At 38.5% G+C, this 508,253-nt stretch overlaps 3 protein-coding genes and 1 long non-coding RNA gene across 8 annotated transcripts; 2 read left to right on the top strand and 2 right to left on the bottom strand.

Annotated features, from left to right (window-relative positions):
• Nucleotides 1-108,041: 108,041 nt before the first annotated feature.
• Nucleotides 108,042-148,872, bottom strand: ATP6AP1 (ATPase H+ transporting accessory protein 1; the record flags this gene model as incomplete). Its single annotated transcript, XM_079918624.1, is given in 9 exon segments — nucleotides 108,042-109,066; nucleotides 109,069-109,147; nucleotides 109,149-109,169; nucleotides 113,594-113,834; nucleotides 119,595-119,645; nucleotides 124,863-125,073; nucleotides 145,123-145,162; nucleotides 147,654-147,747; nucleotides 148,766-148,872. Coding segments are annotated over 9 exon segments (1,026 nt in total). The 3' UTR covers nucleotides 108,042-108,884.
• A 164-nt stretch (nucleotides 148,873-149,036) lies between these two features.
• Nucleotides 149,037-150,994, top strand: RPS23 (ribosomal protein S23). Its single transcript, XM_079918351.1, has 4 exons — nucleotides 149,037-149,237; nucleotides 149,700-149,859; nucleotides 150,536-150,656; nucleotides 150,781-150,994. Exons 1-4 carry the CDS (start codon nucleotides 149,234-149,236, stop codon nucleotides 150,925-150,927), a joined length of 432 nt encoding a protein of 143 aa, XP_079774477.1. The 5' UTR covers nucleotides 149,037-149,233; the 3' UTR covers nucleotides 150,928-150,994.
• A 14,323-nt stretch (nucleotides 150,995-165,317) lies between these two features.
• Nucleotides 165,318-388,258, bottom strand: ATG10 (autophagy related 10). Of its 5 annotated transcripts, none has more exons than XR_013827657.1 (9): nucleotides 388,001-388,150; nucleotides 373,082-373,201; nucleotides 330,649-330,756; nucleotides 256,892-257,030; nucleotides 242,749-242,846; nucleotides 169,797-169,894; nucleotides 169,007-169,122; nucleotides 167,727-168,682; nucleotides 165,318-166,498 (listed from the first exon to the last, which is right to left on the bottom strand). XR_013827657.1 is itself a non-coding variant. In XM_079917357.1 (8 exons), the coding sequence occupies exons 2-8, from the start codon at nucleotides 373,187-373,189 to the stop codon at nucleotides 168,645-168,647; spliced, it is 705 nt and encodes a 234-aa protein (XP_079773483.1). In that variant the 5' UTR covers nucleotides 373,190-373,201; nucleotides 388,244-388,258; the 3' UTR covers nucleotides 165,318-168,644. The 5 variants fall into 5 exon arrangements, 3 of the variants coding, with proteins under 3 accessions (XP_079773483.1, XP_079773482.1, XP_079773484.1); XR_013827658.1 differs by having other exon boundaries at nucleotides 168,307-168,682; XM_079917357.1 differs by lacking the exon at nucleotides 388,001-388,150 and adding an exon at nucleotides 388,244-388,258 and having other exon boundaries at nucleotides 165,318-168,682.
• A 226-nt stretch (nucleotides 388,259-388,484) lies between these two features.
• LOC307184012 lies at nucleotides 388,485-434,154 on the top strand. Its single transcript, XR_013827648.1, has 3 exons — nucleotides 388,485-388,810; nucleotides 392,538-392,620; nucleotides 433,837-434,154. It is a non-coding gene; the product is annotated as an uncharacterized lncRNA (long non-coding RNA).
• Nucleotides 434,155-508,253: the final 74,099 nt, after the last annotated feature.

Here is a 508,253-nt window from a genome sequence, read left to right as displayed (position 1 = left end):
CAGAAGTGGTCCTGGTCTCATCCTGCAGTGATGGAGTCCAGAAGGAGAGCAGTCGAAAGGCCTGTGGGTCTTTATGAAGGGTCAGATGCTCTCTCCTGAAGGCAAGCAACTCAGAAGTACTAAAAAAGAACAGGAAAGATAACACCACTTCTCAGAGTAGGTACCCGCATCTTCAAAGTTTTTCCTTCCATTCTGGTATTAAATCAATACAAGAGGGAATTCCCTGGTGGTCCAGTGGTTAAGACTCTGCGCTTTCACTGCCATGGGCTCAGGTTCGATCCCTGGTCGGGGAACTAAAATCTTGCAATCCGTGTGGTGCGGACAAAAAAAAAAAAAAAAAAAAAAAAATCGATACGAGCATATTAAGAGAAAAATATTTGCATATGTATGTATGTTTGTGCAAATTCATTCCTGAGCTGCTAAATCTTTTAAAAATCAGTAAGATTCCAAAGCATTTTTTTTCTAACAAACATCATGTGCCAGTGTTATTCTAAGTAAAAATCTTATTTGATTCTCCAAAATTCCAAGAGGTAAGTACTATTATTGTCCCCCGTTTTAGAGGGAAATCGTTGTACAGAAATGTTCAGTAACTTCCCCCAAGAATAAAAAAGTTTTATGATCAAACATCTAAAGTAAGATTTTTTTCCCTTGCTCTGAAAGTCCAAAAACATATTTGTTTGATACATTTTACATGAATGCATATTTTGTAGAAAATCACATAGAATTCAAGAGATATATAATATGCTAAACTTATGTAATATTTTGAAACTATAAACTACGACTATTTGATTTTTAAAAAGTACTAAAAGAATAAAAAAGAGAAATGATTGATGTAAATGTTCTGAGCCTTTGAGTAATACATGGGCTGCCATTTAGTTCGGTGTCTGCCCTGACCTAGTAGAACTTAACATTCACAGTGGTCGAGTGATGATCCATTAGAGGCTGTATTCGTTTGCTAGGGATTCCATAACAAAGTACCATAGACTGGATGCCTTAAATGGAAATGTATTTTCTCACAGTCTGGAGGTGAGAAGTTCAAGATCAGGGTGTTGACAGGGTTGGTCTCTTCTAAGGTCTCTCCCTTTGGCTTGTACGTGACCATCTTCTCCCTGTGTCTTCATGTGGTCTTCCCTCTGTTTATGTCTGTGTTCAAATTTCCTCTTCTTTTAAGGACATGAATCATATTGCATTAGACCCCACCCTAGTGACCTTATTTTGACTTAATTACCTCTTTAAAGACCCTATTTCCAAATACAGTCATACTCTGGGGTACTGGGGAGTTAGGATTTTGAGGGGACACAACTCAGCCCATAACAGAAACAATGACCCAGGAATCAAGAGGAAACTTGATTCCTCAAATGGATAGGAACACACCAAAAGAGCTAGGAAAGCAACCTGGTTAGAAACCCACCCTTGGATGTGTCCTGTCCTTGAAAGGATAAAGCCCAAAGGGTAAGAAGAAGCTCTGAACAGTCACCCAACTTTACTACTGTCCAAATGGGAAAAATGCTTCATAGCTACAGCTAGTACATACTCAAGGGCATAAAATTTGGCTGAAATTCATACTTCCTTCCCCTAATGTGGCCTTAGATCACTGTTTCTCTTCAATTACATGAGAGTTCAAACAGGAAGATATATGCAGTAGATTTGATGTTGGAAATTAATGAGCCCAGTTCCATCTCTCAGCCTTTTCAAGGATGTCACTTGATTATGTGGTCAAGAGCCAATTCTAGTGTTATCTCCCAAATTGTTAATACATTTCTCTTTAGAAAGAAATACACCATGGTTTGTTTAACAAAAGCAAAATAGGAATTAATTGTGAAATTTAGAAATCTATGGATTGTTTTATTTACTTTTTAAATGAACTGGTCATTTTAACTTTCAGTACTCAGTTTTCCTCTCTTTAAAAATATTTGCCAACTTACTCTGCATGAAGTGTGTTTACTTTTATAACTAAAAAGAAAACTTTTAAACAATTACCATATCTTTCTAAATGTTCCTTTTGGGGGGAAAAACCAGTTTTTAGATTTGTTGTTTTAATTTGCCCATTTTTATTTCCTCTAATTAAATAAATGTGATCCTAAACAGGGTAAAATAAATTTTTACAGGACGAACCACATGTTCCCTTTATAACATCAGAGGAGTGATAAGGGGAAAAATTGGGAGGACACAAGCAATGAGAACTCTTCCTGCAATATCTCTCCTCTTGCCAATTGCAAAGAAACCTGCTTGAAAAAGGAAAACATTCTATCAAATACTATAATCAGAATGAGGAAGAAACTAAAACCTTAAAGCCATCTCACTGAGGAAATTTTACTTTTAAAAAAATGACTTTGGGAGGCCAGGGGAAGATGGCGGAAGAGTAAGACGCAGAGATCACCTTCCTCCCCACAGATACATCAGAAATACATCTACACGTGGAACAACTCCTACAGAACACCTACTGAACACTGGCAGAAGACCTCAGACCTCCCAAAAGGCAAGAAAGTCCTCACGTACCTGGGTAGGGCAAAAGAAAAAAGAATAAACAGAGACAAAAGGATAAGGGACAGGACCTGCACCAGTGGGAGGGAGCTGTGAAGGAGGAAAGGTTTCCACACACTAGGAAGCCCCTTCACGGGCAGAGACTGTGGGTGGCGGAGGGGGGAAAGCTTCGGAGCCGCGGTGGAGAGCGCAGCAACAGGGGTGGAGAGGGCAGAGCAGAGAGATTCCCGCACAGAGGATCGGAATTCACCAGCCCGAGAGGCTTGTCTGCTCACCCGCCGGGGCGGGCGCAGCTGGGAACTGAGGCTCGGGCTTCGGTCGAGCGCAGGGAAGGAAATGGCAGCATGAACATAGCCTGAAGGGATTAGTGCACCAGATAGCCGGGAGGAAGTCCGGGAAAAGTCTGGACCTGCCAAAGAGGCAAGAGACTTTTTCCTCCCACTTTGTTTCTTGGTGCGCAAGGAGAGGGGATTAAGAGCACTGCTTAAAGGAGCTCCAGAGATGGGCGTGAGCCGCGGCTAACAGCGCGGACCCCAGAGACGGGCATGAGATGCTAAAGCTACTGCTGCCGCCACTAAGAAGCCTGTGTGCGAGCACAGGTCACTCTCCACACCTCCCTTCCGGGGAGCCTGAGCAGCCCACCACTGCCACGGTCCCAGGACCCACAGACAACTTCCCCAGGAGAACGCACGGCACGCCTCAGGCTCGTGCAACGTCACGCCACATCACGCAGGCCTCTGCCGCCACAGGCTCACCCCGCATCCGGACTCCTCCCTCCCCACGGCCTGAGTGAGCCAGAGCCACCGAAGCAGCTGCTCCTTTAACCCCGTCCTGTCTGAGCGAAGAACAGACGCCCTCCGGCGACCTACACGCAGAGGTGGGGCCAAATCCAAAGCTGAGCCCTGGGAGCTGTGCTAACAAAGAAGAGAAAGGGAAATCTCTCCCAGCAGCCTCAGGAGCAGCAGATTAAATCTCCACAATCAACTTGATGTACCCTGCATCTGTGGAATACCTGAATAGACAACGAATCATCCCAAATTGAGGAGGTGGACTTTGAGAGCAAGATTTATGATTTTTTCCCCTTTTCGTGAGTGTGTATGTGTATGCTTCTGTGTGAGATTTTGTATGTATAGCTTTGCTTTCACCATTTGTCCTAGGGTTCTACCCTTCCGGGTTTTTTTTGTTTTTTTACTTAAAAAATTTTTTTTTCTTAACAATTGTTTTTTATTTTAATAACATTATTTTATCTTACTTCATTTTATTTTCTTTTATCCCCTCTCTTTCTTTCTTTCTTTCTTTCTTTCTTTCTTTCTTTCTTTCTTTCTTTCTTTCTACTTTTTCTCCCTTTTATTCTGAGCCGTATGTATCAAAGGCTCTTGGTGCTGCTGCAGTCATGAGTCAGTGCTGTGCCTCTCAAGTGGAAGAGACAACTTCAGGACATTGGTCCACAAGAGACCTCCCAGCTCCACGAAATATCAAGTGGCGAAAATCTCCCAGAGATCTCCATCTCAACACCAACACCTAACTGCACTCAATGACCAGCAAGCTACAGTGCTGGACACCCTATGCCAAACAACTAGCAAGACAGGAGAACAACCCCACCCATTAGCAGAGAGGCTGACTAAAATCATAATAAGTCCACAGACACACCAAAATACACCACCAGACGTGGACCTGCCCACCAGAAAGACAAGATCTAGTCTCATCCACCAGAACACAGGCACTAGTACCCTCCACCAGGAAGCATACACAACCCACTGAACTAACTTTAGCCACTGGGGACAGACACCAAAAACAACGGGAACTACAAACCTGCAGCCTGCAAAAAGGAGACCGCAAACACAGTAAGATAAGCAAAATGAAAAGACAGAAACACACACAGCAAATGAAGGAGCAAGATAAAAACCCACCAAACCTAACAAATGAAGAGGAAATAGGCAGTCTACCTGAAAAAGAATTCATAATAATGATAGTGAAGAATTCAGAATAATGATAGTAAAGATTCTATTTCCAAAATCTTAGAAATAGAATAGAGAAAATGCAAGAAACATTTAACAAGGACCTAGAAAAACTAAAGATGAAACAAGCAATGATGAACAACACAATAAATGAAACTAAAAATACTCTACAAGGGATCAATAGCAGAATAACTGAGGCAGAAGAACGGATAAGTTACCTGGAAGATAAAATAGTGGAAATAACTACTGCAGAGCAGAAGAAAGAAAAAAGAATGAAAAGAATTGAGGATAGGCTCAGAGACATCTGGGACAACATTAAATGCACCAACATTCAACTTATAGAGGTTCCAGAAGAAGAAGAGAAAAAGAAAGGGACTGAGAAAATATTTGAAGAGATTATAATTGAAAACTTCCCTAATATGGGAAAGGAAATAGTTAATCAAGTCCAGGAAGCACAGAGAGTCCCATACAGGATAAATCCAAGGAGAAACACACCAAGACACATATTAATCAAACTGTCAAAAATTAAATACAAAGAAAGTATATTAAAAGCAGCAAGGGAAAAACAACAAATAACACACAAGGGAATGCCCATAAGGATAACAGCTGATCTTTCAGCAGAAACTCTGCAAGCCAGAAGGGACTGGCAGGACATATTTAAAGTGATGAAGGAGAAAAACCTACAACCAAGATTACTCTACCCAGCAAGGATCTCATTCAGACTTGATGGAGAAATTAAAACCTTTACAGACAAGCAAAAGCTGAGAGAGTTCAGTACCACCAAACCAGTTTTACAGCCAATGCTAAAGGAACTTCTCTAGGCAGGAAACACAAGAGAAGGAAAAGACCTACAATAACAAACCCAAAACATATAAGAAAATGGTAATAGGAACATGCATATTGATAATTACCTTAAATGTAAATAGACTAAATACTCCCACCAAAAGACACAGACTGGCTGAATGGATAAAAAAAAAACAAGACCCATATATATGCTGTCTACAAGAGACCCACTTCTGACTTAGACACACATACAGACTGAAAGTGAGGGGATGGAAAAAGATATTCCATGCAAATGGAAACCAAAAGAAAGCTGGAGTAGCAATTCTCATATCAGACAAAATAGACTTTAAAATAAAGACTATTAGAAGAGACAAAGAAGGACACTACATAATGATCAAGGGATCGATCCAAGAAGAAGATATAACAATTGTAAATATTTATGCACCCAACATAGGAGCACCACAATACATAAGGCAAATACTAACAGCCATAAAGAGGAAATTGACAGTAGCACATTCATAGTAGGGGACTTTAACACCCCACTTTCACCAATGGACAGATCATCCAAAATGAAAATAAATAAGGAAACACAAGCTTTAAATGATACATTAAACAAGATGGACTTAATTGATATTTATAGGACATTCCATCCAAAACCAACAGAATACACATTTTTCTCAAGTGCTCATGGAACATTCTCCAGGATAGATCATATCTTGGGTCACAAATCAAGCCTCGGTAAATTTAGGAAAATTGAAATTGCATCAAGTATCTTTTCTGACCACAATGCTATGAGACTAGATATCAATTACAGGAAAAGATCTGTAAAAAATACAAACACACGGAGGCTAAACAATACACTACTTAATAACGAAGTGATCACTGAAGAAATGAAAGAAGAAATCAAAAAATACCTAGAAACAAATGACAATGGAGACACAACGACCCAAAACCTATGGGATGCAGCAAAAGCAGTTCTAAGGGAAGTTTATAGCAATACAATCCTACCTTAAGAAACAGGAAACATCTCGAATAAACGATAACCTTGCACCTAAAGCAATTAGAAGAACACAAGAAGAACAAAAAAAAAAACCCCAAAGTTAGCAGAAGGAAAGAAATCATAAAAATCAGATCAGAAATAAATGAAAAAGAAATGAAAGAAACGAAAGCAAAGATCAATAAAATTAAAAGCTGGTTCTTTGAGAAGACAAAATTGATAGCCAGACTCATCAAGAAAAAAAGGGAGAAGACTCAAATCAATAGAATTAGAAATGAAAAAGGAGAAGTAACAACTGACACTGCAGAAATACAAAAGATCATGAGAGATTACTACAAGCAACTCTATGCCAATAAAATGGACAACCTGGAAGAAATGGACAAATTCTTAGAAAAGCACAACCTGCCAAGACTGAATCAGGAAGTAATAGAAAATATGAACAGACCAATCACAAGCACTGAAATTGAAACTGTGATTAAAAATCTTCCAACAAACAAAAGCCCAGGACCGGATGGCTTCACAGGCGAATTCTATCAAACATTTAGAGAAGAGCTAACACCTATCCTTCTCAAACTCTTCCAAAATATAGCAGAGGGAGGAACACTCCCAAATTCATTCTACGAGGCCACCATCACCCTGATACCAAAACCAGACAAGGATGTCACAAAGAAAGAAAACTACAGGCCAATATCACTGATGAACATAGATGCAAAAATCCTCAACAAAATACTAGCAAACAGAATCCAACAGCACATTAAGAGGATCATACACCATGATCAAGTGGGGTTTATTTCAGGAATGCAAGGATTCTTCAATTTACGCAAATCAATGTGATACACCATATTAACAAATTGAAGGAGAAAAAGCATATGGTCATCTCAATAGATGCAGAGAAAGCTTTTGACAAAATTCAACACCCATTTATGATAAAAACCCTGCAGAAAGTAGGCATAGAGGGAACTTTCCTCAACATAATAAAGGCCATATATGACAAACCCACAGCCAACATCGTCCTCAACGGTGAAAAACTGAAAGCATTTCCACTAAGAAAAATCAGGAACAAGACAAGGTTGCCCACTCTTATTCAACATAGTTTTGGAAGTTTTAGCCACAGCAATCAGAGAAGAAAAGGAAATAAAAGGAATCCAAATAAGAAAAGAGGAAGTAAAGCGGTCACTGTTTGCAGATGACATGATACTATACATAGAGAATCCTAAAGATGCCACCAGAAAACTACTAGAGCTAATCAATGAATTTGGTAAAGTAGCAGGATACAAAATTAATGCACAGAAATCTCTGGCATTCCTATACACTAATGATGAAAAATCTGAAAGTGAAATCAAGAAAACACTCCCATTTACCACTGCAACAAAAAGAATAAAATATCTAGGAATAAACCAACCTAAGGAGACAAAAGTCCTGTATGCAGAGAATTATAAGACACTGATGAAGGAAATTAAAGATGATACAAATAGATGGAGAGATATACCATGTTCTTGGATTGGAAGAATCAACATTGTGAAAATGACTCTACTACCCAAAGCAATCTATAGATTCAATGCAATCCCTATCAAACTACCACTGGCATTTTTCACAGAACTAGAACAAAAAATTTCACAATTTGTATGGAAACACAAAAGACCCCGAATAGCCAAAGCAATCTTGAGAACGAATAACAGAGCTAGAGGAATCAGGCTCCCTGACCTCAGACTATACTACAAAGCTACAGTAATCAAGACAGTATTGTACTGGCACAAAAACAGAAAAACAGATCAATGGAACAGGATAGAAAGCCCAGAGATAAACCCACGCACATATGGTCACCTTATCTGTGATAAGGGAGGCAAGAATATACAGTGGAGAAAAGACAGCCTCTTCAATAAGTGGTGCTGGGAAAACCGGACAGGTACATGTAAAAGTATGGGATTAGAACACTCCCTAACACAATACACAAAAATAAGCTCAAAATGGATTAAAGACGTAAATGTAAGGCCAGAAACTATCAAACTCTTAGAGGAAAACGTAGGCAGAACTCTCTATGACATAAATCACAGCAAGATCCTTTTTGACTCACCTCCTAGAGAAATGGAAATAAAAACAAAAATAGACAAATGGGACCTAATGAAACTTCAAAGGTTTTGCAAAGCAAAGGAAACAATGAACAAGACCAAAAGACAACCCTCAGAATGGGAGAAAATATTTGCAAATGAAGCAACTGACAAAGGATTAATCTCCAAAATTTATAAGCAACTCATGCGGCTCAATAACAAAAAAACAAACAACCCAATCCAAAAATGGGTAGAAGACCTAAATAGAGACTTCTCCAAAGGAGATATACAGACTGCCAACAAACAGATGAAAGAATGCTCAACATCATTAATCATTAGAGAAATGCAAATCAAAACTACAATGAGATATCATCTCACACCAGTCAGAATGGCCATCATCCAAAAATCTAGAAACAATAAATGCTGGAGAGGGTGTGGATATAAGGGAACACTCTTACACAGCTGGTGGGAGTGTGAATTGGTACAGCCTCTATGGAGAGCAGTATGGAGGTTCCTTAAAAAACTACAAATACAATTACCATAAGACCCAGCAATCCCACTACTGGGCATATACCCTGAGAAAACCATAATTCAAAAAGAGTCACGTACCATAATGTTCATTGCAGCTCTATTTACAGTAGCCAGGAGATGGAAACAACCTAAGTGTCCATCATCGGATGAATGGATAAAGAAGATGTGGCACATATATACAATGGAATATTACTCAGCCCTAAAAAGAAACGAAATTGAGCTATTTGTAATGAGGTGGATGGACATAGAGTCTGTCATACAGAGTGAAGTAAGTCAGAAAGAGAAAGACAAATACCGTATGCTAACACATATATATGGAATTTAAGAAAAAAAAATGAAGAATCTAGGGATACGTGAGAAATAAAGACACAGACCTACTACAGAATGGACTTGAGGATATGGTGACAGGGAAGGGTAAGCTGTGACAAAGCGAGAGAGTGGCATGGACATATATACACTACCAAACGTAAAATACATAGCTAGTGGGAAGCAGCCGCATAGCACAGGGAGATCAGCTCGGTGCTTTGTGACCACCTAGACGGGTGGGATGGGGAGGGTGGGAGGGAGGGAGATGCAAGAGAGAATAGAGATTGGAACATATGTATATGTATAACTGATTCACTTTGTTATAAAGAAGAAACTAGCACACCATTGTAAAGCAATTATACTCCAATAAAGATGTAAAAAAAAAAAAAAGAGTCATGTACCAAAATGTTCATTGCAGCTCTATTTACAGTAGCCAGGAGATGGAAACAACCTAAGTGTCCATCATCGAATGAATGGATAAAGAAGATGTGGCACATATATACAATGGAATATTACTCAGCCATAAAAAGAAATGAAATTGAGTTATTTGTAGTGAGGTGGATGAACCTAGAGTCTATCATACAGAGTGAAGAAAGTTAGAAAGAGAAAGACAAATACCGTATGCTAACACATATATATGGAATCTAAGAAAAAAAAATGTCATGAAGAACCTAGGGGTAAGACAGGAATAAAGACACAGACCTACTACAGAATGGACTTGAGGATATGGCGACGGGGAAGGGTAAGCTTTGACAAAGTGAGAGAGTGGCATGGACATATATACACTACCAACCGTAAAATAGATAGCTAGTGGGAAGCAGCCGCATAGCACAGGGAGATCAACTCGGTGGTTTGTGACCACCTAGAGGGGTGGGATAGGGAGGGTGGGAGGGAGGGAGACGCAAGAGGGAAGAGATATGGGAACATATGTATATGTATAACTGATTCGCTTTGTTATAAAGCAGAAACTAACACACCATTGTAAAGCAATTATACTCCAATAAAGATATTAAAAAAAAAAGCTTTGTAGTTTTCCACACAATGGGGAAAAAAAGTTTGCTACATGTATTTGAGAAAGATCTGTATCTCAGTATATGAAGAACTCCTAAAATCAAATCAATAATAAAGAGACAAAGAATCCAATAAAAAAATGAACAAAGCCTTGCAAGTCAGTTCACAATAGAAAATATACAAATGGCCAATAAGCACGTAATAATATACTTAATTAACATCATTACTCATCAAATAAGTACAAATTAAAATCACAATGATTTACATCAGGGACAGAAAATATCAATATATATAAATTCAATGAGTTGTATCTCTCTATTTCTCTTTCTCTGATACACAACTCAAGTTCCATCTTCATTACAACTGTGAACTCTCAGAAAACACCTGAACCTACTTAGGTCAAGTATTTCCAAACAGTAATGTTTGTCAAAAACAATTTCTCCACTCCTCATACGACCTCAATGCATAATCAATAGCAATTCATATATATGGGGCAGAGCCAATAGAAACACGGGTCTTGCTCAACAAGCGGCTGCTGAAGAAAATTGAAACCCTGCCCTATTGTACCCAACCTAGAAGGTCTTGTACATGAATCTGAGAATGACTCACTAACCATCAGTGACTGTGCTTTGGGGTTTAGAGAAATATTCTCCTCAAGCCAACCTACATTCATACCTGTGGAAAAGCTTTTGACTACATGGCATAACTTCCTAAGTAAACCTTTGCTGTCCACAAAATGCTAATTTGCTACTGTTCAAGGTAACTTGTTTTTTAGTACTGGTCTGGCCCTAAATATAATTCCACCCAAGATTCTCTGTTATCTCAGACATGTTTTTCAGTGAAGGGGGGAAAGGCAGAGAAACATAAAGAAAAGTAAACTGGGTAAGAAAATAAATGTGAGTTAGGCAGAGGAGGAGGAAGCTGCAAGCCCCACACTTCCAGCCCCACCTCATGCCAGGGGGACAACTTCCATCTTAAGGAGGTCAGGTTCCTGAACAATTCAGGCTGACTAAAGGAAAGAAAGTTTCCTTATTTTACCCAGCCCTTCTTCATTGTTTCTCCTGCAAAGCCAACTAGGTACAAATACACTGATTTGAAATGTCAGACTATGAACTATGAGTTCTCCCAATATAGTAGAGCACCTATTCAGTACAAATAAACAATTTAAAATGTATTTTTTAATCTTCGTAAACTATAAGCAAACTCTTATCACATCTAACCTCTGTCTAAGCCACATATAAGCTGAAGTCAACCAAACCTTTAAGGGGGTACATAAAAAGTGCCCAAGATTCCATCCTATGTCCAGTAAAAAAAAAAAAAAAAAAAAAAAAAAAAAAAAAAAAAATCTAATTCCTCTCACTTCCCTACTTACTCTTTTTAGTCTTCTTCCCTTGGGTTCCTCCCCTTCCCATGATCAAGTACAGTTGGGCCTCCTATCTGTGGGTTGGAAGGGCTAACTGTACTACACCATTTTATGTAAGAAACTTGAGCATCTTCGGATTTTGGTATCCGTGGAGGGTCCTAGACCCAATTTCCACAGATACAAGGGAAAACTGTACCATCATAATTCAATAAATGTTACAGGGAGTCTATTACATGCCTGTTGGGCAGTGAAGATGCTATGTGAGCAAAACAGATGCAGCTGTTCCTACCTTCCAGTCTCGTGAGGATGACAGGCTTCAAACTGGGACATTCACACACTCTGGGGCTCATACAGCAACAAAAATGAACTGATAGAGGCTTAAAATCAGTCCCCTTAGGAATAAGAAAGCTATGGTGGATGATTTTCCCACTGAAAGGAATGATGCCATTCACCTGAGAATGTCAAAGTGTTTTCCAGTAACAAATAGCAATGGGTCACATCAAAGGCAGGATGCCAACAGCACTGCTCTAGCAACTAGTAGGAGATGAAACTATCTTTCAAATAGGACAGGGATACCTGACTTTGTTATGGAGACTACAAACTATTCTAACTGTACAACTGTCTCACCAATAATTTTCTAGCACTCTTTCAGTTCCTCAATATGCTTCCCTTCCTCCTTCCCATTTTGGGGACTTGTACATACTGCTGCCTCTGCACAGAACACTCCTTTCTAACCTCCGCCAGTGGTTCTCACCTGGGGTAATTTTGCCCTTCAGGGGACATTTAACAATGTGTGGAGACTATGATGATTGCCACAGCTGGAGGGGGCTGCTATTGGCATCTAGTTGGTAGAGACCAGGGATGCTACTAAACAGCCCATAGTGCACAGGACAGCCCCACGACAAAGAATCCTGTACAAATGTCAGTACTGTGGAGGTTGAGAAACCCTACCTTACCCTTGTGCTCTCTTCACCTACCACCTAGCAATTACTCAGGGAAGCCTTCCTGACTCCTCAGAGATGGGGTGCTCATCCTGTCCTGGGCTTTTCCTGGTGCATGTGTCCCCAAAGTAATGAAAACCCATTGTTTGCTGTTATATCTGTTCACTGCTAGACTAAGAGCTCCATGAGGACCAGACTCATGTCTGTCTTGTTTATCACCAAATATCCAGTGCTTGGCACAGGTCCTAATATTTGCTGGATGAAAGAAAAGAGTTTAGGGATCCCTCCTGGAGAGCAACCTTCAGAACAATTCAAATGCCACAATGGACAAGTCTCAACACTTAACACTCATATGTCATTTTTCACTAAAAATGGTCCTTCACAACATGATTGCCCATCTTCTTCACTAGATTGCCCTTCAAATGCCTTTGGCTGTTTTAAAGATCAAATGTATTCTCAAAGAACAAAGAATTGTTGCATTAAGGGCACTCAAAAGAATGAGACACAGGCTTGCAGACAATATGTTAATAATAGAAAGCACAACTTCCTACAATGAGCACTTCGAAAGGGACAACACTCATGTGAACATGCAAGTTTTAACATACTTGGTTACATGTCAGTTTCATTACTTGATAGTCATAACACCATTCTTTGTATTTACCCTAAGGAAATGCACAAAAAGAGGATGCCAGACAATTCTGAATGAAAAGAATAGGAAACAAAAGGAAATGATATAAAGGAAATATTTTAGAGGTTTCCACAGTATGCCGAGAAATAATTAAACTTTGGAAATCAGGTAGAGCTGGGTTCAACTCCTGACTGTTTCTCTTACTAAGTGTGTAACCTCAGGTGATTTGCTTAAATTATCTGAGAGACAGTTTACTAATGGAAAATGGAAATGAAAAACACCCACCTCTTGAAATCACTGTAAGGATTAGCTGAGTACTACATTTGAGTACTAGCATAATGCTTAACTCTATACTCAGAAGAAGCTGTATATAAAAGGTCTACTTCCCATAAAAGAATTAGAACACCATTCTAACCCCAAGAATGATGTTAACTGAGAAGCCAGGCTGAGAATATTCCTCTTTTCATTCAGCAAATACTGAGCACTGGGTCCTCTACTAGGAGTATAACAGTGAACAAGAGTAAGGATCTTACCACAGGGAAGTCTTCAAAATATTTGCCGCTCATGGATGCCTACAGTAAGGAGAACAGTATAATAGTAGGTCCAAGAAATAATGTATTTCAGACTCACAGCAGTTCTCCTGCCTTGAAAAATTGGCCTTAATCATATTTATATAATTAATATCCTCTTACATTCTTTGGTTGCAAGAAAAACAATCCAACTCTGAGTAATTCGAGCAAAAGAGAATTCATTTCAAGATGTAGTATGGCTCAGAGAACCAAAGGCCTGAAGAAGCAGGCTCGGGAAGGGAAGGGACCAGAGCTACTCCTGAGTTTTCCCATATCAACAAAGCTGCCATGAGGATGAATCTGCTCTAGTTATTTTGTTAGTTTAGCCTCCATTCTTGCATCTTCCCTCTAAGGCACCAAAGTCCCAGAAGAGTCTAATAGCCTATTTTAGGACACAAATGACCCCTCAACTAAGGAAGGTCAAATATCCTTAAATTACAATCTGAACAAGATTGCCCAGAATAGCAGAGAGGCCATTCACCAAAAGGAAATTGGGGCAGTGTTACTGAAAGAAAAAGAATGAATGATGGTGGCTAAAATACAACAACAGGTAGTAATAGTAATAATAATAATAATGACAACAGGAACTGGCTTTAATGAGCACTTTTGTAGTATTAGGTACCATGTTAAGCATCCTATTGAACTAGTACCACAATCCTATAAGGTAGAAAGTATTCTTACTTTTAAAGATTAACAAATGGAGCTCAGCAGAAGCAAGAAGAACTACAATCCTGCAGCCTGTGGAACAAAAACCACATTCACAGAAAGAAAGACAAGATGAAAAGGCAGAGGGCTATGTATGAGATGAAGGAACGACATAAAACCCCAGAAAAGCAACTAAATGAAGTGGAGATAGGCAACCTTCCAGAAAAAGAATTCAGAATAATGATAGTGAAGGTGATCCAGGCTCGGAAAAAGAATGGAAGCAAAGATCAAGAAGAAGCAAGAAATGTTTAACAAAGACCTAGAAGAATTAAAAAACAAACAAACAGAGATGAACAATACAATAACTGAAATGAAAACTACACTAGAAGGAATCAATAGCAGAATAACTGAGGCAGAAGAATGGATAAGTGACCTGGAAGACAGAATGGTGGAATTCACTGTGGTGGAACAGAATAAAGAAAACAGAATGAAAGGAATGAAGACAGCCTCAGAGACCTCTGCGACAACATTAAATACAACATTTGCATTTTAGGGGACCCAGAAGGGGAAGAGAGAGAGAAACGACCCGAGAAAATATTTGAAGAGATTATAGTTGAAAACTTCCCTAACATGGGAAAGGAAGTAGCCACACAAGCCTAGGAAGTGCAGAGATTCCCATACAGGATAAACCCAGGGAAAAACATGCTGAGACACATAGTAATCAAATTGGCAAATATTAAAGACAAAGAAAAATTATTGAAAGCAGCAAGGGAAAAACAACAAATAACATACAAGGGAACTCCCATAAGGTTAACAGCTGATTTCTCAGCAGAAATTCTACAAGCCAGAAGGGAGTGGCATGATATACTTAAGGTGATGAAAGGGAAGAACCTACAACCAAGATTACTCTACCCGGCAAGGATCTTATTCAGATTTGATGGAGAAATCAAAAGATGTACAGACAAGAAAAAGCTAAGAGAATTCAGCACCACCAAACCAGCTCTACAACAAATGCTAAAGGAACTTCTCGAAGTGGGAAACACAAGAGAAGAAAAGGACCTACAAAAACAAATCCAAAACAATTAAGAAAATGGTAAAAGGAACATACATATCAATAATTACCTTAAATGTGAATGGATTAAATGCTCCAACCAAAAGACAGAGGCTCGCTGAATGGATACAAAAACAAGACCCATCTATATGCTGTCTACAAGAGACCCACCTCAGACCTAGGGACACAACAGATTGAAAGTGTGGGGATAGAAAAAGATAATCCATGCAAACGGAAATCAAAAGAAAGCTGGAGCAGCAGTACTCATATCAGATAAAATAGACTTGAAAATAAAGAATGTTACAAGAGACAAGGAAGGACACTACATAATGATCAAGGGATCAATCCAAGAAGAAGATTCAACAATTATAAATATATATGCACCCAACATAGGAGCACCTATATACAAAAGGCAACTGCTAACAGCTATAAAAGAGGAAATCAACAGTAACACAATAATAGTGGGGGACTTTAACACCTCACTTACACCAATGGACAGATCACCCAAACAGAAAATTAATAAGGAAATACAAGCTTTAAATGACACAACAGATCAGATAGATTTAATTGATATTTATAGGAAATTCCATTCAAAAACAGCAGATTACACTTTCTTCTCAAGTGTACATGGAACATTCTCTAGGATAGATCACATCTTGGGTCACAAATCAAGCCTCAGTAAATTTAAGAAAACTGACATCATACCAAGCATCTTTTCTGACCATGATGCTATGATATCAGAAATCAATTACACGGAAAAAAAGGTAAAAAACACAAAAACATGGAGGGAAAACAATACGATACTAAATAACCAAGACACCACTGAAGAAATCAAAGAGGAAATCAAAAAATGCCTAGAGACAAATGACAATGAAAACACGATGATCAAAAACCTATGGGATGCAGCAAAAGCAGTTCTAAGAGGGAAGTTTATAGCTATACAAGCCTACCTAAAGAAACAAGAAAATATTTCGAATAAACAATCTAATCTTACACCTAAAGGAAGTAGAGAAAAAAGAACAAACAAAACCCAAAGTTAGCAGAAGGAAAGAAATCATAAAGATCAGAGCAGAAATAAATGAAATAGAAACAAAGAAAACAATAACAAAGACCAATAAAACTAAAAGCTTGTTCTTTGAGAAGATAAACAAAATCGATAAACCATTATCCAGACTCATTAACCAAAAGAGGGAGAGGGCTCAAATCAATAAAATTAGAAATGAAAAAGGAGAAGTTACAACAGACACCACAGAAATAAAAGCATCCTAAGAGACTACTACAAGCAACTCTATGTCAATAAAATGGACAACCTGGAAGAAACGGACAAATTCTCAGAAAGGTATAACCTTCCAAGACTGAACCAGGAAGACATAGAAAATATGAACAAACCAATCACAAGTAATGAAATTGAAACTGTGATTAAAAATCTTCCAACAAACAAAGTCCAGGACCAGATGGCTTCACAGGTGAATTCTATCAAACACTTAGAGAAGAGCTGACACCCACCCTTCTCAAACTCTTCCAAAGTATTGCAGAGGAAGAAACACTCCCAAACTTATTCTACGAGGCCACCATCACCCTGATACCAAAACCAGACAAAGATACTACAAAAAAAGAAAATTACAGAGCAATATCACTGATGAATATAGATGCAAAAATCCTCAACAAAATATTAGCAAACAGAATCCAACAACAAATTAAAAGGATCATACACCATGATCAAGTGGGATTTAGCCCAGGGATGCAAGGATTCTTCAGTATACACAAATCAGTCAATGTGATACACCATATTAACAAACTGAAGAAAAAAACCCATGATCATCTCAACAGATGCAGAAAAAGCTTTTGACAAAATTCAACATCCATTTAGGATAAAAACTATCCAGAAAGTGGGCATAGAGGGAACCTACCTCAACATAATAAAGGCCATATACAACAAACCCACAGCAAACATCATTCTTAATAGTAAAAAACTGAAAACATTTCCTCTAAGATCAGGAACAAGACAAGGATGTCCACTCTCACCACTATTACTCAATATAGTTGTGGAAGTCCTAGCCACGGCAATCAGAGAAGAAAAAGAAATAAAAGGAATACAAATTAGAAAAGAAGAAGTAAAGCTGTCACTGTTTGCAGACGACATGATACTATACGTAGAGAATCCTAAAGATGCCACCAGAAAACTACTAGAGCTAATCAATGAATTTGGTAAAGTTGCAGGATACAAAATTAATGCAGAGCAATCTCTGGCATTCCTATACACTAATGATGAAAAATCTGAAAGAGAAATTAAGGAAACACTCCCATTTACCACTGCAACAAAAAGAATAAAATACCTAGGAATAAACCTACCTAGGGAGACAAAAGACCTGTAGGCAGAAAACTATAAGACATGGATGAAAGAAATTAAAGATGATAAAAACAGATGGAAAGATATACCATGTTCTTGGATTGGAAGAATCAATATTGCGAAAATGACTATACTACCCAAAGCAATCTACAGATTCAATGCAATCCCTATCAAATGACCAATGGCATTTTTTACGGAACTAGAACAAAAAATCTTAAAATTTGTATGGAGACACAAAAGACCCTGAATAGCCAAAGCAGTCTTGAGGTAAAAAAACGGAGCTGGAGAAATCAGACTCCCTGTATTCAGACTACACTACAAAGCTACAGTAATCAAGACAATACAGTACTGGCACAAAAATGGAAATATAGATCAATGGAACAAGATAGAAAGCCCAAAAATAAACCCACGCACCTATGTCAACTAATCTATGATAAAGGAGGCAAGGATATACAATGGAGAAAGGACAGTCTCTTCAATAAATGGTGCTGGGAAAACTGGATAGCTACATGTAAAAGAATGAAATTAGAACACTGCCTAACACCATACACAAAAATACACAAAAAAAACTCAAAATGGATTAGAGACCTAAATGTAAGACTGGACACTATAAAACTCTTAGAGGGAAACATAGGAAGAACACTCTTTGATATAAATCACAGCAAGATCTTTTTGGATCCACCTCCTAGAGTAATGGAAATAAAAACAAAAATAAACAAATGGGACCTAATGAAACTTAAAAGCTTTTGCACAGCAAAGGAAACCATAAAAAAGACAAAAAGAAAACCCTCTGAATGGGAGAAAATATTTGCAAATGAATCAACGGACAAAGGTTTAATCTCCAAAATATATAAACAGCTCATGCAGCTCAATATTAAAAAAACAAACAACCCAATCCAAAAATGGGCAGAAGACCTAAATAGACATTTCTCCAAAGAAGACATACAGATGGTCAAGAAGCACCCGAAAACCTTCTCAACATCACTAATTATTAGAGAAATGCAAATCAAAACTACATGAGGTGGGCTTCCCTGGTGGCGCAGTGGTTGAGAGTCCGCCTGCCGATGCAGGGGACGCGGGTTCGTGTCCCAGTCCAGGAAGATCCCACATGCCGCGGAGCGGCTGGGCCCGTGAGCCATGGCCACTGAGCCTGCGTGTAAAAACTACATGAGGTATCACCTCACACCAATTAGAAGGGGCATCATCAGAAAATCTATAAACAACAAATGCTGGAGAGGATGTGGAGAAAAAGGAACCCTCTTGCACTGTTGGTGGGAATGTAAATTGATATAGTCACTATGGAGAACAGTATGGAGGGTCCTTAAAAAACTAAAAATAGAATTACCATATGACCCAGCAGTCCCATTACTGGGCATATACCCAGAGAAAACCATAATTCAAAAAGACACATGCACCCCAATGTTCACTGCAGCTCTATTTACAATAGCCAGATAATGGAAGCATCCTAAATGCCCATCGACAGACGAATGGATAAAGAAGATGTGGTGCACATATACAATGGAATATTACTCAGCCATAAAAAGGAACGAAACTGGGTCATTTGTAGAGACGTGGATGGATCTAGAGACTGTCATACAGAGTGAAGTAAGTCAGAAAGGGAAAAACAAACATCGTATATTAACGCATATATGTGGAACCTAGAAAAATGGTACAGATGAACTGGTTTGCAGGGCAGAAATAAAAACTCAGATGTAGAGAACAAACGTATGGACACCAAGGGGGGAAAGTGGCGGGGGGTGGGGGTGTGATGAATTGGGAGATTAGGATTGACATGTATACACTGATGTGTATAAAATGGATGACTAATAAGAACCTGCTGTATAAAAGAATAAAATAAAATTCAAAAAAAAAAAAACCAAATGGAGCTCAGATATATTAAATAACATACCCTGTGTCACACAATTAGAAAATTGAAGCATGTTCTGATACCAAAAATGTGCTGAACTGCTATGGTATTTTGCATCTTTTATTAACTTTGGGCAGTAAATAACCAAGTGCTCGATACTCAAAATGTCAATATTAAAAAGAAAACCCTAAAAACTCCTATACTGTGATAAGTATATGTGGTATTGGCTGCAGCGAATGATAATCTAGTTATAGAAGAACAGGCAGCAGCAACCACAGAGCTAATAAATGAAACAGAAACCTAGAATCATGTTTTTCAAAAAGGGGCAAATGGTAATTTACTGACTACAAAGACTTTCCTCATCTCTCTGTAGCTTAGAAACTGTTAACCTTGGCAATGAACAAGTGACTTACTGCAAACTGGATTCCAACCACCAGCACTAGCAAGTTTTCAATCAGATGTCTGTGGATTAGTCAAGTTCAGTGAAAAACTGAGAGTATACAAATATCACCTCTCATGTTAGTTTTACCTTTAAAATGAATTCTCTGTTGCTGAATTGATAGGATGGAAGTTGAGATTTCCTCTATCTACCTTCAAAATTTGGAATAAACTAATAAATATTTCTATGTTGTACTTTTCAAAAATTTAAATAATGTTATCTGTAACTGGAATAGTGCTAATAAAATAAGTCAATGTGCAGAACTGGGGAACCAGCCACCCCTCCTGAAGTGCCCATCCAACAGGGGTGTGCCCACTGGTCCTGTCAGCCAGACACAGTCCCAAGCCTGGATGTAGTATGTGTGATGGGGCAGAGCCTTGGCACAGATCAGACTGTCTCTGTGTGTATCTCAGGGCACCACTGTGTGACTTCACTGCTTGGTGCCTGTTTCCTCATCAGTAAATAGCTATCTCCAAGACTTGCTCTGAGGACAAAATAAATAGACAATACTATAAATTGCTTGGAACCAGGTTCTTAGGATGGTTCCCTAGAAGCAGAGTATCAGGTTGGGCTTCTCATGAATGTGATTTTTTGAGAGAGTAAGAGAAGTAGAACAGAGCAGAGTAAGAAAGCTGAGCAAGGATGTGGTCTCAGCTGGAGACTACCTTTAGCCTGATCCATGGGAAGCTCTGGAGCAGGAACTATACTACAGAGTTGGTCTCATCTTGAGGCAGGGGGTGGGCTTTCATATTCTGGAGTTAGTCGGTCACTGGTCATTGGCTAGAGGCTTGGGAAAGGGAGGGAGGGAAGGGCCAACTGGTAATTCTGTGAAGAAGAGGGTAGCTGTGAGCATTAACGAGCAGTCCTCATTAGCAGGTAAGAGGATTTGAGCAGGGAGACAACAGCATCTACTGACATGTTTGTGTGGCACATCGTAAGTGCTTGATAAATATTAGCTCTTTATTTTACCCTCAACCTAGTAAATATTCCTTGAGCCCAGGTCCCTTATTAGGCAATGAAGTTATGAAGATGAATAACGTATAGTTCCTGTCCTAGAAGTGTTCGCAATCCAGCTGGAAAGACAGGTGTATGTTGGACTTAAAACGCAATGGGATATAGGAGAAATTATCTTTAGTAGCCTCTTCTCACATCTCTCTTTCTTTGAATGCCCTCCTTTCATCCAATCCAGGGCCCCAGGATATTTTCTTTGCCTAACATCTCTCCCCTGGCAACACTCAATGTTCAGACCTATATTTCAGAAATCTTTTTTTTCTTTTCAACACCTAGCACAGATAGATGTGTGATAATGGCAATGGTTTAAGCAATAAACCAAACCAGTGTTTTCAAACTGCATTAGTGAGCATGAAATCAATAAAGTAGACCCTACAGCCTGTATTTTCAAAACTATAAATAGAACATAAGAGAAGGAAAAAAATATCAGAGTACATCACAGTAGTAATTAAGGCTAAAGGTAGGTGTAACTATGGTCTCTGTATATACATATTCTGTATATATGTATCTGTACATGTGTACCTATATTTTATTTCCTGTTTTCAGGGTAAATATTTTTGTTGTTGTTGTTGTTTTTTGTTTGTTTGTTTTGACGGTAGGCGGGCCTCTCACTGTTGTGGCCTCTCCCGTTGCGGAGCACAGGCTCCGGACGCGCAAGCTCAGCGGCCATGGCTCACGGGCCCAGCCACTCCGCGGCATGTGGGATCTTCCCGGACCGGGGCACAAACCCATGTCCCCTGCATCGGCAGGTGGACTCTCAACCACTGCGCCACCAGGGAAGCCCAGGGTAAATATTTTTTTTTAATGGATCACCACCAAAAAGCATTTGAGAAACACTAGCCAAACTAAACGTGTCTGTTATCTTCATAGGGTTATTATTCCACGCAGATAACATGTGGTCCCCAATAGGTCACAATACAATTTCAGAATGAAAGTGTGAAATCTGAGGTAGCAATTTCAAGTAACTTTTCAGAACAAAGGGGTAAATATTTTGGTTAGCTGTGTCTTTCAGCACCCCTCATGTTAATAAACCTGCTTTTTCAATAAGGTTTTTGAATGTCTTACCAAGTTCTAGGCTGTGCACTGAGAATACAATAAAATAAAAAAAAAAAACCATAAGCCATTTAGGAGTTTATAATTTCACAAGGTCACCCGCACAAGTTGATAATTTTAGTCAGGTGTGGTAAATGCTATAACAGAAGCAATCAGCTGCTAGAAGAACATAAATTTAAAACCTACTCAGCACATGGCAAGTTTTCTGCTTGGCATGAAGGATACCCGGTGTGTGCCCTCATGGACCTTACAGTCTTATTTGGCAGACATAATACATAGAAAGAGATAAAAATGAAATAACACACAAGCATTTTTTTGAAGCAGGGAGGGGATTAGGATTTTGATCTTTTTTTTTTTTTTTTTTTTTAACTCCAGAAAGACAACGAAGCAGTGCAAAATCAGGAGACTGGCTTGATTCTGGAAAGCCAGCCTAGGCTATGGATTCATGAACAAGGGCCAGAGAAATGCAATTAAGCACACGTATTACTGTTTAGCTGGAACACAATAAGCATTTAATAATTATTCAATGAGTGAACACACGCAAATATCTGATCAGTGATGAGTGGGTTGCTCCTCTGACTATTCCTTATAAGCAGCAAGAGTGGTAGTTAACAAGGATCTGCTTCATACTAGATTTACCTAATCTCTCTAAGAAAAATCAGCACAAATCTGGTGAAAATGACAGGACCTTGAGAACCCATTTCCTATGACCAGCACTGAGTGGTGAAACCAAGAATGTAACACATATCTTAGTCCATTCAGACTGCTATAACAAAAATACCATAGAATGGGTGGCTTAAACAACAAACATTTATTTCTCACAGTTCTGGGAAGTCCAAAATCAAGGCACTTGGAGATTCAGTGTCTGGTGAGAGCCCATTTCCTGGTTTATAGAATGTCGGCTGAGTCCTCACTGGTAGAAGGAGCAAGGAAGCTCTCTGGGGTCTCTTTTTTTTTCTTCTTTTTTTTAACATCTTTATTGGAGTATAATTGCTTTACAATGGTGTGTTAGTTTCTGCTTTATAACAAAGTGAATATGCTATACATATACATATATCTCTGGGGCCTCTTTTATAAGAGCACTAACCCCATTCATGAGGGTTTGACCCTTATGACCTAATCACCTCCTAAAGGCTCCACCTCCAAATTCCATCACGTTGGGGAGTAGGTTTCAACATATGAATCTGGGGGAGGACACATTCAATCTATTGCATTCCTCCCTTGACCCCCCTAAATCCTTATCTTTCTAGCATGCAGAATATATACATTCCATCCCAATAGCCCCCAAAGTTTTAACTTGTTGCAATATCAACTTTAAAGTCTAAGTCCTAAGTCTCATCTAAATATCATCCAGGGACTTTCCCAATGGTCCAGTGGCTAAGACTCCACACTCCCAATGCAGGAGGCCCGGGTTCAATCCCTGGTCGGGGAACTAGATCCCACATGCTGCAACTAAAGATCTCACACACGGCAACGAAGATCCCACGTGCCGCAAGACCCAGCACAGCCAAATATAAATAAATAAATAACTACACAAATAAATAAATATCATCTAAATTATATTTGGGTGAGACTTGAGGCATGATTCATCCTGAGGCAAATTCCTCCCCACCTGTGAACGTGTGAAACCAAACTATGGTGGGACAGGCATAGGAGAGACATTCCGATTCCACAAGGGAGAAATGGAGAGAAGAAAGGAGTAACAGCCTCAGGTAAATCCAGAACCTAACAAGGCAGACAACATTAAACCTTAAGGCTCAAGAATAATCCCTTTGGCTCAATGCTCTGCCTTCCAGGCCCACTAGAGTGGCAGCATCATCCCCACGGCTTGGTGGCGATGCCCCCATCCTCCCGATGCCACAGTTCTCCTGGGCTGGGGTCAGGTTCAAGGCTCTAGGCAGTTCTACGCTTAAACTTAGGTGGAGGCTGCTAAGCCCCTGCGGCCATGTACTCTGCATATGCCGGCTGAGACAGAGCCATGCAGATGCCACCGCAGTTTGCTGCTTGTGCCTTCTGGAGGGCTGGCCATAGTGGCTGAGCTGTGCTGGGCCCACTACAGCCATGCCTGGGATGGGCCAGGAGCAAGGAGCACTGAACCAGAGGGCGGGGGTAGAGCCTGTGACATGAGGCGGCGCTGGCATCACACGCCGAAGGCCCGCAGGCGCCAGCAGCCCCTCCTCTGAAACCACCCTGCCTGCCGCTGCAACCCCCTCTCCCTGCACTAGGGGCCTGTGATGGGACTGGCAGCGCTGGTTCTCTCTGAATCACCTTCTGGGTCATTCTTCTATTGCTTTGGAGAATAGCTCCTGGCTTCCGTTGAGATGGCTGATCCATACTCATCTAGTCAATCAGTCACTTGGCCACGCCTTCAGTGTTCTTATTTTTTGCAGTATGAATGGGCTGAGAACTCTCAAGTCTTCAAGTTCTTTTTTTGCTTAAAAATTCCATCTTTAAGTCATTTCTCTCAAATTTTACTATAAGCTGTCAGGAAGGGCCATGGCTCACCTTCAACACTTTGCTTAGAAATTTCTTCAACTAAATATCCAATGTCATCACTCTCAAGTCCTACTTTCAATAAAACACTGGAACATGAATACAATTCAGCCAAGTTCTTTGCCACTTTTTAAGGATGGCCTTTCCTCTACTGTCTAATAACACGTTCCTCATTTCCAATGGAAACCTCATCAGAATGGCCTTTACTGTCCTTGTTTCTACCCACATTCTGTTTAGGATTACTTCGGTATTTTCTAAGATTGAGTCTTTCTCTACAGCTTTCCTCTTTTCTTTTGGACTCTCACCAGAATCTCCTGTAAAGGTTGACCCACAACAATGTAGGCTCCTTCCAACACACACCTTAAACTCTTCCTGCCTCCAGCCATTGTCCAGTTCCAAAGCTGCTTCCATTTGTTTGCTATTTGTTACAGCAGCACTCCAATTTCTTGGCTCCAATTTCTGTTTTATAAGCCACCCATCCATGGTATTCTTTTATAAGCAGCCCAAACAGACTTAATACAATACCTAAGGAACAAAAGGAAGAAGATAACTTGGGGTGGTTTCAAGGAAGCAGTGCTAATATGGGGTAGGAAAGTCTAAGATTTGGATCATTTTTACTTAGCACTCTTTCTTTCTAATCAGTTTTACTGAGGTACTATTTATAACACATAATTTGGCAATTTTTAAGTGTACAATTTGATGAGTGTTGACAAATGTATACAGTAGCTTAATGACCAACACAATGTACGGTACAAGTTCATCACATCGAAAATTTCCACATGTCCATTTTACTTCAAATTATGTTTTAAAGCAAGCACTGAGGTTAATCATTTAGCCACTAATCTTATAACCAGCAAAAGGTAAGCAAAAGACAAACCCTGTTAACTCTAATTGAGATCTCTTAAATTAATCCCTCAGTAAATGTATCAAGAAGAATAACGAAAAATCAAGAGGTGATGCTTAACAAAAACATACTTAACAAAAATCAAGAGGTGATACTTAACAAAAACAGAGAGGCGAAAAGAAAAACTTCCTCCAGAAAAGTAATCTAACAGTTAATTTATATAATAGGTCTTACTTTTATCTGCATCAGTTTGATCAAAGTGCCTACACAGTATTATCGTCTTCGGAGACAACGGATATTTTTCAGGGGCAGGGAGGACAAACTCTCTGTCCCCAAGGTAACTTCTCCTTTGTACAGGTACCAGTCAGAGAGACCAAAGAAGAAAATGACCTGAACATCCTCACAGCCATCTAAAGAGTTACACAAACTCGCAGCTAATTTCTTTCATGTTCTATATAAGGAGTTTTCGTAGACCCCAGTTCCACACAAGAAGAGAAACATTACTGTAAATAACCAAGGGGTCATGAGGATGACTATATAAGTTTCAGACAGATGTTTTTATAAAAAAAGAAATGAAGAAAGAAGCCACATGGGAGTATTAAAGGCAGGAACAAAATTAAGCCCAAGATTACCCAGAAAGATAAAAAGATGACTAGGAGAGTAACAGCCAGTGCTGACCAGAGTCAGAGCACAGCCGGCCAGCCAGTGCAGACAGACGTGGCTCAGACTTGGCTCAAACCCAAGACAAGCACAGTGTACCCATAACCAGAGCAGCCAGAGAATGAACCGTGTGCTAAGCAACTGAATCATCACACGTTACAATAAGGTCTACAGTCCATTCTGAGGAAGAATGTTTTAAGCATAGAAAGAAATCTCATATTGTTGAGCACGAAGAACCCCACATACTCTTGCCCAGAGGCAAGAGACAAGCCAGCAACAAATAAAATATAACTTTGACGCACATACCCCAGACTGTTTTCAATCAACTTTCAAAGGAAGTAAAATATGTAAAGAAAACACAAATTTAAATTTTCACTCCCCAAAATAACTACATCAAAGGGTTCCTATTTTATAGTTTCAAAATGTTAGTCCCACTTAAATATTTTCTGGCCTGCACGAACCTTTCCCATAATAATCAGTGTTCTGGAGGTCAAACCTCTGATCAACTACTAAAACCCCTCAGCTGTGAATTTGAATTGTGATTATTTATAGCTTGTTTTCTCTTGGAGCTGAAACCTAAGAACAAGTGCTAATTCATTCTGAGGTACTGGGAGTTAGGTTTTAAAAATATGAATTTGGGGGAGAGGTACACAATTCAACTCATAACAGGAATAAAATTATTATTTAAACTGAAAAACAAAAAAAAGAACGAGTGCTAATTTACTTAATTGTCTTGCTTGCTGTGTGCAATGCGTAAAAGTACCACAGAATACCACAGACCTTGCAAAACATAGATATCTGACTCTGATACCTGCTCTATTCCTCAGCAGTGAACAAAGGAAGACCCCACTAGAAAGGATCCCTCAGGTCCCTGCTAGCTGCTCTCACTGTGAATATCCATCTTCCCTCGTCCCAGCTTACCCATCATCCTGAAAGTCCTCAGGAGTCTTCAGGGCCTCCTTCCTTTGATTCAGACTCTGGTTAAACCCGAAAAAGTTGTGGTTAGCATCCTCCTGAATATCAGTGAAAAGACTGAAGCCCCAAAGAGGAAGAGACGGACGGAGAGGAGATGGTGATGGGAAGCTACTGCCGCTGGCTCTCAGTGGATTGCTTTAATTAAAAGCAGCTAGGTGGTTTTACACAAAATGGCTCCCAGAACAATTATAAGATCACCCAGCCCAGTGCTTCTCAAATCACCTGGAGATCTTATCAAAATGTAAATTCTGATTCAGTAGGTCTGGGGTGGATACAAGATTCTTCATTTCTAATACGCTCCCAAGTGATGTCAACATTGCTGGCCCATGGGCCGCAATGGAGTAGCAAGTTTACTTAGAGTCCTTGTTTAAAAATTCAGCCTTCTAGTCTCCACTCCTGACCAGCTGAAGCTATGGAAATTGTACTGTTTGAGCTCTTCTGATGATTCTTATGCATACTAAATTCCTGTTTGCTCACTCTACCACCCCTGGGAGAGTAACACCTGAGTCTACATCAGCCAGTTACTCCGGTGACAGCTGCCTACCGCAGCGAAACCAGCAATGGCAGGGCAAGAGAAGTATTCCGCGGCCAGGAACATCATGAACTCGCGAATACCATGAGCAAGCTAAGCTAAGCTACTTTACCCTCTTAGCTAGTGATTCTTGCCGTGCCACTAGTAAGTGATTTTGACCTGGTAGTGGGGTTGGAGGAGGGAGTTTATTTCATTTGGTACCTCAAGAAAAGAAGTGAAAATACTGGGAGTGGTAAGGTGCCACATACTAATTACGTTTGGGGTTCCTTTATACTTCAATTTTCTAATCTTCTGCAAGAACATCTATTTACTTTTATAATCAGAAAAACAACACATTTTTAAACTCTTTAAGCTGGGAACTACCACACACCTAAGAAACTACCACAGAACTCAGTACTTCCTAACTCAGCAAACTACTTGAAAACATCTTTCCCTCGAAGTTTAACTTCTATACACACCCTAACTCAGTTTTCTGATTCTCAAACTTGACCTCTTGATTTCACCTACTAGAACTTTTTGTTGACTGTTTCCTTAGTCCTTGCCCATTAGGCAGATTTCGGTCTTATAAATATACCTGTTTGTTTGTTTCATAAGAAAGTTTTCAGACCTATCTACCATTGAATATTCAGGTATTTTCTTTCTTCTGGTTTTCAGGTGTCTAGTTTTACTAAACTGCACTATTTTTTTAGCTGAAATCAATGGCCTCCACCATCTCTCCCCTAGTGGTAAGCACTTCTAACCATTTGGATTTCGTTTCCTCTGTTGTTTACCTCTTTCTTTTTTTTAATCAAAGATAAGCTTATGAATGATGACCATTTAGCTCACTTAATTCATCCCTCCTCATCCTCCCTGTATGTTGTTGCTGTTGATTATCATCATTAATTACTCTCCCTGTCACATCTGGAATTTTAAATATTTTAAAATCTGTATTCTTATTCTGTAAACTTTTGACCTGATCTACCAACTTCCCACTGTATCAAGAGTTAAAGATATTATTAGTCCCTTTCCCTTTACTTCACTTTTCCTTGTTCCTTATCTCTTCTAAGTCCTGTTATCTAAACCTTTAATTTTATAATTTATGTTCTGTACTGTAATTGTCTTTAATGGTCTGCATATAGATTCTAAAAATTAAAAACCAATAAACAGTTATCTATGTCATTGTAACTATCTAAATATTATTTACTGCAGAACCAAGAAATATGCTAGTTTACCTTTATTTCTCAAGTCCCATGTGCCTGTGCTGCATGACCCCAAGGATAGCAATCCTACATAAGAGTCAAATGAATTATTTTGTTGTGCGGCTTCAGTTATACCAAATCCTGTCAAATTTCTGTTTGCTCCACATTTGGTCCATGATTTTCTTATACATTTTGTATTTGATCTGGTTTGGAGGACAGAGAGGAGGAGATGTTTAATTATCTTGTTTTCTTCTTGTAAATAGAAGAAGTATATGCTTCTACTATATCCTGAAATTTACTCTCAACCATATAACAAAAACTCCTTTTTCCAAGAGACATTTTCCTGTAGACCTGGGCCTTCCACCTCACCCCAGCTCTCATCCTGGGCTCTCCCACACTGCACATCTGGCTGAAAACATTATGTTTTCTTTCTGGGTTTCCTTTCTCATTTTGCTATCACTGAGAAATGTCTTCAAAAGGATACATGGTAGGCAAATTTTCTGAATCCTTGCATGTCTGAAAATGTCTTTTTTCTACCCTAATTGATTCATAGACTGGTTATGGAAATTTTGTGTCAAAATAACTTCCTCAGAGCTTTGAAAGCATAATTCTATTTTATTCAAACACCCCATATGACTGATGAGATGTCTGATACCAGTCTGATTCTTCATCCTTTTAAGGGAAATTTTTTCTTTCTGAAAACTTCCTATCTGAATCCCAAATGATCTGAAATTTCATAAGAATGTATCTGTGGGGGGTATTTTTAGTCATCCTTAACAGCACATGATGAATTCTCCTAATCTTACATTCAGCTCTGGGAAATTTTCTTTCATTATTTTGTTCATTTCTTCTTCTCTCTTTTCTCTGCTTTCCATTTCTGGGACTCCTGCTAATCTGATTTTGGACCTTCCAGATTTATCATATCTTCTTTTTAATATTTTGGTGCTTTTGTCTGTTTTTGCTTGATGTTACTGGAGTTTTACTTTTCAGCAATCACTTGTAGTTTATAAAAGTCATTTCTCATTTTGCTTATTCTTTTTTCATGGCAACCTGCTTTTGTTTTATGGATGTAATATCTTCTCAAATCTCAATGGCAATACTAACGGGACAGAATTTTTTAAAGTTCTCTTCTGTTCCCTAAATTACCTCTAGTTCCTCCAGAGTCAATATATATTTTTATATATTTGTAACATATTTTAATATATTTTCTTATCTCAATGTTTTTCAGTACTACTATTTTTTCTCTACTGTCTGGAATCTTGGATTCCATTTATGTTTAAGAATGAAGATCTGTGTTTATCATTCTAGATAACTGATTGAGGTTTCCTCTGCACTGTTTTTAGGCATGGCTCTTCCCCTGAGCAGGAAGACTGACTATAAATTATGTGTTCATGGGTTGTGAGGTTTTTAAGTGTTGAATGGGCAAGAGGGAAACTGGTGGTCAGAGTGAGGACAGTAGTTCTCTAGAAGGCTTGGTTTTCTTCAGACAGTTTAATTCAGCAGAACACTGCTTGCGAAACTCTTTCACACCAACAAATATATTGGAAGGGATATTTTTATTGGAGCATTTGGACTGCTTCCAGGCAGAGAAGATCCACCAGGAGTTCTTGCTGCTCCACAGCTCTCAGGCTTCCTAGCAGTTCTATGTGTGGAGGTAGGGAAGGATGCACCTATCATATTGCATTGACCAACCTTGAAACCATCACTTCGGTTTTCTGCATTCCACATCTGCCAACTTGAGCCCAGTCATCTTCCATTCCATTTCCCATATGCCCAGCAGTCAGCTACTTCCTCTATTCTGTGTCCCTCCTCACATTTCTCTGTGTTCTGTCTTCCAGAAATTTGTTAAGCTCTCATTTTCTTATAACTTCTGCCTCCCTTTCTCCTGGTTGTTATGAATTTCTAGCCTAACCATTTTACTGTGACATCAGTTGGATTAGAGATGGAGGGCAAGTCAATAAACATGCTTGGTCTGCCAGCTTGAAATCTTGGACCCAAATGCACTATATTGCAGGCAACAAAAATAACTCTTCTTACTCTGCTTTTTCCATGTTTTGTTTAATTTTAAGACAGATATTATCTTTTAGTCAACAAAGACTTAAATCATGAAATTATCCTTAATTCCTCCTTAATTTTGATCCCCACATCTAGTCAGTCATTGGATTTCCATTGTCCATGCAGAAAGTGTAGACTGATGAGAGGCCAATTAAGAACTTAGTAGTAACTATGTGAGGTGACAGATGTGTTAACTAACCTTACTGCAGTAATTATTCAACAACATATACATATATCAAATCTCCTTAAACTTACATAATGTTATATGTCAATTATATCTCAATAAGATGGGGAAGGAAAAGAAAGAACTTAGTAGTTCTAACCCTCATAGACCCACCTGTCACCTTGTGACAGCTCCCAAAACTTCTTCCTGCCTGTAACTTCCCTTTCTAATTCATCCCACCACTGTTCTCCTTCCCTTTACCCCAAACTACAGTTCTTATCATTCATCATGTGTGTATCAGTCACCAGGACATGAATCCCTGGAGGTGCTTATGAGAACTTCAGAGGAGGTCTTTTTTTAAGACTCACCCTCTCCCCAACCATTCGTGGTTGAGAAATAAAAGAGGAAAGAATAAAGTGCAAGCACCTAAGCTTGTCACTAAAGCCCCTCCATATCCAGGCCCCACTCTGCATTTCTGCCCTTACCTCTCATTCCTCCTCCTTATGGTCTTTGGATTCTAGCCAAGCTAAACTACTCTCTAGGCCTTTAATTTGTCTGTAATTTCCTACTCCTGTGCCCTTGGTTTTCCTATTTAAAAAGCATGTTCCCCTCATGGAGAAAAGGTGTTGTCAAAATTTCTTCCATCTTTCAAGGACCAACTGAAATGCCTGCTCTTTCCTCAAGTGCTCCTGAATCCTCCCAGCTGGAATTAATTTCTCTTCCCCTGTTTTATCTTAATACTTGGTTTACACTTCTCTTACTTCTCTTGTAACTCCTGTCATATTCTGACTTATTCAATAGTTGTTTATATACACATATTTTCTCCTATGTAGTAGACCATCAACTGCTTGAGGGCAGAAGTCATCATTGCTAATTTTTTAACTTCCTATAATACTTAGCACAGTGCCTCTTACAAATGGCTGATAATGAATGTACTTTGAGTGAAGGTAGATAAACCTTCTGGTGAGAAATGACTATAGTAACGCTCAATAACTTATCATTGTTCAAATTTATTAGCCTACCATTCAAACTTCTCCATAATATAGCTCCAATTTACCTTCCTACTCTCCTCCTACAGGAATCTTAATTCATGCTAAAAGATTCTATTCACAGACTGCCACACTGGTTAGCGTGCTGGATCCATCCCCTCTACCTGACCACATTTATGATCTTTATAAGTCACTTCAAAGTGCTTCCTTATAACCTGTTGACACCATTCAATCTACATTGCTCTTTCCATCTGCTGATCTCATTTGGCAATGTTTGCATCAACTGTAATTTTTTTCTTGTTACTCAAATTTAATTATTATTAAATACCTTCCCTAGCTAAATTATGTTTCTTTTTATTTGCCACAGCACTTTGCATATGACAAGACTTAGGACATATTTGATTTATTGAAGATTTTATCATTCATTCAAATTAATCAGCAGTAATATTATTCTATAAATCCAACAATATTAATTACATGATTTTAAAATATGATTTGGTGTTTTCAACTACAATTATTAACATGAACTATATTAATGAAGAACAATACCTAAATATATATGCTAATTGATTATTTTAATGTATTTAGAATATCTTTTAAATAGGTTAAATTGTACATCATCATGTTTATGTTACACATGTGCTTTGTATATATGCCATAATTCATTCCAGATACATCTAAATTATCAACTTGAAATTACTAGGCTCTGATATAATTAAAGCTTGTTTGTAAAATAAATAATAGAGAATAATCCCTTCTCTTTTCAATACATTTCTGTATATTTTTCGGGAGATAATTTTAAAGCTAATCTGAATTCATTCTAACAAAGATTTCATACAGGGAAACAAAACTTCACCACGAAATCAAGACATGTTGCTGCGTACGTTTAGTATACTCAAGAGTCTTGTCAACACATCAAAAACAAGATACTTATTCTTGCTTATTTATTTCTAGAATTTTACTTCCATCTTACAAATATATTCCTATCTTGTCTTAATTATCCTTGTTTCATAACTTCCTATCATATTTCATTTTCTGTCTATTTGTAATTTGACAGCTTGCTCTGGGCTTATTCTGGTTTTTAGTGAACTTTGTTTCTGCCTCTATTGAACTTTAAACCTATGGAGCTGTCCCTCATCCACTTTTTGAATGGGGCACTGAATCCATGGTCATGACTTCAAGTGGCTTATGTCTAGTGGGAAAATATAGTCACATGATCACTTAAATATATTATAAAGCATGATATCATTAAATACTAATTGAGTGTTATGATTAAATAGAGAACATAATTAATCACTGGAATTATCAGAAAGAGCTAGGTAGATATAGTAGAACTTGACCTTTAGTTATGTAGAACTTAACAAGGTGAAGAGGCAGCATGAAAAGTAGAAATACTCTGAATTTGATGCTGGACAGAACTAGGTTCTGTCACACAGCTCTTCCACTAAGGAATGTATTGGCATGTTCAAGGGATATTATAGTCTATGCTCTAGCAGAGTAGCTGATTAGTGTTAAGTCTATAATGCTCAATGGAGCAAGTCTTAAAGGGTTTTCAATTATTTTAGAATTAATCATATTGGCCATGGTGAGCCATGGAGCCATGGTGAGCCTGGTTCTACAACATGTAGCTAGGTTTGGAAGAAGATTCCTTTTGGCAGCCATGTTCAGGATGGGTTAAAATCAAGGAAAGGATGGACAGAGTGAAAGACACCATGTTTTTAGCAAGCGTACTGCACTTAAAGGTACAGGGCCTGGCTTCACGTTCCAACTCTGCACATAATCACACATTTGCAGGAGGGACTTTTGGAGGTATCATCCCAGCTCGAGGCATTCCTTCCCTGAGAACTTCTACCCACCAAAGTGGTGCCCTGCAGCCATGTTTCTTCTCTGTGACACTGTAGTAGATTGGCCCATGAGTGGACACCTAACCCCAACTAGTATCCAGTTAAGTCTATTCAGACTCTGTTAATATTTCAACTAACAAAATAGGGCCCCTTAAAGCCATCCTGTTAAGCTCAATGGCATAGGAAAACAGGGGGAAGAGGGTCTATGGACAGAGCAGTATAAAGGAGTTCATAGGAAAACAGAGATGTAAGACAATGGGCAGAGTAACCTTGGCAGATCTCCCTGCCCAGCTTCAAAGAATGTGATTAGCTGATAGTCTCCAACTGTCAGCAACCTCAGCAACCTCTCAGTGTGCCACCTGAGCCCACACTCCTCTTAGGGTGTGGCCAGTGATTAGTGGTGGTGACCAAAATCACATTTCTTTTGATAACCCAACAAATGACCAAGCAAACGGACGGAACAAGGGCTTAGCCATTTTCACCCAGTGCAGGACTCCTCCACAGGCACACTTCAGTCCAGAATCCCCCCAGTGGTCTGGCAGAGGCATCATTCATATCTGCATCGTGACCTGATTGGCTCCTCCTGCCGAATCCAGCTGCCCAAATGTCAACGGCTCTGAGGTTGATAAACACTGCTCTTTGTGTCTCTTCGTTGCCATTAAGTGATCTCTAAGTCAGAAATTCTCTCAGAATTATTTGAGATATGTTATAATAAAAGAAAAATATGCAAATGATCATTAATATGAAGTCAAAAAAGGTCACATAGTAGAGAGGCATTTATTCTTTCTACTATGTACTAGAAAACCTATGCTGAGGATATGTTACCACTAAGCCCCAAAGGTAGCTCTCAATGGCCAGGCCAGAAAGGAAAACATTGTGTTACACAGTTCTCATCATGGGATAGTTTTTCATAAAAGTACTAGGTTCCTCAGTGAGTCTTAGAAGAATGATGACATTATGTAAGAAAAAATCTGAAATAGAATTTGATTTTGAACATCAATGGCAGGCTCATTTCAGGTAAGTCAAGTATGAATGAATGCCAAGCAGAAGCACATAGTATGGGAAATCTCTGGACGTTATGAGATTTACAATATTTTATTTTTACTTCATTTTTCGTTCACTGTGTGTATGACTCTCAGACTTAGCTTCACAGGGAGAATATAAGAGACCAATTCCTGAATACAGGGTCCCTGATGTTTCTGAAGTTGGGATTTCTATTTTGTTTGCTTGTTTGTTTGTATTTAACAAACACATGTAGCCCAATTACAATACAGAAATAGAAATTTTCTGGTTTTCTGAACAGGGTAAAAGCCCTTCCACAGTCCACATTCTCTATGGCATCAAGCAGCACAGAAAAGACAGAAAGAATGGCCAGGGCCCATATATACCAAGTCAGCCACTGTCCCAGCAACAATGAGAAAGGAACAACTACCTATGGTCCCTCTGGACAGTAGGGGACACTGCCTCTCAGCCAAAATTCTATCCATCATCTCCCACTCTCCTTTCCACTCTCTAACAGGAGAGTTTCCTTCAGCCAATTATAGACTCAGAATCTAACCCACAGGTTATTCTGGCCAAATTTTTCCTTTGGACAAAAAAAAAAAAAAAAAAAAAGAGGGAGATAGAAGGAAAAATACAATACAGCTCTGTTACTGTCCCAGACAACATTCTCAGGCAAAGAAACTGACTCACAGCCAGACAACTTCCCAAAATAAAATTTTCCAGAAGACAGCAATGATGCCACAGAATCAAAAAAAAAAAAAAAAATGATAAAAAGTTGTGACCTGGAGTTCCATAACTACATCTCTGCTGCCTAACGTCTCCATAAACCTAATGACTCATCATTTTACCGTCAGATATGTGTTTTAATCACTTTGTGAAGGAGCACGTGGAGGGCGGAAACTTGCCTGAAATGATGACTTTTCAAATAGCTTCATCAAAACATAACCAATGGTCTCAAGGCCTTGTCTGCCTCAGCCCAGCCAACATGAACAGATGGGCTTGTCCACCACACCCTGGGGTGAGGAGGACAGCCTGCAGAGGGAAGGTTACTGTGTTGGGTCCTCACGTCCAGCACAGGCAGCATCTCATAAATGTTAATGCTGAAGTCGCATTAATGTAGGCTGAGAAGAAGCAAGAAGAAATCGCCAAAAATGACCACAAAACATTGTGACTGATAAATGGAAGTGATAATAAGAAAGCACCCGATAGGCATGCAAGCACGATTAGACAGCATCAGTTAGGCTGAGAGGCTCCAGCTGGAAAAGTCAGAGGTTAAGAGCCCTCAATTCAGGGAGCAATGGGCATGTGGGAGCAAAGGAATCTTCCAAAAGAAAGGGGTCAGCGCTCAGCTTGGCAGACCACAGGAGCTTTGAGGAAGCCACCAGGGAGACTTAGGAGGAGGAGTTCAGGGAGAGGAGGCTGGCCTGGGGGTGACCACACACTGAGAGCCAGGAGGACGGGAATGAGGCCAGGCCCGGAAAATCTGGGTGCAGCCAAAGCGAGGCGAAGTCTGGAGCATAACGTGGATGAGGTGATGAGAGGAACCGCCATTGAATGAAAAAGAATTTGAAAGATAAATGTGGTCAGAGAGGCAGATAACTTTTATAAGAGCATTCCAGAATGAGCAGATGAGAAAGGAAGCTCAAGCGAGGAGGGAAATATCTGTTTATTTTCATGGGCAATTGTAGGCTTAAAAGGCAATGTTGGAGATCTTTAGCCTTAAATAGACAAACGGTATACTATTTTCTAGTCAACCACCAAATATAACCTGGTATCTGGAATACAATTTAACATGCAATTCCCAGAATAAATTATGTCAACTTAGCTATATATTTCCAGCCTCGTTAAAGGCTGTGTGTATTTTCCTCTTCCAGAAGTGCACCCAACGTTTTACTAACTTGCAGCCTCCTGCTCTCACTTGCTGCCCAGTGTCAGATGACATTCCTGGCAGCCCCCAACATGGATCCCAAAGCCCCAACATTGGGGCTCATCACTCTGCTCCCACCACAAGTCTGCCTTTCCACAGACAGGATTCTTTCAAGTCTGGCTCTCATCCTGGGGGGACCATGGTGCATGGCTAGTTTTCCTAGCACCTAATGGAAACTAAACCATCCCAAAAGACAAACACAAGTGGGTGGGAATCACATGTGCAGGGCTTGCACACTTGACACATAGCAAACACAGAAAACATCTCCGAATTTCACAGTTTTCATTGGGTTTCATGCTATTATACACCTCAATTGTATTAGAAGAAAACATTTAATTAAAAAGTTCCTACTTCAAAAACCAACAAATTACTTTGATGCTACTTCAAACTCTGTGTTTTCAGTTCTCCCACATTTTTGCCTTGATACCCCGGATAAGAAACCAATATATCAGAGTGAATACCTTGTTTGTGTTTATCATTATCTTTATGAAAAGGCATTAACCTTTGCCCTTCGAGATAGTGAATCAGTTGTCCTCAGATCAAACTGAACTAAGAAATGTCAGAGACACGAGAAGTTTGCTGCTGTGATGTTGATTTTCAGTGCCCCAATCCAGCTTTGCAAAATGAAACCACCCCACCCCACCCCACAAGACATTCAGAAATAATTTTATTTGCTCTTATTCATCAGCAAAGGAAAAGTAGCAAACTCCAGAGCCAATGATTATTCATCCCACCCTGTGATAACCCTGACCCTAGTAAAGCCAACATCTGTCTTGTGTTTGGAGTGGCTGACGGCCAACTGGGGATCAGAAAACAACAATTACCCTGGTCAGATGTAAACCTTGCCCAGCATGTTGACTTTATAAACCACCCTGTAAGCTCAGTAAATTTAATTGGTAGATAGGGCTGTCTTTCCTTGGCTCATTTCCCACCGATTAATATTACCGCCATGAGCCCCCGTATGATCAGACATACACTAACAAGGCTCTGTCTAGACAGGCAGAGAAGGTTTTTACCTCCCCCTTCCTTTTTTTTTCCAGAATTAGGCATTAATATGCCACTTTCAAATGGGACAAAAGTTTACATAAATCACACTGGGAAAATAAATACGTCTCTCAAATACTTCCAGTAGAGACACTTTAGACAGGATTAGTTAGAGGTATAGGAGCTACCATATTAGTTCATTCCCTGTGTACTTCAAAGTTGTGTGAGCCAACAAGAGGGAGGGCAGCAGTGTGTAAGAAATGTGAGTAGCAGAATTATAAATCGGTGCTTTTGACAGGTTGATCCATCTAGCTTCACTTCAACCAACATTCTACCTTAATTTATGGTGGAAAGGGGGTATCAGGCATGGTTAATAGTGTTCAAAATGACACTGGCCCTTCCTACAATGTGATATGAAAAATTATAAAAGGCACTTTTAACAAAGACTTTGAAAATCTCAAGTGAGGTATATCATGTAGGGAAATCTGTTGTCCAAAATCTAAGATTCTTTTATCTTCTAAAAATAATTTTTAAAAAGCACCACCTCAAAAAGAAAAACCTTTAAATAAGGTCTAACATAAGTGAAACTGCTAACTTTCTCTAACTACCCAACCTACTCACAACCTCACCCAGTCCCTTTTTTTTTTTTTTTTTAGTGGTACGCGGGCCTCTCACTGTTGTGGCCTCTCCCGTTGCAGAGCACAGGCTCCGGACGCGCAGGTCCAGCAGCCATGGCTCACGGGCCCAGCTGCTCCACAGTACGTGGGATCTTCCCAGACCGGGGCAGGAACCCGTGTCCCCTGCATCGGCAGGCAGGCGAACTCTCAACCACTGCGCCACCAGGGAAGCCCACCCAGTCCCTTTTTAATATTTAGTTCATAAGTTTTCCCATAAGTAATCCCAACACCATCATTGTTATTAATTTTACAAATCTATTTATTATCACAAGTAATCCAAACCAAGTCAATATTTAGCATATTTTCAAAATTCTCCTGAGCAAAAGCAGAGGATAAAAGTTTATAAAATATAACCCCTGTCCTCAAGGAGTTTCTAATCGATTATCCATTCCAGTTTAATCCTTAAGATTACGATTCTAGAAAACTAAAGCCCGACAGATAACTGAGAGTTTTCAGGTTGAAAAGAAAGATTTTTATCAGTTGAAGGGACATTTGCAATATTCCCCTTTTGAAGAGAGAAACTTCTGCCTGACTCTAACATGATGTTGTAGTTGAAGCTGGGCTGCCAAATCACAGTATTCATTCCCTCCAGACCGTAAGAGGCGGGTTGGGGGGTGGGTAGACATTGACACCAACTGGGTCAATCACAGTCCTGCCCTTGGATGGTTTTTATATAGAAGTTAAAGGGAGATGCTTCTTCTCAAGTGGAAAGCTTTGGGAAGCACAAGGCTGGAACTATCAGTGGGAATTGCTGCTGCTCACAGAGAAAGCCAGGCTGAGAGAATAGAGCCAACATACTGAGAGAAGCAGAGTGAAGAGAGAGACCTAATAGCATTGTAGGCTCTTCTTCCAGGGCCCTGAAGTAGGCCATACCCCTGCCCTTTCCATAGCTTGGTTATGTTTGCCAATAAATTCCCTTCTTGGTAAGCTAGGCAGAGTTGGGCTTCTGTCACTTGCAATCAAAACATGTCTTAATTACTCCATCTGTTGTTCTCCATCTCCAGAACACCTGACAAGAGAAATAGTCTTAGACTTCAACAAGAGTTACATAATGAATGTGACTATTATTTTATGTATAAAATTTGACTCTAAAGGAGCTTGAACACTAAACTTGCTATAAAGTGTATATATGGAAACTATCCCTCATCTTCAAATTATCTTGGATAACTTGAATAACTTAACACAGAGAAACAGGGCCTAGGATGGAAGATTAATTCTCAAACTATTTGTTCTACAAATTTGGGGTCTGTTGTAATGATCCAAAGATCACCTACCCCGTTTAGCAGTGCAACTTCCTATTCCTGCCTTCTAATTTCAAATGCCCTCTACATGCTGTCATTCTGCTACTTCTGCACCTCCACACATACAAACACATTCCAGTGTCACCCAGACATTCTTTGCCTTTTCACAGCAGCCTAGGTGAGCCCCTTTTTCCCTCCTGGCCATCTGGGCAGCCACATCAGCTGGACCTCCAGCTCTTCCTTGTTAGGTTCCTCCCAACTAAAAGAATACCTGGCGTTGGCAATAGAGAGCACATTCTGAGAGCCGTTAGACAAGTGGAATTCCAATATTCCTATCAACATTGTTATCTCTGCATAATAGCAGAGATATTTTCTTTCTCTGAACATTCTGTGTCTTTTTTGGCAATTAAAGGGGCATATCTTGGAAGTTGTCTCCCCATCCTATCCTTTACTTACATGAAAAATGGGCAGTACATGAACATCAACCAAGAATATTGTTTTCTCAGCTGCTTTTCCTTAACCTTGGGATTCCTGAATTGAAATGGGGAAGGGAGAATAATTAGATCTGATGCCTGAGAAATTGATTTCTAATAGTTTTGAGGTTGAGAGTATTTGTCATTTCACCCACTAGTCAAGTGTTTCTTCATGGTTTGCTCCACAAAGAAAAGGGTTCTTGGGAGGCAAATCTGTTTGAAATTATTCAGCTCAAAGACTGACACTGTAAAATTAGAAAGAAAGAGGTCAAATAACCTTATAGCAAAAGTGTCAGTGGATTTCCAGAGTAAAGTGTTCTCCCAGCATCATGTTGAGATTTTAAGATGGCCACAGACACTGAAGAGACAAAAAGAACTTAAAAAAATAAACAGAAGGGTTTTCCTTACATTAGAAAAGATCCAAGTCCCTCCCACACCATTTTTTTCTCTCTCTCTTTTTTTGGCCTTGACCCTCAGCTGCTAACATGACATCAAAATTACTGCAAACACAGTTGAGTTGGAATCTCCATTAATATTTACATAGCTTGCCACCCAGGCTATGACCCACCCTGCTGCTACAGAATGATAAATTCATCTGTCTCCACTGAGACCTGAGAAGTCTTATTTCACTGGGGAATAAGCATAATTTCTGCTATACACGTGAAGTGATTATCATGTCTGGTTTATTAGTCTGCCTAACTCTCGAGGCTATTTCATGGTAAAAATGTACTCAATAAAACTTTGGAACGACCAGGATTATAAAGCTTTTTCCAAAAGTCTTATCTCCTTAGTAGCTGTTAATATCACTAAAGTACAAGTAGGCACAAGGCCAACAAGGAATAAGAGGTAACCATTCTGCAAATGTGCCGTGAACATAGGCCCCCTGAAAAAAAGAATGCACTCAGCAGCAGCTAGATGCAGAAATGCATTTCCTCCCGGTAGTTCTCCACACCAATAAGTTTGTTTTGTCCTTCGTTGAGAAAAATGAGTTGACAACATTGGTTGTTTTGATCATTTTGTTTAAAAATAAACAAACTGGAATCCACCTTAGTTTTAAGAACCAAAGTCTACAAGGAAGTTAAACCACATGATTTCTAAGGGCTCTTCCAGACCTAAAATTCAAAGTAACATGTAATGAAATGACAAATCCCTATGTGCTAGAGATGAGCGCTATTTGACAACACCTGGTCATGCTTTTCTTGCCTTTTCTGGATTTTTTTCCTTGTGATGAGAACTTTAAAATTTACTCTCTTAGCAATTTTCAAATATGCGATACAATATTATTAACTGTAGTTGCCATGATGTACATCACATCCCCATGATTTATTTATTTTATAACTAGACTCCCTCTACCTATTTCACACATCTCACCTCTGGCAACCACCAATCTGTTCTCTGTAACCATGTTTTTTTTTTTTTTTTAATATTCCACACATAAGTGACATCATACAGTTTATTTCTCTGACTTATTTCACTTAGTACAATGCCCTCAAGGTTCATCCACATTGTCACAAATGGCAAGATTTCATTCTTTTTTATGACTGAATAATATTCCATTGTATATATACCCCACATCATCTTTATCCATCGATGGGCATCTACACTGTTTCCATGTTTTGGCTACTGTAAATAGTGCTGCAATGAACATGGGGGTGCATATATCTGTTCAAGTTAGTGTTCTCATTTTCTTCAGATAAATATCCAGGAGTGGAATTGCTGGATCACATTCACAAACATGTTTAATTTTTGGAGGAATCTACACACCATTTTCCATAGTGGCTGCTCCAATTTGCATTCCCACCAACAGTAAATAGGGGTTCCCCTTTCTTCACATCCTCTCTGATGCTTGGTATTTATTGTCTTTTTGATAATAGCCATTCTGACAGCTGTGAGGTGATACCTCATTGTGGTTTTTGATTTGCATTTTCCCTGATGATTAGAGATGTTGAGCATGATTTCATGTACCTGTTGGCCATCTGTCTTTGGGAAAATGTCTATTCAGATCTCCTGCCCATTTATTAATTGAATTGTTTGGTTTTTTTGCTATTGAGTTGTATGAGTTCTTCATATATTTTTTTAATTGAAGTATAGTTGATCTACAATATTATGTAAGTTTCAGGTGTACAATACAGTAATTCACAATTTTTAAAGGTTATATTCCATTTATAGTTAGAATAAAATATTAGCAACATTCCCTGTGTTGTACAATATATCCTTGCAGCTTATTTATTTTATACATAGTAGTTTGTACCTATTAATCCACTACCCCTATTGTGCCCTTTCCCCTTCCCTCTCCCTGCTGGGAACCACTGGTTTATTCTCTGTATCTGTAAGTCTGTTTCTTTTTTGTTATGTTCACTAGTTTGTTGCATTTTTTTAGATTCCACATATAAATGATATCATACAGCATTTATCTGTCTATGTCTGACTTATTTCACTTATCATAATACCCTTCAAGTCCATCCATGTAGTTGCAAAAGGCAAAATTTCATTCTTTTTAGGTCTGAGTAGTATTCCATTGTATATAAACCCCACATCTTCTTTATCCATTCATCTGTTGATGGACACTTTGGTTGCTTCCATATCTTGACAATTGCAAATAATGCTGCTGTGAACACTGGGGTGCACATATCTTTTCGAATTAGTGTTTTTGTTTTTTTCAGATATATACCCAGGAGTGGAATTGCTGGGTCATATGGTAGTTCTATTTTTAGTTTTTTGAAGAACCCCCATACTGTTCTCCATAGTGACTGCACCAATTTACATTCCTACCAACAGTGTAGGAGGGTTCCCTTTTCTCCACATACTCGCCAACATTTGTTATTTGTGTTCTTATTGATGATGGCCATTCTGACAGGTGTGGGGTGATATCTCATTGTGGTTTTAATTTGCATTTCTCTGATAATTAACGACACTGAACATCTTTTCACATGCCTGTTGGCCATCGTTATGTCTTTTTTGGGAAAATGTCTATTCAGATCTTTTGCCCATTTTTTAATTGAATTGTTTGGTTTTATTGCTATTGAGTTGTATGAGTTTTTAAATATATTTTGGAATATTAACCCCTTATCAGAAATATGATTCGCAAATATTTTCTCCTGGGTGATTCTGAAATTCATCCATGGTTGAAAACTACTGGTCTAAACGGTAGAGATGAGAGTAGAATAGGAGTGAATACATAGGATATAAAGAAGGGACAAGGAGCTTTTGCAATTTCCATAAGTTTCAAAAACCCTAGATAGGGTTTCCAGGGTTTCTCTCAACAAAGAGAGAAAATACACTTGTTAAAATTCCATACAACCAAAAGAAAAAAATTACATGATGTTCAGTTAATAGGTTACAATGGTTATTTCTCTTTTATCACTTATATTGTATGTTATAGATCGTGTCAGTTTTTTAAAAACCTTAATCTTTTTCTTTCAAAGAAAAAGGAAGTTCATAGAAAGTTCACAGCTAAATGACTCAAATGTCAGTCTTTCAGGTTCACATGTCCATTTATTATCTATGGCACTAATAAAATTATTAATAATAATATTAGTAGCTAATATTTATTGAACATTTACTATGCGCTAGTCATTGTGCTGAGTAATTTGTGATCATAACCTCACTTTGTCCCCACAATAACTCCGTCAGATAGTTACTATTATTATCCACATCCTGCAGAGGAGGAAACTGAAGCTCATGGAGATGAAGTCAACTTACTAAGAACATGCAATATATAAAGAGGGAAGAGATATGGGAACATATATATATGTATGGCTGATTCACTTTGTTGTAAAGCAGAAATTAGCACACCATTGTAAGGCAATTATACTCCAATAAAGATGCTAAATTAAAAAAAAAAAAAAAGTAGATCATGGAGAGGAACTCAGGTTTTTTTGAGTCCAAAACAGACAATTTTGACTACTACCAACTGACTCACCAAAATTTCTTTCCATCCTTTTACTGAAAAACTATAATAGAATAAAGAACCAGTTTTAATTTGAAAAAGAAGGTATTTGATGGAGAAAACAAGTCTGCTTATCAAGAAATGCTATTTCTTCATGGGAAATAAATATCATGTCCAAAGAATCACCAATGTTATAAAAAGAATTTGCAGAGAGGGCAAGAGAGATGTTTCTCTCCCAACCTCCAACAGTGACAACAGAGTAATCTGTATAAGTTCACAACCAGCCCAACTCAGAGTCAGCTGTTGTTTACAACTTAATGCCACAGAAGTCAACTTATTGGCAATATTAACCAGTTCTTCTGAAGTGCAAAAGCAACTTCCAAATAGAAAATTTTACAGTCAGGAACTATTTAAATTTTTGGAATATTTGGAATTAAATAAAATTTGGAAATGTTTTATTCAATGTGGCTAATCTCTTTGGGGGTAAACTGCCAAATACCTCTTATATTAAAAGAACACTTGATAAACTATAACACATATATTCAATATATATATTGAATATATAGAGTGGTACACTTCTTGACTAAAAGATAAAGCTTGTAAGAAATCAGAATGTTGCCAATAATTTTGCTGTGCATAACTCCATAGAGAAACCCAAATTGATATGCCAGTAAAAATCACATTCCCTTTTCCAAGGACTGAATGGGCACAGTAGTGAATAACATAGGCCCAGAAGATGAGTGAGAATATTCACAAACAAGTCAGTGATGGTGCTAATTCACTTCAAACCCTCCACAGGTCTGCCACCAAATTTTATTCAATATGTATGTAACCCATAAAATCCAGGAGACCTATGTGGTCCAAGATTGGAGTAATACTACATTCAAGAAAATAAAGTCCAAATACCAAAAGTAATTTTTAAAGTAACTCAAATAATTTACTTACATTTCTGGAAGACTCCATTCATAATGGAGCCTAGCTCCATTATGAACATAATGAATAGTCTAGCTCTCAACACATGTGATTCTTTTGGTAAATAGTATTGGATATTATGTTGGTAATTACGTCTTTAACTGAATTATCAATTGGGATGTTCTCAGAAATGACCAGGAGCTGAGAGCATCTCTGCCTCCAGACAGATGGAGGATCATAAACTTTGATGAGTCAAGTAGCCACCTGAAGGCCCACAGCATCCTCACTGATTGCAGTCAAGATGAGTTCTGAGAATAGACTGACCTTTGATGAGATACAATGTGAGTAAACTTGAATTGCTCTCAGGTTCCTAAAAGTAGAAGTCAATATGGGCCCACGGTAAAGAAGCCTTCCCTGTTGTTTCTTAAACTGATCTGTCTCAAAAAGTATAAACTCCTTGCGAGCCTTCTCTTTGCTCATGTTTAGCATGCTAATGCCACCAAAGAACTCAAAGCAATAACAAAATTAAACCAAGTGCCGTTTTTCAAGTACCATGTCCCACTGCCGCTATCTCAAGAAGCCTTGTATAAGTGCCTTTGCTTTTTTTTTTTTTTACTACTTTCTTCTTTAAAACACCATGTTTTTCTAACGAATACAGCAAGTCATTTTTCACCCACTTAAAATTACCAATATAAAACAATACTTTGTACAGAGCTGATGAGGCAATTGTAAGGGATGAACAATGAATTCTGACATTTATGCCCTGCCCTAATGACTAAGATTTATAACTCTAAACCTGCAGATCTCTGGATTATGTATGCAAATGTGAGGCCAATTAGTGATTCACCTGCAACTGCTAATTAAAAAGCCTGGGGTGATGGATTACCACTAAGCGGGTAGACTAGGGCCTGGCTGTCCAGCATCATCTATTCCCACACAAAGGACACCCCAAGGAGAGAATATCTGAAGATTAGCTCCCTAAAGAGCCATCAGAATTTTATATCTACTAATTTGGAAGAAAGAAAATAACTTGTGTGGGAAAACGTAATTATAATGTAGCTAGAAAATAAAAACAGGCAAAGCAAACCAAACATTGTTGCATCATTAAAAGAGAAAATAACCCTTCTGGGTAATTTTCCCATGGAATTCAGAACAACAACAACAAAAAAAAATTGGAAAAAGTTTTGGAAGAAACCGCATGTGATTCTTTCCCCTCCAATTACAACAAATTTCCACAGTTTTCAACTCAGCAAAATGCCTGAACCAAAGCTTGGCAAATAGTAGAGAATAAAATTGTTAATAAAATAAAAAATTCAAGTCCAAGCCTTCCAGACAGCTAGGTTGAATAGGTTCTCATATTACTTAAACTAAGTTTGGAGATATTTATTCAATATCTGACTTCCAGTTTCAGCTGAAATAATCTAATTAAAAGTCAGATTAAAAAAAAAAAAAAACCTACCCTGCTTCTCAGAGTCCGCGAACAGCTGCATCTATAGACCTCAAGCTCCCTCCAGTATCAAGTGCGAGGATACCTCTTCCTTTGTCAGCCCTCTGGCTCAGTCACAGACATATGTTACCAAACCACTGCTGTGGCCACAGAGCCTTATGATCTACCATCCCTCAAACCCACACCTCTTCATGATTCTCATGCCTTAACTCAAAGCACAACCACAGCATCAGCTACTTGGACCAAGGGCCAGGCTTGTGGCCACAAAGACCTCGCCTTCAAAGGGCTGCTGAATGCAGGGTCTTTTTTGGTCAGGAGCATCTCTCCCACGCAGCCACCCTCGTGTATTCGGGAAGTACCAGGGTTCCTGCTGAATGGCTTCCCGCATACGGCATCCTGGAGGTATGGAGAGCCTAATGAGGTGTCATATAAAAAATACTCCTTAATGAAGTGACCTCTGAGGAGAAACAGCAGGTGGGCAACATCAGTGAGCTACTGGCAGGAAAATCTAGTAGATGCTCATTAGGTTTACCTCATCAGTAAATATCACCGCCTTGGAGAAAGAAGAAATAAATAACCCTTTGCCAAGGTATGTCAAAATCCTGGACTTTTAGCCTCACAGCTGCACCACCCTGAGTATCCTGTTTGCTTCACTTTGTTTATTGTCCCTTATGTTCAACTTGTATGCTATTTAGTTTTACCATCATAAGTACCTGTATTTACAGTAAAAATAGATTACACGTTTAAATATTTGCTGAGTGCCTACTATGTGTCAGGTGTTTCTTGCTGCATTATACCCACGAACCAAATGAGGCTGTAACTTGCTCTAAGTCATTAAATGATCAGGTAGTTGAGCAGCCATTCAAGCTCCAGACCGAGTCCTTGCCCTGACATTGCAGCTGCCACCCACTATATGGAGAGCCATTTTCTCCCCTGGCTTTGCCTCCTATTACTTTTCATTTGAATGTGCTCCCTATTCTTTTTGAAATCATCTTCTTGTGGATTTTACCTGTTTATCCCTGCTTTCCTCATGCTTCTGTTTTCTCTATTTTCCCAGTCCTATTTTCCCAGTCCTCTACATTTCTTTCTTTATACTCTCTTTACCTTCCACTTCCAACTGCTTTCCCCTTGACCCCAAACCCTCACCTTACCAATAATATCAGGTAAAGACAAGTGGTCTGCCCATACTGTCTACCATCCCCGCCTACACTTAAAGAAACTAAGAAGTTAGGGAGAAGTTAAGCAACAAATTTCAAGGACCCACTGCTAGTAGGGAGTGAGTTCAGTCTAGAAACTAATCTTCATTCTTACCTTAGTGTTATTCCTAGCTCTGAATTCTTCTCTCATGCTCCTTGATCATAATCACATAGTTCAAGTTCACTTTTCATCACTGACTAGCTTTCCTATATTCCTCCAACCTTACCTCTGCCATACTGTCCAACAATTTTCAATACAGGTACTCCAGATACGAGTCCCTGAGGCCACAGACCTTGGTTTATTGTCTTTGGCACAGAGTTGGAGCTCCATAAGTGATTATTGGATGAATAAATAGATACTGTTTGTTGTAGATTTCTTCACAGATCTCCTCACACAGCTTTCCCATTCCAACCTATACTATCTTAAAGTTCTCCCTGATTGGAATGCTTCTCCCCAAATCCATACTTCTCATGGCATATTTCACCTGCACTTAAAGGACAAGCTCAAGTCTGCTCTCTTCCATGGAACATTCACTAAGCACTTCAATTAACTTGGATTTTTCTCATGCCTGGTCTCCTAAAGTAATTATCATCTCCATATATAACCTAATTTAGAATTTGATTATATGTCATTTTGCTTCATTCATCTTAGTTTTGTCACAAGATCTTTAGGAATAAGTGCCAATTCTTATGTTAAAATATCTGCTTGTAACTAGAGCTTTGTAGATCACAAAGTACTTTTCTCACACAATGTTACCTCCTTTAATCCTTTCAGCAACCCCAGGAAGTAGGTAGATCTGCATCTGCCTAGTTTTGTGAGCCTCAGAGCCAAACTCTTTCTTCATCTCACTGCTGCTCTGCCCTTTGGTAATTAGTACTAATACACATGTCCATGGGCTGAAGAACTGATATGTACATTTGGTAGCAGTTCACATTTTCTCTTTAACCATACGCTTTTTGAAGGGTAGCAGAACATGCCAGCCCAAAATATGTCTCTTTGGCATAAGGATTATTTTGAGCTGCAGACACAAGTGAAGCTCTGAAAACAGAGTAGAAGAAAAGGGTAACTTTCCTAATGTAAGGAAAACTTACATTAGAAAGGAAACATGTACCAGGAAGAAACTATTACCAGAGATCACTTTTTTACCTGAGACTTATCTACAGGGCACGACAACCTCTGATTTGTTTTTATTAAGATATAATTGACACATAACATTATACTAGTTTCAGGTGTACCACATAATGATTCGATATCTATACATATATTGTGAAATGATCACCACAATAAGTCTAGTTAACATCCATCACCTCACATAGTTACATTTTTTTTTCCTTGTGATGAGAACTTCTAAGATCAGGGTAATCTTTGGTTACCAATCATCTCCTCTTCTCACCGTCCCATGAACTGCCTTCCTCACTCTGAAATCCCAGACCCTATCCCTCTCCCTAGCTCAGGATGGTATATGAGCCTCAATCTTTGGGCTGCCTTTTGAGTCTCATATCTTTGTGGAGCTCCTGTATGTACCCATGTCATTAAAATTTTTGTTTGTTTGTTTCCTCCTGTAAGTCTGTCTCTTTTACAGGGGCTTTTAGCAAAGAACAATGAAGGTTAGGGGGAAATTTATTTTTTCTCCCCTACACTTTTGACATTTATGTTCCACCACTTTCCTAATCTACATTTTTTATCCTTCATTTAATCGTAATCCTCTATATCCATTTATCCCTGTCACAACAAATTAAATGCATAATAAGGGCTGTGAATTTCTTTAACTTGGCCTTTAGGTCATAAATTCACTATGCTGTTAGAATTTTAAGGGGACTAAAGCCATTACCATGTATCTAAGGTCAAGAGGACTTAGCACTTGATCACTTAGGTTGCCTTAGATTATCCCAGGACCACTTGAGGAAATTAAAGGTATTGGTTGCTTGTTCCACCATAAAGATAAACTAGTATGAATCAAGTTGATGGGAACTCATTCCCAGGTGAGTATGTTTTCTGCGTTTTGAAAGAGTTTGGGTGACAGAAGTTCAAAAGGAACTCAAAGGAGATTCTTGTAAAAGAGTTTTTGAAGAAGACCTGTTGTCTGCTGGCCTCTACCAGAATCAATGCCCAACGATGATCTTGAATTGAAGGAGCCCTCTTCTTAGGCTGACTAAATACACACCAACATCCTCATTCTTTCAGGGAATTATTGTTTGGGATAACGACTTTACATTTCAAAATTCTTACCCCCTTATTCACTAAGTATATGCTCTGACAAAAATTTTTTGCCTAATTGTACTTTTTATAACATGTACTTCTATGCATACTGTAACATGTAATCACCATGAATACTGCTTGTTTGGAGGACAGGTTGGGGCAGCCAAAGAGAAAAAAAGTTATGTAAGAATTTAGAAAAAAAGTTATGTAAGAATTTAGGTTTTTAAAAATAAAATCCTGAAACTATTCTGAATAATACTATAGTAGTGAATACATGTCATCATACATTTATCAAAACCCATGGAATGTATACCACCAAAAATAAACCCTCATGTAAAATAGGGACTTCTGGTGGTAATGATGCATCATCATGTCCTTGATAGTGATGTATTAGTATATGTTCATCAGTTGTAACAAATGTACCACTGTGACGCAAAATGTTGACAGCTGGGGAGGTTGTGCATATATGGGGGTACGGGTTATACAGGAAATCTTTTACCTTCCATTCAATTTTTTTGTGAATCTAAAACTGCTCTAGGGCTTCCCTGGTGGCGCAGTGGCTAAGAATCTGCCTGCCAATGCAGGGGACATGGGTTCGAGCCCTAGTCCGGGAAGATCCCACATGCCGCCGAGCAACTAAGCCTGTGTGCCACAACTACTGAGCCTGCGCTCTAGAGCTTGCAGGCCACAACTACTGAGCCCCGTGCCACAACTACTGAAGCCCGTGTGCCTAGAGCCCATCCTCCGCAACAAGAGAAGCCACTGAAATGAGAAGCCTGCGCACCGCAATGAAGAGTAGCCCCCACTCGCCCCAACTAGAGAAAAGCCCGTGTGCAGCAACAAAGATCCAACACAGCCAAAAATAAAAATAAATAAATAAAACTGCTCTAAAAAAGTAAATCCTATTAAAAAATGAGATCAAACTTCTCTTACTATACATACACACATGCATATGTTCTAGGAAACATTTTTTTTGTTTGATGAGATGTCAGAAATATTCATGCACCTTGGGACTTCCCTGGTGGCGCAGTGGTTAAGAATCCGCCTGCCAATGCAGGGGACACAGGTTTGAGCCCTGGTCCAGGAAGATCCCACATGCGGCAGAGCAACTAAGCCATTGTGCCACAACTACTGAGCCTGCGCACCACAACTACTGACATCCGCGTGCTCTAGGGCCTGCATGACACAGCTACTGAGCCTGCGAGCCACAACTACTGAAGCCCGTGCGCCTAGAGCCCATGCTCTGCAACAACAGAAGCCACCACAGTGAGAAGCCCAGGCACCGCAACGAAGAGTAGCCCCCGCTTGCTGCAACTAGAGAAAGCTTGTGTGCAGCAACAAAGACCCAACGCAGTCAAAAAAAAAAGAAATATTCATGCAGCTTGATTGCATTGTTTTTACCCTGAGATCATGACATTTCACTATAAAGAAAACAATGAAAAGCGGGCTCCAAGAAAGACACGAAGAAATCCACTAAAAGAATTAAGTCTGATTCCCAATAACTGTGGGAAAACCTCAACAGAAATTCAGCCAGTACATTATCAATTTTTAATTTAACAAACATATCATCAAGATTTACTAGCTAGAAGAGATGGGTAGGAATTGATAACTTGCACAGCCTTTTTCAATCTTTGGCAGTAACCATCCCTTAGGAAAGAATGCTTTCTTTTATTTTCTGCCTGTGATCCATACAGGCCCAGGCTTACAACCTGTCAACAACCTCTTCCAAGCAACCAGCAAGTGAAAATCTTCTGTCGATAAACAGCTCACACACATGTCTACAGCATCAGAGTAGCTTCTTTTTCAGGTTCTCTGCTGGCACAAAGGACCAGGCTTTATCATGAGCAGTTCCAATAAACTAGCTGCAACCAATTTACTAGAAAATAGCAAGACAGTAATCTAGACAGTGCTGTTTCTCTGCTGTTATTACATCTACTCCTCCCTCAGCACTGGCTTCCTGAAGTTCCCAATGGTCTCATTTTTCAAGTCCTTTGTCTACTTCCAACTAACCTTAGGGCCTAAAAGATTCTAGTGATAAACACATAATGACTAAACCAAGTCTTCCTTAACTCATTCATTCATGGTGAATTAATTATTAATTTTCCAAACATGCTCTTCCTGGGCCCCCATTACTTATTGTTTCAATTCCAGCTGGTCAAGGGCTCAAATATGCATTATCTTTGGAATTACAACTAGTGAGAAGGAAAGTAGAATGGTCAGAAAGCAGAGAGAAGGAAACCTGCTATTCTTAGAAAACGTTCAGAGGCCATCTCTTACCCCAAATTCTCAAAGACAATGAAAGGAAAACAAAAGAAAAAAGAAAACGAAAAGTACAGTGACTATAATCCACCCCTGTAAGTATAGTAAAACTATTATAAGAAGGCCCAATCTTATTTCTATTTCTATGGAAATTTCTTTGCCTATCAAATAAGAGTCAAGATTTTTACCTTATTGTGATGTGACAAGCCTTGCTCTTAGGTTGGGAGATCATTTAGAATTGTTCTAATATTTTGCTCCTATATATCTGAACAAAAAGAAAAAGCCCAAGGGTAAGAAATATTTAGACAGCAAAGAGTATTGAGTTCCTTTGATAGAAACCCTGTAATTCTTCTCTTTTCTCTCCATCACCAGCTCTTCATTTCAGGAGGAATTGGAGACAAAAAATCTTGAGGTTAATCAGAATACAGTTCCCATGTAATGCATTTCGTGTGTCTTCTAATGATTCCTACAAAATCCTAATATGTTAGGAAAAGTGGTCATAGCTGCTTGGGGCTTCATTCTGTCAAAAAACTTCCCCCTGTCCTTAGTGAATTTGGCTTTTTTTCTAGACCACATTCAACATTTATCCAATTAACTAAGTCTTCAAAACATCCCATACTCCCAGGGGGAAGCGAATAAGGGTATAGATGAAACAAGATTGGCCATAAGTTAATAACTATTGAATCTGAATGATGAGTATATGAGAGTTTATTATACCATTCTGTCTCCTTTTGTATATTTGAAATTTTTCCTAATAAATTTTCCATAATAAAACGTTTCACCCTCCATCATCTCAGGAAAGTGTAGTATTTTATCAATTTATTTATTTTTGGCTGCGTTGGGTCTTCGTTTCTGTGCACGGGCCTTCTCCAGCTGCGGCGAGCGGGGGCCCCTCTTCGTCGCGGTGCGCGGGCCTCTCACTGTCGCGGCCTCTCCCATTTCGGAGCACAGGCTCCAGACGCGCAGGCTCAGTAGTTGTGGCTCACGGGCCTAGCCGCTCCGCAGAATGTGGGATCCTCCCGGACCGGGGCACGAACCCGTGTCCCCTGCACCAGCAGGCGGATTCTTAACCACTGCACCACCAGGGAAGCCCCTGTGTAGTATTTTAAATAAGTTCTGAAAAATATCTTCCAGAAAATACTATATGCCATAGTTATCCTAAATTCTGTCCCTAAGCATAATAGCACAGTCCTTCCTGTCCCTTACTGCAGATAATTCAGTTTACATGCTCTTTCCTTACCACTACTCTACCCTTCTCTTGCACTTTAGTAAACATGATCAGTTGTTTTGACCAGCCTGTTGTGAATTATTAGTTCTATGCCTCCCAATACTGTGTACATTTTAAAAGAGACTAGGGAAAGCCTAAAAGAATGGCTTGCCAACTGACAAATTAGCTGGGGAGATCATTTGTGGGCAGGTCTTCAGTAACGCCTCTGTAATAGATGATGTCGGTGTCCTGCCCAGATGCCCTTCACCAGTCAGGGCACCATCACTTAGTTGAGAGTGTTGGTCAGGGGTGTGCCAGTAAATGTTTAACAACTAGTTCTTGGTGGGGGTGTAGAAGTTCTTGATTTGTACCTTTTGTTAGTTTTCATGATGCAAATGCTCCCATTATGGCTGATTCCAAACTACCAGGATGAGGTGACTGAATGGGGAGTTAGGAAGCAGTGCACACAGCCAGCTTTTATGAGCTGTATGAGCTGACTCCAGCACACCACTGGCTGCAATGGCTGCACACAGCTGTTCCATTCTTTGGGGAATGCCCCCCATTTTTCCTTCCTACTCCCACTGAAGGGAGTCACCTCTCAGTCTTCATGCAGGGATAGCCTGCAGACAATGACTAACTGATATGGAGATACAAAATCTCAGCCCTCTTGCCTCAAGCGTAATCAATTCTATGATGTGATTTATTCCTTACCCCCATAAATCAGATTATGTTCCTTGAGACTATATCATTGTTCAGCTGTTTCCTCTTTCCTATTCAGTTTCCCTCACTTATTAGAAGGCTATTTTCTTTAAAGAGCATAACCTTAGTAAATTACATGTAGCAGAATGCCTACCTCAGGCTCTGCTTCTAGGAAAGCCAACCTAAGATACTTTCGTAACATACTCCAAGGGTTAAACTTTCCTAAACTTTGCCTCCAAGGAACCTCTAATGAAATGAGGAAATAATTCTAATTCTAGGAAATCCAGAAGTGTAACCCAAAGCGTTCAACTACAAACCCCACATTTTGAAATCTATTTCACAATAAAAATGCAAACATTTAAACTATATTTCATAATATTTGTGTTTAACATAAAACATCTCTTCTTTTTTTTCCCCAGAATTCTTGAGTAGAATCAATGCTCCAATGCTCCAAGGTCCTGGACTATAATGGTCCCATGGCTGTTCCATCCCTGAAGACATGCACGCCCCAGTCTGGTAATCCTGAGTGGGGGAAATCTACACTCAGAACCTAGATGTTCAGCCTCCAACTCCAGAATGTCCGGTATGCTTTGTCCAGTCTCCTTTAGAGACTAGCTCTTCAGCACTACAAGCTCATAACACACTTGCCCAAAACACAGTGTCAGTAAATCCCAGTTTCTCCTTTAATCAGGAAGGAAAGGAGGGAGGGAGGAGAAAGGAAGCAATTCAGTCATTGATTGTTAGAACTTGAAGTGATCCTCAAGCATTCTTTCTAGTCTTCTGTTCTACTGAGGAGAAAACTGAGAATTGAGGCACAAAAGTAATTTGCTGAAGGTCAAGAAATCAGTCAAAGCTGGAACCAAATTTCTCATGTCTCTGGATCCTCCGGCCAGAGGTCTCTCTGCTTGACATGTGGGCTGTCCAGATTTTGAGGATTGCCTTAGTTGGTATCAGTACAGGAACAGAAAGATGTGAAGTCTGTGGTGACTCAGTAAAATGTCTCTGCTGATACCCCAGAGTGGGGTGCTGGTTTATTTAGCAAGGCAGCCTTCAGGCTCCAAGTGTTTCCAAGTGAGAGTCAGAAACTGCCTCTTTATCCAAAAGGAGACCTAAGTGAGAATTGTCTGGTACTTCCCAGCTGGAGTCCCTTGATAACAGATGGTCTGAGAATGCCCTCTGGTGACTTTCTGCTGCGTGTTCAGGCAATTTAGAGACAGGAGGTGACTATGGAAAAGGACACAGAGAAGCTGGACTCCTGGAAATGGACACCTGTCGCATGGGTGTCCTATGAGAAAACTGTGGCAGTATCCAACCAGGAAGTAAGGTAAATACATAATACATGGTTACGCCTCTGTGGTATTTGTCTTCTGTTCTCTAACAATGACTATAATTCTTTTTAATTACATAATTATTTCAATACTTATGAACTCATATTAATACAAGGCATAGAAACAATAACAAATTGGTAGGCATAAAATTCTCTAACACAATTTTAATTTAGGCATATCCTTCTCCAGTTTGCTGTATAATGTGATCACCATTTCCCAAGAAAATGAACAAAAGCATACCCCTAGGTCTTCGGAATGGAACCCATCTTCTCAAGGCCACTGCCACCTCATTTGTGGTGATATATATTTAAGAAAAAGAAGACTGATGCTTGTGCTCCAGGATATACCCCTGAAAAAGTTGAAGGGAGCATTGAGGTGAAGCAATGGGAAGAAGGGAGACTCCAATGCAATGAAAGGTTTTCTACAACTATGACCTAGATATGTTTGACACTTTAATACCTTATATAGATTCAAAATATAAAATGTTAGGTTTGGAAAGGAGACCATCCATTTCAACATTCCCTCACAGCAGGACTACTAATAGTAATAACTGTCATTTGTCAAGTATTTGCTAGGTGCCAGGTAATGTGCTAAGCACTTCACAGGGATTAATTTAAGTCCTCAAAACAACCACAGGAGAAGGAAACTGTTATTATACAGGTGAGAACTCTGAGGCATGGAGATATTAAATAAACTGCCCAAGTTCACACAGCCACTAGGGAAACCAGAACTCAAACATCAACCAGTTCAAGCCGCAAGCCCGTGCTTTTAGCCATCCTGACATATGGCCTCCATAACTCTCCTAAACATCTGTCCTGTCCCCTCTCCTTGAATTTATCCAACAATGAGCAATCATTCTATTATCTGACAGCCCTTATTGCTTAAAGAACTCCTGTCGCCCCATGCTTTGTACAGTTTGGTCCTATTCTGTCTTTTAGAACTATGTAGGAGGCTAATCCCTGTTCTACTTGGCATGCCTTTAAATATTTGAAATCAAGTATCAGGTCACCAGCCCCATCTCCCAGCCTTCTTTTCTCCAACCTAACCCTCCCTAAGTCGTCCAACTCTTACTTGTATAATTAGTTTTCCAGGCTTTTCACATTTGAGGTTCACTCCAGCTTATTATCACCTCTCCCCACAAAATACAAATCTAATGTCCAGTGCTGTCCAACACTCTAAATGTAGTCTGACTACAGCAAAGCATAGTGGGACTATTACTTCCTTTGTCAAAACCATATTTCTAATTTAAAGGCAGCTGAAGATGACCTTGATTCTCACAGCCGCCTACACCCAATTGATATTCAGGCAGAGCTCACAGTCAGCAAGAATTCTCAGCCTTCCTCATCCAGAAAGTGAGACCTCCCCCAGCCCACAAATGCACACTACATGTTTAACCAAAAGGAAGAATTTATTTATTTTAAACTTCATATTTTTCTTTATTCTCATTTCTTAATGTTTCTTTTCTATTAAGATCATCCAAATCTCAGGTCAGGATGTTCAAAAGGTGGGGTCCACAAATAGAGCCCTGCAGCCTCCCTCCCAAATGCCCTTTGCATATCACTGTCAACTGGCCATGAGTCCTCCTAGTTTAACTATCACCCAGCTCATATATCTTCATCGTTACCACAAGGACGTCATAAGAGACTCTATCAAAGGTCTTCCTGAAATCCAGACACATTTTGTCTGTGGCATTTCCCCTCCCCACCAGTCTCCCCACTCTATCAAAAAAGGAAATGAGGTTAGTTGGGCATATCTTATTTTTAAGTAAACCCACATTTAGTGAATCCATATTTATATGTGCCAACAAGCTCGATAGGATTTTTTTCAGAAAATGAAAAATTCCTCCAAAAAAGCAAATTTTGAACAGATTTGAACAAAGAATCGACATTTTAGCTCCATTTTTTTTCACTTTTAAAAGCACTTGACAAAAATACATTTTCAGGACCATCAGTGCCATCACAGAGCTCAGAATTTATGAGAGTATAAACACCACTTAATCCTACACTTCCAGACTACAATTACACTTTAAAACTGCATTAACTGGGATTGGAATGTTTTCTGAATCACCCTCTCACCAGAGAAATAAATCTCATTAAAACAATTTGATACCTGGGTTGAGTTCTATAGTCAGTACATATTAAGTTCCACTTTCTAGAACTTTTAGAGCTGTCATTCTGGACAATGAAAGTTGAATTGGCACTGAAAGATTTCTATATCATAGACAAAGATTCCATTGTACAAGCATTCCATACATACCAAAATTTAAATATTGAATGAAAACATTTTTAAAAGATATTATTTATCAAAAGTAATATATCATTTAGAATATGTCAGGCATGTGCTGAGAGTTTTACAAATATTAACTCAATTTAACCTTCATAACAATTATTTGTGATAGTTGCTTTTATTCCTTCATTTGAATGAAGGGACAATGAAGGCACAGAGAGGTCAAGTGACTTGGCCAAGGACACACAGCTAGGAAATGTCATGGAGCCCCCATAGTGAAAATTAAAAGTTTTATACTTAAAACTCAAATAAAATAATTTATAGATATTCCATTACCTCTCTGGGCATTCCCCAAATGTCCTAAATACTTTTAGATTTCTCCTCACATCAACTGGCAATGTTATGTTCATCTTCATAAAAGAATAGGATAAAAATGTAGAGAATAAGAAAAATTAAGCAATGTTCAGGGCCACGCATGGCTGGTTTTAGTTTAAAATTCTCGAAACATTTAGTTTCAATTCACTGACTTCATTTCAACTCCTGATCTTTATGGCAGCCCCAATGTCTGCTACACTGCCTGGTCTTTAGTAGGTACTAAATAAATCTTTATTGAATTCAATTAAATTGATTTGTTTCTGAGGCATTTCCAAGCTGCCACATATAAAAGTAGTAATAAGAGCCCCCAAAATGATCTCAAATTTTCTTTCCAAGTCCTGTTAGGTTACCCTCTCTCTTACAAAAGGTTTAGACCTATATTTCTATATAAGCAGATTTTGGATACTTGGCCCCAGAAAGGAGAGTATGCTCTAAAAAATTATAAGAGAACCAAACATAAACCCCAATAGAATACCCTAGATTGGTTATATTTCATGCAAATTTGAAATGTGCGATATTTAAAAATTAATAAAATCTCTTCATGTTCAAAATTTGAAGTAATGTAAATCTCCCAAATTTAAGTTCTTTTCAAGGATCACATAATTTCAAAGCTGCCAAGCCAAATGAATTGTAAAACTGAGTTGAGGCTATTGCCTAAATTATGCAAGTTTTAAATTACGCAAAGTCTTCAGGGCCACATCCTTTTCATAAAATGCCACCAGCCTCTACACATCACCACAAGACAACACAAATGAAACATTACTTTATAGCTTGATGGTTAAAGCCTTGGAGGCTAAACAGACTCAGAAGCCTAAAGCCAAAAAGCTGTCCTCTGCTTCTCAAAAATCTATGGCACTACAGAGAACAATGCCAAGACGCAGGATGCAAAGATGAAAATTAAATTGAAGAGGCCCATGACCGATTTGTACCCACACATCCAAGTGTTGGTGGTGATGGCCCTGAGACAGCAGGCTCCTGGAAGCTCAGAGAACCAGTTATCCACCAAGCTCTCCAGCCCTAACAGAATCATAAGTTCTCAGACTTCATCTGGATGAGAAACCACAGCTCTCTCAGAAGCCACATCATTTGAGGGTGAGAAATGTTGACAGATAAACAAGTTACTAAATGACAAAGTGAGCTTCGCCTATTGTGCACTGGAGCAATAGCTGGAAATGTTTCTGACCAGTTCCACAGAGCCAAGCAAATACTCACATTCAGAAAGTGTGAGGGAGGGAGCAGAGAGAATATCAGTCTATCATTTCCTCTCACAAGTTCACTAAAATTGTCCTTGGTCCCTGTTCCATGGAGTCATTAGAAAGCAAGAACAGAATAAAAATTTTTAAAAAAAGAAAGGAATTGGGGCAAAGATTGGGGGTGACCATGAAGCAAATGGGGCTAGAAGTCTTTTACAAGGGTGTATGAATCTGCAATAATACGTTGCTTCTTTTCTTAGGTTTTATCCTTCCATGGCCTTCCTAACTAGGGAAAGACTAAAGCCAGTCACTTTTGGTGCCTGTATCAACATTGTAAGACACACTCAATTCTTCATGTAATGCATAACTGTCAGCCTCCCTCACTCATCTGGAGTGATTTTTCCAATTAACCACGACAGGCATTTCACTCAAGCCGCCTATTTTTACTCAAAGGCCAGGTCCTGAAGAATGAGAATTCAGGCAGCTGCTGACACTTCTTTTGTCATACAAGCTGCTCTAGACAAACAATATTGACTACAAATTTGTCAGGACTTTCTATGGCCATCAATCATTCCTGCCCTTTTGCCTCCTTAGGTGCCCCTGAATTTCCTCTCACTCCCATCCTTAAAAAAATAAATAAATAAAGCAAAAAATTAAAATCCCTCAAAGTTCGAGTCAGTACATGTCCTCAAGTATCTGGAATTTGAAGGTTCATTTGTTACAACTAATGTATCCCTTACATAGGAAATTAAATGCTATAAAATGATACACTGCCTCAGAGAAATGAATGCCATAGCCTCACGTCAGAATGCTTTGGGGTTTGTTCTTTTCACTCTTACACAAGATCTCAGAAAGTGCAAGACAGGCAAAGATTTAATCCACTGGTCCCAAACTCCAATAGCTTCAGTGACCAGAATTATTGATGTAAATTATAAAAATCCTAGGTGTAAGAAAGTCGGAGCCTATGGAAACTGGGGTGTGCATCCCCACTCAGTTTTTCAAACACTGTGCTAACCAAACAAAGCACATCTGAGGGCCAAATTCACAGCATGTGCTGTGCTGCCAGTTTGCAACCCCTGGTTTAGTACACACACAGTATATGTACTGTGTATTATAACTCCTCCTTTCTCTCCTATGGGCACATGTGTATTTTTGTTTCAGATTGAAAGAGAAAGGGTAGAAAAAAGAATACTGACTCTTAGTTTATATATAGTTCATACAGGGAGGATTCAGAGGCGTCAGCTTCTGCAAAAAGAAAAAGAGCTCTGCACCCATATTCCTTGATAATCAAGATTCCTACAGTAGCAAACACTTTTAACTTGGCCCCCATCTCCACTCTGTGAGCACTAAAACAATTCCATTACTCAGAACTACTACTCTCCCTAGTTGCTCCTCAAGCAACCAGAGATGTAGTTACTCCTACTCAGAAAAGGCTATGACCGTTTCCAAGAGCTCTTCTGCAGAACTCGAATTAGGCCAAGGGTCCCCACTATGGCAAGCTCTAGGGAAGGCTGGCCTGGGTCTTCTAACAAAATGGCTGACAACAGCACCAGAGCCTCCAAAGTTATGGTGGACTTGAATGAGAAGGAATTCATTTTTTCAATTAAAGTTTAAATTTTTCTTCTCTCTCCAAAAGTTTTCTCAGCCAACATGTTGGCCATCTGTCAGCTCAGATAATGAAGATGAACAGGAATGGGACACAGGCATCCCTTTCCTTACTGTTCTCCTCCTGCACCTCTGTCACTTGAAGACACAAACTGTTCTCATATGATGAAATATAGGCTGCTTCCTCAGCACGTTTGGGAGGTACATATGCAAGTATAATGTTGTTTGCAGTTTTGATTCATAATAAAAGCTAAAGTCAACATGATTAAATATAATGCAGACATCTCAAAGCACATCTAGTTAACATAGAAGCTAATTTCATCTTTTTTTTCTTTTTCCTGATTTATGAAAACTAGTCACAAACTGATGTGGACTCAAAGTAGGAGACAGGGGTGGGGAATGGGTCTCAGGATCTGGCCCTTTTGGAGCCAGTGCCTGAAACACAAGGAGAAAGTATCTGGCCTGAAGCCAGCGGTAGAATCATCGCAACAGACAATGCAACCAATTTGTTTAATGCGGAAGGAGTTAGGCAACCTACTAAAAACCACAGGCCTGATCTACATTTTTTAAACTTCTGACCATGTCAAGAAAAGTTGCTTAACTCTTCTCTGCCCTGTTCTTTCAACTCTCAGAGCTCCATGAGACTCAATCTCCGCCCCCTCCCCTAATTTAGATATGAGTGAGGGTGCCCAAAACTGCACAACTATCAGAATACCCTGGAAAGAAAGTCTTTTTTAAAAAATGAAGGTTCTCTGCCCTAACCCCAGGTCTCACACTTGGCCTACTAAATCAGAAATCTGCAGCCTGAGGCGGTTTTAGGAAAGTATCTAGATGAATCTAATGATCAATCAGATTTAGGAATCACTGGCTTAGAGCAAAAGGACAAACATATGGCACATGAGTCACTTCTACTCCTTTGTCCATGGCAGACATTAATAATCAATACAAGCACTCTTCCACTGAGCCTAGCCAAAGTCTCAGAATTCCTCACCATGTGGAACTCCAGGCAGCCACCACCAGTCAGTGAGAGCTGGCTTATAAATTGAAACCTATCTGCCATCCCTGAGTGCGAATCAACTAGCCCAACAACCTTTTGTGCTCAGTTGCACCGTTAGCCCGGCACCTAGAATAGCTCCATTGTACGGTAGTCCCCACTTATCTGCGATTTTGCTTTTTGGTTTCAGTTACTCGTGGTCAACTGCAGTCTGAAAATATTAATTGGAAAATTCCAGAACTAACCAATTCATAAATTTTAGATTGTGTGCCACTCAAAGTAGCATGATGAAATCTCACCACATCCTGCTACATCCTGCCCTGGATGTGAATCATCCCTTTGTCCAGAGTATGCCTCCCATTGTTCACTTAGCAGCCATCTGGGTTATCAGATCCACTGTCATGGTATGTTACCACAAAAGCACTTGTTTTACTTAACCCTTATTTAATAACAGCCCTGAAGCACAAGAGTAATGATGCTGGCAATTCGGATATGCCAAAGAGAAGCTATAAAGTGCTTCCTAAGTGAAAAGGTGAATGTTCTCGTCTTACTAAGAAATGAAAAAAATCATATGTTGAGGTTGCTAAGATCCACGGTAGGAACAAATCTTCGATCAGTGAAATTGTAAAGAAGGAAAAAGAAATTTGTGCTAGTTTTGCTATCACTCCTCAAAAAACAGAAGTTATGGCCACAGCTAAGACGGAAAAGGCATTAAATTTGTAAGATAGTTTAAGAGAGAGGATGAAAGACACCACATTCACATAACTTTTATTATAGTATATTGTGATAATTGCTCTATTTTATTATTAGTTATTGTGTTAATCTCTTACTGTGCCTAATTTGTAGATTAAACCTTCTCGTAAGTATGTATGTATAAGAAAAAACATAGTATATGTAGTGTTCAGCATCCACTGGGGGTCTTGGAACATATCCCTCAGAGATAATAGGAGATGACTGTATAATCCTTTTAGGTTTACAAAATCTTTTCAAATACCTGATCCCTTTTGAGTCAAAAACCTTGTGAGGTGAGAAGGGCATGTACATTACAGATTTGACAGGTGACGAAACTGGAAGCTGCTGCAGCTTTGTCTTGCCCAGAGTAAGAGAGCTGATGAGGAGTAAAGACAGAATATCAATCCTGAACCCCTGCCTCCCAGACCAGCGTTCTTCCTTCTAGATCAAGCTGGGCATGTAACGTTAGGGCAACATTACCACCTGAGCCCAGCAAAAACCAGAGACAATAGAACAAACAGTGCAAGAAAAGGGTATGTAGGCTCGAGGGGTTTAGTATGTTGACCAAGGTCACAAAGCTGGAGAGCCAGAACTCTAACCAGCTCTGTCTGACCCTGGGTTCTGTGTGACTTCTGTTTGAATCGTCGCCCCTCCCACAGCAGCACAGATTAGGAAAGGGCCTTTCCTTTCCTCTCCTGCCCCCGCATCAGTTCTCATTCCCTGCTCCTCCTTCACTCCCTCCTCTCAGCCTAGTACCCTTCCTTCACTAGAATCATCCTCTCAACCATGCGTACCTCTCCACAGCCTGCCCCTCTTCTTGCCCCTGCTACTGCCTTCCAAAAGCAGAAGGAAACCGCCCAGATTACTCAGAGCAGCCCCAGCTAATTGACTTAAGATGAGACAAGCACCTTGGCAGTGAGATGTGAATATAAAATTGCAAACAGCTTTTGAAGTTGCAGATCCATAATCTTCTAAGCCAAAGAAAAGGGGTTTGCGTCTTCTCCCCCTTGTCTAAATCAACACTCCAAAGGTCTGAAATGAGTCCAGCCAGTCTTCGGATGTGATCTCACAAGGCTGCCTGCCACACACATGCATTTCCAGCCTGTCGCCTGAGCACAGCCCCCATGGGGCTTGTCATCACTTGATACAGGGGACGTGTTTCTGCTGAAATCAAAGTGAAGGGATGTGCTTTGCTGCCCTTTCATGTTCTCAAATATGTCCTGACTGACGTGGCTGGGCCCTTATCTCTTTAAGAAACTAAGCACTTTCAAGTTTAGGAGAAGGATTCTGAGGGTTTCAGAACACAGGGGCTGGTCAGAATCCCATCTACCACTTACTAGTGAGTAACCTTGGTCAAGTTACTTAATATCTCTTATCTGAACTTTTCCACCTGTAAAATGGAAATCTAACAATAGCACTTTTGTTATAAAGTTGTCGTAAGTGTTAAAATTGTTGATCCATGTAAAGAATTAAGTCCAGTGGCAGATACAGAGGAAGCAATAAGTATTAATCCCACTGCTCATTTTAAAACAGAAACAGAAGATTCAGGACACATATCACATAATTTCTGGATGTTAGACGGCATCTCAACAGGTCCTCGTAGTATTTTAGGGTCACAGTAAATAGGTTTAGACGGTCAAGCATAAAACTCTAATGCTTATGTTATCATTATTTTCATTATTTTCAATGACTGCATGCATAGGAAGTAATAAGAATAAAACTTCTTTTAGAATTAAGTTAGCTTAAAATAACAACACTTGCTGAGAATATGCATGATTTTTTAGCTTTTTTATAGTTTACATTTCCAACTTTTCTACAAGAAGCATGCATTATTTTATGATCAGAAAAATTAGAACAAAAAATACATATATCATACATTTAAGGAAAATATGCCTTATAGTATATAAACACAGTATCTTCAGGAAACTGCAATCAAACAGTAAATAAGTACACTATGATTGCATCATGACTTTCCCTACTGGCCCAACTGGACATTTCTTTTGGAAAGTTTCAGAGCCTTAAGTCTCCAAATCCAAATGGAAATGGATTGCTCAAATAATATTGGTAGTACTTTCAGCTCAGAGAAAGACAAAATAATTTTTTGCAGTTGGAGGCCACCACCTGAGCTAGTTCCATATGTGTATGCATGAAGCCTCGGCCACACAAACCTGTTGATCTGCCACCTGTACAGAGACAGACAGACACACACACACAGACACACACACACACATACACACAACCCAAATATTGGGTTTCATTTCCCCTGCTTTGTTCCTATGGAGTACCAGATAGATATTGGCAGACTCAATGTCACTTTTTTCTTGGTGTAGTCTGGAAATTTCAACCATTTTTCCACTTAAAATAGTTAGAAATATCCTCAATTAGGGCACTATTTTCAACTGGTAAAATATTAATTCTCATGAGTCAAAAAGTGCTAGAGTTCTATAAGTGTGCAGAGTAAAGTTTAAAAACTGATGTCCAAGACCCACTTTGAAGTACTCATATAAGGAAAATCAGGAGCTGTAGTGAATCTAATCTGTTCTTTGGATCTATAAGCAGAGGAACCAGCTGGGTCATTTGGCATGGGACAAAAGCCCCAGGGACCTCAAATGTTGGCTTCTGTTTGATGGTAAATTAGGGGCCTCTCAGAGGCTGAGAGAGGTCTGAGCCAATTCCAAATTTGGAAATTTAATGAATATATTTAAAAATGAATAAATGCTGAAACATGGTGGCAAAAATTATATTTTTAATATGTTTACATTTAGCAAATGAATGCTTTTGATCCAAGAATAATTTTAATAAGCACATATATGTCTTCTTTTGAAGATAACTTCAGAAGTCAAATTTTGAGGCCCATCAGTTATGTGAACCTAAAGCCCAGTGGCCCCCTACCCTGCCCCTCTAATGGATCTGAGAAAATTCGAGCAGAGGACAGGGTGAGGACAGCATTCTCTCCAATGCTGATCTGAACTTGGCTCCATCACCCTTGGTCCTGGTGACATTAAGGCATGGCAAACAAAGGCCTGGATTAAAGACCTCAAATTGAGGGCTGTCCAGGCCTCATGCAGCCCTTGAGCTCCTTTTCCTAAAACTGGGACAGACATATGACGTCCAAAGCAAGAAAACCTATCCTGAAATAACTTTCTCTGCTCTTGGGTTATCAAGCTGCTAATGGCCTCATTCTCTTCTCCAATCCCCCTCTAGACTTTGTCATTTTCACAAGAGATAGATTTGTTCTAAGACCCCAGCATCCAAAGGTATCAAAGAGGGAAAATTGGTTCCTCGAAGATGGTGATGAGTAGTCTTAGCTCCAAAGCCCCTCGGGGGTGGAGGGAGGAATAAGATGATGATAGCAACCTATGTAAATATCTGTCCACCAGATGCACAGATAATTACACACTCTGGGCTTTTTTGGGCATCCATGTGATGACTGCCTGACACAGGGTCCCCTGAAGCACAGAAGCAGAAAGACAAAGAAAAGGCCTCTGGGATTTCTAAGTCATGTTAGTTGTGAAAGGGAGACAGAGAGAATGATGCACGAGCCTTCCCCGAGTAATCTCATGACAACCTCATCCCTTCCTCTGTTCAGGGACATAAAGATGTTAACTTGGCAACTGTTCATCTCAGGTTCCCACATTCTCCACAGTCTGCTCTCATAATGCCTGATACAAAGCGCATGTGGTAAATGTCAACCAACCTACATTGGTACTTTGAAAATAAGTTAGAGCTTAGATTCAGAAATCCTTTTTAATTCCTGGTTGGTGAGTTTCCCACTTAGGTCTTCATATATATTCAGTTATTTAATAGCTTGCTGTACATGACATCAGAACATGCTGGTTATGCTTATCTACCGCTCACCTCTCCCCCTTCCCCCATACACATACACGCACACACACACACACACACCTCTTCCCAGTTGTAAGAACACTGTTTCCTGTTGTTTCACTTTGTGGTTTGGAGGCTTGAAAAATAATAATATTTTTCCCAGTAAGAGTATCAGAGAAAAGAAAATACAGAACGATGTATCTATTTAATTTAAGAAAAAACAGAAGTGATTCTCCAAGGAAAAAGGATGGTCTGGCATTAATAGAAGTTCATGCCCACCTAAAAATAAAAAGCCAAATGGATTACTTCATTATAAAAAAATATGTGTTTTCACCCAAGACACAAAGAGATGAAATTTTTTCTTCCTGCTCTCACATGAAGAGAACTGAGTGCAAATGCTACTTGGGTCAGAAATAAAACATATTCATACCAAATTGCAGGAAACTATCCTCAGCAGAAGAGACAGCCTACTGAGATTACTGGACCCAGGGTGGTGGTGAGCTTCCATTCCACCTCTCTGCTCAAAAGACAGTTTATTCTCTTCCCTTCTTTACATACACATTTCCAAATCTCAAGACACTCACCTAACTGTCTGTTTTGTAAGCAAGTTTCCAGAGGAAGATTAGGTCGCTGAGAGATGGATGGCCACATTCCTTGAAAAACTGTAGAAGTGAAGAACGAATGCACTTTATAACATTCCCCTCAGTAGGGAGTTGTCCACGTGCCAGCACTACTGACCCAGGAGTTGCAAGACATCCACTGTATGAATATGGGCAGCCCCACTGGTCACTGGTCTCCCTTGAATTAGATAAGAGGTTGCTCCCGCAGAATGAGTTATACCAGCAGGACCTGGCCAGATTGCTTTTCATATACTCTACCCTACAAGGCTGTGGTCAGTGCCTTTTAAAGCATCTGGGAGCGATTAAAAAAATGTATCAAAGGCATCAAGGTAAGTTATCAGGAAGACTAGTATTCCCTGAAAATAACAACAACAACAGCAACAGATGGCTGCTTTCAAAAAAGCTGAGAAAAAGATCTTTACTTTTCTAAGTCTTTTTTTCTCTTGGTGCCAAAGCACTTAGTACTTCCATACTCATCATGCACTTTGTAATTGCCTTTACACATCTGCCTCTCACATTGATTGATGGACTTAATAAAACCCCTGCCCTATTCTTATTCACCTTTTAATTCATAGAGACTTCAGGATAAGTGGAAAGTAACAGACTCTCGATGAATGTTTGATAGATGGATAAATGTATGAAAAAGTAAGGTACACCAGAATACATCAGGAAATAGTATCCAAAATTCTTGAGATAAAAATGAGAGAGATCATCAAAGTAAAATTTCCCATGTGAATCCTCTAAACACTGGGGTGACTTCATTCTTCCTTAGATTTCATCAGTGATTCATTACAAATAATTCAAATAATTACATGAGCATTCTAGATAATGGACTGTTGAAATGTGCCCTTGTCATCACTGACACTACCAGAAATGTCAGTCATACCCAAAATAGCTATAGTTTGTGTGACCAGGAAAGGAGACACACTGAGGACTCTGGAGGCGATAGTGTCAGTGTCCCTGGAAAGTCTGGAAGTCATCGTCTCAAATATGAGAGCTTAAGGAAGCTGAGGGCAGTTTGTTCTCTTGATCCCAGGGTTAGCACTCACCAAGGGGCAGGAAGTGGGAAGAGGACCCAGGATCAGACCTCTGCAGTGGTGTGAAGTAGATCAAATTTGTCTTCACCTCCTCTTTTACTGCTCTCCTCATTGCCTCTTCACCCACCCTGATCTGTCTGTCCTTAGTAATCACACTGAGGAAATTCCAACAGAGTAACTCATACTAAGGTATAAATTACTTATAATGATTGTACAAGTTAGTCCCCTGTGGGCATTGCCTTTTTCATAAGAAGCAGTGCTGTTACTCTAAGAAATAATAGTGAAAGAGTGGAATTTCCATCATGAATATAGCAAGGGATATGCTTGAGGGATGATGGTCTGTGCCAGCTTGGAGTTGAATAGGTAGCTACCCACTGAATTAACTATAAATGTTTTTTACTCTTTGGAAATTTAAGATTCAGGCCCTGGATTGCCTGTGACTATTCCTGTTTGAAAAACAAACACCTCCACCTCCTAGAGTGGTTGATAAAAACCAACAGGTTATCAGGTTCAGAAACTGATCGGTGATTCTCTAGAGACCCCAAGCGGTCAGAATAGGAACTCATTTTTGTAATAAATAGAATGAAGCAAGATGAGGGAATGTTAATGGGGCAAAATTAAGACCTACAATTTGGTGATCTCTATTAAGGAAACATTTGGAACTTTCAATAATGGACAGTTTGAGTCATTTACTTTTCCATCTACTTTTGTTTCTCTATTCTTTCTCTTCTTGATCTGTGTTATAATCCCATTTGCCTTATGTGCCTTTGAGGGCACTGCGCCTTACTGGGCCCTTGTTGTCCATTTTCATTGCTTTACCTGGGTTGTCCACAGAACAAAAACCACCTTGCCCTTCAAAGCATCCAACTGAGAGTTTCTCTCATATATTCAAAGGGCTCCTACATCTTGCTTCACCCTGACATTCACTTGGTCTTTTGTTACTTGATTCTCATACATACCAACATGTACTCTCAGATAAATACAAGAATATGCTATTGCTGCCTTTGATTTTTCACCCTTCTTCTGCCAGGAGAGTGTTTCTTCAGGGGCATCAAGTGGACTATCCCAAGGGATTCAACATTAAGTGCTGAGTTTTAGTTTCACAAAGGACTGGATTTCTCAGTTCATTGTGAAGCTCAGGAAACAGAACAGGGAAGCTGGGCTTTCCTGGTGGCACAGCGGGTTAAGCATCCACCTGCCAATGCAGGGGACATGGGTTCGAGCCCTGGTCTGGGAAGATCCCACGTGCCGCGGAGCAACTAAGCCCGGACGCCACAACTACTGAGCCTGCTCTCTAGAGCCCACAAGCCACAACTACTGAGCCCAGGCGCCACTACTGAAGCCCGTGTGCCTAGAGCCCGTGCTCTGCAACAAGAGAAGCCACCGCAATGAGAAGCCTGCGCACCGCAACGAAGAGTAGCCCCCGCTCACCGCAACTAGAGAAAGCCCGCGTGCAGCAACGAAGACCCAGCACAGCCAAAAAATAAAATAAATTTTTTTTAAACATTCAAAAAAAAAGAGAAACAGCTAAGTTTTCTTTCAGAGATGATCCTTCCCAACAAATAAAAATAATCTCTATAGATTTGTGGTAAAAGAAATATAAGTATCTATTTTAACCTGATGCTTTATTTGGTATACTTTTTATACCTAAATTTTGTTTTACTCTTCCAAATTTTCTTATCTAACTACTAAAATTATATATATATATATATATCTTATATTAAAATATATACTGACCAATATGTACTAGAAGGACATTTCTCTAGAATTAGATTGTAATTCCTCTTGGCTTTGAACTAATCACATCTCAGTAATAGAAAGAGGTGGATCACCTCGATAGGAATGGTGTGTGGGCTGCAAACACATCATCTATAAATCTTACTGAGCTCTTGCTTTGCCTTGAAGTTCTAGTCCAAGATCATAAACACATTCCTCTAATTCATTTTTAAAATTCACCACGTCAGATGAAGCCCTTCTCAATTCTGAGTGGTCTGGATTTGAATAGGTCAAGCCAGTGATAGAAGAAACAGGCCCAGAAGAACCTACTTAATCTGGACTCATCTTTGGGCAGTTTCCTCTCATTCATAGAAGCATAGGATTTCCCAGAAAATCTATCATGTTTGGTCCAAAAAATAAACATATTCATAGTTATAAATGGTTGATTAATGGGGAGTCATGTCCCAGACATTTATGGTGTCAGAGAGCTTTTTAATCAAAGGGTTAAGAGGAGGGGAAAAGAGAAGCAGGTAGACTTTTGCTTTGGTTTGCTTTCTTAGCTCAACCCAGTTTAGAAAGAGCAGAGACAACTGAACAACACTTGACAATATCTTTATCATGGATATCAAAACCTAGGACCATGATCTTTGTGTAAAAGCAAGCTAGTTTCTCAATCAGTGCTGTGGACTGAATTTTGTTCCCCTCAAATTCAAATGTTGAAGCCCTGGTCCCCAGTATGATGCTATTCAGAGATGGAGCTTTTGTGAGATAATGAGGTATAGATGAGGTCATGAGGGTGGGGCACTCATGATGGGATTAGTGTCCTTACATGAAGAGATATCAGAGAGTTTCCCTCTCTCTCTTTCTCTCTCTTCTCACAAAGTGAACACACAACAAGAAGGCAGTTGTCCACAACTCAGGAAGACAGTTCTCGCCAGAAACAAATTGTGCTGACACCCTGATCTTGGATTTCCTGCCTCCAGAATTGTGAGAAAATAAGTTTCTGTTATTTAATCCACCCAGTCTATGGTATTTCATTGCAGCAGCACAAGGAGACTAAGACACATTTTGGTATTGAGAAGTGTGGTGCTACTGCAACAAATACCTAAACATGTGGAAGTGGCTTTGGAACTTGGAAATATGTAGAGGCTGGATAAGTTTTGAGATGCAAACTAGAAATGTGGATGTTAAAGGTGATTCTGGTGAGGTCTCAGACAGAAACGAGGAACATGTTACTGTAAAGTAGAGGAAAGGCAACCCTTATCATAAAGTGGTAAAGACCTTGGTGAACTGTGTTCTAGTGTTTTGTGGAAGATAGAACTTGCAAGCAATGAGCTTGGATGTTTAAGTGAGCAGATTTCTAAGCAAACTGTTGAAGGAACAGCATGGCTCCTCCTGACTGCTGATAGTAAAATGCGAAAGGAGAGAGATGAAGAAATTGTTAAGCAAAATGGAACTAGACCTTGAGATTTAGAAAATTCTCAGCCGATTCATATTACAAAAAATGAGAAAGCATGTTCTTTAGAAAATACCAAGTATGTAGCTAGATTATCAACAAATAGCTTATGAGATTTTATGAGCAGAAATACCATCAGCTTGAACTGAAGGGCATGGAGACAGGATGAAGTGAAGGAAGGCCATTGAACTTCTTGCACTTGACAGGACTGGAAGCTAGAGCTATTTAACTGTGCTATTCTTCAAGAAGAGTGGGAAATGACCCCCAGAGATCATCAGAGCCCCGGCTTCAGTTTCACAGGCCAGATGGCCTATACCTGAAGCCTTAGGGGTGGGGCCTCCCAAAGCCTTGGGGGCAGGACCCCAGCATGACAGAGTCATGGGCTGGGACCCTAGCCTAGCAGGTGGGACCCCTGCCTAGAACCTTGGGGTGACACTGCCACCACAGTGGGCCTGGAAGCAGGACATCAAGCCAAAGAGGAGTATTCTCAAGTATTAAGAGCTAATGGAATTTGTCTTGCTAGGTTTTGGACATGCTTGGGACCCATCACCCCTTTCTTCTTTCCAATTTCTCCCTTTTGGAACAGGAGTGCCTATTCTATGCCTGACCTTCCACTGCATTTTGGAAGGAATTGTATTTTGTCTGGTTCACCGCTGGAGAGGAATTTTGCCACAGGAATGAATCATACCTCAGGTCTTACCAATGTCTGATTTAGATGATATTTAGATGAGACTTTGGATTTTAGATTTCAGAATTGATGCTGGAACGAGTTAAGACTTTTGGAGCTGCTGGGATGAACCAAATGTATTTTGTATGCTAGAATGACATAAATTTTGGTGGACCAGAGGCGGAATGCTATGGGCTAAAACATGTCTCCCCAAACTTCATATGTTGAAGCCCTAACCTCCAATATGACAGCCTTTGAAGATTTTGTATTTGAGAGGTAATCAGGTTTAGATGAAGTCATAATGGCGGGGCACTCATGATGGGATTAGTGCCCTTATAAGAAGAGACCCCAGAGAGCTGGTACTCTCTCCCCGCTCCATGTGAGGACACAGCAAGAAGATGACTGTCTGCAAGTCAGGAAAAGAATTTTCACCAGAAACTGGCTATGTCGGCACCTTGATCTCAGACTTTCAGCCTCCAGAATTTCTGTGATTTAAGCCAATCTATGTTATTTTGTTACAGCAGCCCAAGCAGACTAAGATTTTATACACAACGCATATACTACCAGTCTAGAAGTTAATCCCACCAAGACCTGATTCCCACTGACCAGAGGCACTGATCTAGATCCCTTCTTCACTTAGGTACCTCTCCCCTGGGGCATTTTGCCTTTGTTCTTAAAACTTAAGTCATTCCTTCAAATCCCCTTTATATATATGCATTTTAATTGTGCAATATAAGACCTGCTGTCTTGTGTTCTCACCTTTCGTCCAAAGACCCTATAGCCCATGACCACCCAGCCCCAGGTGCCACACTTGAGGATTCTGAGAAGTCAGCAGAGACTCTGGACAAAATTCTTATTTCCTAGCAAGAGCTTCTGTGACTAGCCCCTAATCTGACTCCGTCTGCTGAGCTCAGTTTCCTCTTTTTCACCTAAGATCTAGGGTGAAACCAAGTGAGGCAGTCTGCTCTGAAAGTCCATCTCCTGGCACCCTTCCAAACCTACAACTTCAGAGGGGAGAGAGTAGAGAACTATTATATGATTTCATTACAAAAACCAACTATTTGTTAATTCCTAAAATATTTATTGAGTGCCTAATATATGAAGGTTATCACACTGAATTTGCAAAAATTTTATTTTCCTTCTATTTTCCAAAATCATAAGAGCATACTTATGTGTAGGAAAAATATTTTAATTAGCTGAAGATTTGACACTATGATTGCATTTAGGGAAGAAACTGTTTTTCTTTTGGACAGTCTATTGTGGTAGAAGAGGGACCCTGAAGGTACAAGGGTCATAGGAACAAAAGCAATAAAGGAGATAGCTAAACTGTCCTGCTAGAGCTCCACAGGAGAAAATGAGAGGGACTTGGTATCGCTCCAGACTAAGAGGGGAAAAGAGGAGAGATGCAGAGCCAAACCAATGACACATGGTAGGAGGATGGGAATGTGTAAGGCAAAGTAGCCAGTGAAGAGTCCACCCTGGTGAGCCAACTTTCAAAAACAAGAATGGTAAAAAAGTAAGAATTGGTTTAAAAACAACTGAGCAGTTGTCACAAATGCTTTGTATTTCAGCAGTGAATCCTCATCTAACTCCCCACCCATTTACCCAGTCCACATGGCCATCTGGTCAGTGGCGCCCCCTGGAGTCCCCTGTGCCCTGCCTGCCTACAGGGCTGTTTGCAGAGACCATTGTTTCAGACTCCCCAGAGCCCTTTCAGGCCCTGCCAACCCAGCCCACGCCAATTGCTCAAGTCTTTATAAATGCGTAAAAGTAATTTGGTGAATTAGTAAATTCGGTAAATTCAGCAAATTGGTCATTCAACAATTGGCAAATTGGACCGATTGTCTTAGTGCTAGGAGAAGAAAATCATTTCCAGGCTTTGGCAAGTCTGCCCACCATTATATTCAATACAGTGCTTTGATGTTCACTCCCTCCATTCTCCTAGTTTCCCCAGTAAATGCCAAAGTGTCTGAAATTCAAGAACCAGCCCTCATTCTCTGAGAAGATCAACAGTTTAGACTTAGGCCTGAGGAGATCATCTCTGACAAAAGTTCATTTCTACAGGTCTCCTTTAATCAAAAAATTAAGAGAAAATGATTAACTAGAAAATGATTACCCATAAGAAGAAGTATCCTTAAATGAGAGAAGCTACTATCAGCCTGGGCAAGTAGATTATGTCAGAAGCAGGGCATAGACCAGTGGTTAGAATTCATGGCTACAAGGCATGACTACAAAATGAACACATACACAGGTCCAAGGAGGGCCTGCCCTTCAGCTCCACATCTCATCTTAGCCACACTGTCTGGGGGACAAAGGGCAGGCCCATGGGACTACAAAAAATCAAGCTCATGTATGTCTCTTTTTCCCCTGTAATTCACTCATTGCATCATTCAGGAATTTAGCCCGAGATGCCATGAAGGAGGCAGGGCTCAGACCCCTTTTCGGTGAAGGTATTTATTCTCTGCCCTTCAGAGAGACCATACCCTACTCTGCCACTGGGTGGGAGATCACATTGCTCCCCTGAGGGATGCTCTTCCCAGGTGGCCCAGGGCTGAGCTCTCATGTAGATCCTGGGTGTGCCCAGTTTACAGGGTTGGACTGCCCAGAGCAGGGCTGGGTCCTGCCAGAAAAAAACAGGGCAAAAGGAATGTTGATGGTGGGGGAGAAAGTGAAGAACATCTACCCTTCTTACTTTAAAACCATCTCTCTTCCTCACCAAGACAGATAGAAGAGAGCTAAACGTACACCAAAGAGAGGTCTTATTGCAGTGAGCAGGAAAACTCCAGATGGAAATGTTAAAATCACACAAAAACACGCAGAGCACATGACACCCCTGTTGGCAGCCCCCAGCACTGGACCAGCCAACACTCTGCATCTTGAGAGCCAAAGATACATCTACAGAAATGCACACCATGCAGTAGCCACAGTAGAGTCGCATGCTGGGGAAGAGGGCAAAGATGAGGGTGTGAGTCTCCCCCACCACTCCATCCACAGGTCTCAAGGGCTTACCTGGCACCAAACCAAGGAGGGGGCTATCAGCCTGTGTCCTTCCTTGGGGGTAGGGGAGGGCAGTAGGATGACCAGTGTACCCAACCTCAAACCTGGGATCCTCCTGCTATAGGCCAATTGAGCATTTGGGAACAGTTACCTTATGAATGGCCTCTGGACACAGAGTTGGAGTTCTGTGAATGAGGGTTCAGCAGCTCTATGCTCAAGTTTAAAAAGTTGTGTAACTGTAAAGAAACAAAGGCTCTCTTGGGCCCTCTAATCAGATTTGGGGAGGGGGTAGATTTGTGCAACTGAACTAATATGGAACTCAAAGCAAAGGCGAGAAGACTAGTGCATGGCTCCCTCTCTCCAGCAATTCTTAGACACAACCTATTATTAATAATACTCCTTCATTTGCTTGGGAACCAGGCCAGCACACAGGCTACAGGATTCAATGCTCAGCATGTAGCTGGGATAGATACCCCCCGGCATCCTCTACAGCTCCACGAGCACTTTTCAGAAACCACCAAATTCAATACCCCAAACAACCAAGGTTGAATCCTTGGGGAGAGGCCAATTCAGCCTGTGGTCATTCGTGTTTGATGAGTTGCTCTGATTTTGAAAGGAGGTCTGACATTCCCGACACTGAGTGGGTTAGGGTCAGCCTGACAGGGGTCAGCAGAAAATGTCCCATGGTCCTGTGGGAAGCCAGCACGAGCCTTCCAGAAACAGCTTGCGGCACTGTCTCCTCAACCCTCAGCCCATTCCACTTCCTGGGCTTAGATGAGAACAAGGCAGGGAAACAGAAATGGTTCATGTTTCATCCTCCAGCCCCTGAGCTACAAAAGCCCTCAGTCATACACTTCCTGCCAAAGTTCACAGAGCGGAGCGGCCCCAGATGGGCATGAATCACCCTCTGTCGTCTCTGGCCAGGCCCTGGCGTGGTGTGCCGTGAGGGTTCACACTGTCACCCTTGTTGTGCCGACAGCCCTGCACAGAGCTCTTCTGTCTGTTGGCACATTCAATTTCAGTGGTTTCAAATCAAGTCACAAAAGCCGACGTGACCTCTTCCCCAGGAAATAAGAGTGTGAGTTTGAGAGGGAATCTGGCTCTCCACAAGGGCCTTATCGCTCTGCACTGGAAGAGACTTTTAAATGTCTTCTAACAAAGATCACAAGCAAATTTTTTCTTGGGGATTGCCTCTTTGACCACCACAGCCCCAAACATCCTTGCTGTTCATCTGAGGCTCCTCTGGGCTCCTGTTGCCAAGCACTAAGAAAACTCCTGGGAGTAAAACCACCGAGTTTGTCAGAGAAAGGAGAGTAGCTGTGGCATTCAGAGGTTCAGAATGCCCTCACCTCTCCACTGTGCACACACACACACACACACACACACACACACACACACACACATTCTGAAAGACCAAAACCATAGAAAGGACACAGAGTCAGCTGGTGGATAATGTGGCTTTTGCTCTCCCCATGGTTTGGCAAGCAGCAGAAAGGTCAGGAGAATTGAGAGATCAAGATGGAAAAGAGTTCATCTCAAACCACCCTTCTCCTCTTGGCCAAACAACGTCAGGTGCGGACCAGGACTGAGAAGCCAGACGCCTTCCATAGGAAGGTAAGTGCTTATGGTGCCAATGAGTCAACCAGTGAATTAACTCATATTCGTTGATCACCTCTGATGCTCCTCACTGACTAGAGCCCTATGAGGAGGACAGAAGCACGAGGTATGGTCCTCAAAGGGATGGATGGCATCTACCCACAACCCAGCACAGGTGAGATGGGTGGTGCAGGGGTGAGAGTACAGACTCTAGATCCAGTAGGCCTGGGTTTAAATCCACATCCCATCACTCATTAGCCAGAATTTAGGGCAGGTTGTTTATGTCACTATTCTCTCATTTGCAAATTAAAGATACTAATGGGGGTCAACCCTATAAGAACTGTTGTGAGAATTAAATGAGCTGATGTACACAAGGTACTTATATCAATGTCAGCTATTAATGGGATAAGAAAAAATATATATCAAATATTAAGCCAAAAACAGATAATATGACAGACATAAAACTTAGTCCACAAACCTAGGTGGGTAAGAGGGAACACTTCTTCCATATTCTTTAAATCAGCCTGAGTCCAACTCAAGCCCCCAGGAGATGTAACCCAGTCGCTATTGGGGCTCCCCACACAGCAATAGGACATCAATAGCCCTTGGGTTGGATGTCAGCTAAAAGAGTGAGAAAAGTCCAGAAGGACTCCCCAAATTTCTGTCACAGCATTGGGTGCACCACTGACTGAAAGAGGGTGAGACACACAGTTCTAGAGAGGCAACACCTTGGTTCACCTCGAATTTGAGATTCTTGAAGCATGTCTGTGTGGAGACGCCCAAAAGGCATTTGCATATACAAGTACGGAAAATCAGAACTATAGATTAATATTTTAGAGTTATCAGTATATGGGTAGCAATTAAAACGTTGAGAATGATAGTGTTTTACATACAGAATTAATTGCTATCATATTTTACTTTTCTCTGGTACCCCTCGCACACACACATGCCCTGAAACAAAATCAGCAAGAAAACTGCTGACCTCACAATGAAATTCAGAGTGGGAAGACACAAGATTGTTATCTGGCCAATTAATCCGACACACCTTTGTTATATGGCTGTAGCTCCAAGAGGCTGGGGACACACCTGTTGGCTTATTGCTGCACACACACATCCAATACTGTGCTCAGCACAGTGCCCGGCACATAGTAGGCACTCAGAGAGAGTTATAGACTGAATGAAGCAAGACATCCCACTGCCATATTTAACCATCATGTATATACAGTGATGGATTTTGAGGTCTGGATTTATGCATGGATGATAAAGGGGAAACCTTTCTATATTAGAAAAAATGCTCAGAGTATAAATAAATAATGTGGATTGCTTGGAAATAGGGCCAATTATTTTGGCAAGATATGACAGAAATTAATTCTGTATCTAAAACTGCAATGTATAATGGCAAAATAAAAAAATTTTTTACTATGAGAATACAATGACCACATTCCTAACAAATGTAAGAGTCACGCTTGAATGAGTCAGATGAAATTTCCCTGCTGTGACTAAAATGCATTCCCTTATACAAATACGTGATTTCACAAAGGTGCCATATTATATAATTTTTAAAACTATCAAAATGACTTATTCAACAATATGTCAAGACTCTAAAAAATACCTATGTTGACTGTGTAGTGAATAATAAATTGATTACATAAATAATTTCATTTTAAAAAGCATTACTTCAATTTTTCATTTAAAATAAGCACATTAAAAACAACAGATGCCTGAGATCATTTTGAATATCGTTTGATGTTAAGGTAAAAAAGCCATGCAAAACTTTCTAACCTGGGCTCAAAATTGTTTTAGTTTGACATTTTAGTCTTTTGTGTACATATATTTAGAAGGAGCCTAATCTCACCTTTATTGATAGGATTGTAAAGACTATCAATTCTCAATGCTGTGTTACAGTGTCTAATTTATTCTAAAATACTTGCCCTCAAACAGGGAATTTGTAAGTGAACCTTAACTAATGTAACTCCCCAGGGGCGATTAGTTAGAATTTAAAAGACCCTAATCAATCGGTCATTCTCCGAGGAGTCTACTGCAAGCAGCTTTCAATATGGCTTTCCAAATCTGCACCAGAAGATTAATTTAAATAAAGATATTAGATAAATTTTCATAGGTGAAATAAGAATTATTCTAGATCTGCAGTCAAATGAAAATTGTATGCAGGCACCCCAACCTTTGCATGAACAAAGTATACAAATTTGCCACATTCACCTTCAGTGTGAGACCCTAGGTCTGGTCCAGTCCTCCATGTTGCCTGTTAAACTAAAAGGATTTTTCCCTTCCAAGAATATTGTTCTACTGCCTTAAAGTGAATGTTCATGCAACGTGTTCAGCCCAAGTGCCTAAAAGGCACAAAAACCTCATGAAGCCAATTGCATGACTGCCTGCTAGTAAATGCTGGATTACAGTAGAATTCTGCCTGAGACTTGCTTTCACTGATTCCTAACACCTGGTGGCTAGGGGTGTAGGGAAGGAGCTTTCCAGTTACCACTTACTTCCAACTGTTGGAGGCTACCAATAATCACCAAAATAAGTTGACACTGTCATTGGGTGAATTGGCTTACATGAGTTCTCAAAATGGTAGTAAGGAGACCAGTAGGGATAGCCAGAAATAGACTGGCCATGTCCCTCTCCCAAATACCCTGAGGCCGAATCCTTTCTAAAGCCTAACTATGCTCAGAAAAATTGCCATACAGAATGAAAGGTAGGCACATGAAAAGATGCTCAACATCGCTAATCATCAGGGAAATGCAAATCAAAACCACAGTGAGGTATCACCCTATACCTGTCAGAATGGCTATCATCAACAAGAATACAGCAAACATTGCCAAGGATGTAGAGAAAAGGGAACCCTCGTACACTGGTGATAGGAATGTAAATCAGTGCAGACACTGTGGAAAACAGTATGGAGGTTTCTCAGAAACACTAAACTTAGAACTACCATATGACCCAGGAATCCCACTCCTGGGTATATATCTGAAAAAAACAAAAACACTAATTCAAAAAGATACGTGCACCCCAGTGCTCACAGCAGCATTATTTATCATTGCTAAGATAAGGAAGCAACCAAAGTGTCCATCAACAGATGAATGGATAAAGAAGATGCAGTACATACATATAATGGAATATTACTCAGTCGTAAAAAAGAATGAAAGTTTGCCATTTGTAACTACACGGATGGACTTGGAAGGTATTACGTGAAGTGAAATAAGTCAGACGGAGAAAGACAAATACTGTATGATATCACTTATATGTGGAATCTAAAAAAGTACAACAAACTAGAATATAACAAAAAAGAAGCAGACTCACAGATAAAGAGAACAAACTAGTGGTTACCAGTAGGGATAGGAAAGGAGGGAGAGGGGCCAGAGATGGGTAGGGGATTAAGAGGTACAAACTATTATGTATAAAATAAGCTACAAGGATATATTATACAACACAGGGAATATAGCCAATATTTCATAATAACTATGAATGGAGTATAACCTTTAAAAATTGTGAATCACAACATTGTACACCTGTAAGTTGTATAATATTGTACATTAACTATGCAATAAAAATTTTTTTAACTTTTTAAAATGAAAGGTATGGAATGACTGAAGTAGCCTAACCCTCCCACTATAGAGGTGAAAACTTCAACTCACAGAGAAGAGACCAGAATCTCCCAGAAAGCAAGTGATATAGCCCCACATACTGCATGCAAGGGCAAGCCAATTGGCTGAGAAGGGTCAGCCTCACTCTGTCCTGAGGGTAGGACACTTCCTACACTTCCAGGGGCGATTGAAGGATAGGGGAAAGACTTCCACTCAAAAACACTGCCCCATGGGCTGTCATTAGTTGGTATATTTTCTGCTGTGTATTTAAGGTTTGAATGGGTGAAGCCACTAGGCAAGATACAGAAAGAAGAGGATGTTTGTTGAGATTAGGTCAACAACTGAAATTTCATGGTCAGGTACTCAGTCTTTTGAATTTCGCTTGACTGTCTCATGTACAAAGATACTATATTTATTCAGCAAACATGACTTAAGTACCAATCGTATGCCAGACGCTGTCCAAGACACCAGGAACACAGAAATGAAAGGCACATAATCCCTGCCTCAATTTGTCACCAGTCCTAGGAGAGTAGCATATTCTCAGAAACAACTTCATAGGACTTAACTTATCTATGTTTTCCTAGATGACTGGAAGGACCTGGGACAATCTCCAAGAAGAGATGAGTGAGGGAAAGAGTTAAAGAAAAATGCCAAAAGGGAAAAAGAAGGAAGAGATACTGAAAGAGGTGCCTTATTGCAGCAGCCTTCCCTGCATGGCCACGTCGTCCTAGGATCAGCCCAAGGATCCTAGGATCAACCAAGATAACTGAAGTTATTAGTAAGGTGAGGAACATAAGACTGTTGGCAAAACACAGATCCACCAGAGTAGCTTTAGTCTTGGAAAGAATGAAAATATAATACTTCTTCTCTGAGTATTCACGCTCTTTAATATGTTTGTCCCAAATCCTTGCAATGAAAAAGGGCTTCTTCCTTTCTGTTTCCATAGACCAAATGAATTCAGAATCATCTGGTGTTTGTGTTGCACAATGTATGCAATGAAGCAGAGGTAGATGAAAGTAAAATACATCCTGTACTTCCTGCCAAGTTAGAAAACAGGCCCAGATAGGGGCCAGATGTGTAAATCACGCCATATCATATTTTGCTCTTCCAGAGCTCCGTTGCTCTGAGTCACTTAGAAATGGAAGCAGGTAGGAACTTATTTCCTAACTTAGGAAACTAAGGAACTTTTCTGTAAGATGGAAGTACGAATTTTAGACTCAAGTAGAAAACCTGAATTTTCTGGTGCTGGGCATTAGGTTCACCCTCCTTAAAGCACTTAGAACTGCTTGGAAAAAGTCAAAAGACTTGTTAGACATCAAAAACTCAGAAGAGTGCTTTAATGATTTTAAGTGTAAATTAATCTTTGACACATATGGATTAAATTTCCCTTACAAGGCACATGCTAAAGCACTGAAGAAAAATGTTCCTGACAAGTCACATGTTCAGTTTACCAAATGAGTGCAGACTATGTGATAGATCATCCATGAGGCCCAATTGTGTGCCATCCCACAGGACACATGCTGCCTGCAGGTGGACACATCTCAATCGGACACATCACAGGTGGACTCATCTCCTTTTCTCCAGGAAAACCGGATATCCACTTGCAAAAGAATGAAATTGGACCTTACCTTACACCACACACAAATACACAAAAATCAACTCAAAATGGATTAAAAATTTAAACATAAGACCTAAAGCCATACAACTCCTAGAAGAAAGCATAGGAGGAAAGCTCCTTGACATTGGTCTCGGTGATTTTTTGGATTTGACACCAAAAGTACAAACAACAAAAGCAAAAGTAAACAGGAGGGACTACATCAAATTAAAAGCTTCTGCACAGCAAAAGAAACAACAAAATGAAAAGAAAATCTATGTAAGGGGAGAAAATATTTGCAAACCATATATCTGATAAGGTATATTCAAAATATATAAGGCACACATATAACTCAATAGCAGAAAAACAACTAATCAGATTTTTTAAATGGGCAAAGGACCTGACTAGATATTTTTCCAAAGAAGACATACAAATGGCCAACAGGTGTATAAAAAGATGCTCAACATCACTAAGTATTAGGGAAATACAAGCCAAAACCACAGTAAGATATCACCCCACACCTGTCAGGATGGTTATTTTCAAAAAGTCCAAAGATAAGTTTTGGCTAAGTGTGGGGAAAGGGAACCATTTTACACTGTTGGTGGGAATGTAAATTCATACTGCCTTTATGGAAAATAGTATGGAGGTTCCTCAAAAAATTAAGAATAGAACTATATTACCATATGATCTAGCAATTTCACTTCTGGATATAATATCAAAGAGATAGTTGTACTCCCATGTTCACGTCAGCATTATTTACAACTGTCAAGATATGAAAACAGCCTAAGTGTCAACAGAAAAATGGATAAATAAAATGTCTAAAATCTATGTATATAATGAAATATTATTCAGCCTTAATAAAAGAAAGAAATCCTGCCATTTGCAACATCACGAATAAACTAGAGGACATTGTGAAAATTGAAATAAGCCAGAGAAAGACAATTATGGCATGGTGTCACTTACAAGTGGAATCTAAAAAAGCTGAACAGAACTTTTTACGGAAGCAAAGAGAAGAATGGTAGCTGGGGGATGGGAAAAATGGGGAGATGTTTGCCAAAGGGTACAAAAGTTCAGTTATAATATGAAAAAGTTTGGAGACCTAGTGTACAGTATGGTGACTGTAGTTAATAATTATTGTATAGTTGAAATTTGCTAAAAGAATAGATTGTAAGTATTCTTGCCACCAAAAAAAAAAAAGGTAATCATATGAGGAGATAGATATGTTAACCTGATTGTGGTAATCATTTCACAACATGTATGTACATACAATCATCACACTGTACTTTATATACAATTTTACTTGTCAATCATACTTCAATAAAGCTGAAAAACAGTAGGAGTATAATATTAAAGGTAATAATGAGATGAAGTAAATTGGAATGAAATTAAGTGGAAAAAAAACCCCTATGGGCTATGAACCATAGACTTGTTAGTCCTTTTTTTGGTTCAATGGGTCCTAGCATGACCCCAGAAACTCAAGAGAAAACATTTTGAAAGCTGATCAGTCTAGGTTCAGCCTGGGACAAAAGACTGTCTTATTGAAAAAATATGGATACGCCCTAAGGGCTGCCATATAAATTTAAAATCCATAACTTTGTGACATCATAATTTATGTACACAAGAGAAGGTCTGCCAGAAATATCTGAGTCCAAAAAAATCAATAGGGAACAAAATTATTCTGGGAAAAAATAAGTTTTAGGTTTGTATCAATCCACAGTAGACGAAACAGTCAACTTTAGAAAGTAACAAACTAAGGTTTCTTAGAAAGTAACAATAAGGCTGACACATTACAAACCTGGATGAGTGACTAAATATCTTAATCTAAAGTGAAATCTGGGTGAAGGTATGAGATGCCGTGCCACGAGGTTTATAGACTATTGAAGAGCAAAAAACAGCTGCAGAATTGTCCTGTTATTCTCCAGATTTAATGTCCCTAACACTTCTCCAAACATATATAAAAGCTGTGAAAATGCAATAAGAAAAAAGTCAGGAATTGTTACATATTAAATGGATTTACTGTCTCATCTTTGGATTCAGCCTGATTTTTATTTTCATATCTTCTAGAAAAGGTAATCATAACACTTACTAATACCTAACAGTCTGCCCTAAGAATTTCTATGATAGTTTGTGTGAAGGAAGGAAGGGAGGAAGGAAGGGCTAGTAACACACCAGATTTGGAGCATTTGAGGAATTATAAGTGACTAGACTGAACTTAAAGCTTTATCATTAGACTGTGTTCTTCAAAATCAGAAGTAAGATGAAAAGTATAGGGGAAAACTAAGTAAAGCATATAAAAAGTAAATATGAATGATTTGTTTTAGGATATAATTATTCTTATGGAACAAACCAGAAGGGAGTTTTAGATGGAAGAAAAGGTAGAAATCCCAGCTAATTAATTTTGATTTTTTTTTGGTAAATTTTACAGTTTCCACACTAAATTTCTAAAACATTTTAAACTGCTCACACCATTCCAAAACTATTTGATTTCATGTTTCATCATTTGGTGAGTTTAATCAGTTCCATAAAGGAAGAAACAAATGATGGCCAAATGAAAATATAAACTTCAAGAGCTTGGGAATCATTAGTGAGGAGTCATGCTTCTTCCCAGGAAGCCTGTGCAGCTGTGGGCTCTGGATATGAGAATAAGAATCTCCTCTGAATTTACATAACCTTAAGTTGAAGAATGAAACGCAGCTAATAGGAGAGAACCAGATTAAAAAGGACAAGCTCTCACTAATTACTCAGCCAAAGTTTTTATAGGAAGTAGCAATAAAGGGTTCATGTATTTCACACTTCTCCCTAGTATAGGTTTTACCAAATTTTTATAAAGACACGTGGAAAGATTTCTTTCTGAGCATTAACTTAAATCTCATTTTCAATTCTTATTTTTAGACACTGAGTCCTGTGGTTGGCATTACAGAAGTGTTTCTGGAGGGTGGCCATGTTACTGATGATTTTTAATGGATGCCAAAGAAGAAAAAACATTCTAACTTGGAAAGAAGAATTCAGGCCAAAGAAGAAAGCACAAGGTATGCAAACCATCTATGTTAAACAAATGCAGCCATGCTGAAACAATATAATTTGTGCTTCAGACAAAAAGATATTGTAATTTTCTTATGGGTTACAGAAAAATCATACAATAAATATTATAGAAATGATCCTTTTTGGTACTGGAGAAAATCAGAGCATTTGCCTCAAACATTGTGCTGTGGGCACAGACCTATTCCTAGTCCCAAAGCCTTTTTTTCTTGCCAAACTAAAGCAGATACATGAGCTGGAGCAGGTGGGGGACCAGGCCTTGGACACTAGGGCATGTGAGCAGAGATGGGATAAAGTAATGAGAATATCACACAAGAAAAGTCCAAAGACGTGGGATCTAGTTCCATATATGTCATTTGCTAAATATGAACCATGAGTAGGTACCTGTCTGAGCCTCTACTTCTTATTAATAAAAACGCGATGATAATTCTTGCTCTCTCAAAGTCCTCAGGAGGATGAAGTACCATATCAATTACAAGGTGATAGTAAATTTGGGGACTAATAATAAGCCCCCAATCCTCTTAAAAAAGAAATATGTCTTTCTGGCTTAATAAAGCAAGATAGAGCTTCAGCTTTCTAACAAACTGTAGCAGAACAAGTAGGAAAGGTATCAGACGTACCAACTAGTGTTTAAGAACTGCAAGATAGTAAGAGTGAAATTTTAATTTGATTGTTGCGCAGAGTTAATGAATGTTTCTTTGGTGCCCAAGGCACTGACAGATAGTCGATTTAGCATTTAGGCAGACCCACAGGCACTTTTAGTCTCATATAGCATCACTCAATGCCATGTCACAGATGACACAGAGAGTCTTACTAGACTCCATCAACCTGAGTCTTTCTCAGGCTCCATCCTTCTCAGTCTCACTTGGACAAAGCTCTCAAAAAAAAAGTTTGGCTTATCTGAGTCCAACAGGGTGTTGAGTTCCTTGTTTTAGAGCTCTAGAAATAAGACACTATTCTTAGCTAGGATTACTTGGGAAATGTTTAGCAGTGATTGTTAGCTATTCTAGGAATGACACTGAATTTGGATGGGATCAGGTTGGCGCCTCCACTAGAGGAATGTCTGCTCTGGTGAGGACGGAGCATGGGGATTGTAACTTCAGTTTGAACGTTTTAAATCATCCTGTGGGTAAAGAGAAGTTCCTGAAACCCAATTCCTCAACATAATTTACCCGTAGCTCTGAGTTTTCTCATGAAAGGTGAGGGGTACTTCCAGTCAGCATGAGCCTAAACCATCATGTTAATTGGTTAAATTCACTACATCTTCCACTGTTGAAAGACAAAAACTTCAGACACAAGAATAATCACTGGACACCTTCCCAAAACACATCCCACATAGCTCCCTAAACAGCTTACCATAATTCCTGGCACCCAACACTGGCATCAGTGTGCAGCCTACTCCAGTGTCTTAGACATCACAGGTAGATAAACTCAATCAGGAAACCAGAGAGAGAGACTTTATGAAGCAAAAAAAACAACCTTAGGGCTCAGTTGACATCAGAAGGCAGAATAACATGTAGGCAAATTTTGCCTACTTGACAAATGTACATGGAGTGCACTCTGGATGTGAAAAATAATAGATCAGAGTCCATTTCTAGGCTTTCACAAATTCACAGTACATATCCAACCTCTCATATTCCTCTGCTCAAAAGACTCACACATAAAAGTCCTACATAAATTCACTTCAATAAAGGGTCCTTTAATCTAGATGAGTAGAGGAGTTAATATTTATAATGCACCTAGAAAAATCCTGAGTACATAATATTCTTTATATATATAAATGTTTGTTAAATAAAAATTTTAAGAATTTAGTACATCTATTTTTAAACGTCAACATAATTATAAACTCCTTGGAGCTTTTTAAAGACTTTCCTACAGTTCTATCAGAGTTCTAGGAACACACTAGACATGTAATAAACACTGCTTCCTAACTGATTCATTTCAAATATTTATTGAATACCTGTATGGTTATTCAAAATTAATTGAACACTTCTGAAATTTATTTTCAGTGCCTAAGTTTTATATGAACTTTCAGTCAAACCAATTTATTAAAAAGCCTTCATGGTTATTTCTTTTCTCCTGCAGATGTTCATTATGCATCCCGCATGTCACCTGGCAGGGCTCAATCCTGCATCTAATTCATCTCAGACTCTGTGTAGCATCACACCATCAATGGTGGAAATGGCAGCCTTGATGTGGTCCTTCATAGCCTCAGATCTGAGAGGATGAAATAGTCAGAATACAAGGTTCAGGACACACCCCCAAAAGAAGAAGTCACTCAGTGTACAACCTGAGGGGTCAGGGGGGCCACTGCTCCTGAGATAGTTAGGGGCAAAGCTCTGTACTCTACACATGTTGGATTCCTTGACCCCTGGCAGTGTTACCTATCATATGGTCTAAAATAGCCCTCTTATTTAAGGAACTTTACTCTGAGTTTTAAAAGTTATTGCTCTTTCTCCTTCTCAACATACTTACCCTATTTGAAGTATAATTCTTCCTGGCAGGAATAATTCTTTATAATATATAAAATAGACTGAGGTAGACAATGAGTTCCTTATGCTCACATTATCACCTTTAGTTCTTCTACTTGCTTGTTTCTTTCAAACATTTCTCACTTTCCCCATCTGAATTGCTCACTTCTAGAACTTCTCTCTGTCCATCTGCTTTTCTTGAGAATCAAGGTTCAGGTTAAAAGAGTCATTTTCCCAGTACATAGAGTTTGCCATTTATCAGTGTCAACATAAGCATCAGCTTTGTGTCCAGTTCATCAAATTTTAACCTCTATCCCCTCTTTCTCAAATGAGCTACACTTGCCAAAAATCACCTACCAAGCTTCAGACTTTTCTGGCTGCCTCTGCTCACTGGCATTGGAAGGCTCTCCTAATACGCTTCTTCACCCAATGTCAGTTACGTGTTATTGTCTTCTTTCAGCAAAATATTTCTAAAGATGTTCAATGAGCCTGCACCTCACAACCTCTTCAATGCCTAGGACATCTGTCTCTCCACAATGTGGTAGACATCTATATAGCCTCAGCCCTTGATTCTCGCAGTCTGTCTTCACCCATAGGTCAAAAAACCCATATTGTCCAGCACATCCATAACTCGCCTCATAGGTCATATTTCATCAAATCCTAAAAAAGATGCTGCACTAAAATCTAGTCAAATAATCTACTGTTACTCTCTTCAGTCCCCTAACAAATCTATTGTACAAAGAATAGTACTCAGCATATCCAGAGAGTTGTTCATTTAGAAACACAACTATGGGCAAGATTATTATATCCAATCCATTAGTGGCAAGCCCAAGAAATTCAAGAGACTAGAGAGGGGTTAACACATAAATTCCTTTCAGAAAAGTGATTTCCTTTATTTCATTGGCCTTAAGGCATCTCTTTTACTCCTCATTCCATAGAGGAGTAAAATCAATAAAGATCTCAGAGAAAACACAATTTTTTAGACAACAGAAGAAATGGAAAGACCTCAAAACAGAAGACCTCAGAGGTATTTTTCCACAGTGTGTATTTCCCAGGCTGGTGTGGACATTCCTTCAATCACTAAAAGACAAGATTTGCACTTTGCTTGTCCTTAATCTGAACACAATCATCACCTTCATGTACCCAACAAACACATAAAGCTACATTCACCCTCCAACAAAAATAAAGCCATCCTTACCATGGGCTTCCCAAGGGTAGTTACCTCCTCTTCCACTCACATTCCCACCATGTCACCTTTCCAAGCCCTCTGCTCTCCACGTTTAAGGGTGTGAGCAAGGAATAGGCAGGCTCTCACTTTTATCACCCTGACTTCCACCAGGATTAAAGATTCTATAATATAATTGAATGGTTCTTAGATTTGTGGAATGTCTGAATTCTGAAGGTAACTGGAGATTAGATGTTCAATAAATGTTACCCATTATTCCACTAAACTCTAAGCAAGGCCTGTATCTGAATTTTCTCATCCATGTATCTCAGCACCCACCAGAGTATCTGGCACATAGTAGGTGCTCAATATCTATTTACTGAATTAATGAACAAATAAATAAGTAAATGAATGATGAATAAATGACAGATCACTTATTCCAAATATCTATTTTAAGGATGACAAATGCTATATAGCATTAATAACAGACACTTCATATTTACTGTCTTACAGCAGTCTTACTTTCATTCTTAAATAATATAAAACTAATTTAAATGACTTGCCCAGTTTCTCACAATTCTAATACCAAAATTTCAGTGCTCCTAATCTAAAAAAAAAAAAATGCCACAGTTGGGAAATCAGCTCCACCAAGAAGGTATTAAATATAATAATAGGGCTATATGAATCTATATGAGCTTATAGGCACAAAGCCCAAGATCAACAGTATGTGTGATATATAAATATTAATAAAAGATGTACTATAATTTAACTTAACATATGCACTATAATTTAGATGGTATTATGATACTCAAGCATTTGATAATTCCTGAATGCATAATCAATATCACCTTGATATTGATAAGAGAATGCCAAGCTGATGACAATTTTGCTGGTTAGTCAGTGTTTGCATATTGATCATTTGTTTCAAATTTGCTGTAAAAGCAAGATGTCCTTTGGGAAAAGTACAAATAATGGGGTGATTAAAAACAAATAAGGTGTTTTTATATCAGTAAGTGAAATACATATTTCTATTTCAAAATTGCGGTATTCAATTATTCAATGCACTGAATTCAATGCAGAATTCAATATACTCACTAAAGAGGAAAGTGGAGAATTTCAGCAATTATCCACCTATTGCAAAAGGGGAAATATATTTTGCTTATTCCATTAGATACCTCATACAAAACTAGGGGATGGTTTTGTTTCACCTGATCGGAGAAATAGTCTCAGTTTGCTCCTGAAAAGCTGGTAGTTACACATAATGAGTAATCTTTATTCCACAGTAAAACTTAATTTTAGTATGAGTCACTGGTCACCTACGTGTTACATTTATTACAAAATGCATTACTTTTTATTATATTACTAATATAATACTACACTGTTACTATATTACTAATCACAAATAAAAGAGCATATAAAATGAACATATTGGGCTTCCCTGGTGGCGCAGTGGTTGAGAGTCCGCCTGCCAATGCAGAGGACACGGGTTCGTGTCCCGGTCTGGGAAGATCCCACATGCCGCGGAGCGGCTGGGCCCGTGAGCCATGGCCGCTGAGCCTGTGCGTCCGGAGCCTGTGCTCCACAACGGGAGAGGCCACAACAGTGAGAGGCCAGAGTACAGCAAAAAAAAAAGAAAAAAAAAAAAAGGTAAAATGAATATATTAATCTAGAGAGAGGGAGGAAATACCATTGTTTATTCACCCAAATATTACATAATAAGTATCATTTTTTGACTCTAAATACAAATGAATCTGACTAGACACAAAATGCCTAACTCCACTCCTTGCTGTCACATGGACTTTGAGAAGTCCACAATTTACATCATGAGAAATAAGGCCTACTTCATTCTGTTGTGAATCAAATACCAGCTGATGGACAAGCAACGAATCATTAACTTAGTCTTCTCTGAGTGAGGAAGAAACAGAATGAGTGTGTTAATCCATCCACTTAAAAGGGAAATATTTTGAAGATTTTCAAAAAGGAACCTTGAATCCCAAAAACAAATAAATGCAGATTTGGGGGAATCGTTTATAGGAAAAGGCTGGGTGTGTCTACATTTTCCTTACTGATGACTGCAACCAATTAATTTAATCGGCAAAACTTGTTAGTAGGACAGAACTGGAAATAAATTTACTTATTCTGACAAGTTTTCTATTAGAGATATCAAGGAACAACTGATGTCTCTTGGAAATAACTAAAGACAACACCCTCTTTGGCATCAGCTGTGTGTTTTCTTTGGTTTGATTTTCCCTGGTTTTCCGTAGCGAACAGTATTTGCTTAAAGACACCTCTCCCTGCTCTGCCTGACTATTCTCCATGGGAATCAGAGCTCCCTATCTGATGATAAATCTGGTTTCCTACAGCAAATGGAGCTGATACCCTGAGGCCTATGAGGCCTGTTCCCCCAGGGCAGTGAGTCTACTGAACAGATGAACCATAGAAACAGAAAATGTTTTCCATTTTCCAAACCAGAAAACCAGTAGGAAAGAAAAACCCTTGGTTCTGAGATTGTAAAAGCTGGTTCAGAGAACATCTGCTGCCTTCTAAAGAATATATTATGGAGGACACAATCTCTTTGTCTCAATGGACATCTCCCAAAGTCTATGCAGCAAAACCCCCAAAAAGCTGTGAGTGTGAGGACACAGTGCAGGGGTCTAATTCAGTTTCTATTTTGACATTCAAACAAAGAAATGTAGCTGTTTGGGAGAACTCTCCTGACTACAAAGGAACCATCTGGGACTAATTATGATATCCAGGCTTATTTAAAACCATCATTTCATTTGTATTTTGAGTTTCTAGTGTAGTTAATTAAGGTTTCCCCTATCCCTACCATACCATAATCATACACACACACATACGCACACACACACAAAGCTTTTGCAGAGTTGTGTAAGGATTACCGCTATGAATAGCAGTGAGTTACAAAATTCTCCAGGACTTTTAATTTATTTATTTATCAATTTATTTATTTTATTTTTATTTATTTTTGGCTGCATTGGGTCTTTGTTGCTGCACACGGGCTTTCTCTTGTTGCGGCAAGCGGGGGCTACACTTTGTTGTGGTGTGCAGGCTTCTCATTGGGGTGGCTTCTCTTGTTATGGCGCACAGGCTTCAGTAGTTGTGGCACGCAGGCTTCAGTAGTTGTGGTTCATGGGCTCTAGAGCGCAGGCTCAGTAGTTGTGGTGCATGGGCTTAGTTGTTCCGCAGCATATGGGATCTTCCTGGACCAGGGATGGAACCCATGTCCCCTGCATTGGCAGGCAGATTCTTAACCACTGTGCCACCAGGAAAGTCCTCCAGGACTTTTTAAAACTGGAAGTCATTTTCCAAGTCTTCTTCAACGGATAACAATAATAGTTCCAGCAATAATACTTCCAGAACAAATTAGTGGTTTACATCATTAGAGCATTACATCTGGACACCACAAATGCAATGCACTCTTGTCCCTACAAGTGTATGAGCTTTTGCATTCAAGAAACACTCCAGATCCAGAAAAAGTGAGACCCTGCCCCTCCAGTCTATTGAAAACCCTTGTGGGAGCCATGAGGCCATAAAGAGTTTATATATCATCTCCTTCTCTCAAATAGTCAGAGACTGAACCAGATAAAATAAATCCTTTCTCTTGCAGGCTACTGGCCAGATGTAGAAGGCTCTGTGGTAGCATTCTTCCTTCCCATTCAGCTATATTTCAAATCTTCCCTTTCTGAGAGAATAGCTTCAAAGAGGCTTCAGAATTCTCTAAAATCCTTTTACTTCTTTTTTTCAGTTACAAACTGAAAACTGAATTTGGAAAGGAGGTAACATGAGTTTCGGTGTATGATTATCTTTTAAATCATAAGGAAAGACAAGACACCTTACTAAAGGAACAGAAAGACTGTCATCCTCTTTTCCTATAGTTTCCTTTTCCCACAAAAGAGCTATAGTCAACATGCTGAGAAAAATCTAATGATCATGAGATTTGTGAATAAGTTTTTTGATTCTACCCTTCTTTCCTGCTGGCCATTTCTCTACCCCAGAGTCTGGTGAACCAGGAGAAGGAGGGAAAAGAACAACTTGACTACTTGTGGATCTCAGGCAAAAGGTTTAATGTAGGACAAGGTTCAACCTAATTTCTAAAATAAATTTTTCAAATATTACTGGTACAAACTCTGTCTGTTCCCCATTACCATAGATACCAGGAATTAACTGTAATTTTGCTTCCATTTGATTCCCCGTAGGGACAAAACCACAGTTTTAATGCCAACACATGCACATTCTAACATTACAGTAAACGTTTTTCTGACGCATTTACAGATTCACAAAAAAAAGAGAGATAAACTGAAACATTTGGCTAAGGCTTAGTTACTTTGCTGAGAATCAGTAATATTTCAGAAAGTGGTACAATGTTGAAATTACAAAATCCATTCTTTAAAAACCCTCAGGTTAGAGTTTGAGTTACTAGAAAAAGAAAGAAATGCAAATTGTTTATTGTTTTCACATGTACAGTAAATTCAGAAAATTGTACTTCTTTCAAGAACCATATGGTAGAGAGAGACTTTCTTTTCATCAGGGGTGGTTTTGCTTATTGTGCCAAGAGCTAAAAAGATGTTTTTAATAACCAAAGCCAGTTTGTCATACAATCTGTCTGGATCTTGCTTGTAAGAGATGAAGATCCCTTGGGTAGGAAATAGAGGGTGATGGGGGAGTTGTCTGAGATAGAAAAGTTGTGCAAGAAACACAATCCAAAGGGAAGATCTTTAACTCATGGTTGATCAAAAAACTGGTTTGCATATTTCACTGCGGAACCATGGGAGGTTACTGAGGCTCCTTTCGTAAATGTAACCATGTTCTTCATGAGGGGGAATGTGACAATGAATTGAGTGCTGAAAACATGTCCCCTAAATACCCAAGTTTGGTGCAAGTGAAGAATTCACCCAACAACAGTCTGAGAGGGCCTGAGAGAGAAGATGACTGCTCTTTGAAAATGACTTTGAATCAAAAAAAGGCCAGAACCCTGCCTCAGAGGCTAGGAAAAAAGCATTCTTAGGAATGAGAGTGATCCTGGGAGGATCACACAGATGTGTTTCCCCAGACCTGTGTTTAAAAAAAGGACACATCAAAAACTAGTGCCAGACCATTTTAAAGTGTTCATGGTTCATGATGAAATAAGAAAATTAAGGAAAGTGTAGTGCATTTTTCATAAAGTTAAATAAGCTCACTGTAAAGGTCAGTTCTTTATTATAAGAGTATATCCTTCCTACAGTTCTCAAGTTAAAATATGCTTCAATATATTACATTGAACCACAGGAAATTGCCAATATTCAACTGTTTTTGACCTACAAAAATGGCAATTTCCTTGGTTTCAATCTAACATTAAATGATGATGATTGGATATGGGAGCTTATAATGGCTTTCTGTGGCAAAATATAGACCTGGTAACCATATGTCAGTACCCAGATTTATTTTTGAAAATTTTCTATTCCATAAAATCCATATAACTATAAATTGCTATTAGAGAGTGTCTCGATCAGCAGGCTTCTAGATTTTGACTACTGTAAAATAAAACAAAACAAAACACAATTTTTTTTTAAAAAAGGAAAGCAGACCCAGATGCTGAGTAGAATGTTAAGGACACTGGAAGCTAGCTTCATAGGAAGGAGAGGCTGGAAGTCCTGAGTCTTGGGACACCAGGAGCATCATAAAGACATATGAGGAAGGACTCAGGGCTAAGAAAGACTTTCCAAGCCCTGCCCCAGCCTGATCAGGAAATGAGATTGCTGATAATTGTCATTCATATTCCTCCAATGGAAGGATGCAGAAGTTGATCCTCCACTGGAAAGCAAAGGTAAAAATCTATTTGGTAACTTGGTAAAAAAGGAGTTCCAGAAAGTAAGGTGTAGTTCCTGCCAGTAGTAGAGATTAAGAATATTAATGCAGTCCTCTGGTTCTTACAAAAGATACCTGCCTAATGTCAAAAAAGTGGGAAGCAGCCTCATAGCACAGGGAGATCAGCTCAGTGCTTTGTGACCATCTAGAGGGGTGGGATAGGGTGGGTGGGAGGGAGATGCAAGAGGGAGGAGATATGGGGACATATGTATATGTATAGCTGGTTCACTTTGTTATAAAGCAGAAAATAACACACCGTTGCAAAGCAATTATACTCCAATAAAGATGTTTAAAAAAATAATTAAAAAAAATTTTTTTTTAAAAGCAAAAAAAAAGGGTATCTTTATTGGCCTTGCCAACCACCACTCAAGCATAACTGACTGGCCCACAGTGGACCAAATAGGATTCTCTCTGAATGGGAATTTGAATTTATGGAAGGTGAGCTAGAAGGTCCTGAGGACTGGAGTCTGAGCCTGCTATTTTGGAATGGGCACAATGAGGCTATGTGCAAGCAGAGAAGTGAAGAGAGAAAAAGTGAAGCAAACATACAGAAGCGATGAGAGATCTTGAGAAAGAGGTGGAAAAAACAAGGCAGAAAAAGTAGCTCGCTTCGTTCCAAACTATATTCCAGTTCTAGGGCCAGTCACTCAAGAAGACCTAGCTGGGTCTTGGGATCCAGATACTTGGAATCCATGAGATACCCCTGAGACTAATTTTCCTTTACTTAAGCCAGTGTGGGGGAGTTTCTGAGTCCTGTAAAGAAAAGATTCCAGTTGAATTGTAAAGTGATCCATTTAGTGGGAGAAGAAACTGGATTATAATCAGAACTACCTGAGAGTAATAGCAACCTGCCTATATATTCCTCCTTTTATATCTCTTCTCTTCCATATATGGTTCACCCTTTGCCTTTTTTTTCCTCTTATGTGGCAGGTGTGATAATTCAGCAGTGCATGTAACTTGTAATTTGGAAATGCTTCTAACCTTGATGACAAGTCAATAAACTTTGGCTGCATAACAAACCACTCCAAGCCATAGTGGCTGAAAACAACCAAATTTTAGCCATAATTCTGCAGGTGGGCAATTAGGCTGACTTCAGCTTGGCAGTTCTTCAGGTCTCAGCCAGGCTCACTAGACATCTGCGGTCAGCGGCTGGGACAGCTCGGCACTGGCTAGTTTAGGGTGACCTCTGCTAAGATGGCTTCTCTCGCTTCCAGGTGGTCTCTCGCCCTCTAGCAAGCTTTGCCCCCGTGAATATTTACTTGGCAGATGAGCAGTGTTCCAGGAGAACAGGTAGATCCTTGGGCTCAGAATCGACCCAGCAACACTTCTGCTGCATTCCAAAATAAATCATCAGGCTAGCCCAGATTCAAATGCTGGGGAAATATACTCCACCTCTTAAGGTAAGCAACTGCACAGTTACATCACAAGGGATGAAGATAAAGAGAAGGGAATAATAGTGGCCATTTTGCAAAAAGTCCACCACAGGTGGCCTCCCAGGCCTAGGGTAGGGTCTATTAACAAAAGAGATGTGGAATAGTGCTTAGTCCATCTCTGCCCTAAAGCCCCAGAAGAAAAGCTATTTTCCATTTCCCTACTGGCTTCCTCCTGTTATATACAGAGTCATAGGATGGAGAGGACCAAATTCAGGGCGTGGGCTCACAAAGCCGAACTGTGGACTGGGATGGTTGCAAGCCTGAAGCCTAGAGTCTGGAAAGCCTTAGACAGCTGTTTTTAATAGTCTAAGAGAAGACTCTAGCCAAAGAACAGCACTGCAAACTCTGTCAGGGTGGAGATGGTGCATTGTGACCATGGCAATTTAAAAGTATCTCTTTAGGGACTTCTGTGGTGGCACAGTGGTTAAGAATCCGCCTGCCAATACAGGGGACATGGGTTCAAGCCCTGGTCCGGGAATATGCCACGTGGAGCAACTAAGCCTGTGTGCCGCAACTACTGAGCCCGCATGCCACAACTACTGAAGCCCACGCACCTAGAGCCTGTACTCTGCAACAAGAGAAGCCACGGCAATGATAAGCCCGTGCATCACAACAAAGAGTGGCCCCTGCTCGCTGCAACTAGAGAAAGCCCACATGCAGCAACAAAGACCCAGTGCAGCCATAAATAAATAAATAAATAAATAAATAAAAATAAAATGCCAGCACCAAAATGAAAAAAAAAAAAAAAAGTATCTCTTTAACTATAAACTTCCAGTTATAAGATGAATAAGTTCTGGGGATCTAATGTACATGTTTATTATAACTAATAATACTGTATTGTATACTTGAAAGTTGCTAAGTGATTGCATCTTCAGTGATCTCACCACAAAAAAGATATGGTAATTATGCTACACTACAAAGGTGTTAGCTAACACTATGGTGGTAATCATCTTGCAATATGTAAGTGTATCAAATCAATAGGTTGTACACTCTAAACTTACAAAATACTATATGTCAATTATATATCATTAAGCTGGGATAAAAAAAGAAAATCAAAGTATAAAAAACAGTTTCTCTTTGGTGTGCTATTTCAATTGACATTTCTTGGCTACAAAGATGGAAGAGTGCATCTTCCTTAAGCACCTCTCCCATTCTTGCATGGACTCACAGTCTTTCCAGAGCCACTAACACAAACTTTACTCATCGAGGCTACCAGTACCAAGGAGACCAGCAACAATGATTTGAGTGACACAAAGGATGGAGCAGTAGAAAATGTCTTACTGTCACATCTAACAGAACCTAAGAGCAAAACAAACTAGACAAGATAACTTAGTAACTTCAGTGAGCTGTGGATCTTAAATAACATCCCAAATGCAAGTCTGTACATGAAGAGCAAAAACCTTTGAAAATTTTATGATTTTCCAGACACAACAACAGGAAACATTAATGGACACTTGGGGATAAGCAATAAGCAGTCAGAAAATGCCCTGCATGTAGACTGGCATTTACCTGAAGTAATTTGAAAGACTCCAAATTTCCCAGAATTAGCTTGCCACAAAACTGAAATTTTTCATCGTTAGAGTAACTCCTTCTGTGACTTAGAGTCTGCAAGAAACGACTACAGAAATATAAATGTGTTTCAGATATATTTGAAAATAGAAGTCACGGATTCAATAACAATTTATCATTTTTCTATTAGAGTTCAAATCCTGAGCAAAAGAAGAATTTTAAAGGCTTGATGAAAAAAAGTTGATGGGACAGAGGAAGAACTCAGGAACCTCAGGTAGCCAGGGGGTTACATAAAGACACAGGGTACAGAAGGGGTAGAAAGAAGAGTCTTGCAATGACTTTGTGTCCTTCAATAGTTTGCCTGGAGCCAGTCTTGTGGAGAATGATGGAGACTGGGAAGGGGAGGAGGAGTGCACAGGGAGGGAGAGGACTCTACCCAGACACTTGGCGTTTCCTTTTGGGTCCAGTTTCATGTCAAGATTTCCTACTGCTACTGTGACAAATCACCACAAACTTAGTGGCTTAAAACTCATATTTATTATCTTATAGTTCTGGAGGTCAGAAGTCCTAAAATCAAGGTGACAGCAGGGTGGTATTCCTTCTAGAGCCTCTACAGGAGAATTTATTTCCTTACCTTTTCCACTTCTTAAGGCCACTTGCATTCTTTGGTTCATGGCTCCTTCCTTGTATCACTCCAGCCTCCACTTCCATTGTCACATCCATATCCTACTCTCTGTTTGTCTCTCTCCTGTCTCCCTCTTTCTCTTATAAGAACTTTGGCAGTTACATTGGGTCCACCTGGATAAAAGAGAGTAAGTTCCCCATCTCAAGACCCTTAACTTAATCACATCTGCAAAGTCCCTTTTGCCACGAAAGCTAACACATTCACAGATTCCAGGGGTTCGGACATGGACAGCTTCGTGGAAGGGGCATTATTCTGTTCACCCCAGGGTCCATATCAAACACACACACCAAGAGTTTAGGAATTATATATCCTTCCCCTAGAAGTAAGTATAATTAGGAGTAATGAGAAACAAAAGCTGAAATCCTGGGAGATTGTGCATAAAGAGTCAGCTTGAAGTGTCAGTGATGGATAAGGATGTTGTATGCAGCCTGTGGCAGGCTGCTCTTAGTGAATCACAATGAAAACCCTTAGGATTTTGAAGCAGAACCACGCTATCCTGTGCAAATAACTACTCTCCTTTTGAGAAACAGCTTTTGGCTTTCTACTTGACCTTAGTAGACCTGAACACTTGACCATGGGCCACCAAGTTACCATGTGACCTGAGGTGCCCATCATGAAGTAGATAGTCTGACTCACCAAGCCCATAAAGCTAGGCATGTACAGCTGCGGCATTCCATCATCAAGTAAAAGTGGTAGATAGAAAGCAGGCTCAATAAGGTCTTGAAGGCACAAGTCAGCTGCATGAGAAAGTTGCCGAGATGCCCATGCCCCCACTCTTGATAACTGCCTTCTCTCTCAACCCACACCTATGGCCTTGTGGGGAGTTCTCTATGAACAGTTAACTGAAAAAGAAAAAACTCAGGCTTGGTTTACAAATGGTTCTACTTAATATGTGCAGGCAGAACCTGAAAATGGGTGGCTATAGCACTATAGCCCTATGCTGGGATGGCCTTCATGAACCATGGTAAAGGGAAATTCTCCCTGTAGACAGAACTTTGAATGATGTACCTAGCTGTTCATTTTTCCTGGTAGGAAAATTAACCAGAGGTATGGGTCTACAGTAATTCTTGAGGTATGGTTAATGGTTTGGCTGGGTGGTCGAGGAATTAGATGAAACACAATTGGAAAATTGGTAACATAAAGATCTGGAGAAGTATTGGATAAACATCTCTAAATGGGCACAGAATGCAAAATGTTTTGTGTCCCATGTGTATGCTCACCAAAGTGTGACCTCAACAGAGAGGGATTTTAATAGTTGAGTGGATAGAATGAGATATTCTGGGACTGTCGGTGAACTTCTTTCTCTATCTACTTCTGTTATTGTCAAATGGACTCAAATATAATGGCCATATTGGCAGGGATAGAGGTAATGCATGAACCTACTAAAATGGACTTCTACTCATCAAGGCTTATCTGAATACAGCACTGCCAAGTACTCAATCTTTCAGCAGCAGAGACCAAAACTGAGCCCCTAAAATGTCACCATTCCCTAGGGACAATCAGCCAGATACCTGATGGTGGACTGATTACATTACCACTTCTGTCATGAAAGGAGCTGCACTTTGTTCTCACTGGATAAGCACTTACCATAGGCATGGATTTCTCTTCCCTGCCCACAATGCTTCTGCCATTGTCTGTGGCCTTACAGAATTCCTTATCCACCATCATGGTATAATACAGCATTGCTTCCAGCCAAGCATTTCACAGCAAATGAAGTGCAACCAATAGGCCCATCCCCATGGAATTCACTGGTCTTCCCATGATGCTCATCATCCTGAAGTAGCTGACTTGATAGAACAATGGAATGGCTTTTTGAACACTCAGTTATAGTGCCAGATAGTTGACAGTACCTTTCAAAGCTATGGCAATATGGACCAGGAGGTAGTTTATAACCTGACAACAAATGTACAGTCCTGTTTCTCCCATAACCAGGATTCATGAATCTAGGAATCAAGGAATAGAAATAGGAATAGCAGCTATCACTAATACCTCTAGTGATTGACTAACAAAGTGTTTGCTTTCCATCCCTGCAACTTTAGGCTCGGCTGATTTGGAGGCTGTAGTTCCCCAAAGAGCAATGCTTTCAGCAAGAGACAAAACAGTGATTCCATTAACCGGAAATTGAGACTTTCACATAGCCACTTTGGGGTCCTTATGTCTATGAATTGACTGGCAAAAGAAAAGGGTTACTGTGGGCAATTTTGTCCAGAGGACATTTGTAACGTCTAGAGACATTTTTTTTTGTTGTTGTCATAATTGCAGGAGAAGAGTGAACTAGTACCTGGTGGTTAGACGTCAAGGATGTGGCTAAACATCGTACAATGCACAGAACAGCCCACTACAACAAAGAATTATCTAGCCCAAAATGCCAATAGTATGGAAATCCTGGATTGCTCAAATCATCCTGGTGATTGATCCTCACTATCAAGAGGAAATTGGATTGCTACTGTACAGTGGGGGCAGAGGGAAACCCTGGGAGCCTTTCAGCATTCCTTTGTTATGTGATTAAAGTCAATGGAAAACTAAAACAAGTCAATTCATGCAAGACTACTAATGGTCCAGAAACTTCAGGAATAAATGTTTAGGTTACCTCACCAGGAGAGGAACTCCAACCAGCAGAAGAAGGCAATTATAAATACCAGCTAGACCATGTAACTAAGTGCAGAAATGAGAAGTATCGTAGTTGTATTTCTTCCTTATTTTGATATGAATTTATCATATCAAAATACTATACACTAAACAAATACTTTTATTTTCTTTTCTACTCCCATTTCCTGAGCAACTAACATAAGATATCTGGATAATTGTTAACCTTATATCTCAGTATTTAAGTTACAGGATAACAAAGGGGGAGTTTGAATAACTTAAGAATGAACATGATCAAAAACACAAAAGGGAATTAGTATCCACTTAGGGGGGAAAGGGTTAGCATATTTTCAGTTGTACGTAGGGTAGTTGTATCAGGTTAGGCAGAAGTATGACTTTGTTAATGTATTTATTTTTAAAATAAGTATAGTTTACAGAGATGTATATGGGTGGCAAGGTGACAATGGGCAGACTATGGTGGTTTTGTAATACATCAGTATACCTAGGCTGAACCATGTTTCCTAGCATTCTCTTCTCTGTATGTTTCTGGTTATGGTGAACCATAACTGAGAGACCTATTTGCATGAGATTTAGAAGGTGGAAGTGAAGCAGCAGCCATATTATATTTAACCTTCAAAAGGTGGAGTCAGGTACATTTTTAGCTCAAGCACATTATCATTGATCTGCTGGTTTACCTTGTTGGCCACAGGGCAGCACCCAGGCCTGCAGCTGCTCCACCTTCTCCTGGGATCCTCCTTCAACATCTTCCTGAGACATTTGTTTAGCTCTGTAAAAAAGGGCACTATTTTATAAAGATGAAGGCAGTGAAAACTGACACAGGTCCCAGTTCATTCTCATGATCCTGGCTCCTCTTCGTGGATTCTAGCTTGTCCTTGCTCTCCCCCACTTTACATCCATCTTCCCTTCCCAATTGTTTGCTATGCAGACTTCAAGCTTTAGCATGTGACATGAATACAACATGCCTAGAGAGACTATTTAACCAGCATCCACAGTTGTGTATAATGTCAAATCTCTGTAAAAATTCCATACACACACACACACACACACACACACACACACACACACACAATTTATACAGGTCTCTTCCATGGCCCTAGAAGGGTCCTTAGCATTACATTCTCAGAAAGTATGTTTTTGAAAAAGTTGTAAAAATAAACTATTTCAAACTCAGTCAACTCTTAAATTTTTTGTTATTGTTTTCTCTAAATAGATAATCACCTTTATGCCTAATTTATATTTATAATTTTATATTTATTTTCCTAAAGAGGGTCTTCTAAATAGTGCTTCAAAATCTGCATCTGTCCCTGCAGAGGTTTTCCTGCACTCGAGGTCAGTTCAGAATTGATCTCCCTGAAACCAAATCAGAAAACCCTTTTGCAGCTGCAGGGTGAAGTAGATGCAAACTACAAACAAATGGAGAAGGCTGGCAAGTCCTGAGTTCTAACCACAAGGCATTTAAACATGAAGTGAACTCATTTCAGTCTGCATTAAGGAAAACATCACTGTAAGAAGGGGCTGTAATGGAAAATCAGGCTCAGTCTTGGGAACATGCACATCCTCAACAAGAAGAGGGATGGAATCGAGGGCACAGGAGCTGCAGAAAGGGGGGAAAGACTAATTAAGGTTAGAACATTTAATCCAAATCTCCACAAGCATAATCTCCTTGTCCTTGGATCCTCCAAAAAGCAGAAAAATTTGTAACACAAAAAGAGATTTTCAAAACTCATTGAAATGATTCATTGAAGTAGGAACAAGAGTATGCCTTGTTTAAGGAGAAGAACTGAGACTACTGAGTAGGTTTCTAAATCCAATGCCTCACATAAATGTGACAACAAACTCTTAAGGCCAAAGATGAGCTTTGCTCAGAATGCCATTGCTGGATAAAAATGAACACTTTATCACTGTAATAGGGTTGGAAATAAAATTTAGCTTCTTAAAAACTGTGATAATATGCATTCTACAGTTAAGTATTTTACTAAGAACACAAAAATTTCTTTGCTTCATATTTCCTAAGCTTTTCTGTGATAACTTTTGAAGAGCTAGTATGCATCTTTTACAGCCTAAACATATAGACTTTTTAAACATCTTTCAAGTTTTTTTAACATTGTAAAACCACATTCATCTTACATATGTACCAGATGGATGGATAAAGGAAAGAGAGAGAGTGATGGGTCAATAAATGAAGAGATGTTATTTTAAACCTGACTGCAGTTTAATCCAGGTAGATTAAAAAGAAAGAATTCTGAAGAGGGAGAAAGGCTCTTTGCCTTAAGAGCTACACCATATATCATTCCCTAACTTTCAGCAAAAGTCTGTGACACTCGTGTCAATGTCAGACAGCAGCTCCAGGAACTGAGAGCAATGGGAGAAGGTGAGGCCACCGAGGGGGTGTCTGAAAATCAAAAGAGGCAAGGAATCAGAACTAGGAGAAACAACAAGAATACAAGTCACTATTGCTCATGCCACAAATCCACCCTCCTGCTGAATTCCCAGCTATCTTGGGGAACAGACTTATTTCTCATATTAAGGAGACTCAAGCCACTCTATTAGGAGAGTAAACTAAAGGATGATTCCAGAGGGTTTGGGGACATCCAGGTGGCCACCATCAGGGTTACATGTGTTACAAAATAATAAACATTAGAACAACTAAATTTGACTACCAACATTTGTCCTATTTGTCCTTCATAAAATATCAGAAGGTCCAAAGCACATTTTAAATTCCATTTATTTGGAACTAGAGGTTTTGCTCTTTCGGTCCTTATAAAATGTTGTTGATCTCATCTCAGTAACTGAAAGTATCATATAGCAAACACTGCAAGTTCTACCATAAAAAGAGGAATCTGAAATAAAGACAGATTGTCCCAAAGAGTTACAGGAAAACTGGATCTGTTCATTTCATTACCGTCTAACTCTTAAAGGTGAGGTCATGAAAACCACAAGCAGGGATAGAGACAGAAGGGACAACTGTTCAGTATTCTCCCTGGAAGGCTGTTCCTTCTATGTGTCTCCACTGAAGAAGCACAAGTACCTTCTCCACCCTATCCCCAGAGGAAAATCTGTAACACAGAGGACCTTGTTCCACCAATTTTCTCCCCTCTCTGGAGTATATATTTTTAACCTTTCTCTACACCCTGGACTCTATATCCTTCCTTCCAATCCAGGGGTTCCCAACTATAGAGGCAATCAACTTTATGGGGTGCCCATACAACTTGTTGGCAATGATTGTTTATACTATTTGCATAAATCAGAGAATAGTCAAGGGCTGCCCTATAATAACACACTCTCACATTCCAATATGCTTTTTTAAGTAAGAAATCCTCAGTTTGTTACCTGGGAATTGTCTGTAGCCTGTAGCTACCTATTTCTGTTACCCATGGACCTTTATGCAGCAGGGATCTCAGAAGACTACCAGGCTATAGGGCCCTGAAAATTGGTGCACAGAGTAACAACATGTGGGTATGTCTATGGCAGAGTATTACACATGTGAACATCATCATTCATAATGTCACAGGAGGCAAAAAAAAAAAAAAAAAAAATCCACCACAACCTCAGAACTGCTAACTTACCCTACAACATAACTCAAGTTTCTTCTATCTTACTAAAATGTTTAAAATTCTTTCTGAAAAACTGCTAGCTATAAAAAATTGCAACAAATAAATTTTAATTTTTCTAAACCTCTGTATAAGTCTGATTCCCAACAGGAAGCAGGCACCCTCAAAATAGGATAATTTAAGGAGGGTTTATTTACAAAGAAAACATTACGCAGGTCCCAGTAGGGTACGGGAGATCCATAAGGGACAATGCAGTAACCTGGGGCTACTATCAATGGCATTGTTACCACCTCTGAGCTCAAAGAGACAAGGGAATAAGAAATTACTGAAAGCCAGGAGAGAGTCATGTGTAGGAGGCCATGTTAAAAGAGGCAGTGCCCTTCAGACAAGGGATACAACCAGTCCAAGGTATTCCCTCCAGGAGAAAACTGGGGCAATAAATACCCAGAGTATCTCTAATCTTTTTCCATGAAGTTTGATGTTCATCAATGACCTCCTATTGATCAATCCAAGGAATAAACACTTCTTAAGTTCTTTTCTTACTTGATCTGTCTCCAGAATTTGACATAACTGACTACTCCCCTCATCCTGGAAGCCTTTTTCCCTTTAATTTCTAAGACAATGTTCTTTTCTTGGTTTGCCTTCTTTCTTCTCCGATTGCTGCTACTCTAGCTCCTTTACAGAGTTCTCTTTCTCATCCTACTCCGTAAATAATGGCATTCCCCAGAGATCCATTATCAAACTACCCTTTCTCCTTGGCTGATCTCGTTCATTTCTCCATCACCACTACCACCTTGTTTTCAACCTTCCCCCTATGACCACTACTGCTTGTCTTAGTTTGGGTTTCCTGAGAAGCAGATCCCAAGGCAAGGATTTGAATGCAAGCAGTTTATTTTGGAGGTGATGCTAGGAAACATCATTAGGGAAACAGGAAAGTAAGACAGGGCAAAGAAGGGAGTTAATAAAATGAACATTATCAAGCAAAGATGCCCCAATGGGCAAAAGAGCATAGTCTTTGAGGAGCTCCAGGAAATGGTGTAAACACTCTAGTTATTCCAGTCAAGGGGAAAATGAGCTGGGGTATTTATACACAACTCCTGAGAGTCATTATATGAAGGTTACTCCCAGGGGACATTAATTCCTCAGCACTTCCAGCCTGCCATGAACACAGGCAGAGCAGCCTCTGAGGGCAGTAACTGAAGAAGGAGAGATGGGCCAAGATGCACTGAAATGGTAAGGTGCAAAGGTGGACACTGACAGCAGCTACTACACTTCCAAATTTCTATTTCTAGTCCAGACCTCTTCATTGTACCCCATATTCATACATTCAACCACCTACTTGGACCTCTACTATAGGACCTGCCTAGAGGAATCTCCCATTTCCCACTCCCACCCTCACCTGTTTCTCCCTGATTGCAGAGATCGGCATCACCTTCCACCAGCACCCAAAATAAGTTATCTACCAGTTATTTCTGACTTGCTACCTGGTCACTATGTCTTATTGAACCAACCTCTGAATCCTCCAAAATCCTCTCAATGGCCTCTCCATTAACTCAAGTCATGATTCTAAGTCTTTACTTGAGCACAGTGATCTGTTTCCTCTCTCCATTTCCAGCTGCATCTCTCTTTCACTCTCCAAATACATTGTATTGCCAACCCATATACATGTATTTATCATGTTCCCTGCACATGATAAGGTCCAATCTTTGCATATGTGTTTCCTTCTGCCATATGTGTCCTTTTCCATGTTACCTGTCTGGTTAACTGCTACTCATGTCAAACATCACTTTCTTTGCCATATTTTTCCAGACCTCCCAGGAAGACAGACATCTCTTAGGCTGTGCTCCTGCATCACTAACAATTATAGGACAATAATCACATATATACTAGGTTAATAATAAAAGTACCCATGGGAATAGTGTCAGTTCTTTACCTAAAAGTCAGAACATACCAGAAGTGATACAAAAAGACAGATACCTGATGGATAAACATAAAATTGTTCATAATATTCAACATTAGATACGAAGACCAAAGACCTTCTTTTAATAGGTCTCTTCTTCAGTCAAGGGCTCTCTTCTTAAGTCATGAACAGACTCAGCTCCGAGTCCACCATGATGGCTCAAGTAAGGTCTTTTTTACACCAGAACTAGATCATTTATTATTATTATTAAGATAAATAAGTATTCCAATGGACTGTCTAGCCAAATCTACCATAGAATACCATTAATAAACATAACTAATCTGATTAACACTCCACTCTTCAGCCCCTTAAGGCTGCTCTGCTGCTATTTGACCCCTGCCACTCCAGGATCCCAGCTTCCCTATGAGACTAAGTGGAATCCTTAGTTCAAGGATAGCACCTCTTACCTTCACCCATAGACTACAGAGGACAGTTACTGGAACACTTTTCAAAAATGCTGATACCATGTTCCCAATGTGTTTCTCAGTGCTATGACAAAAGGAGTATCCTCTGGTCCTTCACAGAGGAAAATAGTTATAAGGATGGAGAACAGGTTATACATGATAAATCCATTCCTATATCCCAATTTTCTAAGTTTAAATTTTTTTTTTCTCCATAGTATACCAAGAAATTTCTGGCCTATTTTATTTTGTGTCTGTCACTGTTGAGTTTCAGATTGTAAGCAACCAACTGAGAAAACTGTTAGAAATACTCCCAGCTGCTCAAACCACCACAATTAATCCAAAATCTGGTAAGAGAACCTATCTCAAAAGATTCAGCCTGATCTAAAATTACACACCTCACTCTCTGAGCTAGCACCTCCAGAATACATTCACAAATATATTCCCCAAGTCTTATGCTGCATAAATTAGCAAAACCTTGCAATTTTATTCTCCCATATTTAACTTTGCAATTGGTTCCCTGGAATATGCTAGAATACGACACTAATTGTCTAGAGGCATTGAGGAAAATGGGCAAGGTAACTGTCTCTGATGAGGTCATCACAGGACCTTCAAGCAAGGCAAGAATCATTTTATCTCAGAGAGGATGTTTCTGCTAGCAAGAAAAACTTAATGGAGTTTGGGATTCAACATACCTTAAGTCGTCTAAACTCTCCCAACAGTTACCATTCCTATTTCAGTCTCCTTCTATTTTGAAACAAATGTTCTCATGTATATGTAAGAGACCTGGCAAGGCTGTGAATTCCACATGCAATGCAGTTTACCAATTTGCAGGATCAGACCTGTGTCTGATTTTCAACTATGTCAGCCCTTTGACAAGAGGTAAGAGATCCTTGCAGATCAGTTATAGAAACTCCCTGGATTTTTTTTAACCATGCCTTGAGCTGTGAATTTAAAATCCTGAGCTATCATTTTCTTTCTGTAAACCCTCCAGCACAGCTAGAAAGAGCTAGCCTACCTTACAGGATTACCACCATACCTAAGGTGACTATATACCCCAGTTTGCCTGGAGCCATCCCGTTTATGTCTGTTATCTTAGAATGGTCAATGACATTCATTTTTACTTTCAAGTGTCCCAGCTTGAACAGTAAATTATGTTGACCCTTCATGTACTTACAGCCTCTCACAGCAACCATTTATACCACCAGTGGACACTCAAAGCAACCACAATGAATATTTCTTTATGGAATGGCATGGGCTCTCAGTTTCCATCCTCTAATGCTAACAAAGTCCCCTATAATTTTAAGCTAAACAGAGTCAGATAATCAATCCTAGATTCCCATTTTCTTGAGGGTGTGCTCCCTGCAACCATCTTTGCTACAAATAAGTACATAAATTAAGATTCTTAGTTGCAGGCTATAGAATCTGCTCCAGGTATTAAAACAGAAAGGATGTAAATCAAATACACTTCAATTAAAAAAAAACAAAAAGGAATTCACTACAGACTAATAGGAGCTTACAGAATTCTGAGAATCTACATTCACAGCCAAGAATACTGCAGCCAAAAGAAATGTCCAACATGAGACTGTTTTATCAGAAATCCCAGAGTCATGATCAGTCACACCTGGCATCAAAGATGAGACCAGACTACAGACCCATCACCACAGCTGCCCAGAGGATCCAATTTCTCTGTGCATGACCCCCTATCTTGCATTGTTCTCAACTGCTTTCGAGGTTTTGTGCAGGGTATCTTAGTAGAACCTAGCTCATGTGTGAAACCCTAGTTAGGGAAATGCAATGTAGTTTTTACACATAAGATCTCTTTAACACAGAAGTCATACTAGAGAAGCTTTGGTGAGGATGCAGAGTGAGCCTTTCTTCAGTATCTGCCAAGAACTGAAAAGGATTATGGGGAAATCCATGTGGAAGAAAATGGTGATAAGAAGATGAGTGGTGGTTCCAGAATTTCTTTAGGGAATGCTATCTCACTGGAAGGGGACTTGGAGATGTATTTGCATAGTAAGCAAATTGTTTTTATTTAGCTTAGCTGTTTAAGTGGTACCTAGGAGAGCTGATGGAAGTCTAAATCAGACACACGAGGCAAGTCTTGGCACCACAATGAAATAAGAAAGGTAAGATACTGCCAAGACTATTATTGCTCCTTCAGAAACTGAACTGGGCTGCCTCTGAATAGCAAAGAAAAAGACAAGAATGCCCTTGAATAAAGTGTTCCACCATATTGACAGGAGTCTTCCCTAAACAGTTCTGTGACAGAGAAAAAAAAGACTATTTTTTAAAACAAAATTGGGATATAACTTCTGAAAAATGCAAACTATGTTACAAAATACTTTAAATTCTGAACTTCCAGATAACCTTATATTTATCATTTCTATATTTATCACATCCAAACTGACAAAGGCAAGGAAGACCAAGTGTGTTTTCCCTTCTTTATATTGCATCATTCTTTTTTTTTGGGGGGGGGTCCCTAACTTGAAATATTCTTTTACTTTCAAGACACCTTGGGGCAGCAATCATTTTTATCTCCGTGGGATTCCTGAGATACCTTTATCATTGCTCCAAGTCTATCTAAGAAGGCCAGTGGATGTTCCAAAATGTATTCTTTGCATGTATTTCCTTTAAAAAAAGAAAATCAAGCCTTTTGGTGAAAATCTTATATCACAAGTCAAACAGCACACAACAGGAACACCTCCTTTCAGAGCCTATCGTGGACTTCCTGAGGAAGAGGGACCTGTGCTGTTAAACATAAATTTTGCAGATCTGTTGGCTTCTCAGTTCATAGCATTCGACTCCCTGGCTCCTCAGCAGCTCCTTCTCTTCTGATGCATCTCGAGCTTTCAACTGGCAGAAGTGAGCCAGAGAGGCGATGAAATCATAGTGCCAGTCCAGATAGCACAGGTAGATGAGCATGTGCAGGGCAGGATCAGGGACATTGCCAGGCTGACTGGAATGGCTGGTGAGAAGGAAGAGGTGCAGTCTCGGGCCTTGGAAAACTGTCCCCCCCTTAATGGTAAAGCCTTGGATCTGTCAAGAGAAAAGAGCTGAAGTGACATACTCTTTCCTCTGAAAATCTGCTTCACAGTTGGGCTAGGGGTTCTAGAGCCCTAATCAGTCAAATTTAAATACTGGGGCCATACTTGCTGAATAATTTAAACACATTATCTAACAAATGTGAGTGTGCTCGTGGGGACAGTGAAACTTAATTTTAAATCAAGACTGACCCAGAAACTCTGGGATATATGGTTGTCATAATTAAGTGGCCAGAGAAATTCAAGGCTCTGAAATAAAACCTCTTTTATCTGATCCTTAGTTCACCTAAAACCACGTCTGTTGTCTCTAAAATTCAAAGCCTACTCAAAATTTTATGTGTTAATATAAATTTCGCAAAGAATAGTAATTCTCACTTTCTCTGCCTTTGATTCTGTTGACAGGAAGTAGATAGGAAGAGTCTTTTAAGGGAAGATATGATTCCCAGTGACGTAAAATATAGATAATAAAAGCTAACACTTATTGAAGATTTTTTTTTTTTACATACCAGACACTGTCTTAACTCATTTAATACTTACAAGAGCCTATGAATAAGTTACTATTTTATCCTAATTTATGGATGAGGAAACAGGCACTGAAAAGTTAAGTAACTTGCCCAGAGTCACACAGTATTAAGTACAATGAAGCTGTAATTCAAACCTTAGCAGTCTGGTTTCAGAGGCACTTCTCAGTTTACAACTCCATAACTCCTGGTATATTGTGTCTCTTTTTCCCCCCATCACTAACTCTCCTTCTTTATCAGATGTACCATGCAGACTTGGTACTGTTTTTGGAAGACCTGTATACCACTTGCAGTCTGCTCAGAGAATTCAAAGAAAAGCTTTCTCATATGTGCAATGAAGTGATTTAATTACTTGGAACTAGGAGAGGTTCAAATCGACAACTGGCCCCATTATCTAAATACTATCACAATAAAGAAACAGGGAGTACAGAGTCTACAGAGTAATGATTCTAAATGAGAACAATCATTTGTAGAAGGCAGCTTCTACATTCAGCTAGCTTTTAGAATATAACCCTACAACTCATTCAGTCACCTAGTTGGTTTTAAAAGGGTACATCAGAAAATTGAATTATCCATGAATGCTTTACAGAGGATTCATTTTTAAGACTTAGGTGGGCACTTTACCATGTTTCCATGCTAAAATGATTGTAGCCACCCATCATACCGTAGACATTAGGGGCCTTGCTTGCCCAACTACCTGTGCTTAGACTGAACCAAAACAACTGCTGAAGGAGACTCTTGGCCTGGCTTTTAGGATACTTGGCCTGCCCACTCTATGAAGAGGCAAAGTGGCCTTCTCTTCAGGCACTAGCCTGAAGAGTCAAGCTCCTCAATGACAAAAGATGGCCTCATCTGATGCTACAACTCCAGCCAAAGAGAATGTCCTCACGCTGACTGCCACTTACCTCTTAAGACTTGACTGAGAACAATATCTGTGGAGGATGCCTGAGGGACACGTTGTCTATCCATGTTCTGGACTAGAGATTGTAAACACTCTGTATCCAGCCCACAGGTAAGTTTTGTTTGGCCCAGAGTTCTGAACATCCTGAAAACCTCCCCCAGGAATCTACATTTCTATCTTTAATTGAAAAGTCAGAAGATCCAGCAAGATTGGGCCTGCATTCCTATAAAGCAAAAATTAGCTGAAGTTTTATAAAATATACCTCTTGTGATGCCGGCTACATTTTGCCAAAGTCCCCAGTTGGCCCACCTGAGGCATGTGAGCTTTCACCTGAGGCACCTGAGTTTGCCATGCATGTGACATCACTCTATACTTTATTCCTAGAATAAACCAGATAGATCAGCAAAGCTGTAGATGTGGAACGCAGCCTTTTGTATGCATACCTTAACCTCCATCACCACCAGCACTACCTCTTCCCTGGACTGGGCTTGATTCTGTATCTGTCCACATGAAGAGTGTTTTACAAGGTCCACCTCTGACACCCAGTGCTCTGTCCCCCATGAGGCTGCTGCTGAGGATGCTGTCACGCATTGCACAACACCAGGGATGAATGTGCTCCTCACAAGCACATTCTCAGTAGTCTTATGAACCCCATGAACACGTAAAGGGTGATTCTTTCTTATGCTGGCTGCTCAAGAGCTTCAGAGTGAAATTACTGTGCTGCTTCCAGTCAGGGCAGACAGATGGTCTCATGGTTTTGTGTACCAACTTCACTAGTGGTTTAGCTGATCTTTTCCTCCTTTTGTTTTCCTTAATCCCATGTCTTCCCATTTTTTGGTTTATACTTTTTATTGTAAAATACACATAAAATCTACCATCTTAACCATTTTTAGGTGTCCGGTTCAGGGGCATCAAGTACATTCACATCATTGTGCAACCATCACCACCATCCATCTCCAAAACTCTTTTCATCTTGCAAAACTGACACTCTGTACCAATTAAACACTAACTCTCCAGTCCCCTCTTCCCCCAGCCCCTAGCAACTGCCATTCTACTTTCTGTCTTCAAATGTGACTACTCTAGTACCTCATACGTAGAATCATACAAATATTTGTCCTTTTGTGTCTGGTTTATTTCACTTAGCATAATACCCTCAAGGTTCATTCATGCTGTTGCATTTATCTGAATTTCCTTCCTTTCTAAGGCTAAATAATATTTCATTGTATGTGCATGATAGATTTTGTTTTTCAGTCATCCACTGATAGACATTTGGGTTATGTCCATCTTTTGGCTGCTGTCAATAACGCTGCTATGAACATGGATGCACAAATATCTGTGCATGTCTCTGTTTTCAATTCTTTTAGGTATATAATCGGAAGTGGAATTATTGAATCACATGGTAATTCTATGTTTAATTTTTTGAGGAACCACCATACGGTTTTCCATAGTGGCTGCACCATTTTACATTTCCACCAGCAATGTACAAGGGTTCTAATTTCTCCACATCCTTGCAATAGCTGTTATTTTCAGTTTGGGGGATTTTTTTTTTTTTTTTTTATAATGATCAACTTAATGGGTGTGAAGTGGTTTGCCCATTTTTCAAAGTTATTTTTCTTGAAGTATTTCTATAAGTCATTGTAAGTCATTTCTGGAACAAGGTAGAGATATAAATCAGTCAATTCATCTGTTAGGCAAGATTATGTGTGGATTATTCCTTGTTTTCATTATTACCTCCTCATTTCCCTTTCCACCTACTTCTCTTTTAAAAGTGTGAGAGAAATAGATATAATATATACTTTATAAATATTATATAAATAGATATATATATTACATGTATTATAAATTGTCTTTGGAGCCAGTCCACAATTCAAATTCTGCCTCTACCAGTTACCAATTATATCACTTTGAACAATTATGTAATCATCAGAGTTTCAGTCATCTCATTTGTAAAAGAGGGATAATAACAGCTATCTTGCAGCATTATGATAAGTTTTGAAGACAAAATATGTAAAATAACTACAACAGTGCCAACACACAAAGAGGACTCATAAGTATTAGTTATTGTTAATCCATGCCTAACCCGGTCCTGGGTGTTGCCACATATATATTAGGCCATGAATTCTTTACATCCATAAAGATAGGTCAGAAATCGAGAGGGTGGAGTAACTTGCCCAAGTGGCTGATAAGTAATTCAAAACCATGTCTTTCGAACTCCAAAATGCGAACTCCTTCCCTACCCCAAACTACCTCACCACACTTCTCCAACCTGAGGGGAAGGGGAATAAATATATATTTATATGTGGAAAAGATTGGGAAGAACCCATAAAAGGGACATGTAAAACCCTGCCTATTTCAGGGAGTTGGAAGAACAAGTTAAGCTTTTTTCACAGGTAAACAGGTCAGAGGAAGTTGACAGATGTCTCTCAGCCCGAGATTCTGTTGGTGAAAAGGAACTTCTTATGCCTCTATGCCTTTCCCCAAATACTTTCAAGAGGATCTTTAGGATATTTTTGACTCCCTGGCTGACAGTTCCATTCCTATGCTAAATGCCAAAGCTGTCACTCACACTTTAGATGTACTTCTTATCTGCCCTGATAGGATCACTGCTCCTCTCCCTGAAGGAAATAAAATAATTGTCCGACAATTCCTCTCCCCAGAAGGGCCTCTTGCTCCAGGAAGTGTCAGTCACTGGGCTCATGCCACAGCTTCACTCTGGCTTACATTGCTGGCATTCCTCACTGATAATTATGAGTGACTGGATAAACCTTTATATAAAAGAAAGTCCTTCTGGGGGGCAGGGGGATCACTGTGCAGGAAGAGGAAATACTTGATCCTATCCTATTTCATACCTTAGAAGATAAAGAACATAATTCATACCAATATAATTTTAAAGATATCTACTCCTTTCTTTTCCTTAAACATCTATGTTTTCAAACAAACAGAATTTCTTTGGCACCAAACACACAGGTGCATTGAGCATGTGCTTTAGTTTATTACCTGGAAATCAACAAAAGTGACCTCCCACAGGCTTGACATATCATTGGTGTCGCTGGGCAACAAAAGGGCATCATACCGCTGCAGGCTGCTGACGCGTTGGCAGTGGTAGGAGTAACTTGATGGAGCAAACATGCCAGTTGCATTAAAAGTTATTGGAATTGAATTATTGAAAATAACCTCGACTCGGTGCAAACTAAACCAGCTCTGGATGGACAATTTGTTGTAACTGGTAAGGGTGAATCTGACAATGATTATAAAACAGTATTACCCCCAAAGCACTTTTACATTTGCTGATGCAGGACACTGTTGACGAACAGTACAAGTGCGCCCTCTTTTGTCAGGTAGTAGAACTGGCTCAGAGAGAGGCTTTTACTTTCTAGTTCTGAACAAGAGCCTCCTGATGGGTGGGAATGAAAGCAAGTAACAGGAGAACGCCCCAAAGTGAGCAATACAAATTCCTACAAAAGGAAAAACACAAAAAGCTTGGGTATTTTTTCTTTTTTAAAATTAAAATAATTTTATTATTGCAAAAAAACTGAGAAAAACTAAATGGACAATAATATAGAAGTAGCTAAATAAATAATGGTCAAAAATAAAATAGCTCTTACTATGTGTCAAGCATCTCTCTAAATTCTTTATGTATATTTTATTTAATCTTCACTACAACACCATGAGATAGAGAATATTATTATCCTCATTTTGCAGATGAGGAATCTAAGACACAAAAGGGTTAAGTAACTAACTTGTGCAAGTTTACTCAGAGAGTAAGCACTGGAGCTGGGCTTAGAATCCCATCTGAGACCAGAGCCCTTACTCTTAGCCATTTTGGAATGGAATATTCTCTAGCAATAAAAAAGTTATAACATGCATATGTCATGATCACTTTTTTCATTAAAAATGTGTGACTGCATAGAAAAAAATTCTGGAAAGACAGAGATCAAAATGTTAATATGATTACCCACTTTGTTATACACTTGAAACTAACAACATTGTAAATCAACTATATTTCAATTTTTTTAAATGGAAAAAAGAAAAAGAAAGCAGCTGAGATCAGTATAGCTCAGGGTGAAAGCTTGGGTTTTGATCCTGGCTCTGCCCACCTGTAGGTTATGTTCCTGCTCCTTCTGGGAACAGCATCTTGGTGTGTATAGGGCTGACCCTCTCCCCTCTCAGTGGTCTCCCCGGACCCTGCCAATCAGTGTATTGTGGCCCTTTAATCACTGTGATCGGTTTAGAGAGAGGCATATGCCCCAGGCTGGGTCAATAAGATGTAAGCTGTGCTACAACAGAGTTCTTTTATGTTGCTTAAGTGGATAACTGTCAGCTGGCCACCATCTTTCCAGCCTGAGAATGAAACTGACACAAGGACAGCAGAGCCAAGAGATGGAGAAAGATGCTGCCCTGGTGAGGTAAGTTAAGTGTCTGAAGCTAACACTTTCAATCCTATTAATCAGTTACCTTTTGACTTTATGCAGCCAAAAGAGTTCTCAGAAATACAGCTCTTATTAGTGGTATGGTAAGTGTTGTTAAACAACCCAACTGGGCCTTGCTTTCCTCATCTGTAAAATAGGTTGTGCTCGTTTAAATAGAATGCTCTGTGCTGGCCTGGTGTTATAAAACATTCGTTGTTATCTGGGACAGCCCCTGCTCACCCTGGGCTCCTGACTCAGATACAGAAAGGTTTTTTGAGGGATGCAATTGAGTCTGGCCATCCCCGCCCACTGCAACAAACCACCGAGAACGCTGAAGGCCAGAAGGATGGAGGTGGTGGACATCTCAGATCTGGACTCTGGAGTCAGCTGTTCCAGAGGGCAATGGGAGAGACAAGCCATTCCCAGAAAGGGCAGGCTGGCTCTGGATTCCCTGCAAGTGACTTCTGTTGTGCTCAGGGCTGGGGTGGAGCCCGCCACATTGTTTGCAGCCCTATTTCAGATAATGGCCTGAGATTGAGGCTGTTGTGACACAGCCTCAGTGCTGTGGGAACATTAATGCACCAACGGAACTGCTCGAAAAAATCCTTCCTGGTGAAAACACCAGGTCGTTTTGCCAAACAGCTGTCCAGCCCACAGGGTCTTTGGTTCTGTGTCTCTTGGCCCACTTGAGGGCAGGAATGGCACGCCCATGGGCCTGGGGGACATGAAACCCTCTGCCCTGGCCTCTCAAACCTGTGCTGGTTCCTGGAGCAGAGCCTGAGCAAGGATTTGTGGGCAAGTGATTTTTTAAGAAAATCCCAGGAGGACAGGAGAGGAAAGATGTGAAACAGGCGGAGGGAGGGGAGAACAAGTAAGGGCGTGCATCCAGCAGGGTCCCTGGAGGGCGACTTTGGCTCTGTCCTGCTGGGATATCTGGAAATGCCTGTTGGTTAGGGCTGCCCTGGGGGATGTCTGGCCCTCTGGTGGACATGCAGGCAAAGGGTGCTCCAGCAGCCCAGGAGAGCCCCTGGCAACCACACAGGGTGCCTGTTGTTAAACAAGGAGAGGGAGGGAGGGAAGTGGATGGAACAGCTCAGTGCCTACTTCTGTTCCTGCCCTTCCAAGTTGCTCTTTTAAAAGGATACGTTGGAAAAGTCAGACATAAAAGGTCATATGTTGTATGATCCCATTATATGAAATGTCCAGAACAGGCAAATCCAGAGATAGAAAGCAGACTGGTGGTTGCCAGGGGCTAGGAGGGGGAATGGGGAGTGACTGCTAAGGGGTAGGGAGTTTCCTTTTGGAGTGATAAAATGCTCTGGAACTACACAGAGGTGATGGTTGTACAATATTGTGAATGTACTAAGTGCCACAGACGTGAACACTTTAAAATTGTAGCTTTTATGTTATGTAACTTTTACCACAATAAAAAAAAGTAAAAATAGAAAAAACAAATGTTAATTGTGATGACCAATGGTGGTTGGATTATGAATGATTTTCATTTTCTTTTTATAGCTCAGTATTTTCCAATCTTTCAGTTTTCAACAGATATATATATAACCTTGTCTTAGCTTGGGCTCCTACAGAAGTAGACCCTGAGACAAGGATGTGAATACAAGTATTTTGTGGAGGTGATCCCAAATTTATTGGGGAATTTAGTCATCCAAAAAACGTAGAATATCATATGACATTTGTCTTTCTCTTTCTGACTTACTTCACTTAGTATGATAATCTCTCGGTCCATCCATGTTGCTGCAAATGACATTATTTCATTCTTTTTTATGGCTGAGTAGTATTCTTTTTTTTTTTTAATGGGGTACAGTTGTTTTACAATGTTGTGTTAGTTTCTACTGTACAGCAAAGTGAGGTAGAATTCCCTGTGTTATACAGCAGGTTCTCATTAATTATCTATTTTATACATATTGGTGTATATATGTCAATCCCAATCTCCCAGTTCATCCCACCCCTCCTCTTTCCCCCCTTGGTGTCCATACATTTGTTCTCTACATCTGTGTTTCTATTTCTGCCTTGCAAACTGGTTCATCTGTACCATTTTTCTAGATTCCACATATATGTGTTAATATACGATATTTGTTTTTCTCTTTCTGACTTACTTTACTCTGTATGACAGTCTCTAGGTCCATCCACGTCTCTACAAATGCTCACTTATATGTGGAATCTAAAAACTGATACAAAACAGAAACAGACTTAACAGACATAAATAACAAACTTACGGTTACCAAAGGGGAAGGGGTGGGGAGGGATAAATTAGGAGTTTGGGATGAGCAGATACAAACTACTATATATATAATAAATAAACAACAAGATCCTACTGTATAGCACAGGGAACTACATTCAGTATCCTGAAATAAACCATAATGGAAAAGAATATGAAAAAGAATATATATATATATACATACACATATATGTGTGTGTGTATAACTGAATCACTTTGCTGTACAAAACTTATACAGCATTGTAAATGAACTATAGTTGAAGTATACTTCAATTAAAAAAATTTTTAAATGAAGTATTGCAAATAAAAACAAACAAACAAACAAAAGTATGTAGAAGAGAGAGAAGAGAAATGACAGAGGAATGGAAGGCAGCCCCAAAGGACAAAGGTAAGCAAGCTTCCACCATGAGCGACAGGGGCTTAATGCCCACAGGGAATCCTGGGAGACAGCGTAGAACACACACCTCTGAGTTATCTCACCCGAGGGTGAGGGAGCTAGGATATTTACAGACTTCTTTCAGTCATTGCTGGGGTACAGATGGGAGGCAGTGGGCCCCTTTGGCCAGAGAAAGCTTTTAGGCAAAGAAAGGCTGGAAGTTTAAACTTGAGCTGGTGGGGACTTCCCTGGGGGTCCAGTGGTAAAGAATCCACCTTCCAATGCAGGGGATGCAGGTTTGATCCCTGGTCAGGGAACTAAGATCCCACAAGTCATGGAGCAACTAAGCCTGTGCACCACAACTACTGAACTCACACGCCTCAACTACAGCCTGCGTACCACAAACTACAGAGCCCATGCACCCTGGAACCTGTGCTCCACAACTAAAGAGAGAAAACCTGCATTCCACAACTAGAGAGAAGCCCACACACCGCAATGCAAGATCCCGCATGCTGCAACTAAGACCTGACACAGCCAAAAATAAATAAAATAAATAAATAAATGATAAATAAATCTTTAAATAAATAAATAAATCATTTTTTTAAAAAAAAGTTGAGCTGGTGGACTATAGTGCACTCAAATGGAAATGCCCAAGAGGATATAGACAAGGTACACTGACAATGTCAGCCACACAGCTTTACCATCAGAAAAAATAATAATCAAAAAGCTACTTTCCTCTAGGGAAAAATTTTTAAAAGGTGCTATTTGAATCAAAAATATTCCCCATTCCTATATCAAACAAATATGTATATGTGTCTGGTCACCTTGTGAGATTCTATAAAGTGTCTCTGAAAGATGATGGCATGCATGTTCTAAATTATGACCAGTGAAACACTCGTATCCCATGATATGTAGGCACATGTTGAGGAAAGAGCTTTCCAAGGTTAAACATAGGAAATGCTAGGTTAGAGGCAAAAAAAAGAAAGAAAGGGGGACTGGAGACAAGACGGCAGAGTAGAAAGACTTGAGCTCATTTCCTCTTACGAAAACACCAAAATCACAACTAACTGCTGAACAATCATCAACAACAACAAGAAAAGACAGGAAATGCTAGGTTAATCAAAGTCACCAAGTGCAGCAATCTTCCTTAAGAGCGTGTCTTCACAGAAACTTCAACACACAGATTTATACCATGAATCTCCAAGAGGACACGCTGTGCAGTCTTTCTCAAACACGTTTCACCACAGGACCCCTTTTCTGGAAATATTATAAACATTTACACAGAGCAAAAGTGTTCCATAGAACACAGCTTAGGAAAGACTGCCCTAGCACATCCTTCTGGTTTTTCAAGAAATGTTAAAGACACGGCTGCTTATCTCCACTAAAAGGTTGCTCCTATAGGAAAGGAAACATTATATTTTTATAAGAAAAAATTTTTAATGCTTTCAAATTGCTCCCCACCCCTGGAGCAGTTCCTAACTGCTTGGATAAGCCAACGTTGGCAGATGCATTATTCCATACATGAACAGAAAAATGCAGGCCTATGTTGATTGTCTGCTGGGGAATTCAGCTAACAGAGAATTTTTAGTTACAGTTAAATGATAAGTGTGACTCAGTTGTAAGGAGCTATACAGAAAATAACTTCAAACTAGAGCCTCAGTTTTGGAGCTTTAAACATATCTTATTCTTTGCTCAGAGGAAAGAGGTATCACATTCTCAGGTTCATGTATTTTCTAGGCCGCTAAAGGAAGAGGGAAAAAGTATAGTTGCTTTGGTAGAAACTAAAGAAAGTATTACTATAGGATCCCATCATAACATCACTGACTTTTCAGTGTAATTAGATAAATGTGGCATTTCATGTGTCACAATACTGGGCACACAGCAGTCCCTTGATACTTACATGTTGAATGAATAAATTATATGGAGCTAATCTGAAGTGCTGAACCTATGACATTCCAAAGTGCTATCCGTACCTACCTTATATCAATACCTCTGGGATTTTCAGCATCACCAAACTTCAGAGACAACCTTAGAAAACAGAAACACAGTCCATCAAAATATGAATAACCCTTACTCCACACTATACTCAAAAATTACCTCCAAATGGATCACAGGTCTAAATGTAACAACTAAAACTATAAAACACATAGAAGAAACATAAAATAACATTTGTGCAATCTTGGGGTAAGAAACAGCTTCTTGAAAAAATGTAAAAGTATGAACTATAAAATAAAAAACTGATAAATTGCACTTTATCAAATTTTAAAAACCTTTGCTCTTCAAAAGATACTGTTAAGAAAACGAAAAAGGCAAGTCACAGAATGGGAGAAAATATTCACAACACATATACACAAAGAATTTGTATCCAAAATACAGCAAATAGCACTAACAACTCAATAATAAGGAGAAAACCCAACTTTAAAGTGTTCAAAAGACATGCACTTCACAAAGGAAGATATACAAATAACCAGTAAGTACATAAAAAGATGTCAATATCATTAGTCATCAAGCAAATATAAAATGAAACCACAATATGATGCCATAGTACAGTAATCAGTATGGTTAAAACTTTTTTCAAAAAAAAAAAAACACTCTTAAGCTGTTAGTATCTACATTTATTCACATTATTTGGAACATTAACACAAGATTTCCTGGAGGGGAGATAGATTATCACTAACCCAGAGCAATAACCACATTGGTTCCCCTTTTAGCCAAATTCTTCCCCTGCTGAAAGCCAGATGCCATCCTACACATACTGGGATTTACAACACAGGTAAGGAACACTAAAGTTATGAACCTGGGAGCTCATACAGGAGACAGTCGTTCCTCCTTCAACTCCTGAGAGAAGGAGAAAGACATCTGCTTCTTTAGTGTCAGAAATTTTCCTTGGAAAAATAAAAGTGTATGAATTTTAATAGCCTTTGGATGGGAGCAAACAGCTCACCATAAAGGAAACAAATGGGTGCATGTCTAATACCCATGTAGGTAAATAAAGTCTCCAAGGAGACGATAAGAAGCTTCTCTGGGTTTCCAAGCCCTGGAATATCTCAATGGTGCTGAGTTTCATTACTCCTTGACATGTAATCACATTCCTGTGAGGAGGTACATCCCTTACTAACTCCAAGACTTATCTTTTAACCCAGGTCCGAGCAAAATTTGTTTAGAAATTGCTAACCATACAGAAACATAATAATATTTTCTCTGTAGTCCCACACTGATCATACCTAATGTTGGTAAGGATGTGAAGTAGCTGGAACTCTCATACAGCGCTGGTAGAAAGGTAAACGCTACAACCACTTTAAAAAACCATTTGGCAGTTTCTTAATAAGCTAAACATACACATACCGTATGATCTAGCCATTCCACTCCTAGGTATTCACCTAAGAGAAATGAAAATATATGCTCCTATAAAGACGTGTACATGAATATTTACAGCAACTTTATTTGGAAAGTTATCTAAAAACTGGAGGAAAAACAAATTTCCATCAAGATAAATAAGTTGTGATATATCCATACAAAGGAATACTTACTATTCATCAGTAAAAAGAAATACTCCTTTGACACATGCAATAATGTAGAAGAATATCAAAATCATTATACTAAGTGAAGGAAGCTAAACTAAAAAAGAGCGTACACTGTATGATTATAGTTATATAAAATTCTAGAAAATGCAAACTAATCTATAACAATAGGAAGCAGAACAGTGGTTACCTAGAAAGGTGGGAATGGCAGAGGGATGGATTACCAAGGGGCACAAAGAAACTTCTGAGTGTGATGAAAATGTTTGCTGTCTTGCTTGTGATGATGGTTTCACAGGTATAAACGTATGTCAAAACTGACCAAATTGTATACCTGAAATATGTGCAGTTTATTATATTTCATTTAAATTTCAAAAAGGTTGAAAAATAAGAATGATGAAAAGCTAAATACAATTGAAATGGGAAAATGTGAGAAATTTAAATATATAAAGGATGACGCTGATATGTGACATTATAATGTCTTGAAGTTATAACACCTCAATATACATTATAAAAACAAAAAAGCCAAAGTAGGTGGTTATAAAATGTCCAATTACAAATTTGAAAAAAATCACACAAACATAATTTCATCAATTTGGTCCCACTTATCAAGAAATAGAAATGTCAGTGACTGAGCTCATTTATCTTCCTACTACTTATGGAGAAAGGGAAGGAGTATTTACAAAATTAACCATATTAATAAGATCACTAAAAGAAATATCTTTATTTCCTAACATCATAAGCTTAGGTACCTTAGAAGCACTCATTTACAAACACTTTATAAGCTAATTTACTCGGTAAAGCAAGTTTTCAAGAGGATTTTTCTCTAACAATATTCTGATAATGTTACAAATTACTGAAAATACTTTAAAGAAATGAAGTGCACTTCTTGGATTGTACTTTATAAATTTGACTGGTCACTTACTCTAACAGAAGTTCTCTGGTTCTTCCAAGGAATCAGAATAGCTTAGTTACCCACAAATTGGCTCTCCAGCTAATGAACTGAAGCTCCAAGCAAAGCCACGTTGCGCCCACCCGAATCTCTGGTGGAGCAGCTCAATGGCCTCCATGCTTCTGATGTCCCAAGAGCTTTCTCCAGCAGTCCTGGTTTCAATGAAAGCTGTTAACATGCTCTGCTGTGGAGTAAAGAACATGAGGCCCAATTTCAACAAAGCAAATTCAGCAATCATTCAGTGAGATTTTTTTATGTGCCAAGCACTGCACCACATGCTGCACCATAAAGGGGAAATACAACCTAGGGAGTCACTCAAAAAAGAGCTTCATTTACTCTTCCAAGCGCCCTACCCTCCCATGTTTAAAACAGATTCTGAATTCTTGAGACTTTAATTGCCTAAATTCAAAATACACACAGATGCTGGGATTATGCTCTGTTTGTAAGGCTTTCACTATTTAAAAAGACTTCTGTAGCAAATCTGTCTGCCAACAATTTGCCTTTCCCTGAACATTTTGTTTCCAAGCACTAAAATATGGTCATTTTTTTAAAATCTGTGCTTTTGACCTTACATGGTTATGTCTTAGCTTGGGTTTGTTCTTTCCGCAACTCCCTTTCTGGTTCTTGAATATAAGATTTCCTTGCCAGCATAACAAAGGCATCTCACTAATCTACGCAATTCACAGGAATCAGGGACAGTCTCAGCAGCTGGTCCTTGAATGCCTCACATCCTGGGAAGCCTCCCCCTCATGCCCTTGGGAGGGCTCTCCAGGATGCCTGCACACTCACCTGAGCAGGACTCTAAAATGTGGATGATACATGCTCAGAACTCACCCACTAGAATTCTTGGGCAGTGACAAAGAAAAAAAAAATCATTAACTTGTGTATTATGAAAACCAAAGGTTCCTTAGGCCTCTCTACCAGGTAACTAGACACTATTTTACTCTAGTCGTCATTAGTATCTTATACTTTGAGTAGCACTTGGCAAAGTTCTCATGCATACATTTCCTCATTTGATTTTCACACTGCAATGAGATAGGGCCAAGAGAGAGGAGGGAAAATGGCATTGTTAAAGATGTTTTAGACCCCAGCTCTACTACCATACAGGCTGTATGATCGTAACAAGTTTCCTAAGCTCACCCTCACCTGAAACACCGATGATAACTGTACCTGTGACTCAGGGACTTAACTCGCAATAGCATTGTGAGGAATAACAGATAACATACCTGTGAAGTCCTCACAAGGTGCCTGGCCAATTCCAAGTGCTCCAGTCCTGTTAGCTGCTAGTAATAGATGCCACCATCTCCATCTCACACGTGATGATCCTAGAGTGGCTCCTGTTTATAAAGTCACAGAGCTCACTGGCAGAAGTGGGCCTAGAAGCTAAGTTTTCATTCTTTCTGTCTCTAGGTTCCCAGTGATAATCAAGGTTTCTAAAGTCCAGCAAAAAGCTGTAGTGCCCTGATCTACCCCACAAATTCCCTGGCGTCAGGATAAATGGAATCAAGGAGGGCCAGTCAGCCATGGACAGGCAAGACTATCCCCAGGCAATCAGCCTCTCTCCCCGCAGCTGACCACAAATAAAGAGCACTGTAGGGAATTAATTAGAGGCTGAGGAAACAGTCCTGAGCTCTCAGCAATGCTGGAGTCTCTTTGATAGTTATGCTGTAACAGAATAAACAAATCCGGGAGGACTCTGGATTTTGCTTACAATTCCCTAGCTCTCTGATAAGAGACAGTCATTGTGAATAGCAACATACTTACTAAAACTTGTAATGTAACTTGTAAGCATACATGAATATAATCCATTTTTTACCCATCATCAAGAATTTTTAAATGAGAAGTAAAGTTCAGAAATAAAAAAGTGTTCCCACCAAAGTATATAAGAATAATACAGAGAAACACACACACACACACCACAAACACAGAGCATGTTATGGTTTATACAAAGCATTCTGCCCATCTAAACCAGGCCAGAACAAATGCAGAGAATCTTCCAAAAGCCTCCATTATGCCAACAAATGTTGAAAGCAAGGAGCTTTATAGAAAGCAAGTGGGACATGCCAGACTTCCTCCCTCTGGACCAAAACAAATACAAGCAAAAAATATCTGCTTGGATGGCTGAAAAGCAGAGAAAGGCACTGGAAATTGACTTCCTCTTCGATAGGGATAGTTGTTTAATCTGCTTATCTCAAGTCAAAAATAATTATTCTAATCATTTTTTAAATGTCCTAAAGAATTCTCTGAAATTTGGCCATTCAAAGTTACCCTTGCACATTTGCAAACAGGCAATGTTCCATAACTTCAGAACACTTCCTAGAATCAAATATCTGCCCTGGCTAGATGGAGTCAGCTTTCTTTGTTTCACCCACTAGAATATGTATGACTCTGCTCACCGATATGCAATTTCCTTCCTGCTAGGACAAAAGTAGTTTGACACCTCACATTTGGAGTTGACATAGAGCCTGGAATCCTTTCTCTTTTTCAGAACGAGTTTGGGAAACTTCATTTTCAGAATCCTGAACTTCCACAAAGTATTATAGCAATTAGCTAAAGTGTTCAGAAGAAAATTATTGGGAAAAAAAATAAGAAATTAAAAAAATTAATTTCTGACTTGTTCTTTCATTTTAGACATTAGACGTTTCCTCAGAAATGTATGTCAGGGTCATGTACAAAGGAGCTACTTCTACTTTCTGAAATGACAGAAAACTGGACCACCCAGTTAACAGGCTACACTCGCCCTAAGGGCTTGCTCCGGCAAAGCAGTCAAGTTACATGGCACTTCCTTCACTGCAGTTTGAGTTGCCAGCGTCCACTGTTGCCTTGTGGCCAATGGCTTCATCTGTAAGGTCCAGCCAGGTCTGATTCTTAAATTTAATTGTTATTCTTTTGGCCCAAAAGAGAATGCAGGGAATTCCATCCACAGAGACATTAACCGGGCTATGATGGCTGAATGCATTCCAAGGTTCTTTTTCTAAATCTTTGTCTGCTCAGATTGTAATTGAGAGCCTAATTAACCAAATAAATGAAATTTAAGATACGAATTTGTATCCATGGTACAAAAGGCTTCTTGGAAGTAAAAGAGCCAATTCAAAACCTGTTGAAACTCTGCTAGCTTCAGAGTCCATGCTATTGTGGGGAAAAGATGGGTGGACCTATCAAGCCTAAAAATGATAGTATACCTGAAAGGCACATGAATCCAGTTCCACAAAGCACCAAAAATGTAAAGGACCAAATTATAAAAACAAACAAACCAAAAACCAACTTTGAAAGTAATAATATTAGCAATAATGACTTTAAAAAGTCACCAGTCACCGTGCTGGGGGAGGAAGAGGGAATAAATAGGTGGAGTGCACCAGATTTTTAGGGCCATGAAACTATTAGTCTGTATAATACTGTAATAGTAGATAGATATCATTATACATTTGTTAAAACCCATAAAATGTGCGACACAAAGAATGAATGCTAATGTAAACTATGGACTTTAGTTAATAATGTATCAGTAGTGGATTATCAGTTTTAACAAATGCATCACACTAATGAAAGATTTTAAATACAGGGGAAATTAGCAGGGGTGGGGGCTGCAGACTGGAGAGGTATATGGGAATATTCTGTACTTGTGGTCAGTTTTTTCTATAAACCTAAAACTACTAAAAAAAAAGTCTATTAATTTTTTTTTTAAAGTTCACCATGCCTTAAAACTAATGGCGGTAATCTTTTCAAAAAATAATATCATAAGAACCCAAATAATTCAGAACTTTAAATAAATTCATTAATATGTTAAACAAAGAAAACAAGAGGTTTCTGAAAATCAAGCGTAATTCTCCAGACCGTTAATGTCCAACAGAACTTCCTGTGATATTGGTTATTATGCACTGGAAATGTAGCCAGTACAACTGAGGAGCTTAATTTTTAATTTTACTTAACATTATCCAATTTGAATTTAAATTTAAATAGCAGCATGTGGCTAGTGTCTACTGTCTTGGACAGTGTAGTTCCAGGTCATTTAATATACATAAACTAGCAAGGTATTCTAACCTTATTCTACATCTTATGAAACCTTTGCAGATTTCCAGGAAGCCCAAGACAATGCACTTCAGTATGTCACTCTGGAGATCATAAAGGCAGGTCTCTATCCGAAAGAAGATCCACTTATCTAGAGCAACTATTCCATACCAATTACTCCAGTGTAAATAGAGATAAAAGAGAAATTGAACAGGCAGCAACAACCCAAGTTTACCAGTAACCAAAGATAAACTGTTACTATAGTGATCCTATCTGGAAAGGAACAAAAGTAAAACTGAATACTGTAATGAAAATACTGTATATGACAGCAAGTGAAACTTTAGTGTTTTCTCAACTATAAGATTACCATAATACATTTCCTTACCTAAAGTTCAAGCAAGAATGTTAGTTATTAATAAAATTATTACTTATATTTTCACAGTGGCTCTGACCTGATTGAAATGTGTTTACTTTTTTTATGATACAATCTAGTTTCCTAACATGTTCATACCTGTGTGATTCGTATTGTTGTGAAATCCTGCACTGGTTTCATTCCTCCATTATTCTGCTGATCTGTCAAATAAAATGATATGAGTACAAAGGCTAAGTGTCATATATTTATTAATGTAATTGAGTGACAATAATATGCTAAGTACAGGCTTAAGTCTCTTTTGGCTCATAATTTAGAATACTGTAGTTTCAGAGATTTTCATATCAGACTGCTGATGCCAGTACTGGTGTTCAGGGAAGCCCATCACAGACAGAACCCCTCCTCCACCCCCAAAGGAATCATAAGGGAAATCACAAGTCTTACCATTGTTCATAACCACTTCTTTATTTGAAGATGTTGGAGAGCTGAAACTAGAAGAAACAAAAATAAAAAGATGCTGAACAAATATCTACATTTTAGATTTTATATGTAATTTTAAGGACATTTTGGTTTGTTACATCTCAGAGTAGAGGAGCAGAACCTTTGCCTGTCAAAACTGTTCACTTTTGAATAGTGAATTTCTGATTTAAAAAGTAATACTATATATGTTCTTCAAAGAAAATAAGGAAAAGACTGAAAATTTTAAAGTAGAAAAAATTTTTAAATATCAACCCTAATGTTCATTCACTGAATAAACAATCTACTCTGAGAGTTTACTATGTGCCAAGCAGTATGCTAGACACTGAGGTTCAACCAAAAATAAATAATAACCAAATAATAAATCAAATAACCAAATAATAAAACATAATAAAATATTTTACAGTGAAATTTTATACCACATTGTACTGTCAACATATTAAAGCAAAAATATTCAACCTTTTTTATTTAAAAAAAAGACAGACTCTATTGCCAAAAAGGTATTTCTGAAAATTATGAAGATATAAATTATAATAATATATCCTTCCAGTGTTTCACTCTACATACATGCATACACACCCTACACACAAATATAATTTATTTTTTATATCATTTAAACAGATTTTTATAAACATCCCGTTTTAAAGTGTGTAATTTTTTTTTACTTAAAAATATATCACAAATATTTTCCCATGTTATTACTTATTTTTCTGACATAATTTTGAATTCCATGTGGTATTACATCATACAAATGTATTAATTTATTTAAACTAAAAACTTACTAAGTATTTAAGTTGTTTCCAATTAATAAACAATACTACATTGAACATTATCATGGATTATTTGTTCATACTCCTGAGAAGTTCCTTAAGATAAATTCCTAGAAGTGAAATTGCTATGTTAGAAGATATATACATCTTTTTATCGTGGAATATTGCACACATATACAAATTTAAACAGAAAAATATAAGCTCCTTCACCCTCCCCAAGTACCTGTGCCCATCATCCAGCTTTAGTAATTATCAAGTCATAACCAATCCTGTTTTACCTATGTGCCCACCCACTTCCCCACTCTAGTATTATTATGAAGAAAATATCAGAAATTATATTTATTTAGGTATGTATTTCTAAAAGATAAGGACTTTAAAAAGTAACAGCCCAATTATATCTAGAAAATATTAATAATTCTTTAATATTAAATATCACATCAGTTTAAATCTCCAATTGTGTCATGTCATAAAAGTTTTTAGTTTACTGCATATTTTTAATTTTTCATAAGTTGTACCTGTAATATATGAGAATACAGATCAAATTCTATATTTAGAGATTCCTATCCAAGACCTATATATATAACTATCATATAAACCCAACACTTTTACAATTAGAGAAATACATATATTATACATTATTATCTATATGCAAAACATAATTTTGGATCTAAAGAGTTACTAAATCTATATTATAGTGAAATGCTTTAGAATTAATTATATGGAACCAATTACAAATTAAATGCACCATTCTCCTTGTAATACAACCTCTAACAGCTAGTGAGAATTTAAGATGATAAATTGATAACTATAATTCTACTAGATGCTGTTAATAAATTCATATATGCATGCAATTATTTTTTCACTTTATCAGCTCTATTGACATATAATTTAAGTATAGTAAACTGCATTAGTCCATTCAATGTGTACAATTTGATGGATTTGGGCACAGACATATACCTATGACACACTGCCACAATAAAGATACAGAATATTTACATCCCACAGAAGTTTCCTCATGCACTTTTGCAGTGGAGTGATGTTTCCTTCACCTCAGCCACAGGCAACTACAGACTTACTTTCTGTCACTTTAGATTAGTTTGTATCTTCTCCAATCATAAACAGAAGCCTGTAACATATATTCTTTGGTGCCTGGATTCTTTCAGATTTTTAATGACTAAAATTCACTGATTTTGTTACATGTATCAATATTTCATTCCTTTTTATTACTGAGAAATATTTCATTGTATGGATATACCACATTTTGTCTATGAACCCACTGATGGACATTTATGGGGTTTTGTGGAATACGTTTTTGTTTCTCTTGAATACATACCCAAAGTAGAATGGCTGAGTCATAATGTATAAGTTTGTTTAACTTTTAAACTGCCAATCAGTTTCAGCATGTGAGCTTTCCTGTAGCTCCACATTCTTATGACAAAACATTTGGTATTGTCAGTCTGCTTAATTGTAGCCATTCTAATGGGTGTGGGTTGCTATCTCATTGTAGTTTTAATTTTCATTTCCCTGATGACTAATGATGCTGAGCATCTTTTCTTGTGTCTAACACCATTCATATATTTTATTTTGTAAAGTATGTGTTTAAAACTTTTTCCAATTTTTAAAAATAAGTTCATGGTCCTCTTATGAGTTGAAAGAATTCTTTGTATGTTCTAGATACAAGTTCTCTGTCAGATATATGCATTGAAAATCATTTTTTCCATTCTATGTCTTTTTCATTTTCTTAATGGTGACTTTCAAAAAGCAAAAGTTTTAAATTTCAAAAGTCTAATGAATTTTTTTTTCTTTTATTGTCCATTTTTTTGTGTCTAAAAGAAATATTTCCTAACATAAGGTCACAAAGATTTTTTCTTGCATTTTACCTAGAAGTTTTAAAGTTCCAGCATTTACATTTAGCTATGTGAGGATCCATTCTGAGTTGATAGTTGTGAGATATGGTACTTGTAACATTTTGAAGACTAGAAGAAAGAAAATGTCCTATAAGCTTCCAGAAATAAAAAACAAGAATCATGCAAGGATTCAGAAAATGTATTTCTTACACCCTTTCAAAAGCTAATGGAGGACATGCTCCATGAAAGTAAGGGATAAAACCAAGAAAGAGGAAAGCATACGTTCTAATAAACAGTGGATCAAACTCAGAAGAACAATGAAGAGAAACCTAAGGATGACTACTGCACATCAGACCTAGAGAGAATCAATCCAGATCGGAGCAACAGGACAAAAGGGCTCTGAAGAAGGGAAACCTAGAGGGAGATCTCTATGCAAAAGGAGGATCTGAGAGACCATGTTATATGTTAAATACTCTGTTGATAATAAAAGGAAGTTGTTACACAAAATCTAAAATGTATAAATTGAGAAATCATCTGCATATATCATTTAAATAATAATATTTAATACATACAGTCGTGGACTGTATGATTGTTCCCAACTAACTCCCTAGGAACAGCAATCCCAGAGATGAATGTATCTCTGTCTTTGGCCATATTCCTTGTAGTACCTCCCTGTGGGGGGAATATTTCCTGCCCCGTCATCAGGCTTGGCTATATGTCTTGGAATATGGGCCAATGGAATATGAGTGGAAGCAATAATGTGCCAGTTCCATAGAAACTTTAAGAGGTGTTACATGCGTCTACCACCCCTTGCCCTTTTCTCTTTGATATGATAATGGCATGTCCAAATAGAGGCTGCTATTTCAAGTCTGGGTCTTGAAATGAGAAGACATGGAAACAGAGCTGGAGCAGGGCCATGGCAGCCCACCTGTAGCTGTAACAGGGGTGAGAAATAAATGTTTGAGATTGTAAGATTCTGGAATTTTGCAGTTGTTTGTTACTAGAGAAAAGCTGACGAAATAGGAGACAGTTTTTTAATAATTTATTATGTGTCTTGGTACCATTTGATTGTTTTAACCATGTATATGTATTACTTTGATAAATTTTTCTAATTTATTCTTTTTTAAAAGATGCCTTACTTTAAAAATTTATAAATTAGCATTCTGATTTATACTATGTCTCTTGTGAGTATGGTTAGCATTAATCAGTCCTCTGAATCAAATCACACCTAGGAGCACTAAGAAATTAAATTTCCTGAGCAGCAAGCGTGAGGCTCCGATCAAAATAATCATATAACCACAATAGAGATATGCTTTAGCCGAAAGATCTCTACCTACTTAAACTCCAAATTCTATAGTACAAGTTAAACAGTAACTGAATACATGAAAGAAAGACTAATACTCCAGAAATATTTCTTGAAAAGTTTCAAGCTTTCTAATATCACCATATACAAATAGATTTTTAAATTTTTTTTAATTTGAACTTTATCCAAAAATCGTAATTCATGATACAAGGTTAAGGATTCAATTTTAAAATGTTTTAATGAACAAAAACATAAAATTGAGATATATTTTACCTAAATAAGATAATAATATATCAAGTCATTTGAAAATATCTAGTCAGCAAAGGAGTTTAATGTTTACTGAATAAAAGTACATGAATAAATGAATGAGTTATCATATCACTAATATGCTTGGCTTGAGACTCTACTAATTAAAAATTTCCACGTGTTCACTAATGAAAAGCTTTTAGCACACAAAATAGGCTTACTTTCATTTCAATGAATCTATGGACATACAATAATGCTGCTATATTCTTTTTCAAATAAACTCTAATTTGGATAGGCCTTGCCCACACCCATAAGCCTAAACTAATGAGGTTTTAAAGGAAGCCATAATCTCAACCAAAGACAAAATACAGTACACATGCATTTTCACATCACTACATGATCTCTGAACTAAAGTAGAACTAAAGGATTATCTGGTTTAAATTATCCATGTGAATAAACTAAGAAACACTGATTTTTAATGTAAAAAAAGTAAACCTACATTAGCACTAAAATATTCAGACCCTTTTCCAGTAAAAGGGAACTCTGCAATACATGAAAAGTAATCAAGAGCCCTAGGCTTGCAGTGGCTGGTGAAATATTTTTGATTTACCAGGTGTTCCATCATGAGTCTCCCAAGTATGCCTTCATGAAGATGAAGGTGAAGTAGCTCCTTCATGGTTCTGCTCAGGGTGAAGATCGGTTCCTACCAAGGCCTACAAGGCCCTGAAAGGCCTCAGCCTGCTAGTTGTGCTCATTTTGCCTCCGCCCCTCTCTCCTCCAGATACACTAGCGTTCTTTAGTTCAGTTCCCTGAATGCTTCATGTTCCCTTCTTCCCTCATAAGAGTCTTAGCACCTGCTGTCCCCTCTACCTGGAATGTTCTCCATCCTGCCCTTCTCCCTACCTCCTTGTCATGTCCTCCATATCACAGCTCAAATATAACTTCCTCAAAAACACTGTCCCTAACTTTTCAGACTAGTTCAGATCCCCCTATTATATGTGTTCACAGTCTACCATACTTTTCTTTCAAAGCACATTTCACAGTTTATTTGTAACAATATCATTCATTTGATTAATGAGCACCTCTGTTCTAGATTTAAAGGTCCATGAGGGCAGAGACTATATCTGTTTTGCTCACCATTGTACAACCAGCACCTAGCACTGTGCCTATTTAAAAGTATCAAGTATTAAAACTATGTGTTACATGCATAAATGAACTAACAATTTAATGAACGAACAAACTCTGAAAGGCAAGTGGGAAATGGGAGATCACGGGGGGTGCTGTGTGAGAGGGAAAAGATTTCCTTTTTGTTTAAGTATAAACCCAATTTGAGGAAGGACTATGTAAATGAAGAGTGATGACCCCTACTTTCTCTAAGCTCAGGTAACATGTATCAGGCTTAAAATACAATCACCCTTCCTAGAGACTTAAGAACCTTGAATTACTCATAGAATTGAAATATATTTTAAATTCCAGATCTATGATATGAAAGAACATTCACAAAACAGCAACTGTTGTTTCCTTCATAATGAATTAATATGACATATTATTAGATTCAAATGATCACTGATTTGTATGATTTCTACGGTTTCTTCTGGAACTAAAATTATTTAAACCCATTAATCTTGCTTCAAAAACAGAATTGGGATTTTTACAGTTCTTGGTGTATATTTTACCAGTGTAATACATAAATCAGTCATTTCTGTATAAACCAGGTGAGGAAACATTACTAAGCTTTAACCACCTAAGGAGTATAGGTCATTTATTACTTGAAAGTGAACCTGAAGGAAAGCACTAACTGATTTGGAAACAAATAAAAAATACCTGTACTTACTGTTTTTATTAGCTGATGACTTAAGAATTCCTTAACACAAGTTTTGGCAGATCATCCTGCTTGACACCTTCCTTTGTGCTCACACTAAATCCCCTGATGGATTTGTTGTGAGAGCACATAATGAGTAATTGGGGGATATGACATAAGTTAATTGCTATTCAGATTTTGCATGTTCTTCTTTATATAGAAATCTCTATATGTTCCCTTATACAGTATGGAAAGAAGCCAAAAGGACAAAGGAAATAGAAATAGAAATTTTGCTTGTTAGTTTTAAATAGTATGTACTCCACACAATTACCATCTCCTACTAGTTAAAATGATTTAATACCTGTTCTTTGGGGGACAGGTAACATATTTCTGAGGTTTTTAAATGTTTTCTTACTCTCTTCTCACATAAAAACAGCAGGAGAAACCGAAATTAACATTTACTTATAAGTATAAAGGAAACATGAACACTGATTTGAGTCATTTTCTCATAGAGATATACTTTGGTACATAATACAAATGTTTCTTGGATATTTTGAACAAATAAATTAACTCTTCCCTCTTATAATAAAGATTATGTTTTAATCTCTTATTTATAAACTCTCGTTCAATGATTTTAGTAGCTACCAAATGATCTAATCTAGTATATCCATTTTGAATTGTTAACAAATGTAGCTGTGCAACAATATAAAGAAATTACAGAACCACATAATTTCATACTTGCACTAAAGTTTGCGGATGCATTATATTAAAAGATGTGCAGTTACTCACCTTACGTTCTTCCTGGCAAGTAACTGGTCCAAGGTTAGTGAAAATCCCATACATAAAAAAATAAAGTGAAAAACTAAAGATTTTTCTTCCCATCAAGAAATGAATCCGTTTTTCAAACCAGGCACATCTGTTAATTCATAAATGCAAATAGAGCAGAGGCAGTACTTTTTACGCCTTGTGACTGACTAATATATTCAACCAATAAAAAGATAGCTTTTCCACGATGTATTATATGTGGGAGAGGGTGGAAGGAGGGGCCTGATACTGCTTAATTTAGAGTACAGAGTGAAACTAATGAGTCTGTTTAGGTTGTTTGATTATTCATCGCAATGAAAGATTATTAAGCTCTTTTTAGAAATTGGCATAGTTTTGGTACTCTCTTCAGAATCTCATAATGCTTTTCAGGAAACAAATTCTCCTCAAAAATCTATGAAGTATACAATATCACAGGCATTTTTCAGGTGAATAACTAAGTAAAACTCTCTGAGGCTAAACTAATTTTATGTATGTGTCCTATTGAATTCATGACTCTCCATTTGCTGAGAGGCATGAAATGCAATGGTAAAGCACACTGGCTTTGGAGTCAGACAGCACTCAAGTGCATTCCCAGCTCCAGCTCTTACTAGCTATCTGATATTAGGCAAGTTACTTTTCTTCATTTGCAGAGTGGGGACAAAGGTACTTAACTCAAAGAATTGTTGTGAAGATTAAACAAGGCCCTGAATAGCCAAATCTACCTTGAGAAAGAAGAACAAAGCTGGAGGCATCACACTTCATGATTTCAAAATACATTACAAAGCTACAGTAATTAAAACAGAACAGTACTGGCATAAAGACAGACATATAGAACAGTAGAACAGACTAGAGACCCTAGAAATAAATACATGCACATAAGGGTAACTGGTCAACAAGGGTGCCAAGAACATATAATGGGAAAAGGACAGTCTCTTAAACAAATGATGCTGGGAAAACTGGATATCCACATGCAAAAGAATGAAATTGGATCCTTATCTCACACCATATACAAAAATCAACTCAAAATGGATTAAAGACTTAAAACCTAGAAGAAAGCATAGGGGAAAAGCTTCAGGACATTGGTTTTGTCAATAATTTTATGGCTATGCTCCCAAAGCATGGGCAATAAAAGCAAAAACAGACATAGGACTACATCAAACTAAAAAGCTTCTACACAGCAAAGGAAACAATCAACAGAGTGAAAAGGCAACCTATAGAATGAGAGAAAGTATTTGCAAAACATACGTCTGATATAGGGTTAATTTCCAAAATATATGAGGAACTCCTACAACTCAATAGCATAAAACAAATAATACAATTTTAAAGTGGGTGAACAATTTGAATAGACATTTCTCCAAAGAAGACACACAAATGGCCAACATGTATATGAAAAGTGCTCAGTGTCATTAATCATCAGGGAAATAAAAATCAAAACCACAAAGAGACATCATCTCACACCTGTCAGGGTGGTCATTATCAAAAAAAGAAGTGTTGGCAAGGATGTGGAGAAATCGGAACCCATGTACACTGTTGGTGGGAATACAAAATGGTGCAGTTGCTATGGAAAACAATATGCAGACTCCTCAAAAAATTAAAAATAGAACTACCATATGATCCTACAATTGCGCTTATGGATCATTATCCACAAGAATTGAAATCAGGATCTCAAAGAGATATTAGCACTCCCATTTTCACTGCAGCACTATTCACTATAGCCAAGAGGTAGAAAAAACCTAAGTCTCTGTTCATGGATGGATGGATAAACAATACGTGATATATACATACAATGAAATATTATTCAGCCTTTAAATAAAAAGGAAATTCTGCAATATGTGACAACATGGATGAACCTTGAGGACATTTATCTAAGTGAAATAAGCCAGTCACAAATACTATATGATTCCATTTATATGAGGTGTCTAATACAGGCAAATTCATAGAATCAAAGAGTGGAATGGTGGTTGCCAAGGGCTGGGGAACGAGGAAATAGGACTTGCTAATTAACTGGCACAAAGCTTCATTTAAGCAATATTAATACATTCTAGAGATCTGCTGTACAAGACTGCATCTATATTTAACAATACTGTACTGCACACTTAAAAATTTGTTAAGAGACTGCATCTCATATTGTGTTTTTATCACAATATAATAAAATTTTAAATAATTAACACAGATGAAAGCCTTTTCTTACTTCAATGCCTAGCCAAATAAAGAATATCTATTGTTATTCCTTCTTTGCCAGCCTCCACTTCAACCCACCACCACCTAAAAAGCATCAAACAAAATTCCTAACAGTTGTTTTGTATAAAAACATACAATTAAAAAGTCACAATAAAGAAAATCCTCCAAAATGAAAGTGTCAGCATTTTTTTTTTTTAATGTTGAGCCTTCTTTTAATTTACTTATTTTTATTTTTGGCTGTGTTAGGTCTTCATTTCTGTGCAAGGGCTTTCTCCAGTTGTGGCAAGTGGGGCCACTCTTCATCGCGGTGCGCGGACCTCTCACTGTCGTGGCCTCTCGTTGTGGAGCACAGGCTCCAGACACACAGACTCAGTAGTTGTGGCTCATGGGCCTAGTTGCTCCGCAGCACGTGGGATCTTCCCAGACCAGGGCTCGAACCCATGTCCCCTTCATTAGCAGGCAGATTCTCAACCACTGCGCCACCAGGGAAGCCCAAGTGTCAGCATTTTTGACACTTAAGAACCTTGATCTTTTTAATGGCAAACTACTGGTAGCTGAAAGGGGCTATTTGTAAGTGGCATTTCAGAGAGGATGCATTATAGGAAGACTTGGGACTTGACCCTGATGAGATACTACCTTCCTCACTGTCCACTTTGCACAAATACCATCTTCTAACATGGCTCTAGGGAGCCCTATAGAAAATGAGGAGATTAAATCACAATGACTGGGAGAAGTGGGAGAAAACAGAAGTAAGGAAGAAAATTGCTAATAAAAATTATAAAATACAAAAGGTCTGTCCATGCCCCATCTTATTCCTACTTCTCAGCATGTATTTCCTTTCTTCTCTGTTCTTTCACTGCACCCAACTTCCACCCTTAGCCTTTTCTTTTACCTTTCTGTCCTCTTCCTGATTCCATGGAATTTCAAGGAGCAAGACAGGTCTGGGCAGGAGGAGTTTTGTCATAGGCAGTGTTGCCAAATAGAATTCGGGACACTTGGTTAAATGTGAACTTCAGATAAAAAAACAAATAATTTTATTACTAAGTATGCCCCATGTAATACTTGGGACATACTATACTAAGAAATTATTTGTTGTTTATCTGAAAACTAAATTCCACTGGATATCTTGTACTTTTATTTGCTAAATCTGGCAATCCTAGTCTTAAGGACTCTCTGCTACTCAAATTTTAACATGCATACAAATCACATGAGATTTTCTAAAAATGCAAATCCTGATTCAGTAGGTCTGGGGTGGGACATGAGCTTCTTTGTTTCTAACAAATTTCCGGATGATGCTGATGCTGCTTGCCTGAGGACTGCACTGTGAGTAGCAAAGATCTAAAACATTGCTCAGTAGAAATAAAATAAGAGCTATTGTACATATGTAATTTAAAGTTTTCTAGTAGCCACATTGAAAGAATTAAAAATAAGCAGGTGAAATTAGTTTTAATAATATATTTTATTTAACCTGATACATCTAAAATATTATTCCAAACATAAGTAATTTTTTAAATTATTAATGAGATATTTTACCTTCCTTTTCTGCCTTAAGTCTGAAATCTGGTATATTGATTTAATCTACACTTATACACATCTCAATTCAGACTAACCAAACTTCAAGTGCTCAATAACCACATGTGGCTAGTGGCTGCTGTACTGGACGGTGCAAACACAGAACATCTCCAGCTGCCCGAGCAATACCTCATAGTCTCCCACAGTAGTAGAAGGAGTAGCTGATCACATTGCTCCTCAAACGCCTGGTCAGGAGGAGGTGAGAGCCCAAGCCCATGGTGATCCTGTACTGTGATAATAATGGTTCTGTGAACACTCAGAAACCACAGTGTTAGTCCCTTAGCGCTTATCATGTAACAAACTTTCTTGAAAATACGCTTCCTTTATATTTTCAGGCACATACACGTATACAACATTTTTTATTTAAATCAAGTATCATTTTAATGTATTTTATGACTGGATGATTCTAAAATTTTAATATAGCATTCTTGCTGGTGTCGAAATTTTTTCCCACTTGGTTAAGAATATTTAAGGCAGAATAATTAGTAGTTAGTAGGTTTCACACATGTATTTTAGAATAGAAGTCACACTTAAGATGTGATTGTCTGAGAATAGCTCATCTTGTGACTCTGGAGGAGAAAATCAGTGACAAAAAAAATGCTAATATGATAGCTTGCAGACTGCAAAGCACAGGGTATCACCTGTGTGGCATTGTACCTGCCTGCTCAGACAGCTAAGCGGTCTCTGTCCAAAACTTTGAAGGTCTGAGGTTTTTCCCAACTTGGGAGCTAACAGGTTAGCCTGTTATGGCTTCATGCATACTAGCAGAAGACAAGACTCATGGGTCAGAGACAAAGGACTTTATTTACTACTCACCACAGAACAAGCAGTATGAGCATCAGTCTATTTGTGTTAGTTCCCTTTGCCCATAAAGCAATATAGGCGGGCCCAGATGGATGCTTGTACACACGGTGGGTTTCATTTCAGGAGAAAAACCCTGAGTTTCCAAGGCTATAAACAAACCTGCCCCTCTGCTAGAGAGAAAGACATTATTTCTACCTTTCAAGGCTGTTCGCTATACAAACATCCTAAAGATATTCCAAAACGAAGAGCAATTAGTGACTTACAAGATAAACAGAAAATACAGAGGTGCATCGAAAATATTCCCTCAACATTTTCCATGAGAGAACAGGAAGTTGTACATCCATGCTGCCTTTTTTTCAATTGAAAATACTTGGATTTGCTTCATCTTCTGATTTACTATATATTATTAAACAAAATGTTACCTGAAAATATGAATATCAAAAATCTATCTTCCATAATCATATATAAGTATACAGAATTGAGTTCTCATGGGAAAAAAATGGATCTATCTTAATTCTAATATTTACTTCAAGGAGCATCTAGCGTTTGTCAGACCACAGTCTCTATTCATCCAAATGCTCTCAGACTGAAAATCGCATTAGTCAAATGTTCAAATCAATTACAATGGTCTTTGCACGCTGATTCAAAATCCAAATCCATATACCTCCTACAAAGTCTGCATGGCCTGGCCCTTGCTGGTCTCTCTCGCCTCATTTATGGCCACCCTTCTTTCACCATGCTCCAGCACACTGGCTTGCACTCAGCTTCTCAACACCCTCCATATGCCAAGCTTTTTTGCACCTCAATGACTCTGCACATATTGTTCTTTCTGTAGGGATCACCTCACACCCCTCTAGCTCTCCCTGCCTTCTGTTCACTCTCATCATAACATATATCACAATTGGTACCAAGACATTTATTTTCTTGTTACTTATTTGCATTGCGTTTCCTCATAAGAAGGCCTGCTCCGTGAGGGCAGGGAACATGTCTAATTAACTGATGTACACCAAGACGCTGCTGGTCCAAGTTGGTGCTAAATAAAGTGTACAGAATAATGAATAAACCTATCAAAAATGTTACATAATTAATTCCCACTTCATGCCACATGGCTGTGACTCCTAGCGCCCAAATATTTAGGCAATTGTAGCTAGAAAATCAACTAATTCAAGTATTCCATCAAATTCAGTAGCTTGAAAATGCAAATGGACAAAACCCACATTACATTAGTTTATTAGCAAAATACCATATTATGTATGTACTTCTTGCTCCTTGTCAGGGGTATGACTCTGTGACGGTTAATGTGTGTCAACTTAACTGGGCTGTTAACTACCCAGATACTTGGTTGTGTCTCTCAGGGTGTTTCTGAATGAGATGAACATTTTGAATCAGTAGATTGAGCAAAACAGATTGCCCTTTCCAAGGTGAGTGGTCCTCATCCAACCCACTGAAGGTCCAAACAGAACAAAAAGGTAGAGTAAGGGAGACTTCACTTTCTCTACCTGTCTTGTAGCTAGGACATCAGTTTTTTCCTGTCTGACTCAGACTACAAATGGAACTATACAACATTGGCTCTCCTGGGTCTCTAGCTTGCTGACTATAGATGTTGGGTCTTCTTAGCCTCTATAACTGCAAAAGCCAACTCCTATATTAAATCATATATTCATATTCATATGTGTGCATATGTATGTATATATCTCCTATTGGTTTTCTCTGGAGAATCCAGACTAATACGGACTCTTTATCCAGTTCAGAGCCTAACTGCTGCCATGATTTCTACCAATTTTCATCAAATCAACTTGAGTTGATTAGAATCAGGTTAGCAAATGAAACACAAGTGCTTTTGATTTAAATGTTAATGTTTCTTACTTGAGATCCCCCTTTGACTTCATGGAATGTGGATAATGTGCCAAATTAGTGGCACACTTTTACATTCTCGTTTCTCAAGCTAAACTGAACCAGGAGGTCTGATGTTTCATAAATCTGTCCATTATGCAAACATTGATTGTCATATGCTAGATGCCAGGTATACAAGGTAAAAAGGACCTAGTCTTCACCCCAAAAAAGATCTCAAACGAGTGATATGCAGAGATGTGAACACATAATTGCTGGGGTAAACACCTTGGGGACGTTTCACCTAGCAAACTTCTCTGAAGTCCCACCTCCACTCCAAGCAACGGCTGATTAGATGAGGGGGAGAGAGGCAGGTATATAATAGATAAAGAGATAAGAGATGAGTCATAACTATCTCCTTTGAAGAGTTGAAGCAGCTTTCCTAGGGAAGAAAATGCCTCTACTACTCTCAAAAATGCTCTCACAGGCACCTGCACAGTCCTCACCTCAACAGACAGGAATCAGAGTTTTAATTCATAAAATAAAACTCACATTGAGAATATGTGCTTTTTGATGTTGCCCTATACTTTAAGCTGCCGTTTATAGAAAGAGCAAAACGGATTCTTTGGACAAAAATTAATACTTCAGAGCATTATACAACTACTCGGTAAAATCCAAGATGTTGTCTGCTGCATAATTAACATAAGCCTGGAAATTTTAACTGAAAACCTATATAAGTAAATTTCAAAATTCATTGGCACATAGTACAAAAAATGATCTTATATATGAACTGGTTATAGATTCATTCATTTGGGTTATCTTCATAATCAGTAATGACTGCTAGAACCAACAAGATCAAAAAGTAATGTTTTAGAGCAGTGGAAAAATTACCTCTGTCCTTTGTGTAGCTATAAAAACCCAGAACCCCTCACTTCTTTTCTTCCTCTCTTCCTCCACTTCCTCATTCCTTCTTTTTCTTTTTTTTTCAATTTATGGAAAAAAATCTTGTTTAACCTTATTTAAAGTCCTTTAAACAATAAAAATCTTAGTAACAGAAAATGCTCAAAATTTTACACATTTACTTTCATAAAAGTTTTATATTTATATATTATAATATTATTACATTTAAATAATCTACAAATAGTCCTGGTGAAACTTCATTTTACTATGGAATGAAAAGGCAGAAAGAGTGACACCAGCCATTCTCCATCACAAACATCAACTGGTCCCCACTGAACTCAGACAGCAAAGATTTGGCCCATCTACAGGTTCTTAAACCTCTCCAGGGAATAAGATTCTAAAACTTAATGTTCCATTGAGTGAAGAAAGTTATTTTCTTTTCCTAGTGAGAAAAATTATCTTTCATTTCTTATAATTCAAAGGTCCCTGATAAAATAGAGGCCTATTTTCTTTTGTTTGGTTTTCAGCCAAGTTAGAGAACACCTGGAGAATAACTTCTAACATGCATATTAAAATGATAACTCTCTTCCAGGAACTTCACAAAGGGCATCAAAGAACAGCACTGTCAATTCCCCTTAGATCCTACACAGAGGTTTAATTAAATAACAAGATTTTAAAGATCAGGCTTGAATGTTAGTAAGATTATATGGCAATACACATATTTCTTTAGTTCCACAGAATAGGTATATGAGAAGAAACAACTACATCAAAAAGTAGCTAGAATGAGAGGATAAGAAATCTCATTAATTTTGGATACAGGAAAAGTTGTGTTTAATAATTTAATCAGGTAAAATGAAGCACTCAACACTTATTAATAGTAGTTATACAGAGCGTATACTCACTGGTCTTACTTTTACTGCTTATTCTTCCCCACTTAAAGCTGTTATTTTTTTTATTTTTATTTTTTTGCAGTACGCGGGCCTCTCACTGTTGTGGCCTCTCCCGTTGCAGAGCACAGGCTCCGGACGCGCAGGCTCAGCGGCCATGGCTCACGGGCCTAGCGGCTCCGCCGCTTGGGCACGATCCCGTGTCCCCTGCATCGGCAGGCGGACTCTCAACCACTGTGCCACCAGGGAAGCCCCATAAAGCTGTTATTTTATCTTGTCACACTTCCACAGCAACTAATGCCTCCATTTTTATAGCTAAAACACTAGGAGTAACTTCTAACCATTCCAAATGCTCCAGAATCAATTGTCAACATTGTTAAAACTCTTAGCCATTCTTCCCCAAAGCTAACTTCTTGCCCATACAGAACAAAGAAACAGCATCACCCTTGACCTAAGTCTCCTCATCAACTGATCTAATTTATGAAGATCAATCTTTCTTCTTAGTTGGCGGGCTCTGAGAGAAGTCAAATAATAATACTCTTCTGCCCCACCTGAGTGCTAAACTGAGATATAAAACAAGGAGTAAGACAAGCAGAGGCCCAAATACCATCTTTATTAGAAAGGCCAGGTTGGAGGACAAAGCTTAGTGCAGGAGCAAAATGGATTGTAACTGAACCCCTCCCCGCAGAAGACAGACATGGCAGCCTACCACGGCAGCACTAGGCTCTCAATAGGGAAGAGAGGCCTGCCCCAGAAGAAACAGGAGGAAATGTGTGCACCATGGCAGGCTGGGTCCCAAAAAGGAAAAAAGGAAGAACTGAACATGCCTAAACTATTTTTTCTAAATTTACCACATGAAGAGAGATGTCACCTCATCTCACCTGGCATGGAATGAGTAGATTGGCAGAGAAATAAGGAGTTAAACTAATTTAACACCTTCTACTTGGAGGAAATACTAGGAAAAACTTGTTCTCCTTCCTGTCCCTGTTCCCCCCAACATTTTATGAACTACCAAACAGGATCTTCTGTGACAAAGTGTCTGTCGGTTTTCACATATCTCTAGTAACCCATGGATATGGGGTTGCAATTTATATTAAGAATACTTTAATCTTAACAACTATACCCCTTAGATTTCCTGGTGTTTTACTGGCTAGAAAATTATTTCCCATCAATTTTGCACCACATTTACTTTACATTCATCAAAAATTTTTCTAAACTCTTTAAAAATCAAAATTGTGTCTTATAACTAATCTGGAAACCAACAAATGTGTTCTGGTTAAGAAAGTTAACTTCTTTAAGTCTCAACTTAAATGGTAAAATGGGTCTAATAACAGCACCTACCACATAGGAGTTGTTTTGAAGATAAAAGAAATTATGCATGTGAAATCCTAAGCCTGACACTAAACAGTACTCAATATCTGTTAGATGTTCATGATGGTGGTGGTGGTGATAGTGATGATGATGATGTCAATGATTTTGCTCTTTCCAACATGATCTAACTCCAAATTATATCCTGACCCTTATGACATCTCTCCACCTCCAATGCTACTTATCTATGATCTCTCACCTATTCTATTGCAACAGTCCCCTCCTTGGATAGCCCGAGTCCTCTCTTGTCCCTCTGTGGTGGCCTACCATGGCAGACACAGTGATATTTTTAAGATGCAGATCAGATCTTGTCATTCTTTCACCTGAAGCCTCCAGTGGCTTCTCATCACACTCAGAATAAAACCCAAACTCCTTATCCTGGCCTACAGGTTGGACATGAGCTGATCCTGCCCACCTCTTGGACTTCACCTTCCTCTGTTTTCCAGCTGGCTCACTACACTTTAGCCATGGCAGCTTTCTTTTCCTCTAACTCCTCAAGCTGATTCTTGTTTGGGTACTGTTTTAGAAAATTCAGGGTCCAAGGTCAAAGGAAATTCTGTCTCCATTCAGGGTCCAAGGTCAAAGGAAATTCTGTCTCCTTTCAGGCTCCAAATTACATAATAAGTTCTTTATCACGAAGTAAAAAATTCAAAGCTCCAAAAACAAAAATTAAATCCTTTTTAAAAAATTTTCATAGTAATCAAAATCCTTGGTTCATAACACATTCTGACCATTGGTTCATGCTTCATTTACTTGTTGGTTTATATAATAATATAATAATTAAACCCACTACCTAAAGTAAACATAACCCAACATCCAACTCTGATCCCCACTCTCTCCACATAATGTCACTATCATCTCGAATACAGGATACAGAAGACCTGAACAGCACTATCAACCACCTTGGGCTAATTAACATTTATAGGACATTCTTCCTCAGCAAAATATACTTTCTTTTCAAGTGTACATACAGAATGCACCAAGAGTGACTATATTCTGGCCCATAAAGCAAACCTCAACACATTTTAAAAATATTGCAATCAAAAAAGGATGTTCTTAGACCATAATGGAATTAAATTAGAAATAAGTAACACAGATATTTAGAAAATCTCCAAATATTTGGAAATTAAATAACACAATTCTAAATAATCCATAGGTCAAAAAGAAAATCAAAAGAGAAATTAGCAGATGTTTTGAAATGAATTAAAATTAAAATATAACATATCAAAACTCACAGCATGCAGCTCAAGCAGTACTTAGAAGGATAGCCATACTACATATACTAAAAAAGAACAAAGACCTCAAATCAATGACATAAGCTTCCATTTAAGTCTAAAACAAGCAGAAGAAAGTAAATAATAAAAAAGACCAGAAATCAATAAAAATGAAAGCAGAAAAACAATAGAGAAAATCAGTGAAAGCAAAAGTTGGTTCTTGGAGTACATCAATAAGATTACAAAACTTCTAACTGACCAAGAAAAAAAGAGGAAGAAGATACAACTTACCAATATCAGGAATGGAAGATAAGACATCACTATAAATCTACAGATATTTAAAAGATTATAAAGGAATAGTACAAACAACTTTATGTCCATAAATTTGACAACTTAGATGAAATGGACAAATTCCTTGAAAGGCACACATTACCAAAGTTCACTCAAAATGAAAGAGATAACCTGTATAGTACTATATACTATATATAGTACTATATATTCACTGTTAAAAACCTTCCAAAAACAAATATATATAAAATACATATGTACATATATACAAAAATACATATATTCATGCATAAGAGAATGTCATAACAGCTTTATGAAACAATTTTGAAAACTTAGATGAAATAGACAAACTTAAAAAAATGACTTACCAGGTCTGACTCGAGAAGAAATCACAGTTCTCGAATAGTTCTGTAAATTAAGAGATTTAGTTTAAATGAGAGATTTAATTAAAGATATTTAAGCTGAGGTTTATTACCTTCCCACACAGAAAACACCCAGCCCAGATGATTTTACAGGATGTTTTACTAAACTTTCAAGCAACAAACCATCCCAACTTTATATGAACACTTCCTGTGAATATCAACTCAGTTTGTAACTTGTTTTTTTGCTTTCTTTCAGGTGTTTTTGTTGAACAAAGGTTCTTAATATGGTCAAATGTATCATTCTTTTCTTCTTCTTTAGAAATATTTTCCTTTCCTAAGTTCATGGAGATATTCACCTTTGTTTTCTATGAAGAATTTTAAAATTGTATTGCTGACATACAGGCCCTCAAGTCTGCCTGGAGTTGGTTTTTGTTTTTAGCCTGAGATGGTGATTCAATTTACTTTGGGTAACCACTTTTTGTGTAGTTCCATCTGTTTGACAATCCTTCCTTTACACATTGATCTGACATCTAATTCTGTCATTTAATAATATTCTATACTAATTCTATAGGAGTCTTTTGCTGAGCTCTCTATTCTATTCATTAGTCAATTTATCTACTTCTGTACTAATGCTGCACTATCTTACTTAGCCTCATAGAAATTTCTCATATCTGGTAGGGCCAGGCCTTCAGAACTGTTTTGCCTATCTCTGGCTCTTTACTCCTCCAGCTTCAATCTCATGGAAAGACAGATTCCTTATACTCTCAACTCCCTTGCCCTTCCTCCATCACATTCACCTAACTAGATCCCACTCCCAGGCGTGTTAAAAGCTAACTCTCTACCTACTCAGTCACTACACTGAATGAATCTGAACAATACACAAAACCATGCTAACTGATGTAACTTTGTAACTACGGTTTCAAATGGGTCCTCAAAATTGTTCAACAATCCTACATTCTCTTGTCAATCTATCCTCCCACATTTCTAAATTAGAAGGCAAAATTCGTGTTGAGACCTAATCCCCAATGTGATAGCATTAGTAGGTGGGGGGCCTTTGGGAGTAAATTAGGTTATGAGGGTGGAGCCCTCATGAATGGGATTAGTACTCCTATAAGGAGGGTCCAAAATGTCAAATATATCTCAATAAAACTGGAAAAAAACACACAACAACAAAAAAACAGAATATAAATAAAAGCGACCCCAGAGCTGCCTTGGACCTTCTGCCACTTGAGGTTATTGCAAAAGAGTCTATGAACCGCGAAGCGGGCTCCCACCATACACCAAATCTTCCAGCACCTTTGTCTTGGACTTTCCAGTCTCCAGAGCTGTGAGAAATAAATTTCTGCTGTTTATAAGCCATCCAGTCTATGGTATTCTGTTACAGTAGTATGACTGGATTAAGACACTATCCCTCAGTAAAAGAGGTAATAAAAGTATTTACCTTTCAGAATTATGAGAATTAAATGAGTTAATATATGTAAGGCACATAAAATATGTGGCACACAGTAAATACTATTTAATGCTAGCATTGTTATCCTACGTGATTTCACATCTTACCCCCTTTACTCAAACCTCTTTTCCCTACTCCTTCTCTTCACTGATGACCCTGCTAATTTCATTGAGATAAGAGTAGTCAAAAGAGAAGTTCCACGTCTTCTTATCAAAAGATCTTCCAATTTACTTGCAGTTGTACCCCTATACTCTGCCTTCTCTATTACTGTAGATAAATTGTTATTATTCCTCAGGTCAACTCCTCCACTTAGGGACTTCCCTGGTGGTCCAGTGGTTAAGACTCTGCGCTTCCACTGCATGAGGTGCAGGTTTGATCCCTGGACTGTAACTAAGATCACACAGGCCGCATGCGCAGCCAAAAAAAAAAAATTCCTCCACTTAGGCACCCCTCTAGTCTACTCAAGGACTTGCTCATGCAGTCATCCCTTTTCTCTATGAATTATCTATTTTTTACTTCTCTACTGGAATAATCCCATCAGTATACAAAAATGTCATAAAATGTGCCCTCTTAAATCCATCCTGGCTCCACAATCCTCTCCAGATATGGCCCCCTTTCTCTGCACATTATAGAAAAACTCCTTGCAAAAACTGTCCATAATTGCTGTCTATAGCTCCTTCTCTCCCATATTCTGACTCCAACCCAATCAAGCTTACATCTTCACCACTCCACGGGATCCCCTCTTGACAAAGGCACCAACAACCTCCACATTGCCAAATCCAAAATACAATTCTCAGTCCTCATCTTACCCTTCCTTCACACTTGCTCACTTCCACCTTCTTCACTTGGCTTTGATTAGAGTACGGCATTGGCCACGCCTTCTCAGTCTATTTCGCTTCATCTGCTTCTCTTCATACCACCAAGTTTCCATGTGCCTAAGGCTCAGGCCTCCAACCTCTCTCTGTTCCACCTACAGTCATCCCCTAAACGATCTCACTCAGAGCCATGGCTTTCAATGCAATCTATTCACTGATGACTCTCCTGAACACCATACCCGTATATCCAACTGCCCACCTCACATCCCTACCTGGAAGTCTAACAAGCTTCTCAAAATTAACGCATCCTTAACAGCACCCTTAATATCTCTTTCTAAATCTGCTCCTCTCCCAGTATTTTCCACTCTGTAAATAACACAAGTCATTCAGTTGCTCAGGTCGCAAATCATAATTAACTTCCCTCTCACATCCTACAGTCCTGAGCAAATCCTGTTGGCTCTACCATCAAACTGTAAATCTAATCCAACCACTTTTACCACCTTGGACTGAGAAGGGTATCATCTCCCAACTGAAGTAGCGTTAACACCCTCCCAACTGGCTTCACAGATTCATCTTACAGTTTTTTTCTCCTCACAATAGTCAGAGTGAAACTATAAAAAATATAAACCCTATCTTGTTACTCCCCTGCTGAAAACTTTCCAAAGGCATTCAATCACAGGAAGAGTAAACAAAGTCTTGACCATGGTCTACAGGCTCTATATGACCCTGTGCACCTCTCAAACCTCACCTATTACCACACTACTCTTCAAGCACTCAGCTCCCCCCTCCCTGATCCCTCAGTTCTTGAGAAGCACCAGCCCATTCTACTTATGGAGAATCCCTCTTCTTGGAAGGTTTTACCCATACACTTGTCTGAATGGCTCCCTCTCTTTAGGATCTCAGCTCAAATGTAATCGCCACAGAGATACCTTCTAACACCACCCTACCCAAGGTAGCCACCTACATCCCCAAGTCACTATCACCTAACCAACTGCATTTTCTCTATAGCAACTTATCCATATATAAAACTATCTTTTTATTTTAAATACACTTATATTTTGTCTTCTCGTACCTAGAATATAGACTTTATAAGAGCAGAAACCTTCACTCTCTTGTTAACTGTTGTATCCTCAAGTGCCTAGAACAGTGCCGGGAACAGAGAATACATTTTAAAAACTAGTTGTGGAATGAACCAACATCCCAGAAAATTTTCATATCTATTTCATTCTCCAAGAGAAACTGAAGTTTAAAGACTCAATTAAATGAATCACCCAAGATTCCACAACCAAGACGGCAGCTTTGAGGTTTAAGGCCGGGTCTCTCACTAAAGCATGGGTTTTTAAATACTACGTCACCTTGCTTCACTAAACGTTTTTCAATTTACTGTGCTTCTTGTGAGTAGGAGTTAAGGCTCCGAGGTCTAATTTTCCAAACTGTAAGCAAAAGGCCTCCACTCGACAGCACGTAGACCCACACGCCTGACCTCTCCATCCTCCGACCCAGCGCCACAAAGCCCGCCCTGTGGATTTGCCCAGGGCGCCTGCGTCATGAGCGGGGCTCGTGCAAAGGCTTCTGGGATTGGTAGTACCTGTTCCTTCTGTCTAAGGCATTCACATAAAAAGAAATAAACCCCAGTGCAAATTAGATATCTCTGAATTGCGCACAAATTAAACACGACGCAGATTCTGGAAAGTGGTGCAGACTTCTCGTTTTCTACCGCGAGGCGCCAGCCGGACCAGGCGCTGCGCAGACAGCCGCAAGGGTCCTCATCTGGGCGGGGCTTGCTCGCGATGGTTTGTGGTTCCTTCCTGCGCTGCTTCTCTCTTTCGCTCAGGTCCCTGGCGCCGGCAGCATGGGTGAGGTGTCCCGGGCCGGGGTGAGGGGGCTGCGCGAGCAAACTGGGGTTTCGGGGACGGGCGGGCAGATAGAAGCAGAACGGTGAGGGAGAGCCACGGTGGGGTGCAGATGGGGAGCGCCGGGGGAGCGCCGCTGCCGCAGGCACATGGCCGGGCGGGAAAGGGCCAGGGCTGCTCGGAGGCCGCGGAGCCGGAGTTCGAGAGGGACGCGGGGGCGTTGGGGAGGGCGCCGCTTCCCCCCGAGCTTTGGCGCGGGGCTTCATTCGTTGGGGAGAGCACACCTGTTGGAGCGCTTGTGTCCACGTCTTAGATGGTTCAAGGGAAACTTTGCGGTTCGTATTAGGGCCAGGGTGTGATGTCAGAGCCTACCGGCCTGTAGTCTAGAAGAGGCTAGTACCTGAGATAATGTAAAATAAGATTTGGGTGTTTTTACTGGGCATCTAAGGTGATTTTCAATTTTAGGCAAGTGTCGCGGTCTTCGTACTGCCAGGAAGCTCCGTAGCCACCGACGAGACCAGAAGTGGCATGATAAGCAGTACAAGAAAGCCCATTTGGGCACAGCCCTGAAGGCCAACCCTTTTGGAGGTGCTTCGCATGCCAAGGGAATTGTGCTTGAAAAAGTGTAAGTGAAAGTCCATCGCTGTTTACTTCATGGTTTTAGTATGGTAACTCGGGATAGATGCGCTTAAAGAAGGCTTGATGTAAATTCTAGGTCTTTATGTGTCTGTGTCTTTTGGGAAGTTAAATAATTTCCAGAGGTTTTTAAACTTTCAACATTAGTTTGGAAGGAATTGGGGTGGCATCGGAGGGGAGAAAGTAGCGATAATGAAACAAGGGACATTATGAGAGCTTAATATGTGTGGAAACTATTCTAAGTAATTCGCACCCATCAACTATTTCATCTTTACAATTACATCTTTCCCGGTGAGAAAACTAATATGGAGAAGTTTCTTGCCTGATGTTCTACAGCTAAGATTGAGCCACATGAATTTGCAAGCACTCAACTGTTTTTTGACTTTACGAAATGATCCCATCAAATTTAGTGGTACTGATTTGAATCCAGGATTTCTAGCTCTATTTCTTGGTTCGTGTTTTACAACTATAAAGAGGCCAGAAGTTTCCCCTATTGGTCTAATGAAACTAAGACTAAAGAAAAACTTCGTTTAAGTTTAGCAATTTAGGATTATGTTGAAAAGGTAGGAATACTACAATTTCTAATAAGTTTTACGCTTAATGAACTAAAATGTGTCCCTTTTCAGAAAGCCAACTTACTGTGTTACATGCTGTTTATGTTTCAGAGGGGTTGAAGCCAAACAACCGAATTCTGCCATCAGGAAGTGTGTCAGGGTTCAACTAATCAAGAATGGCAAAAAAATCACCGCCTTTGTACCCAATGATGGTTGTTTGAATTTTATTGAGGTAAGTGTTTTAGTCTGTTTCTGTTTTTGGGGTAGCAGCTGTTTCCCTCAGTTGTTTATAGGATAAATGGGTATTTTTGGTGATTGCCACTTACACCAGAAGTAAACTGTTGATTTTATTCCAGGAAAATGATGAAGTTCTGGTTGCTGGATTTGGTCGCAAAGGTCATGCTGTTGGTGACATTCCTGGAGTCCGCTTTAAGGTTGTCAAAGTAGCCAATGTCTCTCTTTTGGCCTTATATAAAGGCAAGAAGGAAAGACCAAGATCATAAGTTTTGATGATGAAAGCAGGATAGTAATAAATTTCCATATGCCAAAAATATGTTTTGTGTCTTTTCTCACCACAGAGATGCATTGTATGCTTTACCAATTTTAGGAGATTGAGAAAACAGTTAATTCAGGATTTTCTAGAGTAAATGGAATTGATAACATATTTTCCCCTTCTCCGTGGAATAAACAATATTGCTTAAATCTGAAATAAATATACAGTGTTCCTGTGTAAGGGCCTAAAAAACTCTTTGAGCTTCTAGTGGGAATCATCTTGGGATCCCTGAGAAATGTACATTCCTGGATCCATCTCCTTAGGGACCCAATATGATAGATACTATGGTCAGGTTACTCCCTGCTCTGGTGATTTTCACTTATCTAAAGGTCACCAGGATCCATCTGGTAATTTTGTGTTTATGATAGCAAAACTTAGGCACTACACAGTTTAGTAGACAGGAGTTAATGGAAGTGTATCCCAGGCAAATTAAGGTGTAAGGGAGACCAGTTATGGAAAGATTGATCTAAGTACTCTTGTCTTGAGCTTGTCAGTAATAAAGATTTTGACCTTGAGATTTATTTCGAGGCACACAAAGTAGTGGAAGTGACTAGGTAGAAATGGTCCAGATGGGTCGGTTGTCTTTTGATAATTGAAGTGGGTGTTGGTTGGGTACATAGGGGTCCTCTGTCCACAAATTGCTTGAAGATTTTGATGGGAAAAAACGGTAAAATTATCTTAAAAAGTTTATTAGCCTTATGAAATCTGTGATCTGAAGAACTGCTTTTGGCAGCATTAGTAGGTATGAGTTAATTTGTTCTCTGAGTTATGTTTAAGATCTTTGGAAAATGGAAATTTTTGGCTTACTATCTCCCATTAAGATCAAGACCAGTATCCATACCTGGCATCGGAGACCCTGTGTGTTGTCTTTTCTCTGCCTGCTCAGCAGCACGACCTCTCAACTTGCTCAAACCTGCATTCCCCAGCCAGCTTCAGCTAGTGCCTGGCAGGTCACCTGCTGCTCCTCCCACCTCAGACTTCTCTGATCCCAAATTCACACTTCATACTTGTGCTTATACTTGTACCCTCTGTGCTTATACTTGTCGCAATTGTGTGATGGTCTTTCCACGAGGGTGGAGACAGGCTGTTTTTTGATTGAAATATATTTGACATTACTAAGACGTACATGTTAATTTGGTACTTTTTTCTGTTGTTTAATAGGGGGAAAGCTTTTATTCACACACACAACTTGAATAATACCAGGGGGGTGTACCAAATTACCAGTGAGCAAGTTGGTTTTCGTAGACATGTTCTATCTTTAACAGGCTATCTCCACTGAAAATTTCAACCAAAGATATCAAATATAGACGTACACACATAGTACCATTCTCTAATCAATTCCACAGGATTTGGAGAGATGAGAAATATCTCTTTCATTAGAGCAGGAGCTAAATACATTGTCAGTTTGCATATGCTTTTCTTTTTAAACATTATTGGAGCATAATTGCTTTACAATGGTGTGTTAGTTTCTGCTTTATAACAAAGTGAATCAGCTATACATATACATATATCCCCATATCCCCTCCCTCTTGCGTCTCCCTCCCATCCTCCCTATCCCACCCTTCTAGGTGGTCACAAAACACTGAGCTCATCTCCCTGTGCTACACAGCTGCTTCCCACTAGTTGTTTTACATTTAATAGTGTATATATGTCCATGCCACTTTCACTTTGTCCCAGCTTACCCTTCCCCTTCTTCGTGTCCTCAAGTCCATTCTCTACGTCTGCATGTTATTCCTGTCCTCCCCCTAGGTTCTTCATAACCAATTTTTTTTATTTTTAGATTCCATATATATGTGTTAGCATACGGTATTTGTTTTTCTCTTTCTGACTTGACTTCACTCTATGACACTCTAGGTCCATCCACCTCACTACAAATAACTAAGTTTTGTTTCTTTTTATGGCTGAGTAATATTCCATTGTATATATGTGCCACATCTTCTTTATCCATTCATCTGTTGATGGACAATTAGTTTGCTTCCATGTCCTGGCTATTGTAAATATAGCTGTAATGAACATTGTGGTACATGACTCTGAATTATGGTTTTCTCATGGTATATGCCCAGTAGTGGGATTGCTGGGTTGTACGGTAGTTCTATTTTTAGTTTTTTAAGGAACCTCCATACTGTTCTCCATAGTGGCTGTCTCAACTTACATTCCCACCAACAGTGCAAGAGGGTTCCCTTTTCTCCACACCCTCTCCAGCATTTATTGTTTGTAGATTTTTTGATGATGGCCATTCTGACTGGTGTGAGGTGATACTTCACTGTAGTTTTGATTTGCATTTCTCTAATCATTAGTGGTGTTAAGCATCCTTTCACGTGTTTGTTGGCGATCTGTATATCTTCTTTGGAGAAATGTCTATTTAGGTCTTCTGCCCATTTTTAGATTGGGTTGTGTGTCTTTTTGATATTGAGCAGCATGAGCTGCTTGTAAATTTGTGAGATTAATCCTTTGTCAGTTGCTTCATTTGTATTTTCTCCCACTCTAAGGGTTGTCTTTTCGTCTTGTTTCTGTTTTCCTTTGATGTGCAAAAGCTTTTAAGTTTCATTAGGTCCCATTTGTTTGTTTTTATTTCTTTTTCTCTAGGAGGTGGGTTAAAAAGGGTCTTGCTGTGATTTATGTCATAGAGTGTTCTGCCTATGTTTTCCTCTAAGAGTTTTATAGTGTCTGGCCTTACATTTAGGTCTTTAATCCATTTTGAGTTTATTTTTGTGTATGGTGTTAGGGAGTGTTCTAATTTCATTCTTTTACATGCAGCTGTCCATTTTCCCCAGCACCACTTATGGAAGAGGCTGTCTTTTCTCCATTGTGTATTGTTGCCTCCTTTATCAAAAATAAGGTGACCATATGTGCATGGGTTTATATCTGGGCTTTCTATCCTGTTCCATTGATCTATATTTCTGTTTCTGTGCCAGTACCATACTGTCTTGGATTACTGTAGCTTTGTAATATAGTCTGAAGTCAGGGAGCCTGATTCCTCCAGCTCAGTTTTTCTTTCTCAAGGTTTCTTTGGCTCTTCGGGGTCTTTTGTGTTTCCATACAAATTGTGAAACTTTTTGTTCTAGTTCTGTGAAAAATGCCATTGGTAGTTTGATAGGGATTGCACTGAATCTGTAGATTGCTTTGGGTAGTATAGTTATTTTCACAGTGTTGATTCTTCCAATCCAAGAACATGGTATATCTATCTGTATCATCTTTAATTTCTTTTTTCAGTGTCTTATAGTTTTCTGTATACAGGTCTTTTGTCTCCTTAGGTAGATTTATTCCTGGGTATTTTATTCTTTTTGTTGCAGTGGTAAATGGGAGTGTTCCCTTAATTTCTCTTTCAGATTTTTCATCATTAGTGTATAGAAATGCAAGAGATTTCTGTGCATTAATTTTGCATCCTGCTACTTTACCAGATTCATTGATTAGCTCTAGTAGTTTTCTGTTAGCATCTTTAGGATTCTCTATGTATAGTATCATGTCATCTCTATGTATAGTATCATGTCATCTGTACTTCTTTTCCAATTTGGATTCATTTCTTTTTCTTCTCTGATTGCTGTGGCTAAAACTTCCAAAACTATGTTGAATAATAGTGGTGAGAGTGGACAACCTTGTCTTGTTCCTGATCTTAGTGGAAATGGTTTCAGTTTTTCACCATTGAGAACGATGTTGGCTGTGGGTTTGTCATATGGCCTTTATTATGTTGAGAGAAGTTCCCTCTATGCTTACTTTCTGGAGCGTTTTTATCATAAATGGATGTTCAGTTTTGTCAGAAGCTTTTTCTGAATCTATTGAGATGATTGTATGGTTTTTCTACTTCAGTTTGTTAATATGGTGTATCACATTGATTGATTCGCGTATATTGAAGAATCTTGCATTCGTGGGATAAACCCCACTTGATCATGGTGTATTATCCTTTTAATGTGCTGTTGGATTCTGTTTGCTCCTATTTTGTTGAGGATTTTTGCATCTATGTTCATCAGTGATATTGGCCTATAGTTTTCTTTCTTTGTGACATCTTTGTTTGGTTTTGGTATCAGGGTGATGGTGGCCTCATAGAATAAGTTGGGTAGTGTTCCTCTCTCTGCTACATTTTGGAAGAGTGTGAGAAGGATAGGTGTTAGCTCTTCTCCAAATGTTTGATAGAATTTGCCTGTGAAGCCAACTGGTCCTGGGCTTTTGTTTATTGGAAGATTTTTAATCACAGTCTGAATTTCAGTGCTTGTGATTGGTCTGTTTATATTTTCTATTTTTTCCTGGTTCAGTGTCGGAAGGTTATGGTTTTCTAAGAATTTGTCCATTTTTTCCAGGTTGTCCATTTTATTGGCATAGAGTTGCTTGTAGTAATATCTCATGATCCTTTGTATTTCTGCAGTGTTAGTAATTTGGTACATTTGTATGTAGTAACTGGACTGGCAGTTCTTGGTTTCCGTCCCAATGCTTCCTAGTGCCTCTAATTGCACAGTTACTGGTTAAGCCATTCCCAAATGCTGACCAGATGCTTCCAGATGGGTGTAATTGAGCCAAATGGGGAGCCCCTGGGCCTCGCCTGCCTGTAACAGAAGAGGCTGCTGAGGGTCACAGTTTAACCCCCGGGCTCAGGTGCTGGGAGGGCACCCCTTGCGGGAGGGTGGGGCCCTGGCAGTAGGGAGCTCTGCTCAGGGGCGGGCGCGCAGAAGGGAGGAGGGGTCGGATTATAAGGCCGGGTGGAACAGACAGCCACCTACTCCCGCGTCTCGCTCCTGCAGCGCTGAGACCTCAGCCAAACCTATAAAGATGAACAAGCCTGGGAGTTAAGACACCCTGCTACAATGGTTCGCACTTGTCTCCTGGGTACACCCAGGATGCCTCTGTCCTGTGACGACTGACCCATAAATCCACCACAGGTGCCTCAGACCCAAATGTTTGACCCTGATGTGAGTTGCCTCTGCCTCCTGTGTATTCCCTCCATCCCACCTCCTACTCCCCCACCACCTGTGAATAAAGCCCCTTCATTCTTGGATCCTTCTCGAAGTTCTAGAGAGGGAAATGAGGCACTAACCTTGGGTGCAAAATTTAAGCAAAATCCCAGCAGCTCTTTTTGGTAGAAATAGAAAAGCTAATTCTAAAATTTGTATGGAAAGGCAAAAGAACTGGAATAGCTAAAACAATATCGAAAACGAAGAATAAAGGTGGAGGAATCACAAACTGGTTTTAAGACAATTTGTAGCTATAGTAATCAAGAGGGTGTGGTGTCGGAGGAGGGACAGACACATCAATAAACTAGGAGACTGGAAATAGACTTACACAGGTATGACCAACAGCTATGTGACAGATACAAAAGTAATTGAGGGGCGGACAGATACTTTTTTCAATAGATAGTGGGGACTTTGATTAGCAGAAAAATGGACTTCAACCTAAACTTCACACCTTTTACAAAAATTAACTCAAAATGGATCATATATCAATATAAAAAGTAAAGCTGTAAAAATTATAGACAAAAACATCTTCATGACTTAGGGTTAGGTGAAGAGTTCTAAGAGATTACACCAAAAGCACGTTCCACAAAAAGAAAAAAAGGATAAAGTGGTCTTCATCAAAATTAAAATCTTTTGTTCTGTGAAATATCTTGTCAAGAGGATGAAAAGAAACTACAGACTGGGAGACAATATTTGCAAGTCACATATCCAATAAAAGACTTGTATCCAAAATATACGAAGAACTCCCTAATCTCAAAAGTAAGAAAACGATCCTATTACAAAATGGACGAATGAACAAACATTTCACTGAAGAGACGACAAGCATATGAAAAGATGATTAACATCAGCCGTTAGGAAAATGCAAATTAAAATCATAAGGAGATATCACTATACACCTAGCAAATGACTAAAATTAAAAATACTGACAATACCAGGCACTGGAAAGACTGTGGAGCAACTGGATTGTTGGTGGGACTCTGAAATGGTAGTCACTCTAGAAAAGTTTGGCAGTTTCTTACAAAGTTAACATATGCTTAGGATCCAGCAGTTGCACTCCTGGGTAGTTATCACACAGAAATGAAATGTCTGCCCACACAAAATCCTGTACACAGATGTTCATGGCAACTGTATTTATGATAGTCAAGAACTAGAAGCAACCTAAATGTCCTTCAGTGGGCAAATAAACTGGTTGCATCCATAAATGAAATGCTACTCAGTCGTAAAAGACACTTGCTGCGTGCAACAATTTCTATGGATCTTAGTGGTATGCCAAGTACAAAAAGGCAATCTCAAAAGGTTACATATGTCTTGTATCATTTCATGTATATGAACTTCTTGAAATGACAAATTATAGCAATGGAGAAGAGATGGGTAGCTGCCAAGGATGAATGATGGGGATAGAGACAAACTATAAAAGACTGGCAGGAGGGAGTGTCTTTGTGGTGATGGAACAGTCCTGTGTCCTGATTGTGGTGGTATTTACACAAATCAATACTTGTGATGGAATTTCATAGTCCCCACAAAGTGCATATAAAAATTGATGAAATAAAGCAAGTTCTGTAGTTTAGTTAATACTGTTGTAATGTCAATTTACTGGTTTTGAAAATATACTCTGGTTATCAAGTATGTTATTAAGGGAAGTTGGGTGAAGTATACAAACTATACTGTTTTTGCAACTTCTTGTGAGTCTTAGTTACAAATTAAAAGGTTTAAAAATTGTGGATGAGTAAATATTTAAATTCTGTGACCTCTTACATTTGCCTAGCAAACCTCAAACAAATCAGAAATTGTTAGTGCAGAAAGAATCTGGAGATCACTTAGTCCTGTGGTTCCCAAATCCAGAACGTCAGAGTCCCTAAGGTATTTGTTAGATTATACAAATACTCCTGATCTTCTGGAAAACAATCTTTACAGTATTTCTGGAAAAAATCTGTCTTATCGACAAACTATCAGGCAGTCTTTATGAAGCTATCCCCTTGCTTTCCGCACTTATGGGGATACTACTGCTCTATTCCAGCCACCTCATTTTATAAGTCAGAAGCCAAAAATAGCTCAAGTATTTTTGAAATAATTTGCCCAAGTAATTGGCATAGCTGAAACTAGAAAAATAATCTGTCCTCTAAACTAAACTGTTCCTGTAGGAGATGCACCTCATAGCAAAATAATAAACACTACCTTACAGGTGGCTCCTTAGTGAATTATGGCATACATAATGCTGGGTATTTAATAAGAGTTTTTGTTGTAAACTGTATTATGGAAATACACAATACCTCAACTATATGGGGTTTTTTTCCTTTTATTTTTTGATAGAGCTGAGAGACAGTTCTAATTTGACAGCTATGCAAATTTGAATGTATATCTTTGTGTAGATGAATTCATTCCAGGTAAATGTCTGGATTTTGTTATAATAGTCATCTGTGGGTAACATTCCTGGAGCCTGTTTCACGTTTGTCAAAGTAGCTTACATGTCTTTATTGATTTTACACAAAGTTGAGAAAAGAGACTAAGGTCATAAATTACCATATTACTATAAAATTTTCACTAACAGCTGCTTGTATAATCTTTATTCTGACCTATAAAGTCTAAAATAAAATGGATCATCCAAGTATTAACTCACATTTCTTATGATATTGTACTTGGGGGACTGCCTTGGCAGGATGTACTAAGCATTCTTAGTTTCTAGCACAATTTCTATCCGTATTATTTGGTAAAATGATGTTATATTTACTAGTATGTGAGGAAAAGAAGTGGACTTTTTAAAGCTTATTGTCATGGTATTGTCACCACAGGAGTTTTAGAGCAAAGTATTAAAACATTTAACGACTGAATATTTTAGAGTGATCATTTGAGGGGACCCAGGAGTGACAGATAACCAACATTTCCAAATATGCACACAAACAGTTGCCACCTCATTCAGACTGTCACTTAAGCCTTCAGTATGTGGTGTCTATCTTCAAAATGAGGGAGCCACTCACATACAGCCCTTAGAACTTGAGCCAGGCTTGATGAACATCATTGACCTCCCTTGCTTCCCAGAGGATCTGAAGCTTTCAAACAGCAATTCTGACGATAAGGAGAGCTTTTCCTGTAGGAGGGAGAGGAGGAAATTGTGGCCCCCGATCACCCCTTCAGACCTTGCAGTCTGAGAAGTGTCAGCTTCCTCTGCAGGTCCTTACCAGTGATCTGCTTATTTGTGGTAATAAATTACTGACATGAATAGTCTAATGTACTCACAGTGTAGGAGTTTTTGTTTAAGTCTAGCTTTCTAAACCTCTTTGACTGTAGTTAAGTAGAAGTCGAACAGTGGGTCATGTTACTTGGCTGGGTTACAAGTGTAGGACATGCTGAGCATACCCAAATTTTCAAATAAGATGAGGTTAGATGCTGATAAATATATTATAATGCTTTCTTACCTCTTTAACAACCAGTGAACGTTTAAACCTGTACAATAGGGGGCAGAGTGAGCCACATTTTAAATAATTCTTTTTTATGTCAATCACAGCTGAGAACAGTTGAGGGAAATGTTACTTGTTGAAACACGTTTTGTCCATTAACACCTGCTTTGGAAACAATGACATGAAATAGATTGTCTTGTCATATCTTTCTCCCCCAACAGCTTGGTGAATTTGTTTATCCAGTTTATAAGAAGATATGTTTTCTCTATATAGCTTGACAGCTTCAGGTATTCTCTTTTTGTGTGTGTTTGCAGGTAAGTTGGACCACACTGCCCCTGCTTAGGTTCCTGATAGATTCCAGGTATTTCCTTAGAATTTTAATTCCAGTATATACAATAGTTGACTTAGTTTATTCTATATTTTACACATTTTCTTATGTTTATAATTAGGTAGTTTTTTTCCCCCTGTCACCATACCCCTTTTCCTCCTGCCCATGACATAACATAGATGTGTGTGTGTATGTATGGGTGTGTGTGTGTATGTGTGTGTGTGTAATAGAAGAAAGCCATTTTGAACGATTTGATTAAGAGTCTTGATCTAGGATTATATTTTAGAGGGTCTAGGAATCTCCTGAAACTGTATGTAGAATTTTCTGATATAAATATGTACCTGTGCATGTATGCATACACACACACACACACACACACACACACACACACACACATACCCAACACATACATTTTTCTGGAAAAGGGATCTATATATTTTTCAGATTTTTGAATGGTTCCTTCCCAAGAAACCAGCTACTGTTTAAATTTGTACATCAGTGAGCAGATTATTACATAATTTTCCAATTTAATCACAGCTGAGAACAGTCGTGAGAAGTTGCCTGTGATTTGACATCATTTATGAAATGTCCCCAGAGTGGTAAGGATCTGCGGATGCATGATCCAGGCTGCAGAACCTGCAACCTGCACATTTCACATACTGCTTTGACGGCACCAGCTAATCTACTTATGGAGCAGTGGGCCATTTTAGAGAAAAGTTCCACAATGTCACTGGTAAATACAGAATCAGAAAGAGGGTGTATAAAGCCCCAACCTCAGGAATAAATGCAGAGGGCAAAAACCAAAGATGTTTTAACACCTAAGACTGAAGTAAAACTTGACAGAATAGATCAAATAAAAAATGTGCAGTGTGTGCCTGTAAAAACAAATGACACAACGTTTGTGTTTGCTTTAAAATATTTAAGCAACTATAAAGTTTTAAAAAAGGGTTAAATGAAGCAAATATGGCAAAAATCTTGGTAACTGCTGATTCTGATTTATAGGTATGTTAAAGTTCATTGTACTATTTACTTTTCGGTATGTATGAAATTTCCCATAATAATTTTTTTAAATTACATACATGTCCTAATTGCTTAACTGCCATACTCTCTCTGGTCATAGTAGAACCAGTACAGTCAGCTCTGATAGGGGCAAAATGAAGATATGGAACAATCAAGTGGACAATAAAGAAGCTGGAAACTAACCCTAGGAGCACTGAGACATATGTAACACATCAAGAAGAAACAAAGCTGAGAATCCATGCAAATTTTAGCAAGACTAGATGAGAAAAATGATCAGTTCAATAATAAAAGCACAATAAACTAAAATCATTTTCATTGATTTTAGGAAATGGTAAAACACAGACTGCTTTGGGGAATGTAAATTGGTGTAGCCTTACTGGTAGAACAGTTTAGCGACATGAATCAAAAATCTTAAAACATTCCATATCCTTTGATCCCTTCATTCCCTTAGTAACAGTGTAACCCAGAGAAACATAATGTGAGCAACTATTTCTGCACACATATCTTACATTTGAAAGCTCTGGGGGGAGGGGGACCCTACTGAACACTATATCCCTAGCACAGGTCCTCCTAACCATGCAGGAAATAAGTGCTAGTTGAACGCATGTTAAATAAACAGTGAAGAATTAGAAACAACCCCAAAAGCCCTAAAACTATTTGGTACATTTTGATTTAAAAGAAATACTAGTCATTTTAAGTTGTTTTTCTTCAAAGAATGTTAAATGATGGGAAAAGGCTGCACATAAAATGTTAAGTGGGAAAAATCAGGGTGTAAAACCATATACAGAATGATCCTAATTAAATATGTTTAACCACAACAAGAAAATATATCGAAATTTTAACTGTAATTTTAACTGTAATCCCTGGGTTATAAACACAAGTAAGTTTTAAATTTTCTCCTTCAAATTTTTCTGCGACTTCCAAATTATCTATAAGGACGAAAATCTTTTTTTTTAGTGAATTTTTAGTTTTGCGGTCTCTGGATACATGTGTATACTGCATTAAAAAAGAGCCCAAGTCTTCTTTGATCACTTCCAGTCCAAGTTCCCACTCTCCACCTCTGAGGTAACCTCTCTTACAAGTTTTGTGTGTCCTTCTGACCACTTTAATGTTTTTAGATACATATACTTATATATACTACAGAAAATGTGTGGTATTAGTGTATTTTTTATATAGTATTAAGTGGCATGCATAGTTAGCATCTAGTTTTTGTTTTCTGTTTTAACTCAACATTTTATGAGAATTGCCTGTTTTTCTTTCTTTTAATTTACTTATTTCATTTTATTTATTTTTGGCTGCGCTGGGTCTTTGCTGCTGTGCGCGACACACACACACACGTTGTTGCTGTTGTGGTGAGCGGGGGCTACTCTTCGTTGCAGTGCGCGGGTCTCTTATTGCGGTGGCATCTCTTGTTGCGGAGCATGGGCTCTAGGTGTGCGGGCTCAGTAGTTGTGGCTTGCGGGCCCTAGAGCGCAGGCTCAGTAGTTCTGGCGCACGGGCTTAGCTGCTCCGCGGCATGTAGGATCCTCCCAGACCAGGGCTCGAACCTGTGTCCCCTGCATTGGCAGGTGGATTCTTAATCACTGCACCACCAGGGAGGCCCCGAGAATTGCCTGTTTTGATACATGGAGATGAATTCACTCCCCTTAACTACTATATGCTACTATATTTAACCATCTCCCTCTCACTACGCAGGAAAGGGCTTGGGTATTCTCTCTCTGAACCTACTGAAGGAGGGGGCTATGGAAACCTTCTCCCACTCTGCTGCTGGTGGCAGGGGAAATGCATCTTCTCAAAGGATAGAGGAGTGGGTGTCAGTTCCCCGGAGCAAAACAGGTCCAGTTCTTAGCGTCTGCAGAAAGGAAACCATGGGAGGCTTCCCCTGGGCTCAGTGATCACCCACATACACAAACATTCCACAGAGATCTATTGAGTACTACCAAGTGCCAGGCACCATACTAAACCCTGAAGATCTGGCATGCACGTGTAAATACCAATGCACCAACGGCTGCAGATATACTGAACTATGACTTCCTGTTAGCCTGTCAGGGCATGCTTTGTTAAATTTCTGCTTCGCTGTTATTACTAACAGTGATCTCTGGGTATTTGAAAAGCTTTAAAGTAACCCAAGAAATCACCACCTAGCCATAGGTTTTATTTATTCTCATGTAAAGTTTATATGAATGTAGGAATACATGTGAGTTTCCAGTTTGTTTTTAATAATTTACAAAATGGGACTTGGTGATCTCTAAAATCACTTTTCAGCTCTAAGTCTGTACAAGATATTTGCAATAGGACTCTTTTACCACTAGGTGTCGCTATTGACAACACAAAAGTTAGACAAAAGCAAGGGGTTTACATTACAGAACTGCTTTAAAGAACACTAAGAAATTTAAGAATAAAAATGTGAAAGCACTTTTACAGACAAGCCCTATAAAAACCCAGAAGGGGCGCGTCCAGAACCTATGTGCATATCAAAGTAGCCCAGTTCCATGGGCATGCTAATAGTTAAGTACTCCCTATACCTTCCAGAACAACCTTTAGCAACTTACTGGTCAGCAGCATAAGAAGGGAATCAAAGGTCTTAGAATTGGAAGGGAGTTTATTTGCCTATTAGTTTTCAAATCTCTGCTCCCTGGAGTTAGAGATACGTTTACATCACAACCTAGTGCACACACACACACACACACACACCATAGACACAGATTTTCTATGTCTGTGTTTCTACTTCTAGTTGAAATCAAAGTTTCACAAGACAATGATACCCTCACTATGTGCAATGCACTTTTTTCTATGTACTTGTGAACTAACAGAAAACATATATTGGTCTTTGCCCCAGTTCCTAGCACAGAGCTCCTAAATGCCTTGGAATTTCCCGGGTGATAGGAGTGGCTTTTGTTCTAATGGGTTGACTCTTGGTGGGCTCCTGAATAGCTTCAGGATGGGAGCTGGTCGCCAGGAAGACCAAGCCCTGATTAAAAGCTTGGAACTTTCAGCCCCATCCCCCATCATCCGGGAAGGGGAGAAGGGTTAGCAGTGGAGTTAATGATTGATCATGCCTATGTGATGCAGCCTCCATAAAAATTCCAAAAGTACATGGTTCAGAGAGCCTCCAGGGTGGTGAACTCGTCTACATGCCAAGAGGGTGGTGCTCCCCAACCACAGGGGGACAGAAGTTCCTGCACTTGTGACCCTTCTGGACCTCACCTGTGCAGCTCCTCCTCTGTATCCTTTATCATATCCTTTGTTATATAACAAACTGATAAGCATAAGTAAGTGTTTCCCTGAGTACTGTGAGTCATTCTAGCAAAATACTGGACCCAAGGAGGGGGGTCATTGGAACCCAGATTTATAGCTGGTCAGTTAGAAATACAGGTGACAATCTGGGACTTGCAACTGGTATCTTAAGTGGGGCAGTCTTATGGGGCTGAACACTTAACCTGGAGGATCTGATACTAACTTCAGGTAGATGGTGTGAGAACTGAACTAAATTGTAGAACACTTAGCTGGTGTTGCAGACTTGTCTGATGTGTGGAAAACCCATAACATCTAGTGTCAGATGTGCTGTATGATAGTATTATGACAGTAAAGGAAACCCAGGGAATGCTTTTCCTAGACATATTCTATTTCATAAAAAAAAATACTGGTCATAATCCAATAAATTGATTTTACTTGATCTAATACTCTTCCTTCCATTTAATACGTTAGGAAACAGAGATTCAGAGAGGTGCAGTGACTTGCCCCAAATAACACAGTAAACCAGGACTCAGACTTTTCAGGACACTGGCAGGTTTTGCTTTGAAAGGTGCTAGGCAAAATTCAAAAACTGTCCTTGACATACTCCCAGCCCTTTCTGCACTCCTGTTTCTTCTAAAGTTTGTGGGCCAGTGCCTACTGGTGAAAAAACCAACAAAGTGTATGTGTGATTAGTCCTTTTAAAAATACGAGTCCTTTCTGAAATACAAATATGATCACCTTAACTGTTCTACTTGAATTCCCTCAGCAGCTCTTTGTGGTTTTCAGGCCAAATACAAACCATCAGTGTGGCAATAAAGGCTCCTCCAGACCTGGCCCCAGTCCTGCTAGCCAGCCTCACTCTTTACCACTTCCCCACATGCAACTTCAAGGTCTTTCCTTCCTCCATTCTTGGCCTGGCTAAATCCTAAGTTTTTCACAACTCTACTCACATTCCTCTTCTGTGACTCTTCCCTGGTGCTTGCTTTCCACACCTCCGCTACAACACACATCGTGCCATCAATCTTCTTCTTGTCTGTCTTCTCCACTGGACTGGGGCATTCGTATGAGCCGGGTCAGGGCTCTCGGTCTGCTGCCCCTGCCACCCAGCCTAGGGCTCAGCACACAAGACAAACTCAGTAAGTATCTGCCGAAGTGGATCTTTGCATATTCTTACTCTCAGATTTTAATCCCCCCAAAACTCCAACTCACTGGAATATCAGCTCTCTGAATTATGTAAGAACTAGTTTTTCTTTGTTTTTTTTTTAACATCTTTATTGGAGTATAATTGCTTTACAGTGGTGTGTTAGTTTCTGCTGTATAACAAAGTGAATCAGCTATACATATACATATATCCCCATATCTCCTCCCCCTTGTGTCTCCCTCCCACCGTCCCTATCCCACCCCTCTAGGTGGTCACAAAGCACCTTGCTGATCTCCCTGTGCTATGCGGCTGCTTCCCACTAGCTATTTTACATTTGGTAGTGTATATATGTCCATGCCACTCTCTCACTTCGTCCCAGCTTACCCTTCCCCCTCCCCATGTCCTCAAGTCCATTCTCTACGTCTGCGTCTTTATTCCTGTCCTGCCCCTAGGTTCTTCAGAACTTTTTTTTTTTAGATTCCATATATATGTGAAGAACTAGTTTTGATAATGCAGATCTCCGTTTCCTAATATCTTGAGAGTATTAAGAAAAACTATACCTATCTTGGGAGAAATGGATGCAAAAACCCACTTCTGACTTTTTTTTCCTCCTTATCTTATACATATTGGGTGGGGGGGTGGTAGTTTCATTTTTTTAACCTCCAGATTGTAGGCTAGTACCTGATGATCAGCACACCCTCTGACTCTTCCATGGTTACTCAAAGAACTAGCCCACCCACTCGGTTCCCCAAACTGAAAGCTTTCCCTGGATCACTTACGAGGGGCAGACAGCAACCCTTCCTGAATGCCACCTTACAACATACCCAAAAAAGTGGCTCAAGAAGTTACTTATTATCCATCAAATCAGAGTGAAAAGGAGATAGTTAAATGCTTCTATGAATAAGTACAGGGATAACAAAGGGAGAGGTCCAACACGGGGGGCTGTGGTGGTCAGAGATGGCTTTGTAAAGAGTGGATCACATATAGCAGGTTGAGAATTGGGCAGAGAGATGGGGAGGGAAACACTTCCAGGTGAGAACCAGCATGAGGGACAGTCAGGCTGTGGGCAGAGAAGGCGCCCGACCAGGAGCCCATTCGCCTGGGGAGAAGTCAGGCCCAAACTGAGGTGGGAAGGAGCAGGCATGTGCCCCGACGGCAGCAGGGCAGATTACCCTCTCCCGCTGACTCCGTGCGGCACTGTGTTAGCTATGCAGCGCATTCAGACTCACTCACCATTTCGATCTCTGTGCCCTTGTTAGGTGAGTGGGATTGATATTAACGGACTTTTTAAAACAGAATTGGTAACAGACTAACGGAGATTAGCTCAAGCCACGCAGCTAGTAGCAAACCAACCTCACAGTCCAGCTCCCTAGACTTCTCCCAATTTCACAGACCCAAGACTCAGGTGGGCCTCACAAGTCACATGGCTGAGCTTCCTCATGGTGCAGATGAAGACTCTGAGGACCAAAGAGGTGAAATGGTTTTTCCAAGGCCACACAAAAGTAGAGTTTAGGAGACTGACTTGTAGCAGCTTTAACCAGTCTTGTTCCTCACTGAAGGGGCTTTGCATTGTATTGGCTGGAGAGGAAACCCCGAAGAAGAAAAATCCTCATGTTGCAGAGAAAGAACTGTTACTTTGACAAAACAAAATATTTTCTAATTTTATGACAGTTGGGATAACAGTCTGTTATTTAACTGTATTCTTAAAAAAGGGAAATTTTTATCAACCAAAAATTAAAAGTTTAAGTGAAAAAAATTCTGAAAAAAATAGAGCTGCTTGAGGAGAAGCATCTGTCTGGGGAGGGTGGTCTCTACAACCTACAGGAGCTCTTCAGAACTTTGTTCTGCCACTGGTGAGTTTTTAGGTCTTCATCAATCAGGGAATTAAAAAAAATTAACTTAAAAAAAAGAAACTAGGGCTTCCCTGGTGGTGCAGTTGTTGAGAATCCACCTGCCAATGCAAGGGACATGGGTTCAAGCTCTGTCTGGGAAGATCCCACATGCCACAGAGCAACTAAGCCCATGCACCACAACTACTGAGCCTGCACTCTAGAGCCTGCAAGCCACAACTACTGAGCCTATGTGCTGCAACTACTGAAGCCCGCCTGCCTAGAGCCTGTGCTCCGCAACAAGAGAAGCCACTGCAATGAGAAGCCCGCACACCGCAAAGAAGAGTAGTCCCCGCTCGTGGCAACTAGAGAAAGTCCACGCACAGCAACGAAGACCCAACACAGCCAAAAATAAATAAATAAAATAAATAAATTTATAAAAAAAAGAAAAGGCACTACACACTGCCCCCAAACTGACAGACTACTATCATCTCAGAATCTGTTCAAAAAGGATAACTAGTACTTCCAGACGAGTACATCATCCAGATGACACATTATTACAATTTTTTTTTTTACCCTAGAAATGACATGGCTTGAGAAATGACTTGCTGAGAAATCTGTGTTTACATTAGGGAGAGTCGGGGGTGGGAGGTGGAAATCCCTTGCAGAAGCTGAAAAGATGTTAACTGGTAAATACCAAAATGCCCAACAAGCATGTAAGCAGGCTCTCATCCCAGCAAGAATATGTGCAGCTCAGCGTTTTAAAATTTGCTTTTAGCTTTTCCAGCAGTTTGATTAACCCTTTCTCTACTTCTGTTCCCTTCGTGAGAGTACAGCCCTTAACCTAGAGACTCACAGGGCTGTCGCTGTCCTCTGCTATTCGCCAGCAGATAATCCCCTCATCCTAACTGCTTCTCCAAAGTAGGCCGCCTCTCCAAATGCCTCCTAGACTTCTTTGCTATACAGATTCTCGGGGCAAGGTCCGGGCAATGTTAGGAAGTAAGTCCATCTTGCAGGAGCTATGCACAGAATTGGAAAAGACCTACTGGGAGACCAAAGCAACACAAATAAATGCCACTTGAAAGGTACATCCAGACCAGAACTTCTTCAGGAGCATGTGCATCAGAATCACCCCAGAGGGGCTGTTCCAGCAGGTGGCCCCAGCGTCTGTAATTGTAAAAGATCCTCAAGTGACTCTAAAGTGCATCCCCCACTGACAGACACTAATCTAGATGCTTTAAAGAGTCAGTTACGTTTTTCTCTTAGTTTAAGACCCTAGCAAGTTAAAATGAAAAACAAAACAGGCAACCCCAAACCGAAAATTCTATGGTTCATCTTAATATCTTACTGACTATTAAACTTATTGACAGCCTAGGTGAATGACAATCAAATATAAGAAAGGTGACCATTTAATGAATATTTGCATAATACTTTACCGTATTTTCTCATACACTAAGGCTCTCATGTGCTTCACACAGCAACCCTGTGAGGTAGCTTGTTATTCTCAAATTAAAGGTGAAGAGAATGAGTCTCAGAGACATGAGGGAACGACCTGGAAGTGCCCTGATGATGTCAGTATTTCTATTACCAAGTTAGATTCCTTTTTTGCTATTTATAGTGATTTGTGTCTTTGCAGTGTGTCTTCTAAACATAGAGTACATCAGTTGCTGCAGACATTTGCTTCCAAGGGGAAAAAAATCCACGTCAAAATCTCGGTGATCTGAATCTCACACCATATTGGTCCCATTAAAACCAGGGACGGCCACGTAAACTCTCAGGGTTCTTCTAAGCTCTTTGGCTCAATAGAAGAATCTGAAGAACAAGAACAAAACAAAAGCCAAGAAAATAAAAGAAGGTTAACTGAGCAGTAAAGACTTGTTTCAAGAATATCAATTCTAAAATAAAACCACTCAGCTCTGTGGTTGGGTGAGTGTTATTATAGCAAAGCCAAAAGCTTCCTAAATGAGTGGGTGCTGATTGGTTGGAAAACTAAACAAACAAGTCAGTGCCCAGTCCGTTAAAGATGAAAGCAGACTTAATACACGGTGGTGCCAGCAGGGACGACATATCCAAGTGCAGAAGAGACACCAGGATCTTTGCAACAGTGAAACATGCAGCGCAGGCTTCTCTTTTTACCTTGTCTGTCGACGTTTCCTTCATCCTGAAAGGCTGCTCTGGCGTAACTCAGAGGCAGATTCAGCCCGACAGCTGGCCCTACCATGCTCAGCCATGACGTGATGTAGTTGACATTCCTGGGAAACAAGTGAAACACAGAAAACTGTTTCCATTGTAGTTGTTTGAGTGGTAGAAAATCAGTTACCAACAATCATAGAAATGAGGCTTTCTTCAAAGACGTGCGCTCAGCACCTGGAATCTCAGCATTTCCAAATGCCAGCCCATTGCTTAACAGGGACTCGAAGGCCAAAGAGGCTGAGGATCCATCCCTCACTAAAGCAGTTAAAGGGAAGGTCAAGGCACTGGGGCTCCTGACTTCCCTCGATGATTCCAAGTTGATGCAATTGACAACATTAGCTAAGGTAGCAGAGTGCAGTTAAGTGCATGGCTTGGAGGCAAAAGTGCCTGGGTTCAAATGCCAGTTCTACTGCTTAACTAGGTGTGTGACCTTAGCGGAGTCATTTAGCCCCTCTGTGCTTTAGCCTCCTCCTCTGCAAACTGGGCAAAATAATGGTCCTTAGCTCGGAGGGGTGTTACAGGAATCCAGTGCTTTACTATATCCGAAATACTTAGAACAGTGCCTAGCACACAGTAAAAAAAAAAAAAAAAAAAAAAAAAAATCAATAAATGTTAGCCATTACTATTATTACAAAGAATATTTCTTTTTTAGCTTAGCTTTTAGAATCACATAAAAAGATTTACACTTTTAAAATAAGAGTGAAAGCCAATGTAGCTTGATGGTGTTTCTTACCTATTGATTTTCTGAGAATTCTTTAACACAGGAGTCATGAATTCATTTGTCTTGCAGGGATGAAGTACAAAAAAGGGTTGTCCAAGTATCGGATGCTCCTGTAAGAATCAGAGTTGGCCCAGGATTGCCAGCTTAAGTTACCTTGAAAAAGTTAAAATCCATAATCTGGTTTACTCCTTTAAGATAAAGGTTTGTTTTAAATTTCAAGTTATAAAATTAAGATACAGATTGATTTCTATTTTGAAATATAATTCATGACCCAAACATGAGAAAAAGTTGGTGAGAAGAAACTATCGATAAAGGACAGACACTCAATACAAGCTGCAAATACATTTATCAGTTCCCTCTAACTGTTCTTTAGCTAGTGTTTCCTTTGGCCTATAATTATTCTTCAGTTTTAACTCAAGGATATCCATGAAGTCCAGGAGCCTGACCATCTGAACAATGCATTTCATTCATCTCTTTGTCAATGGTAAGGGGACCAAAATCATTCACATATTTTCTTACATAAATTTTGTCAACATGTTAATTGTTTCAGGCATAGCTGCATCCAGTGCCAGTGGGCACATGTCCAGTGAGTAGACGGGATAGGTGGTGGTGTGGAAGAGGGGACCAGCTGGCACTATTTAAATTGCACTGCTTCTGTCTGTCTGTCTGTCTCTCCCTGAGTTTCTCTGTTTATCTATGTCTCTCCTTCTGTCTCCCCCAAGCCTACGGGGTTGTTTCTGTAAGTTCAAAGTCCGTAAGACGGAACTCCACTGCCTTTATGAGAGAATGACTGGATGTAAGATACAGGTCAGACTGCTGCCAAGTTAGGGATGTGAACATAATTTGGCAAGCATTGGGGAGCCCTAGAAGGTTTCTATATAGTGAGTGATCTATGCAGAAATTCTACCAATGCAAAAACAATTATTGTTGATAAATTTATCAATTGCTTACATTGTGCATTAGCCATTATGCCAGAGATTGCAAACCCAAATGCTGCTATGATCTGAATGTTTGTGTTCCCACAAATTCATACACTGAAATCCTAATGCCCAGTGTGATGGTATTAGGAGGTAGGGCCTTTGGGAAGCACTTAGGTCATGAGGGTGGAGCCCTCATGATGAGATTAATGCCTTTATAAAAGAGGCTCCAGAGGGCTAGCTTGCCCCTTTCTGCCATGTGAGGACACAGAGAGAAGTCTGCAACCTGGAAAAGGGCCCTCACGAGAGAGGGTTGGAGACCTAAACCTGGTCTCAGACTTCCAGCCTCCAGAACCGTAAGAAATAACTTTCTGTTGTATATCAACTACCCAATCTGTGGTATTTTGCTATAGCCGCCCAAAGAGACCAAGACAACTACCTATGAAGACCAGGCAAATGACCCGAAGGGGTGAGGCCAATTAACTACACCAGCAGGTGACAAGGACTGTGGGGACCTGGAGAGCCCAGCCGAGGCTGTGCTTGCCACTCTGCTTCAGCCAGCTGTGCCACGTGGGGTGCAGGCTTGGTGTGCAAGGTCTTCCCATTTGTCAAAATAACCTAGAAATCCAGATTTTAATGCAAACCCCCCTAAATTTAAATATGGGCACAATTTTTTAAAAACATGGTGTGGGCCAAATAAAACAAGCCTGTAGGCTGGATCTCGACTAGAGGCTGCCTAGCTTCTTCTCCTGGCTGCTTCTCTTCTCAGCCAGTCCAAGGAGAAGCTGAACTCAGAGCTGTCCATGGGAAGAATTGTATCCTGCTGCCTCCACTGTCCAACCCTAAAACATTCATGGCTGTGCACAAGTGAACACACCCAACCATAAGAAATGGGAGGAATAGTTCCATTTGTATGGGTGACACTGGGCATGGAGATGCATGTGTTTGTGAGCACACGTGTGCGCGTGTGGTGAGGGCTGAGCTATCCACTGGGAGTAGGTTGGAGTATGTCTCCCTGAGTGCCACCTCCGGATGTCTCTGCCCAGGGTCCTGATTATCACACAGAGCTTGAGCTCCCATCTCCTGCTTTCTCCCTACCCCTCATTTCTGTCCCTAACCAGATGCTGGGGTCACAGCCCCAGATGTGTTATGCTTATCACAAGTCCTCCTGTCCAACTTGACTCTGGCTCCCCTTACCTGCCTTAAACTAATATTTATTAGTTCATCACGTACCTAGTGATCATCTCTTATGTGTCTTCCAGGAATAGTTCTCGATCTAGTTACAGAGATCACTATTTCTAAGATAAACCAAGTCCCTGATCCCATGGAACTTACATTCCAGTGCAGGAGACAGCCAATAAACACATAGAACAAATAAGTAAACAGCATAATCTAGATAATAGTAAGTGCTATGAATAAAACAAAACAGGGTAATGTGATTTTGGAGGGACTGTGGTAATAATTTTGATTTGGTGAAAGGGAAGGACTTACTGAAGAGGTGATCTTTAAACAGAGATCAGAATGGCAAGAAAAACCCAACTGTGCAGAGAAACTTGATGGATACAGAAGACCATAAAGGGAAATGAGTACGGGAAATGTACACAGGAAATGTGAAAGAATTTTAGAATCATCCTGGACTAAAATAATTATTGCTTATAGAGCTGAGATTTAAAAGGTTAAATCTAGTCTAAATTCTTTTTGGATTACTTGTGTAGTAAACACTGGAAGGAATGAAGAGCAGGAACCAAATCTGTGAAGACATGTTACCTTCTTTAATAAAATGAAACATAGACCTCCAAGGATGGCATTTACATGGAACACTCATGAAGGGGAGAGTCAGCTCAGCCATGCCTCCACTCCTCCAGGACTCACCCTCCCCTTGGCAGCCCTTGTTTCCCATGGCCACTCTCATGCTCATGGGGAAACTCCCCCAACTTTAAACACTTGAGCCCAAGTTTCCTGTAGCTGAGGTGGAATGGACTAGTCAAACAAGACTCTACTGAAAGCCTGGGAATACTGAAAGGGTAACAGAACACTAAGCAACAGGGCTCTAAAAGATCCAGAGTGTTACAACACTGGGGCTCCCAGACCCATTTGAGTCATGGGGGACACTAGGAAGAGATCTTGGCTGGGCTTTCCCTTTCTGGCCTGCATGGTGGATGGAAGCACTCACAACCACTATGCAAGAGTGTCCTCCAAGAATCTTAACCCCTAATAATTCAGTCTCCTTGAGGAGATGGTAACTCTCATGAGGAATGGCTTCATCATATAGACAAGACCTTGCCTCTTCCTTACAGGTCTGTGGCCTAACGTTTACAAGACCTCAGAAGAATAACCACATCAGAGTATAACATACACCTGAGAGTTACAGACACACTTAAAGTTCACGGGTCCATTTTCTAAGCAGATGTCGGCCCATGTCACATTGTAGCTCTGCTTATTTGATACTCCTTAGTAAAGACTTGGACTTCATGTCTACAAGTCATCTTTTGCTCACTCCATATAGCAAGTAGATAAGAGCAGGCTTGGGATCTGTAGTTAAGACTTAAGTTCTGCTCCACTACTCAGTAGCTGTGAGCTTTGAGGCAAACCACTTAATCATTTCATGTCTCTGTTTCCTTATCTGATAACTGGGACTAATGATAGTATCTACCTCATAGACTGACTGTGTTACTTCAATGAAAAAATGCCAGAAGACTGTTCAAAACAGTGCCTGACATATATAATAAGCACTTAGTTGGCTATTATTATTAAACCCATTGTTATCTAAACAGACAAGGATAGTAGCACTCAGACATCCAGAATATGGTCTTATAATACCCTATAACAAAGTCCAATTTCAATATGTAAAAACAAAAAGCTCCTATAGAGTTATGCAGCACAGGAAAAATATCACTGACCAGTGTCTAAATGTTTAGGAACATTTGACAACTGATTATAACCAAGGGCAAAAAAACTCTAAATTAGTAAAAAGTCTATGTACAATATATATGGCAATTAGAATTATCAATATATTGGTATTCAGGACAAATTAATGGAAAATAATTTAAAGAATTTAAATTAAAATACAAGTTCAGGCACTTCAAAAACCCTTCAGTAATCTACAGCATTTTAATATTCATTTTTCCTCAAACAAAATAAAAACAGTTATATTAGCATTTAAGGTTATATTCTAATAAAATGCATGGTAATGCTTATGTGAAACGCTTTTTTAAATAATAGGGACTTTCATGCCTTAGAAGAGCTTTTAGATCAGCTTGGACAGTTCTTTAATACAGGTTTGGCGACATTAAAAAAAATTCTTTGTCTTTTATTATGTTAAGAACTTATATTTATATAATTAGATAGAATATATTTAAAGCAACGACTGCCTTTAAAAATCAAATGTTTAAATTGTATTTTAAACATGAAAATTATATTGTTTTGGTAAGATGCATTGGTTTAAAAAAGCCAAGCTATGAGATGTTGATCTCCTCACAATAGGAATTATAATAAGGGACATTTGTGTAATCTCTTGAGAAAAGTTTTATAAATAAATAACAATAGGAGTAGACTTCTAGCTATAGCAGAATGATATAGAGGTCAACAAATTTCCTTGAAAAACAAGTTTAAAACTGAACAAAATTGTCAAAAAAACCCCACTTCTGAGATATGGAAATCAACCAAAGGCAAATAAAAAATTTGGTAAGTGTTTAACTCATGAAAAGCTGCTAGAACCTCAAGTCAGACACAGAGAGAGTCTTCAGCCTTCTTGCCTAGAAATACTCTCATACTCTCCCCGACCTCCACCTGGCTCCTCAACAGGAAAGTTTTACGGGAGTGGAGCTGGCCATGAGAATCAGTAGCTGTGCTGCTAGCAGGGCTGACTTGATTTCCAACAGTCAAAGAAAACTACAGCCCGGTGGCATTAGCAACAAAATCTAATAGGGAGATCTTGGAGGTGAGACAGTTGTAGAAGGGCTAGGTAAGTTCTCCAGGTATCCTGGGCTGATGGGAACTAAGCACATGTTCAGGGGAGGTACAAGAAGGCCTGATGAAAAGTAAAAGCTGATGACAACTTGAACATTAACTGAAATTTGGATGTGCTCCCAACCCACACACATCCATGAACAAATGAGGGAAGGCTTATAGGCCTGAGGTATATAAGCACAACCTCTGTCCAATCACTGGCTAACCAGCAAGGTATGCAGATAGAGCTGGTGACCCTGTGGAAGTCAGGCAAAAACATGAAAATAAGAATGAAAGACAAAATAGAGACATGAATGGCCACACTTACAGAGTAGGCAAATTCTGCAGGTAAAACCTAGGAAAGCTACTAAAACAAACAAACAAAAACAACAGCAACAATAACAAAGAGACAACCCTCAGGGAAAAATATGGGAATCCAGAATTGCTACAATATATTACCTAAATTGTCTAGTTTTCAAAGAAATTTATGAGACAGGCAAAGAAACAGAAAAGATACACACAAAGGGAAAAAAATCTATTAATAAAAACTGACTCTGAGTGGGCCTGGTTATCAGATTTACATAGAATTCAAAGCAGCTATTATAAATTTGTTTGAAGAATTAAAGAAAACTATATTTAAAGAGTTAAAAGGGGAAAATTATGATAATGACTCTGCAAATAGGTAATCTTAATCAAAGAACACAAACTATAAAAAGAACCAAATAAAAATTTGGAGTTGGAAAGTACAATACAGATATAAAAAATTCACTAGATGGATTCAGCAGTAGATATGAGATGGCAATAAAAAGAATTAATGATTTTGAAGATATGTTAATAGAAATTATTCAATCTGAAGGGAAAAATAAAAATGAAGAAAAAAGAACAAAGCCTCAGAGACCTGTGGGACAATACCAAGCATACCAGCATACCTGTAGTACGAGTCTGAGAAGGAAAGGAGAGAGAAAAGGGCAGGCAAAATGTTTGAAGAAATACTGGCTGAAAAGTTCTAAACTTTGATGAAAAACATTTAAGCTACAGATACAAGCAGCTCAACAAACCCTAAGTAGAAACACAAAAATCCACACCTAGCCACATCATAGTCAAATGGCCGAAAGCCAAAGACAGGAGAAAATCTTAAAAGTAGCAAAGAGAGCAAGAACTCATCACATAAAGAGGAATAAGAATACAATAATGGCTGGCTTCTCATAGCAGCAGAAAGACATATTCAAGTCCTGGGGAAAAAAAAACCCTAGAACTGTCAATCAAGAATTCTATATCCAGCAAAACTGTCCTTCAAAAATGAAGGTAATGTAAATACATTCTCAAGGAACAGACTGAGAGAATTCCTTGCTAGTTGACTTGCCTATAAGATATACTAAAGGAAGTCCTTCAGGCAATAATACCAGAGGGTATTAGTGAGATACCAGAGGGTAACTCAAATCCACAGGAAAAAATAAAAAGCATCATAAATGGTAAACATAAAAAATGAGCTAAGTATATTTTCTTCTCTTAATTACTTTGACATAGGATTATATAAGCAAAAATTATAATACTGTAGTGTTGGGTTTATAACATACATAAATGTAATATACATGACAATAATAGCACAAAGGAAGGGAGGGGATAAAACTATATGGAACAAAGTTACTGTATTTTAGCCAAATTAAGTCAGTACTAACTTGTGCTCCTGCCATTAGAATGTTAGTAAAGGTATTGTTTTTGAGAGCATTTAGAACTCAAAAGGTCCTTCTTGTTGTTAAATAAATCCTTTAAGTATGTTATTAATCAAAGTTAGCCTTGTGACTTGAGCCAATACTATTTTTTTCAGTCACATTCAATGAGCTTATCCTGTAAGCCAAGCAATTTGTATTCAGACGAAGTAAGGTAGAGAATTTACAAATAATTTGAGGCATTTGATCAGTGTAGACAATCTGGATAATATTCTTCAAAAGCCTTTTTTCTGCAATGGAGATTTTTTAAGGTTTACACTATCAGGAAGGATTATCTGCATTTTCTACTTTCTCCTTCAGACAGCCAGAATCAGAGATAAAAGCATCTTTACTTGGTTTAGGAATTATGTGTTGGAGTTAAAAAAATCTAAAATCCTACACCTTATTTGTTTAACATACCATTTTCAGAAATGGAAGAACATCAAAACTGTCAGGATCGCTTTAGTGACATTTCTTAGATCAATTCAGAAGGTAAATTTGTGTGAAAGTGCTACCATCTGCTGTCAGTACTAATGAACTGATGCAAATCTGCGCTGGGAAAAATGTCAGTGTGTAAATGCAGGCAGCCAATGAACTGTGTTAGGCTTACAACTCAATAAACACTTCTACTGGAACAAAGTTCTGCTAAATGGTTTTCCGTGAAAGTAGAAATGATGGGTCAGATTTCTATCTCTGTAACTCCAGAGGAGTTATAGTGGCACATTCTCTTATGAAATTTAATTTAGCACAATCTCTTATGAAATTTAATTTAGCAATGGTTAAATGTCTCATAAAATAAGTCTGACATGAATACTGTGAATTGGTTTCAGAACTATTAGATATGACTATCATAAGGAAATGATAATACTGCACCTTCATTCTTACATCTAATAAATATGATGAGTTACTTGGTTCATTTCTTAATTTTCTTGGCTCTCCAGGACGGCACAAATATAATTTCACGTGCTAAGCTTTCATCCAGTTTCACATTCCAGACTGATCAAATTTGCCTTCCACTCGGGGCACATGCCTTAGAAATGGAGAAGGGTATCTCCCTCATCCTGCCTCCTCAGGCTAGGAAAGGAAAATGGCCACTGAGCACCTACAGTATCAGGCACTGTACTAAGAGCTTTGCAGGGGTCCCCTTTCCCAATAACTCTGAGATAGGCTTTATTATTGCCACTTTGGAGAACAAGTTCCAAGAGATTATGCCTTACAGGCATCCAAGTGAGCATCCAAAGTGCATGCTCATGCACCGTACCTCCTCATCCCATTGACCAGAGCTGGTGTCAAGGATTGTCCCTGGTTTTAATCCTCTCCAGTCCACTTCTTTAAAAATCTATTTTTTCAAATTTCAAATTAATGTATTTTCATAAAAATTATAAGCAATACATGGAGAGTTCAGAAAATACAGAAAAGAACAATGAATAAAAACAGAATTATCTAAAACTGCCCAACTCAGATTTATTCCATTTGGTGAATTCCCTTTCAGATCTTTTATACACATGTTTATAGTTTTCTGTTGCTTTTTATTGACTGAACAGATATTTATCGAGTGCCTACTATGTGCCAGTCCCATCATATGTGTCTTTTGTCAATCAGTCCTTTGTCTTCTGTTTTACTAATTTCTGCACTTATTTTTATTATTTCCTTTCATATAATTTGTTTGGTTTTCTTATTCATTTATATTAGTTCTTTAGTATCTTTTGAGGATATTGATTCTTTTCATTTATTCAACCACCATTGTGAGCCATGCACTGGGTCAAATGTTAGTAATACAATGGTACATAAACAGATTACCCTTGCTCTCATAAAAGTTGCAGAAACAGTCAAAACATTGTTTATTTCCAGATTGTCATTAAATTATTTTCATGATGATTTAGATATGAAATGTATTATTAAATAATTAAATCAATAATTTTTCTCCTTTGTTATTTGTTTTATCATTTTTATGTTTAAAAAATCCTCTTCATAAGTCAGAAAGAGAAAAACAAATATCATATATTAACACATATATGTGGAATCTAGAAAAATGGTACAGATGAACCTATTTGCAGGGCAGGAGTAGAAACTCAGACATAGAGAACGGATGTGTGGATACAGGGTTGGAAGGGGAGGGTGGGATGAATTGGGAGATTAGGTTTGACATAAATATACTACCATGTGTAAAATAGATAGGTAGTGGGAACCTGCTGTAGAGCACAGGGAGCTCAGCTCGGTGCTCTCTGATGACCTAGATGGGTGGGATGGGAGGGGGGAGGTCCAAGAAGGAGGGGATAAATGTATACATAGAGCTGATTCACTTCACTGTACAGCAGAAACTAACACAACATTGTAAAAGCAACTATACTCCAATAAAAAAAAAATCCTCTTCAGAATCAGAAAACCAGATATTTACCTATATTTACGTACAGTTTATCATGACACTTCTTGCTGTTCCCTGAACACAATGCTTTTTCTTACCTCCAGACCTTTGAACATGCAGTTCTCTCTGCCAGGAACACCCTCCCCAACCCCCCTCACCTACTAATGTCCTTTTCTTCCCTACAGATCTCAGCTTTCTTTTACCCCAACCCTGTATCAGGTGCCCTCCCTCTGTGTTCCCACTGCACCCATGCTTAAGCCTACTGCTTAATTCCTCACTGTTCTGTATAGGACATTGACTGTTTACAGGAGTCCTCCTCTACTATAATTTCTTGAGGGCAGAAGAAATATTCTGATTGCTATTTTAATCTCAGCATCCAGGACAGTGCGTTTCATCTAGTAGGCACTCAACAATAATTTGTGGAATTACTGCATAGAAAAAGACATCCTACTATGCCGAAGTAAATTATTACTGGCACACGCAGCCTGTTCCATGAAGGGGAATATTTGTGCAGGAATCACCAATGGCCTCCACGAAAGAGACCAAAACATTCTCTCTCCTTGGCACAAAACCAGGGGCAGCACCTCCTGTACATTTATAAGAGTCCCCAGATAAGAAATTCAATATCTGTTTTCTGAAATATTTCCTCCAAAGTGTACCTAAGAACAAAGGAGAGTTTGAGGGTATGGTTAGGAATAACTCTCTATGTAAAAAACTTATGTCTACTATACAAAATATTCTAAAATCTACTGGTTTCTACATAAAAATAATATCTTTCATTATCATTTTAAAAAACTGATGCAAGATGCATATTTTAGTTCTGTGAATTAGCCTTCCCTCTGCCATGCCACACTATTCCCCTAAGGTTTGTTACTCAGACTTAGAAGCAGATCAAATACTACTAAAATATGTAATAAACTCATGCCTTTCTACTTAACTCACTCCTTCATTACTTCATGCAATTTTTGCTCATGCATTCAATAAACAGCACTGAATACCTAATGTGGGTAAGACTCTATGCTAAACATTCGTCCATCTAGCCATCCACCTCCCCACTCATTTATTCAACGAATATTTATGGAGCCTGTTCTATGTACCAGGCACTGTTCTAGGCACTGGAAATATAAGTACACTCAAGACAGAAGCAAAATCTGCTTTCACAGAGGTTACTTTTAGTTTGAAGTACTAGAAAGATATAAAACAACATCCTATTATCTCAACTCCTAAGGTTTACAGTCAGTTACATGCCCAGGACTGAAAGTCCCAGATCGCACCTCAAGGGCAGAGAGTTCTAAAGGTAAAGTAAGTTTGTCACTACTCACTTCCCTTCCCTTAGGATTTCTAAACAGAATGGAAAAGCAGATCCCCAGGGAGAATAGCAGTGTCACCTGGTCTAATGATGGGAGATGAATAATAGGACTTGTGACCAGTAACAAGAAAAGCTGGCAAGAGAGACGCCCTCGGTGGGAGGGATTTTTTTTTTTTCATCATTTGGAAAGAAGGCATGGGGAGGCTTCACACTCCACAGAAAACTGTGTAGGTGATCACAGTGGCACTAGCATAGAATGAGATGCTCCCCACTGTAGGATGGAGGGTTTCCTAAGGAAGACATATAAGTACCTGAGGCCATAGAGGAGCTCACCAGTAAACTAAAGGAAAACCACGATGCACAGGTGGCCAAGCCTGAGACCCCACACGTGGAAAGAAGGCTTGTTCCCTGGAATGATACTCATGGTATCCAGGTATCATGATATCCTGATGCCTGGAACTCAACTACTATTTTCACCCAGCAGAGCTAATGCTTATTGTAGTTGTGCGATTCCTATAATTCTATGTTGAGTGCTCTGCAATGGGAAACACCAAACTGAACACAGGGTGTATAAATCTCCATGAGCTGAGAGCGACCTTGAGTCAAAAGAAATATGTCATCTCCTCTCCTCATTTCTCCCCATGCTCCTGTTAGGACAGCTGCAATGCAAGGATTACAGAAATCACTATAATACACAACATTTAAAAGACACAAACCCAGGAATATAGGAACTCAGAGAAAGAAAAGGTCAGTTTTGTCTGGGAGGAGGAGCGAGTAGCAAAGATTTCCTGAAGATGTGGTATTTAACCTGGTCCAAACCCTAAAGGATGGGCAGGGCTTGGAGCAGGGGAAGAGTATGGCAGTAGAATTGAAGACAGAAAGAGGCTTCTCTAAGTTTAATGGGAAGGGAGTTAAGTGAGAGGCACAGAGACTTCCATCTTTTGAGTAAGACTAACAAGTTTGGTAAACTGAAGAAGAAAAAAAAATGCCTTTTTGTTTGTTTGTTTGTTTTGTTTTTTTGGTATGTTGTTAAATGATTGAGGTAATCCCTGTAAGTTCCAGAGTATTTGCTGGAAATAATCAATACCTACACAAGACAAAGAAGGTTTGAAGTTCGAGCAATCCTCTCTTATAGTTTTGAAAAAAAGGGAAAAAGGGGGTAAAGAAGATATACCCTGGTACACATTTTTACCCCTAATAAGTGCATGAGGATATAGTTAGAAAGACAGTGAGAAAATATTTAAGAAAAAAAATATGTGGAAAGAAATGAAAGTCATGCCGAAGTACCCAAGAAAGGTCCTCACAAGCTATGCTTTGCTCTAGCTGTACCTGTTGACATTTTGTGGCCAGTTAATTGGGAATAAAATTCTAGTGGTGTTTGGAAAGGTGGATTTAAAAAAAAATAGTTCCTCAAATTCATATGTTGCACAGAAGCCACTAGGCTTCCTAGAAGTTTTTTTTTTTTTTCTTTTTTTTGCGGTATGCGGGCCTCTCACTGTTGTGGCCTCTCCCATTGCGGAGCACAGGCTCTGGACGCGCAGGCTCAGCGGCCATGGCTCACGGGCCCAGCCGCTCCACGGCATAGTGGGATCTTCCCGGACCGGGGCACGAACCCGTGTCCCCTGCATCGGCAGGCGGACTCTCAACCACTGTGCCACCAAGGAAGCCCGGCTTCCTAGAATTTTTATTAAAAATTACAGACACCAGAGCAACAGTCCTTAGATACGACCTCTTCTGCTAACAAAAACTTTCTTTTCATGGCTCCAGAGGAAGTCCAGAAACTAATTCTCCCACCCCTGCATAAATCTACAAAGGGCTCCCTCCTTGGGCTGCTGACAGTCCCAACTGCGACTCCTGGATTAGAGAGCAGAGTTTTAATATATTTATAGAGTCTATACATGGGTTGTTGCTTTAAGCAACACCATTAATATGCCAGAACTCTGCATTCTCAAACTTATTCACTTATCAATTTGTTGTACATAATTTAATCTTTCTGTATTTTGATATGCAAAATGGAAATAGCACTGCTGATACTTCACAGGGTGAAAGGAGATAACCAACAAGACGATTATAAAGCTTGCTGGGGGAAAAAAGAGCTTATGTAAATGTCTATTAATTAAACAGGAATGGCTGCACAACTAGGTCAGGCATGATGATAAGACAGAACAACCAACCCCAGCCATCAGCATCAAAAGGAAGAAATGAGCATTTAATGCTAATAGCACTTGTTGGTTGCATTTTATAAAGAATATTAAACTGTAATATTCTGTAACATAACATGGAATAGCATATTTCAGACCATACTCAAATAATTCTTTGATAGAACATAAACTTATTAGAGACAACAGCCAAAAACAAAAACAAAAACACAAGCCAATTACTAATGAAGAACTTGCAAAAAGCTAATCAAAGCTCTCATCCAGAGAAAATGAGAAAATCTGAGCTCAGAATGATTTTGTATATTGATGAGATTTTATACAGCACCACAGAAAGAAAAATAAAGCAGCTTTAAATGAAGACAAAAAGGACTTTAAGTCTCTGTTAAAAAGCCTTGTTATGGTCCATATCAATGTTTTTATTAAAATGTTCTGTTCGGGTGGAAACATCCATTTTTAAAAAGTACCTGATGGGTGGTGTTGGCAGTAGAGGACACACTCGGTTTCCTGTCTCTCTGGTCAAATCCCTGAGTTGTGGGAGGGTCACACAGAAGAACCTTCATTCAGCCTCCACCCTTTTTGTACAAATCTGCTCAGAGAGGTGGCTTATCCACCTCTCTGGCACTCAGAAATTATGGAGTCAAGACTCATGTCCAGATTCAAGAATAGAACTTAGTCTTTCTCTACCAACACCAAGCCTACTGAGACTAAATGCGGCACTTGAGCATGAAACAACTTGCAGGCATTACATTTATTCTATTTTTGTCTTAAAGGAAAACAATAGGGAGCTTGTGCTTTCCAAGCATTAATTCTTCTTTTTTTTTTTTCCCTTCCACTACGTTACATAACGGTGACAATTTTTGGCTAAGTTTATTTCTGGGATACTCACTAAAACAGTGACACCACTTTAGATTATGTTGGGGTATAATAAAGTGGTGAATCAGCAATTAGAAAAGTCAAGGATTTTCAAGAACAAACTCACAAAACAGCCTAATTTATTGGTAACCAGATATTAATGTCTAGCAACTATCACATAGGAAGATGTTTTATGAGCAACACAAAATAAAATAGCAGTCTGTTAGTATAATTACTCTTTAGGATGATGCCAAATAGAATTTTAAAGTAACAGAACAACATACAGATTAATCTTTCAGATGATTTTTTCAAATACCACAATGCTTCTCTTTATGTAAATATAATCAACATAAGTTTCTAACAAAACACCCCAGTTTACAGCTAACAGGTATTTCCTTCCTGACTCTTACCCAGTTTTGATAATGAAAATATTCTTTTTATACCCAGAAGCAGATTCCTAGTGATTTCTTTAAGTTAAAATCAGTTTTTCTCTTTAGAAGTGCTCTAGAAAGAGAGTCTATGAAGAAAATTCCTAAGGATGTGATAAACCCATTATAAAATCTGTTACTCATCTAATAATGAAAAATGTTAGGTAAAGATTGGACCAGTAAAAATTTAGCTACAATGAGATACTCCCCCAGTTTTTAGACTATTAGTCATTTGAAACCAGGAAACAAAAACAATGCTACTAATAGGCTACAGTATTAAGAAATCATATTCTTCTATATAAAATATAATCATGGATTTTCTTTCAGGCAATAATTATATCCTGTTATTTTGCAAACAAGTGTTAGAAAGAGGAATAAGCTGATACATATGGGCAAGAATGGCAGTTTCTAATATTTAAAGGTATTTTCTTAAAATATAAGCAACTTAATAATGTCAGGAGTAAAAAAATGTACACTCTAATCCTATTTCCTGACCAAACATTTCTCCATAGTAACTTCTGTCAGAATCCTAAAAACTGATTTTTATATTTTGGATCTAGTTCTGTATTTTCTAGACACTAAAGTCTAGGACACAAGAAAGAGTCTAAAGTCGAAAAAGAAAATCAGTAGCAGCAAATACAGAGGGTTTCCACATGAACTCAGGAGTGAACCCTGATTTAAAGGCTGAGCTCTGAGCTCACCATTATTTTTTTTAAATTTTTTTAATTTAATTTAATTTAATTTTTATACAGCAGTTTCTTATTAGTCATCAGTTTTATACACGTCAGTGTATACATGTCAATCCCAATCTCCCAACTCATCACACCCCACCCCCCCCACCACCACTTTCCCTCCTTGGTGTCCATACGTTTCTTCTCTACATCTGTGTCTCTATTTCTGCCCTGCAAACCGGTTCGTCTGTACCATTTTTCTAGGTTCCACATATATGCATTAATATACGATATTTGTTTTTCTCTTTCTGACATACTGCACTCTGTATGACAGTCTCTAGATTCATCCACTTCTCAACAAATGACCCAATTTCGTTCCTTTTTATGGCTGAGTAATATTCCATTGTATATATGTACCACTTCTTCTTTATCCATTTGTCTGTTGATGGGCATTTAGGTTGCATCCATGACCTGGCTATTGTAAACAGTGCTGCAATGAACATTGGGGTGCATGTGTCTTTTTGAATCATGGTTTTCTCGGAGTATATTCCCAGGAGTGGAATTGCTGGATCATATGGTGATTCTGTTTTTAGTTTTCTAAGGAGCCTCCATACTATTCTCCACAGTGGCTGTATCAATTTACATTCCCACCAACAGTGCAAGAGGGTTCCCTTTTCTCCACACCTTCTCCAGCATTTGCTGTTTGTAGATTTTCTGATGATGCCCATTCTAACTGGTGTGAGGTGATACCTCATTGTAGTTTTGCTTTGCATTTCTCTCATAATTAGTGAGGTTGAGCAGCTTTTCATGTGCTTCTTGGCCATCTGTATGTCTTCTTTGGAGAAATGTCTATTTAGGTCTTCTGCCCATTTTTGGATTGGGTTGTTTGTTTTTTTAATACTGAGCTGCATGGGCTGTTTATATATTTTGGAGATTAATCCTTGGTCTGTTGATTCATTTGCAAATATTTTCTCCCATTCTGAAGGTTGTCTTTTCATCTTGTTTGTAGTTTCCTTTGCTGTGCAAAAGCTTTTAAGTTTCATTAGGTCCCATTTGTTTATTTTTGGTTTTATTTCCATTATTCTACTAGGTGGATCAAAAAAGATCTTGCTGTGATTTATGTCAAAGAGTGTTCTTCCTATATTTTCCGCTAAGAGTTTTATAGTGTCCAGTCTTACATTTAGGTCTCTAATCCATTTTGAGTTTATTTTTGTGTATGGTGTTAGGGAGTGTTCTAATTTCATTCTTTTACATGTAGCTGTCCAGTATTCCCAGCATTTCTGTTTTCATTTCTAATTTTATTGAGAGACTGTCTTTTCTCCATTGTATATCCTTGCCTCCTTTGTCATAGATTAGTTGACCATAGGTGCGTGGGTTTATCTCTGGGCTTTCTATCCTGTTCCTTTGATCTATATTTCTGTTTTTGTGCCAGTACCATACTGTCTTGATTACTGTAGCTTTGTTGTATAGTCTGAAGTCAGGGAGTCTGATTCCTCCAGCTCTGTTTTTTTCCCTCAAGACTGCTTTGGTTATTCAGGGACTTTTGTGTCTCCATACAAATTTTTAGATATTTTTTTTCTAGTTCTGTAAAGAATGCCATTGGTAATTTGACAGAGATTGCATTGAACCTGTAGATTCTTTGGGTAGTATAGTCATTTTCATAATATTGATTCTTCCAATCCAAGAACATGGTATATCTTTCCATCTGTGGTATCATTTTTAATTTCTTTCATCAGTGTCTTATAGTTTTCTGCATACAGGTCTTTTGTCTCCCTAGGTAGGTTTATTTCTAGGTATTTTATTCTTTTTGTTGCAGTGGTAAATGGGAGTGTTTCCTTAATTTCTCTTTGAGATTTTTCATCATTAGTGTATAGGAATGCAAGAGATTTTCTGTGCATTAATTTTGTATCCTGCAACCTTACCAAATTCATTGGTTAGCTCTAGTAGTTTTCTGGTGGCATCTTTAGGATTCTCTCTGTATAGTATCGTGTCATCTACAAACAGTGACAGTTTTACTTCTTCTTTTCCGATTTGTATTCCTTTTATTTCTTTTTCTTCTATGATTGCCATGGCTAGGACTTCCAAAATTATGTTGAATAATAGTGGCAAGAGTGGACATCTTTGTCTTGTTCCTGATCTTAGAGGAAATGATTTCAGTTTTTCTCCATTGAGAATGATGTTTGCTGTGGGTTTTTCGTGTATGGCCTTTATTATGTTGAGGTAGGTTCCCTCTATGCCCACGTTCCGGAGAGTTTTTATCATAAATGGGTGTTGAATTTTGTCAGAAGCTTTTTCTGCCTCTATTGAGATGATCATATGGTTTTTATTCTTCAGTTTGTTAATATGGTGTAACACACTGATTGATTTGCATATATTGAAGAATCCTTGCATTCCTGAGATAAACCCCACTTGATCACGGTGTATGATCCTTTTAATGTGCTGTTGGATTCTGTTTGCTAGTATTTTGTTGAGGATTTTTGCATCTATGTTCATCAGTGATACTGGCCTGTAATTTTCTTTTTTTGTAGTATCTTTGTCTGGTTTTGGTATCAGGGTGATGGTGGCCTCATAGAATGAATTTGGGAGTGTTCCTTCCTCTGCAATTTTTTGGAAGAGTTTGAGAAGGATGGGTGTTAGCTCTTCTCTAAATGTTTGATAGAATTCGCCTGTGAAGCCATCTGGTCCTGCACTCTTGTTTGTTGGAAGATTTTTAATCACAGTTTAAATTTCATTACTTGTGATTGGTCTGTTCATATTTTCTATTTCTTCCTGGTTCAGTTGTGGAAGGTTATACCTTTTTAAGAATTTGTCCATTTCTTCCAGGTTGTCCACTTTATTGGCATAGAGTTGCTTGTAGTAGTGTCTTAGGATGCTTTGTATTTCTGTGTTGACTGTTGTAACTTCTCTTTTTTCATTTCTAATTTTATTGATTTGAGTCCTCTCCCTCTTTTTCTTGATGAGTCTGGCTAATGGTTTATCAATTTTGTTTATCTTCTCAAAGAACCAGCTTTTCATTTTACTGATCTTTGCTATTGTTTTCTTTGTTTCTATTTCATTTATTTCTGCTCTGATCTTTATGATTTCTTTCCTTCTACTAACTTTGGGTTTTGTTTGTTCTTCTTTCTCTAGTTCCCTTAGGTGTAACGTTAGATTGTGTATTTGAGATTTTTCTTGTTTCTTGAGGTTGGCTTGTATTGCTGTAAACTTCCCTCTTAGAACTGTTTTTGCTGAATCCCATAGGTTTTGGATCATCGTGTTTTCATTGTCATTTGTCTCTAGGTATATTCTGATTTCCTCTTTGATTTCTTCAGTGATCTCTTGGTTATTTAGTTACATATTGTTTAGCCTCCATGTGTTTGTGTTTTTTACGTTTTTTTCCCTGTAATTGATTTCTAACCTCATAGCATGTGGTCAGATAAGATGCTTGATACGATTTCAATTTTCTTAAATTTACTGAAGCTTGATTTGTGACCCAAGATGTGATCTATCCTGGAGAATGTTCCGTGTGCACTTGAGAAAAAAGTGTAATTTGCTGTTTTTGGATGGAATGTCCTATAAATATCAATTAAGTCTACCTGGTCTATTGTGTCATTTAAACCTTGTGTTTCCTTATTAATTTTCTGTTTGGATGATCTGTCAATTGGTGTAAGTGAGGTGTTAAAGTCCCCCACTATTATTGTGTCACTGTCAATTTCATCTTTTATAGGTGTTAGCAGTTGCCTTATGTATTGAGGTGCTCCTATGTTGGGTGCATATATATTTATAATTGTTGAATCTTCTTCTTGGATTGATTCCTTGATCATTATGTAGTGCCCTTCCTTGTCTCTTGTAACATTTTTTATTTTAAAGTCTATTTTATCTGATATGAGTATTACTACTCCAGCTTTCTTTTGATTTCCATTTGCATGGAGTATCTTTTTCCATCCCCTCACTTTCAGTCTGTATGTGTCCCTAGTTCTGAAGTGGGTCTCTTGTAGACAGCATATAGATGGGTCTTGTTTTTGTATCCATTCAGCAAGCCTGTGTCTTTTGGTTGGAGCATTTAATCCATTCACGTTTAAGGTAATTATCGATATGTATGTTCCTATTACCACTTTCATAATTTTTATGGGTTTGGTTTTGTAGGTCCGTTTCTTCTCTAGTGTTTCCCACTTAGAGAAGTTCCTTTAGCATTTGTTGGAGAGCTGGTTTGGTGGTGCTGAATTCTCTTAGCTTTTGCTTGTCTGTAAAGCTTTGATTTCTCCATCGAATCTGAATGAGATCTTTGCCGGGTAGAATAATCTTGGTTGTAGGTTCTTCCCTTTCATCACCTTAAGTATATCATGCCACTCCCTTCTTGCTTGTAGAGTTTCTGCTGAAAAATCAGCTTTTAACCTTATGGGAGTTCCCTTGTATGTTATTTGTCACTTTTCCCTTGTTGCTTTCAATAATTTTTCTTTGCTTTTAATTTCTGTCAATTTGATTACTATGTGTCTCAGCATGTTTCTCCTTGGGTTTATCCTGCCTGGGACTCTCTGCACTTCCTGGACTTGGGTGGCTATTTCCTTTCCCATGTTAGGGAAGTTTTCGATTATAATCTCTTCATATATTTTCTTGGGTTGTTTCTCTCTTTCTTCTGCTTCTGGGACCCCTATAATGTGAATGTTGTTGCATTTAATGTTGTCCCAGAGGTCTCTTAGGCTGTCTTCATTTCTTTCCATTCTTTTTTCTTTATTCTGTTCAGTGGCAGTGAATTCCACCATTCTGTCTTCCAGGTCACTTATCCATTCTTCTGCCTCAGTTATTCTGCTATTGATTCCTTCTAGTGTATTTTTCATTTCAGTTATTGTATTCTTCATCTCTGTTTGTTTGTTCTTTAATTCCTCTAGGTCTTTGTTCTTTAATTCTTCTAGGTCTTTGTTAAACATTTCTTGCATCTTCTCGATCTTTGCCTCCATTCTTTTTCTGAGGTCCTGTATCATCTTCAGTATCATTATTCTGAATTCTTTTTCTGGAAGGTTGCCTATCTCCACTTCATTTAGTTGTCTTTCTGTGATTTAATCTTGTTCCTTCATCTGGTACATAACCCTCTGCCTTTTCATCTTGTCTATCTTTCTGTGAATGTGGTTTTTTTCCAAAGCCTGCAGGATTGTAATTCTTCTTGCTTCTGCTGTCTGCCCTCTCTGAGCTCACCATTATTTTCTCCCCATTGCCTTTCAGACCAGCAAAGTCAATAAATCTCATGATTGCTTCAGACTAGGTCATCCTTGAGTTCTATTTTTCCTTCCTCTTAAAGGTTGATTTCTTTCCAATTTTATTGATATCTACCTACCCACCTATCTATCTTTCATAGTTATGTACACAGTGAATATATAATTTTATGATTCAATTTTCCTTTTACCTCTCAACATTATTTCATATATGCTTTCCTATATTTTGCATAATCCTCATAATTTTCTTTTTAGCTACATAACATTTCATCTGGCGAATATATCATAATAGATATTCCACTGTGAGACATTTAGATTATTTTCCAGGTTTATATTGTTATAAATTGTGTGTGTGTGTGTGTGTGTGTGTGTGTGTATAATAAAGTTTCAGGAATGAGTAGAAACAGTGGGGATATTTACATGACTGTTAATCTATATTATCACTTTTCCCTCCATAATGATTAAACTAATTTATATTGCCACCAATGCAAATTGCTTGACTACTCCCTCACTGCTTCAAGTAGCACTGTCAATGTTACAAATTAAAACATCCTTTGAAATATTTCACAAAAACATCACACAGACTCTACAAAGACTCTAAGCAACTAGCTTAGGCTTCATGCCACTTTTGACTTGGCCATAGGATGCAACCCTTGGGAATGACTGACTCGATTCAGGAGAACATATGGAAGAAGGCTTAGGACTCAGGATGGGGTTGAGTAACTCTCTTGAAAGTTTGTAAACACGTCATGTCCCTGGATGCTGTTTTTCCAGATTGGCTGAGGTAGGGTCAGCAACTTTTGAGGAATGGTATGCCAATGCCCAAACTCTCAGAGCAGGCTTGCATTATCTGACCTGAGTCTCCAACAAGCTGGTACTTGGGTCTCGGAAGGTCAGGAAAATAGGCCAGCACAAATCACATTAGCTAAAGTTTATGCTCTCCTCAGATTCTGTGCCATTTGGTATAAATATGGCTACAGTATTATCATATCACTCGTCTAAGAAGCTCTACTTTCCTTGGCAAGGGTCTGGAAAATAATGTTAAGTGAGAAAACCAGCTCACAAAATTGTATATTCATTATGGTTACAACTATGGATATGCTGACTTGAAACTTGCCCAGGAAGAAAACGGCATCTAAACTTTCATTTTGAGTTATGGCCGAAATAAGAATGAAAACTAAAATCGTGCACATCAAACTGATACAAATATAATTGTCAGTAAACACATCTGAGGGCATACACACTTTCTTTAACACTTATTTTTTTTACATAGGAAATAGCCCATTTGTAGCAAGTCCCTCATAAGGGGGCCATTCATTCTTTCCTGTCCGAGCTGGTGCTCCTCCAGTAGCAGTAACAGGTGCCTTTTCCAGCATGAAGTAAAGTTCTCAGAGCTTCCGTCCAGCAGTACAGCCTCCCCATTTCTGCCTCAACAGCATCCACTCTGAGAGGACACCTTTCATAAGCAGATCAAAGGACAAATCCACCTCCCTCTTCAAAGGTAAGGCTCTCTCCCAGACATTACTAATTAACTTGGGAGCACACGTGTAGTCTTCACACTGACCTACTGTGAAGCACCAGAGATACTCAGCCAAATTAGTCTACACAGAGTCAAATCGACTTTCTGCCAGAGGAGTCTCAAAATTCTAGAATTTTACATAGTTTCCAAGCTTGATAAGGAAGGTATTATTCTTACTATCTATATTCTTAATATCTAGTACTCAGAAAACATAAATTATGAAGTTAATTTTATATTTCTACTTTCACCATTACTCTGATTTATAGAGTTTTATTACAATGTCTGAATGTTTTTGCTTGCACATACCTATATTTTAAAAATATGTATCTACAAACCCCAAGGCAAAAAAAAAAAAAAAACCCAAAGGCACATAGTTGACCTCTAAAATTTTTCATTAAATAGTTGCAAAGGATGTAATTTCCAGGGTATTGTAAATATGAACAATTTTAAAAACATTCTGTTTTACTTAAACATACAATTTTAAATAATACTATTGTCACTCTCTTAAATGCACTCAATCAAAAATAAATGCCCCAGTGTTATGATCCCCACCATCATTCATTTTAAAAATATATGAACAATTGGATGTTTTATATTTTTCTCCTTGAATTCATCTCCAGTCTGCTTCTCTCAAAGAACTTTATCCTAATGTATATTTCATGGTTAAAAGCTTTTTATTGATCACATTCTTGTAAACAAAAAATATATATACAGAAAGGAGTTTACTTTCTAAAATTTCCTGTGACCATTTTGCTCTAGGTATTAACTAAGATGTGTGATTGAGTTGTCATTATAATTATTAGTAGTACTCAGTTGAGCAAAAACAATATATTATAAAATTTGATAAATAAACATGTAAAGTGAAATATTTTTGGAAATCATGGGCTAATAGCATCATTTAGCTTGTACTACAGGTCATACTTCTTTCACACATGCTTGAATTCACTTAATCCTCACAACACCCTATTATTATTATCCCCATTTTGTAGATGCAGAAACGGAGGTTGAGAAAGCTTAGACTTCTCAAGGTCACAGAGCCTGTATCCACAACGCTCCCTGGTTCCAGAGCCCAGGCACTTAACCACAATCCTGTACTTCCTGACTCTTAAAAATATGGACTGGGGGGCTTCGCTGGTGGCGCAGTGGTTGAGAGTCCGCCTGCCGATGCAGGGGACACGGGTTCGTGTCCCGGTCTGGGAGGATCCCACATGCCGCGGAGCGGCTGGGCCCGTGAGCCATGGCCGCTGAGCCTGCGCCTCCGGAGCCTGTGCTCCGCAACTGGAGAGGCCACAACAGTGAGAGGCCCGCGTACCGAAAAAAAAAAAAAAAAAGAAAGAAATATATATATATACACACACACACACACACACACACACACACACACACACACACACACACATATGGATTGGGGTCTGGAGAGTGGAGCAATATGCCATGGTAAGGGATAGGGTGGGTGCGATGTATGCCTTTCTCGGTGGAGAAAGGCAAAAGGGGGAGGTGTGGTAGGAAAATCTCCGTAAGGGCCTTCGAGGCAGACGGATTTTATGAGATGGTACATATGGAAGTAGAAGATCTGGATATTAATTCCTTTAAACCTTTCTATACCCACATATCCTTTGGGATGTCTTCATATCCACTCAGGGGTACACATACCCCAGTTTGAATGCTATTGGTCCACTCAATCTTTGATACAATAAAAGGGAAGGTTTTGTGAAACATTCAGAATGCTTTAGAAACAAAATTTAATTAAAATTTAAATTATTTTAACCCTTGAATTTTATTTTAAAATGGCAGTCAATTTTGATAATTTGGAAGGACACAAATGCTAAAATATTACAGGAGAATAATAAGCAAAACTATAATCTACATGGTAGGTTTATAATGATTAGATGTAATGCATGAAAAGAGAGCAGGTCAGTAATAGAGCCATGCATCAAATGCTCCTCTCAAAATCTTTATTTGCATTTCTATTACTGACATCATTTCCTAATAATGAAGTTGCCATGAGAGAAGCTCCATTACTAAGGAATCACTGTTACAGAAACAATGTTATTAAAGCATTGCTATGTACAGGAACTTTTATTAGGATGATACAAGTTATATATCATTGTAATAAAGCTTCCATTATAATCCTAATTGCATAAAGCTGTGTTTGAGTACAGCAGTGCTAGAGCTGTAGGACTTTTAATAAAGTATCAAAATAATGCCTTGGTAATAGGATTGTTTAGAATACTAATACTTCAGGGAAGGCTGAACTGACTAATGGATGATGTTTATGTCACTGATTATACATGCTCTACCAAGAATTAAAAAGAACAGAAGTGAAAAGAACCCTCATGTACTTAGTGGCATGCAGTGTGGAAATACAAGTGTTGAGGCATACATACCAGCTCTCTTTGATATAACAACTCAGTATGTCCAATTCGCTTACTGACACAAGATAGCAAGTTACCAAATGGACATTTGTAACTGTGATAATTAAGAGGTTTAATGCTCATATCTATGAAGATCTGGTAATCAAAAAATTAATTATACCCAGCACAATTATATATACCCACAGACATGTACACAGGCACATCTTAGGAATTCCTGTTAGAAGAACCACTGAAGAAAGGTGAGGTTTTGGTGGAGAGAGAAAGAGATAGATAGAGAGAGAGAGAGAGAGAGAGAGAGAGAGAGAGAGAGAGAATTTAAATACTACATAGATAATTCACCCTAAGGTGCCACTCTATATAATACATCAACAACATAGCGATCCTTCTGAGTTATAGCTAGAAGTCAGTATCAGACTTAAGTTCACACCAGAGAATTTTAGCAGATTCATTCAAATGTTTGTTTTTGCATTTGCTCAAATGGAGTCAAGTATTCAGCTGTTCCCTCTAAAAGCGTATCTAATGTTTATCACCAGAGACCGCCAAAGAGCCATCCAATCACCCAGTAGGCACGGAGATGCTCCTCAATATACCCGCTGTGTGGAAAGAGTCAGGGAAGGCACCAGACTGTCGGGAAATGGCTTCGGCATATGCTAAGGCAGCAGAGACCCTGACGAGAGGCTCTGCCACAGTCATATTTGTGTCAGATAATGGGGCCAAGGCCATTTTGGTTTTGAGACCACTTGTGGCAGCTGGACTGACTTGAAAGCGGCTTAGAAAGGTAAGTGCTTTGACCTTTGAAGACAGTGTCTCCTCTCCACAGTTCCCACTTGGCCTCTGCCTCCCAGATGTGCTCAACTACAAACAGTTGGGTGGGATTAACTCAGGGCCCAGAAGATTTATTGTCCTTACTGACTCAGGTGATCAAGAGCAAATATGAATCTTCCCCTAATGTGATGGTCCCCAAATCTTTGTATTACCTCAGGGGAAGGTACAAGGTGGTGGTAGTTTGTTTTTTTGTTTTACTGTATAGTCAGCTAGAATATGTTATTTTTCAGAATTCTAATATTCTTTCATTAAATATGGTCAACCCAAACTAATTTGCACTGAGACAATGAGGGACTCTATTTCTGAAACACCTACAAAATTTGAAATCTCATGACTTGGGAATGTGTGACATTGAGAGAGTGAAAGGGCTTAGTTATCCAACTGGACAACTAAATGTCTGCAACAACTGAGGCATCCAAAATATTTAGAGACATTTCAACTTCCACGAATTTAACTGGAAATTTGAAATCAGGTAATTTTGAAAGAAACTATCTTAATTTCAGCATTCATATGAGTTGGCAGTTCACGATTCACTAATGTCCTTTGTTTTTTTTGTTTTTTTTTTGTTTTTTTCGGTACGCGGGCCTCTCACTGTTGCGGCCTCTCCCATTGCGGAGCACAGGCTCCGGACGCGCAGGCTCAGTGGCCATGGCTCACGGGCCCAGCCGCTCCGCGGCATGTGGGATCTTTCTGGACCGGGGCACGAACCCGTGTCCCCTGCATCGGCAGGCGGACTCTCAACCACTGCGCCACCAGGGAAGCCCCTAATGTCCTTATTTTTAATACATCTTTTCAATCAGGCCTTGCAAGGTAAGTCTAAGCTCTCATTGCCACAGGAATAGAGTTTTTATATGAAAGGCTTTACATCAACATGGTGAAGACTCAAGAGGCTTGAATAAATAAATGTTAACTAATTGATTTCTTTAGAAACTGATTTGAACTTCACTACCTCCCATTTCCCCATCTTCTCCACAAATGTTTTGACATTATCCCCCAAAGGAGAGCTTTCCTTTAAACACCTCCTTTTCCCTCTACCTCCATGAAGATTGTCAGTCCCACCCATGGGGCCGTCACAGCCACATCTGTCCCTCCAGCCTGCTTGCAGCCTCCTGCCTGGAGTCCTCTGCTCCAGTCTCTCCAGTCTGTCCCTCACCCTGTACAGATACCGGAGTCATCATCCCAATTACCAATTTTATGTCACTCTTGCTCAAAATCATTCCTTATTATCCATTACTTATTAAGTGAAGCTTAATTTGGAGGCAGGGAGCATGAATGTCTTTCAATATCCAATAAGAACAATGCACAAGTTTTTGCCTATGATTCAAGGGGTTCACATATATCCTGAAGCTTGGGGATTTGTGACCCTTAGGTAAAAAATCCAAACCTATAAAGTTTGAACTGCACGGCCCTCTCTCTATTCAGTTTCCCTGCAAACTGGCATCAGACTATTAATATTTTTCTAGGCTTATCTTCTATCAGGGTACCCTAATCACAGACAAGAGTGAAGGCTTCATTGTTCATATGAACATTCTTCTGCTGTTCATATCCTAGAGACTAACAGTTATCCCGTGTCTTGTCACACCCTAACCTGCTATTGCATATCCTCAAAGGTATGCAATTCCTAGTAACCTGGCTCTTCATGTAGTTTATACTGTCATTAATTGGGTTTGCTCTCTACTCTCAGTATACCTTGTGTTTCCTCATGTCTGTGCTGGTCCCACCTACCTAGAATAATCCTCTCTCTCTCCCTCTCCCTCCCTCCCTCTCTCTCTCTCTCTCCCCATCTCCATCTCCACTTCCATCTCTATCTCTCTCTTTTCAAGAAGTCTTTCCAGAACCATTTCAGCTTACAATAAACAAACTTTCTTCTTATATCTCTATCAGTGATCCGGTGCTTTTTCATATACTGCCTGCAGCACCTCTTAAGAGTTACCTCATTTTATAACTTATTATTAATTAATTCTGCTGTGTAATCTGTGCATTATTGCCCCATCTTTGGAAAAGGACACCATGCTATAGATTTCCGTTTCCCGAACAGTGCTGTCTATCACAGTGCCTTTTATACACACTACCACTAAATCTCTGTTTGGTGGCTATTGCTGGTTGATTGCAAAAGATGATGCCACTGATATGATGAAACTTATCTCTAACTTTCAGGGGTGGTCCAGAGAAATTTCAGAGAATCTTTCTCTTCTTGGAGATTGATAATATGACCAAAGTGATGCACAACTTAAGCAAACCAACCCAACCACTGTTATTCATCATTCTGACTGTGAGACACCTGTGTGCAGTCATTGGCATGCGGACAATACGTAATAAGGTTGTTTATATTCCAAATAATAATTTGCTTTTGCCATCTACATACGGCAGAGATTAGATGCATTCTTATCTGACCTAACCTTCATGTTAATACGTGAATCGAAATCTTTGAAGGCAACAAAGGGCATCTTAAAACAAACAAACAAACAAATTAAAAAAATAGCTGACAATAATGGTATACATGTGCTGGCTTGTTTGGTGCTATTAGTCACTGTAAACATATTTGCTATCTGTCTGCATCTATAACTCTCACCATCACTTCCTTGCAGAGTAAACAAATGATGCTTATAAACTTCCACACGCAGACTGTCTTCGCAGTATTTTCTAACCTACCAATGTGCTCACCAGACTCAAATGCTTTGTTAAAACCAAGTAGATGGCATACAAATTACAAGGCTATTCTTTGGACTGCATTGGAGATGGGGTGATAGAATTTCTTAAGCTTGATACTTGTTTTCTTAGAAACCTGAAGGAACAACGTGTCCTGATTGTTATCCTGGCATGTCCATTTCCACTCATACCTATGCAACCTCGCAGTTGATATGCTTTGAAATTCTGAAGAATATCTTCGACCTCCCAGAGCCTGGGGTAATCTCCATGTGGGTCGCTATTTACCCCAGTGACAGAGTTCCATAAAGTGATAATCACTATCAGATCATCCACCCCATGATGACTGTTGGATGGCAAAATAACATGAATTTATTTCTACTTAAGTATAGTGATATTTGTTATTTGAGCTTATGTCTCATACTAGCCACGTAGTAAGGTTAATTTTGAATTTGGTGAATGAATTCATAGAGACTATGTTTATCATCAACTTGAGATAAGATCATTAATAACAATAATAGCTAATATTTATTGTGTGATTGCATACTATGTGCTACAATCTATTCTAAACATTTTATATTTATTATTTTATTTAATCCATGTAACAATTCCATGAAGTATGTACTACTATTGTCATCATTTTACAGATGGGGAAACTGAGGCACAAAGAGAATTATTACCTTGCTCGGGGCTTCACAACTGGTTTTGAAAAGCCAGCATTTGAATCTAAGCAGTTTGGCAGTAAATCAAATATTCTTAATCACTGTGTAATACTACTTCTCATTTATTTTGTTCCATTCTTTTTTTTTCCAATTTTAATGAGATATAAGTGATGTATGGCACTGTATAAGTTTAAGGTGTATAACATAATGATTTGACTTCCATATATTGTGAAATGATTACCATAATAAATTTAGTTAACATCCATCATTTCATATAGAGACGAAAAAAAACAAAAACAAAACAATTTTTTTCCTTGTGATAAGAACTCTATTTAGTTCCATTCTTAAATTGGGAAGTTGATGCATCACTAACTACATCCTGTCTTGCCACGTCAGAGGAAAAATAGTATCAGATATTTATCATGACTCCATATGCAGTTGACTGTTAAACAATGTGGGTTTGAACTGCATGGGTCCAGTTACACGCAGGTATTTTTCGATAGTAAATACTGTTACATGGTCCATGGTTGGTTAAACCCATGGCTGTGGTGGGACTGTGGACACCAAGGGCCGACTGTAAGTTATGCATGAATTAACTCTGCGTTGTTCAAGGGTCAACTGTATATGGTGTTCAATGGGCTGGTCTTAGGCAGGTGTCTAGTATTAATAATTCTGAGTTCTCCTCCATACATCCAAGGAACATTTACTTTCGCAAAAAAACACGCTCCATGCCATTGTTTGTATTGTGGACTTTGTGATGACCAGTGATTTGTCTGACTAGATGGTTTCAGCTAAAACAAGCACAGGATCATCAAGAATATTGTGGTGCTTTCTGTAAACCTGGGGAGAGGGTACTAATCAAACCATCACAGACATGTCTGTGTTCTCTGATAGCTTCTGTTTCCCTAACGTAGAAAGAAATGCACTATTCAGGTTCACAATTTGGCCTACTTCAAGCATGACATTTAATGCAACTTTGACACAAGCTTCTCTGTCAACATTCACTGAAAGACTAGCAAAATGTTTCTTTGGTGAATATTCTGATCGGCATGCAAACTCAGGTCTTCAGACTCAGCATTATGCTGAATTTGCTGACTATATACTCAAGGGCTATTGGCCTTCCACATCTCCTCTATAGTCCTCTAGCACATAACAGTCTGAATCATTCATCTGATACTTAGCTAGAATTCACTTTATTTGTTTGTATCTACATTTTTGCATGTCTACATCTTACACGGCCAGCATCAGGTCCTTGAACCATCTCTACATTGTACATTCTGAGTCCAGTCAAATGGCCTGATGCTGCCTTGGCTCTTGGCTTCTCCGGCTGTTGGAAAAACCTCAGAATGAACAGACACCAAGACAAGTGGCAACACCAAGACATGTTGCCTGGCTTGCCCTGTCCTTGTGATTATCTGACATCTGGGTGTTTTCTAAATTATTACTGCACTTGGCACCCCCTCTGCAACCTGAAGGCAAAAAACATATATAGTAGTTTAAAAAAAAAAAAACCAAACTCTATCAGACCAGTTCACATCAATGAACATTTATTAGCTCTTACTTACACAAAGGTTAACACCCTGCTTATGCATGTTACACAAATAAAAACAAAACACAACCGCTACTGTGGAAGAGGTTGTACGTAAGTAGGAGAGATACCTCACTGAACAGTTTCCAGTTGGTATCCTAAATAGAGAAATGCAGAGGCATCAAAAGGGCAAGCCATGCTAGCTCAGAGAAGATCACTAGGCCAGGTGGGAAAGTGTTCCAGACAAAGAGAACCACAGGAGAACAGGCCTGGAGTCACGAAGCAGCATGGAGCACAGAGAGGGCCATAGAGAGATGCAGAACACGAGAGGAAGAAGTTCTACGTGTTGGAGGAAGGTCGGGTCATGTATTTCCCCAACCAGCACCCCCGCCCCCATGCCTTCATCAAGTCATACATACTTTCCCTCCTAATATTTCCCTCTAATGTTATTTCCTTCCTCACAGTCTACATTCTCTTCCATCCCTGTTATAATTGGCCCACTGCAGTGGTCTTCTAACCAAAAAAGGGGAGGGGGGTTTAATATGTTGAAAGAATAAGGCTTCAATGGCAGGGCCTCTGTGCATTGTCCTGCTCTATCTCTGAGCCTCTCTTGGGGTTCCAGGCACCAGCATCAAGGGCTGACGGAAGCCTGCTTTCTGCTCATGCCTGTGGAACCCTTTGTACACTGCTTGCTCCCTCTCACCCCCTTCCCCGTGTGTATGACAAACATACTCCTATTCAACTCCATCTATGAGTCCTTTGCCCAGGCAGAAAAACTGCACTTGTTCCTTCCTCAGCTCCTTACACAGTTTCATGGTGAGTCTTATCCTACTGTTTTGCAATTGCTTGTTCACAGAATTGTCTCCTCACCAGAATATAAGTTCTTTGAGGACAAGGACTGTGTATTAAATGTGTCCTAACCACAGCTCCTTGCTTATGACAGGTGTTCACTTAATGTTCGTGAATGAGAGAGAAAAAGAAAAAATGAATTATTGCTACATTTTCTCCAGACTCTAATAAGCCTGGAAGTAATGAAGCATGTAGACCAAACAGACCAAATCAGCTTGTCTAAAAGTAATGTTTCTGTATGGAGCAAACCTTCTCTCTGTGGCCAGGCAGACCACAGGTAACAGGATGTTGATATGCGGCAGGTCCTCACCGGGATAGTGCACTGAGTTGGCTGTTAGGCTGCTAGCCTGACTCCCCCAGCAACATAAGCCTCAGTGAAAGTGGCTGACGAAAGTCTCTTCACTATCGACAATGCCGCAGCTAATCAGAGAGGACTATTTGGGTTTTAAAACCATTACATGCCAAGACTATATCTTTGTAGAACCTAGTAAACAGTCAGTGCCTATTAAGTGCTTACTATTAATATAGCGTTTCAGTAAAAGAGAAGAGAATCAGTGGAACCACCACCCTAGCATGCTAATTAATTCTCTGTGTGAAAAGAAGTGCTTATCTCCATTTTAAGACATCAATCACGGAAAATAAACTAAAATGTGACCAGATTTTAAAATGCTACTTGTTCTAAAATCAGATGTAAATGAAAGCTTCCAGGATTCTGTAAGAGGCGATTATATGGTGCTGAGAAACCCCATTTAAACTCAATCTTCTAGGAAACTTTAAAATACTTTTTACCAGTTTGAAGCTGTTCCCTAATATCACCCTTCATATGCTTTCCTTGTCTAAGAAGCTTTGCTCTATAAAAATTTCTCCCGATTTCTAAGTGAAATATTATAGAATTTCCCAGAAGCATTAGCGACGGTTCCTTAGCAACTGTTGATATGTCTCAAAACAACCTGAGACAATCTTCTCTGAGACATACAGTCTCTCCCTCTATCTGCTAACAGAATTTCACAATATGGCATAAAAGATTCGTGTGGCTAAAAATAGCTTCTGACACACATTTTTAAAGTTGACGGAGTCTTAATGATTTAAGTCTTCCATATCGCAGCTTTGGGTAGGTATGCCTCAACAACAGTATATCAAAGGATTCTGTGCAGAGAGATTTTTGAGTCTTTTTCTTTTTTAATCACACCATTAACACTCTTGACATGTCAGAAATAATGTTTATCGATTTTGGTGTTAGCACTCCCATAAATTAAGTAATGTAATGGACGGGATTATTGTGGTACTATAAAGAACGTGTCATTCAGATTGTTAACTACATATTAGAAAAAGCACAGACTTTGGATTCATGTTAAGAAACCCCAGATCTGGATAGTAAATGAGAGATGGAGGAAACTGACATACTCCAGTGATTGATAGGTCTATCTCCACCATTCCCTCCTGGATATTGTACCAAAAACAACTGAACTTGTTTAATACAAGCAAGCTATAATAGCAATGGTAATTCTCTACACACACACACACACACAGGCCCCAAAGGTGAAAATAAGACATATGAATTCAAGGTTATTCACACCAAAGAAGTCATTATGAAAAGAAGTATTAGGAATAGAGAAAAAAGCATTTAGAACCTATAGCAGAAAAGAACCACCATGGTACAGAAAGCAAAAACAGTCCCTAATAATCTGTGGGGCTATAAGTTTCCACAAGGAATTTGCCTCTTTTACTAGAAGAGAGTCAGAGTCTAGCCAAAATCTGTGATTATGGTTCTGGGGTAAGGATAGATAAGCTGAAATGGTAAAACCACCATGTAATGGACAGATTGAAAGAATTCATGCATGTGTGTGTGTGTGTGTGTGTGTAATGGTAAAACCACCATGTAATGGACAGATTGAAAGAATTCGCACGTGTGTGTGTGCGTGTGTGTGTGTGTGTGATAGGACATATATGGGATAAGAATTGCACTTATACCTCATAGGGTTACTATGAGGAGTGAATGAACTAGTGCACATAAAAATAACGCAGTACCTGGTACATAATAAGCACTTAACACGTGTTAGCTGTGATCATCATCATCATCACCATAATCATCACCATCATTTCTCCCATTTTATATAGGAGGACACTGAGTTTCCAGGGAAGTTAGGTAACTTACTCAAGGTCACACAGCTATCAAGAAACTAGGCAGAGACTGATGTCTGTCTAATTGCAAAGCCCATGACCTTTCTAATTTCACTACAGATCTAAGCAATCTTATAGAGGGGTTAAGCATCTTGCTTCTATGAGTTGGATTTCAAATAAGAAGAGAATATAGCTGCTGGTACCATCTTCACTCCTATAGTTGTAAATGCAAATAAATCTAATGAAAACTCTTAATAGTATGAGTTATATTGGCCAGACATATTAGAATAATCTATTGCTAGGCTAAGACATTTCCTGGTCATAGGTTAAGTATCTAGAAGTGGCTTTTGCTAAAGTGTTGCCAGTCTGTCATTGATCTATTATTCTATACATATACAATTAGCATTCCTGAAGTGACTAATTTGATTATGTTATTTTAAAACAATAACATTACTGTGGATATAATGAATAATTTTTACCATATCAGAACATCAAACTCCATTCATTAAAGAATCCATCAAATAAGTCTCGATATAAATTAATAATATGTGTCTGTGTTCTGGTTTGGATATGAAGGAGGAAAGTTACTTGAAAATAAAGGGGCAGAAGATTTATTTTTAGTCCAGGATATACTTAGCATTAATAGTCCTAAGCCAGTGTGGCTCAGGGCCAGAGCAAAATTCACTAATTTGAATCTCTTTTTGTTGCCCTTCCTCTTTGCTCTCAAACAGGCAAGCTAATAAGCAGTGGGGACATAACTAGGATCTACAGAATATTTCTGCAGTTTCTATTTTCTAAATCATCAAGCTGTTCTTTAGTTTTATAGAGCAGTTTTTCAATTGTTGAGGATCTTTCTGCAGAAACGCAATTTGATTTCTATCCTTGGCTTTTCGATTCTACATTTCATCATCACTAAACACTGATTAAGCCTGCTGCAATACACTCCCTTGTATTTGGGTCTTTGAATTCTCAGAAGGTCATTATTTATTACAATGTAACAATCTGGAAATATTTTTTAAAATATGGTCAAAACAGGTGCTGTACTTATTGGTATTGACCTTTGTGGGGTTTTTTTCAGGGGACAAAAATGAACCAATGTTTCTGAATAACTATGGCATATTTAATTCAATTTTTAAAGACATATGAAAATTAATATTCTTTTTCTGAGAATGTCATCATTTAAAGAAACTCAAGGTTTGGTAGGCAGCTTTCTAAAATGGCTCAATAATCCTTATCTCCTGGTATTCATTCCCTTGTGCAATCCCTTCTCCCTGCATGTGGGCTGGATCTAGTGACTTGCTTATAATGAACAGAATGTGGCCAAAGTGAGGGAATATCACCTCCATGATTAGGCTACAAAAGGCTCTGACCTCTACAGTAGTAGCTCTCTCTCTCTGTCTCTCTCTCTCTCTCTCTTGCCCTCTCACCTCCTCACTCTGATGGAGCAAGCTGCCACATTGTGAGATGCTCTATGGAGAGATCCACATGGCAAGGATCTGAGGGAGGCCTCCATCCAACATGCTGTGAGAAACTGAGTCCTGCCAACCATCATGTGAGTGAGCTAGAAAGTGGATCCTCCCTAATCGAGCCTTGGGAACCACTGTAGCCCTGTGACAGACCCAGAACAAGAGGACCATGCCTGTTTTCCTGATCCACAGAAAATGGAAGATAGCAAATGTTTTAAGCCACTATATTTTGGGGTAATTTGTTATACTGCAATAAACAACAAATAAAAGCTGTAAAATATATAATGTCATCATTCATACTATTTAGTAAATATTTAGCAAGAGCCTCTTATGTGCCAGGCACTTGGCTAGGTACAGGGAAAGCTGTGGAGAATGAAACACACATGGTCCTTGTCCTCTGGAACAGAGGAAGATGGTCCTGTGTACACTTCCTTGGCTGCCAGTTTGCATTTGGTTCCCCACAGGAACTCTGATGAGTGTTAACTGCCGTCTGATGAGAGAGCCCCTCCACCTTGAGAGATACACTCTTCTCCCGAAGGAGGTTTTGGTAACCCACAGCCTGGTCTGAGCAATTATCCCTGGCTCCAAGGGGCTTATTATCTTCTTCTCAGGTACCACAAAAGTCCTGGCATATATAGATAGTGATGCTTTATTACTCAAATTCTTCTACACATGAAAGGTAAGAACAACCCTTGAATGAATTTTTTTCATATTAAAAAATGTATCTCATTAGTCTAATCATAATAATAATTATAATTGGAACCCAATTATATTGTTGCAACAACAATGCAACTGCAAATCTTCTGTAAATTTAGTAGTCTTCATCTGCTTCTACTAAAGTATCCTTATCAAGCTTACAAAATATCATACATTTAACTCATTATCATACCTATTTTTTTTGTTCTAGTTTTACCTATCAAAAAAGTCAACTATATTCTTGTTGCCTTCAGATTTTGTGGCACATTTTTTTGGTGGTAAATCTCTATTCTTTAAGATTAGTTACATTTTTAGAAAGATCTTAAGGCATTCATATTTAAATATCCATGAATTATGAAGCAGTGTTCAAAGATTAACAGGTGGAAATCCATGGGTATGAGTAGATGTCTTATGCTTCTAGCTTCTGATGCACAATTAGGCCAATGAGTAGTTTAGGTGACAGTGAGGCAGAACCTCATAATTAAACTGGTGAAATCAACCCTAAGTGTTTGGGATTAAATTTGTACAAAAGTTACCTTAAAAGACAATATCTAAGGCTCAAAGTGGAGAGAGCACAATTCTGGTTTGAATGATTCAGAAAGAATGTGTCAACAGAAGAGACAGAATTAGCAGAGATCAGGGGAAAATGGGAAACAGAGAGCAGAGTTTGGCAGTGCTCATGTAGCACCATCCAGGACAGGGAACTCTGGGCATATTCATCCACAGGCTAAGTATTGGATTTAATGGTGAGCATAAAAGATATGGACTCTGCTCTCATGAACCCTATATTCTATTAGACCAGATGACAAAGTGACTAACTTGTCTATTGGCAGAAATATGCATGGTGGAGTTGGCCACACCGAGCCATTTGTTACCTTTAAAATTATCTAACTCTTCTTTGCTGAGATTTCTAGACTCACCATATAATATTCTGATTATAAAGTGGCTTCCAATAATCTTCCTCAATGCTGATTAGCTGACACCAGCTTTCCCATTCACATGGCAGTTACAACACATAATTATAAATTAATACACTGGCATTCTAAGTTTTCCATATCAGTCACTTAAGACTCTGGTTGGCATTCTCTGAGCTTTCCCCATAAACTTGAAGCAAGGTGGTGGCCAGAGGAAGGAAGGTCACCAGGTAGGACTGGGAGAGGTAGTTAGAAGCAGCCAAGGCAGGGAGAGATAACAAGCCAGTATCATGGACAGGAGGAATCAATCTCTTAGCCTGGAAAACTATAACTTGTCTCAAGTCCAAAGAGGAAGTTTAAAACAGAAATTGGAGAGTGAGAAGCCATGTCAAATCTTCAAGTTGAAAGAAGTTAAAAATGGAATAAAGTCAAGGAATAAATAGACGCCAAAAGTTCAGGATTAAGTGAAATCAAAGATGTTGTTAGTTTTCTTGGTCCGAGAAACAGGGAGGGTAGTGGAGTCATTTAATGAAATTAAAAAGGCTTGGTGAGAGGAGGAGTGGATTTAGGGAGGAGGAAGAAGAATCAATCCTACTTGGGCCACCTTAAGTTTGAGATACCATCAAACTATCATCATGTAGACTGTTGAGATGAGCTAGTCCGGAGCGCTCAGGAATCTCTCAGTTGAAGGTCTGACTTTAGAGTCACTGGCGTATAAAAGGTACTTAAAAGACAAGGAAGTGCGTAGAACCACTTAGGAAGAGAATGTAGACACAGAAGGTCCACAAAGCCCTGGAGGCACTCTAATGCTTGTAGGTCTAATACAGGATGAACTCCAGAAGTGGGTCTGCTGGGTCCAAGGGCATATGCATTTGGTAATTTTTCTAGATATACTCAGATTGACCTCCATTGAGGTTGTACCTATTTTCTCCCGCTTCTCTGTGTGAAAATACCCTTTCCACCATACTCTTCTCATTACTATGTTTTCAAACTTTTATATCTTTGCTGACATGGTATGGTGAAAAGGTCCTTTCAATATAGTTTTAATTTGCTTTACTCGTTTTGTGAGTGGGCTTGAGTACCTTTTCAAATATTTAAGATGTTTGTTTGTACCTATCTGTGAACTGCCTATTCATAATCTTTGAAGAGAAAGTTTCTCAAGATGGGTGAAAATAAAGGTGCTCGTAAAGCAGTAGAAGGATCCTGTGGCAGGGTGGCAGGGAGACATGATGATGCTAGAGGAATAGGGCGTTACTGCCAGAGTCACATCCTTGAGAAGGAAGAGGGTTTAGGGCCCAGGGCACACAGCAGGGCTTAGTGTTGGGAAGGGGTAGTTCCACTTTTCCCATGGTAACAGGAGTTAAGGCAGAGTGTGTGGGTACAGGTGTCAGTAGGCTCAAGTACTGGTGCTGAGAAGATGAGGGGCTCTCCCCTGATTATATCTATTCTCACTGTGAGATAAGAGTGGGGAAGAGAAGCTGAGCTGTGAGAGGAAACAGTGTGAAATAGTGCCCTTGAGGAGTGGGAAAGTGAATTTACTAGAGGAGTGGCATTGAATGACCTGGTAGTTCTACACATCCTTTTGAGATTTGTGGTCATCACTTTGAAGTGAGCCTTGACAATGTGTTTGTGTGATTTTTTCCACAGGGATGTTCAGTTGCTTGGATATGGGCACAACATAAGAGAGATACAAGATGATAAAAAGTTTGAAAGAGCATGATTATTGACCCAGGCCATGGAACCTACACTGGGTCTGGAGAGATGTGAGGACACTGAGGTGCAGAGGTGTTAACAGTAAAAAGTAGAGGGGTGAATTGACTGAAGGACTCAGTGAAGTTGGGGGACTGCTAGAGTAGGAATCCACAAGTATGTGAACGAAGGGGAGTCCTAGGAAGCTGTACATGAGAGCAGTCAAGAGCGTAGACAGTAGATCAGCCCTGACGTGAAAGGAGCTGGAGATTTTACACAAGGAAGAAGGAGTCATGAGCCAAAAAGGCAGTCTGAGATATGCAGGAAAGAGAAGGCTGCAGGAGCAGCAGGATCCTCTTGGGAGAGCCAGGATTCAGTTGAGGACAATAGCTGAAAGGAATATTCAGTGGAAAGGCTGAGAATGTTGGAAGCTCTTTCTACCATGGAAGAGCAATTCTAGACAGCATAGTGAAAAGTATGGCATGGAGGGAGCAGTGGGAAACAAAGGGGAGAAAAGGACAGAAGATAATGAGCATGAAGACCCAGGAGAGGTTAGATGAGTGGAGGCACTTACATCATGAGCAGAGAAACACCCAGAACCTGTAGACTGTATAAAAGAAATAATAAAAACATAATACAGTATAAGATATGAGGAAATGAGGCAGTTTCCATAAGTGTATACTACACAATGATCCACAGAACAGTAAATTCCTAGCAGATAATATTGCAACTGGTTCCCTTTAGACTTAAGATTTTAGAATCCCATTGTGCATTACAGAAAGAAGCTGGTTCAGCAATTTACAACTGGGAGCTATTGTGCTGAAATTAAAACCCGGAAGTTTTCTTTATGATGATAAGCCTCCTTATCTCTATAGGAGAAATTTTAAGTTCTAATTAAACTTCTAATTAACCTAAATGGAAGCCCAGCTAATTTAATAGAATCCTAGAATTTCAAATTACACGGAAACTTAGATGTCATCTAGTTCAACCAACCTATCCTAAAATAAAAAACTAAACACTTTTATATTAACTCGCCCCTCCCCAAGCTCTCCAACTTCCTTAGCCTCTTCTCAGCATGAATCCTTTAACTCTTGTCCTGAGTAATATCTGACAGCCCCTAAGGTCTCTTTCCCTTGGAGCCCTCTCAAATAGAAACTCAGTGCCTGGAGGTAGGACAGGAGTGATCCTTCCCCACTGACAATTCCAAACAGTTCCTCCCAACCATCTTCCAAAGCCCCAGCTCATATGAGTTCTATATGAGCATGGTTCCTACTAGGAACTAGGCAAGCTGGAAAAAATTTAACAACAACTGTTTGAAGGCATCAGAGTTACAAAAACATGGGATTGTAGGACAAAGAATATGGAGAAGAAGGAAGCTCAGCAAAGTGAGCCTGGCATTTGGAGCTGCCTTTTCCTTTGCAACTGCTGATTCTGAAAGTTCAGGGTCTACTAAGGAAGAGAGGCCCTGGTAAGCACATGAAGATTTTGAATGAGATTTGGAAGGACTACACTTCAAAACTAAGGGTATTGAAAACAGACCAGCCCATATAGCAACTGAAGCCCAGCTTCAAAACATCTCAGTCCTTAGCTGGATCAACATAGGCAGAAATTGCTAGTGTCTTAAGCTAGCTGCCTGCCTGAAGCAGAAATAAATCCTCTCTGGAGAAAAACAACATGTCACAGAGCCTTAAATTACCCCTGTAAACTTTTTATATGCACAACATCTGGCTCCTAATAAAAAGAAGCTATTAAACTTATATAAATGAAAAGACTTGACCAAAACCCAAGAGATAAAACAGACAATAGAAACAACCCACATGAACCAGATAAAAGTGTTAGCAGACATTGACTTCAGACTTCTATTAATGCATGTAAGACAAGCTTGAGCATCTTGGTAGGGAACTGGGATTTTTTAATGAATTAAATAAAAACGCTAGACTGAAAATACTATAACTCAAATCTGGAATTCAATGAAAGGCTTTCAGAGCAGATTTACATAGATGAAACTGGAAGACAGGTCAGAAAAAAAAATCCAGAATGAAGCACAGAGAAGCAAAAGTGTGTGTGTGGGCCTGGGGGGATGGCACGGGACGAGTCTAACAGACATACGAGATATGGTAAGGAGGTCTAAATACCTGTAATTGGAGTCATCAAGAGGGGATAGAGATCCTGGGGCAGAAGCAATATATTTAAAGAGAAAATGGCCAAGAAACTTCAAAAGCCAATGAAAAACATCAAGCCACTGATTCAAAAGAAACCATAAATCTCAAGGAGGATACATATAAAGATTATAATGCATAGATATATAATAGTTAAAAAACCAAGAAGTTCATCCTGAAAACATCCAGAGAAAAAGAAAGACTACCTTCAAAGGAGCCACAATGAGACTGACAGCTGGATAATATCATATCTATTAAAAAAATCAAATCCTTTATTAAAAACCTTACCATGAAGAAAACTCCAGGCCCAGATGCCTTTACTGATTAATTCTCCCAAACATTTAAAGAAAAAATACCACCAACATAACATAAACTCCTCCAGAGAATAGAAAAATAAGATCCCTTTCCAATCCATTTTATGTGGGTAACATATGCTTGATATCTAAAACTGACAAGACACTATAAGAAAGAAAAATGCCAATTTCTCTTATGAATATGGATGAAAATGTCCTAAGCAAAATATTAACAAATTAAATCAAGCAATATATTAAAAGGACAGTGTATTAAAACCAAATTGTATTTTTTTTCCAGGAATGTAAGGTTGATTTAACACTTGAAAATCAATCAATGTAATTTACCATATCAAAGAATAAAAGAGAAAAATCATATGATCATCTCAAAAGATGTAGATAAAGCATTTGATTAAAAAAATTAACATCTCAAAAACACTGAGTAAACTAGGAATAGGAAGAAACTTTCTTAATCAGATAAAGTATACCTATTATATAAAAATGTAAACATTTGGATTTGAAGAATTTTGAAGGATAACAAAAAAATAAAATATTTGATTTATTTGAAAAAAAAAAAAGAATACCTAAAATAAAACCTAATGCAAACAGCAGAGATTGGCACAATATTATAAATCAACTATACTTCAGTAAAGATAAATAAATAAAATAAAATATTGAAAGTGTTTCCTCTGAAATTGAGAATGAAATACCCATATCACCACTTCTATTCAACGATGTACTGGAGGCCCTAGACAAAGCAAGAAGCTAAGAAAATTCAACAAAAGATATGTCAGAGTTATAAGTAGAATACTATAAAATAATATTAAAGGAAAAAATTTTAAACTAAATTAATGGAGGAATATACCATATTCATGAATAGGAGGAGTCAATATTGTAAAAATTTCCACTCTCTTCAAATTGATCTCTAGATCCAATTTAATACCAAAATCCCAGCATGATTTTGTGGAAATTGGCAAGCTGCTTATAAAGTTTAAATTTATAAAACTTAAGACTACCTAAGAAAAAGAAGAATGAAATTAGGCAGCTTTCTCTACTAGATATCAAGACTTAATATAAACCTACAGTAATAAAGATAGTGTGGTATTGGTACAAAGGCAGACAACTGAATAGAACAGAGATTCCAGAAACAGACCTATGCATATGTGGAAACTTAACATGTAATCAAGGTGACAGAGTACTGTTGAAAGGACGATCTTTTGATAAATGGTCCTGTTCCAATCAAATACCCACATGAAAAAAATGAAATTTGACCCATACTTCATACCATAAACAAAAAGCAGTTCCCAGTGGCTCACCAAAATAATCTGAAAGGTAAAATAATAGATCATCTAGATAACAAAGCTGCCCAGTAGCACAATTAACAGCCACATGTAGCTATTTAAATTTATTAATATTAAAACAAAATTTAAAATCCAGGTCCTCAGTCACACCAGCCACATTTCTAGGGCTCAACAGCCACATGTGGCTAGTGACTATTCCATTGGACAGTACAGATAAAAACATTTACATCTTTGCAAAAAGTTCTATTGAACAGCACTGGACATTGACTATCTTCATGACCTTGTAGTAGACAATTATCTCAAACAGGCTACAAAAAGCAAAAACCATAGAGGAAAGATTCATAAATTAGCTTACATTAAAACTAAAAACTTCTGTTTATTAGAAGATACCGGTAAGGAAAACCAAAGTCAGTCTACCACACAGGAGAAGCTATATGCTATACATATATCCATCAATGAAGTCATACCCAAAATATATTACAAACTCCTACAAATCAGTAAGAAAAAGACAGGCAACCCAATAGAAAAAATGGCAAAGACCTAAACAGTCACTTCATAAAAGAATGTATCAAGCTCATTAATCACCAGGGAAATCAAATTCAAACCACAGTGAAATACCAAAACACATCCACCAGAATGGTTAATTTTTAAAAGACTGACAATTTCAAACAGTAGTCAGAATATGGAAGAATTGAAATCCCTATGCTGCGGATGGGAGTGTATGCTGATAAAATAGTTTTAGAAAACTGTTTGGTTTTACCTACTAAAGTTGAACATATTCATACCTTATGGTACAGCAATTTTATTCTTGGTACATACCCAAGAGAAATGCATATGTATATGCATCAAAAGACAACTAAAACTTGAGGGGGGGCACCCATATGTCCACCAATAGTAAAAGATAAATACTGTAAATTGTAGTGTAGTCATACAATGAAATACTGTACTACATAGCAATGAAAATTAATAAACCCCTGCTATATGCAACAATGTGGATGAATCTCACAAACATAATATTTTGCTTAAGTAACCAGGATTAAAAGAATACAATCCTGGGCCAGAGACCTTCAAGATGGCAGAAGAGTATGGAGATCATCTTTCTCTCCACAAATACATCAGAAATACATCTGCATGTGGAACAACTCCTACAGAACACCTACTAAACGCTGGCAGAAGACCTCAGATTTCCCAAAGGGCAAGAAACTCCCCATGTACCTGGGTAGGGCAAAAGAAACCAGAAAAAACAGAAACAAAAGAATAGGGACAGGACCAGCACCTCTGGGAGGGAGCCGTGAAGGAGGAACACTTTTCACACACTATGAAGCCCTTTCACTGGCAGGGACAGGGGTTGGCCAGGGGGAAGCTTCAGAGCCTCGGAGGAGAGTGCAGCAATAGGGGTGCAGAGGGCAAAGCGGAGAGATTCCCGCACAGAGGATCCATGCCGACCAGCACTCACCAGCCTGAGAGGCTTGTCTGCTCACCCACCAGGGCTGGTGGGGGCTGGGAGCTGAGGATCGGGCTTTGGAGGCCACATCCCAGAGAGAGGACTGGGGTTGGCTGCGTGAACACAGCCTGAAGGGGGCTAGTGCGCCACAGCTAGCCAGGAGGGAGTCCAGGAAAAAATCTGGACCTGCCAAAGAGGCAAGAGACCATTGTTTTGGGGTACACAAGGAGAGGGGATTCAGAGAACCACCTAAATGAGCTCCAGAGATGGGCGCAAGCTGTGGCTATCAGCGTGGACCCCAGACACAGGCATGAGATGCTAAGGAGGCTGCTACAGCCACCAAGAAGACTGTGTGCAAGCACAGGTCACTATCCACACCTCCCCTCCCGGGAGCTGTGCAGCCCGCCACGGCCAGGGTCCCGTGATCCAGGGACAACTTCCCTGGAGAACACATGGCACACCTCAGGGTGTTGCAAAAGTCACGCGGGCCTCTGCCACCTCAGGATTGCCCCGCATTCCGTACCCCTCCCTCCCCCAGGCCTGAGTGAGCCAGAGCCCCCTAATCACCTGCTTCTTTAACCTCGTCGTGTCTGAGTAAAGAACGGATTATACAATTATAGTTGAAAATTTCCCTACTATGGGTAAGGAAATAATCAATCATGTCCAGGAAATGCAGAGAGTCCCATACAGGAAAAATCCAAGGAGAAACATGCCAAGACACACATTAATCAAACTATCAAAAATTAAATACAAAGAAAACATATTAAAAGCAGCAAGGGAAAAACAACAAATAATATACAAGGGAATCCCCATAAGGTTAACAGTTGATCTTTCAGCAGAAACTCTGCAAGCCAGAAGGGAATGGCAGGACATATTTAAAGTGATGGAAGGGAAAAACCTACAGCCAAGATTACTCTACCCAGCAAGGATCTCATTCAGATTCAACGGAGAAATTAAAACCTTTACCAACAATCAAAAGGTAAGAGAATTCAGCACCACCAAACCAGCATAACAACGAATGCTAAAGGAACTTCTCTAGGCAGGAAACACAAGAGAAGGAAAAGACCTACAATAACACACCCAAAACAATTAAGAAAATGGTAATAGAAACATACATATTGATAATTACCTTAAATGTAAATGGATTAAATGCTCCAACCAAAAGACATAGACTGGCTGAATGGATACAAAAACAAGACCGGTATATATGCTGTTTACAAGAGACCCACTTCAGACCTAGGGACACATACAGACTGAAAGTGAGGGGATGGAGAAAGATATTCCATGCAAATGGAAATCAAAATAAAGCTGGAGTAGCAATTCTCATATCAGACAAAATAGACTTTAAAATAAAGACTATTATGAGAGACAAAAAAGCACAATACATAATGGTCAAAGGGCCAATACAAGATGATATAACAATTGTAAATACTTATGCACCCAACATAGGAGCACCTCAATACATAAGGCAAATGCTAACAGCCATAAAACGGGAAATCAACAGTAACACAATCATACTAGGGGATTTTAACACCCCACTTTCACCAATGGACAGATCATCCAAAATGCAAATAAATAAGGAAACACAAGCTTTAAATGATACATTAAACAAGATGGACTTATATGATATTTATAGGACATTCCATCCAAAAACGACAGAATACTCTTTCTTCTCAAGTGGTCATGGAACATTCTCCAGAATAGATCATCATATCTTGGGTCACAAATCAAGCCTTGGTAAATTTAAGAAAATTGAAATTTTATCAAGTAGCTTTTCCAACCACAATGCTATGAGACTAGATATCAATTACAGGAAAAAATCTGTAAAAACTACAAACACATGGAGGCTAGACAATACACTACTTAATAACCAAGAGATCACTGAAGAAATCAAAGAGGAAATCAAAAAAATACCTAGAAACAAATGACACTGAAAACATGACAGCCCAAAACCTATGCGATGCAGCAAAAGCAGTTCTAAGAGGGAAGTTTATAGCAATACAATCCTACCTCAAGAAACAAGAAACATCTCAAATAAACAACCTAACCTTACACCTAAAGCAATTAGAGAAAGAAGAACAAAAATATCCTAAAGTTAGCAGAAGGAAAGAAATCATAAAGACCAGATCAGAAATAAATGAAAAAGAAATGAAGAAAACAATAGCAAAGATCAATAAAACTAAAAGCTGGTTCTTTGAGAATATAAACAAAATTGATAAACCATTAGCGAGACTCATCAAGAAAAAAAGGGAGAAGACTAAAATCAACAGAATTAGAAATGAAAAAGGAGAAGTAACAACTGACAGTGCAGAAATACAAAGGATAATGAGAGAATACTACAAGCAACTATATGCCAATAAAATGGACAACTGGAAGAAATGGACAAATTCTTAGAAAAGCACAACCCCCCGAGACTGAATCAGGAAGAAATAGAAAATATAAACAGACCAATCACAAGCACTGAAATAGAAACTGTGATTTAAAAATCTTCCAAGAAACAAAAGCCCAGACCAGATGGCTTCACAGGCGAATTCTATCAAACATTTAGGGAAGAGCTAATACCTATCCTTCTCAAACTCTTCCAAAATATAGTAGAGGGAGGAATACCTCCAAACTCATTCTAAGAGGCCACCATCACCCTGATACCAAAACCAGACAAAGATGTCACAAAGAAAGAAAACTACAGGTCAATATCACTGCTGAACATAGAGGCAAAATCCTCAACAAAATACCAGCAAACAGAATCTAACAGCACATTAAAGGATCACACACGATGATCAAGTGTGGTTTATCTCAGGAATGCAAGGATTTTTCAGTGTATGCAAATCAATCAATGTGATATACCAGATTAACAAGTTGAAGGATAAAAACCATATGATCTTCTCAATAGATGCAGAAGACAGCTTTTGACAAAATTCAACACCCATTGATGATAAAAACCCTCCAGAATGTAGGCATGGAGGGAACTTAACTCAACATAATAAAGGCCATATATGACAAACCCACAGCCAACATTGTTGTCAATGGTGAAAAACTGAAAGCATTTCCACTAAGATCATGAACAAGACAAGGTTGCCCACTTACACCACTATTATTCAACATAGTTTTGGAAGTTTTAGCCACAGCACTCAGAGAAGAAAAAGAAAAAGAAATAAAAGGAATCCAAATCGGAAAAGAAGAAGTAAAGCTGTCACTGTTTGCAGATGACACGATATTATACATAGAGAATCCTAAAGATGCTAACAGAAAACTACCAGAGCTAGTCAATGAATCTGGTAAAGTAGCAGAATACAAAATTAATGCACAGAAATCTCTTGCATTCCTATACACTAATGATGAAAAATCTGAAAGAGAAATTAAGGGAACACTCCCATTTACCACTGCAACAAAAAGAATAAAATGCCTAGGAATAAACCTACCAAAGAAGACAAAAGACCAGTATGCAGAAAACTATAAGACACTGATGAGAGAAATTAAAGATGATACAAACAGATGGAGAGATATATCATGTTCTTGGATTGGAGGAATCAACATTGTGAAAATGACTATACTGCCCAAAGCAATCAACAGATTCAGTGCAATCCCTATCAAACTACCAATGGCATTTTTCACAGAACTAGAACAAAAAATTTCACAATTTGTATGGAAACACAAAAGACCCCAAGTAGTCAAAGCAATCTTGAGAAAGAAAAATGGAGCTGGAGGAATCAGACTCCCTGACTTCAGACTATACTACAAAGCTACAGTAATCAAGACAGTATGGTACTGGCATAAATACAGAAATATAGATCAATGGAACAGGACAGAAAGCCCAGAGATAATCCCACGCACATATGGTCACCTTATTACGGATAAAGGAGGCAAGAATATACAATGGAGAAAAGACAACCTCTTCAATAAGTGGTGCTGGGAAAATTGGACAGCTACATGTAGAAGAATGATACTAGAACATTCCCTAACACCATATACAAAAATAAACTCAAAGTGGATTAAAGACCTAAATGTAAGGCCAGACACTATCAAACTCTTAGAGGAAAACATAGGCAGAACACTCTATGACATAAATCACAGCAAGATGCTTTTTGACCCACCTCTTAGAGAAATGGAAATAAAAACAAAAATAAACAAATGGGACCTAATGAAACTTAAAAGCTTTTGCACAGCAAAGGAAACCATAAAGAAGATGAAAAGACAACCCTCAGAATGCGAGGAAATATTTTCAAATGAAGCAACTGACAAAGGATTAATCTCCAAAATTTACAAGCAGCTCCTGCAGCTCAATATCAAAAAAACAAACAAATCCAATCCAAAAATGGGCAGAAGACCTAAGTAGACATTTCTCCAAAGAAGATATACAAATTGTCAACAAACACATGAAAGAATGCTCAACATCACTAAGCATTAGAGAAATGCAAATGAAAACTACAATGAGGTATCACCTCACACCAGTCAGAATGGCCATCATCAAAATATCTACGAACAGTAAATGCTGGAGAGGGTATGGAGAAAAGGGAACCCTCTTGCACTGTTGGTGGGAAAGTAAATTGATACAGCCATGATGGAGAACAGTATGGAGGTTCCTTAAAAACTTAAAAATGGAACTATTATACAACACAGCCATCCCACTCCTGGGCATATACCCTGAGAAAACCATAATTCAAAAAGACACATGCACCACAATGTTCATTGTAGCTCTATTTACAATAGCCAGGACATGGAAGCCACCTAAATGTCCATCGACAGATGAATGGGTAAAGAAGATGTGGCACATATATACAATGGAATATTACTCACCCATAAAGTGAAACAAAATTGAGTTATTTGTAGTGAGGTGGATGGACCTAGAGTCTGTCATACACAGTGAAGTAAGTCAGAAAGAGAAAAACAAATACCGTATGCTAACACATATATATGGAATCGAAAACAAAAAAAGGTTCTGAAGAACCTAGGGGCAGTACAGGAATAAAGACAGAGACGTAGAGAATGGACTTGAGGACACAGGGAGGGGAAAGAGTAAGCTGGGATGAAGTGACAGCCTGGCATGGACATATATACACTACTAAATATAAAATAGATAGCTAGTGGGAAGCAGCCACATAGCACAGGGAGATCAGCTCAGTGATTTGTGACCACCTAGAGGGGTGGGATAGGGAGGGTGGGAGGGAGACTCAAGTGGGAGGAGATATGGTGACATATGCATACGTACAGGTGATTCTCTTTGTTATAAAGCAGAAACTAACACACAACTGTAAAGCAGTTATACTCCAATAAAGATGTTTAAAAAAAAAAAAGAATACAATACTGGGAACTCCCTGGCGGTCCAGTGGTTAGGACTCCGTGCTCCCACCGCCAAGGGCCTGGGTTCAACCCCTGGTCGGGGAACTAAAAATCCCACAAGCCATATGGCACGGCCAAAGGAAAAAAAAAAAAAAAGGAGTACAATACATGGTATACGATTCAATTTATATAAAATTCAAAAACAGGCAAAACGAATGGAAGGTTTGAGACGTTAGACAATGGCTTCATTTACAGGGAAAGGAACGAAAGTGATTGGGAGCAGGTATGAGGTGGGAGCTTCTGAGATTTTAGAATGTATTTCTTGGTTGAATGGTAGGTACACAGGTAGAATCACTACATAATAATTAATGATCTGTATACATTTTATTTGTGTATGTATGTTATGCCTCGATAAGAAATATTTTTTAAAAATCAGCTCCGTTGATGCACATGCCATTGGGTTCTCATACCTTCTACCTCCTCCCCATTTCTGTTATTATTTTTCCCCTTGCTCTCCTTTGTTTATTGTCTGATACACATTCATTAAGAAATACATATTGGGTCACTGAATGAAGAAAAAGCAGCCAGTTAAAGGTCCAAGCTACCAGAGTTATTCATGTCAGAAGAACTTTTAGAAGGACAGACAAAAATAGCAAGAAATCAGCCAGAAATGAAAGTTTCAAGAGGATATAAACGAATTTTGTGAAATACTGTAGTGTATAAACAAGGAGAATACTGATTTTATTAGCAAAATCAAGACTACAAAAGTAAGGGACATTTCTTGCCATTTTAATTTTAAAAAATTTATATAGAGATATCTCTTGGAGTTTTCTTTGCTTCTTTAAGTATTCTGAGGGTGATGGAAAGTGTTTGGGTTTTTTTGTTTTAGGAAGCCTTTGGTCTTATTTGTATATTTCACTTTTTTTATGGAAAAATTTTTTATGGAAACATTCTAACACACAAAGATGTAGACAGTATCATGTATGGAATCTCTAATAACCATAACTTAGATTCAACAATTATAAACCCTTGTACAATCTTGATTCATCTATACCTTCACCTACTCTACACTCCCTATCCCCTACACCTGGAATATTTTGTAGATAATCTCAGACATCATTTCATAAATATTTCCATAAATATTTCAGTATATATCTCTCAAAGTTAATGATGACATTATCATATCTAAAAAAAATTAACATTGATTTCTAAATATCGTCAAATAGCCACAAGAATTCAAAATTTCTCCGTCTCAAATTTTTTTATCACTGAAATATTATGTATGTTCCTAAATGTTTTTCCTATATTTGTTCTCCCTTCTCATTGCTATTATTTATTGATGTAGCCTCTAAGAATTTAGCATTTCATTCATAGTCTTTCCTTCTACTTCAAGTGCCGCCATCATCCAAGTTGACTTTATATCCATGTGGATGATCCATGCAACACCCTGGCCTCTCTTTCTTGACTTCCACTTCAGCTAAGCACACCAAAAGTCACACTGAGGAATTTATCAACACCAACAGTCACTCCCCCTCTAAAACCATTTCCAGACCAAAATATCCTATCTTTCTGATCTCTTAGAAGATCCCCAAGATTTCAGTTCTTTGATCTCATGGGAACCTCTAGTCCACATTTTCTATAAGCTCACCTCTTCTTTTCCTTATTAAACTTAGATTCTATTCTTTGTCACTTCAATCACATTCTTACCAGTATTCTCAATTTTCTTTTCTACTGTCTCTCTGTTTTAACACCTGGCAAAATCCCAATTCTGGCTGACTCTATTTTGCACTTCCACTCAGGTTGCACTGCTTGAGAAGATCATGTAACTGGGCACATCTCAAGTGGACCCACCATGCCTCCTCCTTGTCCTATTTCTCTAGTCTACTTTTCCAACCCCATAGAAGGAATTCAAATCTCCATTTTCTCTAAAGCTCTGAAATCACTCTCTGTCAGCAGATGAGTTTGCTTCCAACTTTACAGAAAATTTAGAAACCATAAAATATATTTTTCTTGCCAAACTAAAAATACATCTGAATCCATAACCATATCTTGTTCTCTATAACTTCTGTTAAAAAGGAAGAGCCATCTCTTGTCCCGCCATCAACCCCACCTTTTCTGGAACTTTGCTCTCTCAATTCTCCTTCTATATCCTCTCTCTCTGTTGGCTCTTTCCTATGAGTTTTTAAAACACTCAAGTCCTTTCCATCTTAAAAACAAACAAATCAACTACAATGAAAAATAAACACCTCCTTCCCCTTCATTTTCTTCTCCAAGAATCATCCTATCTTTCTCTCCCAATTAATGAAACAATTATTAACTCTGTCTACTTCCTCATCTCCCCACTGAGGCATCAAACCACAATAATCTGTTTACTCATCACAAGTACACAAATGACCTTGTCGTTACTGAACCCAATGGGCACATTTCAGCCTTTTCTTACCTAGCTTCTCTGAATACAACAAGCTCAAGGTGCTGAAACCCATTCCTCCCTAGGCTCCAGGGTCTCAGAATCTCCTGAGTTTCCTCCTATACTTTTGGCCACCCTTTCTCAATGCCTTTCATAGGCAGTCTTCTACTCTTCGCTTAATTAATGGTATGCTTCTGAATTCTCTCTTAGGCCATTTTCTCTTTTGATTTCGCATTTGGCTGGGTGACCTCCTCTATTCCCATGGCTTCAATTACTATTTATTACTGATAACTTCCAAATCCACATATATATTCCTGATATGTTCTCATGAGGTTAAGAGATATGACACTTAGATGTCTTGCATGATCTTTAAACTTTAAGGATCTTGAAAACTGAATTCATCCCATCCCTCCTCTGTGACTGGTATCATCCATCACCCAGTTTCCCCAACACTGTCAATTCCACCTCCTAAAATAAACTTTCTCTTTATCTCTAGAATCATTCTTTATCTCCACACACCTCCACCCCCCATCTAGGCCATCATCATATTTTTCTTGGGTTACTTCTTTCTCCTAATTGGTCTCCTGCCTCCGGTCCTGCTCCATTCCAATCTTCTCCATACTACAGCCAGAGTACGCTGCAGTTGTTTGTTTAAAGATTTGTCTTCTCATTAGATTATAAGATTCATGAGAATACAGACCATGTCAATCTTGCTAAACTATCAATTATTACAATGTCCTATTACATAGTAAAATTCAAGAAACACTATGGAAGAGATAAATACATTTGCATCGTTGACTTCATCTAGTATGAAAATAATGTAGCAAAATCCCTTAAGACTTCACAGGGATGCCAGGTCTGGTTTTGCTCTCCATTGTACCCCAGAGTCTAGCACAAATCGGGCCTACATTTGTTGAATCCATGAATGAGAATAAAAACAAAATATGAGATATTAACTTGCTCTGCAAAATGACATATAAAATGCTATGCAAAAGAAACGTGCAAAGAACAAAGCAGTACTATTTCTCATACAGAAGGAAACTTGCCAGTTTACAGCTGTCAACTCTACCTTCCCACTGTTCTCCCTAACCCCTTCCCTACTTTATATTTTTCCATAGCAATTTTTGTCCTCTATCAGACTATGTAGTTTACTTATTTATTTTGTTTATTGGTGTCTTCCCTGCAAGGATGTAAGCTCATAAGAGCAGTAATTTATATTTGTTCTGTTATTGAACACATAATAGGTGCTCAATTAATCTTATTAAATTATATTTACTGTACCTGGGACATGTTAGATACATTAAATATTTTACCTCATTAATCTTGAAAATAACATTCTAGTTAGATCCTTTTATCTCCATTTTAGAGATTAAAATTAGGAATCTCATAAAAGTTACATAACTCTTTAAAATTAGAAGAATGCTATACGAGGAAACCAAAAAGGAAGACAAACAGAAGCACAAATAAGATGCAGGAGAAAAACTGAAATACATCACAATAAAAGTAAACAGATTAAACTCTCTGGTTTAAAGACAAAACTAATAGACTGGATTTTTTCAGTACAGCAATATGAGAAAAATATATAAATAGCACTTAAACATAAGGACTCTATACTTCTGGTGCCAGCCAAGATGGAGTAAGCCCACTACAACCTATTTCTCCGATTGACTAAAGCTAAAAAAAAACCCAAAAATTTTAAAAGCAACTACTCTAGGACTCTGAAAAGTTAACAGTAGTAGCAGATTGGAAAGAGAAGCCAAAACTTGAAGAAAAACTTCCAGGGGAGTAAATTCCCTGGCTTTTCCTCTTTTATCTCCTGGCTTTGACCCAGGGGTTGCCCAGTGTGGGGTGTGCAAGGAGTGCAGGCAACAAAAACACTGGCCAGACAGCCAGGAAAAGCGGTCCCTGTGAGTTGAAGAGGATGGGGAAGATCTATGTGATTTTTTTTTCCCTCTTTCTTCTCTCACAGTCCTGCCCCAAGGATGGCCCCAGTCGTGGACCTGCACTACAGTGGCAGCCTAAAACTTCGAAAAAAACCAAACCAAACAAAAAAACACATTTCTGTGGGAAAAGGAGACATGGTAGCCTGAAGATGTGAGGGAATATCTGGGTTTATTTTTTTTCCTTCTTCTCTCTTTTCTTCTGCTGCTTTGTCTCAAGGGTAGTCCTAGTAATATGAAACTACACGCAGAGCAAGAAGTTAAAACTCCAAGAGAAACCCTCTCTTTCTAGCCAGAAGACCAGGAAAAGGAGCCTCTGAGATCCAGAGAGTGTGGGAGAAACCATAGAGAGCTGGAGAAATGGATCCCCTAATTCTGCACACAAACAGAAGTCCCAAGCTCACTCCCAAGCAGTGCATGTCCAGGACAGATCCAAACCAGCCTAGGAAAGGCTGTGAGGCAAAGGAATAGCTGACACAATTTTGTCAAAGAACAAGGTTGAGAGACTTACACTCTGATTTCAAGACTTAATATAAAGCTACAACAAGCATGACAGCGTGGTATTAGTGAAAGAATAGAAAATAGATCAATGGAACAGAAAAGAAAGTCCAAAAATAGAGCCACTCATATATGGTCAGTTTATTTTTGACAAAGGTATGAGGCAACTCCATCAAGAAAGATTCGTCTTTTCAACAAATGTGCTGGACCAAATGGACAGCCACATGTAAAAAATAAAATAAACATGAACTCAGACCTCACACCTTACTCAAAAATTAACTCAAAATGTATCATAGACATAAGTATAAAAAGTAAAACTATAAAATGTCTATAAAAAATCTTTGTGATCTTGGGCTAGGCAAAGAGTTATTTGATATAATACTAAAAGTACAGTACATTAAAAAAATTTTTTGATAAACTGGACTTTGCATAATTTTAAAACTTTTGCTCTGTGAAAAATACTGTTAAAAGAATAAAAAGAGAAGTCACAGAGTGGGAGCATGTATTGTATATCACATATCTTCTGGTAAAGGACTTGTATCTAGAATATGTAACAAACCCTCAAAAGCCAACAATAAGAATATAAAGCATCCAATCAAAAAATGGGCAAAAGATTTGAAAAGACATTTCACCAAAGAAAATATAGGCACACGAAACAAGCACATTAAAAGATACTCAACACCATTGGTCATTAAGCAAATGCAGAATAAAACCACACTGTGATACTATAATACACTAATTGGTATAGCTAAAATAAATTTTAAAATTGACAATATCAAGGGCTGGTAAGGATGTGGAGCAACTGGAACTCTCAGAAATTGCTGGTGGAAATGCAAAGTGGTTCAAACACTTTGGAAAACAGTTTGGTGTTTTCTTATAAAAATCATATGGACTAGTAATCTTAGTCTTAAGTATTTACCCAAGAGAAATAAAACTTAAATCAACCAAAAACCATGTTGATGAATTTTACCATGTTTCCACATTAAAGAATTTTATAATGGGGTGTTATTTTTAATCAATGAAAAGTACAAACAACTCAAAGGTCCTTCAAGTGGTAAAGGAATAAAGAAAATGTACACTTATACAATGGAATGCTACTCAGCAACAAAAAATTATAAACTATTGATATATAGCAACATGGATGAACTCAAATGCATTGTGGTAAGTGAAGGAAGCCAGACTTAAAACACTATATACTGTATAAATCTATATACAACATTCTGGAAAAGGAAAACATAGGTACAGAGCACAAAGGTTGGGGCAGGAGAAAGGATTGATGACAAGGGGCTGCACTAGGGAATATGGGGCAGGTGTGAAGGAGCAGCTCTGCATCTTGTTTGTAGTGAGAGTTACACTTCTCTATACATTTGTCAAAATCCACAGAACTATACAGCAAAGAAAAAAAAAGTGAATTTTACTGTACATAATTTTTTAATGTCCTATTTATCAAGAAAAACAAACAGAGAAAGATGAATAATTAAAAGGCAGAGAAAAGTTTATCAGACAAAGAAAGTTGGTGTTGCTATATTATACTAGGCAATGTGATTTTTAAGTAACTTGCCTCAAGGCATATAACTCGTAAGAGGCAGATTCAACCTTTAATCCACTTCTTTCTTGCTATAGATTCTATGTTGTTTTCAATATATCTTAATGATGAACATTCTAGTTATTAACATGTAGGAAATTTATTAATTAAAAAAGAAAAGTTTGAGACAATCTCTCACAAGCACACAAATTCTACCAAGAAATAATGCAGTTTTCATGTTTTGAGAAAAGTCAGTAAATATTCAGAAAAAAAATGTTTAAATCGGTAAAACAATTTTTGTCTCACTTGGAGATTTCTTTCCTTGTTTTCTTTCGTAATACTAGAAGTCATCCGTTAATCCCACCCTAAATTTCAAAATTTCTACCAGACTTCTCTATAAGAAGAAATCAATATTAACATTTAGAATTGAAGAATCTCTGCAGCTAAGATAAATGATCAGAGGAACTTGCCTGCTTTGAACTGAAACATGTGCAGGAAATACTAGGGGAAAATTAGCTATATAACATGTCAGTGTGAGCTGAATGTGCACATGCACCTGAAAACATTTAAGGCATATCATGCTTCTTATAGGACATTAAAGGAAAATAATCATATTAACTATTAAGTAGGGACTTCCCTGGTGGTCCAGTGGTGAAGTCTGCCTTACAATGCGGGAGACGTGGGTTCAATCTCTAGTCAGGGAACTAAGATCCCGCAGGCCATGGGGCAACTAAGCCCGTGCACCACAACTACTGAGCTCATGTGCCTCAACTAGAGAGGCTGCCTGAATGCCACAAACTACAGAGCCCATGGGCTGTGGAACACTCACACCACAACTACAGAGCTCACGCACTCTGGAACTGGCACGCCACAACTAGAGAGAGAAAATCCACATGCCACAACTAGAGAGAAGCCTGCTCGGGGCAATGTAGAGCCCTCACGCTGCAACAAAAGATCCCGCATGCCTCAACGAAGATCTTGCGTGCCGCAACTAAGAGCCGATGCAGCCAAAAATAAATTAAATAAATAAATAAATAATAAATATTTAAAAAAAGAAAAACCATTAAGTAATACTTCCACTGATGAAATTAGGGTGTTCGGTCTTCAGAAAAGTCAATGTGAAAAGTCAAACAAAACAGCAATTAAAGTTTCAATAAGTCCCCAAATCCCAAGAAACTATTCTAGTACTGTTCCCTCCTGGAGACGTAGAGAACAAATGTATGAATACCACGGGGGAAAAGGGACGGAGGGGTAGGATGAATTGGGAGATTGTGACTGACATACATACACTATTGATACTATGTATAAAATAGATAACTAATGAGAACCTACTGTATAGCACAGGGAACTCTACTCAATGCTCTGTGGTGACCTAAATGGGAAGGAAATCCAAAAAAGAGGGGATATATGTATACATATAGCTGATTCACTTTGCTGTACAGTAAAAATTAACACATCATTATAAAGCAACTACACTCCAATAAAAATTTAAAAAAAATACAATAGCTGCCTGTTCTTAGAATGTTGCAGAATGAAAGATGAATAAACGCTTAGACAAGGAATTCAGGTTGTGGAATCTTTGCTTTTGGGAGTGAGTCCAAAGTCGACATCAAAACTACAGAAACCCTGTAGAAAATATGCATCCTTATCCTAGCCTTCTTTATTGGTTATTAAATGAAAATCTGGTTTCTTTTTGCTCACTTATATATGATCTAATATTACTTAAGAGTATCTACAAATTAAATCTAGAATTGAGCAGGTGAATTAAATGAAAACCTAGAGGGAAATATACCACATTAACAGCTGAATCCCCTTAATCAACTTTCCCCAGACCCAGTCCCTCCCTCTCTCCCAATTTTCCTCACATTTTTCACTCCAAAATATGTGAGGGCTTCTTCTTCCATAGATAGGGCATGTAACATCATGCAGTAACCAGGACCTTGAGAGAACATTCATACATTAGGAAATGGATTTTACTTCCTGCTAAACACCAGCCCTTGGCAAGAGTGCTCAGGGCACTCGATTCAGCTGAGGTTAGTCCCCTGAACCCCTGAATGTGAACTTGGTATGGGCATATGGATCATTTTATCAATAGATATAGACAGACAGATAGACATAAAATAAGGGGCACCTAAGATTTCCAAACCATTACCTGGAAAGGCACCGCTGTCCTTAGACTGGTTTGGAAAACCTCCCATCTTGGCTGAAGAGTTTGGGACGGTTAGGTAGGTCCTGCCAAATTTGTTGTTTGTGGGCCAGAAGAAGATAGGAGGATTTTTCTTCAAGTAACAAGACCAAAGCCAACGTTCACAAGAGAGAGCTGAGGTTTGTGCATCAGGAAGACATCTCTCAAGTACCAAGGTCACAGGACAAAAGAAGGTCGGTACTAGGGTTACACAACAAAGTACTTGAAACCAGGCATGAATGAGACAAGGGTGAAAGCAGACTACACACAAGCAAGGAAGAAGGGGCATCCTGGATGATCTCCCTGAACTACATTGGTGTGTATGCATATTGGCGAGCTTTATCTAAAGTACAGGTTAAGTTGAGTTAGCGAGGGAGACACTATTGGCAGCTGTAGAAACTTAAGATCCTTAGTTTCCAAAGTTAACTGGCTACATTTTCTGATTATAAAGGAGCTCCAGAAAATACCCAGAGGGCCAAAAGTTTGTCTCCTATGAAGAGCCAGGATGGAGAGCTCAGTTTAAATACCCTGATCACCTTCCTTCTGGGCCATATCGTTAGTTGTTAGAATCTGCCTCAGTTTGACAGAATGAACTGTCATATCCAAGGCTGTGGATTCTAAGAACTATTTTTATTCAATGCTCCGCAAAAAATAACTACAACAGATGCAAAGGTAAGCCTGGCCACAATGATCTCAGTTAAGACCAAAAGGATCTTTTTCTGAGCAACCTGCTGGAAATAATATGGACTTATATATTCCTGATTCAACTCTCAAAAGACAGACTTGACATGTTTAAAATTCCCCTTGTCAAGGAACAAAGCACTGTTAGTTGTACAGCTTTAACTTGACAGTCTTTTGAATTATATCTTGGCAATATGTCCTCTAGCTCAGACGTTTTCAAACATTTTAAAGCAGCAGAACACTTTTTGCAAAATAAAACCTTACAAGGAACTGAAAAACAGAAGAAAGTGGATGGGCTTTGACTGAAGTAAGGGGCAGAGCTCCAAAGACCCATCTACCTTACTTGGCCTCTTCCAAATATGTCCCCTCATCCCCCTCACACCCTCACATACACCCTAACATACACATAGAATAGCCCCAAGATACCCCCACTCACACATGGGACTTCCCTGAACCCAGTGTGAAACCCAGGTTAGCTGCCACAATAACTTTAGGAGATGGGAGTGTATGAAATGATAATGATTTGATTAAAGCTTCATCAGTAGAAGAAGGGCCTATTTTGGGAAGATGGTTTCCATATGGTCCACACCTCTAGGGACAGCCACTTCGATCAATGGGGAAAACAACAGCCAAACTTGTGTTAAAGTTATAACCTAAATCTCCTAAATTAAAGTCCACGGGGAAATATCATTCACATATTCAAGAGAACAGCACTTTTGATCACTTAGCCTTTCCTGATGGTGACACTGATGTCAAACATGCCTTTGAAGAAATTCAAATAAAATGTGGAAAATAATTGCAATTTGCTGATTATTTCTACCTAGGAGATGGACTTCTGAGGATTCAAAGTGATCATTTTACAGGACTCTTAATTAAACAGATTGTCTCCTTTAACGGCTGTTTGCAATTAATTTGATTCTATGACCACCTTCAAATCACAGTGGAGGAGGAAGGCTTTCAGAACCTTTAAAGGGGTTACATAAGCAACCCTCTGAGGGTTACAGCATTGACTGTCTGGCTGTCCTGTTGTGGAGTTCCCCACTGGCTGTATATTAATAAGTCTAAGTTTTCAAAACCTGCCTGAACTGCCAGGTGAGGGTGTTCTTGGCTGTTAAAGACTATCTGAATAAGGCTGGGGGTGGGGGTGGGGTGGGGGTGGGGAGAAAGCCTGGCAGAAAGGAGCATATTGATTAGAGGAAGCTACTTAGACATGTATTCCATTTAACTCCTTTAACCAGGAAGTGGTTTATCTCACAGTGTCCATGTATATTACCCTTTTCTCTTCAGTATATAACACAAGTTTTTCTAGTCACGTAAGATACCCTGTACTTCCTCTGGCTCCACCACAATTACTAGTGCAGTGCTGGGGATATTGCAGTGATTTAATGAAACAGTTTCTACTGCACAAAGGGTGCAAAATTTCTGGAGACATTTTGCCCTTAAACTGAAGAACATTTCTTTTATTTTTTAATTTAGTTAGCCTTGTTAGCTATTCAGTATAATTGAACAAACTGTACCTGGATTGTGTTTCCTTACCCTTTAATGCTACTGGAAAATAAGCCTTAATATCTACTTCACTTTCTTACATGTAGCAATTTTTTAAAATATTTATTCCCAGCATTACTATTTTTTTAAATCTATTTATTTTATGTATTTATTTTGGGCTACGTTGGGTCTTCATTGTTGCACGCGGGCTTTCTCTAGTCACGACGAGCGGGGGCTACTCCTCGTTGTGGTGCGCGGGCTTCTCATTGCGGTGGCTTCTCTTGTTGCGGAGCGCAGGCTCTAGGTGCTCAGGCTTCAGTAGTTGTGGCTTGCGGGCTCTAGAGCACAGGCTCAGTAGTTGTGGCACACAGGCTTAGTTGCTCCGCAGCATGTGGGATCTTCCCAGACCGGGGCTCAAACACGAGTCCCCTGCATTGGCGGCAGATTCTTAACCACTGTGCCACCAGGGAAGCCCCCAGCATTACTTTAAAAAAAAATTTTTTTTAATCAATTCTAGATGTATTGTAGGATATGTTAAGACATTTCTGTATCTCTGTGGGAAGCTGTAGGTTTAGCCACAAGCCCAATAACAACGACAGTTTCTAGAGTGCAGGTGCTCATGGCATGGCTCGGAGAGCAGCACTGTGGATGGATTCTCACAGGCCCAGATGGGCTACTTCTGCTCTAACAGCCTTGGGACATCCCTTCCATGATTTGCCAACCACATCACATAAAAAGCAGCATGTTGAAATAGCCATCTAAAGCTGAAGGTCTCTCCTGTGGAAGATTAGCTACCAGAATGTTTTGAATGCTATTTGAATGAGAACTACCAAACTTTTTATCTAGTTAACTAAGTGAATATGACCCGTAAGTACTCTACATCAGCTTCCTCCTCAATAAACTATCAGTTTGAGCCTGTGAGTATATTGTCGTTAGGAAACTTGAAGCTCAACAATTATTCTATTGACCACTGCAGTGCTGTATTTTATCCAAAACACAAATTGTGCCCACTGCTTTTTCTTTTCACAGGATTTAAGGATTAATGATAAATAAGAGCTCACATTCTTAGCACCAATCATGTGTCAAGCATTATGCTAGGCACATCACATGGATTAACTCAAGTAATTCTCACAACAACCCAATGGAGTAGTCCTTATAATAGTCCCCATATAGAAATAATTTCCCATTTTGTGAAAGAGAAAGGTGAAATGTCAAATAATCAGTCCTTGGTCACACTGTTAATAAGTAGAACTTGAATAAGAACCCAAATGTTTCTGAATTCAGAACCAAACTCCCAACCTGTTGAAAAAACTATCCTTAGGTCAAGCCATATAATATTGTATCAGTCAAGATTCAGTTGCAAAAAATGGAATCTCCTCTGTCTAACTGAAGCCCTCACTGGGAGAGCTGAATAAACACATTCTAGATTACTTTCCAGGAACAATTCCCAGCGCCTCCCTGGAGAACTGGAGACCATGGGACATAATGCCTCTTTTCAGATCAGGAATCTGCCATTCCAGAATCATATTCCCAACTCCCATGATCAGAAACTTGCCTCTACTGCGGCCACCTCCGGGGCCATGCTACACCTGCTGCAATTCACACCAGCAAAATGGTCGCCCCATCCATTGCCTCTTGACACACCCAAAGCTAGTGACTGGACACTGGAGCCACACAGACAACCCTCATGACCCACAGTGCTTCCAACAAAGTACAGCCTCCAACACTTCTGCCTTCCAAATCCTGCACGAATGCAACCAATATGATGAACCTAAATCAAATTCAGACCCCTCTTAAAGAGGGAAATGGAGAATGATGTTTTAACTTTCCAATGTCTGCAATACAGGAAAGGAACAAGAGAAGGAGGGTGGAATGGATGTTGAGTTCTAATCCACGACAGCCACTACAAATTCCAAAGATTTGGATGTTCTTCTTTAATAGGGTTGCAAAATTTTGTGTCAAGGAAAAGGTTCTGGAGTTTTCATCAGATTTCAAAGGGGTCCATGCCACAAAAATGGATCAGATCTATATGATAACATCTTGAGAATAAGATAAACATTGCAGGAGGAGCTAAAGCATAGTGGTAATGATGCAGTTCTCAAACTCATGAGTTCATGAACATGAGTTCAAATCCTGGTTCTGTCACTTAATAGACGTTTGACCTTTAGCATGTTATCTGATGTCCTTATGCCTTGATTTCCCCTTCTCTAAAATGCGGAGAATAGAATCAACCTAATATGGGTGTTTGGAAGATTAAGTGAAATAATAAATGTAAAATATTTAGAATACCTGGCACTTGGGAAATGTTCCCTAAGTGTTAGCTATTGGACTGAAAAACCTTTAGACAAGATAAATTCTAATCTTAAAAGGTTATATAATAGAGTTGCATTCATGCCCCACACTTTTCAATTCATTTCCAATTTGATTGAGCTTTTAGAAGTGAGTACTTGATTTCCTGTGATAGCAAACAGAAAGACAAGCACCCGTCTATATGGTGATGACCTGGTTCTACTTAAAGAATACATTAATCTCACAGCCAATTACTGCCAGGGGGAACAGCTCAAGCACAACTGTGCCAAAACCAAATTTGTCAGTTTTAGGAGATGTTCTTCAGGACCCAAATGGATAGTATTTTGAAAGTATTCAAAATGCTAACCCTTTTATTGTTTGGAGGGAGGTGTATTAATAGTAACCTCATCCTGGCTGGCCTGCTCTGATACAATGTTACTATCAAATATTCCACTCCTGTCTTGTTATCTGGGTGAGGTGGATGACTGACAACTCCAGCTTGCAAAAATCTTGCCATCCAAGAGCTTATCTTCCATGCTTAAAGGAGCAGGACTTCCATGCTTCCATGGATTCTGCTCAATCATTTGTGCAAACCTAATAAAGCTTACAAAGAAAAGCCTCAGCCCTGCTGGCAGGTACTCCTACAGGCTTCTCTGGATGGCAGAAACAAGACTATGTCTTGGCAAGAATGCAAAGCAGACCCTTTAATTCTGACCATACATCGACTTCCTCGATGTCTAAAATGTATGTGCCAATCAACTGCGAGAAAAACCTACATTTTGTTCATCAGTAACTTTGGTGTTCGATTGTTTGATACATGTCTCCAATCAGAAGTCTGGTTGACATCAGATTGTAACATGTGAAAGAGAACAATTATGGCCAGTGTCAGCCAGCACTTAGGGAAAGGGTTCTTTAATATACTGCTGGTGGGAGGAGTTAGTACATCTTTTCTGAGATTGACGTGGGAATGCCTAACAAAATCTTTAAAAGTGAATGCTTATTGACTCAGCAATTCAACTTCTAAGAATTTATTCCAAAGAAATAATCTGACAACTGCATAAATTGTATGTACAAAGATGTTCACTTAGGAACTGTTTATAATACAATTGTAAAAGAACTCAAGGTTCACAACATAAAATTGGTTAAAACAATTATGGTATAGCTTTAGAATGGAATTCTAAGCAATGATTAGAAGGAAAATTTAGATGTATTTAAATATTGGCATGAAAAGATAGCTGTTATGTAAATTTCAAAAAAAACAGACGCATAGTATGATCTCATTTGTGTTTGTGTATATTTATATATAATGTATACATATCTGTGAATATATATTATATATATATAATTATATAAAAAATATATATATAATATTTCTAGAAAGCCATACACTGGAAGGTTAACAGTGGTAATTTATAATGCTTGAGATTGAGCAATTTTTATTTTTTCCTTATGCTATTCTGTATTTTATTAAAAATGATCCATGGGCTTCCCTGGTGGCGCAGTGGTTGGGAGTCCGCCTGCCGATGCAGGGGACACAGGTTCGTGTCCCGGTCCGGGAAGATCCCACATGCCGCAGAGCGGCTGGGCCCGTGGGCCGTGGCTGCTGGGCCTGCGCGTCCGGAGCCTGTGCTCCGCAACGGGAGGGGCCACAGCGGTGAGAGGCCCGCGTACCGCAAAAAAAAAAAAAAAAAAAAAAAAATGATCCATATGTATTACGTTTTTAATCAGAAAAAATAAGCTATTAAAAAATTTTATGCTCAAGTGATAGCACTTTTATTTGAAAATAGTCCAAGATATGTACTAAGATTCATATATTCATAATCATACATAATCTCTAAACTTTCTTTGTATCTTGCATCAATATTGGAATAGGCAAACCGATATGCCTTTAGAAGACAGGTGGGCAAAGTAAGTGAAATAGGGTATAAGGCGATAGGAAGGGGAAGTGACCATGATTAACTACATAACCAGTCCAAAGGCTTTCAAATTCAAAAAACTTTCCAGGCACTCAAAATACATCTACAGGCTGAATTTGAATGGCAAGTTGCTAATAAGGACCTTTACAGTGTAAATCTACACACATGCAGAACATTACTATAACTCTCCCACACAATTACAACTGAACATCACTCCCTCTCCATCTTCTAAAGGTGGCTTAAGTAGTATCTATAAAGGAGATTATATTTTTATATTTGTAAAATTATCTTCCTAAAATTTAATATAAGAAAAAGGTTTGTCTCTCTTGATAAACTTTCATAACAGAAGGAAAGCAACATATTTAATTGGCTTTCTCTTTTTTGCTATTTCCCTATTTTGTTCTAGAAAGCTCAGATATGTCCCTTAGTCTAGGTTTTCTGTAAAACTGTCTTTTCCCCTCTATCACTTAGTTCTTACTCACTTGCTTTGATCTTTAGAGTATATGTATTAATCTTACATTTGAGTGTATGTATATACACGACTTTAAATATTTTTGAAATTCAGATTGGACAGAGGGAAGTAGAAATTAGTTAATGTACTGAAAAATAACATCAGCATGCAATAAAATAATTGTAATGACTTGCAAACACACTTTATATACTTTGGTAGTATCTCTATTTATTTGCCAAATTTTAAACTTTGAAATATAGACTGCAAATGTAATATGGGGAATTTAACAGCTGACATGGAAAAGAACCAGGTAAACAACAGGTGAAAAGAAAAGGCAAAAGGGATAGGAAACAGAATTTTCTTTAAAGGTGGAATATTGTATTACAGAATATGAATGTTCAGCAACCACTGTGCCAAAAATAAGATAAAACAAATAGCATCTTTCTTAGGAAGCTTATACCCTTACAGATATATGGATAAGCCTGTCTGCAGAGTCCATCTTCCATCCCCTCTGGGTCCTGTGCCTGCCTTTCCACTCCCCCAGGCTTGTCTACCTGCTTCTAGCTGCTGCTTTACAGCCCACCCATCAATAACCTCTTTCTCAAAAACTAGAAATGAGAATATAAATATTCCTCAAACTTGAAGTTTTGGAACTAAGATGTTTATTAAAAATTAAAAATTGATGGGAGGTAATTATCAAAATGAAATGTGTTAAGATGAGTAATATTAAAATTAATTATTAAATATTTTAAATGGTATTTTATTTTCACATTTATAAGCTGCTCCCTTTTTTTTATTCTTAGTTATCTATTTTATACATATTAGTGTATATATGTCAATCCCAATCTCCCAATTCATCCCACCACCACCAACCCCCTTCCCTGCTTTCCCTCCTTGGTGTCCACACATTTGTTCTCTAGATCTATGTCTCTATTTCTTAAACTGCTCCTTTTTTAGGAATAAAAGTTCTAAGGATCAATGAAATGCTGGAAAATTCTTTAAAGAAAGCCCTCATATAAATTCAAGTCATATGCTGAGTCAAAAGTGCAACTTTGATGGCAAAAAGCTAAGCAATAGTCTTCTCAACCAGATATACATAAAACAAAAAACATTAACTAACCAGTCTCTTGTTTTTATTGTCTACTGAAATAAATTTCAATTTAAAGAAATAAGACCCAAATATAAATGAATAAGCTGGCTATTATAAGAAATACATTCCTTGTTTAACTATGTATCTTGAACTCTGATTGAAATGGAATAAAATAAAACATTCTAGAAATTAACTTAGTAATCAAAAGCTGGATGAGAAAGTAATATTATATCAATGCCTAAATAGCATTTAGTATGAAGTTAAGATTTTCTAAAACACTCCAGGGTGTAAAGTCAAAAAAATTTTGAGAAAAATTAATTATTTATTCAAAGATAATGAGAAAGAACTTTCATGTACCCCTTAGTATAAGGAAAGTCTGAGGAACAAATAAAACTTACAAAAATGTGTTTTTTACCCCCAAACAAGAAAAGCACAATAGATTGTGAGTGACAGAGGATATTTCTGAATTGATTTTAAAAAAATGAATATGGAGAGTGAAGTACTCTGATGATGTATGGAATCCACAGCATCAACATTCAATAAACATTAAAAGTCATAATGCATGTGCAGATTGACAATCTAAAAATAATTACCAACAAAGGAAAATAGCACTGTCATCATTACCCCAGGATACCAAACAAAGTGACACACAACGAAGCATTCACTCTCCTAAAACAGGGAAGTGTGGTAGAATTACTGAGTACTGTTAAAACATTGGAGGGTTTCTACAAAAAGTCTGCAAGACAGATATAATTACTACAGGATTATAAACCTACCCACTAAGGTGACGAATTAATGTCCAGAATAAATACCTAGAAACTCAGAATCAACAAATTAGTAGCAAATTACAGAGAAAACAATCACATGATGTCTGCAGTCCCATTTAAATAAAACTCTACCGTGAAAGAGCCAGCAGTGGAGCTGGCAGTGATTCTGAAGCAGCAGCAGCAATCCATAGAGGCTTCTTAATTTTCTTGTCATTTAAGAATTAAGCCACTTCCAGTTCACACTGATCCTACCAGGTGCACTAAATTGATGTCATTATGAGCCACCAGGAAATACCCACCGAGACTTACACCAACACTGAGAAGTTTTGTTAAACAGCTGGGTGTTTTAATTGATTTGTATTATTTAAAATAGGAACAGTTAAAAGTCAGTTATCGGATGTTGTGTAAAAGAGATGCCTAGAGACTCTAGGGAGACTGAGTTCAGAAGAAAGCCAATCACTGGAACTTCACTTGAGCACTTAAGATTATTACTAGAGGAAGCACAATTAAATCATCAGTTTATCAGCCATCATTATAAATCACCAGGCAACATATCAAGCTTCATTATTTAAGAATCCTTAACCAGTGACTTCCTGCATCACTGAGAGTCAAAAGCAATCTATCTACCAAAGGGTACCTAAGGAGTTTTAGATTTTTTATTGTGTGTGTGTGTGTCTGTGTGTGTGTGTGTGTGTATGTGTGTGTGTTTGGTTTTTTACCCTGAGAGATTTATCATGGAAATATGAAAACTCACTGAAATTAATTCTCATACCTTTGCATGTTTTAGACATGCTAAAATCTTCACAATGAAATTAGTGCTATTTGGGGCATGCAGAATGTGTATTCAAGGCTCCTCCTGGTCCAGTTCTCTCACAGCACTTGTGTGGGATCACATGGAAAAATAATCATTGAGTTTCTTTCCACTTCTATCCACCCAAACCCATTCATTTACCTGCACTTGGACAGCCTTCCCCAGACATGTAAAATCAGAAAACAAGGTACCTCAAAAGTCTTAGTTTTCCAAATCTAAAGCACACAGTTCAGGTGTTAGAAAGAATATATTTGAAAGGAGATGACACAGGTTGAGTTTTGTATACAACCCTCTCTTACTCTTCCTACCAACTCTATGTAGATGCTGCCATTAATTTTAATGGAAAAATAAGACACGGAGAGTTTTTTTAATTTGCCCAAGGTCATACAGCTAGTAAGTGGTAGTGCCCAAAGTTAAATCCACTCTGTCTGGTGCAGCACCTAGATAAGGACTCTGGAAGGGGACAAGCCTCCTTGGAGAATGCCCAAGCCTGGGCATCAACTTGTCATATCAAAAAGCAAGAAGCCGGGCTTCCCTGGTGGCGCGGTGGTTGAGAGTCCGCCTGCCGATGCAGGAGACACGGGTTCATGCCCCGGTCCGGGAGGATCCCACATGCCGCGGAGCGGCTGGGCCCGTGAGCCATGGCCGCTGAGCCTGTGCGTCCGGAGCCTGTGCTCCGCAATGGGAGAGGCCACAACAGTGAGAGGCCCGCGTACCGCCAAAAAAAAAAAAAAAAGCAAAAAGCCATCAAAGCTACTTGAGTTGTATCAAAATAACTCAGGAGCCAACTTAGACACTTACATTGGCCATGGAAATTCCCTGGCAGTCCAGTGGTTAGGACTCAGCACTTTCACTGCTGTGGGCCTGGGTTCGATCACTGGTTGGGGAACTAAGATTCCACGAGCCACACAGCCCAGCCCAAAAAAAGAGAGAGACTTACACTGGCCAAAGATGAGACAAACCAAGCATCAATAAAGGTAATCACTACAATGAATTGAAATACATAAAACATTTATATCCATGACTCCATAAAAAAAACTTTCTTGGTCACCTTTGGAGGATGCTAGAGAACCAACTCATTATCTTGAAAGCTAGAACATAAAGAGAAAGAATCAAGCATTTATCCTGCTTTTTCTATACAAAGCACACCTCAAGTAACTAAGCTGGTTAGGGAAACTCTGTCATTACAGAAGTAGTCCAGCTAATAAATAACGAATGATAGAATTAGAACATTACCATTTTGCAACCCCTCTAATGAATTAATGGGTCTAGGCAATAATCATCAATGGCTGCTAACATCACAAAAAAAGAGCAAAAACCAAATATTATGTGCCTCCTTATAAAAGTACTCAGAATCACCAAGGAAGTATTCTTGCCCTAAAATACTAAACCTGAATCTGATCAAGCTTCCAGATCTAACTAGGAGTGTATATAAAAAATAGGGAGGAACATAGTAAACACACCACAGAGATACAATAAAAAAAAATCCAGACTGCAAATACTACAGGACAAACAATCTTTTTTCTTTAACAAAACCTACAAGAAAAAAAGAAAGGAATGAGAATTTTAGTTTCAAAAGTCTTGAGATGTTAACCATGTTAATGTATAAACCTTATTTGGATCCTGATTCAAAGAAACTACTTAAAAAAAGAAGAGGAAGGAAGGGAGGGAGGAAAGGAGAGAGGAAAGAAGGAAAGAAGAAAGAAGGAAGGAAGGAAGGAGGGAGGGAGGGAGGAAGGAAGGGAGGAAAGAGGAAACAATTGGGGAAATTCAAACATTTGCTTATTTAATGATATTAAGAAATTATTAACAACTTTAGTTGTGATAACAGAATTGTGGTTATGTTTTTTAAGAATCCTTACCTTTTTAAAATAAACTTTTTTTATTTTGAGATAAATGTGGATTCACACACAGCTGTAACAAATGATACAAAGAGATCACTCATACCCTTCACTCAGTGCCCCCAGCGGTAACATCTTGCAAAACTATAGTATATTATCACAACCAAGACACTGACATTGATACAGTCGGATACAGAACATTTCCACTGTCACAAGCTTCCCTTGTTGCCTTTTATAACAACACCCACTTTCCTCCTACTCACAACCTCTGAAAACTGCAATCTATTCTCCAATCTATAATCTCCTCATTTCAAAAATGTTAGCTAAATGGAATCATATACTAGACAAACGTTGGGGATTGACTTTTTGCACTCAATAATTCTCTGGAGATTCATCCAGGTTGTTAAGCGTATCAATAGTTGGTTCGTTTGTATTGCTGAGTAGTATCGTGCTAAGGAAGTACCACCGTTTGTTTAACCATGCTCCTAAAGGACTTCAGAGTTGTTTCCATTTGGGCTATTATGAATAAAGCTGCTTTAAACATCTCTGTAGAGCACTTATCTTTTATTCACTTTTATTTTTTATTGGAGTATAATTGCTTTACAATGTTGTGTTAGATTCTGCTGTACAGCAAAGTGAATCAGCTCTATGTATACCTACATCCCCTCCCTCTTGGACCTCCCTCCCACCCACCCCACCCCTAGTGCCACCCATCTAGGTCATCACAGAGCACGGAGCTGAGCTCCCTGTGCTATACAGCAGGTTCCCACTAGCTATCTATTTTACACATGGAAGTATATATATGTCAATCGTAATCTCCCAATTTGTCCCACCCTCCCCTTCCACCTCTGTGTCCATATGTCCATTCTCTACGTCTGTGTCTCTATTCCTGCCCTGGAAATAGGTTCATCTGTACCATTTTCCTATATTCCACATATATGCGTTATTATACGATATTATACGTTTTTCTCTTTCTGACTTACTTCACTCTGTATGACAGACTCTAGGTCCATCCACATCTCTACAAATGACCCAATTTCATTCCTTTTTATGGCTGAGTAATATTCCATTGTATATATATACCACATATTCTTTATCCATTCACCTGTCATTGGACATTTAGGTTGCTTCCATGTCCTGGCTACTGTAAATAGTGCTGTAATGAACATTGGGGTACATGACTCTTTTTGAATTATGGTATTCTCAGGGTATACGCCCAGTAGTGGGATTGCTGGGTCATATGGTAGTTCTGTTTTTAGTTTTTTAAGGATCCTCCATACTGTTCTCCATAGTGGCTGTATCAATTCACATTTCCACCAAGAGTGCAAGAGGTTTCCCTTCTCTCCACATCCTCTCCAGCATTTATTGTTTGTAGATTTTTTGATGATGGCCATTATGACCAGTGTGAGGTGATACCTCATTATAGTTTTGACTTGCATTTCTCTAATAATTAGTGATGCTGAGCATCTTTTCATGTGCCTCTTGGCCATCTGTAAGTCTTCTTTGGAGAAATGTCTGTTTAGGTTTTCCACCCATTTTTTTTGATTGCGTTGTTTGTTTTTTTGATATTGAGCCCTTATCTTTTAAAGATACATACTTAAATACTTATGGATGAGAATGGATGAGATAATATGATGTCTAGGATTTGCTACCAAAAAATTCCAGATTGGGTGAGATACCAAAATAATAAGATTGGTCATTAGTTTGCAAGTACACTATACTATTACCTCTACTTTTGTATTATGTTTGTAATTTTCCATATAAAGTTAAAAAAAGGAGACGGTAAGAAAAAATTACTTATCTGATACACTTATCTGAAGATATGTGTATTTACACATATCTTTGAGTAAAATTGAAAGTATGATTTCTTATCCTCTAATTTTAACTCATGCCAAGATTACAGGAGTTCTTTACCTAAAACATAGAGCCCACACCTTCCAGTGATTATTATTGTAACATTCACTGTACCAAATTTAGGCAGATCGAACCTAGGCATCTGTTCACTTTCTCCTTCTGGAAGTTCTTTATTAGGCTGCAGGGCTGAGATAATAGGTAGTCCGTAATGTTGGACAAAAGCAGGTAAGTAATCACCATAGTCAAATGTATGAGATTCATGAGTGGCTTGTCTTCAAAACAGAGAGTTCATATCTGACATGAATAGGTCCTTATCATCAAGACAAATGCTGAGAGAACAGAAGTGTGATTATTAAAGATGAAGAGCAATAAACTATATGAGCACAGTCAAGCCTGAAAATGAAGTGAAACGCATGTTATATTATGCAAAGGCTACTTTTGTTTTTAAGCCACTCTGGAGGACAGGATATTATTATCATGTTCAGTCTGCAACCTAATGGTTCTTTAAAATAATCCTGCAAAATGGTGTCTACTATTTGATGCTACCAATATTCTATCAGCTCATTCTTCCCCAGTGCTGTATCACACCCTCCCCTTCACAGCACTGAGGACACCCTATTTTTTCTCCACATGGAGCCTTACAAAATCGAGGACACACTCTCTCAAAGATCTCAAGCAAAGAACAGCACATAAATAGCAACCCATTAACTAAACTGGGATTAAAAGCTAAGACCTCCAAAGTAAATATTCATAATGACTTTCAAATACCAAGTTAGTACAATGACAACAAATGAGTTTCCCTTGCTAGGTCTTCAATGCCTGGACATACACTGTGATGAGCAGTTCTAAAGCTTAAACAAAGTGTGTTATCAAAAGTGGGGATACAAGATCAATCCCAATAAGACAAATCCCAAAGGAACATCTAAATGTTATAGTTATGTTGTACTTTGGTTATATCAAATATCCCTCCCAATAAGTGGGCCTCATACTTGGTATTGAGATCGTAATGCTTATTGTGATAGGATTTGATCATTACTACCATGTTTTGACAAGTAGGAAAAAGATGATCTGCTAACAGGCTGTCTGTATGATGCTTAAATGCCTGGAAACTAAAAGATACTAGTCAATTTCATTAAAAACTATCAACATACAGATTTGTTCATGTGGTTGGTTTAGCAACTTAGGAATTCCATCAATGGAATGAAATCTATTGGCAACATCATATTAGGTAACTAAGAAAATATGGTTGACCTCAAAATCTTGTTCATATGTCACAAACCGGAACGGAGACATGTGGAATTAAAACCCAAATGACATAGACCACGTGGAATTGTTCTATAGCACAATTAATAATAGCGATGCTAGTGACAGAAAAAAGAAGAAAATAAGATTCGGGCTCAGGTGCACAATGTTAAACGTGATTGAGAAGGAGCAGAGAAAAAAGGCCCTGAAGTTAAATACATATATATTTTTGGATGCTCCCTTCCTCTATCCTTTGCCGTCTTCCTTGACTCTCACAACCAAAGATTTTCTGGGTCCTGTGGATTCTGACTCTACATTTTTGGACAGTTTGTGGTCACTTACAAGACACTGGAAGTTGAAACGCTTAGCATTTACCTTGACATACTTAAAGGTTAATCTAAAACACTATGCATAAAATAAAATGCTCTTGCCAAAAATCTTTATGATGGATTTGCTTATATATCTCATTATATTATCCTTCTTCATAGCAACCACTGATTCCTGGTCTACAGAAATGGCATTTCAGAGGGGGCCATTTTTGTAAGCAGAAGTAGTTTCCGAGAAAAGGAACATATGAAAGAACGAGGGGGATATATAAAGATAGAACAAAGGCAACAGGGAAAGCATGAAACCTGGAAAGAATTCCAAGAACAAACTGCACAAAATGGGCTTGGGGAAGTGAATAGCCATGATTGGCAGGAGCTGAAACTGTGTAGCATGCAGGCGTAGGAGAAAAGCTTGAAAGGGCTGGTGGGACCCAGGGAATGGCAGCCACTGGAACGCCAGCAAGGCATTTAGACCACATACCATAGCCCCTTGGACAGCTATTGCAAGTTTGCACATGGGTAAGATAAGAGCAGCATTGTTAGGAAAAATTGACTAGAAGGAAGGAGCAGGGAGGAAAGGAGCAGAAGACCAAAGTAGGAGGTTTTACTAATTGTTCCAGATGAGGCAACAGGGCTTGAACTAGGAAGGTGACAGTAGGAAGAGAAAGAAAAGGATTAATTTGAGGGGCAGTGTGATTCATATACTTAAAAACTAGTTTTGTCCTCAATTAAAACCTAGAAAATGGTCATTTGCAGTCATTGCCAAAGAACTACTTATGAGATGCTAAGGATTCTTAAGTTGATTGGGAGGTAAACTGTCATTATTGTGATCAAACACGTAAGAGGGCATAAAAATTCTAATGGCTGAGGGCTTCCCTGGTGGCGCAGTGGTTGAGAGTCTGTCTGCCGATGCAGGGGACATGGGTTCATGCCATGGTCCGGGAGGATCCCACACGCCGCGCAGCGGCTGGGCCCGTGAGCCATGGCCACTGAGCCTGCGCGTCCGGAGCCTGTGCTCCACAATGGGAGAGGACACAACAGTGAGAGGCCCACGTACCGAAAAAAAAAAAAAAAAAAAATTCTATTGGTGGCTGATAAAGTTATTATTATTATTTTTTTCTTTTGCTGTACGCAGGCCTCTCACTGTTGTGGCCTCTCCCGGTGCGGAGCACAGGCTCCGGACGCGCAGGCTCAGCGGCCATGGCTCACAGGCCCAGCCGCTCCGCGGCATGTGGGATCTTCCCAGACCGGGGCACGAACCCGTGTTCCCTGCATCGGCAGGCGGACTCTCAACCACTGCGCCACCACGGAAGCCCGATAAAGTTATTTTTAAAGGAAGCTTTGATTAAACTTAACAGAGGCTGGGAAAAAAATAAGATTTTTGATATAAGTAAAAATTATTTTTAAAGAGAACATGATTGGTTGAAAGGTGATGAGTATTTTTAAATTTCTAAAATAATTAACTACTGATTTTAGCAGGGCAGTAATAATGACTTATATGATTGACAAATCTATTTTTCTTTACTTTTGCAAATCTATTTTTTTTTTTTTTTTTTTTTGCAGTACGCAGGCCTCTAACTGCTGTGGCCTCTCCCATTGCGGAGCACAGGCTCCGGACGCGCAGGCCCAGTGGCCATGGCTCACGAGCCCAGCCGCTCCGCGGCATGTGGGATCCTCCCTGACCGGGGCACGAACCCGCATCCCCTACATCGGCAGGTGGACTCTCAACCACTGCGCCACCAGGGAAGCCCGCAAATCTATTTTTTGTATCTACTTTTTAGATCTATTTTCTCAACTTTTTCAGATCACTATTGCAAATTTATTATTAATCAAAAGTTAATTGTTTTGCAAATGCACTTATTAGTAAAATTCTGAAGCATTATAGGTGACACAAGCTAAATCATCTATTTCTTGGTGTATATGCCAACTTTGTTTCTATTCTCATTTACTTAATACATTTTTATTGAATACCTACTGTATGATAAATACTGTGCTGGTGCTGGGTATACAGTGAAGAGTGAAAAAAAAAACCAGGGTCTGCCCACATGGGAGTACACAGTATAATGGAAAAGACAGACATTAAATTTTTTTCAAAAAATCCAAATCGATAATTTAAACCTGTAAGATGCACTATGAAGGAAAATTACAGGGTGCTATGAGGGCTTATAACAGATAGGCTAAACCAAGCCTGGATCTGGGAAGATGTATTAAAGGAAACTGTCTTTGAACTGAAATCTGTAAGGAAGTAGAGGAGTGAAACAGGAAAAAAAAAAGTAGGAGAGAGAACTAGAAGAAAAGACGAGCAGAGGGAAAGAATCACATGTAATACAATGAAAATACTCTCTAACCTGTTGGGTAATAGTGTCCCACGGTCCATGCAGCAGCCGAGTCTTATAGCACTCATGAACTCCTTCCCATATGTCCTTCAGAGCTAAAGGGCTTCCATCTGTGAAAGTGCATGGTAAAGACTGCCAGTTAGTAATCCATTTGACACAATGGTGCTTGATGTCTGTCTAAAACTACTGAAAGAATATTATGATTTTAAAAAAATCTTTACTAGTACACACACTATTTATATACCAAAAGAGTGCTATATGAATTACTATTTTCTTCCTGAGGGAAATGTAAACATTCAATCTTGTCCCCTTTGTAACCATCTAACAGTTAAATTATCTGCTCATTTATTGCCTCTAGGAATTTTTACAAAATAAATAAGATCCAAACGTGTTTTAGAGAACTGATAAATAGAAGCATCGGCAAAGGACCAGGTAGATTCAGATATTCACAAGGGTGTACTATAGATACCTCTGAAGTCTTAATACTTCCTCTAATCCTTAAATCAGAGACCATACACATGCATCTTTCACCATTTTGTTGGCTGAATATCTGTAATGTTCAAATAACTCTGTTGGGTACCATGGGGAATAGAGAGGAGGAAAGCACACAGTTTCTCCTAGTAAGGAGTATTTCCTTACTAGGGAAATTATGACAAGCATATCAGTAAATATTGATACTAAAATCCTAGGTAGAATGGTCAATGCCAGAGGAAAGCTGCAGTTCTCTGAGAGTCCAGAGGAGGGAGACATTAACACCCACTGTTTGTGGCAGGTGGAGAAGGGATCTTAGGGGTGGAGGGACTTGAGAAGGACTTGGCATGAAGAGATCAGTAAGAGCTTTAGTGAACAATAAACCTCCTTTTCTTTGAGCAACTTCGATTATTCACCTATATTCGTAATCACCCAAATAATGTATTTTACGTAGAATACTATGACACAAGGTAAGTAAAGTGGAGAAATAGACATCTAGGTTCAGAAAAGAAAGCAGAAAGAGGGAATTACCTAAGGACTTTAAAACCACACACTGTTGAAAAGAAGGTGGTCTTAAATTAGAATTTAGTGCTACTTGGCCCATTTAGAGCTAACCAAGTCCTCAAGACCTATGGGTGTGCTCTTTTCTTTAGGTAAGTAGGCAACGTCATTTAAAAAAGACTCATCAGCATATTAGATCCAAAGAAGTATTTGGTCATCAGGTACAACAAAACTTGGAGAAATAATCTACTCAAAAGCCCCCCAAACCAAAAGGTATTGCATTCAGACTTATGGAGTACAAGTAAAGATGTGGGGTGTAGGAGAAGAGCACGAAATTTGAAGTCCGGGCTGAGTGTGAATCCTAGTATTGGCACTTATCCTGTACGTGACTGCAAGGTATTTTGCTTCTTTTTTTTTTTTTAATTGAAATATAGTTGATTTACTATTTTGCTTTTAACTTTACCTGAAAAAATGAGGATAATAATCCTTTTCAAATCGTGTTCCTGGGACTCCCCTGGTGGTCCAGGGGTTAAGAATCTGCCTTCCAATGCAAGGGACGCGGGTTCGATCCCTCATCAGGAAACTAAGATCCCACATGCCGCAGGGCAACTATGCCCACGTGCCGCAACTAAGAGAGACCGACGCAGCCAAAAAAAAAAAAAATCCTGCTCTTGTGAACAGTTTATATCAGTGAACACACCAGGACTGTGTCACGTACATAACAAGAGTTCAATATATATTAGGTATCTCCTCCTAGCCCCCATTGCACCATTCCAGTAATTCTCATACCTTAAAGCTAAAAGGTTCATTTATAGACCATTATTTCTTAGAATTTTCTCACGTTGCTATACCACGCACATTGTGTTTGATACAGTAATATACTAATACCATAGGCAGGGCATTTCTCATGTTTGACCTGAAAAGTTGAACTTTTCTCAACCTTTATTTTCAATAAATAGCAATAGAATATTTTGATACATTTTCAATAAGTATCTTCATCTTGGCATTTATCTGGTGGCAGGAAACCATTATCTTGTGATAAATTGTTTTATTCCATTGACATTTCCATGTCTGTAAAATGAACAAGATTTATTCATCCAATTAACATTTGAATGTCATGTTTAGCTACAAGTTTAAAACAAGCTGCCTTCAATATCTGTGTTATATTATTTTCTGAACACATTTACAGAATAGGGCCAAACTTTAATCTCAAGCACTACACATCTTCAAAATATGCACATACACGTACGTGTGTGTGTGTGTGTGTGTGTGTGTGTGTGTGTGTGTGTGTGTGTGTGTATTGATGTTGGAAGAGGGGAATAGCATCTTAGGGACGTCAGTGTCAAATAGCAAACCAAATAATCAAATTATTAAAAGGTGACATGCTTTTAAAATAATTTTCAGGTGTCAAAGTTAAAAGAAATCAAGTTGTAGGATAATAAAATATTATAGCTGGTACAATTACTAATTTTATAGATAAGGCAACCAAGGTCTTGGGAAATATACATCTGCCAAAATCATGGCACCAGCTCATGACTGCACTGGAGCTGGAATCTCAGGACTCACAGTTCAGTGCTCCTCCTGCTATTCCGTGCTGCCTCTGAGGGTGAAGACTGCATCTGTCCTTTCACCACAGCAGCCCTGCTGTGCAGTTCTAAGCCTCACTCACACACTGTAAATGCTTTATATATATTTACTGAATAAATGATAAGTGAAAGGATGCTTTCCTTAACTTTATTTCCTCTAAGACAGGGAAAGGCTTTGCATACCTAGAGAAGAAAGCTGGGTTTAAAATCTGGTAATCAGTAATGATCTCAATTTTATTCCTTAAAATATTTCAGCTAAAGATCTAAGGATGGAGTAAATGGTTTGGCTATTACCACTGTCAAAACCCTGCACACCCTGCTGGAAACATTCATACAAAATGCAATAATCAGCAGCCTAGCAACAATGTGGAGAGACCCAAAACAAATGTTATAGGATATTTTCATCAGATTTGACGCTAGAATTAAGGGTATGTGTCATAAGTTTTCAGGCAACACGTAATTTAGAGAAAAAAATTTAACACCTTAAATATAAGAATTAAAAAATGACCTGGTTAGCTCAGAATAAGAGACAATCACAAGGAATAAAAAATAAGTTCAAAACATAGAAAGATGCATGATACTCTTTTATGTATGTCTATAAGAGTGCTACCTGCTTGCTACAAAGAGAAGAGTGTTTTTTAAGTGAATGGATGGATTTAAGTGAATGGATTCTCTAATGTGTTTAGAAAACTGTTTAAAAACACACATATTAATGATGATCAAATGAGTGCTTGCACAAGTTACTTTGACAAGAGTGTCAGTCTCTCCAGTTTCTGCCAACCATTTACACTACGGAAGATCTGGGTAATATAGCTTTGTCTCTCACATACAGATATGACAATAATGATTTAATGAAGTATGATGTGGATTCTTTTCCCTAAGCCCTCATCACCGGTTTGCCTAGTCATAGCTCACACCTTCAAGAGCAAAAACATACAAAAGTTAGTTCTGTGATCTTGTATTCAAAGACAAAAAATGCTGACCTGATCAGCAATATCTTCAAAACCATGACATATTCAATTGACATGCAAAATATATTCAAATATGACTGTATTACAAAAGCAAAATGGAGGCTTCACATATCCCACTGAAATCACTGAAATGAGATAGTCAAATATATTTTTTATATCACATCATAAAACCTTAAATATGGCAGAAACATGAAGAATTTTGTGATTTTGAATCTATCTATCTATTTATGAAAACTGAAGACCCAAAACTTAAAATTAAAATGTGGATATACACTATTGATACTATGTATAAAATACATAAAATACAACTGATGGGAACATACAGTAAAGCACAGGAACTCTGCTTAATGCACTGTGGTGTCCTAAACGGGAGGGAAATCCACAGGGCAGGGTATATATGCATATGTATGGCTGATTCATTTTGCTGTGCAGTAGGAGCTAACACAACATTGTAAAGCAACTATACTCCAATAAAAATTAATAAAAATTAAATTAAAATGTGGACATAAACAAATACTTGGTTAAACTCATGAAACATTATTTTGTGCCTTCATGTTCAGCTGAAGTTATCTTCAATCAAGAACTTTAAGCCCTGTTTATAGGGTCTATTTTTTCCGTCTGGCCTCAGTCAGAGGAGACATAAGCATACTCAATCAACAACTCCCTAGTTTCAGACCTAAGATATTCGATAGCACCAATTTCAACATGCTTAGAAATCTCATTAATCACACTGAAGCTGAGAAGCTCAGTAAAATCCCTTGCATACTTGAAAAACAGAAGTAGAAGCTGAAATAATTTCAGCAGCAACCTACAAAGTGAGCATGGTAAATTAAGGTCATTTGTTTCACAAGTGTTTATTGAGTGCCTACTATGTGCTTCTATCACCTGGAATGATAATACACATTTGAGCTAAAGGAATATTCTCCCAGCAACCTATAATAAAATGTCAATGACAAAAGAGGCAGAGACATTGGATGAAAAATAGAATAATTAAAAAGTACAATCTTTAGCAACTGCCAGTAGCATTTAATTTAACATTTTCATATAAAATCTCTCAATTGAATAATAACCTACATGTCAAGTAATCTATATATTACTCAAAATGTTCAGCTTTCTAAATTAAATTTCTCAGGGCTATTAGTTTTCATGAATCAAATAACAGCATGAGATATTTCACTAGCACTACCTAACGCTAGTGCAAGCATGCTGAAGTCACCTTTAACCTGCGGTGCATGCTTTCACTAAAATTTCATAACTCCTAAAAAGAAGATTAGCGAGAGTATAAATTATTTAGAGTAAATGTAAGAATAATGTTCTGAATGTGGTCACTAGAAATAAAAAGGAAAGGGTGGATTTTTCACAATGAAATATGTCATTACTCAATATATTGTCTTCAAGGGAGCTTTGAAGTCTATAAAAATTCATGTCACGCTCCACAGTAAGGCAGAGATGATGCTCCATCAAACGGGAAAATTCATTTTTGCTTCAGTGAGAAAATTATATTGTGATATGAAATGAGTGTTAATTGTTCATGTACATTCACATCAGCTACTACGCTGGCTAATTCTGTAATTTTTATTTATTCCTACATACATTTTTTGCATTTTGAGTATTAACCTCAAGAAACCTGAATGAAAATTCCAAAAGTATAGATTATGGCAACTTCTCTTTAATGTTTCTTAAATTTTGGTTACTGCATTGCGCAGTAAAATAAAAAGGCTAAAGAGTTTGTCTTAACTCCATAGTTTTCTATGTAGCCTTGAATAAATAAACCATTTAACCCCGCTGAGCACTCAGTTTGTATGACTGTACTTGAGGAGAGTAACAGTTCCTATCTTACAGTGTTATTGTGAGGGCCAAGACACAGAACTCAGCCAGCATTACTGGAAGGTACTACATGCCAAGCCCCACTTTATGTATTAGCTCACAAATCTTAAAACTCTATAAAGTAGGTATTATTATTATTATCTCATTTTTTAGATGATGAAAGAAAGGAAACAAAAAGTTCAGTAACTTCCACAAGGTCACATAGTAATTAGCAGAGTGAGGAATCAGAACCAAGGCATTCCAGCTCCAGACTCTGCATTCTGACCAGTACCCAGGAGCTCTTTGTAAACTATAAAGTGATGCACACATATTAGTTGTGGTGTTGTTGGGTTTTTTTTTTTTTTGCGGTACGTGGGCCTCTCACTGTTGTGGCCTCTCCCGTTGCGGAGCACAGGCTCCGGACGCGCAGGCTCAGCGGCCATGGCTCACAGGCCCAGCCGCTCCGCGGCATGTGGGATCTTCCCGGACCGGGGCACGAACCCGTGTCCCCAGCATCAGCAGGCGGACTCTCAACCACTGCGCCACCAGGGAAGCCCCTGTGGTGTTGTTTTTGTTGTCACTAGTAGTCTCTACCAGCATTGCCTAACCTAGGAGTATCTAGAATTTTGCCTTTCCTAGGTTTCTTAGTAGGCCAGGCCTGCCCTTTCCCTCATCAATGCATGGACAAATCCCAAGTCCAACCAGGGCCTCTCTTGATCCCTCCAGCTCAAGGTAATCTCTGCCCTCTGAGGCCTGGGGGTAATTTTCCCCCCAGCTTTATTGAGATATAATGGATTCATAGCATTGTGTAAGTTTAAGGTGTACAATATGATGATTTGATATATGTATATACTGGGAAATGGTTACCACGATAAAGTTAGTTAACACATCCATCCCCTCACATATTTACCATTTGTGTGTGTATATATGTGTTAATGTGGTTAGAACATTTAAAATGTACTCTCTTAGTAACTCTCAAGTATAAATACAGTATTGTTAACTGTAGTCACCATGCTGTACATTAGACTCCCAGAACTTATTCATCTTATATCTGAAAATCTGTACCCTTTAGCCAACATGTACTCATTTCTCCCACCCCCGCCCCCACCCACCCACTCAACCTCTGTCAACCACTAACCTATTCTCTGCCTGGTGACAATTTTTACCTCTCTTATGGCCCTTAACATATTCTACTTGTTACAGTGAATTTCAAACCTGTCTTGTTTCCCTCAGTAGACTGTAAGCTCCTTGAGGGCATCAATCATCTCTGATTCCTTTATTCATCTATGCATTCCAGAAACATTTTCATGTCTTGTGCATAAATATTTTCCAATGCTTGGATAGATGGATGTTCAATATTATTTCTAGAGCAATTAGCACAATTATTACTAAGAATAAAGACTGAACAATCATGATTAAAAATTCATTGATTAAAAGCTTTTCATTTATGTAAAACACTCATATAAATCTATAGTGTTAAGTAGATGAAGATAGAGTGAATATTTGATTTTTCAGCATCCCAACATAGTTCCTACTTGGGAGATAAATTCCAAAATAAGTGGTAGGCAGAACCCCATTCCATACCACTAAAGCCAAAGAGAGGCAGACATCTTAACACTTTTGCCTTCAGTTGACTCTACAATCTACCCTTCCAATAAATCCTTTTCTGCTTATCATGGGAAGGTTCAATTATTTGCAACTAAGTATATGCTAACCTAACTAATACACCCCAGATAAATGGTTTGTAAGTCTTGCTTAATATTTATCAATTTTCAAAATTATCATCCCCAATGTTTTAAATGTCATATATTTGTCTAGTAATTTTGAGTGGAAAATAAATGTAAGACATCTTTCAGTTACATGAGAAAGCTTATGTATGTTGCAATCCATCTTTATGAGAAATATGCCCAACAGCACAAAGAGGAGTAATTTGGGGGTCACCTTAAACTGTCCACAAACTGTGTTAAGAACTTACAATAATGCAGGTGATGCTATATCCTCTCATTTAAATTAAACACTTAACCTAGTAGAAGTACACACAAGACCTTCTTGAAGAATCTCTGAATCAGAAAATGTCCCAAGGGAAGCAAAACTGGGTCTACAAGGTACCCGAGACACCAACTCTGAGATACAGCTATTCATCAGAACTCCGAAGACCACATCACCAGATGAATATCTACATTAGGTCTGCTGGTTCTAAAGCAGAATGCACTCTACTTTCAATCCTACCCAAAGTGTTCTGAGGTTTGGATTCCAACCTCTTGCTCTGGCACACCAGTACTCAGCATTTTGGACTCCTGGCTTTCTTCCAATCTCAGTACCCCACAGAACATGGACCTGTTAACACCTGCAGCAGCACCCTGACTATCCATCCAACTTGATCTCCTTCCCATGATCACCTTCTCAGCACAGCACCTAATATATGGACTTAACGAACTCTGCTTTGGTGACTTTAAAGGAGGAGAAAACCAATATACTAGTCTCCAGTTACTCAGTGATTTTCCTCAGCATATTTTTAAAATAGGCTAATGAGTTTTTGTGCTGTGCACACAGTGGGCACTCATGTACGTTTTAATGGATGTTTCAAACAGGGCTTGTTTTGTCAAGAGTAAGCAAAGAAATGTTTCTTCTTTATGGTCCACAACACATTTTTTTGTTCAGGAAAGCTAAAGTATAGTCCCTTATTGGTAAGAAAATAAATTTGTCTGCCTTTTCATGTCCTCTTCCTGTCCTCTGAATTCATGTAAAATCTGTTGCTTTTTGTGTATGTGATGCTTTGTACTAACACAGGTTTGAATAAACCTTTTAGCTAATTAGGTGTCCCTGTAGTTTTGTTGCACCTTTTCTTTAATACATTTTAAAATTAGGGTTTGACTTTTCAATAGGATTCTATCCCCATCATGTGTTCTAACCCAGCATCCTACTTGTACCCTAATTCCCCATAATGTTTCAAACATTTACCTGGTTCAACAAATAATTCTCATTAAATTCCCTCTATTATTTAAACTTTTCCGTTTGAATATATTTATATTAGTTAAATAATTTTTCATTATTTTTATTAATAATTTTCACTGTTTGCTCTTCAAATTTCATTTCAACCCCTAGAATCTCTTTTTAATGCACTAAAATTCATGTTCCATTGCATTATTATGACTTTGGCTAGACCTATGGTTTATTTAAATATAAGTGGCATATACAAACTTCCTTAAAGCTTCTCTACTACCAAATAAGACTAAATTGTCTGCCAAGTCATTTTCTGTTTCCTGGTCATTATAATAATTAACTAGAATCATTTTTGCTTTAATCTCTAAGTACCCCTCTAATCCACCTTTCTTTCCTGTTCAACAGGCAGCCTTCACTCTCACTCTATTTTCCCTGAAAATATGTTCCTTCCAGTTCATTCTAAGAGACTATTAAAATTTTTTTTTAAATATTTCTAACAACTATACCAAAAAAAGCCAAATTCCTTTTCCTAAATTTCACTCTTCATAATTTTTTCTCATCCTTCATCAATTCTCTCTCTGCTCTACTCGGTCATACTTCCTGCTCTAGAAAACCCCTCCTTTGATCCCATTCACTTTTGCTCAACCTCTTTCACCCTTTCATTATATCCTCCAACCCCATCCCATCCATTATCTCTTCCATAATTTTACCTCAACATATCTTTCCAACCATTTCTTCTACAATTTGGAATAGAGGTTTTCCTCAAACCAGCCTCTCATTGTTCCCCAAATACGCCATGCTTTCCAGCCCTACAGCTTGGCACTCACCTGTCTCCCCCTTATCCAGTGCTTTTCCCAGTCTCTTCAGAAAAGCCAACCTGTTATGTTCCCTTGAAAATTGTTGGGCAGAGCTATGAATATTTTACTTTTATTCTCCAACTTCCTCCAACCCCCATCTTTCCTGTTTTCCTGTCATTTACTTCTATATGGTCCAAAGACTCCCTCCTGTTCCACACCAGGGACAAGCCTCTTCCTCCTCCTCCCTGATGATGTATATACTATTCTAATTCCAACCTTTTCATTATTCTTCCTTTGAGCTGGGCTTTATCTTGGTTTGGTCATGCTGCCTTTAAGAAGGAATTATTCTCTGGCTATTTCTCTTGCCCTGTTTCTCCATGAGCATCACTCAAGCATATAACAAGTGGATAAATCTTCTACGTTAAATATCTGGGTTACATCTTTAATTCTATACTCTTACTCCCTGGGCCAATAATAGAATGGATCTCCAGAAAGAACAGACATTCAGTTGCTGAATGGAAGAAATGTTGTTTCCTTCCCTATTCAAAAGCAGCCCTTCTAACTAATTAAAGAAATATGTCAGAACCGTTCCCAAGAAGAACCCATATGTCAGCACCAAAGAATTAAATATTTTGAAAATGAGAAGAACCACTTGGCCTATTTTTCAATAGAGATTGCAAACAAAGGAAAGGAAGAGAGACAGGGAAGAAATTAATCAGAATTCAAGCTGAAATAAATATAGAAATCTCTAGTTGTAATGAAAGGTAAAACTAGGTAAGCTTAGGAGTCTGGTGAAGCCCAAAGCCATTATGTATATTTCTAAGGTTTACACCACATTTCTAACACTTACCATCAGCTTTTGACCAAGTCAAGCCCTCAAAAGGGAACACTGGGACATAAAAAGGTGCTGGAATGATGAGCAGCAGTTAGAAGCCTTTCGCACACTACAAATAATTCTTTAACGCGGTGTGCTTCAAAAATAGCTGGGGGAGGGCTTCCCTGGTGGCGCAGTAGTTAAGAATCCACCTGCCAATGCAGGGCACACGGGTTTGAGCCCTGGTCTGGGAAGATCCCACATGCTGCGGAGCAACTAAGCCCGTTCGCCACAACTACTGAGCCCGCGCACCTAGAGCCTGTGCTCCGCAACAAGAGAAGCCACCGCAATGAGAAGCCCGAGCACCGCAACGAAGAGTAGCCCCCACTCTACGCAGCTAAAAAAAAGCCCACATGCAGCAACGAAGACCCAACGCAGCCAAAAATAAATAAATAAATAAATTTATTTTAAAAAATAATAGTGGGGGAGAAAAAAAGGTGGGCCCTTGAAGACAAGAGTGCTTTGTGAGAATGGACTTCATAGACTACAGAGCACTGTCTGAATGTAGGCTATTTATTAGTACTTGAGAGAAGTGCAATCACCTCTCACCCACTGCTGGGTAGCAAATGGTATTAAGCGTGCCCCACCACCTCTCCTAAACCTAAAATGGCAAGAGTGGTTAGGGAAAAAAGAGTGCTGGGAAGGACTTATTTCTTCTCTTAAATTCATGTTAAACCCTAGGGAACGGAGTTCCCGTATGGCCAAGTAGTAGAAATGTTTCTGCGTATGCCCAGAAACAGAATGCTGTCTCACCTTAGCTGTCTGCCTTCAAGGATCAAATAAAAATATGTGTTTATAGAAGTGGAAGGGCTGCCCACCTAGCTTAGATGCTCACCTTTGAGTCCTCAGGACTTTCTATTTTCCTTAGTCAAGCATTCCTGTTGTCTCTGGGAAGCACCAGACTAAAGAGTAAAGATATATAGATGGTTTAGGTTCTGAGTTTCCTGGAGACAACAGCATTACTCCCTTCCATATAACTCATCAGAAAAGTTCAAATAAGGCACCATCACAAGGGCTATATGCAAAGATGGCTATATTTCCATCTTTGGGCTATATGCAAAAATGGTTAGAAATTCCTGCTCACTGTTTCATTCAATAAATACTTGTTGATACTGTGGGTATAAAAATGAGTAAGACAGGGCTTCCCTGGTGGCGCAGTGGTTGAGGGTCCGCCTGCCGATGCAGGGGACACGGGTTCGTGCCCGGTCCGGGAGGATCCCACATGCCGCGGAGTGGCTGGGCCCGTGAGCCATGGCTGGCCACTGAGCCTGCGCGTCTGGAGCCTGTGCTCCGCAACGGGAGAGGCCACAGCAGCGAGAGGCCCGCGTACAGCAAAAAAAAAAAAAAAAAAAAAAAAAAATGAGTAAGACAAAGAATACATATGTCATATATGTATTACACACACACACACAGAGCTATGAATAAAGTTGATAACTTTGTAGATTGTAAGTACTCACTATTAATTTCCTTCCTCCCTCTTTTTACCTTAAACCCCTATCTTCTAGCTTACCATTTTATAGGGGACAAGTAAACAAATATTTTTCTGATATTGTGCAACATGATATATAATATAATGTGATATGATATGACATGGGGGTGACAACAGTAAGTGGCATGTAAGCTGAGTCTTAGGCAGTAGTTGGCCTGGTGGACACTGGACATATCAAGGAATAAGAGGTAATCACAGTCCAATGATATGCATTTCAAGAAACAGAATAAAGATTTCCTCTGGCATCTAAGCCAGTCGATAAAAGAAAAGGTAATGTCAATTTAAATGGGAATTACTTACCACTTTCTTTACCTAAAAAAAGAGGTACTGAAATAAAATTTAGAGCAAAGCAGAGAAACTAATTTTTACTGAGTCAAATGCAAAAAAAAAAAATCCTAAATATCTGTCAAAAACAAGGCTAAGTGAACTATTTTTGAAGCAACAAAAAAAGACCCCTGAGCAAGAAATTTTATAGCCATCCTTTTTCTAGGTCGGAACTCTCTTAGAATGAGACAAAGAAAAATCTGGACCTGGAATAAGAGGAAGATGTTAGGAATCCATTCACCACACTGACAGAGATTTGTTTAAGAGATGAAGGGCCAGAGTAATCACGTAACAAATAAAGAGGGAATGGACTGAGGGGAAAGAAGGAAAAATTCTGACACCAGAGTAAAGGCCGATACATTTTTAGAATACTCATTAGGTTAAGTTAGGTAGAAAAGAGAAAAGAAATTATTAGACTATGATAAAGGAAAGAACCATTTTTCATGTTTCTTCACAGGAAAACATTCAGTATGCTTTAAAAAAATTAAATGTGGTATTTTAATGTACCTGGAAAACCACTAAGTGAATTCCGGAATTAAAAAATTCCTAATGCTCATTCTATAGAACACAGAGTAGGGAGGGTGGAGAACAAGAAATGCTTCCACACAAAATAAATGACTCATTTTGATTTCCTTTATAAAAACGTAAATGAAGAGCATCTTAAAAATATATAAATAGGATCCAAAAAGGCTAGGGTTTTTTTTTTGTTTTTTTTTTTAAGAAATAGAAAACCGTCATGAAGAAAAGATCTTAGGAAGTATACAAATTTCATTAAAATATAATTGGATTTGCAGGAACAATTACTGTGCTGAACTGTAAGGGGAGCTGTTGGCACATAAGAGCAAAGTACACGTATGAGCTCATCCGCCGGCCTCGGCAAGACCCACTTCCAGCTAGAAGCAGTCATGTTTCAGCACCTCCGATTCCCTAATGCTGACAAGCTAAACAACTTGTTTTGTCTCTGGGAGCTCTTCTCTGGTGATTAACTGCTTATGGTGAATACTAATTATATGAAAGTACAGTATTGAAGAAGTAGTGTCCTATTTCCTCTACCTGCAGCCTTGACATGGCTTTGAATCCAGAAGGTACTGGGTAGAGCCCTTGCAAACCAAAACCTAGAAGGACATTTTTCTTCCCTCTGGTAAATAAATGTATCCCCTTCTACTTTTTAGTATAACACAGCTCACTGACAAGAAACTTCCTTTAACCTCTGGGCTCCAAACCCAATAGAATTACAATAAAGTGAGTGTTTTAAAGGCCTGTAATAATCATACGGATAAATCTGCAGCAAGAGTTTGTGAATTGGTGAACTATCAGTGTCCTCAACTCCCCATGTTCCATGTTGAAAATTTACCCCAAATTGTCAGTTCTTAGGAGCTGCACCTCAGAGTAAAATCTTCTCACCAGGGAGTCTATGAGAATTTGTTCTTGTGTTTTAAATCCTAAGTGCTTGTTAAACCGCCAACACTGCAAAATTAGAGACCATTAAACAATATAAGGCAGCAAGTGATTAAATCTACCAAATACACATCCAAAGCAGCTTAAGCTACTTTTTAATTAAAAATAAAATATCACTGGCTAAATTCAGATGTCTTAGCTATCCAGAAAAGGTTAGAAGCCTGTTCAAAATGCAAAATGCTGCTAAGTCCAGACAGAAAAGGAGAGATAGGGTAGGGGTGGGCTGGGGTTGTCTCTGAGCCCAGGGTGGAGGGGCCTCAAGATGTTGACCCGGTTAAGTCACAGGACATGAAGAGGGGGAGTCCCGGCTGCGCTGCAGGGTGAGGGCTCCACGCGGCTGCTCATTAAATAAGCTTTATTAGCCAAGGCCTCAGAGGAGACAGGGTGTTCCACCTTCTTGGCAAGGGGGATGAGTTGAGTAACAGCATCGCAGGAAGCTGAGGTATTGGAGATGTATAGATGGCCGAAGGAAATGTTAGTGCTATTTTTAAATATAGCTTAAATGGATTGATAAACAGTTCCTGAAATAATAATTTGTGCTTGGGGAAGGAGACATGGGGACTTTTGAGTTAATGGGATCACTTGAGATTGAAAGAAATTTTTACTGTAAAGTTAGAAGTAAATAAACATTGTAGCTTTAAGTTGTTCCTCCTTGTTTAAAGTAAAGAAAAGAAAAAGGGCCAGGGGGCTTAGTCAACGCTGGGCAGGAGGCCAAGAATCTGAAGATCAGACTTAAGGCTGGGATGATATCATTCACTCTGAAGTCTTGATACTCTTTCTAAAGCATGAGAAAATTTACTGGTAAAACCTTACCTCACCCACAGTTTTCTTATTTTTAACTCTATTTTTTTCTCTCAAGAATAATTTTCCAAATCTGCTTTCTGCCTTATATGTAAATGCTATGAATTTACATTTAGCTTCCAACATGGTCTTACCTAAAAAGCTTGCCCTAAAGTAAAGCACAGGCACTTGGTAGCTGCAGGAATATAAGACATGATACTCATATTTAATCACTTCGGTTGCCGTGGTGGGCTCCGTCACCTCAAAATCATCCAGGGGTGGCTCTAAAGCCTCCTGAAAAAAAGCAAATACAAAAACTAAATGTGTCTGTCAATAAAAAGAAGTCCTTTAACACAGAGAGAGAAAGATGAGGTTTTCTTCTTGCAAAATAACAGTTAAATAAATATAGGACTATGAGGTAAGGAAAAGGGAGTTTCCCACATTAATGTTTAACATTTGAGTCCTGGGTAAATAGTAAAACCAGAAAACAGCATTAAGTAATTCCAGATTGTTTTTGAGAGACAAAGCAGCTCTGGGTAAAGAAACAGGAAGAAAAAAAAAAAAAGTAAAAAGATCTATTGCAACAGCAACTCTGAAAAATCTTTACTGTACAATTTTAGCAACAAGATGATGACTATACAAGCTACCTTCTTCCTTACCTGTGAAAGCTAAAAACATCCTAACAATTGAACAAGATACTGCGAAATGTCCCTAAAGAGTCTATTGTACTTGCCAAAAGGTGATTCACTGTGTGCTGAACAATTCCCAGTTCCATTTTGAATAAGAAAGCTATTTTGCAAGAGGCTGAATTTGTTAGGTACATTTCAAAACCTGAGATGAATCTGTTTTCTTTATTATTGTGTTATCTTTGATACATTCCTACAATAAATCTTGATTTATAATAGAGTAGATGGTAAATATTAATGTCAACTTAAATGAGGTTTTTTAAACAAAGATGGTTCTAAGCTAGTTCACTTCTCACCTAATCATTCTCCACTGGTTGATTTTTTAATATGTGTGGGGTTTCTTAAGAATGTATCTTAACGTTTGGAAGTAATTAATTGGAACATGTTGAGTCAGAATCTGATTCCATCCACATTCACTTATTTATTTGGGCTGAAGAATTTCCTTTGACATTAATTTAGTAGAAGGAAAGAAGCAGGTTGGTTTGGCTCATTTCTACCTCTCATTAAAATGGTAACAACAATGAACAATCGGGAAGAGCTACAGGAAAGATTTCAAACTTTACCAATATGAAATAAGGTTTCCTGTAGAGATAAGTAAAGCCACATACTACTCTCCAGATGTTATCTGCTTTACTAATTCCCCACTCACAGTCAATTCACTGGGGGAGATATTACACTAGGTAAATCACAGTTGAAGATATTTACAAAATAGATTTTCACTAAACTCCAGTAAACACTATCAATTAAACACAATGAATTAAATAACCAAAGAGAAACCACTAAAATAAATATTCCAGATACAGAAAATTAATACAATAGCAAGGAAGAGTTTTGTCTATTTTTTTATTTAAATTTTCATTGGCAAAGATAAATACATCTTCTTTTAAAGCAATTCTTCTAACCAAAATTCTTTCTTTTTGGTCAAAGATTGGGTTCTTTAGCATTTTTAATTTCTTTTCTTTCGTAACGTTATTAAATCATTGTGATTAAAAATAACTGCAAACACTGCACAAGTACATTAAAAAAAAAAAAAAAGTGAAATTCCCCTCATCCCAGCACTTCAGTACCTCAGATTTGTAACCATTTTCAAAAGGTCATTGTGTATTTTTCCAGTCGTTTTTATTTTTTGGTCTGCAAACACGTTTATACACATACATCCACCTACCCTGCCACCTCTGCATCCCCAATTAAGTCATGCTATATATACATATGTTCCTTGATTTGATTTATTCACTCATGAACATACTAGCACGTGCTGCCATGTCAGTGCTGCAGCTTTTGCTCCTTCTTTTAATGACTTCACTACATTCCAATATATGACTATGCCATAGTTTTGTGTGTGATTTTTTAAACATTTCCATATTGCTAGATATTTTAGGTTAATTATAATTTTCTGCTACAACTAATGCTGCCATGAATATCTTAGCACATATATTTTTATACACCTCTGTTTTTCTATGATGCAGATTCCTAAAGGTGACATTAATGTATGAGGGGGTACGTACATTTCAAATTTCAATAGATTCTGCCAATTTGTCCTCAGAAAAAGGCTGTATCAATTTATATTACCAGCAAAAATGTAAAAGAATGCCCTTTCCCAATTCCCATAAATACTGAATATTATTTGTTTTTAATTTTTGCCTATTTGATGAATTTTTAAATGTCAGTTTTTTGTTTTAGTTTCTAGTTCCTTGATTACTAGTGAAAGTAAACATCTACTCATATATTTATTGATAATTTATATTCTTCTGTGATGTGCCTGTTCTTATTCCTTTCCTATTTTTCTGATATTTAATTTCCATTTTTTCTTATTGAATTATACAAACTCTTTGTATATTAGAAATAATAACTTATTACTAGAAATATATACATCTCTGTACCATAGAAAAACAAAGGTGTGCAAGTATATTGTGGTATGTATGTGTGTATAAAACACTTTCACTCAGTTTTTTTTAACTTTGTTTCTTGTACATATTATCATAAATTTTTTTTTTTACTTTCATGTAGTCAAAGCTGTACATTTTCTGTTTGCAGCTTCTGAGTTATCTATCTTCATTAGAAGGACTCCTGCTATGTCCCACCTCATCCTTAAAAAATATAAAAATGTTAAACTCCTCTATTCTACACACACATACTCTGTCTGTCTCACATACATACATGTTTTTAAATTGACATTTAGACCATTAATCCATCTGAATTTTGTTTTGTGTATGGTGTGAGGTAAGAATATTTCCCAAATGATTTCTAATAGACCATCATTTTCCCATTGATTTTTAATGCCACTTTTACCATAAATTAGATTTGTGTGTATGTGTGTATTTATTCCCTATTCTTCTCTATTAAGCTATTTCTCTTCTTAGACCATCACTGTCCAGTTTGTAAATAAATATTGAATTCGGTCATTAATTTCTGCACAAAACTTCAGATATAGTCTGCCTGAGACTCAGTCCTGCTAGGGAGGATAAAATTCCTGGAAAGACTGTCCTTCACCCAAACTCAAATTAAGCACTCAGGTATGTGCTGGGGTTGACACCAGGTTCTTGCAACTGGTGATCAATTAGACATAGATTCAGATTCTCTGGAACAGTTTGGAGGCCCACAGAATAAGAGAGAGGGGACAGAAAAAGCTTCTTCAAGAGCTATTAGAAGTTTCACTCCAGTCACTGTTCTCACTGGCAGCTGAGTAACTTTGTAGGATTTGAAGGCTGGAGTACCTGTCCTCTAATTGCGAGTGCTGCTATGTCAACCCAGCCCCTTGCTCTGAGCAGCCACCTACAGGCAAAGACATTTTTGCATCCTTAACTCGTATTAAATGAACTGAATTCTTGGACTGTTTCTGCTAGGATCTTTCCATCATTCGTGGTCACCTTCATGATGCCCATGCAAATATCATCCTGTGAAGTCATGCAATTTGGAAATCTCAGACTTCTACATACTTTCTGCTTCCCTTTCCCAAAGTGCCAGATGGTTTTAGAACTTAAAGACCAAGGTTCTTGTCTTATTCATCTTTGTATTCCCAGAGACTCTAACACAGAGCTGAGAACACTGGTAAGCAATATTTTCTGCAGCAGTTGCACATCTGGTTCCTCCCATTTAAGTATATTATAACAAACATCATAGGTGATTTACCAGCAAGCCTACTCTGACCCTAAATTCTGAAAAGAAGTAAATGGAGGAGTAAAAATGCAAAAGGTCACCAAAGATGATATACAAATGGCAAACAGGCATATAAAAAATAATTCGATATCATTAGCCATCAGGGAAATGCAAATTAAAACTACAATGAGATATCACTACACATCTATCAGAATAGCTAAAATAACAAACAGTGACATCTTCAAATGTTGGTGAAGATGCAAAGAAACTAGATCATTCATACATTGCTGCTTGGAGTATAAAAGGGTACAGCCGCTCTGGAAAACCATATGGCAGTTTCTTATAAAACTAAACATGTAATTACCATACAGTCCACCAATTACACTCTTGGGCATTTATCCCAGAGAAATGAAAAACCTGTACACAAATGTTCATAGTAGTTTTATTCAGAATAGCCAAAAATTTGAGACAGTTCAGATGTCCCTCAGCAGGTCATGGTTAAACAAATTGTGGTACATCATCCCACACTGCTCGGCAATGAAAAGAGCAAATCGTTGATACACACAATCACCTGAGTGAATCTCCCGGTAATTACGGAGTGATAAAAGCCAATCTGAAAAGGTTACAGACTGTATAATTCCATTTATATAACATTTTAAAATGACAAAATTTTAGAAATGAAGAACAGAGAACAGATTAGTGTTGAGGGGATGGGCAGAAGGAGGTGGGTATGGTTACAAAATAACATGAAGAGTCCTTGTGATGATGGAATTGTTCTATATCTTGACTACAGTGGTAGATACATGAACCTACACATGTGATAAAGTTGTATACAGCCAAACACACACACACAGACACACACACACACACACACACACACACACACACATAGAGATCAGTATAAACAAAATGGGGAAATCTGAATAAGATCAGTGGATTGTATCAATGCCGATACCCTGGTTGTGATATTACACTATAATTTTGCAAGATGTTACCACTGGGGTAAACTGGTTAAAGGGTACGTGGGATCTTTCTGATTATTTCTTATTACTGCCTGTGAATCTGTATTTATTTTAAAATTTCAATTAAAAAATGAAAAGGAAAAAATAGCTAGACAATTTGAGATTCGTTAAAAACAAAATACAATATCTAAGACCTCAGGGCTAACAGTACAGATGGCAGAGGGATTACGTTGATAAAGAGAGACTGATGTCTGGAATTAGCCTTACAATAACACAGGAGAGGTGTCAGTGGATGGAGATGTGGAAGGGGCACGGTTGGCCACGGAATGATGATTGTTGGGGTTGATTGATGGGTCTGCAGGTTCTTTAAACCTTTCAGTCTAATTTTTTGAATATTTTTAGTTCTCATAAATTTTTTTTTAAGGCAACAAAAGTTTCTGCTACCATGTTACAGGATACAGAATCACAGAACTCTAATAGTGAAAGGAACTTCAATCATTCCATCTTGCCCAACACTCACCTTGCTGATCCAAACAAGAAGGCCCAAAAAGGTTAGTGGTTTACCCAATGTCACCCAGATAATTAGAGGCAGAGGCAGGCCTATGACCCACATCTACTGATCCTGAAACCACTGTTCTTTGTACTGGAGAATGCCCTTTCTTAACTGTTATATACTTAATTTGGACTGATGTTCTAGACACCATCAGATTACTATTAACATTTTGAGTACGTTTGTTAATATTTTATTACTTTTCTTTTATTATGTTTTAAAGAGGATTTGGATATATTTAATTTGATATTAAGAGTTAATAGAAAAAGGAGTCACATGTACATTTATTTTCCTCACAATGTTGCTATTTCATTAAATGAGAAGATACCTGTGTTTAGAAAATTACATTCATTCAAAGAGCTAGAAGGTTAAGTAGTTCACATTAATTATAGAAACCTTGATTTTATTGAATTCAATTAACAATAAGTTGACAGTGATCTCTCATTTAGAAAATCTGATATGAATTAAGCTTTACAACTAAATCTCATTAAATAGTGATCATGCTAAAGACACTTCATAGATATTTTATTGAAAGCAAACCCAAATAGTGTACTGTGCTTAGGAAATGAGATCCATATCTCTATTTAGCCTACAGGGAAAAGTAATTGGAGGAAGAAAAACTTTTTTTCTATGACTAGAAATCTCTATTACTATTACTGAGCAAACATAAGCAACGAGATTTATTCATAATGTCCCTTGAGGGAAAGAGATTCTATTTGTTTATCTTCCACCAATCAGGTTCTTAATTCAAACCTAACAGTTACAGGCCAGAATCGTAGCCAAGAAGCCAAAGAGTGACAGAGGGAGAGTACTGGTTCAGGACAGTCTTTAGCTGCATCCACGAGTGGACACATAACCATCTAATCTTTCCATTTAATGGAAAGATGGACTGTTTAACAAACTTTGCTTGATTTTCCTGAGCCAACATCCTTTTAATATTTTCAGAAGTGCTAAAGACTGACAAAGCCTTTGGACAAATCGTTGAAAAATTAATTCCTTAAGAAAGGAAGAATTTTAATTATTAAAACATTTTAAATGAATTATAAAAATAACCTATGTGGGACTCTAAGTAAGCAGGCTCTTTTTGTTTTGTTTCACGTGCTCATTATTTTACAGTGGGGTGGTTTTTTCACTATTTTTACTCCTAGAATGACTCTTTTTTTCATGATCTCTGTGGCTTTTGAGTGCGTGATTGTCACAAGAACTTTGCAAGTGATGGCATTCTTTTAGCAACTGTAAATGTTGCATCCAGTACGCCAGAGAGAGTTCAACACCAGGCAGGCGTGTGTCTGACAGCATCTGGGGTGACACTGGTACCAAGATGATCCCAAGGATAGCATCTCAGTGAGCATCCCCCTTTCCCAGTAACACTATCACTACTCCTGATTTTTTTTGGAAAGAAAGGGGTGCCATTCTTTGCTCTCCAAGCTCCATCAGAGGGGAGCGAATTAGCATCCGCATGGCCAATGTGGGTTCTCACTGAGAGAAAGAATCTGTCTCCTGTGTGGGATTAAAGCCGATGCAGCCTGGCATGCTCAAGGCCAAGGCAGTAGGGAGGGGACACAGAAACCTGCCAAAGCACATCTGGCAGTTTTCTGGATGTTTACTGCTGGCTCCATTGTGCTTCGAAGGCCATGTTTCCTTTAGGACTGTGCGGGAGACAGCAAGACAGCTTGAACCCAGAGTTGGGCAGCTAGCAACTAAGCTGAGCGCAAGGCGGACTGCAGAAAAGGCTGCCTCTGAGATTCCGTGCCAGAGAACACAGGTTCCCCGGCAGAAGGGAATAGTAATAATGGTTAGAGGTACCTAACATATGTCCATGATGATTAGTCCTTACATCAGAACAATATATAAAAAGTATCATTTTCTTAGAAAAAAATAAGGACTCAGAAGCACTTTTTAAACGAAAACTCAGGTTCTTCTCATCTACTTTTTAAGATTTCTGAGAAGTTAAATGCAAAAGAATTAGCAGGATAAGGGATATGAAAACAAGAGATTCCTTATGCAAATCATGACTGAGTAAAGGAAAAGGGAAAGACTTTTACCTAGTATTCTGAGCTTCAGAATCAGTGTAAATGTGTTTCTATTCAGAGTTACCCTTTGCATGCTACGTAAGAAAGACCAGCCTCAGTTACAACAGTTCACAGTTTTTCTAAGAACATTTGTGTACATTATGCCATTTGCTCCTCTGCTCTAGAGGAAGGCCCATGGTCACCCAGCAAGTAAGAAACTGAGCCAGAGCACAAATTTAAGCCCCCAGGCTCCAGGCCCAGGATTCCTTCACTCTGCACAGATGATGGGATTTGGGGGAGTAGGGGATGTTAAACATTTGACTCTCGGGCTCCACTCCCAAACTTCTGCTTTTGAACTCAGTAGTTCTGGGACAAACACAAATAGAGGTGGCCATACTCCAGTGAAATTTTATTTACAAAAACAAGCTATGGTCCATAGACCTTAGTGTGCCCACTTCCATCTTAAGGCCTTCCTTAATTTCATTTTATTGTATTTTTATAAGTAGTAAGAAGAACCTTATTAGAGGACCTGTGTCTCCATTTGGTGAACTTTCCCCTTTTTCTATTTTTTTCTATCTTAGAATGTTTCATTAGATTTCCTGAAGGGATGATAAATTCTAAGCCTTCAAAGAATGATGATAATTGAATCCAACAGGCTGAAGTTTGGCTGAAGTAATTTTCTAAGGTAAGAGATGGCACTACCCTAATTTAAACAAGTGAGATTTTTAATTGTCTTGATGAATAAACTGCAGATTCCTTCAGCATATGAATAAACATCTACACTCAAATCCAGAAATGAGTAAATTTCATTGCCAAAGAGTGAAACTGATAAGGTCTTGATAAACAGACCAAAAGGCAAGCACTAGTAATTTCAGGAGGGGCTGTCTCGGTATGTGCACAAGAAACATCATGTCTAGGAATCAGCTGTGAACTGCTCTACAAGTGAGCCTGAGTTCCTTCCCTTTCCTCAAAACTGTCTCTGGATTATGTGGATGTGAATAGGCTTTATTTGTTTGCTTGTTGGCTCTTTTACTAGGAGAACCCCTTAAAAAATTCCACAAGTGCATACCTCGTGCTTGTGCCAGGACAAAGATAGGGGCTGAGGGGTGGTTAAACAATACTATTGCAGCAGCAATGAGAGCACAGTGAACGTTCTCATCTTTCTACTGGAGTGGAAGTGTATATTCAAATCTCAGATAAAAACATCTAGATCTTCGAGAAGCATAGTATAGTCAAATGTGGAAAAGGGCATGGAATTTGTAGTTAGACCTGGGTTCAGTTTCTGACTCTGCACTCTCTGGATGAGCAGACCACTTAATCCCTCTGAGCCTGAGTTTCCTTATTTGTTAAATGAAGGCACTTTCTCCTTGTTTAAAGTGTATTAAACAAGATAAACTATAAAACTATCCGACACATAGTAGGTATACTGATCAGTTTATTTATTCATTCATCAAATGAGTACCCTATAGGGTATTTTCTATATTCTACATCAAGGGTCCACAAACATTTTCTTAAAGGGCCAGGTAGTAAATTTTTTAAGCTTTGTGAACCATGTGTCTCTGTCAAAACCACTCAACTTTGCCACTGTAGCACAAAAGCAGCCTAGACAATATGTAAATTAATGACTGTGGCTTTGTTCCAATAAAATGTTATTTATGGACACTAAAATTTAAATTTCATATAATTTTAGTGTGTCATGAAACACTATTCTTTCTCAACCATATAAAAATGCAAAAACCGTTCTCAGCTTGTGAGCTGTACAAAAATAGGAAGCTGGCCACAGTTTGCCAACCCTTGCTCTAGACTCTGTCCTAGGATCTGGGAACAGAGGGGAGAACAACAGCAGACATTGTGCCCTAAAGGGAAGAGATATGATAAACAATCACACAAATCATTAAAATTATCATCACAATAAGTGCTACTAGAGAAAATGCACAGAGTCCCAGAGTATACATAATTTTACCACATCTATAAATTTTTTATGTGTGGTTTTTACCTTTTTTGTTTCAGCTCTTTCAAATATAAACCAGTTTTATATAGGATTGACCCTTTTAATATCCTAATCCCCATTCCCCAAGGTTTATTTTTTAGTCCAATGACCATATCATCCACCCAGATAGATTTTTAGGAACACCTCTAATCACCCAAGCTTCTTCCCAACAAACCCTTCTTGCAGACACTAAAAATTCTCCTTGCACACTTCATTCTGTCACTACACGTCCTGCCCTCAGCAACAGTTTCTGCTTGAGAATGCCCCATGCCTTTCTTTCTCAGCTTTGAGCAAACTCACATACATGTGTACACATGTACACAGTGTGTGCAGACAGAGCAAATATTCTTTCACTAACCATTAATGAGCATCTACTATACGCTAGGCATGGTGCCACCACTGGAGAGTTAGTGGTGAAATAGAACAGACACAGTCTTTGCTCTCAGAGAGCTTATAACCAGAGGGAGAGTGCAGGAAAAACCAAATCGTTCCATAAACAATTATTTGATTATAGTGTTGCAAGTGCTATAAAAATATAAGAATGTATCTTGGGGTCTCATCTGGTCTGGGGTCAGGGAAAGGCTATGCTATGGCACACACACATCCCTTAGGATGTGAGTGCCCCGAGGGCATGGTTTTTGCCTATCTTATTCACTAAGGTATCCCAAGCATCTTGAACAGTACCTGGCAAATAGTAGGCATTCAATCAATATTTGTTAAACGAAATAAGTGAATGGAATGAGCATAAACTCTCTGTTATCATTTCCGTCCTATAAATCAGGGGTCTCTCAACTTTTTTGATTGTGATTCCTGGAATCAAAAAATTTAAGCATTCATCTTTAATGTGTGTATATTTACCTTCTGATCAGTTATGAACATGTATTTCTGTGTAATATACTATGTACATTTTAAAAGATTAAAGTTGAAAACCTTCATGGATAAGACAAAGATGAGGGAAAAATATTTTCCCAGTGATTATTTTAGTTAGGTGATGATCTGGGCACTGATAGAAGTAGGCGTCCCGCTCTGCTCTTTGCTCTGAGCACCACAGGACCTTCACTGGCCCCTTGCCCTCATCTCCTCTTTGGGCATCTTGCCCATTTTGCCCTCAGCTTTATGGGGCAGTGGCTGTGGCTAAATAAAATTGCAGAAATGTTGATTTTAAAGTACCCATTGCAAAAGTTAGCACCTAAATGGTCACACATGTAAATCACATGCAAAGGAGCACAGAGTTGCCAGCGTTTCACTGGGCTCCTGGCTTCAGAGCCCGTGCTGCTGAGCACCCAGCCCTGGTCCCAGTCCTGGATGACCATACACCCAAACACCAAACGCACAGATCCTGCCTGCCCGGCAGTCCTGCCTCTCTCTCCAGCACAGGGGCACAGCCTTAATTCAAAACGGACTCCGAAGAACCAGACGTGACCTCCTTCCTCTTCATAAAGAATCTTGTTCTAATCTGCACATAGACAAAGAGCCCTGGGTTCCAAATGTGTAAATCAACACAGTAAATAAAGTGTTATTGAAAAACAGTTATTTAGTAGTGGTACAGACACGTTTTTTTGCCAGTAATATTTTGATGACAGCAATTTGACTGAATACGCTACAGAATTTTTTGTTTGTTCTGCTTTAAATCTTAATTATGACATGGCATTTCAAAAGTCTGGCTTCAGTTTTTTCTCCATTTTTTTGGTAGGTGATTTTAATGGTTGCAACAGCTAAAAAAGATACACAGATCCACGTGGAAGACATATATCACTGGCTGTGCCTAGTAAATCATGACACACGCATTTCAGTCATTTCTCCAAGTCCTAAGAGGTTTGTCTTCATGCTCTGGATGCTTTTCAGTGAGTTGCCAATCAACACAGAGAGCTTCATGTGATCATTAGGCACAACATACACACAGGTTGAGGGTCATCATTAATAACAGTAAATATAAATCCTATCTCAAGAAGTCTTAACTTCAAATTTGGAGAGAGAATTTTTTTTTGAAAGATCGGATTATATTGTCGTTTTTACATTCTGCCATTTTGTTGTTGTTGTTGTTCATTAAAGTTTCTTGGCAGGGATCTTTAAAGTCCCTAGTCTGACAAGTAGGAGTTGTGTTAACTAAAACTGGATGAGATCATCCCACTAAATGCAGGGCACAATAAGTTGTGATACATAACAAAAGCCTGTAGGAGTAAACCACCGATGTTGGCCCCTTCCTAGCACCTGGCTCCCCATTCCCTTTCGGATGCCTTGAGTAACATATAGGACTCCTGGTCTTCTGACAAATGAACTGCGTGAAGACCCAGTGTGAGTCCATGTTTAAATATTAGTAAAGCTTCATTTAAAAAAATAAACAAAGTATAAAAGTAGCTCTAATATTATTTCCCACATCTCAATGGATTGTTCTGCAAGCCCCCTGGGTGCATGTATCCACTTTAAAGACTATGCCGTTGGCCCAGACCATTGTTAAAAAATTACGAAGAAGACAAAATTGATCCTTAGCATCCCCTATATCCAGCTTTTCATGCCCTTGTCTTCCTCTTTCAGCACAAGACTTCCAAATTCAGCCCTTCTGATTTTCAGAGGAAAGGGACTTGAAAAACTCATTTACAGTAAATGTTACAGGCTAGAAATGTGCATCTTACCAAGAGTCTTTTCCTTTGAAAAGAAGTTTCCTTTGAAATGAATCACTGACCATGCAGTTACTGTAAAGGAGAACCAGACATGGGGGAAGAGGGGCAGCAGCGGCGGCTTCCCTGGCACCCTTCAGAACACACCCAGGGGACTGACTGCCTACTGTACTGAGGAGAAGGCCAAACCTGCCAAGGACAAGGATGGTGCAAAGTGGCAGGTGGACATGACCAGAGCCTCACGATTTGTCTCTGAGGTAACAGAAATTGCTCCTGGAAGGAATGTGACTTCCAAATGCTGGACCCCCATTCTCCCTGCTACCAAGCATAGGCATTCAACCACTTTTTCTATTTGTAATGCTAATGATAAATCAGGATGCAACAGAAGTTTCCAAACAATAAAATAAAAGAAGCGTAAGCTGGTAATACTGAATTAATGTATTTTCCTGGTTACTTACAATGGTAGAGAATTATTTGCATAGTAAGGAAAGTGCTAATTTCATTAAAGTGCTGTTAGATAAGGCTTTTAGACTAACTTGGAGCACCCTAAAAAATTACATAGAGGGACTTGATTTGTCAGTTCTAACCTCTTTAGAATCGTTTGCCTGCACAGGTGCCACACGTGGAGGAAAAACCAAATCCAGAACTGACTTGTTTCCTAAATGAACTGGGAAGTTGTCATTAAGAAGCATCTGCTACTTTATTGCCTTCATGTAAAAGCATTCTTGTACCGCTATAACGGACTACTGAGCAGATGTTTTAGAGCACTATACCCACAGCAATACGTGTATCATAAAAAAGGTGAGGAGCTACAACATAATTAATGATTTCAGTTCCTCGATAAATGAACTTCACTTTTTTTAAAAAAATGGATTTAAAGTTGTGTCACGAATTTCAACTTTTAACTCAAGCAATTCTTGCAAGAAAGTGAACAGAAAATCACTTACAGCAATAAATAACAAAGGGTCAAACCCAGCCTTACACCCAACATGATGAAATCTGAGGGTCCAGAAAAGGCTTCTCCAGACCAGACCACTCTACCACCTCCCCATGGATCAGCCAGAGAATTCACCATTGGAGATCGACTTCATTCACACAACGCTGGGAATGTAACATAATACAGAACCTACTTTTACCTAATTACACTACTATTCTAAAATCCCCCAAATCTGAATTCCAAAACACACTGTAGCTCAAGAACTGTAGGAATGTAGGTTTTTGGTACCTTCTGCCTTTGTTTGATTTTAGATTTGTCCTGAGCATAAACAAAATAATATAGATAGAAGTGTGTTGACCTCCTCGAACAAAAGGCACTAAATAAATTCCTGAGCAAAAACTAGATTAGGGGCTTCCCTGGTGGCTCAGTGGTTGAGAGTCCGCCTGCCAATGCAGGGGACACAGGTTCGTGCCCCGGTCCGGGAAGATCCCACATGCCACGGAGCGGCTGGGCCAGTGAGCCGTGGCGCTGAGACTATGCGTCCGGAGCCTGTGCTCCACAACGGGAGAGGCCACAACAGTGAGAGGCCTGCTTACCGCAAAAAAAAAAAAAAGAAACATTGGAGAAAAAGAGAATAGGGGTAAAGGGGGGAAGAGAGAAAAGAAATAGGAAGAGGAAGGGAGACAAATGAAGAGAGAAGAGAGACAAGACAAATTATGATAAAAAGCCAATAGCATCAATAAAAAGTGAAAGCTAAAGTAAGACTAAACAAAATAACAACACAAACAAGCTTTATGCTTCTATTCTCCAATTATATTGTTGCCAAAATCTAGTTCCCAAAACTTTTATACAGAAAGATAAAGGAGAGACAGAAAGAAAACAGAGACTATGCACATGGCTGAAATATTTAAGAACTGCCTGAGGGATCTGATGAGACACTTATCAATATTCAAAAGGAGATCACAACCCATACACCCAGAAGGAATACATCACCCCTCTGTTCTATAACCACCATTGCACTCATCAGCTCTATTTTACATCTGAATCTTTGTCTAATCCATCCCTGTGCAAGAATAGTCTCCCTTCACCTTTAGAACATAGGGTGTTATTAAATTTAACTTATTAAATTTTGGCTTAAAATTCCTCTGTCCTAGAACATCTTCAATGACTAACTATATCAGCCTAATGTTTGACCAAATCTCTTTAACAATAAAATTTTGCAATTATTATATTTGTATGTTCAAGTCTCTGTGAACTGGGCTTATTTTGGAATGGCAGTTATAGTTCCTAGAAAACTTTTCAGCTATGTGAGTATTTTTATTCACTGGGATTCTTGGAGCTCTCTCTTTACCATGGTCCACCCATGGTGAACAGTTTTAAAATTCCCATTTAAAATATTAGAACTTTACACCTTCAAAAACTCCCCCAGGAAAATCAAAACCCAACTCAGAGGCAAATATTTTAAAGTATGATTATTTAGAAAGGTCTCAGTCCTTTTAAAAAGGTGATTTCTTAAATTAACACATTTATAATTTCCATATCTGCCTCTCAAGCTCATATACTTCAGAAATCCAAAGCAATAATCCTAATTATTGAGGTCCACAATCACAAACTTTTATTCATTCAATAAACATTAACTGAGCATCTAGTATACCTAAAACAGTATACTGAGTAGATTCAAAAATAAAAACATGACAGATAAACCCACGAGTCATTTCCACAAGTGACTATAACACACATCAAACTGTTATAATGCCTGCATAAGAAGTAAACAGTGTTTATGGGATTACAAATGAAGACCTCAATCCTAACTGGATCCTACAAGGATGCAAGACGTCTCAGCCTAAAAGGTGTCATTTAGCTTGAATAATGGATGATTCCAACTGGTAGAAATGAGGCATAGGTTATTCCAGGCAGAAAAGATGGCAAGATCTAAGGTACAAGAAAATGAAACTCATGGTCAGTTTAGCAAGTCACCCTGTTTGTTTGGAACATAGTTGTATGAGAGATTTAATATATGATAGAATTGTTAGTCTGAAGTCAGATTGTAGAGGACTGAAGTATAGAACTTAAACTATATATATATATATTTTTAATAGATCTTTATTGGAATATAATTGCTTCACAGCACTGTGTTAGTTTCTGCTGTACAACAAAGCGAATCAGCCATATGCATACACATGTCCCCACATGCCCTCCCTCTTGAGCCTCCCTCCCATTCTCCCTATCTCACCCCTCCAGGTCATCACAAGGCACTGAGCCTATCTCCCTGTGCTATGCTGCTGCTTCCCACTTGTTAACTATTTCACATTCGGTAGTGTATATATGTCGATGCTACTCTCACTTTGCCCCAGCTTTGCCCTCCCAACTCATGTCCTCCAGTCCATTTTCTATGTCTACCTCTTTATTCCTGCCCTGCAACAAGGTTCATCAGTACCATTTTTTTTTTTTTAGATTCCATATATATGCGTTAGCATACGGTATTTGTTTTTCTCTTTCTGACTTACTTGACTCTGTATGACAGACTCTAGGTCCATCCACCTCACTACAAATAACTCAATTTTGTTTCTTTTTATGGCTGAGTAATATTCCATTGTATATATGTGCCACATCTTCTTTATCCATTCATCTGTCGATGGACATTTAGGTTGCTTCCATGTCCTGGCTATTGTAAATAGTGCTGCAATGAACATTGTGGTACATGTCTCTTTTTGAATTATGGTTTTCTCAGGGTATATGCCCAGTAGTAGGATTGCTGGGTCATATGGTAGTTCTATTTTTAGTTTTTTAAGGAACCTCCATACTGTTCTCCATAGTGGCTGTATCAATTTACATTCCCATCAACAGTGCAGGAGGGTTCCCTTTTCACCACACCCTTTACAGCATTTATTGTTTCTAGATTTTTTAATAATGGCTATTCTGACTTGTGCGAGGTGATACCTCATTATAGTTTCGATTTGCATTTCTCTAATAATTAGTGATGTTGGGCATCTTTTCATGTGCCTCTCGGCCATCTGTAGGTCTTTCTTGGTGAAATGTCTATTTAGGTCTTCTGCCCATTTTTTAACTGGATTGTTTGTTTTTTTGATATTGAGCTCCATGAGATGTTTGTATATTTTGGAGATTAATCCTTTGTCTGTTGTTTCATTTGCAAATATTTTCTCCCATTCTGAGGCTTGTCTTTTTGTCTTGTGTATGGTTTCCTTTGCTGTGCAAAAGCTTTTAAGTTTAATTAAGTCCCATTTGTTTATTTTTGTTTTTATTTCTGTTACTCTAGGAGGTAGGTCAAAAAAGATCTTGGTATGGTTTATGTCAAAGAGTGTTTTTCCTATGTTTTCCTCTAAGAGTTTTATAGTGTCTGGTCTTACCTTTAAGTCTTTAATCCATTTGGAGTTTAGTTTTGTGTATGGTGTTAGGTAGTGTCAAACTTAAACTATATTTGATAGGCACTGGTGATCATAAGGAAGTAGTTGTGAAGCAGTGCAGTCTAACAAATTAAGAAGGAAGACTTTGGAGTTGCTCTGCCTGGGCTTAGAACTTGATTGCACCATTTATTAGCTGGGTGACATCACAAGTTAATCAAGCTCTCTAAGGTTCAGCTTCCTCATTTGTTCAACAGAGATGATAATGATAATATCTGGTTTATGGAGCTGCTGGGAGGGCTAAATGAAACAGTTCATGTAAAACACTTAGGGTACTGCTTAGCACATAAGAAAATAATGTTAGATGATGACGATGGTGATTATCCATGTAGTAGAGTAATATGATTAGAGCTTTGTTTTCAAAAGGATAATCTGGAAACAAACTGAAGGATGAATGGGAAATTAGAGAGAAAAGACCTGGTGAGATAAGTTAGAAGCCTTTCTAAATAGAATGATCCTCAAGAGAGATCATAAGAGGTTTTTTAAAAAATAGTTAGAAATAGTAGTGGGAAAGAGGGAACAAATAAGAGAGATGGTCCAAGAGAGTATTTATTTGTCTAAGCAAATCACTGTTGAATGGAAGGGGCCAAAATGAAGCCCATCCATTAGACAATACCAATGTTTTGAGCCTGAATAACTGAGAAGATGATAGTGTCATTAACTGTAAAAGGGACATCAGTACTAGGTACTATTTTGGAGATGCTGATTTAAGACATCTGGATTCTATAGTCCACTGAATTTGTAGGGCAAAAGTCTGAAGAGAGACGGGTACTGTAGAAATGGCTTTAATAATTGTTACCAACATTTGAGCATTAACCATAAATTATATGTATACTATAAACTATGCATGCCAATGTGATAAGCAACCCTATATGGTATTAGTATTTTACCCAGAGTGGGTCCTAAAGATCTTGGCTACACATCTTGCCTAAGGTCACAATTAGTAAGATGTAGAGCCAGAATTCTGCCCATGTATATAACTTTAAAGCTTGAATATACTTTGGATTTGAGTCATCAGCATAAAAGGAGTAACTGGAACAACTCCAGTAGTAGTAGATGAGATTTCTAATTGAAAAATAAGACAAGGCCGGGAAAAAATCTTGAGGAATACCATATTTCAGAGATAGAGGACGAGGGGAGCTGGCAGTGAGAACTTTACAGATAAAGAAGAAAAATAAAGATTTGAAAATTATATGGGGGCTTCACTGGTGGCACAGTGGTTAAGAATCTGCCTGCCAATGCAGGGAACATGGGTTCAAGCCTTGGTCCAGGAAGATCCCACATGCCACAGAGCAACTAAGCCCATGTGCCACAACTACTGAGCCTGCGCTCTAGAGCCCGCGAGCCACAACTACTGAGCCCGCATGCCTACAGCCCATGCTCTGCAACAAGAGAAGCCACCACAATGAGAAGCCCATGCACCGCAATGAAGAGTAGCCCCCGCTCGATGCAACAAGAGAAAGCCCGCGCACAGGATTGAAGACCCAATGCAGCCAAAAAATAAATATAATAAATAAATAAAATTTAAAATAAATATATAAATAACATGCCTATACTGCTATTTCTAAAAAAAAAAAAAGGAAAATGACATGTAAGTCACAGAAAGAAAAGCTTCCAGCAGACCATGGTCAACAGCCTTGAATGTTACAGAGAAATGAAGGATAGTCTGAGGAGAAATTTTGAATTGATGGTTCAGTTATCACTGATGTCTTTTAAGAGAGAAATATCAAAAGCACACTAAGAGAAAATGCAAAACTATAAAGAGTGGTATAAACTTGTGGTGAGGAACTATAAGTATTAAAAATAGATAACCCTATTAAGAAATGACATAGAAAAACAGAAAGATAACATATAGGTAGCTTGAGGTGATACCAATGTGAAAGTGAGAGCTTTAAAAATATATATATGTAAATCTGAAATTGGGTTTATCTGGAAGTTAAATGGAATGAGTCAGTTGAGAAGGAGGAACTGAAGATGCTAAGAGACTCAGACTTAGTGATACAGCAGAGGATGCCCAAGTGGTAAAGTCGGAAGAGTGCCTAACAGACCAATCCTCCTCTAAATAACAGATATACATTCCAGGGGGGAAAACCTATTTGCAGGCTTTGGAGACTCAACTAAGGAAGACAGATTTTTGAGGGGAGTCAACATCTGGAGCAAGTGACTTGTTTTTTTCTGTTCTTCTCTAGAAGCAGCTGCAGTGGCAAAGGAACTGGCGGAAGGAAGTCAGCTAAAAGTCCCATCACCTCTCTGAGTAGAGAAACAGGGAGAAAAAGCCTGGAGCAACCACAGCTGCTGGAGAATATGGAGGAAGCCCCAGAAATGAGGGAGATAAAGAAAAAGAACCTTAAATTCCATGTTCAAACTCAGTCTAAGTCTCTGGCTGACTCCTGAGCATGAATGTGTGGAACAAACTGAAAGCAGCTGGGAGCTAAGTTGTAAAAAACTGAACTGAGATCTCAGCCACAGCCTACTATAGGCATGGCAGTTTGCAGTTTGAATCCAAGTTAATTGAATGCTAAAAGGAAATATCAACACTCTTTGGAAGAATGTAACTAAATCCAGAGCCTCCAAAACATAACAGTTAAAATATCCAAGATACACTCAAGAATTATTCAACATAGGATGATCAGGGAATATGTGACTCAATCTGCTGAGAAAAGTTGAACCAGATGTCAGCAATACTAAATAAGGACCTTAAAGAAACTATTATAAGATACTCAGTAAGGTAAAGAAAAATATGCTCATACTAGTTAAAAAGACAGGATATTTCATGAGAGAAAGAGGAAATGCAAAAAACAAAACAAAAAAAACCCAAACAAAAAACACCAAATGGAAATATCAGAACTAAAAAAATAAAAATATTTGTGATTAAAAATTCAATGGATGAGATTAATAGCAAACTAGAGACAACAGAGGAAAAAGTTATTAAACTACACAGTAGACAAATTGAAATCAGGCAGTCTTAAAAAGGAAAAAATTGAAAGAACATGAACAGAGAATCTGAGGCTTGTCCATCAGATATATAAAACTGGGTTACCAGAAGAATAGTTGAGAGAGAGAATTGAGCAGAAAAATGAGATTTGAAGAAACAGTGGCAGAAAATGTCCCAAATTTGGTGAAAGAAATAAATTTACTGATTCAAGAAGTTTAGAAAATCACAATCTAATAAATGCAAATAAGTCCACACCTAGGCACATTATAATCAACTGATGAAAACCAAAAATAAAGAGAAAATATTAAAAGTAGCAAGAGAAAAACAACACACTACATACAGGAAAACAACAATTAGAATTATCATGTATTTCTCATCAGAAACATTGTAGGCAATAAAACAACATCTTTAAAGAAACCTGTATCTTGCAAACATATCCTTTAAGAATATAGGTGAAATAAAGATATTTTCTGATAAAGGAAAACTAAGGCTATTCACTGTCACCAGACCACACTACAGAAATGACAAAGAAATTCTTCAAGCTAAAGAGAAATGATACCATAGGGAATTCGGGTTTTGAGGAATGAATAAAAAGCACTGGAAATGGTAAATATTTGGGTAAATATTAAGGAGTATAATTTTATCTTATATTTAAAAAATACCTGAGAGCTTAAAGCAAAACATTATAACACTATCATGTGAGGTTTATAATGTATGTAGATATAACATACAGGATAACATATAAAGTGAGGGATGTGGTAAATGGATGTATATAACTGCAAGGTTTCTACATTTTATGTGAAGTGTCATAACATTAACTCTAATTAGATTGCAGAAAGTTAAGAATGTATACTGTAATATATAATAAGTCAAAAAATAGTGCAAAGAGGTTTATTGCAAAAGTTAATAGAGAAATTAAAATGAAATTCTAAAAATTCATCCAGAAGAAAGCAGGCAAGAGGAAACGGAAGAACAAAAACCAAAAGTGGGATAACAGAAAAAGTGTCAGACTTAAATCAGTCACATTAACTATTACATTACATGTTAATGCACTAAGTACTTCAATTAAAAGGTGGAGATTGGGCTTCCCTGGTGGTTCAGTGGTTGAGAGTCTGCCTGCCGATGCAGGGGACACAGGTTCGTGCCCCGGTTCGGGAAGGTCCCACATGCCGCGGAGCGGCTGGGCCCGTGAGCCATGGCCTCTGAGCCTGCGCATCCGGAGCCTGTGCTCCGCAACGGGAGAGGCCCGTGTACCGCAAAAAAAAAAAAAAAAAAAAAATGTGGAGATTATCAGAATGGATTTTTAAAAGAAAAAGCAAAAGCAGTCTCTGTCTACAAGAGAAAAATAATTAGGTAGAAAAAGATAAATCATGTAAACAATAAACATGTAGGCTAGAGTAGATATATGGTACATATATTAGTACCAGAGAAAGTAAACTATAAGATAAAGAATATCACTGAAGATAAAAAGGGATACTTTGTAATGATAAGAGTCAACTTTTCAACAAAGTCATTAGGCACATATACATTTTTAATCATAAGTGTATATGTGCCTAATGACAGAGCCTAAAACTGACAGAATTAAAAGAAGAAATAGACAAATCCACAACCATAGTAAGAGACTTTAGCACCTCTTTCTCAGCAATTGATAGAAAAACTAAACTAAATTTTAGTCAAGACATAGAGGATTTATGATTTAACTTATATTTTTAGAATAGCATGGCCCCCAAACTGTAAAATATTGATTCTTTTTAAGTACACATGGTACATTAACCATGATAGGCTATACGCTCGGCAATACAAGTCTCAATACATTTAAAAGGACTGAAACCACACAGAGTATCTCTGACTACAATGTGATTAAATCAGAAATCACTGCCAATAAGATATCTAGGAGAACTCTCAATATTCTGAAATTAAACAACACACTTCTAAATAATCCATGGGTCAGATTAAAAAATTTACAAAGGTTATTATAAAATACCTCATTCTTTATGAAAATATAACAAAGTAAAGTTTGTGGGATTCAGCCAAATCAGTGTTTAGAAGGAAAATTATAGCTCTAGGGGCTCATATTAAAAAAGAAGAAAAGTCCAGAATTAATGACCTAAGTTTCAACCTTTAGAAGAGCAAAGTAAACCCAAAGCAAATAAAAGTAAGGAAATAACAAAGATAAGAGCAAAATCAACAAAAGAGAAAATAGACAAATCAGAGGAAATATAGACCAAAAAACTGATTCTTTGAAAAGATCAATAAAATCCACGAACACCTAGTGAAACTGATCAAGAAAAAAAGAACAAAAATCATCAAAATCAGAAATGAAAAGGTACTATCACTAAAGATCCTACAGACATTAAAAGTATAACAAGAAAATGTTCTGAACTGTACACCAAAAAGTTTACAATTCATATGAAATAGATAAATTTCATGAAAGAACAAGTTATTGAAGCTCACTACAAAACATATAAATAAATACTCTAAGTAGCTCTCTACCTTTAAAGAAATTGGCTATAGTTTAAAACCTTCTCACAAAAGAAACTCCAGGCCCAGATGGCTTCACTGGTAAACTCCATAAAATATTTAAGGAAGAAATAGTACCAATTCTACCCAAAATCTTTACAAAAAGAGAAGAGGTATAAACACTTGCCTACTCATTTTATTAGGACAGAATTACCTTGATAACAAAACCAGAAAAGAAAATACAAGAAAACTATAAATCAATATCCCTCATGAACATAAGCACAAAAGTCCTTAACAAAATTTGAGCAAACTGATTCTAGCAATATATAAAATGTTAACACATGACCAAGTGGGGTTTATCACAAGAATGCAAAGTTAGTTCAACATTCAAAAATCAGTTTAATTCATCACAATGACTGAATAAAGGAGAAAAACCATACAGTTTTCAAATAGATGCAGAAAAAGCATTTGCAAAATTCAACACCCATTGATGATTAAAACACTCACCAAACTAGAAAGAGAGGGATCTTCCTCAATCCAATAAAATGCATATAAAAAATCCTTCAGGTAACATATTTAATGATGAAACACTGCATTTTGCAAAATTTAAGGGCAATTCAAGGTTTTTAAAATTAGGCTAAAGTGACAGGGCAAGAAGGTAGAATCAGTACCACCTCGGAGCTGAGACTATAACATGAGGCTATCTGGTAGGCAATTGGGACCTTTCATGCTATTTTTTTTAATAGCTTTACTCGTGTGTGTGTGTGTGTGTGTGTGTGCATGTGTGTAATTACACTCCTTAATTCGAATTTTGGGTTATAAAAATAGATTATCCTTAAGACAGAAGAAACTAAATCAAAGAAAGGAAATTCCTGACTCTTAAGCATAATTTTTATATATTCATTATTATTTTATTTCTTCCCTTTCTTCTTTCTTTTCTTTCTTTCTTTCCCTCCCTTCCTTCCTTCCTCCCTCCCTCCCTCCCTCCCTCCCTCCCTCCCTTCCTTCCTTCCTTCCTTTCTAAAGTAAGCTACATTTGTTGGTATCTCTGGGCATTTTGCCCAACTTAGCTTAATCGTTTTTTCATCTGTTCAGTCTTTTCTGGGTACATGGTGACTGATAACTTTTAGATAATAATTTAGCATTATCTCTTCACTTTTATGCCCCCTTCCAAACTAGGATTATGACTTGAGACCAAAAGAGGGTGTCAGGCATTTTCTGTACTATCCACAGATACTTTAAGAAAAGGACACACCAAAGTTGAACCCTCAGAAGCAATTTTCTTAATTAGTAATGATTGTGTTCAAATTGGGTATATCAGTTTAAGAAACCCTTTAAAGCATGATAGGCTTCAATAACAAAAATATTTAAATTACAGGTTATTAATTCCTATATCCTACTCTAATTGTAATTCTCAGTAGATGGCTTCAAATTCTGTTCTTACCAAAATAAATCCCAAAATTTAAGGAGTAATATTTTATTGATAATATACTTATTACAAACATGCCCAAAATATTTCATCTTCTGGATATACTAAAAAAGGGTCCACAGATATCAGGGGAATAAAACAAAAAGTAGATAATCTATTTTTAATCTAACCATTTCCTTTTGTTTTAACAAGTAGTTTAGGGTTAGACTAGGCTGTACAGGCACTGCCTCCAACTTCTAATTGTAAAAAGCAGTCTTCATAAATAAAGCAAAAATGTCCAGCTTCCAAAAGAAACTTAGTCTATTTCACAGCTTTGCAAAGGACCCACGCAAATTAGGAAATGCCTGAAGAGGGCATTTATGTCCTATGTCACCTTCTCAGTGTCTCCTGCTAGCAGGATCAGAGGACTGCAGTCATCTATGGCCATGATACCCCCAAATTAACAATTCTTTTTACACCAATCTGAAGAATTAACTATAGAAATGGTGATGTGACCTCTCAAGGAAAAAGGCTGTAGGATGGTATAACCTTTACTCCTAGGTCCAGGGTTACCGAACCCCATCTTGCAGAATGTAATTTTATCATTTCACTCATTTAACGAATACTTTGAAGACTTATGAGCACAAGTTATTAAGATTTCAAATATATTCAAGGTAATAAATATGAATCTTCCTGCCAGAAATATTAGAACCCTTTAAACCTAAATGGGTAGATAATACTTCTACTCTCCAGCCTGATCCAGGCCATTTGACCTCTAAATCACCTTACTGCCTCTTGGCTTAAATCTTGGCTGCATTACAATCATTCCTTTGGGGTCCAGTACTTACTTTTCTGCTCAGCCATGAGAGATTAAAATGTTGCCTGGAAAAGAGAGTATGCTATCAACAAAGACGGTGAGATTCGTTAGAGGAAATGGATGAAGCTAATAAAAACAAAACAAACAAACAGAAAAAGTAAATGCAGGGATTCTTTTGTGTCACTTCTTTTATCCATTACCAAAATCAATCTCTATATCAAGAAGCCAAGGAAAAAATGTTTAGAATAATCCCCCTTAATTAAGTTACTTTCATCCTACTTTGGGTAAGATTTGCCTAAATCAAAAATGCAAATGTTCTTTCTACAGTTTTTCCCTGCCTGCCTGACTACTCCTAAATACATATTCCATCCATTTATTTTGTGTCTTTTTCCCCATGTATATCCCACAGGCTCTGAAACTTCCTGCTGAAGTTATCGAAGACTTTCCTGGCACCTGGCCAAAAAATACCAATGGCCAGGATAGTTTCTACTAAGTGCAACAATTGTTGGAGAACCAGAAGGGTTTCAATTTTGTATTGGGTTAGCCAAAAAGTTGGTTCGGGTTTTTGGTAAGATTGTACAGAAAAACCCAAAAGAATTTTTTGGCCAACCCAATATATAATCTCAACAAGTCAAGTATTTTTTTTTTATATTAAGCTTTTTTTTTTTAACATCTTTATTGGAGTATAATTGCTTTACAATGGTGTGTTAGTTTCTGCTATATAACAAAGTGAATCAGCTATACATATACATATATCCCCATATCTCCTCCCTCTTGCGTCTCCCTCCCACCCTCCCTATCCCACCCCTCTAGGTGGACACAAAGCACCTAGCTGATCTCCCTGTGCTATGCGGCTGCTTCCCACTAATTATCAATCTTACATTTGGTAGTGTATGTATGTCCATGCCACTCTCTCACTTCGTCCCAGCTTACCCTTCCCCCCCATCCGTAGTCAAGCATTTTTGAAACATTAGGTAGCTTCTAAATCTTGTCAACAATTAATCTTTCAACCCAAATTTAGTGATCATCTAGTGGAAGCAGAGTACAGTATTGATGGGGTCTATTTATAAGGAAATGTGTCATACTAAATGAGTAACATCCCATACAATTTATAAATTTAGAGATACAAAACAGATCTTTATAGGCACATACACTTGTATATCATAAGCAGTGGATTCCTGCAGCCAAATAATTCTTAAGTGTTTCTAATTTCCAAAGAAAGTTTTTATATTGTCTCTTCTAGTTCTCTCTGACTGATTGAATGGTAAAGAACCCAGGCTATTGCTAAAATAATTTGTTTTTCCAAAGAAAATCAGGAGAATAAAAGGGAGATTGTGATTTTCATTGTTGTTTAAAATAAAACTCATAGTAACTCAAAAAGCCTTACAAACCAAAGAATAACAGCTTCCCCATTCTACCTCACACATTAGTGTATTCACAAATGTTACAATAATAACCTTATGCATTAACAATCATTTATAATGATTCATTTGTCTTTAATTGCTTTAAAAGTGTTATCACAACTGAAAAGTAAAATTTATTCGAATGAAAGGAGCAATGGACCATAAAAATTTGAAGAGAAAATTAGTTTAGGACATACACTTCATTTAAAAGCACAAACTTATTTCTAAATTTTTGTCTTTTCCTCTTGCAGTTCATAGGCAACAATCTTAAGGCTGTATTGCCTGAACAATACTCATATAGAGGCAATTATAAGGTAATAGAAAGTATCCACAGTTTAAAGTAATTTGACCATAAATTAAAGAGTTAAGACATAAATTCTGAGGCAGAAAAAAAGAGAGAGAGAGAGAGAATAGTCCAGGAAGCCCTGACTTCCAAGAACTCTTCTAGGGATTCAAATTTCACAAATACTATATCCCAAGACATACTCCTCCTTGAAAGATTTTCCTCATTTCCCTTTGGTGACAACACTATCCCCTGACTTTTCTCCTAAAACTCTGGACACCCTTCTCAGTTGCCTTAATTAACTCTTCTTTCTCTACTTATCTCTTAAATATTTGTATTCCCTGGAATTCTGTCTTCAGCCATTATTATGCCTCACTTTTCTTACTCTATTAATCTCAAATATTCCATAGCTTCAGGTTTCACTTTCATCCCAAATCTGAATTGCCTACTACTAAGATCGGTCTTTTGAAGTTTAGATAGATTCAATCTCCAAGTAGATGTTCATGGCATCTCAATTCAATGCGTCCAAAATATAATCCTTTATGTTTTCACTAATCTTCCTCATCCTCATGTATTTCATGTTTTAGTTAAAGGTATTAAAATTCATCTTTAACAGTGCCTGGTAGTCAATAAATTGTATTGAACAAATAAACTAGTCAGTTGGTCAATAACTATTGAGTGTATCAGTATAGCCAGACACTATGTCTAGTACTAGGGAATATGGATATAAGCAAGAAAGACAAAGTCCCTGCCCTCATGGAGTTCAGTCCAATGGAAAAGACAGCCATTAAACAAATAGCTACAAATGTAATTAATTTTTACATTAATTACAATTGTAATGACAAAGGAAAAAATAACCCATCTAATCACACATACCAGAAAATTTGGAAAATATCTTGAATATTTTTCTTTCCTTCCCTGCTCAATTTCCAGTTAGTTTCCAAATCTTACTAGTCCCATCTCTGACATTTTTCTGATTGATTTCTTCTTCTCCATCACTACTGTCTTGCTCAATTCAGGGCTTCATCATCTCTTTCCTTTAACTGGTCTCCCTGACTGCTATCTCTCCTCTTTATAGTCCAGTCATGACACCATTCTTTCCAAAGTATAGATGTGATGGTGTCACAGTCCTCCTGAAAACCATTTATGGGTCCCATTTGGTATGAAAAATAAAGCACCAAATCCAAGTTTTTTATGGTTCTTACAGTCCAACCTTCACTTGCCTTTCCAAACATCCCTCTCAATCCTCTTGCACCCTGGTCTTGAGCCATATCACACCTGCATTTTCTCAGACCTTTTTTTCTAATACGCCATCTCAGAAAAAATAAAATTGGCTGGAAGACACTGGAGTCCTTGGCTGGAGTAGGATTCTGAATGTCTGGCCAGATCATATGAACAAAGCTCCTCTCGCTTGAAGCTGCAGTACGTCAAGGAGAGGGGCAGTTACCAGAAGCAGAGTACTTTGAGAGTGCCAGGTCAGACTAAGAGTAGATAGCTGAAAGTCAGGTCAGTAATCTAAAATGGACCAGATGTCAACCAGGATCCAAAGAATAAAACCAGATAGGACAGAGATCAAAGGTTGCAGTACAAAAAGCATCTGAAGCAGACAGTAGGGAAAAATGGAAGCAGAAGTACCTTCAGAGCTAAGGAGAGATGACACCTATTGATCCTTAAAAACCTGATTCTCACAGTTGGCATTATTAATGTAACAAGAAATATAATCAACCTCAATTTATTCTTCAAGGTTTTTTCCATGAAAAATGTCTGTACCTCAACCCCATTCCATCTCCTAGCTAATCCTTTCCTCCATAATATTCCCATGGCCCTTTGCATTCACCACCACTATAACAATCGGCATACTCAATCACAGTTACTTACTGTTTACTCAGCTCAAATGTGAGCAGCATGAGGGTAGGGGCTATGTCTTATTTATACTTTCATCCTCAATGGGAACACATATTAAGTTTGTTAAATTAATGAATAAAGGGAATTCCCTGGTGGTCCAGTGGTTAGGACTCCACGCTCTCACTGCCGAGGGCCCGGGTTCAATCCCTGGGCGGGAACTAAAATCCCATAAACTGCGCAGTGTGGCCAAAAAAAAAAAAAAAATTAATGAATAAATATAAAGAAATAATCAATGAACGAACAAATGAGTATAGTAGTCCTAACTTAATAGTACCTAATAAATTCAAATATCTGCCATTAAACTTAGAAATTGATTTTGTGAGCTTATTGCTTTTGACTATAGAATAGTTTGGGTACAGGAGGAGAAACAATTTTTTCTTGGCTTTAACTAAATAATTCTGAAATGGAACTCAAAAAGAAATATTCAAATAGTCCATAAAAGGTGCAAATAAATACAATTAGAAAACTATCACAATGCCAATATGATGCTATTCAATAATGTCTTGTTTTACTTTGCTTTTAAATATTCATGTCCTAGTGAGGCAACTGTATAACAAACATTCCACTCACTAATTTATTCCTGCATTAATGGTTTGTTTGCTGAACTGCCCCCCGCCCCCATTCCTGGTATGAAATGTAAAACATGGACACTTGCAATAATATTAAAATGTACACTATGTGGCTGTTCATTTATTGATGTGAGAAATTCTTGCTCAACAATAGCCCTGAGATTAGAAATATAAGTGTAAATACAATTCATAAGTTGTATTAATAAAATAAATTTTATTTTATAAATAAAATTATTCTTCTCTACTTTAATCAATAATCAGTTTAACCAAATATTTGCATTGCTTGAATAATCATACCTATTATCTACTCATCTCAAAATCTTCTTGAGAGCATACATAACTGTAATTTTGTAATCTTTATGGTACATAACTCAATGCCAACTACCCGCTGGAAATGCAATATGAATTTGGTAACACTTAGAAATAAATGGGTTGAATTAAATGACCTCAACAGTACCTTCCAGATAAAAATTCTATACTATTACAATTATTTTAGATTAAATAAATAGAGATGATCAGGTATAGTGGTATATACATTTCATAATAAATAATGTCAATATGGCTATATGCCAAGTCAGTTAACCTGCCCTTGCAGGTTATGCAGCTGTCTCCCAGTAAGAATTAGCAGTCATCATTCTTACTTTCTACATAAATTATGCTCTCAGCCTTTTGACCTGGTCCCATCTTATCCATTCCAGATCTCTTTGGACCTTGCTTCTTCCTATCCTCTCAAATCTGCTACTGGATTGCTCCTCTGGTTTTGCTCCCAAGCTACTTTTTATATTCAGCCCTCAAATCTGGGGTCCAACTTGCTATGAAAAGCTCTACCCTCTGCTGACCTATGTGGCCAGCTCTGCTACCAAATTTAGCCGTATCCACATGGGAGGGAAATGTGCAAGACAACTTGTCAAGGGTCATGGAGCAGGTGGGATGAAGAACCACGTGTCCAAAATATGATACAGTGCAATGTCATAGAAAGTGAACAGAACTTAGAGCCAATTGACAGATCTGAATCCTAACTCTGCCATTTAATGACTGAGTAAATGAACTTGGAAAACCGGCTGAACTTTATGACAAACAAGGAGCTCTCCCAGTTCAATACTGTTTATTATGAAAACATTCCACCACATATAAAAGCATAAAAACAGTATAATGAACATCATATGCCATTCAGCTAGCTAAAGATCTGTGAACACTGGCCAATCTTGTCTCAGCCACTCGCCGGCAAATACTTTTTTCTCTAAAGCAAACCCTAGGTATCATATTATTTCATCTGAAAACTTCACTGTTGTGTTTTAATAATACAAACCCATTGCTATTATCACACCTAACAAAGTTAACACTAATTCCATAAAACCACCTAATGCCTGATCCAGGTTCAAATTTCCCAGATTGTCTCAAAACTGTCTTTTAAACTTTTCATAGTTGGTTTCTTCTAAACAGGATCCAAGTAAGAGCTACACATTCCATGACATTTTTTATCAGATAATAAGGGAGAAAGCCTCTAATAGGCATTAAATTGACTTGTTAATTCTGTGATTTAGTGAAACTCAGGACTGTACTCCACTCAATATAAACCTCTAGATCTATGCTTTTCAATATAAGAGCCACTAGCCACATGTGGCTATTTAAACTGAAATTTAAATTAATTAAAATGAAGTAACTAAAAATTCAGTTCCTCAGTCACGCTAGCCACATTTCAAGTGCTCAAGAGCCACATGTGGCTAGTGGCTACCATATTGGATGGCAAAGATACAGAACATTTCTCTGATCAGGAAGTGAACAGTAATATGGTACACACTTTACATCACTGCAGGAAATTCTACTGGGTATTTCTGCTCTAGATCCTAAACAGGAGGCATACCTATGCACCAGTTAGACTGCCTCTCACCTCACAGAACTTACAAAACAAGTCTTACTGTAAATCTACTGTGCAGAATCACTAAGGACTCGTTAGAGTCATCCAAGATCAACTGACCATTCCTGGTCCAGGGTCCTTAGATATGGCTCCTCAAGAAGACTGACCAGCAAACCACAAGCTACAAATGGGCTATGCTTCCAAAGTTTATTTGTAACCTGTTTTGAACTTGAAACCATTTTTTGTTCAGGTTCCCAGGCTACCCTTAAAACCACAATTAACTCAAAACATGGCTGACATTTTATACAATGAACAGTGGGAAAAAAACTATTATTGCTATTGTGGACTAGCTGGAAATCAAATAATTACGCATTTCTATAATTTCTGTACGTAAAAGTGCTCTTCAAGTAGAGAAGAAGAGAAGAGAGTGTCATTGGAAAGGTCTAATCCCTCACTCTCCTTTCTCCACTTCTTCCGCAGTGGAGAAGTGTTATGGTAGCAACTAAGAACACAGAACACTGGACACTTCACTTGGGAAGGGCCCTCCACAACCTGAGGTAAAAAAAACCAATCATATCTATGGGATATCTGTAAATGAGTCATTATAAATAAAAAATCACACAGTCCAACAAAGGTAATTCCTTATAACTTATTTAAACTAAGCAATATGAAGGCTTTGTCTGATTACTCCCTCCTACATCACAGTTTCAAAAGAAAGAAAATGTTATATAATTTAGGGTTGTACAGGTCTTTCAAATCTTAACAAAGAAAGAAAGCATAGAAAGAAATGATTACTAGATTTAGCTCTAATCATTTTTTAAATTATATATGCCAAAAAACCACTGCAAACAAAGTTAAAATACAAAAATACTAGGTAAAATATTTGCAACATACACAACAAAGTGTGTGTATTTGTTTATTTCTTAACAAATAAAGAATTTCATAACCAGTAAGAAGTGAGGACCTTAAAAGACAAATGGACAAAGAACAAGGATAAGCAATTTATAAAGGAAGAAATACAAGTGGCAGAATAAACAGGCAAATTTTCTAACCTCACTGATAAGGCAAGAAATACAAATCAACACAAAGATAATTTTTTTTCCTATCAAACGAGCAAAAGAAAAAAATTAATTTAAATTGGTAATCTCTAGCACTCACTCTTAGAGGGAGGCTTGCTAGAGAGAGCAGAGCTACTGGTACCTAAAGGTACATTTCCTGTCTTTCTCAGCCCTCAAGAGAGAATGAGTACAATACACTTGAAATAAGTCTTCACCCCACTGGAAATGCAAAATGCATCACATAAATATAAAATATCACTCCTAATAGTTTTGGTGAAGAATTTTATTAAGGGGATGGGCATGAAAAACTGAAAAACTGGACTTTTTATGTAACATTACTTTATCTCTATTATATTTCACATTAAGGCATTTTAAAGCCTTTTTAGTCTGCTAGTCTGCATCATCTCTGCATTGCTTCTTGGCATTGACTCATTAAGTATTCTTCATCTGATTCAAGGCAAAATATGCTTCTGATCAAATATGCACTCACATGCTCTTTGGCAAGCTACAAACCAAATTAGAAAAATCATAAATCTGGTGCTAAATATTCTGGAGAGATGGTATATGCTATACCTTCCTTATCAGAAAAGCACACATATGGATTGCAATATGTCAACAAACTACATCTGTGACTTTTCTCACTCTTAATTTTAAAAATCACAGATCAATAAAATAAGCTATATTACTATATTTGGCTTAATAACTAACAAACCTAGCTCCTCACTTCTCAAATGGAATTCATTCAAAATTACTTTGAAAGACACTTGAAATGTACTTGAAATGTACATTTAAATAACTGTATCTACATAAAAGTTAAAAATAAATATATTTGATATCCCAAGGCTGATACCAGTTTTAATATCACTAACCACAATATGGTTCTCCAAAGAAAGTTTGCTGTTAAATAGCCTATAAAATCATTCTATCACTTTGAATATACCCCTTTATTTGCAAAAAACTTCAGTTTCCCTATTTAAATCAACATAACAAAAATGATCAATTATCACTAACCTTTAATCATATATGCAATGTGCATTTTATGCCACAATTTCACATTAAAATCATTTTCAAAGGTTTTTAAATAATTTTAGCATTAATGTCCAAAAAATCATGTACAAAGCAAACAAAATTCTTTGCAGCTCACAGGAATCAGGGTCTAAAAATACAATTCTGTATATGATCATTCACTGAAATTAACAACAACTGAATTCTGCAAAATGAGATTTAGGTATACAATTACCCTATAAAACAATAAATCTTTCTATTCAAGTAATAACATGCATTTATCAAAATTCTAAGCATAAGACTAATCACCATAAATTTTAACGTATATACACAAAACAGTCTAAACCCCCTAATATTTTATAAAATAAGTTAACAAACATTAATTTTTAAAAATTCATTACAATTGTTATTCAATATTTAAATATTTATTTCAGGACCAGTACATGCAAAGTACATGATATGGTTTGAGCTATGCACCAGTGAAGAGCAGAAAGATGCATAAGACATTCTTCCTGAACTTATCAAGGAGAAAAACTAATAGCAAGGATCTGATATACACATGTCAGAAACATGGAATTTTACAGCTTGAAGGGATAATTAAGTTTATTTAATCCAACACAGGTAACTACATATGAGAGTATCTGTATTCAAAATAGGGAAATTCCTTTGTGCTTTCTTAAAAGTTCACCTTTATGCCTACATGAAATTATTAGAAGTCTTCTAGTCTCTTGAATTTTTCCACTTGTGAAATGCGTCTGTGCGCCTTTTACCCACTTTTCTCTTGCAGCAGTGGTTTTATCATATATAAAACACATACACAACAAACATCTATCATCTAACATTTACTGTGAATATTTTACCTGTTGCAATTTTTCCTTTCACATTATTAGGACTTATTGCTGGTTTTTGTTTTCTGAGGGTTTTTTTTCCTTTCTGATGCAGAAAAACCTATAGATCATTTCTTCATGTTTTCTATCTTGAAGATTCTAAGAAAGATTAGAGGGCTACCAGTGTTTTCATCTACTAGTTGTATGGGTCTTATTAAAAAATTAATTATTCAGCCCATCTGGGATTTTATTCTGGGGTATATTGTGAAATAAAGGTTCAATTTAATTCATTTTCCACATGCTTATAACATTAAAGTTGAACAGAGGATACCAAAAGAAAGAAATTTAAAAGAAAGAAAAGGAAGAGAGAAGAAAAGAAAAAAAGGAAATCACGCACAAATCTGAGAACAATGAAGCCAGCATTGGATTTTTCCACAGCAATTTTCAACAGCAGAGGACAACTGACCAGTGTTTGTATAGTTCTGAAGGAACGAAACCATGTCCCCAGAGCAATCTTCCTAACCAAGATGTCTGCATAGGATAAATACAACAAAATATGTTCTCAACAGGAAAGAGCTGTCTATAGCCCTTCCTAAATAATTCCACTTATTGATGGAAACTAGACAACTAAAATATGAATCAAAATTAAAATTCAAGGATGGAAACGCCAGGGTAAAAAAAAAAATCATGGTGAGTACTGAACTCCAGTTAAATATAGAACTAGATTTAAACAAGTATAGGCCTTAATTACAAAATGATGTAAATGTCATAAAGCTTAAACAAGTACAACTAATGTAACAAACACAAATTGAGAGGGGACAGGAGGGTAGAGCATACATGTGAATCTTTCAAAAACAATCAATCTAAATGGTCTCAACAGAAATGTGTATCATAGAACAGTAACTCTAACCTCGTTATGTTTGTCATAATCTCATTTCTTAACTGTAGACAGATCTTCCGAAATATACACTATGTCTTGTAGTCAAGAAGCACTTATTTGGAAGCTCTACAATTCTTTTAGGTACCTTTAGTTTCTTTTCCTTTTTATAAATTTAAGTAAAAGTAAATTTAATCCTTTTTATTTAAAATAAAAGGCATACTATGATCAACAAAGCAATAGGAAAAAAAGAAAGAAGGGAGGGAGGAGGAAGTAGAAAGGGAAGGAAGTTCTATTTCTGGTTATCTAATGTATTATGGTGGTTATTTAAGGGGTGATTTTTAAAATTTCGTCGTTGTATTTTAATTTTTTACAATGAACTTACGCAAAGACAATGACTTTTTTCTCTGTTATAAAAAATCAAATACAAAGTAGTCATAAAATAAAGATAAGTAATCAAGGCTACAAGGGCATTGTACATCTTTTGAAAACTATACAAGTGAGTTTGACCCACAAACAACACACCTGGATATCAAAGTTACAGTTCATAAATTTTGAGCCAAGGGGCGGTCCTCTGGATCTTTTAACTTTGCATAAACAGAGCTGTGAGGTGGAAGTCTACTTTGTATTTTAGTACACAACTAAAGGAACTATTTAGGAAGTCTGATCTCCTGAATAAACAAACCCAATGACCCTCCCATCAGTCCCCATCCTAAACTGTCCCTTGCAGCAGCTGACTCTGCTCAGGCCCCCTCCTTTACACTCTGGACAGAGGCTTCAGTGCTTTGCACACAGCAGTGATGCACATATTGTTGAGTGACAAATGGGGCATTTTCCTGACTAGTCGCAGCTCTATCAGTGTCTGTGCAGGCTTCTTCCCACACTTCTTCCTTTCCTTACCCTCCTACATGTAGGCCTCCCCCAAGGTTTGGTTCTCACTTCACTCCTCTTCTTCGTCTAATTGCCCTGAATAATCTCATCCACTCTCAAACTCTAGCTCTGGCTTCTCTTCTGAGCTCCAAACCTAAAACTGGAAGTATGTGCTAGACATCTCTACAAGGATGGATGCCCTCCAGCATCTCCAGTCTGATACACCAGCGTTGAATAATCCCTGCCCTCCACCTCCACTCCAGCCTGTCATCCCTTACATCTCCAATGGGAGTAATGGTAACTTGTTCAATTTCCTGGTCACAGAGACTGAAAACCTAGGCATTCTTTTGGGTACCAGCTTTGCTCTGAATTTTCTATGAGACCTGGTACACATTAGCTAAATGTACACATTACATGTTTAGTACAAATCTTTAAATCACAGGATACTTCTGAAGGATATATATTTACATATATGATTTAGGAACAGTACTGTTGTATAAATTGTATGTATGTGAAAATATATACAAAAACACATATATATCAGTGTCTATATATACACATGCGTGATATGTATACATACAAATACAAAAGAATGATATTATTATTATAGAATATTCCTCCCATGAACTAGTACAGAAATGTCCAGTTTTAATCTCTTAGTTCTCCAGGCAACCTTTTACCCAGAGTGAAAAACATCATTTGTTTCCTCTTAATCGTCTGCAATTTACTCTCCTTTGCCAAAAGAATAAACCAAACCTACTAAGCATGGATTTCAGGGTGCTCTGTATCTGACTCTACCTTAGCTTTCTGATCTCATTTCCCAGTACATCCCCTCTATCACTCATGTTCTGTCAAGCCACACCCTTATAGTTTCCTTTTCCCAAATACACCCTGCATTTATGCTGTTCTCTCTAATCTAGAATTTTCATTTTAGGAAACCTCTCCTTCAAGGTCCGATTCAAATATCACCCTCTCAAGAATACCTCCAATGGTTCTTTATCAAGATAAGTGGCCCATATTCTACCTTGTAAATAGAAGGATCTTTATAATTCTCTCTATCCAACTAGACTATAAATACCTAAAGGACAGAGACTGTGGAGTATTCACCTTTGACTCTCCATTACTTACCTTATATACATTAGACATTTAATGGATATACGTAGAATTGAATAGCATAAATAATACCCTTTTAAGTCTTTTAATTTCAAACAAGAATTAGAAACACAGAGAAAGTTAAATCTATATAGTAAAAACTGTATAATCAATAAAAGATTAGTTGTAGATATATTTTTAAATGAAAATGGAGAAAAGAGTTTAAAAAACATTATTAAGCTTTAAGCTAAACAAAAATATTGTTTGGTGCTCCCTCTGCTGGCTTTGCAGCAGCAACTTAAGAATGCTGAACAATAACACCACAAAGAAGTAACCACAGATTCAGCTTATCTGTTCCCTGTATGAACCTCCTTCAGATGACAAGAGTAGAAATTTTTCACTGAGTTCATTTGGAAATAATCCTATGTGCAAAAAGGTTTAGTCTATGAAAATTGTTTATAAGGAAACAAAACTGATCTTACAATTTTGGTGATAATAATTCCTGTAAGAACTCTTGTTTATAACTTTGATTTCTAACTATACCACCTACTTTATGTATAAAATTTTTTTAAGTTTAGCTGAAACAATTGAGAAACAAAGTAAGATGAGATATTTTTGTTTTCTAATTAACCTATAGTTTTTTAAACTGATTTGGAACATAAGAGGTTAAATTCTTCTTGTGTTTCTAAACAGAGTTATTCTGAGTATCCTGAAGGCATTTAATTCCAAAACAGGAAGCCACAGAGAGGAACACTTGGTTACACTAATGTTATGCAGATCTTTTGGAACATATTTTCCTCAACACTTGCTGAAAGAACCTTTTCTATACTGTACGCTATCACATAAAGTTGGAGAAGGGTCCCACGGATACCACAGTGCATTTACTGTTCAAATTGCCCTTTATACTTCTCTATTTCCCTCCACTTTTCTTACTTTAAATGGTCCTCTGCTTGCTAGTAGAAACAGTGGTAAGAAAATCAGCTTGGGGTCAGGGAATGTTTATTCACACACTATAATTCAGTTGTTTTTGCATATATTTGTACAAGAGCTATGATATGACTTAATGACAGTCAAATTTTTAAAAAATGATTATGACCCGATACCATAGAAAGATTATCTCGAGACCAGCAGAGCCATCACTATTAAAGATCAGTGTCTTTTCTACTAAATTCATGTCTTCTATGCTTTTAACTGTACTGTAAAATCTCTTTAATCTAAAACACCTTGCTGCTGAAACTAAAAACAACAGTAAACCACAGCCAAGTGGAAAGAGCAGTGAATTCATGTAAGTGGTGTGGATACCGGAGCTACCTCTGTTATTGAGCTAATCACTTAACAGGATTGGCTCTCTTTCCCAACTTCTCAAGTGAGGATTCAGACTACTAGTGATCAGCAAGGTGCTTCCTATGGTTCCATGACTAAATAGGTGAACCAGATCCTAGGTCCACTTTAAGTTACAGGTGTAGGTCAGAAAAAAACACCAAGGTGAGTACAGTTTTCATATGCCATTTGATTTCATATACCATTTCAATGACATGTTTAAAAATAGCTCTTTTTCGGGCTTCCCTGGTGGCGCAGTGGTTGAGAGTCCGCCTGCCGATGCAGGGGACACGGGTTCGTGCCCCGGTCCGGGAGGATCCCACATGCCGCGGAGCGGCTGGGCCCGTGAGCCATGGCCGCTGAGCCAGCGCGTCCGAAGGCCTGTGCTCCGCAGCGGGAGAGGCCACAACAGTGAGAGACCCGCGTACCGGGAAAAAAAAAAAAAAAAAGGTCTGTTTCTTACTTTCTTAGTTTATATTCAGTTTTTTGTTTTTTTATTTATTTATTTTTTTTGCGGTACGCGGGCCTCTCACCGTTGTGGCCTCCCCCGCTGCGGAGCACAGGCCTTCGGACGCGCTGGCTCAGCGGCCATGGCTCACGGGCCCAGCCGCTCCGCGGCATGTGGGATCCTCCCGGACCGGGGCACGAACCCGTGTCCCCTGCATCGGCAGGCGGACTCTCAACCACTGCGCCACCAGGGAAGCCCTCAGTTATGTTTTAAAGAAGGTAAATGATCACTGAGCAATTATCCTTCTGTGCTGGAAATTAAGGTTTCATGCACATTCTTGATTATCCATAAAAATGAAGTGCAGTAATATTAAAAGCACTAGTCTAGTCAGAAGAAACCAAATAGGAAAAATAGTCAATATATTTGGATCTGCTTATTGTTACTTTCAAAGAATTTATGAAAATATTTATTCCATTTTTAACGTTTAGGCACTAAGAATTTTTGTTGAAATCAGCTGTGAGAGCATCAAAATAGTATGTTAAATCCATTCTGCAGAGCTTGGAAATTATTTTCCCTTAAAAAAATCACCATGAGAACAAGAACAAGGGTTTAGCCACCACAGTGAGCTACTGCTGGCATTCTCGTGCTGGGATTCGTGACTGTTGCCCCCACCCCCTGCCACTGAGATCGCTGAAGTGAGAGACTGGTTGGTGAGTGGGTGCCTCCCTGTCAGGACCATAGGACAATGGAAGCCCGACACAGAGGAGTAGGCAGAAGGTCAGAGAGCAGAGGATGTTCCCAGGCTCATCCTGACTCTGTCATCTAATACATGGAAACCTCTAAAATGCTGAGCTGCTGTCTTTCGAGCAGGGCTGTCAAATCGTTAGATTTGTTTTTGGAATTTCAGCTCATGAACATGTCCTCTAATGTTCAGAGGGCATCTCATTGAAATGTACAATTACATATATGACTGTAGCAAAGAAACACTTACATCACAAAAGATTTAGCAGCAATTATTCATCACACAGTGATTCATTTCACTTTAAATTATTGAATACTCTATTCTGAAATGCTACAACAACAAGGTTTCAGAGCTGTAAATTAGCTGGCAGTTAGACAATATCTGAAAAGGACATTTTGAAGTGTAGGAGAAAAATATTCAGAATATGTAATTCTTTTTCATTTAACATAATATATACCTAGTGACGAATGAACACAAGAAACTTATGATGTGGTTTGTTGCAAAATGGAAACAGTAGTAACCAGTAATAGTTATGTTTCTTGCATTCCTATTAGGCAATACCAGTGCAGTAAACTACTGAACAATTTCTGAACATTTCTGTAAAGAAAATTTCATTTCTGATTGAAATTACTGAACATTTTCTGTAGAGAAAATATCAGGGAAGTCCATTTATCAAGCTCCAGCTGTGCTGATGTCATTATGCACAAGTGTGTGACATCAAACACTGACATTATTACGTGTTCATCATAATAACTCAATCCTTTCTAGACTCTATGATGCAGCATGAACTGATAACAAAATCAACTCATGTATGTCACATTCATTTCAAAATACCTACAACATCAATAAACACTAGACATTTTGAAACAAGAATACATATAGATGAATATAACTTTATATTCCAGATGTTTTTTCCATAGAAAATAACAGTAATAACAAAAGGCCTTATCTATGATGATTTGATATAATCTCACATAGAACTTCAACGATGAAGGTTAAATTGTCTCCTTTAAGATCAGCCGGTCTCTAAAGTTGCTTAAAAGTTAATTTAATAGCAAGTCAAACTCTGCTATGCAGGGGAGTGCCATGCTCAGCTTTGAGTTTTAGAAATGTCACTCCGGTAGCCATGTTAGCCATGTGGCAGGGCTGGGGGCAGGATGGTGTGATGGTGAGAACGGAGTCCAAGAGACTCAACACAGCACTGGGGAACAGGTAGCTTAGCCTGTCTGAGTCTTAATTTCCTCATTTTAAAAACACAGAGTGATGACAACACCTACCGAGGAAGGTTACCATGGGATGAAATGAGAGCTGTTTTGCACAGTAAGTGCTTCATAAAGGTCAGCTATTCATCCTGTGAGCTGGTGTTCCAAGAAAGCTCACGAACCCTTGCTTAAAAGTTAATTTAATAAGACAATGGCATTTAAGAAAAAACTATTAAATTGTTATAACTCTTTTCTATCTATTGCCTTCAGCTAATCCCAATATGGCAGCCAAAACCAGTACAGAATCTGGTCAGTTAACTTACTACTCAGTTTGGCTGAAAAATCCAATGTTAAATCAGTTCCTTGAATATTATACAGAAAAACAGATTACCTGTACTTAATTTTTTTATTGGGTTGGGCAAAAAGTTCCTTTGGTTTTTATGTAAAAATAAAAGACACACTTTTCATTTTCACATGCAGTCTTGCATTATCATGATGGAAGATTATGTGTTTTCTGTTGACTAATTCCAGACGCTTTTTGTCGAGTGCTGCTTTCAGTTGGTCTAATTGGGGGCAGTACTTATTGGAATTAATTGTTTGGTTTTCCAGAAGGAGCTCATTATAGAGGACTCCCTTCCAATACCACCATATACATGATACACCACCTTCTTTGGATGAAGACCGGAGTTTGGTGTGGTTGGCGGTGGTTCATTTCGCTTGCCCCACGATCTCTTCCATTCCACATTATTGTACAGTATCCACTTTTCATCACCCATCACAATTTGTTTTAAAAACCGAACGTTTTCATTACATTCAAGTAGAGAATCGTATGCAGAAATACAGTCAAGAAGGGTTTTTTTTTCACTTAATTTATGTGGAACCCAAACATCAAAGCGATTAACATAACCAAGCTGGTGCAAATGATTTTCAATGCTTGACTTGGATATTTTGAGTATGCCGGCTATCTCCCGCGTGGTATAACGTTGATTGTTCTCAGTTAACGTCTTGATTTGATCACTAACAACTTCAACTGGTCTACCTAACAGTGGAGCACCATCCAGAAATCTGCAGCACGAAACTTCGCAAACCACTTTTGACACGTTCAATCAGTCACAGCACCTTCTCCATACACTGCACAAATCTTTTTTTGTGTTTCAGTTGCGTTTTTACCTTTCTGAAATAATAAAGCATAATATGCTAAAAATGTTGTTTTTCTTCCATTTTCAATATTAAAATGGCTACAAAAAATTCACCAATTTTGGTGTTTTTTTTAAATGCATGCTGATATGACAGCTGTCACAATACAATCTAACAAAACTGTTTTGAATGAAGTCAAAGACAACTAAGTGCTACTACAAACATCTTACAGAAAAAAACAAATGAATTTTGGACCAACCCAATATATTGATATTTTATAATTGCTCAAAGTTTGATCCCAAATTGATAGAAACATTTTAGCATTATCTAAAAATTGACAGTTAATTTTGAAGAGAGGAAATGAGAAAATTTCGACAGAGAGTTAATTTACTCCACCTTGTGGACAGAGAGTAGGCTCTTTTGAAACTATGAAGCAAGTAGGAGTATAAATTATTACAATTACCTAGGAAGGCTGTGTTGATATAATCTACTAAAGATGGACATATACATACCCTCTGGCCCATCCATTCCACACCCAAGTATAACCCAACAGAAATATGTCCAGATACTGAGCAAAAGACATGTACAAGATTGTTCACAGCAGCACTCTTTGTAATAGTCAAAAAATGGAAAGAACCCAAATCCCCATCATTCTAAAGAATGTATAAACAAATGTGGTAAATTCACACAATGCAATCGTATACATCAAGTAGAATGAACAAACAACTAACTACATACAACTTGGATGAATTTTACAAACAAAATGTTGAAAAAAGAAGACACACACAAAAGAATATGTGGTGTATGATATATTTATATAAGGTTAAGAAAAAGAGGCAAAATGAATGTGAAGTATCAGAAATCAGATTAGTGTAACTGTTGGAGAGCAGATAGCGACTGAAAGTGCCTAGAGGGGGTCCTGTGGTTCTGGTAACGTTCTTCTTTATCTGGGTATTGGATACATAGGTGTAATCACCTTGTGAACACTTCTTGAGTTTTAAAAATCAAACAAACCAACCAACCTAGAAACCTGTAGGCAGAAGAAATGGGAGAGCCACTGAAGCCCACCCCAGGCATACACACATATACTGCAATTTAGCATGAATTTCTAAAAGAAAGATAAGTCTTTTTTCTGGGGCAGGAAAGGGAGACAAATGGGAAGCAGGACAAGGGAGGGAAGGTGAGGAATAGACCTAGTAACAAGCCATAGACATGCTGTAGAAAAAGAAGAGAAAGGGGCAGGTAGGTTTATGTAAGAGTGAATCTCAACCCAGCAAGCACAGCTAAACTGAGAGGCCCATGGAATAACAGCTGAGACTACAGGATCATAGGGGTCCCTGTTATATGAGGACCTCATTTTAGAATGCAAAGGGAATCACAATTGTTGATCATTATGTACTGTGCTAAAAGCTTTACAACAAAATAATTTTACATTTTACTAGACCAAGATCCCAGAAAGAACTCAGATGTTTATTGAACTTAATTGCCATAATCCTTACATAATAGGCATTATTATCCTTATCTGCAGATAAAGAACCTGAGGCCTATTGAGTTATTTGTGCAAAGTTTTAGAAAAAGCAAGTGGCGGAAGAAGATTTGTCCTTTTTTTCTTGGGGAAGAGTTGGGAAGAAAGAAGGAAAGAGGCAAAGGTAATCAATCCCTCCACTTTAATCCTTCTCCCAGCAAAGTAAACTGTGGTCTTTAGAAGGCTTGGCTCAAGTCAGTTCAATGCAGTACATATCACATTAGTTAAGGATTCCATCTGAAGATCAAGTTAAGGGTCCTCAAACTAAAAGTATTCAAATTGGGTGTGAAATGAGGCCTCGATGCCAAGCAAAAGGAGGACCAAACAGCTGGGATCCCACAGTTGCTTCCACAAAGCAGAGCTGATCTGTCCATGGTCTAGTATGCATCAGGTCAGGGCATCCCCCCCAACCCTGTCCTTTTATGCTTTACACCATAAAAACTCTAGGTTGAAGCAAAAATGTTTTCCAGAGTAACTAAAACAAAACTATACCTTGAAAATGTGTACAGGCCAAGTTATGTACACATAACAGTATTTTTATGTACTGGAAAATTCATTTAAGTCTCTAAAAGAGCACAATTTGATAGTGTTTACAATTGCATTCTTACTGATATTTGGTTTACCTATTTGGAATCTTGAAAAGGAAGTTTCTTTTTTATATGACATTTTTCTGGTTTGGCAAGCAATAGATTTTCTTCTTCTGTTTCTAATGGAGCAGCTATCCAACAACTATTGAGTATAACTTTTGAATATTACCTGTGTCTATAGAATAAGCACTGGCCTAGAAGTACTGGAGTGTTTTCAGTCTACTTCTTATAGATTTACGGTCCAGGCAGGGTACTATAGTCTAAAAGTACAAAACTAATAACTTTAATATTTAGATCTCTTAATTATAGAATTGTGAATACAAATCCAAAATACACATCACATCAACAACTCAATATTTTCTGAAGAAACTCATGTAATTCAGACACCAAGGGAAAATAAAAATCCACCACAAAATAAAACTGAACCTACACATTTCATATGCCACAAATATTAAAATGTATCTGTCTTATAGCTATACTGAGTGAAATTTGGGTCAATCAGTTGATCAATACTTCCTGTGGCAAGTTAATTAATAACAAAATTCATAAGGCACAACACTTCATGTATCAGAAAGATTGCTAAATGCGTGAAGTTATGTGTCCACAAAATCCTACTTCACTAGAGTGCCTTCCATTTAAAGAATATGCTGGCTTCTGAATAACATGATAAGACTTGTGTACTAAGTATTCACTTTAAGGAACACATCATTATTGATATGTAGTTAGCAGAAATCTGATTTTATCAAAATCCCTTATAAGAAAAGTTAATCAAACTAAAACTCGGCATGGCCCATGCACACATATATTGAAATAGTCTTGGCACATAGTATTGGAAGAAACTGTACCTATCAGGTCTTCCCCTAAAACTTCTCTGATAGGCAATTTCCTAGTTGCTTTTGAATGTTCAACAACAGTAACATCGGTACCTCTAAAAAAGGTGCCCTTTTGAAACTTTTACCTACTGGTTCTATTCTGCCTCGATAGCAGCCAGGTGTGGCCATGAGACTAAGCTATGGCCAAAAAGACGTAAGTGGAAGAGTTTGCGGAAATTCTGGGAAGGTTTCTTAAAAGGCAGAAGGTGTGCCCTTCCCCCACACCATACCTATGCTTCTTCCTGCTGTCTGGAATAGGGATGTGATTGCAGAAGCTCCAGCAACTTACTATGACGTGATCTTGAAAAGAGAAACAATCATTCATTGAAGATACCAGAGTCAGAGTCCTCAATGACTCTGTGGAGCTGCTTCTCTAGCCCTGGACTATCTGTCCCCAGACTTTATTTACACAAGAAAATAACCATATGTGTGCACTCTTGGTACCCATAACTTAAGAACTTAATTCCTAACTCACATACTGAGTTTGCAGATACATTTTCAATATTTGACGAGCAACATCACATTCTACCTATATCCTCTCTACTTTAAACTTAAAATTTCCAGCTGCCTCATCATCTGAGTTATCCTCTTCTATACAGTTTCAAGCTTTTCAGAGTCCTTAAAATTTTTAGAATAGAACTCTACAATTCACCAGATGTGATCTAACCAGTGGAGAACAGAGGGATTATTAACTTCCTTTTGCTTCCATTCCGAGACAGACTTACGCATTAGCTTCTTCAGCCATCCTCAGGACTAAAGATTCATACTGTGGTTATAGGCAGCCAAAAAAAATCTAGATATTCCATTACTCCATATAACAGAAATAAACTTTGAACCCCAATTTTAGTAGCCTACCTAATTAATTATCCTTCTTAGCTTCTATCTTTTGATTATTTGGTTAGCAAGTGTTCTGTGTCCCCACCAAGTCCTTGGTAAGAATTTGATCAAGGTAAAGACGGAGCCCTTTAGTGATCCACTGAAGACCTCTCTCTCAGTGGGCAGGTAACACCTGATCAATACTCTAAGGATGCTGGTCCAACCAGCTCTGAGTCCCACAATGTGTTCCTTCAAGAACTCAGGGCCAAGGACAGGGCCATAAGATGCCCATGGGTGGCACTCAGGAAGCCCCTGATCTTGACATCTGCCACCTAGAGAGACAGGCAGCATGGGCTGCCTCACTGTGCAGGGGGTAAGTATGCAGGAAAAAGGTGGTAGGGGAGAGGAGGCAGTCAAAGCAATAGCACTAGCCTATATAACAAATACTTAGAAAGAAGTCACTGTCTCTTTAAAAAGAAAAAAATCTATTAGTATTTTGAGTGTAGGGCGGAGACTTGACTAGTGATTGATTGACAAAGCTGTGTAAATTCCATAACCACCTCATTTGCATAGATATTGATTGCAGTGGGCTTCAAAAGACTGATTATGCTGCTTCTCAGATTTCAAATGAGTGTCTTGTACCTTAGCCCTACAGAAAAACCAAGATAGCAAATGTTAAAGAACTTAAATATGCACATGTGAAAATGTATTTATGATTAATGATAATTTATTAAGTGCAATACTATGCTAAATTACTACACACAGAGTAAGACTGACTTGTGCTGATGGGATTATCTTGTTTATGATTACTATTATTGACTTTAAAAGAGCTATATCACTATTTTCTGAACAAGAGGCACAATCTAACATACACAATGCATTTGGATATTTGACTACATTGTCCCTGCTAGTTTGGTGTAGTCACTGTAAATTAACAATTCTCTATATCTATAAATGTCATTCCACTTATAAAAAAATTATACAGAAATAATATTTAAATATAAAAAGATAATCATACAAAGTAAATTACAGTACTTTGTCAATTAGTAATTATACCAATATCCCTTAAATAAGTTATCTCTTAACTAAAATTATTCAATTTATAAACAATTGCTGCTTTAAAATTAACTATTAAATATTTTTATTAATCAATGTACTTTTTAAATTCACTTAACTACCATGAAATAGAGAACAAACTGCATCCATTCTTTTCTTTGGGGAGCTAAACTCTTTTTTTTCCCAATTAAATAATATATTTAGGTTTGGCTGGCAAATATTTATATTTGTTCTAGTTTGGTTTTTCGGTTTTTTTCCAATGAGTAATCTGAGAAAATATAAATCTAGGTGAAGTTGCAGTTTGATCACTCAGATAGCTTTTTCTTTTCCTTTTGGTGAAAGAAAGAAGATCTACAAATTAGTATGGTTTGTCTAGTTTTTTTGGTTCACGGTTCACGTCAGTTCAAGTCCCTACTTAAATCTAAATTAAGTTAAATTCAAGATGTAATGCTGTTTTATTGCTCTTATATGGTTCATTTTTCTATTTTACTTCAATGCTGTCAACAAGTCTATGGGTTGTGGGTAAGCTGGGCAAAGCTCCCTGTAATTTGGTCAGGCTGACTTGTTGGGGACCATATAAAGGAGAACTATACAGCACTTGCAAACTCACATTGTTCTTGCTGTGACTAGGACTGTTTCAATAAATCTTACTCAACTCTAAGTGACCTGAAAATTTTTCACTGGTCCCATTAACTAAGAGCTTTGTTTTTAGGTCAAATCAAGTATGGAAGTCAAGAAACAATGATCCCTTTATTTGCACAGTGTTAGTTAAAACTAACATGAGCAAATAATTTAAAAGAAAAAGCTGAGCTCAATTTAAAAAGTTAAGTTCACTATTACCATATATTCTATTTTTTTAGATACTAAAATACTAAACTTAAGAAAAGACTTAAATATTTCATTCCTGTGTCTCAAAACTGATTAACTAATCTAAATTAAAAGTATTCAACACCTTAGTATTCAAAAGCTTTAGCTTTTGACAGCTTGGGGCTAAAAGATAACTTTCCTGACCATGCTGAATGAGACAATCAAGACTACAGAAAATCCAGACTAAATGTCACAGTGGGAAACAAGATTTCCTTAGAGCAATACTTCATCCTTTTCCATATGGCATCTTTATTGTTTTTTTGTTGATATTATTAAACCAGTTTTAAGATGTCCATTCCCTTCCTTCTAGTTCTCCAGCTCCATATAATAATTCTCTCCCAGACCCACACCACTGTGAACACAGGGGTATGGTAAACAACACCTCAATTTTACAAGATTGCTTTGGTTTTGTGAGAGATATGAATAATAGTGAAAAAAAATCTGATACAGTAGAAATATGCCCATTATTTTGTACCCTATATGTCTGGCATCTTCAATTATTAAAATGAAGCTAATATAATGGGAAATTACTGGAAATTTCTTTTTAAATTAAATGAAGAAAATGATTCATGTTTCTAGTTTGACTTAGTGTTTAAACATGGCTATTTTGTTGCTCAGGTTGAAACTCTTGTGGCATGGATCTATTGTAAGCTCTCTTGAGACTTCTTTGGGCAAATATTATGCTATAATTTAAGATGGTCCTAGACCTTTAGATAAACCTTTTCACATAATTTAAGCAACTGTGAAACAGACTTTCTAAATACTTTGATATTTTAGTACTGAATTATCATAGCTCTGTGACCTTTGATCTTTTATTCAGGAATGTTCGGGTTTGGCAAAAAGAAAGGTATTTTAAAATTTTAATGTTAATATTTATAGGGATAAAGGTCATTAGCATCCATAATAACAATAATACTTTAGTATTTACATAGTATTCTTCCTCAAGAAAGAAAATTCCTTCCTTAACCAAAAAAGTCAAGGTTGACCGAAAATTCTGTTTTACAGAACACATAACAATTTAAGATATTTTAGATATAACTAACTATAATTTTGCAGAGGATTTACTTTTGCTAAAGTTAAAAATAGATTGTTATTGCTTCAAAAAGCATACACAACTTCTAAGTAAATGCAGCTAATTTACCTTAACCTTGAGGTAACTCAGAAGATATTTCTTTGTAGGTAATTCATAGGTATCTCTTTATAATTATTTCTTTTAGGTAGTTTAAGAAAAATATATATAATAATATAAACGTGAAAGACAGGGATAGAAGGTATTATTTGATCAGATGATGTTATCAAGAAAATTGGGGCAGTGGAGTGTAGCAGAACACAGTATAGAAAGTATATGAAGTTACTAATTAGTGATTTCTTTTGTTAAGTAAGGGCATTAGTCTACATTATGTGTTCATAGAGACTTTTACTTTAGGATGAAATGCTAAGTTACCAGGCTTGCCCCCACGTCTCACTAGGATACTAACACCAGCAAACAAACTTTGTAATATTTTGGATAGATGGGCCCCATTATAAGCTCTCAAGACTTTAATAATAAAGCCGGCATAGTTAGCCCACAACCTATGGTGCCCTCCCCTTAATACCTCAGAGCCTGACACAGGCACTCATCAAGGAAATACAATAATGGAGGGTGAAGCCAAAGGGCTAGAGGGCAGCAAAAGAAACTGCAAAGCAATGTTGATAACATGGACTAGAAAAGACTGCAAAATATTGAAACAGCAATATTCCAATAGGGGGAGGGTTCCATTTTGAGCTAACTTTGGATTTAAGTCACTCCATGGGAAACATATCTGAGAGATAAAATAGGTTACAGGTATAAGTTGTTCTAAAATAAATATGAAGCTAGACTTATAAGAGCTAACTTCTAAGCTGCTCTACTAACAGCAAAAATGACTGAAATTGACATCTGCAGAAATTTTAAACCCAAATCATCTGATAAAATAGACAAATCTTAGAAATAGATGTGTGAGTGCACCTGCTCTTCTCACAGCAGTGCATAAAAATATTTCAAACCCAGAAAGACCGTAGAACTGAGGCTTCACGAGTCTTTATTTGACTATAAAACAACATCCATGTGATAACTGATGTGCCAGTGTTTTCATTTAAAAGATTAGTAATGTCTTTGGAAATAAACATTGATTCTTATTTCACAATATTACTGGCAAGAAACTATATTTAAGTGAAAGGAAAGAAACTGATAGACTTCTTGCCTCTGTAAAGTCTCTAAAGCTGGGCTGTCATAAGGCTGCATAAGGGTAAAGAAATGTTTTTTATTTGAAGAGTTCAAATCATTAATGTCTATTAATTTTCCTACTAAAGTAATACACCTCGTTTCAAGAAACACAAGGTTCCTCTTGTTCTTCAGAGCCAGCCTATCTCTAGGAGTGAAGGAGTGGTTAGAAACAGAGAGAAGGCAGAGAGATCCCCAGGAGGAAGGGTACCAAGTCACTTGGCCCACTTCTTCAGCAGTAATATAAGTCTTTGCACCTCCTGCCTAAAGCCATCTCTCCCCAGCCAGAAGTAGGAGCCACGGTGGGCTGTGGCACACTGAGGAAAGATAGGACAAGAGGAACTACCAGCTGTAAGTACAGACACCACTCCTGGCTAAAATGAAATGAAACAAAATACTCTGTGATTCTCTTAATTGAAGATCGTATTTTAGGCAAAAATTGAGCTTAATTGAAATTAAAGATAGCAGCTCTCATACAGAGATAATTAGTATTTGCTAATTGCAGCATGATAATAATAAACTCATCCCATCATCCGAATAGATTTTATGCCTGGTAAAAACTATTCTCATTCCCTTATTTTATATTTTAAAATTTTATTAAACTACTCTTTGCTGAGCACTTTTTATTACCTGTGACATAAATATAATAATTATATGATATATTACATTTGAAAGTAAAGACTTTAAAAACTATTAGAGATGTTTAGTAATTTGCCCACAATCACCTCACCTATAAAGGAAAGAGCCAGGACTCAAACTTGGGTCCTGCTTTTTCTACTAACCAGATCTACCAACTGACAAATCACAGGTGTCATTTCCATTTTACAACCCGGTTTCTTGGAACCTTCTAAGGCTTCTCTGTGAAGGTTTCCTTTCTGATATCTTAGTGTTTAAAATATAAAAGAGCATTTTTTTTCCTGAGTGTACAAGTTCATTATTTACATGCTTATTATTTTGAAAAATTAAAATATGTAAGAATGAGAAACTAAAAAATAAAAATTCCCTGTAATTCTACATTTCAAAGAAATATTGTACGTGTATATACATGTATGTTTGTATGTGTATATTTCCCAGATATCATCTATACGTACTAGTTCATAACCTGCCTTTTTCACTTAACATGTTGACGACATCTTTTTGTGTTAATAAACATATATTTACTTCATTGTTTACAGTGAAAGAATAGTGATACCCTGAATGTATATACATACATATATTTAACCACTGAAGAAATAACTGCAAAAAATAGTAAAGATAATTATTGTAGAATTAAAAAATAATAAACAATTGCACATATAAAGATTAACTATTTGACTAATAATTGGCATTCAAGTTACTTTTAGTTTTTATTGGTGATTCTACAATAATTTTTTTACAAACTTGCAGGAATATTTGTTTAGGATAAGCACCTAGATTTGGAATCACTAAATCAAGTAACTGTTTTAAATTTTCATACATATTATCAGACTGCATTCCAAGAAAATTGTGACAATTTACATTCTTACCTACGTGTATTAGTACCTATTTTGCTATCCATGTGTATCATCATTTGTTATCTTCCTTAAGAATATGACAGGTGAAAAATTGTATCTCTTGATTATTTCAATTAGTATCTCTTTGATTAGCATTGTGACAGAAATTTTTTCATGTATTTATTGGTCATTTTCATTTCTTCTTTTATCAACTGCCCACAAACAAAAGTAAATAAACAAACAAAAATACCCTTTTCCATTTTCCTATTGGGAATGTTCATCTTTTTCTTATTGATTTACGAGACTTGCTTCTATATTGGAGCTCTCAATGCTTAGGAGGGCACAATAATTGCAAATACTTTTCCCAGTTTGTAACCTTGTCTTTCAACTTAGTTTACAGTATCCTCTACAATATTGTTATTTGTTTTTAATATAGTAAAATACAAATGTTACTTGCTATCTAAAGTTACTAGGTTTCTGAAGACCATTTCAGCCAAGAGGAAGTAACAGGGAAGAGATTTATCTTGCCACCTGAAACAACTAAAAAACTGGACAAAATATATGAAAGAATGATTCGTCAAGACATTGGACATCAGGCAACAAAAGACAGTGATCCCTGAAATATGGGAAACAAACAAAGTAAGCTCTAAGATTGCCCCAGCTTATTGCCAAGAGAGATTTTTCGGGCCACAGGACAGAGCCATAACCCAGGCAGAGCCCACAAGGTTTCAAGTTAAGGAGATAGAACTGGGAATCCGGGAGGCCAAGCACATTAAAAGTTTGCAGGGCAAAGAATCAGAGAGGAGAGAGTTACACAGAAAAAGAAGTCTCTCTCATCTTCAGCTAAGTACGGATTAGCTTATGTGTATGAGGAAACAACACAGGTCAAGAAAACAACCATCCAAAAGGATTGGTGGAAACAATAGCTGACATTTGCATAGAGCTGGAAATAATTCAGGTTCCTACTAGTCATAATTCTTGAGACATTGGATAAATTCCTCAGAGGAGCTATGCCTCAGTGACGGGTAAAATTAGCCCTAGACAAAAGGCTGCTCTGGTCCCACTTAACAAACAAACTTTAACAGTCAGACTTGAAAAGAATCAAACTGCCTTCAGAAAACCTAACTGTATCCCAAAACAAAGCTGAAGAATATTTATAGGAATACAAAAATATCCAGCACTCAACAACCCACCAATATCTGGCATCTAATCAAAAATTACCAGGCATGCAAAGAAGCAGAAAAATACAAAACTGTAGTGAAAGGAAAGATCAATCAATTGAAACTGACTCAGAAATGACATCAGTGGTAGAATTAGTAGATAAACATAGTAAAACAGTGATTATAATGGTATCCCATATATTCAGGAAGCACAGAGGTCAGCATTTTTTATTCTATAAAGGGCCTAATAGTAAGAAATGTAGGCTTGCATAGAATCTGTTAAAACTACTCAACTCAGTTATTGTAATGCAAAAAGCAGCCATAAACAATGGGTTAACAAATAGGCATGGCTGTATTCCAATAAAACTTTATTTACAAAACAAATTTGCTAGGACAGATTTGGCTCATGAGCTCTTATTTGTCATCCCCTGAGCTAGAAGACTGAACATGTTAAGCAGAAACACTGAAGATATAAAAAAAGATCCAAACCAAACTTCTACAGATGAAAACTACAATGTCTAAGAAAGAATTAAAGAAAGACTAGTCATTGCAGAAAAAACGACTGGCAAACTTGAAGACAGAGCAGTAAGTCTATCCAAAATGAAACAGAGGGAAGAAGACTAGATAAAAAAATAAACAGAGCATTGGTGAGCCGTGGGGAAACTTCAAGTAGACTAATATATATGTAATTGCAGTCCCTGAAGGAAAGGAATGGTGGAGGGGGCGGCATATAAATATTTATACAGGTATAAACCCACATGTCCAAGCTCAATGAAACTGAAGCACAGGAAACATGAAGAAGACTATACCAAGGCACATCATAATCAAATTGCTTAAAGCCAGTGATAAAGCTATGAGATTTCCAAGTTAGGATAGTGCATATATAGTTGGCAAATGCAGACAGCAAGGTCACCAGATTATACAAATCTATTTAGATCTTAAGTTTCAGACAGCAAGTAGCTGAACAAGAGTAAGAGATTTATCCAAAACTTTAACCAGATCTACTTTGTTCCTGTTTTTAGGCAGAGTGTTTAGATAGCAAGAGATTCTGAGGGAGATGATTATAATAATGGTTCCCAATGAATTATGCTTCATTATGTCTGCATCTCTTTGTGTTGTGATATTGCTGCTCAAGAGGCAGAGTCTATTTATTCACCCCCTTTTATCTGGCTGACCTTGCAATTTGTTCTGACCAAGAAAATGTGGCAGAAGTGAATATGAGTTCTAGAGCCTAGAACAAGCCTCATAGCTTCTGCCTTCACTTTCTCAAGACCCAGCCACCATGTAAAGAAGCTTGGGCTAGACAACTGAATAAGACACTACAGGGAGGGAGAGGTCACAGCCACCAGATAAAAGAAGCCTTATATCTGGTGAGAGGTGAGACCCATGGAAGAATAACTTAACCAATCTACAGAATCTTGAGAAATAATAAATCATTGTTGGTTTAAGCTGTTAAGTTTGGGGATGGTTTATTGTAGAAAAATAGATATCAGAAACACACACTTTTTGGTTATTACTGTCATGTTTAGAAAGCCCTTGCCACTTCATATTATAAAAATATAAACCTATATTTTCCTCTAGGGCTTTAATACTTGAATTTGTACATTTAGCAGTTCAATTTGTTTTGACATATGATAGGAAGATGGTATCCAATCTTTTTTCCAAATAGATATCTGGTTATCCTGACAACATTTAATAAATAACCATTTTCCTCCATTGATTTGAATGCTACTTTTACTGTATATTAAATTTTGAGGACACCATAATGAGACAAATCCAAAAGAAAAATGTCAAACCCACCTTCAAATACAGAAGCTATTAAGCCAAATTGGTAGTGTTTCATAAATACGAAAATTTCGTATTTCCATTTTAAGTATGTATATGCATACTTTATTATAAATATTATTTTTCTACATTTCAAGAAGAAAATCAGAAACATATGTTTTCCAACATTTTGTCATGGAAATAGTCTTATTATTCAGAAAGCTTTTTAGATTATATTGACTGTAATATGATTTTGCTGGTACTAATTAACCCTGGTCTTGTAATGTGGTTTCTACAGCTCCCTGACTATGTATTAACCAAATGACCTTAAGTCAGCTCTAATCCAACAGAAAATGCTTCTTGAAAAGACTTCACTGCTACCTACAACTATGGGATAAAATTCAAGTCGATTTTTTCCACATTACAAAAATATGGCAAAAAACCCCAGATCTCGTTAAATTCCAGGTAGGACTTTGTCAACATGCAGGTCTCCTGCAAGTTGCATGAAAGCCACTGAATTGGAGTAAGGAAAAAAGCTTAAAAAAGGTAGAAATAGCGAAGAAGCTGATTTCTAAACGGGGTCCCTAGAAAAGACAGCCTGCCTACACCTTACTTCCTTTCCAAAAAATGTCCCACATTGCTAGTATTGCTCCAGTTGATTTGGTCCTGTTGCTTGAAATCACATCAATACACCTCAGTCAATAAGTATCCTCTTTCCAAAATATACTAAAATCTCTAAGATGTTTAAGAGCTTATCACACTTGTGTAATTTGTTCTTTCATTGGATTTTTCTAATAGATTATGGAAATCACCTGTATTGAAGAAGTAGGATTTTTCTAATTATATTAAAAAGTACCTTCATTCTCCCCGTTATTGGCTTTGAAATCTAAAATCATTTTTAATTAAACTTTTAATCTCAAGGTAATTATAAACACACATGTAAGATAAGCATGTATTGTAAGAAGTAATACAGATCCTTTACCCAATTTTCCCCAGTGGTTACATCTTGCAAAACTATTGTGCAAAATTAAAACAAGGATATTGACATTGATACAGTCAAGATATAGAGCATTTCCATCATAACAAAGATCCCTTGTGACACTCATCTCCCTCCTACCCCATCTTCTCCTTAACCCTGACAATCAGTTTTTTGTTCTCCAATCTATAATTTTATCACTTTAAGAATGTTATATAAAAGGAATCATATATTATGTAACCTTTGAAATTGGTTTTATTCATTCAGCATAGTCCTCTGGTGATTCATCCAGGTTGCTGTGTTTATCAATACTTTGTTGATTTTTATTGCTGAGTAGTATTCCAGAGTATAAGACGTACCACAGTTTGTTTAATCATTCACCCATTAAAGGACATCTGGGTTGTTTCAGGTTTTGGTTATTACAAATAAAACTATTATTAAAAATTTGTGTATGATTCTGTATGAGCATAAATTTTCATTTCTCTGGGATATGCCTAGGAGTGTAATTGTTGTGTCATACGGTAGTTGCATGTTTAATTTTTCTAAGAGACTGCCAAACTTTTTCCAGAGTGGTTATAGCATGTTACATTCCAACCAATGACATTTGAGTGATTGTTTTCTCTGCATCCTTGCTAGCATTTGGTATTATAACCATTTTTAAATTATTATTATTTTAGCCATTTTGATAGGTGTGTAATGCATTTCTCTAAAGGCTACTAATGTTAAGTATCTTTTCATTTGCTTGTCATTTGTATATCCTCTCTGGTGACTCTTCATGTCTTTTGCCTATTTTCTATTGGACTGTTTGTTAAGTTTTGAGAGTTCTTTATATATTCTCAATAGTAGTCCTTTGTTGGATATGTAGTTTATAAGTATCTTCTCCCACTCTGTGACTTCTCTTTTCATCTTCTTAACTGGGTCTTTTGCAGAGCAAATGTTTTAAAGTTCAAGGAAGTCCAAGTTATCAATTTTTCTTTTTATGCATTGTGCTTTTGGTCTCAAGTCGAATTCTTTGCCTAGTTCTAGATCCCAAAGATTCTCTTATTTTCTAAAAGCTTTGTATGTTTTATATTTTGTCTTTAAGTCCATGATCCATTTTGGGTTACTTTTGTATAAGATGTGAGACTTAGGTAAGGGTTCATTTTTTGCCTGTGGACGTCCAAATTGCTCCAGCACCATTTATTTAAATGGCTATCTCTCCTCAGTTGAATTGTTTATGCACTTTTGTCAAAAATGAGCTGGACATATTTATGTGCATCTATTTCTGGATTCTCTGCTCTATTCCATTGCTCTATGTGTCTGTCCCACCACAAATACCACACAATCTGATTACTGTGTTGACATAAGAAGTCTTAAAATCAGGTAGACTGATTCCTCTCACTTATTCTTCTTTTTAGAAGTGCTTCTAGCTTTTCTAGTTCCGTTGCCTTTTCCTATAAATTTTAGGACAATATTTTCTATATCCCAATAAATCTTGCTGGAAATTTAAGAGGAACTATGTAAACATATATATTTATATATAATAATAATACATTATAATATATAATTTATATATATATGTGTATATATATATATATATATATATATAGGAAGAACTGATATCATTGCTATGTTGAACCTTCCAATCTGTGAACACAGTGTATCTTTCCATTTATTTAGATTTTCTTTGATTTCTTTCATCACTGGTTCGTAGTTTTCAGGATACGAGGCCTATGAACGTCTTTTATAAAGACTTCCTAAATAATTTCAGACCATGTTTATCTCTCCCTTCCGTGAAAAGTTGTCAGTGCTTATGGAGTACTATTTGACCCCTGATGGGTAAAACTTGTCTCAAAAACTAATGTTGCTTGAGTGCTGGGTCTTATAAAACAGGGTCTTATAATTCCCTGTATCTTTCCCCTAATGACTTGGGCAGTACCTTGTATCCAGGACATACTCAACATAAACTGAAATGAAAGCATTAAGGCAATTATTTTCAAAAGATTTATTTTTCTCATTGCAACTAAATCTCTTACTAATCTTCAGGTGAAAGTATATTTTGGCTATAAAATACTGTTATGTATAAAATTAATGTGACTTTTAATTTTGGAAGTATGTTGATACAAATTATATCAAAAATATGGTGAAATGATTATTGTCCACTTATGAATGAATATTTCACATTGTGATAGCTAATCTCTAAAGATATCTCTCCTCCTTCCCCTCTCTCCTTCTCCCCCCATAATAAACCATGCCTTCTGAGTGTACACATGCCCTTATGTGGTTTTCTACCTTTGAATCTGAGCTTGCCCTGAGACTCACTTTTGCCCAAGAGAATGTGGAGGAAGTGATGCTGCATGCTTTCCAAGGCTAGGTTATAAGAAGTCCTTCAACTGCCCAGAGTCTCTTGGACTATGTTCTCTGGGAGAGAAGGCCACCAGCTAGGAAATCTAACTACCCTGAAACAGCCATGCTACAGGAAGCCCAAGACTGCCACGTGGAGAGAGCACATAGAAAGAAAGAGATGCTCTGCCAGCCTCAACTATTCCAGTCATCCCAGTTGCACATGAGTGTTTGGCACCTCAAACCATCTTGGATATCTGGCTCCATTGAACCTTCAAGTGACTCTAGCCTCAGTTATTGCTTAAAGCCACTAAATTTTGCAGTGGTTTTTTAGGCAGCAATATATAATAGAACCAAAACATACTTAAAACATAATCACTCAGGCACATGCAAAACAAAATTATAATATACATATGTTATTTCAATCATATCTCTAAAGCTATTACTGTTTTGTCTATTATTGTTTTTCATGGTTTTATTTTTGTTAATTCTATTGCCACTTTTAATTTTATTCCATTATTTCGTATTAGAAATTATAATTGGCATTAATAATAGTAATACAGCAGAAAACGTTTTCTTTGTAGAATCCACTCAGATTATTTATTAAAATATGTGGCTTTTAAACATTTATTGAAAGTCAAGATAATGTCTTGATTATTTTTTCGCTATACAAAATAGTACATAGTAGTTATTCAATAAAGATTGAAAATTGAATTGATGAGTGATGGGAAATGATAGTTTGGTGAAAAATACAATAAACATCATGAACTGAATCCACCATTGACCCAGTTAAAAACTGTTTGGCATCTACTGTCTTAAGCTTTTATTCCAACTCATAGTATCCATTTTAATCCCTTATTACCCCAAAATTCATATTGTGATTAACCAACAATCACTTCATAAATAAAAATAAAATAATTTAACATTTTAAATGTATTTGAGGGCCTAACAGAAAATAATTAGAAATAAATACAATAGTCCTTTAATATAGCTTTTGAACAAACTAGAAAAACCTTTATTTTAAAAAAAATATTTTATTTATTTTTATTTTGGCTGCATTGGGTCTTCGTTGCAGTACACGGGATCTTTGTTGCGGCATGTGGGATCTTTCGTTGCAACCCGCGGGTTTCTCTCTAGTGGTGGTGTGGGATTTTTTTCTCTTCTCTAGTTGTGGCACAGGCTCCAGAGTGCATGGGCTCTGTAGTTTGTGGCACGCGGGCTCTCTAGTTGAGGCACACAAGCTCAGTAGTTGTGGTGCGCAAGCTTCATAGTTGTGGCGCGCAGGCTTAGTTGCCCCACGGTATGTGGGATCTTAGTGCTCCGACCAGGGATCAAACCTGCATCCCCTGAATTGCAAGGCGGATTCTCTACCACTGGACCACCAGGGAAGTCCCAGAAAAACCTTTTTTAAAAACCTTATTCAAACTTCTTACCGAGTTTTTGCAACTATCCATGTTTTTTTTTTTTTTTTGCTAGCTTAATGGAATAACAATTTCTTAAACCTTTATTGAGTATTTATTGCAATTCTACATTCTATATGTATCATTAATAATTTAAAATTTTCTACCCTAATTTTTTATATACCTAGTTTACAAAATTGGTTTCTAAAAAAACCTTGATTGTGACTATCTGTAAAAATTATGAATATATCTCTACTTAGTAAAACCTCAGTCTTCCATAACTTTTTTTTTAATTGAAGTATAGTTGATGATGGATACATGTCATTATACATTTGTTCAAACCCATAGAATGTACAGCACCAAGAATGAACTGTAATGTAAACTATGGACTTTGGGTGATCACGATGTGTCAATGTAGGTTCATCAACTGTAACAAATGTACCACTCTGCTGGGGGATGTTGATAATGGGCCATGACTTGTGCAGGGGCAGGGGCTATATGGGAAATCTCTGTACCTTCCATTCAATTTTGTGGTGAACTTAAAACTGCTCTAAAAAAAGTCTATTAAAATACTATAGAGGAAAAAAATATATAATTGATTTACAATGTTGTGTTAATTTCTGCTGTATAGCAAAGTGATTCCGTTATACATATATATACATTCATTTTTTAAATATTATTTTCCATTATGGTTTATCACAGGATATTGAATATAGTTCTCTGTGCTATACAGTAGGACCTTGTTGTTTATCCATTCCATATATAATAGCTTACATATGCTAACCCCAACCTCCCACCCCATCCCTCCCTCAACCTCCTCTCCTTTGGCAATCACAAGTCTGTTCTCTATGTCCGTGAGTCTGTTTCTGTTTTGTAAATGGATTCATTTGTGTCATATTTTAGATTCCACATATAAGTGATATCACATGGTATTTGTCTTTGTCTTTCTGACTTACTTCACTTAGTATGATAATCTGTAGTTGCATCTATGTTGCTGCAAATGGCATTACTTGGTTCTTTTTATGGCTGAGCAGTATTCCATTATATATATGTACCACATCTCCTTTATCCATTCATCTGTCGACGGACACTCATGTTCTTTCCATGTCTTGGCTATTGTGAATATTGTGCTATGAACACAGGGGTGCATATATCGTTTCAAATTAAAGTTTTGTCTGGATATGCCCAGGAGTGGGATTGCTGGATAATATGGTAATTCTATTTTTACTTTTCTGAGGAGCTTATCAATATATACAGTTTTCCATAGTGGCTATACCAACTTACATTCCCTCCAACAGTGTAGGAGGGTTCCCTTTTTTCCACATCCTCTCCAGCATTTATTCGTGGAGTTTTTAATGATGGCCATTCTGACTGGTGTGAGGTGCTACCTCATAGGATAGTTTTGATTTGCATTTCTCTAATAATTAGAGCTGTTGAGCATCGTTTCATGTGCCTATTGGCTATTCGTATTTCTTCTTTGGAGAAATGTCTATTTAGGTCTTCTATCCATTTTTTGATTGGGTTGTTTTTTTGTTGTTGAGTTGTATGTGCTGTTTGTATATTTTGGAAATTAAGCCCTTTTCAGTTGCATTGTTTACAAGTACTTTCTTCCATTCTGTAGGTTGTCTTTTCGTTTTGTTTATGGTTTCCTTTGTTGTGTAAAAGCTTGTAAGTTTGATTAGGTCCCATTTGTTTATTTTTGTTTTTATTTCCATTGCCTTGGGAGACTGACTTAAGAAAACATTGGCACAATTTATATCTGAGAATGTTTTGTCTATGATCTCTTCTAGGAGTTTTATGGTGTCACAGTCTCTTCAGCAAGTGGTGTTGGGAAACTTGGAACAGCCGCATGTAAATCAATGAAGTTAGAATACACCCTCTCACCATACACAAAAATAAACTCAAAATGACTTAAAGACTTCCATAACTTCTTAATTTGCTTTCTATTTCATGAAGATGAATGAGTTTCTAACCATTTTAGTAACTTGGTTAAAAAAAAAAAAGAAGGAAAGAAAGAAAAAGTACTAACAGTTGGATAAAAGGCTGAGAATTTATTTTAGTCCCAATGCACTCATATGCACTTTTAAAAGAAAATCTAGAAGTTCATCAGTCAGAAAATATGTTATAAAAGGAATTTAGAATAAATTAAGCATGTTCAAAGACTCTCAAGAGGGTCTTCAGAATGAAGCTGCCCTTGAGACATGATGTTAATCAAGTAATTGAAGGAAAAAAAAAAACTCAGCATGACTAAGTTCCTATTTACTGAGATATTTCTGGGTTCAACAAATGAGAAGATATAAAAGAATAGGTGTTTAGGTATTCCTAAATTGTATTTCTTATATTTTTACTACCTTCTTCAAAAACTCTCACACAGTCACTTCACTGAATTCCAGGATGTATAGATTGTTATAAATCATTGTGGCCAAGAGGTCTAGAAAAAAAGCCAGTCTCATTGTACCCCTTTATCTTCATAAAACAGAAGTTTAGGGGTCAGGACTTGCAGTTTATCAAGAAAACTGAATGACTGGCTTAGTCCAGACAGAACCATGGAGCATCAAAGCAAACTGTGAAACAAAGGAAGAGACCAGGAACGCGAATCAACTTACAAGGTTGAGTTCAGAAATAAATGGAGATTCACACAGGACCAAGTACAAAGAAAAGCAGAAAGATGAGCAAAGCAAGGTGCAAAATTCAATCAGGTTAGCAGAGGTAGGTCAGGAGTACCAGTTTCAGATCTCAGAAAGGGAAAGTGAGGCACTGCGGTTTGGAGTCACTGGCTGACCAGGCTCCCTGGTAGAGAGGAAAAGGCTCTAAATGGTCTCTGCAATACACCAGGTTGAAGCTGGTATTAGGTTCACCCCCACCCAATGTAATGCATGTGTTAATCCCTAAATACTTAGCTTCAAGGATCCTAATGTAGCTTTTACACACTTTTCACAGCCAAAATATTGAAAAGTTTCCTCCTGGTGTTCCTACAGCAAGGTGAGAGCAGACAAATAAATGACTGCACTTTTGTATGATCCTTACTTATAATTTCTTATGTAGTAAATGACCAAGGAACTCCAAAGAGACAAAATAATCACTTTATCTTCTAAGATTTCTGGTGCCTTCTTCTTTGAGTATAAAAATGTATACTAAAACTTTCATTGCACATTAAAGTAAAAAACTAAAAGGAAGGGGAACTATCAATCTAAGAAAGCACAGTGAATAGTGGCTAGACAGGAATCTATATCCTTTGAATAATATAAATCATAAAACCTCAGTATTAAAACCCTTCGACCTACTGAGATGCTTGGAAAGATTATGATGGAAGAAAAATGACTGTATTACACTCAAATTAGAAAGTCAGTATATTTCCATTCTTAAAAACCATGATCCCAATGCACCAAGACCTTACTCCCTAGTAATAATTGATCAAAGGAGAGAGATTACACTGCTTACTTGTACTGCAGTCAGTGAAAGATCAGAACCCATAAGAACCTACCAACAAAATACTCCAGACAAGTGCAAAATCTATGAAGTATAAGGAGTATATGCCCCACACTATAAAGGAAAGGAAATCTTCCAGCTTTTTCTAAGGCATCAATCAAATCAGAGTGAAGTGGCACAGACAGGATTTTGCTTTATGAAGCGCTGGCTTCCTTCAAGGTCATTCATGGCGATAATGCAAAGATATCTACAGTACCGTGCTTTCAGTCTCAGCTAGAGAACTGCCTAGGGTCCTTACTTAATGAGTTTACTAGCTGAGCTTCATCTTAATAGAAGCAGTTGAGTTCTTAAAAAAAAAACAATTTTTTAAATCTCAGCTCAGTGCAGTCTCTTTCACAACTATAAAAAAATAAACAATACTCCTATTATAAACTAATGAATACTAAGTTAAAATAAATGTGACATCCAAAGAGTCACTAAGTATTATTATTATTACATACACGAGTTTTTCTCATTTATTCATCATTCTGCTCAAAAACCTATAAAATATTTACCTTTTAACATTGAATCTCATATTTGTTGCTCTCCTTTATGCCTAATGACACCTTTCATTTACTAAACCTCAAATATTTGAAAGACAATCCAACTTACAAAGGTTATAAAAAGCCTAAACCAATGAATTGTGAAGCAAGATTAAAATTAGGTAGCAGATAAATCTGAAAATGTAGACTTAGTACATATATATTTTGAACTATCAGAATGTACCTATACATCCAAATTAAAAAGGAAAGAGGACCATTGAGTACTCTTCATATTATTCTAATACTATTCTTCTGAACGAGTCCAATTTGGTCTGTTACTTGGTCATCTCGTCTGACCTTTCAATGTAAAATTCATCACTGATGACCACTCATATATTTAGCCCTCTGGTTATATTTAAGTAATACATGTTAAACTAGCTTCTCTGAGAATATTATTATAATCAGAGGCCCTCAAAAGGATCATCACATTTTGCTTTTTCTCTAAGATCTTCCAGTCACACTCACAGGACAAGAACTACACCACAAAAACTAAAGATAAATTCCAGAGAGGTTCCCAAGGAGGACTTATGTATCCTCTTATAGCACTTCAGGGTTATAGGAGAAGCCAAGAAATTCTGGTTGTCTCTTTAAGTATGTCCATAAAAATGATCCAAATAATACTATTTAAAAGAATTTTACAATTTAAAAGTATCATAAAAAACTAAATAATAATGTTCAGTACAAATAATAATATTCAATACTAGTTATGGAGAAAACCTAAAAAACCTAACACAAACCGTAAAATGCCAGAAAAAATATTCTTTTCTAAACTCTCCTGAGACGTATGTCACTGCTTCTGAGGAGTGTTTTATTCCTTTTGGTATCCTTTAACATAGTGCCTAACACTCAGTAGATACTAAAAAATATTTGTTGAATGAAGTGGTGAGTTAAAAAAATGAAATTAAAAAAAATATAGGCACTAACTTACTGAGGTTAGTGGAGCATAATTTAGTATGCAGAAATAATACTTCACAAATTACTTAAAGTATTACCTAAAGCTTAGCATATATGGATAACCAATACTCAAAGGCATTTTTGTTTTGAAACATAATATTTCAATGAAAAATGTGTAATTTGTTTACTCCAAAGTTACTTTTGGTACTACTATTCAATAAACTACACAGTAACAGAGATGTCTGTAACTAAACATTCTTTATTAAAATAATTACAGATTAAATTTAATATACAATATAGTACAAAACCTTCAAAATGCAAATAACTAAATACAAACTAAATAACTCCTCTTAATAAACTCAGCCATATAGAAAACATTTAATCCTGCTATTTAACATGGATGTTGGATGTCCATTAAAAATATCCTTTAATTTCTCTCACCTACATGTTTCCAGGCACTGAAAAAACCCTAGTCTAACCTCTCTATGTCCTCCTATGCAAGCTCTTTATATCTTGCCTTCATAGTATTTTCCAACTGTCTGCCTTACACAAAGAGTCCTTGCTGGCATTGGCTTGTTGCTAGTCAGTATTTAGCTCTCTCTTTCTGTAGCGAAGAGAGAGCAACCATCTGCTTCCCACAGCTTTTCATTCCTATGATAGCTTTCTGCTCTTTCCTCTTCCAACTCAGAAACAGAAAGTAAGATAAAACAAAGCATCTTAGGTCCACAAGAAGCTGTAGAATACCCAGGGGAGTTTCCTCCCAATCAGGAAAATGCTTCCTTAGCAACCAAGTTACTAAGGCCAGTTAACCTCCCTTCTCTATCAATATTCAATTTACATTGAAACCCTTTTTGGTTAAGCCCAAATGAGCTTTCTGGCAGAGAAAAAGGTACTTCTGTCTTAAAGGAGCCACACCTCTTCTGAATATAAATGTGATTTGAACTTAACATAAAGTGTTAGGTGATTTCCTAACACAATGTAAGGTACTGGAAACATAGAAATGAAACCAAAATTAAGTGCAATCAACCAGCACAGGCCTAAAATGAGAGTGAAATATTTCAGAACAACCAGAGTTGAATACCATGGAGAATAAGAGATATAGAAAAGATGCTTTGTATCTGTCATGGTCTTATACTTGCCTTGTCTGATTTACGTCCCTTCCCCACAACCAACAAAGCCCAGGTTACCACTAAATAATCACAACATCAGTAAAATTCTAGAGAAAAGATGAATGGAAGAGAGAAGCACAGACGGTATCAAAACCAAGGAGTTTTCTTTCAGGCAAGAAAATAAAAAATTAAAACTAGTGAGGAAACAGCATTTCAAAGTTATGAACTAACTTAGAAGTAGTAAAAACTATAACACCTTTAAAGTAAAGAAGGTGTTTTTATAAAAACATACAAATATACAATAAAAATTCTCCTTCTTCCCAAGATTTCAAGCTGTGAGATGGAGGCTACATTCTTCTACGACTCACAATTAAATTATTATACTGCATTCCAGTTAAGGTAAAGAAAACGACAGAAATATTATACAATAGGTAATTAGTTGTCTTCTGATGTTCATTTTCCAGGTCTTGATGAAGCAAAATCCTCTGGTGAATAATTATTAAGTTTCTTTAAATTCTATATATAATGTAAAATGCAACAACTTGTATATAGTAATTTATAATAGGCACTATAAATCATCCTTTGGCAGTTTTGGTAGCAGTTCTCCAATATCCACATGCAATACCGCTACATCTCAAAACAATCCTTGCTACTAAGTCATAATACAGAATTTCAGAACCAGTTTTATTTTCTAGTGTTGTCACTTAACCTTTGCAGGACTCTCTATCCCACTTGCACAAGATTTATTCTGAAACAGTGATGCTGCCTTAAGGATGCTCTGATAAAAATTAACATTAGTTAATCCTTGGCTCCCATTATCCTATGTGATCCTCACAACCACCCTGTGAGGCAGGGGTTATTACCACACCCTTCCCCAGGTGAGGTGTTTGAAACTGAAAAAGAGTGGGGAAAGGAACATAAACTTTATGAAGCACCTACCACTTTCTCAGCAACGGTCAGGTGCTTTCTTCCATGACATAATTTAATATAGAGCCCCCAACTCCCCACTTCCTGACTCCCTCAAATATTTGGAATCTGTGTTTACAGATGAGGGATTTGAGGCTCAAAGAGGTTCAGTAACATGTTCAAAGTACACAGTTAAAGTGAGGAAAAGTAGGGATTTAAAACCAAATTTTCCCAACTCCGAAGCCCTTGCTCTTTCAACCATGCCACACCACCTGCTACCTAAAGCCCACGGCAGCCCCATTATGCTACTCTCTGAATCCCTTCCACTGACATTAGCAATCATCAAGGATCTAACTAACATTTTCTAAATGTGAGTCATGAGCTGTTAGGAGGTTCTGAAGTCAACTGGTGGACTTCAGCATTTTTAAAAAAACAAAATAGAGCAGAATAGATTAATAAGTAGGTAGATCAAAAAGAATAAAAATTATTTCTCATGAACCTTGGTTTCAGGTATGTGTGTATGGAGGGTACTGGGTCCTGATGTAAAATGTATTTCTTAGTGTGGGTATATATCAAAAAAGTCTGAAAGCCACTGGTCTCAGAGGATGCTCTCACTCAGACCTGGAGCATGGAAAGACTTATCAAGGGACTGGAAACTACTCAATGCTCAGCTCTGTTCATTTAAAATTAACATCAAGAAACACAAGACAGGAAGCCCCTTCTCAGACAAGGAAGAAAAAGGATTACCTAGAATCAGCATAGGAGGAGGATGCTGATTGTATAATTACATACCTCCTTCACAGCAGCTCCAGTCCATCAAGTAGATGGTATGGTTTATTTTTTACAGCACTAATTATGTAATTATCCATAACATTAAATCAGTTCCACCTGATTCAGTCTATCAGAGGTTTCCTGAAATATTCATTTGTTTATTATTTTTAAAAAAGAACGCTAAACTACCAATCATCTTACATGTAAAAGCTCCAGTGTGGAAGCTGGCAAACTTTTCTTGAAAAAGATCTTCTGTCAAATACGTCACTTTCGGTCCTTTGTGATAACTGGTGATCGAAATTTCATCTTAATATACCTTGGCACTTCTACAAGCAACAGATTTCAGACAATACTTGGATATTTCCATTTATTTTATGTAAAGTTATTTTTCACCCTTAGGCACGTAAATACAAAAATAAACTTTAAGAAATATTACTGGCCACTTCATTTAATAAGTACCATTTAATAAACAGACAAAAAAATTGATAATGACAAAATATTTACTGTAACATTGCTGACTTTTAGTAAGTTAACAGTATTTCAGAGAGAAGGGAATTTTAGAAAGTTCAAATCCAGAAAAATCAAGATACAGGCTACATTAGTTTCTGGCATTAATATGCCAGGCACTGGGCTAGATGCTAAGGACACAGCGGGGATCGAAGTGATCTAACCAGGTCAGTGCTTAGAGTCTAGGAGCAAGGTTGAAACCACTATTCCAGTCTGAAAATGTTTTGTTCTCTCCCTGTAAAAATAGTCCATCCACATTTTTAATAAAGCCTCCTTAATAGGAGCATTTCAGGTACTAGTGAAAGAAATATTGGGAGCTATATTGGTCCAATTATATAAGTAGCAATCTACATATATGAATGTCCTTAGTTCTAGGCAATAATTTTGTAGTAAAACAATATTCTATATAATAGTCCTTACCTGACACTTAAAAAAAATCCTGCCAAGTAGCTAATTTCATTCAAGCTAAAAAACAAACAAAAAAAAACCCCAATCTTTTAAACATCCAAAGATTGCAGTTTTCCATGATATTTCACATTCCCATTTCAACATTCAATTTCTTTAGACTTTTTGAGCCCTGCATAGAATATTATGCTGATGGGCATTTCTTTCACTCCAGGAAAAAAAAAATATATATATATATATATATATATTTTTTGTTGTTGTTGTTGTTGTTGTTTGTTTGTTTGTTTTTTTGTGGTACGCGGGCTTCTCACTGCTGTGGCCTCTCCCATTGCGAAGCACAGGCTCCAGACGCGCAGGCTTAGCGGCCATGGCTCATGGGCCCAGCCGCTCCGCGGCATGTGGGATCTTCCCAGACTGGGGCACGAACCCGTGTCCCCTGCATTGGCAGGCGGACTCTCAACCACTGAGCCACCAGGGAAGCCCCAGAAAATATTTTTTAAATTAACCTTTTCAACTTAACTAAGGAGGACTTCCCTGGCAGTCCAGTGGTTAAGATTCCATGCTTCCAGGACTTCCCTGGTGGTCCAGTGGTTGAGAATCTGTCTTGCAATGCAGGGGACCCCTGATCAGGGAACTAAAATCCCACATGCTGCAGAGCATGCGTTTTACTCTGTGGCATATATTTACACTCTAAATTAGACAAAATTAAAATTTACTTTGCCTTTGAACATTTTCATAATACCTCAAGAAAAACACAAAAATGGTATTGTGGGATTGGGGTCTGCTGTATTAATAGTTATTTACTTTAAAAATCCACTTATCTATCAGCATTAGATTCATTAAATCAATAAATAAATACTGACTGACTATTACAGGTACTTTTATTTGCATCTACACACATTAAATATAACAGACTTTCTAGTATGTTAGCATTACTTTAATAATTACATTTTCAAATACTAGTGGTAATCATGCTTATTACTCATCATTTACATTTATCAACATGTCTATACACCAGTCTAAAAATAGCAGTTGCTTTACAGAGAAATTATTAACACTGAGAACAGTAGCTTGTCATTTATCCATTATATATTTTAAAAAAACCCCACAATATTCTAACATATGAGTCTATTTCAGACATACAAAATATTACTCATCCTAGAAGCCACTTAACAACATCCTTAGGGCAAATGTGTATATTTGAAGACCTGGTTACATCAGAAGATCATCAATCTCTGAATATGTTCTTTTGGCAATTGAGATCATCTCCTGTTACTGATTCTCAGCTTTACGCTTCAGGGAATTTATGATAGGTTGTTTTTTGTTCAGGGCTCCCTATAATATTCTACCTGCCCTGGACTAAGGCAAGTCCCAGTTAGTGGACTACAAGGCCCTAGGACAAAAATCCCTTTTTCCAGTAGCATACTATTACTATTTTTATGAATCTATCATTTTCACAGTTTTAAAAAATTTAATCTGAAGGTGTAACCTCAGGCTTTAAAGTAAAGAAGATAGTAAATGAATAAATAAAATATTCTCAATACCCATCTCTGATACCTCATCAAAAGGAAGAAATGGAACTTCAGACAGAAGAATCCAAACTTCAATAATATAAAAAAATAACTGACCAACCTAAAATAAATATTTATGGGTATCTAAATTGAATGAATCAAAGGGCAAAAACTGGGCCATCTCTATTCTATGAAACTGATTCAGAATTTCATAAATGAAGAAGTTAGAGATAAAAATAAAATGCAAAGCAATGTCAGACAAAAGCTAGCTCTACAGGAAGGACTTTCAGGCGTTTCCCTCTTCTAAGCATTCATTAATAATTTTTACTACTCATTATTAACAATCAATATCCATGTTGAATATTCATCTCATTGTTTCCTTTTATTTAGAGTAGTTTAATGTTAAACATGATAAAAAAAAAACTTACACCCTGTTTCTTCATTCTAGTCATTGTAGTCTTTATCCAGTGAGTTAATTTAGAACCTTACAAAATACATTTTTTAAATTTACTTATTTATTTATTTTTGGCTGTGTTGGGTCTTTTTGCTACACGCGGGCTTTTCTCCAGTTGTGGCGAGTGTGGGCTACTCTTCATTGAGGTACACAGGCTTCTCATTGCGGTGGCTTCTCTTGTTGTGGAGCACGGGCTCTAGGCACGCGGGCTCAGTAGTTGTGGCTCACAGGCTCTAGAGCGCAGGCTCAGTAGCTGTGGTACACGGGCTTAGCTGCTCCGTGGCATGTGGGATCTTTCCGGAACAGGGCTCAAAACCGTGTCCCCTGCATTGGCAGGTGGGTTCTCAACCACTGTGCCACCAGGCAAGCCCACAAAATATTTTTAAAGTTTAGTAGTTATTTTGCAATAATATTCACATGAGTTTTAAAGGTTAATGACTAATTTTCCTCAAAAAATTGTCTAACATGAATATAGAGCCTTTGCTCCCACTTCCATTCTCAAACTATTGTTTTATTTATGTAAATAAGGCTTTGATAAGACTTTCCACAATAAGCTCATATTTGTTAAAGCATTTAACATGTTAAATCATGTTTTTCACTAGTGTTAAATGATATCTTAATTTCTCTAAGAAAAGTCTTCAGTTAAATCCAAAAAGTCCTAAGTTGATAAAGTGAAGTATTAGCACCAACATTCACTTATAGAAATTAGTGTTACGGACTTCCCTGGTGTCACAGTGATTAAGAATTCGCCTGCCAATGCAGGAGACACGGGTTTGAGCCGTGGTCGGGGAAGATCCCACATGCCGCGGAGCAACGAAGCCTGTGTGCCACAACTACTGAGCCTGCACTCTAGAGCCCACGAGCCACAACTACTGAGCCTGCATGCCACAACTACTGAAGCCCGTGTGCCTAGAGCCTGTACTCTGCAACAAGAGAAGCCATTGCAGTGAGAAGCCCGTGCACCACAACAGAGTAGTCCCTGCTCGCCACAACTAGAGAAAGCCCGTGTGCAGCAACGAAGACCCAACACAGCCATAAATAAATAAATAAAAATTTAAAAAAAAAGAAATTAGTGTTATGTATAATAAGATATTCAAGAACCAGTGTTGATTATGTTGGCTCCTGTTGAAAATATTCACTTACATTTATAAGATTTTAAATTGAAGCAATGAATTTCTCTTGGTCACTGGTAAAGAAAAGATCTTGTTCAAAAATTGCCACAGTCTTGTTATTTCACAAACTCAGAAATGTCACAAGCAAATCATATAAACTACTCTCAACAATAAATGTCTTATCTAATGATTAACCTATAAGAACTCCTGCTCCCCAAAACCAGAACTAAGTTACCCCAATATATTTAGTAGATTTCTGAATATCATCTCACTCTTTCAAGTATCATTTTAAATTATATTTTAAAAATTCAAAAAAGACATAGTTTATGATTTTCACAAATTACTTCACTTATATGTTCCATTATATTTCACTTTGATTTTTAAAATCCTGTTTATTAAAGGTTTAAACTCACAGGCATAAAAATCATGAATCCAGCTACCCTTCTACAGTCAAGACTGCCGGTTCTGGTTAGAACAAAGAAGTGAGTTGACTTTGCACTTCATACATGGCCAATTTTTTAAAAAATCTTTTTAAAGCAACTATTAGTAGAGGCATTCTTTCAAATAAATAGGAAAGGTGATATACAGATATGGATCAGGCTTTAAATTCTAAAGAGAATTCAGAGGTCCCCTGGCTCAGTCTTCTACACAATGCAGGACTCCTTTCTATAATATTAGAGGCTAGGTTATAAACTGGTGGCCTAAGGACCATTTGAACCCATACACATGGTTTATTTGGCCTGCACAGTTTGTTTGTTTTTCAATTAAACCCACCTGGAGCTGCATTTCTACTATCCCTTTGGATGAGCCATTCCCTCTCCACTTCTCCACAGCTCCCACCACTTCCCATCACCCCACTTCACTCATTCATCATCTGCCTGGTGCTTTAAGCATCTGAACATTTCCATCAGTGACTACTGTTATGGAGAAAGGGTTATCTACTCTGTGGCTGAACATCTCCATGAAAGGGAAGGGAACTCACAACTTTGCAAGTTGACCAATTTCACTATAGGCAACTCTAAACAGTAGAGAGACTTGTCTAGAATAATTTCCAGACACAAACTAATTCTATCCTCAGAAACAAAATGAGTCTACTCTGTCTTCCACAGGAAAGCCTTCTAGATATCTTAAGACAACTAACCTTCCTAGGTCTTCAGAGCTCCCAAATAGTCCTCATAATAATATATTTTCAAGCCCACCCATGGCATGCTTCTTTGAATGGATAAACCCTACTTATGATTTATTTTCAGCTATTATTTATGGATTCATTCATTATGCATTCTAGCTATCAATGTTGCTCTTCACATGTAATAATGTAATATTTCCTTTAGATCAGTGATTTTTAAATTTTCTGGTCTCAATACTCCTTTATACTTTTAAAATTCATTGAGGATTCCAAGGAACTTTTGTTTGAGAGTTATATATATGGATATTTACTATATTAGAAATTAAAATTGACTTTTTAAAAAAATTTGTTAATTCACTTTAAAAATACATAGTAATATAACAGCAAATTTCTATGAAAAATAAATGTTTTCCAAAATAACATAAATGAGTAAGTAAAGCAGTATTGTTTTACATTTTGCAAATATTTTTAATGTCTGACTCAATTAAAAACAGCTGGATTCCTATAACTATTTCTGCATTCATTCTGTTGCAATATCACACATAGGTAGCCTCTGGAAAACTCGGGGAGAATGGAAGTAAACAATACTTTAATATTGTTAAATAGTTTTGACCTTGTGGACCCCTTGAAAGGGGTCCCTCCAGGGGCCCCTCTTTCAGGGACCCTCCAGGGGTCCCCAGACAATATTTGGAATCCATTTATAAATGCTTTCATTAGTGTAGCTTAGGTTCCAGTTATTTTCTCTAGCATCCATGGCATTCTTTTCACTTATCTTGAGCTTATGGTCAACTAAAATCACTCGCTCTTTCTCAAACAAATTTCCGTCATGTCAATGCAGACCTTATACATAAATTTCCCTACAGCTGCCATTTTGTTGGCTTCAGATTACCCTTTGGTAGTAGACGCTGTTGGTGCCCTACCCAGGTCCCCTTAAGGCCGGTGTAATTGTTGGCTGATAACACACAGCAGCCCCCTTCTCTGAAGAATTTCTCAGTAATACTGGAGCCATCTTGCTTGGGAAGCTATGTCTATCTCTACGTCAGCCAGTGACTGACTGACAAACCAATAACTTACAGAGTACAAAAGGTCAGCCTCAAGGACACAAAGTAGGACTAATTCTGAGTATCTGTACTCCGGAGCTTCAAGGAGATCAGACTAAAGTTAGTCTCTAGTGAGACCATAATCTTCCTTAGCTTTTATCCCTTGTTCTGTCCTGCTTCTGGCACTCTTTTTCTCCTAAGAATACATCCCTAATAAGTCATTTTAACAGGAATCTCCATATCAGGCTCAACCTAAGACATTTTTTATCTCATCAAGATTATTGCAATATCAACTCTACCATACATCATATTAGCTAACCATCTCAGCTGTACACCATCTCAAATATGCTAAGAATTGTATTATAAAGTACTGCAGTGGTTTCTCAAAGTGTGGTGGTCCCTGTACCAGCAACATCAGCATAACATGGGAACTTAGAATTGCAAATTCTCAGGCCCCAGTCCAAACCTACTGAATCACAAACTCCATCACAGAGATGTGCTGTAAGTAACTAATCCACCACTGTTGAACATTTTAGTTTCTATTTTTCCTATTATAAATAACGGTAAAATGAATATACTTGCATGTAAAACTTTGTGTACATTTCTGATTATTTTATAAGTATTTGTCTGCAATTTACTTTGATGTAAAAGTACTGCATCAAAAAAGAAGATGTATTGATACATGAATCAGGAATGGATATGTAATACAGCAAACACAGCAAAATGTTAATGGTAGAATCCAGGTGATGAGTACATGGATGTTCATTGCAAAATTCTTTCAACTTTTTCATATGTGTTTGAAATTTGTTGGGAAATGTTGAAAATAAAAAATGTTGAAAAAATATATTTTATGAAGCTAAATTCCTAGAATTGGAATAGACTGTTCATAGTATGTGCACGTCTTCAAACTTTGTAAAGTTAAAACATCAACCAGAAAGTGTCAGTTCCCTCACACTGTCAACACCACTTTTTAGTGCTTTTCAAATGTCTGACAACTTGTTAGGCAAAAACTAGTAATTTATCTCTTAAATCATCATCTCCATGTGTATTTTTTAAAGCTAATATATAATGAACTGAAAAGCTTCCCAACATGCTTGGCTTCAGATAGGATGTTGGTTACTTGAACCAGGAAACAGTAATCAAGATTTGAACACCTACTCGGGGGCACTTACCTTATTACCTACCCTCAGGAATAACTTGCAAGCTAAACTGTACAGGCGAGAGTTACTTCCAGGCCAGCATCATACACAGTCAGAGGGGGTTAGTGCTGGACTGTCCAAGGGAACTGATTTAACAGGTCCTAAGAAAGGACTCTTACTTCACAAAAAAGTCTCCTTTCCCATTTTACCAGGATACTCAGAATTCTAAGCATTAGAGTTCTTTCTTTATGTTAAAGCAATTAGATTCCCACTGATTCAATTTTCTTTTTTTTTCTTTTGCGGTACGCAGGCCTCTCACTGTTGTGGCCTCTCCCGTTGCGGAGCACAGGCTCCGGACGCACAGGCTCAGCGGCCATGACTCACGGGCCCAGCCGCTCCGCGGCATGTAGGATCCTCCCCGACAGGGGCACGAACCCGTGTCCCCTGCATCGGCAGGCGGACTCTCAACCACTGCGTCACCAGGGAAGCCCCTCAATTTTAAAATTCAAGTATTTTACTTCAATATGGGTTCCACGTAATTATGGTGCATCCATAGGATGGAATGCAATGGAGATATTAAAAAAGAACTATGGATATCTACATCTACTGACATGAAAAGATATCCATGCTATGCTTGTTCATTGCAGAACACAAGTATGTATGTGTGTGTATGACAGAAATATGTATAAGGATACTTACTAAAATATTAATAGTTGTTACCTCCAGTTGAAGGACATATGGGAGTTTTTTTACTCTTTTAATATATTTCTCTACTGTTTATTTTTACAATAGATATATAAAAAATTTTATTAACAATATAAAGTACAATAAGGCTATTTGCATTTTGATAAAAAGAAAATTGAAAATATCCCAGAAAACCATTAAGCCGTTATTAGCACCTTATTAAATTTTAATTTAGCAAGATTTTCAAGTCAAGGTTAAGTTGCCTAAGGAATGAGACCCGGATCCAGCATATTTTAAAGGACATAGGAGAAAAATTAAAGGCAGACTAGGTAAAGAGATCTCCATCCATGTATTAAGCAGCTGAGGTATAGGCCTGTATTATCCTGGTGGGATTTTACTGGGAAAAAATCAACAGGCAACAGAAGGCATCTGTGGTCTTTAGATGCAAGAGAAACCAAAAGGGTGAAGGCTTACTACAATCTGTATAGACCCGGAGTGAATCTTAACTTTACCACAGTTCCTGCTCTCAATGTTATCGAAAATAACCTCCTACAAATGATGTTCACTTCTCCCCCTACAGCAGGTCCAGGATCTGATGGCAGTTAATTTTTAAAATATATTATTTATCAGATTTAAATTTTTACTTTATACTTTACAAAGACTGAAAAGGAAAACATGACATGTTAAATCACTCACCTCCATGGGAAGACATGTTTGTACACGGGCAGATGTTCCTCGATGTGACACTGCAGTCCCATTTTTAATTTGAAACTGTGTTTTGCACATGTAGCCATCAGAACAGTCCTGTGTTCCATCACCAAACAATACATAAGAAAATGCCAATTATTGTAAGAACTCATCATTCTAAGATCTACAGCATCTCGTAAGTTCCAAACCGAGCAATGAAAAACTAAGTATATTAAATGAGATAATACGGATAAAGAAATTCATCCAATACCCCTGTACATAGTAGGTAATCAATAAATAGAAAATTTAATCCCCTACTTTTCATACCTATTAATGATGTTTCCTCTTCTCTTAGATTAAATCCCTTTTATTCCCCAAGCATTTCAAAGCATAGAATTCATAGAACACAATGGGTTGGCAGCTGTTTAAAAATATCTAAACTTATAGAAATATCTTGTCACATAATTAATACTGATGTTCATGGCATATACAGAAATAGAAATTTTAGGAGGACATGCATCTTGAAGCTAGAAGGGACCCTCTATTTCAATTTCTTGTTCAAGGGAAGATCTCTATTAAAAGGTCCCAGAGAGGTAATCATTCAGCACCTTCCTAAGCACTTCCAGGAGCCTGCACTTCACTCCCTTACATGACTACCACCTCCATTTTGGCATATGACACATTGTTCATTGAGAAAGTTTAGTTCTACATTGCACTAAAATATTTCCCTTTAACCTTAATTCACTGGTTCTAGTTCTGCCCTCTAGAGTCTAAACTCTTTTCCACAGAGCCATTATTCAAAGAGTTGAAGACAATTACCACCATTTTCAAATGTTTGTTGTAAGATATGATTTCGAAGCCCTTCACCAGTTGCATTTCTCTTCTGTTTTTTATACTTGCTGTTAAATACACTAATGGATGATGTTCATCTAATTGTGGTAAGTTTCATTTTTTTTAAGGCAAAACTTGTTTGAACTTAATGAAGTTGTGTAAAAATGTAATAACTTGTCATGCACAAACATACTCACATATCAATGAATATTATTAATTCTCCACCAAAATGTCACACTAACATTCATATTTTAACAGAATTAAAATAATTATAATTAAGGAAAACATGGTTACTTAATTTGACGTAGTAAAAAAAAAAAATACAAAATAGCATCCAAACTAAAAAATTCATAATTTACTTAAATACTTTTACTAAGATTAAAATACCCAGTTTTTAACTATAAAATAAGACAATTTTAGAGTGTTTGTGAGCTATTTAATATTGAGTATTTTTTAAAATTTGTGTCATGACAACTATGTAAGAGCATTTGATATTAGGTAACTATCCTGGGTTGAATTGTATCCTCCCAAATTTCATGTCCACCGGGAACTTTGTTGGTGACCTTATTTGGAAATAGGGTCTGTGCAGATGTAATCAAGTTAATATGAGATCATACTGGAATAGACTAGACCCTAAATCCAATATGACTAGTGTAGTTATAAGAAGAGGGACATTTGGCTACTACAAGCCAAAGAATGCCAAGGATTGCCATCAACTACCCAGAAGCTAGAAAAGGCACAGGAAGATTCTTCTCTAGAGACTTTGGAGGGAGCATGGCCCTGCTGACACCCTGATTTCCAACTTCCAACTTCCAGAATTGTGAGAGAATAAACTTCTGTGTTTTAAGCCACGCAGTTTGTGGTACATTATTATGGCAGCCCTAGGAAACTAATACAGAAACTATATTTTCTGAGAAATCTGGTGGCACCTTTTTAATACCTCCCAGTTAGTTAGGCTGTCATCCCGCCAGGACTCACACAGGGGCCGCCCTGCTGTCTGGTCATGATCAACACTAGTTCTGATTGACTGCAGCCAACTCATTCAGACTGGTTGATGCCACTACCATAGGTTGTTAAATATTTTGAATATCCTTCCTGCCTGTAAAGTAAGCTATTAGGCATCGAATACTATCATCTTTTATTATTTCACTAAAGTTCTACATTTTGTAGATGGAATTATTGTTTTAAATTCTAGTGAAAGCTATTCTCGTTTCTACTAGATTTGAACCAGAAAGATAAAACCCTGGCAGTGTTGGCAGCCATCATGTGATTAAATGGAGCCTGAGAATAAAGCCAATGTAGAGGAAAGCAAGGCCATAATATGCAGAGACCAGATCCTGATTACACTATTTATACCAATCATACCTGAAGCTAGCTCTACCCTCAAATTTTTCAATTACATGGACCCCAAAAGTCCCTTCTTTGCTTCACCCAACTTAAGTTGGATTTTCTGTCACTTGTAACCAAAATAATCTTTTTATAAAGTGACCTATATTGCATTGAGTAGTTTAAAATGAGACTTTCTACTGTATTATATTATCACTCTCACTATGATAATCAATACCTGATTATATAAAAGATTTACCAAATACAATAAAACCATAATAGTATGTGTTTCTGAGAAAAAGTACTCACAGTCTGCAATTTAAAAATAATCTAGCGACTTTGTAGCCAGCAACTTTGCTAAGTTTGTTTATAGACTATTTTTGATTTTATAATTATAATATTTGTATCATCCATTAATAAAGATGTTTTCAGGGCTTTCCTGGTGGCGCAGTTGAGAGTCCGCCTGCCGATGCAGGGGACGTGGGTTCGTGCCCCAGTCCGGGAAGATCCCACATACCGCGGAGCAGCTGGGCCCGTGAGCCATGGCCGCTGAGCCTGCGTGTCCGCAGCCTGTGCTCCGCAACGGGAGAGGCCACAACAGTGAGAGGCCCGCGTACCGCAAAAAAAAAAAAAAAAAAAAAAAAAAAGATGGTTTCACTTCTTTTCCAAAAAAAAATTTAAAAAAATAAAAATAATCTAGCAACAGAGAAAAAAAATCATAGGATATTCAGAGAAAAGTCAGAGCTAAACTGTGTGTACTGAGTATAATTCATCAAATGAGGATAAATGTTCTATTTCATATTTTCTATACCTGAGTGCTGGTCATACAACCTCTTCCTAAGGGAAGCTACAATTGAGTAAAACTCTAATTACAATGCAAAATACACCTCCTTTGACATCAAAGAGGTGAGTCAGAAATTCCTGTATACCTATGTTATAAAATCTAAATAAATTATCTGGTATCTTTTAAGATAGAGACATTATTTTCAGTATTATTTATAATTTAAGCAATTTAAATCTCTGTTTTAGGCAATTTCTGATACTATTTATTAGTGTCTATAGGGAGGTGCAAAAGAGTTTTTGACTCAGCCTATATTTGGTCATGGTGATTTTCTTTTCAGTATCAATCTCTTAATAGTCAAGATTAGCCTTGAAAAATTAAATATAGAAAAAGGAGAGTTTTATAGCATTTCAAACATTTACTTCCACATAAGTAGGCCTTTCTCCCACATCATTTTAATTTAAGGCAGAAAAAGTTTTATTCTTCACTGTTGAAGGATGCTTTTTTAGAGACAACAAACATAAAGGTATGAAAACTGCCCTCTGAACTGGCACTACAGTAAATCAAGGCCAGTAAACAAAGTTGAACTCAAACCTCCCCCTGAAAATTCCAGTGGACATTCTGCTCCAGCGTCCCTGCATTCTTTTTCTACTTACAATTTAACATTAACCTCCTTTACTTTTTTAACATTGATTAGTTTTACTTCCTCCAGTTGATCCTAAGATCAGGGCCTAGTCCCCATCCCTAGAGAAAGAAAGGTTGCAAAGGGAAGCCAGGGTCCTTACTCTAGAATCTAGACTGTCCTCCACATAAAAACCTCATCCCCACAGAGTCTGAAAACACTCCGGACCTGCATGGGAGGAGGTGGAACAAAAGGAACCTTACAGCTTACCCAGTTCAACCCTCCTGCTTTAGCGATAAGAAGGTGAAGGACTGAAGCACTTTTAAGCTGTGTTACAGCTAATTAGGGGCAGAGCTAGAAGTAGAAGGCAAGCTTCTTGGCCTGTGTTCTTTCTACTACACTAAGCAAGTTCTGCCAGAGAGCAGGATCATGGTAGAAAGATCTTTACTTATGCTCGCGGACTGGTATACGCCAGGCTCTGCACATGGAATAACAAGCTCAAGCCACTCAAAGTGCGGTCTGGGGACCAGCAGCCTCAGGGTCACCTGGGAGCTTGTTAGACATGCAGAATCCCAAGTCCCACTTCAGACCTTCTGAATTGGAATCTGTATTTAACAGGATCCCAGGTGATTTGTGTGCACATTTGGAAGCACTGAGGCAGGGAGCACTGCAATCCCTGCGGGACAGCAAACTGACTGCATTAAACAGTGGTTCTCAGCCCTAGCTGCACATCTGAATCATCTGAGGAGTTTTCAAAATGCTGTTGCTGGGGTCCACCCTCAGACTGGTGAAGTAAGAATCTTCCCAGTAGCGTCTAATGAAAAGCCAGGGTAGAGAACCACTGCACTAAATTCACTGGAGTCCCCTTCTGAACTCTGAGAACAGAGCCAACCACAGACTCTGCAGCTGCCTCTCCAGAAAAGGCCACAAACAGCTCCCAACTTTCAGGAATTCCAGGGCTCACTCGGAGCACTCCACATACTAAACTTGCCTCTGTGGATGCTCATCTTGGAGCTTCGACTGTGCTGAGACTGCTTTTTATATGGTCTTCACTACCACCTCAAACCCTACTCTCTGGCAACTTGCCCAGCCTTGACCTGGTCATCTGTAACAGCCAGTAATCTCATAACTTAAAACCTTCCCATGTCCAACTACACTTCTGCCATCAGGACTCCCTGCTGCCCACTGCCACGAAGCAGGTTGCTCCACAATGTCACTGTAGAAGAGAAACTAATAGGAAATGCAGGTGCTGTATGTAACCCAGACACCACTAATAAAAAGAGAACACATCCTCACAGTCAAAACTCCTCAGGTCATCTAGATGGAATGCCCTTCACCTTATGCCAAAACAAGGAATAAAGATTTAAATGAGGAAAACAATACCATAAATGTGTTCACAATGAAAACACTGGAAGATTATAAACTCCTTTATCTATCTATCTATCTATTTATTTATTTTGTGGTACGCGGGCCTCTTACTGCTGTGGCCTCTCCCGTTGAGGAACACAGACTCCGGATGCACAAGCTCAGCGGCCATGGCTCATGGGCACAGCCGCTCCGCGGCATGTGGGATCTTCCCGGACCGGGGCACGAACCCGCGTCCCCTGCATCGGCAGGCGGACTCTCAACCACTGCGCCACCAGGGAAGCCCTATCTATTTATTTTTATTTTTTTATTTTTTATTTTTGGCTGTGAGGCTTGCAGCATCTTATTTCCCCGACCAGGGATCAAACCCGTGCCCCCTGCAGTGGAAGCACAGTCTTAACCACTGGACTATCAAGGAATTCCCTAAAAGTTTTTAAAGGATATTTAAAAAGTAAATAAAAATCTTGAAGTCATGTAAAATAATGATAAATTCTACTGCATGGAAAAAATTCTAAACACCATAAAGTCAAAAGGCAAATATTAAAATGTGAAAAAAAGATCTGTAGCTCAAATCATAGAAAAGGACTAATTTTTTCAATATATAAATAGCTTTAATTTCCTCAGCATATTAATAGTTCTCACAAACCAATAAGAGGAACAGCCCAATAGAAAAATAAGCAAATGATATAAATAGACAGTTCACTAAACAGGAAGTATACATGGATTTTAATCATATAAAAATATGTTCAATGTTACCCATAAGAAAAATGCAAATTAAAACTATGTGATACCATTTTTTACCTATCAGATTGGCAAAGATCAGAAAGCCAAAGTGAAATACACTCTGTAGACAAAGATGTGGATAAAACAGGCAGGCGCTCTCATACATTGCCAAGGGCAGGGTAGTTTAAATTAGTATAACCTCCCTGTAGAGCAAGTTGACAATAACTATCTAAACTTAAAATGCACATACCTTCCATCCAGAAATGCTACTTCCAGGAATTTATCGTACAGATACAATTGCATATGTAGAAAGTAAAATTCATGCAATGATATGTATTAAAGTATTGTTTTAATAGCATAGTATTGGAAATAACCTAAATGCCCATAGGTGAGGATTGGTTAAATAAATTATAGTATATCCAAATAATAGAATGCTATGCAGTCATAAAAAAGTGACTATAAGTATTCATATGGAATAATAACCAAAATAGATCATTAAGTTAAAAATATGCAGAACAGCATGTATATATGTATATTATCCTACCATTTGTTTAAATATAAACGCATATGCTTGTGTACATTGAAGATATCTGAAAGGACACCCAAGACATTGGTATGAATAATGACCTCTGAGGTTTGGGTAAGGAGGGTGGGAAGGTTAGGAAGGAAACTTACTTTTTTAGTGTACAAACCCTTTTGTGCCTATATACAAAAAACACTTCATGTTAAACAAATACTTCATTGATTGACTTTTGAACATATGCCTCCAGGCCAGCGCAATGCTGCAATGGATTCCAACGTGAACTTTTCAGGAGAAAATGTTCTGGAGGCCTTATAGAACCCTAGAGAGACAACCAAGTTTTCTAGTGTAGTACTGACTGCATACTAAGGATTTCCTAACAGAACATGTTTAGGTCTGCTTTCCTACAAGCTGTCAAAAGCTATGCCACTCAGACAGTTATGTTATGCCTGCTGGAATCGAGCTACCCAAATAACTATGGGGCTCTTGTAGCTGAATTTTAATAAGCTTTTAACAGTCTACTCTAGAAAAACACTGCTGTCTAAAAAATTAGGTGGTTATCTAAGAGCCTCAGCCCTGCTTTGGAATAAAGGATTGCATATAGGATGTAAACTCAAGTTAACTGCCCATAATGATCAGCTGCAGGAAGGGCTTGTCAAGGCCACTGGGGAGGAATTAAGACAAGAGGAAGTTTCTACGTCACTGCTGGCACTGAACAAACAACAGGACCTTCAAGGCCAATGGAACCCTGAGGAACAGGCCAAACCTAAGCCACAGATCTCAAGTGGTTATTCTTTCCTCTGTAAGAGATCAAACCAATACTACCAGTAACTGCCCAGAGCTAATTAATCTTGGGGTCAAAAAAAAAAAAGAAAAACTGCTGCTGAAAAGCAAAGCTTACACTGGGTAAGTCAGACACTAAACTAATATCTGTTCATTTTTTTAAAGCCTGAAAGTTAGATGGTGTATGAAGGTAACTGTTAAGGATTTAGAGATCCTCCAGAACACAATTTTGAATATATTAAAACATCTCCTCGTGCCCCAACCCCCACCCAATCTCACTAACCGATACTGCTACACCTTCCCAATATGTTTGTGGATGTTGACCATGGCTGACTCTGATGCCTCTGAGTCAGTATCAAGAGTGACCAGATCCAGTCAAAGTGATTCATGGGTAACTGCCAGCCTTTGACTCAGGCAAAAATTCAAAAGAGCAAAAACTCAAGAAACCAAAAACCCAAAAGTAAAAGTAGGTATATAACATATTTCACCTTTGAAAAAGACCTTGGTCTTCTCCTTGGTCTTGTAGTATTTTGGAGTTTATTAAACATGACACAGCCATTTATTGAATAGTCCACCAATACCTTCTCCATACTTTCTGGGGGAGAGGGTTGGAGATACACCTCAGATAATAATAAATTCCAGCTGAGGGAGCAGCAGCTGTCCTTCTGAGAAAGAATTAAATCTTCTTCTGGATGTGTGGTCGCATCCAACAGAGGCCCATACCCCTTTGCTTCACCATTTGCACAACATAACCCGTTATGATTATTACCTTTATCTGTGTGACCTAAGGTGTGAATGACTACTGAACACATTGGTTCACTACCTGGGAATTAAACCACAAAACATGGTGACCATTGGTCCTTAATTGGAGGTTCTCTGGCTCTGCCCAGTTTAAAAGAGCTTTTTCTTAGCATGGTCATGGTATGAAACTAAAAGAGAATCTGTGGGATTTTAACTTGAAATATTCTCTCTAAGGCAGCCATGTGTCAGAGGGTTATACGGCCTTCTCTTACAATACTTAGTTCAGCAGTTACTCTTGTTTACATTAGCATACTCATTACAGACTCTTATTAGGTTTAAAGTTCTAATCAACCTATAAACAAAGCACAGAGGACTAATTATAGTTACTGAACAGAATCTAAATATTATAAATCTTGATGATGTAAAAATAGTAATATAATTAATTTAAAAATCAGAAGGAGGAACAGAAAGGAATGTGGGATATAGTATAAGTACTCTAAATTCCTCATCTATCACAGCAGGAATCAATAGTTACTATCCAAAAATGAAAAATCAGGAATTAAAAGTATTGATATATTGTTAAAGGTTACAGGGATCACTGTGAGCATAACTGAGTTATTCGTCACCAATAGGGGTTCCTTTAAACAAATTTAAAACATCCATATGATGGAATACTATGTAGCTGTCAGTAATAATGAGATAGTTCTATATATGCTCACAAAGAAAGATGTCCATTACGTACTGTTAGGTGGAAAAAGTAAGTTACAAAACAATGATCCCACTTTCGTAAATATGTTATAAACGTACATATATTTACATGTGCATAGAAAATAAACTACAAAATTGAGTCAGAGGAGAGGGAAGGAAATATTTTCATCTGTATTTTATATATCTATATATTATTAGAATTTTTACAATGATCATGTATTGTTTTACCTTGTAAAAGTTATTTAATTAAATATAAAAATCCAATCCATGAAAGAAAAATGTAATACTGTGCTTTCCTTCCACTCTCTGCAATCAATAATACTCTAAGAACCATAAAATGTTCTTGCATACAATATTAACTTTTATTTTCTCTCCTTTTTAAACTTACCCTCTAGTTGCTAAACCAAAATAAGGCCAATACTTCTTTCCTAGGTCACTACCTAATTATGGTATACCTTCACTTTGCTTCTCAAGTGGACATTGTTTTATACCACTTAGGGCCTTCAATTTTCAATTCCATTCAATAAAGACATATTGAAAACCCCAGCACTGTGCTCATTTTAGTTAGTTTTCCTATAATAGTCCAACTCCCTTTCCCTGACAGGACTCTTAGACCTACCCTACCAAGTCCCTCTGCTTTTTACCTCTAACCCCTTCTGACTTCCTAGATGAGCAGTAGAACGCACTGCTCTCCCCTTCCCTAAAGGCAGGTCAAAGCACAGCAAGCACCTGCTGTATAAAAAAATAAATAAAATAAAATTCAAAAATTAGAAAAAAAAAAAAGCACAGCAAGTGCAGTGACCCCAGGGAATGAAGAGCAGAAGAAAATCAGCCACTTGTTAGCCCAGAAAAGGAGGTTACTGGACCAATTTGATGACCTTATTGGGGAGAGGGGGCGGGGATGAGCACACACGCATACCTGTTGATGTGTACTTGCACAGCCTGCTTATTTCATGCAAATTTTTAAAAAGTGGTTATAGTTTAAATAATGCTAAATCCCTCTCTTTCTTGGAGCCAAGGCATCAAAAGTTAGTTTAGATCACATTGGTTCCATTTTCTTTATTAACACTTTCAACAGATATCTCTACAATGTTGTTTCACTATTAAGCATTTTTGTGGAATTTCATTCTCTTTTCCCTCTTTCAGATTTTAATAATTTTTTTTCAGGTTTTCCAAACTGCCCATTTTGATTTTTCAACTTTCAGTTCATAAATGTGGGACCTCCATGTGTACCCTCATACTTTTTATTATATTGAACAATTTGGTTCTGCTTCCAAGAGCATTCCTACTTATTTGTGCCCAAGGATTGGCCAACAAATGCTATAACTGATTGGAGAGGAGATGGGGGCCTGCTATAGAAAAAATTTTTTTTCTCTCTTTGTTTCTACTTTCAATTTAAGTTTGTAGAGATTTTACCATATTTTGTTTGCTCTAGATGAAATGTTCTCAAAGGTTTATCACTGCTTTTCTAATATCATAGATAAAATAAGAAAACAAAGATGACCCAAGTTCTAGCTTCTCCATCTTGATTTCTAAATTTAAAGTTACTCCAAATCTTATTCCTCTAATAAATAATATTTTTATAAAATTACCTGTTATAAGGGAATTATTCAAGGAAATTAAGAGTATTAAAGTAATTTTGTACTTAATAAAATAAATTGAAAGAAATTCTATAGACAGTAGCAAATTATCAGGGTAGCAAACTGTCACTTTCATTTCAAAGCACTGTCCTTGCAAAGCCATACAAATAATTTATTAAGTTTCCTATTTTTTCATGAAATGAAGGATGCCTGATCTTAAGCAGTTTTACTGAGAAAAGGATCCTGCTGTGTGGGTGGGAAGAAGGAAAGGAAGGTGAGAAAGGCCTTCCTGGCATGGGTGCATACAAAATACCGCAAAATGGCTGGCTTAAAACAAAAAAGATTACTCTCACAGGTCTAGATCTGGAAGCTAGAAGTCTGAAATCAAGGTATCGACAGGGCCATGCTCTCTCTTCAGGCTCTAAGGGAGAATCTTTCCTTGTCTCCTTCTAGGTACTGGTTGTTGCCTACTTATAGACACATCATTCCCATTTCTGCCTCTGTATTCATATGCCTTCTTTCCTGTGTGTCTGTATCTCTGTGTCCAGATTTCCCTCTTCTTAGAAGGACATCAGTCAGATTGCATTGAGGACACACGCTAATCCAGTATGGCCTCGTCTTAACTTGATTACATCTGCAAAGACCCTATTTTCAAATAAAGTCACATTCACAGGTTCTGGGTGGACATGAATTTGGGGGGACACTATTCAGCCCAGTACAGGTGAAGAGGCAGGAAGAGGTGGGAGAAAGGCAGTCCCACAGCTCCTGCACCTAACACAGGGGTAGTTGCCCAGAACAGCTGAGGGAGGCCAGTGTTTCAGAAGCTGTTTCAACCTGAAGATACTAGGCCAGATTCTCACGGCTGTTGCGGGAAAACAAAAGGGCTTTGACCAATAACGGGGATGAAAGTACTGACAGCTTTTACAGAAGGCTGCACAGTAGTACACTCACTGTTTTTATGCATGGGACCTGGATAATGTGAGATTGAAGACTTTACTGGAGTCATCCTACGTGCCAAAAAGAGCATTCAATATCCACTACTTGGATCAAAACCAGAAACGTGGCAAACTCAAACTGCTGGCAAAGAAGAGTGAAAAGGAGGAAGGAGAGAGGGAGGATGTTGTCCACTCAGCCTTTTTTATTGATGTAACAAAAGTTTCCTGACATATTTTCCAGAATTAGTCACAATCTCTGCCCTCATAGTCATTTCCATTCCAAGCCTGTGCGTGTTTAAAGCTCTTATACTGATTCCCTCTCTTTCTGTATCTTCCATCAGAACTCCTGCTTCCCATAGCTTGACATTAGCAGGTTGCCTCTGCATCAAGGCAGGAGTTGTGTGAAAGCCAGGTGGACACAAGAAGGAGGAGAAGCTCACCACCTCACCCCACACTTATGCTACAAATCTTAGAGAGTCTTTCCTCATTTCCATGAATTAATCATGTTCTCGCCATGCTGTGTTCCCAACCATAGGTTTAGAAACAGACCAGCTGAATTGATGGTCATGTATCTAACAGAATCTTAGCTTAAAACCAGTATTCATTAAATTTAAATTTCATATAATAAGGCGATAGACTGGTATCCTTCAAGAATTTTTGCATTCGTCTAAGTGTTTCTTTGGTCTTCTAGCCATGATAGAATAACAGAGACTAGATCTACTCTCCCATCTTAAACAACTAGAAAACCAAACAAAAAATATATGAAATTGGGGTTTGAAGATGTTGGACACAGGCAGTGTAGGACAGTGATCTCTGAGGAAAAGGAAATAAACAAGGTAAGCTCTACAAATGTCCCAGCTCACTGCCTGAAGAAAGTTCTCAAAGAAAAAGATTAAAATGGCAAATGATTTCATTGTTTGTTTAAATAATCTAAGAGAATCAACAGAAAAAGCAATAAAATAAGAGAGTTTCAGAGAGTGGCCAGGAAAACGATCAATATATAAAAATCAGTAACTTTACAACTGTAGCAATAATCAGTTAAAATCATAAAGATAAAATACACTATTCCTGGTACGAACACAAATTGTCAAATATCCAGGAAAATACCTATCATTATGTCAAGGAAACTCTATAACTGTACTGTAGGACATGAAAATAATCCCAACAAGCTTTTTATGAAACTTGTAAAATGATTCTAAAATTACTTTTAAAAGAAAATGCATGGGGTAATTAATTTTTAAAAAACAATGAATGATAGGATTATTAGATATCAAAACCAACTAAAGAGCACTAGTAATAATTAAAATCTATGTTATTATGACAGAAAAGAAAAATAGATCAGGGATTAGAGTATGGAGTCTAGAAATAGACACATTTACATGTTGGAATTTAATATATGATAAAAAGAGAATTTGGATCACAGATGGAAGAATGGATGAGTCAATAACGAAATGAAGTCAAGCAGTTCACCATTAAATAAAATAAACAAACTACATTACCACATCTCACAATCTCTAAAATAAATTCCAGATGGATTAAAGCCCTAAACATAAAAAATAAACTAATAAAGGTCTAGAGGAAAATATAAGAGAATATTTTCTTAATTTGAAGTTAGGAAAGAGTTCCTGAGCAAAACACCAACCCAGAAGCCATAAAGCAAAAGACTGGCAGATTTATTAAATATTAAAAAACTCCTGTTTGACAAATGATACTATTAACAAAGTCAAAAGAGAAGTGACAGTCTGGGAAAAAATATTTGCAATACATATAGGAAATGAAGGATTGATAGTCGTAATATATAAGTTACTTCTACAATTCACTATTACAAAGATAAACAACTACAGTAAAAGAGACAAAGGGCATAAACAAGAAATTCCTAGAAGAAATACCAGTGATCAATAAGCATATAAAAATATGCTCAACACCAATGTAATGAGGAAAATGCAAATTGAAACAATATATCATTTTTCATCTTTTAGAATGAAAATTTTTAAAAATCAGTAATATCTCATAGTCTAGAGAGTATGAGAAAATGGGCATACTCATATACTATTTAAGAATATAAATTGCTCCAGTCAGGAGAGAAATTTTGCCTTTCTCTTTCACTCATTTATTCATTCAACAAATATTAGCACTTAGTTCATATAACATGGTGTGCTAGGCCCTAGGAATACAGCAGTGAACCAAACAGACAGAAGTTCTTGCCCTCAGGCAGCTTGCACTCTGGAGGAACAGATGCAGGGCGAAGAAGATAACAACTGAATATGTACAGTAGATGGTTTTAGTGCAATAAAAATAAATAAATTAGAGTGAGGGGGACTGAAGTGATAGGGTTAGGAAGATGCTATTTTACATATGGTGGACAGACAGGGGGACCTTGCTGATAAGGTGAGGGATGATTTGACTGAAGTAGGGAATAAGTCATAAAGCTACCTTTATGAACACACTAGACAGTGGGAATGAGCTGCACTTAGACTCCACAGTGGAAATAGCAGAGATAGTATATGGCTGGAGCAGAGTGAAGGAGCATGAAAATGATGGAATTTAAGACTAGAGAGGAAAGGGGTGCGAACAATTTAGGCCATGCAAGTCATGGTCAGAGCTTTGGATTTTACTCTGACAAAGACCGGAAGTCACTGGAGGATTCTGAGGCACAGACTGTTATGATTGTACTCACATTTTTAAAAGATCACTGTAGCTGCTGTTTAGAGACCAGATTCCTAATGGGCATTAGTTAGGAAGTTATTGCAACAGGCCAGGCGAGAAATAATGGCAGCCTGGGCTACAGTGGTGCAGTGGAGGTGGTGAGAAGTGGTTGATTATGGATATATTTTGAAGATAGAGTTAGTAGGATTTATTAATGGATTAAACATGGGATGTAAGAGAAAGAGAGAAGTCAAGGGGAATGCCAGGTTCCTGTCCCTAGCAACTAGAAGCTAATATTTACTGAAATAGGGAAATTTGTGGAAAAAGTAGGTTGTGAGGGAGAGGGGGAAGGATAAGTGAAAGTGAGTTAAATGTGCTGCCTCATAGACACTCGAATGTATGTCAGGTTGCTGGATATAAAAGCCTGAAGTTCAGGGACATAATAGGTGTTAAAAATACAATTTCAAGAGTCATCAGTGCATATATAGTATTTACAGCCAAGGAGCTGGGTAAGATCTCCTAGAGAAAGTGTCTAATTGGAGAAGAGAAGTCCAAAGATTGAGCCCTGGGGCACTCCAGAGTTGAGCTATTGGGAGATGAGGAGGAAGCAGCAGAGGAAGCCACTAAGAATAGTTGAGAGGTAGAAGGAAACCACAAGGTCAGCGTCTCAGGCACCGAGGAGTAGTTCAAGAAGGCAGTGATAGCTGTGCCAATTTTTCAGCATCTGTCAAAATGTCAAGTGAGCATACCCTCTCATTCAATAATGCTATTTATCTATTCTACAGAAATAAGAATAAGTACACATAAAAATTGTTTTGCATGGACATTTATTAAAGTATCATTTGCCATAGAAAATTAAATGCCCATCAACAGAGGAAAGCTTAAATTATAGTGCATCTGAACAAGAGAACAAAATGTAACAATTAAAAAAAAAACCTGGCAGATAGAAGTTATTGATATGGAATAACCTCTGGATATTAAGTTAAAAAACTACTTTAAAAACAATCATATGAAATGATTGATTCCACATATATGGAAAAAGAAAACATATATGTATATGTTACCTGCAGGGCAGGTAGGACAGTGTGATGAGAGAAAGCATGAGCTCCAAATCAGACTTCCTCAGATATAAATTTGGCTTGTTACCGTGAAAAAATTTCTTAACTTTTCTGACCTTCCTCTCTTCTATAAAATCCCTCAAATGGCGGTTCTAAGGATTAAATGAATTAATATACAAAAAAGATCAGTGTCTGGCATATAGTAATCCCTCAATAAGTGTTAGATATGAATAATGTCTTAATAGTGTACATTATAATATATAATAACCATATATATGACTGCATAGGAAGAGATTTTGAAGTTTACTCTCCAAACTGTTAACACTGGTTTTCTCCAAGGAGAAGTTTGGGACTGGGAATTGGCAGGGGGATGAGAGGTAGCTGAAAGGCACTTAAAACATTTTGACATGTATGTCTAAATTACTTTCATTTTTAATAATATACTAGTGCAGATTTTTACAAAAGTATACGTGCATTTCTTATGAAATTTTTAAACTTTTTTTTTTAATTTAGAGAAGAGAAAAGAACAGTAAATATTTATGGACCTCAAAAGCTATTGCAATTTCTATTCAGCTGACACCAAAAAAGATAAATCAAAGAATTGGGATAATGTGAAGCAGGTAATGTAACATTTTCTAGCCGTTTCCAAGAAAGATACACAGACAGACTGTGGCAATAAAAATAGAAAAGACAGAAAAGAAGAGCCTGAATAATGAAATAAAGGGAAGAGAATGAAATCAAGCACAGATTCACAGACTCTGAGTCTAACCATTCAGGCAAACAAAAGCCCTACCTATCACACCTGAGAAAGGCAGTCACCCAGTGTCTCCTGACACATTTCCAGTGACACAGACAGCATGTGTCACCTTATATTAACCAAATATAGTCCCTCACTGATCCTACTTGTCTCATCCGAAGTAACACATTTAAGACTCTCTCTTCACCAAGACTGACTCTTGGCTACATATTCTGGCTCCACTACCTTGTCTGGGCGAGCCCAGCCCTGCCCAGTGTGGGCAGAGAGAGCACTCCAAGGAGCAGGCTGCTACAGCTGCTCCAAATCTAAAGCAAATACAGCTAAGATTCTTTCCAGTTAATGACGCCAACAGGTAGACTGTTAAGACAATGTGGATGTACAATTGCATGACTTCTGACTTTGACTAAATTCTGCTTGGAGAAACAACATGTATTTGCAGGAGACAAATACTAAAGCATACTCTATGCAGGCTCAACTTAACTCTTTTGTACATAACTCAATGTTTTTCATCACTTCTTTCTTTGTCTTCAGTACAAACCCTTCACCAGCTCCTTCTCAGACCTTCCCAAGGTAGAGCTCACTACTCCATGTATGGCTGTGCCTCTAATTACTATTTACTGCATTTGCATGTGTTTTTTCTCATTATAATGTCATTAGCATGTGAGGGAGCCTGGTTGCCAGGGCAACCAGGAGTGGTGAATGCACAGCACAGCCTTTAATGAAAACTTAACCCTACTTCGTTTAATTCCCACTGTGTTTTTTGGCTCACTTCACTTTTGTGGTCGCAAGAATGGAAATATCCTGCAGTTACCCCTTCTTATGTGGTGCTGCTCCAAGGTCTTGGGAACCTTTGTGTTCCCCTGAACATACGAACAACACTTTATATTTCTCATAACTAACCCTGAAAACTTCCTCTGATAACAATAAATTCTCCTTCTGATCAACAGTGCTCACTCAGCACAGTCCTTTGAATATCTAAAATAGTTTATTTTTCTCCAGACTAAATATTCTCAGGTTTTTCAAATTCGATGTTTTCTGCAGTCCTTATGCACCTAACGGCCCACCCCTGAAAACATTCTAAATTATCTGGTTGAGACCAAACTCACTCCTTCTATAGCATCCTGCCAATCTGGTAACCTTCTCAAAAGGAAATAGATTAGTTTGACATGACTTCTTTTTAGCCAGCCTACAAAGGTATGCTTATAAAAGCTAGGTATAATAATAATAATGGTTTATCAGATGATCAAATCAAGATTTAATTTAAAAGAAATCTCAGTCAGGCAAAAATGAGATGATATTTGGCATGAATAAAAGCAAAATCCTAAAACTAGGCTCAAAAATCCAGCTACACAAATACAGGAGCTCTGCTTAGCAGCAAAGCACACCTTTAAGCCACAAGATATAGATGCCTTCAAGTTCAATAGGAGCCAAAGTGTGACAGGCTGTCATGAAGGGATTTCTTAGAACTCAGTTTGTAATTGTTATGCTTGCAAGATAAAGTAAGGAGAACAAGGTCAACAGTATCGCAGAACTGTTTTAAGAAAGTAAATCTTGTATGAACCAGCAATTAATGACCACAGAAATCTATTATTTTCTGGTATCACTGTCTTTCACAATATGAGGAAAGACAGAAATAGTGGGGCCAGCCACTGAAGTAAGGCAGCCTGAGGAGTTAGAAGCCAATAGGAATTGAGCTCTCACTTCTGATGGAGCATACGTGAAGAAGGGGACCAGTGAGAATGCTATTGTCCAACAAAACCAGCAGCAATGATGGTAATGTTGTTTTGTCCAAAATGGTAGGCAGTAGCCACTTAAAATGCAGTGAGTGCAACTAGGAAACCACATTTTTCATTTTATTTAACTTTACTTAATTTAAATTTCAACTTGAATAGCCACATGTGGCTAGTGGTCACCATATTCTACGGCACAGCACATAAATGATGGGCTGCTGCAGAGTAAATGTTCTGATAACATTTTAAGATCAGACTATATTCTTTAGCTTTCCCCCAAACAAGCAACTGAAGTGGGACCCAGCAACATCCGAGTCACAGTCTAGGAGGAGGCCCTACTATAGCATCCACTGTAGGCCACATTCTCTACAGGAGAAGGCCCAAGTCATAAGAACAATCTGCCTGAGACCAGGGGTGGGAGTTTAGAAGGAGATGGGTGGTTAGTATTACTACAGACTTGAGAAGCAGTATGGCATAGAGTCAAGCACACAGACTTGAAAACCACACTGCCAGAGTTCAGAAACCATCTGTACAGCTATCTGGCTTAATCCAGCTTTGTCTGGTTCATCACCCTCCTGCCATCTATGCATCCCACTACTGCTGGCCCTTATCCCCCATATCAGTAAGACATAAGACACTACACATGCCCAGTTGGTAAATATATTTCCTGAAACTTTACCCTCTCCCAGTCCTTGCTTTTTACTCCATTTTCTGATATCTCTTAGTTATTGAATTTGGGACCCATCACAGTTAGCATTCCTGCCTCAGCCTTCCAGATTGTCATATGATTCAGTCCAGTGCTTCCTAACCCTTTTCACATCATGACACATAAAAATTCATATTTGAACAGCAGTATAATGGAGTAAACTGTAAGGTATTTGGTGGTGTCTATATGAAAGCTGGTGAAAAAAATCTTAAATATATTTTCTTTATACTATACAATTATTACAGTCAATTCCCATTCCTACTCCCAGCCCCAGGCTAATCTACTTTCTGTCTCTACAGCAAGGAGTATTTATCACTTTTCTCCAAATGATGGAAACTCCTTTCTCATCACTAACCACAACTTGGATAATTCAATCTAAACTGTACTTCAAAAGTGCCATCATTCAGTAAAACAAATAGATTTTCCTTTACTTTCATCAACAAATGAAATGTGAAAATTTCTTATGATAGTATGAATAATTGTAAATACAAATGAAAAGCTGCTTTAACCAGTGAAGCAGCTTTTCCTTAAGTATACAAGATGTTGCTCTACTTGTCTTCATAATCATTCTTTACTATTCAAACTGTGACACAGACTAAATACCACAAGTGAATCTTTTTTAACTCCTTATTTCCAAGGCTGAATTTTTTGTTTGTCTGCGGTACACGGGCCTCTCACTGTTGTGGCCTCTCCCGTTGCGGAGCACAGGCTCCGGATGCTCAGGCCCAGCGGCCATGGCTCACGGGCCCAGCTGCTCCGCGGCACGTGGGATCTTCCTGGTCCGGGACACGAACCCATGTCCCCTGCATCGGCTGGCGGACTCTCAACCACTGTGCCACCAGGGAAGCACCTCCAAGGCTGAATTTTTGACTTGAATCCATAAATTTTATCAGTACATGTGAATACGTTATCATGAGGTCCTGGCAATTTCTATTAATTAGGTTCATTCATTCAGCTAATTATGTTTTTCTTTTTTTTTTTTTTTGCTACACCGCATGGCTAGTGAGAAGAGTACAGAGTCCTAACCACTGGACCACCAAGGAATTCTCTAAGGTTTTTTTTTTTTTTTTAAAATATTTATTTATTTTGGCTGCATTGGGTCTTCATTGCTGTGCGTGGGCTTTCTCTAGTTGTGGCGAGCTGGGGCTACTCTTCGTTGTGGTGCACAAGCTTCTCACTGTGGTGGCCTCCCTTGCCATGGACCATGGGCTCTAGGCGTGTGGGCTTCAGTAGTTGTGGCTCGAGGGCTCTAGAGCACAGGCTCAGTAGTTGTGGCGCATGGGCTTAGTTGTTCCGCAGCATGTGGGGTCTTCCCAGCCCAGGGCTCGAGCCCTTGTCCCCTGCATTGGCAGGTGGATTCTTAACCACTGCGCCACCAGGGAAGCCCTAAGCTATTTTTTAAAGCCAAGTAACTACCTTTTAACAAATCTTCAAAGTAAGAATTGCTTACCAAAACAACTTCTAATTCTTTCATAAACTTTTGACAAAACTCTTTGTTGGACATCCTCTGCCCTTCAGTGGAAAGTTGTATTCCAATCCCATTTCTTCACATGAAGCCAAAAACAAATGTGAGTGAAGCAGCTTCAGTCACATTAGATTCACCATTTTGATATATGAGACTATGTGAAACTCATATACAGGCAAACTCTTACACAACAGAGTTTTTCTGTGAATAAAACATCGTATTATTTGAATCTCAGTGTTTTCACGACTCTTGATGTGTGGCCGTTATGCCGTCCTGTCACTGCAGTCACTCTACCAGTAACACAAATTCAAGCATGTTTCCATAATACCTTATTTATTTCAAAGTATGAATTTACCACCTTCAATATTTCATCCCCGGTAATTTGTTTTGGTACTTCTTTACAGAGAACCAATATTCCTCCTAGCGTTTCTCTTTAGGAATTCTACCTCTGCCAGAATTTGGCAGTTTCTAACGTGTAGATTCACCAATGTGAAATAAAAGCTTGTTTGATTTAATAATAATCTGGATTAATTTTGTCTTTATGCCATCTGACATATCATCAATACATTTACAAGTATTATTTGAGAGTGCCACCTTCTCCATCTCTTTTGCTTTACTGGCCTAAGTTTCTAGCCTGGCTGGTAAAATGAGGGCTTCCATCCTTGTGGGAGGCAGTTCGGCTTCAGCTTTTAATGATGTGACCATGTAACTGGTTTATTTAGCTTAATCTAAATAAACTGAAATAGCTGGGGGTGAGGTGTCAGTGCAGTTTGCTTGGTACTGTGTCTTCATCTCATAACTTCTCCTGCCAGGAAGGCATTTAGGCTAAGGGGAAAAAAGTCACAGGCACATACATCAAAGTTTGAGATGATTCTCATTTCATTACCTAACTAGTGACTTCAACGTTTTTTCATACTGTGTTTCTTTGTGAAACTGATGGCTTTCCAGCTCTAATAAAAAGTTATCCATTAAGATGGAAAAGTAAGTACAATATCTGTAAAATTTAAGTATTTGTTAAATGTGAAGAATAGGGCCAATAGGCTTTTACAACCACATAAAACCTGTTTACAGGAATGAGAAATCTGTGTTCATTAAAATGTTTTAAAAACAAATTTCATGAAAATTCAAACAAATAGTCATTTATCACTCCAAAAATTAAAACTTTGAAATATTCACAGAATATATGTAATGCATAAACTGGTAGATATATGATTAAAATATTTTGACAATTTATTTCCTGAAACTAGAAAGCCTTTTAATTAATCAACTTAATTAAATTACATTCAATGATTATTTGATTTTTAGAAACAAATAATTTCCAAAAACAATAATTCATTACAAAATTCTAACAAGAATGTGACTTTGGCTAATTGTTAACACCAAAAGCAAAAACTAAGTATAAGTAAGTAAATAAATCAAAAGGCAACAAAATTCAATGTTTTATTTAGCAACACTTAGTATCAGAAAATGATAATAAAAGTAATAAAAACAATCATAATAAGTTCTGTCAGAAAAATTATAAAATGATGATGGTGATAGCAAAATTAAATTGAAATTAAAACACAAATATTTTACATGCATTAAAAAACAAAATTTTAAAAGATAAAAGCAACCCAAATATCCATCAAAAGATGAATGAATAAATAAAATGTAATATATATACAATAGAATATTATTCAGCCTTAAGAAGGAAGGAAATTATGACACATTCTATAATATGAATGAACCTTGAAGCCATTATGCTAAGTAGAATAAACCAGTTGCAAAGGACAAATATATGATTCCATTTGTATGAGGTAGCAGTCAAGTTCATAGAAACAGAAAGTGCAATGGTGGTTGCCTGGACTGGGCGGAAGGAGTTGTTTTGTGAGTAAAGAGTTTCAGTTTACTAAGAGGAAAAACTTCTGGAGAAGGGTGCTAGTAATGGCTGTATAACAATATGAATGTAGTGAATACTAATAAACTGTACTACTGAACTGAACCACTTAAAAATGGGTTAAGATGGTAAATCTTATGTATTTTTCCCATAATTTTAAAATATTTTAATTTAAATGCTTAAAATGGTACACTTTATGTTTTACATATATTTTTGTGGTATATATTTTATCACAATTTTAAGAATAAAAAAAGCTTACTAATGACAAGTATATCACAAGTGTGTAATCAGACATACTGGAATGATTCAAGGTCTAATGTCAAGGGTAGGTGCAATGTGACGTGGATACTACAGAGAACCTCCAGGCCACAAGTACCACACCTAAAGCTTTTTGGTCCAAAATAATTACTGAATTTAGTTTACATAGGGAGCCATTCAAATAATACTCAAATATCATTTCAACTACTACATTTCAAACTCAAATATCATTTGAATGATGATACAAAACACTGTTAATGAATTATGACTGTAGTATCCTGAGGCCCCTTGTAGCCTGTTCACGGCACAGCAGTGTGGCACAGCAATGTGCATGGCATGGCAATTAGGAAGCTCTGATCCAGTAGTCAACTTTCAGCTTTCTCCTGGATCAGCTTATCTCTCTCCCAAGCTCAGCATATTCTTGGACAATCCTCTGGGTAAGTCTCATTCCAGCTCAACCAGGGCTTGAGACCTGTGCTTCTTGCATGATAAACCCAGGATATCTCCCTTCCGGCACACCCTACCCTCAAGGGCAGAACCCACAGAGTGGCTACAAAACAACTAATGCATCATAAGCAGCCTTAGTAGAAGCAGTATTCGGAACAAGGTGAATTATATGACCTCCTAACTGTAAGCCTCTATTTCTATGACTTATGAACATTTTTATGACTCGAGGTTATATAACATATAAATCTCAGCTTTATACTCTGATTGCTTGTCCAGGTATCAGCAATGAATAAAATGCATACCAAAGAGGCATGCCTCGTGATGATTTTTAGTAGCACTAAGATACGCTAGGTAAAACTGAAAAGTAAATGAAATTTGTCAATTGATGCTCTCCCATTTCTACTTCCCCTTTGTTGTCAAGGCCCACATAATGTCCCATGGTGGTCCAAAATTCCTGATCCTTCAAAAGTGCCACAAAGTACGTAATTCAGCTTTCTCTGTTCTTTCCTTTCCTCCACCTAAAACCTACCCTCATTTTAAAAGATATCTATTTGGCAATGGCCCACTTCCATTTGGACACAAGATCCTAGTCAGGCTTTTCTTATGAGATTTTCTTATGAGAATGTCAACACCAACTCTCACTCAGTGGTCACTAGAGCATATGGACCTGCACTTAATGGGAATCAGAATATCTCCACCTCAGGTTCTACTATGCAGCCCTTAGCTCATTAACCATTCAAGACCATCAAGCTGTTCTGTTAGGGTATGGGAATTATAAATGATGGTCTTTCCTTTTTATTCAAATTTTAATATCTAATGTTATGTAATGGGGCAAAAGGACATAAATCAACATTTGAAAATCTCATCTTAGACCAAATGCTTTTCAAGCCATCTGTGGCGAAATATCAGGATTTTTATTTCCAATCTGTCATAGACATACTTTTGTGAAAAACACTAAAAATGGATTACTAGAAAAAATAAAAATTAAATTTAAAAATCCAAAACATACAAAATACAAGCCCCAATTAAAAAAAAAAAAAGAACTTTTTTTAGAGTAGTTTTAGGTTCACAGCAAATTTGATAGGAAGGTACAGAGATATCCCATATATCCCCTGCCTCCACACATGCATAGCCTCCCCCATTGTCAGTATCTTTTTTTAATTTATATTTGACAGACATAAAATTACTCTGTCAAATTACTAACAAGTTTCTAAGTACTTGTTTTCAATTTCTTTACTTATCTCCTTGCATTGGTGCCAATCTAGGACCACACTGAGTAGCAATGCTCTCTCATCCCAACCCAAATATCTACCTCCATCCTATCACCAAACAATCCTCTCCATAAAGAAGCAGGAAGATAGAGGATGCCATATGCTATGGTTAGTGAAAAAGCTACTTGGGATATACACACATCTGCCATCTATAGATTTCTAATTCATGCAAGATGATCCTTTTTCATAAGCTATTCACCAATTGAATACACTTTCAGGTTTATGAGAGTAACACAGTCTAGGTGTCTCATATACACCTTTCATTTTGAAACCTCTCATTTTTTTAGGGTAGTTAAAATCCCTATTCTGGTTCTTGATTATTTACATAATAAAGACCCATTTAAATGCACATGCACTATACCCTCCTGAAGTCAGCAGGAGGTGAACATGAAGATCTGAGACCAAACTTCTCTGTATGTGTGCAAAGCATGTTTCCATTGTGCAACTGCTTTACAAATAAGAAATAAACGCTGGGTTTATAAGACTTGGAAGAAACGGTTTAATGGCCTTTGACTGTTTTCCATTACTGGAAAATTTACATGCTGAAAAGTAGCAAAAACCAGTGCAAAAGAATAAACAGTGGGCACACTTCAAGGGCTTGCTTCTTTTGAGGATCAGGAGTAAAATTGGGTTTTATTAGCTGTTTCATTAAGTTTTACTTTGAAGAAAAACAAACAGTGAAGGCATATGTGCAACATCTGATGAAAAAGGGATTTTATTCTAAACAGTCTCTACAAAACTCATTAATGTAACATTAAATGTGAAGACTTGTCTAGCAATTTAAGGATAATTTTACTCATTTTAGTTTATTTATAATTTCTGACACAGTTTATTTAACATATTCTAATCTTTAAATCACCATGTGCACTAAACTAATATATTAATTCTGTCTTTTCAATGACATTTTGCAATAATTATCTACAGCAACTGTTAAGGGCAATTAGTGTATGAAGTTTGTACCAAATTCAATACCTAAAGATAATATAGCTGGATATTGATAACTTGGAAAATTCATGAAAACAGAACAGTTCATCTTAATCAAACTCCTAATTATAAATGCTTTTCTTATACTATAAATACACCTTTCAAGAAGAATCTAAATATAGGTGTTATTATAATCCAATATCTAAAATCTAAGCATCTAATATAATACTCAAATTATTAAATAAAAGTAAATATTTTTTCCTCAGAGCAAATTTCTACATGCTGGATATTCATCATATTCCCACTGAAAGAATTTACTCAATTGCTATTTTTCCATTTCAATCCTAGATGCTGTTAAGAAGCAACTAAAATTTGATAGCAGGAAAAAAATACATATATTCCAGTTCTTTTGTGTTGGCTACAAAATAGCATGGGTCTCTGGTATAGAGCAGATTAAACTTCAGCTTCTAACTAAGTAGATGAATTCTATATATATATATATATATATATATTTTTTTTTTTTGCTGTACGCGGGCCTCTCACTGTTGTGGCCTCTACCGTTGTGGAGCACAGGCTCCGGACGCGCAGGCTCAGCGGCCATGGCTCACGGGGCCCAGCCACTCCGCGGCATGTGGGATCTTCCCGGACCAGGGCATGAACCCGCGTCCCCTGCATTGGCAGGTGGACTCTCAACCACTGCGCCACCAGGGAAGCCCGATGAATTCAATATTAAACTATAGGTTGGGGGTTAAGTCCACAGTCTTTGAAAGCAGACACACGTTGGTTCCAATCTTCACCCTGACTCTTACCTAAAGACCAGGTAACCTTGGACAAGTCACTTAATTTCTCTAGTCCCACATGCTTCATCTGAAGTAGACATAACAACAGCTAACTCATAGAGACATTGTAAGGATTAAATTAAATGAGGTATATGTAAATAACAGCACAGTGATGGTGCTTTCAAAATAGACTTTCCTCTATAGAAAAAAATTTTTACTGATTTTAATCAAAGTAATTTAGTACATAATTTAAAAAGTCAAACTGCACTAGAATGCAGTTATGACAAAAATCAGCAGCCCCTTTCTTACCCCTCCCCATACTTTGGTCAGCCTACCCAGAGGCAACCTCTTGTAACTTTCCTTGCTATATCTTCTGCCATTCATCTCCAAATTCCATGTTTTCTGTATATAGCTTTCTCCTGATACATAAAATTTAGATATTATCTATTGATATATTATGTAGATTATATACATTCAAATTCAGTGTGACCCCCAAATTAGAAACCAGGATCTTTAAACAATGACTTCTGGGGTAAATTCATATTAGAAAGAATATATAGAACAAACAGTCTCTGTTTTAAGAGCCTATGCAGTCCAAATCAATTGTAACCTGTGATTAAGGGGTCTACTCCTCAGAGCAGAAATATGAAATGAATTTATTTTTTCCAATAACTGCTCTTAGCTTTCCTGTGTGGAATCTCCTTTCCCACCTGATAGGTGTGGCATATTGATTGCATTAGTGACCCCAATTTTTCACACCTCCCTATATCTTGTCCTTTGGTAGTGCCTTTCCACACTGACTCTGAGCTTGCCCCTCAAGTAAAGGTCTGAAAGAGTGCTTGAGTGTTTCTACTTTCTTCCTTTCGACCCTAACCACTGCTATGAGAACAGGCTCAGGCTAGCCTGCTGGAACACGGAAGCAGACTGAATCACCCCTCTTAGATGAGGCCCTCTTAGACTAGCCAGCTCCCAGCCAATACTCGGCTGGATTGTAGATATATAAGTAAGCCCAATGGAGATCAACTGAGCCTGCCACAGACCAGCAGAACTGTCCAGCCAATTTGTAGGTTTCTGAGAAATAATAAATGGTTATTGTTTTAAACCACTAAGTTTTATAATGACTTATTATGCTGCAATTCCTAACTGATATATTAGGGATCCTTAAACAACAACTTGGTCCCAATCTATAACTTTTTAGATGCTTTCAGTTTTTAGAACTCAAGACTTCAGAAAATTAAGACTCAAGCTTATATTATTTTTGTTTTTTGGGGGGTTTTTTGCAGTACGCGGGCCTCTCACTGTTGTGGCCTCTCCCGCTGCGGAGCACAGGCTCCAGACGCACAGGCTCACAGGCCATGGCTCACGGGCCTAGGCGCTGCGCGGCACGTGGGATCTTCCCGGACCGGGGCACGAACCCGTGTCCCCTGCATCGGCAGGCGGACTCTCAACCACTGCGCCACCGGGGGAGCCCTTTTTGTTATTCTGAAGATTTCAGACTCAAAATCAATTTGAAGTTCTTTTTTCCCTGTAGTTCAACCCACACTCTCTGCTGCTTAGAATGGAGAAATGAAGCACTGTCTTGCTCAGAGAAACCTTCTGCCCCTCACTACTTCTTCCAGGAGCCCATGGCTTGAGAACTGGAAGCAGGAAGGAGAATCATCCCCTTGCTAAACTGGTTGCAGTCACAGTCCTCTCCTTGTTGTTTGCTGTTGCTTCTCTGGCTGACACTGACTGCTCCTGCGTGTGGCAGGCACGCAGCTGCTGGCTCCCTCATGAGTGATTAAATGGGCTCTTCAGAATATCCTGCAGGGACATTTATCTGATCTAGACAGTAACCATCCACCCTCTACCACTGCTGAGGTCCCTTTACACCTCCTGGCTTGAGCAGGACAATGGAAAAATAGGTCCAGCACAGCTATTCTCTGAAGTGACCATATTAAACAGATTGAACAGTGTCCCCTGCTTCCCACTCTTACTCTCAACTCCCTTTAGCCTTGCTCCAGCAGAAAACAGCAGATCAGCAAATCCATGGATAAGGCAATGCTCAACTAGGCAATGAAATGTCCCCTCTCCCAACTGTAAAGTACTCCATACTTTACAAGTGGTTCTTTGGAGAACAAAGAGAGGTTTGTGAGGGAGGGAATCGTTTCTCAGTACAACTCTGCACTTCTGCTCGCTGAATCCTATTCTCATATTGGGGTGGGGTGGGGGATCCCAGTTCTTCAGGAATGGTTCCTCTGAGCAGTCTCTGCAGGCAGGTTTCTGACCCCAGTGGCTAGTAGATTATTCATAGCAATCCAAATATAGAAAATCAGTTACTCAAAAGTCTTTTGTCCTCGGCTTGGGGCCTTAGCTGCAATTCAGAAGCAAGATAAAAAGGTCCCACTCAACACACTGTTATATGGTTATTTTAAAATCTAAAGTATGCATTAAATTCTACTATACTGCATATAATTATAGAAGAATTCCATTTTTACAGAAATGCCAGTTTTATTAAAAAGACTGCCCTGAAGAGGTTATTTGAATGCTACTTATTAACTTTTTATGTAAATTTTATGGTGTTTTCATGGATCCTAATTCATCAATTAAGGTATAAAAGAAGAACATTGGCATTTTTTATAAATTTCTCATATTTTTTCAAATAAAACTTTTTGTCTAATAAAATTCTTCAGACAAAGTGTAGGTTTTTCTTTTTTCCAGAAAATCAGATATTCAATCATCGATTTAGCAAATACCTGTTTGTGTACCTACTTTATACCCAATGATATTCTAGTTACTTTGGGCATATTAGCAAACAAAATAAAGATCTCTGTCCTCATAGCCTGAGCAGGGAAAGAGAGACATTAAACAATAAACATAATAAATAAGTAAATTACTGAGCATGTTAGAAGCTGAATAATAGTATGAGAAAAAGAAAATGTAGAAGAGGATAAGGGAAATCAGGAGTGAGGCTGTAGGTAGGTGGACCAAGTAGTTTGAAATATTGAATAGGGTGGTCAGGGAAGCCTCAGAAAGAAGGTGACACGTGAGGAAACACATGGGATGGGAGGATAGAGGGATGGGGGCAGTTAGTCATATCTGGAAGAAGAGGGTTCTAAACAGAGGGCCCAGCCAATTCAGAGGCCCCCAGGAGGCAGTGTTTGTCTGGTGTGTTTGAGGAACAGCAAGAAAGTCAGTGTGCCTGGCTGCCCTAATATTATGAGGTTATGAAAAGGAGTGAAGAGTAATATAGGCGGTAAACTGAGAGTAAGGACACCAAATGAAAAAAGTATTTCAAGGAGAAAAGAATGATCAATCCTTGTCAAATACTACTAAAAGATCAAAGAATTTACCAGTGAGCTTAGCAGCAATAAATTTAGAGGTCGCCGATAACATTACATAATAACATTGGACCCAATGATTCATTCTACTAAAAAGGAATTTTACTATTTAATGAAAATTCTTGTAAAACAAATAGGTTTTTAACTACTAGTCAATGACCCATTTATTTCAAACAATATATTATACAATGAAATGAAATACAATGAGATGCATTTACACAAATAAAAAACCTGGCAGAGGACTTCCCTGGTGGTGCAGTGGTTAAGAATCCGCCTGCCAATGCAGGGGACACAGGTTCGAGCCCTGGTCCGGGAAGATCCCACATGCCGCCAAGCAACTAAGCCCGTGCACCCCAACTACTGAGCCTGCACTCAGAGCCCGCAAGCCACAACCACTGAGCCTGCATGCCACAACTACTGAAGCCCGCACGCCTACTGCCTGTGCTCCGCAACAAAGAGAAACCACTGCAATGAGAAGCCCGTGCACCGCATTGAAGAGTAGCCCCCGCTCGCCTCAACTAGAGAAAGCCCATGCGCAGCAACAAAGACCCAATGCAGCCAAAAATTAATTAATTAATTAATTAAATTTTAAAAAAAAAGAAATGCATATAGAGTGCTTACTACACTAAGCACCAAGGATATAGAAGTGAGGGTACAGAAACAAAATTCCTGCAGTCAAGGAGCTTTCAGACTACTGTGGGGAATCAGGCAAGTATACAGATAACCACCATACAAAATTGTGCGTCAATTATATGAAACTACAGAGAAGGGGCAGGCTTCTAAGCCAAACTTGAGGGTGGGGTTACCTATCTGCTTAAATTTAATCTCAGAAAAATATGTAGTGATTATGGGCAAAAGACTTAACCAAACAAATCACAAAGGAAGGTACAATAAACTAATAAACATATGAAAAGGTGCTCAAATGAACTAGTTTTTAGGAAAATGCAAATTAAAATCATCCTGTGGCGTCAGGAGGCAGGACTTCAAATCTTCTCCAAAAAACAACTTGGAAATTGTTCAAAATTGTTAAAAAAAAAAAAAAAAAACCATTTCAGGATTCTGGTAATCAACCAAAGTCAAATAACTTAGTAAGAAGTACTTATTAATGAAACACTGTTGAAATTAGGGTAAGAACAGTGGGACTCTGTGACACTCCTGCCTGGGGCTGCTGCCATTCCTCCCCTGTGGTCAGGTGGTCAGGGATAGGGTTCTCCCTGGACCGTAGGCTAGGGCAGCTTCAAGGCCAGAGAGGCTCAATTGATCTGGAGCCAAAGATGAAAATATGCAGTCCAGCAGCATCGCCAGCAAATGTAGCAATCTCAGGAGCAAGTCTGAGGTAGCCATCCCAGTTGGGACAAGCAACCTCCTGACAACAAAACCATAAAGGTAATAGGTAGATCCTGGAAATGAGAGACCACAGAGGGGCTTGAACTCTGCAAACAACCCTGGCTGCCTCCACCCACATGCCTCAAGAAAACCATACTGTCCTCAAGTCCTGGGCTGATGGTGGAGCTGCTCACATGAACAGAGGACATGGAAGAAACTAGAAGGCAGGGCAGAGTAGAAACCTGCCTGAACTTTGAATGTGCTCCCCAACCCACATATAGATCGTTTGGGAAGGGTGGAAGTCTTACTCCATCCATCATGCTCAGGTGTCCAAGCATAACCTCTGACCAATCACTGACCATAAAGTTATGCATAAATGAATGTTGAGCAAACAAAGCCAGACTCAAAATAGTGCATCTTTTTTAGACGTGAGCTGTGTATGCTTAGCTAAAGACCCTAAACTATATCCTGAAATAATGGAGAATAACTAAAGGGTCTTAACCAGGGAGTAATGGATTGGAAATGCGTTTTATAACATCACTCTGTCAGGGTGGAAGTCAGATTGGCGGAGAGCGAGATCAGAGACAGAAAGCAGAAACAATGGCCTGAGCCAAGACAGTGGCAATGGGAAAGGAGGGCAGAGGAGGCAGAGGTAAGCCAATGTGAGAGATTTTTAAAGGTGGAATAAACTGATATAATGATCCATCAGGTCTAGGTATTGAGGAGACAGAGGAATGTAAAAGCCTTCAGGTTTATGGCCTGAGCCAGAAGGATGGTAGAGCCATCTACTAAAAAAAAGAAGTCAACTGACAGGAGGTTGAAAGATGAGGAGCTCAATTTTCGGAGCTTGAGGTTACCAAACTCTAATCTGTGAGATCACTTATGTGATTAAACTTTGTACAAAGGCTATTATTTAGAAGCAGATAAATAAATGGAAATTCGGGACTGTAGTGGTCCAAAGACCTGGGTCCTTGCTCCAGTGGTAGCTCAGACTTGGGCAGGTCAATTGTTATCTCGGTGTCCAAGTTTATTCGTTTATTTAAGTTATCTTGACACAAAATGAAGAAAACAAGACTGCCCCATATACTTACAAAGTGTTGTCAGCCTAAAAAAGGATGCTGTAAAGCAAGAATACATGTGATTGCTGCTATAGCATGCAATTAGTTCTGGAAATTGTCACTAAAACAATATGACCAAAATGAAGCCATATATTTTGGAAAAGAAACCATATTTTTGCTATGTCAGATGACATGGAAAGCACCAAATAATTATTTTTAAAAGCACTAGAAGTAGTATGACAGTTCACTTAGGTAACCAGTTACAACATATACCTAGCAGAATCAGTCTTTAAAGTGAACACCTATTCTGTTCCTAAAAGGGAAGATAATGTTTTAGATATGTAATTTCACTCCAATATTTTAAATTTAAAAGAACAACCATTAAAATCCCATTTAGGAAATTTAGCAACACGTGTTTAAGAGGACCTAAAAATGAAAGCCTACACATGAGGGAAATTCACCAAAACAACCACAATTGTATTAGGGTAATGTGATTCTTTTATGATTTTTTTTTTTCTATTTCTACAAACATTCAAGATCAGGGTAATGCTGTCTGTAACTGGAGGCCCAATCCAAGGCTTTAGAAATAAGCATTTTTCGAGTTCAAGCATGAAATTAACTCATAATAGATCAGAGCAGATGGGCAAATTACCCTAAAGAGACAGAATAGCTCCCCAGTCTGCAAGATTTGGCTATAATCAAATGGTGACTAAAAGAGACTGGTCAGTCATTAAAACTTAAAAAAAAAAAAAAAAAATGAGATCAGTGGAGGAAACATTAGCATTGCCCACTACACTATTCAAGAAAGAGATTTCCTACCCTACATATCATTACTTTAAACAACTTGGCCTCAAATGGTAAGATTATCCCTACTGCAGAGCCAGATGTATGATGCCACTCTTAGATTATGCCACTAAATATTTCATTCATATAACTACACATGAGAATTTGTACTCATTCTGTGTTCACGCAATTGTGATTTGCCCACTTACAAAACAAAATGAATCATCACAATGACAGGAGCATTCCAGTTCATTTGACAATTCTATTCATTATAAATTAATAAATTAGATTCTGATATATATATATATCAGGATACAAATGTCAAAGGATATATATATATATACATATATATATATATATAATTTGACATTGCTCGATGTGGATCCCTCTTTGAGAGACATTCTATCTGAATTCCATTCTATCCATTCTATTCTATCTGAATCTGAGGGTCAGATCCTGGGCTTGATAAACTTACCAGTGTTAACTCCCTAGGAGACTTTTTGAAATAGAGTCTGCCAGCCTGCTCAATGAACCCAAACATCACTGTCAGCCAAGAATGTGCTTTTAATTGTTAAATGTGCACAATTACTATCACTGTTTAAGTTCAATTGATAAATTTGTAAAGTATTACAGCTTTCCTTTCTGATACTCTTGATAGTCTTTAAAAATGGTGTTCAAAAATATTTAATTCACAAGTAATACAACTTGTTCTTCTTGAAGTGATTGCTTAAGATTTGCATACGCTTAAGTGACAGATCATATCATAACACACAATAAATTATGAATGAAAAACCTAGTGTAACTATGAGTCAATGTTTGTTACAAAAACACAGCATGCTGCTCCAAGTGCATTTTTCTCCTAATCTCCAAAGATAAACTAAAAAAACTCTACTTTAGTCTAATCAAGAGACTATGTGAATGCAATATATTTAATCTTTATCTAGTGACATTTGGGGCCAGAAATGATATTTCATTAACTCACAGTAGATGACTTAAACAAATACAGCATTACACTAAAACTAATAGCAATAACATGCTCACAGCCACCCTAAAAAGGATTAATACTGGGATATATAAAAAATGTTTTTAATAAGCTGGAGGAAGAAGAATAAAAGTTAAGCAAAATTAAGTATTTCAGGCCAACAAATGTATTTATTTGTTACTCACATAAAGCAATATTATACTTAAGAAACCTGTGGGAAACGTCTATTCTTTTCATAAACCTTAAAATTGTCACTAAATTTTAGCAAAGAATCTGTCTAAGGATATTGTGTACATAGAGATCAAAAAGTATAAGAGGATAGTTAATATTTCACCTTTAAAATAGAAAGCCTTACTTCCAACAACTCAATGTATAAATACCACAAAAATGAATGCATAGGCAAAGTAAAATAACCGTATTTAAGATATTAATTCCATTATTTACTCTCGAATTTGATTATGTTTCTGATAGAACTAGCCAGTAGGATTTATACAGTATCAGCAAATTGGAGACATGATGAAAAATTAGTCTTACTAGACACACATAGAAAGCACTTTTAACTCTCTTTAATAATGTCGTGCTTCAAAATAAAAGAAATGAAATCTCTTAACAGAATGAGGCTATGTAATTCAAGATGTCATAATCTAACGGAAATGCACCCCCCAATTCTGTTTAGTTCTCTACTTTATAAATCCCTAAGTCAAAATTGTAGAAATAATGGGTGAACTTCGAAGATGTCATGCTAAGTGAAATAAGCCAGTCACAAAAAGATAAATACTGTATGATTCCCCCTATATGAACTACCTAGAGTAGTCAAATTCATAGAAAGTAGAAGGGTAGTTGCCAGGGGCTGGGGAAGGAGGAATGAGGAGTTAGTGTTTAAGGGGTATAGAGTTTTGATTTTGCAAGATGAAAACAGTTCTGGAACTTGGTTGCACAACAATGTGAATGTACTTAAGGCTACTGAACTATACACTTAAAAATGGTTAAGATGATAAATTTTATGTTATGTATATGTATTTTACCATAATTTTTTAAATAAATAAAAATTTGTAGAAATAATATTTTATGTCTCTAGAGTCTTTTTCTGAGATTATTAATTTTAATATTAATGATAAATAAATTTAAAGTGCACTTGAAAAACCCATAATTTTAAGACATATGGGGGAAGGGGAAAAAAGAAAGTCAACTTAATTGAGATATATCATGTCACTTCATGATATATGCTTTAAAACAGTATATTCCTGGCTGTGAGTTGGTAATTGTGGGAGCTAACTGATAGGTACATGGGAATTCATTATACTATTCTCTTTGCTTTTGTATGCTTAAAATTTTTCATAATAAGACATTAAAAAAAAGATATCTGTGCAAATAAACAAAGTGAGAAATTCAGCACGGCAGCAGGATTGATGGGAAGGGTAGGGTGGGTTTTCTAACAAGATAGTGTTAAAAGATGGAATGAAGTAAGATATGGAAATATTTTAGAATCTATTTTAAAAATATGAATTTGATGTAATTAGGATAATGTTGAAGGGTTTTAAGAAAATCAATGTGAATTAATCATAGTGAAAGACTACTGAAAGGAAGGAATTAAAACGGAATTAAAAATCAGGAATCAAGGGCTTCCCTGGTGGTGCGGTGGTTGAGAGTCCGCCTGCCGATGCAGAGGACACGGGTTCGTGCCCCGGTCCGGGAGGATCCCACATGCCGCGGAGCGGCTGGGCCCATGAGCCATGACCACTGAGCCTGCGCGTCCGGAGCCTGTGCTCCGCAACGGGAGAGGCCACAACAGTGAGAGGCCCGCGTACCGCAAAAAAAAAAAAAAATCAGGAATCAAAAAGAAATTTAAATTGTTTAAATTTCTAAGAATAAAATTTAAAATTTTTACTCTATATAAATTAGGAAATAAGCCCTTTCAAGAAGGGTTCCTAAGCTGTCAGGGAAATAATCAAAATATTTCTAGTGTGCTGCTATGAAATTTCAAAATATAATCAAGTAGGTTTAACTGAAGAGACAGGGATTAATAGGGGGTGGGGAGCAGAGGCCTTTTAATTCTTCTTTAAGAATAACAGGACTTCCATGGCGTTCCAGTGGTTAAGACTCTGTGCTTCCATTGCAGAGGGCATGGGTTTGATCCCTGGTCTTGTAAGGTCCCTCATGCCGCCTGCATGCCGTGCAATGCGGCCAAAATAAATAAAATAAAATAAAATAAACAATTCTTCTGCATATCATTGTAAATCAAAGTAAATCAACTATACTTCAATTTAAAATTTTTTAAAAAAACGAGTAACATACAAAATAATCTAGTGTTATTTGTATAAAATTTAATCTCAAAATTAGTATTAATAGAATAGAATATTTTGTTTTCAGTACCTGAATGGTCTCTCTTCCTGTTTCTGCTATACAAAAGTGAGAGAATATAGTTGAAAAGCTATGGGAAATTATTTTACCAATAACCTGTAAAAGGTGATATCACAGAACTAATGTACTCATATCCAGTGAGTAAAAACACAAAAACAAAAGAAAAAATTTTAGAAGGCAAGTTGCTTTGAAGTTTTAAACTGCACAAATTCCCAAAAGGGCTCTGAATCTAAGACAAGGCTAAGAACATATGCTATGATGAATAAAGTTTAGGGTGAAGAATAAATTGTGATGACGCGGAAGAAAAGGAAGCATATATGTAATATACAAAGAGGTAGAGAGAACAGTACCAAAATTAAACCTATATACACATTACTTAGATTCAATATATGTCATGATTTTGCCACATTTGCTTCATCTATCCCTGGTATATTTTTTTCTTTGCTAACATCATTAGTATCATTTTATACCTTAGTCCATAATCAAATATCCCCAACTGTCTCAAAAAAGGTCCTTTTACAGTTGATTTGAGTCAGGGTCCAAAGAAGGTTCACACATCACATTAGGCTATGCCTCCTGATTTCTATTAATTTAGAGTAGTGCTATTCAAAATGTGGTCTGAACTGGTGCCAATTCAAGAACTAATTGTAAATTACCAGTCCCAAAACTGTTCTCAATCTGCAAACTCTTTGTTATGGGTCAATACGATAAATTCAGAAAAGGAAAGTAAGGACTTGGAAATTTTCATAGCAAGTTGACACTGTCAACACACCCAAGTGCATGGTCAGTGGACCCATCTAGTGAACCAGGCTGGTAATCTCACCCTCCCGTGATTGAGTCTCACATGATCTGAGCTGCACACTAGTTTTGCGCACCGGGACAGCTTACTGGTCGCTGCCCCAAGGATATTTTAAAAACAAAACAAAACAAAAAACTGGTCCTTAATTCTAAATAGTTAGAAGTGCAGTCCTCCTCCTCACTTCTTTATCCTACCATTAACTTTTTAAGGAAACTGGGTCAAATGTCCTTTAGATTTCTGAATTTTTCTATTTGCTTCCTGTGGTGTCAATTAACTTGGTCCTCTATCACTTGTCTTCCTTAATTGGTTCTATTCAGGTTCATCTTTGGGGGCAAGAATATTCCATAGACTGTGCTCTGTGATTCAGGTTATAAAACTTCAGAAAGTACATAATATCTGGATATTCTATTTTTAGTAATGATAAGATTGAATGCTAGGTTCAGGTAATGATAAGTCAATCCCTCTTTTGTAAATTTCACATCAATTTTTCACCTTATATTTTCATCTACTGATTATTGTTGACTAATTCATTTCATTAGGGATTGAAAAGTGGTGACTTTCTAATTCTATCATCCTTTCCATATTTATTAGATGGAATTCTCAGGGAAAAAACAATTTTCCTTATCAAATTAGGCTATTTAGTTACTATGAGATATAATTCATGCAGGAAAGACAGGATAAATGCTTATTTCTTTCCTTTTGACTAACAATTTTCAGACCAAGGAGTTGATGAGTTGATGTCCTAGATACTCCCAATGGTGTTCAATGAGTTAGGTTTGGAGTCTCTTCTGCTCCACTCACTCTCTCTCTCTCTCTTTTTCCCCACCCCCCCCATCCCTCCCTCCTTCTCTAACATTATGAGCCCATGGGTTTTTAAGATATATACAGACATATATTGGTGATATAAAGGGCTAGGCTTCAGAACTCCACAATCAAAATACAGCGAGTCACATGAATTTTTTGGTTTCCCAATGCATATAAAAGTTATGTTTACACTATACTAAGTTATGTTTCCCAATGCATATAAAAGTTATGTATACACTATATTAAGTGTGCAATAGCATTAGGTCTAAAAACACATTGTATGAACAAAAAATACTTTATTGCTAGAAAATGTTAACCATCATCTGAGCCTCCAGTGAGTCATAATCATTTTGCTGGTGGAGTGTCTTGTCTCGATGTTGATGGCTGCTGACTCATCAGGGTGGTGGTCACTGAAGGTTGGGATGGCTGTGGCAATTTCTTAAAATAAGACAACAATGAAGTTTGCAACATCAACTGACCACTTCTTTCACCAACGATGTCTCTGTAGTATGCAATGCTGTTTGATAGCATTTTACCCATTTTGAATTTCTTTCTAAACTGGAGTCAGTCCTCTCAAATGCTGCTTCTGCTTTATCAACTAAGTTTATGTCATATTCTAAATCCTTTGTTGTCAGTTCGTCACAGCATCTTCACCAGGAGTAGATTCTATCTCACGAAACCACTTTCTTTGCTCACCCGTAAGAAGCAACTCCTCATCTGTTCAAGTTTTATCATGAGATTGCTGTAAGTCAGTCACATCTTCAGGCTCCACTTCTAATGCTAGTTCTCTTGCTATTTCTACTACATCTGCAGTGACTTCCTCCACTGAAGTCTTGAACCCCTCAAAGTCATCCATGAGGATTGGTCAACTTCTTCCAAACTCCTGTTAATGTTGACATTTTGACTCCTTCCCATGAATCACAGTGTTCCTAATGGCACCTAGAATGGTGAGTCCTTTCCAGGAGGCTTTCAATTGACTTTGCCCAGATCCAACTGAGGAATCACTATCTTTGGCAGCTATAACCTTATGAAATGTATCTCTTACAAAATGTGACTTGAAAGTTGAAATTACTCGAACCATGGGCTGCAGAATGGATGTTGTGTTAGTAAGCATGAAAACAATATTAATCTTGTACATCTCCATCAGGGCTCTTGGGTGACTAGGTACATTGTCAATGACCAGTACTATTTTGAAATGAATCTTTTTTTCTGAACAGTATGTCTCAACAGTGGGCTTAATATATTCAGTTAACCACTTATAAATAGATGTGCTATCATCCAGGCTTTTTTGCTCCATTTATAGAACACAGGCAGAGTAGATTTAGCATAACCTAAAGGGCCCTAAAATTTTCAGAATGATAAATGAGCACTGGCTTCCACTTAAAGTCACCAGCTGTATTAGCCCCTAACAAGATAGTCAGCCTTTATGTCTTTGAAGTTTTGAAGCCAGGCATTGACTTCTCCTTTCCAGCTGTGAAAGTCCTAGATGGCATCTTCTTCCAATAGAAGGCTGTTTTGTCTACACTGAAAATTTGCTGTTTAGTGTAGGTACCTTAATTGATGATCTTAGCTAGATCTTCTGGATAACTTGCTGCAGCTTCTACATTCAGCCCTTGCTGCTTCACCTCACACTTCTATGTTATGGAGATAGTTTCTTTCCTGAAACCTCATGAGCCAAACTCTGCTATCTTCAAACTTTTCTTCTGTAACACCCTCACCTTTCTCAGCTGTCACAGAATTGAAGAGATAGGGCCTTCCTCTGGATTAGGCTTCGGCTTATGGGAAGTCGTCCTGGTTTGGTCTTCTATCCCAACCACTAAAACTTTCTTCTTATCAGTAGTAAGGCTGTTTCACTTTCTTATCATTTGCATATTCACTGGAGTAGCACACTTAACTTCCTTCAAGAGCTTCTGCTTTGCATCCACAGCTTGGCTAACTGTTTGGTGCAAGAGGCCTAGGTTTTCATCTACTCAGCTTTTGACATGCCTTCCTCACTAAGCTCAATCATTTCCAGTTTCTGATTCAAAGTGAAGATAGGCAATGCTTACTTTCACTTGAGCACTTAGAGCCCATTTTAGGGTTATTAATTGGCCTAATTTCAATATTGCTGTGTCTCAGGAAATAGGGAGGCCCGAGGAGAGGGACAGAGATGGGGCAATGGCCAGTCAGTGGAGCAGTCAGAACACACACATTTATTAAGTTCGCTGTCTTAATGGACAGGATTCCTGGCACCCTCAAACAATCACAATACTAACATCAAAGATCACTGGTCACAGATCACCATAACAAATATAATAATGAAAAAGTTTGAAATACTGTGAGAATTATCAAAACATGACACAGAGACACGATTAAGCAAATGTTGTTGGAAAAGTGGTACCAAGAGACTTGCTCGAGGCAGGGTTACCACAAAACTTCAATTTGTAAAACATGCAATATCCATAAAGTGCAATAAAGCAAAGTGCAATAAAACAACGTAACCCTATAATGTGTTTCAAACAATTGCATTCATTGTTATTTACCATCTCTGCTCCCCTTATTGTAGAGAATTCAGAACAATACACTACAGACAATTACGGTATATTTGGTGCTAATAGATTTTCATGAAGGTTTCTGAAAACCTAACTACAATTTCATTCATAGCTTTATTTCTATAACAAAAGATGCTGAAAATTTCAAACAACCAACTAAAAATTATAACCACAATATAACTGTCCACGTGCCAGAAACTGTGCTAAACTTTTTGAATGCAAATCTCATTTAACGTATACAATAGCCATGTTAGGTGAGTATTACTATTATTCCTATTTTATAGATAAAGAAAATGAAGTTTGGAGACATTAAGTAATTTGTCTAAAATCCAGTTAGTAAATGGTAGAGTCAGGATTTGTACTCAGGTCTATCTAACTCTGAAGCCCATGCTATTAACCACTATCTTTAATATCTGACAGACCATCATGTTAAACAATGGCTCTCAACAAAAGTGTACCGCCTTCCTGAAGGGTTTGGAGATGATGGGGGTAGGAGAACAAGAAGAACTATCCTGCCCAGATGCCAATAGAATTAAGCCCCACTGAAAAAATACTGATTTAGAAGTATTCTCCTTAATCTGCATACCTCCAGATATAAAAATTAGGACTATTTTGATTATTTTAAGAAACTTCTTCCTTTCAAAAATTTTAAATTATTTACATGTTTCATTAATTCACATTGCTTTTCTCATCAACTTTGCAGGAAAAAATGATGCTTTGCCTTATATAAAAAGTTGAATTATACCAATTCTCTAAACATTGTCATAATTATTTTAAAATTAAAAAATAAAATGGGTGGTACCAAAGTGATTTGTGAACAAACCTGAACGTATGAGTGACAATATATGTACTCTTTAAAGGAGCCTCTACATACAGGGATAAACAAAGGTTTTTTAAAAAATAAGGGGCAAAAAGGGGCAGAGAGAGGCATTAAAAAGTTGTATTAGGAAACTTTTGGGGATAACGGATATGTTCACTCTCATGATTGTAGTGAAGGTTCAAGGTCCGTACATAGGTCAAAACTGATCAAATTATACACTTTAAATATGTGCAGTTTATTGTTTGTCAATTATACATCAATACAACTATTTTTAATATAAAAATTAATTTCTGGAGCCTAAAAAGTAAAAGAATATTCTAAGTATTGTCTCCAAACAGTCCCACAAAGCCTGAGATGTAATACAGATGGAAGGTTAAAGGAAATAAAGTGACTGATTCACAATTTCCTTCTTAAACTGGGTACAGAACTGCAGAAATTAAGTAGTAAAAATACTAATATTCCAAAATACAGAAGAGAGGGATCTCCTTGCTGGAGTCCCTTTTCCTAATTCAGATCAACAGCATGCACTGAAGCAGGGCTGGGTGAGAAACCACAGTCAACACCATGCAGACATCCAGTCCCAGAAGTCACCCACTGGCCACACAGAGCCCACATATTATACATCACTGGCATGCTGGGTTTGGTCCTCACTGTGTTTAAAAAATATCTTTTTTAATTAGTTACCAACCTTTAAAAATTTAGATTTTATCCCCAAATCTTTTTTACTTTTCTTGGAAGATCTGGTAAAACCCTAGGCCCATGTTTCCAACCTGGTCTCAGGCCAAGCACTCTGGTCAGCCACAGGCCCCAAGACTCAGTGTCCATTCTGTCTTGTCCCTGGCAGCTTGACCCACTTACATTACCCAACCAGGTCTTCACAGACTTTTGAGTTTGCAGTCCTTACCCTAAGGCTATAAAGATTTTCTCTGATGAATGTTTTGTTTTGTTTTGATACTATCTACAGGCTTACCCCCACATTAAAGAGAACAGCCCTTAATTAGAGGTGCAATTCTTACTCCAAAGGGTAGGGAACTCAGCAGAAAGTGGCAGCAAACAAGAAACTAGACTTAGCCATACCCATCCGTGAAGTAGAGGCCAGGCCAGAATAAAAACAAATCCTGGAAACTGGTTCTTATGGCACTAGTTTCAACAAATTCAGTGAAGAAACTTCTGACATAAAATTTGTCTCTTGGAGATCTTCCCCAGAGTCTCCCAACACACACACATACATACATACACACACACACACACACACACACATACATACACACACAGACCCAACTTCCTACCTTTCTGCTCCCCAACTCTGCTAGGTCACTGAAATGGTAACAGGAATCTCTATTATCCTGCTTGCAACTTAAGATAAAAGAAAAATTCTTTTTTTTTTTTTTTAACCTGGTGAAAAGGGAAAGTTCCCAAGGAATAATCACACAAATTATTACAGGACAAAAGGGGTCAGAAACCTATTCTCATTCAATGAATAAACAACCAACGTTTTAATCATTACATATCAGAAGCATTAATATTAAAGTCAGGAAGAAGACAAAGAGAGCTGTTATTACTATTAACATTTTTCTACTCAGTTCATAAATAGTAGGGAGAAATATTACAAAGAAGGCAACAAAAAACTCCTCATTTGCAGATAACCTCACTCTACCTAGAAGACACAAGAGAAATCACTGAAAAATTATGAAAATTAACAGGAGAATTCAATAAGATGACTGAATGGTTACAAAATTAATATACAAAAATTAGCAGTTCTTTTATATGTCAATAATAATCATAGAAGAAATAAGATGAATAAAAATTCAAACACAATAGCAAACAAAATTTTTAAATACTCAGGAACAAAATTAATAAAAGATGCTAGTAAGGTCATGTTATCCTAGAGCAAGAGATGCCTTAAAAGTTTATGAACTGTCCCATCACTAGCTTAGAGAGTGGGGCTAGAATCCACCACAAGAAATTGACTCTATACCTCTGAACCCTCACATGAGCTCCCCTGTCAAAGCTTAGCTGATATACGACCCAAGAGGAATCATGGCTTCTCCTCCCAGTGACAATCTAGATCTGATCAAGGCCTGCATTTCCCTAGCCTCTAGATCTGAATCATAGGAATAAGCTCAAAACTGTTCTCATTTCTCAGATTTCATATAGGAAACAGCTAATCAGCAGAGAATCAGGATTCACCACTTTTTCACGGATCAGATAAAATGTCAAGTAGAGAAAACTTACTTATTCTCTAAGAACAGTATTTCAAGGAACTCTTAAAGAGCTTTTGGCAGAGAACCTTACCAAATGTATGTGTGGAAATAAATGAGTACATAGACCTTTTACATTATTACTACTGAATAGAATCAAAAGAAAGAATGTTTTGGAAGTATTTATATTATTAAGAAATTCCCAGTGAATACAGTCCTCAATATTTCAGAATTTGTGATTATTTGACTATGGTTTGGTTTCTGGATTATCTTTCCACTCTCTGGACAAAAGTAGTTTCCTAAGAAAATTAATAGTGTAAGCAAATGGTTTGAAGCACCACAGAAGCATCTGTTTACATTCAGATAATTAATATGCTAACAACTCTTATTATTAAATTGAAGCAGTTCACCTAAGGACTTTTGTAGATAATACTTCATTAGCCTAATTATAATGAGTATATATAGCTGAAGTAATAAAATGGACATCTGTTTTAAAACATTCTTCAATTTAAGCCTTCTACTAAATCAAACTAGCTTTCATACATTACTTTCAATTACTGAGGTTTTCGTGGGGGGGGGGAACAAAAAAAAAACCCCATTGAAATAGAAAATAAAATTTTCTTACCTTTGAAGTTCTCCATTCCCAGCCATCGCCTATCTTCTGTGAATGTTTAATGAATTCTGCACAATAATGCTGGAACGTTTCTTCTCCAAAGAACTCATCTTCTTCCATACTAAATAACAACTGAAACATAAAAACTATTAGCATCAGCTGTGGAATGAATACTAAAAAGAATTCAGCTAATTCACTTATTTCTTTAAACAAACAAAAATTTGGGATGTATATTGGAAAATAACCTCAGAGCCACTCCAAAAAAAAAAGTGTTTTGTTTTCATCTTTCTCACCCTATCCCCCTTTTTTAATCAGGAAGAAAATGTGATCAACATGAAAACCCAGGGACTTCCCTGGTGGCACAGGGGTTGGGAATCCGCCTGCCAATGCAGGGGACACGGGTTCAAGCCCTGGTCCGGGAGGATCCCACATGCAGCAGACCAACTAAGCCTGTGCACCACAACTACTGAGCCTGTGATCTAGAGCCCGCACTACTGAAGCCCACGTGCCTAGAGCCCGTGCTCCGCAACAAGAGAAGCCACCGCAATGAGAAGCCCACGCACTGCAACGAAGAGTAGCCCCTGCTCACGCAACTAGAGAAAGCCCGTGCACAGCAACGAAGACCCAATGTATCCAAAAATAAATAAATAAATAAATTTATTTTTTTTTTAAAAAAAAAACATGAAAACCCAAAACCTAGCTTTGTATTGATAACAAATACGTATCTATGGTTCAAAAAGTTTAGTTTGTCCATAAATTAACTTTCAAGTGTTCATTATCTCACTTCTTCTAAGCTAATGCTTCCAAACAACCTCCTCACGCTTCCTTCTCTATCTCCTACCTTAGCTCTTATATAGGCAGCATCACAGTGATTAGTGGAGCTGGGCTGTTCTTCACACCTTATATTAGAGTTCAACTCACTAACAAAAGATGTTCTAAAGCCTGAAAGTATTTGTTTTGCAAGGTGTAAGGTGATGATCACCTAATTAATTACCTACTTTATTGAGTTTACAAATGTGCCAAAATCAAGGATTACCCACATATTTGTTATATAAATCTATCTAAAACATGAAACATTGTTTATAGAAAGAAAATTTAAGAGCAGCTGGAAGGAAACTCAGATTATATAGTTCAAGTCTCTTGATGAGAAAAGTTGGACCAAGTGAATTCCCACATTCTCCTCATTAGTGATAAGCATCATCAGGACAATTAGCACTTGTTAACTGCTTACTATGTCAGGTGCTTATGCTAGACACTTCACATTCCCATTTAATCCTCACAAAACCCAAAGGCTGCTGTTATCCTCATTCCTCAAATGAAAAAGAGTAAGTAATCTGCTCAAGAATACAAATGAGGAAAAGTTCAAACCCCAGTTTGGCTCCAGGGCCAATGATCTGTCTATACTAGCTGATTCTCAGTCCAGTGTTCTTTCTGAATATTCAAATTTAGTATGACCTACATAAGAATTTGTTCACTCATCCAACAAATACATATTGTATGTAAGTAGTAGGCACTGTGCATAGGTAAAGGTTAGATACACAAAAATGAAAAAGTGTATAGTTCTTGCCTTATAAGAACTTATCTTGAATGAAGCATTGTAGGATGTTGAGCAGCATTCCTGGTCTCTATCCACTGGGATGCCAGTAGCGTCCCTTTCCCCAGTTGTGACAACCAAAAATGTCTCCAGACATTGCCAAAGGTTACCTGGGGGACAGTCACTCTACAGCTGCTTACTTCTCTGTCCTTCGTGGTTGCAGAAGCGTTTACCCACCTGGCAAACTCATACACATTCTTCAGGTGTCCCTCCAGGATGCTTCCATCAAGATGTACCTTGTTTCTCCCACTAAACCATGAACATCTTGAGGACAAGATTCGAGTCTAATTCATCTTGGTACCCCCAGCACCCAGCTTAGTGCCTGGCTCTAGACTGAACCTGATAAACATTTGTTGGATGAATGAATAAGTAAATGAAGTATGAACTGTAAAAAAAAAAAGAACTTATCTTGCAATGAAGGGAGATAACCAGTAACAATAATTACAGCAGAAACTCTCTTATAAGACCAACCTCCATTCAACTTGCCAGATTAACTGACACAGCATCTATTCCCTCTGTAAAACAATGACTGATGTCTACAGCATGCTTTTTATGAAGCATCTCTGCTCCTATCAGTTGAGTGTACTTTCACAAACCATATTCATGTATCATAAATACATACTTTAATTAAATGCAACACAAACCAAACCAATAAAATGTAAGTAAAAAAGAAACACAACTGTTATTTCTAAGACGTAGACTTTATAAAGACTTGGAAAGACTACAAAGGTAAGTCTTCATAAGAAAAAACAAACTACTATTGAACTAGTTATAGACAATACAACTGAAAAGACTGGCTGAGGGGGAAAAAAATCATACAAATCAAGGATTATGCACTCAGATTGCGGCACAAGTGGCTTGAGTTCTTTCTTTTAAACCAAAACTAGAAATTTACAGGATGCATTCCAGGTTCAGTATAATTAAGAATGAACAATGAATTCCAATCAAGTACCCATACTCAAAGAAAATGCATTGGTCATACATGAGAAAATTTGCAAATGAATGTTTATATGTTTTAAGTTGAAATAAAATGTTTTAAGTACAAATGTATTTTTTTAACTCTAGCTTTAGTCAGATTTCTCAATTAACAGCTCAATTCTTAATTCTGACAGCAATGCAAAAGAGGACTTCGAGTTAAAGTATATACAATGGAGTGATGCACAGATTATGGTAGGCACAAGAAGAGTTCCTTACAAAGAGGGGATGGTGTGGGAAAGTGTCTGGGGTGAGGGTGGAGATGAACCTTTAAGGTTAAGTAGTAGTTTTTGCAGGGCAAATTGTCAGTGAGTGAAGCACAGGGTTAGAATAGTGGTCCAAGCGGGGAGGACAGTGTGAACCAAGGTAAGTAAGGGTGTACAGAACCGCAAGTTTGATGTCACCAACATGATAAAGAGAGTATAGTAAGACAGAGATAGTCAAATCCCATGCAAGTTAAATCTGTCTGCCCTCACTAGTGGAGGAGAAATGGATGGGAAGGGCCTCAAAGATACCAGATAGAATAGTGATGAACTTCCTGAAAGGTCACTTGTGTGCCATGCCAGAGTTTGGACTGTCTCCACAGGAAACAGAGAATCAGACGTTGGAGCTGAAAAGGTCAGAATAGTAAATCATCGGTGGTTCTGTGGAAGATGGATCTGAAGGGTACAGCCTGAGGGCAGGGAGGAGAGTTAGAAGCTGTTGCTGGATGAGAGGTCATGAGGATCTAAAGCCAGGCAATGAAATGGAAATGAAATGGAAAGAATATGCATCTTAAGTTATGGAGGCAAGCTAAAATGAACTTAAGAGATTTGCAAGTCATCTGTTTAAAAGAGACAAATGAAACCATGAGGGTGAATACTGCCCAGCTGGAATGCATACAGCAAATTCTTAATAAGCCTTCTGGTGGGTCATGAAATTTTACACTAAATTTTGTATGTATATGCCTATCTATATTTTGGAAAGGAAAGATTCTATAATTTTCAACAGATTGTTTGAGGGGTCTTAACCAGAAAGTTAGGAACCTCTGTGCATAGTGAGAAGAGCAGTGGGTTGAGGAAGAAACCTTCAGAGCAGCAACATTTAAGGGACCTACTGAGGAAGAGGAATGAACAAAAGAGCTAGAGAATGAGTCAGGCATTAGGAGATCCTAGCAAGAGCAGTGCCACAGAGCCCAGGGAGTAGAGAATAGCTAACAAAGAACCAACAATGTCAAAAGAAAAAGAGAGGTCCATTAAGAAAAGGACTGAAAACATCCATGGAGCTTGAAAATGAAGCAGTCATTGATGCCTTAGTGAGCAGTTTCAGGAATGGTGGAGAGAGAAGCCAGATTGTGGTGGGCTGAGGAGAAAACTACAAGTGAGGAAATAAGTAAAAACTTTGTAGACTACTTTTCAAAAAATTTGATTGAAAAGTGATACAAATTGGTAACAGAAGCAGCACATAGGCTTAAGGGAGGATACTGTTTTTCCTAAGAAAGGGAGATATGAATATATGTTTAAGCTGAGCAAAGGGGGTTGGAGAGAGGTAAAAGTTGAAAATACCAAAGAGAGAAAGTGACTGATGAAGCAATATCCTAAAGGGGCTAGGAGGAGATGTGGTCATCAGCACAGGATGGATTTGAACAACACAATTAACACCTTGTCCCTTGCAATCAGAGGAAAGGCATTTGAGGATGAACATAAAAATTAGAGAAGTTTTTCAATGGCACCCCAAATTAAGGAAGACAAAGTCTGATGATCACAAGATTTTCAGATGCAGGGGTAGAGGATAATGATAAAAGCAGAGTGTTTGAGAAAGCGAGTATAGATTAGGAATTGATGGTGAAGAAGAAGAGAGGACAACATTTTAAGATGAGCAGGTACAAGTGAAGGCCCAGCACAGGTTGCGAGCCTGAATTTGCAGTGCAACACTCTGTGAGGTATTGTGGTTGCCTTCGGCAGTCCTCAGCTCCCGAAGTGTCAGAACAAGCAGAGAGGGCTGCAATGAATATGCATGCAAGTTGAGGTTTTGCTGGGTTGAGTCAGTGGAAGGATAAGGATGAACGAGGAAACAGAATATGCTAGTGAGAACAGCTCAGTGGTCCAGATTATGTAGAAAAAGAAAAGATGCCAAGAGAAGGTTAAAGGGGCTGGGAAAATATGGCAGTATCAAGAAATACTGCATATGAAAGAGGGTAAAGGACAACTGCAGTGAAAGGAGGGAAATGGAAGATGGGAAGACTATGAGATTTAGAAATGAGAAGGTCTCAGCTGTGGCCATGGAAATAAGTATATAAGGTAGCTTGGAGATGGAGGTCACTGGAGCTCAGGAGGTTTAAACAACTATAAGACGTGTAATGTTTACTGTCTTCCACATGGACACTGAAGTCAATTAGGATTATTCTGAGAGCTACTGGGAATGGAGAGCTCTTTAAAAAATATGTAAGTTAAACTAGGAGATTTAGAAATGACAAGGGGCAAACGGTAGAAGACAATAGAGCACAGAGGTGGTAAGTAATATGTGGTATATAATGCCAAGTCCATCAAGAATAATCACTAAAAACCAATACCTGTGTTCATGATAGCCAAACACAGCCTTGGATTCCTTCTCAAGATGACCCTCAAGGCAGCAACTACCAGTGATTAGGGACAGCATGTGAGAAAAAAGTCTACCTTGCCATACCTGGTAGAGCTGAATTTCATGAGCCTCAAAGGAGCAGGAATATTTACATGAGGCTGGAGAAGCAGTAACCTAAAGTTGGCTCTTCAGAAGTGGGGTTACCAGCAATCTCAGTACACTGAGCTTTGTAGAGTGGAAGAAAAAGCCTCCATTCAAAGAGTTTTTGGGTTTTGTTTGTTTGTTTGTTTGTTTTTTAAGTCAAGTTTCCTTTAAAACGAGTTAGTGGAAGCACTAACCTGTGCAGATGTTAACATCACGTAAGATACGTGTAGAAACATCCACACTGCATCCACTCACCACTCCCACCCTGGAGATTCACAATGCACATTTATATGGGGAAACTATTAACTCAGGGTTTCCCAACTCTTTTGACCACAAAATTCTTTTTCCTGGGAACACTTTTTAACATCTTACTCCACAGAATGTAGTAAAGGAAATAATGAATTAAGGGTTTAGACAAGTTTTTTTTGCTGTGGATGTGTGATCCTGAGATCACAATGGAGAGGAACAGGGGAACAGTGGGAGAACAAGTTTGGGAAGAGAAAGCACCAAGTACAAGAACCAAGTACAGAAGAGTCGATAAACTCTAGGGGCTTCTACAAAGGCAGTCAAATGTTTCAAGGTGTAAGTGAGATCTCCAGTTTACACAAAGAATTCTGGGTAACAAGGTGCTTCAGTGCAGATACAAGTTGAGAAAGTGACATCTAAGAAGTCTGTGACATCTAAGAAGTCTGTAAAAGAACAGAAGCTAACAGCAAAAGGAGGAGGTAAAGGGAACAGACTGTGCAAAAGCCTAAGAATGTAAGAGAAGGTCTAGTAATTGAAGAACTCTTGTCTGACTGAAATACAGAGGTAGAGGAAGGGTACTGAGAAAACCACAGTTGATGAAGACAAGACAGCCTTGTAGCCTGAGGGCTCTAAAGGGTTTTGAAATGGTAGTAAACTGAGCAGATTTGCATTCTGGTTTCCAAAAGGGACTACAGATCTAACCAGACTGAAGACCCCTTAAAAGGTCCTTACAATCATTTAGGAGAGACAAAATAATGCTAAACAGAGCCAAAGATTGGCAGTAGGGTAGAAGAGAGACGGATTCAAAAGATATTTTGATAGTGTAGTATACTCATCACAACAACTGGCTGACCTTGGTATGTAAGGGATTGAAGGGAGAAAAGGTTCAAGAAAGAGTCCTAGCTCTTGGCCTTAAGTGGTGGTCTACTGACTGAAACAGATCCCTCTAGGAAAAGCAGGTCTGGGGAGTGAGATGGGTTTAATGTAGCGCTACAGAGTTTGAGTTTGAAATACCTATGGAATACCCAGCAAAGAGATCTAGCAGGAATTTTGAGATGGATCTGGAACTCAAGAGGAAAGAGAAATCTGAGCTAGAAATATTGATTCTAAATCAGCATTTCATAGATAACAGAACACATTTGATCACTCAGGGAGAGGATAGAGAACGAGAATAGAAAGACCAAAACAAAGTGGTTAGAGAAATCATTTTTCCGACTATATGATGACTGTGACATATACTGAGAGATACTAAATCAAAGAAAAATTGAATTTAATTCATAAAGAATACTAATACATTTTGGAACATTCTATAAATTCCAAACAAACCCTCACTTAATAATAAAATTGAACTAAGTGAAAACACTCCATTCCCTAAGCCCTCCAGTTACTTGAGGTTTACTGAACTCTTCAAAATGTTAGTCGAAACATAAAATTTCACTCAATAGCCATAGTTTATCTAATTAACAGCACTGTGCCACTAGCAAGATGACTGAACATCAAAGCACTAATTAATATTTGGTTGAATACTTTTAAAATTATCTAAGGACCGGGCTTTGCTGAAGGATGTTACATACAATAATAAAAACACTTATGGCTTGATTACAAATTTAGGAATTATACTATATTAAAATGATATCCATCTCAATTCAAATCATCATAATATGGTATAATGAAATATCACTGAGTAATTATTGCCTCTTTGCTCAAGTTAGAATATTTCAACTCATTAAAAAGGAAAATATAATTCAATTAACATTTTTATATGTACTTTTCAAGTTGTAATACTCTGGTCCTTTACCAAGTTCCTAGACTAGTAGAGACAGAAATTAGAATCTTAAGAACTTTCTATTAAGAGATGGCTGAAATTATGGTCAAAAATGGAAATAACCACAACTGCAGCTTATTAAGCAATAATGGCAAGAATAATCCTTATTTTGCACATGGAAAACCTGAGACATGTGAACTGCCTATGTTTCCAGACTTAAGCTATCTTCAGACCAGAGGTGACAACAGAACACAGATGAACTCACAGTAAAAGACTACTTCCAATTCTCATCTTATCCTAAACAATGAACCTCTCATCTCTTATAAGGAAAAGTCAGAAATGAGTCAGAGCTCTTTCATGTCATAAGGTGTAAGCTGTTAATACATCTATTTTGCTTGAGTTTTCACACTTGCTGAACAGCTGTTTGTTTTTTTTTAAGCTCAAACAATCAAAACCTTATTTTAAGTGCTCCAACAGAGGCTAAAGATTGGAAAGGTAGAATAATTTTTTTTCCTCACCAAGTGAAAGAAGTCTTTCTAAACTATAGGTTAGCCCTAAAGTAGACAGTGTGAAGAAGCTTATTCTGCTGCTATTAAATATCTTTTCAGAAACGCGGCCCAACGAATTCTAACACTGTGTATATAATCATTGTTCAAATGATCCTTCTTAATTTTAAAAACAATTTTTTTCACTACAGCTCTCCACATTTTTTTTATAGGATTTTTAATCTAATGTGTGGGGAACTGATTCTTTGTTTTTGTTTGTTTTGTGCTTTTGGTCAGAGACATTTCTTTTGATGAATCTATAAATCAATATATATTAGAGTCATAACAAGACTAAAACACTTTAAGACATATAACTAAATTTCCCCAGAACTTAGATCATTTACAAAAATGTGATTATCACAGAACATATTGTACTATGCATACCTTTAAACATTAAAGATCTTTTTTTTTTTTTTGCAGTACGCGGGCCTCGCACTGTCGTGGCCTCTCCCGTTGCGGAGCACAGGCTCCGGACGCGCAGGCTCAGCGGCCATGGCTCATGGGCCCAGCCACTCCGTGGCATGTGAGATCTTCCCGGACCAGGTCACGAACCCGTGTACCCTGCATCGGCAGGCGGACTCTGAACCACTGCGCCACCAGGGAAGCCCTAAAGATCATTTTTAACTAATAAAAGTAGGCAACTTCCTTGCCTACTTGTACTTGTCCCTCCCTGCAGCAATTCTGCATTTTAACTTTAGATTTAGACTCTTTCCTAAAAAAACATGCAATTACTAGCAAGGGAAGTGAATTCAACCTATTATCTTTATGAGAACTTGGCTTGAATTAATTTAAATTAGTTAATCACTTACCTAGCAGGATCCTCGGGCAGTGGTCCTCAAATTTTAGAGAGTAAAGAAGCACCCAGGGTACAAATTTTAATGTGGAATCCTAGGCTCAGACCAGAAACTACCTGATTCTGAAGGCCCCAAAATAAGCATATGTAATTAGCACCAGAGATACTTTTGAGGAGGATTCATGCTAGAACACTGAGACAAAAGATAGATCATTTTAATGGGGGTATTAATGGGCCTGGATTTCAAGGCATTTGGCAGCCTGGGCAGGGCACAGCAGGTGTGACCCCAGTAATCCAATAAATAGCACAGGAAGCAGCAAAAGAAAGGAAGCTGGTTCAGGCTTGGCAGCAGTTGGCCAGCAGGCTCAGCACTCCTTCCTTGCCTTCCCACTGAAACACACATCTGAAATCAAACTTTAAACAGGATACAACATTGTACCTAAACTAGAATTGAGGGATGTGGGGTAGCTTTATTGGTAGCTGATGCTTGCTATGGCCTCTGCAGCAAAAGGTCCAGTTAGGAAGAGGGTAAGAAGGCATCTCACTCTCAATTCTGTATTTCCTTCAGAAAAAAAGAGGCTGCAGTGGCCCCGCAGCTTGGGGCTGAGGACAGAGTTCATGAGACCGTTTCCTTTCCTCAACCCCCACCATCTTCCAAGAGTTTAGGGAACATCTCCTTCAGTGGGACTTTATGCCATGGCATGCTGGAGCTGGATTATATCAAAGAGTCAATAGTTAAGTTTTCAGGAATTTGGGGAGCCAGTTGACATCATGTTGACAGCCTGAAATTGACCACAGTGGGAATATTTACACCAGAGAAATTGGCAAATGCCACAACTGGCTTCTAATACCCATTAGTAATTCTCTTTGAAGAACATTCTTTACCAATGATATAATGTTCATGGCCAGAAGTGGAAGGTGTCAGCAATAGGTAGCTGCGGGAACAGTATGAGCCCTCAGAAGAATAAGGTCTCACCACTAAACTCAAAAAACTATAAACCAGGCTTCCTGGTGGCGCAGTGGTTAAGAATCTGCCTGCCAACGCAGGGGACAAGGGTTCGAGCCCTGGTCCAGGAAGATCCTACATGACGTGGAGCAACTAAACCCGTGCACCACAACTACTGAGCCTGCGCTCTAAAGCCCACGAGCCACAACTACTGAAGCACATGTGCCACAACTACTGAAGCCTGCGCACCTAGAGCCCATGCTCTGCAACGAGAAGCCACAGCAATGAGAAGCCCGCACACTGCAACAAAGAGTAGCCCCCACTCACTGCAACTAGAGAAAGCCCACGTGCAGCAACAAAGACCCAAAACAGCCAAAAAAAAATAAAAATAAAATAAATTTATTAAAAAAAAAACTATAAACCACTTCAAATTACAGAAAAATACTCCCCTCATTAGAGACATAGGACTGAAAGATTAGACAATAGGAAAATAAGACCTCTCCTGAGTACAGAAAGATCTATCCTTCATAAATTGGGTTGTATCTATCAACATGCTCTCCAACCTAACACTGAGAAGAAGAGTCCCCAGCATCTAAGTGTAGTGAGGAGGATGAAGGTAGCTTACTCACTCTGACAAGAATGAGCAACAACATCCCTACACAAGTCCCTCTTCTGTCAAGGTAAGAAAACCAAAAACCTCAATAATAGCACAGGGCCAAGATGAAGCTTGTACACCATAAGAAAGAGGAGCACTGCCATAAAGAGGAAGAGAGAAAGCTTGCTCCTATAATGGGCTTACACTGGGAATCAGGAGAAAAACTTAGAAATTATCTAATTTACCAACTGAAAAAGAAAAAGGAAAAATAAAAACGCAGCCACTGAAAGCAAGAGATAAGAAGGAAAAAGACAGCTAATGTTAAAAAGGAAACTGAAGAAGAAAAAACTGGAAGGGAATTCAAACAAATAATATTGGGTTGGCCAAAAGGTTCGTTCGGGTTTTTCCATAAGATGTTATGCAAAAACCGGAACGAACTTGGGCCAACCCAATATTAGACAAACTCTATATAAGAGGCAAAAGAGAGAAGTACAGAAGCTGGAAAAGAATCTCATTAACATTTTAGCATATACACGTGAGGTGATCTCCAAACACGGAAGGAAAAGAACCAAGATGAAAACAATGCATACTGATTGATAGAAAGGACAAAGAACACAGATCCAACCTACAAATAACTGGCATTTCTGAATTGAAATCATAAGCAAACATACCATTGAAAAATTTTTCCTGATCTGGGTAAAAGAAAGATTAAAGAGATTTACTTCTATAAATTGACTGGACTCAGTATGTTTGAGAAAACTGCTAGAAGGAAACCTGTGCCTACAGGTAGTCTATGGAATATCTTTATTTAAAGAACAAAAAGGAAAACAAAAATGCAGGCAGAAAAAAACAGTTTATCTACAAAGGAACAAAAATCAGTGTAGCCTCAGCCATCTCTTCCACAGCAAGGAAAATCGGAAGATGATAGAGCAATGTCTAAACTGCTGAGGACCTGTGACTTACAATTTTATATCTTAGCACCTATAACAGAGTTAAGCACATGGTAAATATTAAGTAAAAATTGTAAGGAACAAAAGGAAAATTCAAAATTTTAAATGAATTTATTTTACATATCTCTACCTCTTTACAGCACCTTTCTTCAACTAAACTTTTAAGCCTATTCATCAATTGGATCTTTTCCCATTCAAACAACAGATTTATATGACATCTAATCTTTCTGATACCGGTGTCATTACTTTTATAAGAAGATTATCATTTTTTTACATAAACCAAGACTTCTCTGCATGCACATGAGAGAAATTGTTCCTCCGACAGTGATGATTTGAACTGATCCATCAGCTCAAACTCTTTTGCTGCCTTTGAACAGTGGGACTTGTAGAACTAACTCTAGTCAGCACATATGCTCATTAGACCAGAACCAGGAACTAAAGGCTTATGACCTTGGCCAAAGATATTCAACAAATAAGAAGGTACAAAAAGATCAACATTGTATCAGAGGTTATGGACTCAGTGCTGGTCTAAATAGTCTGAATATATGATAGAGCAATGTGTTTTTAAAATATATTACCAAGTGTCATTATTTTTTGGAAAAAAAAAAAAGCTGTTGGACTTTTTTGTAACGGAAGAGACAGTCCCTTTAAATTTTTCTTCTTGCAAAGTCTCCATTAAAGGCTAGATTAATGTGCCTTCTTATTTCCGCAAGCTTTTCATTCATTCACTCAGTACCTACAATATCCTAGCACTTGCTATGTGTGTGTCCTCAGAGGAAGAAGTGTCAAATTTTTTCTGGGAAAATCAGAGAAGACTCCAAAAAAACAGGGAGTCTGGAAAACGCAGAATTGAATTTTGAAATTTGAATAAGGGCCTACCAAGTGGAGACAAAAGCATGTCAAAAAGATGGAAGTGCTCCAGCAAGACAGGGCCTGAAAAGAATATGCTAGGTTAAAAGGAAAAAAAAAAAGGCAGTAGTTGAAGCATAGGTTGTATAAAGTATGGGCAGATAAGGTCCAATGGTTCCCAACATCAGGAGGAACCACTCTTGAAGGGGTTGTTTGGAAATGAGTAGGATCACACTGGGTTGTCACAAAGGGTGGGTGGAGGTTGTAGTCTGCTATTGCCATTTAGTGCTCAGGGACCAAGTATAAGCATCCTGCAATGTATGGAACAGTTCCATAAAAATGGCAGTTGAGCCCCCTTTGAGAAAAAATGAGAAGTAGGCTTAACAAGGTTGGAGAACTTAACCCTAGGGTTTCTTAGTATGACTTTGCATGCATATCTTTGAAATCTGTGATCACAATGTGCATTTCACTCACTAAATACTTCCAAGGAAGCTATGTTTTTCCTCAGCAAGTGATATGTTTCCTTCTTTCCTCTGACCATCATGAAACTCATAACTCAGTCTGTATCCCACCACTAACAATTATACAAATGGTCACAGTATATATTTGAGTATAATGCACCCCAACCTCACCTTTCTATTCAAGCTTCATATTTTCATGACTGATTTACCTTTATTTTGTATGTTTTTATATTATATATAGTTTATAATCTACTGTAAGTACTTTTAGAGCAAAATAGGGTATACATTTTAAAATATAAGCAACAGAAGTAAAATGGAAAACAGAAAATAGAAAACTAGATAGTAAGATAGGGAAAAAATATATCGAGCCCCCAGAATCATCCTGGGAGAACTTTAAGGGACTTTTTTAAAAGATTATAATATATGATCTTTGCCCTCAACAGATCAAATTTATAAGAAAAGATTCAAACTGAAAAGAACATTAGACAATAAAAGACAGTAAAAATTAGTGATAAATTGTACAACCACTGTCTAAAGAATTACTATGGATTAAATAATCATTACAATAGCATGTATTCAGCTCTTACTATGTACCAAAACTATAGTAACTTGTTAAATCCTCACAGCAACCCTATGAGGTAGTCACTGTGATTTTCGCCATTTTACAGATGAGGAAATTGGGACAGAGAGGTTAAGCAATTTGTCCAAGGTAACAGCTGTTAAATGTGGCAGTTTGACCTAAGGCAGTCAGTCTGGCACCAGAGCCTCTGCTCTAGAAGAGTTACATTTCAGATAATCCTAGAAGTATAAAAGGATACTGAAAGGCAGAGATGCTACAAAAAATGATGAAGAGTGGGGGCAGTCAGTGAATCTAGGAACAGGTTGAAATGAGGCAGAGTAGACAGGTAAAGAGCCTAAATAGAGAGTGTTAGGAATATTAAGGAATATAGGAATACTGGGGGTGGGAAGGGGGAGTGGAGCAGTTTCTAAATCACCTTAAAACTCTAAAGAGATTCTATTTAAAACAGAGGACAACAGGAAACTATTGTAAGTTCTTGAACTCAGAAGAGATGATTAAAAAGTTTTTCTCGAAAAGCTATTACATGACAGTGATATGAAATAACCCTAACTTCAAAGCTAAATTCATATTAGTAAATACTCTTTCTGGGTCCTATAAACCTACAAGTTCAATAAGGCCTGGGGTGCCAGGTACATTAGAGGAGCCTCTGGGTCTACATCGTTTTCAGCTGCCTCTCCCTAATCTGGATGCTTTTACATAGGGTTTCTTCTCTGTTTCCCTATTTTCCAGTTGTTTTATACCCAGCTGCACTTGGCCCCTGAAAACATTTGTTAATCACCAAATAATCTCTAGGGCATTCTGTTGTTGTTATGGTTCCCTGAGCATGTTTATGTTTCAAACACTGCCTCTAGGGTCCCAAAGGGTCTCTAGGCTTCAAAGATATTAATAACCAAATCAAGCCCAGTCTTAAGGAAACTACTTAGATAAACTTTACCCTACTTGTTTTTCCTAAGGGGTTGCTTATCATTCTCAGAAACTTAAAAGCATAATCTTGTAACATTCTATTGTATATCCAATGAATCCAGTTTAGAACCAGTGAAAAGACTGTTTCCACTAGTTTCAAGTAAAATATCAATTTTTAAACCTTGTAATTGCAAAACTTTAATTTGACTTTCTCAATACTCAACTTTTTTTTTTTTGGCCAAGTTTTCATTTTGTAAATGTCTCCTCTTGTCCATATTTGACCCTTCAGAAGCAAGGAGGATTCTATGCAGGATTCTAATAATGTAATTGAACACTACATAGGGCCTATGTCTTCCACTTCTGAAAAGTTTAAACTAAGCTTTCGCCACTTAAGAGTGAGGCCACTGTCGAAGTGTCATTTTTGAAACGTTATAAACATGATTCATACAAAGTGAGCCTGTGGCAAAGATTTACTGAACTCATAATGAAGGAGCAAGCTCAACGGTAAAAATTATAAAAATCTTGGAAATAGGGCAATAAAACTATAATCATTAGTAGTATTTTTTTCTCCCAGTCAGAAATAATTTGCTCCATTAGACAAAAAAAAAAGTAACTGCAAAGCTTGGGCCCTAATCGATACTATGTCAAGCAAAAGTATAGTCCCCTAGATAATTAATTGATTCGCAGGTGGGCCTATTAGACAAGGCTCTATTTTGACTTTGAAAAGACATGTAGCTATCCTTTCGCCTTGTCAGAGATGTTTATAATTTCTACCATCATAAAAGTTTGTTTCTACAAATCAGTTAACTATTCCTTTATCCCACCCACCCCCCATTCGTGATTTCAAATGCTGAGTAGATACGTTATTTGGAAGAAAATCTTCTAATTCTTGATGATTAGAAACTCCTTCAAGTTAAGTGGCACTTAACCACTGGAATCACCAGTAATTTCATATCCTCTGTTTCAAGGTTACGAGGCAAAGAATTTCTGTCTCGGTACAGGCTTTAAACACAGGTCTGTAACTACCTAAATCGAGGGTGAGGTCTCCATGGTGGCCCAGGAGTGCGATCCACACCCGCCAGCGGCTCCAGCGCGACCCGGCCTGCATTTCACCGGCGGGAGCCCCGCTTCCCCAGCCTTTTGTTCGGGGCTGGGCTGTTTCCCGCCCACCCGCGCCCGCCCTTCCTCTCTACCCCGGCAGTTGGGTGAGGACCGTGCGGGAAACAGAGCCGGAAAGAAACGGCCGGCAAAGGTTGTGGGAATACTCACCCGGCTCCGCTCGGCCCCTGACCCTGCCGCCCAGCCCAGAGTGGGCGGGGCGACGGGGTGGGGGGAAGGGGAGCCGGGGAGAGGGAGCCTTCACCCTGCGAGGTACCGCCGAGCCAGCGGTAGCGGGGAGGGGAGCAACGGGCCCCCGGGGGCCAAGAGGGCGGTGGCACAGGAGCAGAGCCAGCCAGCAGAGACGCCCACTAGTTAGACCGCTCTCTACACCGCCCTCAGCCTCCGTCGCCAGAGGCGACCCAGTCAGAGCATGCGCACTGGACCTCCCGCACAGCCTAGGACTAGGCTCGCGCGGGCGGCTGACGTCGTGGGCCTCGTGCGTGGGGCGGAGGCCGGAAGGCGTGACCTCCCTGCAGTTTGCTACGGCGGCCGCCGAGGCCCCGCCCCGCACTTCAACGGCCTAAAGAGCCGAAGTGCGGCTGTTTCCTCAGCGCATTACAAAGGCGGCGCATTGAGGGAGAGGAGGGGTTGCCAGCGGTTTCGAGAGACACTGCATACTCTCCTCTAACAAACAGCCAAGTATCTGGAAAATAAAAGGATGACCAATGGTGAAAGGTAGGGCAAGAACGGAGCTGAACCGTTTAGTGCCCCTAGAACGTCTCTCGGGGGTTGGAGAACCGTGCCGGCTCTCATAACGCAAGCTGCAAAATTACTGTGAACACAACAATTAGGCACAAGCACCATCCCCTTTGAAACTTAAAGACCGAGGTTAAAAGTTAGGGATTCGGGAATTGGCAGTAGTACCAGCTGTGTCACAAAGCTCAGAAAAAAAAAAAAAAATCTAGCAGGAGAATTAAATTGGGAAAAGGTGGAATAATGAAAAGACTAGAGAAAGATGTAGGAGTAACAGCGGTGATCCAACTGAAATACTGAAAATGCAACTGCAGACATCTAAGGGAAAACTAGCATCTGCTCCTCTTAACACAACAATTAAATTTGTGTCAAAAGAAAAGAGTAAACAGGCAAAGAAGTGAAAGGAAAATCTGCCTTCAAACATGCAGGTCATGGTTTTGATCTTGTACAACAGTTATGTAAGATGTCACCACTGGAGAAAGCTAGGTGTTGGGTACTCAGGACTCTATGTACTATTCTTGCAATTTCCTGTGAGCCTATAATTATTTAAAAGTAAAAGGGTCTGAAAAAGGGACAACACTGATCAGTAGTGACCAAGGGAAGGGAATGACTAAAAAGGGGCTTGAGGAAGTTTTGAGGGGTAATGGAAGTGTTCTAGATCTTTGTTTGCCAAAACTCATAAAAGGGATAGATTTTACTGCATGTAAAATAGTTTAAAACTCAATTTTAAAAAAGATTCTGCTAGTAAAGATGAACTGTCCTAACATGTTTGAGCAACTATAGATATAAATTAATCAGACAGCTGACAATTAAAATTATCCACTTGCTTTTTTAAAAATCACAGGGCAATGAGAATTTCAGTGGGTGGGTGTCTCCAACTTTAAGCAGTTATCTTTACAACATACAGCTTTATGGGAATTCCCTGGCAGTCCAGTGGTTAGGACTCCGTGCTTTCACTGCCCTGACCCAGGTTCAGGGAGATAAGATCCCGCAAGCTGTGTGGCAGGGCCAAAAAATAGAAATAAGTAAAAACATAAAGCTTTAATACAATGATAAGAATGTGTTGCTTTACATTGTATTCAGTAATTTACAAACACTTTTCATGCATTAACAACACACCATGTTAACAAATTTTTTTTTTGCATTTGAGATGTTTTTAAGTTTCATGATTCACCTGCCAAAACCAAAGAAACTAAAAGTAAATCAGGTAACTTCCAGGCAAGGGATAGTACTGGCAGGCTGTACACTACACAGTACTTTAGTGCAGTCTGTCATCAGTGCCTACCCAGCCTCGAGCAGGGCTTCTCACTAGTAATTAGTATTAGAATAAAACAATGAGTTAATCACAAAAAGAGAGAAAGGAAGGTATAAAATTTGTTGAGCACCTACCACAAACCAGAAGCTTATGTTTAGTTTAATTTTGTAATAACCACATGAGATACCCATTTTATTGATATGAAACTGAGACTGAAGGTAATTATCTATGAATCATTAATCATTTTCATTCCTTATTTTATTGGATTTCTCTGTTTCATTTGGACATGTTGATCACTTCTAAAAAAAGTCTTGCTTCCCTTAGCTTCCATAAAACCATAATCCCTTGATTCTCCTTCTAGCTCCCTGACCATTCTTGTTTTCACCCTCACAGGTTTCTGTTTGTCCATTCCACTTTAAATGTCCATGTTTCCCACAGGGCCTCAAAGAACTTGAGACTTCTGGCTTTTCATTTATTTTATTTTGCTGAGACACTGTAAAGTGGGAAAAAAAATCCAAAATAGGGTTATACAAACTGTATTATATTTAGTGTTTTCCTTTAATCAATGAATACTTTTATACATATTCTTTCTGCACATATCCTCTGGGCCATACCAAGATACATGGAAAGTAGGAAATGCAGTCTCTAGCTAGGTAGCCAAGGGCTCAGTCAAACCTTGACAAAGTGGGATTGTTTTATTAAAATGAAGAAGGGGAAAGTAGATACAGGGGGAGAATAGCTATCTCTGCTGCAGCCTGTAGTAGGCAGATGTCCTCTACCACCTTCCAGGAGGTCCTCAGGAAAAGGTAAATTACATAAAAGAAAGAGAGGAGCTAATCTGATTGGACGACAGAGATAAGAAACTTATCTTGAAGCTCTGTGTACATAGTACTTACCTTAAAGAATGAGAGGAAAAAAACTATAGTTGGCAAAACTATAGAGACAGTAAAAAAATTGGTGGTTGCCACAGTTTATCTATCCATTCATCTGGGAAGGACGTTTAGGTTATTTTCAGCTTTTGGCTACTATAAATAAAGCTGGTATGAATAATTATGGAATATTTTAGTGAATTTTGATATTTACTCCATTTTCTAATATTCTTGGTTGGACATTTTTATCTTTTAAACATTTGAGGACATTTTGGAATTATAACTTGTGTTTTAGATTTGTCAGGGAAATTCAGTGTTCTAAAGGGATCTCTCTGGCAGTGGTCTGATATTATCCAGGTTACTTGTCTTATTCCACTGGAATTGGTTGGGATGGCCCTATGTTCTTTCATTTTTGAAGGAGGGGTATTAAAAAAATTATGCGCGTCTATAACATATTCTTCTGGGTTATTAGATTCTAGCCTTATTCATTGAGCTATTTTGCTGTTCTTTGTAAGTCATGGGTAATTGATAAATGTGTAACTTCTGTCCTTCCGGTAGTGATTTTATTTGTCCCATCCTACCCATGGAAGAATCAGTGCTGTCCCATTTTGCCTGGTTCTCTCATATTATATGAGTAAAATGAATTCTTTAACATGTGCCCTTTTTTATATCTGTATGAAAGTCATCATTTTATCTTTTTCTGAAAATTATATTTTAATAAGCCCTGGCAATTTGTACCCAAAAACCTCATAGGAATACGTTCTCACTGTGGACCTTTAGTCCCAAGTCTCAATGAAGTGTCCAGGACCCTGAAGGGAAAGTCAATCCAGAGTCTTTGGAGGCATAAGAGGACAGCTGCCCCAGGGAAACCAAAATCTTGACCAACTGCGTAGTGTGAGGGCCAAGAAGACATAAATGAGAAAGTAGATCAATAGCAAATTATCTGTGATAAAAGAATGCATAACACCTTTGGACTATGTGGGGAAAAAAGAGTTCAACAGGATATTTGCAGTACTCTGTCTCCAGAATCCATTGATTTGGCAAGCAATGAATAGAGAATAGAGAACTATAGAATCTCATAAACTCTTCAAAATTTTTGGTTCAACCTCCTTTGCCTTCTAGGCCCCAGGTTAGATTCCTTAGACCAATGTAGCAAGATGCCCTCCCCTGCTAGACATTCCACTTGTCATTCGGTGAAGAAAATAAGGGGGGAAAAGGGTAATGAGACAAGATCAATGTACATACCTAGGGTCTGCTGCTAAACTTGCAGATTTGAATGTCCTTTTTCAATAATGACCTGTTTTCTTTAATGTTGTATGGCTATGTTCACTGATCAGGAATTAATTCTTATTGTAGGATTCAATTGCATATTGATACTGTTGTGTTATAATGATGTTTTGCATGAAGAAGAGTTCAATCTGCAGCCCTAGAAGCCTTTGCGCAGTTTTAATTCGGGAAGTTGCCCTAGATTCAGACCAAATCAGAAGTTGTTCCTGAGGCAATGACTCCCTTTAGGCTGTCTCTTTAAATAAATAACAATAGGGTGCACTTGCCCAGCCCCTTCATCTGCATTATCTCATTACAGAGACAGGAGACACACTGTGTGGAAAGGGCACCAATTTGGAGTCAAGAAGTCCTAGAGCAACCTTTATTTCTGCCACTTACTTGGTATGTAAATTTTCAGCAGTCACTTACCCACTCTGAACCTCAGGATCTGTATTTCTATATAAGGGAATTAGTAATAATCCCAGCTTTGCAGGGCTGTGGAGAACAAAAATATATACATTTTCAAATTTATGAGATTGATACATAGAAGCAATGGAATAATACAGTCATTAATATAATCATGTAATCTGTGTTTTCTAAAATGGAAAAATGACCAGGTACAAATCAGTGTGTTAAAGTATGAATTCATTTATGGTCCTAATGAAAAATGGTAAATTATAACCAAAAATTAATAATGGATATCCCTATGTAAGTGTATTATGGATGACTTTTATTCTTCATACTTTTTTATTTCAGATTTAAGAAAAAATAATGTATTATCGATATGTTACTTTTTATAATAAAAATAAAGAATGCTATCTCCAATATAAAAAATTAAAATTGATGTCTGTGATTTTAGATGGGAACAAATTATTTATAATCTTTACTGAATATCTATTTGACACAAAGAAAGGAATGTTATCTGGATATAGACTATATCCTGTTGTTCTTAAAGAGAATAACAATGGAGGTAAAGAGGTCAACTTCAAAGGGAGGAAAGCTAGAATGTGATGGCCAGCAAAGGATAATAATGGGACATTCCAAATGTGCAGTTCCCCACCTTCTGCAACCCAGAGTTGACTGTGTTGAATGTCCCTGCATGGTTCAGTCTTCCTCAAATTAAGGTACTCATAATATAAAGAAGTAGGCATAGATAGTAGAAGGATGTAAAGAGACATCCTTATTCTATATATACTCAAGGCATGCTAATAAAAAGCATATAATGGGGCTTCCCTGGTGGCGCAGTGGTTGGGAGTCCGCCTGCCGATGCAGGGGCCGCGGGTTCGTGCCCCGGTCCGCAAGGATCCCGCGTGCCACGGAGCGGCTGGGCCCGTGGGCCATGGCCGCTGGGCCTGCGCGTCCGGAGCCTGGGCTCCCTCCGCGACGGGAGAGGCCGCGGCAGTGAGAGGCCCGCGTACCGCAAAAACAAAAACAAAAACAAAAAGCATATAATGGAACATGAATGATGACAGGAAGAAGGAGGACACCATGAAAGCTGTCCAGTCCCATTGAAGTGATGTGCTGTTAGAATGCTAAATATGGATTGAAACAGGCCAAAGTTGTTGCTACATTTTTGATGTAATATCTGACTGCTTTGTATTATGATGCTTTTAATTCTTTATATTGTTTGATGTGTATGATGAAGGGGAGGTGAAGCTTTTTTTTCTTCAAAACAACTTTTTATTGACGTATAGCTGATTTACAGTGTTGTGTTGGTTTCTGGTGTTCAGCAAAGTGATGCAGTTATATATTCTTTTTCAGATTCTTTTCCATTATAGGTTATTACAAGATATTGAATATAGTTCCCTGTTCCATATAGTAGATCCTTGTTGTTTATCTATTTTAAATATAGTAGTGTGTATCTGTTCATCCCAAACCCCTAATTTATCCCTTTTCCCCTCCTTTCCCCTTTGGTAACCATAAGTTTGTTTTCTATGTCTATGAGTCTATTTCTGTTTTGTTAAGTAAGTTCATTTGTATCGTTTTTTTAGATTCCCCATATGATATTATATGTTATTTGTCTTTCTCTGTCTGACTTACATCACTTAGTATGATAGTCTCTAGGTCCATCCATGTTGCTGCAAATGGCAATATTCCATTCTTTTTTTTATGGCTGAGGAATATTCCAGTGTATATATATACCACATCTTCTTTATCCATTCATCTGTCAGTGGACATTTAGTTTGCTACCATGTCTTGGCTATTGTAAACAGTGCTGCTATGAACATTGGGCTGCATATATCTTTTCTAATTAGAGTTTTCTCTGGTTATATGCCCAGGAGTGGGATGCTGGATCATACAGTAACCCTATTTTTAGTTTTCTAAGGAACCTCCATAATGTTCTGCATAGTGGCTGCACTAATTTACGTTCCCACAACAGTGTAGGAGGGTTCCCTTTTCGAGGAGGTGATGCTTATTGCCCTATATATAGACTTGTCTCTAAAATTGGCTCTTAATACATACAACTTGTAATAAATGTTCAGTCCAGTCAATGGGGAAATGCTGGAATTTTGCTTGGCTGATGGGTCATGATGGCTTCATGAGGATGGTCTTTAAGGTGATATATATATGGGTGAAGCACAGCACTTGAAAGGGCCAGTAAAGAATTGAAATGCCTTCCTTGATGCTTATGAATTCCACTAGTCTTAATAAAGGTGTTCAGCCAGAGATTACTGGCTTGTGTGATGCTTGGCCTAGAGATTCCACCAATCTGAAGCTGCCTATGGCTCTAGCCAGGTAGACTGGCTTGCGGCAGCTGTGTAATGCTAAAGGACACCTGCCTGGAATAAGAACATCAACCCAGAAGATAGGAAAGCACTCCACATGTGAGTTAAACCCTTGTCACATCACTGTTATCATTTTAATAAATGCCTTTGCTAAGTTGAATGTGACTTATCTCACTTCTTCAGCTTTTAGAACTCTAACTAAAACAAGCTGGATTGGCATATCCAAAAGGTGATATTCAGTAGGTAGTTTGGTGTATAAGTCCAGGGCTCATGAAAGAAGTCAGGCTGAAAATATATACAGTGGAGTTATCTCCTACACTTACTTAACATATTAGCTCTACTCTACGTGCTTGGCAAAAAGACAAAAACATATTTTCCTTATAACATGGCCCCTTAAATGCAAGCCAACAACTTCATCTGGTGTTCAACTAAAGAAACAACCTTCTGTTCCAATAGCAGAGGAAAACTGGCTGTGTAGGATTTCTTGGTGGGTAGTATATATATTTAAAATCGTGTATACAGTATTTTAGGAGATTTTTCAAAGGTAATTTTAACTCTACTCTATTTTTGCCTTTCATGCTGACTTTAAATCGTAATTCCCACTGGAAAAAAAATCACTCCCTTGTATTTGGATGTCGCTGATATACAGGTGATAGTTGCAGCTATGTTAACAAAAGGCACTATTCAAGGGAGAGTATATATAGTGAGAAGAGATCTGAGGGTGAAATCTTAGAGAACATCAATATTTTAAAAATAGTAGAAGGGTCCACAAGGATTCTGAAAGAATTAGGAGGGGGACAGGAAAAACCAAGAAGAGAGGTTCCAGAGAGTGGTTAACTGTATCAAAAATAAAGCAAAGAAATCAAGGAAGATAAATACTGAAAAGTGACAGTTGGATTTGGAACTTAAGAAGACACTGATCACTTAGCAAAGCATTTTGGTTGTTATGGTGGTGGTCTAAGTCAGTTTCTGATGGATTACAAAGTAGATGGGTCTTTTAAAACAACAACAGCAAAAGGAAGCAGCAAGGAAGTGGAGATGTCAAGCTTTTCTGTGAAGAGCAGGCAAAGATAGGGTGGAAGGCAGCAGAGAATCAGAGCCAAAGGAAGGTACTTTGGTATTTCACTTTTTAAGGGGGTATGAATTGATCCAGTCTATAGGCCAAGAACTAAAAGGAAAAGAGATAACTGAGGCAACACAGCCCCTGAGGAGAAAGGAAGGGGGTTGAGTCCCAAATAATAATATGCATTAACTAGAAGGAGGGCAAAGGAGAAAGATGTAGTGCTAGGAGTGGAAACAGATGCTTTTGTCTCTGGGAGGAAAGAAGTGCTGTGGAGGCCAAGTTGAGGAAAGTATTTATTTATTTATTTTTCATTAATTAATTTATTATTTATTTTTGGCTGCATTGGGTCTTTGTTGCGGTGCACGGGCTTCTCATTGCGATGGCTTCTCTTGTTGTGGAGCACGGGCTCTAGGCACGCAGGCTTCCGTAGTTGTGGCTTGCAGGCTTAGTTGCTCCGCAGCATGTGGGATCTTCCCGGACCAGGGGTTGAACCCATGTCCCCTGCATTGGCAGGCGAGTTCTTAACCACTGCTCCACCAGAGAAGCCCCGAGGAAAGTATTTCTGGTAGCTTCTACTTTCTCTGTGAAATGGGAAGTTAGCAGAGCCAGTTTTCGAAAGTGAGGAAAAGGGCTTAAAAAACAAAAGTTTGTAATAGTCTTTAAAGGAAAAAAGAGAAGCTGAGAAAGGATGTATAGGATTTGAGAGTACAGCTCAGACTAGATTCCTATATTTGTGGAGATACTAGTTCCTACACTACACTTTGTGATTTTTTTTTTTTTTCTCAGTACCACCCATCCTGCTTGGGTGAAGAAGTATAAAACACAGATGAGTGAATGAGTCCAGAATTGCAGGCTTGCCAGGTGCTGAAGAGAATTGAAAGAGCAGGGTTAATTAAAGTTGCTAGTAGGAGAGTGATAAAAGTGAGATTCCCTGGGGTCTGAACTGGGTGGTAAGGAAGTGATGCTGAGAGGGGACCAACAGAGTTGGAAAAGAAGAGGAATCAAGGAACTAAAGATCATCATGGTGTCAATAAGAGAGTAGGTTTACAGAAACAGGAGAGGACTGGCAGAATAGGAGGGTATGTTTGGAGAGGAAGAAATTGATGTGTGAGAATCCAGGTATATCAGTTAGTTCCAGGTGAAGACAAGACCAAAAGGTCATTGCAACATAGGTTGCTGAAGTAGACTGAAGTGAAGCCATTAGCATTGAATACACCACAGAACTATGAGAGTGTGGTAGTTGATGGGTCATTCATGAAGGCTTTGACATTTTTGCAGTGGTTGGGTTGGAGAGAAAGACAGTGAGCCTGGTACCAAAAACCTAGATGAATATGGAGGATTAAGAAAAAAATGGTGATGAAGAGGATGGGAAATGGTATAGATGGGGTGGTATAGAACCAACTCAAGAGAAATTTTGCTTGATAGGAAAGTAAAATGATCTGGAATTGGCATTCTGTAGCTAGGAGAATGCAAGTAGTACTTCTAGGCTGTGAGTAAAGGAGCCAGGCTAAAATAAAGTGGGGACCTCAAAGAGACCTGTGTTTCAAACAAGTGGGTATATCAGTCATGGTTCTCCAGAGAAACAACCAATAGAATATATAGAGATATGTAGAAAACACATTTATTATGAGGGATTTGTTAGGGGAACCACTGACCGAAACTGCCCACTATGGCCAGGCACGATATTAACCACTTGCATGAGTTATCATACAACAGGAGGTCCTGGTAAGGAATGTGGAACTAACAAGCTATCACCAACTAGAATAATTTGGGAAAGGTCAAAAGGAGAGAGGAGACGCCAGTCCATATGGCCTAACAACCTCCCAGAATCCTTCTTGCTGGAATCCAGCTTGGCTGAGTGATGCGTGCGCCACTAGGAAGCACCCTGAGTCAGAATGATTGGCCAGAGACAACCCAGAAACTAACCCCATTACCATAAAACCTGAGACTGTGAGCCACGTGGCAGAGCAGTTCTCCTGGGTTCCCTCACCCTGCTGCTCTCCACCCAGGCGCCCCTTCTGACTAAAGTCTCTTGCTTTGTCAGCACGTGTGTCTCCTCGGACAATTCATTTCCATGTGCTAGACAAGAGCTCACTCTTGGGCCCTGGAAGGGGTCCCCGTTCCTGTGACAGATTGGCTTACATGATTTTGGAGGCCAAGAAGTCCCACGATATACTGTCTGCAAGCTGGAGGCTCAGGAAACCTGTGGTGTAGTTCTAGTCCAAATCCGAAGCCTGGGAACCAGGGGAGCCAATGGTGTAAGTCCCAGTAAGAGTCTAAAGGCCGACGCCAAGAAGATGAATGTCCCAGCTCAAGCAAGGAAAACAAATTCACCTTTCCTCCACCTTTTTGTTCTATTCAGGGGCCCTCAAAGGATTGAATGATGCCCACCCACATTGGTGAGGGTGATCTTTACACAGTCTATAGGTTTAAATGCTAATCTCTTCCAGAAACACCCTCACAGACACGCCCAGAAATAATGCTTTATCAGCAATCTAAGCACCTCTTAATCCAATCAAGTTCACATAAAATTAACCTTCACAAGTAGGTCTACCTCATACTGGCTCTTTCTATGAAAAATGGAAACTATTAAGCCTATTAATATTCATCCATTTTTTCACAAATTTATCAAGAATCTGTTATATGCCAGGTCCTGTGGTAGGTGCTGGAAATACAGTGAAGACAAAGCACTGCCCCTGCCTTAATAGAGTTGAGTCTTTAGTCAGCAAGAGCCTAGACAGATAAGCAGAAAAAAACTTTTCAGCCTGAGCATGTTGTGAGGCTGTGTAGATCTGTTGTTGGAGGAATGTTAAAGGCTAAATCAACCAAGCTTTCACATGAAAAAAAGATATGTACACAGTCTGGCAGGCATTGATATTGATAATGTTGATAAGCCTTCCTGTGTATTTGAGAAAGTCACTGATAGAGCTGTTTACTAAAGAGCAAACACTAGTTTACTCTATCTTTAGGGCTTATTTACATCACAACAAGGCGTAGAATCAATTGATATGGAAATCAGTTAAGAATGCTCTAGTAGCAAAACAACTGCAGAGCTGTATGTTATTCTAAAACATAATACCTAAGATATACATGAAAGTTAAATTTAAATGATATATGCATGCAAGATGGAAAATTTCCTAGATGTTTTTAGAAACATTATTGTGGATTGTTACTCTGAGTACCAAATGATAAGAGCAGTGAAAAGAACTACAAATGAATTATAACTAGATAACATGTGACATGTAAATGACATGTAAGATCATTATTCACTTGGCAAGCTTTACCCAATAATAGTTTTTTCAATTATAATCAGTAAATTTCTGAGATAAACATTCAACCATCTAATTTCTTTTTAACATTCAATTTTTTTAGATCCATTTTGAAAAAGTATTCTTACATCACCAAATCTATAAATGCAATCAATATATTAATAATTTTCTATAAAAATAGTATCGGGAATATAAAATATAAACTAAAAATGTCAAGTTATCAGAGGTAAAATTTTTCATAAATAAATGTAATGAAATGATAAGATATAATATTAGAAACAAAAAAACCCATCAAAACCTTTAAAAATCAATTGTAACTTGCGCTGTGGGAGAGAAGAGAGACTAAAAAAGAAGAAGAATGTTAAGCAACAAAAACTTTCACAATACACCCATATTCCTAGAGTACAAAACTGTTCAAGCCTCAAATCCTGAAGCCAACCATTCCCTTTAGCCTTCCCAGCACATCCTCACAACCTGAGGCTTGAGCATAAGCTTTTAGGGCTGAGTAAAGCCTGTGGGAGGCTTGCCACCTTGGGTTTCACTGTGGATAAGGCTCAGTGAACAGATACCAGGCTGAAACACAAGCTGACCTTCCCTTAGGAGGAGGGATTTGGCTTAGAATGGGTTCAGGGATTTCAGTCCTGTGTTTGCCTCCCCAACTTCCACAGGATTGTGCCAGAGGCCCCCTATCTTCCTGCTGCACTGCAAATTTGTCATTGGTATCACTTGTCTTATAGAACTTATGTGTCCAGAAAATGTTTATTAATATTTCATAAAATAAAAGTTCTTCTGACTTATGTTAGAATCAGAAACATGGTCCCACAGAAAACATACTTGGTCAAGGAGTAAAAAATGACAGCCACTTGGTCATTCAACAACTACTTATTCAGTAAACACAAAGCACTTTGAGAAAAGCAGTATAAAGATGAAGTTCTTGCTCACAAGCAATAGAAACTGACTGGCTAATTTTAGCAGGAAGGGAATTTATTGGCAGAATACCAAACAGCTCATAGAATCAACAAGAAGACTGAAGAACCAGGTTGAAAAAACAGGCAGGAACCAAGGGCAATCAGACAGTAGGAACCACAATAGGGTTACAGTCAAGTCTGGTTAGGATACTTCTGCTGACCCCGCCAAAGTAAAGATACTGCTAGACACCATGCTGGAACCACTGGCTGCTGGGAACATAACCATCCTTACCCTCCAAATGATTCACTTCAGATTCAAATGCCCAAGTCTGATCGGCCAAAACCAGGTTTCATGCCCTGGTTTTGCTCATGCCCTCACTACTGGGATTTGGGAAGAGGGGATATCTAGCTAACTGGGCTTTTGGAGAGGGAGTTGGAACCATAATGCTCACCAAGACTCACACAATGGGGAATTTCTCTCAAATAGGGGGAACATTTGGATGCTCAATGGCCAAAAAATTTATAAATGGAGACTTCAGTCCAAACTCCGACCATCCAACATATACTCTTTTCCCCATACTTCCCCAAAGAGATTCTATGGCCATCACTGTTGCATCTTTTCAGTATGCCATATTTATTAAGGAGGGGTGGGGATGATGTACCACATAATATTCTCATTATTCACTCCCTCTACCCTTATTACCTCAAAACATCAGTTTTGGGGTAATATTAAGGTATACCTTCTATACAACAATCAGTATTGGGAGGAAGGGATTATAATGAGCTCATATTCCTAGCAACGAAGATATCAATTTTTTAAAAGTGCATTCTTTTTCCAAGATGATAAAGAATATAACAGCGATCCCTAGCGGAAGGCAAACCTAAATCACGCAATAAGGAGAGTACCAAAGGATACGGGTGCGAGCACTGTGTTAGAATTGCAAAGACAGAGCCCTTGCCCTCCAAGGGTTTAGAGTATAATAGAGTGACTCATTTGAATAGCCTGTTGGAATATATTGTGAGAAGTACTGTAAGAAACATATACAGAGTTTGATGGAAGCATGTAGGAATGACCCTGATCTCAAATGTGGGGGCAGGGTGGAGAATGTGAGGATATGACAATCTGAGCTGTCTTCTAAAGGATGAGTAAGAGTTAGCTTCGGTCTTGTGAGCATATTTTATAATCAAGAGCAATAAGTCACTCAGACAGTAGTTATGTTGCATTTTTATTGAGAACAGTTCCAATAGCACCCTGTACTTCACCTATCATAACACTTATCATGCTGTATTGTAATCACCTGTGCCCTTGTCTATCTTTCCACCAACCTTTACGCTCTGTGGTGATAGGGACCGTGTCAGTCCTGGTCATGGTTGTATTCTCAGCATCTAGCACAGTACCTAGCACAGGGTGACAAATAAATGTTTGCTAAAGGAAAGAACAACATCAAAACATTTTAAACATGGACATAGAAATAATTGCTGGAGAACCAATCTTTTTTTTTTTTTTTTTTTTGGCCGCACGGCATGTAGGATCCCTGACCAGGGATCAAACCTGCACCCCCTGCAGTGGGAGCGCAGAGTCTTAACCACTGGACCACCAGGGAAGTCCCTGGAGAACCAATCTTGACAATTAGTTAATATACTGTTAAACTTCAGAGGCAGCTTTACTATAGCTTACTTTTAGTCAGTACTTAGGATAGTCAAGTCATACAACTAGGGTTATATCTTTGATCTGTTGTAAAAGACCCAAAGACTCACCTACTGCTTACTAAATAACAATGCAAAAGATTAGTGGTGTTCATATATTATTTTACATTTAAAAAAAAGGATTAACTTCCAAACTTTTTACTTTTCCATCTAATGACAAAACTTCTTTAAAAAAACAAAAACAAAACACATGTTTAAAGGGAAGTAGTACTACAATGCTGCAATATAATAGGAAGGAGAAGTTGAAAAGGAATCTAATATCCCTATTTTAGCTGGAGAGGCAGTAAACTTCAGCTTGAGGGTTAATACTTTATGATGCACAGAAACTTACATGATCGCATGGAAAACAACATCCAACTATAAAAAAAAATGGTGTTTGCAGTAAATTAAATCCTAAATAGATGATACCAATGGTTCTCAAACATTAGGGTGCATCAGAATTATCCAGATTGTTTAAACACAGATTTCTAGCCTTTACCCCTTCCCCCAAAGTTTCTGATTTAGTAAAATTGGGGTGAGGCCAAGAATCTGTAGCTCTTAGCAAGTTCCCAAGTGTGCTGATGCTGCCTTTGGGAGGCTGCACATTGAAAAGAACTGGACTACAGCAATCATTTACCTTTTACCATAGCTTTAGTGATTTCACTTATTATATCCCTCAACTCTTCATTCAAATTTAAACATCTCTCCTCATCTTAAAAAATTCAAGATTTTCTTTTACAAACTTCTCTCTTTGGGAATCCCTTAGAAATGCTGAAATACAAATAGCATGGACCATTGCAATAAACATACATTTTTATTGAAATTTCTTAATAAATAGGAAGCTGAAAGATCAGGAAAATTAGAGTATGATTGTTGGGACTTCCCTGGTGGCGAATTGGTTAAGAATCCGCCTGCCAATGCAGGGGATATGGATTCGATCCCTGGTCCGGGAAGATCCCACATGCCACGGAGAAACTAAGCCCATGCACCACAACTACTGATCCTGTGCTCTAGAGCCCATGAGCTACAACTACTGAAGCCCACGTGCCTAGAGCCCATGCTCCGCAACAAGAGAAGCCACCACAATGAGAAGCCCATGCACTGCAACAAAGACCCAATGTAGCCATAAATAAATAAATTTATTTATTTTTTAAAAAATAGAATATGATTGTACTGGTCAGGGTTCTTCACAGAAACAGAACCAATAGGAGATATATATGAGGAGATTTATTATGATGAGCTGGCTCACAGATTATGGGGGCTGAGAAGTCCCACAATCTGCCATCTACAAGCTGGAGACCCAGGAAAGTCAGTGCTGTAATTCCAGTCTGAGTTTGAAGGCCTGAGAATCAGGGGGCCTGATGGTGTAAATTCTAGTCCAAAGATAAGAGAAGACCAATGTCTCAGCTCAGGAAGCAGGCAGAAAGCAAAAGGGGTAAATTCCTCCCTCCTCTGCCTTTTTGTTCTATTCAGGCCTTCAACAGATTGGATGATGATGTTCACCCACAGTGGGGAGGACAATCTACTGAGTCCACTGGTTCAAATGCTAATCTCACCCAGAAATATCCTCACAGACAGAAATAAGCTTTAATCTAAGCACCCTGTGGCCCAATCAAGTTGACACATAAAATTAACCAGCACAACGATGAAATGTTAAAATCGAGATTTGGGATTTCCTTTCCTGGAAATATGACAGTTGAAATAAACTGAAAACTCTGCTACTACTATGTAAGAAATACTGGAAAAAATATTACTTTAAATCCATAATTGAGAGGTAGTGTTTTTAATGATTAAAATACAGAACTTGGAGTCACAATGTATGGATTTGAATCCTAGGTCCGCCACTTAATAGCGGTGTGACCTTAAGCAAGTTAATTAACTTATCTGTGGCTCAGTATCCTCATCTGGAAGGTTGGAAAGATATTATTACATATCATATAAAGGGTTATATGAGGACCAAATGTAGAATGCTTAGAAAATATCTGGCCCATTATATATGCTCTATAGAAGTGTTAGCTTTTATTATTGTTGTTATTATCATTATATTGTTATCTTCCAAGAAAATATGGGAAATATACAGGTGTTCAAATTAAAATAGAATACAAAACCAGACCAGGCACTGTGCTTTGCTGGTCTTAGCAATCTAAGGACTTGGGTTTTTATGCCTATGAAGAAAGATCTACCTAAAACTTTATCCCCTGTAAAAGAGTCAACAGAATTCCCACTTACTGGATAAGAAAGTTTGTTTACTTTGGACTGAGTTCTGGGTAGAAAAGTCTCCCTCAAAAATTTATAACCATAGGTCTTTGACTCCCACGATTATAGAGTTCAAATTTATACTATTGCCTGCTCCTGGAGCCCTTCAAATTAAGAAATTATAATAAAATTAATCCTAGGCTATTGATATACCTAGGGTATCTCAAAGGGGAAAATACAAAACTTCTCTGAAGAAATATACTTTAACTAGACTGTCCAGGATTATACAGAATAAACATCTCTGAAAATGAGCTTAAAAATATAAAATTACAAAACATGGATGAAAATAATCCACCATGAATTAGAGTCAGCAGACACACTAAATAATAAGATATCATCCTAAGAATTTTATATAATAGAAATTCTGATAGAGACTATCATATAAAATTATAATCATACTAAAGATATTGTAGAATCCAAATTCTATTTTAAAAATTGAGAAACTCTGAAAAGAAGAAAAAGTTATTTGAAAAATAAAAGTTCAAGAAGTGAAAAATATACTCACTAAAATTTTTAACAATCATGGCTAAAGAGAGGTTATGAACTGGAAGATAGCTCTGAAACAGAGAATACAATTACAATTACAGATCCTGGTTTGCCTAGGACTTTCTTGGTTTTAGTACTGAAAATCCCACATCCTGGGGAACGCTTCAGTCCTGAACAAACTGGATGATTGGTCACCGTAGTTAATAGATATGAAGACTAGAAGAAGAGGGCCAATATAGGAGTTCCAAGATAAAAGAATATTACAAACGGGAGAGAAGAAATACTTGAAAAGATACCAGTGTGAATTTTCCAGAATTGATGGATATGTGTTCTAAGAATAGCAGAATAAGAATTTTAAGATTCAGGAATCGTAGATACTAAGAAAAATAAATAAAAATAAATATACCCAGGCACATCATAATGAAACTACAGAGCCTCGAAAACAAAGGGTAACTACTCAGAGTTACCAGAGAGAACAAACAGATGACTTACAAAGGAATAAAGTGTAGACTGGCCGGAGATAATACAAATATTAGGCAAAAGGCAATATAATAATAATTTTAAAGGCCTGAGATGAAATAACTTGCCACCAAGAATTCTGTACTTAGATAAAAATAATTCTCAAGTTAAAGCAGCACCCCCACCCCACCCTGTGAAAGGCTATTTTCACACTAACTGGTATAAAGGAAGGCCACATCCCTGCCTGTGGCCCAGCCTCATGGTGCATCCTGCCACACCCCAGACCAAGTTTACCTTGTCACCAGATAGCGAGAGACAGGGGACCTATGTACTTGTGATTGCCTTTGTCAGGTACTGTGGCTGGTGTTCACCTTGAGCCTCTTTGTATAACAAAGGGAAATCCACCATAACCAAAGTGGAAAAGAGAGCTGAAACCAGAGTGGTAAGGAAATACCACAGGCTACTCTGAAGGAGTTGCCAATAAAAGGAACCTAGAGCCTCATGACTGAAAGCGATGTAGGAGACTGGAGAAGAAACCTTGACCAAGAAATGGAGAGTTTGAATTGAGGCCTTTACAAACATCAGCCGAGATGCTTTGAAGGGCTACAGTGAGAGGATGAGAGAGAAAAAGCTCTGCTGAGAAAAAGAACCATAAAGAAAAGCTGTCTCTCACAGGTCTTATTATGGGCTGAGGGAGAAAAAATTTTTTACATGATGAATTCAAAAGCACAAACCTGCCCACACTGGGTTTGGTATTTACATTAATTTGTGTGGTCTAGGAAAGTTTGTGCCAAATGCTTCTAGCTCGATAATGCCCCAGGGAATCTGGCAGAAGCAAAGGCAAATCCTCACTAGAAAAATGTACCTTCAATTCAGGTTAGCCATGCTCAGTTCTACTATTAAAAACATATATATATATATGTGTGTGTGTGTGTGTGTGTGTGTGTGTATGTGTGAGTGTGTTTTATTGATGTAAGTTAATAGCTCTTCTGATGACTATTATGGAACTTCATTATTCAAGCAACTCAATATATCATTAGTGCTAAAATTGAATTCCTTTTAGAATTCAGTAGTTGCCAGGCTACTTGCTCAGTGACACCTTCTATCCTCTCTACGCTGGATCCAGGCTCTTTAGATGTAGAAATGGGGAGAATGACCTTTCCACAGGGATTAGTCTTGGGCCCTGAGTACTGAGCAGGCCTAGATGATCAGATGTCTCCTTGTCCCCTCCATCTCAGTGTTGCTTTGGTCCCTGGCCCGAAACATAGAAAGGACTTCTTTACTCTCCACTCATATCACTTGGTAAAGTGATGCATGCATTCCAGTTTAGACTCAACTGGAATATCTAGCTATAAAACATTTCCTTATTTATTCAAAAAACATCTGTGGAGCATCTGTTACATGCAGGGTGCTACGTTAGAAGCTGTGACAAATACAACGGGGAGTTAGAGGCAGCTACTCAGGTATGAGATTGACATGTTTCCACCTGAAACCAATGGCCAAGGAGTTCAGTTGTGGTGTATTTATTTATTTATTTATTTATTTATTTATGGCTGTGTTGGGTCTTTGTTGCTGCATGTCGGCTTTCTCTGGTTGCAGCGAGCTGGGGCTACTCTTCGTTGTGGTGCACAGCCTTCTCATTGAGGTGGCTTCTCTTGTTGCGGAGCACAGGCTCTAGGTGGGCGGGCTTCAGTGCTTGTGGCACACGCTCAGTAGCTGTGGCTCACGGGCTCTAGAACACAGGCTCAGTAGTTGTGGCACACAGGCTTAGTTACTCTGTGGCATGTGGGATCTTCCCGGACCAGGGATCGAGCCCGTGTCCCCTGCATTGGCGGGCAGATTCTTAACCACTGCACCACCAGGGAAGTGTCAGTATCTTCTTTTAAAGAATTTCACCAATCCTAATATCAACCCCATTACATTTTGAAATTTGACCTTTAAAAATCTGACTTAGGACAATGGGAGGCTAAGCCAAATAAAGAAAAGCCTACATTGCTTCCAAAGGTTAATGAATGATGGTGAGGTTTATTATTCAGAAAGATGAATAAAAATTCAAAGCAGTTTAAATCAAATACATGTCTATACATGAGGAGCCATAATCTCCTGGTGCCTAAGCTACTACCAAGTCAATAGAAACTTTTGGAAGCTGTGTTAATTCTTTCAATAAGTTCCTGCCTCGAGCACTAAATGGCTAGGACTGAAAGAACATGGCTCCCCTAATGAGCGTACCTTATCACCTTGTCCTGTGATGGCAGATGACAAGATAGATGTCCTGTGATGGAAGATGACAAGAGGTCTGCATCACTGTAGACAAAGAAATGATTCATATCAGAATGGACACCTGACCAACTGATTGTCAAGAGGAACTTAAGTCATAATGCTGACACCTAAAAGAAAGACACTTAATACCACAGGGAGAAAAAACATGATGGAAGTTTCCTACTGTGTGGAAATGTATACCAGATGGATACATTTAACATGACAAAAAAATGAAATCTACATACTGGATTTCTCTTTCAGCTCTGAAACTGTGGGATTTATATCCAGATTTGGATACTTTAGACCTGTGCTGTCCAACACAGTAGCCACTAGCCACATGTGGCCACTGAGCACTGGAACTGTGGCTAGTCTGAATTGAGATGTGCTGTAAGTGTAAAATGTGCATCATATTTCAAAAGCTTATTAAAAATAAACAATGTATGAGCTTCCCTGATGGCGCAGTGGTTGAGAGTCCGCCTGCCGATGCAAGGGACACGGGTTCGTGCCCCGGTCCGGGAAGATCCCACATGCCGCGGTACGGCTGGGCCTGTGAGCCATGGCTGCTGAGCCTGCGTGTCCGGAGCCTGTGCTCCGCAACAGGATAGGCCACAACAGTGAGAGGCCCGCGTACCGTAAAAAAATAAAATAAACAATGTAAAAGATCTCATCAATATTTTAAAATAGTAATCACATGTTGAAATCAGAATTTTTTTTGATATTCTGGGTTAAATAAAATATGCTTTAAAAAATAAATTTACCTATTTCTTTTTCATTTTTAAATGTGGCTATTAGAAAATTTTAAATTACATTTACAGCTTGCATTATAATTCTGTTGGATAGCACTGTTTTAGATATAACTGTATTTATTGTATTTAGAGATAACAACCTGGAGCTGGCCCTTTTTTGTTTAGATAAGATGTCCACTAATACCACCTCCAACAGGGTTATTCTCATAAGCAAATGTCACTGGGCTTAGTGTTCTATGAGGCAAATACGTAGTAACTTGCACCACAGATAAGGCCAACATTTTATCATTGCACTGACTTCAAAACAAGGCTCACCATGAAGAAGCCTACAATGCAAGGCCACTTAAAAACAGTTTTACAGCCCACTAACAACAGACCTTATCACACAGTGGCTTCAGCTATGAGAGCTAGCATAAACAGCTAAATTAGGTAAAGGCTAGAGCTGATCCCAACAAGATCCTATGGTCACTGAGAACTGATATTTGAAAGAAAAGTCCTGTGGAAATGAATGGAATATATTTGTGAATGCCTAGAGTTGGAAGACTGGATAACAAGGTCAATGGCACTGAAAACACCTTTGTTATAGACTGAATTATGTCCCCCGCAAATTCATATGTTGAGCCTTCACTCTTAGTGTGACTGTATGTGAAGATAGGATCTTTAAGGAGGTAATTAAAGATAAACAAGGTCATAAGAAGGGGCCCTAATTGGATAGAACTGGTGTCCTTATAAGAAGAGGATGAGACATCAGACCAGACCTCTGTCTCCACCATGACCCCTCAGTGAGCACAAGGAAAGGCCATGTGAAGATGCAGCAAGAAGGTGGCAATCTTCAAGCCAGGAAGAGAGTCCTCACCAGGAACTGAATTTGCCAGCACCTTGCTCATGGATGAGCTTCCAAAACTGTGATAAAACAAAATGTCTGTTGTTTAAACCTGTTGCTTAATAATACCACAGACTGTATTTTATTGTGGCAGTCCAGGCAGACTAGTCCAACCCTTAAAAGGGATTCTGGAGAAAGAGTTTATAAAACCACTTTAGTGGGTCTTTAACCGCCTTCTGCTGCTGTTGTGACATCACATAATGGAGACTGTATCCTGATGTCTTAGCAGTGACACAGAACTACTAAAGAAGTCAACAACACAGTCAAAGACTCAAGAATTGTAAATTTCTCATTCCTGAGAATATTTTGAAAATATAACTGTTGTATCCATACTGTTGTATCTATACGTTCCATGGGACCTTTCTAAAATTTTTCTTGCTGAGAAAGTACCTCAGAAATTTCAAGAGAAGGAGAAAGTTTTAGCTGTAGATATCATTCTAATGAATACCAAAGAGATTTTTTATCTTGTTCTTTTATCTTGTATTCAAACTAGCCCTTAATTTAATACATCTTCACCTAAGTAGTTTTCATTAATAAGAATATACTCCAGGGGCTTCCCTGGTGATGCAGTGGTTAAGAATCCGCCTGCCAATGCAGGGAACACAGATTGGAGCCCTGGTCCCGGAACATCCCACATGCCACGGAGCTACTAAGCCCGTGCACCACAACTACTGAAGCCCACATGCCTAGAGCCTGTGCTCCTCAACAAGAGAAGCCACGCAATGAGAAGCCCGCGCACCGCAACAAAGAGTAGCCCCCGCTCGCCGCAAATAGAGAAAGCTCGTGTGCAGCAATGAAGACCCAACACAGCCAAAAATAATAAAAAAATAAAATAAATAAATTTATTTAAAAAAATAAATTAAAGAAAAAAGAATATGCTCTAAAACCAAGCCATTATCTATACTAAATAAATGCAATGGAGCATTTATTTTAATTCTAGACAGGCTGGTATCAAACTGTTTTGGCATTAAGAATCATGTATGGAGTTTGTTACAAATACAGATTCTAGGTTCCCATACCCTGGGAATTTTGACCTGGGAGGTATCTGGAGTGGGGCTACCCCTTTTATATTTAAAATATACCGCAGAGAATCGTGACTAGGCAGTCCCTAGACCACACTTGGAGGATCATTATTCTAGATTTCAAGCAGATATGAAGAACAATTTATCCTAAATTGAAATGGAAACATACTTAAGGTTGTTCACATGTTACCATGAGTATAATTATACTTTGAGACGAACGTGGGCCCTCCTTTTTTCACTCTCAGTTATATCCTCAACAATGGCAATTTTAATGAAAAGTTTATATGTGTTAACTTCATTTACTGTTTCACACACAAACTATGTGCTAAAAATCATGTCAACACGCCATCTGAAGGGGCATTTTTTAAAAGGTGTAAAGAACATTTGCATTCCACAATAACTTTTGATCTAAAATGAACAATGAAAGGAAAATAGAAATGCATTCATTCATACAACAAGGCTTTATTAGCGATGACTTTAGTGAAATGTATTCATTTAAGCAACAAACATATGTGCGAGATATTGTGCTGGCACAGCGGGAGAGACAAAGATGCGTTAGGGAGAGAAGTGTCCTCAAGAGGTTTACAATCCAGTAGGAGAGATAAGGCAAGGGCACAGACACTGACGCAGAAAATAAGATGTGCTATACCATAGGAAGCACAAATTGAACATGGTTAAGAATTGAGGAGAGGGAATGTTCAGTATGAGTGTGGCAAAAGCTGAATGGGGGAAACAGCAGAAGATGAATCAACAGAGGTAGGAAAGGGCCAGATCATGAAGAGTCTTGTGTGCTAAACTAGGGTTTGATATTTATCCTGAGAGCTATGGGGAACATTGGTAGATTTTAAGGCAAGGAATGGAATGTATTCACTCTCTCCCTAATTACTAAACACTTGCTGTGTATCCAGCACTGAGTAAAATTGCTGACCAGAGTCACCTGCAGAACTTTTAAACCATCTCTGAGTCCAGGCCCGACCTAGCCCTACCCAATTAGAACCTGTAGGGCTGGTGAACGGTACTGTGTCATTTCAAATCTCTCCCAGTGATTCCAAAGCATAGCCAAGTTAGGCAACCGCCATTGAAGGGTGTACTTAAATGCATATATATGAAAAGCTCTTTTCCCTAAGGTGTCTTCACAGGGAGAGCATTTGAGCAAAGGAACTGAGCTAGTGATAAAATCACTTACATGGTAAATGGTGCTGAAATCAATAGGAAAGAAATAGCAACAGAAAACTTGGACAGGTGAGGTATGGGTCAACTGATTGGGTCACTTAATTCTTAAACAAGGAAAAGTATACTCTGAAAAATTTATTTTAGGAAATTGTTTCGTCTGTGATGTCCAGAATAGATTAGAAGAAGAAACTGGAGGCAGAGACACCAAAAAGAGCTGAACATTGTAATCCAAGCATAGGATTATGGCAGATGGCTGAGGTGACGACTGGAGGGCTGGAGAAAAGTGGGTGAAACTGAGTGACAGTGTTGGGAAACTGCCACATGGCTTGTAACATGTGTCACTAGTGAGAAAGGAGAAATACACAAAGAGTAGAAGGAAACAAGACAGGAGAAAGAAAGTGGATGAGATAATGATGAAACTTGCATTGTAAGAAGGGATAGTTGCATCTAGAGATGTGAACTGCTGGTTGGTTGTGTGGAGCCTAGAATATAAGGTATTTGAAATCGTACTGAAAGTTGCTATTTTGTAGATGGAAATCTTAAATGTAAAATGACAAATATTCTGAAATGTCAAGTAAAAGTGGCAACTTGTTTTGTGACTCAGACTTGAAGTTCTTTATTGGAATCATTTTTTAAAATACGTAACGTGGGCTTCCCTGGTGGTGCGGTGGTTAAGAATCCGCCTGCCAATGCAGGGGACATGGGTTCGATCCCTGGTCTGGGAAGATCCCACATGCTGTGGAGCAACTAAGCCCGTGTGCCACAACTACTGAGCTTGTGCTCTAGAGCCCGCGAGCCACAACTACTGAGCCTGCGTGCCTAGAACCCATGCTCCACAACAAGAGAAGTCACCACAATGAGAAGCCTGCACACCACAACGAAGACTAGCCCCCACTCTCCGCAACTAGAGAAAGCCTGCGCGCAGCAAAGAAGACCCAATGCAGCCAAAAATAAATAAATAAATTTATAAAGTACATAACGTAACAAATCTGCAGTCTTGTTACTATTTTTAAATTATCAGTATAAATTTTACTATTTATAGCTTTTTTTTTTTTCATGAAAAAACTACCTCTCTCATACTAAAACCACCTCTCTGTTCACCTACCCTTTGCTTTGTTGAGGTGTCTCTCCTCATGTCCGTGCTTTGGCTGGAAGTCAATTATGATAACAAGGGTGAAAAGGCAATAAGAAGCCTCTTGCCAGGGCCTCCTGCCAGGGACAGATGCACTTGCTCTCTCGTGCTTCCTGTGCACAAAGGACGTTTAAGCTTTAAACTGAAGGCTTGAAAGAAAACAAGGCTGCATACGTGTGTGCAGGTTGTGTACTGCACAGCTCTGGAGTGCTGTTTACCTCTGTAGTTTGTATATTTAATTTCTGGCAGATGGAAATCAAGTGTTTGATTCAATCACTAAGGCACTGTATAGGCTAGAAACAATGCTGAAGGAAATGCTCTTCCTTCATTGTGTCTCAAATCATGGTCTTGGGACTAACTACTTTTTCACAGTTCCTTTCTGAATTGACTTAATAATATAGATTTTTGGATCTCACTTCAGACTACTGAGGCAGGCCTTGGAATCTGCATTTTTTAACAAACTCCCACCAGGCAATTCCCACGTTCTGTTTAAACACAACTTTTCAATTACTTGGCAGATGACCTTATTTTTCCCCAAGCCATCATAATGGCATAAAGAAGTATATATATTTTAAATCATTTTACTATAAAAAAAGAGACAGCACACCAGTTTTATCAATAGAGTAAAAATATAGGAATAAAAATACAGATATAGATGATGATAAGTGAGGTGCCTCAAAATAGTGTAGGAAATGCCATACTAGGTCACATGTTTGATCTGCCCAAGCCAAAATGTCAGATTTATCCCTCTCTACAACCTCAAATGTCTACAACAGGAGCATTTTTCACTAGTTTGCACATTATGAATCATTGATCAATGCTTATAAACTCTCATCAAGCATACATATTTATATTATCAGTCTGCACAACCCATGAAATAACACAGTTCTTACTACCTAATGTGTAAATTTTCACCTACCTTTCTGTGTCCTGAAAGGAGACAGAAGCCTTGCGGAGTTTTAAGTGGCCCTCTCAGTGGCTGCGTCATGGGATCTGATGGACAAAGTGGTGTTTTCACTAGCCTTCCCATTGCTTCTTGATTTACAGGCTGCAGTCTATGTCCCTTGCAGGATGAAGAGCCTTAATCTTTTCAGTCTGTTCTCATAACAAGAACTGCCGTCACCTTTTAGTCTTTTTAGTTGTCCTTGTAAGGATCTTTTTTGTTTTTAATCCATGTTGTCTTTTTTAAGGTTTGGTGACCTGAAGTATACACAGTTGTCTGTATATATACATATATACCGGCTTTCTCACAAACATAAGACCTTGTATGTGATGCTTCTAATATCATTTCTCATCATGGTATCACATTCCTGACCTTTTGAGCTATCATTTGAGACCTCAGAAACAATCCCAGATACTGAAATATCAGATATTGAGATTTGATAAAAATGGAAAATTACTGAGGTAGAAGAGCCAAGATAAATTGAACACCATTAGCCAGCTGTTTTCCCCTGAGCAGCATCACCTTCCATCTTACCTAGACTCACCCTCAGCTGCTTGGCTTCCATCCAAGTCCACGGTTTAGGCAGGAATGTCTAAGGCAGTAGACTGCACTGCAGGGACCTGGTGAAAGGGAAGCATTTAACAAAGCATCATCTGGGCAGTGATGATGCTGCTTCTCCCATATGCCTCATGATTCCTTAAAAGATTCAGATCCTGACCTCCACGAGCGTTCATCCTATGGCATGTGGATATTGATAAGTCCTGTTTTTCTTTTGTGGGGGTGGCCTAAAGAAGAGCACAAAAAGCCCAAAGCCAGGTGTTTTTGACCCTTGCTTTACAAGGAGATACAGACGTAGGTGTTATTCACATTGAAGGTCACTGTGTGTCTTGTAGTGACTGTACAAGGCCGCTGAGACAGCAGCAGTGGCCTGAAATCCCTCACTAAGGGTGCCTGACCCTCCTCCCTCCCACTTTTGCTCACACACTGATCTCATCTGGGATATAGTTTCTTCTGACTGGCTTCACTTTGGATAAACCCTCTGGCTCTCTGCTTGGTTTCCCCCGTTGGTGGACCCCCATCTAGAATAACTTGGTAGGCCTTCTTATGTGAGCGCCCACCCAGGACCCCACTGCCTGTCCAGGCTGCTGCTGCCCAAATCTCAAACAAATCCTCAAGTACACAAACACACCACCCTTATCTACTTAGCAGGCCCCATTCCTTCTGGGTTTATTTGCTCCAGGATATGACGTTTGGATGCTGTCTCTGAACCAGGAAGTAGTCTCCACCAGAAATCAAATCTGCAGGCACCTTGATCTAGGACTTACCAGGCTCCAGAACTGTGAGAAATAAATGTCTGTTGTTTATAAGCCACCCAGGCTATGGTGCTGTTGTTATAGCAGTCCAAACAGACTAAGACAGGTGCTCAAAGCAAGGAATAGAGAAAACTAACCTAATGTGGGAGAAGGCATAGAGAAGATCCAATAGGATGTGAAAGCACTGAAGCAGTGAATTAAGATAGTGGCAGTGGGAATGGCTAGCCACTTTTTAAAGGATGAGTCCCCATGCCACATAAGTACCTTTCAGGGTTAGACCCCAACCCCTCACAGCCTGAGTTTTCACTTAGTCTTACATTCTGTGTTCTCATCACTTGTTCCTGATGTCTTCAACACCAATCCCTTGCCTTTGTACACCTATCCCTCTCACTTTGGATTTGACCCTCTGACACTACGGCTCTCATTCTGACCTCTGATTCTCTCCATCACTACCATTCACACCACTCCCCTTGCCTCACACCCAGTGGAGCATCTTCTCTAGGACCAGCTAAGGCTACTGCAACCAGAACTCTCTCTAGGTCTGTACTGGTTTCAAAAACAGAACTCAGTTGCCTGACAGTTTGGTGGGGATGAAAGATAAGACATTAGAAGGGAGGATATGATCCTGGGGTTTAGGACCTGGGGTTGAGGACTGGTTGAATGGAGTTTCACTGTATGAAGATAGAAAGGTAGAAAACCCACTAGTCTGGAAGGTAAGGTGAGGCAATCACTTTTCACACACAAATTAGAGGTGACAATGGGACATCTGAGTGGAAATGTCTGATGTGCAGTCTAACATGTTGGGTAGCAACTAAGGAGAGAGGTCAAGGCCAGAGTCACAGCATATAGACACACAGGCCATGTACTGCATAATTGCAGTGGGTGGCATTCACATGGACTAGGAGGTACTTGACGACCCTGGAGTTGTATAAAGCTGCAGTCTTGGTCAGGGCAGGGAATTAGCACATGGAGGAAATAGGGGAAATGTAAGGGCAGAAGAGAAACTCTACCTCTGTCATTTCAATATATACAAAGTAGAAAAGTGATAGTGACCCTCCAGGATGTGTTTTGAATAGAAGTGAGAAAGGCAAAAACACGATTATAATGAAAGAAGTGTGATGGTAAAAAAAGAAAAAGGATTGTGAGCATTAAAAGCAAAAGGGTCAAGTAACGATTGTTTCAAATAAAGATAAGACCTGTGTATAGTGTTGCTTGAGGGGAAGGAGCCTATGAAGAAGAAGAGACTGAAAATGCTGAAGACAGAGGGAAATTGACAGAGCATGATTCCAGGGAAGAGAAGTTAGCGTTGAAAAGGGAGAGACACCCAAGAGGGTGCAGAGAGACTGATGTTTAGAGGCAAGGAGTAGGAAAAATGGAAAAATTCGTCTATGAGCTCCTGGGCGTTAGGAAATACCAATTAAAAGAGCAATCACCTCAAAGTAGACACAGGCCCCAGCGGAAACTTTTTTGTATTTTTATTATATTACAAAATGTACTCACAATAGAAAATCTGGAAAAATTTTGGAAAAGTAGAAAAAAAGGTACCTAAGTCCTAGGAAACAAAGATAACCACTAGGGTGTATTCCTTTCAGACAATTGGGTGGTTTTTTCCCTCCACATGTTAACATTAGCATTTCTAGTTATTATTTAGCTTTCATAAACCTCACATTTAAATTTCATTTAACATTCTACCAAGTGGATGTGCTATAATATCCTTAACCATTTCCTGCGTTTGAGCTGCTTCCAATTTTTTGCTATCTCATAAATAAAGCTGAACTGGACATCTTCACACATAAAATGTATTCTACATTCACAATCACTTTCAAAAGATAGAATGCTGAAAATATAACCAATAATTCGATGACAGTATAATTGTGAACATCTTTAAGGCTTTTGACACTTCTTATACCATTTTACATTTTACCAGTAATGGATAAGGATACAATTTTCCTAAACCCTTGGCAGAATTAATCATTTACCAAAAAAAAACAACCCACAAAATTTTGTTAATTTGACATATCAAAAAGTAATACCTTATTATATGACATTTCTTCTACTACTAGTGAGGCCTGAATAATTTTTCATATATTTGTTAATTTTTTTTTCTACTTTGTAAAGTGTTTATTTTTGTCCTTTATACATTTACTTTTTAGGTTCATAGTGTTTTATAGTTTTAGGAGTTATTTATATAATAAAGGTATTAATATGTTCCCATTTTAAACTTCTTTACTACATTTTAACTTTATTAGTTTTATAAAATGTATAAATCAAAATAACTTTTCTTATTATTATAAAAAGTACTACATATTCTGAGGCTGGTTCTTTAATCTCCTTTTAATCAAATAAACTCCCCCATCCACTTCCACTCAGTTCCCTTTTGGCTTAAGTTGGTCAGAGTTGCTGTTTGTGGGCTACAACAAAGACTTCTAAGAAAACCCGGCAGTAGTCAATTAAGGAGTGCAATAAAAAGAAGCTGGTATATGTTAGCAACCAGAACCATAAACTATCTAGGAATAAACTTACGAGCAAGCAAGCTAGACCTCCAGGAATAAAACTATAAATCGTTGCTGAGGATATAGGAAAAAACCTGAATGGAAGAATTTTTCCTGGTGAGAAGAACTGACTGTTATGAAGATGTCAATATTCCTCCACATGCTTGTATAAATTCAAAGCCATTCCAATGGGATTATTTGGAGTATGACAATTTGGTGCAAATGCAGAAAAAATAATATGTGAGAACAGCCAGAATCTTTTTGAAAATTACAGCCTAAGGTAAGGTAGTGATTGATTCAGCACCTTGTTTGTGCTTAGGGCAGAATAGACAAGTAGAGTGGAAGAGTCTGGAGATAAACCTGGGTAAACATGAGGAAAAATTGGATAAAAGTGACATTTCAGATTAATGAGGAAAGGCATTGGTTGTTCAATAAATCGTATTTTGGAATAGTTGCCTCGTGACTTCCAAGACACCTCACTCTACTAGATTTCCCCCTACATTGCTGGCTGCTCCTTTTCTGTTTCATTTCTTGGCTTCTATTTCTACACCTAAGTGCACCAAAACTTGAACATGGACTTATTATTTTCTTTTTTAGATCTACATTATCTAGGAATCTGGCTTTAAATACCAGCTCTCTACCAATGAGTCCTAAATTACTCTCTCTAGCCCTTACCTAGCTCCTACACCTTAGCATCATACATTAAACTGCCTACTTGATATAAACCTTAAGGAACCCTCTTGCACTGTTGGTGGGGATGTAAATTGATACAGCCACTATGGAGAACAGTATGGAGGTTCCTTAAAAAAAATAAAAATAGAACTACCATATGACCAAGCAATCCCACTACTGGGCATATACCCTGAGAAGACCATAATTCAAAAAGAATCATGTACCACAATGTTCATTGCAGCTCTATTTACAACAGCCAGAACATGGAAGCAACCTAAGTGTCCATCAACAGATGAATGGATAAAGAAGATGTGGCACATATATACAATGGAATATTACTCAGCCATAAAAAGAAACGAAATTGAGTTATTTGTAGTGAGGTGGATGGACCTAGAATCTGTCATACAGAGTGAAGTAAGTCAGAAAGAGAAAAACAAATATTGTATGCTAACGCATATTTATGGAATCTAAAAAAAAAATTGTTCTGAAGAACATAGGGGCAGGACAGGAATAAAGACGCAGACATGGAAAATGGACTTGAGGACACGGGGAGGGGGAAGGGTAAGCTGGAACGAAGTGAGAGAGTGGCATGGACATATATACACTACCAAATGTAAAGTAGATAGCTAGTGGGAAGCAGCCACATAGCACAGGGAGATCAACTCCGTGCTCTGTATCCACCTAGAGGGGTGGGATAGGGAGGGTGAGAGGGAGACACAAGAGGGAGGAGATATGGAGACATATGTATATGTATAGCTGATTCACTTTGTTATAAAGCAGAAACTAACAAAAACTACTAACTACTACTAAACTACTACAAAAACTACTAACTACTAAAACTACTAACAAAAACTAAAGTAATTGCTCTACTAATTGTAGAGCAATTATACTCCAATAAAGATGTTAAAAACCCCCACAATATTTCTAAATCAGAACAGGTAATTCTTCTGCTACCACCCTCCCACCACCACCACCAAACATACATACCCATCCCTAGATTATAGCTTCCCTCATATTTCCTATCTGAGTAAATAACACGACTATCCACCAAGTGCATAATCCCAAAACCTTCCCAAAACCTAAGTCATCTCTGATTTCTGCTTTTCCTTCAACCTCCAACATTCACTCTACCAGCATGTCCATGGGCTCTATTCAAGAGAAATTAAAAATGGGTGCTTAAGAGCATAAGCCCTGGAAACAAGCTATCTGGTTTCAGATCCCAGTTCTATCATTGACCAGTTATATCACCTTGGGTAACCTACCTACATTCGGTCAAGTTGTCATATATAAAACAAGGATGATGACATTATCTGATTCATAGGATAATGGTAGGGATTAATAAATTGTTAAGAAATTAGAAAAATAGCTGATGCCCATTATGTGCTCAATAAATATCAGTTATTATTATTGTCTTTGAAATACATCTCAAATCTTCTAATTCTCTCCGTATACATGTATACCTCCTGACTTCAAGCCACCATCATCCCTTCTAACTGATCCCCCCACTTTATTGTCCCACTACAATTAGTTCTCCACACAGTAGTAAAGGGACCCTTTAAAAATATAACAATCAGATGTTCTCCTGTTTAATAATTCTCACTGCCTTCTTGAACATGGTCTGAAATCCCTTGGATGAATTAGCCCCAACCCAACTCTCTGCCTCATCTGGTAATATCCTTTTATTTTTTTAATTTAATTTAATTTTTTATACAGAAGATTATCTATTTTATACATATTAGTGTATATATGTCAATCCCAATCGCCCAATTCATACCACCACCACCACCACCCCACTTTCCCCCCTTGGTGTCCATACCTTTGTTCTCTACATCTGTGCCTCTATTTCTGCCCTGCAAACCAGTTCATCTGTACCATTTTTCTAGGTTCCACATATATGCATTCATATACGATACTTGTTTTTCTCTTTCTGACTTACTTCACTCTGTATGACAGTCTCTAGATCCATCCATGTCTCTACAAATGACCCAATTTTGTTCCCTTTTATGGCTGAGTAATATTCCATTGTATATATGTACCACATCTTCTTTACCCAGTCTGTTGATGGGCATTTAGGTTGCTTCCATGACCTGGCTATTGTAAATAGTGCTGCAATGAATATTGGGGTGCATAGTCTTTTTGAATTATGGTTTTCTCTGGGTATATGCCCAGTAGTGGGATTGCTGGATTGTATATATGTACAATCTATTTTTAGTAATTCTATTTTTAGTTTATTAAGGAACCTCCATACTGTTCTCCATAGTGGCTGTATCAATTTACATTCCCACAAACAGTGCAAGAGGGTTCCCTTTTCTCCACACCCTCTCCAGCATTTGTTGTTTGTAGATTTTCTGATGATGCCCAGTCTACCGGGTGTGAGGTGATACCTCATTGTAGTTTTGATTTGCACTTCTCTAATGATTAGTGATGTTGAGCAGCTTTTCATGTGCTTCTTGGCCATCTGTATGTCTTCTTTGGAGAAATGTCTATTTAGGTCTTCCGCCCATTTTTTGATTGGGTTGTTTGCTTTTTCAATATTGAGCTGCAAGAGCTGTTTATATGCTTCGGAGATTAATCCTTTCTCCATTGATTCATTAGCAAATATTTTCTCCCATTCTGAGGGTTGTCTTTTTATCTTGTTTGTAGTTTCCTTCACTTTGCAAAAGCTTTTAAGTTTCATTAGGTCCCATTTGTTTATTTTTATTTTGATTACTCTAGGAGGTCGATCAAAAAAGATCTTGCTGTGATTTATGTTAAAGAGTGTTCTTCCTATGTTTTCCTCTAAGAGTTTTATAATGTCTGGTCTTACATTTAGGTCTCTAATCCATTTTGAGTTTATTTTTGTGTATGGTGTTAGGGAGTGTTCTCATTTCATTGTTTTACATGTAGCTGTCCAGTTTCCCCAGCACCACTTATTGAAGAGACTCTCTTTTCTCCATTGTATATCCTTGCTCCTTTGTCATAGATTAGTTGACCATAGGTGTGTGCATTTATCTCTGGGCTTTCTAGCCTGTTCCATTGATCTATATTTCTGTTTTTGTGCCAATACCATATTGTCTTGATTACTATATCTTTGTAGTATAGTCTGAAGTCAGGGAGTCTGATTCCTCCAGCTCCGTTTTTTTCCCTCAAGACTGCTTTGGCTATTCAGGGTCTTTTGTGTCTCCAGACAAATTTTAAGAATTTTTGGTTCTAGTTCTGTAAAAAATGCTACTGGTAATTGGATAGGGATTGAATTGAATCTGTAGATTGCTTTGCACAGTATTGTCATTTTCACAATATTGATTCATCCAATCGAAGAACATGGTATATCTCTCCATCATCTTTGATTTCTTGTGTCATCTTTGATTTCTTTCAAAAGTGTCTTATAGTTTTCTGAGTACAGGTCTTTTACCCCCTTAGGTAGGTTTATTCCTAGGTATTTTATTCTTTTTTTTGCAATGGTGAATGGGATTGTTTCCTTAATTTCTGATCTTTTGTTGTTAGTGTATAGGAATGCAAGAAATTTCTGTGCATTAATTTTGTAACCTGCAACTTTACCAGATTCATTGATTAGCTCTAGTACTTTTCTGGTGGCATCTTTAAGATTCTCTATGTATAGTATCATGTCATCTGCAACACTGACAGTTTTACTTCTTCTTTTCCAATTTGTATTCGTTTTATTTCTTTTTCTTCTCTGAATGCTGTGGCTAGGACTTCCAAACCTATGTTGAATAATAATGGCGACAGTGGACATCCTTGTCTTGTTCCTGATCTTAGAGGAAATGCTTTCAGTTTTTCACCATTGAGAATCATTTGGTAATATTCTTCATCTCACTCCCTTCACTCCATGCACAGCGGTTTCATTCTGCTGATTGAATACACCTAGTTTGCTTTGGCCCCAGAGCCTTTGCCTTTGCTTTCCCCACTGACTTGAACATTCTTTTCTTGGCTCTTCCAATGACTAGATCTTCATCATTAAAGTGGTAAATGTACCATCCTAGAGGAGATTTCGCTGACCATAGTATCTAACAAAGCTCTATTATTCTCCATCATATCATCCTGTTCTGTTTCCTTCATAGCACTTCTAGCTATCTGAAATTACCTTGTTTACCTGTTTAATTTTTTGTTGAATCTCTTCTCCAACTGTATGAGAACAGAGACCCTGTTTTTTTTGTTTGATTTTTTTTGTTTTTACACTTGTATTTAGAATACTTAGAATGGTGTATAGCACTTCTCAGGTGTTTAATAAATTTATTGAACAAATTTTAATAAATTGGTGAATTACTGAATGAATTTTAAAAAGCAGGCCATTGGGACCAGTCCCTCCCATCAGGAAACTTGCACAAGCCTCTTAGATAGCCTCATCCACCAGAGGGCTGACAGCAGAAGCAAGAAGAACTACAATCCTGCCACCTGTGGAACAAAAAACAACTTCACAGAAAGGTAGAGAAGATGAAAAGGCAGAGGGCTATGTACCAGATGAAGAAACAAGATAAAACCCCAGAAAAAACACTAGATGAAGTGGAGATAGGCAAACTTCCAGAAAAAGAATTCAGAATAATGATAGTGAAGATGATCCAGTATGTTGGAAAAAGAATGGAGGCAAAGATCAAGAAGATGCAAGAAATGTTTAACAAAGACCTAGAAGAATTAAAGAACAAACAAAGAGAGATGAACAATACAATAATTGAAATGAAAACTACACTAGAAGGAATCAATAGCAGAATAACTGAAGCAGAAGAACAGATAAGTGACCTGGAAGACAAAATGGTGGAATTCACTGCTGTGGAGCAGAATAAAGAAAAAAGAATGAAAAGAAATGAAGACAGCCTAAGAGGCCTCTGGGACAACATTAAATGCAACAACAGTCGCATTATAGGGGTCCCAGAAGGAGAAAAGAGAGAGAAAGGACCAGAGAAAATATTTGAAGAGATTATAGTCAAAAATTTCTCTAACATGGGAAAGGAAACAGCCACCCAAGTCCAGGAAGCACAGCGAGTCCCATACAGCATAAACCCAAGGAGAAACACACCGAGACACATAGTAATCAAATTGGCAAAAATTGAAGACAAAGAAAAATTATTGAAAGCAGCAAGGGAAAAATGACGAATAACATACAAGGGAACTCCCATAAGGTTAACAGCTGATTTCTCAGTAGAAACTCTACAAACCAAAAGGGAGTGGCATGATACACTTAAAGTGATGAAAGGGAAGAAGCTACAACCAAGATTACTCTACCCGGCAAGGACCTCATTCAGATTCGATGGAGAAATCAAAAGCTTTACAGACAAGCAAAAGCTAAGAGAATTCAGCACCACCAAACCAGCTCTCCAACAAATGCTAAAGGAACTTCTCTAAGTGGGAAACACAAGAGAAGAAAAGGACCTACAAAGACAAACCCAAAACAATTAAGAAAATGGTCATAGGAACATACATATCGATAATTACCTTAAATGTGAATGGATTAAATGATCCAACCAAAAGACACAGGCTTCCTGAGTGGATTAAAAAACAAGACCCACATATATGCTGTCTACAAGAGACCTGCTTCAGACCTAGGAACACGTACAGACTGAAAGTGAAGGGAGGGTAAAATATATTCCTTGAAAATGGAAATCAAAAGAAAGCTGGAGTCGCAATACTCATATCAGACAAAATAGACTTTAAAATGAAGAATGTTACAAGATACAAGGAAGGACACTACATAATGATCAAGGAATCAATCCAAGAAAAGATATAACAATTATAACTATATATGCACCCAACATAGGAGCACCTCAATACATAAGGCAAATGCTAACAGCTATAAAAGAGGAAATCAACAGTAACAAAATAATAGTGGGGGACTTTAACACCTCACTTAAACCAATGGACAGATCATCCAAAATGAAAATAAATAAGGAAACACAAGCTTTAAATGACACAATCAGATAGATTTAATTGATATTTACATGACATTCCATCCAAAAACAGCAGATTACACTTTCTTCTCAAGTGCACATGGAACATTCTCCAGGACAGATCACACCTTGGGTCGCAAATCAAGCCTCAGTAAATTTAAGAAAATTGAAATCATATCAAACATCTTTTCTGACCACAACACTATGATATTAGAAATGAATTACAGGGAAAAAAACGTAAAAAACACAAACACATGTAGGCCAAACAATACGTTACTAAATAAACAAGAGATCACTGATGAAATCAAAGAGGTAATAAAAAAATACCCAGAGACAAAAAACAATAAAAACATGATGGTCCAAAACCTATGGGATGCAGCAAAAGCAGTTCTAGGAGGGAAGTTTATAGCTATACAAGCCTACCTCAAGAAACAAGAAAAATCTCAAATAAACAATCTAACCTTACACCTAAAGGAACTAGAGAAAGAAGAACAAACAAAACCCAAAGTTAGCAGAAAGAAAGAAATCATAAGAATCAGAGCAGGAATAAATGAAATAGAAACAAAGAAAACAATAGCAAAGATCAATAAAACTAAAATCTTTTTCTTTGAGAAGATAAACAAAATTGATAAACCATTAGCCAGACTCATCAAGGAAAAGAGGCAGAGGACTCAAATCAATAAAATTAGAAACGAAAAAGGAGAGGTTACAACAGACACCACAGAAATACAAAGCACCCTAAGAGACTACTACAAGCAACTCTACACTGATAAAGCGTACAACCTGGAAGAAATGGAGAAATTCTTAGAAAGGTATAACCTTCCAAGACTGAACCAGGAAGAAATAGAAATTATGAACAGACCAATCACAAGGAATGAAATTGAAACTATGATTAAAAATCTTCCAACAAACAAAAGTCCAGGACCAGATGGCTTCACAGGTGAATTCTATCAAACATTTAGAGAAGAGCTAACACCCATCCTTCTCAAACCCTTCCAAAAAATTGCAGAGGAAGAACACTCCCGAACTCATTCTATGAGGCCACCATCACCCTGATACCAAAACCAGAGACAGATACTACAAAAAAAGAAAATTACAGACCAATATCACTGTTGAATATAGATGCAAAAATCCTCAACAAAATACTAGCAAACAGAATCCAACAACACATTAAAAGGATCATACACCATGATCAAGTGGGATTTATCCCAGAGATGCAAGGATTCTTCAATATACACAAATCAATCAATGTGAAACACCATATTAACAAATTGAAGAATAAAAACCATATGATCATCTCAATAGATGCAGCCAAAGCTTTTGACAAAATTCAACACATATTTATGATAAAAACTCTCCAGAAAGTGGGCATAGAGGGAGCCTACCACAACATAATAAAGGCCATATAGGACAAGCCCACAGCAAACATCATTCTCAATGAAGAAAAACTGAAAGCATTTCCTCTAAGATCAGGAACGAGACAAGGATGTCCACTCTCACCACTGTTATTCAACATAGTTTTGGACGTCCTAGCCATGGCAATCAGAGAAGAAAAAGATATACAAGGAATACAAATTGGAAAAGAAGTAAAACTGTCACTGTTTGCAGATGACATGATACTATACATAGAGAATCCTAAAGATGCCACCAGAAAAGTACTAGGGCTAATCAATGAATTTGGTAAAGTTGCAGGTTACAAAATGAATGCACAGAAATCTCTTGCATTCCTATACACTAATGGTGAAAAATCTGAAAGAGAAATTAAGGAAACACTCCCATTTACCATTTCAACAAAAAGAATAAAATACCTAGGAATAAACCTACCTAGGGAGACAAAAGACCTGTATGCAGAAAACTATAAGACACTGATGAAAGAAATTAAAGATGATGCCAACAGTTGGAGAGATATACCATGTTCTTGGATTGGAAGAATCAATATTGTGAAAATGACCATACTACCCAAAGCAGTGTACAGATTCAATGCAATCTCTATCAAATTACCAATAGCATTTTTTACAGAACTAGAACAAAAATATCTTAAAATTTGTATGGAGACACAAAAGTCCCCGAATAACCAAAGCAGTTTTGAGGGAAAAAAACAGAGCTGGAGGAATCAGACTCCCTGACTTCAGACTATACTACAAAGCTACAGTAATCAAGACAATATGGTACTGGCACAAAAACAGAAACATAGATCAAATGGAACAAGATAGAAAGCCCAGAGATAAACCCACGCACCTATGGTCAACTAATCTACGGCAAAGGAGGCAAGGATATACAATGGAGAAAAGACAGTCTCTTCAATAATTGGTGCTGGGAAAACTAGACAGCTACATGTAAAAGAATGAAATGAGAACACTTCCTAACACCATACACAAAAATAAACTCAAAATGGATTAGAGACCTAAATGTAAGACTGGACACCTTAAAACTCTTAGAGGAAAACATAGGAAGAACACTCTTTAACATAAATCACAGCAAGATCTTTTTTGATCCACCTCTTAGAATAATGGAAATAAAAGCAAAATTAAATGGGACCTAATGAAACTTAAAAGCTTTTGCAAAGCGAAGGAAACCATAAACAAGATGAAAAGACAACCCTTAGAATGGGCGAAAATATTTGCAAACGAATCAAGGGACAAAGGGTTAATCACCAAAATATACAAACAGCTCATGCAGCTCAATATTAAAAAAACAAACAACCCAATCAAAAAATGGGCAGAAGACCTAAATAGACATTTCTCCAAAGAAGACATACAGATGGCCAAGAGCACAGGAAAAGCTACTCAACATCACTAATTATTAGAGAATTGCAAATCAAAACTACAATGAGGTATCACCTCACACCCGGTAGACTGGGCATCATCAGAAAATCTACAAACAACAAATGCTGGAGAGGGTGTGGAGAAAAGGGAACCCTCTTACACTGTTTGTGGGAATGTAAATTGATACAGCCACTATGGAGAACAGTATGGAGGTTCCTTAAAAAACTAAAAATAGAATTACCATATGATCCAGCAATCCCACTACTGGGCATATACCCAGAGAAAACCATAATTCAAAAAGACAAATGCACCCCAATGTTCATTGCAGCACTATTTACAATAGCCAGGTCATGGAAGCAACCTAAATGCCCATCAACAGACTGGATAAAGAAGGTGTGGTACATATATACAATGGAATATTACTCAGCCATAAAAAGGAACGAAATTGGGTCATTTGTTGAGAAGTGGATGGATCTAGAGACTGTCATACAGAGTGAAGTAAGTCAGAAAGGGAAAAATAAATATCGTATATTAACACATGTATGAGGAACCTAGAAAAATAGTACTGATGAACCAGTTTGCAGAGCAAAAGTTGAGACACAGAAGTAGAGAACAAATGTATGGACACCAGTGGGGGGAAGTTGTGGTGGGGTGGGGATGGTGGTGTGCTGAATTGGGCGATTGGGATTGACATATATGCACTGATGTGTATAAAATTGATGACTAATAAGAACCAGCTGTATAAAAAAAAAATAAAATAAAATTTTAAAAAAGGAATGATTAAAAAAAACAGGCCATTGGGTCCTCAATTTAAAGCTTATATAAATGTAAACTCCCAATGATTAACACTCTAAACATTAAAAGAAATAAAATAATGACCATATTAAAGAAAAACACAGATAAATAGTTTTATGGTCTTGGAGTAGGAATAATCTTTCTCAGCAAGAAAAAAATACTGTGAAGCCATAGAGGAAAAAATTCACTAGTTTGGTTGCATAAAAGCTGGAAAATTTTGCACAGCTAAAGACACAATGGTCAGTTAAGTGGACAAACAGGCTAAGAGAAATTTTAAATTTAAAAGGCCTTATAAATGTAGATGCAAAAATCTTCAACAAAATACTAGCAAACCAAATCCAGCAATATATAAGAAGGATTATTCACCATAACCAAATGGAATTTACCCTAGGAATACAAGATTGGTTTAATATATGAAAATCATTCAATGTAACACACTATATTAATAGAATAAAGGACAAAAACCATATATTCAACGCAATAGACATAGAAAAGTGTTTGACAAAATCCTACATATATTCATGATTTTTTTAAAAACCTATTAACCAACTAGGGATAGAAGAAAATTTCCTCAACCTGACAAAAGAATATCTACAAAAAGTTCACAGCAAAATAATTCTTTATAGTGAAAGACTGAACACTTTCCCCCCATGGTCAGGAACAAGGCAAGATGCCTGCTTTTACCTCTTCTATTTAACATACTTCTGGAGGTTCTAGCCAGTGAAGTCAGGCAAGCAAAAGAAATACAAGGCATCCAGACTGAAAAGGAGGAAGTGAAACTGTCTTTACTGCAGATGAAATATTCTTGTATTCAAGAAAATCCTAAGAAATCCACTAAAAGACTAACAAACAAAAAAAAATAGTGCAGCAAAGTTGCAGGATACAAGATCAATATACAAAAATCATTTTTTTGTTTATACATTAGCAATGAACTGTCCAAAACTAAAATTGCCCAGGCAATTACTAATCTACTTTATGTCTCTATGGATTTGCCTACTCTGGACATTTCATATAAATGGAATTATATTGTATGTGTTTTTTTGCAACTGACTTCTGTAACTTGGCATAATGTTTTCAAGATTCTTCCATCTTGTAGCATGAATCATTTCTTCATTCCTTTTTATTGCTGAATAATACTCCACTGTATGGATATGCCATATTTTGTTTATCAAGTGATAGTTATTTGGGTTCTTTCCCACTTTTGGGCTATTACTAATAATGCTGTTATGAACACTCAGGTACAAGTTTTTGTGTGGACATGTTTTCAACTCTCTTGTATTTATACCTGGAAGTGGAATTTCTGGATCTATGGTAACTTTATATGTAACTTTGTGAAGAACTGTCAGCCTGTTTTCCAAAGTGGCTGCACCATTTTACATTTCCACTAGCAGTGTATGAGGGTTCTAATTTTTCTATATCCTCACAACACTTGTTATTATCTCTTTTTTGTTTTTGTTTTTAATGGCCATTCTAATGAGTGTGAAGTGGTATCTCATTGTGGTTTTGATTACATTTCCTGATGGTTAATGTTGTTGAGCAGCTTTTCATGTGCTTATCGGTCACTTGAATGTCTTCTTTTGAGAAATATCTATTCAAATCCTTTGTCCATTTTTAGGATGTCTCTTTTTTTTATTGTGACTTCTTCATATATTCTTATCAGATTTATGACCTGTTAACATTTTCTCCCATTCTGTGGATTGCTTTTTCACTTCCTTGACGGTGTCCTTTGGAGTACAAAACTTCTGAAGTTTGATTAAGTCCATTTGATCTATGTTTTCTTTGGTAGATTGTGCTTTTGGTGTCATATCTGAGAAACCATTACCTAATCCAAGGCCTCAAAATTTGCTCCTATGTTTTTTCTAAAACCTGTATAGTTTTTGCTCTTACATGTAGGTCTATAACCCATTTGGAGTTAATTTTTGTACACAGTGTGAGGTAGAGGTCATTTTTTTTTCCATGTGGATATCCAGTTGTCTAAGCACCTTTTGCTGAAAAGACTTTTCTTTCCTCATTGAAGTATCTTGGAACTCTTGTTGAAAAAAACTCTAAAAATATGATATTTTGTTTGAATGAAAAGTGGCAGGATGACATCTTTGGCCTCCTGGTAATTTTCTGACACGCTGTTGAACAGTTGTCACAGGTGTCATCAATATCTGTAGATGGTTTTCATGTAAGAAAACGCTAATCCTGTAACTCATCTAAATGAAATGGGATTTCACATGGGACTCTGTCTCAGTTTCAACCAGGGCTCCAAGGCAATAGGTGCCTTTGTGCAAATTAGCAGAAAAGCAATCCCACTGGGTAGGTGAATTGCAGTAAAGTGCCCCTCTGGCACCCTGTGCTGCTAGAGGAGGAATGGCTGTAATTCAGCACTCACTCATCCCTGTAGCTTGATATCTTTGTGTGGAGTACAAACTGCATAGTCATTTGCGGTAGTTTTGGATTCCTTCTACAGCAACATTCCAAAGTGAGTTTTGAGGCCACCTAAGAAGAACTTCCAAAAGAGTTGGTAAAAACTACCAACTCTACCCTGAAAAAAGAGATTAGAGAGGTCAAGAGAGAGGATGTATTTGGAGAGAGTTGTGCTGAGAATCTAACAGTCTAAAAACTAGGTAGGATGGGAGATACTTCTTCACCTCAAATGTGAGAGGACCTCTTTTGGGACCACCCAGAAAGTATCCTCTGTGTTTCCTAGTATTGGGACTGCATGTCTGATACAGGTCTGAAAAAATATAAACTGGCTCAAGCTTTAAGCTACCTTTAGCCACAATGCAGAGGGGAATAACTATAGTATAACTGACACCAGATCAGTGTTTTGTGGACCAGACTAAGCTATGGATGAGCAAAACAGGCCAGAGTTGTCTAAGGTTCTGCCCAGAAGGATCACCTGGAGAGTGAGGAGACCTCAGCATAAAGAGGTACAAGTTTTCTGCTAGATACTCAAGAGCTAATGGAGGCATCAGAAAAGACCACTTTGAGGAGATACATTTCTGCTGGACATTCCAGGTAAGAGATACCCAATGATGTGGGAGTCTCAAAAAAAAAAAATTATAGATGAGCTCATGAGGGAAAAAGTCAGGTGTAAACATTCACCAAGTCTGAAGAGTGTCAACACATCAAGAGTGTACCAGTCAAGGGACTTCCCTGGTGGCGCAGTGGTTAAGAATCTGCCTGCCATGGGCTTCCCTGGTGGCGCAGTGGTTGAGAGTCTGCCTGCCGATGCAGGGGACACGGGTTCGTGCCCCAGCCCGGGAAGATCCCACATGCTGTGGAGCGGCTGGGCCCGTGAGCCATGGCCGCTGAGCCTGCGCATCCGGAGCCTGTGCTCTGCAATGGGAGAGGCCACAACAGTGAGAAGCCCACGTACCACAAAAAAAAGAAAAAAAGAAAAAAAAGAATCTGCCTGCCAGTGCAGGGGACGTAGGTTCGATCCCTGGTCTGGGAAGCTCCCACATGCCGCAGAGCAACTAAGCCCGTGTGACCCAACTACTGAGCCTGTGCTCTAGAGCCCTCATGCCACAACTACTGAGCCCATGAGCCACAACTACTGAAGCCCGCGCGCCTAGAGCCCGTGCTCCGCAACAGGAGAAGCCACCGCAATGAGAAGCCCGCACACCACACGAAGAATAGCCCCCACTTGCTGCAACTAGGGAAAGCCTGCACGCAGCAACGAGACTCAACACAGCCAAAAATAAATAAATAAAAGAAAAAAAAAAGAGTGTACCAGTCAAGTAAATCTTTGCCTGCTTCCTTACGTCTTTCCCTCACTCACATCCCAACTCTGGTGGGGTCAGAAATCACAGTGAGTGGCAAGGAAAAGAAGGCAGAGTCAAAAGAGAAGAAGCTAACTTCACCCTGTTTTCCGCTAAAGGCCCGAAGTAAGAAAAGGTGCTTAACTTCAAATTAATGTCTTTAACAGTTACACAGAACTAGGCATTAATTAGTAACATTAGCCGTTTTAGATTAAAAGTGTCCAAAGACATTTTATTAGCTAAGTATGTATATACATCTATCTATCTATCTATCACCTATCTATCTATCATCTATCTATCTATCTATCTATCTATCTATCTATCTATCCTAATACTGTAGTGCCTTCTACAAGGCAGGGGAAAAACTGGTTGCACAGAGTGCGTTTGAATAGGCAGTATGGGGGTAGGGGAGAGAGTAAAATTGTATTGGTGTGCACTCTAACAGTGCCACTTTTCAATGTATTCATTCCTAAACTATCAAAATCAATAAACTACAATATAAAGAATAGCCATGTCTTTTTAAATCACAAAATGTCATTTCAAGAATCTCTATAAAAATAACTTTGATTCAATTCAAACAGTACTTTAAGTAGATCCCTAAAGAAATAACTGTACTGTAATTTGGGCATTGAAAGCTGTAACACAATTTAAACACGACTTCACTTTTTTGTCTTAATACGATTCCACCCACTGCATCCTTCTGTGTGTTGTTTTGATGACCCTGTCACTTAGGGTTCTTTGAGCTCAGTTTAAAGGTGTCAATAATGAATGAAATGAACTCAGCATTGGGATACATTTTCAAGAATTCTGGTAGTTTGAAACCATCCTATATAATTCCATCATACTTGATTATAACATGAAATAGAAACAAAAAAGCTAATCATGACGTAGAAGCAACTTCATGTCAAATGATGTACATGAAAGTGCCAATTTAGTAAACTCTGAATTTACTTAGCCTGTTTGAACATCCATAAAGGGGACTTAGCAAAACAGTCTTTCCATATGCCAGGTGAAACCCTCAGAGGGAATAGACCTCAGTTTAATAATGTAAGAGAAGGGAAGGGCTGATAATTATTCTGTCTAAACAGTGTTTTTGTGGCCCAACATTGATTGTGTCTTGAAATCTCCTTTGGGAATGGAGCAGGCAGCTTTTCCTTTGCTTTCAGAAACATCATGCAAATTATTTAAACATTTTTGCAATTATTTTCCTGAAACTGAGTTTTGGCACAATGCCTAGAAACACTGAAAAGTGACATCACACCGCACCCAGAGATGCAGTTTCCAAAAAATTCTCTGGGGAGCCTTACAACTGTCTTGGAGGCCGATTTCCATATCACCATGTAAACATGGGAGTCTATTGGTACTTCTGCCTTTAGAGAGGCTCCAGATAAGGACACCACCAGCAAGCAAAAGTTTAGGCAATTTAATTCTAGTTATCTTCCTGTAACTTGACTGTATGTGCAGTTTCTTTTAAAGTCCTTTCTAACTATCTGTGTGAAAAATATTTCTGTTGGCACTTTCTTAAACCCTTGATGTGTCTATGACCACCCCTTTTTAATGTTAACCACAGAAAAAAGTCTGATCGCCTTTTCTCTATCCCAGACCTTATATCTGGTTATTCGTAAGGATAATTTTATAATTCATGCAGATGACTGGCCTAAAAATGATGACCCTCTTTTGTACTATTACTTCATGCTGAGGACAAAGAGGATACAGGAAAATTACTCCTTGGCCCAGGAAGTTTATTAAAATGCTAAATGAAGGTCTGGCGGCAGCTCAAAGAACTTTAAATAACCTTGTGGTGGAAAACCTCCAAAACCTCTTTTTACCGTCAGCTTAAACTAGGCTGGTTGTGACAAAGAGTAAGAAAATAAGTAGTTTCAAGAGTGCAAAAACACATCTATTTTTAAAAGGTAGGTCTGTACAATGGTTGCAGGCAAATGTGACACAGCCTTCTGAGGCATGATGACAATAATTTATCGTACAGCGGTTTTGCAGGGTTCACAGCCAGTCCTGGGCAGATTCCACATGTCAGGCATGGGTGAAGTTGTGCAGAAGGAAGTGTAATTGCATCGTGGTCGATGCAGTGTTCCCTTTTGTTCGTCAGTGCAAAACATGCCACAGACACATCCTGTGAATAACGTTCTTGTGGCTAAAATTCCATGGAATAAAAACACAAAATTATGTGAAATAGAATGGCAATTGCTACTCCAATTAATTCCACTCTAGTGCCATATGGGGCTCTAACTCCATATGTGGTTTTGGCTCTGTGTTGCTCTGCTGGATCCTTCAACATTCAACAAGTAGCAGACTCTCTAAGAGGTAGGAGTCTCCAGGGCAAAGTCATTGAGCCATGGTATCTATAAATTATTACTGGGTCATCTGAAACCTGTATTCGAATTTTCAGGAAACCCATAGGAATGGGAAAACCACATACAAATTGAACACAAGAAACCTTTTAATAGGGTCCCAGGGAGAACAAAAGAGGTAGATCTCCACAGCCTCAGAAGAGCCAACAGCAATAGAAAGAAGGCATGTTTTTCCCAGAGCCCTCATCTGGAGTACCTGTGCCCTTTCTTTCCAGACTGACTTCCTGAAACACAGATGTACAACCTCAGTGAATACAGCCTGTCCCCATGGCCTTTTCCCCAGTCCCTGATGTTGTCCTCCTAGGGGGTCCCTGGGCTCCAAATGCAGCTATTCTGACAACCCCTTCCCTACATCCGAGCTCCCCAGGCCCAACATTATTCAGGAATGACTTAAGGAAATTAAGCCTGGAATTCAGTGTCTGCTTTAGGTCTGCCACCCAGGCTTGGAAGACCTGTTCCCACCATATTCATTGGTCTTGTAACTGCTGCCCTTTTGTGTTTCTTCTCCTTGGTAATTTAACTATTATGGGTTCTTCTAGAACTAAAGCTCACCTTGATCCTATTTTTCAGTCCCCAGGCTGCTCCTGAACCTCAGGCAAAGGTGTGGAACTCTCAATCTCTGACAGCTTCTGGATTCTTCCTTTGGCATCAAGCCCCAAGCTGGCAGCCTTCTGGCTAGACAACAACCAGGTCAGATGCAGACTTCCTTTGCTCTTGGACTGGACTCACTTCCAGTGCCTGCAGCTGGGCCTGTGCCCCCACTGCCTGCCTCACCCTTGTAGGAGAGGTAACTCCTTAACCTGCCTTTTCTAGTCCATCCTGCCTCACTCAGGTTATCTAGGTCATCTCAGACAGTGCCCCAAGATATGAAGGCTGGAGCTCAAGAGGCTGACTTTTTCCTGAAGAGTGCTAACTGAAGCTAGAAAAATAATTCAGATAGCTCTGGATCAAGATGCTTCTTCCTGGACAAGTCATAGGTATTTTGGTAGGAGGAAATGCCAATATATTTTGTAAAAACAAAAGAATCCCTGAGACCAGTCTTCCCTCTCAATACTGAGCTACACATATTTTTTATTTGTTTTAAAAGAACTAGATAGTCCTTTGAAGGGTGGCCTGAGAAAATTGGACTATGTATGTTTAACATCCAAAGCAATATGGAAATTCTTCTTAGCGCTGATCTTTATGAATGTGTATAAGCACAGGAATGCTGCTTTTATGATGCTTTGTTGTTCTCTCTTCAGTAGATATCCCAACAGTTTATTACTATGAGTAATAGTCTAAAATAATAGGTGATTGAACCTTTCAGTAATTCGTGTACTTGGTTGAGTAGCTATCAGCAAATGTGTGAGTAGCACAGAGGAAAATGTATAATAGTGTCCTTCCTTAGAACAAAATCCCAGCTACCAAGGGAAAACAAAGAGCAACACTGATAGGAAGCAGTGATAGTCTTGCTTCTTTGTGTAAGAGCGCACGGAGCTTTTCAGTATCTCAGCCTCACGCTAAGAGACTACCTGCTTTTGACCATGGGTGAGAGATCAAAGTTACATGGGATAAGAGCCTCCCACGCCTCTATCAACACCACCGAGAAAACAGTCAAGGGAACTCTGAATCTGAACCAGCTCTGATCACTGAGTTGCTGCAACCCTCAGAGTATGGGGACGCCATTGATCTTGCCAACTGAAGCAGCAAAGTACAGTGAAATGGAAGGAGCATGGCATCTAGTCCAACAGACTTGGTGTTAGAGCCCAGGCCAAGCATCCATCAGCTGATTGCATGAGTTACTTGACCTCTCCAGGCCTCAGTTTCACCACAGAATGCAAATAAATAAACACCTCATGGTGTTAAAGGAAAAAACTCATGTAAAACTCCAAGCACAGTTTCTGGCTTATAATGGGTACTCAGTAAATGGAAGCTCTCTTCCATCCATGACCCCTGCCCCCCTTATTTCTCTGGAAAATTCTTTATCTTTTAGAAAGACTGACTTCAAATGCAATTTTTGCAAAGATCGTTATTTTCTTCAAATCTCTCAAATCTGGTAAAAGGCTAGAGTCACCTTCTAATTATTTTTTAGAAGGAGATGTCGTGCCCCTGAACCATGAAAAACTGTTGATAAAGGGAAACATTCTCAATTAGCTGAGTGAATGATCTATGTCAATATTGCATGTGAGAAATGGATCATCATTTAACATGTAGGAATCAACATTAAAATTTAGGAAAAAGGTATTAGAGCCCATGAAACTGAATGGTGTAAAAAAGGATTGACATTTGCTTGGCGAGTATGCCAAGCTTCAATAGATGATCAACACTTTCTTCTGTTTATTGAATAAGGGAAATACTCCATATTGAGCAAAATGCCTTCGTAAACTGTTTAGGTGTGGTTAATTAGCTTGGACGTTAAGATGCAGCTTCCCATATCCTTCCAAACAGCATTTTTCTTGCCAGTGTGTAAATGGAACTCCAGTCTCTCAGAAGGGGATTCAAGAATAGAAGTGCAGAAAGAAAGGAAACTCAAACTGGAAAAGAAGCTCTGTAAAAAAAAAAAAAAAAAAAAAAATCAATAATTTTGCTACTGGGAAATTGCTACCATCCTTATCCAGGAAGAGGTGGAAAGGTCAGAATAACTTGTGTGATAAATGAATTTATAAAGTAGCCGGTATCAGGAGACTAATTTAATTGGCTGTTTTAAGTATGATAATATACCACACTTCCTACAAATTTTTTCCTTTATTAAAATCTTCAAATTAAGCTGAGTATAATCAAGGCTCACCATGTCCACCTTAATGGGACAAGCAGCACCAATTGCTTCTGGGGCATAAAAGCACTCATTATTAATTATTATTACCAATACCTATCCCAAAATATATTTTTTAAATGAAGTATTTTTTCTTCATCACATTTTAGACAATTTCAAGTCATAAAAGACAAAGGAAATATTTTTGTTCTACCATCTCCCTCTCCCCCAACCCCTGCCCTGGATACTTGGAACCTCACTAAATACCCAGTGTTGTCGCTCCCAAATTACAAATTAAATGGAGCATTAAATTAAGGACATTTGACTGTATAAATTTATAAACACCTTAGATGTGCGTTCTCAAGTTTAAAACTCAGTTTCTTTCATTGCTACTAGTTGTATGTTATCAATGTAGTTCATATTCCACTGGCTGTCACTTTCTCCATTAAGAGAAAAATAAGATATTTGGAAGACAATGTCAATTTTAAACATAATTTTATACAAGTTCCCTACCGCTTTTGTAAGAATAACTGTTAGAAGAAACAGCAGTGGATTAGCAAGACAGTTGAAAATACTATAGAACAATGTAATCCAGACACCATGTGCCTCCTAGAATATATATATTTTTAATTTTATTTATTTTTGGCTGCGTTGGGTCTTTGTTGCTGCTCACGGGCTTTCTCTAGTTGTGGCAAGCGGGGTCCACTCTTCATTGTGGTGCGCAGGCTTCTCATTCATGGTGGTTTCTCTTGTTGCGGGGTGCAGGCTCTAGGCATGTGGGCTTCAGTAGTTGTGGCACGCGGGCTCAGTAGTTGTGGCTCGCGGGCTCTAGAGCACAGGCTCAGTAGTTGTGGTGCACAGGCTTAGTTGCTCTGAGGCATATGGAATCTTCCTGGACCAGGGCTCAAACCCGTGTCCCCTGCATTGGCAGGCGTGTTCTTAGCCACTGTGTCACCAGGGAAGTCCCTGCCTCCTAGAATATTAAGAGAAGGAATAAAGCCAGTGCAAGAATTGTGTTGGTGCACTCAGTAAATGGTCCTGAGTTTAGAACCTGCAAATCTAACTCTATACATAAGGGAAACAGTGAGAAATGAGAGGAAAAGATCCAGTGCAGTATTAGATCTTGTTTTCTGGTGATCATTGATAGAGCTGATAGTAGATGTTATACAAAACAACCACCAAAATAATTAAAAGTTCAACTAAGGTTAGGAAAGTCTGTATTAAACAGGGTGAAACAGGTATTTTTTTTCCCTCTCCTTCTCCCTCTCTCTCTGTTTTCTAACTTGAATAATCCCCCATGCCTCTAATAAGCTAAGGTACACCGAAATCTTCAAAAGGGTAACAATAATAATAGACTTCTTCTTGTGCAAGAAAAAGCTAAGTTTACATATTAGAACAGGTAGCCTGCTGAATACTTTCCTGAATTTTCCAAGGTCTCTATAGTGAACATATATTAAATTTTTCATCAGGGAAAAACGAAAAGCTCTTTCCTTTCCTAACCCTTATATTCAGTCCAACTGTAAGTCCTGTCAGTTTCCGAAGTATATCCTAAATCCAACCTCTTACCATCTCCTAAGACCACAACCATAGTCGAAGCCTCCATCTTCCTCTTCCTGGATTAATGCAACACCCCCAGTAAGTGGTCACTGCCACCACTCTTGCCAACCTTCAGTCCTTCTGAGTCCTCCACAGAGCAGCCAGCTAGAGGAATCTTCCTGAAGCATAAAATTGGATTATAGAGTTTCCCTACTTGAAACCCTCCAAAGGCTTTTCTGTGAACCAGAATAAAATTCAAATTGCTGTCCTTGGTCCTCAAAGCCCTTCCTGACCTGGCACCTGTCTGTCCTCTTGCTCTCACAGACCACTCCGCTCCCTGACTCCTGTGCTCTGGTCACTGTCTCCACAAAAGCCAAGCTCATTTCACTCTCAGGACCTTTGTTCTTGCCGTGCCTTTCGCTAAGAATGTGCTTGTCTGGGATCCTCACCTGACTTCCTCGTTTTCGTCTTTCAGATCTCAATTCACACATCACCTTCCCAGAGAGCTTTTCCCTGACCGCCCCCCCATTTAGCTAGAGCAGCCCCCCACCCATTTAACCCTCATTAACACTTATTGCAGCCTGAAGTGATTATATTTATCTCTCTTCATACTTATCATGTCCTTCTTTACTAGAATATAATCTCCTTGAGAACAAGGACCTTCACCCAGCTACACGTCCAGAATGGTTAAAATGAGGCATAGCACATAGTACGTGCTCAATACATCTTTGAAAGAGAAAATTCAGAGAAAAGCACATTTATTGTACCTCATATGACACAGTGCTAAATATCTGATTCTCTGCATAGACTTGCGAGCTGTATGTTATCCTCATTTTTCCAGAAAGAGAAACTAAGATTTAGAGAAGTTAAGCAATTTGTCCAATGTCTCTCAGCGAGCTCCTGTATGTAACCAATCATAACTGGGAGACGATACCTAATTCAAAAATTTTATTTCATAACCCCCAAAACCTCAGCAGTGTAAACTCCCCAACCCCGAATAACTACTACCATAACAAAACCTACAGTTTCTCTCTTTCTTGTTATTGCAAAATATATTGATATTTCATTTATCAGGCACTTGACTGTTCTAAATAAGTGAATTTTTCAGATAATGTAAGCTTACCTGTTACATGTCAAAACTTCATTTATTTACATTGCGGTTGGTAAGATATTTCTGTATATTTCTCAGTCTTCTGAAACAGAGTATATTCAGCAAAAATTTTTATTTTCTGAATAACACATGGTAATTTTTAGAAACATCAGTTACTGTTCTGAGCAAAAAGAATTTTCTATTCATTATAACAGGAGTGGCTACATAATCTGTAGGGCCCGGTGCAAAATAAAAATGCAGAGCCTCTTGTTCAAGACTTGATAAGAATTTTAAGATGATGACAACAGAGCATTAAACCAGGCACAGGGCCCTGTATGACTGCACAGACCGCATGCTATGAAGCTGACCTTGCATCATATAGTGTGTTATACATAATAGGAATTCATAAGCATTTACTGAATAACGAATAGTATCTTTAAGCCTCAGTGAGCAGGGCTCATTTCTCTAAATGAATTCAGATGTGTGAAAATAATAATAACATTGAGTTATGTATTAAGCACTGTTTTAATTGTTCTACATGCATTATCCTATCTGATTCTCTAAAACCCTTATGAGATTCATTTAGGATCTTACGGCTGCATGTAACAAACTCAGCTGAAGTGGCTTAACCAAACATGGATTCTATCTTCATATATTTGATAAGGGTCTAGTATCCAGAATATATAAATGTATAAAGAACTTTAGCAATTTTTATCCATCAGAGTTCTTCAGAGAAACAGAACCAATAGGATGTATATGTATACTGTGTGAGCGTGTTTGCATATTATATATGTGTATACACATATATATATATATAAAAATATATAATATTTATTTATAAATATATAATATATATAAGCATATATACATATATATTATATATGTAGTTATACACACACACACACATGCATATGAAGAGATTATTTTAAGGAATTGGCTCACAATGTTATGGGATCTGGCCTAAAGGCTGGACACTCAGGCAAGATTTCTAGTCTTGAGGCAGAATTCTTTCTTCTTCAGGAAACCTCAGATTTTGCTCTTAAGGCTGATAGAATTAAGGCCCACCCACATTATCAAGGGTAATCTTTTTTACTTAAAGTCAACTATAAATGGCAATCACATGTACAAAATACCTTCATATCAACACATAGACTAGTGTTTGACTAAACAGTTGGGTACCATAGCCTAGCCAAGTTGACACATAAAATTCACCATCACACAACTCAAGAACAAAACAACAGACTATGCAATTTTTTTTTTTACATCTTTATTGGCGTATAATTGCTTTACAATGGTGTGTTAGTTTCTGCTTTATCACAAAGTGAATCAGTTATACATATACATATGTTCCCATATCTCTTGGACAAACTTCTTGAATACATATTTCTTCAAAGAAGGTATACAAATGTCCAATAAGAACATGAAAAGATGCTCAATATTGTCAGTCATCCAGGAATGCAAATAAAAACACCAATAAGGTGACTGACCTTATGACACTTCATATCTATGAGGGTGGCCATAATAATAATAATATTTTGAAATAGAAAACAGCAAGTATTGGAGAGGATGTGGATAAACTGGAACTCTCATACAATGCTGTTGGGAATGCAAAATGGTGCAGCTGCTATGAAAAACAGTTTGGCAATTTCTCAATAAGTTATACATAAAATCACCATATAACCTAGCAACTCTGTTTCTAGGCACATACCTAAAAGAATTGAAAACAGGTGTTCAAATAAAAATCTGTACACAAGTGTTCACAGCAGCTCTATTCACAATAGCAGATAGGTGGAAAAGACCCAAACGTCCATCAAAAGATGAATATATATACATATACACTACCAAATGTAAAATAGATAGCTAGTGGGAAGCAGCTACATAGCACAGGGAGATCAGCTCGGTGCTTTGTGTCCACCTAGAGGGGTGGGATAGGGAGGGTGGGAGGGAGACACAAGAGGGAGGAGATATGGGGATATATGTATATGTATAGCTGATTCACTTTGTTATACAGCAGAAACTTAACACACCATTGTAAAGCAATTATACTCCAATAAAGATGTTTAAAAAAAGCAAAGAAAAGATGAATGTATAAACAAATGTGATATATCCATACAATGGAATATTATCCAGCTATAAAAGATATACTAACTGGGCTTCCCTGGTGGCGCAGTGGTTGAGAGTCCGCCTGCCGGGTTCGTGCCCCGATCCGGGAAGATCCCACATGCCGCGGAGCGGCTGGGACCGTGAGCCATGTCTGCTGAACCTGCGCGTCCGGAACCTGTGCTCCGCAACAGGAGAGGCCACAACAGTGAGAGGCCCGCATACCGCCAAAAAAAAAAAAAAAAAAAAAAGATATACTAATATATGGTACAACATGGGTAAACCTTGAAAACATTATGCTATGTGAAATAAACCAGATACAAAAAAGGTCATATATTGTATGATTCCATTTATATGAAATATCCAGAATAAACAGATTCATAGAGACAAAGGTAGTAGTTGTCTAGAGCTGAAAGGATGCTGGTATGAGGAGTGACTCTAGTGAGTTTGGGGTTTCTTTTTGGGGTGATGAAAATGCTGTGAAATCACATAGTGATGGTTGCACAACAGTATATATATATACACTCAAAACCACTGAATTGTACATCTAAAAGATTGAATTTCATGATATGTGACTTACTTTTCAGAAAAGCTGCTATAAAAAAGAATCAAGGGCCTAAACATCGTGCATGTCCTTTTAACAAGTTTGGGAGTTTAGGGGCTGGGGCCTTGTTTCTGCTCAATTTCTGGGCATTACACGTAGGTCAGTTGATTGATGTAACTGCATAAGGGGGCTCCAGGTAAAGGAGCTATCTCAGAATAAAATTGGGAAATTCAGACAGAAGGCACAGAGGAAGAGAACAGTTCCTTTTGCTGGAGTCCTTGTCTCTGCTCCTCTGATTTCTGTAATGCCCTCAGAACTGCCTCTTGACCTTTCCAGGTCCTAGAATTCAGTATGAGAAGCTCTGGTCAAAGCCATTTGGTAAAGCCAAGATAATGTGTATCAGTGCCTCATATTTAACCTGAAGGACTCTAACAGGTCATCTGAAAGTATTATTAAGGGACTAGAGTTGACATTCTGGTCAGAGACCTAGCGATGGAGAAAGACATGTTGAAGAAATCAAATTGCCTAGATATGTTAAACTTATTTGTAGATAAATATCTCGGTCCTATACTTTAAAATAAAACAACCTGCAAAGTCATTCACAAGCTTCAAGAAGAACTTAAATGAGCTGAAGCCCACTGATATTGCTAGAGACTCATAGCATCTGAAGAAAGAGAAGACCTTAAAAAAGTGACTTATTCCAGGGAAAAGCTCAGAGAAGGTCAACGCTTGTAATGAGCATAAGCTTCTACGCCAAAATGAAGCTCAAGGGGAGAGACCTGCGTCATCAAGAAGAGAGGTGTTGCCTGGAACCATCTTCTTTAGGAGGCTTACTTCTACTGTCCCAGAAAAAGAGAGTTGCTTCTGATACAGGACAATTTGAAATGATGTAGTATAAAATAGTAACGTCTTTGTGCACAAAATGGAAAGAATGCAAATTCTGAAACTGCTTCTAAATTTATCAAGAATCTCAATTTCAAAGCTGGTATGTTAGGGATTTTTATAAATTGGGTTTTGCTATCGCTATTGTCACCAGCAAAGCCCACTGGGGTCCTGGGAAAAATAAGATGGAATCTAGATGATACAATATAAGGTCTAACCACTTCTTTTGTGCTTAGTCTAGTTTCAGTTGCCTGTAGCGGGGCCCTGCAGAGGCCTTGCACCTAAGACATGGGATTGGAGTTCCCAGTGCAGAGATGCTGGCACTGAGATATGGTGTGCCTTGCGCAACACACCTGCCCCAACGGGCAAGGACTCTGCCCCTCCCTCTGCAGATGAACCCTATAAACTGGTCCCGCCAACCGCCCGTCTCAGAGAGTGTGTACTCCAGAGCGGGAGCTCCCACCTCTCCATTCTTTGATCAAAGAATAAAACTTTCCTTCGCTTCTGAACCAAACTCGGTCTCCTTCTATCAGCGCGAACAACACCAGGCAGAAGGACTCTTGTTGGGGACCCACTCTGGAAGGTCGGTAACACAATCATGGTGCCACTTTTAGCTGATAACTAGGAATACCTGTCCTTTTTTGTTCATGATTAGGCTGGAATTAAAGCTTTGAATTACACAAGATCTTTAGAACTTCCTTCTTTATGAAATGCTACTGCCCTGTACCTTGAAGAAGAGACTGATTATGGGAATTCCTCATTCCTTGGATCTCAACAGAATAATGAATGAGGGAGTTCCACAGAGACCCTTTAATCAAATGCAATCAGGACAGGGAGTTGGTTGGTTAATGGAAGATGTTAAAGAGATGAATCATAAAAATATCATGGATATACACATCAAATTTGTATTTTAAATTAAAATAACTGCATTCTTTTGCCAAGCTTTTGATATAAAGACTTTTTCTTTGAATGTTGGTCAGTTGGTTGGAGTTCTACCTTATCTTTCATGCATAAACTGCACCCATAGTATATCCAGTACTATTTCCAGTTATAATTTCTTTAAAAGGAAGCAAAAACTTAAAGACACCTGTTGGACAAACTGAATGCAGAGTCCATCTAAATTTTTATAATTGCTTTTCCACTTTAACCAGTGCCCAGCAACTTACTTTTATTGAATGTTTTCAAAATATTCAACCAAGTTTTCATAGAAACAACTTTTCTTTTTGCATTCATATTTCATATATTTATATATTTTATTTATTATTAATAACGACACGTTTAACTGGCATGGAACAGGCTGAGGAACAAATAACCTGAATCTTAGTAAGTATAGAATTCAGCTGATGGTAGCAGAGTGCATGGGGGTGCTATAGAGTGGCCTTCTGACTGTGAGTGCTCAGGTGCTGAGGGTATGAGTCAGGCTATTTCCCTGCAGTATTGGTCACACTCTCTGCAACGTATCTCAGAACCGACTGCAGCTGCTCTACACCACCAACTCTGCATTGCCCAGTGCCTCCCTTTTCTTTACTGCTGCAAGTTCCTTTGCAAGCCCAGGCCCCGCCTTCCTCAAACGGTTTAGCTACTAGTGGTGGCCAGTTCAGACCTGCTATGCTCAGTGCCTCCTTGGGTCCAAGGCCCACTGGATGTATGAAAGCATGTGCCCACAGACTGGTCGTCATCACAGTGTTGTGGTGTGACGGTTCATGTACATGCCCAGAGGTTATTTTATAATCTGTGGCTGGCTTGGCAACATAGTTCTATAACCTAGAGGAAACTGTTTCTGACATCTGAATTTTAGGTCCAGATGATGTGGCTAGCCCAGAGCAGTTCTTGCCACCATGTAAAGTAATTTGGTTGGAGTCTTAGGATGAAATGGTAGGGGGCACAAAATGCAGTGAAAGCCCCTTTTTGGTGCTCCCTCAGCCTAGTTGTCCAGCCTAGCTGGACAGCTGACCATCACCAGCCTAATGCATTTCCCTTGGTGGGACGAGGGAAGACAGATGCACATTCATTGAATCATGACAAACTTGATACCATCTCATATCTTCGTTGACACCTGTATCATTTAAATATGAAAGGGCAAAGTCAATTTGCAGAGTGTTATGTGACACAGTGGATGGTCCCAACCATCCATTAACCCATGCTTGGAGCCCCCAGTTCCACAGAATACTAGCTTCCCTTCCCTTCTTTTTCTAATCACCTTGCTGGTCAGCTATCCTGTATTTTTTTTTTTTTTTTTGCATGTCGGGAAAGGGGGCAGGGGAGTGGGCAGATACAGTTATAAAAGGTTTAATGTGAACATTAAGGGAAAAGGAATTCAAGAGGACCAGAAAATTCTTGAGAACCACCAATATTAAGAATGGAATCAGGTTTCAAAATGATGTGTATATAATAGAAAAAAAGTTAGAAATAAATAGCAATTACACATTTCAGAAGAGGAATAACAGACTCAGAGAATGTATAGGAAATATAGTTAAACCAATAAGCCAAGGGCTGCTAGGCTGGAGGTAACCAGGTCAGTGGGTCCTGAGGGCCCCAGGCTATGCTTGCAACAGAAGGAGAACAGAATACAAGTCACAGGACAGTGTTTGTTCCAGGTCCTCTTTCCACGTTTTCTCTTTGCTATCTTTATCAAACCCTTTTCTGATTACAGCATGATTTCATTTACATTGATTTTGCACTCATACATGCCTCTCTTGTTACCAGAGAATGTTCCTCCCAATTGCTTAAGTATTTGTCCATCTTAACAGCAAAGTTTCTTCCTCTGGATTTTTGTAATACTAACAAACTACAAACTCCCTAGCCCCAGTGCTCCTGGCAGTAACCCAGTGAAGGTTCTACCTTTGTCACTGTGTGAAATCCCTCCAAGAATGTCTCCTTACATGATGCTTCTCTCCTAGCCCACATCTACCTGGACTAGATTACTCGGGCCTCATCACCCCACAGACCTCTGTTATGTGTTCGAACAAAGTCATCTCCATTCTCTATTCTGGTCTTACGCATCTGCAAATTCTCCATTAATTGTATAACCCACATAGCAGCTGTCAGCTCCTCCCTCACTAGCTTCCAGGAGTCTGGTCTGCACACCTTGTGATATGTGTGGTTTTGTTGGTAACTTATGGAGAAGGGTCACCTCACCCAATGACAGCATCTCAACAGAGACACCCCTTTTAGACACTTCTTCCCAAGCCTCAAGCGGCTCTTCCTGCTGGCAGCTGCCACAAAGCCCCTTCCCTTCAGGCTGTTTCCAGCTCTGTCTCCTGGTTATGCAGAGCAGCTTTCTTCTCCAGGCTCTGAGGCTTCTTTCCACTCTGCAGAGGGATCATCAAAGTACCTTCTCAACAAAGCCTCGTCTCTTCCAACATGGAAATTAAACTGAAAACTTTCTTCATTCAGTTCTTCAGATCAGCTCATACCTAAGATTCTCACTGATTGGCCAACTTCTGTTTTGCCCACAGTGTCCAGCTCTTTAACTGGTTCCTTCACATGAGCTTCTGTTGCTCCCTCTGCTGCAGCAACTCCTTTCTGGACTTTGGATCTGGGGCAGCTGTCTGTCTCTACTTTTATAGGTCTACCTCAACCTTAATCTGAACTGTCACATACTTAATACATTTTGCGATAAGATTTGTCAGCAGTAAGAACTGTCACTAAAACAAGACAGCAAAGCCACTCTCTAGGGTGTCGTTTTTGGTAACAAAAGAAACTAGGGATTTCATTTAGTTTGCAATAACTAGCCTTTCCCCTCTACCATCACCAGGTTATCGCTAATGCTGTACACAATCTGTCTCCTGGGGTGGTCTGATGGTACAGTTCTGGATGGCATCCCGGTTATCTTGCTAAATTCTTTACTTACCTCAGAGTCAGTACCAAATCCTTGACCATTATACATCCTCTTGGGGAACCCATACTATGACAGTTCTTAACTTTAGGCTGATGAAAATCTCTCAGAGAGTCTGTTTGTAAGGCAGGTTTCCAGGCTTCCATAAACCAGGAATCTGCCTCTTTGTCATGTACACCTAAGTGATTCTGAAGCCAGTATTGGAGGAGCATAGTCTTTCCCAAAGTGGCCATTCATAGTGTGGTGGCCCAAGACATTGTAAGAGTTACATGTTTATTTACATTTAAAAAACCCATATAATAGCAAAAATATTATTTCATATATATTACTTAGGATGCTAAATTAAAATAGTGACTTAATTGAAAGGATTATTAAGTAAATCAGAGTGGAGGTAGAACTCGTATGGCAAAAATTGTGAAAGTGGCAGGTACATGGTGAAGTTCGAGGAACAGTGAGTCGATGACTAGGTCTGCTTCTATGAATATCTGACATGATTATTTTTTAAGTTCCAGAATATTTATTTTATATGTAGCTTTTTAAAAAAATTATAAAATGATACATTTTCACCATAGAAAAAATTTAAATTTCATAATAATAAGAAGATAAAATTTACTGAGAAACCATCATTGAGAGATTAGCACTGACTTCTTGCATACTGCCTTCCTATCTTCTCTCTCGGTGTTCCTCATGCTTGCTTTTTCTCCCTCAGTTTCTCTCTCTCCTTTAATCATCATATTTTTAAAATGGGGAGCATCCTGCGTATACATATTTGCCACTGTTTTTAATTTTTTAAAACACTTTACCATGCATTAAGGGGTCTACAAAAAGATTATTGTAATGGTTTAATAACATTTCAGCAAAGAACAGTAGTTAAGAGCACGTGGGCCAGTTTGCCTGGTTTCAAACCCTGGTTCTGCCTTGCGTAGTTTAACTGCCCTGTGCTTTCATTTTCCCATAAGTAATATGGGAATAGTGGCACTTAACTCAGAGAATTGGAGTAAATGAGTTAGAATACTTAGAACTCTGCCTGCCTGGTCCATGACAAGAACTTCAAAAGTTCAGACGTTATTATCCCATGTGTATTATCATATTTAAAGCCCCTTTTATTTTCTGATGTTTTATGTTCTTTAGAATGTTTGTGATTCCTATAGCACCTGATCCTAGGGTCAGAAAATCCATGTAGGTGAAGCAACAGTATGTATGTTCCCTAATTCCCATGACCAGTCTGCTTTAGCTCTTTGGTTTTCACATTTCTCCTAATACTTTTGTTGTAGTTGTTGTTGTTGTTGTTCAAAATGTCTTCCCATTCCAGGCTACTAACATCTGGCTCAAACAAATATGACCTTTTCTACTACCACCAAAGGAAGTTCTTAGTTTGAAGAAGAGAATTATTACACACAAACTTGGCCAGTCTTTAAAACAGTCACTCTCATTTATTCTGCTGAAGAGTTGAATGTCTTAATTAACCCTATCGGTGGAAAGTCACCCTTAACCTCTCTGTTACACCTTCCTGCCTGTGTATATATTCTCATCTTGTTGTTTGGATTGTACCTTAGAGTTTCCCTTTCTTATACTTGGATCTTGCTGACAGGACTGTTTTGTGACATGCACGTAGAAAATGCCCACACCTTTCTTAAAGAGACCAAAGTTTCCACAGTGCTGTTATCTTGCTCCAGTCACAGAGTTACACCTTGTGATTCTGTTGTGCTTGAGTGGCAGGGACGACCCTATCGCTTTTGCTCACTGGACTCTCCTTCGGGAACCTTCAGTGGAGCAAGCTCTTCCTCCACTTGGGCCTCCATTTGGACCTGTTTGGTCAGAAAACTTCTGCTGAACTTTTGAGTTTTAACTGGATTAGTAGAGACTTGTGTCATATGATTGCCATCTACCTTATTTTCTCTGGTAAATTCTCATGTCAGTTTTTTGGCCTGTTTATTTTTCCTAACAGTCTCAGTTACGTGTACTTCAAGTTAAAGTATTGCATAGGGCATCTTGGTGACTAGGTTAATAATCTATGCAGTTAGTGGGAATTCTAGCAAGCACCCCTGAGGCCCTGTCAGAAGGTTTGCTCTTTGCTATGTCTTCTTCCACTATCAAGTTTCACTAAGATCTGCATATAATCTACTTCAAGATATTGGAGATGCTTTTGCTTTACTGTGCAAGAGGAAATCCTTGGTTCTGTATGCTCTGCTATAAGTGGTGGCTATGGGAGAGAATGCATGTAACAGAGCAAACCTATGAATGGGTGACAGAGGACAATTGTACAATTTGCACTGGATGATCCAACATTGCACTAATCTGTGTAATAGCAAATTAGGAAGGGCAGTACCTAGAGCTGTAGAGATATATTTATTTTTCTCAGCTTTTGCTTTGAAAAATTACAAGCCTACAGAAAGTTTCCAAGTATAATGAACATCCATATAACCTTTATGGAGATTCCCCAATTATTTTGTCACATTTGCTTTCCGTCTCTCTCATTATATGCTTTTATACATCACACATAAACACAACAATTATTATTATTATTGTTTTTCCGACACTTTACCCCTAAGAATAAAGACATTCTCTTACATAACCATAAAACTGGAAGTTTAACATTGATTTGATAACATTATGTATTATACAGGCCATATTCAAATTTCCCCAATTGTCCCTTTAGTCTCTTTTAACCTAAATCATTTCCCAGCCTTTCTCTCTTTCGCCACATCGATTTACATATTTTGTTGTTGATGATACTGTTTTGTTTTCCAGAATGTTTCTCAATTTGGATGGGTCTGACTGCCTTCTCATAATTAGATTCAGGCTAAACTGGGACTTGGGGAGTCAGAGCAGGAATACTACACAGATGACTTTGTGTGCAACAAATTAGGGACCTCATGATGCCAGCTTGCACCTCATTGGTGATGCTATGTATAGTCTCTTGCTGAAGGTAGTATTAACCAGATTTCTCCATTGTTAAAGCTGTATTTTCCCTTTGTAGTAAATGAGAATCTATGAGGCAAGATTGTTTGAACATCCCATTCCCCAGTGTTCTTTCACCCAATTGTTTTAGCATCCACTGACGATTTTTGACTAAATAATTGTAATTACTGTGGTGATTGTAAAATGGTAATTTATTATTTCTATTATTTCTTCTACATTTACTAATTGGCTTTTTTTTTTTTTCTAGAGAAGAGCTTTCCCTTCTTCCCCTCTCTTTTAAATTTATTTCCTACGTGTATGGATTCATAGATATGTTTAAAATTTAATGTGTTTAATTAATTCCTGTCATTGTTCATTCTGATGCTCGGATTATTCCAAATTTGGCCAGTGGGAACCCCTTCAAGTTGGTCAATATGCTTTTGAAGAAGACTCTACTCAAAGTCCGGATTTTGGACAATTGCATTCAAACTGGAAGAAGATGACGGGGGAGGGTAAAGCTCATCAGCTCAGTGATTAACACTCTACATGCGTTGTTTCACTAATTCTTAGAAAAGCCTATAAAATAATCACTATCTATATTTTAAGGAGTTTAAAAATTATGTAATTAATATAAAATCCCTGATATATAGAAATTACAGTACAGATGAACATTCAGGGTAGAACACTTAAGAATACCAACAACATATAAACGGAAGCTCACAATAGGGCCAGAGCCAACATTTCCTTTCCCCACACCTAAGAAAAATACCTTTGCTTTAGGTATGTGTATGTCTGTGTGTGTTTAACCATTTCTTTAGTAATATTTATCTAGAATCACATAGCTATTCTGAGTAGTTAACAAAAACTAACTGCTTAACTAACTGTATACAGTAGAAACTCTCAACCACTTCCACTTAACTAACTTGCCAGATTCACAGATGTTCTCCATTCCCTCTGTGGACTAAATTTTCTGATATGCACAACAGGCTGAGCACATGAGGGCAGTAACTACTCTCCAATATATCCAAGGACTTCTGCTCCCACTTCTGCTGTGGTTTACTAACCAAGAGTTCATTGTATTTGTTCCCAAGCCTGTTTGGGTTAATTAGAATTGTGATTGTAGTATTTTATTTAATTAAATTAAGCATATTTTAATTAAATATTATGAAAATCGACAAACTAGGATAGCAAAAAAGAGAGTAGTTGTTATTCTGAAAATTAAGTTGACTGCATTGGAAAGTCTTAATAACCCCAAACCACTAAAAAAATTATTGTTGCAATAGGGGTGAGCAAAACAATGTTTAAAAGACTGTAATAGGAATCATAAAAGTCCCCTCAGGTTCTAGATTCAGACTGCCTCAGAAATGTCTGCTTTACTTTAAATAAACTGAAACTAGAAATAGATGCATTGTGGTTGTGATTTATGTAAGAAAGTCTTTAAAACACAGATCTGCACTCAGGGGGAAAAAAGACCTTGACTCTACATCAAAATATTGCCAAAGCATGTTTTGTTATTTTTTAGGAGTTGGGACTTTAACCAAATTTTTTGATTAATTGACACAATACTGCTTTTGGTCTTGTCAAATAAGAGTTTGTACTGTAAAGTTCTCATCCTACAAGGGTTTCAGCCATTCTTAATTAAGGTTTCTGTGTCTTTAAAAAATCTCGATTAAAGAACCATTTTTAGGTACTGTTAAAAGTCTGTATGTGGAATACAAACCCAACTAACCACTGCAGCCTATCTTCTGGTGCCCAGAATGGACAAACAGGGCAAACAGCCCCCTGGCAAGATGATGTTTAAACAGGGTTTATAGGTGCTGAACATAACCCAGAGGAAAACACTCTGGAACTTTATATTCTACTACATATCATGTTATATGGTGCACATTATTTTTTTTAAGTGAGTTTTTTTAAAATTTATTTATTTTTGGCTGCGTTGAGTCTTCTTTGCTGCACACGGGCTTTCTCTAGTTGCAGCGGGTGGGGCTACTCTTCGTTGTGGTGCGCAGGCTTCTCATTGTGGTGGCTTCTCTTGTTGCAGAGCACAGGCTCTAGGCCTGTGGGCTTCAGTAGTTGTGGCATGCGGGCTCAGTAGTTGTGGCTCATGGGCTCTAGAGCGCAGGCTCAGTATTTGTGGCGCACGGGCTTAGTTGCTCCGCGGCATGTGGGATCTTCCCGGACCAGGGCTCGAACCCATGTCCCCTGCATTGGCAGGCAGATTCTTAACCACTGCACCACCAGGGGAGCCCTATATGATGCACATTATTAACAGGTTAAAGTTTCTTTTGAATTTCTGTATTTCTGGAATGGCGGTCACTTCTTTTGTATCTTGCTAAATACCTAACATTATCTTTGCTTCTCCTAAATTAGAATGTAAAAAACTTATCTGAGAAATTATTATATAATAGAACAGCATTGCAAAGGCAAAGATTCCATAGCCTATCTACTGGGTGCACCAACCTTAGCCTTAGCCCTTTCCTATTCTGAGTTCAAGCTTTTATTTTGCTTCTGGCTAAGACTGCTATTTTACCACCAATCTAGAACAGGGCAAAACTGCTGCTGTTCATCTAGTAGGTGAATTTAAAATATATCTTTTAAAATATTTTAATTTTTATTTAATTAATTTATTTTATATTAATTTATTTTAAATTTACACTGAAAAAATATTTGTGGATGACGCTGTTTTTTTCCCTCACTTCTGAAAATGTTCAGGAGCTCAAACGACACTTAAATAGCCAGGTCACAGTCCGCATTCAGCAGCTAGATTATCCCTGGGGGAGTGGGAGGAACTTACCCAAATACCTCCTACCATGCTCTGCCCTCTAAGTAAATCTGTAGTACAGAACCAATCTGTCCCCCAGGGCTGGAGAACCAGCCTCACCCTTTCAGCAGGCGAATGTGACTGAGTACAGAAGCATGGGCACCAGAGCATAAACAGAGTGGTGTCATGTCACATCATGTCACATCCAGCGACTTCGATGGAGCCCCACTGCTGACTGAATCGAGTCCAGACTGCAGGCTGACATCGAAGTCCAGAGACCCCATGACTGCCACCCACCTTCCAGCTTTAGGCTGGCTGCTCCCACATACATACATCATGCTCCAGCAAAACAGGAAACTCTCGTCTCAAATAAGTTCTGTCTTCCCCTGAATTGTTTTCCCCACTCTGCTCAAACCAACCTCATCTCTGCCTATTGAAATCCTATCCATCCATTAAGGTTCTAGGTCAAATGTCGCTTTTCCTTGAAGCCTTCCTTGATTTCTCTAACCCGTGGTCTTCTCTCTCTCCTTTGAACCCTTAGGGCACTGAACATATTGTGTCATCTACTATAATTTTTTACTTTACCTCCTATGGTCTTTGGGAGGAAGCACTAGATTTTACTCAGTTTGCATTTCCTGCAGTACGTTGCCCAGTCAGCACCTTGAACACAGGAGGTGTTCAACCTCTAAATAAATGTTTGATAGCTTTTAGTTGAATTGTGTAAGTTCTTGACTCCATAACCAAGTAGTGCAATGCTGGTAGAGTTTAGGAAATATTTTTAAGAGATAAAGGTACATAGATTTGGAATGAAAATATTCTACTATAAACCATGAAATTCTCTGAGCTGAAAAATAACACTTAAAATTCAGATAGAAGAGTTGACATCCAGAGATGCTCTTTACGTACGCTATAAACAGATACGTTTATTCCAATTTTTTATTTATTGAACACTAGAAAATATATTACTTCCCTTCTTTTTTCTTGACACTTTTCAATTCTTGTCTTCAATATTTTTGACTCATACTATTAATTTATTATTAAAATATCAATAGTCTTAAAAAAAAGACTTGACTGTTTTTGTTTTGTTTTGTTTTGTTTGGCGTTGAGTGGTCAAATACACAATCCTAAAGATTGATACTTCAAATAAATATAGGGAACTACTCCTTATATATAAGACATTTCTATAATTTATTATTGATGCATTCTATAGTGATATATCTATTTCCTCCTTGCTTTTCTGCCACAGAGTTGGGTGGCAGGCAGCTGAACAAGCACTAAAGAACTTCCCCTATTAACTTTATTCTGCTGTTCAGGATGACTTGTGACATTGACAGCATTATGGATCACTCAGCATCCTCCCGCCAGCCCCTTGATTTTTTCTAATACTTCATTCTCTAGGGGCTGAGGGGCATTTCAAGGTGGGTTCAGTGCATTAAATATGTGTGTGGTCTGACTACAGTTCCAGGATGGTATACACTAATGATATCACTCCAGATTCTGACTTCATTTTTAACTCCATGTGTGCAATGCACTAAGCTAGACCATGATCAGCCAGACACATTCCCAATTTTACTCATCTTGTTTGTTTGCTGAAGGGTTTCTACATGTGCCATCCAATCAGTGTCTCTCTTAGGTTTGGGGGAGAGTTCCCTTAAATGTGGTCATCAAGTACAGATTTTGAGCATCTGAAAATGAAATGAATAGCTTAAAACTACAAAAGAAACAAAGAACTATTCTCTTGGCTTTGGCATGATAACTGAGCTTCACCGCTTAAATGCAAAATTGCTGGTCTTGAGTGATAGAAGGAAACAGTTTAGTTACTTCTGCCTAAAAGTCAGGCCCCATAATGATCTATAAAAGAAGATCCTGTCAAACTCAAATACTTTTAGACAAATGAGTAGAAGTTCTGAATGATATGTAAGAAATGATCAGTATTTATTTGGCTCAGTGTCTCCTTCATACAAATATGGGAATGTAAATCTTAAATCCCTCTCTTTTGTCATTTTAGGGTTTTCAGAACTCTCATATAATACAGAGGGCTTTGCACTATTCCTTCTGCCTAAAATTCTCTTCCTACAGATAGCCACATGGCTTGCTCTCTCTTCCTTCAGGTCTTTGCTCAAATGTTCCCTTCCTTCTCAGTGGGATTTACAATATATAGGGTGAAGTGTTCACCCAATTGCAAAGAATGTATCTATCTTCCTTTCCTGCTTCATTTTCTCCACAGCTCTTTTTACCACCTCAGTGATTATATGCATATATTTGTTTATAGACTGTTTCCCTCCTTAAAGCTGCATGGGGGCAAGAATTTTTGATTATTTAGCTCAATGCTATATCTTCAGCCCCTAGAAGATGCTTGGAAGATGGTAAGTACTCAATAAATATTTGCAAGGTGAAAATGAGTGTATTTAGTCTTTTCCTCCTTTGCTTGTTTTTCCAGTCATCTTTACAAAACATAAATCTGATCATGTTACTCCCGTGCTTATAAACTTTCAGTAGCTCCCCATTACGTACAGAATACAATTCAAATGCCTTAGCTTGGCAAACAGAATCCCAACCCACCTCTCCAATCTCTCCTCTTAGCACTCAACCACTCAACAGTGTCCAAACCCGCCCTACTCCTCACATCTCTATGCTTTTGTGCACATTGTTCTTTTCACTTATAGTGTCCTTCCCATCTTTCTACCTGGGCAACTCCCGATCATTCATCAGGACCCATATGAAATTGGGGCTCCTCTGGGAAGCTTTCTTTGTCCATCCTAGGCAGAATCAGCCTGTCCCTTATCTGGGCTCCTACTCTTATTACAGTACCGATGACATGTGGTTATAGTTATTTATGCATTTATATTCTTCTACTAAATTGTGATATAGCCTTTGTCTTTCTTAGTCCTGATGATTAATTAGATGATGTATGTAAAACTTGGCACAGTAGTTAGAACACAGTTGGTACATAATCTCCTTTCCTTCCTTTCTTCCTGACAAACTTCCTTTCTTTTCTCAAAACTGGGTCTGCTCAAGTTATGACATATAAACTCTTCAAAGACTGGAAACATTTTATAACAATCTTTGAATCTTAGTAAGTTCTATAGAGACTCACACTTTGCAAGATTTTTTTAATGGAATGATGGATGGATGGGTAGATGGGTAGATGGATGGACCACCAGAGGATAAAGTTTCAGGTCCTTTCCCAACACCCCCCCTTTTTTTTGTTGCAATACTACTTTTGTGCATAACTGCTTAATTACCATTCTTTCTTGTATGTACAATTATCCCCCCCATGTGCCCAGTTAAATGATTCCATAGATTTGGGGGACACAAATGGTTAGTCACAGACACAAGTGATTAACGTTGGACACCCAAAGTTCATGTGTAAAAAAGAAAAAAATAAAAGGTTCATCAGAGGCTAGGCTGAAAACCTGGACAAAAAAGTTAAAGACACTGTGTACAAAGCAGCAGCTTACAATTCTTCAACTTCTAAATGTATTATTCAGTCTCCAGGGAATAAACAATGAGCAAAAAAAGTTAGAGTTGAATCCATTGGAAATTGTTTCTTACTTGATTCAGAAAAAGAATTAAAAAGACTTGACATAGAATAGAGTGATTTTATCAAGGCAGAGGACACTGTGAAAGAAAGGTCATAGAATGTAGCTGAATACACAGGGACAGCAATAAATCATGTTAGCAATCAACACACCCAGTGTTCTATGCCCACCAACAGTGGCCTGGGTCTGAAAGAAAAGTGTAAATCCCTCATTCAGCATAAGTTTTTGCAATCCTATGCTGTAAAAATCATTTCTTTCCAAGCCCTTCCACGGATCAGAATATGACCTGATAAATAGCCCCATTCTATTTTCATTATTAAATACATGGGGTGGGAAAAGCAATAGCATTCACAGCAGAGGATCAGGTGACAACAGCCTTCTGTACAGTGGCTTCCACATGTGAGACTTGTAGCCCCATCGTCCCTGCACTTCCTTTACTCTGGGAATCTCATCTATCTCTACTTGACTCACCCAAGCCAGCTCCTGGATGACTCCTACTCCAATACCTTGAACACTGAACTCACTCTCTCTAACCACAGAGTTCTCTCCTCTTCTCCCATTCCTTCCCTCCTGCTGAATCCAACTACTTCAGAACCTCTAAGACTTCACCTTGGAAAGACAATAAGATGTTTGTGGCAAAGAATGCCAGTTTTCCTCCAGTATTCCTCCTTTGTCCTCAGAATAATAGAAGCCCATGTTTTATCAGGCTATATAGCTGCTCACATTAAAGGCTACATTTCTTTGCTTTCCTTGCAACAGTGTGGGCTTATGACTTAAGTTCTGGTTTGTTAGATGGGACATGGAAGTGACATGTGCAATCTCTAGATTGTTTCCTTAAGAAGAAAGAGTGTTGGGCTTCCCTGGTGGCGCAGTGGTTGAGAGTCCGCCTGCCGATGCGGGGGATGCGTGTTCATGCCCCGGTCCGGGGGGATCCCACATGCCGCGGAGCAGCTGGGCCCGTGAGCCATGGCCGCTGAGCCTGTGCGTCCGGAGCCTGTGCTCCACAACGGGAGAGGCCACAGCAGTGAGAGGCCCGCGTACCGCAAAAAAAAAGAAAAAAGAAAAGAAAGAGTGTGCCATTTTGCTAACTAGAATGTGGACATAGTGGCAAGTTGTTCTGAACCATGTGATTGAGGGCAAAGCAACAAAATAAAGAGACCTTGGGCCTCTGACAATTTCTCAAAGCAGAGATGCCCACTAGCTCAGTCTGTAATATAAGAGAGATTATAACTTTTGTTGTGTTTAAGCCACTGTTATTTTGGATTTCTATCACAGCAGCCAAACCTATAGCATAACTTGTATAGTCTTTCACAAAGTGACTTGTCCACCAAACATGTTTTTCCATCATTGTTTTACAACTTCTTCCCTAACCATCAATGGTTCTCAACTTTGGTTGGGTATTATAACACCTGGGACTTCTTAAAAAATCTTGATGCCCAGGGCTTACTGAAGACCAATGATATAATAATTTCTGGGAGAGACTCAAGTATTAAAATTTTTTGAGGTTTCCCAGGTGATTCTAAATGTATAATCAAGGTTTAGAAGATGGCTTAGATGATCTGCTGGTGTCTTGAGAAGTGACAGAGTTCATTCCTAGCTTGAAGTTGGAAGAAGGAAAAGAAATATAGGAAAGTAGATAAAAAAGAATGGTAACTCCTTATATCTCTTGCTTCAGAACCTGATACAACTATCCATTTTCTTGCTTGAATTTTGAAAACTCTCAGAGTGGCCATATTTGCATATAACTAGGAAGTACATTCTAAACAATGTTATGATGACTTTTTTATTTTCAAATCTTGATTATTTTCATGACTCTGACTTCTTTCATGACAATATAAGGTTGAACCACACAATTAACATCTTGCAGAAAACCACACAGATCAAAAACAGGGTCCACCAGGGAGGACCAGTAACCAAGCATCCCATTGTCAAGGGAAAGTTCATCCTAAGGAGTGACTTTAGGCACTTGGGAGAATTCAATGTTTAAAACACACAGACCACCTCCCAATAAGACAATAGGTTCCCAGGCCTGAGAGATTTGTAAACTGGGAAAGAAAGAAAGAAACTGAAAGAAAGAAAATGGGGGAGGGGGCAATATTGAGAAAGATGGGGAGGGGAGGGAAGGGAAGGAGAGAGACAGACAGACAGACTGGCAGAGAGGTAGATGGTTATAGCTCTTGAGTGGCCATTAAGGTTCAATTCCCTTGCCACATATCTCTCCCTCCATCACTCAGCTCCTGTAAATGACTTTTCTGATTTACAGGGCAGGGGAGGGGCTATTCATTTCCTGTGTATTATTCCATTACTTACTAATATCTGAAACCAGACTGAAAGATGGAGTAAGCTGAATGGGAGGAGGGCAGAGAGAAGTCGTAATTGTACAAATTTATTATTTTGGATGGTTTTTTTTTGCCAGTGGGTTCATTTTGTCTGATATCTGGTATGACAAAAATGCTATTACAATTTATTAAGATTGTAAGGGAGGAAAAAGCAAGCTTTTTTAAGTGTCAAAAGAAATAAACCCTAAGACTGATCACTTTTTAAAATTTAGTAGGGGGCTTCCCTGGTGGCACAGTGGTTGGGCGTCCGCCTGCCGATGCAGGGGACATGGGTTCGTGCCCCGGCCCAGGAGGATCCCACATGCCACGGAGGGGCTGGGCCCGCGGGCCATGGCCGCTGGGCCTGCGCGTCCAGAGCCTGTGCTCCGAGGCGGGAGAGGCCACAGCAGTGAGAGGCCTGCGTACCGCAAAAAATATATAAAATAATAAAAATAAAATTTAGTAGGGATCCAAAGTCTGAACTAATACACATTGTCATTCCCTTTCTAGGCTGTCCTCAGATAATGTTCCTTCTGAAACTAATGTTCCTTCTCAGAGGATATTCAGTGGAATCGTAAGGTGGTGTGTCTCTGGCTAGATACAGTGGGAGTTGAAGAGATAGCATTTATAAAAAAGTAATTTGTCACAACTTAGATCTAGCTTTAGCAAAACAGGGAATGATGTAAAGTCAGCTATCAGTGAGATAGAACATGAAAAGAGGGCAAATTGCACAGCCCTCATTTGAGTTAGCAGGTGGGAGTTGGTTCTTAACTGTTTCTGTTTGTATTATCAAAGCCCAGCCTAGGAAACAAAATTTTAAACAAATTAACAGAAAAGGCTGATGGGTTGAAGAGAGCTCTACACCTTGTAATTAATCACAGAATTCATACTTAAATGGGTAAGAACTTGTTGGCTAAAACACTAAAATAACCATTTCAGAAGATCAGTAGTTCACGAGAGAGAAAGCAACCACTGAGTCACAGACTCGACATGCTTCAGGGGGGATAGAGGCAAATGGCTTTTAGCCTGACTTTCTTTGCTATGATATATAATATTTTATTTGCTGCTTTACTGGACTTTCTTTACCAGAACCTTACAGCTCAGTCTATGTTTCTTAGAATCTCTCTTAAAAGGCAAGGACAATATTTCTTTTGTATCGGGTCTAGCTCATTAACTAGTTGTAGACACACATTTAAAATATCTCAGATGGATACCATCAGGGAGTTTTCCAACAGTCTTTCTCCACTCCGCCTTACCCTAATTATTAAAACCCTGATTTTGTTTGGTCACAATGTGCCTAGCCCCAAGAAATGAATCATGGTTGGTCTAAGGCCCTTACAGTATGGCCATAAGATCTTTTGCTGGATATTTGTTTTCTCAGCTTCCCCTAGAGTTAGTGGTGGTCACGTGAGCCAGTTCTGGCCAATCAGATGTAAGAGTGAATCTCCAGGGGCTTTCTGGGTAATAGTTTGATTTCCTTGGAGTGCTCCTATTCTTCCTGTCTGAGATATTGATGTAAAGGACTGATGCTTGGAAGGGAGACATACATCTTGTGACTGCACATAAGGCAGCAACATGATAGAAGATGAAGATAATGTCAAAGATGCTGACCCAGAGCCCTAACATCATTGAGCCCTGGGATTGCGTATAACTAGACTCTTGTTAAATAAACAATAAATATCCTTTTGACTTAAACTAGTGTTTGTTAGATCTTCTGTTATTTTCAACCAAAACCGTCCCAACCAATACAATTCCTTTCCTTTTAGGACATAAGTTCTTATCACTTTGTCATGTGAGTATGGAAATGATTCTCATTCGGTTTGCCCTTTTGAGTTATTAGTACAGTTTTATGTAAAGTTTAAATAGTTTGTAACCTTCTCAAGAAAAGAAATAGGATCTTTCTTCCCATGAAATCAAATAGCTATTACTTAAAAATGTTAACTAGCCATATGGTAATATTAACCATGATCAGGGTTTCTGACAGATGTAACAAGCATCCTTCATCTTAAAGGTTGGTACTATGACTATAGCAATATTGTTTCCATGTTGATTAATGGGCATTGTTGTGAATTTGCTATAAAAAAGCAACTTTTTACTGGACTTCAAATTTTACAGAGTGCTTTCACATATATTAGTTCAATTCATTCTCACAATAATCTCGCAAGGCAGAAATTATTTTTAGCTCTGTTCTACACATAAGGACACCAAGACTGAGGAAAACTAAGTGACTTGCTCCTGCTAATTCAATTAATAACTTGAAGAACTTGGATTTAGATCAAAGCTTATGTTCTTTCCACAATACAATGCCATGGAGAATAGTCACTAGGACAGCTCTTGAGGCTCTTGCTTTCAGCGGTCAGCCCAAATATTCCCAGATCTCACGATGTATTATTAGTATATTTTATTGAGTTTTATAGAACTTAAAAAAGGGTAATATATATGCCACACCCATAATTAATTGCTAGCCTAATGTAAGTTTTGGTAGAACTGGCTTAAAACAAATTTTGCAAGGCCGTAAAAGGGCACCGGGGTGGTATTTGAGGCATTCCTTATTCTGGGACTACCGTAGTAATTTTTCCAACTGACTACTACTACTTAATGTCACATTAGAATTAATATATAAGCCCATCCAGGGCAAAGACTCTATATTTTTTGTTTTTGTCCAGCTCAGTGCCTGCCACATAGTAGGCACTCCATAATATTTATCAAATGAACAGTGAGTTATTGATCTACTCATTCATAGACACAGGAACACTTTCATCTTTTCTCTCTTAAGCACATTAGTCTATTGTCTCAAAAACTTGCTTTGGAGACCCAAGCTCTGTGCAGTTTCAGGAAAGCAACATTATAAGTAGCAGCAAGGTGAAGTTTCTTCACACTTTGTCCTTCCTGAACTGGTGGAAATATCCAAAAACAGGAGGAAAGCAATTAGTTTTTTCAGTAGTAATGGTAGTTTCTAGAAATAGCTTATCCATCTTCCACTGGGAACTGTCACCTTTCTAATCACTTTTCTCCTCATGTTGGATTAGTTTAGAAATATTATTGCAGGAGTTTAGTGCATGCCTTTGGTTTTTAACATTGCAACCACATCACCACAGGTAGTGAAGGAAAACAGCTGTATTGAGGAAAGCCATACACCTATCAGAGTGTCAAAAAAAGTGAAATTATAGCCCAGAAAACCTTAATTTTCTGTGAAAGTCAAAAAACTTTTAAGGGAAATCTGTGCTCCTGATATTTTTGAAATGTGCTTCCATTTTCATGGATCTGAATTGCTCTAATAAAGGAAAGAAGCTCATAACTGGAATTCAAAATGCTTGTGAATTATCACTGTGCAAACTGAGTTTGTTCTAATTGGGAAAACGACCATTTCAAGAAATATTCATGCTTGGATTTTTTTTTAATAGTCTATTCAAATTTAATTCCATAATCAAATATATTTTAGGATTAAGGAAGGATGAAATGATCACTGAAAAATTTCAGGCACTGAAATATCAGTTAACTAGAAATCCAGAGAGCCCAGGGAAACTAAAATATAGGCCATTCCATGACCCCAGGAAAACATGGCTACAGTCACCATAATGTTAGAAAGGGAACTCTTACTACTAATCGTAACGTGCAAAAAACTTAGGAAAATGTGTGCTGTTATTAATCTGATATCAATCAACGTTTGTATTTCTAGGGAAGAAATTCTTGAGAAGGAATAGAGCTGTGAAAATAAATTTCTTGTTACATAATAGTATGAATCTGATAGGTTTCTAGCCATTTATACATAACATGTCAGACTCCCACCAGGTGAGTGCTGGGTAGTTTGTAGAAACCTAAACTTGCTTTTTTTTTTTTTTCATCTTATGGTATCTATTTTATTTCTCCTCATTTTGAAAGAGCTAGGTAGTATACTGGCAAAATCAAGGAGAAGGCTGCTGAATGTGAAGAGAGCAAAAGAGAAGATTTTATCCAGTTTGGTCTGCATCTTTATCTGTAGAAACATGTTTGATGCATTTACTTAAAGAACCAATTTAAATTAAAATATATGAAATGCATATAATCTAGAACTTCATACTGATATTGACTATTAGCATTCAATTATCTACAGGGAAAATTTCAATCACCATTTGGAAGAATAAGGCCTGGTTACCAATTTTTTAAAATACACGTTTTAATACTAGAATCCTTTTCTTTAGTTCAAATTTTTAAGTAGAACCACAGTATGTAAAATCCTCAAAAGTAGTGGGTTCTAGCTGAAGAAGATGAGAAACAATCAACTCTCTCTTTCAAGGGAGAGACTCCTCAAGCCCCCAGACAGACAGGCTTGAAAATCACTCGGAAAGTAGCTTGACCTCAAAACCAGGCTCTAGATCTGGCTGGATCACCAGAGCTGTACAACTTTGGAAAAGTGATTTTGCCCCTTTGGGCCTCAATTCCCTCACTAACAACAGACTGAATGATCTCTAAGAGTCCTTCTTGTGCCAATATTTCATCCTGATTTCTAATATAACTATTCACATAAAGACTTTGTAAAGAAATCTATTGGGAGTAGAATATGAAGAAAGGCACCCATGGGTTATGTTAGCATTAAAAGCACATAGTTTTGAAATATGATGTACTTATTTACTCTTGAAAAATATAATAAAAACCCATTCAAACCCTCAGGGTCACATTTCTTCATCTGCGATCACTGTATTCCATCTCCAACTTAAACCACAGAACATCACTACACATCAGAGGGAATATTTGTTACCTCACATGTCTGCAGCCCTCAATATTTTAAGACCCTTAACATTACATACGTAGAACTTCCCTGGTGGCACAGTGGTTGAGAATCTGCCTGCCAATGTAGGGAACACGGGTTTGAGCCCTGGTCTGGGAAGATCCCACATGCCACAAGGAAACTAAGCCCGTGCGCCACAACTACTGAGCCCATGTGCCACATCTACTGAAGTTCACGCACATAGAGCCTGTGCTCCGCAACAAGAGAAGCCACCGTGGTGAGAAGCCCGTGCACTGCAACGAAGAGTAGCCCCCGCTCCCACACCTAGAGAAAGCCCGCGTGCAGCAACGAAGACCCAATGCAGCCAAAAATTAATTAATTAATTAATTATTAAAAAAAGATTACATATGTAATATTTTCAGTTTCATTGGCAGGTGTCTCGTTTTCACCTGGAAAAGTTGCCATTATTACTCTATGTGAATAATTTATGATTTGGTCAGTGGTATTTGCTTGGTTAGGTTACAATATAGTTAAATACTTATCTTTATTCTAGAAAGTGTACACTCAAACCTACAGCATTCTTCACAAGCTGATTTTTTGTTTCCCTGCACAGCTGTTCTATATTATGCAAGTGTGTTGTGCAGTATTTGGCATACAAATAAACATTCAAGTACACCTGGTATAATTAGAATTGCTATGGGTATTGAGGAAGTTGTAAGTGCAATGCTGAAGTGATTGCCCAGGCTGGGCAGAAGATAAACAGAGTTTTAGGGAACTGGTGGACTAGATGGGGAGGAAGGAAAGTGTCCAGGGATTTTACATCCAGCTGTTGTTCAAAAGCAATGAGAAGGGGAAAAGGGATGGTCAAAGGGGAGAAAACCAGAAGTCTGGATCTCAGACGCAGAGAAGAGCTGGGCTATGAGTTCCAGTTACAGACACGCAGGTGCGTTGTTGAAGGAGAGTGAAGGAAATAATGTTTGAAGTCCAGAGAAGGTGAATGCTTACAAGCTGAATATCTGTGTCTCTCCCTCAAATTCATATGTTGACAGTAGAATGTACAACACCAAGAGTGAAACTAATGTAAACTATGAACTTTGGGTGATTATTATGTGTTAGTACAGGTTCATTGATTGTAACAAGTATACCACTCTGTTGGGGGATGTTGATAATGGGGAGGTTATGCATGTGAGGGGGCAGGAGCTATATGGGAACTCTGTACTTTCTGTCCACTTTTGCTGCGAACCTAAAACTTCTGTAAAAAATTAAAGTCTATATTTTAAAGTGAAAAATAATTCATATGTTGAAATCCTAATGCCCTATATGATAGTATTAGGAGGTGCTTAGGTCTTGAGGGCAGTGCCTTAGTTATTGAATGAGATTAGTGTCCTCAAAAAAGAGACCTGAGGGGCTTCCCTGGTGGCGCAGTGGTTGAGAATCTGCCTGCTAATGCAGGGGACACGGGTTCAAGCCCTGGTCTGGGAAGATCCCACATGCCGTGGAGTGGCTGGGCCTGTGAGCCACAATTACCGAGCCTGTGCTCCGCAACAAAAGAGGCCGCGATAGTGAGAGGCCCGCGCACTGCGATGAAGACTGGCCCCCGCTTGCAACTAGAGAAAGCCCTCGCACAGAAATGAAGACCCAACACAGCCCCAAATAAATAAATAATTTTTTTTTTTTTTTAAAAAAAAAGAGACCTGAGAGAGATCCTCTCCCTTCCCACCGTGTGAGAATACAGTGAAGGCTCCAGCTAAGAGACAGAAAGAGAGCTCTCATCAGGCCATGCCCAAGCTGGCATCTGATCTTGGACTTCCCAGCCTCCAGAACTGTGAGAAATAAATTTCTGTTGTTTATAAGCCACCCAGTCTGTGGTATTTTATTAGAGCAGCCCAAACAGACTAAGATAGTGAAGACATCGCCAATTATCAGGTAGAACATAAAATGACTGAGGCAGAACTTGAGTCCACATAGGAAACGTTGCTTCTCGTGATCACTCCCACATCACCTAAAGTGTTCAAGTGCTGTCCGGATGGCCCAATAGGATGGGATTCCCACATCGTGTGGGAGGTTGATGGGATGATTTCCATAACTCCTTCTTATTCTTAAAATTCTGTTATTTCCACCAGGAAAAAATATTATAGTTAATTTGATCTTACCCAAGTCATAAGCATTTATAATTAGGAGTCACAATGATTCACAGTATATTTGGTAGTGAACTACAGATATGAATGAGCTTTTAAAATGGTAGAATTTTAAAGATCTTAAAGTCCTATTTCTTCAGTACACAAAGGAGACAATTGAGGCCCAGGAAGAGCATGTGATTTGCTTAAGGGTATGAGACAAGTTTGACTACTCTGGACTCTAGATGAATCTCTTTTTTCCACTATATGGGGCTGCTTTTAAGCCATTTGAATTTTGTGCTGATCTGCGAATTGGAGATAATAGATGCCATTAGCTGGCCAGATCTGTGTGAACAAAGAGAATTGCAGATTTGAAACAACTGTGCAGATAATTCTGTTTCCTAAGATGCTAAAAATGTTTCAGTGAAAATATCCAGATAATTGAAATCTGACCATTTTACCTTTAAAGTATTTTTTGAAATAATTACCTTATTCACCATTTCGCTTTACTAAATGCTCAATAAATGGATATATTGGTCTCATCTCTATGAGGTTCCCATAATAAATGATTCACTTGAGAAGTGTACAAAAAAAAAAAAGGGAGAAAAGTGATCAAACTGCACGTCATCAATAACGAAACTACTTTCTCATGTTCTGCACTGAGAAGGAAACATCTCTTATGTAGTATTTTTCTCCCAAATGCTTAACCTGAATCCAACCATAAGGTAACAATCAGATGTACTGTGGGACATTTTACAAAATGATGGGTCTGGATTCTTTAGAAATACGAATTGTAACTGAAAGATTTTTAAGAAGTTGAGGGACTGTTTTAGATAAAAGAATACTAAAGAGACATAACAACCTAATGTAATGCATGATTCTTGATAAGATCCAGGCGAGAAAAAAAGCTAAATCAGATTTGGGACAATTAGGGAAACTTGAATATAGACTATGTATTGGATAATTTCATTGTATTAATGCTAAATTTCTTGAGTGTGACAATGATATTGTGGCTGTGTAAGAGAATGTCCTTTTCTTAGGAGATGCATGCTGAAGGATGAAGGGGTAACATGGTGATATCTGCAACTTATTTTCAGACTGTTCAGTTGTAAAAAAGTGTGGTGTGTTCGTGTTGGGGAGAGGTAGAAGGGAAGAAGGGAGAGAGCATATATGGCAAAATGTTAATGATTGGTGATTCTAGGTGAAAGATATAATGAGTTTTTCATTGTACTTAAAAATTTTCAAAATAAAAAGCAGGAAAAGTTGAAAGTTCTGTGAGTTGTTTCCCTTCATACAAAATATACAGTTGGAAATGAATAAAACAGGAACTTTTATACCTTGTCCAGTAAATTATTACTTGTCCTGGGCAAGCATCTATTAACAAGGTTATTATGAAGCACTTTATAACACTTGAAAAAAATGCTCTATAAATGACAGATCTAGTTTTATGTGTTTCCTAAGGGAATCTCTCTCCAGTTATTTAGTAGTTTAGTAACCATACATTTCAGAAATGATGTACATCAGATAATCCACGTTCTAGAATTGCAGAACACCAAGGGTCCTTAGTCACAACTAATCAGAAGCAATGAATGTGGCTTTTTCTTTCCTTTTTCAAAATCCCACCTTACCCAAGTAGATCTATATTTATTGTCCAGCACATATTTTCCCCCTAAACTGTAGAGTTCCCCCCATCTAACTAGAGAAAGAGTAATCTAGCAGCTAGCGTGCAATGCCGTGTGTGTGTATGTGTGTGTGTGTGTGTGTGTGTCCTGAACAAAGGAAGGGTTTCTAGTATACTTGGTGTGTAGCAAGGGTTAGGAGTTGACTAGAGAGGTTTTCCAGAGAATGTGATACCTGCTGAGCTAGTGGAAGGTGGAGAGGGTAAAAGGATTTTGCAAAAAGTGGCAGCAGAATGAACAAAAGCAGCTGCTGCCTAATCAGTTTATCCAACATATAAAACAAGATTTAATGTGCCCAGAATGTCTGGGTTTTTTCCTCCTCTCCTCCCATAATTCCTGTTGTTTTGCCTTTGTTCATTGACAACAATCTAATGACTGTTTGTCTCATATATGAGTCAAATATTTCTGTGCAGATAACTAACTAAATATTTCTGAGTTATTCTTTGACAAGAATTATCATGATTGGCTTAGAATAGACAAATCAAGACTCATCCTTTGGAGCTGGGACAGAGACTGATGCCAGTTTCCCCTCAAGCACATATCTTTACAGAATCACGTGGATACCTGAGCAAAACTGGAATTCTGTTAGCAGGGAAGGAGGCAGGGAGAATGTTTGTTGGGCAGGTGGCCATCAGCATCTGCTACAAGGGGGGAATCTACTCAGTAAATATTTTAGAAGACCAACAATGTGTTGGGTCAGGTCAGGTGAGTTGAAGGTCAGAAGACAAAAATGGGCTTGCACCTCTGGGAGACTGTGGTATTATAAACGGAGACAGAGAATATAGCAGGGAAAGCAGATTTCGAAGTAAGATAATAAGTTATGTTTTTAGTAAGTTGAATTTGAGATGCCCTTGGAACATCAAGGTGTAAATATACAGCAAACATTTGAAGTTCCAGGTAGGACACTGAATTGGGTATATATAGATTTGAGTGTCAACAGCATAGAGTAAGAATGAAAACTATGGAGTATTTAGATCACCCAAGGAGAATGTAGCATGAGAAAACCAGTGAACAGAAGAGGAAACTATAAGGGAAATAGAGAAGAATGGTTTTAGGGGGATGGAGAGAGAGCTGTCTCATCTTGGGACCTAGATAGAGAGCTTGAGAAGTAAAGTGATAGACATCGTCAAAAGTAAAAGAGAAGTCTATTTACCGATGGTCTAAAGATGTGTTTTACAGTCATGCTTCTAAGGTCTTAGGAAAGTTTTTGTTTGGCTCACATTGGATCAGATGCCTACTCCTGAATGGATCACTATGGCCAAGAGGATATGGTCATCCACCCAAACCACAGACATGAGAATGGTCAATGAGGAGGGTGGTGGTAATTGCCAGAATAAAAGGGGAATGGATGCTGAGCAGGCAACAAAGATGTCCACTGCCAAGGTCATTTGCTGAAGGCAACTCTATTGGGAGTTGCGTCGAAGACTTGTGAAGAATAGAGATTTGGAAGATTACTTAAAAATATATGGGAGCTTAAACTTTGCCAAATAAGAAGGTTGACAGAAACATTAAGGATCCACCTGAAGTTGTCTAAATCATCACAGAAAAGACTTTATCGAACAGTGCTTGACTACTCAGGAATAAATAAAAATAATACTAAGTACGTGTGAGGAATTGTTTTAAAGAGTGCATGTACTGACTCATTTAATCTTCACAACTCCATGTGAGTGATGTAGGGATCAAATTGTGTATGAGTAGAGGAGGTTGATCATGGCATTGAGATTTCACCGATGGATGTAATAAAAGTAGAGGGCTATGAGGGGGGTCAAGCCTCTGTGAAAGCTAAGGATGGAAGTGGGGCTGAAGGGAGGCCAGTGAATAGGCAGAGTAAGAAGTTGAGGTTCTGAGGGTCTCTGTGAGGTTGATTGGGAGTGAGACTTGGAAAGACATTGTACTCAGAGAGCAGGATATTGGAGTTTGAGATTTTAGGGGGATTTCAGATTCATTTCTGCTTGACTTTCATTCCTGTCTCTAATATCTAAAAATGCAGTCTTAAAAGTCATCTAGACCAGAGTCTCTGGATGAGTTTGAGCTTTAGATGAGTAATCTTGAGCAAGAAATTTAACTTTTCTGATGCTCCTATTTCTTCAGCTGTAAACTAGAGATGATAAATGCCTACCTCATACGTTGTGTAAAAATCAGGTGAATTGATGAACATAAGGCACCTACCTTGTAGTATATCTGGTATACAGTAGATGCTCAATCTACTATACATATTCACTATCACTTTTACATTATTATCATCATTGTCATCATCACTATAATTAGCTTATACATAGTTAAGAGAAGCTTTAAAGAAACCATGAGGGCTGGGCTTCCCTGGTGGCGCAGTGGTTGAGAGTCCGCCTGCCGATGCAGGGGACACGGGTTCGTGCCCCTGTCGGGGAGGATCCTACATGCCGCGGAGCGGCTGGGCCCGTGAGCCATGGCCGCTGAGCCTGTGCGTCCGGAGCCTGTGCTCCGCACGGGAGAGGCCATAACAGTGAGAGGCCCGCGTACCGCAAAAAAAAAAAAAAAAGAAAAAAAAAAAGAAAAAAACCATGAGGGCAATGCTCAGTGTCCCATTCATCATGTATCCTTAAGACTTAGCACAGCATCTGGCACACTGGAGGGACTCAGTGAATGGATGTGGAACCCAAGTTATCTGCTGCCTTCCATTTCAGGGGTCACCTATGTCTAATGTCTTTGGGAAAAAATAGTTTTTTCCCATATCATTGAACAAGTATCTACTGAGACCCACTTTGCAACTGGCACTATTCTAGGAACTAAGGATATAATTGTGCAAAAACATCTCTCATGGAGCTTCTGTCCACAGGGGAAGCAGACATGAATGAAATAATCTTACAAATAAATGTAAAATTGTAACTGTGATACATGCTACTAAGGAGAGGCAATCAGGAGGAGGATGACCTAGTCGGTGAACGTTTCCTTGTGTAAATGATGATGGAGTTGAGGATGAGAAATAGTTAATTTGATAAAAAAGGGAATGGAAGAGCTCCCTAATTAAAGGGAACAGCATATGCAGTCTCTGTAAGGAGCACATCAAGAATAAGACCTGTATGGTTGGAGCAGAGAGATACAGAGTGTCTTGTGCTGGATACTGCTGGATAAGAAAGTCATGGCAAGAGGAGCCAGGCCCAGAATCTCCACTCATTCTATCATTCAGGACACCATTTTCTTGACAAGGTGCTGGTCTTAGCCAAAGAGAAATGAAGAAAAGGCTTTACTTCACTTTACTCTATCCCTTAATTCTTCATTCGCCAATAGCCCAAGACTGCTGTGAAGAGTAGAATTTTTATAGGAAGTTTGGGAGTAAGAGAGGGTGAAATGTGGCACAGTTCAGAATAAAGGGACAACTGAAAATTGAATAACAGATGCTATTGATCTTAAAATGTTTCAAGGTCATCTTTCACTCCAAACTCACCTAGGATGCTAAACTATGACCATCTACTTTGTGTTTCTACCCCTAGCAATGCAACTGCACCCATGATTCCTGCTGGTGTTTGTTCTCTTTAACCTGTCCAAGGTCAGGTTCCTTTTGTTTTAATTAATTAATTAATTAATTAATTAATTTATTTATTTATTTTTATCTGCATTGGGTCTTCATTGCTGCTTGCGGGCTTTCTCTAGTTGCGGTGAGCAGGGGCCACTCTTCGTTGTGGTGTGCAGGCTTCTCACTGCGGTGGCTTCTCTTGTTGTGGAACATGGGCTCTAGGCATGTGGGCTTTTAGTTGCAGCACGTGGGGTCAGTAGTTGTGGCTCACGGGTTCAGTAGTTGTGGCTTGTGGGCTCTAGAGCACAGGCTCAGTAGTTGTGGCACACGGGCTTAGTTGCTCTGCAGCATGTGGGATCTTCCCGGACCAAGGCTTGGACCCGTGTCCCCTGCATTGGCAGGTGGATTCTTAACCACTGCACCATCAAGGAATTCCCCAAGGTCAGGTTCTTAAGCATACAGATGAGAGCAGAGAGTATGTACATGTATGAAGGCAGGTTCATTTCTTCATGTTCATTTCCTCCATCACAATGAATGACCAAGAACTCCTAGGTCAGCCCACTGAAAACCAGTCAGGTGACTTTGTGCAATCAAATTCCCTTTAATAATAAAAAAAAAAGCCTGTACCACTTAAAACTTTTCATTCATTTAACAAGCATTTACGTAGCACTTAAGATGTGCCATCAGCTGTGATGATGTGCTGACATATACAAAGATGCATAAAGCATGGTCCTTGGCCTGGAAGTGTTCACAAGACAAATTAGTTCAATGTAATATCTTGTGACGGTGCTATAACTGAGGTGTAATTGTGTTTTGTGGAAGCACAGAGGAGAGTAATTCTTTCTGGGGAAGTGGGATGGAGGGACTTCACACAGAAGGTAACATTTGAGATGTGACCATGAAGAACGAATTGGAGCATTCCAGGAAGAGAGGGAAAAAAGGTATATTCCAGCACAGAGAACAACACATGGGAAGGCATGTTGGAAAGTGTTAGCAAGTCTGTCTGGGGAGATGAACCAGGCAAGGCAGACAGACTTTATGGCCTTAACAAAGCAATGATGTAACCAAATCAATTTCTGAAAGGGTTTTCAAAGCTCTGGAGATTCCATTGTGGCATCATAGTTGCTTTAAGAAATATTCCTTAGATGTTGTATACATTAGTCAAGAAAAATTCAGTCATCTTGAGTGTTTAGAAATGATTTTTAAATTTCATTAGATTGTCATTAGATAAACCAGCAATATAGTTCTAGCCTTGTGGTTTGCTCACCTCCCATATATTGTGGTCCCCAATTAGAGCACTGAGTAGAGACCAGGAAATGACTTCCTTATACAAAATAAGGATGAAGTAGGTGTGCACGCCTCATGAAATGTAACCATGAAGCTGACTGAGAAGACCCAGTCAATCACTGGTTATCTCTATGTGGATTATCCACTGTTTGGTTTACTCCATTACTTGGTAATAATAAGAGCAACCATTTATTGAGTGACTATTATGTGTCAGGAGCTTTACTTATGTTAATATCTAACCCTCACACCTTCTTAAAGTAGGTTTTGTCCCTATGGTAGCCACAAGAAAACTACATTTTATAGAGATTAAGTAGTTTTCCCAGAACAGAGTGATTAGGAGCAGGGATTATAATGCCACAAGCTTATGTTTGAAACCTGGCTCTGCCACCCATCTTGACCTTCAGAAAGTTGTCTGATCTCTTGATGGTCAAGTTTCCCCATCTGTAAAGTGGGGCTACTGTATCTAGGCACTTCAGAAAAGTGGGTAGCATAATTTTTTCCTGTTATGATTATTAATGGCCAGATTAGAACCTCTCAGTAACCCTCTGCTGCCAAGTATTAACCAATAAAAAAATTTGTCCTAGATGAAGGCAACTGGGAAGGAAAAATGTGCTGCAAAATGATTACAGTGCTTTCAAAAATAACAGAGAAGGGCTTCCCTGGTGGCGCAGTGGTTGAGAGTCCGCCTGCTGATGCAGGGGACACGGGTTTGTGCCCTGGTCCAGGAAGATCCCACATGCCACAGAGCGGCTGGGCCCGTGAGCCATGGCCGCTGAGCCTGCGCGTCCGGAGCCTGTGCTCCGCAACGGGAGAGGCCACAACAGTGAGAGGCCCGCGTACCGCAAAAGAAGAAGAAGAAGAAGAAGAAAAACAACAGAGAAGTAAGTGACTTCAGATGATGTCTTTATTTACCTTCATGATTTGGGATCATAGAAGGATGGCATTATTCTTAAGCTGTATGGCTATAGCTCTCAAAATTCAGCATGTATAAAAATCACTTGTGAAAGTTTTGTTGAAACTTCTGATTCCGGAACACCTATGTAGGATGCTGGTTCAGGAGGTCTGAGGTGACTACTGGGTGTTAGTGCTGCTTATTACTTAGAAAAAAAAATGTCTTTCTGCTTTTGTTTTTTTATTTCTGCTAATTATATGAGCCACCAGCTGCAACCCCCTGCTATTAACCTGAAGCCCATCTGGATTTCTGCAGACCCAAAGCTTCATTCCCTTTCTTGTTCTCTTGGCTCCAACATAATGCCTGGATTCTCCAGGGTCTAAAATTCTTTAATAAAACTCAGAACTATTTTGCCTTTCTCCAAGTGTAGGGAAGTGGGACTGACTTACCAACTTTTAGCCCTTAAGAGATAGCTGCAGTGGTTTAACATATCAAAAATAGGAGTCTGGGGCTTCCCTGGTGGCGTAGTGGTTGAGAGTCCGCCTGCCGATGCAGGGCACACGGGTTCGTGCCCCGGTCCGGGAAGATCCCACATCCCACATGCTGCGGAGCCGCTGGGCCCATGAGCCATGGCCGCTGAGCCTGCGCGTCCGGAGCCTGTGCTCCGCAACGGGAGAGGCAACAACAGTGAGAGAGGCCCGCGTACCGCAAAAAAAAAAAAAAAAAAAAGGAGTCTACTATAGCAACAGGAGGAGGATTGATCATATTCTTCAATTTTCCTTTTTCTTATATACAGGGTAAGCACTAAATAAGAGAAATGAAAAAAGCTAAGAAAATTTCGCTCTTTTCCTAACCCTTTCAAAAAATCTTCCTGAGATAAATCTGGGACAAGGAAGTTCTGACATTTTACAGAAGTTTTAAAGCATCAGAACTCACTCTCAGAGGACACTCCAGAGCCCAGACAAAGCTGGACTGGAAATCCTACGTTGATGAAGGGTTTCTCCCCAGGTGGATATGTGCATCTGTACCTTCCCGTGCTGGGTTCGGCACACTGCACCCACCCTGGATCCAATCCCACCTCTACCAGCCCCCTAGGCAGGAGGAAACCCAAAATCTGCTCTACCCTAGGTTGCCGCTGACAACTGGAAACTCTAGGCCAGGAGACAGCCTCCTGGGCAGCCTGTTTTTGCTCTTTCCCAATCTGTTCAACTCAGTTTCCTGCCGGCAGGAGTGTCCTTTTTGTGCCAGCTTTAAACCACTGAGTGCCCTGGGCATGGGCCCGGGCTCTGGAGCTGTGCCCAGTGCTTGGCCCAGTGTTTGGCTCATCGCCCAGGAGTTGTCAAGTGTCTGCACCGGGTATCTGTCCCTTCAGCCGCCTGTCCTCCAATCTTCTCCTTGGAACAGTGGGATGAGAAGCATCCATCCTTGTCATTTTTCCAAGCCTACCCAAGCTTTCCAAACTTCTTCATGCCCTTGTTGAGGCAATGGGCCCAGTGTGGTTGCAAGCCCTGGCCAGATGGGGGAGGGCACTGGGACTTTTAAAAGCATTAAGGGATTCCTTCAGAGCCCTCTAGTGATCACAAAACATTTTAAAGGGCCTGTGGGCCCCGGGCTATGGATTCTTCAGGAACCAGAACCTGAACACCACCTCAGCTTACAGGCCTCTTCTAGAACTTCTCCATCCTTAAGATCTTTTGGTTAAATATAGCGTTTTGGAAGAAGGCAGGAAAACATGGCTAATTTTAGCCTTAAAGAGCTTGAATGTGAGGTTAAATCTGTCAAACTGTACCCCTAGGATGCTATACAGTCTTTAAGCAGCTGCCTTATGGGCATTCCAGCCAGACCCAGTGGGGCACACTACAGGGGGATGGCTCAGAGTGAGAGAAGAGTCAAGTGTGTGGGATGGAGCCAGAACCACCGCCTTGGAGAAAAGACTGACACAAACCAGAGTCAAGGCTGGAGGATCCTGCTACGTCAGAATTCCCATACCAGGTTCTTGAGCACAGAGATTTATGCCATATTTAAATCTCCAAAGTTGAATGGGTTCAGAAAATTGTAGCAAAGTAAACATACTATTTAGCCACTAGGTGGGTGGTCATCACATATGTTACATATCTAAAAATTTAAGTCAGAACAGCTTGAACCTTTCCATATCTAATTCCCAATAGTAGTTCTGAGCTGGGTTTGTACTGTTTATTAACAAAACCAAGGCTTCTTCTTTCCCCCCAAAAGAAGACAGCTAGCCCTTCAATATAAATCTATATTTTAAAAACTCTTGTTTCCAAAATCATAAGCAAGAGAGCCAGATTTTTCTCTAATTCAAGATTCTTTGTTTCCATATGTAAACAGAAAGAGATGCCCAGTCTGGTTTTTAGAAAACAAGTTTAGTTTGCAGAATAGGCAGTTAGAAAAATCTCATTTGTACCTGAATATACAGCAAATTTGGGGAAAAAAGCACTGGTGGACCAAAAAACATATTGCCAATTACATGGCAAATGTAATTGCCGTGTTGACTCTGACTTACAGCCGCAGTCAAAAAATATTCTAAACTTTAAACCCACAGTTTAGTTGATAGCTTCTTTTTCATGTCTACTCATTATACAACGTCACAGAGTAAATGGTCATTTAGACCATTATTTATCAAATTCCCACGTTCACAATGAGCTGGAGCTACGTTCCACATTCCACTTTTAAAAAGTCACTAAAAATTCTTTAGGTCACAGGAGTAAAATTAAATATCCAGCCATGGATAATGGTAAGTGAAATTGCAATCTGTGGTCCTGGCTGTAAAGATTAGCTTCACTCCAAACCATTTCCAAATCAAATAAACTTCAAATGATAAACTTCTAAAAAATATTCCTTATGGACAAAGAAATTCCATAACAACGTTAGGAAAAAAAATGCACTTTTATGCAGTATTAAAATGTTCGAAATATTTTTTATCCATAAAACTACAATTATTATCAAGGGCTTACTAAACCATTTAGGATTTTAGAATCTTTCCTGTCTAATCTTAGCATACTGTACTAATACTTTTTGGCTAAACACAAACTCATTATAATATGAACACAGAATTTTTTATAGCAGCAGCAGCAGCACTTCTAAACATGTAAAAACATGTCACAGATTATAAAATAGCAATTGATTTCAAGTGCAAAGTAATCTCAGATTAAAACTGGCATCAAGTTCTAATAAACATTCACCTACCAGCACTAGAAATTGGACTGGTTATTAAAAACAAAGGAAAACAAGGAGGACACCAGAGTATACTATCGTGTGTGCGTATTTTTAAACACACACATACAGAAAAAAAAAAAAAATATATATATATATATATATATATATATATATATATATATATACACACACATTTTTTAAAATAGAAAATCCCAACCAGCCCTTTGGGAAGTAGGAACTTCTCTCTTTCTCTCTTTCTCTCTCAGAACTGCTTTCATTTTGACCCAAATTTGCTGGCTTACTCAAAATGATTTTACCTTTCTCATTATAAATTCATTTGAAGTAGAACTGTAGAATCTTGAAATTTAGAGCATCAGAAAGTATTTATCTTAAGGGAATGGATTCTGCCATTAATTAATTTTATATACTGTTTCTCTTCTTTTGTCATTCATTTGGTGTTAAATTTTGCAAATTTAGTCTAATGCCACTCAGTGATCTGGGAAACCTACCTTAGCAGGCAGATGTCCAGATCAAAAAATGGCCTATTTTTATGGAAGAACTATACACAAACATTTACACACCATACAAAATGAGGTTGAAATGGATGGGGTCACTTGATTGACATCCATTTGTCACTTTCATTAGAAAATTTCATGGGTAGCTTCCAATATGCTTAGACGAATGTAGATGAATGGAGGCACTGACTAATGATGCCATTATCCATGTACCAAATATAAGTAAAGGCCTAAAAATCCTGAGTCATTCATGTGAGCTACTAAAATGGCAGAGGAGGGGAACTTAGAAAAGTGAAAACAAAATGTCTTGAGGCGGCAAATTAATAAAAAGAAATAACATTCAGATATGTAAAAAGATAAAATATGCTTAGTTTTGGGGAAGAGATCCAGTAAAGTCCAGTAAACAGGGCCAAGTCTTATGAACTGCAAAAACTGCATTATGTATAGTCTTTTTAGCAATAAAATTATTTTAACCATCAATAACTAAGGGTTGTTATTTTAGGAGACTGAAGTCAATACATTTGTTTTCCTGAGGCAGGCAGGGGCAGTATTGTGCTATTCATGAACTTCATTAATATTCATTATTTTTAAAAGCTGTTTGGTTAGCTTTGGCCATTATCTATCAGATATTTTTGCTTTTAAATAAAAATAATTACAAGAACTTCATTATTTAAAAATGTAATTAGCATGAAATTTAAAACCTACGTTTTCACTAGCAGACATTATTCATTGGAGGGTGTATATTTTTCAGAAGGGTCTGTTTTAATCGAATTCCTAGGGTAAAATTCTAAAACTCATAGTAACTAACATAATCTAAGTGTAACCAAAGTAAACTGAAAATACTTTTTTTAAATGTTCGAATTACTTTCCACTTTAAAGAGTACCATAGTTGACCCAATTAGCTCTGTAAACGAATTCTGTTGTTTGACATTCTTTAGCATTTCACAGTAGACTATTTTCACCCGTCCACCACCTTAGATCCCCAAAGATCTCAGTGCACATTTAGTGATATTTACCTTATGAAGTAACTAAATCCAGATGAGCATAGAGCTCACATCACTGTAAAAAGAAATTGTTTCCTCATGCTTGCTGCTCCCATTCAGGGACTAGAAACTGAAAACTCTGAAAATTATCCTTGTGCAACTAGGAAATTGTGGACAGAAATGCAAAATAGTTTTATTTGTATATAAGCCCAGCCATAGAAACCATACAAAATCTTGCTCTGCAAAAGCCCTCCAGCCTTTGTAAATCAGGCTTTTTACACCATGACAGATTAACAACCAAGGCAAAAAATTCATGCACGTGGATTTGGAAATGGAATCCTCCACATGTCCTTCTTGATTCATGTCCACACTGAGGTACAACAATGTTGAGTAGTACTTTGTGGATTATAAGAAAATAAATAAATAGAAATTAAAGTACCATCCAAAGAAAAGAAGTCTGAATAATTCAGGGACATTTTTTGAGGCATGGCCAAAGGGAAAATTCACTGTAGTGAATAGCTAAACTTTCAAGAAAACACACTTCTTTGTGTGTGACTTTTATTTTTTTTAGGACTGCCTGCTCTGTAACTGTATTTGAATCAGTTTGATTTGTGTTTGTCAAAAGTAACTTCCAGTGCCAGATAAACACCTCAGTGTGTTTTCTTTGGATTTTATTTTTAGCTTTTTGTTTTTGTTTTGTGTTTAAGGTAAGCTAGCCCCTTGGGACTAGAACAATTTTCCTGTTTAGGGTAGTTTGAAAAATAGGAGAAAGCGTCTTGCTTCTTGTTATCAAAGATACATGACTGTAGATATAATTTTTCTAAAAACATGATTAATATCAGCCTACCAACAAGAGTAAATGCAGTACCTGGCGCCCTAAATGGATTAAATCAGCCTCCCCACAAGATCATAGTGGGATAATGGGTAATATTCTCTTCAGAGATATTTATTCACTCTGACTTATTTTTGAAGAGTATAGAAAAATTTTGCTGCATCCACAAGTGGACACATTTCCAATTCAAGGGAGCAGACTTCGGGCTGTCGCTTTAAGGATACTGAACTCTCTCAGACGCCCATACCTGACTTGACATTACACGGGGGATACCGCAACCCACTTTCGGATTTCCCGGGTCTGAAGGCAGTATGTGGCCTCCCAAACTATATATAAAGTTAATATCAGTGTCTGAGGTTTCCAGCTCCTCCACAAAAACCTGTGGCCCCCAAGTGGCACTAATTCACGAGTGCCTAGGGTCACAACTCAGCGAGTCAGGCCTTGTCCTCTGCAGTCTGAGCAGGATTGAACGTACCCGGATAAAAGTACGGAACGGAAAGGGTTAATCAGAATCCTCCTCTTCCTCCTCTCCCCCCTACCCCCGTCACCCCACTCCACCCCCATTTGCGCCTGGAGTATCTCAGCAGACGAGCAACTGGCAACCACAAACGCCCAAATTGGCGAGCAGCAACTCAAACCAAACCTGGAGACCTGGCTTAGGGAAAGGAGTTTTAGACCAAATGGCTTAATGAAGGTATCAGAAGAGAAAAGGTGGTACATCTGTGCCCTCAAATAGCAAGGATTTCTTTTAGGTTGCAGTTGAAGCCTCAAAACACATTTCATGACCCTAATGCCCTTTATTCCGAAAGATCCCGAGAGGTGTTTGCAGAAACGTCCTGCAGGAGTGCAGACCGCGGTGGGAGCGTAGAACCCTCCCACCTCCCGCCGTATACGCCTGGCCACCGCGTCTAGGTAACCTTTGCTGCGGGGTCGGGGCCGCAAAAGCAACAACCTTCGACCACGTCCGTGCGTCCTCCAAGCCAACCGCAGCCCAGGGGCTGCAGGACCCATTTGCCAACCCCGGTCCCAGCCCCCTGCCCCGCGCCCAGGCCCCAACCTCCCGCACGCCCTGCGCGGTCCCCTCGCTACTCCCCACCCGGGGGCAGTCCCTTATCTCCTCCCGAAACCTACCGGCGCTCGGAGCGCCCACCAGCAAATTCCTAACAGCCCCAGCCTTCCAGAAAAGCAAAAGAAGAAAAAAAAGACCATGACATCACGGGCAGGTTTATTTGGGTTTGTTTGTTTGCTTGTTGGCTCGATTAAATACTCGTGGAAGGTGAACGTACCCCACACAGGAGAAGTTTGATGTTGACAAACTTCTGGTGGCAGCGAGACTGTGTCAGCACAACTTCCGGGATAATGAGAGCTGCTTTGCAGCGAGCGCGGCAGCGGCGGCGGGAGGCGGCCGCAGGACGGAACAGCAAATGCTATTCAGCCCGAGCAGTTTCAAGCCGCCCGAGCTGGGGAATTACTGTAGTCGAGCTACAGCTCTTACCGCCGGCGCTGGATCTGGGCGCGCGTTAGGGGGGGGAGCTGCAGGCACAGGGCGCCGAGAGGGGAGCTTTCAAGTTACTTTGCTCCATCCCTACACCCGGCAGAGGCTGGCAGGCCGCGTCGTAACTGCCAACATCGTGGTCCCTGCTCCTTTGGGCGGCCGCCCTGGAACCAACCAACTTTTCTCTCCCCCAAAACTCCCTCTTTGTTTCAAATAGGACTCTCCAAAATTTATTCTTGGGAAGACTGACAGCCGGGGTCAAGAAACAGCTGTTGAAGTTAATGTTTCTTCCTCCCACTTCGTCTGATGGTTGTGCCCTGCCAAGACAAAGTGAGAGGCACTGCCTGGTGGCTTCTTTAAACAGACAAGCATTTAGCCAAAAAAAAAAAAAAAAAAAAAAAGGTGGGGGGGGAGGGAGGCTATTTTCCTGCTTAACATACAATCTGATCAGAAATGCAACAGCATGTGCCTTTCAACTTGTGCTGATTACTTGCTGAAAAGATGCTGCAGCTTTTAGTTTTGAACACTTTGAGCATTGGGGGCAGGGATGGCGGGAGACGTGGTTGACACTTTCCTTGTTTTGGTAAAAGGGCAAAAATGTTAAACCTTCCTCTTTCTGACCCACCTCTTCCCCTCTAAGAATGGTAGAATGGCCTGGGGGAGGGAGAAAAGAGTTGCCTTCCTTTGCAAGGTTTAATTCACATTTCGAAATTCATATCATTATGCAGAACAAGGACTTGCCTAGAGCTAGGCAAATTGTTTTCATTTGGAGACCTAGGCCAACCTGGACCTTTCTGCCAGCTCTTTGCAGCTCTTGGTGGCTTTCTCCAGATTAGGCCTGTCCCCTCTCGTGTTACCCAACGCAACACCTTGGCCCAGAGGGCATACTCTAGGGGAAGCTACCTTGTTTTTTCTGCTTTTTTCGGGGTGATGGTTTTAGCACAGCCCTTCCTCTGCTCACTGTGCTGTTTAGGGTGCCCTGTTGTCTGCCTGAGTCTCCATCCCCTGACTGAGCCCTCCACAGGTGGCCAGTCTCTGCAGTGAGAGTGGGTGATTGGGAACTCTTCCTTCCACATCAGGAAGCTTAAGCACTCTTCCACCTGACGCATTCTCCTTTGGGAACGCGCTGCTCTCATGGGCCTCTGTCAGACACAGTCATATGAAGACGTAAAAGGCCTTCCTACTCCACCACCAGGTTATCCTGTCACTGCATCGCAATGCAGTGCCATCACAAAGTGATACTGCATCAGACCCAAGGATATTTTAGGAAGCTCTCAAGCTGGGTCCAACCAGCCTTCCGTGCAGGAATCACGGCCATACTGCCAAAATGAGGGCTGCAGAGATGCTGGACAGGTGGCAGTGATGCCCTCTCTATTCTCAGCACCATAACCCACTCGCACCCCCCAGCCAGTCAGGTACACTCAGTGGCTTCCCCACCTCTCTCTGCCTAGCTCCTAGATGCCACCACCACCTTTGTTTTTCCTTGTGTCTCTTTGCAAAGTGTTTCAGTCCATCTTCTGATGTATTTCCTGTTTTTCTGTCTATCGTGGTCACTCACTGAGACCTTAATTAGCATTTGTTTTTATTAACTGAATCAGCTGAATTACACTTGGAGTTGCCTTGGCTGCTGCACACACTGAGCCTCCAACTTGTGTGTCTGTAGTCCTCCTTGGTTTGCTTGACTTGGGTAAACTTTTCTCCTCTCAGACTCTGGATCGCCCAGCTGGACTGGCATGATAACAGCGGCCAAGAATCAGTGGCCCACCCTCTGCAAGTGCCCCCTTTTCTGAGTCCTGCTCATGCAATCCAGCAGCCAATTGACTTAAATTCCTTCCGCTTTATTGTTCTCCATCCTTAGAGAGGCCAGTGCTTAGCATCTAGCAGGGCTGTAAGGCAGACCTCCGCTGATCCTGGAGTTGTAATTCCCCACTGCTGGCTCCTCCAGTTTTATTACAGCCTCCTTTTTTTTTTTCCTGAGATTGACAGACATAAACCTCCAGTGTGGAGGCCTGCAACAGCACCCTTAAAGGCTTCTTTGTGTGGAAATGTAACCTTAGGGCAAAGTCGGCCCAGCTCCAGGAAAGGCACACTATCCTGCCACAGGGAAGTACTGTGCTGGGACAGACCTCAGGATTCCTTCTTCTGGCTGGCTACCTGGCATCCTCCCAGGGACAATGCTTTCTTCCTCTAAGTAGAATTTTTTTGGGGGGGACTTTGGTGAATTGGGAATAGTACTGTAAGAGGATACCTGTAGTGGCTGTCCAGTGAACTCTACATGCAATCAGAGGACTCAGATGTCCTTCCTTCAGTGGGTGGGTCTCTAAATGCAACCATTGCTGAAGCCCTCAAGCACCAGCCAGCTCAGGGTGCCCCCTAGTAAGGGAGCTCCTCTTAAAGCTAATGCCTTTCTATCACTTAGAGGATCTGATCTACTCATACAGGTGTTGGGTTAGACAAATTACTCCAAAAAGCAAAGGTGAAAGGATACAGAATCTTAATTTATCATGTAGGATTAAAGTCAGATTTAAATCAGGTAGAATTATTAAGGGATTTAGAGCTAGTGTCTCTTTCCAAAGAAAAAAAAGCACCTAGGGACTTCCCTGGAGGCACAGTGGTTGGGAATCCGCCTGCCAATGCAGGGGACACAGGTTCGAGCCCTGGTCCGGGAAGATCCCACATGCCGAGGAGTAACAAAGCCCATGTACTACAACTACTGAGCCTGTGCTCTAGAGCCTGCGAGTCGCAACTACTGAAGCCCATGCACCTAGAGCCCATGGTCCACAACAAGAAAAGCCACCGCAATGAGGACCGCGCAGCGCAACGAAGAGTGGCCCCTGCTCGCCACAACTAGAGAAAGCCCGCACACAGCAATGAAGACCCAATGCAGCCAAAAATAAATAAATAAATATATTTTTTTTAAAAGGACCTAAAGAATCCTCTTAGGTCCTTAGTGAGGTCGGGAATGTAGCATTTTATGTTTGAAGGGTTTTTTCTCTCTCTCCCTTTTAAATGTTCACTTATATTTCAATCAGTCAAATGAAACAGTAATAGGAAATTCAGATGTATGTGATTAGGCCTTAACTGTTCCATATAGACAGGTGCAAAAAGGAAGAGATGAAGGTGTGCACTTGTCATGACAGAGGACTCCCTGTAGGAACTGGGACTGTGCCTGGATTAAGAGTCAGGTGAGTTATAGCTGATTAGAGAAGATGAATTTGAAATCAGGGAGAGGTAAGAAAGTCACAAGTACAGTTCACGTGGAATCTTGTTGAGATGTGGGCATTCAGTCCTATAGCCCGAGGAGCTGGAGTTATTAGTACAGAGAAGTTAACACATGCTTTTAGTCAATGTTTCTGAAAATGTATTCTCACAGAGTCAAGAACATGAACAGTGAAGGAAATGGAAACAAGATGTCTGCATAGTATTTGAGATTACAGAATATGGACAGAAATAAAAATACACATGCAATTATTTTTCCCCCTTTCCTTTTCATTCTAAATCTAGGCAAGAATTTAATTTAGGATTAAAAGTGTTTGTGTTGTTTCTCCTCTAGCTTCTCCTCCAGTTATCCCATCCACACTCCAGTTCTGGTTTTGGGCAGAACTGCAATTGTCCTTTGTAGGGAATAGCAAGAACTCCTGTGCTGGTTTTCTAATGTGGGAAAATGTCAACTGGGGAGGCAAAGACCACCAAACTAGTTTCATTATGACCCAAGTTACACTAAATCCAGCCCTTCAGTGGTGGGCAACTGACCCAGCACACTCTTCCTCTGCAGCACTCATTAAAATGTTATTTACATCTTACAGCATGATCCGAATCCAAAAGTTGGAATTTTATCTTGGCAAATAGAAAAAGAATACTCTTGTGATATCTGGGCCTGCAAAGTTTTAACTTCTACTGTGGAACTGCTGGTGATTGGCGAAATAAGTTCGTATCACTTGAGAGTGAGCTCTTCCCATTTCGGTTCAGAGAAGCTGGCAGGGAAGTAAAGAACAGATGAAAAAACCCATGGTCACAAAATCAAACATATCAGCCAGATAGATTTTAACTTTTACCTTCCTCTTAAAAGTGAATTTATTGTTTGCCAAAAGTACGAAGTCAACAACTCTGAAGAAAACATGCTTCATACTTTGGTCCCGAACCCTGCAGCAAAGGTGATGATTCTTCATAACTATGCCCAATCTCCTTCCCTTAGAACTCTCATTCATGTGACCAGAATTATTCCAGGTCAAAAACAATATCATAAATCCCAGTCACTTTTAGGTGAACCAAACTGTCTGGATTCCAAATTAAATTAACATTTTAATGATGTGTTTCTGGCATTGTTCATGCTTCATAAAGAGCAACTCACTTTATTTTTTCTTGGCTGCGTTGGGTCTTCGTTGTTGCGCGCAGGCTTTCTCTAGTTGCGGCAAGTGGGGGCCACTCTTCATTGCGGTGCGCAGGCTTCTCATTGCAGTGGCTTCTCTTGCTGCGGAGCATGGGCTCTAGGCGCACGGGCTTCAGTAATTGTGGCACATGGGCTCTAGAGCACAGGCTCAGTAGTTGTGGCACACAGGCTTAGCTGCTCCTCGGCATGTGGGATCTTCCCGGACCAGGGCTCAAACCTGTGTCTCCTGCATTGGCAGGCAGATTCTTAACCACTGCGCCACCAGGGAAGTCCAATTACCTCACTTTATTTGACTCAAGGCAACAAGGCTAAACAAGTGATTCTAAAAAGTGGATCACTTCCAGGTCTGAAAATTAAGTTTCCTTAAGTTCTTCTGAGACAGCAAATATTCTTCAGACTCTATAGGCCCAACTATATGATGCTACCACCTTCCCAAGATAAACATTAAGAATTGCACCTAGAACCAGTTATGCGAATAATTTTTTGCAAAAGCGGAGGCTATCTCTCAAATGGCAATAGGCCAAACATCTAAGACCTCTGGAGATGCTTGACATCTTGCCATGTGTCATCACAATCAGATCCTGGATAGGGTATTCTCGTCTGAGTTTTGCTGACTACCAGTAAGGGGCATGTGCCGAATAATAAGTGATTCAAGTTTTAGTGTCCCAGTTATAACCTAACATGCCTAATAACATTCCCTGGAAGAGGGCATAGGGACTGTGTATCAAAGATGGCATCAGCTCTTCACCTGTCAACAGCCTGATGATACCTGGCTGTGAGCCACCTTAATTCTATGGTTTGTAAAATTCTGGGATATTGTGATTACTATATAGGACTCTCAGCTGAAAACAGTGAGCCCTTTCTCAGCTGCAGATGGTGAACAACAAGGTCAACCACAGAGGATTTTTTTTTTTTTTTTTAAAAAGCAAAATTTAGGGACTTCCCCACCGGCCCAGTGGTTAAGACTCTGCACTTCCAATGCAGTGGGAGTGTGTTCAATCCCTGGTCGGGGAACTAAGGTCCCACATGCCGCATGGTGTGGCCAAAAGAAAAAAATTTAAAGAACACTAAAATATGGGGCTTCTCTGGTGGCGCAGTGGTCGAGAGTCCGCCTGCCGATGCAGGGGACACGGGTTCGTGCCCCGGTCCGGGAAGATCCCACATGCCGCGGAGCGGCTGGGCCCGCGAGCCATGGCCGTGGAGCCTGCGCGTCCGGAGCCTGTGCTCCGCAACGGGAGACGCTACAACAGTGAGAGGCTCGCGTACCGCAAAAAAAATAAATAAATAAAAAAGCAAAATTTAGGGGAAAGCAACCACTTCACTGACCCAAGAGAGCTTTTGTTGCCAAATAGCCATCTCAGACCCAAGCAATTACACAGTACCTATGTTTTCCAGATGTGTTTGCCCCCAAAAGATCATAGCAATATAATATTACTATGAAGGTGTCTTCCCATTTCTGTTCAAAGAAGTCACATGCCAGTCTGCAGAGAAATACACAGGGAGTCTTCAAGTTTAAAAGTACATCAAGAGGTCTTCAACACCATGCATCTAATTATAATCTAAATATAATCGTGGAATTATCTAAATATAATCATGCCAATTAACAAATGCCATCATTTTTCAGCACTGCACTAGCATTTGACTTTCTTTTCAGGAAAAATTTTCACAAAGAAACAAAATTATTGTCTCTTGGCAGGATTTATTGCAGATGTGACAATTAGAACCATAAGAACTTGCTTAAGATGTGACTACCAGGTGGTTGGCTGGGCCCACTCACTAGTAAAGTGATTTGTTCTGAGACAGTCATGTTTGGGATTCTGATGCTTGCCTCAGCAAAACTGCAAATTATTTTTTTTCATAGAGCTTTGAGGTTGTCCATAAGTCACCGCAACGTTCAATGCCAAATCCTCACATTTTCAGAGAGAAAGAGGCAAAGAAGGAGAGAAAGAATGTGTAGCTCATGATCCACAAGTTATTTTCCTGTAGTTCAGGATGTCGAGAATACTTCTTAGAAATTTTTCAAGGCGATGACTCCCAGCCATTTTCCATAAAAGGGGTATTTTTGCATTTCATGTACTATCCCAAGAGTGGATGTAAGAAGCAGTTTGTTTTCACTCTGCAACAAGGGAATTGACCTAAACAATTTGTCTTGCATTTCATAATGACCACAGTAGTGAACTAAAACCTTTTTTTCTATATTTGGTTCTTCTATGATACAATTTTGCAAGTTAATACACATAAGCTTTTCCTAAAAGGTCAAATGATTTTTTTCTTTGAACAGTGTACACTCTTCAAAGTTTTTAACTCTTCTGAAATGGGTCATAAATCCAAGCTAAACTCTAATTGATAGTTAAGTACTTTCCGTGTATTTCAAAGGGTTCTAAAGGACAAGTTGGTGTAATTAAGTGGTAAATATTATGGCACACTACATTATCACTCTAGGTTATGTTATATAGCACATATAAGGCATCTTCATCCTAGATATTGAAGATGCCATACAAAGTGAGTCTGTAATTCAGATGTCTCAACAACAACTGTTTAAAAAGTGATTTTTGTTGCAGCTGAATTCAGAACCCAAAGCCCTTCTGATTATCCACTGCTTAGGCAGAATACAGGCAGAAGAGAAAGTGTTACTGTGTTTATGTGCTTCAACTCTCCCCTAAAAGGATTATTTCCAGGAGTGGGTAGGAAGACCAAGCCTACAGAAATCTTGGCAAACTCTTATTCAGGAAGACTATAGAGATTTCATGGATCTTGCTGTTGTTTGCCAGGAGATATTACCTTTCCCTAAATTCCATTCATGCAGCTGGTTTCCTCTTTTCTCCTGGGGTAAACTTCACAGTAAATATACACATCAATTAGTGCCATGCGGAACATTTCTTCATTCCAGGTGACGATTAGCCTATAATCTGCAATGAGGAAGGAGTCGGTCATAAAAATTGAATGCAGCCTCAGTCGTCACAGTGCTGGGTTCAAATCCTGATTCTGTCTTAGCAGCAGTGTAACCTTGAGTCAGTCTTAAGTTCCTCATTCATAAAATAGTGCAGAAGATTAAAAAAAATACATACCCATTGTTCACCATCTCGCTTCATTAGTATCCCCATCAAATGCACCCCGAAGCTCTCATAAGATCTGGATGGACCTCTAACTGGCCTTTGGAACAGTCTGTGAATTTCCTTTCCCATGGCAGCTAAAGGATCGCATTACTCTCTAAAAGTTAATACCTTACACTCAGTGTAATACCTTATACTCTCATCTAATGTTTGACCCATCAAAACCTAAGCAAAGACTCAGAAGTCAGACAGCCAGTTTCTCAGATGTCCCATCAGACAGCTGTATGCAGTTGCTTAGACAGTGGTCAATGATGACCAGGTGTTGTTGCCAACCTCATTCACTGAGCAGCTTCTCATCTTCTCAATTAGACTGGGAGTTTTCTGACTACAGGCTCTAGCAGTCTCATAGGTCCTTGTATCCCTCTGGGTACTAAGTGCAACACAGTACTTTGAAAATAACAGATTCTCAGCAAATGTTTGTGGTTTGGTTATTTTGAGAAAGAGTTCTGGGGTGTTTATAACAAAACAGGTTCAGATTGAAGAAACAGGTTCAAAACAGGCCTATAAAGGCTTTCTCAAGGAGAATTCTGTTTGGTCACTAATGTAGTAACAGCTCATTTTTCTTTTCTTTTCCTTTGTTTTTTCACTCTGGCCCTGTCTCAACTATACTAGTTTAAAATACCTTTAATTGGTTTTTATCATATTTGAAAGTGCAATAAATTCTCATTAAAAATAAGGCTAGGTACACCTGAAACTAACACAACATTGTAAATCAACTATACTTCAATGAAAATTTAAAAAAAAAAGTCTACATAGATGGGCTTTCCCCATTTTCCACATACCTGTTAGAAAATGATTGCTAATACTTTGGAACATACTCTTCCAAGTTGTTTTATTTATTTATGTTTTTGATGCACGTATTAACACTTATTATTATTTCATAGGAACATGGTTACACTGTTCACTGTCTTTTGGAACTTGCTTTTTTTCATTTAACAATGCATTGTAAATGTTCCTCCATGTCAACACACACTTCATTCTTTTTTAGAGCTGCATAGTACAAGTTTCTTGTGATCCAACTATTCATTATCACTATCTGAAGCCCTGTAGTTGCTAAGTTGTATAGGAAAGCAGAAATAGGTCATAACAGGAAAATATCCACTAATGAACTGGTCACTTACTAAATTAGTCCCTACTCAAATAGCCCTCCCGATTTAATACCAGCATTTATCCCCACTCAGCCAATTTTGCTGATTGTAGATGTTATAAACATCCAACAATACAATGTAAATAAAATGCATTTCAGCTACCATGTAAAATTGCTAATCTTGCAAAAGATGCAGGATTTTATGAAGTCATTGAAAGTGATTCTGGAGAACTGCTCCATAACAAAATGAGTATACGGCAGTGTTAGACCAGTTAACAATTAAAGATGAGAAAAACAACAAGGATGATAAGAGGATAAGTTCTTCAAAAGGAAAATTATTTGAATATCAAAGGATTAAGAGAGGCTCTCAGGAAAATTGATGAAGCCCTCACATCTTTTTTCAAAATGACCTTTGTATGATTCTGCTATAAAAGTCAGTGTGAAGTAAAGTGTGTCAAAATTTGCTATCAAGTAATTTTGCTAGAAAAATTAAGCCCCTCACCAAATCAACACTTGATTTATCCTTTGTGTATTCTAAAAATTAGAGCCTAGTTGCAATTAGAGTTGTTATATGTATATCTTCAAAGATAAGTCATATTTAAAGATAAGATAATCTTTAATTTTTTCAAAACAAAGTCTCAATCAAACCTTTTTTTTCATTCTTCATTTTACAATGCTAAACTCTATTTATTACTTTTGCAGCTTTCATCAGCCATATAATGGCAAACAAAAGAAACAGACGCTGAAAATAAGGCTCCTAATAGACTAATCAGATTCCCTACTTCTGTCTCCATGAGATATTTAGAGGCAGGACAGGCCACTTTGCAAGAAGTAAAGCCCCAGGGTGGTTGGATAATTCACGGGAGGGAATAGGCCTTAAGAAAGGAGACAGGCAGTGGACTTCCTCTGGCACTAATCCGGCACATTGATGTTTGGGCCTAATGTAATTTGAAAAAAATAAAAAAGATGTAACCTTATTTGTGTCCAAGCTGGTAAAGCAAGTTATACCAGTTAAATGTGGGTATATCAGGATTTATTTTTAGCAGTTACCTACTCACTGATATTTGGGTTGTTTCCAATTTTTTGCTACTAGAACCGATGTGGCAATGCACAACTTGGTGCACTTGTATAAGCATCTCTGTAAGAAGAATTCCTAGAAGTGAAATTCCAGGGCTTGGCAAAAGATTTAACATTAAAAATGTTAATAGGCATTAGCAAATTGTCCTGCCATTTAATGCCACCTACAGTATCGGAGAATGCCTGTTTCTCCACACCCTTCACAAAGGGACTACTATCACTTTTTCGCCAATCTGATTGCAAAAACATGCTACGTCCATTGTTTTCATTTTCAATAATATAAATTCTTGATATGCAAGATAAACATTGCTTACTGCCTGCTTAGAATGTTTAGAAAGAGCCTCATTATAGACTCTGGAAAATCTGCATGAGAGATGCAGGGAGAGATCATCTCAGCCCTGGTAATGAATGGGCAGGAGCTAAAAAAATGAGCTTACCATGCATTCATCTGTTTAAAAAATCTCGTTTTGAAACTATTATAGTCATTGCTCACACAGGGTAAAGTGTTTATAGTCAGTAATAGAAGATGGAGATCACTTTTTTTTGCAAATTCCTGATTGCAGGACTGTGAGTTCCTTTACAGATTTTAAAATATGTGAACAGGTGAGGTCAGTAGATCCTGAAACTAGATGCCTGATGTTATCCAAACCCTTACTCTTTCCATTAGGATTTTGGCCAAAGAAAGTGGCTGCATTCTAAGTGAAAATTTCTTAGGTATATGGAGGACCTAAAAAAGAAACAAAAAATATCCACTAGAGTGTGCATTTGTCACAACCCATCAAATGGTAAATTAAGATGTGTGCATTTCACTGTGTGCATTTCACTGTGTGCAAATTTTACATAGGAAAGAAACCATAGAGTCCTCAAAAAATTAAGCATAGAGTTACCTTACAATCCAGCAATTCTACTTCTGTAAATATACCTAAAAAAAATGAAAGCAGGGACTTGAACAGATAACTGTACACTCAGGTTCATAGCAGCATTATTCACAATAGGCAAAAGGTGGAAGCAACCAGCTGTCCACTGATGGATGAAATGATAAACAAAATGTGCTATGTACATACAACAGAATATTATTCACCCTGAAGAAGGAAGTTCGGACACATCCTACAATGTGGATGAAACTTGAAGACACTACGCTAAGTGAAATAAGCCAGTCACAAAAAGACAAATATTATATGATTCCATTTATATGGGTACCTTAAATAGTCAAATTCATAGAGACAGAAAGTAGGGTGGTGGTTGCCAAGGGCTAGTGGGAAGGGAGAGTGGGGATTTACTGTCTAAGGGTGTAGAGTTTCAGTTGGGGAAAATGAAAAGTTCTGGAGATGGATGTGGTGATGATTGCACAACAAGGTGAACGTACTTCATGCTACCAAACTGTACACTCACATATGGTTCAAATGCTAAATTTTATGTTATGGATATGTTACCGCACTAAAAAAATGTTTTTAAAATCCAAAAACAAATATTGAACTCTAATGATAGGCATGCTGAAGTGTCTGGGGGTGAAATGTACTGATGTCTTTAACTTATTTTGAAAGGTATCAAGAAATGAAGATGATTGACAGATTGATAGAGGAACGAATGAATATGTGATACAGTAAATATAGCAAATGTAAAATGTAAATGTATGGGTGTTCACTGTGCCATTCTTCCAACTTTTCTGTATGAAAGTTTTCTTAATAAAATGTTTGGGGGAAATGATCTAGGCTAAAAAAATAACTAGCAAATGAAGGACTCTTTTCACCACAAATTCACATTTTGCTTTTGTTAATTATGGAGAATAATTTTGCCGCAGAGAGATCTTCAAGCAGATTTAAAGAAATAGGACTTATTTTTTTGTTTGTTTTTAATAACGGTGAGACAGAAACATTTATTAAACAAGTATGGGACAGGTATTGATTCACAAGTGACTCCATGATATTAAAAAAAGAACTCAATATCGCCAAATTTGATAAGCATCTCTGTATATCAAAGGTAAGAATCATGGTTCAGCTTTTTCTTCCATTTGTAGGATCTGAGCATGTGCAGAGGGAAAGAATCCCAGCCTACTCAGTCAAATGGAAAAGGTGACATAAATAGATTGGCTATGATGACATGCAACTCTACAGTGTTTGAGAGACTGGAGGTCCTCCTGATAAATACTAGCTCATTGCAGAAGTATAGCAGATTATAAATAGCAGCTCTTCATCTCCTCATAGAAACATTTTAGAGAGCTCTACATTCCTTTTCTTTGGTTCATTAAAAAGTAAACAGAGAGAGATGGCCTTCGTTTCTGGGATCTCTACATTGCAGCAGAGGCAGTTTTTATAATTAGAGAAGCACGTGATCATCCTATCCAATAACATTCTTATTGCAGTGAAGTAAACATCCAAAGTTTCAGAGGGGCAAACTCAGTGCCTACAGGGGCAGGAAAGTAGCCCCAATGAGTAACACAGGCCAGTCCAAGAAGGAATTGTGACCTCCTAGAGAACGCTTATCCTGACTAAAAAAGGAGTCCATGACTCAGTGCTAGCCAACTGGCCCAAGATAGCCAGATATATCAGTTTTTTACGAGCAGTCTGAAATCCATGTTTTTATGTGAAATCTTCCAAAATTAAATGCAGGCAACAAATTCAAATGTTTTCAACAATACTGTGTGGGTCAAACAAAATGCTTTTTTGACTTCTGGGGTCTATAGGTTGGCTCCCCAAATGTGACCTCTAATGTATGTGTATAGGATGGGGTAGTCCAATACTCTTTGGTGCTAAAATTCAGTAGAATTCAGATCTAGCAATGTTTCAACTCTATGGGATTATATGCTCACACCCACTGTCCTCAGTTTCTCCCTTGTAAATGTGGAATATGAGTTGTTCAGGTCTTTACCACTTTCCATAGAAAACAAACATTTGACCACTGCAATGTTTGCAAAATTCACACAGTAAAAGTGTCTGGAAAACGTGCTTTGTGTCATGAACCTCTTGTGTCCCCCCAATGAGGTGAATTGACAAAAATATATAATTCATGGAGTCCTCAACTTATTTACGTGTAAAAATCCCCATTACGTGTTTGAAACTAGAAAAATATTCTCCCATAGGATGATAGCTACCATTGAATGAGTGCTGTCTCTGGATCATTTACTGTCTGAGGCCCCTTATATATTTAGCTTTAAAATTTTTTACATTATTCTCCCAACTTTACAGATGAGGAAAGAATGGGCCCAGAATAGCTGCATGACTTGCCAAGCTGGTAAGTGTCAGAGCCAGGAATCGAGAACACGTGAGCATCAGGCCCCAAGCCCTGCTGTTCTTAATTCTTCATCACCATAGTACCTATGATTGGTGTTGTACCTGGTGCTAAGGCAGTCTGAACAGGCTGCAAGGTACTACTATATCCATAATGTACTTGTAGAACTATATTCTTTTTTTTTTTTTTTTTTTTGCGGTACGTGGGCCTCTCACTGTTGTGGCCCCTCCCGCTGCGGAGCACAGGCTCCGGACGCGCAGGCTCAGCGGCTATGGCTCACGGGCCCAGCCGCTCCGCGGCATGTGGGATCTTCCCGGACCGGGGCACGAACCCATGTCCCCTGCATCGGCAGGCGGACTCTCAATCACTGCGCCACCAGGGAAGCCCAGAACTATATTCTTAATACTCGACTTCCAACAGAACCCATCCTCAGGTATGATTATGCTTCTTTTTTATTTACTTCCCTTGCTTTTATATAGGAAAAATATGTTTAATTACCCAGGTGATGCATAGACACATTCTCAGTGTGAAATATCCAAACAACACAGCAGCCTACGAGGCAGGAAGGAAAATTCCCCTTTGCTTTCTCCTCCAACACTGATCCCTCTCCCTCTCCAATCTCTGCCTCTAACACTGTTAATAGCATGGCTTCTTTCTTCCAGACTTTTCCTATGCATTTCCATACATACATGTACATATATAAATATGCATGGAGCTATGTTTCTATGGTAAAGACATTCAGAATTCCACCTTGGGATGTCAGCACACTTTTCTCTTGCAGCCCTGGCAACTTCCCCAGCTCCAAGTCAAGGTTGGGAGGGTCTGGCGTGAGGTGGGGAGGGAGATGCCTGAATTAGTTATCTCCTGCTACATAACAAACCACCCCACAGTTTATCAGCACAAAACAACGAACGTTCATTATCTCACAGTTTCTGAGGGTCAGGAATCCGGGAGCATTCTAGCAAGATGGTTGCAGCTCAGGGTCTCTCAGGAGGCAGCATTCAAGATGTCAATTGGGGCTGCAGTCATTTTGAGGGTTCATTGGGGTTGGAAGATTCACTCCCAATTTGGCTCATTCAATGGTTGTTGGCTGGAAGGCCTCAGTTTTTCGTTGGCTGTTGAGAGGAATCCACAGTTTCTTGCCATGAGGTCTGCTCCATAGAGCTGTTTGGGCGTTCTTATCACATAGCAGCTAGTTTTCCCCAGAGTGAGCAATCTACAATTCACGAAGGACAACAAGGAGGAAGTTGCAATGTCTTTTATGACCTGGTCTTGGAAGTCACAGACCACTGCTTCCACCAAATCCCATTCATTAGAAGCCAGTCTTTACATCCAGCCCGCACTCAAGGGTATGGGGGTCAGGCTCCACCTTTTGAAGAAAGGAATGTCAAAGAACTCGTGGACATATTTTCCAACCACCTCAAGGGCCATTTTGTGTGGGACCAAAAAAAAGGACCAAGGCAGAGTCTAAGGTCAGGGCAGAATCTTCTGAGTAACAGGGAGGAGGGGAGAGGTGCAGAGATAATGAGGCAGCAGGGTGGTGAGAGGTGGAATAGCATGGCTGGTGATCCTGGCTGCACATTAGAATCACCTGGGGAAATTTCAAAAGTCCTCCTGCCCTGGTCCCCACTACAGATCAATGAAATCCGTATTTCTGAGATGGAGGCCCAGGTATAAATAATGTTTAGCAGCTCTTCAAGTGCAGCCTGAGTTGTCAACCATGTTAAAGGCAGAGGTGCTGGAGTCCAGCTGAGTCTGGGCTCCAGTCCAAACTATGCCAATTAAGTATCCTGTGATCTTAGGCAAGTTAATTAGCTTTTCTGTGCCTCATCTGTAAAATGGGGATATTAATAGTACTTCCTCATGGGGGTGTTGTGAGGATCACCTGGGTTAATAATCCATGTAAATTCCTTGAACAGTTCCCTGCACAGTAAGTGCTGGGTAAATGTTACTATTGTGATTATTAGTAGCATTTGCTGGATTTTTCCTCCCCCTTTCCAAGTGCCTAAACCCCGAGAGGCGTGTGTCTTCCTGTGCCCCACCCTCCTCCTTTTCCCTTGAGAGGAAAGTACATAGACTCTTCAGCATCCTGCTCAGTCTCAACAAGCCCTGCTGGCCCTCAGGTAAGCTGGGGAGCTGAGCTGTTGCCCTGAAATGGTGGACGTAGACATAGAAGAACCTCCTGCCTTTCGGGAGGTGGCAGGAGAAAGGAGCCCTCGGGGTGGGAGAGGAAGGGAAATGCCCCTCTGCCTCACAGGGAATTGAGAGACAACATATTATATGTCACATGCCTTGCAGTTCCTCCAAGAAGCCTTTCCTGGTCTCTATTTCTCTGAACACCTACAATATCAACATGGTCCCTAAATTACCTGCTGCCATTTATCTACTGTCTGTGTTTTCTTTCCTTCACCCAGTAAGTTCTTTTAGAGACGAGAACTTTGTCTTCTGGGAGAAGTATCAGTAAATGGAAGGAGGGGAAGATGAGGAAGGAAAAAGTGATGTCTTGTTTGGATTATAGATACCTCTGTTAAGCTTTAGAAACTTACATGTGTGTATTTGGAAATGTACTCTGTTTCTTTAACTCTCTCTTCTTTTCCCCTCACACCCCTACAACACCCCTTCCTCTAACCACCATTTTCACGGAAAAATAGCACGAGTCTTCTTTCTCCTGCTTTTACAGCAGAGGTTAATAAATTGTCACGATTACAGGGTATTCCCAGCTGATACTGATGAGGCAGGTACAGACGTAAACTAATGGGTTATTTCCTATAAAGAAATGTGTTTTCCAAGCATAAAAGCACTACTCTGGTAAAGTAGATTTAGTTTTTTCAAGCCTGCTAAGATAGAAGTTGAGGGGTGGGGGAGGATAAAGAATAAAATAATTAAACTATAAAGGTAAACTATAAACAACTATAGGATTGTTGACAGAAGTCCTACACAAATTTTTTCCCTGTTCAACATTAAAATAGTAATAATTTGAATAGAATGTATCTTCATTCACTGCTTTTTAAAAACAAAATCCCTCTATTCTGCAAGTTTATAATTTGAATCTTAAAAGTTAAAAATCTTTTAAATAAAATATATTAAGCAAAAACATAGTTAAAGCCCCTGCTGTTTGTTAAGTGTGCTTTTATAGTAAATGTGGATGACAAAGGAGAACATGGTATTAATAGTTAAAACTGTGACAGTAAAGGGCCTAATTTCAGTGGCACTTGGGCTTAGTTTTCTAATATAGACGCGAACATGATAGCTAAAAATTCTGAGAAGGTGAGACCTGATCTCGTGTATACCAGTGGTATCAATACATGCTATCTTGTTAGCAAGCATCTAGATGCTAGAAAGAGGTCACTCTAGATTCTGATTTCTCCTCAGTTCATTCATTTCTGCCAATGCAGGGAATCCTGGAATTTAAGCCTTATAAGCTAGAAATATAATCAGCCCTAAACCTAGGAATTATTCTAGAGAAGTATGGCCTGGATGGTTAAGGTTATAATAACTGTTACTTACATAAATAGCTGATTTTACTGTTCTGGTTAAATGATTCCCATGTGTCCTTCTGAAACTTTCTGCAGTCATTCTTCATTGACTGCCATCTCAGCTATTTGAGAAGAAAAAAATGATGTACTCAAGCCTTCTTCATCAATGAGCTCAGCCAATAACCCAATAGAGGGTTCAGTGGGCACCACTGACCTTCCCAGGAAAGCTACCAGCCTGAAAATGGAGAAAACATGGCACAGAGACACTGCAGTAAAATTCAAGAGACTAAAATAAACTCAGTGAGCCTGCCTGGTTGCTAAACACTGAATACATTTAAGTGCTATTTCGACAAGAGAGCATGGCGGCTTTTTAAGAATTTCATTTTTAAAACTCTAGTACGATTTTGTTCTTCTAACAGCATCATCCCGTGTCTGTGTTTGTTCCCAGTGAGGTCATTATTAAGAGAATTGAATTATTGTTCTGTTCAAATGACCTGTGAATTCAACAACATGAGCCGAGCCCCAGCAAGAAATGTTTTATGTATTATTGGGAGATGGCCATCTGTGGCACAAACCGGGCCTCCCAACATGCAGAAATGTTGGGAGATAGTTTATGTTCAGTTTTATCTATGATCAGAATTCCATTTATAAGCTTTTTTTCATCCACTTGTCAACACTGTTCACTATAGCAACACTGAAAACGGCCAGAAATGAACAGATTTATCAGAGCAATGTGAGGTCAGACTGTATGTTTCAATTACTGTATATTGGATTTTTATCATACATTTTAAATTTTGTCCATAAAAATAAGAACAATGTAGTAATAAAAGTGGAAGTAGTTTTCTCTGATCAACTTCCAGTTATTATATGTTACAAAGTGAACAAGCTAGATTGCATGACTTTTATTAGATAATGTCTCACATTATACATGTATATTTTAAACATAACATTGGTTGTCCATGCCAAGAAACATGGATTAATTTTTTCAAGTCTGAAGAACACTGCTCTTCCCTTTCCTGCATGTATAATGAAACAGCATGGCAATATGTAAAGTTAAATTTTAAAATTGCAGATTATATTTAAACCACACCCTCCCAACCTTTTCATATCCTTTTCAAGTAAACTGTTGGTAATACTAGGGGAATGTCAGACCAAATGAATGATTTTACATCACCTAAATATACCCAGATATTCTGTATTACAGAGTGAAATGATTTTAGGTATCTCTTCTGGCTGTATTTTGGTAGTTGTCGTTCTACTGATACCTCAGTTAACAATAGGCATCTCTTATAGTGAAGTATAAAATCTCACAAGTGAAAGAGGACATTGACAAGCAATTTTCTTCCCTCCCTCTTTCCTTCCCATCTTTCCTCCCCGCTTGCTTGTTTCCTTCCTCTCTTTCTTTTTTTAAAATAAAAACCTTCTAAATAGTATAAAGTAGTGTTCACTTTACATAAATAGCTGTGCAATTAAAATATATTCTGATTTTAATTTTATTTGTAAGTGGGGAGTGTTTGTTAGAGAAATGACTTGTATCTGCAAACAGGTAAAGAGATAAGCTTTGTTCACAATGTATCCTGGGAGTCATACTACACTCACTCACCTTCAAAATGTCATAAGGAAACTGAGGATAACGGTGATGATGGCACAATAACTGGCGATCAAGAACACTTTTTGCCTGGAACTAGGCTAAGTGTTTCACTGGCTTTGTCTTACTTGCTCTTCACAATAACCCTATGAAAGCAGATAATGCCATCTTTAGATGAAGAAACAGAGGCTTCAGAAGCTAAGAAACTTGCCCAAGGTCACTTACTAGGACTCCATCCTAGGTGTGTGTGAGCCCTCAGGGTGTGACCTCTCTTTGAGATATGATGGCAAGTGTAGGCAGTGTGGGACTATCTCCAATTTCCCCCAGTCAGTAGTGGAAGTCAAGCCAAGCAGAGGCCCGTGACTTTGCTGGGGCTGTGGGAGGCCTCAAACTTCTGATCTGGAAAGTGCCCACCCTGGGCTCGCTGCTTTTTCTGGGGCCTAAGGCCCTTGGCTCTAGTCCAGATCACTTCATCAAATCCTTGCTCTGTGTCTTCTCCATATCCACCTCTCTGGTACACTTTTGATTTTCTGGTGCAAATATTTTGATGTAGTATTTGCTCGATGTTTCATACTGTGACTCTTCATTCTTGGTGTTCTGGAACACACATCTCCTACCATGGGCATGATGGAGTGTCCACTTCGTCCTAAATTCCCCAGCTTTTGTTATTGTTGTTCAGAGGATACCCTGATGGTACTAGAGATGGTGCCTCACCCACCAGTGGCCGGGAAAAAAGAGCTCTGCACAGTGGAAACAGCAGTGTCACTAGCTGACCTCCTGGGATTTGAACTGACAAGTGGGAGGGTGTTGATCAGAGAGGAGCAAATGGAGGATGGAACAGACACTCTGAGAAGCAGAGTTGACATGGAGAAGAGGCCAGGAGAGAGAGAGAGACCTACAGAGTAGCTGGCCCTGACCTGTCTCCTTTCTTGGTGGCTTTCCACTTTTCAGTCTCCACATATGTGTCCTTGTGAGACCTGAGTGGGGCTCTGCTTCTTGCAGCTACAACAGCACATGTGAGCATCCCACCACCAACACCCTTCCAAGGCTTCTTTCTTCCACCTCTGTCCTTGATGGTTTGATTATAAGAGGGATACGAGTCACGATCCTTTCCTTTGCAAGTGACAGAAACCCAACTAAAATTACTTTAAGCAAGCAAGCCATCAAACAGCAAACAAACAGGGGTGGGATGGAGAAATGGGAGAAGTATGGAAGTGAGAAAGATACTGATAGAGACCACAGAACTGAAGAAATTGTTGCAGAGCCCAAATAGCTCTGAGCCCTTAGTGACTAGAGGCAGAGACTTGTTGCTACCATGGTTCTCTTCCGCTCCTTCTTTTTGGCTTTCGTCTTCTTCATTCTCTTGCCTGTTCTACACTGTGGAGGGTATGGCTGACAGCAGCTCTTGGACACATTCTTACAGCTCTGTGACCAGAAATGAATGAGAACTTTCCCCATCAGTAAAATTACAAATTCCCAAGGAAGAACTCTGATTGGCTGGGCTCTGGTCATGTGCCAAACGAATATTTGCCAAGGGAAGGGCACACGTCCCTGTGGTCATGGAGCATAATGCTCTGATTCTAAGCCCACCAGAAATATATGCTTGGAAAGGGGGAAGAGCAGTTCTCCAAGGGAACAGGAATGCCTCTCCGTGCAGACAGAACAAGTGCGTCTGTGACGAGAGGTGTAGCTATACAACTTGGCTGTATCATCTTCTGCTACAAAGGAGCAGAAGAGCAAATGGACTCTTTGTCTGATTTCCCAAGGTCCTCATACAGACCTCTTCCACACTCCCTGCTCTCACCTCAGATCTTTGACTCATGGCGGGGATGAGAATCATTACCTAGGACATTGACTCACCTCCACTTGGTAGTCATCCTCACCACCAGGCTCAGCAACTTGAATGAATTTGAGGACCTCAGAAAAGGACAGTAGAGATTCTTTTCTTTCTACTATGGGCTCTTAGAGTGGGATCCCTGGACCAGCAACATCAGCATCACCCGGATATCTGTTAGAAATACATGTTTTCAGGCTTTACCCCAGACATGCTGAATCAGAGGCTCTAGGTATGGGGCCCAGGAATCTGTTTTAACAAACCCTTGGGGCTTCCCTGGTGGCGCAGTGGTCGAGAGTCCGCCTGCCGATGCAGGGGACACGGGTTCATGACCCGGTCCGGGAAGATCCCACATGCCACATGCCACAGAGCGGCTGGGCCCGTGAGCCATGGCCGCTGAGCCTGTGCATCCGGAGCCTGTGCTCCGCAGCGGGAGAGGCCACAACAGTGAGAGGCCCGCGTACCGCAAAAAAAAAAAATCCCAAAACCCCCCAAAAACCAAACACTTTAGGTGATTCTGAAGCAGGTTAAAGTTTGAGAATTTCTCCTTTAAGCCATCATTTCAGTAGCCCCTTGTTCAGGTGATCTCTCCAAAACATTACTGAAGGAAGACTGTTGAGTCCAAGGATGTTGGCCTATCATCCCAACATGTCTCTCTGTGTCCAATATGTGTGGCCACCATGCATTATGCCACCATGCATCCATCCATCGCCACCCGCATCCCCCAGATAGATCCCAGAGAGAGTCTAAAGGATAAGGGGAGGGCAGATGAAGCCGTTCTTTCATATGGCTTGTTCATGGCAAGGCATTCCTGCACTGAGAATGTGCCCTTTCCTGTACAGGCACACACACACACACATACACACACACACACACATCTAAAAGGTACTGGGGGCACTTGGTGTCAGCCATACAGGCTCCTTGTGGCCCCAGAGACTTTAGGGTGGTTCTTGGATGAACCTCATCTTTCCCACATACCCAGTGGGACTTGCTTAAGAAACCTCATGGGTTTAAAGAGGAAAACTGAGCCCCAAGTGTTTCCCTGCCCTGTTTTCCTTTTTATATTGTTAGAAATCTGAGATCATGTTTTTCCCCCGCACTGTGCTCGTCGTCATTATGGTATCTCGTAAGGGCTGTGCATACAGTAGGTGTGGAGATGACAGACTCTCACGGCTCCCATAGTTCTTGCTTCAAACCATCAGTTATGGTTTCTGGCCCATTTACTCAGAAATAGATATTTTTTTGCATATCCCAAAGTTCCTAACATTAAAATATCCCACTTTACTACTAAACAAAATATAGCATTCCGAAGATTTCAAGAAGCGTTATATTTAGAATAAGTCATCGATATGTACAATATAGATCCATGTTATGGACAAGTTAAATTATTCAAAAACTAAAGATCATAAATCTAAAAAACAAACAACTTTTAGTTTTTGTCCTTAGAATCTTCTGGGTTCAAGAACCCTTGTACAATCATCTAATCCACAACTTCACCTTTAAGCTGAAACTGCTTTTCTGCCAGGAAGGAGTTCTCATCTCAGAGTAAAAGGATTTGCAAGCAAGGATTCATAACAGAAGTGCCATCTCAGCCTTATTGGTGGGATTGCAAAGTGATAATTTAATTTAATTACATGATAATTTAATATCCCTTGTGTTTCTCTGCAAGTACTTTGAGGACAGTGTGCGGAGTGGCAGCTGGGTCTTTGACAGCATAGTTATGCTAGTGGAAGGTGAAGTTGTACCCACAAGTACTAGGTAGATTTTTTTTTTAATCTCAATCTCTGAAAACATTTAGCTTGTGTGAAAAAACATTTTTTTACATGAAATAACATTCTTTGTCAAGGTCATTCATTTGCATTCTTATAGACAGAGTAGGACTTCCAGAGAATAGTGGAGAATTTATTTGCCTGACCAATGACTCAAGCCTTCTTCTCTGAAGTAGGAAGAAGAGACAGCCACTTCCTCGTTCCTTAGTTATACCACCAGTCCCCAACCCAAGCCCTAGAAACTGCCTAGAAATCTGTTGTCTTGGCTTCTTCAGTAATTCAGGGAGTAAAAGACAGATAGGACCTATGCCAGATTTCACTTTGTAGTGAATTATTTAAAATTGTTTAAAAGGATAAATATGCTGGAAATTAAATGTGACAGACTGTTAAAAATCACCCAAGGCAATTTTTAGAAATCTTCAGATTTCTTTTCTGCTACCTTGGGTAAGGAAAAATGGTGACGCTGATAACAAAGAGAGGAAAGTAAGAAGGAAAATTTAACATGTTAATAGAAGGCTGAGTTTAGTTCCCACATGGTGACTTTGTGGTGTTACCCAGTATAGTGGGCACTGTGGTGTGCCACCCAAATTCCATGGACAGGACCAAGGCACTTACTTCCCCAGCTATCAGGGTGTTACATGTTTACCACTCACAGCTGAGTCCCTCCCCAGCAATTGCCCATAGCCAAAAGGCACTGTCTTGCCCTAAGTTATGTTTCTTTCACAGGGGTAGCCCACATCCAGTGTCTGCTTGATGAGGTGGTACCAAGTCCTGGCTCCCTTGCCTCAATTTGGCGGCCTCTCTGAGGGACCATCCACTTTCAGACTCACGGTGGGATTGGCTGAAGCCTTGTTCCAGCTGCACCAATAGTTCAACTTGTCTTTCTGCCCATTCTGCTTTCCCTCATAAAATTACACACCTATTTTCATCTCTGTCTGTTTCCTGAGGAATCAAAGCTAAGACACTATAAAAGGAACTAAACAAAGATGTTAATATAGAGTAGGGAGGGTAGGAAAGAGATGTAGAAGGAGTTCCTTCTTCACTACAAGTGAATTCACTACAAGTGAATTTATCTTAATAAATTTCCTTTAGGTTTTCTGGTTTGAATCTGTAGTATCCCTCAAGGCTGATTTGATGTATTAATGTAAATAACACCGTATGAATCAATGAGTCAAGTATTTACTAAGCACCCATAAGATAACTAGTTTCTCACTCAAAATCTCCATTAATACTGCAGTTTGTTTATAACATAACCTATTGGTATTATTCAGATGATTTTGAGGGGGTTTTTTTGTTTGTTTGTTTGTTTGTTTGCGGTACGCGGGCCTCTCACTGTTGTGGCCTCTCCTGTTGCGGAGCACAGGCTCCGGACGCTCAGGCTCTGCGGCCATGGCTCACGGGCCCAGCCGCTCCGCGGCATGTGGGATCTTCCCAAACCGGGGCACGAACCCATGTCCCCTGCATCGGCAGGCGGACTCTCAACCACTGCGCCACCAGGGAAGCCCTGATTTTGAGTTTTGATAACAAGCCCAGTTTTTAAAACTGCATAGAAAATAAGACCATGTAAATTCAAGTACTTAAAAGTGAGTTATTGACCCAGGGTGGACCTCATCTGGTAGTTTCCCGTAAGCAACCAGAGTCACATACAACCAGCTCCTCATGAAATCTATCAAAAACGTACTTTTTGTTTTTTAATCACCTAATAGACAAAGTTCCAGGTCAAAGTCCTCCGTGAAATGACTATATTCTGTGTGATCCGGACAGGTAGCTCAGTTTTATAGATAATATTGTGAGAACCACGCAGGCAAGAGCCTGAGTGTAGCATCTCTCATCAAGAGCTGCCCTAAAGTTCTGCCGTTACCTCCCCTGGTGAGAGCCCAGTACACTGTCCTGGCTGCATGACGGGAGACCACAGCATTGATGCCCAAAGCACACAACCTGCAGAATGGGTTCTGTGAATCATCTCATTTTTGCAAGCCCAGCTGTTCAGGTTCTGCTCACTTTCCAGTATGTCCTGCAGGCTTGGGTTTGGGAATTCAGAAAAATAGCTAATTATCCCAGTGTTTATTTATTGGGGGGGGGGGGGGGATTTATTTATTTATTTATTTTGTTGGAGTATAGTTGATTTACAAATGTTGTGTTAGTTTCAGGTGTACAGCAAAGTGATTCAGTTATACATATACATATATTCATTCTTTTTCAGATTCTTTTCCCATATAGGTTATTACAGAATATTAGGTAGAGTTTCCTGTGCTATACAGTAGGTCCTTGTTGGTTACCTATTTTATATATAGTAGTGTGTATATGTTAATCCCAAGCTCCTAATATCCCAGTGTTTTAAAATGATGAAGAATCACACATTCCCTACACCTCCTCATTATTTCAACTCTGAGGTCTCCAGAATCCATGGCGTTTGCTGTATGATGAAGCACATCTCCGCCATGACAGACCACATGTACTAGAATTTTGCAGAGGAAGGCAGTGTACAGAAGATGAATTTTAGTAGTTTCTCTCTCTCTTCTGTAATTTGATATTAAAATAGTGATTTAACATTTTAATGTGGCATAGTTGACAACGCAGTTTTGTGCAATGAAAAGATAATTGCTGTAACATTTAAAAATATTTCATTACAGCATTTTTAATAATAAAAACAGTAAAATGCTTTTGCATTTTAGACTCAGCCTAAACTTTAATAATCATTCTTATTCAAATGACAGGATGTGGAACACTTGAATGTTGTTCATATATATCCATGAATGATTTAGGGGAACTATGAAATTATATTAAATTTGAAGAATACAGTTTAGTGGATGAGAGAAAAAACCCTAATGACTTCACAGGAGAAATATTTATTGGAATATCGTGTTACCTTTGTTTGTAGCATAATGGTCTCAGAGGGACCAAGTGAGATTGTTTTGATGGTAAATTTATTACATAGTTTTTAGGGGGCTGGGCCTGAGGGAATCTTCTTGAAAAGGGTTTTGTGATCCCAGAAGCTATAAGGAACTTTGCCTCTCACAGAGAGAGTCTCCACAGAGTGAATCCATGTCCTTGGAGAACCAAAACAGATGCTGCTGGGGGGAGCAAATGGTTCAAGTTGGTGTCAGCTCACCAAGGAAGGGAGCAAATAGCACATATTTCACTTCTGTCAAAAATGCAGTATTTCCTTTCGGATAGCAACTCCAAAGCATTCTTTGTTTCTTCTCATTAAAAGCTCAGACTCGAGCACTGAACTGCTTCAGCTGGATTTCTGGTTCTACCATTTGCTGGCTGTTTGACCGTAGCAAGTTACTTGACCCTCCTGAGCCCATTTCCTCATCTGCAAAACAATAATAGGACTTACCTCAGAGTGGTATAGTGGGGACTAAATAAGGTGTGGATATGTGGCCCTCAGGTACAAGTACCGTGCCTTGGCACATGCTAAACTTTCCAGCAGTGGTAGCCATTGTTATTGCAGTTGAGTCTCGAACCACACAAGGGCTGGAACTCAAAGTCGGCCCTCCAAGTACATAGCTCCTACCGATCCACAATGATTTAATCAACCGCAGATCATGCAGTAAAGTAGTATTTACTGTTGAAAAAAGTCTGCCTATAAGTAGACTGTGCAGTTCCAACCCATGTTGTTCAAGGGTCAACTGTATTATAAGTAACCCTTTTTTTTTAATTGAAGTATAGTTGATTTACAATGTTGCGTTAACTTCTGCTGTACAGCAAAGTGATTCAGTTATACATATATATACACATTCTTTTTTTTAATATTCTTTTCCCTTATGGTTTATCATAGGGTACTGAATATAGTTCTCTGTGCTATACAGTAGGACCTTATTGTTTATGCATTCTCTATATAATTGCTTACATATGCTAACCCCTACCTCCTACCCCATCCCTCCCCTTCTCCCTCCCCCAGGAACTCTTTTTTAAGGCACTGTTTTGTTGACGTATGTATGGGGAAGGATCCACAAGGGCATGATTTGTGGAAGAGAGTCTGTACTTTAATGCCTCCAACTCCAGGTTCACTCCCACAGATAGGGCCAGCGTGAGGCCAGAGGTGCACGATCTCTGTCATGGTCACTGCACACCCTGGAGGTTTAGGGGAGCCCGTCTATGGCAGAGTCCCCAAGATAGCAGAGGACCTTCCAGGCTTTTCTGTCTCACTACTCACATCTCCAGCACAGGCCCCAGAGAGCCCCGATATGCCTATGCCGGATGGGCCAGGGGGCACATGTCTGTGTGGCAGAGTCCACCTAAGGAGAAAATGCCCCTTTCCCAACTGCCCTTGCAAGAATTTGCCGGGCTCCTTTCCTCTGCAGCTCTTTTCCACCTCTTGACCCTCCTCCGTCAGCTTAGCCTCATCCCAGGCCTGTGACCAATCTTGTTCTTATTCAGAGGAAACTGAAGAATAAGAGCAACTTTGGTGATTCTACCTCAGGGCCACCCTGTGGTTTCTTTGGCTTTATTTGTGCCAGTTCTAGTAAGGATAATATGAACAATAATAACTAATATTTTTAACACCTACTCTGTGCTAGCCCTATTCTAAGCACTTTATGTTTTCCATTTGCTTCTCACAAAAGCCCTATGAGGTAGGCATTGTTATTTTTCTCATTTTGCAGATGAGGAAATGGTAGCACAGAGAGGCTAGGTAACTTGATCAAAGTCATACAGGTAGTGAGTGACAGAATGGAGATTTGAGCCCAGGCTGGCTGGCTGTACAGGCCACGTACTTAACTACTTGCCCCCTAATAAGCTTCTCCTTTATTCCTCTGTCTCAGACTGCAGCTTGTTCTCCCATTCTAAATATCATGACTCTAACTTGTTCTGTCTGCCTGAGTTCTATGGTGAAGAGCTGCCTGGGGTCTTAGGTCCTCACCATAGTGTCCTCAGGAGCTGGAGTGCTGACCCTGAGTCCTAGGGCAGTAGCCCTGCTCCTTCCACCCAATTTTAGGCCTCTCTGCCCTGGATCCCTACTCAGGATGCTACCTAATACCTGTCTCAGAAAATTCCAGATACTGCCTTTCTGGCTGGGTTCCCTCCTTCACCCATGGCGACTTTGGTCTCCAAGCCCCTCACTCACCTACACTGGACATTCCACATCTGGGCTCCAGCAACTCCAGGAATAGTTCCAACTACAATGGTCCAAGCTCCATTCCTGAAGGTGATCTGCTGGGGCTTCTCTCTGCAAGGAGTGCCCTGGCCGTGGAAGAGAGTGACAAAGAAAGTGACCACATCATTTTTACACCCGCTAATTCTTTCCCCTCCTTCCACAGCTGAGTCTGGAAGGGGCTTTTATAGGGAGCCAGCACCTGAACTTTCTCAAGGTACACTGCCTGAGCAGAGACTCTTCCAGAAGTTCCTCTGGACTAGCACGTGTTAGGGTTACCGGTCTGTTCAACATGTGTAGACAGGCTTCTAATGGTATAGACAAGAAGAGAGAAGATGACTGAGCCCTTCAAAGACCAGTTAAAAGTATTCAGTGTGTCCTTTAGACTGCAACATTTTCCTTGGAGTAGGAAAGAAGAACTTAGGCTTACTGTATGAAAATGATCAGCTGGACGCTTTTCTATTAATGTCTGAGATATCGAAATGTCAAGTATCCCATGATGTTTTGTTAGGCCAATGGAAACTAACTGAGTAATAAAATAAGGGACTCCTTAGCCATGAAGGCACATATTTGACGAACAGGTCAGAAAAATTCCCCTGTCTGAAAGTCAGAATGTTAAACATTTTGAGAGGTGGTAGATTCCCAAAGTAGAAGGTGACAGGGCCACCACTTAAGATAATTAGCCTCCGGAGCAGGAACACACATGTCTCAGAGTCAAGGATGTCCCTGACATGAGAGGAAGACCTGGGACATCAGACCTGCCTACAGACTCAAAGTATAGTCTGCAAAGCCCTGGATACAGGCACAGGAAGTCGTTAAAAGGAAAAACACAGCCCTGGTTGGTTCAACTGGGAGAGTGTGTAGAAAGTTGGAGAGAGTGAAGGTCAGAGCAGAGTTGTTAAGATCAGAAATCATAAAGGAAGGTATTTTCAGATTATATTCACCAAAAAATTAAATTCTCTGTAAAGCTAAGAGCACAATAAACAAAATTAAAAGTTAACAAGCTGGTTATAGGGGTCTCTCTCTTTCTATCTCTCCCTATCTCTTTGCCTAGCCTCTGACTTCCTATTTTTGTTTGCAGAATTCTCCACTGTATGACTCTAGGTGAAACACAGGGTCTACTTTCCAATTCAGGAGATGAAAACTCCCCATATTCACTCTTTCAGCCCCCTGGCAACTAGGATGCAGGCTATGACAGGGGCTCCCCAATAAGACACTCTGAATCCGGGACAGAGAACAGACCACTCCAGGGCCAGTGCGGGCAAATGTGCCAGAGTGGCTTTCAGCATCTAGTGTCAGTATTGGCAGGGTCCTCACCAGTCATTCCTAAGTTTAGCTTGGGCTGCCCTCTGCCCGGCCTCCCTTAGTGCTGCTCTATTTTCAGAGTCCAGTTTCTTAGCTTTTCAAATGATTCTGTGATCTAGCAAATATCCTTTCAAAACATTCATTTTCTGCTGGAATGAGCCAGTCAACTTTCTGTTGCATGCACCCAAGAACCCCTGACAATACACTGGGAAACCTACTTACAGCATTTTACAGGCAGAAGCAAAACATCCTGAAAATACAAATGGTTCTAACAAATTCAATAAGGAAAGATGCACAGTCCAATAGAAAACAGGGCAAAGGGCGTGAACAGACAATTCACCAACAAGGAAATAAACTTACGAAAAGATATTTTGGTCAATAAACGTAGAGAAAGACTTTGCCCTCACATTTCCAAGATGCAAAATTCTCATATATTGTTGAGAAATCATTCTTCTCATATCATACTGACAAAGATTAAGAATGCTGATACTCAGTGTGGTGAGCTTGTGGGGAACTAGTTGTTATTGGGCATCTAAAATGACATACCCTTTCTAGTGGGGGGATCTGATATTGTGTATCAAAATTTAAAGGGTTCCTTTTGGCCCAGAAATTTTGCTTATAGGAATTTATTTATCCTGAAAAAAGGCTATGACCCATGAATGGTGTCGTAGAATATAGAGTTCATGCAATGAAAAGTAAACTCACAGTTCAAAGCTCTTTCAAAATAACTCACACCCTTTACTTGTTTGTGTCAAACATTGTGGAAAGGATGAGCTCCCAGAATTATATATTAGATCCCTTTTCACCCTCTCCCCTAATTCATTGCCCCTGTACTTTGAAGCTGTGACCCACAAATATTCTGCCCAAAGTACTCCTTCTGCCCCAGCCTCAAGCGACTCTCCTCTCTCCTTTTGGACCAAGAAGACCAAGAATGTATGTTTCCTAAGGGCAGAGGACCCAGGGAGACTGAAATTATCGGGGAGGTAAAGAATGGGAACCTTCATAAATTAATAATCCTCTTTTAATCTTATCTAAAAGTAAATAGAAAAGGGTTCTAAGAGATACATCTTAGCTCCTATTAACCTCCCCCTCACTCCACTCTGGCCACCCTGATTTCTTGCTGTTCCCCAGGCTTTTGCCCTTGCTGTTGCTCTGGTCATGCTGCAATTCAAAATAAACAAATAGGGTTTTATCTCCCATCCCATTCAAGTCTTTACTGAGACGTCACCCTCTCAGTGAGATCTTCCCTGGGCATCCTATTTAAAATTGCAACATGCAGCTCCTTAATACTTCCTATCCTCTTCCTGGCTTTATTTTTCTCCATGGCACTTATCATCAATTAACATTCTACACTTATTCCTCATTCGTTCATTGCCCATTTTCCTCCTCCCCCACTAGATTACAAGCTTCATGAGGGAGGGATTTTTTGCCTGTTTTGTTCACTGCTTTATCCCCAGTACTTAAAAGAGAAGCTGACACACAAATGCTCAAAAAAAATTTGTTAATGCAAAAGTACCTTTGTTATCTTTATAGTAAAGGAAAACAAAACACCCTGAGTATTCTGTAAATTGTAGATTTTGTTAAATTACACCACATTCACA

Source organism: Stenella coeruleoalba (genome assembly GCF_951394435.1).
Source record: "Stenella coeruleoalba genome assembly, chromosome: 3".
NCBI classification, from domain to species: domain Eukaryota; kingdom Metazoa; phylum Chordata; class Mammalia; order Artiodactyla; family Delphinidae; genus Stenella; species Stenella coeruleoalba.
The sequence above is the reverse complement of the archived record's forward strand: the minus strand, read 5'-3'. Positions and strand labels throughout refer to the sequence as shown.

Bases quoted from the DNA above. Each gene is read 5' to 3' on its own strand.
- RPS23 (XM_079918351.1), top strand. The intron at 149,860-150,535 runs GTAAGTGAAAGT...TTTATGTTTCAG, and splicing joins GGAATTGTGCTTGAAAAAGT to AGGGGTTGAAGCCAAACAAC. The intron at 150,657-150,780 runs GTAAGTGTTTTA...ATTTTATTCCAG, and splicing joins GTTGTTTGAATTTTATTGAG to GAAAATGATGAAGTTCTGGT.
- ATG10 (XM_079917357.1), bottom strand. From the start codon at position 373,189: ATGGAAGAAGATGAGTTCTTTGGAGAAGAAACGTTCCAGCATTATTGT. The intron at 242,847-256,891 runs GTAAGACCATGT...GCACTTTCACAG, and splicing joins CTTTAGGGCAAGCTTTTTAG to ATGGAAGCCCTTTAGCTCTG. The intron at 169,123-169,796 runs GTAAGAAACACC...CTTGTTTCCCAG, and splicing joins AATTCTCAGAAAATCAATAG to GAATGTCAACTACATCACGT.